Source organism: Nomascus leucogenys, chromosome 23 (genome assembly GCF_006542625.1).
Source record: "Nomascus leucogenys isolate Asia chromosome 23, Asia_NLE_v1, whole genome shotgun sequence".
Lineage (NCBI taxonomy): Eukaryota > Metazoa > Chordata > Mammalia > Primates > Hylobatidae > Nomascus > Nomascus leucogenys.
The window spans coordinates 29433309-29914021 of NC_044403.1; the positions used below are offsets into that span (position 1 = coordinate 29433309).

A 480713-nucleotide genomic window follows, 5' to 3' on the forward strand; every position below is an offset into this window, starting at 1 on the left:
ATAAATTAGGGGCCATCTGTATTCTGATTCCAGAAATTGAGTGGAGGAGTTGAGGTGGGATTAGGGAGGCAAAGGACAATGAGAGCTTCCTGAGGTCATTAAATCAGAGCACGTGGGCTGCAGTTTGCCTCGACCACCAAGGCTAGCCTGGCCTTGCTGTGGACACTGCTCTAGGCTGTTCCAGAACTCAGTAACCAGAAGAAAAATCTCTGGGCAACAGGTGCTAACCGCAAGAGGCCACAGGCCACTGTGTGGCCTTCGTGTCCCAGTTCACCCTTCTCCTCTGCGCATAGGGCCAAGGAAAACGAGGCAGTGCCCAGCTCTGCCCCAGCTGGCTCTAAGCTACCTGGTCGTCTCTGAGCTGCAAAGGAGAGGTTCCAGGGTGTCAGCTTCAATCAGGAGGGCTTGGCTCCAGCGTGCCCTGTGAAGTGCTGTTATTCTTTTTGTTAGCTTTAGGAGACAACAGTCTATCTCGCTGCTGTCATTAAACTCAGCAAAAATGAGATGGCTAATCCATAGCCTACTAAGCTTTTGCTGATTGGCTTTAAGAAGCGACCATCGCAAGTCAATATTTTTGTGTCCAAAAACGAATTTATCTAATCTGGCTTCCTTCTTGCTTCTGTGGAATATTGAGTGTTGCTGCCGAGCCAGCCCAGAGCAAAACAGAGGCATGGGGAAGCTTGTCCCCTGAGCTCCTGCAGGCAGCTCACTCTCCCTTCATCACCAACGCCCCTTCCCAGACCGCTCTCCTGTGTCCTTGGGCCGAAAGCTGCTCTTCCTTGGGGTCCTGCCTTTCATGTGGCGACCCAAGTTCAACCCAATTTCTTGCCAAGCACCTATCCTGGTCCACTGGTCCAGGATCAAGCTGGATGCCTCTACATACATGTCTCTATTTAATCCCCACAACAAGTCTATAAAATAGGCATTATCCCTCGTTTGCAAATAACAAAACCAAGACAAGCTCCAAGGCTCACAGGGACACCAAATGCAAACTGGGAATTTAACCCGGGTCCTCTGGCACCCCCGTCAGTGCTCTTTCCATGCCACACCTTGGGTGCATCTCTGATGGTGAAAGTTTAAGCACAGTGACAGCCGATAAGACCGTTTGGGTCAGGAGGAACCTAGATCACATTTATGGAAGCATTTTGCAAGCTGTGCAGCTCAATACAAACAGAGAGAGAGATTTAATGGCACCATGTTGATCTCTGTCATCTCCTGCACAGAAGCACCAAGCCCAGAAAATATATTCATCCATCCACTTGATGCAACAATTAGTCATCTACCTGTCTGGGTTGAGGGTGTCATGCTGGGCGGGTGGCAAGAATGCTCCTTCTCTTTGCATAAATCTAATTAACCACCAAGGCTCACAGATTCTCCTGTGCATCTCTCACATCTTCCGGCTTTCGTCTCCATCCCACTGCCCTTCCCTGAGGCTCCATCGTCTCTCACCTAAATCACTGCAGCACCTGTGCCTGGTCCCCTGGTGGCCCCCCTGTCCCTGACAACTCTCCACATTGCAGCCACAGGCAGCTTTCTAAAGGCTACATCTCAGCCTGTCACACCTGGGCTTAAAGCCTTTCCACAGCTCCCACTGTTCTCAGCCTGAACTTCAAGCTCCTTGGCCTGGTTCTCAAGGTTGTAATCTGGTGGTCACCACCATCTCCAGACCTTCACCTTCACCCTTTGTGCTCCAGCTCTGTGGACCACAAGCATGCACAGGACACATCTCCTGCCTCTCTTTGCCAGGGGAACACCTCCACCTTCAGCTCTTAGCTTTGACATCACCTGCTCTGGAGACCTCACTTCCCCAGGTTCAGCCAGTGACTGTCCCACAGGGCTTCCCAGTGCCCTGTGAACGTTGCTGCCACCACTTACGTGCAATCACATGCACCCCTCTGGGGTCCCCACTAAATGGTCGGCTCTGTAAGTGCAGGGACTGGGTCTGTGTCACCCACAACTGTGTTCTAGGTGCCTGGCACAAGTGAGTATTCAGTAAGTCTTTGAGCAAACAGACATTTGTCTGTGCCAGCGCCAGTGTTGGCCCCATGGAAAGCTGGCGGGGCTCAGAAGCCACCCTTTCTCACTTGCCCTTTGCTGAGCACCAATGCGGAGGCAGTTCCATCACAATACACAAGAATGGGGGCGCAAAGGAGGGACCCCCCCCAGGGTCATCTCAGCCACTCCCTAGACCAAGGAGCCCAGACCCAGCCCAGAGGCGCTAGCCTCGTCACTAGAAGTCCCCAGAAAAAGAAGATGCTCCTCTCTCGCACAGCCAGGGCAGCCAGAGCCGAGGGTTAAGAGAACAGCCAGTGTGTTCCATTGCCTGGAAGCCCCAAAACACAGCACAGTGACCCAGCGGACATCTCAACAGGCCTGGGGGCAGGAGCGAGAGTAGGAATGGGCAGAGATAGGGAGGTGCCCGCCCAAATCCCTGTGAGTTGGTTTGTCCTCCGCAGACCATGAGGGACCACCTGCTCCTCAGCCATGACCAATCCTGACCCTACAGCCACAAAGTCTCCCTCAGTAAATACCCTGGGGAGGTTCTCAGGGACGCCACTCCAGCTGGACCTTAGACAGAGGGTGGCTCAGACTCAAGGCACCGTCTCTGGAGGCTTCTGGGACACAGCGGCTGCAGGAGGGGCCCCGGAGGTTGATGCTTTGGGATAATTCTGTGTGGACCTGGCCACTCCCTTGAGAGGGAGATGGAGCTCCATAGACAGAGGGGTTTCAAGATGCTCACCTCCAAACCTCCAACTGCTGTCAGACCTCCATGCACACTCACCCTCACGCCTGCCTCCACCCCGGAGACGTGAGCACAGTGAGGACCAGCAAGGGGAGTTCTGAGCTTCTCCTCTGCAACTTGTCACCTTGACAGCCAAGGAAACCCCACACACCAGGACCCCAACCAAGGCCACGGCAGACTTCGACCGCAGGAAGGCGGCAACGTCAGCGTCCCAGCCAGCAGCTCTTCCCGCTCGTGGTTTTAAGGGTCTTCCTTGCTGACCATCCTCATCCTGATTTTGTTCCTTCGTTGAGGTTGTCCCAGTCACCCTGAAAGGGCCAAGTCACACTGTGCGGTCCCTCAGTCCTAGGAGACATCGAGGTCAAATGAACCCCAGGAACATCACAGGGATTGGGAAGAAGACTGTTTCTGAAACTGACAGCCCCCACCCCTACAGGAAGACCCCTACCCTACTGGAAGCTGCTAGTGACTTATTCCATACGCCTCCCATGATACACTTACGGGCCCGGCCACAGGACTGGCCATGTGTGATGGGCGATTGGTACGGAGACAGGACTTCAGCCTCTCAGGCAGAGGGCTCGGGCACTGGGACTGACCCCTGATCCAGCCTGTTTCAAGGGGGGATGTTAGGATTCCTCAGGCACCCAGGGAGGACAGGGACCCTCCTCCCCGCGCCAGCAGATCTGTAACCTGGGCCCCAAAAGAGAGATGAGGTCCCCTGGGGGTGTGTCTTGGATGAAGGGTAGGAGTGGTATGTGGTCCCTCTGGGTCTCTCACACCAACCACGACCTAAGTCACAGTTTTGGCTGAGTGAACAAAACACACCACTGAGAGACAGCCTGCCGTGCTTTTGACACTTTATCAGTTTTTATTTAAAAACATGCTAAAAACATGGTGTTCCATAAAGCCAGGACCAGGATGAAGGAACGCACAGATACGGCATCGCAAGCAGAAAGTGCATCTGAAACCAACAAGCGTGCTCGCCCTGCTCTCCCTCCCCTGCTGCCCGGGGGCGGGCAGGTGGGCAAGGAGGGGCCAGGAAGCCCCCCAGGCCTCCTGAGTGCCGCATCAGGGCAGGGAGGCCAGGCCCCACCCCGGACTATTGCCTCACTGCAGTGGGGAGGAGGAAAGTGGGGGGCACGGGAACACAAGGGCTGGCCGGACTCTGAGAAGCTGAGGGACAAAGAATGGACCCCAAGCACCTCGCACCCAGCTCCCATCCTATGCCACGTCCCTGCTAGTTAGCACCTCCACCAGTGGGTGGGCAGGGGCTGGAGAGGAGGGGACAGCCACTTCCATCCACCCGGAGTGCTCTTGGGCCACCAAAGCCTGGAAGGATGGCCACCTAGTTCCAAGTCAAACCAGGACACCTGCGAGAGGGTCTGGGGCAGGGCCGCCTTCCAGAGAGCCTGAGATGCAGGCCCATGCTGGAGGGAGAGGGGGTGACATGGCTCAAGCTGAGGGAGGGGTGCAGGGGGAGACGCGCACCGTGACACCTGCTTCCACCACCCAAGGGCAGTTCTCAGCGTGTGCCCACTCACCACCACTGCAGGATGGCTGCAGAGAAAGGCTGAGTCTGCAGCGGATGCCCCTCTGCGGTCCTCTACAAACCCTGAGGGCCTTTCTGAGACAAGCATGTAAACTGCTCACATCAGACCTGATTGAACTAACTCTGGCAAAGGGAGCCGTGAGTGAGGGAATTCTCTCAGGGGAATTCTGCCCCAGTGAGATCAGAGTCAGGAGAAACTGAAGAGAGGCTGTGCCACCTTCACTGGCATCGCTGGGTGCGGCCCTCCGAGTGGAAGGGGCTTGGAGCAACACCCACTCTGTGCACAGAGACTTCCGCCCAATGTATACTCAGCCAAATAACAAAACAGCAAGCACAGAGTGAGGAAAGAAGGCAGCGTGGGGACCTGTAGATGAGGCTCTGCAAACAGACGGATGGGGTGGGGGCTGGGGGGGGGGCACTGTGGCAAAGGCTCTGGGGCCAGAGGCCAACCCCTGAAGCACTCCAGAAACAGAAAAGATTCTCAGGGAGGTTGCACATCTCCCAATGCACTAGGCTTTTGCTGTTGATATTCACAAAAATTAAAAATTGCATTGATAGGCATAAACCAACCCCACCCACTCCACCCACAGCAAAAACGCACGAGGCCCCAGGTACCACCGAGCAACTGGAGCACTTGTGTGCTGAGTCTCCCGCCGGGAGGTGTCTGCTCCGGAATCTGCACTTTGGGGGTTCCTGGGGAGGCGGCTGAAGCTCCTTACCAGGAAGCCAGGCCAGGGGACAAGGGCAGGGCAGCTTTGCTCAAATGTGGGCCTCCCCCGTGTTCCATCAGCACCACTGCCCCTGTCTCAGAGAAGCGGTCTTTACCCTGCCCAACTCACAAGACCACCCTACTCTCCACTCCCACCCCCGCAAAACACGAATCCTGATAATGCCAACAGTTCTATCCTCCTGGTCCCGATTTGTGTGTTACTTAAGGCGAACAGAGGAGTGACTGGTGCTGGGTGGCCGTGTCTCAGCTCTTGCAGCAGATAGGCAGGTGGAGGCTGGAGAAGAGACCTGGCCCCAGTGGGAAACCAGGGTGACAAGACAAACTGTACAGGAAAGGCAGCCGCCCACCAAGACCCCACCTGATCAAGTGCAGCAGATGCTGGCTAGTGGGTAAGGTCCCCACGCTCAGTCCCATGGATTCGTGACCTTTTTGAACTGCAAAACAGTAAGCCAGACCAGCTGCAGTTTAGAGGGGGCGCCCTGCTGCAGCTGAATCCCGCTCCCGGCCTCACTCCCCAGCCTGTTTCTCCCCCATGCCCAGCTCTGCACATGCGTCACTCCGGCTGCTTTCTTCCTGTGGCCCCGGTAACAAGAGCCAGTCTCACCTCTCTTGGGTTTTCTGTATTTCTTCTCCTTGGGATCACAGACAGTATGATCGCCACCCAACCCACTGCTGATGTCCATGACCCCAGGGAAGGAGGCGAAGATCTTGGGACTCACGTGGATGTGATTCCCTCCTTCCCAGCAGGGCAACCCACAACGGAGCAAGGCTGGTGGGGAGGACCGTGGGTCCTCACCCCTGTGGGTCCCCTGCCACTGTCCCAGCACAGCAAAACCTAAAGACTGCTTCCCCTTCCAGAAGCACGGGAGAAAGTGAGCAGCATCCAAACTAGAGAGGTATGTGTCTGACAGTTTCTAGCAGGAATGTGTGTGAAATAACTGGGGTGTGCAGAACCTGTTGTGGGAATACCCACATGGGGTGGAAGGGGAAGCCTTGCGTGCCAGCAGAGAGCGGGAGGAAGGAAGAAAGAAAAAACCAACAACTGCTCATCAGTGAAAAGTCTAAGGACCCCTCTAGCTCTGCCACAGTCCTGGCAAAGCGTTTCCCCAGCACCGTGGGGTTCCCCTGCCCTGGTCTTTCCAGCTCGATTGGTTAGCAAATGCCACCTCCCGTGCAGGGGCACCTCCAGCCTGCTTCATGCTCCACCCGCCTCTCCCAGGCTCCCGTCCTCGGACACCAGGCGTGGCAAGGTCCCGTGTCCTGTCCATGCCCCCTCCTTCCCACACGTTCTGAGGGCGCAGGCACGCCCCATCCGAGAGCCTCCTGGGTGTCGCACGGTGGTCTGTCCTGATTGAGACTGGACAGATGTCCTCTCTTCCCACCCATCCCTCACTTTCAGGGAAAAAAAGTCAAACCATTAAAGAAATCAACACAGTAAAAAGTTACAAATCAGAAATCTAACCCTAAACTTATCTGAGAGATAATATTCCTGAATAATCATAGAGTAAAATAAAATAAAAAAGTTACATTGTAAGGTATAAAAAGCCTGGGCGAGATGCTCCAGGGGCCTTGCCCAGAGGCCGGCAGACCCCCCGCCCCGCCAAGTGCCCCATGGTGGCCATGGATGTAGCAGCCCCCGCTGGGGCGGTATCTCCACGGGGCGGGCACTCTGCTCCCCACCCCATGTGGGGACAAAGTATCAGTGTGAGGAAGGGCAGGGGCAGAAGCCCATCAGTGCCGGGGGGCTCCTCCTGAGCACACCCCAGCCCACCCTGTCGTCTTTGGCAAATACGCATATGCAGATGCAGGAATCCAGGGGCCCCGAGCCCCAGGTCTCTGTGTGCCTCCTCCTCCCTGGCACTCCACCCACTGAGAAGTCCGAGGCTGAGGCAGGGTAGGTGGGGTAGGGTAGGCTGGGGTGGGTGGGTGCAGGGGTCACATCTGGAGAGTGCAGGCAGGCGACACAAAGCTCAATCCTCTTCCCTCCACAGGGCAGCAGGGTGGGGTGGGCACTCCTGGCCAGCCTGCTCACGCGTCGTACTTCTTACCAGTCCGGTGGATGTGCTGGAAGAGGGTCATGGAGAAGGCCATGCCCAGGATCTGAAAGACACGGAGAGGGGCCTGAGGCAGGAGCCTCAGCAGCCTGGACCTGACCTCAGCCTGGACCCGACCTCCACCCGAACCCGACCTCAGCCCGGACCCGACCTCCACCTGGACCTGACCTTCGCCCCGGGAGGCTTGGGATGTCACGGGGCACCTGGAGCAAGCGGGCATGGCCATTGCTGTGCCAGGAAAATGCTTATGGAATGAAGAAAAACCGCGAACAGAGGTCACCCTGGAGATACACACAGGTGAACTCCGGCTCAGCCTCGTGGGGCTGTTAGACCAGAAGCCATCAAACCTCTGCAGGGTGCACACGCGTGCCTAAGAGGGGTGCTGCAGGCACGGAATGCACGGAGGACCTGGCTCTACCTGGGGGCTCACAGGAGCCAAGGTGGGGAGTGGGAGGTGTCAGGGATCATTCAGGACTCAGGCCAGCCGGGCACGGTGGCACTTTAGGAGGCCAAGGTGGGAGGATGACTTGAGATCGGCCTGGGCAATAGAGGGAGACTCCATCTGTTTTTTAAAAAGTTTCAAATCATTCAGGTATGGTGGTGTGTATGCCTGTAGTCCCAGCTGCTTGAGAGGCTGAAGTGGGACGACTGCTGGAGCCCAGGAGTTTGTGGCTGCAGCGAGCTATGACGGCATCACCGCACTCCAGCCTGAGCAACAAAGTGAGACCCTGTCTCTTAAAAAAAGAAAAAAAAAGACTCCTGTCAAGCTTCTCTTGTCTGCCTGTAGAATACACGGTGCAACGTCTTGGCAGCAGCAGGGCTGTCTTTCCAGTGATGTGTGCTCGGGACCATGTCATCACTTGTTTGTGTCCCTTCCCTCCTGAATCCTCAAAGGAGCTGGGGACCCAGAGGACTGCAGGAGGCAGAAGGAAGCCCGCTGTGGTCTCACGGTCACCACAGTGTGCCACGTGCACAGGCTGTACAGACGGTGACCGGGGGACACCGTGTGTGCCTCGCGTGGCTCTCTGGGCTCAAGGTTTGGGCAGAACTGGGGGAACCCACGGGGGGTGACTCCAGCTTCAATATCCCAGCCTAGGCCTGGCCACAGGCAGCCCTGAGCACCTCTCAGTGCTGAGTAGACGCGTGCTGTCACATCAGAGCTCTGTGGAAATGGCGGCAGGCACAGCTGCCGAGCTTGAAAGCTGTGATGGATTCCAGACCCTCCACCGTGTACCAACACTGCTTTCACTTCTCTGTGCTTCCTTCCCTCTGTGGCTGAGGCCAGCAGGGTGGGCGAGGCTGCTGGGGACGCCCCTCTTACCTGCATGATGAGGATGCACATCCCCATCGTGCCCAGCACGTGCTTATTGTCATGGAACCACATCTTCACCTTTTCATAGCAGCCCTGGGGAGCGAGGCCCACGAGGTTAGGGTCCCAGACCACGCATGCACTCCCTGCAGCCCGGCCCCCACCTCACTCTCTCCTTCCACTTCGTCCTCGCTCTTACCTCCCAGCCCTCCCTGGCCTCAGCCCTGTCCCCTTCCCTTGGCGCAGCCTCCGCCCCACCTGCAAGGCCGGCTGCAGAGCCTCAGACCCCATTCAACCCCTCACCCTCTGACTCTCCCAACTGTGGGTACAGCCCCCTCCGCATTTTCCACCCGGCTTTTGGCTTTATTTGTGTGAGCCCCCACCCCACCCCACCCCACATTCAGCCAACCTCTTAGTGTCTTGGGCCCAGCCTCCCCCGTAGGGCTCCTCGTGCCGGGGCATCCACACACGGGCTCTTGGACCCAAGCGGTCCATCCCCAGCCTCACCGTTCTCCACAACGGCGTGGTGGCATTGCGCCCGCAGCCCTGGGAGTTCTCCATGCAGCAGCGGTCGGGAACCGTGTTCTCCCCCAGCACTGGGTACCAGTCTGTGTAGTCAGTGACGCCACAGCATCGCATCTGGCAGGCAGGAATGGAAGGGGCAGTCAGACATGCCATGGCCCGCCCCTTCCTCCCCAGGACCTTCCCCTGCCAAGGGCAACCCAAGTCCCCGCAAAAGTGGCCACCCTGGAGTTCAGGGAGGAGACAAAGGGCTTGCTTCTTGTCCCTTCTTTGGGCTTCAGCCGGGCCCACTGGGGAAATGAGTGAGCGCTCCTTCCTGGAGACCAGCGCGGGAGAGGGCAATGCAGCCCACCCCTCCGGCTGGGCCCCTGGGCTCAGCCCTGTGCTTGCCCACCAGCACCTCTGCTCTTTCTGTAAACCGTCCCAAGCTGACAGCCACTCAACCCCCTGCCGGCCCCTCCCCAGGGCTTAAAATGGGCGCATCTGGGACTACGGACTCGTTTTCCTCCTAGAGCCAGGGCCTCCTCACCGAAGCCAAGCCCCGTCATGGAGGCAAATCTGTTGCTCAAATAAATTCGGTCATTCGTCCTAAAGCTCGGCCACAGCTCTCTTAGGCCTGCCCCTCCTGTGTCCTCATCCCTCTCCGGCTGCACCTTGCTGAATCACATCTGACTCGGCAGTTCAGGCAAATGCCCCCGTGGGTACCACCCCACTCCCGGTTAAAATCCAGAAAGCACAGGTGCCCAGCCAGGTCACTCTTGTGGCGGCGGGGGGGCAGCTAGAAGTGCCGGCCGCCACCCCTCCTCCCTGTCTGGCCCTGCCAGGGCAGCCCGGCCCCCACCTCGGCCTGGATGATGTTCCAGGCGTTCTTCAGCCCCACGTTGTTCTCGGTGTGGTACAGCAGCAGGCCTTCCTTCAGGTCCTTCTTGGCATTCTCGTTCACCTGCCAGGCGGAGGGACACAGCGAGACGGTTGGGACCGGGACGCAGCTCGTCTCTCCAGCCCACCTCAGGTCACCCAGGATGGTGGGTGACAGATGAGGAGTGAGGAAGGCAGGGGAGGCAGCTGGTCTGGAAGGCCCTGTCCACTGGGGTGGGGGGCGGGCACACACTCCCAGCTTCAGAATACAGCAGGCCCTGGTGCACCCACCACCTCCCAGCAGAGCTAAACTCAGGGCCAGGGCTGTAACACTCAGAGGCAAAAAACACACCACGTGCCTCCACTCCCCCATCCCAGGACCAGCCACACACACAGGCCACTCTGCCACCCCCGCCCCCTACTACATAGCTTCCCACAGACTGCCCCTCTCAGAACACACCCTAGGAACCAGAGGGAGGAAGACAGGTCATGTGACCTTGCACCTCCCTCACGCTGCTCTACCTGATACTGAACAGCAGTATCTACTCATGGCGCTGTTGTACGAATGAAGGGAAACAATTTTCACGAAGGGCCAAGAACGGGGCTGGCACAGAGAAACCTCTTGACATTGTTCTTTCTTCCCTTTCACAAGTGTAAAACTAACAAGTTATTCTTTCTCATCCTAACGATGTGTCTAACTTTCAGCGTGGCTCAGGCAGCTACTTCAAGAACTGCTGCTTACACAGTTCTGGAGTGCACGGTACCAAAGGGCCTGCCACACCCCAAGAGACTGAAATCCCGGCCAGCCTCGCTCTTGACTGCGAACTGCCCAGCCTGGCGAGGTTATGGGGGTCACCCACCATCCTCCTGAACCCAAGAGCAGCGCCCGTCCTCAAGGGCTCTAGTGCAGGAAACAGAGCTTCCCTGTGCTGTCAGTCCTGCTCAGCCAGCGTCGCCCAGAGAATTCCTCCTTGTTTCTCATGGGTTGCTCTCAAATCACCCAGCCCAACCACCTGATGAGGTGTGAATCCCTTCTCCAAGTAGCTTAATTCCTTCCAGTGAGAGGGAGCTCACTAGCGCCAGAGACAGCTCACTGCCATCTCTGGTCATGCAGAGGATTCCACTTCCTGGGACTATACAAAGTCAACTCCCCCATCCTCCAAATTTGCCTGCCCTATGTTGCCCCCATCAAAACCTCCCGTCTGCTCTTTCCTTGGTAGCTTTCCCAACCCTTGGTTCCATCTTCCTTTCTGCACAGGTGCTGCTTGCCAACACTCTTCGTCTGGCCAGGGAAGGGACCCTGGCCTGCTTGGCCCAACCCTAAGGGCAGCGACATTCCATATGCCCCCTCCCATCTGGAAAGGCTTACCTTGTCCATGTAAACAAAGAAGAGGATGAGTAAGATCAGCTCTGCTAGGAGGATGACCAACAGGACAATGAAAAACTGGAAAGGAAAGGGCCACGCATGGGTAGGTGGTAATGGGCAGGGCTGAGGACAAGGAGGGTGTGGAAGGCAGGGACAGGTGGTGCCTAGGTGGGGCTTCCCAGGTCTGGGAGAGGCCAGCTCCTCCTAAGGAAACCCAGATAGCTAGGACAGGGACATAAAGGAGCTGACTAATCAGGGAGTGGGAGGGACAACTAGGGGTATGCATAACCAATCATGAGGAGGAGGGGTGTGGTGGAGCCTAGAACATTCTAGAAGCAGTTTCCCCGGGCTCGGGTTGGACACCCAGGTGGCTAATGTTCCAGGTCTTGCCTGTCCCAGGGGTCCAAGTGCAAGGAGATGAGGAGTTGGAGGGGCTGGAGATTCGGACATAACTTACGCTGAGAAGGAGGCACTTGTTTTCCTTGATGGCCCCCAGGCAGCCGAGGAAGCCCGTCACCATGACAATGGTGCCTATGGCGATGACCAGGTTGGCTGCAGACAACGAAGGGAAGCTGGGGGAGAAGGTGGCAAAGTTGCCTTGGGACACGGAGAGCCAGATGCCCACTCCAAGCAGCCCACAGCCACAGAGCTGGAGAGGAAGGAAAGCCCGTTAGCCTGGCGCTGCTCTCACTCCCGTCCATGCACCTGGGAACACTGCAGGTCCCCACCCCCTGCTCTGAGACACAGACAAAGTGAGAACCGACAAGGTGAGAACGGGGCTACCGTCAGGCATGGCCGCAGACCCGAAGCATGTCGGCTGTGTGACCCAGACGGTCCCCTAGCCTCTCTGTGCCTCAGTCTCCCCATGTGACAATGGAGACTGTGCCAGTTTCACGAGCCTCCCAGGTCATTCTGAGGATGGATTAAACCACACGGAGGCAGAAGTGCGTAGCAAATACATGGAAGGTACTGGGCACATGTGAGCAGTTAGGTTACTCGGCGTGATAGAGGCCCCAGTGTCCAAGACAGAGGCCTGGTGGGAGGGGAGAACTGGGGTCAGGGAAAGCAAGAAAGACTTCATCTCTGGAGGTGGGAAGGGACCCTCAGAGTCGGGTTTCTTGGAGCCAGAACTTCCAGCGACTGTGTCCTGTCACTCTGACCCGAAGGGCCATTTGTCCACTGGAGTCTGAAGAACAATTTCCCACAGATGGAGAAAGGAGGCAGTCATCGGCTGGCTGGGGGCCTGGCCAGTGTGCAGGACGTGGGAGTCCATGGCTGCCTTCACCACCCATCCAATAAGCTGGCGTCCGGCATGATAGGCCCCAAAACCGAAAAGCAACTCTCCTCAACAGCACCCCTGGGGCTGCCGGCGCCACCAGCTCCACCTGGGGAAGCTTCCATTTCACTGGCCGCAAATCTCCACATCTGCCTTATTTTATGCTCGATATAGCTGGCACTCCCCCACTCCCTCCGCCAGCTCAGGGGAAGTGTGCTGAGTCTGAGGAGCCAATTAATCAGTCAAATAGTATTTATTGAGTGCCTACAGCATGCAGTGTGCCATGCCAGAAAAGCTACAACCACTTTAGAGACCTGTTTTCCAGGGGCCTCTGTTCTGGCTGGATGGGAGCAATGAAAGTGCAACATCTACCACCCCCAGGTGGGATGGACTGGTGCCCAGTTAATGCTACGGGCATTCAGAGGAGGCAATCACTGTCGCAGTCACGGAAGCCAGTTGAAGGAGGCAGTCCCTAAAGGGTGGGTGGACTAGGGGCAGATGGAGGACGAGAACATTCTATGCTGGGTGAAAGTGCAGGGGTAAGGGCTTGGGAGTCACAGACCCGAACAGGACTCCCGGCTCCAGCTTATCCTGGTGGTGTGAGCTTGCAAACCTCTCGTATGCAGAGTATTCCCTTCCTATTGGACTGTTGTGAGAATTAGAATGGAATAAGCTACGTGAAGTGGGTGGCCAGCTCCGGGCACTGCTTGCTGGAAAGGCACTTCCCGGGCAGCTGTTCTGTGCCAGGGCCTGTGCTGACTATGCTGACTCCAGGAATCAGCCCAGCCCCTGCTCTCAAGCTGCTCTGGCTCCTGGGAAGAAACAGAGGCTCAGGGCTGAGACAAGGCAACCCGCGATTAGGCAGGGTAGGGATGCCCACGGGAAGGTGAGGGGAGGGGACAGACGCTTCCCTGAGGAAGGGCGTCTCCTTCGCTTATTCCTCCACAAACCCAAGTGAACACCTGCGTATTCAGTGCCAGGCCCTGTTCTCCAGCCTGTGAACAGGGTGGAGGAGACAGCGGTACACCTCACTGGCAAAGGGTCACTGGCAAAGACCCTGCCTTCACGAAGAGTAGATTCTTACAGGAGACACTGACCTTATGTAAGCAACAAACGACATCACTTCAGCTGCTGACATGTGCCACGAAGAAAAATAAGGCTATGTAAAGAGCCAGAAAATAACTGGGGAGGGCGTGGGCAGCGAAGGTGTCTTGGAAGAGGTGGTGTTTAAGCAAAAACCCAAACAAACAGGGGGAGGGAGCAACATAACTATCTGGGGGAAGAACGTTCCAGACAGAGGGAACAGCAGGTGCAAAAGCCCTGGAGTGGGAAGGAGCCTGGCCAGCCAAGGAGGAGCACGCTGGCCATGTGCTGCAACAGTGAGTGAGGTGACACGTGGTAGGAGACAAAGCAGGCGGGGTGGCCGGGGGCCAGGCCAGCTGGGACCTCGCAGGTGAAGGAAACGTGCGAGTGTCCTCAGTGTGACGGGAAGGCCCCAGAGCTGGAGAGTGCCATGATCTCACTGAGGTTTTCAGCAGATCACTCCGGCTACTGTTTGGAGAAGTGACCGTGGGAAGGCCCGAGGGAGGCCAGGAGAGCAACTGGGAGGCTACTGTGCTTAGGAGGGAGTTGGGGACAACTCATACCAGGAGGATACGGAGGAGCGGTGAGAAATGGTCCAATTTGAGATGTTTTGAAGGTGGCATTGACAGGCCTCGCTGGGCTTTGAAGAATGAGTAGTAGGATTCTGATAAATGGGGAACCAGAAAGGTGGTCCACACTGGGCATGAAGAAAAAGGTAGGAACAGACACCTCCACATATTACTAACCCAAAGACAGTGCAAGGAGCTGGAGGGGGGTCCGAATGAGGTACGTCCAGCAGCTGCCTGGGTCCTTCACACTGTAGAGAGTGGGCCTGCGCCTCCTGTCCCCTGGCGCAGCCCCACATGGAACCAGGTCAGGGCTCCCAAGGAATGGGCACACTTAGACCCACAGCATGGCCCAACCCGGCCATCACAAAGCTTCGCCGGGGAACGGGGCTAGTCCCGCCTACGGCCACTAGGTGGCGCTCCAGGCCGGTTCAGAAGCTCTGGGTTCGCCAGTGACCGCTGAAACTTTCATCCAGTCACTGACTTTTCTTCAATCTGGTCAGTTTCTATGCTGCCGTCTCAATTTTTCTTTCATTAATCATACCATGGAGAATTTATGATCTTCATGCTGAAGATTTATGGCTCTAAAAGCCAGACCCTGGAATGAGTAAGCGGAAACCCGGCTGCCGCAGGTACTTGCTGCAGGGGAGCTGCAGGGCGCCCCCCACACACTGCAGCTGGAGACACGCAGGACCCCAGAGCTCAGAGCCTGGATCCTCCTCGGGCCTGGAAAAGTTCTCAAAGTACAGCTTTCTCCTGAAGCGGTTTCCCGCTGTGGGTGTACCTGCAGGGAGGGGAACCCTTCTGAGCCCCTCTCTCCACTTCGCTCCTGGGGGAAGTGCTGGGATGCCCAGGAGCCTGTCTAGGAAAACCTCTTAGGTCAGAAACTCCAGGACCTGGTCACCTCTCTTCAAACTGCTTCTCTGACTTCACACTCCACATCCTTTGATTTGGTCTTGCCAGACCCACCGGGGAGCCTTCTACCTCTCAGGGAACACAGCTGGTGCCCTGTCCCCAAGTCTGCTTCCTTTCCCATTTCCTGTCCAAAGTGCTCCAGGCCCCCAGGAAAGATCTGCTGCCTACCCTATGGGGACGCAGTCTGGACCTGGAGCCTTCCTCTCCAAGCCCTCGAACCTGTTCCTGCCTCCATCACAGCTCCCGCCGGGCACAACTCCACACATGGTGCACGTCTGCCCGGTGAGGAGGCCTGAGCAGTACAGCAGGTGCCACGCACATCCCCACTGCCATGCTCCCATCCTCAAGGGGCCCCTGCCGAGATGAGCCCTCTGCTCCCATCTTCCGATGGCCCAACACTAACAGAGCCTCCCGGCAAGAAGAAAACACAAAGGTCACGCCTTGATTTCCAGGAAGCTAAGCGGGGGGACAAGGAAGTCCCCAGTCACACTGCTGGGATGGGACAAAACCTTGGTTTCTGGCATTTGGTGCAGAAGCCTTCACTACCACCTGCTCCCAGGGGACCTCCGACTGACAGGGGACAGGCACCAAGACCGGGCCTTTGCCACGGGTCCCATGTCCAGATCATGGCCCCCCACTGCCCTCCCTGCCCTTGGCCTCTGGTTTCCAGCCCAGCCTGCATAGAGCTGCCTGATTCCTTTTCATAAAATGCCTCTCTCATCATGCTGCTCCCTGGTGTGACCTTAAGATTCTTCAGCTCTCAGAGGCCCTATTTCCTTTAAAACGTGGGATTTAGATGAGATCATTTCTCAGGTCCCTCTGGCACAGTCTTAGCCGAGCCTGAGATATGGTGCTCTCAGCCCTCAGCCCAGTGGTTCCCAATCAGGAGCAATTCTGCTCCCCAGGGAACATGTGGCATGTCTGGGGACGTTTTTGGTCGCCACAACTGGAGGGGCTGCTCCTGGCATCTGATGAGTAGAGGCCAGGGACACTGCTAAGCACCTGCAGCGCACAGGACAGCCCACACAGTCAAGAACTGTCTGGCCCCCAATCATCAACAAAGTTTGAGAAACCCCGCCCCCCACCCTATCCCCACACCAGGCACCCACCCTTGGGCTGCCAACGCCTTGAGAACAGCCATTGGAGAAAGAATCTGATGTGTTCCCTCCAGCGGTGGGGAAGGGAGAGCCAATGACAGCGATGTGCCCAAAGTGCTGGGGAGATTCCAGCTGGTGAGCCGGGTAGAACCAGGGCTGAGACTGGGGAGGGAGCAAGGGCAGGAGACAGGAGGTGATGGCAGAGACAGATTGGTCATGAAGTCTTGGCGAGCCAGGCCTGCCCTGCACAGGCAGGAGGGCGGGAAGTCAGGAAGCGGACCTCTGAAGCCAGCGCAGTGGGCAGGGAGAGGGTGCGGCAGGAGCAGGAGAGGGAGGTGCAGGGCAGGGGAGCTGCGGCAGGAGAGGGAGGTGCAGGGCAGGGGAGCTGCCCCTGGTGGAGGGAGCCCAGCACACAGCACAGGAAGGAGGCAAGGCCTCTCTGTGGTGGCAGAGCCAAAGCTCAGGGCCGGAGAGCTTAGCTGGTGGCATTCGGGAAAATTCCCTTCCAAAACCAGGGGGTTGTCTCAGCTGAGATGACTGAGCTATAATCTAGCCCACAATGGGACAATCTGGGGTGCGGCAGGGTGACTCAGGGGATCGGGCCCCAGGCAATGCTAGCACCAACCCGCAGAAGGTCACCAGCCACTCCTGCTGTTGTCCGGGCCTGATTGATGCCCTCCCCGGAGCAGGAGCAGGTCCACGGGCCAGCCTGAGTACCAAGCCTCCCCTGCCCCTTCCCCAACCGAAGGCATTTCAAAATAACTTCAAATCAGGGCTGCACACAAATCCACATCCAAATTTGAGAAGACGAGTCCCATCCTTACATTTGCCAATGGCCTCCTTGAGGGCCAGGATTTGGGTCTGTTGTTTTTGTGGTTAAATCCGCAGAGCCTAGAGCAGGGCTGGCCCTGCCCTGACTGCGGAGGAGGGAGAGGGTGCAGGCCCCCAACACACAGAAAAGCCTCAAGTCATCAGGCTGTATCAGGACCTTTGTCACCAGGGACCCGTCCACAACACGCGCAGCAGGTAAACTGAGGCCCAGTCAGGCTACGGCCATACAGCGAGCCCACACTCCAGCCTCAGCTCATTTGTTAAGGCTTGTAGTTAGCTAATATCCCCACGGCATCTTCCTTGTCTTCAGTTTGAACCATGTTGACTGTGGTTTAAATACAGGCTTCTGCCACGTGTCGTTATGTATGTTTCATGCAGGCATCCTATTTCTCTGGCGGTGAGGGGCACAATTCCCCCTTCAGGCTTCCCCCGTCCTGAGCTTCTCCACCCGCTTCCATACTGCTTAGAACCCAGGGGCAGCCACTGCCCATATCTCATGGGTGCCATCGGTCTCCCACTGGTGGGAGCGGCCCCTCCCCAGGGATGACTTGTCTGCCAGTGCCGGGCCCACAGCAGCACATCTGGGACCTCGCAGGCTTCTGTGTAGACTTGCTGCCTACCCTCACTAAAAACATACAGACGGCCAGGTGCAGTGGCTCATGCCTGTAATCCCAGCACTTTGGAAAAACAAAAAACAAACAACAACAAGAAAAAAACACACATGCACTTCCAGGACCCGGGTTCCTGTCTTATCCATTTTTCTTCCATTGTAGGGCCCAGAACATGCCTGGATTACTAGATAAATATTTGCTGGAGGAATGAATAAATGAATGAATGAATGATGGGGATGGACAGGGGGCCTGAGCAGGCCACAGCCGGGGAACAGGACCAGACCCAGACATGCAAACCCTCCTGAAAAAGCAGCCTCCTGTTCACCCCGTCTTCCCCACTCCTGGAACCCCCAGTGCCCTCGGGGGTTCCAGGTTGCTCCCACCTCTGCTGCCCTATTTTAATCCCCACTGCCTCATGTGTCTGCAGAGCCCCACAAGGCACCTGGGCTCCTGGCATCGGATGTCACTGGTAGCCCCCAACCTGGCCCCTGGCCCCCCTGACACCCTCATCCACTTTTTGCTTACAGGAGATTTCCAAATGCTAGGACTCAGTGCTCCCTAATGTTTCTATGAGCCAAGGCCACGCCCAACATTTAATGGCATTTAATAAATTAGTGGATGTGGAGAATTTTTAAAAAAGAAAAAAACCAAAACAGCTTTAATTTCACAGCCTGACATGCTGGCTAGTAATGAACCTGCCTGGCTCTGGAAGAAGCCGACCTGCCAAGAACTTCATCGTGGGGAGCAGAGACAATACATCAGTGCCAGGAGCGCAGCCGCTGCTTTGCATTTCAGACACCCCTTGCCTCCAAGGGCCCCCGAAGCTCATTCATTCTCACAGCCATAAAAGAAGAGGCAGGAGGGGCAGGGGAGGCGAGAGAGGAGATGATGCCTCCAATTCTGCATGGAGAGAAATGAAGGGACAAAGTCACAGACACATCTTTGCCAAAGTCACCCAGCAGGCAGGAGGACCACGGCTCGGTGGAACCATGGAGTGGGATGCAGCCACACAGGGTCTCCCAGGGTCTGAACGCTCACCATCCCACAATGCACTCCATTCTTTTTTTTTTTTTTTTTTTTTGCATACCTCTAATCAGTCAAGAATTCTTTCTTATTAATGCAACAATCTACTTCCCTTTGGCTAACACGCATCAACCCTAGTTTTGCCCAAGAAGCCCACTAAGAACAAGTAAAACAGGCCTGTCTCAAACCGAAAGTTAGGCTCCAGCTATGGTAGGACCAGCTCTTCCCCTCCCACGTTCTGAGCTCTATACTTCTAGTAATTCAGCCTAAGACCCCATTGGCTTGAGTGGCAGCCATAGCACAGTTTAGTCTCACACTGAGCTTGTGCATAACTTCAAGCCAGATGGCACGATTCCTTGGTCATTACTGTTGGACCCCACACTTTCTCTCAAAGCCTCCAATTCACCTTCACACCTTCACTTTGCAGCCCCTAATCTCACCAACTTACATAGGTGTCAGGGAGATGACACCATATTTTTGTGCCTAATTTTCCTCCAAATAAACATTCATTTGCATATCTACAACCCAGTTACATTTTGATTATACCGGAATGGGGTTATTCTCCATGTGAGACAGTTCTAAGAGAGAATGTCTACCCACGGCCAAACTTAAGGGGCATTGTGTTTGGGCGCTGCAAGCCTCTGAGGTTATAAAGCTCCTGAACTGTGTTTCAAGAGTGTCAATACTCTCCAGCCAACTTTATAGCCCTTCCCCAATTGACCAAAACCCCTAGCAGTTGAGAGTGAGTCCTGTTACAATACCTACACCTCTTGCAATCTAAAACCCCGAAGTGTACATTGGGGTGGAAGAGTCCATGATGAAGGAGATTCTACCCGAGACTTTGGGGACACCCCGCTACTCCCCCTCCAGGGGTGTCAGGGCCCTGCGTGGTGGGATAAATGCCCGGTCACCAGCAGTCCTGGCTCCCAGTTGCACAAAGGGCTTGGTGTCCTCTGGCCCCTGGCTGGGGGCAGAGTTGGCCCTGTTGAAGTGCTGCCCATCTGTTTGGGCTTCCTGGCCTGGCCTCAGTATGCGGGGCACCTGCCCTGCCTGGGGGCTCGCTCCAACCAAGGCATCTGTGAGACTCTAGGTTGGTACAGCCCTGGGAGCAGGGAGAACCTGAGTCTGTTCCGGGTTTCAAAGATGAAGGCATGGGTGAGAGATGGCCCAGTCCCCAGCATGGCAGTGCCCAGATAGCAAGGACCAGAGACGGGGAGGGATGGGGGCATCTACCACGTGCTGTCCCCACACACCCCATTATAAGCCATGCCTCTTTCTGGGAGAAAGGCTACAGGGCGATGCAAGTCACCTCCCACACCTCCATCTGTACCCCATCCCCAGGCCACCTGACAGCAGGCCCCAAGTCCACTTTCTCAGGCGCCAGCATCTTTCTACTTCTCAAACTGACCCACAGGCCTTCTTCCTCCATGGGGAACTGGAAAAGAAGGTAGAGGCACATTCAGAACCTCCTAGGGGGCCCACGTGTAGGGCCGAAGCTGTCAGAAGGAACAAAGCCTGAGGAACAGCCCTCAGAAGGACCACAAAATGACGTGTGGCCGGGATGTCAAAGAGCAGCAGATAACAGAGAGCCCCTGACAGCCTTGCAGAGGAGGCGTGATCATTCACCAGTCCAGAAACAGCGATTCCCACTGCCGCCGCAGCCCTCCCAGAACAGGCTGCGCACATGGGGCAGAACCACATCTTCTTCCCAATCAAGCCCATCCTGGGCCTGGGCAGTGGGGCCAGGGGCTCTTCCCAGACCGAGGATGCACAGTGCAGCCACGAGACGGGGTGCGGGTGGGTGCGGGGAAAAAGGGCCACACAGGGAGCGCTCGTGACTCAGCGATCCCAAGCTCCTACCAGCCCGTGCAGCTCCTGTTCACTTTGGGCATGGAAGGATGTGGCCCCTCGACTGTAAGCCTCTGCCACAGACCCTGGGCAGATCAAGTGAGCAAGGGGGCACAGCTGTTTCCCATCCCTACACAGGAACACACAGAGGGCAGGCTGCAGGAACGCACAGAGGGCAGGCTGCAGGAACGCACACAGGGCAGGCTGCAGCACCTACGGAACAGGCATGGGGAAGAAACTCCCAAGAGGGAGGCTGACAAACCAGTCATGGCCTCCACTGGAGGCTTCGGTTCTCTGAGCTGGTGGAAGGACTGCCCTTTGCTGGGAGAGTAGCAGGTGAGGAGGACCCTTGGACATGCCTTTTCCCCAAACTCTGGAACTTGTCAGCACTGGACAGAAGGCAGCGTGGAGCCTCAGGCCACCCGCACCCAGTAACACTGCATGATGTGCAGGGTGGGCACTCTAGGTTGGGCAGGAGTGGGGGATGGTCAGGTGGCTCTCATGACCTGCATGCCCAGAGCCATGGCTGCCCAGGGAGGAACCACAAGGAAGCAGCCTGGAGCCCTGGCACACGGCACTGTCTCAACTCCCAAGGTCACTGTAAAGCGGAAGGGAAGGCACCAAGAACTCAGAATAGCTTGTCAGAGGGGTCTGAGAAAGGATTTTCCAACCACCAGCGTATTTTTTCCTTCCTGCGTTTGTTTTATTTTGTGCTTCTGGGGAGAAAGGCATTTCTGACAGCATCAAAGCACACAGTAATTGTGAAGCCAGGGCTGCTATGGGAGGCAGGATGGGCTTAAGAAACCAGCCTTCAAGGATGGCAATGTAACTGGCAGCTACCTGGGCTTCCCAGAGAAGGCACAACCACGGGCAGCCCAGACCTCAGGACTTGGAGCCCATGGGAGCAGGAGGTGCAGTGCAGCTCTGGCAAGCCACTTAACCTTTCTGAGATGTTTCTCTGATAAACCAGGGAGAGAAGAGCACCTCCCCAGCACTCAGGGACACCGTGGGGATGAACAGGGTTCTGCCTGCAGAGCACTTCGTGTTCCTCAGAATATAAATGCTGTACAAGGTGTTATTACTAAAACTCCTTGGAAAATGCAGGGAGAACAGGACAAGGATACCTTGAATGCCCATTTACATCTTTCCGGCAAAGAGCTCCAATCACCTAGGAGACTGTAACTCACTCTTCAGGATGGCGAAGGGGGTGGGAACCATTCTCTGTTTTGGGAAAGGAGGTGCCCCCAAGAGGTGAAGAAAAGTCGCACAGTGAAGACTTCATGACCGGGTGCCTCTCATTCGGCACAGCTGCCTCGGCTCCACCCATGGCAGGTCGGAGGCCCTTTCAACAATGTAATGAGGGTGATCTTCCACGGCTCTAGCTCAGCAAATAACACCATAATTACACAAATAGGTATCAGGAAAGACTGCCTGACAACCAGGTCCATCTCTGGCCCCAACACAGCCACCCACACACTCTCTAGCTATAGCCCTTTGACAGGGCCCACACGTGGAGCACCTTCTCCCTGGGGATCCTGTGCCCACAACAGCCTGATTATTTATACTGCCAGCCGGGAGCCGTGTCCACCCACGCCAGCATTTTGGCATTTCTGACATGCTTCATGGGGGACACAGGATGGCTCAGTGCAGGTCTCTCTGCCAGAGATGGTCTCAGCACCACCTTAAGTGACAAGCTGAGATCCCTCCCTGCCCTATGCCAGACTGTGCCCACTTCAAGGCTCTCCTGGTCACACAGGAGGCTGTGACCCATCCTGTTTGCAACATGTGCACAGCAATTTAGGTTACTCCGTCGAAAGCTGCTGGCCTGTCCACAGTTTCCCCAGACAAATGTGTCCCAGGTCACCGAGCTCTTCGTGGTACAGCTGCACCTGCTCCCAGCGCCCACAGCCTGCCTTCTCTGCCCTTCCTCCCCATGCTCCGGCTGTGGACGAGTGCCGATGGTGCACCAGTGCTAGTCTGAGTGCTTTGCCTCTATTGCCTCATTTAATCCTCCCAGCCCAGTGGCATCTTTGTCCTCCCATTTTACAGATGAGAGAACACAAGCATAGCGAGGTTCAGTGAAGAAACCCAGGGCATCTGACTCCAAAAACCACATTCTTACCCACCACCTCCCGCTGCTGGGATCTGGGTCATCTGCCTGGCTCTTTCCCATGAAAGCCAGAAAGAGCGTCACCCAGACACGTCCCTACTCTGAGAATGGAAGGCTAGCTGTGACAGAGTGTGCAGACGCAAGCCTCTGGGCCTGGAGCGCTCCTTGTAGCCGAGGAGGACAGGATGAAAAAGCAGTGTTGGTGACAATACCAGTGGGGATGGAGGCAGCCAAGCCAAGGAGAAAGCTGGCATTAACTGAGCCCGTATCACACGCCAGGAACTGTGTCCCACCCTTTCCACAAATGCCATACAGGGCAGTTACTATTATTTTCTGTGACTTTACAAAGGATCAAGGAGGTTGAGTATCCTGTCTAAGGTCACACATGGAGTTGACAGAGCTGGGATTTTAACCCAATTTGCTATGTGACTCTTGTGATTATAACCTCTACCTGCCTCCTACAGACCTGAGAAAAATCTAAGATTTCATTTTATTAAACATGTTCGACAAATTTGGGGGAGGTGACACAGGCATGCCAAGAAGGGGAGGGAGCCAGGCACACAGCCCGGGTGGTGGAGTGGGGAAAAGAGGGGGTGCACGGCCACAGCAGGCAAGAGCAGCGGACAGATGCTCAGGGTGGAGGTGCTGGTCCAGCCAAGGGCGACTACCTGCTTTGCTGATTCTACCAGAGCTGTGAAAATTGTTGGCTACACCACTCTCCAAGAGGAAGCAAGGAGGAACAAAATAGCCAAATCTGCAGCTCAGTGGACCTTTTGGCACCTGTATCTCCACAAAACAGGAGCTCATGGAAATAATAACAACGCTTTGCCATTTGTTATCCAGAGGGCGCCTTCATGTCCCGTGTCTCTGCAAATGGTGATGACGATCTTGAGTGGAGCCCATTTTACAGATGAAAACACTGGAGCCCTCGGAGTTGGACCCTTTTCCACGCGGTGCCTGGAACTGACCGATGCAGTGAGCAAGAATGTTGAGGATTTCCTTATTTGACCCACAAGGATGCGGAGTTTCAGAGGAAAGCACAGAAGCCCCTGAAAGGATTTCTGCTTTTTGGAAAAGAGTAACCTGCTCGTGGGATCCTCCAGCCAGTTAGTTACTCAGCAGGTGCCTTGCACACATCTGCCCTGAGCCCAGCACTGCGCTGGCTTCTACCGCACACAAGATCATGAGACAGGGTCCTACCCTGGGAATAGCCGGGCCAGCTGGACCAACACCACCAGGCTGGAGAGGTGGCCGCAGTGTGAGACAGGACACTGGCCAGAGTTGGAGTGTGTGGGTTAGAGACGGCCGTGGCTGACTCTGGCCTTGGGTCCAGGTAGACCCGGTTGAAGTTCCAGGTTCCCTCGTTTATCAGCCAGCAGGACTGCAGAAAACGACTTTTTCTCTGGTGCTCATGTTTTAAATGGGAATTAACAGTACCTACCACATAGAGTTGTCGTCAGGATTAAATGAGGTTCGTGAAAATAAACTTCCTAGCATGGCGCCTTGTACACAACTATAAATGAAAGCCATTATTAGTATTTATGGCCCGCAGCCATCATTCCCCAGGTTACAGAGGCCAGCCGTGAGTCAGGAGCCTGTGGTGGAGACAGGCAGGGAGGTCCTGCCACTGCCCCCACTGCCCCGGCCCCAGCCGCCACACAGAGGCTGCTCCTGGGCCCCCCCGAGCCCTGTCCACCCAGGCCTGCAGCAGCGTCTGCCCAGATGGGCTCTACTCCCTCTGCCGTCCTGCCGGTCCCCAGCCACCCATCTCCGGGAGGCGGCTTGCTTTCCCGATTTGCAGGTGTGCTTTCTTTTGGCAGGGAGCTGCTGCCGTCTGTGCTCTGAACCGTAAAACAAGTTTCCATCAATAAATTAAGATAAGCGGAAAGCCAGCGCCAGAGGCGGCGGGCTGAGGTGGGCTGGCAGGCGGGAAGCTGTTCTGTGACCCAGAAGGGGCCGAGGCAAATCCAAAGCAAGACTGGGTCCCCACCCCCCTCCCCGGGTCCCCTGTGCCCCATTCGACCCAGGCCTCTCAGACGGGGAGGACTGGGAAGTCACCTGCCTCCCTCTGGCCCCATTACATCCTCGAGGCGGGTGAGCCAAGTGTCACAGCGACAGGTACAGTCAGGCTCTCAGCAATGCTCTGAGCCAAAGTAATGGTCCCAAGTGCTGTGCTGGGTGAGCTAAATCACTCAGACACTTGCCTGCCCGATAAAAACTCTACAAATAAAAATGCTCCTCTCACAGAGCCTCCTTGCTCTTCAGTGTAAACCCGGTTCACAAAATGCACCTTCCACACCTCCACCTCCAGACCCTGCTCACTGCATGTCCCTCCACCTAAAAAGCCTTCCTCTTCCCTTTGCACTGTTCCCGGTCCAATCCAGAGTCATCAAGGCCCAGCTGAAGCCCCACCTCCTCCTCCAGGCTCACAATCCTCCCTCACCCCCCAACACTCTGCAGCGGCTCGACTGGCCGTCACCGGCCCCAGAACATTCTCCTGCCTTGTTAGTACTGACCTTTGCCGGGTGCCTGTCCTGCCTACCAATGGCTCCCTTCAGACCTCTCTGCACAATTCCCTAGTGTCGAGCACAACGCTGGGCACAGAGAGGCCCTGGTTCATAAACAGCCACATCTGGATTGTGGGAGCCCGAGCGAAGGAGGGAAGTGGGAATGCTGAAGCAAAGGAAGTTTTCAGCTCAGCAACAGGAGCGCCTGCCCAGGCCGGTGCGTTGCTACACCACCTCCTTCAGACCCTGACGCTCATACAGGCCAGAGCATATGGCAGGAGAAGGGCCATCTGTCTGTCCACCGCCACGCATGGAGAGGTGCGCCTCTCCGCATATGCTTATGAGTTAACAGACAGGTAAGCCTTTAGATGAAGCACACTGACTATGTGCTGCTGACGGGCCAGGTCATCCTGGGTGTCACTCACTCCGCTGAGCCTTGATTTTCCCACCTATAAAACAAAAGGTGGAAACTAATAATCTCCAAAGCCCTCTCCAGCCCTAAGAGCCTAGGATTGTGCTTCTTCTTAGTCCTCTCCCTGGCTGTATGAGCCAGGTAAGGCAACTGCTATGAGTCCATTTCACAGGTGAGCAGGCGGAGGCCTCCGCGGCTAAGTGACTTGCCCACAGAGCCAGGAGGCTGGAACCCAGCACATCTGCCTCCCTAAGAGTGGCAGGAAATGATGTCCAAGTGTCACGTGAGCTGGGCCTGAGAAGTGCTGCCATTGACCACTCGCCCCCTTGTGAGATGACATCATGATCAAAGGTCCTGGTTCAGGAAAACGAGGCTCAGAGACGCGACTTGCTCAGGGTCCCACCGTCAAGGTCTGATGCCAATTCCCTGCCTGCCGAGGGAAATGAGCATTTAAATACAAGGGAGAAGATGGCAGTCTCAGGCCACAATGCCATTAAATCAAGACTGCTAATTACACCCCAACCTGGGTATCAGTCAGAATCAATTACGTCTGAGTCCAGGCGCTTTACTCACCTGGAATGAGCAGAGTTGTGCGCGGCCTCTGACCGATTATAGGCTGGGGGAGGCTCTTAAATCAGATCCCAGCAGGCCCTCCCTCTGCTCCTCCCACCCCTACACGGTAAGGATAAGCATTCTCACCACCAAGACCTGGAGGGAGAAAGATGCCATTTCATAAAGGGCAAACGGCAGGGTGGAGGGATGACCTATGTGATAAACAGTGCACTGGCAAGAGGCACCGAGAACAAAGTTCAATGAACAGAATAGAAACATACTGAAAATAGCAAAAAGAAACAATTACTACACAGTTTCATATGAGATCCAAGGAATATATTTGCTCTTGCTTTTGCTTATTCAACAGAAAAAAAAAAAAAAAAAAAAAGAACAGCAGCCAGAGAGAGCCGAGGAGGGCACGGCTGAATGCAGACGCTTGCACTTTGCGGCTCTGCGTTCCCTTCAGCTCTCAAAAGACTGACTTTTGAGATACAGGCTGGCACGGGAGCCACAAGAAATAACAAGTGGAGGGATTTAGGGTGCTGCCTCCAGGTACCCACAAAATAGACACCCTCAAACAAGCAGGGAGCGGTGCCACTGCTGTCCACTTGGCAGCTTTGCATCTCTGGAAGTAGAAATTACTCAAGAGAAAAAGAACTAGATTTTTTTTTCTTTTTAAATTTAATTATTATTATACTTTAGGTTTTAGGGTACATGTGCACAATGTGCAGGTTTGTTACATATGTATCCATGTGCCATGTTGGTGTGCTGCACCCATTAACTCGTCATTTAGCATTAAGTATATCTCCTAATGCTGTCCCTCCCCCCTCCCCCCAACCCACAACAGTCCCCAGTGTGTGATGTTCCCCTTCCTGTGTCCATGAGTTCTCATTGTTCAATTCCCACCTATGAGTGAGAACATGCGGTGTTTGGTTTTTTGTCCTTGTGATAGTTTACTGAGAATGATGGTTTCCAGTTTTATCCATGTCCCTACAAAGGACATGAACTCATCATTTTTTATGGCTGCATAGTATTCCATGGTGTAGATGTGCCACATTTCTTAATCTAGTCTATCGTTGTTGGACATTTAGGCTGGTTCCAAGTCTTTGCTATTGTGAATAGTGCTGCTATAAACATGTGTACATGTGTCTTTATAGCAGCATGATTTATAATCCTTTGGGTATATACCCAGTAATGGGATGGCTGGGTCAAATGGTATTTCTAGTTCTAGATCCCTGAGTAATCGCCACAATGACTTCCACAATGGTTCAACTAGTTTACAGTCCCACCAACAGTGTAAAAGTGTTCCTATTTCTCCACATCCTCTCCAGCACCTGTTGTTTCCTGACTTTTTAATGATGGCCATTCTAACTGGTGTGAGATGGTATCTCATTGTGGTTTTGATTTGCATTTCTCCGATGGCCAGTGATGATGAGCATTTTTTCATGTTTTTTGGCTGCATAAATGTCTTCTTTTGAGAAGTGTCTGTTCATGTCCTTTGCCCACTTTTTGATGGGGTTGTTTGAAAAGAACCAGATTTTACTTGGAGCTAGAACCTTAAGGTTCCTGGCGCCAGCTGCTCTGGGGAGCTAGAGTCTGGCTTCAGTTCAGGAAACTCTGACCTCTGTTGCAAAAGCAAACCTCCAGCGATGAAATCCTGCAGATTCTGCCCCTTCTGCAAAAAGCAGGTCACCAAAGCCCTGAAATGGGGATGCTCAGCCAGTGCCACCCAGGCCACAGCATCCCTGGGGGAAGGGCAAGGCTGTGTCAGGCGCCCTCACAGTCACACAAAGCCCAGTGTCCTCGGTCTGTGGACACGACACTGTGGACACTGGACATGCAGGACGGGTCAGGGTCTTGCTCTTGCACCAGGTGCAGGAACCCCTCAGGGCTTCTTTTCCCAGTTCATCATGAGGGTGAAAATCAAGGTTTCCTGAACAGGGTGCCCACATTGCTTCTCAAATCACAAAATGCCCGAAAGGCAGTAGGCTTGCACTGGAAGGCAGTAGGCCCACTTTCTGTGTGTCACGCATGCTCTGAGTCACATCTTCTGAGGCAGAGTGTCTGTCCTAGTCTTTTGAACGTGCTTCTCCGCCTGTGTCCCCTACTTTGGAGATGCAATTCTCCATCTCTTCTTCCGTCCGGGAGGCACAGCTTGGACCTGGGGCCCATGGTCGAGAGCACAGGCTCTGGAGCCAACATCTAGGTTCTGAATCCCAGCTCTACCCCTTGCCAGCTACAACTCACAGGCATCTCACGCGTACTAGGTTCTCAGAAGAAATCTTCCTGCTCAAGCTACAGAGAACCAAGTGACTCTTTCATCCATCAGTGAGGCCTGCCAGCTCTGCCTCCAACTCCCATCTCCAGTTCACCCATCTCTCCCCACCTCCACTGCTACACTGCTATCATTTTCTGTTTTCCCAGCAGCCCTTCTTGCTCTTCCAAACCCATTCTCCACAGAGCAGCCAGGATGGTCCTTGTTCAAATTTCTCCAATAGTTTTTGCTCACATGTGGAACAAATTCCTTCCCATGGCCTACAAGACCTGGCCTTTGCCTTCCTCGCCACCCCCGTGCTGGGTTCCCACTCACAGGCCTCTGCTGGGTCCGAGGCCCATCACTCTGTTTTGCCTTTGGTGTTCCCTTTTTCCAGAATGATCTTCCTTAGGTAGTCACATGGCTGGCTTATGCTTATCCTTCAAGTTTTCCTTGCTTCCTTTCTGTTTCTTGTGACAGTCTGTCATTACTTCAAGTGTTTATTTATCATTGTCTGTCTTCCCTGCTAAACGTGAGCTGTGACAGGAGAGATCCTGACTTGCTCCTCACGCACGCCCACGGTGATGCGCTGTGCCAGGCACATGGCGAGGGCTCAGTAAATACCTGTAGAAGGAGGGACGGAGGGAGGGAGGAGACCAGGGCTTGGAAATCTGTCCTTGAGAACTTTCCTCTGAAGTACCATTTAGTACATGATGAATCAACTTCTAGAGCATCACCAGGATCCTGGGAGCGGTAGCAGGGCACTGAGTTACAGCAAAGAGAAAATGCTGCAGGCCGTGAAAAGCTCTGTCAAGGAAGGGCAAGAAGGAACTTGGGCTATGAAGCCAGTGGACTCCAGTGAGGTGAAATACCTGTCCTGGCTCTGCAAGCTCAGGAAAGTGACTTAACGTCTCTATGCCTTCACTCCTCATACACAAAATGCAAATGACAGCAGCAAACTAATAGACTAAATAAGCACCATGCTCAGTACAGAGTGGACATTCATGTAAGATTCCTTCTTTCTGGATGCTGGCTGGGGGCTCAGACCCACGCTCTATTTCTAATTAAATCAGCCCATCCTCCAGCTCCACAGGTGTTGGGCTGCCTAGAGGCACCATCACTGGGGTATCAGCCATCTCATCTCAGGATCCCACCTTAAGGACAAGAGACAGTGGGGGTCAAGGTAGTGTGGCTGCCCTCTGGGCACTCCTGATCCACTGAGACCATGAATACATTTGCATTGTGCATTGAGATTTCAATAAATCTCTGCTGGAAGTAACCAAGGGAAGTCTGGCCCCAGGTCAACCTACCATTCTCATGGCTTGGGAGAAGATCTTGGGAGCAGGCACTTGAGGGCAGGGGAGTGGGTCAAGGAATGATGTTATTCAGCGCTGCTTGCGTTCTAGAGTTACCCCAAGCTCCCTGCAGCCTTGGTGGAAGGAGGAGGAGGGAAGATAAGAAATGGTGTCCACAAGATTGCCTGACGTTGTGGTCGCAAATGCCAAGCAGCAGCTAAAAACAGGGTTAGTCAAGGCTCCCACCATCACTCTTCATTGCTGCCAGAAGATAGCAAGCTACACTACCCAGGCCGGAGACACTCACGGAGGTCTCCCTCCCCGCAGTAATCTAGGCCTGCCCTCTCTTTCCCCATTTCAAAGGAGAGGACGCCAGGGTGATTCTGGGCCCCAGAATATATCCCTGGATGGAAAGGACATGTCTTAGACCCACAGGACTCAGAGACAAAATGAATCTCGCCAAGGCTCTCCCTTCTTGAACCCCCAGAGCCTGTGGATTCAGCCCGAGACTGAGCAAGCTGCACCTGCAGACGGACCAGCCCTTGAGACCCCTACACTGTCAAAGCCATCCCTGCACCTCTCTCCTCTGCCACCCCCTCAATCATTCCTTCTGCAACTGCTTTTCACCATGCCATGTCCATGCTCAGAAGCTTCACTGGCACCCACTGCCCATGAACGGAGCCCAAACCCTCTGTCCTGCACTCAAGGTCTTCCATGAGCTGACCCCAGGTTTACCTCCCAGGGAGCCCCATGGTGAACCATCTTACTCCACAAAACAGGGAGGGAAGTTTGTCATTCCCACAAACATGGCTTTGCTCAGGCCACGCCTCTGCCTGGGGCGAAGGGCCTGCTTGTCCTGCAGAACCACCTAAGATTCTCCTCCTCTGAGGTCTCTTTCTCTGGTGAACACAAGAAGAAATAGAAGGAATGAATCAGACCCTCACCAGCTCTGGGCACCTGCTGCAAAAGCCCCCCCCCCCCAACCCAAAGTCTCCTGACCCATCACACCTGTGGTTAGAAAGAAACCATCATAGCAGGTAGAAAGGGTGTGAGAACAGGACAGGCAGCAGGCTGCCTCTGGGAGCCCTGCTGAGATGCCAGCAAGGAGGGGGCGGGAGGTGCAGGAGACAGGCCTGGCTTTTCACAAGAGAGCTTGTTGGGGATAATTTATTCCCACAGTATCTCAGCAGGTTTCAGTCAGTTGAGTTTGTAATGGGACGAGCAGCCACTGTTGTTCTTGGATGCTGCAGAGACAGCAGCCATCAAGCAGAGGATGGCCCATTGCGGGCAGGGACACTCCATGGGAACCAGATTTCACAGTCCTGGAAAGAAGAGGTTCCAAGAAACCCATAGAATGGTCTCTAAATCCCAGCAGGAAGTAGAGCAGCATCCTCCACTTGGGAGGAAATGGGGTAGGACCTGGAAGAGAAAACCAGGTTGAAACCCCAGGGTGCATGAAGCAAAAAGAGCAGAGAACTGCCCACATGCTTCCTCCGAGACCCCTAGGAGAAAGCAGGACTAGAAACCTACCCTTACTCCCTGCAGAATTGGCGAGATGTCATGCCACCAGCAGACTCAGGTACAAAAGCCCAAGACCCACAAAGCAGCGCTTTCTGCTCTCACCTATAAGGCTGGTGAATGGCAGAAGAGTCACTGGAAACTTGGTGGGGAGAGTCTCCTCACTCATCAGACTGTGAGAAGGGTGACAAGATGAGAAGAAAACCCAAACTTCAATGTCACCTGCCTGGTACCTGCCACCCAAGTCACCCTCGATATTCAACTAAACCAGGTTCTCCCTGGATCTAAGCTACTCCCCAGGGCGAAGAAGCTGATTTCTTCCTTTACTACAGGACTATCCCAGGACAGTCCTCCCCAGGGAATGGACTCGTCAGCGAGATGGCCATATGGGAGAGTTGCCATGTATTTCAGGAGCCAACCCACTCTTGGATGGACCCTCTTGAAGTCCAGCTCCATGATGGCTCCTGCTGTCTTGTAGGCAATGCGAAATAGTCACGACTTTGGGGTTTTCTGTAGTCCCCCGAAAGAGTTAACCCGGCTACCAAAGTCAAGATCAGGGGCGCCGCTGGGGAGCTTATCTGACCTCCTGAAGAGATTAGCACCCAGCTCAAGAAATGCCAATCAGCCAACAAGGCCGAATTTAACCTCATCCAGCCCTCCCAGCCCTAGCCAGGCCACTCCCAAAATCGACGATTACGCTAGAGGCAGCTCTCGCTGCAGCCCGTCATCCGCTATTTATAACCCACTCGCCCTCTGGGGGGAACCAGACACCTCCCATCCCAATGCGGTGCCCGGCACCAGGCCTGTGGCCTCGGCCTCAGGGCCTCCATCGTGCTGGCTGCGACTGCCGGACCCCTGCGGCAAGTGCCTTCCCTGGTCCTAAGTGGCTCTGTCCTGTCATCTCTGATGAGTTGAGTGCTGCGCTCAGCGGGGCCCGGCCTTTCCAGGGCAGCTTCTTACGCAGCCCCCAGGACTGCTATCGGACGTGGTTTGGCTCCTGCAGCCTCTCTCACCAGCTCACCACTGGGCCTCGGGACCCTGCCCCCACAGCTCTCCTCCCTCTTTCTCATTCTTTCATCACCTCTCTGGCTCCTGACAACCCAACAGTCTGAAGAAAGGCCAAAGCAGCAAAGGGGTGGGAGTGGGGTATTTATGGCAATGGGGGACCGGCCTAGATCTGGGTGCAGGAGGTACCTCCACCTACTGCAAGAGGCGGGTGACCAGCTAACAGCCCTGCCTGAAAGACATAGCAGGCAAGAGAAGGGTTGCTTTCAACTCAAGAAAACTCACAAGCATACGCCCTGATTACTGGGACCTCCCACACCAGAGGTACAAAGGGATGTCCAGCTTGCTGCCACACGATCTACATCTCTACCAAATCATGCTCTCATCTCTGTATGGATAAGAATTCTAACGATTTCCAATGAAGCCAAACCCTCGTGGGTTCATTTATTTGTCTGCACGAAGGCTTTGCCTACAGCATGTCTGTTTGAAAGATACTCACCATATTCTAAGGGTAACCTAAAAGAAGAAGCTTCTGTGACTTCTGGGTTACTGAGCTAGACACCCCAGTTCTTTCTAAAAACCAATTACCCTATGACACCAAACAAGAAAGAAACCCCATTGGTGCTTCCATGGAACTGACACAGGCCCCCGTGCTGTCCTCCCCACACCAGCTTACAAACGCCATGTGCCTTTGGGGTGGCACAGGGACAATCTCAGGAATATGGTGGCAAAGGGCTGGGTGGGGAGAAAGCGCTAGAGAAAAGTTTAATAATAGAGCTGGGTTGGGCTCGGCCCGTTTCCTTTTTCAGTTGCCCTGATCGCTGCTCCCATTACGTGACGTGGCCATGGGCAGAGCCAGTCAGCTGCCGAGGAGATTCAAACCCAGGTCAGCCTGGGGGCCATGTCTCCTTAGGCCACCTCTGCAAAGGGTCCACATGCCACAGTCAGATGAGGTCCACGCACAGCTCACCCGGGCTCGCCTAACACAGCCTCTCTATAAAAAGCCCAGAGCTGGCGGGACAGACAGAGTCAGGCCGGAAGGCCCAAGGTTGACTGTCCCTGCACCCATCAGCCCTCCTGCCCAGCTGCGTGCCTTGCTCCCCATTGTCTCTCCTGATTGTGCATTGCCATTTTGGGCTCTGGGGGACAAAGGGGAGCTGAAGACTCTCCTGATTGTGCATTGCTATTTTGGGCTCTGGGGGACAAAGGGGAGCTGAAGACTGCAGCAGGAAGCTCACAGGGTGGGGAGGTTGGCGTCAAAGCCAATCTCTCGGCGACAGGGCAGCTGCTGCCCTCCTTCCAGCCTCTCCCCTGTCCCCTGGAAACCGACAAATACAAGTCACTCAACAGTCAACACACATGTGTGCATGATGCATCCACCCCATGCAGTGGTCACAAACCGTAGACAGAAATGTCCACACGAAAATACGTGGTGCATGCTGGTCATCATTCATGGATCACTAATGGAAACTGACTTGGAATCGATATTATAAGGACAGGACTGGGGAAGGCATACTCATAAACAGAGCCCTTGGCGACTCACAGTTCATCTGCAAACCACTTTCTATATATGTTAAGCGGGTTTACTAAGAGTATCCCCTTCAAGGTCACCACAAAGCAAAAATAAGTTAATACACAAAAAGCACTTAAAGCAGTGCCTGGTGCCTGGTGAACGTTCTACAGGGCTGGATACTGTCATCATCATCATCATCATCAGAATGGACAAGACAGAACCCAGGAGTCACCCATTTTAGCTGTCACTTTGGTGAAGAAATGTCGAGCGTGTAGCTGGAAACCTGGATCGGGCACAAGGTGGGAGTAGAAGGCGCCCACAGGCCTGACCCAGGGGAAGGGGCAAGGCTGGGCACTCGCGTCCATTTTTTGTTGACTTGTGGGCAGTTCTCCCTCGCTTCTTACCTCTAGAATGAAGAGACTCCCTCAGCATTGAGGAGGTGGGGCACGGGGCAGGGGTAAGGGCAAGGAAGAGAGCGTCTGAGCATTGAAAAGGTCACAAAAGAAGCTGCAGTCCTGAAGGTAGTAAGCACCGGACCCCAATAAAACAAGGCAGGGCCTCACAGAGGCATGGGCCCCTGCCCGGCCTGTGCTGCAGAAGGAATGACTACTGACAGCACCATTTACAGAACCGGCCTGTACTCCAGGCTTGGGGCTGGGTGCTCCGGATGCACCGTTCCATTTAACTTCACACTAGTCACAGGAGGTGGTGTTGATAACCAAGGCTCAGCAGGAGGGCCAGGACTTGTTCCCAGCCCCATTTGATGCTATCATCTTTATCCCTCCACTCCCCTGCTGGGTGTCAGAATCACCTGAGCATTTTCACACTGTGGATGTCCAGGCTCCACCCTGGACCTCCCGTTGCACCAGAGTCTGCAGGGCTACAGCCATGCACCTGGGGTTTTGGGGCTTCCAAACATCCACAGGTGCTGCTGATGCCTGGCCAGGAGGGCACACCACCAGGCCCACACACAGCAGCCAGAAACATTCCCAGGGACACACTGCCCCTCCCCACATTCCCTCCAGAATGAATACCCTGTCGCCGCCACCACCACCAGCCTCCCACCCTCAATAAAAGGGGTCCAGGGGCAGTCGCCAGATCCCAATTCCCACCTGTCACCCTGTGGACCTTTAACGAAGATTGCCATTTCTACCTGCGTGGATCTGGGCTGATCGCTGGCCTGTGCTCTCTGAGCTTCACGTCCCTGCAGGGACTGTCTGTCTACAAGGATGTTCTGCAAACCCCACGGCACTGGCCGAGCTCAGCAAACACTTCCTGCAGCGGACACCCCTACCTTCCACCAACTATCTCACTGCATCCTCACCGTGATCTATGAGGAGGTGGGTGCCACTGTCACCCCCATTCACAGATGAGAAACAAGGCCCAGAGAGGTCAAGAAACTTACCAGGGTGACAGCTAGGCAGGTCAAAGCCAGAATCCAAAATCTTAAGCACCAGGCCCCACTGCATCCTTCATGAGTGATTGTTATTACTTTGTTCACTGAGCCGGCAGGCAGCCTCCTAAGCGATTTAATGATCTTTACTGCATTTTCCCTATCGTCTTTTTATTTGGTTTTCTCAGGTTCTCAGGCCTGCTTAGGGCAGGCTTGGGCTGGTGGGAGAGAGAGACTGTAATACGTGAAGCAGTATGACAGGCTCTGTAGACGTCCCAGAACATGTTGATCACCACCCCCGAGGACACAGGAGCACTTGAGAGGTGGGTCAGATCCACGTGAGCCCCTGCTTCCCAGGTGGGAGAGAGTAAACAGGGCGGTGCAGTGGCTCACTCGGACACACCACGCAGCAGTTCAGTGGGAGGGCATGACAACCAGGTCTCCAAATGTGAGTTTAGGGCCTGCCGTGCAATCGTGAAAACCTTCTTCCAGGCTGCCCTGAAATAGCCCCATTTCCCACCTTCTGCACCCTCCTCCTAACAGGTGTCCACTGGCCCTCAAGGGAGAAAGCGGCACACCCCCAGCAGCCCGCTCACTCAGCCCCTCAAAGGAAGGGCCCTCTGCTCAGCCTGAGAGGCACCTCTTTCTGCTCCCTTCAGTTTAAAATAGGCCACACGGAGGAGGCCTGCCAAGATCCCATGCTGTTGGCAAACAGGAGGGTTATATTTCTGGCTGCGCACCGTGAAACACTGGACCAGGGAAGGCTTCCCAAACCAACAGCTGACTCCGGCTGTGATGACAAGAGGATCTTGCAAGAGTCGGCCCAGGCCCAGCTAGCGGCAGGCTCCCCGCGTGTGTACAGTAGGAGGGGGCTCCGTCCCCACCCCCGGAGCTCTGGGAGTGCAGGGACGGCTATATAAGGGCATGGGGCTGGGGGGAGCCCAGGGGCTGGGATTTCTCCCTGGCCCCGGAGACAGCACCCGCTCACACAGGCCTGTGCACACACCTGCCACGGATGAACATTCCTGCGTGCCATTCCCTGGCCTGGAATGGGCTTCCCCATCTCGCTGCCATCACCATACCCTCTAAACGCCATTCCAGTCTCACCTGCTCCACGAAGCCTGGCCAGAGGCTCCACCTCTCCCTGGCCACACCAGCACCAGGGAGTGTGGAAACTGTATTCCCCACAGGAACGGGGTAGGAACTAGAGGCGTCTGGTCTTAGAGAACTTGAGGGACACGGTAACTCTGAACATGGAGGTATGCAGAGTTTTAAGTGCGGGGTGAGGGGACGCCATGGTTCATGGAGTCTGCCCCATGAGACTCTAGCGGGGCAGAACAGGGGCCGCGTGCTACAAGCTGCATGGTAAAAAATGACCCCTCACCCTCACTCACGCAGGGACCCAGAGGTGGCCGATGTGGTGGCTTAACCGTGAGGTCCCCACGAGGAGAAGGCTGGGTGGAAGCCCAGTGGCCCCCTGCCAGGACTCTGCTTCAGGCAGGGGCTGTCACGTTAGCTGTTGGTCCCAGCCCCTTCTCGCTCTGTATTTCTCCACTACACTAGGGGCTCCCTGGGAGCAGGGTCCCCTTTCCAGCTTAACGCTCCCATCCCAGCTCTGAGCTCGAGCTGGTGCCGACAGGCTGCCCATTCCTCCAGGGGCTGACAGCTGGTGCCAACGGTCAGAGGCAGGAGGCCTAGGCAGCCAGAGGTGCTGGAACCCACCGTCCTGTGTGTCCCTCTGTCCCTTCAAACTAAAGGTGTCCTTTGCAACAAAACAACCTCTTCCCACACATACAGCCCTAGAAATTCACCAAAGCAGAACAGTGGTTATCTCTGGATGATGGCATTGTGAATGATTTTAATTTATGCTATTTTCATATCTCTCTATTATTTCCAGTACTCTCCAGTGACTATACTAGTTTTATCATCAGAAATTAACTTTTGAAAAAAGAACTTCTTTCTCCCCTCTCAGACATGGCCAACATTAGTCGAGATCTGCCACCCAAAGCCCTCGACCTTACCCCTCCTCCTCCCCACACCCCCAGCACCCTTCCACCAGGGAGGATGCCACCAATGCGAGGGGATTCAATCACCGGGGCAGCTCACTGCTGGGGCCTGTGGACAGCCTGCGGCACACAGCGGGTGCACGCTGAATGCTTAGTCATGGAGGACGTCTCTGCTGGGGCTCTACATGCCACCAAGTCTCCCCAACCATCTCCAAAGACAGCCTTTGATCTTGAAAATGTCCACAATTTCTAAGTAGCCCACAGTGCCACAAAGTCACCAACTGAAATCCTTCAGACACTAACCTGGGGAGAGGGTAGTACTAGGTCATGCCTCTGACTGAGGTAACTCCCAAAACACGGGGGTAGGGGGAGGAGGAAGAAGAGAAAGATGAGGAAGAAAGGGAGAAGGGGGAGGAGGTAGAAAGGAGAAGAGAGAGTGCATGGAACAGAGCCCAGCGCCATCCCCATATGCCACCCTGTCACCCCGGTCCAACCTCAGTCCCTCTCAGGGCCCGAGGCCCTTCTTCAGGGCAGGCTGCTGTGCCCATCATGGCCATTCACCGGGCTGCTTCCCGGGCCTGGCAGCCAACAGTCACCCGAGAGCCGAGCTCTGCATACCTCTGGCGCTCCGTCACAGGACCAGGAAAGGGTTCTGGTGTCATGGACACTGCACCCTGAGCCAGCCAACCTGGGACGGGCGATATCTGTGGCTGCTGAGAAGCTGGCCTCAGCATGGGCTGGCCGGGCCTGGGAGTGGGAGACGGACAGGGCGTCTTGGGCTACCTGTGCAATGAGAAGGTCTTGCTGTGTGTGTAGCTGTGGGCAGGTCTAGAGGAAAGGGAATAATGGCCCTGCCCTCAGGGCATCCCACTCATCTGGGGAGACTCATTCTCACACATGAAATACACCAGACACCCAAGAAGCATGTGAAAAAGTGAGACATGATGGGTGAACCCTAAAAAGGCATGAACTACATTCTGGAAAAATGAGCTGATGGGGTTGGATCAGAGTCTGCAAAATCATGAAGGACAGTGAAGAGGGCCAAAACAGACCTGCCTAACAGATCCTGAAATAGAACCCCAGGCAACCCTTGAAGCTTGAAAGCATTATCTGAGGACAAATAAAGGGCGTCTGAGCTTTACACAATGGGCAAAGGCAAGGGGCTCATTACCATGCAGGGTGGCACAGGATAAAAACATGGCTAAGATCAAGAGAACTTTGATAAACTCACCAGGGAGAGAGCCACAAGGGCCATGACAGGAAACAGGGGCACTGGACACTTCTGACCTTCAAAGACAGCCCTGGAGGAAACATCCCACCTCACCCCCCATCCATGCCCGCTGGGTGGGCTGCTGACCCAGCATGGGTAGTCCTAATTTCTTCAAAGAAATTGAGGGAAGTTTAATTTCTTTGAAATAAAATCCTTTAATTTTAAGGGATTTAAAATGAAATCCTTTAAGCCAGTACTGCCCTTGTACATGGTGAGAGGACAAGGGGCAATCAACCCCACTCATCAACAAGATGCAGCATTGCAGGAGGAAAACATGCAGGATCTGGAGTCTGACATCCAGAGTTCAAATCCTGGTTCCATCACTCACGCAGAGGCTTTGAATAAATTACATAATCTCTCTGGGCCTGTTTCCTCATTCATAAAACAAAGGTAAAGCTGTCTGCCCTGGAGGGATGATCTGGGGATGAAACCAAACATATGTGAAGCCCTAAGACAGCACCTGCTATGTGGACGTGCTCAGCAAGCAGCCCTAACCACAGTCCATTCCGACCTTGTGGACAAGTCTGACATGGGCTCGGTCCTCAGGAACGTCGGGCGTGGGCACAGACGACCAAGGTACGAGTGAAACGCACGAAGGATGTAGGAGGGAGGCAAAGCCAAGAGGAATTCAGAGGTTCTGCCTTGAGGAGAGAGCAAAGTTTTCATGGAAGAAGCAACGTTTGAGACAGAAACTTTAAGGAAAAGTGGGTGGGCTGGTAATGAGCACGGGTAATTGATCTGGAGAGAATGGTGGGCAGGAAGGAAAGCAGGCGCCATGCGGACAGGAAGTGGGACAGGAAGTGACATTGGAGCACTTCCTGGGAGGCTCCATGCGTGACTGGTTGGAACAGAGAGCAGTGAGGTCTGACCGCCCACAGGGTGCCTGGAGTCATCGAGAAAGAGTCGCAGCTGGAGGGTCCAGGTGACAAGAGGGAGGAGCATGAATTCCACCGGCTTCTGTGGTGAGGCCTTGTGCAGAAGCAGAGAGAGGGCTGTTAACATGGCTAAGGCCCTGGGAAGCAGACTCTAGCAGGCCTGTATCAAATGAACTAAGAGGAACTAGGGACAGGGAGATCAGGGAACAACGTAGTGACTGGGCAAAGTGAGGCCTGACCTAGGGGCAGGGCAGTAAAAATGCACAAGAACAGGTGGGATGGACAGGAGGGGCCTCAGGGAGGCGGCATGAGTGCGAAGGGGGCAGACAGAGGTTTCCAGCCTGGGAGCTGGGCAGGTGGTGGGATCCATTACCGAACCAGAGGACCAAGGAGCACTTTCGAAGCAAGAAGTTGAAACAAGTTTGAAAGACCAGTGGAAGATGTTTATGGAGACACCGGATGTAGCTGGAAACGTGGTGAGGGAGGGTCTACCGGGCTCAGCCACACACTGTATGACCTCAGAGTCAAATTCTTTTGGGGAGCAGGGGGCATAACCAAACTGTGGTTTTAATCATTCTGTGCCTCAATTTTATCCTCCAAAAAAAAAATATGATCTATTCCACCTCCCGGGCTCACTGCAGGAATGAGTGTAATGGATGTAAAAATGCTCTGTAAACTACAAAGGCACTTTATAAATGTAAGAAGTTATTATCAGAATCCATGGCTGAAACCAAGAGGCTGGGCAGGTTTGTCAAGGAGAGAGAGAGGAGCAAGAAAGGGCAGGAGATCAGGAGCGTAACGTTCGGGAACATTAAGTCCAGGGCAAGAAGGCAGAAGGAAACTAGGAGAGCACATATTTTCATAAAGAAACAGCAGCAGCCCCAAGAAAGGGTTACACCCCAGTGGTCCTCTGCAGCCCTCACAAACTCTATCCCACGTCTGTCCCACAAGGAATGACACCTCCGATCTGTTCAGAAAAGGCAGGACAATTTCAAAGCTAAATAAGTAGGGAGTGTGCCTAGGGGGGCCACTGCACCTTGAAGGAAGTCTGGAAAGTACCTAGGGAGTATGAGTGTCATGTGAGGGCAATCTCATCAAAATCCCCAGGGGACAGACATCGCCAGGAAAGAGGCATTCAGGGAGCCATTAGCTCCCTGATTAAAATGAAGTGGCTGTTGCTCTAATCCGGAGAGGTTGAGCACATCTCTGGGAAAGGGGCAAGCAGACAGTCAGTCTGTCATTTGATTAAGATGCAGTCTTCTAATCCATCACCCTCCATGTCCTGCTGTGCTTCCCTACTGGCATGCACACACAGAAGGTACATGCTGCCCTGTTCTAGCAACAGAAGCGACAGGCAAAGGGTCAGGATGGTGGGGTAGCTCCTCCTCTCAACAGTGAGTCTGGGAGCCCAGCAGTGGGAAACAAATAGCCCAGGGGAATGTTGACAGGGAAGCCACAAGCACAGCCTGTGCAGCGAACTGGCACCAACAGATCCATGGAGAGGAGGCTGGGCTAGACACCAGCATGGAGGAGGCTGACCGAGATTTGAACCGCCCAGCCTATTCTCAAAACCAGATGGCCAACGTCAAAAGGAGATGACAATGGAGATGAAGTTAGACTGGCTCACAGGCAAGGTCACATCTACTCAGTGGGTACCCCCCACGGGTGCTTTGTAGACTGGAAAACTCCATTTCTCTGAAGGTCTCTTCCCTCGCCCATGTCTGTCTCCGAAGAGGATGTGAGACCCGGCAAGTCTTTCTGGCTGACGCTCTCTTGGCACTCCTGTGGTTCCTCCTGTCCTGAAGACTTAGAGTCAAAGGCAGAAAGGACCCCCAGACGTGTTTAGGTCCCATCTCCTGCCCCAAGCTGGCTTACACTCCAACCATCTGGCGACTGGCACTCACTCTACTTGGAGACGCGGGTAGGGGGGCCGGCCAGTAATGCTCATCAGCCACAAGCAGCTGTCACCGCAGCTCCTCTCTCTGACTCTGCCTTTAGTAAGTTTCATGGGCCTTTGTCAAGACCTTTCTGCTATAACCTTAACTGCTCAGGGCCAGGCCTAGGACATGCTCACAGTCATTCCCAAGACACCTTCTTAATAAACCCGACGATGCTGGACACACTGAACGTTCCCTGGGTGCCTTCCATGTGTGCACAGTACGTTGCTCCTCTTCTCTGCCCTGAAAAACGCGCACCCTCCCTTCCACCCATTCTCCCAGCGGCCAAAAGCACACTGCAGAAAATCTATCCTGGAACCTGCCCCACTTCACCCAGGACGCCACTGTCCCCTGAACAGTCCTGGTCTTGTTCCCTCTGCCCCGGGAAGCAAGTGAGGCTACAAAGCAGAGATGTCTTCCCCCCGGTCCTAGGGCAGTTCCTGTGAGCCACCTGGATGGCAGGCTGGCGGGATGGTGGGGCGGTATTCAGAGAGGGGAGCTGGGGAAGATACCAGATGGATCTGAACAGCCACAAACTCAAGTTTTGCTCTGCCCTACCCCAAAAGGGGCTATTATTAGGCCCAGGAATGGGAGTGTCATGGTCAGGAGGGATGTAGGCACACTGACCCAGAGAACACGGGTTTGGAACAATTGGGCTACTGTTCCCTGGCACTGAGAGGGGAATGGACTCGGAATCACAAACTTCTCAAGTGGGAAATTTTGCCAGATGTCCATCTGCCTCTTTCCCTGCCCAGCACAGGGCACATCCTCAGTAAGGAAACAGTGTTCAAGGACTTCTGCCAAGGCAGCCAAAGTTCTCCTGCCCTCAGCGAAGGCTGCAGAGCTCTCAAAGAGTGGGGTGGAGAGCCGGAGCTGGGAAAAGGTGGGGAAGAGGGTGACAGAGTTTGGATATTGGTCCCCACCAATTCCTACTGAATTGTAACCCTCAATGCTGGAAGTGGGGAAGTGACTAGATCATGGGGACGAATTTCTCATGAGTGGTTTAGCACCATCCCCTTGATGCTGTCCTCACAATCGTGAGTTCTCACAAGATTGGGTTGTTTGAAAGTGTGTAGCACTCCCCCACCCCAATCTCACCTGCCCCTGCTTTTGTCATGTGAAGTGCCTGTTTCCCCTTCATCTTCCACCATGACTGAAAGCTCTCTGAGGCCTCAGCAGAAGCCGAGCAGATGCCAGCACCATGCTTCCTGTACAGCCTACGGAATCATGAGCCAGTTAAACCTCTTTTCTTTATAAATCACCCAGTCTCAGGTTATTTCTTTATAGCAATGCAAGAATAGCCTAATACAGAGGGAGATACTGAAGAATCTTTGCTGGGCAGATTTGGGCATTCTCTTGCCCACCCCACCTTGCTCTCTGCCCCACAGTCAGAAGGCAAGGTGGACTGGGCAGGAGAATGCCCAAATCTGCCCAGCAAAGACTCTGCAGTGCAAGGAATTAGAGACCTCCACCAGTTACCAAAAATGCACAGATAAGATACGGAATCCATGCTGACGATGGCTCCGTGCCATGGGCTGGTCTGCCCATCACGCCCGGGTGCTGTGAGCAAAGGGTGTTGGGGGTTGGGAGATGCAGCCAAATGCCTCCACCACCCTCTCTTCTGACTGTTTTGGTGGCTCCGATTCTTCCGATATACTGCAAGGAGGCCAGGCAGAGAGGACAGGAGAGAAGTCTTCTCACAGGTGGTGGCCTTGAGGTCAGTCACCTCTCGCTCCCCTGCTGCCTAGAGCAGCTGGGCTGGGCTCTCCACCTGCCTGACAGCCCATATCAGAGGAGACAGAAAATCAGTGGGGCCTTCATGGCCCTCCTCAGCCAACCTGGGCAAGACCAGACCATGGGTGTCAACCCCTACACGCTGTCACCCTCCCTGAAGAGGAAGCCACGGAGGGTGACAGCAGAGGGGCCGATGCCTGGCTGCTTCTCCACCTCACCGGTCCCCATGACTGAAGCTTCCTGTGCCATGACCTGGCTGTGCCCTAAGCTGCTTAGCCAACAGCCCTATCTTGTGGGCTCAGGGCTCAGCCCTGTGGGGATGAGGGGATCGGTGCAGCCCTATGGGAAGAGTGAGGGGCTTGAGTCAGACAGAGCTGGTGCACCACAAACTGCTGTGAAACCAGAACAAATTACTTAACTTCTCTGAGCCGCCTTATGTGCAAAACATAAGGTACAACAGGAGCCCCTGCCTCCTGGGGCTGCAGCAGGAATTCAACGAGGTGGTAAAGCACCCAGCTCCGTGCCCGGCCCACGAGAAACACTCCACACACAGTGGCTGTGATGGTGATGGCGGAAAGATGATGAGTGAGTCCAGCAGACAACGAGATGGGGAACTCAACCATGGACAGTAACTCGGGTACAGGGAAGGCGGCAGAAAAGCTCACAGGAAACCAAAGCTCACAGGAATCCTGTGATGCTTGCAGGGATCACTCTATTGGGTTATGTTTCCTACATTGGATTTTAGGGTCCATTGATGACATCTTCCCTGCTCCTTCATCCCTCCAAAGGTACCATCCACACCCAACTTTCTCAGGCTGATTCAGAGACTGGTTAGGAGACCTGGAGACCCAGTTCTCCCACAGAGCTCCCGTCTGGATGCCCTGTCACAGGGTCCCTCTATGACAGGCCCACATATCACTTCTGCACAGCAGGGAACACGTGTGAGGTGTGGTGCAGCCACCAGAGGGAAACACGATGCCTGGCAGTCAGCACGACTCGAAATCGTGGGAGGAAAGAAACCAGAATGGACACGAGTCCTTGAGAGATCAGCAGGTGCCTAGGCCCCGAGAGGGGGCAATGCACCCAAGGCTCCACAATACGTTCAGGGCAGAGCTGGGGCTCCCCACTGTGGCAGCTGCCCCTCCAGCTGAGGCCTGAGTCAAGCCCGGTGACTGCTGGAGCCCCTTGCTCGTCCATTACATCCTCCACACGCAGCCCTGAGCTGTCAGCTGGGCTCCACAGAGGAGGGCAGGGACAGTCCCCATCCTTGGGGAGCTAGCAGGCAAAGGGGAAAGGAACACCTGGCCACCAGGGGACCCAGTTTCTACTCTGGGCTCTGTTCAGAACTCACTGTGGGAGCCTGGACTGGCCGTGTCACATGTCGAGGCTATGGCTCTTCATCTACAGAATGGAGCTGTGCTTGCTGTTGGCTAGAGGTGGGAGGTGGGGCTGGCTGGGTGGCATCCCAGGGCTCCAGGCATCGGGCAGAAGGCATGTCCAGGGCCTGGGCCACACCCACACCAGCCTAGAGCAGGGCAGGTGGCAGAGCCACTCCCAGGCTGCTGGCAAGGGCCCCCTCGCCCTGAAGCAGCTCAACCCCATCCCAACCCAGCTCATGACTTTGAAAGAGCAGCTTCTAGATGCTTGGACCAACTACACACACAGGCTTCTCCCTGCCGGGAACAAAGTTAAGAATAATGTCACCCCCAGGGGTCCAAGGAAGCCCTAACCGGGAGGCCCCTGATGCTGGCCTCAGGAACATCAGAGGTGGCAGGGTGGGTGGGGAGCAAGAATGTTCTCTCCCCTGATTTGCTGACCCCACTCAGAGGAAAAGGAGGAATTCTAGGTCTTTGGGGGAACTGGCGGAATTCTCCGTCTCTAGGGCCAGTGGCCCCCTGCATGCTGGAGCCCCAACTCCGAAGCAGCTGCATGGCAGAGACGGTGAGGAGGGGGCAGGGGAGAGGACTTTGCCCTCCACTGATCTTCGGCCAGGACACGGCCCCGGCGAGCAGCATTCCATTCTATACTGAGCCGAGTGACACACACCGGAGCCCAGACTCGCCGTGCCCAGCCGCCTCCCCAGCCCCGCTGGGCACACTGGCAAGGCCGGGGCCTCCACCCAAGGTCAGCGCCTGTCACGGCTCAGAGCCCACACCCACCACGCTGACCATGACTGGGATAAGGGCACTCACGGAATGTCGGGGAAGAAACGGGCCCAAGAAGGAAAGTGCTTGTTTAAAATTATGCAGGCTGTTTCTCCAGGGACACTCAGTTTCATCACCCTTTACTGATGTCCTTCTGGTCATATGAAGTTGTATTTGTAGACACACATGTTTTTAAAACTTAGGAACATACCATATACCATTTTTCCTCACCTAAAATTATATTGACACATATATGACTTATGACTGTGTTTTTCAAAACTCAACTGTACACCAAAAAGGGCAAACTTTATAGTATGTATGTTTATAATACGTAATTATACATCTATAATACATAGTACGTAAACGCCACAACACAGTGTGAACACTTTCCCCACATCATTTAATCGTTCCCCCAACTCATTTATCCACACACATATCATACTTTATTTAGCCGTTCTCCCTAATGTAGGACACCTAAATTGCTTTTAATTGTCCTTTATTATAAATTCTTACTTAATGAGCACCCTAACACACAAAATCTTTGACAGCATGTCTGATTATTTTCTTAGAATGGAGTCTTAGAGGTGCAGTTACGGGTCAGAGGATAAACCTGTTTTCAAGGCTCTTGGAACCCTCTGCAAAGTGATTTTCCTCTAAGGTTTTAACACGTTACACTCCACCAGTGCTGTAGTAGAAAGCTCCATCATATTAGCAATTATCGGCTTAAAAATCCATGCACATGTGAAAGGCAAGAAAATAGCATACTACTGTTGCCATAATTTGGATTTCTTTGATTACTAGTGATATTCCCCATTCTGTCATGTTTACTGATCGCTACTATTTCTTTTTATACAGACCTAATTACAGCAACAGCCAGCAAGCCACAACTCTCCAACGTCCATGCCATCTCAGTGCTACTGTTGTCATATATAAAATCTACATTAGATCACGGGAGTTAATATTATGCTCATATTTAACGCCACAGTGCAGGGGAGACAGGCTGGCATAGTGTAAGGATCACAGATTTGAAGCCAGACAGCCCTGGGTTCAAACACCGACTCCCTCAAGTGCCAGCTGTGTCTTAACACCCCCAGAGGTGGCGTAGCAACAGACAACACCAGGGCTTTGGAGTCCTGAGACCTGGATTCAAATCCTGGCCTCCTCACTGCCCAGCTGTGTGAGCTCGAGCACGTTACCAGACCCTTCTGAGCCCACTATTCTTAACTGTGCTGAGGAATGAGTACCTGAAGTGTGTGAAGTGCCCAGAGCAATGTCCCGCCCGTCGCAAGCACTCAATCAGCGAGAGTTACTGCTGGACCCCTTGGCTGAGCACGCCTCAAGGACCATCCATGATGCTCCCGGGCTGCTCCCCGACCTGGCCCCACAATCTCCCACCTCGTCCACACAACGGACTCTCTCCCCATAGCCTGCAGTGGGGCCTTTGGACTCCAAACACACCCCTCAAAGAGTTGGAAAAGTAGCTGTGGGTAAAATGACAGGATGTCTGGGATCTGCTTTAAGATACTCCAGGAGGAAAAAAGGGGGTGAAAGTAGATGAAATAAAGGAACGGTAGGTTGTGGAGGCCGGGTGAGGGTTACGCAAGGGTTCTCTACATTATGTGCTCTATTTTTGTGAATGTTTAAAATTTTCCACAATAAAAAGCTAAAAGGAAAAAAAAGGGAGTAATAGGGACAGGAGGACTAAATAAGGTCATTGATTACACCTGGCCCTTTTTTGTCAAGCCTCTCCTCTGTACCTCTGGTCCTGGCGATGCCACGTCCCCCCCATATAGTCAGTGTTTTCTTGGCTTTATTCCCTTTCAAAATTTCCATATCCCCAGCTGTTTTCCTCCCTTATTCTCCATCAAGGAATCCCTTTTCCACCCCTCCCCATCAGGAGCCTGTCGGAAGCTCCGATGACCCTCCCAGAAGGGTAAGTCCAGGAGGGCAGACCAGGAACCAGGACTCCTGGGTTTCCGCCCCAGCAATGCCACTGTCTGCGCTGACCTATGCAAGTAACCTCTACCCAGTTCAGACCAAATGAAAGCTCAGCAGACCTGGCAAAGAGACTTTCTACTTCTAAAAGGCAAAAAATGAGCTCCTTTCTCTCTGACCCCGTTTGCTGGGATCCAACTCGGGCAGTGGAGCGGGGAAGGTGGCGGCTGCCTGGCAGACACTGCTCGCCCACAGAGGGCTTGCAGAAACGGGAATACAGGCGCCATCATGATCATGTTAATGAGGGTAAAAGTTAAGACCAAGAGGGGAAAGAAGGTGCTGCCCTCTATGTGGGTGTGCCAGTGTGTGCTTTTCAGATGACAGGCTTGGGTCAGGGAGGCAGCATTCACGGGCAGGCCTGGCTCAGAGAGGGGCCAAGTCCCAGCTAAGCAGACTCCTGCCCAGCGTTCCCAGCAAGGATGTGACAACAGAGCCCCACCACTCACTACCCACCAGGCACCCCTCTATGCCTTGCCTCTCTCCCTCGTTTTCACAAGGGGGAATGTCCGCTCGCTCTCTTCCCTCCCAGGATGATGAAGTCAGGCCTGGAAAACAGAAGGCATGATCAGGGGATGAATCGGGGCACCCTCAGGTCTAACGCCACGCTGGATGCCAGTGGGAACTCACCTACCTCTCCCTGGGCTGAGATGGCGGCCACTCGACCCTCCTTTGGGGAGGGCCTGCATGTTCTCAGGGAAACCAGAGAGAACATGAAGCAAGGAAACAGCTTGGGAATGAAGGTGTTACACACGCAAAGGGTGGCCCCACCACCCACCTACACTTGCTGCACGCCCATGGGCGAAAGGCCTTTGGTGGCCCCAGTTCAACAGACGCCAAGCACTAAACGGTGCATCTGCTGCTGCTGTCAGATGGCCTCTGCTGACTTTCCCAGTGCACCTTCCTGCTGCCCCAGTAGGGACCGGGGTTTAAAGAGAGAATCTTTACCCCGTTTTTTGAGTGGAGAAATGAAGGCATGAGACTTTCTCCTCGAACAGGGAATAAAGGATAGCTGGCTTTGGAATCTAAACCCACAAGCCCCAACTCTCGGCCAGGGCCGTCCCCGTGAGACACGGAAGGGTCGGCAATGTTTTCAGGGTAACAGCACCACTTAGGGTTTGGTATTCTAGCTAGCAAAGGAGAAGGAGCCGGACCTAATAAACTCAATGACATTCACAAAGGGCACCGTGGGAATAAATAAAAGCCACAAACCACAATTCAGCACAAAGCTGGCCCCTGGCAGCTGCGGACTGTGCTCAGGCCACATGTCCCCAGGGTGGGGCAGGAGAAGACTGAGAAATACACAGAGAGGGTGTCTGTCATGCCAGCCAGGTCAAAGTTGCTCAGCAAAGTGGGAACAGCAGAGGACACAGATGCAGAACCAGGGTTCAAGGCTCGGCTCAGCGGCTGTCAACCATGAGCCTTGGGCAGATCACATGGTCTCTCTGACCCTCGGTACTGTTACCTGTAGAATGGGGATAATGCATCTTCTCTACGAGAGAGATAGAAGTGCTTTGTAAACAGCATGGGAAAATGAGGGAATATTCTAGTCCTTCCCTTGAGGATGACTGGGGAGGGAAGAGGAGGGAAGGAAGAGGAGAGGAAGGTAGAGAAGGATCTACAATGAGGCTGGATTTTGAAACCCAACCTGCTGGCTTTATAACCAACCTTTTCATCATCACAGGAAACTCAACCTGCAGCAAATGTACACTGAGTTCATAAACATGATTAAAAAGGTTGTTTGCAAAATTCCTACCAGGGAAATGAGCTGCAGATGGTGGCGGCAATGCCCTTTCGCAGCAGGCAGCAGCTGGCTGTGTGGACTCAGGGACAGCTGGAGGGAGCTAATGACCACCTCTGGCTTCGGAAGGGAAGGGGGCAAGCTGACCCTGCCCTCTCTGTGCCTGGGGAGGGGGAGACTTGCAGAAAGCTGAAACCCTACATCATAAAACTGTCATTTGTTCCGGGGAGATCAATCAGGTTTTCAATTCCAGCCCAACCAGGAGGGCAGGCCAAGCTCAGAGAAAGAAGAGTGGGCTAAGAGCACTGCCCCTTCCACAGCAGCCTGCCTTGGGTGGGACAGGGCTGCAGAGGCTCTGGCTGTCCACTGGAGTGTCCTTGGTGAGGGAGGAGGGAAGGAATTTGGCAAAGCCAACTTGAGGTCTCTCCCAGCCAGAGGGGACACTCTGTTCTGTGGCCAGCAGGTAGCCTTGGTATAAGGAGAATGGGTGGGAAACACAGGGACCAGAACGGCCTCACAGAATGCTTTGCAGGTCACATTTCACGTAGGTGGGCACCAGCCTGTCTTTGATCGTAAGTCATCAGGAGGCAAGCCCAGGAATATCTGTGTGATGGGCTTCCTATAGAGCGGCTGACACAGGAGACTTTAAAAATGTGACAAAGGGGATGACATTGATCAGGATAATACAATGACCCCGTGGCCCAAATTTGGGATGAGCCTTCTCTTTTGATGTATCTCACAGCCCCTCCTCTCTCCTGGCCACATTCTACCCATGCTTCAGCTGCCACCCCACCTACTCCAGGAGGCCCTCCCTGATGAGTCATTCAAAGCAATGGCCCCTCCCACAAATCCTCACACCGCATTGCTCACTGCCTTAGCTGCTGCTCACAATCATTTCACACCTGTGCCCGTTTCTATCTGACAACCAGGTGCTCCCTAAGCGCAGGGCCGCATCTGTATGACATTGCTCAAATGTGCCCTACGGTACTAGGAACCCAGAGGGTGCCCAGTGATGACAGGATCTGAGCCTGCAGAGCTTTTCATGAACTTGCGGAATGAGCTATGTCCCTGTACGTCACTACCCGCCCTCTCCCTCCTGCTGAACCTGGAGAAGAGTCATGAGCCTGCTACCAAAAATACCCCACAGCCTGGACTCTCGGATGATTCCCCTACAGAGGCTGGGAAGCACAGACCCAGGCTTACTAGTCTCTTCTCTACACCCCCGCCTCCATTTTTTCCAGTCCCCCAGAAAGCCCCAGTCTCTCAGCAAATTCCATGGGCTGGGTAAGACTCAGATCCGGCCTACAGCAAGCTGGGCGTTCTTTACATATCATCTTATCTACTGGAGGAAGCATCCTGGTGGCAGCGAAGGGCACAGGCCTCAGAGGCAGGCAGCTGAAGTGAATGGGCTCTGCAACCTACCAGCTGTGCAGCCCAGGGCAAGTTACCTAACCTCTCTGAGCTCCGGCTGCCTCATCTTTAAAAGGGCATAACACCTTCCTCTCAGGTTTGCTGTGGAAATCATGCCTGTAAAGTGTTTACCAAGTGTTTGTCACTCTCAGAAAGTACTGGATAAATGGTAATTAACATTAAATTATTGCACCAATCCCTCAAGGTAGATATTATTGTCCTCTCCACTCAGAGACATTAAGCAACCGGCTCCGAGTCACAGAGCTGCTGCTCAGGAGGCAGAGCAGGGGGGTCAAACCAAGGCCTTCTGACTTCAGGTGCACTGTTCTCCCAACACCACAGGCTTGCAGAGGATGCTAAAGGAACAGAGACAACAGCACAGCCTGCCCCTAGCCCTGGGGAAGTTTGCAGCCTCAAGTCACAGGGACAGAGCTGTGGAACCCTGAATCAGGATCCCTCATGCCTCCCCAGCTGCAGCAGGTCCTGGGGAATCCTGGAACATGAGGCATGGCTTCAGCAAGTCCTCATTTGAGAAGATTGGCTGGACTCCCCCAAATTAAGTGCTGTTGCAGGCAAGCTAGGCCAAAGCGCCCCCAGAGCTAATCATATTGGCACCTGCTATCCCCCCACACAGGCAAACTGGGAAGGTGCCATTGACTGGAGCCAGCCATCAGCCCTCACACAGTGCAGCTCACAGGAAAACCACAAAACTCTGGCTGCAGGACAAGCCCAGTTCACAGAGGCACCGCCTTCCCCATCTGAAATAACCAGCCATCATCAGAGGGTGGGAGAGAGGATGCAGTCGACGCCTTCGAAATTCAGACCTACTCCGTGAGGGAATCACACGCGCATTCACCACACGCAGTCTTGTCGATCCACGCCACCCCTGGTGACATTAGACAAGGACTCAAGGGAAGTGGGAACTTTCACAAACATGATCTCCTCTGATCTTCTCAACCACCCTGGGGCATATGTACTTTTGCCCCATTTTACAGATAAGGAAGCTGAGAAGACATTGGGCAGTTTTTCCAATGTCACCCAAAAAGTAAGGAAAATGCTAGCGTGTGAACCCCGTGGCTCCAGGCTCCCGGCCAGGCTTCTTGCCACTAGAGCAGGCTGCTGGTCTGTGCTCTCGTCACTCATTGCCGCTTCACTCCACTCATTCCTTCATTCACTTACATATATATATATATATTTATTTTTTTTTTTTTTTTTTTTTTGAGATGGAGTCTCACTCTGTCGCCCAGGCTGGAGTGCAGTGGCACAAGCTCAGCTCACTGCAAGCTCCGTCTGTGGGGCTCAAGCCATTCTCCTGCCTCAGCCTCCCGAGGAGCTGGGACCACAGGCGCCCGCCACCATGCCCGGCTAATTTTTTTTTTTTTTTTTCTATTTTTTTTAGTAGAGATAGGGTTTCACCGTGTTAGCCAGGATGGTCTCGATCTCCTGACCTCGTGATCCACCCACCTCCCAAAGTGCTGGGATTACAGGCGTAAGCCACCACGCCCGGCCTCACTTACCTATATTTTTTTCCTAAACGGCGACAACTCAGGACCCTCTGGGTTGTTTACTACTGCCTTCTGCTGCCTGAGAAAACCTGGGATACTGAGATGATACTTTTCTTCTTTCCTGTAGAGTTGCTAGGATTCAGCCCTTTCCAAGCCCTGCCATCAGCAGCTGATCCTGGAATGAGTGCTGAGAGCAGCACAGACCACTCCACGCTTCTGCTCTGACTGCAGGCCTGGCCTAGAATGTGCCCCTCACTGCACAATGCACTTAAAAGCCTTTTTCAAAACAGGTGTCTCAGCCTCCCAGAAATATAGCTCTTGGGAAGTTACTTTTGGAGGTAAGGAATGGGAAAGATGATAAAGTAGCCTGTCACCCAGTTTGCAGGCTGGTCAATTAATGCTTGCATTTAATAAGTACCTACTACTATATCTCAGTGCTGCAGGGTGGGCGGAGCAGAGGGAGGGGGTCACAAAAGAGTAAGAAACAAAGACCCTGCCCTCAAGGCCACAGTCTCAACTACAACATAGCTGTTAAGCGCAGCTGAGAAATTCAGAGGAAGGTAAGATGCCTGCATGTGGGGACCAAAAGATTTCATTCAGACCATGGAATTTCAACCAGACAATCAAAGGATGGCCAGGATTTAAATCTGGGATGGTATAGAAGAAAACTGCCCAAACCACCTTCTCAACACCACGGCCAATGTGAAAGTCTGCCTTGATTCCTCCTTCCCCAATCTTGGCTAAATATTTCATCTTTTTTATAGGCACTTGGCAGAGGTTCCAGGATGGGAAAGCAGGGCAGTAAATTAGATCTTCGAGGACGTCTCAGCCCTACACACCCACGTTTACACAAGCTCCATTCATCCCCACTCTGTGTAAAGTAACTCTGCTATTCTCTGCAGCCTGTGGGGGCTCCAAGATGGGAGTGCTGGAAGGAACCTGGCTCTTGCTACTCAGCTTGGGAAATATTCCCTGCAGAGACCTGGCTGCTACTCAGGCTAGGACAGACACACTTCTGTAGCCCACAACCCCTGCCAACAGGACGGCTCTTTTCTTTGAGATCTGATGCATTTCTCAAAAGAGGAAAACTCCTTGCCCCGTGATGCAGCAATTTCACCAGTGTATGCCGTAGAGGAACTATTATTCATGCGCATGAAAGAAATGTACACGGTCAAAGATGCTCACAGCAGCTTTGCTCGTGACAGCAAAAAACTGATAACAATGAACACACGATGAAATATTAAAAAGCAGGGAAAATGAATGAATTACAAGTACAAACATTACACGGATGAATCTTAGAAACACAATATTTAGTAGAAGCAATGAGAGCTACAGAAAGCTATCTGTAGCACAATACCATTTTACACAGCTCAAAAGCACATGCAACTATAGAATGCGTCGTTTAGGGAAACATCTGAGGGGCAACATTACATAAAAAAGGCAAAAGGCTGATAAAAATGCCCTCAGGAGAAGGGTGCCCTCTGCCAGGGGATGGGACAGGGATGGAGCAGGGCTAGAGGTGATGTGTTGTGACAATCCACATTCAGCTAGGTGGTGGATTCCACAGTGTTTCTTACAACTTTGTAACTTACATGTATTCTTTTGTATTTATCAAATACTACTTAATAATTTTACGTGCTTGTAGCCTTACTAATTTACATAATCCTGGAAGCTTGAGAATTCAAGCTTTGGTAGCTTCAAGCTGAAGCTACCAAAAGAGAAGAAAGGAATGAGATGACAGGTAGCCCTGGAGAGAAAAAATCGGCTTGACCTAGCCAGCAAAGTCTCAAGTTCTCCGTCCTCATTCCTGAGTGGCTTTCCTCCCCACACCTGTGATCAGCAAAGGCACCTAAAAAGCCTGAGAAGGAATAGAGAGTGTGTAGACAGAGGTGACAAGACTGGACAGGTGGGATAGCTGTCCTCCTGTGAGAAGGCCAGACCCCAAGCAGGGAAAGGAAAATCTTTCTGTGTGGTTCTGAAAAACAGATCCAGGCCCAGCAAGAAAACGTCCTATGGCTAAAACTTCCCCAAATGGAGTGAGCAGCCTCTGGAGGCAGGGAACGTACACCTGCAGGTGCCCAAGAGTGGCTGGAGCTGGGCTTCCTGTGTCTGAGGAAGGGGAGAGCCAGGGCTGCACTAGACCCATGCACCAAATCCCACTCCAAGGACAGGGAGGGCTGGATGTGCCAGCATCACTGGGGGACCTTGTTAAACAAACATCCCAGTCTCCACTCCTGACCAACAAACTCAGTCACTAGAGGTGGGAACTGTAAGTCTATAGTTCTGCAACCTTCCCAGGTGATTCCGATGCAAAGCTGGCCTCAAAACCACCCAATTTAACGCCCTCCAAGTTTTCTTTTAGTTCAAGATTCCACGGACCAATTGCAGGGAGCAGAAGGCAGGAGAGAGAAAGCATCAGGGCAGGGGATGGGCTTTTGGTCCCTAGTCACCCTGATGATCCCACCCAAATCCTTCTTGCTGTATCCATACCACTCCCTCTGACTCCTCTTTCTTATCTCTTAGTGGGGTAAAAAAATTAAACTGCTTTCATATCCTCTGGTTAATGGAAGCATTCTTAAAAATAAACATACCTCACTGTGGGGAAAAAAAAAAACCATAACAGAAGCCAGAGATCAGGAGAGGAGATATTTTTAAGAGAAAACTACACACATTTCTCAGGATTTACCATATAGGTAGGAGGAACGGGTACTTGGTCATAAGGGCACCTCGGTAGCCGGAAATTCTATGCCCACTTAAATTCCAAAGTTTGCCATCCACAGGCCCACAAGAATCATGCCAAAAAGAAAAATCAGGACTGCAGTTCCTAACCAGACTGAAGGGACCTCTGAAAGAGGCCCGTGGTGAGACCCTACAGACTCTCAATCCCTCCAAGGGCACAGATAACTGTACTGCTGCAATCAGGATACGCAAGGTGCTTCCAGGGAGAGGGGAGACGCTGCCCTGGCCTGAGACAGCCCCACTGAGAGCCAGGCCCAGGCACAGGGAGCTCAGAGCGTCAGGGGCAAGGTGGCCAGCTCTGCTGGCTGGGCATGCACGCGACAGCGGGTGAAAAGGCAGAGGTGGGAGGAATCCTGGAGGCCAGACAGCCCCCAAAGTGAAAGGCCCTGCCCAGAGCCAACAAGTAACCCGAGCCGGGAGATCATCTGAAGGCGCCGCCCGCCCACAACCTGGAGCGAACCCCATCCAGGCTCCAAAGTGAACATCTGTTGCCCTGGCATGGGGGCTGGCCAATTCCATGTGAATTTCCACCCACCCCGCCCCTGCTGGCTCAGTCCTCTGCTCCTTGAGGTTGACCTCTTTAGGGTGGGCTGGCATGGGGCATGGGATGGTCAGGCTGGGATGCCTGGATCTGACTAGCTCCCTCTCAGTCTTTGCCGATGGCATCTCTCCGTAGTGACGTGGGGCTGATGCCAGGACTGCCCGGGCTAGGGCCAGGTCCAGCCTGGAGTGCTGTCTTCGCTGACTCCCCATCTCAGAGCATGTTTGATGTCTGCAGTGGTGGCAGCAGGACCAGAATTTTCTGCCTAGAGGTATCCTAGGGCCCAAGTGAACTGACAGGAATTCTGAGGCCCAAAAAGGGGCAGCGCCTGGCCCAAGGTCACAGAGTTAGGGAACTTGGGACTGCCCCGCTTCCCTTCATTCTCCCCTGCCTCTCTCATTTCTGCACCTGCTGTTCTGTTGCCTTCTGCGGCGATAAGAGACTCCACAGGGTAGAAAGAAAGAATGTATGGCATTCTCTGGCAAGAAATTAAAATTATTTTTAAAAAACCACAATCCTTACACACCCAGGCAAGCACTCTCTCAACTAAGCACCGTTCCCAATTAAAGGCATCCTTCACTTCCCAGGCAGAAGGTTTATGTAGGTCACGCCGGGCCCTTTATAGCATACAGCCCCGCCCCCAGCTCCCAACCCTACCTCCGCACCTCCAGGCAGGAAGGTACGCACTGAGATCCTACTGAATGGGGGCCTCCAGATGGGGATCAAGGAGGCCCCAGGGAGTCCTGCAGGGGTCTCCAGGGGGACTGAGGACAGGTGGGCCTTCCAACAACTTGATATCTCCTGGGGGGAACTGAGGATGGGAGCAGGGGCTGCGTGTGGATGAGAACGGGGATGTGCTGCAGATGGAAGAAGATAACCGAGGGCAGCTGGTGGGACAGGCCAGAATGGACTCTTACCCCTCAGTTCCCAGAGCTGTGTGGGGAAAACCCTCGGGTTATGAGGCAGGGTCTCCAGGGGCTGAGGAAACCTTGCCACCCCCACTTTAGAAGACCACACCCCAAAGTGTTAGCGAGCGCTCTGTGGGCACCTACACTTGCAGAAGCAGATGACTTACTGTTTTCTAGGGACGCTCAGTTCCAGGACATGAAAGAAAAGTCCCTATGGGCGCCACCCCACAATAGAAAACACTACCTTGGCAGTGGTAGGGTGAAGGCAGGAGGGGAAGAAAGAGCCAGTGAGATGCAGGCAGGGGAGTCAGGCTCGCACGGGAGAGGGAAGCCTGGCTGTGAGACGATGCCTCAGGAAGATCTGTCTTTTCATCCACTCTTCCAGCTGAACACCAGGAAGTCCTGGAAACGAAACTTGGGTCCTGCTGACCTTCAAAAACATTCATCCTCCTGGGCAATGTGATGCCTATAGCCTGCACCCTGCCTTCCAAGCATCTCCACCCGGAGTCCACCTAGGCTCTGGGGCAATCCTGGGGAGAGACCAGTGATAGGGACGCCTCCATAGAGTGATGCAGGGCCCAACCAGCTGGTAGGTTTTCTGCTCTGTGGAGAGAAGTCCCAGACAGATGATGGGAGGAGAGGGAAGGAAGGGGGAATAAACAAAGAAAAAGAAAAGTATCTACACACTGCTCTGTTGTGCTCTTGTCTCTTGTTGGGGACCAAGCCCTGGATTCTCTCCAACCCAGGGCTTAAGAGGCAAATGTATCCAGCCCAGGGGAGCCAGGTAGGACTCTGGCTTCCCACACAGCAGCAGGGTCCCTGAGATGTCTATGCAATAGGAGCTGGTGCAACCATGTCTGCCTGCCAGAGAGAAGGCTGCTGGGCACAGAGATGGCTGGAAGGGGCTTCATTTGCATTCAGCCCCAGCTGTGCCTGGCAGGTGTGAGGCACCGCTGCAGGCCTGCTTCCTGTCACTCTGAGTTCAGCAAAACCCAGCAGGAAGATGGCGCACAGCCCTACCCCCAGCCAGCCCTGAATCTAGGACCTTCAGTTTGGCCACAGCCCTCAAATACACAGATAGGTCCTGGTGAAAGCTACTTGCCAGCAAGCCCCAGACAGGGATGCCGCAGAAGGCGGTCAGGCCACAGGCAAGCGGAAAAGCATCTGACCCTGGGAGGACAAGGGAGAGAGAATGCATGGGATTTGCCGGGAGCAAGATAATTAGGAAGTCACACAAGAGTGAAATGAAGACAGACGGAAGGAAAGAAGGCAGAGCAAGGGTCACACACCCAGTGCAGGTTCACAGTCAAAGGCACCTCGAAGGCCAGGCCACGAGACCACTGAGGCTGAGACCCAAGGCAGGGATTCATCTTCTTGATTCTATTTGCTGCCCCTTGCTAGGAGGCTGGTACAGATTTGTGGCCCCCACAACTCTCTGGGCCCAAAATGGGACCAACTCCTGTCCCCTGTGCCCACAGTAGCTGGGGATGCTCTATGCCATGGGTTGAATGGTGGCCCCAAAGATAACTTCATGTCCTAATCCCTGGAACCTGTGAATGTGACCTTATTTGGAAGAGGGTCTTTGCAGATGTGATTATATGAAGGATCTTGAAATAAGGAGGTCATCCTGGATGACCTGGGAGGGCTAAATGCCAACAGGAATGTCCTTATGAGAGGGAGGCAAAAGGAGGTATACAGAGGAGGAGGAGATGAGGGATTAGAGTGATGCAGCCACAAGCCAAGGAATGCTGGCAGCCTCCAGAAGCTGGGAGAGGCAAGGAAGGATTCTTCCCTAGAGCCTTCGAAGGGAGCATGGCCCTGCGACACTTCAATTTCAGACATCTGGCCTCCAGAATGGTGACATAATAGACTTCTGTTGTTTTCAGCCACCAAGTTTATGGTAATTTGTTACAGCAGTCCCAGAAAACCAACACACCCTGGAAGGGAGCTGTGCCAAGTTTCCTCCCAGCAACCTGCTGTACCAACATCAACTCATGCTGGGACTGCAAGGAGAGCGGGGCGCTGCTCTGCAGCCAGGCAGCACAGGGCTCAGCACTAGAGCCAGCAGCACTCACTTCTAGGCCTGCCTGCCAATAGCGGGGCCTTTTCCATCCACCCCATGGGGTGGGGAGGGCATGAGCAAAGCCTCAAAAACAACTGCCTAAGGGAGTCCTGGATCTTCCCCCTAGTGCTTGTGTGACTGGTCCCCCAACACCTCTGAGATTTAGTATCCTCATGCGTGAAATGGGGACTCAAAAGCAGGATGTGAGGAGAGCTTATTTATTCCTTTTTTAACAGAGAGGGTCTGGCTCTGTTGTCCAGGCTGGAGCGCAGTGGTGCAATCACAGCTCACTGCAGCCTCCATCTCCCGGGCTCAAGTGATCCTCCAGCCTCAGCCTCCCAAGTAGCTGAGATTACAGGTGCATGCCACCACATTTCGCTAATTTTTCTATATTTTTTTGTAGAGTTGAGGTCTTATGATGTTGCCCAGGCTGGTCTCAAACTCCTAGCCTCAAGCAGTCCTCCCATCTCAGCCTTCCAAAGTGATGGGATTACAGACGTGAGCCTCCACATCCGGCCAAGTATTTTTTTAATACAGGTAAAGCATTTAGCATAGTGCCTGGTACATAGTAATTGCTCAATGAATTTTAGCGGTCTTTCTTATTTCCTTGAAAAGGACCACAAGGACCAAATGAGAGATGTATATGAAGGCGTTTTCTGAGCCAGAAGGCACCCCATGAACACCAGTCATTGTTAGATCATTACTACAACCTCGGCAGAAGTCAAGCGTGTACCACCCCAGCCCACACGAGCAGGACCAGCCCACACGAGCAGGACCAGCCCTCCCTGGGACCTGCCAACCGGCTTCCTCCTGTCTTCAAGCCTCCCACGGACACCAAGCCCCAGCTGCAAGCGAGCACACCTAAGTCCCCTGCCTCACATGGAGAGGACGTGGCCCGACTGGAAGAGCCAGGGGCCAGTGGAGATGGAGTGTGAGTCCGTGTGAGAAGGGGAGGCTGGGGCCGGGCCTGGCACACAAGCCTGCCTGCCACACAAACACTCCCTCATGTCCCATTTTCCTGTCCACAGGTACCTGTGGCTTCCTGGTGCTGCCAGGAAACCATTAACTTGCCACTCTCCAAGCACTCAATGCAAATTTCACCCTCCACGGGGAGTCTCCCCACTAAAAACAGCTTTGTCCCTTCAGGCGTCTGACCTTAGTGTCTCAGAGGGCCCAGGAAGCACAGGCCATGATGGGCTGCCCTACAGCGGTCAGAAGCCAGCCCTTGTCAGAGGGTTAAAGCGGTTCTCCAAAGCCTGCCCCCAGCAGTGCAAAATGGCCCAGGCTGCACAGCCCTGGGGGACACATTCAGCCCAGGACACATGTATGGCCGATGACTTCTAATGCTGCTCTGGGGCTCTTAGTCTCCCTGTGTTCACTGCAACTACTGTTGGCTTCAGCTCTTGCATTTAATTTTTTACCACTAAACAATCATTTGGATTTGCCCACTGCGGTGTTTCCTGCCAGCACACAGAAGGCCAGATACAACACAGTACAGAGTGTAGCGTAGGTACAGGCAGAGGCCCAGGGACGAGGCCTCAGTTCCAGCCTCAGCCACCCAGACATGCAGGTAAGTGCTAGGTCTCCCTCTCTGCACTCAGTATCTTGCTAACTAATGGGAGGATAACCTGGCCTCTCTCTACCATCAAGGCTACTGTTAGAAACCCTTTGGGCTTCTTGGGAAAGATTCAGACCACATATTAGGAGGAGCCAGGCACAGTGGTGTATGCCTGTTGTTCCAGCTACTTGGAAGGCTAAGGCAGGAGAACTGCTTGAGCCAGGAGTTTGAAGAGGAAAAAAAAAAAAAATGTATATACATATATGTATGTGTATATACGTATATATGTATATATACACATATGTATGTGTATATATGGATACGTATATATCCATATATACATGCGTATATACATACATATACGTATACACGTACGTGTATACGTATACACGTACGTATACGTATACACGTACGTATACGTATACACGTACGTATACGTATACACGTACGTATACGTATACGTACGTATATACATACGTATATGTGTATATATGCATATGTGTGTGTGTGTAATATATGTATGTATGTGTGTATATATATATGTATGTATGTGTATATATAATTTTTTTAAGAGATGGGGTCTTGTTATGTTGCCCAGGCTGGCCTCAAAACTCCTGGACTCAAGCAATCCTCCTGCCTCAGCTATATATATATACATATATATATATATGTATGTATATATATATATATATCCATCCTCAAATCCAAGCACACCTATAGAGGCTTAGGACCCTCCATCCCTAAGAAATGAGCAGTCAGCATTTTACCCAGAAGGAGGGAAAAAAGATTACATGGCCCCTTAAGAATGCTCACGGCCAGAGGATTCAGGAGTGAGCCCTCCTAAGGCTGCCTGGATGTGAATCTGACCTTTCAAGAGCGGATCATTCCCTAAGAAATACCCAGGCTCGTCCCCTTGAACTTGTGAACAAATTGAGAATACTCCTCCTTTCAAAGCACAGAGACCAAGAATGGCAGGTTATCTTCTCTGGTCTTTAAAGGAGTTTCTCCCTATGTGCAACTAGAGGATAAAAAATGTCTGTCTTCCTAACTCTACCAGCCCCTCACAACCATCCTCCCCTCACCCCATCACACCCCATCTCCTCCCCCTACACTCAGCCAGAGCAACCCTGTCCCCTCCTTTCCCCCAGTCTCCCCTCTAATGTCGCCTCTCCCTACAGACTTCGGCAGGCGAGACAGCAGAACCACAACTCTGACCCCTCTCCCTGAGTCAGGCTCAGGGTATCAACAGGCCCTGTGTGGTTTACTGTGACTTCAGAAGGAAAGAAAAAACGGTCCCCAGCTGGCTCCCAGCTTGGCCCAGCAGGTAGAATGAGTGCACAGGGACTGTCCCTCTGGGTCCTTCTGGCATGGCTTTGTTCTTCCAGCTGAGAATGAACCTGTCCACCTCTCTAGGGCGTTCACCTCTCTCAGCCTGGTGGCCCATGGGTAAAGATGGGCCCTAGTCACAAGACCCTCTGATATGCGAAACCTATCTGAAAAAAAAAAAAAAAAAAATCCCTTCTGCTTCCCCAGGCTTAAGGCAATTACTCGGCCCCAGGCTTCCTGTTATTGTGGAGGGTGGGGGGCTGCCTGCCCACTTTCTGAAGCTCCGGAACCAAGCATGAGTCAGGCATTGTGCAGGGGACACATTGCTCATCTTCCCACGAGGATGCAGCTACGGCCCACCATCCTACAGGCATCAGGCTTGGCTGGCAGCTGCTTGAAAACTGCCCCCAGACCAGCGCTTCTGCACGTGCATGACTCCTGTTCTGCCCAGAAGCTGTTACTCCCCACTGTGAGTGTGACAACCTTCCCTCCAAGCGCCTTCAATCTCTGCGGGCCTCACTTTCAAGAAGGGTAGAGAAAATGCTGTGACCGCCATGGCACAGGAGAGAGGCAGTCCTCCAGGCCCCCTGGGCAGGCAGGGGAGTGGCGGCTGCTAAAGGTCCAGAGACACCAGGAGAAAAAGCCAGGCCTCGCCTGAAATCATTCACCTCTGTGCACTGTGGGTCAGATGAAAGCGTTCCCATGGTCCCCCAACTTGAGGCTGGGGGCCCCTCCTGGGTGCCCTTAGGGCTTCCTGTGTTTACCTCCAACCCAGCTCTGACCACACGGTGTGAGGATGACTGATTCTTTGTCTCTGTTCCACTGTCAAAGACAATGGCAGCTCTTTGGCCGCAGGAGTTATGGGATCCTGTGCTCCTCAAAGGTGCGCACCACCAGCTGCACACATAGTGGGGTGGCCGGATGAACCTCTGAATGAGTTCTGAAGCTCTGGCTGCCCCATCGGGATGAGCCATGGGGGCATGGCTGTCCTGTAACCCTGACCACAGCTCTGGTCCCTGCAGCAGACCCCCACAACCCCCTCAAGCGGGCCGATCTCACACAAATCTGCTTTTACCAGGCAGGAAGAGCACTGCTGAAGCGAAGCTGACAGAACCGGGAAACCTGTCGGGGGCCTGTGCTGACGTCAAACCAGACCCGACAGCTGTCATTACCCCCGCCCATCACGCGGCCACCCTGCTGGCGCAGTACATGCGTCTGGGTATGAGCAGACGCTAGGCCTCATCGGAGATCCCAGGCTGCTCGGCATCAACCACGCGGATCCTGCCCCTCTGGGCACAGCCTTCCCCAGATACGCAGTCCAGCGGTCGCTTCTCCCAGCTGGGCTGCCCCAGCGTGGAAAACAACCCTGAACGGGAGCCAGGCCTGGGTTCTGATTCCGCCTCTGCCCCCAGCTCACTGACATTTCCTAGTCAAGCCCCTTTCCTTCTGTAGGTTCTTCCTAGCTTCCTCGTGTGTGAAAAAGGGAGGGCCGGACTCGCTGCATTCTGCTCTCCCCTCTCTGACGCTCCACGGATCTCCAAGGGCTCTTCCTCCACTTCGCCAGCCCATGAGGGCGCCTAGCACAGTGTCCAGCAGAGCAGCACCACCCTCGGTCATCCACAGCCTCCCGGTCCCATCTGTAAGTCACAAGGGTCCCAAGGGAAACCAGATGCTGCCTGACACCTACTACACAGAGAGATGGAAGGGCCACCTACCCACGTCTCAGCTAACAAAAGAAGGAGTAGGCTACGTCTGAGGCGGTAAGGATTCTGACTTGATGGAAGGAGGAACTTCCTGCCTATCAATAAAGAAAAAAAAAAAATTTTACTAGGATGAGTCCTACCTAAAGAAGCACAAATCCATCTGAAGCGCAAGAAATGGACTAGGAAGCAGCTTCAACCCTGGCTGCACAGGAGACCTTGCTGGGAAGCCTTCCCATGTCCAGATGCTCAGGACACTCCTCAGACCAATGACACAGAATTTCAGGAGATGGAACCCAGCATCCCTATTCTGTTATAAATCTCTCGCGTGACTCCAGCATGCAGACAGAGAAGACTGGGTGCCATCCCGATGCCTGGTCACCCCGTCAGCCCCTAGGCCGATCACTCTCCTGATAAGCTGCTGCTGTCAAGCGCGGTGGCTCACGCTTGTAATCCCAGCACTTTGGGAGGCCGAGGCGGGCGGATCACGAGGTCAGGAGATCGAGACCACGGTGAAACCCCGTCTCTACTAAAAATACAAAAAAATTAGCCGGGCGTGGTGGCAGGCGCCTGTGGTCCCAGCTACTTGGAGAGGCTGAGGCAGGAGAATGGCATGAACCCGGGAGGCGGAGCTTGCAGTGAACCGAGACTGCGCCACTGCACTCCAGCCTGGGTGACAGAGCGAGACTCCGTCTCAAAAAAAAAAAAAAAAAAAAAACAAGCTGCTGCCACCACGGCTGAATTCATGTTCCTGTGTTAGAAAACACTTGTAGTCCCAGTCTCTCGCTCAATACTTGAACCAGCGCCATAAGGAGTGTTCCCCTTCCCATTTTATAGGTGAGGAAATGCAGGGACTGCTGGAGAGGCAGGTGCAGACTGAGGATCTGGCCTCAGATTCACTTTTCTACTCTAAAACAAGGTAGACACACAGATAAACCAAAGCACAGACACGCACACATGCAGTACTGCAGGACGGTCTCGGGGCTGTTCCTCCATGCCCAATGCATCCTTGCAGCAAACTGCATAGAAAACATGCCACAAAAGCCAGGGAGGGTTGGAACAGGCTCTGGAACAAATGAAGTCCCTGTCCCACATCTCCACGGGACTTCAACATGACAGTCCCCAGCCCCATTCCCGTCAAATCCACTCGTGACGATCTCTGCCCAGGGCTGGCCATGCTGGAGGAGGCCCTGGCGGTGAGCTGTGTTCAAATTAGCCGGGTAAAGGGCACAGAATTTCACTGTAATTGGACATGTTTGTTCCAAGGAGGACGACTACAGCACATTTCTCATGTTAATGTCGTCCAACTACCCATGTACTGCAATTACTCTGCATCGATTTTAAAGCCGACGTAGCACAATAGCGGCTTCTAATTTGTAAGCAAAACCGCGGTGGCATAAATCAAACTGATAGAGGCAATGGCACTGATGCATGCTAATGGGGAGTTAATAGACAGGGGAGGACAGCTCAGGCACTCAGCTCCTGTAGGTCCCTCACCTGCCTGGTGGGCCGGCACAGCCCGCCCACACCCCACCCCTCTGCCTTAGCCTGACAGGCACTTCCCGGTGGTGGCTCCCCGGGTCTGGATGGCCAAAGCTGTGATTTAGGGCCCCCCTCTGGATCTCTGCCGTAGGACAAACCTGCAGTAAGGATCGAGGTCAGCTGGTCTTTCATCCCAGGGTGGGACCTGGGGGGTGGCTTAAGGAGAGGGCTATAAATCATGGTAGAACAAGGGCCTGAAGAAGCCAGCACGGGTGAATCTCAGTCTCTGGTCTTCATTACCAGTTAATATTTCTTGAGGACCACTGCAGAAAGGGCCCTGCATCAGGTATGCTCTTAGCAGGAATGTGGGCTGCAGACCCAGGACACAAAATGAGCCATCCGTCACACAGGCTTCCCCACACAATCTGATCAGCGTCACCTCTGGGCAGCATCCAGAGAGGCAGCCGGGTTTAAGGAACAGAGATGAGGCTGAGAGCCAAGACCCCTGTAAATCCATCCAGATGCAGTGCCATGGGGTGCCGGGGTGGCCCATTGGCCTGGCAGGCAGAAGGCCTGAGGCCTGGAGACATGTGCTGATAAATGCCCAGGAAGCACTTGCTGCTCATCCCTCTGCTACCACCACAGTCCAACCTGGACGAGGTTTCCGAGCCTGCCAGCATCTGCTACTCCTGACTCTGAAAGTGCAAGTTATGGACCCAAGACCAACCAGGCCTCATCTGTGATGGAGCCACGGCCCTGTGTATAGGAAGTGGGGATCCCCTCCACGTGCCCCCCTCTTCCCAGGGCAGCTGTGGCCATGTCCCTCCCTTCTGCATGCCAGCAGGACCGAGCCCTGTGCCTTGGGCATAGTAAAAGTTCAAGGAATGTTTATTGGAAGAATTTTCAGGAAAAGACAGAGAACCCTGTGTGGGTCTAAAGAAATACATTCATAACAGAGCACCCAAGGCAGCTGGCCGCTTTCTTTCCAATACACTCTCATCCCATATTCCTTAAACAACATGTTTTACAACATCGAAAGGAAAGCTGTAATTAGGTGCTCAGGTATCTTTAAAAATTCTCTTTAGGCTGGGCACAGTGGCTTATACCTGTCATCCCAGCACTCTGGAAGGCCAAGGCAGGAGGATTACTTGAGACCAGGAGTTCAAGGTTGCAGTGGGCTGTGATTATGCCACTGGATTCCAGCCTGGGTGACAGAGTGAGACCCTATCTCAAAAAAATTTTTTAGGCTGAGCACGGTGGCTCACACCTGTAATCCCAGCATTTTGGGAGGCCAAGGCAGGCGGATCACCTGAGGTCAGGAGTTCAAGACCAGCCTGGCCAACATGGTGAAACTCTGTCTCTACTAAAAATACAAAAATTAGACAGGCTTGGTGGCATGCACCTGTAATCACAGCTGCTTGGGAGGGTGAGGCAGGAGAGTCACTTGAACCTGTGAGGCAGAGACTGCAATAAGCCAAATTCACACCACTGCACCCCAGCCTGGGGGTCAAGAATGAGACTTCATCTCAAAAAAAAAAGAAAAAAATTTTAAATAAAAAATAATTTTACCTTCAATGCAAAATAAACTGTTGTAATATGTTGCACAGTCTAGCCATGACAAGGCAAAGACTGTTTCATCCTTGCTTTTGCCTTTCCCAGTATAAGCAGGTATTTGAATGAATAAATGAATACGGGAAGGGACCAGTAAAGGATGGGGTGCAAAACCTACAGTGTGGTCCCAACAAGAGGACCGCCCTAACAACGCCTGCAGTCAGGACAGCCTGGAAAGTCTTGGCCACCTGCTGAGGGTGGCGACCCAGTCTCCTGGTCCCTGTGGCTTCTCTCCCCTCCTCCCTGCACCAAGAGCCAGCAGGCTTGCAAAAGGTCAGCCTGATGCTGAGTCTCCAGGGCTCTCCAGTCACCGAACCATAAAAGGAGACTTGAAATATCTCTCTGCATCTTTGGAAAAGAGCAACGGATGAAGGATGGCCCCAGAGTCAGGAACCACCTCACAGGGAAAGGCCAATGTGTTCCTCATCCAAGGGCTAAGAGAGGAAGGGCCCTGTCCTCTGAACAGAAGAACCCAGAAACGACAGCCCTTCTTGGGCCTCGGTATGGTGCGCTCTTCCCCAGCGGTGCGGGAGACAGGTCTCATATTATTTTGGGACAGCCCCGGCCCGGCACACCGGTAACATCCCCCACAGGTCAGGGCAGCAGAACTAAGCCTCCAGGCTTGGGTCCTCCCGTGGGGCCCAGGAAAACACATCAACATCAGAAACTTCTGCAGACCTCTCCTATGCCTCCACCTCCCAGCCAATGGTCTGGGTGCAGCAGAATCGACGAAGCTTCACCTCTGCCTGCTCCAAAGAGGCATCTCGGCCAATATTTGTGAGCTACGCTGTGCTGCAGACTAGGCATGTACCGCTGGAGAGTCAGGAAGGTGAGGCTCAGCCTCTGGGGTGCCCACCCGTGCACCCTAGACCCACTGCAGGCATCCGCCTAGGGCCCTCCTAACCCTGAGGGCGCTTTACTCCCAGTGAGACTCCTTGGTCTGTTACCAGCCCGGGACGGTAAAGGGCAAAATAGTGGGTGAAGAGCATGGACGTCTTTGGAATCAGTCAGACTCAAGGTAGCACAGGTTCAGAGCCTGGGCCACGGCGCAGCACGGTGTCAGCTCTCAGAAATGGTAGCTGTTTTACAGGTAACTACTAGTAAGGCCTCTTTGAAGAAACTTCCTAGATTCATTCCTTTCTTTTTTTTTCTTTGAGACAGAGTTTCGCTCTTACCGCCCAGGCTGGAGTGCAATGGTGTGATCTCGGCTCACTGCAACTTCCGCCTCCTGGGTTCAAGCAATTCTCCTGCCTCAGCCTTCCAAGCAGCTGGGACTACAAGCATGTGCCACCACACCCAGATAATTTTTGTATTTTTAGTAGCGACAGGGTTTCACCACATTGGCCAGGCTAGTCTCGAACTCCTGACCTCAGGTGATCTGCCCGCGTCAGCCTTCCAAAGTGCTGGGATTACAGGCGTGAGCCACAGCGCCCAGCCTCATTCCTTTTTGTTTTGTTTTAATACTTTAAGTTCTGGGACACATGTGCAGAATGTGCAGGTTTGTTACATAGGTAGACACGCGCCATGGTGGTTTGCTGCACCCATCAACCCGTCATCTACATTAGGTATTTCTCCTAATGCTATCCCTCCCCTAGCTCCCCACCCCCTGACAGGCCCCAGAGTGTGTGATGTTCCCCTCCCTATCATTCCCTTTTTAATTCATCCCTTCCACCTTCCCTCCATTTTTCTCTACTCATCTATATTCTCAAATCCCAGAGAAAGATGTACAAATCTTTATAGTCTTCAAAGGATCTCCATTTGAGAGAGCTGCCTGTCTGGCTGACTCTTGGCTCCTGAGGCAGGAGGTGAAGGCGCCCTCCCTCCGTCCTCACAGAAGGTCCGCCTTGGGCAGGTGCCCGACCCACACCGGGAGACGGGGGTTAGTACTGCGACTAAGCAAACCCAGCTCCCTCAGGAGATGCCACTCAACACAGATAGGATAATGATGGTGACAAACTAAGGCAATGGCCACCCTTCCTTGAGTGCTATGCTAGGACAGTCCCTGTGCATCCCACTCAACAACCGCACGGGGCAGATTGCATGTCACTGTCATTGCTCACAAAAAGAAACAAAACTGAGCCTAGAGAGGTCCAGCATTCTTGCTAGATCACAGAGGCAACAGTGACCGACACCCAAGGCTGTCCAACTCAGAACTTACACACACAGCCCCCATCACAGCCACTACACCGTCCGACCGCCCACGGGCGGGAAGGGCCACCTGTAAGCCCTTGTCTCTGGCACATCGCTCTGTATTTGGGGCCTTCACTTCACAACAACTCAGACACAACAGAAAACAGACATCCAGCAAGAGTGGCTGGCTGGCAGCCTGAGTGGCCCTGCAGCTGACATGTCCACCATGGTTTTCTGCAACTCCTCACCTCTCTTTGGGGGGCTCCAGCTATATTCCAGAGGATGGATTGCCGGGGGGTAAAGGAAGAAGAGAAATGTCAGGTTGTTTTTTTTAATGACCCAGATTCCGGTCAGATGCATTTGTTATTGGCAGCGGAGAGCCAGCGGGGCTAAGAACACAGGCAGCTGGTGATGTCTTAATCACTGCGGAGAGGAAGGGAGGGGGCCCGAGGCACCCGGCCAAGCGGGCTTAGCCCCCAATGCTAGCCTTCCCGGTGCCTTCTCCTTCCTTTCCCCTTTGCGTTTTTCCTCTCCTCCTCCCCATTCCCAGGTCCTGCTTTTATCTTTTACTCCATCTCTGCCAAGGCCCTCAGGAAGGCAGCCAGCCCCGCTCCTACCACCATCACCCCTGGCCCACCCAGGCGTGCCTGAGAAGGCCAGGTGAGAAGTCCCGGCCATCACTGCCCCACCCAGATCCCTAGCTAGTCTGGCCAAGTGAAAGCCCCAGAGGTCTCCTCCTGGTGGTCCTTTTGAGAGCTCAGTAAGAGGTTTCAAATCCAGTTTAAACATGCAGTCTCAAGGGAGCACCCTAAAAGCACAGAACACCCCTCCTTCTCTTTCCTCCCTGATCTCAGCTGCGATCTCAAAGCACTGGGTGTTGTGAGCTCACTCCTCATCTGTCCTTTGCTCCCTGCCCCGAGGAAGTTGGGGTTGGTGGGAGACACAGAACACCTCATTCTGCTGAAGAGAAAGCCAAATCAAAGCCTAGAGAAAACCGGGGCCCACAGAAAAAATGGGGGCTGAGCACAGGACGCAGGCATCCACACCCAAAATCTGTACACATCCCATATTGTCCTGCCAAGGAGCATGGCTATGCCACCCCAGAGGGTATCATTATCCCATGCAAAACTCAGCTGGCCCCAACACACCCACCACACACCACACAATGGCCTGAAACTTCTTCATACAGTGTTTCAGTTGCTCCTTGAACCCATCTAGAAAGTAGTCTTATCATCAACCCATTTTACAGATGAGAAGGTCAAGGTTCTAAAAGTTAAGCACCTTGCTCTGCACCATACACACAGGAAGTGGTGACACTGAGAAGCAAGCTCACGCGTCCCTAGAGTGAGCTATATTACATATTACATCTCACTTTGCAGACAAGGCTAGAGAAGGCCTGGAAGCAGGGAAGGGAGAGATGATCAGATGCTGGGGTGAAGGGGTGAAGGGATGCAGGCAGCAGACAGCTGAAGCCAGGGGAGTTGAGTCCCTGCGGGTTCTGGTCATCTTCTCCCCCTCACAAAGGGAAAAGTCTCTGAATTTCCTGGGGAAAGTGAAAGGGAATAATATGGTCTGGGGTGACTCAACTTCCTCCTCTCCAAGAACAAGCCCGAACAGGGCCCTCTCCACTGCCTCAATGACACGGGGCCTCTGGACATCACAGACCCAGCATGACAGAAGGGAAGGAGTGGCTCATTCCAAGCAACACTGGGGAGGATCTTTCCAGATGACGCTTCCATAGCTAGACAGATGTCAGAGAAGCTGAGGGTGTCTCTGACCACCTCCCTTGCCGGTCACCTAGAGTGCAAGATCTAAGCCCAACCCCAGCCAACTCATGGTACATTGCCATCAGGGACCCCAGGATGCTACGCCTCAGCCCCTGGCATCCAAGATTCGGGCATGAGGCCCAGGGGCAGGTGGAAGGCTCAGCTCCTCAGTTATCTCCTAAATGCAGTGACGTGAAGAGAGCTCAGCAGGGAAAGAGCCACGAATAGCAGCCTGGGAACACCAAAGAAAGGGAACGATGAGGAAAAATAACTGCAGTAAATTAAACAGCCAGGCAACAGGCTGCCCTCTGAGCAGTCTCTCAGCCAGTCTGCTGCTTCTCATCTCCTCTCCAGCCCTTCCTCCAACCGCAGTTCAGGGGCCTACTCAGGAGGCTCAGATTCCCCCAGGACAGTGGGCCCTTGGAGTGGTGGCCTGGCCTGGACCTTCACTAGCACCCAGGGAGCCTGTGACGGACCCAGAAGAATCCTCAGAGCCCTCCAAAGCAAGGGCCTTGGGGATCTGTGTCTAAAGGCCAGAGATGAGGGCTTTGGCCAAGGAGGTTCCATCTCCCCAGGGTGCCTGCAGAGAAAAAAGCCCACGTGGACTTTTTTGGGAAGCAGAGAAAGGCAGCAGGTGACCCCTTAGGGATCCACATGGCGGAATCTGGAAGCCAGAACCACCTCCAGACCACACCTGTGACAAATGGGCTTCCAGGCCCACTAGGGCCACTCCAGGTTCCAGTGGGTTCCACCTCAGCCCTGCAGGCCCTGTGCCCAGTGGGACCTGGACACCAGGCGCCCCATCTCCCTCTCTGTATAAGCCTCCCCCCGATGAGATGTGTTTGAGAAGATCTTTGGGTGCTTTGAGATGGTACGAAAATCCTGGTAAAAGGGAGGCTGAACGCTGGAGAAGCTCCCCATATCCTCCCAAGCCCCGCCTCCAGAACCCCAACCACTCTGACCAGCGAGTGCCCAGTGTGAGCTCGGACATCTCGGGGGAGCAAAAGAGATGTGGACCCGGGGCCATGTGGGCACGAGCGATCACCTCCAAAACCTACTCCCACATCTGGATGGTCCCAGCAGAAGCCATCTAGCTGCTTAGTCAGTAGTCACAGGATGATCCGGCTGAGAGCCCCACAGATAGCCCACGCAAGCAAATCTGTCCAACTCCTGCCAATCACAGCACAGACTCCCCAGCTCCCAGAGGGCCCCAGGGCTGGGGTAGGGGTGGGGTGGGGATGGGGAGGCTCTGAGCATGGATTGAGGTTACTTCCCAGCCCAGGACTCCAGGAGGGAGCAGAGGCCAGAGCAACTGAGAAGGAAGCAGGGTGACCAGGGATAATGGATCAACTGCTGGGAACAAACATGGAGCCGTGTCCCTGTGATTCCAGGACGCACAGGTTTTCGTGCTCATCCCTGTAAGTCCCCAGACAGAAGAAATGAGTCTGAGCAAGCCAGATGGAGAGGTCCCGGTGGAATGTGCTCTGGACCAACCTACGTTCTCCACTCTGATACAGGCTCCAGAGGGAGAGGTCCCGGTGGAATGTGCTCTGGACCAACCTACGTTCTCCACTCTGATACAGGCTCTAGACAGAGAGGTCCCGGTGGAATGTGCTCTGGACCAACCTACGTTCTCCACTCTGATACAGGCTGTGCCCGGCCCACCACAGAGCCTGGGGAGAGCAGCAAATGGCAGCTGGAGGGAAATGAGGGGCCCCTCCCATGCCCACACTTCCCAGACAGCCCACAAGTGGGGTTCCCCAGGTGTCAGACGCTAGGGTGCCTTGGCAGGCAACTGCAGGAGCCAGTAACATGACTTGGGGCTGCCTGGTGGAGAAATTCCCCAGGGAACAAACCATTGCACAGCTTTGGGGCCCTCTAGGAAGGCGGGGAGGTGGGACGGAAATAGACACAGGGAACAACAGGAAGTCACGAAAAGAAAAATAAGGTAGCGATCCTGATTCCAATCAGCAGAACCCTTCCTAGGCCTCAGAGTACTTTCAGGATCACCATCCCATTGCAGCCCACTGACAAGTCTCCCAGGTTGGCCAGGCAAGTTTGATTAAGATTTGATTCCCACCTTACCGAGGAGAAGCTGAAGTCAAAGATCCTCCCAGGGAGGCAATGGAAGAGCAGCAGGGGAGCCCAAGCCTTCTCACAGGCAGCTATGGCCTGGGGCGGTGGTACACGGACGCCCCCTAAATGTGTGCAGTACTTTCCAGTTTAAGGCACCACCCTTCTCTTGGTTTGGATTCTCACAACCACCAGAGAAGGGGGTAGGACAGGTTCTTGAATCCACACACAAGGTAAAGCATCCCTGGGTTTGAGCCATGAGTTTAATGGGGAGACTTGGGGATGGGGGTGGGAAGGGTATGTGTTTGTTTTCTAAAGGGGTAGCAGGTGGGAGAGCAGGCCAGGGCCAGGGGATGAGGGAGGTGGGCCGTCAGGAGCTGCCCTGGGTAGAAGGGCGCAGTGAACAGGGGAGAGCCGGGTGAGAGGCAGTGCAGCGCCAGGGAACAGCCCTGAAGACATGTTCAGGGGGATTGGGGGAAGGAGGAAGAAAAAGAGCGCTCTTCCTAATGACGATTGCTGGAGGGAGGAATTGGAACAATCGTAATTAAGGCTTCTAACAATAGGAAGGGAGCCACGACAGTTCTGTATGTCAAACAAGGTGCAGAGCTTCTCCCCAGCGTAGCGAGGGTGCTTAATACGGCAGCCCGCCCCCTCATTACGTGCTTCGCGGGCGTGAAGGCCCTCCCCTACAGGGGGGAGGGCGCGTTCAAATCAACTGACTGCTGTGGCTGTGGCCCCATCTCCTGCCCAGGCCCAGAAACCACTTCCATTTCTTCCTACCCTGAAGTGGGAGAGGGGCTAACAGGGAAGATTCTCCCCCCACCACTAAGCAAGGAACTGGAGGTCCGAAGAGGCAAATCCAGCAGGGGTCTGCGCAGCCTGGAGCCCAGAGCTCCTGTCCCAACCCAGCCCCGCAGCGGGCAGCTGCTCACTCCAGGCCTGTGATCTCCAGGAATGGCAAAATCCAGGGCAGCGCAGTCTAGGCAGTGAGTTCCAGCACACTGAGCACACGCGCAGTCCAGGTGAGGCAGTCCCCTCTCAGCGTCCCCACCTACGAGACAGAAGAAACTCATCCCTGGTCCATCACTCTACCGACGCTACTATGAGGATAAGGAAGATAAAATATCTCAATAATCATCAGCTGCTTAAAAACAAAGGGAACAAAAGAAACATATACAACCACAGAATGTCAGGGCCCAAAGAGACCTCAGAGATGAGCTGGTCCAAGTCTATCATTTTCCAGATGTGGAAACTGAGGCCCAGAGAGGGAAGTAGTTTGCCCAGGATCACACGGCTAGCTAGCGAGCATGCCGGGGACTAGAACCCAGGCCTCTGGGATCAATCCCTGCTCTTTTCCACTCTGCCACTTTGATCCCAAATACAAGTGAGAGTTAACTGGCACGCATCTTCTAAGAAGAGCTGCACACCTGCACTTCTAGGAGTGGGGAGGAAATGCAGGATGCATGGCCAGGCACCCCAGGATCCCACAGGCTGTTTGGGTGGCCACCCAGCCCAGCCCCTCCCTGCCCCAAGTTGTGAGAAGTCTCCATTTAGGTGGGAAGACAAAGCTAATCGGCAATGCCGAGAATCTTGTCAATATTCCTCCCACGGCTCCTGAGGAAGACCCACAGCCCTCTGCGGAGTGGCTTTTGTGAAATATGCACTTTCCAGACTCCCTCCTCCCAGCAGGCAGGCTGAGAAAGGGGCAGGTGGAGGGGGGCTGGAAGGGGGAGGGAGGGGGCTTCGTTGCAGCTCTCTTTAGCTGCCATAAATGGGAACAAATTGAGCACCTCAGGCACTCAGCTCCTCTTCTGACTGCATCAGTGTTCCTCCCTCCACCCGTGCTCTCTCCTGAGGGTCCCTGAACCTCCTCCCCAACCAGGCCTCTGAGCCCCAGGGACTGGTCACAATGAGTGTCCTAAATGGCTCAGACATCACAGAGCTCCTGCCCAGAGCCCAGGCTTATCGGCCTGACAAGCTGTCGCTCTGATTTGGGGCCAATGAGCTCTTGCCAACAAGCGGGGGAAGCCCCCCTTGAGAGGGCAGGGGGCAGAGTGAGGCTTCAGAACACACCCGCCCTCACTGTACAGAGAACAGAAGGCACAGGATCCTCACTGCCAGCAACTGCCGTTTGCTTAGAGACCCCTGCAGACAGACTCCCCAGGTCGCCTGCCCAGCCACAGTCCCATGTCCTCCAGACCTTCCTCCACCTGGCGTTCTTTAATGCCCTTCCCCGCATGATCCAATGCGCCATTGCTAAAAGGGGTCTTCTGCAACCAGCACACCGCTGTACCCAAGCAATTCCTTGCACTCCACAGATCTGTTCGACACCCTTTGCATTAGCCCCTTTCTCTGGCTTCCAATATCACCTTGTTTTTCCTGCCTTCTCCTTCTCCACCCTCTGCACTCCGCACTCCCTCTGCTTGTCCACAATCCCTTCACCAGATAGGCCTCCTCCCACGTTGTACATCTTCCATCCTCCAGATCCTCAAGCCCTCCCTTTTCACCCTTCTCACAGTCCCTGGAGAGCCTGCCTCCTCTACAAAGCCTGTTCTGATCAGAAGACAGATGGCAGGTACGGGACATGAACACTGACACTAGGCCCCCCATGCTAGGCAAGAGCACTGAGCATCATACCTGGTACTCACCCCTGACCTGCACCCACTAGAAGACTAGCTGGCTAGCTGGCTCCTCCACCCCCTCATCTCTGGGTACCCCATTCCCTCATCAAGTCTGCAGTGCGTGTGCACAAGAGCTCAGCTGAACCCTGGGGGAGGGTGGCAAAGCATGGAAGATCAGAAGTCTCTAGGCTAGGTGCAGTGGCTCATACCTGTAATCCCAGCATTTTGGAGGCCGAGGCAGGAGGCTTGTTTAAGGCCAGGAGTTCAAGACCAACCTGGACAACACAGGGAGACCCTGTTTCTACAAAAAATTTAAAAATTTAAAAAATATATAAAAAGAAGTCTCTATATAACATAAGATGTATAAAACCTTCATGAAACTTTAAAAAAGATAAAGAAGACCTAATGTATGCTGAAATATACCATGTTCATGAATAGAAATAGATAAGTAGAATACTATTCATATTCATGAATAGAAATATAAAGATAAGCCAGTCATGGTGGCTCACGCCTGTAATCCCAGCACTTTGGGAGGCCAAGGCTGGCCGATCACGAGGTCAGGAGTTCAAGACCAGACTGGGCAACATAGCAAAGCCCCATCTCTACTAAAAATACAAAAATTAGCCAGGCATGGTGGCACACGCCTATAATCCCAGCTACTCAGGAGGCTGAGGCATAAGAATCGCTTGAACCTGGGAGGCAGAGGTTCCAATGAGCTGAGATCGTGCCACTGCACTCCAGCCTGGGTGACGGAGAAAGATTATATCTCAAAAAAATAATAGAAAGAAATACAAAGACAGCAATTTTCCCTAAGATGATGAATGAATTCAATGAAAGGTCAACCAAAGTATCAAAAGGGTTTGGGGGGAGAGGCTGGCTGACTGATTTTTGGTGAAACAAGATAAACTAATTCTAAAACGTATGCAAAAGAACAAAGGGCCAAGAACAGCCAAAATACTCTTGAAAAAGCATAAGAGGAAAGGATTTGCCCTACCAGATAGTGAGACTTATTATAAAGTTGTAGTAAGGAAGACAGTGCGGCACCAGGATAGACAAATAGTCCACTGGAAAAGACCCAGGCATACACAGAAACACAGGTGGCGGTACGGGTCTGTGGGGACAGGTGGACTAGTAAATCAATGGAACTATGGAAGAAAAATCAGAGCCCTATCTTATATACAAATATGAATTCCAAATATATTAAGGTCTTAAATATAAAAAGAAAAGCTTCCAGAAATCAGTCTCATCTCAGGAACTCATCTTCAGTCACTCACTCGTTCATTCAACAATTCACAGGCACTGATTATGTTGCGAAACGCCCTAGCTCACTACCAGGCTGTAAAGATGAAGCAGGGCGCCGTGGCTCACGTCTATAATCCCAGCACTTTGGAAGGCCGAGGCAGAAGGACTACTTGAGCCCAGGAGGTTGAGACCAGCCTGGGCAACATAGGGAAACCCTACCTTTACAAAAAATACAAAAATTAGCCGTGCTTGGTAGCACATGCCTATAGTTTGAGCTACCCAGGAGGCTGGTATGGAAGGATCACTTGAGCCTAGGGAAGTCAAGGCTGCAGTGAGCCATGACTGTGCCACTGCACTCCAGCCTGGCTGACAGGAGTGAGACCCTGCCTCAAAAGAAAAAAAAAAAAAGACATCCATGAGATAGCATGTATTTCTTAAATACATAAAAAGTACAGTCTAACAAAGAAGAGGCTGAAAATTTGACTATATTACAATGAAGAATTTCTGTTTACCAAGACCCCATGAAGAAAGTGAAAAGACAAACTATAAACTGGCAGCTACATACTGTGTTTGCAATACATTTAATTAACAACAAATTAGTATTCAAAACATAAATAAAACTCCTAAAAATTGTTAGAAAAAAATGCAACTCAACAGAAAAATGAAAAAAGACAAACATGCTTTCACAGAAGATGAAAGAATGGCTAAGGAACATATGAAAAGATGTCCACTAGTGATCAAAGAAATGCAAATTAAAACCATTATAATATAGCATTTTACATCCACTGTACTGGAGAATGCCAAAAACCATTTCCCATTGACTTTCCACTGGTAGGAATGTCCACTGATACGTCCTCACTGGAAAACAATCTGGCATTATCTAGGAAAGGTGGCAGGTACATATCCTGAAGCTCCACGGTGCCATTACACTCCTGTATACCCAGAGCAGTGCTCCTCAACGTGTGGTCCGTGGAACTGCTACATGCTTAGAAACTTTTTTTTTTTTTTTTTTGAGACAGAGTCTTGCTCTGTTGCCCAGGCTGGAGTGCAGTGCGCAATCTCGGCTCACTGCAAGCTCGGCCTCCTGGGTTGACGCCATTCTCCTGCCTCAGCCTCCCGAGTAGCTGAGACTACAGGTGCCCGCCACCGCACCCGGCTAACTTTTTCTATTTTTAGTAGAGACGGGGTTTCACCGTGTTAGCCAGGATGGTCTCGATCTCCTGACCTTGTGATCCGCCCACCTCGGCCTCCCAAAGTGCTGGGATTACAGGCGTGAGCCACTGCATCCGGCTCACGCTGAGAAACTTTTATAGCAATCTGACATTGCTAGAACATCACAGCGCACCATCAGCTGACTCACTCAGGTACAGCTGAGCTCATCAGGTGAGTCACGTGTCCTCTGAACCATGTACTAGTCATGTGCAGCAGGACCACCTCTGAGAACTAAAAACTTAAAAGACGGTCCTCCACCACAGATACTTCCAGAAGCACTGTCCTAAAGAAATGCCTCCACATGTACACCAGAAGACTTATACAAGAATGTTTACAGAAGTGTTGTTTAGAAAAAAGAGGAAATAACCCAAATGTTCATCACCAGAAGAATATACCGCAGCACACTCATGTAATGAATACTGCAGAGCCATGAAAAGGTATGCACTGTGGCCACAACTATCAACGTGAATGAATCCAGAAACATAACGGTGCATTTTTATTTATTTATTTTTTATTTTTTTGAGACAGAGTCTCACTCTGTCACCCAGGCTGGAGTGCAATGGTGTGGTCTCGGCTCACTGCAACCTCCACCTCCCGGGTTCAAGCAATTCTCCTGCCTCAGCCTCCTGAGTAGCTGGGACTACAGGCACCCACCACCACGCCCAACTAATGTTTGTATTTTTAGTAGAGACATGGTTTCACTGTGTTGGCCAGGCTGGTCTCGAACTCCTGACCTCGTGATCCGCCCACCTTGGCCTCCCAAAGTGCTGGGATTACAGGCACGGGCCACTGCGCCTGGCACAACGCTGAATTTTTAAAACTACATTCAGAATTATTCTGTTTATCAAAAGTTTAAAAATCAGTCAAACTAAATGATGCCGTGCTTAAGAATGCCAATACATGTGGAGTACACTTCACACACGATTCAAAGCGAATGGTGCTCTCTCAGGGAGAAGTTGGGCGTCACAGAGGCTCATGGGTATAGAAAGTCCTCTATTTCATAAGCTAGGCTTCTAAGAGGGTAGGCGTTTGTTTTATGATTTTTTTAAGTACATGAATTTACATATGATGTATTTTACAACGGTCACTTATTTTAGGTGATGGTGTTTCTGGTTGGGAGAGTGACCTGGACCTGGAGCCCTGTGTGCTCTGTGTCCTGGTCAGCCCAGGTCACAAGCCAAGCTGCTCAGTGGAATCCAACATCCACCAAAGGGCCTGTGGGGGCCCTGCACTGTGACCACCGGCCCAGCTGGCTGGGTCCAGGCCCCACTCGTCACCCCTAGGACAAAGGGAGGCAGAAGAAGTATGTGGAGCTGCCCCTTCTGGGAGGCCCAGAGGTGTGGCAGGTGCAGCTGCAGGCCTTGGGGTCAGAGACCACATCCTCCTCCACTGCCTTCCCCCTACCTATAACTCTCATTCCAAGAAACCTCCCTGGCCCTCCGAGCTGCCCCCATTCCCCCATATACCCCGAAGGCCCGAGGACATTCAGAACAGTCCCCAGCCCGAGGGACACTTGGGGCTCCTGCCAGGGCTCCAACGCCCTGCCTGGCATTGTCATCCAAGTGGTCCATACTCCAACCCGTGGGCACCTAACTTCCCATTCATACGCTCTCACTGCAGGAGCCACAGTAATTCTAACAAGCACAGCTCCTGTGCACGAAGTCCAAGGTGCCAGGCCTCCTGCTAAGCAGTAGACCTGCATCATGCACACAGCACCTCCTGCAGGCCTCAGCACGGCCCTATAGGAGACGTGGTATTGTCCAAGGTGAGGAAACCCAGACAGCAAGAGGTTAAGGAATGCCTTCAAAACACAGCTCTCACTTCTGGAGGCTCCCACTCAGGAGGGCCTTTGTTCATGTAAAAGCCGCCCAGCTGATGTGAACATCCACTCTAGTGAAGAACCCCTGGAGTGGAAAGAAAGCTACCTGAAAGCGGGGCCCTGTCCCTCTCCTCCTTGGCCGGTCACCCACCCCTGACCAGCCACTAAAACAGAGCCTCTCTGCGTGGTCCTGATGCAGTAAGCTAGCCACTGCAAGGGAGATTTGAAATCCTGCAGCCTCTCCTGCCCAAGGGCTTCTCCAGTTCTCCTGGGAGCCTTCAAAGTTTGCTGGGGTGCACAGGAGGGGAGGCAGACCCCACCTAAATCAAACCAGGGACTCACTAAGTGAGAGGAGGTTTCAGATCTCCCCTGAAGTCCCATGGCTAGTTAAAAGAGTCGAGTCAGAAGCCACATCTCGACCTTGTGCTGCCCCCCCGCCTGACCGTGTGCCATTTTTAACATCCCTGCCAGGATCGGACCCCAACCCCCCACCACTTCTGCTGGCAGATTAGCTTTCAAATGTGAGCAGGGACAAAGCTGGCTGAGAAGACTTACCTCTGCCCGATGGGTTTAGCTCGGCTTCAAAGCTTCCTAACTGGGACCAAATAAACGGGCATATCACAGCTGGAAGGGAGAGGCCGGAAAGGGGGGAGAAAACAGGGGCATCTCTCTAAAGCTGGATTACCTACAGCGACAGCTTGAGCCCGAGTGACACAGCACAACCTGTCACGGTGGTCTCTGCCAGAAAAACAAAACCACCCTGTCCTGGAAGCCCTGGAAAGCCAGCATCCCCAGGCACTGCTGCATGCCTTCCCAGAGGCCAGCGCCCCTCAACTTCGGAACCCACTCCCAACTCTCCACCCCCAGAAGCCGCTCCTGAAGGGTGCCACCAGACTGGCATGACCCTTTGTTTCTCTGGGTTCAGCCCGTTGCATGTGTCCAGCAGGTGCTGCCTCACCCTTGGGCTGCTAGCTCTCCCCTGGCATAGGCTCTGAACCAACGTGTTCTCTCTTCCCACCCTTCTCCCTGCCCTGGACCCCCTAGTCTCATCTAATCAGCAAACTCCTATTCATCCTTCAAAACCCAGGTGTCACTTGCTCTGCTGTTATCTCTGTATCTTGTCTCTATTAAGCAGTATTAATTACTCCGTTAAGGAGCTCTATTAAGCAGCTACCGCTCAGAACTGTAATGATCTGCTTATGTGTCTGACTTCTCCATGCAACTCTGAGCCGCTCAAAGTCCCGGCTTACAGCAGGTGCTCAACTAGCCACAGAGCATCTGCCAGCCCTTTCGGTGGAAGAAACAGAAAGGCCACAGGATTCGCTGGTTCTTTTTTTCAAACTAAAGAAAAAAAAAAAAGGAAGGCTCTTTTCCTCGCCTCTCTTTCTGACAGGAATAAACATTTTAGAGCAGGAGAGTCAGAAAGTGGCTGTGTGGGCGTAGAGGGGAGGAAAGGACAAGTCAGGCCACCAGGGCTCTGGGTGCAGGCCTACTGCTGCCTCACCCTAGAATGCTCTCACCTCTCCCTTGGCAGCCCTGTGTTCAAATGCTCAGCGCAGGACAAGCCAGATGACCTCTTGATTCCACGACTTCCTGGCACGAGAAAACTGATCTGCCCTGTGCGAGCCCAGTCAGCCCATTCTCACCAACTGGAGGATCCTGTGCACAGAGCGGGCATTCAGTAAATAGTTGTGGCATGAGTGAATGGACCCAATTGGGACCCCAGCACCCTGATAAGCCACAGAAGGCCTCTGGCCACAGAGTCTGCCACCAAGTTCAGCCAAGGGCAGCATGGAGGTAGGAGCAGGGGAGGACGAGGCCTCTCCATTTGAGGAAGAGGCTGGAGGGTGTTTTCTGTGCTCTTCACAGGCCAGGGTGGAGGGCCCAGCGGCCCTTCCTCAGGCTAGAGAGAGCTGCTTACCCCGTTTCAACTGGGACTTTCTCTTCTCTACCCGCCTCCTCCCCACCCCCTCCTGATTGACACCAATGCTTGCTCTGACAAGATTGAAAAATAGATATTAAGACAAGGAAGTTTAATTTTTAATGCTGTGGAGAGGAAGTGAACACAGACCTGGCATTCCCTCACGGCCACATTCCAGGAGTCTCGGGGTATCTGCCAGGCCCCACACCTGTCCCCCTTTCCCCCAGCAGAGGCTTAAGATCTACTTCCCCCACCCTTAAGATCTACTTGTTGCAGCCCTCTAGGAAGACAGCCTGAACCCCTCACACCTGCGCACTCTGGGGGGGCCCTAAGTGCCTCTTGCTGCCCAGGTTACCCTGTGTCTCTTCTGCCTGGAGAGGCCAGGTGAGGCCAGGTCTGAACCCGAGCTCCCTGCTGGGACCCTTGAGCCCACTCACTACTCCTGTTTTCAGACAGAAGGCACCCCACAGACTCCTTATGACACTCCAGGCCACCCAACACTGACCATGCACAGACCCCAGCCAGAGCCCACAGAGGCACTCGTGACATGGCCGAGCCAGTACTAAGCATGTGCCACCAATGCAGCTGGGGAGCCTGACCACGCTGCCTGCACCCTAAGGCAGCCAGCATCTGCGAGGGCCCTGACCTCACTTACGGGAGTTTAATCAGGGCCCGCCCCATCAGCACTCCGCCCCGGACCACCCTGCGCCAACCTTTCCCTTGTTCCAGCAGGCTGGCTGAACACGGCCTCCTCAGCTAATTAGCCTTCATTAAGGGAGCGATCCACAAGGAATAGGCTTTCCAATGGGCCAGAATGTCACTGCTCTGCCAGCCATAATTTAAAGTGATGGGACAGCTCTGCTGGCAAGCATGAAAAGTGACCATTATCCTAAGTAGCAATTATGCCAGCAGCCCCGGCCCCGCCCCCCACATCAGACAGGAACTTGATTTGGGTTGGGAAGAGCTAGGCGGGATCAGGACTTGCTGCCCCAGGAAGGGTACACACGACCCCAGCATTCAGAGGTCCCTTTTCCAGCCCACCCCTATACTCTCTTCTCTACTCACAGTTTGAAGCTCTGAGCCTCCTTAGCCCTCTTGGGAGGGGCTTAGAATCATTTAATCTCTACTATCAGTATTCTACCAGATGGCCCTGGGAGGACCCAGAGAAGGGGCTGACTGAGGAAAATGCCCAGATGGTTTTCACTGCTAGGAGAAATCCCTTAGGGTGAGTGTGCTTACTGGGGAACAGGATCCTCAGTATGGGGAAACTTTTGTCCCAATTCAAGCCTCCTATTTCCTATCCACCTAGAAGCCAGCATTGTCTTTAGCCCTGAGAGTCAGGGCACGGGATGCAGAAGACAAAGAGGAGATGGGACTCAGTCAGGAGTGACCACTGACTCCCTCTCCTCTACCCTCACCTTGCTGCCCTCCTGGAGGCCCCAAATTCCCACAGTGCACTGGGCTACCAACATGGCTAGTACTGTGTGGTTGAAGTCGCAGTGTCAGGAGCAGACCTGGACCCCCACAAGCAGGCAGGCACCCAGCAGCCTGTAAGGCACCTGCCCTTTTCTTAGTAAGGCGGAGGACCATGGGCTGTGTGGCTCTGCCTCCCAGCCTACCCCCAGTGACGTCGCCCAGCCCTCACCAATACTAGTACCCTAGAAGCTCCACCCAGTGGTGAGGAACCCATGCACGCCTGTGAAGGGCTGCAGTGTGCGACAGCTGCACCTCTCTTCCACATGGGAATCTTCCCAAGCGCTCAGAGGCATGGGGCGCGGGGCGGGGGGTGGTGGCAGCAGCGGTGAGTTTGGAGAAATACCGGGTAGGCTTCGGGATCTGTGGGAACAGCTCTATCTACTGATCGCAGGCCTCAGGTTCAACTCTAATCCTTCAGAAAAGCCTCCTTTTTGGATCTGAGCCACAAGACTACAACAAGCTAAGGCTACAAAATTCCTAACAATTGCACCTGGTCCCAGAGGGCTGGGCTTGACCCAGCCTGCATGCTCCCCCTGCACCCCCTGCATAAGACAGCAAGAGGCCTCCCAGGGACCCTGACTCATCAACACCCCACCTGCCTTTGAGGTTTTCCCTTCCCGTTCTGCTCTTTCCTCTGCTCCTTCCCCAGTATCAGGCCAAGCACCAGCCTGCAGGAAGCCTTCATTTGAGTGGAGCACAGTGACCCACCGCCCCCAAATCCTGGCCGACACCCTGCTGCACCTGCTCCTCCACCTCCTGAAAAACACAGTGGCAAACACTCTTACACACAAGCATGAACTTCTCTTCTGCTAAATTCCTCATCTTACCTAAGGTCTATGTCTTATTTCATCATCTCATTTGCTACTAGCATACAAGAAGTGGGTCCTGGAGATTCAATTATTCCCTGCTTACAGCATGTCATGGGAATTCTGAAAATATTAAGTAATCAGAAAAGTCACAATCCAGGAGAGAACAACTCCTTGCCTGGTAAAGAGAGTGTAATCAGTACCTTCTAATTAGGAAGAGACAGCAAGTTCTCTCGCTATCAACCATAACGAAAAAATATGTCACCAACTAGCTCATTAACCTCTGCCAAGCTTTTAAGGGAAGATGGGAAGAACTGCTTGTCATCCCATAGCTATGGCGCTAGGAGAGGCTTTACCAGAGGCAAGTGTGAGATCTAACTTCTCTTCTCCATCAAGTGGAACTCAGGAACCACTACCACATGACAACATGTTGTGGATTTACAGCTCTGGCCCTCCATGCATTCATTCACCAACATATAATGAGGGCCTACAATGTGCAGAGTACAGATCACTGTACTAGCCAGTGAGGAGGTCACCAAACCACGTTGGGCCCATCCTGGAGAAGAAAGGCACCGCAGGCAGTTATACCAACTCCGGCCAGCAGGTGGCAGGGTGGGGGTGGGGAGGAGTGAGCGCAGCTGAGTGGGGTTACAGGCCCCACGGTCTTCCTAATAAGGCTTAATATAGGCAGGGTGGGGCAAAACAAAAAGGTAAGTTGAGACTACAAAAAAGGACGGAGAAGGCAGCTGTGAACAATGAAAAGGACAGCATTTGTGTGAATCCAAAGGCACCAGGGAAGCACACACCAGTACTTGGCTGACAGATGCTGGCAGATGGGTCACAGGACCAGGAGGCACTGGCCCACAAGGCAGCCAGAGACACTCCAGTGGTGCTCGCCACCAGAAAAAGAATGAGACTATCTGCCCCAGCTTCCATAAAACTCTAGGCAGGCACATGACAGGTCACATCCTAATAGGGTGGCTGGAGGGCCCAACCCATGGTAACAACTAGGGGAATCCAACTCAAGTCACCTTAAACCGGTCTCCTTGGAAAAGCAGCCCACACCCCAGGCAGGGAGGGGGGCTTCTCTCCCCAAGAGAGAAGATGAGGATGCCTGCCCCCCACCCCAGATGGCACGTAAGTAGTGAGGTGAGGGCAAGCAGGGAGACCGTCACGACAGCCCCTGTTGGACTGGAAAGGAAGCCCAGTCCTTCAGGGACCAAGTGATTTGCCCAAGGTCACACAAGAAGCTAATGCAGAGCCAAGACTAGAGCCCAGTCTTCTTCCTGCGCTTGTCATTCTATGGGAAAAGTCACCCCCTCCACACACACCCCCACCCTAAAAAGCGTTTCAGCTAATGTAGATCACTCCACACAAAAGCCGAATGCCTCTTCAGCACACCTGCTTCTTCCCAACTTCACTCTGAATGACTTTCTCCTGCCCCCAGTGCTCCACCTGGACCACGGGCAGCGGGCAGCTGACAGCCTCTAGCGGGCAGGACAGACTTTGGGACAGAGCCAAACATCTGTGCTACGTCGGGGCTTGGGTGAAGAAAGGCAGAGACGGCAATTGGGATGAACGAACGATTCGAGATGAATTTAAGAAGTTTTCAAATGTTCCTAACCAGTATTTCTTATGCACGTGCACATATGTACGCACAGCCTCCAGAGTCACACAGAGGACAGAGAGCAATTCCCAGCTGCCCTACCCATTCATACCTTCTGTAGAAAAGTGCCTCTCATCAAGGACAGGGGAACCCTGCTTGTCTCCCTTTGTCCCTTCCGGCCACTGGGGCTCCCAAAACCTGGAAGCACGTGGCGGGCCAGCTCCATGCCCGGTCCACTGCAATCCCTCAAAAGCAGCAGCCAGCCACCCGATGGCAGCACGCCCCCACACCCCTCCTTTCCCACCCAGGCCCCAACCCGGGAGCATATCTGAGGACTAGCAAGCAGGTCCATCGGCTTGAGCCAGGGGCTCCTCCTCTCTTTCCTACGATTCACCGAAAGAAGTGGGAAGATGTGGCCTCTACACCCCGCCCCCCTCCAACCCATTCCCATAAAATGCTGCAGATTGTATTCTCGTGCATTCAGGAGGAATACAAGAAGAAACTCAGAAACACATCCTCACCTGTGCCTATCTCCAACTCAGGCTCACAGCTGTTAAAAATTCTGACCCCACAGCCATTACTGCAGGCTGCCCAGTCGGAGGCACTTCCAGCCTGGGTTTTCTTATAGGGGAAGGAGGTGGTGCCAAACTTTGCCAGCCTCCTAGGAGTAGAGCAAGTCTCTCCTGAACACAGGCAAGCTGGAGCCCCCATTCAGCCACCAAAGAGAGGGAGAAAGGAAAGACAAAGGTGCATGAAAGCGGGGCGGGGGCAATTTTTTTTAAAAAGCACACTTACCACTGTGCAGAGAGCAGAGCAATGCAGCACCGAAGAGGGAATGGGTATTCACGCTATGATAAGCCAAGAGGAGGGGAAGAGGGCAAAGGGAGAGAGAAACGGAAGGACTTACCCAGAATATCAAATTGAAGAGGAACATCATGTACTTCAAGCAGCAGAGGCAACCCCTGGCCATGTTGCACTTCTTAAATTCTAGGAGGAACACAAAGGACAGGTCCAGGTAAAACACCACGTACTTGCTGCCTTTGGGTGCATTGTACTTGTCGGTCTTAACGCCGGCCTCGGCGCGGCTCTGGCCCCGGGAGCCCGCGGTGCCGTAGAAGGCGCCGGCCGTGAAGCCGCGGCCGAACGGGCGGCCGGAGGTGGACGGCTTGGCAAAGTCCGAGTCCTTGCTGTCCAAAGATGGACTCCGGTGGATCGAAGAATCCTCGCTACTCGACTTCTCCATGCTCGCGGCGTTCCCGGGGGGCGCGAGGGGCGGGGGACATCGCTCCCAGAATGGGACGGAGGGGGCGCCCAAGTCGGGCGCGGGCTGCGGGCGGGCCGGCGGAGCCTTGCACGCCCCCTCTCTGCACCGGGGCGCACTCGCGGCCGAACCCCGCGCCCAGGGGCTGCTGCCTCTCGGACGGCGCCCCGCTTCTAGCCGGCGGGCCCGGGAGGGCTCTGCGGCGCGGCGCGGCTCTCTGCGCGCTCGCGAACGATCCCCGGGAACCGGCTCGCCCGCGTAACTCAGCGTCTTTGGGGAGGCTGCAATTTGATTGCTCTTTCCAGGGCGTCAGCTCGCCTCTGGCCGCACTGGCAGCTCCACACGAGGTAGAAGGGCACCGGGATCCAGGCTCCCTGGGCACACCTCTCCCAGCCCAGCCCAGCCCCAGCGCTGAGCCCCACCACTTGGCCGGCGCTCCGCCTCCTCTCGTTCCGTGACTTTGCGGAGCTGCCGCCGGCCCTGGGCTGCCCCGGCGCGCGGCGGACAGTGCCGAGGGATCCGCCGCAGCTGCAACCGCTGGGCTTTCCCTGCGAAATCCCGGCCCCGACTCGCGACTCTGAAATCGCCTGGAGCCCCCTCCCCGGGCCCTCGGCCCCGCCCCCTGCTTTGCATTCGACCAATGGGCGCGAGGCCTTCCCGGCCCCGCTGGGGAGCCACCCCCTCCCCAATGACACACTATCTTTAATGGGATTAGCGTTCTGCTGTGTGCCTAACCAAGTGCGCCGCGAGCCCTCGCTAAAATGTCAAGGGCTCTGCAGCTGAGGGGTGAACCAGAACCTTCAACGGAAAGCGCTGGTCTCTTTTACCCGAGCGAGGGGGCGGCGAAAGGAGGGGGATGGCTGGAGGTACCCACGGCCCAAGCAAGCCAGAGGAAAGGTCTGGGGAGAAGGACTGGAGGGGGACAGAAGCGCGGCCGCTGTCGAGCTGGTCGCCGCCCCCTATGCACTTGGGGCCCTGTCCGGCCAGGGCACGCGGTCTCCCGGATAGACCTACACACACCTCTCACACACAGGGCCTCCCCCCCCATGCCTTTGCACACGTGGGTCTGGCTAGGGCGCACAGGGAGAAGGGACTGCAGGGAGGCGCGAGGTATCGGAAAGCGCTGGGGACCTCCGCGGGGTGCGCGCCGCCCTCCCCGCCCCCTCGGCGCGCACGCACGGGCGCGCACACAAGCGGCTCCGCCAGGCTCCTGCAGCTGCGCGAACCCTTGCCCCGCGTTCTCGGTTGGGACGCTGCGGCGGCTGGAACCCCGGGCAGGCTGACAGGGACAGGTGGACGAAGCGGGGTCCTACCTTGCCTTTCCTCACCCCGCCTGTGCCAAGAGTGATGTAGGGGTGCCCTTGGCCACTGTCTGGGTGCTCTCCTGTGAGGTCAGAGAAACGAGCTTTTGCTCGGGGCTTGGAAACATCCTACCGTAAAACAGTGCAACTGGGCAGCCTCCCTTGGGCTGGTGCAGAAGTGTGCATTGCCGACCGGGACACCACACTTTGCAAATGATGAGGATTAGAAGACTTGCGGGTGGGGAACCCACCTCTCTTTTCTGCTACCCTTCCAGTCGCTCAGGAAGAGAGTACTGAGAGCACCCGAGGGCAGGAGCCACATTTTACCAGGTTCTGTAACCCCACCCCCTACCACAGGGCTTGGCCTCTGGGAGGCGCTCAATAGGGATGGCTGGATGGAAGAATTCATGTCCTACCTGGGGCTGTGGGTGTGAAAAGTCCTCCCTGGATCCCAGCAGGTATTCATGTCACACTAGAACTGTGTGCTAAACCCTGGGCCAGGCCCTTGAAGAAACAGATATGACAAGTGAAGCTCCCTGCCCTTCAGGCAGCCACAATCCAGTTAGGAAGACAGGAGGGCATTAATCACCAAGGCAGCACAAATGGGCAGACACAGAACTACCACAACAGGCATGGCCATGGTGGGAGGGGGACATTAATTCCAGCCAGAGGGACTTCCAGACCCTCATCACAGAGCTGTTGTGGTGACCTGTGCTGCTGCTGGTGACCTTTGCTGGTAAGCCTGCAGCCTCACTGGCTCCCTGGCAGGCCCGCCTCCTAGAGGTGAGAGCTCTCCCATTCTGAGTGCAGCTCCCTTACTTTAAAGGAAACTGCAGTGGTTTTACCATCCTGAGCCCCTTCCCAACTCAGATGGGGACCCCAACAGTAAAACCTAGTGTGTATTACAGCCACCAGCAGCTACTCTCTCTGGGTTCGGCACAGCAGTCCCACCGATGCTGTCTGCAGATGAAGGGGCAGATGTCTAGCCGCCACCTGATGTAGCACCAGGGCTGCCTGACTGGAATGGCTAATGCCTTTTGTCCTCTGCAGCCTCACCTGGCCGCTCCTGAGGGGCCCACGGCTGCCACTTCATTCTCACAACATTACTTCTTTGATGCAGGGATAGATCATTTACCAGCCGGACCAAGAGTCAGGAGACCTGTTTTTCACTTTGAGCTCTTTTTAGCTGTGTGATCAAGGGCAAGGCAGTTTGCTTTTCTGAGCTCCCGTTTCCTCTTCTTTAACATGGGGATTAAAAGAGCCCACCCCCTAGAGGTGTTACAAGCATCAGGTCAGCTGGTGGATGTGAGGAGAGTCTGAGGACATGAGGCTGAACAAATTGGAGGGGCCGATCCTGTCAGTCTCAGGTGGGGGCCTGGTGTCACGGAGGGCCCTCGCGGGTGGCCCCCTCTACTTCCTAACCCTTTTTCATCTCTTCTCCCCAGCTCACACCTTGTCCAGGCAGAATAGTTTCCTCATTGTCCCTGGATCTTTCCATCTTCGTTTCTGATTATAAATGATTTCGTGCCACTAGCCACTTCCTCAGAAGTCTGAGGGCCTTGGGGTTGGGGTGGTCCCCAGCAGGTAGGGGGAAACAACAGGCAGGTAAGAGAGGAAGTGGAGGCTGCAATGCAACAGTTCTGCCTCCTCTGGTCACACTTGTCAAAGGGCACTGAAGTCACACCTGTCAGTCCCTGAGCAAAGCTGCAGTGAAGTCCCATCAGGGCACCCAGGTTAGTCATCAGAATGGTAAGAGCAACTTTGACGTATAAGTCTTTATATACCCCAGGGACCAAGCTTCCCACAATGTAACTCAGTCAATCTTCATGACAACCCTACAAGATAGCTATACCCTACTATCCCCATTTTACAGAAAAGAAAACTGATTTCACAGCCCACGCTCCACAGTCTCTTGGACTCTACAACAGTTTCTGCCCTTGAGAATCTTCCAGGCTAACAGATTCTTAAAGCACAACGGGGAACCTGAAATACCATGTCCTGATGTGAGGTCATTAGATGAGAGGACCCTGAGTAAGGGGCAGTGCTCCTGGACTGCTAAGGAGAAAGGTGAGTCATCACCCAGATGGCCTTGAGTTACCTGACACAGGCTGGAAGAAGGAAGCTGGTGTGGGGAGACGCCGCGTAATCTAGTCCTATCTTAGGAGGAAGGTGGTAGAGCAGCCTCAGGAAGGCAGCTCTAGGAACACGTCCCTCCTCCTCCCTCTCTCACCATGAGCACACCATCCATTGGTGCTGGCTTGTTCAAGATAGGAGGACATGGAACAAGGACCCACGGAAGGCACAAAGCTGAGTGAGACAAGGCGTGGGCCTCAAGGAGCTCAGGATGGAGCTGAAGCGACCCACCTTCGACCCCCACTCACGACTACAGCTAGAGAAGCCCAAAGCAGAGTGATGCACAGAGCACAGACCGTGGCAGGATGGGCACCGAGCTGTCCCTTGGCCTCCAGTTGCAGAAGGGCTCTCTGAAGTGGGTGGCCACCCTAGAAAGGCGTGAGTGTGGTACCTTTGGGAGGCAGGGAGGGGACAGGCCTGACTGAAGCAAGAGAAGGTGCTTAGAGGTCAAAGCAAGCTACCCTGTGAAGCCTTGCATGGCACATGAAAAGTCTGGGCTGCATCCTGCAGTGTCCCAAGCAGTGGGGCCCATGATTAACCAGTGCCCTAGGAAGCTGGGCCTGGCACTGGCATTGGGGTGGAGGAGAGGTGAGAGATGAAAAGACCAGTGGCTGTGGCTGCCTCACTTCCTTAGACTGGGGGTACAGATGGAACAATCAGATAGAAATGGTGCTGTGAGACACCATCCCTCTGGCAGCTCCCGATCCTTCTCAGCTTGCCACCCAGGCAAGCTGGCAGGTGCAGGCTGCCCTTCGGGGCTCTCTGAGCGTGTGAACAAGGCAGCCTGACTTCACTTTCCTTTTATTTATTTTTTTTAACAAAAAAAGTGAAGCAAGTACAGCATTCTCAGAGGGGAAGAAGAGAAGTGAATACATGAAATCAACGTGCCACATCTCTGCTGGCTGGCAACTGGGGAGATGTGGGCTTTGGAGTAAATGCCAAGCTCTCTCTGCCTCTCTGAATTCCTCAGGCTGGCAGCATGAGACAGGGCTCAGTCTTTGGTCTCTCCCTCACCCACACACAATCAGAACCAATGGGCCAGCCCACAGCGCCTTTCTGACCCATGCTGAATATTCCCACATTTGATACAAGGTACAGCTTGTGAGGCACCCTGTGCCTTTAAGCCTCAAACAAGGCAGCCTCCTACGAAGCCAGAGTTCAGGTTAGACACAAAGTGGCGCCTGCCACCCAAAAGAGCATGTGAGACGGGCACCATTTTAGAAGGGAGAGCTACTCACCTCCCCCCAGTTTTTAAACTCCAAATTTGGGAGCTTCTTCCACTGTACAGTACAGAAAATGCTTTCGTTGCTGAGCAAACCATTTAGCAACTGTGCCAAAAGAGAACGATGGAGAGGTCCCTAGCAGGGGGCCCACATGGTTGGGGGGAGGCTACAGGGCAGGGGCTAGGAGATTGGGTGTTACCATACTTGGCCATGATTCAGGAAGGACGGTAACAATGATGGTGAAAGGGTTGGGGTAGAGAAGGAGGAATGGTACTGTTACTTGTTTTTAATCTGTTTGCTTTTTTAAGTTTCTGAGACCAGTAAAGAAAAGAAAGTCCAGGCATGGTTGCTCACACATGTAATCCCAACACTTTGGGAGGCCAAGGCAGGTGAATCGCTTGAGCCCAGGAATTCGAGATGAACCGAGGGAACGTAGTGAGACCCTATCTCTACAAAAAATACAAAAATTAGCCGGGTGTGGCGGCGGCACCTGTAGTCCCAGCTACTCAGGAGGCTGAGGTGGGAGGACCACTTGAGCCCGGGAGGTCGAGGCTGCAGTGAGCCATGATTGTGCCACCACACTTTGCTTGGGTGACAGAGTGAGACCCTATCTCAAAAAAGAAAAGAAAAAAACAAGCAGGGTTTGGCTTTGGTGGGAAAGTTCACAGACAGAAGGACACAAAGGGTGGCCAGGGTACCTCCCTCTCTGGAGAAAGGTCTGCTCCTCCCTCCTTCTTGGCCCTTTGTTCAGATTGCAACTACAGTTTGCCCACCTGCCTCTGCTCTGGTCACTGAGCTTCTCTAAGAAGGCAGAGGCTGTGTCTGGGTCATTTTACCCCACCCCCCCAGTGCCTGTCAGTGACCACCCCACAGCAGGTACTCAGGAAGTGCTGGAGGACGGAGGGGAAAGGCAGACCAGCGTGCCTAAATCTGGAGCTCTCCTCAAGGACAGCCTGACAGCCCTGAGTTCGTTAACTAAAGGATAGAACCCAAGCCAGAAATCTATGGAATTCTTCCTGGAAAGCAGGCTATCCAAGGGCGTCTGAACCTGACGAGCTGAAACACCCAGCTACAGATAAGAGTGCAAGTGCCACGCGGTCAACTGTTTCACTCACAGCCATATCCCCAGCACGCGGCACAGCCTGGAATGGATGGATGGATGGACAGACAGGACAGATAAACAAACGTATGGAGGAAGAGGTGGGAAAGATCTGAGGTCGAAAAAAAGAGAAGACTGAGACAGGAGCAAGTCAGGGAACAGGGCAGCCCCTCGACCTCTGCCCAGTCGGAGTGGGCTGGGGCTCTTGGAGGGGCTCCACGGAGCACAGCCAGGAGCACTGCTGCCCCAGCTCCAAGTCCCCAGTGAACTCTTACACATTCCCTAGTGTTGCGTGTCACCTCTCAAAGCAAAGCTGCCCCCCTGGCTACGGTCAGCCCTCGTCAGAGGCCACTCCTGGCTACCAGAAAACACGGCCATGCAGAGACCCTTGGCTGTGTGTGCACTCCACCCACGACAGGTGGGCACACTGCTCAGAGCATGTACTGGGGCCTTCGGAAAGATCAGTTAGCTTAGCTCTGAGGAAACATGGGCACAGCTATAAACCAGCTACAGCAATCCTGCCCCAGCCAGGAGTACTGAAAATGTGGCTTCTGGACCGTAAGGAGCCAGGCGGGTGGTGCGGATTGTCACAAAGCCAACGTCACTCCCACTGTCCCCGAAATCGGCTCATACCACATGCCCTGGTGACTGTGGGTCAGCCGGGCTCAGATGCCTTCAATGACCCCTGTCCATACCACTATCCAACTCAACCACGGAGATTTTATTTACTCTAGTAAAATAACAAAGGGCGAACACTCTGGGCCTTGGGACTAGATGAATCTGTGTCCAAATCCCATCTGGAGTGAGTTACCCCACTGCTGGATGGCCTAGAATGACCACTTAACTACTCCATATCTCAGTTTCTTCAGCTAGAAAATGGGAATAATATGCACCTTCCCCAGCACTGTGTAAAAAAACAAGGAATAAAGGTTCCAAGGGAACATGGAAACACAGAAGCTGTTTAATGGACGGAGGCACTATTGTCATTCCCAAGGATACTTACTATAGTCAGCACGGGCCCAGCTCCTGTCTAGCTACGGTGTAGCTGAACAGAGAAAGAAACATCGTCAATACCTAATGTTGTGTGGCTGAAATTCTAAGGGAAATGCTGCTGCCCTCCCCCTCCCCCTCCCCCTCAGTGAGGCCCTCAGCTCTGAGCTGTCTTCGCTTCTGCCCGACTTTCCTGTATTTGACCATCTCCTCCGTTCCAGGGCCATCTGCATGCTGGTGACCCCTAAATGCACACCTGGACCTGACTTGTCTCCTGAGCCCCGAGCACAGGTCCCCAACTCCTGCTTGTCATCCCCCTGGCTGTCTCCCAGACAGCTCCAGGAGGGACTGACCTTGCCCCAGATGTGCTCCCTGGCACTATCCGCTCCTTCTCAACAAATGGCTTAAGTTCTCACCCCACTGCTTATGCCAGAAGCCTTGGCTCCCGGTTGTCACTTGCTCCCACCTCGAAGCAAACATAAGTCCAAGCCACAGAGCCTCCCAGCATCTGGCATCCGCCCCGGCCCCGCCCTTGTTCAGCCCTGCTTCATGGCTCGCCTGGGGTCCTGCGGCAGCCCCCGCAGCCCTCCATTCCCTCCTGCGCCCATCCATTCACCAAGAGCAGCCAACGCGATCTTCCCACTCATGTGCCTCTCCACTGTAACCTCATCAGTGGCTTCCCATCTTACTTGGATTACAATTGTGTGTGTGCGTGTGTGTTTCCTAGTCTAATTTTCTAGTACAGTCCAAATCCTTAGAGCAACCCTGAAGGGCCGGCATGACTGACCCCTGCCTTTCTCTCCAGCCCCCGTCCAACATTCTCTGCTCACCCATGATTGCCACAGCCATGAACTCTCAGTGCTCTGCCCTCCTCAGAGCCTCCGCCCATGCTGTTCCCTCTGCCTGGATGCTCTTCCTGGGCTCACTGCCTGGCTTCACTCTACTCACCCCTGAGCTCTTGTGAATTATTGAAGAAGGTCTATTCTGGTTTTCTGGCTGCCCCCCACTGTCAAAATTAAAGCCCTCTTTCTTTTCAATACATCTCCTCACAGCACCATTTGCCCGTTTTTTTCTCATAGCAGTCACCATCATTGGAAAGTCCATGTTTGTTAGGGTGACAATTTTACTGTCTGATTCTTCTACTAGACCATGAACCCCAGAGAGGCAGAGACTGCCTATGTCTCTCTCGCTGCTTTACACCCAGTACCCAGTACTATTCCTGACCTACAGTAGGGGCCCAATCAATACCTGATGAACACATGCAGAGGAGCTCAAGGGAGGGCAGGCACAGGACAGGCAGGGCCAGCAGGGAGGGCTTCCGGGGCTTTCCAGGTGTCTGATCACCTCGTGCCACCTAAGGAACAAAGCCTGAGGACACTGATGACCTGTGTGGCCTCTAGTTGCTCAACCTCTGGTTCCTCAACTACCAAACAAGCAGGCTGGACTAGTTGTTTCTCTAAGGTTCCTTGGAGCCCTGAAATTCACACCCTATGAAATGGGACTGGATGGGCAGGGGGGAAGCGGAAGAGCACCCTGGCAGGGGGGCAGCTGGGCAGAGCCAGGGCACAGCAGAGGGCCCAGGACATTTGGGAGGCACCCACACGCTCCACTGGAATGAAGCTTTGCAGAAAGGGAGCCTGAAAGGAGGGTGGGCCAGAGCACAGATGACCCTGGATGCCAGTTTAAAATCTGCACAGGCGCTTGCCCATCCCACTCCTCTCAGCAACTCCATCTCCTATACCTTTCTTGGCCTACACTCGCACCAAAACGAACCCATATCAAATTCCCCCTCATCCCCTGGCCTTTGCACTGGATGCTCCCTCCTCCTGAAACCCCCTTTCCCCCACACCCAAATGGCTAACATCCACAATCCAGTTGGCATCAGGGTGCTGTCACCTCCTCCAGGAAGCCTCCTTGGTATACCAATAACACACAGTTAATCCCGCCATGATGCCACCTGTTCCCTGACCTTCCCCCACCCCCAAATTGTGAGCTCCTTGAATGCAAGGACTGTGTCCCTCCTCTTTGTCTTCCAAGCACTTGGCATTTGTCTAGCACACTGGTGCTCTGAAGTCACTGCTGAATGCATGAGTAGCAACAGGAAGAACCTTTGTGTGCACCTTAAGGTGAGAGCAGCTCTTTAGAAAAATCAGCCTTTGCTTGGAGCAGGGGGAAGCTTTACAAAAAGAGTCAGAATGGCCACTCCTGCAGGACCGTCATCTCCTCTTAGAGAAGGTTTACCAGGTAAGAGGAGGCAGCAGAGATTGGGCCCGAGAAGAATGGGGCTGATAGTCTGCCTGGACAAAGAGCCACCCACTCTGGGCTCTCAGGCCCTGTTTTCCAGGAAAGTTCCACAGCAGCCCATCTTTCATCCTAAGGCCAATCAGCATCCCTGTCAGATCCTCAAAAGGGCCTGGAGTACGAGGCACCATGCTGGACAGACAGATGTACCTGCCCATACACATATGCACACACTGAGCCCGCTGCTCCTGGAAAACAGGAGAAAGAAAGCATTTGTTATTAGTATTTATCAAGGAAGGCAGGTGGCTGCGGGGAGGATGAGATAAGGCAGACCGCCGGGCACAGGGAAGTGTGATGAAGGCTGCGACTTATTGCCATGCACCAGTGGAAATGTACTGACCCAGCAAATCCAATATTCCTAAAACCACTCCACGGAGGGTGCTGACTTGCCAGCTGGGACGGCGCTCTGTAACCTCACATTCAGCCTGACTGTGCAGCTGGGACCCTTCTGCTGATTTCAGGAGCTGCTGCCTGCTGCCTCCCTCGGCCCACTCTCCCTCTACGGGGCTGGGACTGGAGCCAATGTGGAAGAAGGCAGTGTGTGAGCAGCACTCAGGGGTGCTCTAACGTGAAGAAGATGGAGAAGAACCAGCGCCCCAGATTCCACACTGCTCTGCAGCCCTCAGGGGAGGGAGCCTGTGCATGTTCCACTCTCGCTGATAGGGTGAGAGGTGTCTGGATGGGTGGCAGGGACAGACTTGGGCATCCCTAATGGCTGTCTTATTGCTCGAAGGTCCACAGTGCGTTAAGTCACTTGTGGTCTCTGAACTTCCATCGGCCGCTCTGTAAAGTAAGACAGGAGCACTGGCTGTCGTCTCACTCCGTCTCTCTTCCCTCCTCCCCGTCAGGCTGGCCCACAGCTATGGGGCTGTCATTCAAGGTGCCTCCCACTGAAGGGGGCCTCCTAAAGGCATCCAGCCCGTCCGAAACCTGGAGGCAGCTTTTCTCATTTCAAGGTACCTGAGGTGAAAATGGTCACAGCTCACACCCTCGAATCAGCCATCCAGGCTACCAAACCTCTTACAGCCCCAAAAGGTGCTTTCAAAGGCTCTTAGGTTGCTCCAGCCCAGGTCTGTTCCTGTTGTAACCCAGTCACACATGACTGGGCTGCCTCCTGTCTGCCAGTCTCCTGACCAGGCTCCCCGCACCCGCTCCCTCCTTAGTCACCCTGCCACATGCTGCCACTAGTACTGGCCCAAGGCAGAGCTCGGCACATGCCATCAGCTCAAAAACTTCCCCAGGGATTTAAACACAGATACTCAAGCTTGTCACTGGGGCCCTTCTACATGGTACTCTGTCAGCCTTCTTGCCCACAAATCCCAGAGCTGTGCCCTCTGCTTCCAGCAACACCAGCCCCTCGAGGTGCAGCCCACCCCTGTGCCTGCATGCACCTGCCCTCCACCTCCAAAGCCTCCCCCCATCCTGCTCGGCCTTGAGGAGATGTTTCAAGGTTCACCTCAAATGCCACATCCTCCACGAAAGATCCCCCAAAATGAAGAGGCACTCTTCTTGTTCTAGTCGTGTCTTTTGGACACTGATTTTACTCTGCATTGCATCACAGTTATTTGCATAAATGCTTTTTCTTTGTACAAGACTAGAAGCTCCAAGCGGGGACAGCTCACCCGTGCTCCTCTTGCGGCAGCCAGCGCAGCTCCATAAATGGTGCACACTTAGGAAACTAAAGGGAAACTGAGTCCCTCCCACAATGCACAGAGCCCCTGAGCCTCACCCCCACCTTCACCACACGTACTCACCTCAGCGCACGTATCAGACGCCCTCTAACACTGCCCTCAGCCTATCTGGGAGGTATTCACCTTGATAGATCACCACCATGTGTCCTCTCTGGAGGCCCTCTCTGGAGTCACCCACCAGATCCAGCCATCTACAGAAACCACCGGGGGGCTCAGATGTCCAGCCTGGAGCTCTGAGAATGTGGCTGGGCTCTGTGAGGCCCAATGTGTCCGGGTGGCTGCATGTCACTCATCCCCCAAGCTCTGGCCCCAAGAGGCGCTTCCACATCCCAGCCAGACCAGGCGCCAGGGCACACCTGCTCTTCCCCTCCCCCACACTGCTGCCAGAGGAAATGCCAGCCCAAAGCCACGGCCAGCCGGACACAGCAGGGACACACCCTCGGCACTGATGCTGCCCCCTCCCTTCCTCTGCCACGCAGACCTGGGTCTGACTAGCACCCTGGTGCAGCCCCCATCCCTCCATGCATGCACATTCCCCCGCTGCTCTGTCTGCTTCCTGCAGAGACGAGCACAACTGCAAGCACAGTAGTACCACAGGAGCCTGGCAGGGCACAGAGCAGGCCACCCCAGTGCTGTGGAACCCGGGGAGTCACTGACAGCTCCCTGAGTGCAGGACACCTGTGTTGAATGAATGAATGAATGAATGTGAGCATGCTTCTGTTTCCTCATCAGTATAACGGGGTTCAGTGTGACCGTGAGGGACAGATGAGGCAGTGTCTGGGAAACGACTTTATCAAGTGGGAGGTACTTGTCTTTGGAACCTTTCACCCCCCACACACCACAGCCAGCCACCACACTTCACAGGAGCTCGATAAAAGCGAGACACCTATGCTGATGAATCAATCCCTGCAGAGTTCCCCAGCACCCATAGGTACACCACCCTGGGTTTGCCACTACAGATGTTCCCGAGGAGAATTAGCATTTATGGAGCAAACGCTCCATCTGCATCTGGGCGAAGGGCAATAAAATGAAAGGGTGGAACGGAAGTACCCCTGAGTATGTGCGGGAACTGGGGGTTCAGCCTGGGAGTGCCCCGAGGACCTGCCCAGGGAGAGTGTGGCCCAGCAGGAAGGCTTCTTGGAGAAGGGGTACGTGCTGGGCTTGCATGGCCTCCAAACAGAATGAGGACAGAGGAGAGAGAGGCCTGCGTGCCTGAATACCACAAGCAAAGGCCTGTTCATGGTGACTCTTGCAGCTTTTTTGAGGGGCTCTCATACTAGTGATCACATCTGATCCTCACCACACCCCTGCAGGATAAGCAGGGAAGTTGTCTCCGTTTGTTAAAGAGGGAACAAAGGGCCAAAGAGAGGAGAGCACTCGTCTAAGCAAGTAAGGAGAGCTGGGACTGGAACCTATGTCTCCTGACTTCCAAAGCAGTGATCTTTCCTTACACCAAGCAGCCTTACCTGTCCAGTGCTGGGCCCTGTTTTTATGGACGAAGCTGGCTGCTCCTGGACATACACATACCCATGCCACCTGCACAAAGGGAGGCAGAGGAAGGAAGGAAGGAAGCAGGCTGGAGGACGCTCGTGCATTTAGGATTACCCAGCTAGGAAAAGCAGAGACGCCCCACATCCCAACACCAAAGGACAAGCCCTGTCAATCCTGGAAAACACACCACTGCCCCGCCCACCCCAACCTTCATCACCCTCATCCAGTGTCCCCTGTGCTCTGACCACACGGCGTGAACACAGGTGACCTGCCAAGTGAAAGAAAACAGAGGCCCTCCCCCCTGAAAGCACAGCACAGGTAGAGTAGAGGTAACAAGCCAGTGGTGAGCTGGTGGATGTTGAACAATCAGCTCTACAGGGGAAAAGCCCCGATTCATAGTGCCATGGCGTAAGTACTCCCACCACGGCCAGTTTCAAGCTACTGGCAGGCAAATGTTCTACTTACCTTCTAATAGGCTCTCAAGAACCAGTACAAGTAGGCTCCAGCGAACGACTGTAACAAACCCATCTCCCTCCCTCCAAAAGAAACTCCAAGCAGAGAAAAGAAATCCAGCACCATCCTGCCCCCTCCTCCCCAGGAGTAAAAGTCTCAGGTCAGAGCTTGGGGAATAGAAACAGAGGCTGGACGAATCATAGGGAAAGGATGGGGCAGCCCTCTCTCTGGTCTCCTGGGGCCTCCCCAAGAAAAACACAACTGAAATTAGCTCTTATACTACAGTGATCCTGTCTCTTAAGTGAGACCATGCCACTGCTCTGTGCAAAACCCCCAATGCCTTCTCATGTCTCTCAAAGACAAAGTTCTTAGAAGAACTTGCGTGTACACACACACACACACACACACACACACACACGAACTCCTGGCCCACTCACTCCACTCCAGCTACATTGTCCTCTGTGCTGTTTCTTACATTAGAGCCTTTACATTGGCTGTCCCCTCTGCCTGGAATATTCTTCCCCTAGATCTCAGCACTGCCACTCCTCTCAGCTCCTGTAAACCTCCACTCAAATGGCATCTTCTCCATGAGGCCTTCCCTGACCACCCATTCAAAACAGTACCTCCCCCAGCACACTCCATCTCTCTTCTCCTGCCCTGCTTCACTTACTGCTGTATTCCCAAAGTTACGAACAGAGCTTCACACAAGGCAGGTATAAGTATTTTTGAAAGAATGAATGAATGCCTGGGAAAGGTCTCTCCCAAACCCCTAGGTGCCATCTTGGCTTCCCAAGAGCAGGCAACCGGGGAGTGAGGGAGCCCCGTAGTTAGCGCCTGCCCAGCTGAGATTCAGGATACCTGTGTTCTTGCCCTGGCCCTCACATCTGTGACCTGGCACAGCTGCACTCTCCATCCCAACTTCGCACTTCATTTTCTCTCTTCATTTAGGCTTTAATGGGACCCTACATGGCTAACCCTGGGCAGTACCAAGGGCCGGAGCTAAGGCCAAACAGGACACCAAGTCTGAAGGCCCCTGAGCTCCGCAGTGAGAGGCTCCGAGGTCAGGTTCGAGGCATTCCCTTTATTAAAAGGTCTAGGAAAGACAAGCCCTTTGCTTCCCCTCTGCACCAGCCACACCCGAACTCCAGCTACATCCATTCCCCATTCTCCAGCTCTGGGCCTAGAAGAAACCCCCCAAAACACTCTCTACCGCAGTGGTTAAAGCCAGCAGAGCCCCAAGCCCAGGCGGCTGCCCCATCAGGCCTCAGGCGGGCTCCCCACATGCCCAGCGGCCAGCTCACGCTGCTATTTTAAGCTCTGCGGGCCCAGCTGCATCACGTAGCCACAGCAGGCTGTCAGCCGGGGTGGAGGTAGGGAAGCGAACTCACTAAGGAGTGCTGACCTGAGGCGCTCCGAAAGGGGAGACTGGTCATCCCCTTACCACCACCCTTTTTCTACACAGGCTGGTAATTCCCAGGCCCACCCTCAAATCCACCAGCCATGGGGAAAGTGAGTCAGGAGCTGCATTGGGCACGCCCACATTCCATTTCTGAAAGTGACCCCCTGAGGTTCCACGGCAAAATGACTCCTAGCCCCACCCTGCCAACCCCTAGAAATTCCAGCAAAGCTATAACAAGCATAGCACCCATCTTCCAGGTGCTAACAACATGAGACAGATACCAAAAGCACAGGCGGAAGAAAGGAGTTAACCTGCTACTGTCTGAGATGGCTTATCCGCCGAGTCCCCCAACTCCCTTCTCCTGCCCCGTCTCCCCTCAGTGACTGTGCACAGTGCCAGGCACACAGCCACACTCAATAGGTACTTGCTGATTAAATGACTGCTTCTAAATCCACGCTAAAACCAAGCATGATGGAAGTGGTCTAGGGAAAACACAGTCTTCACTACTCTTATCGTGAGCCTCGTTATTATCTGTGTTTCTGCTGACCTCATTGGACACTGAAACAGAATAAAGACTATAGAACCAAGGAACCAACGGAGTTTAGTAACAAAGCAAGGATGCCTCCCTGCTGGCCAGGGAGGAAGTCTGCCATTGCACCACTCCAGCGGGCAGTTACACCGCATTCCCTGTGAACTGTGCCCCCTGAGCCCTGTTCCAACCCCCACTCTGCCATGGACATCCAAGCCTCCGAGAGCTGGCTTGAGAAGGAACGCACAGAACAGGAACTCCGGCTGCAAGCTATTCCCATCCCCAACCTCATGCTGCAGAACATCAGCAAAACCACCACGCAGGGCAGGATGGGTCACACATGCCCGGGGCTCCCGGCAGCATCCCGTGGCTCTATTCGCTCAGCTGAAGCAACAGCAGCACCAGGGAAAGAGAAAGGAAATCCAGACAGTGCTCTCATCAGGGAAGCCTGCTACCTTTCCCCTTGCTACCTGTCTCTCTCAAGACTAAACCAGCACCCACACCTTAAAGAAATAGATTCACTACCTGGATTTGGAGGAAGAGGGAAATTCCTTGGACTCTTTCTTTTTTTCTCTTTCTCTCTCTCTCTTTCTCTTTCTTTCTTTTTTTAATAGGGTCTCACTCTGTCACCCAGGCTGGAACGCAGTGGCACAATGTCAGCTCACTGCAGCCTCCACTTCCTGGGTTCAAGTGAGCCTCCCACTTCAGCCTCCCAAGTAGCTGGGACTACAAGTGTGCACCACCACGCCCAGCTAATTTCTGTATTTTTTCTAGAGATAGGATTTCGCCATGTTGCCTAGACTGGTCTCAAACTCCTGAACTCCTGAACTCAAGCGAGCTGCCCACCTCGGCCCCCCAAAGTGCTGGGATTACAGGTGTGCATTGTGCCTGGCTGGATTTTCTTACTGAAGGAAGATCCCAGAAGCTATGGGCCTTCAGAGATCATTTGGTCTACTTCTCCCTCCCCCTCCCTTCCCCGGCTTCAATCAATCCAGACCCTTCTGGACATTGCTATTGTAACTGTAGAAGCAATGACAACAGCCTGCATTTACAGGAAAATGTATGCTGTTCAAAGGGATTTCACATGCGCGACCATCACAAAAGCCCTAGGAAGTCACTGCAGCAGACATCATTGTACCCAACTTACAAAAAGATTCCAAAGACGAAGTGGCACACACCCGAGTCCAATCACTGAGTAGACTGGAACCCAGGTCTTCATACATCTAGTCCAGTGTTCTTTCCCAAATGCCGAGTTCCCTCCAAAACTATTTCTCTAAGTGTGGGTCCCAAGCCAGTTGCTCCAGAATCCTTGGGTATTTGGTGATGAATGCAAATTCTGGGGCCCACTCTGGCCTAAAAGTATCTGGAGGCAGAATGTTGATAACCTGCCCTGTGAATGCTCTGTGGGGATTCTGAACTGTGTTCAACCCTGAGAGCCCCTGCTGTTTTTGTTGACTGGATCTAACTGGCTCGTCCTTTCACTAACCAAGCAGCAGCTAATCTCCTACCGCCACCAGCAACTCTCCCCAAACTAGAGCCTCTCTGGGTACAAAACCTCCATTGCTGTCCTTGGGTTCATCTCCCTGAAGATACATTTGCACCTAATCGCCAAGGTGACCCTTACACGTTTCTGTCAAGAACTGGAAGTCACGCCAGCTGGGGAGACAATCCTGGCCAAAATCTCCCCTCCCCACCTTGAGAAGGGACAGATCTTAGATCTGCCTAAATCCCTCTGTTCAGCCCAAGCCCATCTTCCAGATGTGCCTAGCACAGAGGGATGCAGTGGGAGAGAAAGGAAAGGAAGAAGCAACATGAAACCACTCCAGAGTGGCCTTTCTTTATGGCACTCTGGGGCCCACACCCCTCCAGAAGCTTTCTCTGAGCACTTGGCCACCGCGGGTGCTCCCACTTGCATGTGTCATCAGCAATGGCGCTAGCTCTGCCTTTGACTGTTCACTTTCAGGTATGCCCTAACCCCAGCAAAGCCGACAGAGCAGATCCCCAGTATTCCGAGCCTCAGTCCCAGAGATAACTCTCAACCTGCCTCGGGCATCTGTCTCCGACCATGCGGCCCTGACCCTGTCTCCCCCACTCTGTGTTGTGCTCAGCTCCTGACTGGCTGTTGCAGCCTCAGGGAGGGCTGCGTGGCCTGGCTTGGCTCTCTGCCTGCCTGCCCCAATTCTAGGCTCCAATTAGCCTCCCCTCCCTTGGCATGGCCCAGTTACAGATCCCCACCTGGTGGTCCCAACACACAACTTCCTCCCACTTTCTCCCCGTCACATGGCCTGGCTGACAGCCTGAGGGGCAAGTCTCTCTTTGCGGACAGACCTGTCAGCTGCAAGAGAATGGGGTGCCAGTTGTATTCCTGCTGGGTCACCTTTGGCATCTCCCACACCCTAGTCGTGTGCCAGTTGCTCAATTGCACTGTTGAATGAATGAATGGGCAGATGAATGAATGAAGAACTGCAGCCCGGCCAACTGTTCTGGTGGTATCTAGTGAAAGAAAAAAAAAGGTAGGAAGAGGGAAGAAAGTCTTAGGAAGAGAAAGAGAAAAGAGCTCACTCACATAAGGCCAAGAACAAGGCCATCAGCTCAGAGGAGGCAGTGGGCCCCAGGCGGCCTTGGGTGGGCGAAGCAACAGCCTTCCTACCTCCAAACCCTGAAGCCCCCCACCCTCCATCAGTAACCAGAATTAGCAAATTAGCAGTTTCTCCATTCCATCAAGCAGAGCATCCCCCAAGCAGAAAGCTAGTCTGATCTGGGTGAATTAATTGAGTAATTAACTTCCCTGATCTGCTCCCTCCCAGCCCACCTTTCAGAAAGGGTTGGTAGCGCCCCACAGGAGGGCTGACTGGGGGCCGGGGGTCCAGGGGGCTACAGCCTTCTCCACCAGCCCCAACTTGCCAAAAACTCCTGTCTACCCTACATCACACACAGGCCCTCCAAAGACCTCAAAGCCCCTTCCCAAGGCACACAGGCCTCCAACACACAAACACAAGCACACAACACATGTGCACATGCATGTCCACACACTGACTGTGGGAACAGCTCTCAGTCAGCTTGGATTCTGGCTGTGGTTCCAGTTTTGAGCTCAGGCACCCATGGGACACTGCAGGTGGCCTGGCAGATATAGCAAAGGAACAAGGAGAAGCAGGTAAAATGAACCTGGAGAAAAGACTGACGCAAATCACAGAAAGTAAGAGGCAGTGCAGGGCAGAGGGAAGGGCACAAGGGCTGGGGTCAGAAGGCCCAGGTGTGAGTCCCAGTTCCGTCTCCTAGGGACAATGTGACTTTGGGCATGTGACTCAACCCCATGAGCTTCAGTTTCCCCCATCTACAAAATGGGCATAAAGCCTACCTCCCTTCTGGGCTGTCCTAGGATGAAACGAGCTCACTAGGTGTTACTTATGTCCAATCTCCTCCCCTCTGCCCAGGCCAGAGGTTACCAGGCAGCCTTGCTGTCATTTCTCAGCTCTCACTACCATGGGCACCGCCTTAGGATTCTGGGCCCCTACCTGCCCACCTCCACTTTCTGCCTGAGAGATGTGGATGAGCTGGTAGGGAGACATGGGTCAAATCAGTCCTATCGTATTCAAATCCCAGCTCTGCCCCATGACACTTTCCTTCTCTGCATCTCGGTTTCCTCGTCTGAATTATGGATACAATAAATGTCCAACCACACACAGCTGATGATCTATGTCCAGGGCCCGATTCTGTGCCTGGCACACACCACACTTCATACACAGTAGATAATATTTCTTTTAATTATCATCCTCATCATGATTCTGGCTAATGGAATTAGTCTTCCCCTCTGGAGTAGTAAAGCAGAGGCCTAATTCCTCTCCCAGGTGCCAGCCTCTCGCACGTAAGATGGTGCCACGGGCCCCCAGTCTTCTCTTCCTCAGGCAAACATCCCCCCCACCCATCTTTCTACTGTGACTCATGCCGAAGCCCCCTACCCAGTCTCCTCCTTGTCTCTCCTGGTCTACCCTGAACTCCTACATCTGAGCCGTGTGGTACCTCTAGCACCACCTAAGCGCCTGGCACACAGCAGGTGCACAGAAAAATAGAATAACTTAGTGGATTCACAAGTCAGGGCTCTGTTTATCATTTTAGTATGAAAAATAATCCTGTTAACCTAAGATCCTAAGACCTCTGTCTCAAGATCACATTTATTTTAGAACGGTGATGTTAAGGTGATGAAGACCTTGTTAAAAGGGGCCCATCCGAGATTCCTAGGTGACCGGCACTTACTCTGGAAACATCAACGAAAACAAGGTGAAAATCCAATTTCAAGAAATAATGCGTCTGAGTTATAACAGATTTCAACTGTGAGCCAAATAAATTAACCTGTTAATTGTTTCCATTTGCTTTCATCTGCAGCAACCCCTAGATCCACAACTGCAGGTTGTGACCCATTATTGGTTATAAGATCTGCTGAGTGGGTCAGAAGACTTTTTTTTTTTTCTTTTAGATACAGCATCTCGCCCCGCTGCCTGGGCTGCAGTACAGTGGTACAATCGCAGCTGACTACAATCTTCAACTCCCAGGTTCAAGTGATCCTCCTGAGTAGCTAGCACTACAGGTATGGGCCACCAGCCTGGCTCATTTTATTTTTTTGTAGAGACAGGGTCTCACCATGTTACTCAAGCAACCTTCCCACCTTGGCCTCACGAAGTGCTGGGATTACAAGTGTGAGCAACCATGCCGAGCCCAGAAGAGTATTTTTTAAAAATAAAACAGGAAACACCAGAATGTATCTCACACAGTAAAGATAAGAATTAATTGATGAAACATTTTCTCAAGGTGTAGCTGTGTGTGCGCTGAATTACAATGTTTGCAGAAACAATGCCCTGGGTCTTTAAGGGTGACACGAACGGCCCACAAGTCTCAGAACATGGGTTGACCGCCCATGAGAATACGCACTTTCTAGGTATGAAACTCAGAGCTGCTTACTTTCTGCAAGGAGCTGCACCTGGCCAGGAAGCTTTACCAGCTGCAGGAAATACACTGGGATTCACTCTCCAGATGGAGATGTGCCAAAAAGTGACGTGTACCGCGAGAAGAGACGGCGCGCGTCTTGTCAATGGAAATGTGATCCTGAGTCCGTCGATCTCACCGTGATCTGCCAGATAGAACTCTGGCTGAGAATCTGGATTTAACATGCTCGCCTGCAAAACGGGGAGAATAGTGCCCCAAATCTGGAATGGACAATATGTAATGTGGACTCTTTATTCATGGATTCATCACTTGATTGCTGAAACAAATCAACGTTGGTTTAAAAAAATGCATGATGTTAGCTCCGAATACAACTATACCTTCCTAACCTATTAAATTAGAGAAAACCAATTCTAAACCAAGCCAATATCTTACCCGTTACAAATTCTACTCAGCTGTCTGCCTCATGTGTCTACAGTAGACACCACCTCCTGCTGGTTGTCCAAAACAGAAGGAAAGCATCTGAAGGCTCCGTGCAGGGGGGACAATGGCTTCATCTCTTGTTTCACTTAGGGCAGAATGAGAGGAATGGGCTTAAAATGCAACAGGAAGCCTGCAGAAGACAGAGCTGTTAAAGACGGGAACAGGTGACTGAAGCAGGTGCTAGCTACCACCCTGGGCCGGTTGAACCCCACCCCACCTGGAGTCAGAGCGGGGTGAGTGTCGGGGTGTGTAATGCACCCAGCACGGTCCCTTCCTTCCTAGATGACTTTGGGAGGTGCCTTCCTGTCTGCGGCATCCATGGTTCCAGGATGAGGCAGGATGATGAGTGTGGGGTTGCCACAAACAATGGGCCCTCTCGGTCGGGCCCCGCAGCCTATTTCCAGCTCCTGAGAGTTCCTGTCTAATGCCAACATCGACAGAGGAATCCAGGGCATCCTGGGCCCAGCATTGTTCAAATCACACATTCCTCTTCAGAAAAAGCTACAGAATAACTCTCATTCCTCCACCCTCCCAGGAGAAACCACATCAGAGAATGAGCAACCAGATCCCCACGTGTGATGGGGACCAAGGGGGATGGGCGCAAGCCACAGGGTGTCTTCACCATTGTCCATCAGATCCCCCACAGCAGATGCACAGAATGCCCAGAAACCTCGCCTGCCTGACCCACAGCTAAGCCCACCCTCAAACCACACAGCCAAGGGCGAGCGGGCACGACCAGAGGCCCACCTGTACCCCCACCCGGACACACTACATTCTAAGTGTTAATGTTTCTACACCACCCGTCTCACTGACATTTTGTGAAAACTGCAACTAAACTCTCAGGAAAGGGAAGAAGAGATGTTTATGGAGGGCCTATTAAGCGTCAGGCACCGGGTTAAGCACGAGCATCAGAAACCCCTTCATCTGGCCGGGTGCGGTGGCTCATGCCTATAATCCCAGCACTTTGGGAGGCCAAGGCGGGCAGATCACCTTAGGTCAGGAGTTCAAGACCAGCCTGGCCAACATGGTGAAACCCCGTTTCTACTAAAAATATAAAAGTTAGCCAGGTGTGGTGGTACATGCCTGTAATCCCAGCTACTCGGGAGGCTACGGCAGGAGAATCACTTGAACCTAGGAAGCGGAGGTTGCAGTGAGCTGAGATCACGCCACTGCACTCCAGCCTGGGCAACAAGAGCGAAACAACTGTCTCGAAAAAAGAAAGAAAGAAAGAAAAAGAAACCCCTTCATCTCCATGGGTCACTGGCCACAGCTGAAGACAGAAATGCAAATGGAGGGGGAAAAAAAAGCACAACTGTTATGCTAAGCACTGTAGGGAGAGTGGATACACAGGTAGCGGAGATGGTCAGAAAAGGTCATAAAAAAAGATAAGAACGGCAGAGATACAAAAGCATACAGCGGGGAAAGGCTGGCACTGCCCATCCTTTATCAACACCACTACAGGAAAACACCACTGTCCTGTGTGCCCATGGCACCATGCCACCTGCAGAACAGAAACCTGTATGACTGAGGGCCAGGGGCTAACCATCTGCCCAGAGACCCATCGGCGGGCAAGACACGGCCCAGACACATCCGACAGGACCTCACACCCCTGGCCGTCACCCGCCTGTCCTTCTTAAGTGGGCTCTCGCTGAATCATTCTGTGATTAGGAATTTCACTTCTTTGTTTCCTAGCTGTAAACTTGGGAACTTTACAAATCATGGAAATCCAAATTAAAACAGCCAAGCCATCACTGTTTACCTATCAGCTTAAGGCTGGGCATGGTGGCTCACACCTGTAATCCCAGTACTTTGGGAGGCTGAGGCAGGCAGATCACTTGAGGTCAGAAGTTCAAGGACAGCTTGGCCAACATGGCAAAACCCTATCTCTACTAAAAATACAAAAACTAGCTGGGCACGGTGGCAGGCACCTGTAATCCCAGCTAGTTGGGAGGCTGAGGCAGGAGAATCCCTTGAAACTGGGGGGCGGAGACTGCAGTGAGCCGAGATCGCGCCACTGCACCCCAGCCTGGGCAACAGGGCAAGACTCCGTCTCAAAACAAATTTTTTTAAGTGACAAAATACCTGTCAACTTAAATTTTTTTTTTTATTTTAACAAGCCTACTCAATGCTGGCAAGAGTGTGGCGCATCTCCTGGAGGTCCCACCACCTCCCCACTCCCCCGGCCACCTCTTGCTCACGGACTAACTGGCCTCCCAGCGACTCCTCGTCTTTCCCTGCTGTCCACGGTACTCTTCCCGCAAATGCGGGGCACCTTCCCAACACTCAGCTCTGTGCATTTCACTCGCAGCTGCCACACTTCAATGGCCCCAATTTTCACGGAATATTTAAAGAGGGGCTCTGGTGGGTAATCAAGAAAAGACTGGGCAACTCAGGAGGGCCTGAAAAGTACACGATTCTCAGCCAAGTATGGAGGCAGATGACGTAAAGTTGGGAGAGCTGCTTTCAGTTTTTCTTGGGATTTTCCCTAACATAAGACAAATACCCTCTTCGCTGTGACGAGGACCCAGAATAGAGTCCGAGCCACTGAAGGAAAAGGAAGGAAGTCTTAGCAGCAGCAAAGTTCTTAAACTATTTAGTCTTCTTTCAGCTAACTTTTAAATTGTGATTGGACCAAGAGACAAAAATATCTTAATCAATCAACAGATGTGGATGGAATGTCCTTCATTACCACAGGAGGCTAAAAGAAGGTGGCAGGCAGCACATGGACATGACAATCCCCAGCCCACACTTCACTAGCAGCCATGAGGTGCCTGGTATATGCCAGCTGCTTGCACACAGCCGCGTGGTTCCTCATGCCTTCGCACTCTGTTCCCTGTGCAGAGCGCATGCCCCTCTCTTGGACACTCAGTTTTCTCCATGAAGCCTCTTCCTTCCCCAGCCCAGGCAAAATTGGACCTTCTCTTCTCCAATCGCTGAGCTCCCCCCGTTCAGACTCTCACTCTGCACACTGCTCCGTAAGGCTCGATGCTGAGACAAGAGGAGAAGGGGCACTGGGGTGACTGTTGTTCATCTCTCAATCCCAGAACCTAGCACTGTCCCTGGCTCACAGCAGGGGACAAATGGATGAACAAGCCAGGGAACAGAAGCGCGTGAGAGCCACTTCAGGTAGGGAGCACCCACAGAGGTGAGGGCTGGGACGAATCTCATCCCCGTGGCTCTTCAGACCCTCTGAGAGCTTGGATGGGCAGGGCTTGTTCTGGGAAGGAGAAAGGCATACAGGCAGGGCTGAGCAGTGCCCTGGGAGCCAACGTGGGTCTATTTAATATGCAGTGTGCCGATTCCCAGAAATCAATGCTCATTTTAAAAACTCTGCTCCCCAGAGCCACCTTCCTGTTTGATTCCAGGGTCGGTGTTAAGTATCTTTCTATTTATAAAGCAACTCGACTGCAGTGGTGCAATGCCGGTCCCACACCCAGCCACGGAGGTGGGGCAGGGTAGCACAGAAGGAGAAACTGAGGCCTGGAAACAAGATACCAGAAAGGCCAGGTACTTACTGCAACAGCGAGAGAACTCTGGCTAGAGGCACGCCCTCCGTGACCCTGGGGCCTGCTCACTTAGACGCCTCCAGACAAGCTGGGAAGTGCAGCTCTTGCTCTGGGCTCCCGTGAGCACAGCGAGAGAGGCTGGGTCTTTCAAAGTTATTCTACCAAGTACCAAAGGAAATGAACCCAGAGAGATGGGAAGGACGAGGTGCCTGACTTTCCCTGGCCATGCTTCGGACCTTCCCGGTGTCCACAGCTCTCTGTCTCACACCTCCTGCAAGGCAGCCAGTGCCACTGCAGCTCGCAGGGGCTGCCACAGCTTGGCAGGCCCCTGCCGGGTGCTGACCTCCACCTCCTTCTCTGCCTCTCCGTCTCACACCCACCTCCAGGAGCCCAGACACCCTGATGTCCTCAAGGTCAAGGCTGAGGAAGACTGACCGCTCTCGTGCCACTTCCCCCTCCCAGTTCTGGTTTCAGGCTTATTAGCGCACTCCTGCTTGCCAGGTCTCACCCCAGGTGAGATGCTCCCTCTGCTCCTAGGTCCTGCAGGACAGCACATTCATCCCAAATGATGCCCCCAGCCTCACCCAGCAGGGCTCGTGTTCACAGTGCTCAGAGGTGTGTCCGCAACACTTCATATCACACAAGGCGCAGAGCTGGGGACAAAAACCTCACCAGTTCTCCTGGCCACCTCCTCAGAAAATAAGGAAGAAAAGAAGACAGGCAGGGCAGGGGGCGTAAGGTCCGGGCGGCCTTCTCACACTACCAAATCAGGAGCTCCTCAGGTATTAATCATGTCAATTAAAACCACAGCTGAAGGCCAGGTGTGCTGGGCCTCAACTCAACTGGTTCCTCTTTTCAAGCAGCTTATAATTTAAGAAGGAGGAGGGAGGGAGGTAGGGAGGAAGACAGAAAGGAGAGAGAGAGATCTTTAAACAAACGACAGAGCCAGGCACAGTGGCTAACACCTGTAATCCCCCAGCAACTTAGGAGGCCGAGGAGGAGGATCACTTGAAACCAGGAGGTCAAGACCAGGGGCAGTATAGCAAGACCCCCATCTCTACAAAAACTTAAAAATTGGCCAGGCATGGTGGTGTCCACCTGTAGTTCTAAGTACTTGGAAGGCTGAGGTGGAGAATCACTTGAGCCCAGGAGTTCAAGGCTATAGTGAACCATGATCATGCAACTGCACTCCAGCCTGGCCCTCATCTCTAAAAATAAAAAAATAAACAAAAACAAATTCTTTCAACAGCACAAGCATGTGGTAAGTGCTAGAATGCCAGTATGGGCATAGATGAGGAGGTGTCCCATGGGAGTACCTGCGCTGTGCCCAGCGGGTGAGTACAGTCTGCCTGGCAGAGGGAAGAGAAAGGGCATTGCAGGGAGAGCAAATAGCACAGGCGAGACCCAGCGGACGGCAAGGACGTGGCAGAATCAAGAAAGCACAAGGAGAGTCTAGAGGGTGGTCATACAGCTCGTGAGGGCCACGGGCAGGGCTGCAGCCACACAGACTCTGGGCTTTCCTCGGGAAAACAGGGAACCACTGAACTCATCCACCCGGGCACCGTGAGCATCCTCCACACGCCAGGCACAGCCAACCAGGCACATCAGTGGGCACAGCCACTTTGGACAGCAAAGGACAGCTTGGAGGAGACTTGTCAGGAAGCTGTGGTAATGTTCAGGTGAGACGCCTTGAGCACCTGAACTGGAAAAGTGGCATCCAGAGACAACGCAGAGGCACAGTCAGCCGAACCCGGGCGTGGAGTGAGAGAAACCGCTGAGAGTGCTTCAAGGTCAGGTGGTGGGAGGGCCCAGCGGTGGTAACAACCTGCGCTGGGACCAGCCTCTGTTTAATAGACTCGCCTGCCGCGTGCGGTTAGTTACCTTTCCATGCCTACGTGCTTGGTATTCCCTGCAGGCTCAATCAACATCTAAGGTTGACGCTGATTACAAAGCCAGCATGCCTCCAAAGCTGAAGAAAGCCTCGCTAAGTGACAGTGCTGATGGATCCAGTACAAGAGCGGGTCAACGAAGTGGCCCATCGCACCGCCCGCCCCCTCGCCCATCTCAGTCCTCACTTGTACCAGGAGTGGGTCTTGACCAAGAGTGGGCCTCGGGAGCCCCAGTGGCAGGAGCCACCGAACGTCAGTGAAAACACCCCAGACCAGACCCCCCGCGGTCATGACTCTATGCGCTAGGGTGGGACTCAGCAAGCGGCTTTTAAATTCCCCCGGTGAGTGACACAAGCACCCGCTCATGCCAGACTAAGAACCACCAGTTATTAATCCCTCTCGTTTTAGAGATAAAGAATCAGGTCTGCAAAGCTAAGCACTCGTCCACAACTGAAAACAGCATGACCCTGGCCATGCCGGCTCCCCAGGGCTGCCTCCAGAGCTGGGCGGGGAGGCAGACGGCCGCAAGACAGAGAGGGCCACCTGCACCAGGACCAATCTGCATCCCTTGCTGCCCAGCAGTGCGCTGAGAGCTGAGGCTGGGGTGGGGGGCGGGGGAAGGGTGACGGATGGATCCTGCTTTGCTGGCTGCTACCAGAGGGCCAGGGAGGAAGAGGAGAAATGAAAAGCCTGGGAGGTATTTTCCCTGTGATTTGTGCCGCTGGAGATGCCCTGTAGCAATATTTATCCTGCAGCTTTGTCCCACTTTGGTTTATTATCCAGCTTAGCCTGAGTTATCACAACCAGGACGGGACCCATAAACTAGCTACCTGACACCGTGGGGACCGTGAAGCATATTTTAAAATCTCAAGGAGCAGTTTCGACCCTCCATGGAAATTTAAAGAAATAGGTGCACCCTTCATCCCCTGGGGACTGCGGCCACTCTGGATGCAGACACAGGGAGAACGTGACACACGGGAGAAACTGCCACGCTCCCAGAGATTCACCGCAAACAAGGACCACACCCTCTACCTACGAGTGCAGAACCACCGATCTGGTCACAGCCCCTTCTTTGGGCCCGTAGGACACACCTTTCAAAGGCCCAGAACATTTATGGGATTGAATTTTAATCATCTGTCAATAGCAGTTCATTAAGAAATTTGGCAGTAAATGAATGAATGCTGAATTTACTGGGCATTTTCTATTACGTACTAGGTCTGTGCTGGGACAAGGGGGTTAGAAGTATAAGACCAAGTACTCAATTATCTTATCTTATCAGATCTGTTCACAGGGACACACAGGGATGGGGAACTAACAATACAGGAAGGATAGGTGGGTCTGATGGGTGAGAGAGGGGACAGCAGGGGCTATCAGGACATCCAGGGTTAAGGGATCCTCAAGGTTGGGGCTGGCATTATGGAAAACATGAGAAGAGAGTGGGCAATAATTTGCAGACTGATAGCAAACAGTTTCTGTGGATTATGGATTAGTCATGTGATCTAGTTACTGGGTTTACGGCAGTGCACAAAACCAGGAGGAAAAACAAACAAGCCCTCCTATGGCTTGCATTCCGATTTAAGGACGTGGGGGTGACAATAAAGAAAAAAGAATATATATATCATATGCTATGTAGAAAAATAAAGAGGGATAAGGAAGATAGGACTCGGCGGGGGCAGCTGCTTTAAACAGAAAAGTCAGAAGGTCTCGGCGCACATCGGGACAGGGCAGCAGCAGGGAGACGTGCTGGGAAACTGTTCCCACGATCCAAGTATGAGGTGACGAACGGTGGCTGGATCAGGGCTATAGCCACAGAAGCAGCAAGAGGAGGAAGAATCCTGGTTGATCTACAAAGGAACACAGGAGTGGGGAGACAAGGAGTGTGCTTTTCAGTACATTAGGACGTCTATTAGTCATCCAAGTAGAGATGCGGATGCGATGCTTTTATGAGTCAAAGAACTTTAGAAACAAACAGCTTTAGAGAGCATCAACCAGGAGTCCTTACCCAGCAGATAACGAGGTGATGGTGGACCTCGAAGCCTCAGCCAGCAGCCCCACAGGTGCCACAGCTGTGCAGGTCCTTCCGCTCTACCTCCAGCCATCCTCCCCAACTCTCCTGCAGTGTTTTCAGCTGGGTAGGCCTGATCTCTGCAGCCATCTCATTCTACAGATAAGGTGCTCTGTGGCCAGGAGAAGCCACATGCATGACCAGGGCCATCTGCTCCCCCATCACGACCCCCACACACAGAACTGACTCGGTGATCTCTTCTCTACGCCACGCACAGCCACCAGATCAGATTTTGTTTCCAATGATGTAATTTTGATGACAAGGAGGAAGAGGAAACAAAATCTCTGCTTCTAGAAGTTTTTTAATTACAAGGTTTGCCTTTGGAGTCTGAGTTTCTTCCCACAGATGTATATTACATGCGGAATCCTATGCTACATGCTGTCTGGAGCAAGCTGGCCGTAGATTGGTGTGTCCAACGCAGGAGTTTGGGCTATAGGTATAAAACTGGAGTAACTGCAAAGTCTGTCTCCATGGAAAAGGAAGGAAAATACTGAGCCCTGGCAGGGATCAGTGCAGAATATTCCCTGCAAACACCATAAACGAGATGGATAGGAGAGAAATTCAGATGTAAGTGACATTTATTGAGCACCCTCTATTTCCAGGCTGTTTGCCTCATTCAATCCTCACAGCAACCCAGTGAGACAGGTATTATTCCCAGATGAAGGACGTGGAACAGGGAGAGGTAAAGGGACTTGCTCAAGGTCATGGCAGCCAGAAAGTAGCAGAGATGAGATTCAGGATGCCCCCACCCCCACCCCAAGACATTGTGACTCCTCAATCGGGGCTCTTTCCTTCCCCATGCTGCCTAGCAAAAATGAGGAGAGAAGGGGCCCCACGGTTGGGTTCAAGCAGATGGCTTGAGTCCCACTCAGGGAGCTGCACACACCTCTAAGCTTCTCTGCACCCTCCACCTCCCCCAGGCTCCAGGAAGCCACCCTGCCCACCCTGACACCTGATACGATCTTCTTCCTGCCTTCAAATGTCATTCAAAACTGCCTCCTTGATAAGTCTTTCCAAACTCATTCACATGGTTCCCACTCCTCCAACAAGCTCACAGGCATGGAAGCCCTTCCCAGATGCCCGCGCAGGGATCTAGGCCTTTTCTACCTGCGATTCCCACCTCTGGACTGATGCCTATGGTGCTGAGTGTTCACAGGGTTTGTTATTAATAATGGATCACATCACTTTTATCAGCATTTTTCACTTTTCCCAAGCTGTCATACCATTAACTCACATGGTCCTTATGGCCACTCTGGGCAGTAGGGAGGGCAGGTACACGTGTTGCCCATTTGACAGGTGGAGAAGCTGAGATTTGGGGGATAAAGGACTTTTCCCAGGAAACCAAACTAGTATCCAAACCAGAACTAGAAATCAGAGCTTCTCCTTTCTAAGCCAAAGGTCGTTCCGCCAGATCACATGACCTCCCTCTCTCTGCCCTGACTTCTAAAGCAGGGACTTCTTCCACTCCTCTCTCAGAGAATGCCAAAGCCAATCAAACCTTCCCCCAGCCCTGAGGTCAACCTGCCCACATCCACTCGAGACAGAGTGGGTGCCTTCTGCAGACTAAGAAGGAAGACAGAGCATTGAAGGTGGGCTGTGCAGTGAGGGCCTCTGCCCCTCTCCCATGCTCCACGTGCAGAAGCTGGAATGGTCCCTGAGAACTCACAGGCGGGTGAAAATGGAGCCAGTTTTCTCTCCTCTGGCTGCGCCATAGTCTCATCCTGGCAGACTGTTGCCAGGGGGTCTGGAATGAGGACAGCAATGATGAAAAGAGAAGTGTACACACACTTCATGTTCCCAGCTCCGTTTAATGCCACATGAGATCACCACCTTGTATTTCCCCACTACCTTCCTCCTGAGTCACGTCCAAACCTGAGCTCATCCATCTGCACGCCCACACTGGCCGGGAGGGAGGCGGGGCCCTCGAGGCAGCGCATCTGATTCATTCATTTACTCAACGAGTACTTTATGGTGGAGACACAGAAAAGGGAGGGGGCGGAGAGTGGCCTCGGCTTCCCAGAGAGACAGGACCTGGTCTGGGAAGAGAATTAAGATTTATCAAATCCTCTCCATCCAGAGCTCAATTTTTTCCCAATGCCTATAACTGCTCTTGAGACATCCATTGGTAAAGAGACTGGATGCAGCACTTCACAAGCAAGTGACAATGATTCACACACAGAAACAGAGGGGAATGGGTAGAGATGGAGGCAAAGAGAAAGTAAGTCGGCTCCCCACCGCCCCCCAGCTCTGGCACCTCCCAGCTTGTGACTCTCTTCTTACCCCTTGTAGCCTCTTCTCAGACTCTGTCCTGAATTCATTCTGTCCTGTGTGCTTTGACGCTGAGCAGCTGCAGACAGGTTCAGGTCTTGTTCACCCAGCATCCCTGCAGCACCCAGAACATATTGGGAACACACAGATTTTGGCTCCCCTCTCAGTCTTGAATTGAAGGGGGCAAAAAGACGTGGGCTAGAGGGGAGATTTTATGAAGACCTTAGCAACTAAAAAGGTTTGAAGCATCTGGAAAGAGCTGGCACAGTGTAGAGGGATGAAGATTTTTCCCAGACAGAGAAAAGAGCGAATGATTCTCTGCCAAGGATGACTGGTGCTACTCCTGCCTTGCAGGGCACTGAGCTAAACGGTGGAACGGTGCTGTGGTCTCCCCCGGCCTGGGCTTCTGTGGCACAGCATGAGTGACATGGGGGGTACCTGGTGGAATGGTGCTGTGGTCTCCCCTGGCCTGGGCTTCTGTGGCACAGCATGAGTGACATGGGGGGTACCTCCTGCTGCTGCTCATCCGCTGGACCCCAGGATATGCTTTCATCCACAAAGGCCTGCAACCCAGACTGACCCTAATCCTCCCAGGAGGACAGGCCATTGACCTGACCCTGCAGAATAAGACCCAGAGCTCCCAAAGGAGCCAGCGGGATGGGCCCAGGAGGGTGGTCCAGGCAAACAGGCACATTGCCCCAGATGGGAACTCTGCAGACGTGGTGTAAGGCCCCCCCACCCCCGGCCAGACTGATGCCAGCCAAAGCCCCCGAGGAAAGTCAGTCAGCCCTGGCCCCCGCACACCAGGTCAGCGGCCACACCTGGCCCCCAGCAGCTCCTAACCCCTGCCATCCCGATCCCAGCGGGAGGCCAGGCTCACAGCACTTAGGCAGCAGTTGCCTGGACTTGGAGCCACATCTGTGAGAGCTGTGCATGCCCCAAATCCAGCTCATCATGGGCTAATGACTCCACATCCACCCCAGCCCATCACCATCATCCCTTCCTGGCTGAACCTTGGGCTGACCCTCCCACTAGTTTTATGAGCACCTATACACCAAGCACCATCCTAATCATTAAGGGGAAAGATGTGCAAAAGTACACAAGAGATAAGCCCAATCTCCAGGGGCTCACAGTTTTTTTCTGTTCTAAGCTGATCAATACTGCACTCAAGTTATATGTTTATCTATCATCCCCAAAATGTGTCGTAGTCTCTCTGTGTCCTCACTGGCTGGCACAGAGTAGCTAACTTAATGGAAGAGCTAAAAACCTCCATCTATGTTCAAAATCCCATTCCTACCGCTCATCTTCACTGGCCATCAGTGAAATCAACAGTCACAGTGAGATATGTCATTAGTGAGAAATCATCAATGAACTACAGCCACTTGCAGCAGCGTGGATGAATCTTATTTTTTGTAATGTTGAGAAATAGAAGCTAGACAAAAGAACACAAGCTGTATGATCCCATTTATGTAAAGGCCCTAGTGTATGGGCTGGGCGTGGTGGCTCACACCTGTAATCCCAGCATTTTGGGAGGCCAAACAGGGTGGATCACCTGAGGTCAGGAGTTCGAGACCAGCCTGGCCAACATGGTGAAACCCCGTCTCTACTAAAAATACAAAAATTAGCCGGGCATGGTGGCACATGCCTGTAATCCCAGCTACTCGGGAGGCTGAGGCAGGAGAATTGCTCGAACCTGGGAGGTGGAGGTTGCAGTGAGCAAAGATCACGCCATCACACTCCAGCCTGGGTGACAGAGCAAGACTCCATCTCAAAGAAGAAAAAAAACAAAAACAAAAACAAAAAACAAAACATTAATCTATGCTGTTAGAGATCAGGTTAGTGGCTATCCTTGAGCAGGAGTAATGTCTCGAAAGGGGAATGGGGGTGACGTGCAAGGTACCAGTAATGTTCTGTTTCTCAATCTGGATGCTGGTCCCACAGATATGTTCACTTCTATATAAAAACTCATCAAATGCTGCATTTTTGCATACGTATGTTATACTTCAACAGAAGGTTGGAACATTTTCCATTTTTGTCCATTTATTCATCCCCGTAGCCCTTTCATATAAAAGGACAAAGCTGTTCACGTGAAATAAATCACTGATCATCTATATGAAGAATACTAGTCTTTTTTCATCTCTAAAATGAAGAATATGAGATAATCTCTAAGGAACCTTCCAGTTTTAGATAGTATGATGCTTTGATCCTATTCTTAGTAAAACCTCATTGATCAGTAATAACTAATCCTTTCTAAATTAGTGAAAAGTGCAAAATATGGAACTTTTGTTTGCAGAAAGGCAGCATTACTGCTTGCAAGAACTAAGCACATTACAAATTAAAATATAAATGTCTATTAAATTGAAGTTAATGAAAAATATTACAATATACATTAGGCTTACACGACTTAATACTGGTTGAATATTGTTAGAATTCTGTGTCTCTCCCATGCTAGGTCCTCATTTCAACCATTTTCATCAAGAGGAGTCATGAATGCCAAACTATTACATCTGCTGTATCATTAGTGACCAAATGAGAGCGTTTTGAAAGTAACATTGACTCAGATGCCTATAATTCCCACACCTCGGCCACTTCCCTCCACGGCCCTGTTAGACCGACGAGTTCCATCCACACCTGGGCAAATCTGAGCCTGGCCTGAGCCACTCCTTGAGGCCCGTCCCCTGCATGAGGCTGCCTCGAACATGGCTGAGACACAGATTACTTGTGAGACTTAAGACACCCCAGGGAGCTCGGCAACTCCAATGATGCAGCAGATTCTAGCAGGCAGCAGGACGAGAATACTAGGCGCCATCATAAATTAAACCTCTGCTCAGTGGCTAATCTCACGGGCGCCTCACAAAGACACAGACAGACTGCCTACAGCTCACTCGCAGCCTTGAGAGCTTACAAGCAGAGGTGCCTCTCTCCCAGCTGCCAGCAGACCCACAGCTTTGCGAGCAACTCTCTCTGGGCCTCAGTATCTCCTTCTGTACAATGGGGTGAAATGCTCCATGACCCTCGCCTTGCAGTACGGTGGCAACAACAGAACTAACTCACTAACATTTTAAATACTTGTGGACTCCCCCGTGAAATAAGAGAGCATGGGGTATGTCTCAAAGGAAGTGATTTCCTGAAGGTCATCTCCAAGTCCAAAGAGCAGAACCTGCCCAAGGAATTGACACTTCATAAAGTTTACTGAAAAATGAGCAAATGAACGCTGATTCCTGGCAAACCCCCATTAATCAGCAATAAGAAATCCCTCTATGTTCCCCACCAACAGAGAGGATGAGCGGTGGGATTCGTGGCCAGTACTTCCTGCTTCTTTGCTAAGATCTAGATGCACTGAGGACTCAGGTCCAAAGACCTTCATTCCATTAGGAAAAAGAGCAGCTGAGTTAGGCCTCCCTTCCCCCAGCCTAGGGCTGTGAGTGAACTTCCCCTCCTCTAGCTCCACCACCTGTCTCTGGACCAAATACAGATCACAGAGAGGCATTTCCTGAGCTCTGCAAGCTCGCTGACCCTAGAGGTTAATCCTACCCCTCTATGGCCAGGCCACCAGACGAGAGCCTCTTTCCTCCCAACCAAAGGAACCACAGAATCCTAGAATTTCAGGGCTTGAAGGGACCTGAGAAGCCAGCACGTTCAAGGCTCTGAAATGTCCAGGGATTATCCAAAGGTCACGAAGCAGAAATGGAGATGCCAGGATTCAGAGCTAGGTCCTCTGACCCTCACCCTAATGCTATTTATTCTACCCAAGACAGGGCCTCCTTGCCATCTGAAATGCCACTGTGGCCCATTGGTGGCAGCAACCTGGAGTGCTGTACTGAGAAGGCTCAGCAGGCTCAGTCTGGGTGCAGAGTTAACAGTGCTGTGATCAAGTAGCAATATCCATCTGCAGCAAAGGAGGAGGGTTTTGCAGTAAGCACTTGCCAACCTACCATGACACTGCTGGCTCCCAGGAGTCACTGCAAGAAGCCTCTGCATCACCACGATCCAGCAATCTCTGGGTGTCATTCTCCCCTTGCAGGCCTGGGACAAGTGCAAGGGCCAGGGAGAGGAGCTAACCCAACAGGGAAGAGAAGAAACAGCCAGAGTAAAGAAGACCAGAGTGAGTTGGGAGCAAAATCCAGAAAAACTTTTATTTCAAATCAAGGATGATTTGTTGAGTGCCTGCTATTCATTTATTGGACAATAACGTATCAAATGCCCACTGCGTGCCAGCCATGGTGGAGCTTCCTGACCAATGCTACGTGCCATAGAGTGTAAAGCAAACTCCCTTCATTTCTGCTGTGCATCACCTTCTTTTCTGCTCTGTAGACCTTACGTCTGAAAAGAGAGATAAACCACCTCCCAGGACTGTTTCGAGGATCGAAAGTGAAAACTCATATGAAAGCACCCTAGGAAGGAGAAAGCCCATCTAAATACAGAGCAGGCCACCGTTTCCTTCCTTCACTTTCCTCTCATCAGGGACTTGGCACCTAATGAACGGTCCAGCCTCAGTACCACTGGTCTATCCCAAAGGACCTCTATAGCTTGGCCTTCTAAGTGGGCCCCCTCCCGCTGGCCCTCCTGCCCCTCTCAGCCCCACCCTCCAGATCAGGAACTGGAGTGAAGGAGTGGCCTCCTCCCTGCAAAGAGGAGAGAACAGAGAGAGCTGCCTAATCAATTGGAGAGGGAAGTCCAGCCTCTACATTAATGACAGCAGGTGAATCTCTAATATCCACAGGCAGCAACTCACACCAGAGATTTTCTGTATCCTCCAGGGCAGAGCAAGGGATTACCACTGATGTGTTATCTGCTCCAATTCTTCCTGCCAGGAGTCAAGCATAATACCTTAGTAATGTGGTCTCGCTAATGCTAGCTGCACAGAGATATGTAAATTATACGCAATGGATTGGGAACACCACACACTGACATCTGTCTCTCGTAGATACCTCCTACTCCAGGATGTGAAACCCAGGAAAATCCTCTGAGTGGCAAAAAGCTGTAGGCAGAACAGTAACCCGGGAAAAAGACCCAACACCAACAATGCGTGACCCAGGTGCTATAGTTAAACAGATTTTGTTGAGTGGCAAAGGTCTATGAAACACCATCCTAGGTGTAGTGGGGTGGAAGGGAGGGAGAAATGACATAAAATGCAAACAGAAAGCCATGGTCCCTTCCCTGTACAGGGTGTTTCAATGCTAGGGTTAAAACAGACACACAAATATCTTACCATGGGGTAGAGTGTGGAAAGTGCCAAACAGAGGTAGAAACAAAAGAGCAAGAGGAGCAAAAGATGGGATTGTAATATTCAATTACGGGGCTCATAGACAAGACATTTAAACTGGACCTTGAACAGTTGGCAGGCTTCTGAAAACAGCCAGAGGGCAATGGGGAATGAGGTGAAAGGAACAGCTTGAGCTCAAGGTAGAAAAGCATTCATTCATTCATCCACTATTGATCATGCCAGGCAGTGTCTAGATGCTGGTAACTCCACAGAGAGCTGCATGAACAAGCATGGGAGTGCTCTGTGTGGACTGCAGCCAGGGACCACGGAAGGGGAGGGGAATACACTAGGAGAAGAGAGTTGGGGCCCTACTGGGGAGATTTGCCAATGACTGGCAAGACTGTCCCTTCCCATGCTGTCCACAGTGGGAGGAAGGAGAAGACGTGTCCCTCCGACATTCTGCTGCCCCTACCTTGACACTCTCTCCAACAGGCTGCCTTGGGCCTCCAGGGCTGCCTCAGCTCTCACGGCAGGGGAGATGGTGCCTTGAGCCTCAGCCCTGGAGGCCTGGGAGACAAGGGAGACATGTAGCCTAGAGCCTGGTATAACCATAACTTGTTTCATTAACTTCCCTTCAATCTACCCCGGGGACCTATTAGCTCTGCTGAGAAAGAGCTGAGGGGAAAGAAAATGGTCTTCTTCCGGCCCAAAAGCAGGGTTAGATTAAAGGAGCCAAAAAGCTGCAAATTACTTCTTTTCTTTTTTTTCTAAACATTCATCACCTCTGGTCTTGGCTGTCACTATCATCTTTTCCCTGGCCTGATCAACGGCTTCCAAGAGCCCCATCAGCTGGACACAGGGGCCCTCAAATACCTCTCCAAGTAGAACAAGAGTTGATAACCTCTCTGCTGTTGGTTCCAGCAGGTCTCTCAGCCGGGGACACTCCCCTGCTATGATGTAAGCCCACATCCTCCTGTTCTGACCTTCACTATCACCTGAATCAATTATTTAGCATGCAGCTGCATACAGCACTGTCTTAGTCTGTTTTGTGTTGTTATAAAGGAATACCTGAAGCTGGATGATTTATCAGGGAAAGAGTTTATTTGGCTCACGATTCTGATGTCTGAGCATCTGGCGAGGCCTCAGGCTGCTTCTGCTCATGGTAGAAGGCAGAAGCAAGCCGGCATAGGCAGATATCACATGGTGAGAGAGGAAGCAAGACAGTGGGGGGAGATGCCAGGTGCCAGGCTCTTAAACAACCAGCTCTCACAGGAACTACTACAGTGAGGATGTACTCACTCACCACAGAGGACATTAATCTATTCATGAGGGATCCGCCCTCATGACCCAAACACCTCCCATTAGGCCCCACCCCCAACACTGGGATCAAATTTCAACCTGAGGTGGCCAGACAGGCACCATGGCTCATGCCTGTAATCCCAACACTTTGGAAGGCTGAAGCAGGAAGATGGCTTGAGCCCTGGCATTCAAGGCTGCAGTGAGCTGGAGTGCACCCACTGCACTCCAGCCTGGGTGACAGAGTGAGACCCTATCTCTAAAACAACAGATAGATAGATAGATAGATAGATAGATAGATAGATAGATTTCAACCCAAGGTTTGGAGAGGACAAATATTCAAACCATAGCAAGCACCATTCTGGGTCTAGTGAACAGCATGTTACACACACACACACACACACACACACACACACACACACAGAACTGTACAATCTCAACACAAAAGGCTGAGAAGCAGGGGCTGGGGAGCTGCTCGCTGGTGCTCTTCCAGCAGGAAAGGGCATTTTCCGAGAGCACTTTCCCCAGGCCAGGCCCCACGCTAGGTGCTCCACCTACCTCCTGCTCCCCAGGTGGTGGGTTTTAAAGGGATCCAGGTGTCCTTTAAGATCCTATTTACGTCAACAAATGGTGCTGGGACAGCTGCATACCCACAGGTGAAAAATGTAGTTGGCCCCCTACCTCACACCATACACAAAAAGGAACTCAAAATGAATCATGGACCTAAATGTAAGAGTTAAAACTATAAATCTCTTAGAAGACAGGACAGGTGTAACTCTTTGTGACCTTGGGTTTGGCTATTATGCCTTAGATATGACACCAAAAACATAATAAAAGAAAAATTAGATAAATTGGACTTCAATAAAATTAAAAACTCTTTTTTTTCGAGACCGAGTTTCACTCTCGTTGCCCAGGCTGGAGTGCAATGGCGCAATCTCAACTCACCGCAACCTCCGCCTCCTGGGTTCAAGCGATTCTCCTGCCTCAGCCTTCCTGAGTAGCTGGGATTACAGGTATGCACCACCATGCCAGGCTAATTTTGTATTTTTAGTAGAGACGGGGTTTCTCCATGTTGGTCAGGTTGATCTAGAACTCCCAACCTCAGATGATCCACCTGCCTCGGCCTCCCAAAGTGCTGGGATTACAGGCGTGAGCCACAGCGGCCTGGCCACAAAATTAAAAACTCTTATGTTGCAAATAACACTATCAAAAAAAGTGAAACCTACAGAATATGAGAAAATATTTGCAAATCATATATCGATTAAGGGGCTTATAACCAGAATATGTAAAGAATTCTTACAACTGAATAATAAAAAGACAAATACTCAATTTTAAAATAAGCAAAGTATATGAATAGAAGATACACAAGTGGCAAATAAGTGTAAGAACAGATGCTCAACATCATTCATCACTAGGGAAATGCAAATGAAAACCACAATGAGATACCATTTCGCACTCACTAGGATGGCTCCAAAAAGACAGAAATTGACAAGTGTGGACAAGGATGTGGAGAAATTGGAAAAGAGTCTAATTCCCAATTGGAATACATTACTGGTGGGAATGTAAAATGGTATAGCCACTTTGGAAACCAGTTTGTTGGTTCCTCAAAAAGTTAAACATAGAGTTACCATATGATCCAACAATTTCACTCCTAGATACCTGAAATAAGTAACATGTCCACACAAAAATCTATATACAAATGTTCATTGCAGCATTATTCAAAATAGCCAAAAAACTGAAACGACCCAAATATTCATCAAGTGATGAATGGATAAACAAAATGTGGCATACCCATGGAATGAAATATTATTCTGTAATCAAAAGAAATGAAGTACTGGCATATGCTATGACATGGACGAACCTTGAAAACATTATGCTAAGTATGCTAAGAAGCCAATCACAAAAAAATCAAAACCCATATTACATGATTCCATTTAAAATGAGCATCCACAATATAAGCAACACCACAGGCAGAACACAGATTAGTGGTTGCCCAGGGCTGGGGGAGGAATGAGGGTTGGGAGGATATAGAGAATGGCTTCCAGTGGGTATGGGGTTTCTTTCTGAGGTGATAAAAATGTTCAAAATATAAATTGTGGCAGTGGTTATATAACTTGAACTGATTAAACCATTGAGTTATATATTAAATATACAAATAGGTGTATCAGTTTGCTAGGACTGCTATAACCAAAGTACCACAGGCTGGGGAGCTGAAACAACAGAAGTCTACTTTCTCATGATTCTGGAGGCTGAGTCCAAGATCAAGGTGTCAGCTGGATTGGTTTCATCCATTTTCTCTCTTCTTGGCTTGTAGATGGCCGTCTTCTCTCTGTGTCTTCACGTGGTCTTCCCTCTGTGTTTGTTTCTGTCTTAATATCCTCTCTCTATATATAGTTTCTTAATTGAGATGAGGGGTCTTGCCATGAAGCCCAGGCTGGTCTTAAACTCCTGGGCTCAAGTGGTCTTCCTGCCTCAGCATCCCGAAGTGCTGGGATTCTAGGTGTGAGCCATGGTGCCAGGCCCGTAATATCCTCTTATAACGGCACCAGTCATGGTGGATTAGGGCCTGCCCTGGGGACCTCATTTAACCTCAGTCACCTCTTTAAAGATCTTCTCTCCCTCCAAATATAGTCATATTCTGAGGTATGGGGTTAGGATTTGCAGGGGGCACAACTGAGCCCGTAACAATGGGAGAGTGTGATGGCATATGAAGTATATCTCAAGAAAACTCTTCTTTAAAACCCCATCCACAAATCCTAGAAATTAGCTAGCCCACCCCTTGTTTTATAGATGGAGAACTGAGACCAACCCAGATAAGGTTAGCTACTTGCCCCAAGGTTAGCTACTTGCTCTTGGTGAGAGGCAGAGCTGGGAGGAGAAGGCACGGCTCCTGCTTTCAATCTAGTGTGCTTTCCACTGCACCCTCCTGTCGCCATAGCTTCTGAGGCTCAGAAACAACAGACAACAATGGGAAAAGTAAGAGAACTTTAAACTTAGAAAGAAAAATGCCTAAGAACTTAGATCATGTACAATAAAAGTGTAAATAGGCTCCCTGGCAGGGGGCGGGGAGCGCAGACAATCAAGCTCTGAGGAGGCCCTGGAAGAGACCTGCACAGTCAGAGCAGAGGGCCCTAAGCAAAGCCAACATTAATTTCATATCTGTGATGTGCCAGGCAAAGGAGTACGTTCCCAAGCAAGACGTGCTTCACAGAGGAGCTGGCACTCCAGCTAATCCGTGAAGATTGGGCCTAATTCCACTGGGGTGAGGGCTGTCCAAGCAAAAGAGGCCGAGCGATCAAAAGCACAAAGGCAGGTGGCTTCCAGACCTGTTCAGGAAGTAGCAAGTTGGCCGACACAGTGGAAGCCTATGCTTTTTTTTTTTTTTTTTTTTTGAAACAGAGTCTTGCTCTGTCACCCAGGCTGGAGTGCAATGGTACGATCTCGGCTCACTGCAACCTCTGCCTCCTGGGTTCAAGCTATTCTCCTGCTTCAGCCTCCCAAGTAGCTGGGACTACAGGCACATGCCACCATGCCCAGCTAATTTTTGTATTTTTAGTAGAGACAGGGTTTCACCATGCTAGACAGGCTGGTCTCGAACTCCTGACCTCATGATCCACCTGCCTCAGCCTCCCAAAGTGCTGGGATTACGGGCACGAGCCACGGAAGCCTATGCTTTATGCAAGGAACAGTGGAGGATGGCAGCACAAAGACAAGCTGAGGTCAAGTTCTGCAGAGCCTTGCACACTATACATGGAAGCACAGATCCGAGATAGGAACAGGGAGTGTGACATGACCTGTGGGGTGCTGGGGAAAGATGGCTCCACCCGCAGGCAGCAGACAGACTGAGCAGCCACTTCCACAGATCTTGTAGGAGGCATCCATGGGACAGGGGAGAGTGCTGACAAAGCGAGCCCCAGGGGACACTCCTCCGGGACACAGGGAAGCAGGAAGCCCTGTGCTCTGAGGGGAGCCCTCAGATTTATCTCAATTAGACTTGGTCGAGGAAAGCAAGAAGAGGAAACCCCGCAGGCACTGAAAAGCCGCCAACTCCTGGAGCCCATGTTGTGATCTGGTGCTGACAGTCCTTCGTCTTTTCCATTTCTTTTTTTTTTTAGTAGATAAAGGGAGGGGTGGAGAAGGGGAGAAAGACACAATGGAGTTGCTCAGTGAACAAAAGCCCGGGTGCGTTTTCGCCCATCGTCTTAATCACGGGGTGCTGCTTTTGTCAGCACCCTATAATCACGTCTGAGGCCAGGCACAGCCCACAACTTACAATTCAGGCATAAATGCGTCCTGGACGGCAGTGGTGCCTGCCTGCCAGCGTCTGCCCAGCGCCCACCTGATCAGCGAAGTGGAAGAAAGTGCCCTGGGAATGGGAGAACATGGCCTACAAGGTCCAGGACTGTGGTTCCAGTCCTGGCTGTTTCCCTTGTGACCTCCTGTGTCCAGCAGGACAGATGACCTCTCTAGGTCTGTTTCTTAGTTTACACTGACAGCAGTAGCAGCTGCTATTCACTATTCAATGTCTACTATATGCCAAAGACTATTTTAGGTTTTCATCCCTTACAAAATACCCAGTGAGGCAAGCACTGGTCTCCCCGTTTTACAGATGGAGAAACTGAGGTTCAGCGACTAATGAGATTCGTCAAGGTCAGAAGGCTAAGCTTGAACCCACATCTGTCTAGCTTCAAAAACCCACATTCTTAAAATACATCACATTCAGCCTGAATTAAATGGAAATAATAAAACCTGCTCTGCCCTCTCTCACCTGTTTCTATGAGGCTCAGCAGGGGAGAATTTGTACTCAATACTGCAAAGGTACTGTCCTTATCAATACTATAGTTACTCAAGGTCAAAATGCAGTGGCCCTCAAGTTCATCAGACCTCACCTCAACCTTGGCCCTCAGCCCTTGCCCCTTGGCCCTTGCCCCAGGCCCTTCTCCTGCTCCACAGCCTTCCCAGCTAGCCAGCTAACCCTCCCACCCATCTCCGGATTCCATTCAACTCTAAGAAGCAGGCCAGGCACGGTGGCTCACGCCTGTAATCCCAGCACTTCGGGAGGCCGAGGCGGGCGGATCACTTGAGGTCAGGAGCTTGTGACCAGCCTGGCCAACAAGGTGAAACCCCGTCTCTACTAAAAATACAAAAATTAGCCAGGCGTGGTGGCGCATGCGTGTAATCCCAGCTGCTCGGGAGGCTGAGGCAGGAGGATCTGGGAGGTTTGAATCTGGGAAGGGGAGGTTGCAGTGAGCCAAGATCATGCCATTGTACTCCAGCCTGGGTGACAGAGTGAGACTCCATCTCAAAAAAAAAAAAAACAAAAAACAAAAGAACAACTCTAAGAAGCAAAGTCCAAGTCTTGCCTAGATCCCCAACTCCAACACCTCCCCTATCAAGAAGACAGGAGATGCCTCTATCAGCACCCTGTCTCCTGGCCCCCCGACTCCTCACCTGCTGCCCCTCCCTCTCCCAGTCCTGGAGGGGGCTACATGGAGGGAGGATACAGATAAAAGCAAAAGGCCCAGCACTGGAAGGCAGCTTGCTTTATTATTCACAACGAGATCCGTCCTGGCCCTGCACAACCTTCCGGTTCTTCAGTACCATCTTCCCTTCCTCCCAGGGAGTCATCAAATGCCAAAGGTGCACCCAGACACACTTCTCAATGCTGCTGACACAGGCTGGGGAGGAGGCTGGCCTGTTATTAACAGAGGACAATTGGAGCTGACATTGTCACTGATCTGAAACCTGCCAGCTAAGAAAAGCTTTGTTTTTTAAATAACTAATAAATAACACTGGGTGTTTACTTCCCTAGCAAGTCGTATTTCTTAAGTATCACTAGGCTCATACGTCATGGCTGTCATCCAGGAAAACCATGGAGCAACGTCTTCAAGTCCTTTCGGCGTCCTGAAGAGTTCAAAGCATTTCAGACAGACTCCCCTTTATCTCCCCCTAGAGATCTGGAGGGGAGGAAGAGGGGGCCCTGGCAACTCCGCTTCCAGTGTGCCTACAATAAATACTTGCTAACTGCCCAAGGGGGACAATTTTCCTCACTGTGTGATGGGAAAACTGAGAAAAGGAAATTTACTCGGCACCCACCTAATCCAATCTTCCCAGTTCCAACTCCATGCTTCAAGCCGCCTCTCACTCAAGGCCTAACTCTTCCCAAAGGGACTAGAAAAGGAAGACGTGGTCTTGCTCTCACTCCCTCTTTATTATTTTTTTTTAAAGAGACAGGGTCTTGCTCTGTCATCAGGGCCACAGCGGCATAATCATGGTTCACTGCAGCCTCAAATCCTTGGGTTCAAGGGATCCTCCCCCTCGGCCTCTCAAAATGCTGGCATTACAGGTGTGCACCACCACACCAGGCCTGGAAGAAGTGGTCTCTTCTAACAGCTATTCAGGAGCGGCCTCCTCGTGCTGATTTCCTAAAAGCTCAGAACACAATCAACAGTCCACCCAGCATTCCCGGAACAGCCCACCTTCAGTTTCACTTGCGTAGCCAACTGTGTTATGCTCTGTATGTGAGCTGCCTCTCCCACACTCCATGATTTTTATTAATTTCATCACTTTATGCTCTTTATATTCCCCAAAGTGCCCTGCATAACACCCTACCTTTAATACGTAAAGCAGGGGTCACAAGCTGGTACCCCAAGACCAAATCCAGCCCATGCACAGGTTTTATTTGGTCCGCATCACGTTTTAATTTTTTTTTAATTAGCTGTCAATAGTTAAAAATTAGAAGATTTTACCCAAAAATCAAAAGTTCAAATTTTCCTTGAAAAATGGAAAATCTAGGGAACCAAGAGAACCATGTAGAAAACTGTTACAGACCACTGCCCTTTGAGAAACTCCAGTTGTCTCTGTCCTAGCTAGATCATGTCTGTAGGAGGCTGGAGAAGTCGCTAGAAAAGGGGCTCACTGTGATCACATTCAACCACTGGCACCTCAATGCCACGTAGTGATTACTGGGCGTGCAGGCAATCATGGAATCATGGCAGGTCCATGTGAGAGGCAGCTCAGCTGTTCAGGCCTGGAGTGCAGACGTTCACAGGACCGAAGTCAAGCTAAGTATTTATTTAAAACAAAAGAATCATGTCTCCCATTTGTACTTAAGCACTAGCTCCTCTTTTGCACGGCCGAACATGTGCATCATGTTCTATGTTGGTCATTCTGCTGCAAAACAATGAAAACAGGACGTTGAGTAAAAGGGAGGGAAGGAAGAGAGGGAGGAAGGGAGGAACACGCCGATGGGCCCACCACCCTGGGCTGTTATCGCTCATCTCAGTTTGCAGGCTTGCATAAAGTTGATTGAATATAATTGAATGGGTGAGCCCACGGTCATTTCAGACTGCAAGTTCCCTAAGGGTGCGAGCGAGACCTATTTCTCTTGCTTTGAATGGGGTCAGATGGGGAGTGCACTTAGGAATTATTGAATGAGTGAAGCAACATACTCAAAATCTATGTACCAGGCCAGCGGGCTTCGAAGCTGCAGATAGGATAAAAATGCAGAGTGAACAGTCTTTAAAGCAGGGCCTCTGCTACCTGACTGCCTTCCCAAGGGCAGTGTGTGAAAACAGACTCGGGCCAAGATCTCAACTAAACCCTGTGGCTGCTCTCAGGCACCTGACTTCCGGCTGGTATTTAATAACCCAGAATGAGATCCTTTATTGCTCTAGGAAAGAATGCTTGGCTTCTTGAATTGTCCTAAGGAAATAATGCAAAAGGGGGAACAGACAGCTAGACAAAGAAACAGACAGAGATATATCCACAGACACACAGACACACACATATATATATATAATATTAACATATTAATGTATTAATGCAGTTTCTACTATTTAGGTAAGTTAAAATTGTGAGCTAAACATTCAACAGTAGGAAAACGGATAAATAAGAAACAATTCCTATGTAACCACTTAAAAGTGTGATGATGATGATGACCATAATTGTGATGATTGTGTAGCTTATAGGAAAATGTTAAAGAAAGCAAATAGAATGCAAAATTCTTAAAATGTTAAAGAAAGCAAATAGAACACAAAATTCTATCTACATTATTGACTATAATCATGTAAAAAAAATTATGTTTGCAAGCAAATACAGACTGAAGGCATCATGGAAAATAGGAAGCTGATTTGTCATGATGGCAGGTTTGTGAGGCATTTTTTACCCCTATTTCTTTGATTTGTGTTCTTATTATACAGCATTATTTATATGATAAGTATTTTTTTTAAATGCCCAGTAGCTCCCGACCCTGAAATAAACTAGCACATGATGATGAGGGCTAGGCAGGAAATGTCTGCTTTGTTCAGGCCCTTCTGGGAGTCCCACAGGGGTGAGGCACAAGGAAAAGGTGTCACAAATCAGTCTGAAGAGGGCTTCAAGGAAGGCCCGCCCTGCAACACCACCATCATCACACCCCACACACGCGCAGGCGTGCACGCGCCATAAAAGGAAGCTCAGCGTTTGCGCTGAGCACAGACGCCGTCCTGGGGCCCCCACCTGTCAGGTGTGTGTGAGCCTCTGCTGCTCTGTCATTTCTGCTGTGGTTTCAGAGTCTCTGTCTTCTGATGCAGCATAACGAAAGAAGGGGGCTCGGCTGGGCATGGTGGCTCACGCCTGTAATCTCAGTGCTTTGGGAGGCCAAGGCGGGTGGATCACCTGAGGTCAGGAGTTCAAGACCAGCCTGGCCAACAGGGCGAAACCCCGTCTCTATTAAAAAGTATAAAAATTAGCCGGGCGTAGTGGCAGGCATCTGTAGTCCCAACTACTCGAGAGGCTGGGGCAGGGAGAATTGCTTGAACCTGGGAGGCGGAGGTTGCAGTGAGCCAAGATTACGCCACTGCATACCAGCCTGGGCAACAGAGCAAGACTCCGTCTCAAAAAAAAAAAAAAAAAAAGAAAAGAAGGGGGCTCTGACAACAGCCTCTAGGCTAGAAACAGCCAGTCCAACATTCTCCCCCAAGACTGTCCTTCCCTCATTCTTTTCAATACATGTTTCACTGTGTCCGTCGCTGGGGACACTCAGGAACCAGATCTCAGGGGAAGGCTGCTTGCCAAGGGGGGGCGGGTGTGTCAGAAGGAGAGAAGGACTGCCACAGGACCTTCCAAAAGGAGGGGACGGTGGGATGCCAAATCCCAGCCCACCGTGGCATCAGGCCAAACCTTGTGGCGTGTGAGGGAGGAGCTGGGTGCCAGGATCCTGCTGACAATCAGGAGAGCTGACCCCGCAGCGGCCTCCCTGGTGGCCAGGCAAGGAGGGCTGGGAAGTGGCAGATGCCTCCCTATAAGCTATGACAGGGGAGGGTGCCTTGGAAAACAGAAAGCCCTCCTTACCTTACCTCCTTCCAAGCTGGTCAGACTCTCTAGGGAGAGATTCCCCGCCATGAATTCCCCAAGGGAATGAGAGCTGGAGAGGAAAAATTCCTCAGAGAGTTGTCTGCGCCAAGCAGCAAATCACAGCTCCCTCTAGCAAGCGTCCCATTTGCAGGAAATTTACTTACGCCTGATTGTTAGGCTTTTACTTTTCAATTCCAAAGATCGGCTGTGTGTTTTTTGTTTTTTTATTTTTTTGAGGTGGAGTCTCACTCTGTCGCCCAGGCTGGAGTGTACTATCACGATCTCGGCTCACTGCAACCTCCGCCTCACGGGTTCAAGTGATTCTCCTGCCTCAGCCTCCCGAGCAGCTGGGAGTACAGGCGCACACCATGGTTTTGTTTTTTGTTTTTTTTTTTTTTAAGAAAAGGAAAAGGGCTGGAGGGAGGAAGGAAGGGAGGGAGTAAGAGACATTTCATGTTGGAGGCTGCCCTAATCTGTTTCATACCTGGGTTTAAGGAAGAAGACCCTGGAAATGGGTGCCATGTCCCACCAAGCATGGGCGGGAAGAGGGCAGCCAAGTCTTGCAGGCCATTAATCACTGAGGGGCATGCACAGCCCCGGTGCCCACCCAGCTGGTGGCATCTGCCTTGAGGGGAGGTGGGAGGGCAAGGCTGGAGAGGGCCGACGGGGGCCAAATGCGAAGGCTGGTGGCAGGCAGCCGGCCCCTCCTGTAAGCAATCCCCACCACAGGGTTATACCCAGGCACTTTTTCCTGTGAGAAAAGAATGAGAAGAATGCAGCCCTGCCATTACCCAAATCCACCCCACCACGGGCTTTGCGCCCAATTACGTACAGTGCAGGGGAGCCCTCCCCAGCCTGGAATCAGAAAATCCGCTTAAGAAATGCAAACTGGCAGCCAGAAACTAGCAACATAGGTAATGCAATACGAGGGCCTCCCTTAAAGCCAAATACACATGCATGCACGCACCCACTCACACACATGCACACACTTGTGCAAACATGCGACTACAAACACAAACACACACACACTCTGCAGGCGTGTGTGAGTGACAGTGCACTACAAACCACATGGAAAGGTGGCCAGAAACACCGCTGGATTTTTATAGCTCTTCAGGGACCTGATCTCCAGGAAGTGCTCGAAATTGCAATCCAATTGTGTCCCTGGCTAGCGAAGCTGGCTGGAGACTGCGGACGGTGCAGAGGGAGGAAGAACTTCATTGGGAAAAAATGTTGACAGAGTTTAATGTTGAGCGGAAGGACAAAGGCTTGGATGAAGGGGCCTTACTGAGAAATGAGGCGTTCTGAGTGCTCTAGCAATTTGCACGGAGCTGTCAGGGAGTATTGAGTTAAAAGGCACAGGACAGGGGAGGGCTCCCCAAGGCCAGGCCAGGCATGAGGTGAAGAAGGGGCAGCATTCGATCCCCTGCAGGGCCTGGAATTCAGCACCCTGAAATCAGCTCGTAAGTGGGAATTAGCTAAGGCAACCCCCAGCTAGAAGGAGGGCTCAGAGAGTCTGAGGCCCCAAAAAGCATACTCTCCTCACATAAGACACCAAATACGACAGTAGAGAAGAAACACTGGCATTCATTGAGCACCTAGCATGGGCCAACCATACCATATATCTAATTCTAAGAACCAGCAGCAACGTGGGTATACATCAGCCTCAGCGTGTAGACAAGAAACCAAAGATTCACAATGGGCCACAGGCTGAACCCAAGACTGACCCCATGCCTGTCTGCCACCCGCAGAGCCCAGATATACTACAATCCACTTGGGGGTTTCATGACACAGGTTTTTCAAAGGAAACCCTCCCCATTCCTGCCCCCCATCGACAAAATACTAACTCACTGTGCGGCCTTAGTCAAGCCCCCTAATCTCTCTGGGCATCAGCATCAAGTCAGCTATGTGCCCCATTCTGTTCAAATACACATAAAAGGAGTATTAAGCCTATAACTGGCAGAGAGGCGGAAACAGACCGAGGGAGGCCGAGACATATTCTCTGAAGCCCAGCCAAATGTAACGGGCCCAGCGGGCATCTCCCACACCTCACCTTTCACGCTACATCGTCACTGCTGGTGCTGTCTGTCTCCCAAACTGGACTGGGCCCTCCCTGAGGGAAGAACACTCCACGTAATCCTGCCCACACCCCTCTGCCCAGAGCTGTGTCTGGCATGCCACGGGCGTTCACTACATGTCCGCTGGCTGGACGAATGAATCAATCAACAAACGCTCCCAAAGTCAGGCATATTTCAGAGAAAAGCACTTACGAATATCTGTTCAGCAAGGGATTTCTCCTCAGAGGGGCAAACCTACCACTGCATCGAAATCATGTGGGAAGCTTTTCAAAATACAGCTTTCTGCCCCCGTTCCCAGACCTTCAGACTCAGAAGATCTGGGATGGGGGCCCAGGAGCCTGAATTATTGAAAAGCTCCCCAGATGTCTCTAACTCCAAGCCAGGTCTTGAATCACTGATGCCTATTGCTTGGCTAACACCCATCCTGTCCTGCGTTGAGATCAGATAAAGCTCAGAATAAAAACAAAATAAGTGCCTCTCCCCTAGGGCCTTTTTTCCAAACGGCTCAAATCAACTCTTTACACCATGATGCTGTTGTCTGTTGGACTGAGACAGGTGGCAGTGCTTCTCCATTCTTCGGGCTGGCAAACTGAGGTCTGGCCAAGAAAGAGGACCACGTCTCTCTTTGCGTCTCTCTCTTTAGCTTCTGAAGAATGCAAGGTCGTTAGAGACTTCAAGGACTCTGCTGAATTTCAGGAAAAAAGAGAGAACAAGGCTAGGCATGTATCTGGCTGCAGAAAATGATAATACCAGGATGGGCAAGTCCCTACTTCCCGCCACACTTGGAGGACAAAACACACCCATCCTTACAGCTCACACTCCCCAAGTCCAGCCCCTACACACAGGGCCTGACCATCATCAAATCAGTAAGCCAGAAGAAACAAAGACCCCATCTCCCTACCCTGGAGGCAGGTGAGGAGCCCCCTTCATTTATTCATTCACAAAAAGTACAGCAAAGCTAAGAAGTGCCAGAAGAACTTGTTAGATGTAGATGAAGGAAGAATTCGACCATTTCTACTCTTTTCAATAAAACACTGGCCCTCCCAGAGAGACAAATGGTGGGGGGCTGAAAGCTGAGCTACCCACACCCCACAATTTACCCAGGATCCAGGAGGCAGCCACCACCCTCCCCTCTTCCCTCAGCAACTGGAGACCTCCTTAGAGGCAGGAGCCAAAGTTACCTCGGCCAGGCACGCCCGAGAGGCCCCCTCTTCTCCTCATCCCCTCCTCCCACCCAGCCTTGGACGTGACTGATGGAGCTGGGACAGCTGCAGCTGTGGGGAGGCTGGGAGGTGGACAACAGCTGGATGGGGCAGTCCCTCCCCCCGCCTGGGCAGCTTCCCAGCCGAGCTGGAGAGGATGCAGAGACTCAGGTCTCCTCTGAGTGCTGCTCTGTAAGGAGTGGAATATGAGCATTCGGCTCCACTCTGACCTTGCTCCCTTGTCCCTCCTAGTCCCTTTCAGGCAGGCGTCTCTGGATTCCACAAACAGCAGGGCCACTTGGCAGTGTGGTCGTGTGCACGCTCTAGGCCCTGGAGCAGGCAGCCCCACACAGCCATGGCCACGCTCCCTGCCCACGTTCCATACCCTGCCAGCCACAGCCCCACCGCTGGCCATCTCACAGGCTACAGGTGCTGAAGGAGGAACCCCAGCATCCTGAACCCCGCCTGAGCTGCTGGAAAGGATGCAATGAGCTGGCAGTGAGGGTGTTGGCCTGAGAGTCCGAGAAACTCAGCTTGTGACTCTGGACTGACTTGGGACCAAAACTTGGTTCCACTAAAATGCCTAATGGCTTTGATTTCCAGTTTCTAGTTTTTGCTGCAAAATGAGGCAGATAATTTACTTTACAGGGTAGTTCTTAGAAGTAGAGGGATCAGATTCTGGTCCAACGTATGATGGGCCTCAGTTTCCTTATCTGTAAAATGAGCAGGCTACACACTAGTGCCTCAGGTCTCCTCCAGCCCCTATAGAATCCATACAGTGCTTTAGCCAATGGCCCCGGGATGTATGCCCTTCATCTCTTTCTTTCAAAGGAATCACTGCTCAAAATTCCTTCCCTAGTTTTGTGCTTTGTCTCCAGGATGAATGAAGGGCTTGAGACTTCTCTCCTCCTTCTCCCCTATCCAGACCCTCCACTCAATCTCCAAATGTACCCAGATTAGACTCGCAGGAGCCCATCCTTTATCTGCCAAGCTGTGTCCCCCGACACACCCCACTCCACATATGTGTACACCACTCACACAGCTTAGCAACCTCTTACTAAGAACAAGGCACTCACAACACACCTTCCACCAAAGGGCACCCACCAGTGTGAGGCAACACTCCACGTGAAAACTGCTGGTCTAGAACGGCACCGTCCAACGTGGCAGCCACTAGCAACATGTGGCCACCTACATTTCAATTTTAAGTTAAAACTGAATAAAATTTAAATCCAGCTTCTTGGGGCATTTTCAGTCCCATTTTCAATGCTCAATGGCCCCACGTAGCCGGTGATTACTGTATTGGGCGGTACAGAACAGAACACTTCCATCGTCGCAGCACTGGGCTGGCTGGTTCTCTCTCTTTGCGGGCAGAACAGACCCTAGGTGGCTCAAACTGAATCTGGAAGTGGGCAGGGAAGGTGGGGGCAATCCCGAAGGAGGGAGAGGCCACTTCCCATTGTGTCGGCAGAGACGCCACCAGGATTCAGGCTGCAGCATGCCCACCAACCATGCTCCTCAGCGAGGGTCTCCCGGGCCCCAACACTCAGCAGAATGCAGCAGGCAGCTGTCACACCACACTGCATTTTTGGGATGCATGGGACGCCTGTCATTCTCTCCAGCCCCTGGCAGGCTCCTGGCCTTCCCCAGATTGAGGTCTACACCTCATCCCAGGGCAGGGACCATGGCCCCCCTCCTGCTGCCCAGCAGCTCCTCCATATCTCACCTGGGTTCCAGGCTGGAGCATGACCTGCAGAGGGCCAGGGCTCCCCTGCTTCCACTCTCCACCCTAAACTCAAAAATATCTCGCTACATACCCTGCAGAAAGGAAGAAAGGAGAAAAGGGGAGAGAATGCTAGTTTTAATCAAACACCTTATAGTCAAGGCACCAACAATGAACTTTCACTTACATCTACCCATTTGATGTCCAAAATAATACTGAAAGGTGAGTGTGGTTAAACCCATTCACAGATGAGGAAACTAAGGCTCAGAGAAGATAAGGGACTTGTGCAAGCTTTTAAGTGTCACAATCTGAATGCAAACCCAGCAAAGCATGGCCCCAAAGCTTACAATCTACCCACACCCCTTTCAGGAGGCCATGAGATCCACCACCATTCTCCTCCCACAGAATGCCTAGACACACAAGCAGAAAGGTCAAGATCCACAGCTTTTGCATTTCTGGCCTAGAGAGCACAGAATTCCAGAAAGCTCTCAGCACTGGGTGGGTGGAGAAAGGCCATAGAGACAAACCAGGTGGAGAAGGATAAAGAGGCAGGAGAGAGGAGGAGAGTGGAGGGAGCAGAAAAGTAAGATAAAAGAGGAAGAGCAGAGCCCACAGAGGCATTTAAACTTATTCCAAGTGTAATTAATTATTTGTGAACTGTTTGTCTAATGCCTGTCTTCATCAACTGGATCTTGGGTTCCATGAAAGCAATGACCTTGTCTGTCTCGTGCACAGCTGTGTTCCCTGCACAGGAGGTGCTCCACAGATACTGGTAGGAGAGATGGAGGGTAGACGGACAGGTGGGCAGAATGAAAACCAAACTGTCAGGGGACTATGGAGGAAGAAAAGTCCTCTTTTCAGAGACCACCATCTCCACACAGTCTCCCCACCCCAAGCTCCCCGAGGGCCTTGAGACACCCAGGGGAAGCTGTCCTCCTCCAATGGGCTCCACCCCCTGACCTCGCATCCCAGTGCCCTCCTGCCCCTTTGCCATTGGCCACAAACCTAGTCACCACTCCCCTGATGGTCACAGGTCATAAATCTAGGCTGTCAGGGGCCAGAGAAACCTCAAAGATCCCCTGGCCCAAACTTCTCATTTTACAGATGACAAGACTGAGGTCCAGGAGGGGAGTGGGCTTGCCGGGGGAACTCACAGCCTCAGAGTGGGAAAGGGTCCTCGTGCCTGTGCCTGCAGGAGCCTAATGGTGGAGGCCCACCACCAAGCCCCGCGTGCCCCGTGGCTCGCTCGCAAGGCCAAGCCAGTGCCTGCAGCCCATCTGTCTCTTCTGCCTGCCAAGAGGCCTTCCCTCCCCTGTGCCCGTGCTAATGAAACCCACCGCAGGTGATTTCGGAACACTGCACCAGGAGGAGGTTTTGCCGGCCACCGCGCCAGGCCTTTAATTTCCGATTTCCCAGCCTGACACCCCTAATGGTCTGAGCCCTCTCTGCTCTGAGCCCCATGTGGTCATGCATCACCTTGGCTGATGCCAGCCATGCCTTCCCCCAGCCATCTGGACAGAAAAATGAGGAATGAGCAGGACAGGATGATCCTGGCAGAGAGGATTGCCGAGAAGCTCCGGACACCTGGTCCCTGTTCTTCTGCCCTCACTGTGTATGTGCTATTGGAATGCAGGGTGACGAGTGAGTTTCTCTTCACCTGGGACTCAGTTTCCCCATATGCAGTTGAGTCTTCTGCCCCAAACTCAGCAAGATGTACTGAGGTGGGTGCTCCTCTGCCCACAGGTATCAAAAAGGAGGAAATCCACAATCCACAGCAAGCCCTAGCTGAACACCTCCTAGGGATGGGAGGTCCCCGGCCCTGCAGAGCTCTTCATCAAGCTGGCGGGTCAAAACAAGTTCACACAAAAAGGTCATTTCCCACACAAGAGCACTGCCACGGAAGAGCAAGAGCACCGTGGACTGGCAGTCAGGGAGGACACAACAGCAGAGAGCCTTGAGCTGGCACCGAGAGCTGTGCATGCGCTCAAGAGTCTAGAGGTGAATGCAAGGGCAGTCGCGGTCCTGACTGGAGGGCCTCACGGTCCAAGCAGTTGACAAACGCGTCATCCAGCAGAGGATGCCGAGGGCTGCTGCACGCACTGTGTGCTCACAAGGGAGTTGGGGGGAAGAAAAAGAAGCCCTAGGAATGACCTTGATGTGTGAAATCAAGGAGGGACATTTCCTAAGAGGTGCCCTTGAGCTCTCTGCACAAGGAAACAAAGCAATGCAACTGATTTGAAGTCCAATTAAATGCTAAGAAACACAATTCGACGATCAGATTATCCTTGTAACATAAAGGTTTGGGGGATTAGGGAAAAGGGACAAAAATCATCAGCAGCTATGGTTTAAATGCAAGCTTTTTGGGTTCTAATTTTGCCCAAACACAAGCGTCGCTGAAGGGGCACCTGGCCATGGCTGACACGCTAGCAGTGCCTCTGTGTTCACGTCTCAGGGCGCAGTCCAGGGCTACCCAGATGTGAGAGAGGATGAGCGCAGGCAGGAGCCTGAGAGAAGCCGCCCACACCTGCAACCCCCACTAGAAACCACTCCACGTGATTCCTGGAGCCACTGCAGCCAAGTACCCCGAGCTGGGAGGCCTCAACAGTAGGGAGTTACAGTCTCGCGGTTCTGGGGGCTGGAAGTGCAGAATGGAGGCGCTGGCAGAGGCTCCCTCTGCAGCCTCTAGGGGAGGAGCCTTCCTGGCCTCTTTCTAGCTTCTGGTCATTGCTGAGAATCCTTGGCAGGAACACTGCCCCAACCTGTGCCTCCGTCTCTGTCATCACATGGTGCTTCCTGTGTCCCTCTTATAAGGATACCACTCATGGCCAGGCACAGTGGCTCACGCCTGTAATCCCAGCACTTTGGGAGGCCAAGGCAGACAGATCACTTGAGGTCAAGAGTTCAAGACCAGCCTGGCCAGCATGGTGAAACCCTGTCACTACTAAAAATACAAAAATTAGCCAGGCATGGTGGCAGGCGCCTGTAATCCCAGCTACTAGGGAGGCTGAATCACCTGAACCTGGGAGGTGGAGGTTGCACTGAGCCAAGATCACACCACTGCACTCCAGCCTGGGTGACAGAGCAAGACTCTGTCTCAAAAGAATAAAATAAATAAAAAATAAATAAATAAATCAGCACAAACTCATGATTTTGTAAATATAAACACAAATAAACAGAACAACAGAGATACAGATATGTGTCCATGCCTGGGTTGGCATATATCTATCTCTTAGTTCTGTTCTCTGAGAGGACCTAGAAGCAATGACACCCCAGTAGCAATGAACACACCTAGCACCTAGATCTTGGTTTCTAAACACCATGCTCCAGCAAAAAGAAGCAGGGCTCCTTAGAGAAGTGATTGATTCAGGCCTGGGGCAGGAGAAACATAACATGACCTGGAGCATCTTGTGCCAGAAAGTAAGGAAAAGCTCAAGAAAAGATAGGAATACATCAAAGGGCACAGAAGCCAATCTGAAAGTGCTCCCCAGAGCTCCCCATGGCCAAGGCTGCAGCAAATTGAGCAACAAAATAAATATCTATTGTACTGTTACTGTAACTCTAACCTATAGGATAAAATATATATCTTGATATTTATTATATATCCTTTATCCATACATTTATATATATTTTTTATTTATGAAGTAAATAAATATCCATGAATCTGCAATGCTAAAAATAACTAATTGAATAAATAAGTGGGACAGAAGAAATAGCTCTTCCTTCTTGGGGAATTCCAATTAATAAACGCAGAAGAAATGAGGGAAACAGAGAATTACCATTAGGCAAACACCACAATTATAAGAGCTGCAAGCAAAAACCACTGATGGATGCTAAAATTAGTGAGCAAAAGTTTGAGAAAAAACCAGGACAGTTTCAAAGTGCCTGCCCTCAAGACATTAATGGTGTATTAATTATAATTAATATAATTATAAATACTATTAATTATAAAGAAAAAGGGGCCACTTTATATATTGGAGATATCTGGCAGACATCACCTTCTCCAAGTGAGCACGGCATCATCACCAGTAATAAGACACACAGACATCACATTCCCCTTGACGCCACGTACCTAGAAGGACATGACACCATGCCACGGTGGTCTCTCCAAAGACAGCCTCAGTCTAACCACGAGAAAACGCCAGACAGAGCCAGAGTGAAAAACCGCCCTGCAGCCGGGCGCGGTGGCTCACACCTCTAATCCCAGCATGTTGGGAGGCTGAGGTGGGCGGATCACAAGGTCAGGAGATCAAGACCATCCTGGCTAACACGGTGAAACCCCGTCTCTACTAAAAATACAAAAAAAATTAGCCGGGCATGGTGGCGGGCGCCTGTAGTCCCAGCTACTTGGGAGGCTGAGGCAGGAGAATGGCGAGAACCCGGGAGGTGGAGCTTGCAGTGAGCCAAGATCGCGCCATTGCACTCCAGCCTGGGCGACAGAGCAAGACTCCGTCTCAAAAAAAAAAAAAAAAGAAAAGAAAAACCGTCCTGCAGAGTGACTGAGCAGCACTCCTCGCCACTGTCAAGGTCATGAAAGGTCTGGAGAAACTAAGGAACAGTCGCAGGATGGAGGAGCCTAAGGAGACAGGACAACTCATCGCAATGGAGGCTCCTAGAGCAGAAAAAGGGCGCTCGTGGGAACAGTGAAATCTAAATAAAGTCTATTGTTAATAACGTTATTCCAATGTTAACTTCTTGGTTTTGACAGTTGTACTATGATTATGTAGGATGTTAACAACAACCCAAAAAAGCAAAAGCAAGAGCACGTATGCACAGGTGCAGCACGCACATAGGGAGATACATGCCGCAGGCACCCGGGGGCAGGGATGCGGGGCACCAGGAGTGAGTAAGAGCATGGCGCGGGGGGCAGGGGCGAGCAGGGAGGGAACGTGGCCTTTTGCTGTTTCAGGCGGCTTGCTGAGCCTCGGATCCGATTTTCACAAAAGGATTACTAGATTACATTTTTTACCACAGGCAGCTGTCCCTGTCAAATAAATAATCATTGCCTTACATTTATATATCACCTTTCATCCCACAGCCCTTGTCCTGCATCTAGGGCCAGCCTGGGAATGGTTTCAGCCCTTTTCAGGGAAGGGAGGAGGGGAGAGGCGGGGAGGGGGCCCACACAGAGGGGCCAACGTGAGCCCCATTCAGTTTCCAAGGAAAGGAGGAGGGGCCCCCAGCCAGAGAAAAAGGGGAAACTCAGTTGCCAAGTGGGAAGCCCGGTGGTGTGGCTGGGTGGGGACACTCCATGATAAAATAAAGGCTGCAGTGAGGAAGGACAGCAGGCAGCAGGCTCCCTGGAGGGCATCTGGGCCCAGCAGCATCACCCCAGCAGCAGTCAGGCAGAGTGGTGACAGTCTCAGTCTGTGTGACACTGGGCACCTTCCTTAACCTCTCTGTGCCTTGGTCTCCTCCTCCGTAGAAGGCACCTGTCACACAGGATTCCTGTGAGCACCTGGCCATGGTAAGGCGCTTCGCGCAATGCCTGCCACCAAGCCTTGCTATGCACCTGCTGGCCACGTGGGAAAGTGCCAGAGGAAGTCAGCTTCCGGGCACAGGAGAAACTACAGGGACACCTTGGGATGGGGTCTCTGCATCCAAGCCTGAGGTGGGCTGCCACTGGGAGGAGGTGACTTGTTCTGATGTGGGGCTGTTCCTGCAAAGGGGAAAACCAAGAGCAGCCCACAGAACAGGTCTGGGCCAGGCTTGCTGGGTGGGGACTAAGGATGGGTGGCCCCAACTCAGAGAAAAGCCTTTAGACCAGTGGCCTTGCATTTCCCCAGCAGCTAAGATACAACACAGAGGCCGCGCAGCCCAGCCTCTGGGGTGCCACCGTCTAGGACTTGGAGAGACACGTGCACACCGAGCAGTCAGGGCAAAACACAAGTGCAGGTGCAGCCGAGACGCAGCCAAGGGCAAATGAGGGCACGGAATGAGGGACAGGCCACTGGGTGACGGGGTCACGCACGGCCTCCTCAAAGACACAGGCCTCCTGCTGGCCCTAGAAAGATGTGTGGGCCTCAGAGGAGCAGGGCCCGGGGCAGGAGGAAGGTGAGCTGGCAGAGGCCAGGGCATCACCGGGCGCCGCAGAGGCCGGCGGGATAGCCATCACCACAGGCTGGGAGACCGAGGGGAACGGGCTGGAAAAGCCACTGGGCGTCACCCTGAGTTAAGATCCCTGTGTGCTCTCACAGCACGCCACAGCTGCCTTTGTGTGCAGAGAGTTGGGGAAGCTGAGGGAGGGAGAAGGTTCTGGCACCAAGGAGCAGGTTTGAAGGGGACAGGTTAAGATTCCTTTGGACTTCCTCCTGACACGGGATATTTGAGAGCCGACAGAGGCTGTGGAAGCTGGGCTAACCCTGGGTAAGGCAAAGCTCAAACCTCTCCTTCGGTGAGGACCCCAAAGCCCCATGGTCCTCATCAACTGAATCTCTTGGCCCCCCTCTGGCTCCATGCACGGAACCCAAAATTCCCCCTCCCTCCCCTACTATGAACCCCAACACTTCCCACGGCCCTTCCCCACGCAGCCCCCGTGCTTCCCTTCAGCCTTCTCCAATAACCCAAAACACCCTCGGTCCCTAATCTAGACACGTCCAAACGCCCTTCCACCTGGCAAGTAAAACCCCAAATTTCTCCTCAGCCTCCCACTGTCACCTCCAAACCTCCCCTGGTCCACACTCCTGAACCCACTCTTCCCTTGGGCTTTCCCAGGAACCTCACAGCATTCTGTGCCCTCCCTAGGGCCTTCCCTCTGGGCCCCCACACCCCAAACATCCCTGAGTCCTCCTGCCTCAAACTCCAAACTACCCTTTGACTTCCCACACCAAACTACAAATCTTCCTCATTCCAATTCCCCCAAGAAATCCTGAACCTTCCCTGGGCATTCATCATCGAACCCCAAACTCCTCCTCACCGTCCCATACCAAATCTAAAAATCCCTTCAGCTGCTCCTAAGAAACCCTCTGAACTTCCCTGCAGGGACTTCTCTGCAGGCCTGGGATGCAGAGGGCAGCACTTCTCAGCGGATCCGTGGCCGATGCCAGCCTTTTTATTTCCCGTCCATCCCGGGCCAGTGCATGATCTTACTGTGACCTGTTTGGCACCACACATGACTCTCCTCCAGATTTCAGCAACACCCAAACTGGCCTGTACCTTGTTCGATGAGAGAAGTCCTTCAGTGTCGACTAAAAATCCCTACAAGTTTCCTTGGTACCAATCACCAAATTCCGAGACTCCCCTGGAGCTACCCCTGGGAAACCCTAAACAACCTGAAATGTCAGGGCCAGGTCAACCGCTACAGCATCGCTAATTGCACACTTTCCGCTCCAGGACTTAAGCTCCTCACAGATCAGCCCAGGTCCAGGGGCCACACTCTGGGTAGTAATCTGATGATTACTTGCACCCCACTGTCCTGGTGGCTGCCCTGAGATACGCTTCCTAGGCCTAAGCAAGCAGGCTTCCCCAGGTGTGTGGATGAGCTAAGGCGGTGGTGCAAAGCAAATTCTGCAGCGGGGAGAGTGGATCTGCCCGGGGACCAGCTGGAGCTGGCGGTTGCCATGCTCCTGGCGGGGCAACGTGGGTGCAACGGCCTGAGCCCCTGATGCTGCAGGGGCTAGAGAGTCACCTGCTGTGAAGCAACAGAAAAGCTATCTGAGGCCAGGCACAGTAGCTCCTGCCTGTAATCCTAAACACTAGGGGAGGCCGAGGCAGATGGATCACCTGAGCTCAGGAGTTTGAGACTAGCCTGGGCAGCATGGTGAAACCCCATCTCCACCAAAAATACAAAAAAAATTAGCCGGGCATAGTGGCTCACACCTGTCGTCCCAGCTACTGGGGAGGCTGAGGTGGGAGGATGGCTTGAGCCTGGGAGTCACACCACTGCACTCCAGCCTGGGTGACAGAGCAAGACCTGTCTTAAAAAAAGAAAAAAAAGAAAAGTTATCTGAGGGGATGCAGGGAGTTGAGGGGACCCTTGAGGCTGAGCACTAGGCCAAGGGTTAGGTCAGGAGGAGCAGAAGGCAGCGCAGGCTGAAGCGAATCCCACCATCCCCAGGCTGGCCGACTGCAAGCCCCTCCCTGCACGGCAGGGGACACTTGGGGAAGGCTGGCCTCTGGCAGGGTGAGGGGAGGAGGGGGAGGGGGAGGTGTGAACAGAAAAGGGGGAAATCTAATTAGAACTGGTTCCTACTCAGCCACCTGCTGAAAACCACAGCTCACCAACACTTGGACGGAAGGATCGAGAACAACACTGCCAAGGATTTCTCTCCACGGTCTCAGACGGAGGAAGAGAGGGAACAAGCTGAGCCTTCCCTGGACACCGCCCCCCACCGAAAGCAAAAGAGCCATGAAGCTGAAACCTGAGAGGATGCCAAGGGGCAGCGGGAGGCAATTTACAGCCCGGAAAACTGAGCACTTGGGCCAGATGTGGGTTCTGGGGAGGGGCTGGGGCACAGCGTGTAGGGAGGGTGGGGGAGCAGGCCCAGAGAAACCCTCCTCAGGGCGTCCACAGCCTGTAGCCCTGGGCTCTGAGCTGGGAAGCAGGGTGCAGCTTTCCGCCTGCCTGGAGAACAGAGCAGGGGCTGAGAGGCGGAGAAAAGGGTCCAGGACCCAACCTGCCCGAAGGGCTTGGAACCTACGGCCAGCAGTCAGACAAGGACAGGGAAAGAAAGCTAAGCAAAGGGAAGGAGGTAGATGGGGCAAGACAAAGAAGAAACAGGGTAGCCCGGACGTGGTGGCTCACTTTGGGAGGCCAAGGTGGGCGGATCACTTGAGCCCAGGACTTTGAGACAAGCCTGGCCAACATGACGAAACCCCATCTCTACAAAAATACAAAAAAAAAAAGCCCCCCCCTTTTTTTTCGTATGGCGGATATGGTGGCACGTGCCTACAGTCCCAGACACCAAATACTTGGGAGGCTGAGGAGGGAGGATCATTTGAGCCCAGGAGGTGAAGGCTGCACATGATTGCCCCACTGCACGCCTGCCTGGGTGACAGCATGAGGCCCTGTCTCAAAAAAAGAAGAAAAGAAATGGGAGGAGAGAGCCCAGCGAGGAGACAGGACTGGGCAGAGCTGGGCACTGGGGCCTCTTCCCATCCCACCAATTCACCCTGGACTAGCCTCTCCTCTAACCGACTCCAGGAGGTGGTAAAGGACTCGTAGTGGGGACATTGAGCTCACTCTCCTTCTCAGCTGGGCCCTGTACTTCCCAGGCAGCCCCAGGGCTCTCGTCTCCTTGGCATTAAGGAGATGCCTCATCCCTAACAGGTGTGCCAGCCACACCCGCCCGAGGCAGAGGGGCCAGCCCAGGGGTGGAAAAATCACACACCAAACCCACGGGCAGAGCCCTCCACTCCAGAACAGGCACCGCTGGACACCGCCCCCTAACCACCCATGGACGACAAATGCAGTCCTAGGCTCCTGAAGGGAGTGCTGAGGCCCAGAGAAGGAAAGGATGGTCCTGGGGTCACACAGCCAGTGAGGGGGACAGCGGGACCCAGACACCCAACTCCTCACACGACCTTCCTTGGAGGCTCAGAGCCAGCAGCAGCCCCTGTTCAAGAAAACAAACCTGCCCCTCTCTTGAGCTTCAAGGGGCCTGGGATAGGACGCGGGAAGGAAGTCAAGCCCCTGAAGAGCTGCATGCAGAAATCCGTGTGACAAGAGGTGGAATTATTTCCCCTGGAAAAAAATTAATAAAAAGCCCTCCCTTACCAGACCCCAGGGGTACTGGGCTGTAGGCTGATGTAATAGAGAGAGGAGAGGCCAAGAGGAAAGGAATCCCCCCTCCCTCTCAGCAAGGAGCACAACAGGGAGGACGCAGCTGGAGCAGGGGGTGGGGGAGACGAGCCAAGCAGGATGTTGGAGCCTGGGATAGAGCCCTCCTCCATCTGGCTGGAAAGCAGAAGCCTTTGAACTGCAACCCAGGGGGTAGCACTCCCTTGGGGCCCAAATCTGGGCCTGGCATGGATGTGGGGTGCCCAGAGCAGAGTATGTATCTACAGGGGCTGTGTCAGCTGGCAAAACCCACAGGATGTGAAGCCACGTGGGAGGCAGGCAGCAGGAGGCGGGCAAGGGAAGGACGAGGAGTCAGGACAGTGGCCTGGGCCCCAGGGACAGGCACTTACGTGTTCCAGTGAGAGAGCGGTGAGGCCTGGGGCAGCCAGGAGAGCGTGGCCCAGGGAAACGCGGGCAGGGCCGGCACCAGCTTCCCATGGACTCCCGCCACCCAGCTGCTGGAGCTCCAGGGAAGCTGACATGCCCAAGCGGGCCCTGTGTCCACACCCCAGAGAGGGTGGGATGGGGGCGGAAACCCAAGGCCTCAAGAACACCCATCCCAGAGAGGAGAAGACAAGGAGCCCAGGAGCCATCCACTGCTGCCCCTTAGTTTGGAAGGTTCTGCCCCTGAGAAGGCCCAGTTGGAAAGAGGGTCCCAGCCGCAGTCCCCTGCCTCAGTTGATCCCGGAGTAGCAGTGGTAGCTCCACAGGCCAACCGGGATTCAGACCCCACCACAAGCACACGCTGCCCTTCGAGACCCGAAGCCTTCACAGCAGGACTGGACGGGGCAGGGGTTCTGGCAGCTGGGAGCACCTGGCGGCTCCACAGTGCACAGTGGGGGCTGTTTCTCCAGCCCTGCCTTAGAGTGGGTCCCCAGCCAATGTGCCCCCCCACCCCTGCCTCCAGCTGAGGGTACACTATGGCGGGAGGGGACGGCTGTGGTCACCACCTCCTCATTCTCGCACACTCCCTCCCTCCAGCTCCTGTTTACTTACTGGCTGGGCAGGAGCTTCAGCTTCCCACGGGCACCTGCACATGTGTTCCTCTTACAGAGGGTTTGGGAACAGAATAGATTTTCTGACAGTTGCCCTGACCTCAGGCATCTGAGGGCTCCTCTCCCTCCTACCAACCCCACTCATGCAAACCGGCTTCACTACAAAAGGAGAGCCACCCGGACTCAGAATCTAATGACAGGGTTTGGTGTCCTGTCTTTGCAATGCTGGAGGCATCCTTCACTTCTCCGAGCCTCAATTTCCTCATCTGCAAAAAGGGGGATCCCCCAGTACCTGACACAGGGGCTGTCGGGGAGACCAATGAGACAAGGCATTTGAGGAAGAGCCACGTGAACTGTAACACAAACTGTCGAGCCCCACGCAAAGGCTTAAGAATGCCCATGATGAGTGGTGCGTGACTTATCCCGGGACTCTGGAGCCAGCCTGCCTGCACTGAAGTCCCTGCTCAGCTGCACCTGATTAGGAGGGATTCGGGGCTGCCCCTCAAAGAGGAGGAAACCAATAAATGTAAGCAAAGGAGTCAGGGCAGCCCTGGCTCACGAAGTGCATCCTACATGTTTGTTGTTACTGCATGTCACTGCTGATGTGCAGCACGCCCTTGCTCTTACGCTGTTGTCCCTCCCAGGCCAGGAGCACTGCGTCCCACCACCACAGTGCCCTTAATATCTGCACAAGTTACCAGGCCAGGGATTACTCAGGGAGCAACAGGACTTTCCTCAGGGACACTGGGTCTCGGCTTCTGGACCCTTTAAGACACTGAAAACCCAGCCAGCAACATGTGGCAAAGATTTTCCTAATGGTGGGAACTCTACTAAAAGGGTATCTCCCAACCCTGGGACTGCCTGAGCTGAGACAGCCACTTCTCAAGAATGTCACGGAGAGTCGGACACAGGGTACGTCTGAGAGGGCTGCCTCGGCTTCATCCCAACCTTTCCTCAGACCCATCCTGGAATCAGTGAGATGTGGAATTTGAGTCCCCATGCCAACAAGGGGCGATGGCTGATCCACCCAGACCCAAGGGCTTGACTTGAATACGATGGACCTGGGAGAGAAATTGCTAGGTTTCCTGCTGCCATCTAGTGGTCAATATCAGTAAGAACAGCAACAAGCCAGAAGGCCACCAAGCAAGCCTCAGGGCCACAGCCCCTCACCCCTGCAGGCCTGGACCAGGGCTGAATGATGAGCTGGCTGAGGCAGAACCTAGCAGGAAGCAGAGGGTGTAAGAAGGATAAAACGTGTCAAAAACCCACAGAACACCAAAAGCCTGCTGGCTATCTTCCCAGGGATTAGGGAAGGAGGAGTATGCCTCACACATGCCTGTAACAAATAAAAACGTGGTGGCCAGGCACAGTGGCTCGCTCCTGTAATCCCAGCACTTTGGGAGGCCAAGACGGGAGGATCACTTGATGCCAGGAGTTTGAGAACAGCCTGAGCAACATAGTGAGACCCCCATCTTTACAAATCAAACTTAAAATTTAGGCAGGTGTGGTGGAGTGCATCAGTGGTACCAGATACTCAGGAGGCCAAGGTGGGAGGACTGCTGGAGCACAGGAGGTTCGAGGCTGCAGTGAGCTCCGATCGTGACACTGCACTCTAGCTTGGGTGACAGAGCAAAACCCTGTCAATCAATCAATTAATAATGTTGCCCCAACTCTAAAGCAATGCAGTGCCTAGGCACTGAGAAGGAACAGGCAAACAAGATGCCAGCCCTGACTGCAGGCACCTCCCTGAGTGGTCTCTCCTCTACTCCCCCATGTCCTCCACAGCTAGCCAGCCCCTGCGTTTGCCATGCTTTTCCCCACATTGTTCTTCTTCTTCTCTTCTGTACATGGATGATGTGCCTGTGCAAACGTCACTGCCTCTTCCACGCTGCACGCCGTCACCCTCATCCACCCTGGACTGTGATCACCTGACTATACGTCCACCTCCCCCAGCACAGCTAGCCCCCCGCTCTCAGCTCGCGGTCACATCCACAAGCAGAGCGGCCGGCTCCCCAAGCCCGACCAAACTGGATCCCAGGGCCCCAAATGCTTCCCACCTCCTGTCTTGGAAGTTGGGGGCCCCAAACAGCCATCGACCATGCCACTGTCCCCAAACTTCCCTCCATCCCTCCAGAAGGCCCATCTGCCTGTGACCCAAGGCCCTCTGACCCAAGTGACCTTCCACCCCAAAGCAGCAGCCCCAAGCGGAGGCAAGCAGACCCTTGCAGATATGAGGCAGGACAGACAGAATTAGGGGAACTGGGCTCCAGCCTTGACCACCCCCTAACTGGCGGTATGACATGCCTGGCAAGTTTCTTCCTTCCTTGAACCTTCGAAGTTCCCCATTTATACAATGAAGGATCATCTCGGGTCCCTTTCAGGTCAAAATCTCTATGACACGAATTCCTGCTAAAGTGCCAATGACCTTTAACGGTGTAACCGTTCCCACAATACTCTCATCTTGGGAAAGGAGAGAGTCTCAACCCATCACCCATTCATTCACACAGTAAAAACACACTAAACACCCACATCCTGGGAGTGGGGTGCCTATTTTTAGCAATGCAACCTACTGAGTTCTGCTCTAGCCACAGTCCACAGCGGGAAAGGCTGACGAGGAAGGCCAAGGGTCCACGCTGAGCTGACACAGGAAGCAAAGCACCAGCCTGGAGCCTGATACCCTGCAAGATCAGGACAGCAACCCTTACATTACACACCTTCTAAGGGGCTGTTCCAAGAATCAGTCCCTCACAACAGCCCTAAGCATTGACCCTGTTTATAATTAAAGAAACTGAGACCCAGGGGGGTTCAATAACTTACCCTCACCGAAAGATGCAAATCCAGTAAGTGTCAAGCTAGAAACTGCGCCTAGGTGGCTGTCTGGCTCTTACCCCGCGCCATGGTGGGTGATCAACAGGTGATGCTAATGCCAATTTCCTCTCCTCCCCGTCATCCATCCATTTTCACAGGACTTGGTTCTTTGGAAACCTCCACCCTCTGCACTCTGGTTTCCTTCCCCAGTCACCCCTTATTCAAGTTTGCACACCAGAGTTGAGCAGAGCCACCTTGGGAGAAAAAACCATCTGCTCATCCAACTTCAAGCAGCATCATTTTAGGGCACATCTGACCTCGTTTTCTCTGATACACTCAGCCTGCTGGTGTTATCTGTTTTGGAGCTGCCCTTAGATAAGGGTGGGGGGAGAAAATGACTGCACTGGAATGAAAGGTCTGGAAGGATTCTGAATCCATATCAAGGCTCTCCTGTGATTTCCCCTGGGAGGGTCCCTGGGGCTGGGAGAGGGGCATAGGAATGGGGCCTCACATTTTACTGATACTTTTATGTTATTTTATTTTTTACAGCAAAAAAAAAAAATTATATAATAATTGAGTCTTATTTTAAAGTAAATAAACACTTTAGACAGATAGATTGCTGGCAGATGACCAAACTGTGTACTTGCAGGAAGTGCCTGGTGAGACAGACTAGGCCTCCCGGGACAGAGCCCTGCAGTGGGAGGAGAGGACCCCTCTTTTTCCGGGATGGGTGAGGCCCTGTGCACGGAGGCAGATGGTGGAGTGGTTTCTGGAGCACAGAGACAAACTCTCTGCCCCCAAAATACCTCACGCATCTGCTCATTCATGCCTGAAATTCCTTCACCGAGGGACAGTCTTTGATTCCAGTCAGAAATAGGCCTGAAACCGTAAACCCACCCAAAAGACATAAAATGGTGCCTTCAAGTCATACTCCAAGGGAGCAAGGTTGCTGGTGCTGGTGAGTGAGGCTCTTACAATGCCTCTCAGGACAATCTGGAGGAGACAGGACCTGAGGGCTTCCTAATGGCCCCAAAGGTGATGAGGAGGAGTTGTGTGGCAGCCTCAGGGTGGTGCCTGTCCTCACCCTGACCTACCTGACAGGCGGGCGGTGGGGACGATGAGGCTGAGAGCCACAGTGCCACTAGCGATGAAAGAATCTGAGCCTGGGAAGCTTCATGGGCTGGGGAGCGGTGGTGCCTTTCAGAGGAGACTGAATAGGAAAAAGTCAAATATCTGGAACCAGGGAAGTGGGAGTCGCCCATGCCAGGCTTCGCCCAACCTAGCTGGAGGCCTGCCCTGGGGCCTGGTGTTTTAAACAGGATCTAGACAAATGGGGCCACATGTTGAGAAGCATGAACAGAACAGTGGGAGAGACTCAAACCGGGTCAGGAGAAAACAGGAATGCGGGAACTGAAGGAGAATGCTCCATGTCATGGTGCATCAGGGAATGCAAATCAAACCACAGTGAGATACCACTTCACACCTAGGATGGCCATAATTTTTTTTTTTTTTTTTTGAGACGGAGTCTCGCTGTGTTGCCCAGGCTGGAGTGCAGTGGCGCAATCTCGGCTCACTGCAAGCTCCGCCTCCCGGGTTCACGCCATTCTCCTGCCTCAGCCTCTCTGAGTAGCTGGGACTAGAGGCACCCGCCACCACGCCCGGCTAATTTTTTTTTTGTATTTTTAGTAGAGACAGGGTTTCACTGTGGTCTCGATCTCCTGACCTCGTGATCCGCCCTCCTCGGCCTCCCAAAGTGCTGGGATTACAAGCGTGAGCCACTGCGCCCGGCCCATAATTTTTTTAAAACGGAAAATAACAAGAGTTGGCAAGGATGTGGAGAAATCGGCATCCCTCGTGCGTTGCCGGCAGGGATGTAAAATGGTACAGCCGCTATGGAAAACAATTTGGCTGTTCCTCAAAATGTTAAAACATAGAATTACCATATGATCCAGCAATTCTACTCCTAGGTATATACCCAAAAGAATTGCAAACAGGTGTCCAAACAAAAGCTTGTTCATGAATGTTCATAGCAGCTCTACTTACAACAGCCCAAAGGTGGAAACAACCCAAATGTCCATCAACAGAAGAACAGAAAAACAAAATATTGCCCATACGTATAATGGGGTAGTATTCAGCCTTACAAAGAACGAAGTACTGATGCACACTACAGCATGCGTGAGCCCTGAAAATACGCTAAGGGCAGGAAGCCAGACACAGCAGGCCACATACTAGATGATTCTATTTATACAGAATGTCCAGGAGAGGCAAATCCACAGATAGAAAGCAGCTCAGTGGTTGCCAGTGGTGAGAGGCCTGGGGGTCATAGGTAAGGGGTGCAGGATTCATAGTTAGGGTGATGAAGAAGCCATGGAAGCAAGTAGTGGTGATGGTTTTACAAACACGGTGAATGGCCGGGCACGGTGGCTCAAGCCTGTAATCCCAGCACTTTGGGAGACCGAGGCGGGCGGATCACGAGGTCAGGAGATCGAGACCATCCTGGCTAACATGGTGAAACCCCGTCTCTACTAAAAATACAAAAAATTAGCTGGGTGTGGTGGCGGGCACCTGTAGTCCCAGCTACTCGGGAGGCTGAGGCGGGAGAATGGCGTGAACCCGGGAGGCGGAGCTTGCAGTGAGCCGAGATCGCGCCACTGCACTCCAGCCTGGGCGACAGAGCAAGACTCGGTCTCAAAAAATAAAAATAAATAAATAAATAAACACGGTGAATGTACTAAATGCCACTGAATTACATACTTTAAAATGGTTATAATGAGATATTTTGTATGTATTTTACCACAAGAAAAAAAATGTTTTTAAAAAATTGCGAGGACCTTGGGAAGGACACAATATCTGGTAACAAACACCTGAGGGCGTATCCCATAGGGGTCCAAGGACAGGACATGTCCTGCAAGTTCCCAGAGTACGGAACCTCCCGGAAGCCAAGCTCCAGCATCACAGCACACATCACAGCACACATCCCCTGCACACCTGCCATAGTCAAGCCAGAAGCTTTCATCAGCATTAGAGGATTTTCTCACTTCATACCCACAACAGCCCTAGGAGGTAGATGTGACTGTTACACTCAGTTTGGGGTGAAGAAAATGAGGCTGGGAGAAGGTAGGTAACTGGCCCACAGGCATCCAGTAAGTGCAGGGGCTGAGATCCCAATGTGAGCACCTGTGCAACTGGCCGCTGCCGTACGCCACCATCAGCGCAGAGAACGTGGGCCGCAGCTTCGGCATGTCCAGGCTCAACCAAGTCCCACTGTCGCTCGCTTGCATGTGACCTCTGGCTATTTACTCAGCCATGCGGTGCCTCAGTAAAAACTGCAATTACACCACCAACCTCGAAGGCCTGCTGGGACAATGAAATGAGATGACTGTGCCCAGCAGCTCCTGGCACATAAAGGGCTCCATAAACATCCGGTTTCATTTTTTTTTTTTTTTGCCCCAAAAGTGAAGAAAATGACAAAGATGGAGGAGACTGTCTCGGCAGGTAGAGCGTGTGCACCCCGTCAAAGGAGGTGAGGAGATGCAGCACAGCAAAGAGCCGCTCGGCAAAAACAAATACCACACGACAACGACCTTGAAGGTTCTGCCCTTGAAATCTGCTGCGGCTACAACATAAGACCCCTTCCCGAGAGTGGGCTTTGCTAGAAGCAAGAAGGGAGTGATCCAAGGGCACTGGGATCCTAAAGGAATCAAGGTCACCACAAAAAAAGAAAATGTGCAAAGAAACAGAAGGCTGGGAACAGCAAAAATAAAGTTTGCCGGTAAAAATAGAAGTAACTCACATTTTTAGAGCATGGCCATGTGTGCCAGACACTCTGCTAAGCGTTTTGTGTAGGTTATCTCACTGACTCTGCACATCTCTGTGGGCCGGTACTATTATTATCCCCATCTCACTGGTGAGGAAGCAGAAGCCGAAAGAGGTTCAGGAGCTTGCCCGAGGTCATGCAGTTAGGAAGGGCCCACTCTGCCACCCTACCCCAGGCCAGTCCCGAGAAGCCCTATCACCTGGATGCAGCCACCTGACTTTGGGGTGTTGCCTCCAGACGCCATCTGCCCAGCTCCCGCCCTCTGCTATCCGTCACACCTGGAGACGCCTTTCCAGAGCAGAAAATCAGCCCCAAGCAGCAGCAAACCTCTCCCTGCTTTGCTGTGGCCAGCAAGCAGAAGCTAGTAGCTGAGGCGAACGAGAAAACACGAGAGGATCAAGTAAACATTTGGGGAAAAGTTTGTTAAATAGAGGGGAAAAAATGGGGAACTTCTGTTTTCACCAGCTCGATCAGCTTTATGGCAAAACCGCAGGCTGCTTCAAGCGGCTGCCAAACGCTCAGCCAGATCCTGCCAGTGCACTGGCACTGAGGGCAGGAGGGCTCAGGTTTCCCAGGCTGTCGGGGCAGGGCTGGCCACCGGGGGAAGCGGAAGTGGGAGGGAAGCAACCCTCTGGCCACCCCAACAGCACGATCCTGGAGAGGGCCAAAGGGGCGGTACAGCCGCCCAGAGACCTTCCCAAGTTGCCAAGTTCATCCCACACATCGGTGATCCACGAAAGAAAGAGGCTGCAGGGAGGGATCAAAGAAGCCCCAGGGGCCTGGGCACCTCCAAGTACACCTGATATCTGAATGCACAGAGGGCATGGAGGGGGTGGTCAAGGATGAACAATAAACCTCTGCCAGGCTCCTGTCGCTGCTTCCCCGAGGGACAGCTGGCCCCAGGGACGCCGCTCTGCACGACAGGAACCATTCATCCTACCCTCGCGCTGGCCAGCAAGGGAATTATGAAGATGAAAAAGGCAAATGCTGAAAGGAAGCTAAGCTCTTAATTTTTTTTTGCTTAAGCTAACATTCAAGGGCTTACAATGTATCAGACGCTAGGGCCAGGTCCTATACATGGATTATCTCATTTAATTTTCTTAACAGCCCTACAAGGTAGTTACCACCACCATCACCGTTTCGTAAGTGGACAATTGAGTGCCAAAGAGTTAAGGGACACGTGATGACGAGCTTGTGTGTGGTGGAATTAGGATGCAAACCCATGTGGTCTGACCTCACAACCCACACTCCTAACCAACATCCTTTACCACTTCCTGAAACAGACTCTCCGGAGGTAGTAGAAGGAATTATTAATCTTAGCTCCTAGCCTCTGAGCATTTACAGCTTCATAAAAGGGATGGATAGATGGATCCAATGCATAGAAAAACTACCTCGGAAAACACATGTCACATTACTAAACATGTGCATCCATTTCGGTTAGGCAAAGTCCTGTGGGTGGGTGTGCAGGCGGTGGGGAGCCACCGGAGTGACTGGAGAGGAGGAGAGTGAGCACTTTATTTTAAAATATGATGCTGCGCAATAGCCAAAAGGTAGAAACACCCAAAGGTCCATCACTGGGTAAAAGGGCAAAAAAAGTGACATATATACACAATGGAATATTACTCAGCCATAAAAAGAGAGGAAATTCTGACACAGGCTACGGAATGGATGAACCTTGAGGACACCACGCTAAGTGAAGTAAGCCAGTCACGAAAGGTTAGATATTGCATGATTCCACTTATACGAGGTACCTGGAATAATCAAATTCATAGCCAGAAAATGGACGGTGGTAACCAGGGGCTGGAAGTAGGGGGAGAATGGGAAGTTACTGTCTAATGAGTGCAGAGTTTCAGTGTGGGATGATGAAAAAGTTCCGAAAATGGATAGTGTGATGATTGTACGATAACGTAAATGTACTTAATGTCAGTTAAAAATGGTTGAAATGGTAAATTTTATGTTGTGTATATTTCACAATAAAAAATTCCAAAACATAGTGATGGTAATGTGATGATGTGCTGAATCTCAAAGTGTTCAGTCTTTCCTTTTAATGAGGAACACAATGGTTACCCAGGCAGCCTCGTGCAGAGTGCAGGGGTGCCTGACTCATCATAAAGCCGGGAAGGTATTTCTTGGGGGGGCTATGGGTAATTCAGCCTTTCGTGGGGTTTTTGTTGGGGCAGGGGTTGAGACAGGGTCTCATTATGCTGCCCAGGCTAGTCTCGAACTTCTGGGGTCAAGCAATTCTCCTGCCTTGGCCTCCTGGGTAGCTGGGACTACAGCTGCACCACCACGCCCAGCCTCCCTTTGTGTTTAAGGCCCCCTTGAAGACACTCTGAAATCAGGCCTTCTATGTTATGAAAGTTCATTTCCCACTGAGTTTGAATACCCAAGAAAGTCGGTGAGATTAGCCATTTTGTGTTTGCAGGCCCAAAAGGAGGGTATCCTACAGGTGGAACTGGAGAAAAAGTGGTCAGGGCCCTGGATCCATAAGATAATGGACACCGAACCACATCCCTGGCTCAGTCGGCCACCCCAAACAACTTGAGAACAGAGACAAGAATGGGAAAGATCTCTCTGCCAAAAATAACAATACCGTAATATCAGTAGTACCGTCATGCACCATATAACAATGTTTCAGCCAATGACGGACCACACATATGACAGTGGTTTCCTAAGATTACAATAGAGCTGAAAAATTCCTACCGCCTAGTGACATCGTAGGTGTCATAATCCAACAGCACACATTCCTCACGTGTGTGCGATGATGCTGATGTAAACAAGCCCACTGCACTGTCAGTCGTGTAAAAAAGTCTACCACAAGGTGGGCATGCCACCAAGCCCGTAGTCCCAGCTAATAGGAAGGTGGAGGGGGAAGGATCACTTGAGCCCAGGAGTTCGAGTCTAACCTGGGCAACATAGCAAGACCCCACGATTTTTTTTAAAATATGTCTAGCACAGCACATACAATTATCGACAGTGCATAATACTTAAGAATAATAAACGACTATGTTACTGGTTTATGTATTTGCTATACTTTTACCATTATTTTGGAGTATACTCGTTTAATTAATTTTCTTTACAGTTAAGTAAAACAGCCTCGAGCAGTTCCTTTACAAGGTATCCAGAAAGCATTGTCACAGGAGATGACAGCCCCGTGTGTTATTGACCCTGAAGACCTTCCAGCGGGACAAGATGTAGAGGTCTCACTATGATGCCCAGGCTGGTCTCCAACTCCTGGGCTCAAGTAATCCTCCTGCCTCAGCCTCCGAAAGCGCTGGGATTATAGTCGTGAGCCTCCGCACCTGGCCAGAAAAATATTTATATAAATGTATAAATTTAGTGTAGTCTAACACAAGCTGGACATGCTACCAAGCCTGTACTCCCAGCTACTTGGGAGGCAAAGGTAGAAGGATCACTTGATCCAGGAATTTGAGTCCAGCCTGGGCAACACAGCAAGACTCCATGAATTTTTTATGCTTCCTCTATCACCTGCAGAACCGTGAGTCAATTACATCTTTTTTCTTGTTGTTTTTGTTTGTTTGTTTGTTTGAGACAGGGTCTCACTCAGTTGCCCAAGCTGGAGTGCAGTGGTGCAATCCCAGCTCATTGCAGCCTCCACCTCCTATGCTCAAGCAATCCTCCCACTTCAGCCTCCCAAGTAGTTGGGGCTACAGGCGCACACCACAATGCCCAGCTAATTTTTGTAGTTTTTGTAGAGACAGGGTCTCACTATGTTGCCCAGGCCAGTCTCAATTTCCTGGGCTCAAGGGATCCTCCTGCCTCCGCCTCCCAAAGTGTTGGGATTACCGGTGTAAGCCCCCACCCCTGGCCCAAATCTCTTTCCTTATAAATTACCCAGTCTCAGGTATTTCTTTATAGCAGTGCAAGAACAGCCTAATACAGGGGTACCATTTTAAATCTTTTATACTGTATTTTTAGTGTACACATAGAAAAGGTACGGTATGGCCGGGCGCGGTGGCTCACACTTGTAATCCCAGCACTTTGGGAGGCCGAGGCGGGCGGATCACGAGGTCAGGAGATGGAGACCACGGTGAAACCCCGTCTCTACTAAAAATACAAAAAATTAGCCGGGCGTGGTGGCGGGCGCCTGTAGTCCCAGCTACTCGGAGAGGCTGAGGCAGGAGAATGGCGTGAACTTGGGAGGCGGAGCTTGCAGTGAGCCGAGATCGCGCCACTGCACTCCAGCCTGGGTGACAGAGCGAGACTCCGTCTCAAAAAAAAAAAAAGAAAAGGTACACATATCCAAATTACTCTGGCAGCTCCAGCGTATAGACACACAAATACTATTGTGTTAGAATTGCCTACAGTATTCAGTACAGAAGCATGCTGTACAGGTTTGCAGCCTAGGAGCAAAAGGCTGTGCCCTAGAGCCTAGGTGTGCCGTAGGCCATAGCATCCAGGTTTATGTAAGTGCACTCTGATGTTCACGCAACAACAAAATCACCTAACAGTGCATTTCTCAGAATACATCCCAGTCGTCAAGCAACGCATGACTATATAGTTATTGATCCCTTATTAAGCATTTTATAAGTACTGTCCTTTAATCCTCACATCATCCCTGTGAGGTCTTATGCATTTGACAGAGGAGGAATGTGAAGCTGCAAAAGGTTAAGTGTCCACAGTCGCTACACTAGTGAGCCAGGATCTGAATCTCTCATCCAAAACTTACTTTCTCAACCACTATAGGAGAGCATTTTCGCTAGACACTTGAATACAACAAACGCAACAGAAGTCTCTATTGTTGGGAGGGAATACTGCCACAAAGGCCAGCATTCATCCAAACAACAGGTTTTGAGCCCTTAAATGCCGGGTGATGTGCTGAGTCCTGGTTCATAATCCATGAAACACAAACAAAAAGGCTGTTCTTGGGCTATGATCACAGGCGTCCTCTGGGCTCGCTTGAGGGTCAGTTTCAAATGTATTGTCAGCCACAGAACTTTGTTAAAACAGCGAGCTTCCCTCCTTCCCGTTCCTCTGTGGTGAAACCAGGCTGCCCTGGTGTCACCTCACAGGGCACAACAAGGTACTGTTTTAAATTGGGCTTTCAAAGGCCATTTAAGGCAGGAGTAGCAAATTCTTCTCTCTGACAAAGATCATCTGATCACAGAGAAAAAAAATCAATTAAATTGCATGAGAAGAAAGAAACTTAAATTAGGGTCTTCTTATAGAGTGAAAAATACGAAACATCTCTCTCGTCGTAGTATTTGGAAGAACAGCCAATAAAAACAATACATATTTTTAAAAATCATTCTTTAGTTGTAAATTTACATGCAATTGAGGGAGAAAACTGCGGGGGGGAAGAATGTGTTAGATGAGAGGAAGAAGGAACTCCGACGCAGAGGTCCCAACTCCCAAGCACGCTTAAAGCTCTGTTCTGGAAAGTGCTGGAGCCTGTTTTGCAATGAAAGGTGCTGTGCTGAGCACGCAGCAAAACACCCTGCAATCCTCTGAGACACCAAAGCACTTCTGATGTCTTTGTTGTTGTAGTTCACTAGAGAAATGTTAGCAAGTACATAACATAAAAAAAAACACTAATAATCACTAACTACCATGAGCATTTTTGGTGTATTTCCTCTAATCTTTCTTCTTTTTTTAAAAAAAATTAGGATTTGTAGTGTTATATCTTACAATATTTGCTTGACATTTTTTCATTAACATTATTTTGTTTTGTTTTTTCAGAGACAGGGTCTCACTCTGTCACCCAGACTAAAGCGCAATGGCATGATCATAGCTCACTGCAGCCTCCACCTCCCAGGCTTAAGTAATCTTCCCACCTCAGCCCCCTGAGTAGCTGGAAACACAGAGGCACACCCCTACACCTGACTAATTTATTAAAAATTTTGTTGTAGAGACAGGGGTCTCACTATGTTGCCCAGGCTGGTCTTGAACTCCTAGCCTTAGGCTCAAGTGATCCTCCTCCCTCAGCCTCCCAAAATGCTGGGATTACAGATGTGAGCCACCACACCTGGCCTATTTTGAGTCATTATATATAATTTTTGAAGACATAATTTTTAAAAGCCCACACAGTGGCCCATAAGGTCGGGCGCGGTGGCTGACACCTGTAATCCCAGCACTTTGGGAGGTCGAGGCAGGTGGATCACCTGAGGTTGGGAGTTCGAGAAGAGCCTGATCAACATAGAGAAACCCTGTCTCTCTAAAAACCAAAAATTAGCCAGGCGTGTTGGTTGTGCATGCCTGTAATCCCAGCTACTCAGGAGGCTGAGGCAGGAGAATTGCTTGAACCCGGGAATCAAGCCATTGCACTCCAGCCTGGGCAACAAGAGCGAAACTCCATCCAAAAAAAAAAAAAAAAAAAAGAATGTATCAAAATTTATGTAACTAATTTTCTATTGTTAAGACATTCAGTATGCTTCCAATTTTTAGCTACTATAAATAGTGCTGCAATGAAAAAATATAAATATAACTTCTTTGGTATAAACTCCAAAGAACAGAATTATGGATGAATGTTTCTAAGGCCCTTGATATAAACTTCCAAATAATTGCACTAAAAATAATTCTAAGCAATGTTGCATTTTTGCAACTCTAGATATCAATGGGACTATATCTTAGTATTTTCTACACGGACAGTTTAAGTCATGCTGACAGATAAATCCGTCCTGTGGGCCAGGAATTTCTCATTTCTGTTTTGAAGTGTCTTCTACTAGTTGCTCATATACCAGCTGAAAATGTGCTTCCAAACTACCCTGGCAGATCCACTGCTAGCACCAACCACACTATATCTTACATCAGAGGCAGTTGGTGGCCTGCCTGCTTCCTGCACTCCAGGAGTGCAAGGACCAAGCCCGGCTCACCTCTGCCTCCTCCCTGCACAGCTCCTTTTTAACCTCTCACCTTTCATCAACAGTTCTCAAACTATTTTTTAAACTCTTCCACACATCCTCATCCCTCCCTAAGTCATGTGTCACAGGATACGAAGTGGGAAGGATCTGAGACCTTGGGCAAACTCCCTAGCCTCTTGGACTTCAGTCTCATCTGTAAAATGGGAGTAGCCATCCCTCTCCCAGGGGGAGAGTGCAGAGAGTGCCTGCCTGGATTAAGGTAGGTAATGCACGCAAAGCTCTGAGTAACCGTGACAGGGGCCTTAGAAAATACTCAAGACGTAATAATTTTTTCCAAAAAAAAATACATAATAACAAACCCACCAAAAAATTGTTTAATCCTCTACACACTGGAGGAGATTAATGAATCATACAGCTGTCTCTCTCATCTGAAGCTCGCCCAGGCCCCGAATGCCTGGAGAGAGACTCAGAACCTTTGGGGACTGTGCCAAACCCACTGAGCCTCAGGCCAAGGGCAAGGGAGGTCTGGCAATGCCAGGCTTGGGACGGCAGGCGGGCAGCTGGTCAGCACAGAGCCACAGAAGCTCTAGGTCAGCTGTGCACAAAGAAGGGTTAAGGACAAGCTACGGGGAAACCAAAAAGAAACAGCTTGAATCAATCCAACTGGGACAGGGCTTTAGGGCACCAAGAGTAATGGGGGAAGTGGTTCAAGGAGCAACAGGTTCCTCCCAACAGGCAGCTTGGATGCAGGTGAGGGACGCAGACGCCACTCCCAAGCTGACCCTGGGCAAATCTCCTGTTGTTCGTCGACGGGGCTGGAGTTGAGTCACGGTGGCATTGTCCAGCCACTCTATCAGGAGGAAACAGCTGGACAGACCGACACTAAATGCAGGAAGCCTCAAGCTCCACCAGGGCTCCCTGTGGGGCCCCCTCCCTGTTTGGGAGGTCTAGCATCCTGCCTGCCTCTCCCCCAGGAACCCCTGACCAACCCTGAAGCATCCACTGTCCAAACAGACATCCCTGTTTCCTGCCTCCAAGTGCCTGGGGCAAAATGCAAGCTCTCTGTTGGGCATTTTGGCAGCCCTCCTAGGGGCAAGGAGGCGGGGTCAACTGCTTTCAACCTGCCAGTAAATAGAAACCAAGGTGTAGGAAAACAAGTGGTAGAGAAAAAACAATGACATTTAATTAACTCGGGAAGGACATAGTGTGTAGCAAGAGGACAGTTTTTCTCTGGACTAAAACATGAGCAACATCCAAAAGTGGATGCCACCTCCCTGCAGGAGCACATTCAGACAGATGCGGGGACTCAAATCTCTCTGTTAAGAGGGGTTCTTGTCAACTTCCTTATCTATGGTCTACTAGGCTCAGATAAAAGGTTCAAAATCCCTGTTAGGATTTAGAAATAACTCAGGGCCAGGCACGGTGTCTCACACCTGTAATCCCAGCACCTTAGGAGGCCAAGACAGAAGGAGACCAGTTTGAGACCAGCCTGGACAACATACAAACAAAAAAAATTTTAATTTGCCAAGCATGGTGGTATGTGCCTGAAGTCCTAGCTACTCAGCAGATCAATGCTGCAGTGAGCTATGATTGTGCTACTGCACACCAGTCTGGGTGACAGAGCAAGACTCTATCTCTTTTTTTTTTTTTGAGATGGAGCATCGCTCTGTCGCCCAGGCTGGAGTGCAGCGGCGCGATCTCAGCTCACTACAAGCTCCACCTCCCGGGTTCATGTCATTCTCCTGCCTCAGCCTCCTAAGTAGCTAGGACTACAGGCACCCGCCACCATGCCCGGCTGATTTTTGTATTTTTAGTAGAGATGGGGTTTCACTGTGTTAGCCAGGATGGTCTCGATCTCCTGACCTCGAGATCCACCCACCTCGGCCTCCCAAAGTGCTGGTATTACAGGTGTGAGCCACGTGCCCGGCCGACTCTATCTCTTTTTAAGAGAAGAAATGAGGGGAAGGACGGGGAGAACTCAGAAAAACAGCATGATGGTTCACAGTTTAAAGTCAGACAGACTCAAGCTGGAATACTGTCCCTAACAGTAGCTGTGTGACTGATACAGTATAACATCACAGCCTTCAGTCAAGGTTTGCAAACTCAAGTACCTACGAGGTGGAAAACATAAATTCATGAAGTTAGCTGTGTACAAGGGCATGTCCCAGCACTGTGTCAAGACTGAGGGGTCAGGAAAGCACAGCCCCACATGGAGGTGGTGCCTGAGAGTCAGATCCAGCCAATGTTGCCACTGGACAGCACAGGCTCAGTGTAACTAGACCTTCCAACTTTAAAAAGCCAACATCAGCCAGGTGCAGTGGCTCATATCTATAACCCTAGCACTTTAGGAGGTCAAGGCAGGAGGATCACTTGAGCTCAGGAGTTTGAGACCAGCCTGGAAAACATAGTGAGGCCTTGTCTCTACAAAAAAAAAATTTTTTTTAATTAGCCAGATATGGTGGCACGTGCCTGTGGTCCCAGCTACCCAGGAGGCTGAGGTGGGAGGATCACTCGAGTTTGGGAGGTTGAGGCTGTAGTGAGCTGTGATCACACCACTGCACTCCAGCCTGGGCAACAGAGCAAGAACTTGTCTCAAAAAAAAAAAAAAAAGAAAGAAAAGCCAACATCCCCTATTTTGAAAAACCTCTCCAGTGTGTCAGTTGAGCCCAAACAAAACGCATCTGTGGCCTGGATCAGACCTAGAGGCCACTGGATTGCAACCTCAGCTCTAAGCCTGAGATCTGCAAAATGAGGGCAAATAAAAGCCTCACTTTGGGAGAATGAGATGGGATTAGGTCTGTCAAGCATTTCACACCGCGTGACACACAGAAAGCACTTGATAAATGGTGACTATTAACTATGCAGAGTTGGAAGGGACTTCAGGAAGACCCATCCCAACCTTCTCATTCCACAAGATGAAACTCAGACAGGTCCTGTGACTGAGCCACAACCTGCAAAGGAGCCGGTGGCCAGCGGCAGGCTGGACCCAGGCCTACTGACTCCCACCTGAGTTCTGAAGGCCCAAGCCGCCTCTCTCACTTACAGAAGCAGTTTATCACCCACCACTCCGTAAGGGTCCCTCCTGGGGGCTGGTCTACCCATTATGGGCAGCTCCCCCAGGGGAAGTGCTGTGCGTACATCTTTTTGATTCACCGGAAGAGCTCAGCCTCACCTTGGGCAGGTGATGTGGGCTTGGTCAACATGAACTAACTGACTGATCAGCGGCAATGCTCCCCTAGCCCTCTCAGCCCCACAGTCCAGTTTACACTGTGTGTGGTCCCTGGCCCAGGCCTGTCCCAAGTTCAACCTCCTGCCCCAGCCCAACCTGGGCTAGTGGAAAGGCAAGGCTGGGCATAAAAGGCGGGGGGGGTGACATCAATAGGTAGAGAGATGAGGAGCGGACAGGGAAGGGCTGAGCTAAAGAAGGCAAGCCAGAGGGACATGACGTGTATTTGGAGCAGGGCCAGAGTGCGGGCTGGCGCAGCTGGGGAAGAGAGAGTGATGGGCTGGCACAGGAGTGGGGAGAGCAGGCTCCGGGGGAAGGCTGTGGCTGCTGGTGGCACAAGGGTCCCCAGACAGAGGAGCTCTGGCCCTGCTGGGTTTCTGCCACCCAGGTCCTGCCAGGTTTAATCAGCCAGGTTCCAAAGAGCCAGCTGTGTTCCCTGAGGTGAATGAGCACGCCAAGGTTGTGTCCTGTCCCCAGGCCCCCAAGATCCTGTTTGAACTCGTTCTTACTGAAAAACTTTCCACACTTGAGGGCTCAGGGAGTTATGGCCTTGGAATTCCTCCCACTCATTCCAAAGCATACATTAAAGCTTTCCAATTAACACCAGCTGAAAAGTAAACCTTCGTTTTAAAGAGGCAACAGAGGAAAGGAAGAGGGAACGAGTGGGCAATGAATTTCCCAAGCAGGCATCTGAAACCGTGGAACTTTGGGCTGAAAAGACCTCAAGAACCACCTGGTACAAACCCCTTGTGCTACAGAGAGGCACCCAGGCCCAGAAAGCAGAGTGACGTGCACATGGTCACACAGCCAGCCCATTTGGAGCAACACCAGACTCCGGGGCGGCTGGCGGCCAGGCCCGTGCCCTTTGAGTGACAGGGCACTGTACTTCCCCACAGTCCATATTCTCACCTGGGAACAGCCAACACCTCCCTACAGGGGCAAAAGCCCAAAGTCACCCACACCTTTCAGCACAGGTTTCTCTCACCTGCCAATGGCTCACTCTTCCCTCCCCAAATCAAAGGAGGTGACCTGAAAGAAGGGAGGGAGGGGGCACAGGATCCGGTCAGTGGAGAGGAGCGGGGGTGCATTCACAGCAGAGAGGCCCTCCAGTGAAGCACACAGCCCTCCGGGCAGGGGCAGGACGGGCTGAGAGGAGGGGGAGGGAGAGAAGGCCAAGACTTCCTGCAGAAAAAAGCACACACAAACATCACATGCTCAAGGGCATTTCACAACAAAGCTCCTGGACGGCAGGGGCTGATCTGGGAGTCCCAGCAGGCCTGGTGAAGCTCAGACCCAAGTTTCCCCACCTGGAAAGAACATGCACTTTGGAATGCCCCAGACTTGAGTTTAAATCCCTTCTCTGGCATCCAAACTGGATGACCTTGGGGAGTCAGTGAACCCCCGAGCCTTGTTTTTCTCACCTATAAATAGCTGTCTAGTGCAGCACCTGATGCATCAAAGGTAAAGCAGGAACTGCTGGTTATTCACACCACTGAGACTTTCCTCCTGGTATCTTATCCACCCTTGGCCACTTTATAAGCATCCTGAGGGCAGAGAGCATAGCAACTTGTCCAGTGTGGGCTCAGGGAACCAGCCTGGAGAATACCCATTTGTGGACTGACTTTCTAAACAACATCCCCCTACCTTCGCTGTCGGGGGTACAGCCCAAGGGGTTGCATCTGCTGACAGTGTCCCAAAGGTGGTGCTAAGCTCCATTTTCACCCTACTCCATCCACACTCCAGGGTCCCTGTGGACCCTGTGGACAGGGCGATCTCGGTCCTGCGCCCACAGCTCTCCCACACTGTCCACCGAAGTCCTGCCTGTCTGCAACCTGCGTGCCAGGCTTAACATGTCACCTGACCCTCATCACATCTCTGGAGGGGCCGGAGGGAAGAAAAGAAGGCATAAATGTTTTCCACAGGTCACAGATGATGAAACTAGGCAGAGAAATTAGGCTGCTGCTACCTGGCAGTCAGCGCAAGGCCAATTCACACCGTGGCTGGGAGTGGGAGAGACCCGCTGGGCACAGCTGCAGGGAGGGAGTGCTAAGGAGGCCAAGGGCTGCAGGTGCAGTGGGGCTGAGCTGAGAGGAATGTTTCCCCATGTTTGTCAATAAATATAAAACAAGTATCCCTGTTCCATTAAAAAAAAGAGTGGAGAGGGGTCTGGCCGGGCGCGGTGGCTCATGCCTGTAATCCCAACACTTTGGGAGGCCAAGGCGGTCGGATCACCTGAGGTCAGGGGTTCGAGACCAGCTTGGCCAACATGGTGAAACCCCGTCTCTACAAAAATACAAAAATTAGCCGGCATGATGGTGGGTGCCTGTAATCCCAGCTACTTGGGAGGCTGAGGCAGGAGAATCCCTTGAATCCAGGAGGCAGAGGTTGCACGAGCCGGGATCATGCCACTGCACTCCAGCCTGGGTAACAGAGCAAGACTCCATCTCAAGGAAAAAAAAAAAAAAACGGCGGGTGGAGGGGCGGTGCGGTGTGGAAATCAGGTAAATGTGATAATGTAGCTGTTAGTGCTGGAAATGAGGATGAGGATTTTCTATATGCCCGGGGGGTTCTAGATGCTTCACATATCAACTCACTTCACATTTCAATAACCTTGTGAACTAGATCCTTTATAATCCCCACTTCACAGGCGAGAAAAAAGTCTTAAATAGCTTCCCATGTCACATAACTGGGGAGTGGCAGGCCCAGGATGGGAACCTGGAACGGGGCGCTAACCACCTCCCTGCACTGCCTCTTACCACACATGCCTTCTCCACCTTCAGGCCATTCCCTTCACCTCCCAGCCCTGAGGTGACAGCTCCGCAGGTCCCAGGACCAGCAGCCACTGCCTCCCAAGGTGCTTCCTCTCAGTGGAGGGGTCCAGGACCTGGAACTGCTCAGGGGATTGGACAACTGCTCCAACCCCCTAATCAGGCCAGAATTCTCCTGGGATGTGCTGTTCCCACTGTCTCAGATTCCCAGAAGAACAGATGGACAGGGGAATTTCTGAATGAGTAACTAACCACAGAAAAATAAAGTTAGGTAAATCAGCCTGGAGCATGATTACAAAGAAATTAGGCATGGCCTTTCCAAAACTCAGCCTGAGGAAGTGGGAGATACCCAGAATGTGTGCTGCCTGCCCCGGGGCAGAGCTGGGCCCACTGTGGGTATCCAGGCTGCCCCTCTTTAAAAAATGACAAGGTTTTTACTCCACGGGCAGCAGCAGAGGGACTGCTAAATGCACTTGGATTTCTCCCACCAACAGAAGAGACAGGCCCTAGGACACGAAAATCAGGCAAATAGTCCAACCAGTTCCTCTCCCCTCCCCTTGTTCTGTTTCTGCTGAAGTGCTTTTGTTAATGAGCCACTCGCCACAATCTCCCTCCTGCAGCTTATAAAACAGAGTCCAAAAAATGTACCAACGACTCTGCCCTATCAGGATAGGAAATGACGGCAGGAAAACTCAAAACCCTCCCATCACAAACCCTTCCAGCAGAATGGGCCACCCTTGCAACACCCACCAGGAAACCGGGATGACGAGAAACCGTCTGTGCAGCCACCCAAGACAGCCTGGAAAACGGGAGGGGAAATGGGGACAGGCCTTAGCTGGAATTTTATGTTTTCCATAATTTAGAATGAGGCTATCTATCCTGCTTGACTACTTCCTTTCCTAAAGCCATCCTGCTGTAAAGGTGAAGATCTGTCACCCTGAAAGGTTTATAACTCTTCTGACACTCAGTTTGTGTCTGTCCCCAATGGGGATGTCCCTCCACCCCTCGGAGCCACCTCGGGCTGAGGATGAGTCCAGGAAGCAACGAACAACAACCAAGCCAGAATGCGTCCAAGGGCGGCCACAGGGGTGGTGGGGTCTAGAAATGAAGTTATCTGAGAAACAGCTGATGGAACTGGAGAAGAGACAGAGGGGTTCTGTTGTCAAATACTCCCAGGTTGTCATGTGGACGACAGGGCAGGCGCGCGCTCCCGGGCTCTGACGGCAGAGGCACGGCCAAAGGATGGCTCCGGAAAGGCAGGGCTGAAAACGTGAGCTGTGCAGCAGCGGGGGGCAGTTCTCATCAGCAGAAACAGCCAAGCAAATGCTGGCCACATGACGGGAACCCAGTGTGAGGGTGACCTACGGGGACCCTTCCTCCACCAAGGGCCTCTCTTCACCTTAACAATCACAAGCCCTGCCGAGCTGCGTGACCTCAGGACGGAGGGCTCTTTCTCGGTTTTTAGTATCGTTTATTCTAAGTGCTCACTAAGTGCGTTATGCTCAGCACTTCACAAGCATTGCCGTGTTTCATCTTCATCAGAACCTAGTAAGACAAGTACGATGCCTGTCATCACATGGTGGGTACCCAAAACATCCCTTTCACCAATGAGAAAACTATGGCTCAGAGAGGATTCGCAGCTTGCTAAGGTCAAGTGTCTGAAGCCCCAGGGCCTGCATCCTGATCTGCTATGCAGCTTATAGGGGCAGCAGCCTTGGTCTTGAGAGACCTGTTAAAGAGTTGGCAGGCTGTGATCAAATGCAACAGGGACATCACTAGCAGGTATCAAGTTGTTTTCCCAGAATGCTCAATAAACATACATTGCTTTTACAGAAGAAAATAGCGAAACTTTTAGCTAAATGATCAAGTTCAGCCCTGCCTTGCAATCAGAAATGTGTCCGCTTAAGAAGTAGTTGGCCAGTCAAAAAGACAGACAGTAAAAAGGGTTGTTAAAAAAATAAAAATAAAGGTTGTCTGCAAGGATGTGGAGAAACTGGAGTCCTCACACACTGCTAGTGGGAATGTAAAATGGTACAGCTGCTTTGGAAAACAGTCTGGAAGTCTTTAAACAGTTCAACACACAGTTATCATATGACCCGGTGCTACAGACTGAATATTTGTGTCCCCAAAATAGTCCCATGTTGAAATCCTGGGCCCCAAGGTGATGGTATTAGCAGGTGGGGCCTTTGGGAGGTGATTAGATCATGAAGATGGAGCCTTCAGGAATGGGATTAGTGCCCTGATTAAAAGGGACCTCAGAGAGCTCTCTTGCCCTGTTTCCACTGCACGAGGATATAAGTTTAGAACCCAGAAGAGGGCTTCACCAGGACCTGACCATGCTGGCACCCCAATCTGGGACCCCCAACCTCCAGAACTGGGAGAAAGAAATGCCTATTGTTTATAAGCCACCCAGTCTGTGGGGCTTTGTTACATATAGCAGCCTGAGCTAAGACCACCTGCAATTCCACTCCCAGGTACTTGCCCAAGAGAAATGAAAACACATCACCACACAAAAGCATGGTACATGAACTTCACAGCCACATTATGTGTAAGCCAGAAAAGGTGGTCAGTCAACGACGAATGGGTACGGAATAACAAAATGTGGTCTGTCCGTATGCTGGAATATTATTGAGCCCTGAAAAGTAATGGAATTCTGACACAGGCTACGACACAGATGAACCCTGAAAACCTTATGCTAAGTGGAAGAAGTCAGTCACAGAAGACCACATATTGTATAATTCCACTCATATGAATGTCCAGGGTAGGTAAATCATGGAGACAAAAGATACATTAATGGTTGACTAAGGCAGGGAGAAAAACTGGGGGTGGGGAAGGAGGGCATGGGAGTGACTGCTAATGGAGTTTCTTTTGGGGGTGATGAAAAGGTTCTAAAATTGACAGTGCTGATGGTCACACGCTAAGAATATAGTAAAAACCACTGAATTATCCTCTTCATATAGACAAACTCTATGGTATATGAGTTACATCTCAATAAAATAAACCTGTTGGCCTTCTTCCTTAATGTTACCAGATTACAGGGAATCTTTTTTTTTTTTTTTTGAGATGGAGCCTCACTCTGTCACCCAGGCTGGAATGCAATGGTGCAACCTCGGTTCACTGCAACCTCCACCTCCTGGGTTCAAGAGATTCTCCTGTCTCAGCCTCAGGAGTAGCTGGGATTATAGGCGCCCGCCACCATGTCTAGCTAATTTTTGTATTTTTAGTAGAGATGGGGTTTCACAACATTGGCCAGGCTGGTCTCGAACTCCTGGCCTCAGGTGACCCACCCGCCTCAGCCTCCCAAAGTGCTGGGTGTGAGTCACTGCACCTGGCCAGACTGCAAGGAATCTGACAAAGGAGAGCAATTATGGGGTTAGTGAAAGAAAGACAGCACCCCACAAACTCACCACCTCCTGCCAGTGTCTAAGGTGTCATTCACTCACTCAACAAACACTCATTAAACACATGCTATATGCCATGTACTGCCCTACCTGAGGAGTCAGCAAACTATAGTCTGTGGGCTGAATACAGCCCACCGCCTGTCTGTATGGCCTGCCTGCTAGAAATGGTTTCCACACTTTATAAGGTTGAAAAAAAATCAAAAGCAGAATATTTCATGATGTGGAAATGACATGAAATTGAAATTTCAATGTCCGTAAATACATTTTTTGGAACACAGCTGCACTCATTTACGCAGTGTCTGCAGCCACTTCTGTGCTGCAAGGGCAGGGTTGGGAAACTGCAACAGAGACCATATGCTCTGCAAAGCCTAACATGTTTACAGTCAGGTCCTTCACAGATGAAACTGGCTGATCACAGAGCTAGATGTCAGAGATGCAGGAGAGAAGGGATGACTAACAGTCAGGGCCTCTGTCCTTCTGGGGTTTATGGCCCACTGAGGATGACAGTCAGGGTCTAAGGATCACACAAGTGAACACACAATGATAAATGGGCGGAAATGCTGCTGGGAGGGGAAGAACCTACTGCCCAGTGAGCATGTGGAACAAGGGGACCTGCCCAGGCCAAGGGTCAAAGACAGCATCCCTGCAGAAGGACTTGCCTCTGGACCTGGGGACATGGAGGGAGCCACATTTGCAAACCCTCAAAGAGGGAGAGTGCAAGGCCCAATAAAAGAGTAAAAGGACACTGAGGCTGCAGGGCAGAGTAAAGGGCAGGGCGTGCATGGCAGCTGGCACTCTCGAACTGGCACACCCCTGAGGGTCTCCCGGGGTTCACAGCTCCAGGTCTGTGTCACTGGAGAATGTGGGAAGGGGACTGAGATCCATCTGATACACCTAGTGCAACCCCACACCAGACAGCCTAAGAAGACAGAAGATGGAAGAGTTCGTCAACCAAAAAATATCTATTGATCACTTAACAAAGTACCCATCACTTTATTCATCCAATATAGTACAGGACACAAAATAAGAAAGAAACCATCTTTTGACTTCAACAGGAAAGAGCAAGTTGAAGAAACAAGCCCAATTTCTCATCATGGCCTCAGGACCTGATCAGAGCCAGGTCCCACTACTCAAACATAATTGCACTTGTGTTCCCAGTGCCTGGAATGAGCCTCCCCAGGCATCCACCAGGACTGCTCTCTCCATCCTTTGGAGGGTCCATCAGATGTGACTGACTGGAGATGCTCTCCCTCCCCACGACAGATGCCCTCTTTTGCAGCCCCTAGGCCTTTACCCCATCCCTTTCTCCACCACACTTCCCGCTCCCCAGGAGACACGTATACCCTTGATGGGCTCCTACATTAGAATGTAAGCTTATGAGGGCGGCAACTTCATTTTTCTCATGGCTGTATTCCCAGCACTATGACCTGACATAGAGTTTGCTCTCAATAAATACTCATGGAATAGCTCCTGAACAATCATTGGGTCAATACAGAAGTTAAGAAGGAAATGTAAGAATTTCTGGAAACAGGCTGGGCACAATGGCATATTCCTATAATATCCACACTTCAGGAGGCCAAGGAAGAAGAACTGCAGGAGCCAGGAGTTCGAGACCAACCTGGGCAACATAGCTAAACCTTATCTCTACAAAAAAATTAAAAATTAGCTAGGTGTGGTGGCATGTGCCTATAGCCCCAGCTACTGGGGAGTCTGAAATGGGAGGATCACTTGAGGCCAAGAGGTCGAGGCTACAGTGAGCTATGGTCATACTACTCACTGCACTCCACCCTGGGTGACAGAGTAAGACTGTGTCTCAAAAAAAAAAAGCAAAAATAAATGAGATTGAGAGTAAAAAAAAAATACAAAAGATCAATGAAACAAAATCCGTTTTTTTAAAAGATAAAATCTGATTCTGCTGAGAGCATAAAAATAAAAATAATTTTTTTAATAAAAAGAGAAATAATTTAATTCTAGAAAAAAACAAAATTGACAAACTTTTAACCAGACTAAGGAAAAAAAAAGAGGACCCAAATAAATAAAATCAGAGATAAAAATGGAACATTACAGGCCAGGTGCGGTGGCTCACGCCTGTAATCCCAGCACTCCGAGGCGAGCGGATCACCTGAGGTCAGGAGTTTGCGACCAGCCTGACCAACATGGAGAAACCGTGTCTCTACTAAAACTACAAAATTAGCCAGGCGTGGTGGTGCATGCCTGTAATCCCAGCTACTAAGGAGGCTGAGGCAGGAGAAACGCTTGAACCGGGGAGGCGAGGTTGCAGTGAGCCGTGATCGCGCCATGGCCCTCCATCCTGGGTAACAAGAGTGAAACTCCGTCTCAAAAAAAAATGGAACATTACAATTGATACCACAGAAATTCAGCGGCTCATTACAGACTACTAAGAGCAATTAGATGCCAATAAATTGAAAAACCTAGAAGAAATAAATATCCTAGACAATAAATATTCACGGACTAAATACAAACACAAAACACCTAAAGAAAATGTAAAGGCGACCTGTCCTCGCTATGTGACCTTGAGCAAGTTACCTCTTTACAGCTCAGCCTCCTCATGGTGAGATAAAAATAATCAATGTGAGTAAAAAAGGTAATGCAGCCGAGTGCAGTGGCTTAAGCCGGTAATCCCAGCACCTTGGGAGGCCAAGGCGTGTGTATCACCTGAGGTCAGGAGTTCGAGACCAGCCTGGTCAACATGATGAAACCCCGTCTCTACTAAAAATACAAAAATTAGCCAGGTGTGGAATTACACCTGTAATTCCAGCTACTCAGGAGGCTTAGGCACGAGAATCGCTTGAACCCAGGAAGCGGAGGCTGCAGTAAGCCGAGATCGCACCACTGCACTCCAGCCTGGGTGGCAGAGTGAGACCCTGTCTCTGTCTCAAAAAAACAAAACAAACAAACAAAAAAAAGGTAATGCACATAAACACTGATCATTCTTATCATTTTTTGTGTTGGTATCTATTTTGTGTCACACATTAAAGGAGAGCAGTTTTAAATACATATCTCATTTAATCCTCACATAAACCTCATCAGGTAAGTTTTATTATAAATTTCTTTTAGACAGATGAGAAAACAGAAGCTCAGAGATACTAGGAGAGTTTTCCAAGGTCACACAGTGAACAAGTAACAGAATTAAAATTCAAACCTGGCACTATCAGGCCTCAAGTTCTATCCTCCTTCCTCTATATCCAACTATGAACCAAAAATGTCAAAGGAGGCTGGTGAAAGGGGACTGGCATCTCCTGGAACAGCTGAGAAGTGTTACAAGGAGGTAGGATCTGGACTATGTTCTGAAGTGGTGCAAGAATTCAGAGGAGGAGCAGAAGAAAGGCATTCTGAGCCCAGAAAAGTGAAGGCACAGCAGTTCTTTTCCACAGGAGACTTACACTGCTGTGCCACAAATGAGAGAGGACAATAGCAGAATCCCAGGACTTGCACCTGGATGAAACCTTCGATGCAGCCAGTCCAACCACTTGTTTTACAGAACAAGAACTACGGTCTACAGTGACAGAGTGACCTGCACAAGGTTGTAAAAGCTGTAGACTGTGCCTGGGTTGCCGCTTCCTTTCTAAACTGGATGCTTTTTTATTTTCGTTCATTTAACTCCTGGTTAAAAACTGAAGAATCAACACATGTTCACTACAGCCAGAGAAAATAAACCAGGATGAAGAAAAAGTCAACAGTGTCCCCACCGCTAGCCAGAAACAATGCTAAATACTTGCATATGTAACATGTTCAGAGTTACAGGAAATGACTGGCACATCAGAACAGTCTGAACCTGGGTGAACTGTGCTTGTGTTTGCATTTTTGTTTCCAAGTCTGTTTGCAATTCATTCATGTGTTCACTCATTCAGCCAGCAAGGACTGAGGACACCCTATGTAACCAGCACAGCTCTAGGCACAAAGGATCCTGCAACAAACAGACATAACGAACGAAATGGACTTTTGTTCCTTTCCCACAAGGCTGAAAAAAAACACCCATTGGACTGTTAAAAACAACAGATGAAGGCAAGTAAATGCACCAGCTATGTCCTGGCCAAAGATCTCCAAGAGAATGGGTACACTTACCTCCACTGTGCCCCATACCTCACTAAATCAAGAGAAAAAAGACTTTTGGCCAGCGTGGTGGCTTCAAGAGACCCTGTCTCTTTAAAAAATTAGTAAATTAGTATCCTAGGTATTTTTTATTGAGCTGCTAATATTTCCTAGAGCAGAACCTTCTAGTCTACCAGGGAGATCTAAAATGGAATTCCTGTGCCCAGGAGCCTATGGAGGAAGAGGGCAGGGTCTTGGCCTCTGTACTTAAACCTAACACCCTATCTTCCCTGGGCCTGCTTTTCCCCCTCCACAGAAAAAGCCCACTTCCCAGTCTTGTGCTGAGGTGGAGGAGGGACACTTACCTGGCTAACGGAAGCGGGGGCAGAGATCTGGGGAGTGGGACTGATTCTTAAGCAGACATTTAACCTGACCTCCTGTTTTCAGCCCCTCCTGGTGCTACAGATTGCTGAGCCTTTTGGGGGTTCTGGGGTGCTCACGGCGTTGCTGATGCTTTAGGATTCAGCTTTCACAAGCCAATTAACATCTGTCCTTTTACCTACAGTCTCTGAGATTGTGTTGCTATCAACAACTCCTCCGGTCTCTTTAAAATTGTAGTTTTATGCCCTAAAAAGTCTTTTTTTTTTTTTTTTTTTTTTTTTGAGACAGAGTTTTGCTCTTGTTGCTCAGGCTGGAGTGCAGTGGCGTGATCTCGGCTCACTGCAACCTCCACCTCCCAGGTTCAAGCAAATTCAGTTCAAGAAAATTTCCCTGAACTACACAGTGTGTGTTTCAAGATCGAAAGGATCCACAGTGGACGAAAGTCGAGCCACACTAAATCACGTCATGTGTGACACAGCAGAACACCAGAGACAGAGACTTTTCCACAGAACACCAGAGACTCCAGACAGAAAAGCCATGCTGCCTTCAAAGGAACACAGTTGGAATGGCATTAGACTTCTTGAGAGTGACCCTGGAATTTAAAAGAAAATTAAGCAATGCTTTGCACAGGGTTGCCGGTGGGGGGCTGGAACCTAGCTGAAATCCTATACCAAGCCAAAAGATCAATGAAGTGTGAATGCAGAATGAATAGTTTTTTTCAGATTTGCAAGACCAAGAAATATTCATAGAGTACCTACTATATGGTCCATTGCACTGCCCCTGTGGCACATTTATCACAGCACATTGTAGCATCCGATGACTCACTGTCTATGCGATAGACTCTAGAGGAGAGACTGTGTCTTATTCCACTCAATACCTTCAGCACAGGGGTTAGCGCAGGTGCTACGGGGTTACACAAGAAAGGCACTCCGTCCAGAGGGGAACACTTAGTTAGTGGAGGGAGGTGACATCTAAACTGAGTCCACAAGGAGTATCCAGAGACGTGAGGATCAGGTATTGAGGTTTTAGGGAGTTTCTTGCTGGGTTTAGTAATAGAGTTGAAAGTATAAATAGCACGAGGTTGGTCCAGGCAGCAGGAATATGTGCAAAGTCTTGGGGGCCTGGCCAGAGACAAGAGTCCCAGTTGACATTTGAAACTCAAGCCAGGAAGAAATGAATTCATGCCCAGGTAGCACTGGTAATATCACCAGGTATCTGGATTTGTTTCGATCACCTTTTCTGGAACAAGGTAATTTACAAATAAATAAAATACAGCCAATCTGAGCCTGAAGAATGAGGACACTGAAGCAAAAGGCTGTCTCTGGGTGTGACCTAAAGGTCCTTGCAGCAGCTTGGCAGTCCCACAGGGAAGAGGCCACCATGAAGCCAGTGCCCCAAACAGAAAAGGAAAGCCAGACCTAACAAGAGGCATGCATGGCCCCAGATGAAGGGCACAGGGATACGGGGGCTGGACTGGGGCTCTGCTGTGCTTGGTCCCTCTCTCCTCTCCTCAGCCTGTGAAACCCAGAGATTTAAGGCTCAGCAAGATCCCAGGCCCAAAGACTGGGAACGAAGGCCCTGAGTCAACCCATCAGGCAGCCAAACAAGCTGGGGATCTCATCTCAGCCTCCAGGCCACTCCCGCCCCCTGCAGTGCCGCCTGGCAGACCTCAGGTTTTCACGCAGATTTTCACTGGCTGGATTTCGAGGTCAGAAGAAACAGTCAAGGATGAGTAACAGTCTGGCCCCTCCACCACTCTAACTCAAATTTATGGAGGCAGCTTTCTAGATAGAGCCTCCCTTCCCCACTCCCCATGGAGGGGCTGCCGGCGGCTCAAGTCTAATTGGATTTCCACAGCCCCGTGATGATTTCTGTGGTGGCAGCAGTGGTGGTGGTGGTGGCGGCAAGGTTTCTGAAATAGAAACAAAGTCAGGGGCCTGTTTGCTTTGCTTCTGTGGCTGGAAACCCACTGGGATCTGAGCAGCCAGGAGGGAGCCTTTCCTTCCCAAAATGGTCCTTTTCCACCCTACTGAACAATGCACCCTCCATCCCCAGGGCCCCAAGGGCTCTGCAGTCAAGGTCTTGGTTTTGCTGATGGTACATATTCAAGGTCGGGGAAGACAGTCAGCCTGAGCTTGAGAAGCCAGCTCCAGCCTTGCGCTATATAGCCAGGGAGCCTAGGGAGGGGCAGCGTCCCATCCCGTCCCGTCCCATCCCGTCCCATCCCGTCCGTCTTGTTTTGTTGAGACAGGGTCTCACTCTGTTGCCCAGGCTGGAGTGCAGTGGCACCATCATGGCTCACTGCAGACTCCAACTCCTGGGCTCAGGTGATCCTCCCACCTCAACGTCCCAAGCAGCTGTGACTACAGGCACGTGCCACCACCTGTGGCCAATTTTTTTATTTTCTGCAGAGACAGGGGTGTCATTATGTTGCTGAGGTTGAACTCAAATTTCTGGGCTCAAGTGATCCTTCTGTCTCAGTCTCCCAAAGCACTGGGATTACAGGCGTGAGCCACCAGGCCCAGTCCCGTCTTTCTTTTTAAGGACCTCCTCCACTTCCCACCACCAGTTTCTGCCTTTGTTAACTTTACATTTTACAGGCATAATGCCTCCCAGTCTGCAGATCTTAGAACACTGAACCTCCTGTGTCTCCCGTGTCCTCAGTCTCTCCAAGCTCTCTCTCTTCTTTGTTATACAAGAGGGGTAAACTGAGGCACAGGATGTGGTAAGCTAAAAGCCATTATTGTGGGACTCCACCACTGTCAGAAACTCCCACGACAAGTCAGCTGCCAGCTCTTGGTGCCCGTCTCTGACATGTGTCCCCCAAATACCTCCCTGTGGGTATAGGTGGGTATAGGTGGGTATATGCACAGGTGAACTAAGCAATCATGCGAACGTGTGTGTGAGAGCCACAGCATGGGCAGGCGTGTGTGTGTGTGTGCAAGAGCGAGTGTGCATGCTATGTGTAGGTGCACATGGGGTGAGGATGGAGTGGGTGAGGGGTGAGCGGGCATAAGAGTGTGTGTGTGCAAAACTGAGTGTGCACTGAACGTATGAATGAGCACGTGAGGGTAAGGGAGGCGGTGATGAATGTGGATGTGACCAAGCACACCTGAGAACATGAGGGTGTCCATGAGTGTGTGTGTGTGTGTGTGTGTGCACAAAGAGGCCCTAGGCCCCCAGGGGCACGTTCACTCCTTGAGACAACTACTAGGTAGGGCAGGGACCCTCACTCCACCGGGATTCAGACACCAAAGCACATGGTTAACAGAAAAGGAAGCACCCCCATATCCAGAAGCCCCTGTTTCCCGCTCAGCTCGCCTCCTCCCTCCCTGTCCCTCTCAAGGGAAGCTGCACAGAGGCCTGGGCTCCTGGGTTCCCTCCCTTGCTCCACCCCAGCCTTTCTCTCTGACCTCAATTTTTCCAGCCTGTAGCTTTTTTTTTTTTTTTTTTTTTTAAGACAAGGAAAAAAATCTTCCTTACTTCCTCGGGGAGCGATAAATATAAGGATTATGGAAGTGACGTTCTGAAAGTGATCTGAACTACTTGGAAGGAAAGGGATAGGTAAAATACGGGGCATGTTGGCCCAGACTTCACTCAGAAACAGAAGGAGCTTCTCTCCCCTGGGAGAGGACGGCACATCTGCAGCACTCCTCCATCTGCCTGCCTCGGGGCGCTGAGCCCAAGTAGGCAGCAGAAAGCTCAGGCCTCTACACAGCAGGGCTTGTCTGAACACAAAGACACAGGGTCCTGCAGGCCCAGAGAGGCTGCTGTGCACAGACGGGGCACAAATCCCACTCCTCAGACAGCCTCCCCTCATCTGGAAACAATTTGCTTTTCCTCCTACCACACAAGTGAGTTAAAGGAGAGGGCCTGCCCCTCACCCCTCTTCCAGGGTGACCAGCTGAACGCCTGAGAGCAGCTAAAGAACAGGCACAGGGTCCCCCTGCCCATCACCCCCACACGTCTGTCCACTGTTGTCCTAAATGACCAGTCCTTTTGCTCTGGAAATATGGACAAGCGTCCAGGGCACAACCTTTGGAACCTGACTGACCTAAGCTGACAGCTGGCTCCACCACCTTTTAGCTCTGTATCCTTGGACAAAATGTTTACTTTCTCTGAACTTCTTGCTAAGTAAATTGGGGTAAAGTTGCTGGGAAGTTTAAATGAAGTGTCCACAAAAAGAGTCTGCACCGAGCCAGGCACATGATAAGCACTTGGTAGCCAAGAGTTATTAGAGGCCAGGCACGGTGGCTCGCGCCTGTAATCCCAGCACTTTGGGAGGCTGAGGCAGGAGGAATGCTTGAGCCCAGGAGTTCGAAACCAACCTGGGCAACATAGCAAGACCCCCATTTCTACAAAAAATACAAAAATTAACCAGGCGTGGTGGTACATGCCTACAGTCCCAGCTACTCAGGAGGCTGAGGTGGGAGCATCTCTTGAACCCAGGAGTTTGAGGCTTCAGTGAGCCACGATCATGCCACCGGACTCCAGCCTGGGTGACGGAGTGAGACCCTACCTCAAAACAACAACAACAACAATTAAAAAAGAAAAACAGCGATTAGTACTGCTACTGTCACTTAGCCGATTTTCTACCTAGCAGCCACAGCAATCCTTTTGAAATGCATGCCAGCTCTCCCACTCCTTTGCTCAAAGCCCTCCACGGCTCCCATCTCTCCTGCCATAAAAGCTAAAGCCCCTAAGATGGCCTAGATAATCCAAATCCCATGACCTTCCCTTTGCTCACTCCCCTCCAGCTGTGCTAGCCTTGAGCAGGCCTCATGTGCTCCTCCCTCCTGCTCCCGCTGCCCCGGGAGGCACCGCCCCAAGATGTTCATAGTTCACTCCATCCCCATCTTCCAGTCTCCTTAAATGCCACCTCGGTAAGGCCTTCATGGCTCCCTGACCCCACCTCATCCTCCCATCCCGCCCTGCTTTACTGTCCTCCATAGCATTTGCCACCTCCTGATATACACCAATTTTCATTGTCTGTCTCCTCCACCAACATATGAGCTCTTGAGGGCAGGGATTTTTCCTTACTCCTGCAGCCCCAGAGCCGGGAGCAGTGCTTGGCCAGAGGAGCCCTTCAAATATTTGTAGGATGAGGCTTAGGACACTTAGTGTGAACCATGCAGAGGCTGGGACCAGAAACACAAGCCCTAAGCCCACTTTCCCACTCTCCAGGTGCCAGTCCTTTGAGGCTGGTGGATGCCTCATCCCAGCCACTTCTCAAAGTCACAGCCAAGAGACAACAGGAGCCGTGTCTAGGAATACATGTTCATGCATGGCATGGTGGGGAGCCCTACAGAGACAAAGACCCCAAAACGATTTCTCCCAGCAGCATCCCCACAGGCCAACTTGCAGTCCCAGTTTAGGGGCCCTGAGTGCGGAGAGGAAACCACAGAGAGAGTTACAGAGACACAGCTCCTGCCTTGGGGACCAGCTGTCAGGACCTCTGAGGTCCCCAGGTGGGCATGTCCCGTCCGGTTCACCACTGAGTCCCTGGTTCCTAGAGCCTGCCTGCACACCATAAGTGTTCAATCAGTGTTCAGCAAAAGCATAAGTGAGCAAATCCCATACAGATAAGCACGTGAGGAATGGAAAGATAACCAACATAAGAATCCTCAGTAAAATATTAGTTGACCTAAAACAGCATGCGGACAACAGCTACCACGGACAAGGCCGACAAAAATAGTAAATATATTTTCATCATAGTCACATCGAGGGCAAGTATGTTCTGAGGCAGGAACTGGTGATGCAGCCAAGGGGAATGGAGAACAGGCTCAGGAAATCTCTTTTCAGTGAGTGCATTTTAAGAAGTAGGACAAAACTCTGCACATCACGACAGAATGTACTTGGTCAATGCTGACTGTGATTATATCATTGTTTTTATTACTGTCTTGACACCCCCCAATGGAACCAGCTGGAAACTGGGAGGCAGAACATGTAGGTTTCTAAACAGGCTCTCCCACCTAACAGCAAGTGGCCTGGAGCACATGGCTTCACCTCGTGAGTTCATCTTCCTCATTCAAAAGACGGGCAGGTTGGGTGGAACACTGTCCTGGCTACCTGGATGCTGGGATGTCCTTCTCTGGGGCTCAATCATTCAGTCCACAAGTACGGGTTAAGTGACCTCTGTTCCAGATCCAATTTTGAAATATGCAACATGTTATTATTTACTGTAGTCACCATGCTGTGCAGTAGCTCTCAAAAAAAATTCCTCCTTGGGGCCAGGCGCGGTGGCTCACGCCTGTGATCCCAGCACTTTGGGAGGCCCAGGCGGGCGGATCACGAGGTCAGGAGATCGAGACCGTCTTGGCTAACACAGTGAAACCCCGTCTCTACTAAAAATACAAAAAATTAGCCAGGTGTGGTGGTGGGCGCCTGTAGTCCCAGCTACTTGGGAGGCTGAGGCAGGAGAATGGCATGAACCAGGAGGCAGAGCTCGTAGTGAGCCAAGATCATGCCACTGCACTCCAGCCTGGGCGACAGAGCAAGACTCTATCTCAAAAAAAAAAAAAAAAAATTCCTCCTTGGCCAGGCTAAGCAGATTATACCTGTAAACCCCAGCACTTTGGGAGCCAAGGCAAGAGGATCACTTCAGGCCAGGAGTTCGAGGCCAGCGTGGGTAAAATAGCAAGACTCCGCCTCTACAAAAAAATAAAAAAATACTGGCAGGGCATGATGGCATGAGCTTGCAGTCCCAGCTACTTAGGAGGCTGAGGCAGAAGGATCACTTGAACTCAGGAGTCAGAAGATGCAGTGAGTCATGATTACACTACTGTAGTCCAGCCTGGGCAACAGAATGAGGTCCCAACGCAAAAAAAAAAAAAAAAAAAAGCAGGGGGAAAGAGCAGGTGCGTGAAAAATTCTCTCAAGAATTCTGCCAGCACCACTACTAACGGAGCCTCTACAATGTGCAGCAAACCATCCTCAACCCAGTGGGGTGACACGTCCTCAAGAGCTTCCAGTTCGAGGAAAAGAAAGACCCTAGGGAAGAGACATGAGACCCAGAGAAAGGAGTAGATGAACAGGTCAAGAGTGACAGTATCCGTTCACAGCCATATTCCTGAGCACTGGAATGGCTGCAGCAAGGCCACCAGGCTTTGCTGGGAGCCTCCCAGCCACCAGGGAGCAGGGAGAACAACGGGCTAATCAGAGCCATCCTCTGTCTCAAAGGCACTGTGTCTCCAGACACAGGAGACAATGGGACAAGGTGCTGACAGAAGGGGCTGGCCCAGATCAATGGGGTGCCAGTCAGGCCGAAGTGAGAAGAATGGAGATGAGCACAGACACCACCCGGGGTGGCAGCAGCCAGTCCACGAGGCCCGAGAAGAATCCACTTTAGGCAGGAAATAGGGGGTGCTTGTTTCATAAAACAGTAGTAAGGAGCACATTCCAGGTGTGTTTTCTGGATGTGTGTGTAGGCTGGGGATGGGAGGCTGCCAGAGGATGAATCATGGGGCTCAGAGGAGGAGTAAGATCCAAAATTGTGCAGAGTGGCATCTAAGAGATCATCTCATGCAACATCATGGTTAACTTTACAACTCCAAACACAGCATCCCTAAGCAACAGACATGAGTTTGGCTTAAATCCCAGCAGCAACAGGGAGCTCACTATCTTCAAGGTACCCATTTATCTGCTGGATGGTTCAATTTTTAGAAAGTTCTTCCTGGACCTAGACCCAAATCTAATGGCCTAGAATCCTTCACCAACGGTCCTAGGTTCAGTCCTCAATCCTACACATGTTGGAAAACTGTTACTATGCCCCCCTCCAATAGCACTCCATAAAAGACAATTTCCCAACAAAATGAACATTCCCAAATCCTTCATCCAATTCCTATGGAGTGTCGTTTCCATTCTCCCAGTCACGCTCCTCCAGATGACTTCAGACTTGCCAACGCCCCAACCAGAATTAAGCAAACCCAATGCTACAGATGTGATCTGAGCTCCTGGGAGCCAAGCTCCACATCCAGGATGGTACTGTTCTTCTTAGGAACCATGAAGCATGGTTCACTTATATTGTCTTCCATTTATTCTCATTTACTTGTTCAATCAACAAACACTGGCCACCTAGCACTGAGCTAGGTACACGGGATGATGAGAAAAACGCCATATCATCTTTGTACTCAAAGACACAGCCAACTGAGAGAGATAACAACAAAACTAGATAAATTAAGTAAGGGGAAAAGAACATGCTGCTTATGGGTTCTTGTAGGGAGTGTTTCCTAGAGGCACCCACCCCAGTGCAGAAGGATGACACCAGGAAAGGAGGTGATGCCTGGGGTGAGTCTTAAAATAATGCAGGACTCCAGGGGACAGCCCTGGTGAAGCCACAGGGTCTGGACTTACCGTCCCACCTAAAACAACTGAAAAATTGGACAGAACACACGAAACTACTTCAGACATTGGGCAACAGGCAACACAGGACTGCAATCCCTGACAGAAGAATGGAACAAAACAGGCAAGTCCTTTGATTGTCCGGCTTACTTCCTGTAGGCAGCTTCCAGGCAGCAGTTCAGACAACAGGAATCCAAATGGAGTCCAGAGGTCTCACCAAGTTGAGGAGACAGGAATTAGAGTTCATGCAGCTAAGATCCTTAGGGCAGAATACCAGAGAGGAAAGGACAGCACAGAGAGTACGGGGAGACTTGCAGAAGAGTACCCTGGACTCTCTGGCTGATCTGCACACCAGTGGGGCGAAATCCACAAGACTGAGAAAAGAACCACTGGAAAGTAACAGGCCCAACAATCTGTGGAGCACACACAGGGCCAGACAGAGTTCACATTCCCACCAGCAAGAGTGGACAGACCTTGGCTGGGCGCGGTGGCTCACGCCTGTAATCCCAGCACTTTGGGAGGACGAGGCGGGTGTATCACGAGGTCAGGAGATCGAGACTATCCTGGCTAACACGGTGAAACCCCGTCTCTACTAAAAATACTAAAAATTAGCCAGGCGTGGTGGCAGGCACCTGTAGTCCCAGCAACTCTGGAGGCTGAGGCAGAAGAATGGCGTGAACCCGGGAGGCGGAGCTTGCAGTGAGCAGAGATTGTACCACTGCATTCCAGTCTGGGTGACAGAGCAAGGCTCCATCTCAAAAAAAAAAAAAAAAAAGAGTGGACGGACCTCAAAAACACAGGGTATTCGGTAGAATCCTCAGAAGGGTGTTGCCTTAGTAGTGAGGCTAAATGAGCCCTAGACTAAAGGCTGGTCTGAGTCTACCCTAACAAAGCTTAACAGCAAACCTCAAATGTATGAAACTGAGCCCAAGTAATTTAAATGAATGCCGGAATAAAGCCCAATACTACTCAAGGAAATATAACAAAACCCAATACCCATCAACATTAAATTTACAGGATCTGGCATCCAATTAAAAATTAGTAGTACATTCAAAGAAGCAGAAAAATATGGAGAAGAAAAATCATAAATAGAAAAACCAATCAATAGAACAAACCCAAAAACGACAGAGATGATGAAACTAGTAGATAAAGATGAAAAAAACAAGTATTATAAGTATGCTCCAAAGCTCAAGAATGCAGAGGAAAACATCAACATGATAAGACAAAGATACAACAAACACTCAAATGGAATGTCTAGAGATGGGAAATACAATGTCAGAAGTGAAAACTACACCAGAGGAAATTATTGAACATGAGATTACCCACTGCAGAAGATCAGTGCGCTTGAAGACATAGCAATAGAAACTATTCAAAATGAAGCACAGAAGGAAAAAATACTGAAAAAAATAACAACATCAGCAATTTACAGGACAATATCAAACAGTCAAATATCCATATAATTGGGGTACCAGAAAGAAAGGAGAGGGAAGTGGAGACGGAAAAATACTTAAACAACAGCTGAGCAAATTTTCAAATTTGCTAAAACAATGCAGTTAAGGGATACAACAGGCCAGGCACCATGGCTCACACCTGTAATCCCAGCACTTTGGAGGGCCAAGGCAGGTGGATCACCTGAGGTCAGGAGTTCGAGACCAGCCTGGCCAACATGGTGAAACCCCATCTTTACTAAAAACACAAAAATTAGCCAGGCGTGGTGACACACACCCATAGTCACACCGCTACTCAGGAGGTTGAGGAGCAAGAATCACTTGAACCCAGGAGGCTGAGGTTGCAGTGAGGCGGGATCACTCCACTGCATTCCAGGCTGGGCAACAGAGTGAGACTCCAGCCGCCCCCCCCCCAAAAAAAAAGAGAGAGAGAGAGAGAAAGCAATGCCATATCTGGAAGCATTTCAAGCGAGGTAGATCACACTGAGAACAATGAAAAATGAAACCTCATGACTGGGAAAGGAAGAAGGAGCTCCAAGTAATTTGGCATTACAGAAACAATACGGACAAAGTGACTCTAAGTGGAGAACGAGGCTGGATGGGAGCAGATGTCAGTCCCCACCAGGCTCTGTGGGTCTCATGCAGTCACTCAGCCCTCCCTTGCACGCCAAGGATGAACCACCTTGTTCTAGACAGGTGCAACTGATTTTCTGAACCTAAAGGCAAATTTGGCAGTTTTCCTAACAGGAGGGTCCAGAGAACAGAAGCGAGGTCTGGGATCCAAGTTTTAACACCTGAGCCCTCAGCCTGCCCCCTCTTCATGGGAACAACCCAGCTGAGATGGGTCCATCCTTGGACCCTCCATTTGGAACAAAGACAGAGGCAACGAAAACATTCTACCCATCTTTAAGATTCTTCTCCCTGTGACTCCTGGAATCAGGTAACTCTTAAGCCAGAAAGGACTTCAGGGATCATAAACGCCTCACTTGACAGACGGAAAAATCTGAGGCACCAAGAAATGACATGACTTGCCCCAGGCCAGCTGGGGACCCTGACTCCTACTGGGCAGCTCTTCCCACTGACCCGCTCTGCCTGTCACGTCCGGCTGCACTCTGGCATTCTGCACCGCTCTGGCTGAAGTCCTGCATCGGTGCACATCTACACATGCGTGTCTCCACATGTCCACACTAGCTCCTCAGGGGCAGACAGATCCCAGCATCACTGAGCTCCTGAACTTCCACGGAGGAGGTGCTCACACGTCTCCCTCATGTGCACTGAGTGAAAGGGGCTTCTCTGCCTGACTCTGGGAAGAGAGAAAGAGATGAGGACTCCCCAAGCATTTGAGGCCAAGAGCTGTCCCTAGAGCTGTCCCTAGAGATGTCCCTAGCCTGACGTGGGAGAAGGACAGAGAAATTGAAAGAGACATTCAGAGAGGCAGAGAGGCTGATGCACCACCCCAGCCAATGGCTGTTACCAGGCAACTCCCCCAGAGGCATAGATGGGGGGGGGGGGGGGCGGCATTCCTCTGGGCTGTAATTCCTGCTATCTTATCAGATTGGCCCTGGGCCAGCACTGTACTTGCCACCCCTCCTCCAGGAAGTCACAGAAGAGGAAGAGGAAATGGTCTTGAACTTTCCCTCTCTTCCCCTGCCCCCTCCCTGCCATAGTCCCTTCCCTCAGCCCCATCCTCCTTGTGGGTTCTGGGGTGAGCATCTCCTCTCAGAGGTTAAGAATGAGCAAATTCTTGGGCTGCTCCTGGAGCCTCGCTTTTTATCATCCTCCCATTCTGGTCAATTCTCAGAAGCCAGTGGCCGGGAATGCCAGAGAGATCTGAGCTCAGCCCACCAAACCCAAAATAGCCACACACGGGCCTCTCTCAAGTCCTCATGGATCTGGCCATTTTGGGTGCATGTTTTCCTCCAAAGCTGCCCACAGACCCTGCTAGGAGCTCTGAGGTGAACCTGGGTCGAGCTGACACGACCCTGGGTCGAGCTGACGCAGACGGGAGCAGGCATGGGAGGGGGAGAGAAACGACAGAATCTGGGTCACAATCCAGAAAGCCTGGCTCCAGCCTCCTCTGCCGAACTGCCCAGACACCCAAGGAAAGCCAGCCTCAGTATCCTCAGCGTGAAATTCTGAGCAGTGGCCTCCTCTTCCCTCAACGTCGTCGCCACCTCTTTCGGGAAAGGCAGCATAACTCCCCTCCCAGAGCCGTGGACACTTTAACAAGGAGCTCCTGACTTAAGAAAGATCCTCTGCAGGCCGGGCGCGGTGGCTCACGCTTGTAATCCCCAGCACTTTGGGAGGCCGAGGCGGGCGGATCACGAGGTCAGGAGATCGAGACCATCCTGGCTAACACAGTGAAACCCTGTCTCTACTAAAAATACAAAAAAAATTAGCCAAGCGTGGTGGCAGGCGCCTGTAGTCCCAGGCTACTCTTGAGTAGCTACTCAAGAGGCTGAGGCAGGACAATGGCGCGAACCCGGGAGGTGGAGCTTGCAGTGAGCCGAGATCGGGCCACTGCACTCCAGCCTGGGGGACAGAGTGAGATTCCATCTCAAAAAAAAAAGAAAGAAAGAAAGATCCTCACTGCCTCTCCTGAGATGTTTGAAACCCCTGCAATATAAAGACGGGTGGTTTTAAAGGAAGCAAGTGTTCTAAGTGTCCTGGGGAAATGGACAAGATTAGGGACACATCTCTTAGATCACAAGTGCAGTATTCATTCATTCATTCAAAAAATATTTCTGTGTCCACCAGGTGCCAGGTAATGAGAAAACAGGGAAAGCACCAGTGAATGGAAAATCAAGGTCTCTGCTCTTCAGAAGGAATAAAGAGACAATGTACAAGAGATACTTAGGAGAGATGTTAGAAATGCCCCTGCCTCTGAGAATGCCAGTGAGGCCGCAGAAGTCCCATGCCAGTAAGTCAGTTCTCCAGCAGGCAGAGCAGACCCTAGAGTTGTGGGGAATCAGGAGGTAGAGGTGGCTGCAAGGTCTCCGAAACACCTCGGTGCACTATGGCACTGGGTTTAGGATGTGGCAGTATCTATTTTAGTTCCTGACTTGAATCAAGAATGTATTAAAGATTATTGATTTTTACCGGGCGTGGTGGCTCATGCTGTAATCCCAGTACTTTGGGAGGCTGAGGCTGGCAGATCACCTGAGGTCAGGAGTTTGAGACCAGCCTGACCAACATGGAGAAACCTCGTCTCTGCTAAAAATACAAAATTAGCCAGGAGTAGTGGCAGCCACCTGTAATCCCATCTACTCGGGAGGCTGAGGCAGGAGAATCGCTTGAACCCAGGAGCAGAGGTTGCGGTGAGCCGAGACTGCACCACTGCACTCCAGCCTGGGCAACAAGAGCAAAACTCCATCTCAAAAAAAAAAAACAACAACAAGATAATTGATTTAAAACAACCACCCAAAAAAACAGATATTCCCTTAGGTGATTCTTTTTTTTCTTTTTTTGGAGACGGAGTCTCTCTCTGTCGCCCAGGCTGGAGTGCAGTGGCGCCATCTCGGCTCACTGCAAGCTCCGCCTCCCAGGTTCACGCCATTCTCCCTGCCTCAGCCTCTCCGAGTAGCTGGGACTACAGGCGCCCGCCACCACGCCCGGCTAATTTTTTGTATTTTTAGTAGAGACGGGGTTTCACCGTGGTCTCGATCTCCTGACCTCGTGATCCGCCTGCCTCGGCCTCCCAAAGTGCTGGGATTACAAGCGTGAGCCACCGCGCCCGGCTTCCCTTAGGTGTTTCTTTAAAGCCACGCCATCATCCTATGAATGCCTATGAGGACTGCTGGGCAATAATTTTCTTAGAGAGGCATGGGGAGGCCCCTAGAGTCTTCTACTCTGCTGCAGTTTCCACAAAGAAAAGGTTTGGGAATTTCTCCTCTAGAGGCAATGTTGGGAAGATGTGCAAAGAAAGCAGGAATCTGGGGGTGGCTTGACCCTGCCTCTTAGATTTCATCTCCAAAAGGCCATGCTGATCTCCTGCCACTGCTAGAAACAGAATGCCTCTCCAAGAGGCTGTGGCATTTTAAGAGAAGACTCCTGGGCTGGGCGTGGTGGCTCACTCATGCCTGTAATCCCAACACTTTGGGAGGCAGAAGCAGAAGAATCCCTTAAGGCCAGGAGTTCAAGACCAGCCTGGGCAACATAGTGCGACCCCATCTCTACAAATAAATAATAATTAGTCAGTCACGGTGTTGCACACCTGTGGCCCCAACTACTCAGGAGGCTGAGGCAGGAGGATTGCTTGAGCCCAGGAGTGGGAGGCTGCAGTGAGCTACTATTGCACTACTGCACTCCAGCGTCATGACAGAGCGAGACCCTGTCTCTAAAAATAAATAAATAAATACAAATAACAATAAAACAAAGCAAATCAAGAGAAGACTCCTGAAAACCAAAGAGCCTCCGAAAGAACAAACATCTAATGACAGGGGTTCCACCAGCTGGCCAAGCTAGTGAAGAGGCATTTTAAGGTAGGATGGGGTCTTTCCCTCAATCCCTCAAACTGTGATTGGCCCAGCTGAGTTTCTTTCCATAGCTGTAACTCACTATCCCCTTCCTATCTCCCACCAACAAACATCTGTTAAGGTCTACTCTGTGTCAGGCACTCTTCTAATGCGGGATCCATTAGATCTGCCCTCTGTTCCCTGCAACAGAAACCTGTGGCTGGGTTGGAGGTGGCATGAGGTAGCCCCCAGCCCCCATCCACGTTCTGTAGCAGAATCAGGAACTGCAGCTGATGCCCTCCCCACTGCCCTGAGGGCACTCAGAGACTCACCAGCTTTTATGGGTGAGCTGGAGACCAGACCCTACCTCTCCACTTTTCTCCCTATGGTCAAATTCACCTTCTCCCTTGCCCCAGAATCAGGATGGGGGCTCACACTCAAGATCCCTACTGCCCCCCAACGCCTGGCCCCCAAAGACAGGGTCAAGTCCATCTACTTCGGCTGATGGGCACAGCACAATCAAAGCCAGCTGCAAGGTGGGCCCAGGAAACCAGACTGCCAGCCCGTCTCCCAGAACTGGGGGCAATTCTGTGGCTTCCCTCCTTGGCCTAAGTGTGTCCTGCAATTAGTGTCAGCATCCCAAAGGCCAGCGGCCCCAGAAATATTCCCAGAGAAGATAATGTATATGATTCAGGTCAATTCCAGGACTCTGAATGTTTTCCATGTTCCAGGTTCAATCTGAACATCAGAATGTGAGCTCCTTGCAGAAAGAGGCCCAGCCTGCAGTGTCCAGGCCAAGAGCAGGCTCGAAGCACTCGCCAGTTCCCCCAGCCCTGGGCATGGTGGCAGGGAGGCCTGCCTACTCATTTCTAACTCCCTCTCAGCCAGTCAACTGCGGCCTGTCTGGGAAAGCCACACACTGGTTCCAAAGATGTTGCTACTGTGCTCCTGAAGAACAATCGTCAGAGCCCAGGGAGTCCACGGAGCATCCTCAGGGAAGGACCATCCTTATCCTTACGGGGACATCCAATGTGCCAAACAACTGAGACCCATTTGGATGCGCAGTGGGTAAGGTGGATGATGAAAGTGGGTAGCATCATTTTTTATGTCAAATTAGGTGTGATCATACAGCGGTGACAGCTCCCTGCTGAGTGAAGGCAGGTATCTCCTCTCAGGGGGCTCTGGCTGTATCCACAGCAATCTTATCCCTCCCTACTTGGCTTGCTGCCTTTAGAGCCCACTCCTGGGTGTTATAGGTGCTGCAGGACTGGGCCCTCAGGACTATGAGGGAACTGGGTAAAACAGGAATAGACATTTGTGGCCATGAGCAGAAAGAGCTGGGGACTGACATAACTTTACACTTGGCTAAAGCTCTCTTATCACACGGAGCACCTGGGCCAAAACATGCCTCAGACCCTTGAGGAATCAAAGCACACAATGACGACTTACTGATTCACTGACATATGACTTGAGCATGCGGGAGTTTGAATCCATCCTCACAGCCATGGAGAACAAGTAACGGAGGGGTGGAGTGGGGACCTGAGCAGAGAAGTAAGGAGTCAGGGAGGGCCTTGCAGGTCTCTGCTTCTGGGGAATTTACCTGCTACAGGCCTCAAGCTAGCAAGCCCTCAGCTGGAGCAGGCTGAGGAGCTCTATCCAGTTTTTTCCAATTCTACGGCCAAAAGCAGTTTACTGAGGTTTCTTTTCTTGTCCGTGATGCCAGATTTCTCAAAGGTTTGCAGAGTCAGCATTGCATGTTTTTGTCAACACTGAGCACTGATTAATACAAAACCTGTGAGCTGATCAGCTCATTAACCCTGCAACAGGAGCACAATGCTGGCACCCCCAAGTCACCCAGAGGCACTGGGGAGCTCCCAAGGGTGCTGCGGTGCCAGGCCATACTCCCTCCTCCAACGTAAGTCTTCAGCAACTCCTCTCCCACAGCACAGTTGAAGACGCCAGGCCAGAGGCTGAGTTGTGGGGGTGCAGAACGCTTTCACAGTGAGCCTTTTCAGCTACAAAACATTTCTTTACTAAAAGCTGCTGAGGGGGAGCAGGGAGACAATAAAACACCAAGGGGATTTCGAACGCGAAAGCCCACTCCGCCTTTGTTCTTATTTGATGAATGCAAAAACCACCCAGCAGTTGACAAGCAAAAGAACACTCCTGCACGGGAAAGTGCATTTCATCAGGTCCAGCCTCAGATCTCCAGGGAGAGGTAAGTTTGATGAATGATTGGCGCTGGGGAGAACTTTTCCACCAGCAGCTCCACTGCAGCATCCTCTAAGCTGGGGTTTGGGGATTCATTAATGACCCATCACTGGCTCTTCCCCTGCCTCCTCCTGCCTCCCTGCCATTGGTGACATTTCACAGGAAGGGAACAGTCACTAAGGCAGGTGATGGGAAAATTAAATATAAAAACGAACACCTTGTGGGAAGTCACAGTGTCAAGTCCATTGTGAGTTGCCTGAGAAGGAAAAGTGAAGTCTGTGAATCATATAGGCCTGGGCCCTCTTATTTCATATCCGAGGTTATGAGGGGCTGGGGAGGAAGCCTGGAGCATAGTGGTTGGGCAAATGAATGAATAAAATCCCAGCAGAGGCCTGGGCCTGGAAGGCCGGACTAGCTTTGTTAAGACCTGTCGCTCACTGACACGTTTTTCAGAGATGCCATGAAAATTAGCACGGAGTACCAAGAAGACAAGCTCTTGGCAGCTTGCAGAGGGCAGGAAGGTTTGACTTCTACAGCTCTTAGAGCCATAGGGCAGGAGACACTCTCTACTACAAAGCCCAAGCCTCTGCCAGCGCTAGCCGCGTGCACACACACAACGCACTGACTCCACTTTAAAGGACACTCAACATGAAGATCAAGTGTTTGCCAGTTTCCCTGGATGACCCATCTGGGGACGAACAGTGATCTGGGAGGAGAAGGGGTTTGCATTATCTTCCAAAGATCGGTGGGGTCTATTCTTCAGTATTCCTCATTATCTGTGGGGTCTATTCCTCATGCTTCTGGGCACAGGGAGGGATCGCATGCCCGTGTCCTCCCCACCTGGAACACACATGCCTTCCTTGTGCCATGGCCAGCCTTCCCACCAAGAGGTGGAGTCTGCCCGCCCCCGGAGTTCTGCTGGTCCCATGACTTGCTTTTACCAGCAATCAACAGACATTGTGTGTGTGAGGCTTCAGAGCCTAGATATTAAGAGGTCTTGTAGACTGTTTTCATCTGGAAAGCTAGTTTCCTTGACAGTGAGAAACCACGCAGCGGAGGAGAAGCCCGGCTGACAGCCAGCACCAACCACCAGATATATGATGAAGCTTCCTTGGGCTGTCCAGGGCCTGCAGAGCCACCAGCTGACTGCTACCGCATTAATAAGCCCAGGCAAGACTGCAGAGACCAGCCCAAAAGGCTAACCCATAGAACCAGAAGCAAAGAAAATGGTGTTTGTGTTAATCCACTATATTTTGGGTTGGTCTACGCAGCATAGATCTCAATGATGTGGCCGGGCGCAGTGGCTCACGCCTTTAATCCCAGCACTTTGGGAGGCTGAGGTGGGCGGATCACGAGGTCAGGAGATTGAGACCATCCTGGCTAACATGGTGAAACCCCGTCTCTACTAAAAATACAAAAAAATTAGCAGGGCATGGTAGTGGGTGCCTGTAGTCCCAGCTACTCAGGAGGCTGAGGCAGGAGAATGGTGTGAACCTGGGAGGCGGAGCTTGCAGTGGGCCGAGATCACGCCACTGCACTCCAGCCTGGGCAACAGAGTGAGACTCCATCTCAAAAAAAAAAAAAAAAAAAGATCTCAGTGATGAATGGAAGAAAATCCATTCAGCAAGTCTGTGCAACTATGGAAAAGAATAAGGTTGTTCTGAATGCACTGATGTGAAAAGATGCCTAAAGAACGGGCGAAACACTAAGTTGAATTCAATTCTACTTACGGAAATTGAGAAGATAAATTGAGAAGGTAGACGGCTGGATGCTAGTCTATCCAGAAATATCTGGAAATAATACAAACCAAAGTATTAACAGTGATTATCTCTGATGGGTAGGATTAGGGGAAATTTTCCTTTTCTATAATTTATGTAATGTTTGGATATTATAATGAGTTTTTATTATTTTGCGACAAAAAAAGGATGCTTTTATTTTATTTATTTATTTATTTATTTTGAGACAGGATCTCACTCTGTTGCCCAGGCTGGAGTACAGCGGTGTGATCACAGCTCACTGTAGCCTCAAACTCCTATGCTCAGGCAACCCTCCCACTTCAGCCTCCTGAGTGGCTAGGACTACAGTTATGCATGCCTGGCTACGTTTTTTAATTTTTTGTAGAGTCTGGGTCTTGCTGTGTTGCCCAGGTGGTCTCAAACTCCTGAGCTCAACTGATCATCCCACCTCACACCCCCAGAGTGCTGGGAGTACAGGCGTAAGCTACCACACCCAGCCAAAAGGATGCTTTTTTTAAAAAATTCACCTTGAGACCAGGTGCACTGGCTCAAACCTGTAATCCCAGCACTTTGGGAGGCCGAGGTGGGCGGATCACAAGGTCAGGAGATCAAGACCATCCTGCCCAACATGGTAAAACCCTGTCTCTACTAAAAATACAAAAATTAGCCAGGCATGGTGGCACATGCCTGTAATCCCAGCTACTCGGGAGGCTGAGGCAGGAGAATCCCTTGAACTAGGGAGTCAGAGGTTGCAGTGAGCCAAGATCGCACCACTGCACTCCAGCCTGGGGGACACAGCAAGACTCGTCTCAAAAAAAAAAAAAAAAAAAAAATTCACCTTGAATTCTGCTACAATCTAATTTTTCCTATAATGTCCCTTTTATTTATTTTTTTTTTTTGAGATGGAGTCTTGCTCTGTCACCCAGGCTGGAGTGCAGTGGTGGGATTTCAGCTCACTGCAAGCTCCACCTCCCAGGTTCATGCCATTCTCCTGCCTCAGCCTCCCGAGTAGCTGGGACTACAGGCACCTGCCACCATGCCTGGCTAATTTTTTGTATTTTTAGCACAGACAGGGTTTCACCGTACTAGCCAGGATGATCTCATCTCCTGACCTCGTGATCCACCCCTCGGCCTCCCAAAGTGCTGGGATTACAGGCATGAGCCACCACACCCGGCCTACAATGTCCCTTTTCATCCTGTCATTCCACTGTTCAAAGACCAACACTGGCTCCCACCACCAGCCTCCCACGCCTGAGCTGCTCCGAGCAGTATGTCAGGTGCCCCAGAGGAAGAGCTCACCCTCTCCTGCAGGCCACACCTGTCCCCACCCCAACCAAGCTCGCGGCCGGCACTACAACCCCTCAGAGACCTTTCTCTTTCCTCCCTAAATCCCAGCCCTCCCTCAAGGCCCAGCCTGATCCCCTCTGAGTTTCTCAAATGGATGCCGAGGAAAAGTTCCACCAACCCTGCCCTGAATTGCATGGTCTCCAGTGTTCTCCCTGCACTGCGGGCACGAATTGCTCTGTCCAGGAGACCTTCACAGACACAGGCCCCCACCAGCTCCAGCTTCTCTGGCCAACAGTGGGGGCAGGCTGAGCCAAGACAGGTTGTTCCACCTGGATGACGGGTGACAGCCAGACCTGGAGCTTCACCCCCAACCCGACCCATCCCCAGCAGCAAGTCAGTGGAAGCCAAATTGAAATGGCTGCTAATTTGGAGTGACTCACACCATGGGTGATGATGTAAGCGCCTCTAGGTCCCACATGCTGCAGACAGCACTCAAAATGGTCGAACAAATCCAAACTCTGGCTTCAAACCTAATTGCTTTCCTGGGGGACCCAATGGCTCTTCCTCACTCAGGTCTTTGCAATCCGTATGTCCAGTTTTTAAACAAAGCTGTTTAGAATCTCCCAGGATTAAAACAAGTGGAAAATTGCAAGCCCAGACCTCTACCTCAATTTTCTCTAAAACAAAACACATCATTCTGCATGTTCACACACCGGAAAGACACAGTTCATTCAAACTCAGCTGGGCACCCTGCCCCTGTGAGCCCTCCTGTAGAGCCTGGCCCTGAGAGGGGGCTGGGGACTTGCTGAGGCAGGATCTGCTCCTACCGTCCCTGGCACTGCCACCCCCAGGGCTTGTCAGAGAGCTTCGGGCCCCCAAGCCTCAGTCTCCACACTGGCAGGTGGCCAGGGGAGAGGCTGTCAGCAGAGTTCCCAGGTACTGTGTCCAGGTTTTACCCTGCCCTCTAAGGGGAAGGCACTCACATCACAGGTATATACTGACATTTTTTTTTTTCCGAGATGGAGTCTTGCTCTATTGCCCAGGCTGGAGTGCAGTGGCTGATCTTGGCTCACTGCAACCTCTGCCTCCCAGGTTCAAGCAATTCTCCTGCCTCAGCCTCTCGAGTGTCTGGTATTACAGGTGTGCACCACCAATCCCGGCTAATTTTTGTATTTTTAGTAGAGATGGGGTTTCACCATGTTGGCCAGGCTGATCTCGAACTCTCGACCTCATGATTCGCCTACCTTGGCTTCCCAAAGCGCTGGGATTACAGGTGTGAGTCACTATGCCCAGCCCCTTTTTTTCCTTGAGACACGGTCTCACTCTGTCACCTAGCTGGGAGTGCAGTGGTACAATCATGGCTCACTACAGCCTCAACTTTCTGGGCTCAAGCAATCCTCCTGCCTCAGCCTCCCGAGTAGCTGGGACTACAGGCACACACTAACTACCGCACCTGACTAATTTTTTTTTCTATTCTTATTAGAGACGAGGTCTCACTATGCTGTCCAGGCTAGTCTCAAGCAGTGCTCCCGCCTTGGCCTCTGAAAGTGCTGGGCCTACAGATTTGAGGGACTGTGTCTGGCCTATACTGATCTATTGAGAGTGCACACATGGGCCCCTCCGCTAAGTGCCAAAACAATGCAGAGTGCCCTCCCACAGAGACCCATGCAAGCACACCCAGCACACATGTAAGGTAAGTGTGTGCACAGTCACTAACACCCACGCATGTGCATGGCTGCACCCTGTTTCAATCTTGCTCTGAGAATCCCTCCCACCCCAGCTCACTTCCCTCACCTGTTCACTGTCCTCAGAGGCCCTCTCCCTGACCCTGAACCTGACACATTCCCCACACTGCAAGGGGAGGGACCAGACTGTGAGTGTTCCCAGCAACGTGTGCACCCCATGACTGGAGGCAGTGTGCCCGCAAGTGTGCGCACAGCCAGGGTCACTGCCCACGAGGGCTCAAGGGGGTTGGACTTTGTTCTGGCTGCACAATAACATATTCACTTTAATTTTTGCTTGTAACCTGAAGAAGGGCCATTTTTCGAATTTGCACAAACGTGCTGTAAGAGTTAGCAGCAACCCTACGCTACTAAGGCCAAGGCCAAGGCCTCACCAAGATCCTGTACCCCAAAGGCCACAAGACCCTCCAGCCTTCCTGCAATACCAGCAGAGCCTCCCCAGCAGGTGGGGGGATTTCAGGGGGCACTTACTGAGCTTCCTGACTCTTCAGACCCCCTGGACTGCTCTCTACCCCATCCTTTCCTGTTCCTATCACAAGATCAGATGTTTTAAAAATGATGATCATTGAGAGTAGAAATGGTCACAAGACTCTCAGAAAGTGAGTGAATATTCCAAGTATCATCAATTTCCAGCCATCCACTGCAAGGGAGCTTGAGAGAAAACAGAGGGCGGAAGGGGTGTGGTAAATCAAAGCACAGATAATACTAAACAATAGGCCAAAAAAAAATCTACATTTGGCTCCAAAGTATTGGGCTGAAATGCAGAGAGGATCATGCTCCCAACTCTAGATGCCAGTAAAGGGGTTCTTCTGTCTCCTTCCCATTCTGAAGAGCACCCTCCTGGTTCAGGCTAAAATTCTGGTTATGCTTTTGGTTTGAGAGCAAGGAGAGAGTTTGGAAGCTAACCTGCTCCAGGCAGATATTCTCATTGCGTTATGCTGTGGCTATGACTGAAGTTGAAGTGATTAACATGCAGGGCTGGGGTCCAGCAATGGAGGCTCACTCCTCACTGCCTCAGGCAGGGGCACGAAGAAGAGTTAGAACCAAATCAACAGCAGAGCCGTCAGCACAGGACAGAAGTCAGGTAGTAGGATCCCGCCGTTCGCCACTCACGGGGCAGGGGACCATCTCTGCAAACAACCTCCACCCCCAGTCCGGCTCCTATCAGAAGTCAGCATCTCCAGTTTACTCATTAACTTCACTCTTTCCTCCTACATCCACCTCCAGGTCAGAGGCCCAGAAGGCACTAGTCAGAGGCAGAAGGCAGGCCCACGACTGGAAGCCAAAACCCAGGCATACCAACTCATCCCACCTCAGAAACCACCTCCAGCAGAGCCAGAAAGAACCTTGGCAGTGGGTCACCCAACCTGCCGCTTTGTAGGTGAGGAAAATGGCCTGAAGAAGGCAATCAACTTGCCCAAGTTCGCACAGCAGTTAGAGGTAGGAGCAGGAGCCAGGACAAGAACCTCCCACCCCAGAGCTGGTCAACATCCCAGAGCACGGCTCCAGAGCATGACAAGAAATGGCAAAACCAAAGCCCCCTGGAGCCACAGCCATCAGAGAGGATCAACGTCCTGTCTGCCGAGGCCTTCGCTCACGTCTCCCTCACTTGGGTTTCAATGCAGATGCACAGAAGAAAGACAGTCATCTGGATAGACACGGCTGGTGATGTCAGGGGCTATCTGTGTCTCCCCAAGGCCATACAGGCCTCCTGGGGAGCCCTTCACCAAGTTATGTCTGTCAGGGCCCACCAGGAACAGGCCCCACAGGATGTGGGGGACATGCCACACAGCAGGATGGTCATTCCCTTGTCCTTAAGTCCTTCCCTCTCTGCCGCCCAGTTTTGTTTTTTTTTTTTTTAATAGGGACAAAGTTTTTCTATATTGCCCAGTCTAGTCTTGAACTCCTGCCTCAGCCTCCCAAAGTGCAGGGATTCCAGGCGTGAGCCACTGCACCTGGATGGATGCTGCCTGATCTTCACCAAACTAATTTTCCTCCACCCAAGCCCATGTGCCTGGCTGCACTGCACCATCCAGTGATATGCGATGCCTCAAATCCCAGAGCTGCGAGAATGAAAGCAGACACCCATCCGGGCCCCAGGGAGGCGGGAGGAGGACTTAAAATGGGAGCTCAGGCATTCCTGCCGCAAGCAGGCTCAGGGAGGGACCTGGAGCGGATTCCCAGAGTCAGTTAAGAACAGCCGCAGGTCTGCATTAGAAAAGGCAGGCGCTGCAGAGTCATAGCATCTGGGCTGGAGCCCCTGCTCCGGCTAACACTATGTGGGCCTTACCTGCTGCCACTGGTAAAGGAGGGGGACTTGACAGCTACCCCATGGGGCCTTTGTGAAAGTTAAATAAGATTTAAATTATAACTTCATCTGATTAAGTTAAATTGGTTGTGGGCATTTGTAAAGGGTCTAAAACTGAGTCTGATGATGATGACAAATATGAATACTGGCATCCTAATATAACGTACAAGGCGTGGCAGGACAATAAGAGGTTCCTGGCCACTCTTGGGGAACCAAATAATCCCTGCTGGAACTCACAGACAAGAGAATGTTTGGCAAGATGAGCCACCAGCCAGCACCATTCCGCCCCCTCTCCCTGCTCCACCGACTACACCACTGGGTTCAGGGAAGGTAAGATTTTACAAATCACCCAACAGGGAGAAGCTGCAGGAGAAAACACACATAAATTAAACATAAAAAGGCCCAGGTCGGTAAACAGCACCCCAAGGGAACCTGAATCAGCACCGTCCACCCCCATTGTCTGGCTGCCTGGTCTGTAGTCTGGCACAGCAGAGGCCTCGATGCACAAGTGCTAGGAACAATGAACAAACCATCAGCAAGACCCCCAGGAGCCTGGAGGAGCAGAGAAGAGGGCCCCATAAGAGTCCTGGTGGAGGGCGGTGGACAGACCAAGATGGAGACACTGAGGATTGGCCAGGACTCCTGCATCTTCTCTTCTGGCCTGTTGTGGGAGGCCCCTCCACCCTGGCTCCCAAGCCTGCTGGGAGGAGACAGGAAGCAGGAAGTTACAGGCCTCTCCCTAGGCTTCCTCCACACAAATGGGGTGGCCAAGAAAGAATCTAAGAGTACCATCAGCCACCAATCAGAAATAGTGGGGAGGAGATAATTCTTGCCTGGCCCCCAAAGCCCAATTTAAGGAGCTTAGAAAATCAAAGCCAGGAGTCAGGGCAGGACAACTAGAAAATGTCAGCATCCTCTTCTATCCTGCCCAACCCACAGTTAAAGGGCAAGAAAGACCTTGACTTCAGATGGAGTTTATAACACACAAACGTTCAGAGGCCCTACCCCACAATGGACCTGGACCAACACTGACCTGTTCTCTCTGAACTTCCTGCAAACACCTTGGCTGCTGACAAATAAAAGAAGGTTCCAGGATATTCCTGCAGGAAGGCAAAAAATTAGGTCATCACTTTGGTAAGAAGCCACTCTAGGGTGAATTCTGTCCATCAAGGACCACTCTTTGGGGCAGCAGTCCCCTACCAAGAAACTGCTCACTCAACAAATGGAGAAGGACAGAAATGGCAAACAGGAAGGCAGTGTGCTAATGCCATTCAGTTGGTGGTGGGTACCCAAGGCATTATGAGCAGAACCCAAGCCCTGGCCCAGTAGAAAAGACAGCTGCAATTGATTAGTGATGTCTGCCACGGGCAGTTACAGAAGTAACAGAATCCCCGCCATATATTTGTCATCCCTGGGGTAGACCTTTGTCATCCAAGGATTTAATATTACAATTTTGGCCACTCACAGTGACCCAAAGTTTCAAGATATGTAAAAGTGTGTAAACTTACTGAGATGTGTTTGCATCGCATACGCTATGAGGTCAATATAAAGGAACGGGCCACCTTGTTGTTTTCATCTCTACCACATTCAAAGTTACTCTTATGGCGCAATAAAAACTTGGTGGAAAATAGCCATCAAGTGAGAAATAAAACTGCAGCAGAAACTGAAAGGGCAGTTAACTTGGGGTGTGAGGATATATACAGGAAACATTTGACTCTGCAGAAACATGACTCCAGAGAAAGCCAGGCCCATGAACAACTATTGCTGTGGATACAAATTTGGGATGCTAGAAAGTGCAAGATTCATTTCTTGAGATCGTGAGGGGCCCACTGTGCCTACTCTGTTCTGTGCCTCACAGCAGTGAATTCAGGGTCAAGGAGAACATCAGAGGGAGTTAGAATCCATGCCCTGAAGGGGCTTGCAGTCTAGTTGACGAAACAATACCTACTGGAAACAGCAAATGGCATTGCATTTTCACAATCACCCAGCACAGAATCAGCTTCAATTCCCCTTCACCTTCATCCTTTCCTCACCTCCCCATCCAATCAAGTTACAAATGATCCTGATCCTACTTCCAAAATGTCTCAGGTTCATTGTCTCCTCACCATTCCTCACAAGTGCTCAGCCACTCTCCCTGCCATGATGTCCCCTCTTCACAGACCTCAGATTCACCCTCTTAAGCCCAGCCCTGCTTCTCTTACCCTTGCTTAAAACCTGCAAACTTCCCAGGGCCTCTCAAGGTTGATGGCTATCTCCACAGCACCAGTTTAATGCTGGCACATGGCGGGCAATCAAGTTCTCTTGGAAGAATGAATGGACAGATAAAGTTCTTGGCTGGTGATTTGAAAGCCACCCACAATACAGCTGTTATCTACCTGCCCAATCTCTCCTCCATGGCTTCCCTGCACACATGCCACACCTGGCCCACCTGCACCATTCACAAGCACCATTCAACTTTCTCAGCGCCTAGCCCCAGGCTGATCCTTCCTCCTACCATTGAAATGCAAGCTCCTCTCCGGGGTTCGTGTCCACCACCACCTGCTGCATGAAATGGTGCTCCTCGATCAAGGTGACTGAACTGTTTCAACCCACATAACATTCTGCTCTTAGAAGCCATTCGCCTTGTCCTTTGAATTGTCATCTTTTGAACCCGTTTCTCAACTCTTTACTGGCTTATAAGCCCCATGAAGATAAGGACGTTTATCTTTTTTATTTTTGCAGCATCAGAACTTAGCACAGACTTTTTTTTTTTAAAGAGACAGAATTCTTGCTCTGTTACTCAGCCTGGAGTGCAGTGACACAATTACGGCTCACTGAAGCCTCGAACTCCTGAACTCAAGCAATCCTTCCACCTCCAGCTGGGACCATAGGTCCACAGGTGTGTACCACCACACCTGGCATATATATATATATATATATATATATATATATATATACACACACACACGATTTTTTAGATACAGAGGCCTCCCTATGTTGCCCAGGTGGTCTCAAATCCATGGGCTCAAGTGATCCTCCCGCATCAGCTTCCCAAAGTATTGGGATTATAGATGTGAGGCACTGCATCCAGCCCAGCACAGACTCTTATACATGTGACACATATACTGTTTGTGGAGTTCACTAGAGAACCATCCAAGGAAGTATATAAAGGCCAGGAGCAAAACAAAGACAGAAAATGCCATAGGAGTTCCCAGGAAAAAGAGGTTCATTTGGGATGGGATGCCAGGGTCTTGAAAGGAGCTCAGACATGAGAAAAGTCTTGAAAGAGGAGAAGGATGGAAGAACTATCCAGGAAGGTGGAAGAGGATGAACTAAGCGGCCAAGAAGGAATGCGCAAAGCATGCCTGGGAAATGAGTCTGGCTAGAACCAAGGGTTCCAGGAGGGAGAAGAGTGGCAATAAGGCTAGACGGGCAGGATGCTGAATGCCAGGCAAATGCACCTGGATGAGATCCACTCCCTCTTAGTCAGTGAGGATGACAACCACTGCAGGCTGGGCCCTCATGGTAGAGAAAAGAAGTCTTGTCCTCTCTTGTTCCAAGCATATTAGTCCAGTCTCCTCCACGAGGTTAAAAATAACAGCCACCATTTACTGCACACCTGCTGTATATGAGGCCCTGAGCTACATGCCTTACATACATCAGCTCATGGCTCCTTCACAACACCCTGAGTACTTGGTATTGTTACCCTCACTTTGCAAGCAGGGAGCTGAGGCTAAAGGAGGTGAAGGCACCTGCCCAAGTCCCAACCCACTCACTCATTCACTCAACAGTGCTGGCTGGCCCTTGGGTTACAGGCCTGCGACAAGGGGGCACTCCCTCCAGCCACCCCATGTTCAAGGGCTTCCCACCTAAGCTGGGCTGCTTCTCCACAACTCTCCCGATTAATTCCTCAAGGTCAGCATTTACTAAGCACACAGCAGGAGCTTAATAAAGCTAAACAGACAGAATAGTAGCTGCCAGAGGCTGGGAGGAGGGGGAAACAGTTGTTTCATGAATATTAAATCTTCAGCTTTACAAGATAAGATAATTTCTGGAGCTCTGTTGCACAACAATGTAAATATACTTAATGCTACTGAACTGTACACTTAAAAATGGTTAAAATGTACACTTAAGATTTTACATTTGCCGGGTGTGGTGGCTCATGCCTGTAATCCCAGCACTTTGGGAGGCCGAGGAGGGTGGATCACAAAGTCAGGAGTTCAAGACCAGCTTGGCTGACATGGTGAAACCCTGTCTCTACTAAAAAAAATACAAAATTTAGCCGAGGGTGGTGGCAGGCGCCTGTAATCCCAGCTACTGGGGAGGCTGAGGCAGGAGAATCGCTTGAACCCAGGTGGCGGAGGTTGCAGTGAGCTGAGATTATGCCACTGCACTCCAGCCTGGGCGACAGAGTGAGACTCCATCTCAAAAACAAAACAAAACAACAAAAAAAAGATTTTACATTCAGTGTTTTTTTAACCACAATTTAAAAAATTTTTTATATAAAGCACACTTCCTAATTGATTGAGTGGCTGCCAATATCTCCCACTGTTAATTATCTGATGCTGGAAGAGACTCTAGAATATTTCTAATCCAATATACCACCAAAACGGAGAGTTGGAAAGAGGAGGTAAATCGCCCAAGGTTGCACAAATAGGTGGTGCCAGGTGAAGGCAAGGCTCAACATAGAAGAAAGGGGCTGGGCGTGGTGGCTCACGCCTGTAATCCCAACACTTTGGGAGGCCAAGGTAGGAGAATTGCTTGAGGCCGGGAGTTCAAGACCAGAGACCAGCCTGGGCAACATAGCACAACTCCGTCTCTACCAAAAAAAAAAAAAAATTTTTTTTAATTATCTGAGCATGGGGCCTGCACCTATAGTCCCAGCTACTCGGGAGGCTAAGGTGGGAGGATAACTTGAGCCCAGGAGTTGGAGGCTGCAGTGAGCTGCTTGCATCCCTGTGCTCCAGCTCAGGCAACAAAGCAAGACCCTGTCTCAAAAAAAAAAAAGAAAAAAAAAAATAGAAGAAGGGGCTGAGTACAGTGGCTCACGCCTGTAATCCCAGCACTTTGGGAGGCCAAGGCAGGCGGATCACCTGAGGTCAGGAGTTTGAGACCAGCCTGGCCAATATGGTGAAACTCCATCTCTACTAAAAGTACAAAAATTAGCCAGGTGTGGTGGCGGGCACCTGTAATCCCAGCTACTTGGGAGGTTGAGGCAGGAGAATCACTTGAACCCATGAGGCAGAGGTTGCAGTAAGCCGAGATAGTGCCATTGCACTCCAGCCTGGGCAACAAAAGCAAAAGTCTGTCTCAAAAAATAAAATAAATAAAATAGAAGAAGGGCAGAGAGGCAGATGGCAGAATAGATGGCACAAGGCAGGAAAGTCAGAAGCCAGGGTTCAAGTTTTGCCTCTTTCACTTAATGAGTTTTGTGACCTTAGATAAGATACTTATTCTGAGTATCATTTTCCTAACCTATAAGAAGAAAATTAAAAGTAACAAACTTCAGCCAATGCGGTGGCTCACACCTATAACCCCAGCACTTTGGAAGGCCAAGGCGGGTAGATCACTTGAGGTCAGGAGTTCAAGACCAGCCTGGCCAACATGGCAAAACCCCATCTCTACTAAAAATACAAAAATTAGAAGGCGTGGCGACACGTGCCCGTAATCCCAGCTACTCAGGAGGCTGAGGCAGGAGAATCGCTTGAACCTGGGAATCGGGGGTTGCAGTGAGCTGAGATCCTGCCACTGCACTCCAGCCTGGGCAACAGAGTGAGACTCTGTCTCAAAAAAAAAAGTAACAAACTTCAGAAGATTATGTATGAATTAAATAAAATTATATACAGCTAATGTAATGTGCATAGAAAACACTTGGCCAGCTATGAATTACTTTATCAACACTAGTTATTAATATTAAATATCTGTTCATAGGTTTAAAAAGCCCTGCCAGAATATTAAAATCTGATTAAACCAGACCAAAAAAAAAAAAATCCTACTCTCACCTGTTCAGGGACTTGCACACAGGGGGTCTTCAGTGAGTGAGAGTAGAACTGAATTACACTTCAAGTTTTGTCTACCCCAATCCTCTCCCTCCAACCCACAGCCCAGCTGCATCAGCCATGCCAAGACCAAGCCGAGGGTAGGAAGCCGGTGTAATTGTCTGCCTCTCTGGCTGCATTCCTTAGCTAAATATAAATGATTTGTCCAGGCTATTGTTTGAAATTATCCATAATCCCTCTCCTCCCCTCCCCATTACTTATGATGGCAAGCTAGCTGTGTTATCTCTATAGCAAAGCATATATTCAACATTCTCTGTGGCTATTTTCAGTAAAGAGAAGGGAGCTGGCAGGTATGTATAGGGATCCTCGCATGAGTCTTCAGTTTTCTCCACTAGTCCAGGAAAGCTTCCTGGAGGAGGAAATACCTAAGTCACCCCAGGGAAAAGGACAGCTGCAGGTCAGAAGGGCACGCGCACATAATGAGAGATTGGGTCTCTGAACCAAGAGTGGTAAGCCCCTGCCTTCTTACCCCCCATTTTGGTGATGCGAGAAAAAGGTAGCTCAAGGAATCCCATACTAGCCCAAGCTTCCCCAGACAATACAGGCATTTGGGGGAAGATGACGAGGTGACTCGTATATTTTTCACAGAGGGAGGAGATCCAAGACCCCAGTTCCCAGATGTACAAGTACAAATACTGCTCTTACAACAAGCCAGTTTCTTGTTTGGATCTTTTTTTAAAAACCACAAGAAAGTTTTTTGAAGTCCCAAACTTGAATGCACAGATGGGCTAGATCTCCAACTTCGGGGTGTGCCAGAGTCCTGTCACTCGTAGTGCTGATCTTCCAGCAGTGGCCCAGGGAGTGGTCGCGGGTGCCGGGGGGCTGCAGGCCATATCCCCAGTCCGAAGGCCCTCTGGCCCTCTTTGGGGTCCTTGTATAGACTGTCCCAAGCGGTGCACTGGGTCACACAGTTGGAAACCCTTGCCGGCCCCGGGGACTCCCTTTCTGAAACGGTCTTCCTCGGAACCATCCCCTGGAGGACCCCACTTCGCTCGGTGCCCGGGCCCCGCACCCATCCGCCCCTTCCCGGCCCGCTTCCCGCACGGCGCCTACTCTGTTCCTCGTTCTCTCGTCCCACCGCCGCCCTGCCCACACCGCCTCCCGTGGGCGCCCCCGGCCGCTCCCCCTTCTCGGGTCCCGGCCTGGGGGTGCCCGGCCCGCCCGGCGCCGGCTCAAGGCCGCGCGACTCCGCACGCTCACGAGAGCCGCCTCGCCGCCCGCCGTCCGGGCCGCACTCACCGCGCCCGCAGGACTTGGGGGTCTCCGCTCCGCTCGCGCTCCGGCACCGCCGCCGCCGCCGCCAGCGGAAACAGGGGGCGGGGCCTGCCCGGGAATGGCGAGCCTGCGGGGCTGGGCTGCCCGGGGGGCGGAGCGGGGAGGGGCGGAGCGGGGAGGGGCGGGGCAGAGAAGGAGTGCAGGGCTGAGGGGGGCGCCAGCGCCAGCGCCCTGCACTGCCCCAGGCTGGGTCCCCTGCGTTAAAGGAGGGGGAGCCCGGGGACGGGGCAAGGGGCCCGCGAGGCACGGGTGCCCTCTCGGGGTTCCGGAAGCCTCCCTCCCCGCCCCGCCGCCCGCATGCCCCGACCGGCCGCTCCCTCCGAGGTGCTATGATCACGCCTTCCCCCTGCGGCGAACGGGCCTCTTCCCAGGGTAGGGGCGGGGAGGTCCGGGCCTGGCAGTGCGCTCTCCTGGGCTCTGCGCCCACAGGGCACCCAAGGGCCGTCCTGGCCCAGGCCTCAGCTCTCTCCCTCGCGCCAGGCTGCCTGGCCTCGCCACCCCACCCCCACACCTACGAACCCCTTCCCTGGTGTTTCGGGCGGACTGTATGAGATGCTGACAGCGCGGGTGTGTGTTAGAGCCTGCCTGAGACACCTCCTGCAGAAAGAGCCATGCCTCCCCGGGAGCTGGCGGCCTCCAAGGGCGGCTCCAGGGCACTGTGTGCGGGAGGGGTGCGCTGAGGCCGGAGAAACTCCCCCTAGGCATGTCTGGCCCGGCGCTTTTTCAGGCCTGGATTTTATGTGTTTTTTGGTTTTTTGTTTTTGTTTTGTTTTGTTTTGTTTTTTCTTGAGACAAGGACTCACTCTGTTGCCCAGGCAGGAGTGCAGTGGTGCGATCACGGCTCACTGCAGCCTCGACTTCCTGGGCTCAAGTGATCCCGCCTCAGCCTCCAGAGTAGTTGGGACTGTAGGCGCGCACCACCACGTCCGGCTAAGTTTTTAATTTTTTTTGTACAGACGGTGGTCTCCCTGGGCTCAAGCCATCCTCCTGCCTCTGCCTCCCAAAGTGCTGGGATTATAGGCCCGGATTCTTAAAGCTAGAAGGCCGAAACTTGTTTCCAAAGAGCACTAAAACGCCATCTTTTCTCATCATTACTGTCATCAAAAATGTCTTCTAGGCCAGGTGCGGTGGCTCACGTGTGTAATCCCAGGACTTTGGGGGACCCAGGTGGAAGGATTGCTTGAGCTCAGGAACTCAGGATTCAAGAACAGCTTGGGCAACATAGGGAAACCCCATCTCAAAAAAAAAAAAAGTTTTAATTAACCGGGTGTGGTAGCACACCCCTGTAGTCCCAGCAACTCCGGAGGCTGAGGCTCAGGCGTTGGAGGCTGCAGTAAACTAGAATCACGCCACTGTACTCCAGCCTGGGCAGCAGAGGGAGACCCTGTCTTTAAAAGTGAAAATTTAAAAAATTTTAAAGAAACTGTATGCTGTGCTTCCCACGTGCCCTACCATTGCACTAAGCTTGACTGGGGACAAGTTTTTAAAACCTGCCTAGAATCACTAGGGTCGCTTTTGCTTTCTGCTAATTAGGCTGGAAGTTTTCACTCATCTTCTGGGCCCCTTTCCCTCACACACATGCAATCTTGTTTTTGTCTATTAGACTAAACCCGTAACCCATCTCTTTCTGATCTCCCTTTCCCCACAAGGAAAATATTCTCCTTCCACATTTTGCTTCATGCAAAGCCTTGTTCAATACCCCTAACAGTCTTCCCAAGGAACCCCCACCAGCCCCAATCTCTCCAGTCACTGCGGCAGAGTTGGGTACATGTACCCAACTCTGCCCAGGCTCCAGAAGAGGAAACTGGGTCTCAGAGAGGGAAAGAGATGTACTAGGATTGTCTGCCAGCAAGCCAACTCACTGGTAGACCATCGGATGCAGCCTGGTGAGGGAGTAGCTGCAGGGCTTGGGAGCCAGACACACCTGTCTGAATCCTGGCTCTGCTTTTATGGGCTGGGACCTCTTCAGGCCTGTTTTCTCACCTGTGGAATGGGGCATAAGAATACCAATTAGGGGGGCAGGCACGGTGGCTCACACCTGTAATCCCAGTACATTGGGAGGCTGAGGCGGGTGGATTACCTGAGGTCAGGAGTTCGAGACCAGCCTGGCCAAAATGGTGAAACCCCGTCTCTACTAAAAATACACAAATTAGCCGGGCATGGTGGCACATGCCTGTAATCCCAGCTACTCGGAGGGCTGAGGCAGGAGAATTGCTTGAGCCTGGGAGACGGACGGTGCAGTGAGCCAAGATCATGCCACTGCACTCCAGCCTGGTTGACAGAGCAAGACTGTCTCAAAAAAAAAAAAAAAAAAAAAAGCCAATTCCACAGGGTTGATGGGCTGACCAAGATGATGGAGCAAAAGCACAACATGTGATGTGTGCTAACTGCTCAACAAATGCTAGCTTCCTCCTGCCCTTTTTGGTTTTTGTTTTGTTGTTTTTGAGACAGAGACTTGCTCTGCCACCCAGGCTGGAGGGCAGTGGTGCCATCATGGCTCGCTGCAGCCTCAAACTCCTGGACTCAAGGATCCTCCTACCTCAGACTCCTAAGTAGCTGGAACCACAGGTGCATGCCACCATACCCAGCGAATTGGGGTTTTTGTTTGTTTGTTTTGTTTTGTCTTTATTTTTTTGTTTTGTAGAGACAGAGGCCTATGTTGCTCAAGCTAGTTTTGAACTCCTGGCCTCAAGCAATCCTTCCACCTTGGCCTCCCAACGTCCTCCTGCCCTTTAAACAAAGATAGGCGGAGCACAGTGGCTCACTTCTGTCATCCCAGCACTTTGGGAGGCTGAGGCAGGTGGATCACTCAAGCCCAGGAGTTCAAGACCAGCCTGGCCCAACATGGCAAAAGCCCATCTCTACTAAAAATACAAAAATTAGCCAAGCGTGCATGGGTGTGGTGGCACATGCCTGTACGGGAGGCTGAGGTAAGAGGATTGCTTGAGCCCGGGAGGTCAAGGCTGCAGTGAACCATGATTACACCACTGCTCTCCAGCCTGGGTGACAGAGTGAGACTCTGTCTCAAATTAATTAATTAATTAGAGCAAATCTGAAATACTGGAATTCTGAAGTCTTAGAGATGGATAAAATCTTAGAAGAAATCCCTCAGCCATAGCCCAGAAAATGGCTTCACTGCTCACTCTCCTTCACCACATTCAGAGATGAGTGCCTCAGTGCCTCCGAGGGGCTGACAGCTGGAAGGAAGCTCTGAAGAAAAGCTATAGAGGAGATGGGATTATTCAGCATAAAGGACAAAAAGGTGACTAGTGGTCTGTGAAGCAGACACACTGGTCGTGTCCACGGAGGACTAAACGCAAGTAAACCTGACGATGAGGCACCACCCTCTTGGGGAAGGGACTTACAAATGCATGAAGTCACCGCTTATCATACCAGGCTTGGAAATGTCATTGCGTTTCCCTCCTGGAGGAGATTCCAAAAAATGCTGAGGAGTACCATCTATCAGGTTAGACAGAGGTAGGGTGACTGTATCCAGGTTTCAGGGGCACATCCTACTTACTCCTTTTGTCCTGGCATAGTTCCTAATAGTCCCCCTTTCACTCTCGATATATCCTGGTGTGGATGATAAATTATATGCCACTTTAACTGTGAACAAAGGCAGGACTCCAAACAGCTCCTTCCAGGCCTGGATGTCAGCAACTCTGCTGGAATTTCTGGATCCCCAGGGACTTCAAAAGATAGCATGTCAGTTTATCCCCTTGAAATCACCAAATCAAATCAAAAATGACAATAGGCTAAAATTAAAGTCCCAGCCAACCACCCCAAGTCAAGCTTCAGGACTGTCCCTGCTGAATTGCGACACCTAGTGGCGAGAGTGCACGCTGCCGGAGCGGGGTTCCGCCAACACTTCATATTCGGCCATAGGTTTCAAGTGACTTGCAAAGCAGCTAGCAGCTAACATGTACTGTTTATGTGCCAGGCACAGTTCTAAGTACTTTACATGTCCTAACCCATTGATCCTCACAACAACACCGTGAGGTAGGTAGTAGCATCACCATCCCGACATTTTTACAGATGAGGAAACTGAGGCTGAGACAGGTTAAGTAATTTCTCCAAGGTCATTTCACCAGTAAATGACTAAGCTAGGATATAACCCCAGGTTGTCTGGCTGGAGGGCCTGCACAGTTAACTACTGCTCCATCCAGACTGTAATGCACAAAGTTACTTCGGAGGAATCTTCCACCTGAAGAGATTTCCACCACCCCTCTGACATGGAGATGATGTGAGGGTACAGTGAGAAGTAGAATGTATGAAGAGTTCCACTCTCTGCCAGGTGCAGTGGCTCACGCCTATAATCTCAGCACTTCGGGAGGCTGAGGTGGGTGAATCACCTGAGGTCAGGAATTCGAGACCAGCCTGGCCAACATGGTGAAACCCCGTCTCCACTAAAAACACAAAAATTAGCCGCGTCTTTAATCCCAGCTACTCGGGAGGCTGAGACAGGAGAATCACTTGAACCTGGGAGGCGGAGGTTGCAGTGAGCCAAGATTGTGCCACTGCACTCCAGCCTGGGCAACAGGACCAGACTTCGTCTAAAAAAATAAAAAAAGAGTCCACCCTCATGTCTACCAGTACAGAATAGTAGTTTCCACATCTATAAAAATCGCCTGGGCCAGGCGTGGTGGCTCACGCCTGTAATCCCAGCACTTTGGAAGGCCGAGGCGAGTGGCTCACCTGAGGTCAGGAGTTCGAGATCAGCCTGGCCAACGTGGTGAAACCCCGTCTCTACTAAAAATACAAAAATTAGCTGGGCGTGGTGTCGGGCACTTGTAGTCCCAGCTACTTGGGAGGCTGAGGCAGGACAATCACTTGAACCCGGGAGGGGGGCGTTGCAGTGAGCCGAGATCGCACCACTGCACTCCAGCCTGGGCGACAGAGCGAGACTCCGTCCAAAAAAAAAAAAAAAAAACGTCGCCTGGGCACAGTGGCTCACACCTGTAATCTCAGCACTTTAGGAGGCCGAGGTGGGCAGATCACCTGAGGTCAGGAGTTTGAGACCAGCCTGACCAACATGGTGAAACCGTGTCTCTACTAAAAATACAAAAAAATTAGCCAGGCTTAGTGGCCAACGCCTGTAATCCCAGCTACTCGGAGGCTGAGGCAGGAGACTTACTTGAACCTGGGAGGCGGAGGTTGCAGTGAGCAGAGATCGCGCCACTGCACTCCAGCCTAGGCAACAGAGCAAGACTCCATCTCACAAAAAAAAAAAAAAAAAAGGAAAAAAAAAATGCTTTCCCAGGCGACCGCGGAAGATGGCAGAGGTGCCAGGTCCTGGTGCTCGATGGTCGAGGCCATCTCCTGGGCCGCCTGGCGGCCATCGTGGCTAAGCAGGTACTGCTGGGCCAGAAGGTGGTGGTCGTATGCTGCGAGGGCATCAACATTTCTGGCAATTTCTACAGAAACATGTTGCATGTTGAAGCACCCGGCTTTCCTCCACAAGCGGATGAACACCAACCCTTCCTGAGGCCCCTACCACTTCCAGGCCCCCAATACATCTTCCGGCGGGCGGTGCCAGGCATGCTGCACGCCAAGACCAAGCGAGGCCAGGCCCCCTGGACCGCCTCAAGGTGTTTGACGGCATGCCACCGCCCGACGACAAGAAAAACCGGATGGTGGTTCCTGCTGCCCTCAAGATCGTGCGTCTGAAGCCTACAAGAAAGTTTGCCTATCTATGGCGCCTGGCTCACGAGGTTGGCTGGAAGTACCAGGCAGTGACAGCCACCCTGGAGGAGAAGAGGAAGGAGAAGGCCAAGATCCACTACCAGAAGAAGAAACAGCTCATGAGGCTACGGAAACAGGCTGAAAAGAACGTGGAGAAGAAAATTGCCAAATACACAGAGGTCCTCAAGACCCACAGACTCGTGGTCTGAGCCCAATAAAGACTGTTCATTCCTCATGCTTGGCCTAGCCTGCCCTTCCTCCATCGTCACCCTGGAATGTGCGGGACCCTGGGGCAGCAGCAGTCCGGGTGCCACAGGCAGCCTGGGACGTAGGAAGCTGGGAGCAAGGAAAGGGTCTTAGTCACTGCCTTCTGAGGTTACTTGAAAGCACTCGGAGAATTGTGCAGGTATAATTTATCTATGACCAACAGGAAGAGCAACCAGTTACTATTAGCAAAAGGGAGCCGGAAGACTAATTAGAGGGGCCCTACCTTGTGAGTGGAGCGTCGGTTTAACTTTCCACCTGGTCATATAACGCTGCAGCTGTTAGAATGTGCAAGCGCTTGGGGACAGCATGAGCTTGCTGTCGCACAAAGAGTATTTATAGAAGCATAGACTGGGAAGATGTGCCACCAAGGGGCTTCAGGCATTGCCCGTGCTCCTCACCTGTATTTTGTAATCAGAATCAAACAAATTACTTTTAAAGAAAAAATAAAAGTCAGGGCATTGCCTGGGCACAGTGGCTCACGCCTGTAATCCCAGCACTTTGGGAGGCCCAGGCGGGAGATCACTTAAGCTCAGGAGTTTGAGACCAGCCTGGGCAACATAGTGAGCCCTTGTTTCCACTTTTTGTACCTTTTTTTTTAAGAAAAAGAGCAAAAAAATAATAATTTTTTTAAAAAACAGGGCAAGAAACTAGACAAGGAGAAAACTTATAAACCACCAGTTAAATGCACACTGGAGCTGCTATTTTAAAGAAGCACATGCCAGAGTGAGGAAACAGATCCTTCCCTACTTCACCTCCTTGACCACATTTACTTGTGCAATTTGTAGGGTGGTTACTCGTCACTGACACCTACCAGTTACCAAGAGGACCTCAAACGCTAGAGCTCCCCCAGTTGTCAAGGTAAGGCAGGGAAAACCGACCAAAGACTGTTCTTCTGCTTCCATCCCAAATGCCTTCTTCTAACGGGTGCACATTATCCCAAGGGCCCCTCCTTTCTTCACCTTCTTTCTCCTCCAAGGCTCAAAGTGAGGCAGGTGGCAGGATTGAGAGGACCACAGGGGTCTTGTGTAAGTCTTTGTTATACGGAATCACATGGGCTGCTATGTGATTGTTGAGATATGCTCATTCTTTAAAAAAAAAAAAAAGTATTTGTTGTTTATCTGAAATTCAGATTTAACTGAATATTCTGTGTTTTTAACCGCTAAATCTGGCAACTCTACTTTGTTGCTGATTATTGCTAAGACAATTAGAAAACATAGATTAGAAGAGGCCAGCAAACTTTGTCTGTAAAGAGCCGGATAGTAAATATTTTCAATTTTGTAGGGTATACAGTCTCTGTCCCAACTACTCAGCTCTGCCATTGAAGCAGGAGAGCGGTCATAAAAAATACATAAATAAATGAGCATGATTGTGCTCCAGTAAAACTTTATTTACAAAAACAGGCATCAGGGACCATACCAGACTGTGTGTTTTTCAAACTGGGGCCTTCGGACTCCTGGCTATCCTCAGATGTCTTGCGGGGCTGAGAGTGGGCTGGATCCAAGCTCCCAAGTGTAAAAAACAGAAAGATTGATCAAAAGCATTGAGCGTAATGAGTGCCGGTAATTCTGTGTGTGTGTGTGTGTGTGTGTGTGTGTGTGTGTGTGTGTCTGTGACCTGAGAGGGGTCACTGCCTACATAAAGCATGCACTTCTGGAGTAGGAGGGTGTCTGGAGCCACCTAGGTTTCACAAGGTCGTGATCTAAAGAAGAGCAGATTCTATGTCTGGGATTGCTGATGGTCAGCATGTACTGTGTAAAGACAGAAATGCACAGACAACATTGTAAAATCAGACAGTAAATACAGAGGCAAGAACAGCAGAATGCCCCTGCAAAAGGTCTTCAGGTATAGCTAAAGCTGTTGGCATTCGACAACCTGACGTATAGTATTCAGAAACACATGGGAACTATCTGCAAGTGCTTCTGTGTGTGCGTGTGCATGCGCACACGTGCTCACATGTGGACATGTACACCATCCATCTGAACAGGTGGGTAACTGAGGAATTTGCATGGTTAGTTGGAATAAATAAATGTAACAGTAATAGCCATATCAGCTACATTTGTTTCAGCTTTCTTACTGAACTTAGAATATTCCTATGTGTTTATCAAGGGCAATTCCACGGTTTAAAATCACTTTAAATTCTGCCCTACAGACCAAAACCACCTATAAAAGGTCTGACCTATTAAAAGCATTGAACCCAAACACAAACTTCCCAGTGCACAGAAAATGTTAATATGTCTGCAGCAGAAGTTGTGGAGATCACAGGGCAAGCTAAAGACAAAGAATTAGATAAGCCTCAGCCTATGGCAGGCCAGGCAAAAAATTTTGGCATGTATATATGTCCTAAAATAAGCAAGTCATCAGTGAAGTGTTTTAAATAAGAGAGTGACATGATTAAATTTGCATTTTGAGACTATCACTCTGGCCATAGCGTAGAGAACAAATTAGAGGGGCAGAGTCAGAAAGGATAAAGGAGGCTTTAGCAGTGATCTCGGCACAAGAGGAAGTTAGCTTGGTCTAGGTTGGTGGTGGTGAAAAAGGAGTAATATGGATAGACTTAAGAGAGTGTTAAAAGGTGAAATTTTCCTGGCTAACACGGCGAAACCCCGTCTCTACTAAAAATACAAAAAATTAGCCAGACGTGGTGGCGGGCGCCTGTAGTCCCAGCTACTCGGGAGGCTGAGGCAGGAGAATGACGTGAACCTGGGAGGCGGAGCTTGCAGTGAGCCGAGATTGTGCCACTTGCACTCTGGCCTGGGCGAAAGAGTGAGACTCTGTCTCAAAAAAAAAAAAAAAAGGTGAAATTTACATCAGTAATGAACATAAGGAATAGGAGAAAGGAAGGTGTAAAGAAAGACACATTGGCCAGGTGCAATGGTTCCTATCTGTAATCCTAGCACTTTGGGAGCCCGAAATGGGAGGACAGCTTGAGGCCAGAAGTTTGAGACCAGCCTAGGCAACATAACAAAACCCCCATCTCTACAAAAAATACAAAAATTAGCCAGCCATGGTGGTGTGCACCTGTGGTCCCAGCTTCTTGGGAGATGGAGATGGGCGGATCACTGGAGCACAGTAGTTCAAGGCTGTAGTGAGCTGTGATCATGCCACTGCACTCCAGCCTTTGCAACAGAGCAAAACCGTGTCAAAAAAAAAAAAAAGGACTCATTATGTTCTGGCCATTCTAAGAGGATGGTTGGTGGAGTAATTAACTGAGTTAAGAAACAGTGGAAGAAGGCCGGGTGTGGTGGCTCACGCCTGTAATCCCAGCACTTTGGGAGGCCGAGGCGGGTGGATCACGAGGTCAGGAGATCAAGACCATCCTGGCTAACACAGCGAAACCCCGTCTCTACTAAAAACACAAAAAATTAGTCGGGTGTGGTCGCGGGCGCCTGTAGTCCCAGCTATTCGGGAGGCTGAGGCAGGAGAATGGCGTGAACCCAGGAGGCGGAGTTTGCAGTGACCCAAGACTGCGCCACTGCACTCCAGCCCGGGCCACAGAGCGAAACTCCATCTCAAAAAAAAAAAAAAGAAACAGTGGAAGAGGACTAGGTGTAAAGGGAAAGATGCTGAATTCAAGAAAGATTAGAGCTAATAAGTGTCCATCAGATTTAGTAAGTTGAAGGTTACTGGGGAACTTGGCAAAAGCCATTTGTTTGTTATGGTGAGGCAGAGACCTGTGTTGGAGGGGCTGAGGAGGGAGTAGGGACTGAGGAATAAAGATGGTAAAATGATTCTTTCAAGAAAATTGGCTGTGGATGGGAAGACACACAGGGCAGATTGCTGAAGGAGACTGGAAATCAAGGGAGGGTTGGGGAATTTTATGGGAGAATCGAGCCCATGTGAAACTCATGGGCAGAGCCCTATTTCTGGTATGGAGAAATCAGCACCTAGCGGACCAATCTTCCACACAGAAAATCTATACATTCTGGACAAAATATATAAACAAACAGAAAACCCACCTACCTACTTACTCTGGAGAGTAAGCCCAAGTACGTAGGTTTTGGAGGGGAATCAATATGTGCAGGAAGCACCTGGCGTGAAATGGGTCCACGATTTTGTGGATTTTCCTTGTGTTGGCCACGGTCACAGCACAGCATAGGATGGCTATGCCAACGAAAAGAGTCGAACTCTGTAAAATATTTAAAGAGATTCATTCTGAGCCAAATATGAGTGGCCAAGGCCCAAGGTACAGTCTCGAGAGGTCCTAAGAACACATGCCCAAGGTGGCTGGGTTACAGCTTGGTTTCACACATTTCAGGGGGCATAATGTTACCGGTGGAAGGTATCTGAGTTACCAGCAGCAAATCCGTACGGGTCTGCAGCAATCTCAGTTCCCGTGTCCTCAGAAGAAAGAACTCGACTGAGAGGCATAAGGCAGAAAAAGAGACTGAGGCAAGTTTCAGAGCAAGAGTGGAAGTTTATTTAAAAGGCTTTAGAACAGGAAAGAAAGGAAAGGAGAGTGCACTTGGAAGAGACCCAAGCAGGCACCGCGGTCAAGTGCAGTGTTTAACCTTGATCCTAGGACTTCATAGGCTGGCCCCTGTCCCATGATTCTTCCCTTAGGGTGGGCTCCCCTTATGCACGGTGTCCCCCTTACCCTTGGGAAGTGAGCACACACAGTGTGTTTAGGAAGTTGGACGCTTACCCCTCTGAGGCTTTCTTCGCTTTTCCAGTGAAGTGCCCCCGGAAAGTCATACTCCGCCATTTTGTCTGTTGCTGCACCTGCCCAGGAAGCTGCTTCTCCCTGGCGCCTGCGTTCAATTAACAGTTTAGTGCAACAGGTGTGGACCATCAGGAAATGGCCTCTCCCTGGTGCCAGCTGCCATTTATCACTTTTAGAGAGGCCATGTGATCATTGCCAAATCATCATCTGACATTCCTAGTGGGTGGGGGAGCCCCCTCCTGCCTCACTCATTCCTAACTACCCATAACAATAAGACACCAGTCTGGCTGGGCACAGTGGCTCACACCTGCAATCTCAACACTTTGGGAGGCCAAGGTGGGTAGATCATGAGGTCAGGAGATCCAGACCATCCTGGCTAACACGGGGAAACCCCGTCTCTACTACAAATACAAAAAAATTAGCCGGACGTAGTGGCGGGCACCTGTAGTCCCAGCTACTCGGGAGGCTGAGGCAGGAGAATCACTTGAACCCAGGAGGTAGAGGTTGCAGTGAGCCAAGATCGTGCCACTGTACTCCAGCCTGGGCGACAGAGCAAGACTCCGTCTCAAAAATAATAAAAAATAAAAAATAAGACATCAGTCAATACACGTGAAGTACACCTTGGTTTGGTCTGGAAAGGTGGGACAACTTGAAGACGGGGAGGGGAGCTTACAGGTCATAGGTGGATTCAAAGGATTCAAAGATTTTCTGATTGGCAATTGACTGAGTTATTATCTAAAGAACTGGAATCAATAGAAGGGAGTGTCTGGCTTAAGATAAGGGGATGTGAGGATGAAGGTTTTTTTTTTTTTTTTTCCAGACAGGGTCTCACTCTGTCACTCGGGCTGGTGTGCAGTGGTGCAATCATGGCTCACTGCAGCCTCAACCTCCCAGGCTCAGGTGACCCTCCCACCTCAGCCTCCCGGGCAGCTGGGGCTACAGATGTGCACCATCACACCCAACTAATTTTTTATTGTTTTTGTAGAGACAGGGTATCGCCATGTTGCCCAGGCTGGTCTCAAGCTCCTAGGCTCAAGCAATCTACTTGCCTTGGCCTCCCAAAGTGCTGGGATTACAGACATGAGCCACTATGCCTGGCTTTTTTTTTTTTTTCCTGAGACAGAATCTTGCTCTGTCACCCACTCTGGAATGCGGTCATATGATCTTCTCTCACGACAACTTCTGCCTCCTGGGCTCAAGCAATCCTCTCACCTCAGCCTCCCAAGTAGCTAGGACTACAGTCGTCTGCCACCACACCCTGCTAATTTTGGGTTTTTTTGTAGAGATGGTGTTTCACCATATTGTTCAGGCTGGCAAGGTTCTTACTGCAACAGAGAGAATGGATGGTAAATGTCTCTTATCCGATCTAAAAAGGCACCAAACTTGTGGTTAATTCTCTCCTGGGTCAGGAAAAGACCTGGAAAAAAAGGGGGAATTCTCTACAGAATGTAGATTTCCTCCACAAGAGACAGCTTTGCAGGGCCATTTTTAAATATGTCCAAGAAATATGTTTTGGGGGAAAATACTATAATTTATTTCAGAGACTGCTATGTCATGTGATGCTGTATTAGAGTCAGATTGGAATTTGGTGTCTTATTGCTACAGAGTCTTTTTGTCAGTCTTAAGATCTCTGTTTTGATGTTAATGCTGGTCAGTTGTGCCTGAATCTCAAAGGCAGGAGGGCATAATGAGACATGTCCTAACACCTATTCCTATCACTGCCCAAACTAGTTTTTCAGGTTTACTTTGGAATGCCCTCAGCTGAGGTGGCAGGGGGCCTCCAGTTGGTTGGGGGGGGGCTTAGAATTTTATTTTTGGTTTACAGCTAAAATTCCAGTAGAAGCCCACTGGCTTTCCAGTGAGAGGAACCTGAGAGTGGAGCCCAGAGTAATCAAAGTTATTGAAGAGTGAGGGGTGAGTCTTGGAAAGGGGCAAGCCAGAGAAGAGAAACCCAGAATTCTGTATATAAACTCTGCCTAAGTCTCTGATTCCTGCTGAACCTCACATGCACAAGAAAACCTGCAGGCAGCCTAGCTAAAGATAAAAAAACTAAACCAAGGCCGGGCGCAGTGGCTCATGCCTGTAACGCCAGCACTTTGGGAGGCCAAGGCGGGTGGATCACCTGAGGTTGGGAGTTCAAGACCAGCCTGACCAACATGGAGAAACCCTGTCTCTATTAAAAATACAAAATTAGCCAGGCGTGGTGGCGCATGCCTCTAATCCCAGCTACTTAGGAGGCTGAGGCAGAAGAATCGCTTGAACCCAGGAGGCGGAGGTTGCAGTGAGCCAAGATCGCACCGTTGCACTCCAGCCTGGGCGACAAGAGTGAAACTCCATCTCAAAAACAAACAAACAAACAAACAAAAAAACTAAACTGAGACCCAAGCTCCTGCCCACTGAAGATAAAACCAAGTTTGCAATTTGAATTTAACCAAGTGAATTGCCTGCTAAAGGAGAAAGATTATCCTTTTTCTGAGGAATTAAATGGAATCTAGAGTCTCCTCAACATAACCTTCAAAATACTCAAGATACGATCCAAAATTACTAAGCATACAAAGAACCAGGAAAACATGACCCATTCTCAAGGGAAAAGCAAACAACAGAAGCCAATCTCAAGGTAACTTGGATGTTGGAATTATCAGACAAGGATATTAAGACAACTACTATCATTATGCTGAAGAATATAAAGAAAAACACACACATAATGAATGAACAGATAGGAAGCCACAGCCAAAAAATACAAAATATTAAAAAGAACAAAATGGAAATTTTAGAACAAAAATATATACAATAAAAAATTCACTGGCTGTGTTCAGTGCAGTGTAATCCCAGTTACTCAGGAAGCTGAGGTGAGGGGATCACATGAGCCTACAAGTCTGAGACCAGCCTAGGCAACATAGCAAGACCCCATCTCAAAACAAAACCAAAAAATTAACTGGATGTGCTTAATGACCATTCCACCATCTCAGTGGAACGAGCAAATGAACTTGAAGAGAGATCGATGGAACATTGGAAAGAAAAAGAGATAACAGAGCCTCAGAGACCTGTGGAACAATATGAAAATGTCTAATGTATGGATAATTGGAATTTCAGAAGGAGAAGAAAAAAGAAATGAGACAAAAAATATTTACTTAGAAGCTTTTGGGGAGGTCCACAGATGGGTTCATAGAATTCACAGTGTAAGGGTAGGGATTTGGCTAAGGCAGAAAATATGACAGCACCTGCATCGCAACAGGAGGTGAAACCACTCAACAGGTTTATTTTGCCCACTGCCCAGATAGAACAAATTTATCAAGACAGGGGAATTGCAATAGAGATTTTTTTTTTTTTTTAGATGGAGTCTCACTCTTTCACCTAGGCTGGAGTGCAGTGGTACAGTCTTGGCTTACTGCAGCCTCTGCCTCCTGGGTTAAAGCGATTCTCCTGCCTCAGCCTCCAAAGTAGCTGGGATTACAGGCACGTGCCACCACACCTGGCTAATTTTTGTATTTTTAGTAGAGACAGGGTTTCACCATGTTGGCCAGGCTGGTCTTGAACTCCTGACCTCAGGTGATCCACCTGCCTCAGCCTCCCAAAGTGCTGGGAGTACAGGCATGAGGTACCGTGCCTGGCTTTGAAAGAATTTAATTCATACAGAGCTGTCTTAACAGGAGACCAGAGTTTTATTACTCAATCAGCCTCCCTGAAAATTCAGAGACAAGGGTTTCTCAAGGATGGTTTGCTGGGTAGGGGCACAGGGAGTGGGGAGTGCTGATTGGTTGAGTCAGAGATGAACTCATAAGGAGTCAAAGCTGTTCTCTTGTGCTGAGTTGGTTCCTTGGGGGGAGCGGTGGGGACAGGACTGGTTGGCGAGTCCAGGCAGAGCCACTGATCATCAGAAATGCAAAAACCAGAAAAGACATCTCAAAACGCCAATCAGATTCTACAGTAGTGATGTTATTTACAGGAGTAATTGGAGAAATTCCACATCTTGTGACATCTGCAATAATGACTAGGAATCGTTTCACTATACCTATACCTTAGTAGAATTCAGACCCCTCTCATCCTCCTAATGCAATGGCCTTTCATTAGCGTTACAAGGGCAATTTAGTTTGGGGGCTACTATCATTTAAATTATGAACTAAATTTCTCACAAAGTTAGCTTGGCCCATGCCCAGGAATGAGCAAAGACAGCCAGCCTGTGAGGCCAGCAACAAGATGGAGTCAGCCATGCCAGATTTCTCTACAGTCATAATATGGCAAAGGCTATTTCAGAGGGAAAAGAAGTAAAGGATGAGAGCAAATACAGGTGGATTTATAAGTTCTAGATGGGAATTTTCATTTGGTGGCTTCTATTTCCCTGTAAAAGCAAAAGAAAGAAAGAAAAGGAAGGAAGGAAGGAAGGAAGGAAGGAAGGAAGGAGAAAGAAAGAAAGAAAGAAAGAAAGAAAGAAAGAAAGAAAGGAAAGAGAGAGAGAGAAGAAAGAAAGAAAGAAAGAAGAAAGAAAGAAAGAAAGAAAGAAAGAAAGAAAGAAGAAAGAAAAGAAGAAAGAGAAAGAAAGAAAGAGACAAAGCCAGATGCATTGGTTCACACTTATAATCCCAGCACTTTGGGAGGCTGAAGAGGGAGGATTGCTTGAGCCCGGGAGTTTGAGACCAGCCTGGTCAATATAGTGAGAGCTTGTCTCTACACAAAATTTTAAAATTTGCTGTGTGTGGTGGTGCTTGCCTGTGGTCCTAGCTATCTGGGAGGCCAAGATGTAAGGAACACTTGAGTCTGGGAGGCAGAGGTTGCAGTGAGCCGAGATCACACCACTGCACTCCAGGCTAGGCCACAGAGCAAGACCTTGTCTCAAAGTAAAAAAGAAAGAGACAAGGTCATCTGCAAGTGGAGGTTTGAAGGAAGGGCCAGGGGCTTGGGGAGATGGACAGGGGTTTGAAATAATCGCTGTGGGAGAGTAAGTTAATCAGACACTTATCAGGGTTTCCCAGGTGTAGTGGGGGTCCCTCTGGACGTAGTAATCATGAATTTATGTAGAACCCATATGCGCTGTTGTGTGACTTTCCCAGAGGCTGCCTGAGAGCAGGCACAGTAATAGGTATTTAGGTCCATACACAGTTGGGATTTTGCCAGACAGGATAAAAAAAAGACAAAGGATCAAGATTAGGGCTTGAGCAACATTATTAGAGACATGGCCTCTAAGCATGATAAAGGAGGAAGGAAGGGAGAGAGACAGCTGATGGTATGGGGATAAGTAGAGACAGCCACAGATCAGAGGTGCTGATGACGGTGAACAGGTGCAGTGGGGGTACCCGCACAGGCCAGCCGTGGGGAAAGGAGCAGCAGTCAGAGAAGAGGAGAGTGAATAATCAGTGATTTGGAAGTGGAAAGTCTCAACTTCCAGTAGTGCCAAAGCCCAAACTGTGACTGTGGAAGTGGGTGGCTTAGTGACAGTAGAGGTGATCTTTAGGGAAGAGGGAGTCAAGAAGCTGAGAGTCCAGTTGGACTGTTGACAATTTCACCCAAACCAGGGCTGAATTGACCTAGGATGACGGCAGCACACAGGTGAGGAGGAAGTGGTGAGACTGATGCAGAGATCTTTGAAGAAGGAGGGAACTGGAGGTCGGTGGATGACAGAGGCTTTCAGGAGGGGAGAGGGTGGCATAGCTATATGGCTGAGACTCAGAAAAAGCCTAAGGGAAATGGAAAGCAAGGAAGACAGTGACCTTACTGCCCAGCTTTTAAGCTGTGGCATGGAGAAAATGACAGCCACCACTGTAGGAGGGCTACGGAAGACAAAGTGTGTGCTGGGGTTTTATTTATCTATGGCTGCAGAACAAATTACTAGACTTAGAGGCTTAAAACAACACACACTTAGTATCTCACAGGGTCTGTGAGTCAGTCGCAGCGTGGCTTAGCCGGGCTGCCTGCTCAGGATGGCAGGAGGCTGTCATCAGGGTGTTGGCCATAGTGCCATCTGGAAGCTCCACTAGAAGAATCTGCTTCCAGCTCACTCGGGGTGCAGCAGAATTCGTTTCCTGATTCCTCGCTGGCTGTCTGCTGGAAGCTGCCCTCAGTTCTTAGCCACATGGGCCTTTCCAGTGTGCTGCTCGTTTCACTGAGCCAGCAAAAAGTCTCCAGAACAAGCCTGTTAGCAAGACAGTCTCATATACTATCACTCCATCACAGTGTGACGTCCAACCCCGCTGCATGTTCTGTTCATAAGAAGCAAGTGACAGGTGCACATGTACTCAAGGAGAGGGCATTACACAGAGGTGTGGGCACCAGGAGCCAGAGATCATGGTGGCCTTTTAGGGTGTGTCCTCTTCAGAACGGGCGAGGATATAGGACGTTTGCTGGTTACGTCAGGGCAGCATGGTGGAGGAAGTGGGATGTGGGGAAGGTAGGAGCTGGGTCAGGGCAAGAAAGGCTGAGCACTTGAGATGAGGGTGTGCTGGGTGACAAGGAGAGGGGCTTGGACTTTGGGGACAAGCTGATGGAGATAGAGTTATCTGCTTTTCTCCACTGCATGCACTGTGAAAAGAAATCTGCTTACTTATAAAAACACATGTGTGGCCGAGCATGGTGGCTCACGCCTGTAATCCCAGCACTTTGGGAGGCCGAGATGGGCGGATCACCTGAGGTCAGGATTTCGAGACCAGCCTGGCCAACATGGTGAAACCCCGTCTCTACTAAAAATGCAAAAAAATTAGCCAGCCATGGTGGCAGGCGCCTGTAATCCCAGCTATTCGGGAGGCTGAGGCAGGAGAACTGCTTGAACCTGGGAGGTGGAGGTTGCAATGAGCCGAGATCGCGCCATTGCACTCCAGCCTGGGTGACAGAGCAAGACTGTCTCAAAAACAAACAAAAAAAAAGTGTTAAAAAGGTTAACTTTGTTAGATGCATGTTCATTATATTTCCTCCAGAAGCTCTCTGAAGAGCAGGTCGCAGAGACTGTCTGAGAGGAGCCCTGAAGATAACAGGGAGAAACAATGAGAAAATGACATCCCCGATCTCCAGTACCAAATGCAGGGAAGAGTCAGAAGGCAGCGATTGCCCCCAGAGAGGAGGAAGCCCACGCCGAGGCTTTGAAATTGAAATCAGATCCTCGTGAATTCAACAGAGTTGGGTGAAATGAAATTGTGTGACTGTCAATAAAATGACCAGAGGATGATGGTTGATAAGACACACCAGGAGTATAAAAGTGAAGACAGCACATTTGAAGCCCCCGTCAGGGTGTCTGGGATCTAAGTAGATACACATCCATTTATGACGTTAAAAAGTTCATTAATGTTTTAATTGGAATACACATATGGGGGGAAGGAGGTAGAAAAAATATATATATGTGTATAGTTGTTTTTATAAAAGAAGAATAAGCTGGAAGTTTAAAAGGGGAGAAAAAAATGAAAACCTTTTATAACAGGGTGTATTCTTTTAAAGGACTTAGAGTTGAAGTTGAATTGGACACATCAGCACGAACTCATTTCCCAGCTCCCACTGGAGTGCACTAGAAGCAGACGCCTTTAGTTCTCATGTGGATAATGTGATTCGCACCATGGGCGCCCAGACATAACATTCACCTAATAACATTTGCCACTCAAAGAAACAGGGCTCTTTGGGGAACAGCTGATTCCATACCTTGGTGCCAGAAGAATCATAGTCGGCCTGAGCAGACTTTGCTGGATGTATGTAAGTTAAAAAACAAAAATGTTTGAGGTAGTGTTAAAAGGAAAAAGGAGGCAGCATAAAAAGTCAAAGCCGGCCAGGCATGGTGGCTCACGCCTGTGATCCCCACTCTTTGGGAGGCTGAGGCAGGAGAGTCACTGGAGGCCAGGAATTCAAGAAGACCAGCCTGGGCAACATAACGAGATCCATATCTACAAAAAATGAAAAAATTAGCCGGGTGTGGTGGTGCGTACCTGTAGTCCCAGCTACTTGGGAGGCCAAAGTGGAAGGATCCCTTGAGCCCAGTTGTTCAAGGCTGCAGTGACACTGTCTCTAAAAAGAAAAGAAAAGAAAGGAAAAAAAGGCAAAACTGTGATCATCTGATTATCAAAAAGAAAACAAAAATTTAGTGAAAAGCCTGAGTCCATAATGGTATTGGATATGGGTTATACTAAAAGAAGTATATGCGAGTTCCTGAAAATGTCAACTGGTTTTTTGTTGTTGTTGTTGTTTTGCCAAAGCCAATTGTTCTGAAGTGTCCACTTTTCAAACAATATGCACACCATAGCCAAGTTTTGATTAATAATTAAGCTATGTATTTCTTATACTTATGTATTTATATCAGGCAATGAGATTTAAAGGACACTCAGGGATGAAAGATGCACTGAGTTATTTAAAAACAAAAAACAAAACAAAAAAAACAGTGAGAGTTCTATGAATCTTGTTAGTGCGGCAGGCAAAATTTGACCAAAGGCAGCCACCCACACTGATAATTGCCAGCCAGGGAGAAATGACTGTAGGAGGCACATCCAGGCCCCACTCCCAGACCCAGTGCCCAGGCTCCAAGCAGCTCTCCATACTGGAACAGCAAGGCAGCTCCAAATCTGGAACTCATACCCTGATCTGTAACTGTACCTCAGACCTAAATCTCCAACTGAGCCATTTCAGCCCAACTGTGAGGCTAATTCTGCTTTCTTTCTTTGGATGGAGGCTTAAAAATAAATATAAAGAAGATGATGGACAGGAATGTAGATTAATACTCTTGTAATAGCTTTAAGCAGTAACTAATAGCTTTAGATAGTGACTACTGCAAACATTGGGATGATCTGGGTTTTATCTGCTTTTTAGTTGAGGTAAAATTCACATAACATAAAATTAACCACTAACAACTTTAAAGTATAGAATTTTAAAATCTGCCTTTTAAAGTGTTGGAAAAGTGTAAAAGCATGTGACATTAAACTTGTGATATTAGTTTAGTATTTAGGTAGATTAAGTTTGGTGGTTAAATGCTTAAATAAATCTGGGTCTATAAATTGAGGCTAAGTTTTGTGACTAGTGTTTAAATTATTAGTGCTAAATGCTTAGTGTCTAAGATTTTGTTAGATTTGTAAATCTGCCTTGTTAGATGTTTGAATATTAATATTAATATAGTTTAAACAGCCTAAGCTAATTTAATTAATCAAGCTTGTAAGTAATATTTAATGTTTAGAGAATTTATAAGCTAATCAGGCATTAATCAAAGAACAAGTGATAGAAATTAACTAGATTTATGAGCAAAGTAACATAAAAATACTAGATTTTTGAGCAAAGTAATAAATTGTATGAGTTGAACTTAAATTAACAAAACTAGTCTTGAAAATGTACAACTTTGGGTGCAGTGGTTCATGCTTGTGGTCCCGCCATTTTGGGAGGCCGAGGCAGGAGCATCACATCGGACCAGGAGTTGAAGGCTGCAGTGAGCCATGATTATATCATTGTGTTCCAGTTTGGGCGACAGAGTGAGACTCTGTCCCCCCAAAATAAAGTAAAACAAATGAAAATAACAATAAAATGTACACCTTCAATAAACTGGAAACATAAGTAAAATACACAAATAACTTTGTTCCTCTCCACACATAAAAGCTTCCCTTAGGCATTAAAAACTCAACTGACAGTGACGTAGTAGTTTATAAACTAACACAAAAGTATAGAAAGCGATTTATTTGTTGAAATTTTGACAGTTAAAAAATTACAAGTCAAATTAAAAGGAAGCACCTCTTTCAAATTTAATTTTCTTTCATTCATTTTTATTGGTGTTTTGTTTGTAAAGAGAAAAGTCACTAATTTTTACAAACAGTGATGAATATGCTGCTCAAATACATACCTTTCCACGGAAGGAAGTCTCTGTATCCCACTCATATCCCTACTCCATCTCCATGGGGGAGAGGAGTTATTATGGATTGACCACGGCCTTGGGGTGATCAATCTGTACCTGGTCAAAAAGTCTAGCTCTGTTGCTTCTCAAACTTCCGGACGCCCCTGCAGATTTTGATTGGGAAGGACTGGAGTGGGTGGCGTGAGGTTTGCACGTGCAGTGGGCTCCCAGATGATGCACTGCCACTCTTCCGGGGACCACGCTTTGTAGCCCAGAAAGTAGGTGCTTGTTCACAAGTGAGCACCTGTGCATGTGGCTCCTTCCGCGGTCCCGGTGAACACAGGCTGGGGCTGCTCCCTCAGCCAGGTCCGCCCTCTCTCTCTGTAGTGTTGTTTTGTTACAGATTAGGGGTCTTGTTACGCTGCCCAGGCTGGTCTCAAACCCCTGGACTCAAGCAATCCTCCTGCCTCAGCCTTCCAAAGTGCTGGGATTGCAGACGTCAGCCATTGCACCCAGCCTTCTCTAGCATTTTCTTTCACACAACAGCAGTGACCTTCTCTCAGGAGGCTTTGGGACACCTGCCCCCTCACTTCTGCGTCTCACACTCCCTCTGTTGATCTAGTGTGTGTGGCCTTGCCTCTGTCACAGAGATCAGATGCAAGAGTAGTTTGAGTATGGCTGATAGGGGGAGAAATAGAATAGGAGGCCTGACACAACTCTTAATTTGTTGTGTGACTCCCCCCACTAGAATATAAGCTCCTTAAGGGCAGGGACTTTGATTTTATTCACCGCTGCAACCCCAGCAGACAGAACAGTGCCCAACACACCCTAGGTGCTTAGTACATGTTTATGGGATGAATGAGGCCTGTTTGGACTCTAGGCATTCCTAGGATTCCTACTGGAGGCCCTGGGAGGACACAAACCCAGAGGAGGGAGCAGGGCAGAGGGCTAACAAAAAATGGAGGCCACAAGGGGAATGCGGTGAGTTGCCAAACCAGGGAGAGCAAAAGCAAATATCAAAGCCAGGGACTCCAGCCAGGAATCCAAGACCCAGCGCGAGATGAAGAGAAAGAGCAAGTGGGCCAATTATAAGCGGGGAGGGGCTCGAGGCCTTCCCGGGAGCAGGCATCTGAGGCGTGCTTTAATGTGTCTCCAGGGCCAGTGCTAGGGTGGGTCCGTCAAGATGAAAAGGGCACAGGGATGTGATGGACAGAATGGCCTTTCCTGGGGGCTCTTCATTTTCCAGAACTAATGCTGGGAGACAGCATGTGGTCTAAGAAGTCACAGGCTGGCTTTGAGTCCCAGCTTCCATTCTCCGACTGTGTAAACTTGAGCGAGTTACATAAAAGTCACTCACCTTTGCTTGCTGTTAAGATGGTGCAAACCCTTAAACAGCTTAAAATCAGAAATCTGTCTGTCCCCGGCAACTTCAACATAATATTGGCATACACCAGCCCCAAAGGGTCTATGCAGGATTGGTGGGGATTTAGAGAAAGAAATTGGAAAGAAGTCAGCAAAGTAGTTACTGACAAGGAAAAGCAGAATAAGAGAATCATGCCAAACTTCAAAACTTCTCAGCTTGGCCTCTGAGGGAGGGAGGCTGCAAAGAGAAGCAGATCCCTTTGATTCCGAGAAAACATTTATATAGTCACAAGACACTCAGCAGACTCTTGGTCTGAACATCTGATTACTCCCTGATTACTTCTAAGATGGGATTGCTAGCACGCCAGCTGGCAAGTGCATTTCCCTCTCGTGGTGCTTGTCTAATGTTTACTTCCCTCTATTCTCCGCAATCTCCTGCACCCCACATCACCCCTATAGAAATATAAGTATTTTTCTAGCCTGGGCAACATGGCAAAACCCTGTCTCTACAAAAAAAAAAAAAAAAAAAAATACTGAAAAATTAGCTGGCCATGGTGGCGCGTGCCTGTGGTCCCAGCTACTCTGGAGGTTGAGGTGGGAGGATTGCTTGAGCCTGGGAGGCAGAGGCTGCAGTGAGCCAAGATCGGGCCACTTCACTCCAGCCTGGGCAACAGAATGAGATCTTGTCTTAAAAAAAAAAAAAGAAAGAAAGAAAGAGAGAGAGGAAAGGCAGGAAGGCAGGAAGGCAGGCAGGAAGGCAGACAGGAAGGCAGGAAGGCAGGCAGGAAGGCAGACAGGAAGGCAGGAAGGCAGGAAGGCAGGCAGGGAGGCAGGGAGGCAGGAAGGGAGGAAGGCAGGAAGGGAGGAAGGCAGGGAGGGAGGGTAACTGTTGCACCAAAAAGGGATTGCTTTCTCTCTTAATGCTGGTGCTCTCTGGGGCCTTCAGGGACAGCTTCCAACTCTCCTACCTGGCCTTAGGCAAACCCTGCACATGCATCACCTGCTGTCCACCTCTTTTCATGAGCCCTGCAGAGACGCCAGGACTTCCAAGTTGAAGGACAGTGCAAGATCTGCAACTTAGTAACCAAGTGGCGGGAGTTAGTGATTTCTCTGAGCCTCTATTTCTTCATCTGTGAAGAGGATGTCTACAGTGTCACAGTGTAGCTGTAAACAGCACGCAAGACGTATTTGAAAGCGCTTTGTAGAGGGCCAGGCGTGGTGGCTCACACCTGTAATCCCAGCACTTTGGGAGGCTGAGGCGGGCGGGCAGATCACAAGGTCAGGAGATCGAGACCATCCTGGCTAACATGGTGAAACGCCGTCTCTACTAAAAATACAAAAAATTAGGCGGGCGTGGTGGCGGGCGCCTGTAGTCCCAGCTACTCCGGAGGCTGAGGCAGGAGAATGGCGTGAACCTGGGAGGCGCAGCTTGCAGATCGCACCACTGCACTCCAGCCTGGGTGACAGAGACTCCATCTCAAAAACAAAAACAAACAAACAAACAAACAAAAGAAAGTGCTTTGTAAACTGAAAAGTGCTGTAGTCAGGGTGGCTGGGCACAGTGGTTCATGCCTGTATCCCAGCACTTTGGGAAAACAAGGCGGGAGGATCACTTGAGTACAGGAGTTCGAGACCAGCCTGGGCAACATAGTGAGACCCCATCTCTAAAAAACAAAATAAAATAAATTAGCTGGGTGTGATGGCAGGTACCTGCAGTCCCAGCTACTCAGGAAGCTGAGGTAGTAGGATTGCCAGGAATTCTAGGCTGCAGTGAGCTATGATCACATCCCTGCACTCCAGCTCAGGCAACCAAGCAAGATCTTGTCTCTGGAAAAAAAAAAGAAGAAGAAGAAGAAGAAGCTGGGCATAATGGCTCATGCCTGTAATCCCAGCACTTTAGGAGGCCAAGGCAGGAGGATTGCTTGAGCCCAGGAGTTTGAGACTGGCCTGGGTAACATAGTGAGACCCTTGTCGCTACAAAAAATTTTAAAATTAGCCAGGCGTGGCGGTGCATGCCTGCATCCCCAGCTATTCAGAAGGCTGAGGTGGGAAGATCACTTGAACCCAGGAGCTCAAGGCTGCAGTGAGCCATGACCACGTCACTGCACTCCAACCTGGGCAACATGGTGAGGCCATCTCTAAAAAAGGAAAAAAAGGTTTCCAGGGGTAGTGGTCAAATGCTACTGACAGAGAGTTAAGATGAGGGCAGAGAAATGCATTTGTCGTAGAGATCCCTGGTTTCTGCTTCTTCCTGAATAATAGGATTCCTCTCTATGGCATATGGTCACTCAGAATAAAAACTGTATTTCCTAGGGGCTCCTGCAGCTAAGTGAGGCCAATGAAGGTAAGCAGAAATGCAATTTCCAGAAATGTCCCAAAAGGGAGGGGACATGCTCTTCTTCACTCCTTTTTCTTTTTTTCTTTTTTTTTGGAATTTTAAAATTTATTTTGCCATTTCCCATGGAATATAATAAGAACACTATAAAAATGTATATGGGTACATTATAAAATTGTAAAGCTTATATTAATAAAGTAAAATCTTGAAAAGTAAACTATAGAAATAGCATAAAACAGCAGAGTTCGACATTTGAGCAACCCATTGTCAAAGAAAGCATTGTCTTAGTCCTTTTGTGCTGCTGTAACAGATATCTGGGACTGGGTTAAAGCTGGGAAGTCCAAGATCAAGGCTCCAGCAAATTCTGTGTCTGATGAGGGTCCAGTTTTGGTTTCCACAATGGTGCCTTGAAAGCTGCACCCTCCAGAGGGGAGGAACACTGTGTCCTCACTTGGCAGAAGGCAGAAGGGCAAAAGGGCCAACAGCCATGAGAAGCCTTTTTTATAAGGGCACTAATCCCGTTCATAGGGGAGAAGTCCTTATGATAGAATCACCTGTTAAAGGCCCCACCTCTTAATACTGTCACATTGACAACACCTGAATTTTGCAGGGGACACATTAAAACCACAGCAGCATAGAGCTACCTTTTTTTTTTTTTGAGACTGAGTTTCGCTCTTGTTGCCCAGGCTGGAGTGCAATGGCACGATCTCGGCTCACCGCAACCTCCGCCTCCCGGGTTCAAGCAATTCTCCTACCTCAGCCTCCCGAGTAGCTGGGATTGCAGGCGTGCACCACCACGCCCAGCTATTTTTTTTTTTTTTTTTTTTTTTGTATTTTTAGTAGAGATGGGGTTTCCCCATGTTGAGGCTGGTCTCGAACTCCTGACCTCGGGTGATCCACCCACCTCAGCCTCCCAAAGTGCTGGGATTACAGGTGTGAGCCACCACGCCCGGCCACATAGATCTTACTTTCTTACTCGATTTCAGACATTGAGGTGTCAGCAACATGTATAACTACCAGATGTTACCAGAGAAAAGATGAAAACGGAAATTTTGTTAACAGATGTTAAGAGAAAAAAAAAAGGAGGTTTCCCTACCACAGAATCTTGTCAGGGCCTTCAAAAGCTTCATCCTTTTTCTTTTCAACTGAATGGAATGTTATGTAATAGTCTTGGATTTCCTGAAGCTCTTCTCGACCATGATATGACCTTAGGAATAGAAACTACCCAGGGTAAAGCAACAAGGTAAAATGATCTTGGAGCTAGGTATGGTGGCTCACACCTGTAATCACAGCACTTTGGGAGGCCAAGGGGGCAGACTGCTTGAGTCCAAAATACTCTAACATGGTGAAACTCTGTCTCTACAGAAAATGCAAAAAATTTGCTGGGCATGGTGGCACACACCCAGAGTCCCAGCTACTCAGGAAGCTGAGGTGGAAGGATCCCCTGAGCTCAAGAGGCACAGTTTGCAGTGAGCTGAGATCGTGCTACTGCACTCCAGCCTGGGTAATAGAGTGAGACTGTCTGAAAAAAAAAAAAAAGATATTGGGTCCTTGATGCCATGGAGTACCATAACAATTATGGACAGATTTCATGAGAGAGAAATACATTTCTATTTTAAATCACTTTTATTGTGCCAGTGCACTTCCAGCCTGGGCAACAAAGCAAGACTCTGTCAAGGGAAGGGGAGGGGAGGGGAGGTGAGGGGGAGAGAGAAAGGGAGGGAGAGAAGGAGGGAAAGAAGAAAGAAAGAAGGAGAGAGAGAGAGAGAGAGAGAAAGAAAGAGGAAGGAAGGAAGGAAGGAAGGAAAAGAGAGAGAAAGAGAAGGGAAAAGAGAAAAGAAGAAAGAAAGAAAAAAATAAAGAAAGAAAGAGGAGGGAGGGAGGAAGGAAGGAGGGAAGGAGGGAGGGAGGCCAGAGTGTGGTGGCTGGAAGGAAGGAAGGAAGGAAGGAGGAAGGAAGGATGGAAAGAAAGAAGGAAGGAAGGAAAGAGAGAGAGAGAAAGAGAAGGAAAGAAGAAAAAGAAAGAAAGAGAGAGAGAGAGAGAGAGGAGGGAGGGAGGGAGGAAGGAAGGAGGGAAGGAGGGAGGGAGGCCAGAGTGTGGTGGCTGAAAGGAAGGAAGGAGGAAGGAAGGAAGGAAGGAAAGAAAGAAACAAAGAAAGAAGCCAGAGTGTGGTGGCTCATGCCTGTAATCCCAACACTTTGGGAGGCTGGGATGGGTGGGTTGCTTGAGTCCAGGATTTCGAGACCAGCCTGGGCAACATGGTGAAAACCCATCTCTACAAAAAAATGCAAAAATTAGCCAGGTGTGGTGGCAGATACCTGTAGTCCCAACTACTCTGGAGGATGAGGTGGGTGGGTCACTTGAGCCGGGGAGGCGGAGCTTGCAGTGATCTGAGATCATGCCACTGTACTCCAACCTGTCTCAAAAAAATAATATTAATAAGAGAAAGAAATCAGAAGGAAAGCAAGCAAGAAAGGGGCTGGGCATGGTGGCTTACGCCTGTAATCCTAGCACTTTGGAAGGCCAAGGCGGGCGGATCACTTGAGGTCAGGAGTTTGAGACCAGCCTGGCCAATATGGTGAAACCTTGTCTCTACTAAAAATACAAAAATCAGCCCAGCGTGATGGTACACGCCTGTAATCCCAGCTACTCGGGAGGCTGAGGCAGGAGAATTGCTTGAATCTAGGAAGTGGGGGTTGCAGTGAGTCAAGATCATGCCACTGCCCTCTAGCCTGGGTGACAGAGCGAGATTCCTTCTAAAAAAAGGAAGGAAGGAAGGAAGGGAGGGAGGGAGGGAGGGAAGGAGAAGGGGAAGGAAGCTGAATCCTAACCCAGGGAAAGCCACAAAGGAGCATGACTCATACCACCCAACCCTTCAAAAGTCATGAATTGGTGACACCAGGTATCTCTGGCAGTAGAGGTAGAGATGGGGCCAAAGGCAGAAGAATTGATCAAATTGAGCTCAAGAAGAGATAGATTCCCCAAATCTCTCCTCAACCCCGTGCAGTTGGGGGACTTCCCCTCCACAGCTTAGGCAGCAGCTGGGAGTTCTCTCCCTGGGGGACACCAGATACAGCTGAACGAAAGAGCACAGTGCATAAAACAGGGGGATTAGTGAAAGTTTCCATACTGCAGGTTGAGACGTTCCAGCACTTGGTTCCCAGAATGCTGGTGGCCACACACTCTCCCCAGCAAGAAATTGAAGAAACCCTGTCCATGGAATTTGACCAGGCCAGGAGGAAATACCCTAAAGAAACTCACTTCCTAAAATAAGAGCCCAGCCAGATGGTCACAGAGCGCGACCCAGCCTCCAGCACCTGCTGCACAGTCAGAGCCTCTCACTGGCTTTTAGCGCCCAGGTCTTAAGTTTGAACAACCAGGACTGCTGGGCTTCTGAGGAAAGGCTCTGCCAGGAATGGCCAACACCAAACTAACCAAGAGAAAGCCACTGGGAGGAAATAGATGGAGCAGGGGAAAAAACCACCTCCCGAAACCGCTCCTCTCCTCTAGTAAATGATTGAAGATACACCCTGGAGCAGGACCAGGACGTCACTCCAGCCCTCTTTCTCTACCTGAACACGTGCGCTCTCCCACCTCCACACACTTGCCCTGGGCTCCTTCCCCAGGTCTTCACGTGGCTGGCTGCTGTGTCACCTCAGAGAGGCCTTCGAGGACCACCCACTCTGAAAAAGCCGTTCCAGCCACCCCCTAATGCAGGAGTGGGCAAACTTTTTCTGTGAAGGGTCAGATAGTAAATATTTCAGGTGCTGTGAGCTGTATATGGTCTCTGCCACGACCGCTCAACTCTACCACTGTGGCATAGAAGCAGCCGGAGAAGATCTGTAAGCAAGGGACTGTGGCTATGTTCCAATACAACTCTATTTATGGCCGGGCGCAGTGGGTCACGCCTGTAATCCCAGCACTCTGGGAGGCCAAGGCGGGCAGACCACTTGAGTCCAGGAGTTCGAGACCAGCCTGGACTACATGGCAAAAACTCGTCTCTACAAAAATACAAAAATTAGCCAGGCGTGTGCCTATGGTCCTATCTACTCTTGAGGCTGAGGCAGGAGAATTGCTTGAGCCCAGGAGGTGGAGGCTGCAGTGAGCTGAGATAGCACCACTGCGTTCCAGCCTGGGCAACAGAACAAGACCCTATCTCACAAAACAAACAAAACTATATTTGTGGACACTGAAACTGGAATTCCATATCATCTTCCAGGGTCACAAATGTTATTCTGCTTTCAATTTTTATTCAATCATTTTAAAACATAAAATCCTGCTGGGCATGGTAGCTCACACTTGCAATCCTAGTGCTCTGGGAGGCTGAGGTGGGAGGATCACTTTGAGCCTAGGAGTTTGAGACCAGCCGGAGCAACATACACCTCTACAAGAAATTTTAAAATCAGCTGGCAAGGTGGCACTGTCCTGTGGTCCCAGCTACTCGGGAGGCTGGGACAGGAGGATCACTTGAGCCCAGGAGGTTGAGATTGCAGTGAGCCGTGAGTGTGCCATTGCACTCCAGTCTGGGCAACAGAGCAAGACCCTGTCTCCAAACAAACAAATGTAAAAACCATTCTTAGCCAGATGTGATGTGTGGGCCAGCAGCCCCAGCTACTTGGGAGGCTGAGGCAGGAGGATCACTTGAGGCCAGGAGTTCAAGACCAGCCTGGGCAACACAGTGGGACCCTGTCTCTAAGAAAAACAAACAAAACAGGCGCTGGGCTGGACTTGGCCAAACCCTACTCCAACACATGCTGTGGTTTTATTTTCATCGAAGCACGCATCACCTCCTGCTGCTTTCTTGTTTCCCTACCTTTTTTGTTGCTTGTTTCTTGGAAGTCTCCCCTGCTAGAAGGGAGGCCACAGGAGAGTGAAGGTCTCTGCATTCTGCCCCACTGTATCCCCAGCACCTAGGACCGTACTTGCTTCCAGTGTTTGCTCAGGAAATGCAGCTGTCGGCTGTGGCAGAATAGCCACTGGGCCCCACCAGCCACCCTCACTGCTGGCAGTGCCTGAAAGGACAACTCTCGGGGACGATAATGGGACTCCCAACCTGGCTCCTCCCACATCCCTTCCGCTTGTGTTTTCCTGTTCCCTTCCCCTTCCTTGCTTTCGTCAGTCTCAAATTGTAAGCCTGTCTGTGATGCCCAGCACAACCCACAAGCCTGAACCAAAAAGAACTCAGTCTAAAGCAGACCCTCCTCCACCCTCCCAGCCCTAAAGGTGAGGGGTCGTGTCGGGTCACTGGTCCAGCCCACAGTCTGAAAGGAAGGTGCTGAGCATGCGACTGGCAGGCCTCCTGTCTCTCCACCCAGACGGGGAGAGGAAGCGGGGAGAAACTGCTCCAGGTACAAAGGGGGCTTCAGAATGATCCCCCTCTGAACCCGAAGCTACTGAAAACGAGAGTAGTCAAACAGCCCACTCTCAGGTGCTAAGAGGTGTTTGGGGAGTGACCGTTGGCTGCATACTGTACCCTATTCAGCAGCATCGTCACTTTTCTGCATGATGTAATGCAGTGGTCCCCAACCTTTGTGGCACCAGGGACTGGTTTCGTGGAAGACAATTTTTCCATGGATGGAGCGGGGAGTGCAGGTGGGATGGTTTGGGGATGAAACTGTTCCACCTCAGATCATCAGGCAATAGATTTTTTTTTTTTTTTTTTTTGAGACGGAGTCTTGCTCTGTCGCCCAGGCTGGGGTGCAGTGGCGCAATCTCAGCTCACTGCAAGCTCCGCCTCCCGGGTTCACGCCATTCTCCTGCCTCAGCCTCCCAAGTAGCTGGGACTACAGGCGTCTGCCACCACGCCCGGCTAATTTTTTTGTATTTTTAGTAGAGACGGGGTTTCACCGTGTTAGCCAGGATGGTCTAGATCTCCTGACCTTGTGATCTGCCTGCCTCGGCCTCCCAAAGTGCTGGGATTACAGGCGTGAGCCACCGCGCCCGGCCAATAGATTCTCTTAAGAAGAGTGCAACCTGGATTCCTCTCGCACGCACAGTTCACAACAGGGTTCGTGCTCCTATGAGAATCCAATGCCACGGCTGATTGGACAGGAGGCGGAGCTCAGACGGGAATGCTTGCTCTCCCACCCGCCACTCACCTCCTGCTGTGTGGCCTGGTTCCTAACAGGCCACGGATAGGTACTGGTCTGCAGCCCAGGGGCTGGGGACCTCTGATAGAATGGACTTGTGGTGGCAAAAAATGTTGTTGGGCACGGTGACTCACGCCTGTCATCCCAGTTACTCAGGAGGCTGAGGTGGGAGGATTGTGGAGGCCAGGAGTTCAAGACCAGCCTAGGCAGTAGAGTGAGAGCCCATTGCTAAACAAACAAACAAACAAACAAAAGTCATTGCTAACCAATGTCCAGGAAAAACGGTTTCTTGATTCTCGGATGGGAGAATTCAGGTCCCTGTAGTGGACACGGGGGCACCAGGTCCTCAACATCAATGGCCTGCAATCCTTTAAGGCTGGACAACTCCCTGCGTAAGCACTGGCACAAGCTACCGTACGCAAGTGATCTGGTGTTGCACGGAGGAAGGTGCTGACGGGCAGATACAAGCATTCCCATGTGCTGGGAGCGGTGCTGTTCCGTGTGAATTAATGAAGTGGCACTTGGGCTTATCAATCACGCTGTTCTGATTCTGGCTAGCAAGTCAGTCATGTGGGCTGCTAATAAGCCTCCTTTTCCTGAGCCAAGTGCTAGACTCGAGTTCCTAGGATGCCAAGCTAGGGATCACATGTTGCCAGCCCCTGCCTGAACCTCTCCCTTTGACCACTCTTCAAATCCAGGGGGTCCTGTGTCCATTTACTGTTGCTCCTAAAGGTGCAGTGCTCACAGAACCTGGTGACAGAACTCCCTCCTGGAACCTCGCTTGGGGACAGTAAAGGACTGATATAACCACATGGCCGTGGAGACACTTGTTCCCGGGGAGCCCAGTGATACTGGCTTGAACCTGACCCCAGCCTTGGAGGTGTCCCCGAGTGCTTTTCATTCTCTGGAGGGGGGGGTGGGGGGGTGGGTGGGAGGCTGGGCAGCTTGCACGGCTGAGTCCCCGCTTCCACTGCCTTGCTTCAGGCTGTGACGGCCTCGGTGGCTGCGACCTGCTGCTGCCACCTCTGCGTTCTGTGGACAGGTGTGCACCTGTCATTTCCAAGAAAAAGATCACGCACACAAAGGCCTTTGTGTATGTAGCAGCCTTTACTGAAGATTTGGAGAGATGAAGGGGCTTTACATAACAAAAATACAAAAAAAACTGAAAGTTGAGTATTAGACATCCATGAGCTTCAGAAGACTCAGCCATTTCCACCAATGGGGCTCCCGCCTTCTACGAAGGCACCTGACCACCTCTCCCTGCCGTTTCTCAGGAAGCTGAATGAAAGTCAGATTTGCTGACAGTTTCTTAGAGTATTTCAGTCCTCCATTTGCTCTGCCCTCCCTTTCTTTTCTTTCTTTCTTTTTTTTTTTTTTGAGATAGGGTCCTGCTCTGTTGCCCAGGCTGGAGTGCAGTGATGCAAGCTCAGCTCACTGCATTCCTGACCTCCTATGCTCAAGCGATCCTCCCACCTCAGCCTCCCAAGTCACTGGGACTACAAGAGCATGCCACCATGCCCTGCTAATTTTTCTATTTTTTTGTAGAGATGGGGTTTTGCCATGTTGCCCAGGCTGGGCTCAAGTGATCCTCCCGCCTCAGCCTCCCAAAGTGCTGGGATTACAGGTGTGAGCCACAGCACCCGGCCTGTCTTTCCTTTCTAGACCTTCCCTTGGGGCCTCTTTCTCCCCTTAATGGGCCACAAAGTTATCTCCCCAATTTAGAACACTCCCTCCCCTTTCCTGACACCAGGGTGACGATGAAAATCTAAAAGCACAACCTTGCACGGGGCAGTTCTCACTAAACCAAGACTCAAGGTCTTCTCCTCACCTTCTTTGAGGGACATTAGAGCTTTTCTTCTATAAAAATAAGTATGCGTGCATGTGCCTGTGTTTGAAGGGTGGGAAGGGCAGAGTCAGGGGACATTTTTACACACCCACATTTCACATTCCCTGAGCGTGCGCCATGAGTGAGGGGTGGCCCTGCTCCTTCACACACCATGACCTTTCCTCCTCCCAACGGCAGTCCCAAGTCAGAGCATTTATTCCCATTTCACAAATGAGATTATGAAGTTCCCTAGAGGGTGTTTGTCCAAGATCACACAACTTGTAAGAGGTCAATTCGATCACTGGCCTGGCTTAACTTTAAGTTATTTATTTATTTTTTTTTGGAGACGGAGTTTCGTTCTTGTTGCCTAGGCTGGAGTGTGGTGGCGCGGTCTCGGCTCCCTGCAACCTCCACCTCCTGGGTTCAAGCAATTCTCCTGCCTCAGTCTCCCTAGTAGCTGGGATTACAGGTGCCCACCACCACACCCAGGTAACTTTTGTATTTTTAGTAGAGATGGGGTTTCGCCATGTTGGCCAGGCTGGTCTTGAACTCCTGACCTCTGGTGATCCGCCCATGTTGGCCTCCCAAAGTGCTAGGATTACAGGCATGAGCCATTGCACCTGGCCAAGTGTACATTCTTAAGAGCAACATACATAGACTGGGGAAAAGTATCTCATTTTCATTCTGAGAGCTAATATAACAGAGAGTGTACAAAGAGGTCAAACACAGGGACCGCTGGGTGGAACACACTGCCACTCCACCTCACCTTCCCCCTCTGTGCCACACACCTGATGCGGCCCCACCCAACACAGCCACGGCCCTCCTACCCCCCCCTGCCCCCCCGCACCTGCCCAGTGTCCTCTGAGTCTCAGCCCAGCAGAGGGAGCAGGTGCATGCTCTAAGCACACACAGTGTACTGGGCTGGGCGAGGTCAACCATGCCAGCCCCTCGCTCCACACCCCACTGGCTTCCATCCTGAAAGGTAAACACACACACACACACACCACACACACCCCAAACTCCTGTGTGGGTTTCTTTGTTAGAAAGATCATCCCACTCTAAAAGATGGGGGGCCCATGGGAAACAGTCTGCTGGCTCGTGGCTGGACCCAGTGAGAGAGATGGTCCATCTCCCATCCCCATTTCCATCTGGACAGTGCTACCTGCTAACTCGGATCACGTCAGAATGGTGGAAGAGTCTCTCTCCTCACAGGGCTCAGGGACCCTTCCTCACCTCACAGGCCCAAGGGACATGACCTCCTGCCACGTGCATTCGCTCACTCATCAAACAGAACCAGGAAACGAGGTCTCACTGCGCAGAGCCGAGTTTCGTGGGAAGAGCCCGAAACACACAATCACAAATGCCTCTCTGAGGTCCACAGCAGCCCACTGTCATTTTCTAGAAAATCTGATCAAAAAGACTCCCCTGCTTAACACACTTCCAGGACTTCCCATCACACCAGGTAAGGTCCAAAGCCCTCACCAAAAGAGGGGGCGCCACTGGGCCACCTGCTGCCTTTCCCCACCTGGAATGCCCTGGCCCCCTCCTCTCTCCTGTTCACTGTGTTTTCTGGAACAGTGGCCTCTTCTCTGTACCTGGGACACATCTGTCACCTCCCTGCCCCCAGCACCTGCTGTTCCCTCCACTTGGAATACTGTTCCCCCAGCCCCCCAGGGCTGGCTCTTCCTGTCCTTCAGAATCAACTCAAGCCCCGCTGCCTCAGAGAGGCCTCCCCCAGTGCCTGCGAACCTCACCACGCCCACCTGTCTCCTCACTTGCTTACTCTTTTCTTCCCAAGGAGCCTGTCTGTCGTCTTCCTCACTGACACATTCCCACTGACACATCCCCAGTACCTAGCACAAAGCAGAAGTTAAATAAGTATTTGCTAAGTGAATGAATAGATGCATGAATCATCCAAGCAAGTTAGCGGAGCTCTCCGTGCCACGTTTGCCTCATCTGTAAAATGGGGCTAGCATAGTACCCATTGGTGAGGATGAGAAGAGACCACAGAGGCACCTGTGTCCAGGTACCATGCTTGTGACAGGGTTTCTAACAGGCCATAAACGGAATGCTTTTGACACACAAGGGCAGGTATGACTAAGTCTCCTGCATGAGAAGAAGGGATTCCTCTTTGGCTCTGGAAGAATGAGCGACAGATCGCAGATGGAAGACGGGATGAACACTACTGGCCAGGGGTGCTGGGAGGTAGGTGATTCAGGGTGGCTAGTGGGGAGGCAGCAGGGGAGCCTCAGAGGAGGCTGCAGGCGAGGTAGGGCCAGCTCACCCATTTGCCCCAAGAGTCATGGTCTGCACCACACCACGGGGAAGGCAGCTACGTCTGCCACCTGCTATGGTTGACTGGCTTGGATTTTACACCTGTAAAGGAGGTGACTGTCCACTAGGCTGCTGAGGTCAGTTCATAGAGGGAAGGAAAACTCACAGCCAACACCTGGACCCAAAAACATCTGCACTGACCTCTTTCCCAGCCAGGACACAAAAAGGTTATCTCTTTAAATGTGCATTTGTCCTGCAGCCAAGAGGCTGCTGGCACAACACATCCTTCCGTCACAGCACTGGTGCTGCCAGTCAAGCTAGAAGGATGGCCAACCCCAGCTTCCTTTATTCAATCCCCCAGGGACAGGGGAGGGGAGAGAGTGAAGGCAAAGGCTGTGCTGGTGCCTGGGGGTGGGGGCAGGAGAGCCTTACACAAACACGAACCTATGCTGGGACATGTAGGCACCTGCCACTTGCTCAGAGGCTCATCCGACCCCAGCTTCCCCTAGAGCCCATGCCCCAGCTTCTGATGAGAGCTGGGCCTCCAGACTGCATAGCTCTGCAGCCTGGCGAGAGGTTTAGCAGTGGTCCTGATACCCAGAGGGCTTTGGTTAAAGCTGTTCTTTGGTTAAGACAGTGGGGACTGGGCCGTGGAGGAGAAGGAGACGGCTGCTGGCCTCTTCCCCACATCTGGGATGCTGGTCAACTTCCCTCCATCTGCTTCACTAGATGCTGCCCACCCTTTAAGGGCAGCTCCCCTCAAGCACTACCCTTCCCCGAGTCTTCTGCACCTTGATCTCTCCAGTCTCTGAGCGCCAGTGGCTTTGAGGATCACTTAGTAGTTTTCCAGTCTGACCTAGTGAGACTGCAAGCTCCTGTGATTAATAACGACGTACATTTAGTGAACACATTTACTGTAGATACGCGAGGTAGGTTATTGTTATACAAATTTTACAGATGGGGAAACTGAGGCACGGTGAAATGAAATAACTTGCCCCAAGGTAACTCAGCTAGTCTGTAGCTAGTCTGACTCCAGAGCCCTCGCTCCTAACCATACTCCATGATACCTCTTCGATGCTGTCTGTCTTACTTATGCAGTCCCATGCAGTTACCTCCCCAGTGTAACAAACATAAACACCCCTAGCCTGAATCTTCCTTCCCGTTCTGCTCTAGGCTACTGGATCTGTGCTTCCTATGAGGGAAGATGACCCCAAAGAGCCACTAGGTGACAGCAAGGAGCCAGATTCCGGCCTCCCCATGGGAGGGAAGCAGGGAGGGAGGAGCTCACTGTTAGGTGTATTTAGTACAGCTTGCACCAGGCGCTTCCCAGACTCCATCTCTTCCCACTCTACAGAGAGGAAAGGGTACTAAGGTTCAGACAGGTTGACAAATGCCCAAGGTCAGGCAGCTTAGAATACTAGCACCGAAGCCAGGACTGGCAAAACTCAGAACCCATGCCAGTTCTCAGGAGAAATCAACCCAGGCACCCCTTCAGCTGCACATCTAAGTCTAGGCTCAGGGTGGGGTCCATTCCCCTCCTCCACCCCTGGCAGCACAGAAACTACCCCTCAGGGAAGAAGTTAGATGGTGCAGGCTGGCTCTGAGGAGGCCTCCACCTAACAGGCACCTTGGCTGGGACAGAGTTTGAACAAGACTCACAAGCACCAATGGCTCTCGGGGACCAGCGGAGCACCACAGACCTCTCATCAACCTCCTGGCCACGGCCAAGAGGACACTGGTGCACCCAACCTCCCACCAAGACTCCGCAGGCCGGCCTCAGCCCTGCCGCCTCCTGCCCTCCCCGCCTCAGGCTCCTTTGATTTGAAACCAGTGCCCCCAACATGGTCAGGGAAGATGGTCATGGAATCCACATCCACTGAGATGGACGGAAACTATCCAGAGAGTTCTGACGGTGACCCCGTCCAACAACTGTCACCTCCACACGTAAAACCCACGCCCCAGGGGATGGGGCCTCTCTGTGTGAACCGTCCTGGGAGTGCAGCAGGGGCGCACGTGGCAGTGGGTGCGTGGCCCATGCATTCCTCGTGCCTCACGGCATGGCCAGCGCCACAGTGCAGGGGTTTGAGAGGCAGCAGAGACCGTCACATCTTCAGTCCCAGGGTCCGGCGATGTTCCTGGCTGAGTCCACTGGGGCGCTGGCTTCAGAACTGCCCGGGGTATGTCTCTCAGCACTGCTTCCGGCCTGCCTCCCAGATGGCCCCCTTGCTCCCCCAGTCCCTCCCGAGGCTCACACAGCCAGACCAGGTCCTCTGAAAATACACAGCATCTTGGGTTTATTTGGGGTTGGGCACCTCAGGTTCAGGCACAGTTTGTTCCTGGGTAGAGTCACGACTGCTCCTCTCAGCTCTCTTGGCACTTCCGGGGGCTGCCCCTGCAGGTCCCCTCCCCATGTCCCCATTTCCTGCACACACGTCTCTTCCCCCCTCCCTGCTCCCCGAGTCTCTCATTCTTTCACCAGCCTGTAGATATGGTGCTGAGCCCCGTGCTCACTGGCTGACACCTCAAAGACATAGGCGATGCACAGCAAGGTCTCCTGTGTGTCTCTGTTGGTGACCACCTGTGGGAGAGAGAAAGACAAGGGTTAACAAGGCCCCAGATGAGGGCACACCATCGCTGCTACCCACGCACAGACTCCAGCCACACCCGCAGCACCCGCCGCACACCTGCAGGATGGTGAAGTTCTCCAGCACGCTGTTCATCATGTACTTCTCGGGGAGGTGCTTCAGCTTGTGGATGAAGTTGATCATGTACTCACAGAGCGGGGACCGGTGGATACGGTAAGAGTAGTGTCCATTCTCATAGCGAGCATACTCTGTCTGCAGGACCCAGGGACAGCAGGGGCTTAGAATCCCATTCTGACCACCTCCAGCCCAGACCCAACAACTCCACGGGAGGGAAAGGCAGGAGGCCTAGGGGCCCTTAAGAAAAGAGTCACCCCCAGACAGGGGCAGTGGCTCACGCCTGCAATCCCAACACTTTGGGAGGCCAAGGCAGGCAGATCACCTGAGGTCAGGAGTTCAAGACCAGCCTGGCCAACATGGTGAAATCTTGTTACTATTAAAATACAAAAATTAGCCGGGCACCGTGGTGCGTGCCTGTAATCTCAGCTACTCTGGAGGCTGAGGCAGGAGAATCGCTTGAACCCGGGAGGCGGAGGTTGCAGCAAGCTGAGATCGTACCACTGCATTCCAGCCTGGGCGACAGAGTGAGACTGTCTCACAAAAAGAAAAAAAGAAAGTCACCCTCTTAGGTTGGTGGACACTAAACAAGACCTCCTTTCTCCATGGGTGACCAGCAGGAACCGGGGATGGCAGGAGGGAGCTTAAGGAGACACAGCAGCAGTGGTAGGAGCCTCTCAATCCTGGCTGTACATGAGGACACCATGAGGGGCACACAGGGACCCCTGGGAGTCTGGTGGTGATCATGCAAATTTCCCTATCTACACACACGCATGCATGTGCACACAGGAGAGCCTATAAAACTGGTGAGATCTGAACCAGCTTGGTGGACTGCATCCATGTCCATTTCCTGGTTGTCCACTTTATACTCTAGTTAGGCAAGATATTGCCAGGGCAAGAGCTGGGTAAAGGGCACATGGGATTATGATCCCAAGTGGATCCACAATTATCTCAAAAGTTTTACAAGTTTAATTAGAAATAAATAATTTGAGGAACTTTTTAAAAACCGTTAATGCCTGGACTCTACCCTAGAGATTGAGGGGTGATGAATGGGTTTCAGGCACTGGTGTGTTTCCAAAGCTCCCAGAAGACTGTAAGGTGCAGCCAGGCGGAGAAGCACTGGGTGGGGGAATGTCTCCTCCCTGGTGCTGGCCTGGCATCTGGGTGCCTCAAACCAATGTGAGAGTAGGACTTCATTAATTCAGACCAATGTGAGAGTAGGACTTCATTAATTCAGACCAATGTGACAGTAGGACTTCATTAATTCAGACCAATGTGACAGTAGGACTTCATTAATTCAGACCAATGTGACAGTAGGACTTCATTAATTCAGACCAATCTGGGGACAGGGTGAGGAGAGGGACGAAGACTGGCCTGCATGGTGAGGAGGTTTAACAAGTGTGTGGGTGGCACAGGGTCCCAGACTCTCAGAGTCCATAGGTGCTTTGGGTTGGAGGCCTTCAGTTCCAGCTCCTTGTCACTGCCACTATGCAGCGGGCCCAGAACACAGGGTGCTGCAGGCGTCTGTGTCATGGACAGTGAAGATAACTTGTTTAGGGCCAAAAAACAGAGGATTTTATCACAACCCCCCAAACACGCACCGGAAAGCAGGGTGGCTGGGTAGAGATTCACCTGAGTTTGTGCTCCTCACCACTGTCCTGCACTGCCCCTGGCCGGGGCTTTAGCAGAGTGGGAGAAACCGTAAAAGGCAGGCCTGAATTTTCTGTAACTTCCATTAGAGCAGGGTCTCCAGGGTACCCACAAGTAGAAAATCAGGGAAGGAACAGTTTTAGGCATTCATGGAGTACAAAGTGAGCAGGGGACAGAGATCCTAGCCCTGCTTCTGCACTAGTGAGCCGTGTGACCACGTGTGGGCGATTGGTGGGGAGGCCTCTGCTCTCTCTGGGCCTCTGCTGTGAAACCAGAGGGCTGGACTAGGTAGATGCCCCAGGGCCCTAGCTGTGCTTCGGCTCTGCTCTTGGAGAGGACCGGGGGTGCCTCTAAGGACGTGCTTGGAAGATCCTCAAAGGGCAGCAATGGCTCTGGTGAGCTGGGCAGGACACTGGTGCCAAGGGGAGTGTGGAAGGCACGCAGCACTGACAGCAGACAGGGAAGGCAACAAGGGATTGTCCTGGCTCCCTAACGGAGGGCACTCTTCCTGAAAGCAAATGGAAGCCATGCCCAGCAAACACAGACCACTGCCACCGCCCCTCACCCACCAGGGTGGCCTCCTACCTCAACTTTCTCCACCACCTGCTTGCCGAAAGAGCAGACTTTGGTGGAGCAGGTGATAATCATGTTCTCAGGGCTCTCGTACTGGCTGGAGACCCCATAGAAGGAGCTGCCTTCATCCTCGATGTTGGTGTTGAGGTCTGCCTGGAGGGAGACAGGGGGAAGCCGAGGGAGTGTCAGCAGGTGCCACGTCAGACGGGAGCATCAAGGAGACCTCAAGGTCCCGGTTCCAGCCCTAGGGCTGGGAAGAAATCAGACTGAGGGTAGACAGTAGGACGCTGGAAAGCTTCCACCATCCTCTACATCTCTGCCTGATACAAAATCAGGTCGTGTTGCCTAAATCATGGGAAAAGAGGACACTGGGACCCACATAGTTTCAGGCCACTGCTGCCTGGCCAGGTACTAACACACCCAGCAGGTGGCAGCCCCAGATTCCATCTTTAAGACTTCAAGTTTCATAGTCTAAGATTTTGTTCTTGTTAAACTGCAAAGGTTTGAATCTCTATCAGTCAGCTCTATTTTGGTTTGAATGCATCTATCAGAATCATTCCAGAGTGAATTTTGATAGTGCAGGAAGCATGAGAACAGAAAACCAGGGCAAGAGACCGGCAGCGGGGAGGGTGGAAGGGGCGACGGGCGCTCCTGTCTCATCCTCTTGTCTCGCCTGAGACCTGATCGACGCTCCCTCAGAAACGGCTCTGGGGCTCCCCTCTAGGCATTGCTGGGTCCCGCCACCGATCTTTTGACATCTCTGCTTCAGCCTCCAGAGCAATCTCCCCAGCACCAGCTGTCCCTCCCTTCGGTTCATTCTCTTAACTGCCCTGGGAGTCTCTTCAGAAGACAGTCACTGCCCCGTCTCATTGAGCCATTTAGCCACAGGGACAGGAGTCTCGGTCCCTGGCCTGGCCCACAAGGCCCTTCGCAGGCCCAGCCACTGGTCTCTAGGTCAGCTTCTCTCCTTGCCTCAGACAGGCTGCTCTTCCTTCCCCTGATGAAAACAGAGCCCAGGGGGCCTCCGGCTGGATGTCGGGCTGATCTGAAACTTCCCTTCTGGAAAAGGCGGAGTAAGACCCTGTGCCGATCTCACAACCAAAACCACGGCCTTGTTTTTATCCATGAGGGGTCCTGACTGTTAGCCTTGCCTACATCATCCAGCTGGTAAGTGAAAAACCCCAGGTCTTCAGGCTCCAACCCCAATACTTGTCCCAAACCAGCAGAGTGCCACAGCGAAGAAAGGAAGGCACCAGATGAGACAATTTGGTGCTTCGGGGACTCTGAGGCAGGAACTGTATTCCGGAAGCCTTACGCCTCTTAGGGGTCCCCATGCCCAGAAGTTCAGCCCCACATCAAATCACCCCATCTGAGCCAGGGGTGCTAAGAGAACAAGTCAGGACTCAGAAACGACGCACAGGCGCATTACAAAGGTTTATTCTCAGGGGAGGCCGCTCCTCCCACCCACAGCCTGGTCTGAAACCACCGCAAGCTGTGCCCAGAGCGCAGCCCTACGACTGCAGTGAAGCGTCAGGCCTCGGTCAAGGTTCTGACACCAAGGACTCTTCTGTGCAAAGATAAGGGGATCCCTAGAACCCCTGGAAGGTTTTGGCCAGATTCAGAGCCGGGCACCAAGCAATTCTACTACTGGCCATGAGGGGACACTCAATCGTTATTTTTCTCTCCTTTGGAGAAAAGTTTTCCCAGAGCAGGACCTTTCTCTAGACTGGCGGGGGGTGGTGATTGTCTACAGCACAATAGAAACATTATGTAGCCACAAAACATGCTGAGAAGGACCTGCATTTATTATCATGGATGACTACAAACACACTGAGTGAGAAAGCAGGCTATGGAACAGAATGAGGGTGGATTACGTTTATGATGAGGAAAAAAAGGCTGTTTTCATGCTGAAACAGAATGGCGTATGGTTCAGTGCACCTGCCTCGGCTTTGATGAGGCCATTAGGGAAAAAGAGCATTCGTGTCAATGCTCAGCCTCTGAAACAGACAACAGCATTTATCCTAAACACCCTCCACTACCACCCCTGAGCTGGCCTCAGTCTCCCCACTCTGTCTCCATCTGTGATGCTGGGAGGGAGGGGATGACACATGTAGGCAGGGTGCCCAGGGGGGCATGGCAGAGGTGGCTGAGGCCTCTGCCAGACTAGATTTAACTGTGGCTGTGAAGGGCCCAAGGTCTTACAGGCAAATATAAGGTGAATGGGACCAGAACCCAGGCTTTCGGGCTCCTATTTTCTTCTTTTTTTTTTTTTTTTGTTAAAGTCAGAATCTCGCTCCGTCACTCAGGCTGGAGTGCAGTGGTATGATCACGGCTCACTGCAGCCTTGAACTCCTGGATTCAAGCAGTCTTCCCACTTCAGCCTCCTGAGTAGCTAGGACTATAGGCATGTGCCACCACACCTGGCTAATTTTAAAATTTTTTTGTAGAGGCAGGGTCTCGCTGTTGTCTAGGCTGGTCTCAAACTCTTGACCTCAAGTGATCCTCTCACCTTGGCCTCCCAGAGTGTTGGGATTACAGGTGTGAGCCACTGCACCTGGCCTGTCTCCTATTTTCTCGAAGTCACCTGATCCCCCTAGGAGATTGAGTTTGTCAGACTGTTCCTAAAAAGGGGCTGGGGACAGTTTGTGTGCTCAGGACATATGCTGTAGCTGGAAGCACAGGGCAGAAATGTGAACAATGCCTGAAATGCTGCTAGCAGGAAGCCCAGCTGCCTGGGAAGGACGCACTGGACGTGGTGGGGAACACCAAGAGGTGAGGCCAGGCATCAATGGTGATGACCCTCAGACTTTAGCCGCGCATGGCCTCTCTGATCAATGCCACATTCATGAGCCATCTACTACACGTCCTGATTCTTTTAAATCAACTCACTTGTGTTCCTTAATTCCATTCTAAGCAATAAATCCAAGAAATCAAAGATTCTCTTCTTTCTAATATATAGGAAAATAACTATATAACTATCTTTTTATTTTTATTTTTTGAGACGCAATCTCGCTGTGTCACCTGGGTTGGAGTGTAATGGCGCAATCTCAGCTCACTGCAACCTTTGCCTCCTGGGTTCAAGCGATTCTTCTGCCTCAGCCTCCTGAGTAGCTGAGATTACAGGTGCCCACCACCACGCTCGGCTAGTTTTTGTATTTTTTTTTTTTAAATAGAAATGGTGTTTCACCATGTTGGCCAGGCTGGTCATGAACTCCTGGCCTCAAGTGATCCACCTGCCTCGGCCTCCCAAAGTGTTGGGATTACAGGCGTGAGCCACCGCATCCGGCCTATAACTATTTTTCATATTTTCAAATAAAATTATTTTAAAACATAGGGATAGGGCTTCGCCATGTTGCCCAGGCTGGTCTTGAACTCCTGGGCTCAAGTGGTCCTCCTGCCTCAGCTTCCCAAAGTGGGGGGATTACAGGAATGAGCCACTGAGTCCGGGCAACTACATAACTATTAAAAAAAAATGCTTATGCATGTACCACCTTAGAAGAATCCCGTGTGCCAAGCTGGAAAGGACTGGCACACACACCTCCCACCTCTTCCAGACACACAGAGGCAGCAGCTGCCCCCAGCCCCCAGGAGCAATTGGCAGATCCCCCTCCATTACCGTGTCTGTCATAATCTGTCCAGAGGTCCTTGCCCCCTTCCAGATACGATGCTCCCTGGAGGCAAGAACTAAGCTCTCCCAGGGCCTTAGTAGGGTGGGCCTTCAATCAAGGTTGCAGGCGGCTGTTCACCCTCTCACCTGCGGGTGGCACCAGTGAGAAGAGCAAGGTCCCTCAGTCGCAAGCCAGAACCTACCCTGTCCTGCTCACCCTGAGAGTTCTGCACCCCAGCTCCACCTCCATCTCAAATACACTCTTCTGTCATCAGCTCCCACTCCCTGGCTCTTCCCATCGCTCAGGTGCCCATTTATCCAGCCCAGGCCAGCAGTGCTAGACGCAGGAAGACCCAGAGAGGTTGAGACATTGTTTCTGCTCTCGGGGAATTTATAATTGGGAGAGCAAATAGAATATAGGCGCTGGGGTTGAGCAGGGGGTCAGGGGGAGAGAGATCCCATGGTCAGCCCCAGAACTCGTGGTCACACTGCATAGACCCGGAACACACCAACCGGCGACGCAGACGGCCCGCCCTGGAGCACCTTGACTCGTCCTCAGTGCCTGGATCCTTCTAACTACAGCCTCACCCCTTCTCCTGCAGCTATACTCCTGACATTTCCTGTCCACCCTCATATCCCCCCACACTGAGCACCTACCCAAAACAAGCTATGCTTCTTGGCGTAAGAAAAAATGAGAGCTGCCCCCGTCCCCTGCCCTGTGAGTGCCCCCTTGCAACCCTCCCTCCGCCCTATTCATAGCTGTGCGTGCGGGTGGGCAGCTCACAGGCTGTGCCTGGAACAGGTGTGGGGGATCGGGTGACTGACAGATGAGCAGAGACAGCCGCAGCCCGGGTGTGGGGGCCTGGAGGGGCTCAGATTCATTGTCACGTGCTGGTATGTGCCTGGGAGAAATGTCAGGGCCTGAAAGGGAACAGCAGGCTGAGATGGGAGGACAGTCTGGGGTACTCTGCTGCCTCCACGGTGCAGCCTGGCTCTGCCTGGCATTTCCAATGTGCAGAGCGGCGTTAATGGCCACCAGTGACCAAAGGCCCCCTCTCTCCGGCCCCAGAGACAGGTGGCCTCTGCTGGACTTGCAGGGCTCTGGGGGAGGAAGGGGGCTTCGTCGCATCAGTCCCTCGCTCCAGGCCCCGTGGAGCTCATCAGATAGGGCTGAGGCTGCACACGGCCCCAGCAGGCTCAGCCCTTCAGGCTGGCAGATGCCACTTCTAGCTGGCAATGTGTCCCAGCAGTCCGAGAGTCTATGAATTGCCACCACAGTGCCCTCAGTAAGAGCAGGAACTCGGGGGGCAGGCAGGGAGGCTAGACTGGGGACGGACAAGTCCTCCTCTCACTCCAAGGGTGTTCTCATTGCCTCTGCAGCACGCACTTTCAAGGCTGGGGAGCCAGGACTGAGAAAACAGCCAGGCAGGAAAAGAAAGGCTCCGGGAGAGGCGACACCGTTTCCTTGACTGAGCAGTTTTCCTTTCTAATTGTGTGTGGCCAAGTTCACACCAGCTGATGGCGGGGGAAGGCGGGACCAGTCCAGGGAGCAGAAGACAGGAGCCTCCCGATGCTGGGAGAGTCGGAGCAGCCTGTGAGGACCCACAAGTGACGCAAAGTCTCATTGTCAGCAAACACGCACATTTACCTTTCCCTGTCACATATGTGTCTTCCTCTGGTGCCTCTGCCCGCCTCACACATGCGGAGGAGGGAGCAGATGACCGCCAAGGTGCCCTGACCTCCGGCGCTCCCTCGTCTCTGATTTCACCCGTCCTCACCCTGCCCAGGCTGCTGGCACTCAGAGGGCTCAGGCAAGGGGTGGGGCAAGGGTAGGTCATAGCCCCCCAGTTAGTACCAGCCAGCCACACACACGGGGTCTTCAGCAACACAGCCCCTGGCAGGTCCCCAAGATCAAACTGCTAACTATTCCCACAAAGAAGCAGAGGCACACAGAAGCCAAGATTTGCCCGGGACACAGTTCTCAAGTGGTAGAACTGAGACTCTCCCCCAGCTAGGGCCAACTGCTGCCCACCGTGCCCTGCCATGACACACCAGAAGGGCCTTGCTGGTGGGCACACCACACTCCCCTGTCCAGCGGCTCCTGCCCCAGGACCCTGAGACTCGTGCTGGATCCTCCCATCCAGAGCGCGAGCTCCTGGAAGCCGAGGGCCGCGCTGGGCCCGCACAGCACGTGGCGGGAGCACACAGTCCACAAGGGAACCTGCTGAATCCCATGTCCTTGGCACCAGCTGTCCCAACCTTCTCTTCTCCCATCAACCCCCACCTCCAAACTCCCCTAAGAGTCAGAAGGAAAGAGAGGACACGGGCCACTACCAAGTTTGGAAAGGTACCTTCTAGGTCCTCCTTCCTCCCTGGCAACCTTAGTCTCCATGCAGGGCCACTGCCCTATTTTCTGGAAGGGATATCTCAGGTGGAGAAGACGCAAGAAGCCCAAGAGCCTGGCTCTACACTGACTGCACAGAGCTGAGTCTGCTCTCCCCACGCTGCCACTGCCTGCTGTTCCTCAGGGGGCTGGGGATCTGTTTTAGACAATTCAGAGCTTTCTCCAGTGGGAGCAGGAGAAGCTCCAGGACCCTGCATGGAGGGCAGCCAGGGACTTCGCAAGGAGGACTGTTGAGTATGGTGGCTCCAAGCACACACCCTGGGGTCAGGCTGCTCAGGTATGGATCCATGGTCTGGCATGGGTCTGGTACTACGAACTGGGCAACCTTTGGCAGGTGATTTTACCTGTCTGTACCTCAGTTTCCCCTCTGCGGATGAGGTTATCAACAGTCTTGGCTGTGGTGAGGACCGGACGTGTTACTATATGTAACGTGGTGAGAATAGTGCAGCTGTCATCTCTCTCAGTCTGTCTGGGCCCATCTATCTCACAGCATGTATCCAACAGGAGTGCCCACAGGACAGAGGTCACCCTGGCTGGGGGACTCAGGGCCAGGCCCTGGCTTACTCCATGCCTCAGTTTCCCCTACTTGTGAAACAAGAGACCTAGGATGGTCCTCATCTGGAGGGTGGCAAGAAGAACACAGAATATTACCAACAGCTAAAGGCAGGAGCTAGTGCAAGAGGGTCCCGGACATGCCACCTCCCGCTCCAAGGTAGTGTTCCCATGAGTGCTTCCTGCCACTGCCAACTGGGTCTCCCCTCTGACCCCAGCTATACCCCCAGGGTCCTGAGCCATGCCAGGAAAGAGCCACACATCAGCTCGCCTAAGCTCCTTCCCCTGAGTCAGGGCTGAGGCTGGACAGGCCGTTGGGGGTGAGTGCTCAAGCAAGGGTGAAGGCTTCTCCAGGGGGCTGGGGGGCCCCTCAGACTCACAGCAGGGTTGTGAAGCACCACTGCCAGCTGTACAGGTTCCAATTCCCACAACCAGGGCTGGAAGGGAGACTGGGAGATGATTTCAGCCCCTCCTGAGAAAAAGCGGACAGCATCCTGCCTCCCACGCTACACCCTGAAGCCAGCCTCTCGGCCGAGGTCCTCAGAAGGCGCATGCGTCTCGCCTGGTCTCCACTGCAGGAGTCTCACACCTGCTTCCAGTCTGGGTGCCGGAGTTATCCAACTAAGCACAACTCTGGCCACGTCCTGCCCTGTTCGAAAACCTTAAATGACTCCTCATCGCTTAAGGAGAAGGGCTGACAAATATTTCCCTGGCTACGCACGTGGCCGTGACCGTCCACCCAGCACTCCTCCCTGCTAGGGCCTTCTCAGCCCAGCACTCCAAACAGCGACTGCCGACCCCTTCAGAGTGGCACACAGGCCACACCCAGCAACCTGGACACCTGGCTAAAGGCAGGAGACTGACTACCCAAGTTTATTTTTTCCCCTTCCAGAGACCCAGCTAGAAGGATAATGGCAAGAAACTTTAAACAATGTGCAGCACCACAAAGATAAAGAAAACAAAGAGACCAGCTGATAAGAGAGCTGGGCAAGCTTTGGAGACTCAAAGCTGATTAGGACCAGACTGGATTCCACAGGGTAGAGAAAGCAAAAAGAGTCACAACCTACCAATATCTTCAGGGGTGACAGATAAGAAGCTAAGCTGCGTGGCTCGGAGCTGGAGGGAACAGGATTTGACCCCAGGAACTGACAAAAAGTCTGTACACTGGATGGTCCAGCCCCCAGGCCCACCCCTCCCATGCATCGGTAGAAGATCAAAGGGTGGGCGGGATGTGGTGGCTCCCGCCCGTAATCCCATTACTTTGGGAGGCTGAGGCAGGAGGATGGCTTAAGCCCAGGAGTTTAAAACCAGTCTGGGCAACATAGCAAGACCCTGTCTCTACGAAATTAAAAATTAAAAAACAAACAAGCAAACAAAACTTTTTTAAAGAAGACCAAAGGGTGACCATCTTCAGAAATTAAAACAGGAGGGCAACGGGTCTCAGGGACACGGGCCTTATTCAAAAGAGAGGGAAGAGGGGGAGTAAGAACAGCAGAGTTAAGTGAAAGCCAGCATCAGAAACAGTCAGGGCCCCTACCCCCGACTCTTTATCCCACTACCAGAACACCTGTGACCGAGTATGTCCCTTCCAGGGAAATTAAATGAATTGTCTCTGGAGAAACTAAATCACCTCAGGGGGAAAAAAAATCCAGTAAACACATATATTTATTGATTTCCCCAATAAAACAGCTAGCTCCCCAGCCCAATCATCTTAAAGTGAAACCACGAGATGACAAGTCCTACCTTGCACAAAGAGCTCCCAGTCACTACTAAATATAACCAGAACAAATAACAAAAGAAAAACTTGATGAACTGATCATCATCAACATTAAAAACATCTGTGCATCAAAGGACACTATTAGGAATGTGAAAGGGGCCAGGCACAGTGGCTCACACCTGTAATCCCAGCACTTTGGAAAGCTCAGGCAGGAGGATCACTTGAGGCCAGGAGTTCAAGGCCAGCCTGGGCAACATAGTGAGATCCTCTATAAAAAATTCAAATAAAAATAAAAAATTGGGCCAGGCGTGGTGGCTCACGCCTGTAATCCCAGCACTTTGGGAGGCCGAGGCGGGTGGATCATGAGGTCAGGAGATCAAGACCATCCTGGCTAACATGGTGAAACCCTGTCTCTACTAAAAATACGAAAAAGTTAGCCGGGCATGGTGGCAGGCGCCTAAAGTCCCAGCTACTTGGGAGGCTGAGGCAGGAGAATGGCGTGAACCCAGGAGATGGAGCTTACAGTGAGCCAAGATTCCGCCACCGCACTCCAGCCTGGGCGACAGAGCCAGACTCCGTCTCAAAAAAAGAAAATAGGACCCTCATACCCTGCAGGTGGGAATAGAAAACGGGGCAGCCACTTCGGAAGACTCTTGGGAGTGCCGCAGTAAGTTAAAGAGAGCTGCCATATGACCCAGTAATTCCACACATAAGCAAATGGAAATGAAAATGAATGTCCACACAAACACTGGTACATAATGTTCACAGCAACACTACTCCTAACAGCCAAGAGGAGGAGACAACCCAAATGCCCACGAACTGACGAATGGATAAACAGTGTGGACTCTCCATACGAGGAAGTATTTGGCCATAAAAAGGAACGTGCATGCTAAAACATGGTTGAACCTTGAGAACATGATGCCAAGTTCAAGAAGCCAGTCACAAAAGACCACATCCTCTATAAACCCGTTTATACAAAATGTCCAGAATAGGCAAAGCTTCAAAGACAGAAAGTAGATTATTGCACAGGGCTGGGGGGTGGGAGTGGGGAGTGACAGCTAAAGGGAACAGGGCTTATTTTCGAGATGACGAAAATGTTCTAAAATTGATTGTGGTGATGGTTGCACAACTTTGTGAATATACTCAAAAACTCCGAATTGTATACTTTATTTTTTGAGACAGGATCTTGCTCCGTCACCCAGGCTGCAGTGCAGTGGCGTGATTTCAGCTTACTGCAGCCTCCGCCTCCCAGGCTCAAGGGATCTTCCCATCTCAGCCTCCTGAGTAGCTTGGATTACAGGCATGCACCACCATGCCCGGCTAATTTTGGTATTTTTAGGAGAGATGGGGTTTTGCCATGTTGGCCAAGCTGGTCCCCAACTCATGGACTCAAGCAATCCACCTGCCTCGTCCTCCCAAAGTGTAGGGGTTACTGGCACATGCCATCACGCCTGACTGATTTTTGTATTATTTTTGTAGAGACAGGTTTTTGTCATGTGCCCAGGCTGGTCTCAAACTCCTGGGCTCAAGCAATCTGTCTGCTTTGGCCTCCCAAACTGCTGGGATTAAGGTGTGAGCCACTGTGCCTGGCCTGTATGTTTTAAGTAGGTGAACCGTACGGTAAGTTAATTACATTGCAAGAAAGCTGTTAAAAAAATACAGACAGATGCTGGGCGCGGTGGCTCATGCCTGTAATTCCAGCACTTTGGGAGGCCGAGGCGGGCGGATCATGAGGTCAGGAGATCGAGACCATCCTGGCTAACAGAGTGAAACCCCGTCTCTACTAAAAAAAATACAAAACATTAGCCGGGCGTGGTGGTGGCCGCCTGTAGTCCCAGCTACTCGGGAGGCTGAGGCAGGAGAATGGCGTGAACCCGGGAGGCGGAGCTTGCAGTGAGCCGAGATCGCGCCACTGCACTCTGGCCTGGGAGAAAGAGCAAGACTCCGTCTCGAAAAAAAAAAAAAAATACAGACAGGCAGCTAAGAACTAAAGACACCAAAGAAAACCCTCCAGCTGGAAAGACAAGGACCAAAACAGACAAAAAAACGGAATTAAACAGAAACAAAAACAAAGAAAGGAGCAGGAGGCTGGGGGTGTGGTGGCTCACACCTGTAAATCGATCACTTGAGGTCAGGAGTTCGAGACCAGCCTGGCCAACATAGTGAAACCCCTTCTCTCTACTAAAAATACAAAAATTAGCCGAGCGTGGTGGTGGACACCTGTAATCCCAGCTACTTGGGAGGCTGAGGCAGGAGAATTGCTCGAACAGGGAGGCGGAGGTTGCAGTGAGCCGAGATCACACCACTGCACTCCAGCCTGGGCAATACAGCAATACTTAGTCTGGGCGTGGGTGCGGGGAGGGTTAGGAACAGGAAAAAACTTAAGAAATAACGCTCACTTCATACCTTTAAGAAAAAGAAGAGAAAAACTACATCCATCAAACATCTTGATGCAATCACAGAACAAAAAGGAGTGCTGGAAAATTAAAATGTCAGAGCCAACATTAAATATTCAACAGAAGGTGTGGCAGAGATGCTGCTGTATTCCATTAATCTAAGTCACCCTGAACTGTAGGATGCACACTTTATAAACTATCCAGAAAAAACAAAATGCCCTCAACTGAACTAAGATACATCCATAAAAGGTTGTATGCAGCTTCTTCTACAGTATTAGAGCTCTGACTTTATTCAGAACAACAACTTATCCAACTAAAAAGGTACCTTTTCCTGGTTCCTTACGGCAAGATGCAGCCACACAACTAATTATGTGTTGTGTGGGGCTTCCCGGCAGGCCCCTTACAGGGAGCTAAACTGGCTTCTTTTGATGCTTGGAAGATGGCTACAGTGGCTGGAACTCCAGCAGTCACGACCCTGAGTACAGAAGTCATACACTGAGGACAGCAGATAGAGAGAAGCCAGGTCCCTTATGATGTCAGGAGCACTGGGCCAGCCCTGGACAGTCTTTACCTCCAGAATTCCTTGATGTGAAAGAAAAACTATGTCACTGTTTCTTTGGGGTCTGTGTGATATGCACTTGGACACAACCTTAACTAATTCAGAAAAGAGTTAGAAGACAAAATTAAGTAAATCTCTAAGAAAACAGACCAAGATTGAAAATAAATGGTAAAAATCGTAGAGGGTAAGTCCAGGAAAATAAAGAAATGGTAAACATCATAGAGGGTTCCAACATCATAACAGAGATTCCTGGAAAAGAAAACAGAAAACAGAGGGAAAGAAATTATCAAAGAAATAATATGAGTAAATTTCCTAAAACTGAAAGACTCATCTCACAGTTAAAAGTGCCCACCAAGGCCGGGCGCGGTGGCTCAACGCCTGTAATCCCAGCACTTTGGGAGGCCGAGGCGGGCGGATCACAAGGTCAGGAGATCGAGACCATCCTGGCTAACACAGTGAAACCGCGTCTCTACTAAAAATACAAAAAAATTAGCCGGGAGCGGTGGTGGGCGCCTGTAGTCCCAGCTACTCGGGAGGCTGAGGCAGGAGAATGGCGTGAACCCGGGAGGCGGGGCTTGCAGTGAGCTGAGATCGTGCTGCTGCACTCCAGCCTGGGCAAGAGCAAGACTCTGTCTTAAAAAAAAAAAGTACCCACCAAGTACCTGGCTCAACACTGGGAAGTAAAACAACACATATCCCAAAGCTCAGCAAAGTGAAACTGGCCATTAGGGAAAAAGAAGAAATATTACAACTTCCAGAGGAAAAAAAAAAAAGTTACATAATAAAGGATAGGGAATCAGAATGCTATCAGACTATTTATGTCAGAAGATAATGACAAATGCATTAAAAAATGATCCTTGAAAATCATTTCTAGGCCAGGCACGATAGCTCATACCTGTAATCCCAGCACTTTGGAAGGCCGAGGCGGGAGGATCACTTGAGATCAGGAGTTCAAGACCAGCCTGGCCAACACTGAAAAATCCCATCTGTCTTAAAAATACAAAAATTAGCCAGGCCTGGTGGCACACGCCTGTAATCCCAGCTACTTGCAAGGGTGAGGCATGAGAATTGCTTGAACCTGCGAGGCGGAGGTTGCAGTGAGCCAAGATTGCGCCACTGCACTCCAGCCTGGGCAACAGAGCGAGACTCCATCTCAAAACAAAGACCCTGTCTCAAAAAAAAAAAAGTCATCATTTTCTAGGGAAAATGATGTATGATCTAGATTCTTTACCCAGACTACCAATACCAATCAGTCAAGTATAAGGATATAATAAAAATAATGACATTTCAAAGAAGCAAGGTCATTTACGTACCATGCATCTTTTCTTAGAAGGTACTAGAGGATGTGTTCCTGCAAAATGAAGGGGTTATACCCATAAAGAGAGAAATGCAAGAGCTAGGAAATTGTATCAATATAGGGCAGGCTCAGGATGACAACTGTAGGGCAAGCCTAGAGAATAACACGCTCAGGCCGGGAGCAGTGGCTCACAGCTGTAATCCCAGCACTGGGAGGTGGAGGGGGGCAGATCACCTGAGGTCAGGAGTTCAAGACCAGCCTGGCCAAAATGGTGAAACCCTGTCTCTACAAAAAGACAAAAATTAGCCAGGCATGATGGCGGGTGCCGGTAATCCCAGCTACTCGGGAGGCTGAGGCAGGGGAATTGCTTGAACCCGGGAGGCAGAGGTTGTAGTGAGCCAAGATCACGCCACTACACTCCAACCTGGGCGACAGAACGAGACTCTGTCTCAAAAAAAAAAAAAAGAATAACACGTTCAAACTGGAGCAGAACAGAGGCAGCCAGGAGGAAGATCTCCAGGAGAAAGGAGAAATGGATAAATTATCTAATAGTTTTGAATATTTGGGGAAAATTTTTTTTAATTTTATATGGTGGTTCTGATGGAGCAATTTGTAAAATTTTAAGTAAAATAGGCTTATTAAAAATATGCAAGTGCAAGAGCCATTTATTTGCAGGAAAAAAAAGTTGTACAAGAGGTAAAAATGTAATCATAATACCCTTCTTGACTCTTTGTACTTTTGTTTTGTTTTTTGTTTTTTTGTTTTGAGGCAGGGTCTTGCTCTGTCACCCGGCTGGAATGCAATGGTGCAATTTTGGCTCACTGCAACCTCTGCCTCCCAGGCTCAAGCAATCCTCCTACCTCAGCCTCCCAAGTAGCTGAGACCACAGGCGCACACCACCACGCCCAGCTACTTTTTGTATAGACGGGGTGTCATCATGTTGCCCAGGCTGGTCTTAAACTCAAGTAATCTGCCCTCATTGGGCTCCCAAAGTGCTGGGATCACAGGGATGCACCACCATAGCCAGCCCGTTCTTGGCTCTTTGGTGTTCAATCTACATTGTCAAAAAATGTGAACATTACTTTGGGAGGCCGAGGCGGGCAGATCATGAGGTCAGGAGATTCAGACCATCCTGGCTAACACGGTGAAACCCCGTCTCTACTAAAAAAATACAAAAAATTAGCCAGGCGTGGTGGCAGGTGCCTGTAGTCCCAGGTACTCAGGAGGCTGAGACAGGAGAATGGCGTGAACCTGGGAGGTGGAGCTTGCAGTGAGCCGAGATTGCGCCACTGCACCTCCAGCCTGGGCAGCAAAGCGAGACTCCATCTCGGGGGAAAAAAAAAAAAAAAGTGAACATTTTATGACTTTTACTAAATTAAATAACTTATTGGATATTATTACATTGGGATGATGAGGGGGAAAAGTAACAGCTAATTTTTTCTACCATAATGGAATGAAAATATAATGTCTTAATCCTGACATAGAGATATAGCAATATAAGCATATTACTTAAAACTTAAGAGATAAAGCCCAAAATAAACAGCTGAAATTTGCAGTGACTACCTTTGGGGATTGGGATTTGGGTGTGGGGAGGAGTAGGACAAGAATATGATGCTTTCCATTCTTTTTTTTTTTTTTTTTTTTTTTTTTTGAGACAGAGTTTTGCTCTGCTGCCCAGGCTGGAGTGCAGTGGCACGATCTCAGCTCACTGCAACCTCCGCCTCCCAGGTTCAAGCGATTCTCCTGCCTCAGCCTCCTGAGTAGCTGGTATTACAGGCGTGCGCCACCACGCCCGGCTAATTTTTTTTTTTTTTAAGTAGAGATGGGGTTTCACCATGTTGGTCAAGCTGTTCTTGAACTCCTGGCCTCGTGATCCACCCGCCTCAGCCTCCCAAAGTGCTGGGATTACAGGCATGAGCCACCGCACCTGGCCCTTCATTCTCTTTCGTTAAATAAGCCTCCTGGCATTAATTAACATTTTAACCATGAACATGCATTGATTTAAAAAGAAGACCAAGTAAAATAAAATATTACTTATTTTTCATTCCAGAACAGGTTAAAATTCAAACTTTAGTATGATCAAGACCTTCAAGAATCTAACTAACTTTCCTAGTTGTCTCCTCTTATTCCCTCTTTCATACCTTTACCTACGGCTTCAACTTCACTCCAGAGCCCACTTCCTTCTGCCTTTACTACTCATGCACTCCCAGGCTGCAACAGCCTTTCCCATCTCTGCCAATAGATGTGCCCATCCGTCAGGCTGGGGTCCAACTTCCATTCTGCTAGCAGAGCGCAAACGCTAAGGGTCTTAAAGGTCAGGGGCCCTAGGTCTCAGTTCCAACACTTGCCCCTTCTGGAGACAGCGTGCCCCCAAGTTCAGCTATGGATGAGAGCCGGGCTGGGGGCTGCTCACCGGAAGCCAGAAAGCCCTCTGAACGTCTGTATAAACTTTGGTGTGAATATGCCTCTTTCTAGGAAAAGTAAACCTTTCAGATTATGCAAGTGGTCTGGGAGCAAATAAACGGTAAGAATCTCTCCACAAGAAGCATTGAAAACAGTGTGAAGATTGCTGAAGGGGAGTGGGGAAGAGGAATGCGGGCAGAGCCCCCCAAGCCTCAGCCCATGTCCTGAGAATATTCGAAACCTCAGTCACAGAGCCTGATTTCCTGCCCTTCCTCACCGCTGGCTTCATTAGCACTTATTTGTCTGACTCTCTCCTCGCACCCCTTTTCTGCACATACTGGGCCCCCAGGAAGCTAAGCTCCCAGAGCAGCTACTGTACCTCCTGGCCTCAGACAAGACGTTTTAATGGAGGAGGTTCTACCCATAAAATACCTGCCCAGGGGTGAGGTGGGAGGGCAGCAGAGGCCAAGTCTATGGGCTGAGCTATCTGAGAAGCTGGGTGGGTGTTTCTTCTGGGGTGGCCTTGCCCCGGAGCAGAGTCGGCTGGGTGACCCATCCAACACTTCTCTCCCCTTCTCCAAGCTCTGTTCAGCCCAACATGCCTTGGACATGAGCACTGAAGGACCAGCTCCAGGCCCAGAAACCCATGCAGGACTTGTCATTCAAAGACCTGGGTGACAAGGGCACTCCTCATCCTGTCTTCTCTCATCCCCGTAGGGTCGGTCCCCTTTGTCTTTTTCTGGAACTACACCTCCTCACCTCCTGAGGGCTTCACTGCTAGCCAGGCTTAGCTGCCATCACCACCCATGAGACAAGGCCTCATTCGACTAGGCCAGCTCTCTGGGATCACCGCCCCGCTCCTCGGCTCAGCTCAGACCACCCTATAGCCATGTTGGGCTTACTCTCCCCTTCTCACTGGTGCCACCTCCCCAAGTTTCTACCGTGGCAAGGGCACGCTCTGGGACTCTCGCCCCATTCTCACTACCGCGGATGCACTGGTGGCAGGAAGGAAGAGTTATCACAGGCTTACCCAGAACTTCACAAGAAAAAAGGCATTGGAAGGTCCCCGTTCGAAGAGATCCTTGAGTCCACCCTTTTTCTCCGGGAATTTGTCATAGATTTGGCGGATGTCTACGGCTTCGAGGTAGGGGTCGCTATAGCTTGGGCTGGACTGGCCAATGTGCACGAACAGGTGCTTGTTGTACTGTGGAGAGAGTGGGTCTGAGGGAGACGGAGCACAGGCCAGACGGTCAGACAGACAACCCCGGCTCTGCGCGCCCACCACGTGACCTGGCGCAAGCCGCTTGGCCTTTCTGGGCCATGGTTTCCCCACGATTAAAATGGAGATGGTAAAAAGTCTACTCCTTTTGTTTTACATCCTGGACTTCTAAGTAAAGGTCTATTTGGTTCATGGATTCCTCAGCTAAAAAGAAGTTTGAGCTGGGCGTAGTGGGTTACACCTGTAATCCCAGCACTTTAGGAGGCCGAGGTGGGTGGATCACTTGAGGTCTGGAGTTCAAGACCAGCCTGGCCAACATGGTGAAACCCAGTCTCTACTAAAAATAAAAAAATTAGCCAGGTGTGCTGGCGGGCACCTGTAATCCCAGCTACTCAGGAGGCTAAGGTGGGAGACTCGCTTGAACTCAGGAGGTGGAGGTTGCAGTAAGCTGAGATCACGCCACTGCACTCCCAGCCGGGGTGACAGAGCGAGGCTCTGTCTCAAGAAAAAAAAAAAAAAAGAAGTTTGAAGATGTCAGAGTGAGAAGGGCCCTGGCATCCTGTCACCTTGGCCTCCTCCAGGTCCCCCTCTGACCTCTGCAGGTAACGCTGGTCACCCAGGACACTGGACACCGAAGGGGACAGGCTGGTATCCCGTAGGATATGGAGCAGACACAGAAGACTCCTCAGCTTCCTGCCCGCCTCTCAGAGCCACAGAAAGGCTGGGACAGTGTAGGGGTGGGGCTGGGATCAGAGCAACCTTGGACTAAGGGTCTGTTGGGTTAGGAGAGGAGGAGGAACACAGGACAGGGAGGGAGGAGCGGGAGGCTGACTGGGCACTGGGACATGGAAAGGAAGTCAGGGAGGAGGGAAAGAGGGAAGAGGGGGGACGCGAAGGAGGAAAGGAGTGGGGGGAAGGACAGAAGGGAAGATCGGAAAGGAACAGGGAACTTGAATGAAGCCCCAGCATGGAGTGGGGCAAGAGTGCCGGAAGCAGAAACAGAGGCAGAGGGGGCGGCCAGGGAGTCGGCCAGGCGGAGGCCAGAACCTACCGTGTCCGGGTCCTGCTGCTGCTCCAGGAAGGCAGAGAACTCCAACATCCAGAGCTTGGAGCTGGCCACGCTGCGGCCCTGCCATGGGGGTGCCGGGGGCGCAGAGGGCGATGGGGCAGGCCCTGCAGGAGACTCAAACCCTGCACAAAGTGAGAGAGGCACATGGAAACTGGTCATGGACACCCTCTGCCCACACCCTCTGCAAGGACCCCAGGCCTCCTCAGACAGACCCGTGCTGACGGGGGGACCGCCTGTCTCCCTCAACGGACCTCCTAGCAGAGGTGGTGGAGGAAGTGCAAGGCTTGGGCCAGGGCATCCCGGAGCTGCCCTGGTGGGGAGGTGCTCGCCTGGTACAACTCAGGCCACTCAGGACCCTGCATGGAACCGCCGAGCAAGACTGGATTCTGGAGGGCAGCTGGGGCCCTGCAGGACCGAGAGGCTTCCAGAATAGGCACTGTTAAGTTCCTGCCTTTGAGAAACTTCTGTTCCAGTCGGGGAAATAACCAGATGAATCAACTATTACAACATGGCATCATCCCGGAGACACGGGGACATTTCCTGTCTCCCCAGCTCCCAGAATAGGACCTGGCCCAGAAGAGGCTCTCGATCCAGCGTTGCTAACAGATGAACCTACTCCAGCCCCACTGTAGTTTAGATCATGTCCTGAAGGCACCAGGGGGCCAGGAAGGCACCATAAACCTGGAAGCAACACCGTGAGACTGAAGCTTTGGTGAGTGACAGGGTGACAAGAGGAGGTGAGATGGGACAGCGAGCCGGTGAAGAGGCTGCTGCAGGAACGCAGGCAAAAGCCAGCAGGCCTGGAGTGAAGGCAGGGTCAGTGTGGACAGGAGAAGACTGGCATGAGACAGAGGGTGGACGGGACCTGACACTGTGACTTTGTTTTGATGTGTGAACGAGAGAAAGCAGCCTTCAGGACCTGGGGGACAGGAGGCAGCAGGGCTGCTCTTGGTGGCAGGAAAAGCCAAGGGGCCGGGCAGGCAGACTCCACACCAGAAAGGGCAGTTTAAGGGTGAGGAGCTGGTCTTGTCCTACAGAGTGGGAGGTGGTGAGGGCCCCTCCTGAGAAAGAGGCGAGGACAGAGCAGAGCCTGTCTGTGAGAGGGCGGGGTGGGGGCTCCTGTCAGCACAGCTGGCTGCCTCCACCAGGTCTTCTCCCACAACGGTCCCTCTTCTCGGGAGGGGCCCCAGCCTGGTGACCTAGACACCCCTCGGCCCTCCCAGGAGCCAGGTGTGTGAGGCACACTGAAGTAACAAGGCCGGCCAAGTGGGGCAGCCGCCAGGGCACAGGCACTGCCCTTGGAACTGCATGTGCCCCACAAGCCCTGAGCACAGCTGGGAGGGGACAGGAGCAAGGCAACCCGAGGGGCATGAAGGGCTTTGGCACACGGCTGAGGTGTGCGTGCTGGGGACAAGGAATGGGGTGTGGCCAGGGACCAGGATGTGTGGTCGGAGTGCATGATGGGGCAGCATCTAAGAGGGACAGGCAGGCGTTCGGCTGCCGGGAGCCTGGACCCAGAGGCAGGAGCCACACGGCTGCAATGGCAAGGGAGCCACGCAGCGCCCACCCACCTGGCAGAGGCAGCGGAGGCTGGACAGCATAGGTTTGCTGAGAGAAAGGCTTCACACTGTGGGAGAGAGAAGAGGAGAGGTGTCAGCCTCGGGCAGGCCGCCGCCCCGGATGCCTGCACTGGGTCCAGTGGTCTCTGTGTGGTAGGTCCTGGTGGTCTGGATTTCAGTGGTCCTGATGGGCCTCGGCCTCCTACTCCCGCCCCTGCCGACTCCCTTGGGTTTCGTGGCGGGTCCACAGACACAGCGCGTCTAATGAAGAAATCCACCCCTCCCTCTCTTCCCCCCAGGCCAGCCAGAGGTCTGCTTCCCAGCCCCCTCCCCTGGGGGACCCCAGCTCTGGCCCCGCCTATACCCTGGACAGATTGGAGTTTTGGCAAATACCACCCTAGGGTGTGGACATCACAGATGAGCCCAGTGATGGCTGAGAGTAGGAGAGCCCAATCCCTGAGCTCAAAGCCACCCTGAAAGGCCAACCCCAGCAGCAGCCCCAGCACACCCTGGGGCCCAGGCTCAATGCCATGAGTTTATGGGTTCAAGTTCAGTTTAGGGAGCAACTGGCAGCAGAAACCAGGCCATACTCACTCGTGGGATGTTCCGGCTTGGCCTGGCAAAGCTCCTTGCCAAAACTGAGGAGGCAAAAGGCATGGAATCAGCATGGCCCCAGGTGTACCCGGGGCCCTGTGGCGTGGGGGTGGGGGTGGGACCGGGCAGGGCCTCCACTGGGAGGAGAGGCTGGAGCCAGAGCCCGAGCCTAGCTAGGGAATGCTAACAGGCCACAGCAGCACCCCCAGAGTGTTTCAGGGGGCTCTCAGGCCCTGTGGATGAGGGGCTCCATGGGAAAAGCACCCAGCACAGGGCAACCCCCCGCAGAGTCACAGTGCAGACCCCTAAGGCTCAGAAAAGTCCCAGTGCCAAGAACCCACTTAATGCCAAGGGTCCCAAACTTGCCCACAGAACCACTGTGTCCTATCTGTTTAACATGCACATGGACTAGTGCTCTCTGGGACGCACTTTGAAAAATGCTGTGGCCTGGCACTGCCCCTTCCCCACATGCCTAGGGTGGTGCTGCAGGTGCCTTGAAGACTCATTTAGTCCCTGGAGCCAAGAAAGCCCCTGTGAGGAGACAGCTCTGAAAAGGGGCCTTTCTGGATCATTCTGAGAGTGTGGCCAACATGGTCGTGGCTGGGAAATTTAAAATCTGACCAGGGGTTTGTTTTTGGGCACCAGCTCTCCACCTGGCAGGAGGGCTGGAATGAGGCTGTGTGGCACGAGCTGCCCAGGTACCTGCTGGTCTCAGGCTTCAGCTCAGCCCCCTTGGCTTCAGCTTCCTCATCTGTAAATTAGGCCAACTTGGCAGAGCTACCAGTTGGTCAGCTCCTGGAAGCTCCCCCTTCCCGCTTGTGACAAGTCTGTGGACTCACTGCCGAGGACCCCAAGGAAGCCGTCCCAACACCAGCCAAGCCGGGACGTGTGTGGCCCTTGGGTCCTTGTTCCCTCCTTCCCTGACTGCCCTGGCCAACAGGACTCAGGTGAGAGAAATCTGGGCTGGCCAACGCTTCTGGCTCTTCTGAACAGGGAGGAGGGGGGAGGAGAGGGCTGGCCTGGCCTCCGCTCTCGGCAGCCCACTTACCCCTGAGACTGCTGGGCGGCCGGGGCCCCGGGTGAGGGCCATGCTACTGTGGAAGGCCGTGGCGGAGATGATCTGTGCAGACGACATGGCAGCCATGCTCTGCAGGGCCTTGTCCTTGGCTGCCTGGTCCTGGGGGAGACATTGCAAGGGAGGACCTCAGCAGGGTCACTAGTCAGGCTGAGGCCAGGCGGGTCTGGCCCTGGGGTGGGGGAAGCTTGTCTCGCTGCCAGTGGCCAGAGCTGGGGGACCAGGCTTTAAGTCTCTGCCGTGCTATTAATTTGTTCTGCAACTGAGAAAGTCAGCTGGTTTCTCTGGTCAGTTTTCTCACCTGTCAAAGGGGGATGATACTTGCCCTGCTTCTTTCATCAGAGCTTACAGAGACGTTATCTGTCATTTTATTAATTACAGGGCCATGTTGAGAACAAGGGTCTTCTATGCCTTGCTCACCTCTCTACCACGGGTGCCTAGCTCAGCACCTGTCTTGTGAAAACGATGCATGAATATCTGCTGGATCCCTCCTCGAGTGCACAGGAAGCATCATCCCTGGCCACATGGGCTGTCGGGAGGCAAGAGACCATCTCCTGTGGCCCCACCTGCCTCGGTCCTGCCCTAAGGATCTCCCTGGGCACTGCAGGCACCTGGGACTCACCCTTCTTTCACATGCCAGAATGTAAACACCCACTGTCTGCCCTCCAAAGGTTCCAAGACCCCAGAGGATGGGTTCACCCTGAATAGGCCCGGAACAAATAAGCACACAGGGAAAGCCACTTGGACGGCACGGGTAACAATAGTAATCGTTTCTTATATTCGTATAAGCCAGTGGTTTCCATCCTGAGTGCCCGAATTCCAAAGGTCTTCAAAACCAACGACACAACATTCCCTATTTCAAGAAGCTTAATGGAAATTGTGTCTTTTTTTTTTTTTTTCAGAGACAGGGTCTCACTCTGTCGCACAGGCTAGAGTACTGCACAATCATGGCTCACTACAGCCTCAAACTCCTGGGCTCAAATGATCCGCCCATCTCAGCCTCATGAGTAGCTGGGACCACAGGCATGTGTTACTGTACCCAGCAGGGATTATCCAAAATAAGACCACACACACACACAGGCTGGAACAGCAAGTATTATTCACTGTCTGCAGCTTTATCAGGGCTAAGTGACTCGACTGAGTCAACTCAGGAGCTCTGATTAGAAATTTGCTATCTGGCCGGAAGTGGCTGATGCCCGTAATCCCAGCACCTGGAGAGGCTGAGGTTGGTAGATCGCTTGAGCCCAGGAGTTCTAGGCCAGCCTGGGCAACTTAGCGAAACCCTGTCTCTACAAAAAATACAAAAAGTAGCCAGGTGTGGTGGTGTGTGCCTGTGGGCCAAGCTACCCAAGGAGCTGAGGTGGGAGGATTGCCTTAACCTGGGAAGCAGGGGCTGCAGTGAGCTGAGATTGCACCACTGCGCTCCAGCCTGGGCAACAGAGCAAGAATCTGTCTAAATAAATAAATAAATAAATATCTTTATGATTATTTTTCTTTTTCAGACAGCATCTCATTAGCCCAGGCTGGCCTCAAACGCCTGACTTCAAGTGATCCTCCCACCTCGACCTCCCAGTGCTGGGATTATAGGCATGAGCCACTGCACCCAGCCATGAATTTTTTTTTTAATGACAAAGATAAAGGCATTATTGAATAACTAATAATAATTAACTTGGTAGACCCTGGATCTCCCTTAAGTGATATAAAGGTTGAGAACCTTCCAACTACTTGGGAGGCTGAGGCAGGAGGATCGCCTCAGCCCAGGAGGTCGAGGCTGCAGTGACAGCGCTACTGCACTCCAGCCTGGGTGACAGAGTGGGAGTCTCTTAAAAACAGAAACCGAGAAGCAACGGTGAGCCCTGCAGCTCGCCAGCTCTTCTGAGGGATGCCTCCCTGCGGTCCACACCACAGCTCCATGAGGTGGGCAGCACCGCAGCCCGGAGGCTCAGTGCTCCCCCGCCGTCCTGGTGCCGTGCAGGTGTGGAGCCAGAACACAGCAGGCCCTTCCACTCATCCTCTCAAGGTGACCATTTCACCCATGTGGCACCAGGCAGCCCACGGAAGGTTTTCAAGAACACAACCTCACTGAGTCCTGTGAGACTGTCAGGACTAGTAGGATCTTTAAGATGAAGAAACTGAGGCTCCGAGAATTTGGGTGACTAGGGTGCTGAGAGTGGTGATGGTGACCAGGTGAGCTTGGACCAGACTGGCACACGGGAGGCCATGCAAACGAAGGGGTCGGGGGAGACGCACCATAGAGGGTGGTGGGGAGTGGGGAACTGTTCTGAGTAGTGGGTCATTGTTAATGTGGACAAAGCAGTGAAATAGATGAGGTTTGTCCCTGACCCTTCCTGGCCCCCTCCCCACTGTCCTTTTGGGGACAAACTTGGGCTTTGCTCTCAGAGGTTGTCTCTAACAAGAGGGAGCTAACTAGTAAGTCTAAGGGTATGTCTCCTCCCAGGACACTTGGAATTTTCAGGAGGAAAGTGCCCAGGCCAGCCCCCGACCTCTCCCCGCAGGAGGGCATGAGAGACTTGGCAGGCGCACCCCTGTGAGCCCGCAGACCTTGGCACTTAACAACCGCATCACGAGGCCAGGGCTGCATCTGCTCAGTGCCTGCCTTCCTGGATACTCGATCTAAACAAACGGCTGGGGCTCAGGAAACCACGGCCTGGGCAGGGTGGGGCAGGGGTCAGAGGAAGTGGGAAGGACCTGATGGGGAGTGACAGCAGTGGCCGGGCAATGGAGCCAGGGAGCCACTAACTGGGGCCGGGAGGGGAACTTGGATGTCACCTTGCTCGCCTGTCACTTTACAGATGAGGAAACTGGAGCTCCAGGAGGTCCCAGTGACTCTGCCCAAGCACCCATGGCCACGGGGCAGAGCCAGGCCTAGGACCCAGCCTCTCACTCAAGAATTTCTACTGGATCACTGTCCAACCCAGAGCTTAATCACTTTGGGTTCTAGATCCTTTGAGAATATGACAAAATCCTCACAGCAATCTCTCCAAGGAAACTCATATACATGAAAATTTGCATATTTTAAGGAGTTTATGGCTCCCCTTGGTGTCTGTCCAGCCATCCACTGAAGGCTGTCCTTGGGCCCCAGGTCAGAACCTGTGGCCAAGGACAAGTACAATTCCCTGAAGCAAATGTGGGCCACACAGCTGGCCCCCAAGGGATTGCCCTAAACCCAGCAGTGGGAAGTCTGTTCACCGTGGTCATGTGCAGGGTCCCGGTGAGTCAGAGGCAGACCAAAGAGGGGAAACAGGGTGCAGGGCTGGGCTCCTTGGCTGTGGGAGCTGAGGCTGAGAGGCAGGGAGCAACAGCTGAGGGCTGGTCAGCTGTCCCAGGGAAAAAGGAGCGAGGTGCCAGGCCACAGCTGTGGGGCTCGGGGAACAGCTGGGCTGATGGCAGGAGGAATGGAACTGAGTGGGCAGTGGGGTGTGGCTTCCTAGGAGGCAGAAAGGTCTGTGGTTCCCACCCACTCGTTCTGAGATTCCAGTGTCAGGATCATGAACTGCCAGGGCCAGATGGAACTTTCAAGGTCATCTAATTCAGTGGCTTTTCTTTAATATAAAAAATATTTTTAGAGATGGGGTCTCACGATGTTGCCCAGGCTGACGTGGCCAGTCACAGGTGCAATCACAGCTAACTGCAGCCTCCAACTCCTGGCCTCAACCTCCAAGTAGCTGGGATTACAGGCATGCATGCCCAGCTAGCCCAGTGGCTTTCTTTTGAGATGGAGTCTCACTCTGTTGCCCAGGCTGGAGTACAGTGGCACTATCTTGGCTCACTGCAACCTCCACTTCCCAGATTCAAGCGATTCTCCTGCCTCAGCCTCCCGAGTCCCGAGTAGCTGGGATTACAGCTGTGCGTCACCACACCTGGCTACTTTTTATATTTTTAGTAGAGACAGGGTTTCACCATGTTGGCCAGGCTGGTCTCGAACTCCTGATCTCAAGTGATCCGCCCACCTCAGCCTCCCAAAGTGCTTACAGGCGTGAGCCACCGCGCCTGGCCTCCCAGTAGCTTTTAAACTGGGTTCTGAGGTCCCCTAGAGTTCAAGTTCCACAGGGTGGGAAAGGATTCGCGGGAGGAGAGGAGCCCTGCCCACCTAGCTTTGACCAGAACGGCTCCTCTGATAACACATCAGGGTGATATTTTGTTGGGGGAAAAAAAGAAAAGGGGCTACATTGCTTTAAAAAAAAATGTTTGCAGGCCAGGCCCAGTGGCTCATGCCTATAATTTCAGCACTTTGAGAGGCCAAGGCAGGAAGATCTCTTGAGCCCAGGGGTTTATGACCCGCTCAGGCAAAATAGGGAGACCTCGTCTCTATAAAAATATAGAAAAAAATGGCCGTGAAGTGGCACTTGCCTGGGGTCCCAGATACTCAGGAGGCTGAGGTGGGAGTATGATTGGAGCTTATGAGGTCGAGGCTGCAGTGAGCTATGATTGCGTCACTGCACTCAGCGTGGGTGACAGAGACAGATCCTGTCTCTAAAAATAAATAAATAAAAATGTTTATAAATGGTCTAGACTTAATGCCTCAAATGTCAGATCTTCCCACCAACTGGCTGTGCAGGCTCTGTTGTCATCACCTCCCTGATGGAGAGCTCCCTCCCTCCTAGTGTTCACCCAAAGGCCCCTGGTTCCAGGGTCCCAGAGGCCTGACTCCTGTGGGGAGCAGGGCTACCCCGAGGGGAATGCCAGCAACATCAGGCCCCCCAGAGCCATCACCTATCAGCAGAGGCCCTGCAAGACGGGGCTGACCCAGGGAAGGGAAGGAACCCCCGGTCCCACATGGCAGGAAGCAGGTTCCCCAGCTCCCACAATACCGTAAACGCCACCCTCACCCCCACAGCAGGCGCCCCCACCATCCCCCTGCCACTCCGCACGCTCTGGTCGAAGGCACTAAGAGGCCCTCAAGAAATGAGGGCTGGCGGGTGATCCGGCTGTTCTGAGCCATGTGAGCCCCTCTAAGCAGGAGCCAGCCAGGGGGGATCCCAGGAGGAGCCTGACCTGTAGCTCCCAGGGTGTGGGGAGCCAGGCGTCCACACACTTGGCCCTCTTGTGTGGATGGGATAGAGGTTACAGGCCCAAACGGGCTTTCCTCAACAGAGAGAAGCACACTGACTCACACACCAGCAGCCACGCCCTGACCCCAAAGGGAAGACACGCTGCTGGAGAAAGCCACCACTCCTGACCCCTCCAGCCGCCCCACTGCAGTTTCCTTACCTTTAGCTTGGCCTGGATCTCGCGAGCTTTGCGACGAGCCAGCACCTGGATGTGGCTGGAGACCTGTGGCAGGGAGAGAGGGCTCCTGTCTCTACCTCCCAACAACCTGTGTTCCCCAGCCTGGCTTCCTGACTCTCGCCCTCCACAGCCCTCAACCCACATCTGTAAACCAAATGAATGAATGAATGAAAGGGTCAGCCGGTGGGCCCTCAGTCCTGCCTTGCCCAGCTAATCCAGAAGCTGGCGATATTTCAAAAGTGCAGTGCCAGCAGGGAGCAGTGGCTCACACCTGTAATCCCAACACTTTGGGAGGCCAAGGCAGGTGGATCACTTGAGGTCAGGAGTTCGAGACCAGCCTCGCCAACATAGTGAAACTCCATTTTTGCTAAAAATACAAAAATTAGCTGGGTGTGGTGGCTCATTCCTGTAATCCCAGCTACTCAGAAGGCTGAGGTAGGAGAATTGCTTGAACCCAGGAAGCGGAGGTTGCAGTGAGTTGAGATTACACCACTGCACTCCAGCCTGGGCAACAGAGCAGGACTCTGTCTCAACAACAACAAAAAGAAAAGTGGTGCTAATGTTTCACTGTCTGTCCTAGCATCCTGGAGAAGGATGAGAGGGGGCTGTTGACTCTCCAGAGAGGCGAGGGGCTTCCTCCTAAGTGATGGCAGCAGGGACCCCAAGAAAACTGGACCACCCGGCCAGGTGTGGTGGCTCACGCCTATAATCCCACCACTTTGGGAGGCCAAGGCGGGTGGATTACATGAGGTCAGGAATTCGAGACCAGCCTCGCCAACGTGGTGAAACCCCATCTCTACTAAAAATACAAAAAATTAGCTGGGCGTTGTGGCGGGTGACTACAACCCCAGCTACTCGGGAGGCTGAGGCAGGAGAATCGCTTGAACCCAGGAGGCAGAGGTTGCGGTGAGCCAAGATCGCGTCATTGCACTCCAGTCCGGGCGACATGAGTGAAACCCCGTCTCAGAAAAAAAAAAAGAAAAAGAAAACTGGACCACCCGTGACACGCCCAACAGGGATAACTCATCCAGAGCTGCCGCCCCTTGAAAGCCTGCGTCTGGTCCTGGGAGGGCCTGGCCCACCTTGGGAGCAGGCTGGTGCTGGGGTACCACCCCTGGGACCCCTACCCATCTCTTGAGGCCCACCTGCTTCCTGGTGCGGGTCTTCCCTGTCCGGAGCTTGATGTAGCGGGCAATCAGCTCATTCCGACCTGCAGAGACACCAGCAGCCTCTCAGCGGGGAGAAGGACAAAGGGCCAGAAGCGGCGAGGGGGTAATTATAGGTAATTATGCCTATTTGCCAGAGAATTGCACCAGATCACCCACAGCAGATCTAGGACTAACTGCCCAGGTGTGACTCTTGGCTCAGGTGCTTGAATATGGCCTGAGGCCTGGCCCAGCGAGGAGGCTTAGTTCATGGAACCTTCTCTCATCAGGCAGGACCGCCCCGTAACAGTGCTGCTTCCTCTGCAGCCTGTAGTGAGCAGCAGTAGGGAGGCCTTGGCCCCCATCGGCTGAGACCCTCACCCCAAACATCACAGAGGACTCAAGTCTCTGCAAGGAGCCACTGCCCACCACCCCACAACCACCTTCACCCTCTGCCACAAGGTTCCAGGGCTCTGCTGCTAGAAAGGCCATCTCAGCCCTGGCCGAGAGGCTAGTAATGGGGCAGGACAGGAGCCACACCAAGGGGTCTACCTTCTGCGGAGGAGCCCTGCCCTCACTCTCTGCCCATCCTAAGCGGATTTGTGGGGTGAGGATTCTGTGGGTTCCCTCTCTGGATCACAGGGATCTCACAGCAGCGAGAGGAAGACAAGGCCTCACTGTGGGGACTGAAACCCGAGAACAAGGTTAACAGGGCCCATGGCCACCAACACGCACAGCCTGAAGAACTTCCAGAGCCTCCCTTGACCCCCGGCACCGTTCCTCACCCAGCGCTGGCCACCTCCTCTCCTCTCCCCACACTTTCTCCTGGGCCTTCTTCACACTTGGGAGGCTCCAGGGAGGTGCCCGGCCCTCGGCCTTGCCCTGTGTGACTGCCACCATGCCCTCCGCCTCTGTCAACAAGTAGCAGCGTCCAGACTTCTTGTCTTGTCTGCAGGCAGCAGCGGGCATGGAGGGTGCAACTGCTGGAGACACTTAGTGTCCCCGGAGAGGAGGCCTGGGCCCATTTGCTCATAAAGAAAAGCCGGTCAGTGCACGTGTGCAGCCCCATGGCTGACTCAGACCCCTCAACAAGGAAGGCTGAGCACTCCTCACGGGCCCAGCCCCTGAGGGACTGCTGCTGTGCCTGAAGCAGCCTGGAAAACCCCAAAGAGCGTCCATGGCTTCCAGTACTGACAAAGATGATGGAAAGGGGTTCCTTATTTCAAAGCGTCACCTAGTTCAGGAGCGGCATGTGCCCACACAATGGAATCCATGGGTGCTATGGACAGGGACGTGTTCAGAGGACCGGGGGCCAGTTCACGCTGGGTGGTCAGGCAAGCCCTCAGTGGCCCTTCACCCCCGGGTAGTGTTAGACCATACAGAGAAGCATTGGGTGAAGAGAGGCAGAGCAAGAGGGTTTGAGTGGGGGGATCAGAGGGAGCAGCTGCCAGCCCGCCCTGTCCTGCAGAACCTGGAGGGCTTGCGGCTGTCCGTGGGAGGCAGCTGCTGATGCCCGGGGAGGTGAGGGGAGTGGGCTGCCTGCCACCTGGGTTGTAACCAGAGTGCACGGCCAAGGCCAAGCTGACCCCCCCAGCTGACCTTTCCCCAATGCCAAGGCCAAATTAAGAGGCTACTCTCCAGAGGTACTATCTGCCAGAAAGGGTTTGCTGGCCTGGGACCACTGCCTCGTCTGTGTCAGAGGAAGGAGGGCAGGGAGAATCGGAGTCTCGGGACACTGTCTGTGGGCTGATCTGCACGTAAAACCCTGAGTCTACAAGATGTCTCCTCTCAAAGCTTTCTAGGGAAAGACTTTGGCGGTCCAGTGAACGGTCGACAGTTCTACCCTAGGTCTAACTAAAGCCACCCATGCAGCATCTCAGGTCTAAGTTATTACCGGTGGGTGAACGAACTAGGGCCACAGACCTGGGAGCTGGCGAGCCAGGCTAGAGCCTGGCAGCTCCACAAATGAGCTTTGGCAGCATGGTACGTCTCTTCCCTTTAAGGACCTTCACTCAGCCTTCTCTTCTTAAATCTAGTTCCTTTAAGGTTTTTCCTGCAGATTTTTCCAAATTTCTACAAATGTAGGAAACAGACGTCAGCGTTGGCTGAGTGAGAACCTCTGTGGCTCAGTTTCCTTTTCGGTAAAATGAACGTGCTCAAGGCCCAAGTAAGTGACCCAGCTCAGAGACTAGTCTGCGGGCAAGGAAAAGCATGAGGGAGGAAGAGAGGTTCCCAAGAGCTGTGAAGTGGGTGATGGTGTGGCAGGAGGGATGGGGATGGCAGACCATCTGGGATACAGTTCTTGGTTGCTCCTCCGGCCCGTCCCTTGCACACAGGTTATCACGTGCTCATCAGTTATCCATGTCTGTCTTTCCTTGTTAGACTCTCAACAGCTCAGAGGAAGAGACTAGGCCTCCATTCAAGTCTGCATCTTCCAGTACCTGGCACCTACTCACTGAACGAATGAATAGAGTACCTGGTGTGGCTCTACCTCCAAAACTTATCCAGAATTCATTCAGCCACTGTGCACCACTGTACCCTCCAGGGTCCAAGCTCCCATCATCTCCAGCTTGGATTAGGATCATCACCTTCCACCTGTATTCCCTGCTCCCAGTCTATGCTCAACACAGCAGCCGCAGCAACGCTATCGAAATTCAAAAGCCCTCCAATGGCTTCCATCTGCCCCAGATTAACAGTGTCCAAGTCCTTACAATGGCCTGGAAACCCCTGCAGGATCTGGCCACCCCAGTTCAGTCACCTCTCTGATCTAGTCCACCCGCTCCATCCTAAACTTCTTGCTGTCCTGGAATGCACCAGGCCCACACCTGCCCCACTAAGGTCCTTGTGCTTCCTGTTTCTCCTCCAGGGAACACTCTGCCCCAGAGTCCCACACCACCTGCACCCCTTGGATGCCACTCTCTCTTCCCTGACCACCCCACTGAGGGCTGAAATTATACCCCTACCTGCCCACCCTGGCACCCACCACCTTTACTTTTCTCCATAGCACCTTCCAGCATAATACATAATCTAACTTATTTGAGTACTGTCTGTGCCCTCACCCCCATCAGAACCACAGTCCATGCGAATAGGGGTTTTTGGTCTATTTATTCACTTGTTTATACTCACCACCTAGAAAACTGCCTGCACATTGTAGGCGCTCAATAAATACTTGCTGCCTGAATGACGAAGGAATGAATGCTAAGATGCTGGTCAGATGTCCCGTAACTGTTTTAGTTACGGGACATCCTTCTAAGACAAAGGAGTCAGGTAAATACACGCAAATAACCTTTTACTTCTGATTAGTCCAATGTAACTTTTAAAGCGCTGTCCTATCCTGGTCTCATTGAACTTTTCTGTACATGAGCAAACCCAGACTTTTGTGAAGCCTAAGACATTTAGCAGTTGGGAAGCTCTCTTTGGGAAAAAGAATTTTAAAAACACAAAATTAGGTTAAAAACTTTTGGGGGCAACAGACATATTTATTATCTCGATGGTGGTGTTGGCTTCACAGGTGCATACATCTGTCAAAATGTATCAACTTGACCACTTTAAGCATGTACAGTTTGTTGTATGTCAGTTACACTTCAATGAAACAAAAATTAAGTTTACGGACTTGGAAGGGGGCCGTGTAAATGCTGGGTCCTAACGCGTAAACCTCATTAACTTCGCAGTAAATCCACCTCCTCCCTGCAATGGGCAGGTAATTATACCTATTTGCCAGAGAATTGCACCAGATCACCCACAGCAGATCTAGGACTAACTGCCCAGGTGTGACTCTTGGCTCAGGTGCTTGAATATGGCCCGAGGCCTGGCCCAGCGAGGATGCTTAGTTAATGGAACCTTCTCTCATCAGGCAGGACCGCCCCGTAACAGTGCTGCTTCCTCTGCAGCCTCTGGTGAGCCGCAGTAGGGAGGCCTTGGCCCCCATCGGCTGAGACCCTCACCCCAAACATCACAGAGGACTCAAGTCTCTGCAAGGAGCCACTGCCCACCACCCCACAACCACCTTCACCCTCTGCCACAAGGTTCCAGGGCTCTGCTGCTAGAAAGGCCATCTCAGCCCTGGCCGAGAGGCTAGTAATGGGGCGGGACAGGAGCCACACCAAGGGGTCTAAGGCAGGCTCAGCCGTCTTCTTTTTTGTTTTGTTTGTTTTTTTTTTTTGAGATGGAGTCTCACTGTTGCCCAGGCTGGAGTGTAGCTGGTGTGATCTCGGCTCACTGCAACCTCCACCTCCTGGGTTCCAGTGATTCTCCCACCTCAGCCTCCCAAGTAGCTGGGATTACAGGCGCACACCACCACGCCTGGCTAATTTTTGTATTTAGTAGAGACAGGGTTTTACCATGTTGGCCAGGCTGGTCTCAAACCCCTGACCTCAAGTAATCTGCCCATCTCAGCCTCCAAAAGTGCTGAGATTACAGGCATCAGCCACCACACCTGGCCCATCTTTGTATTTTTTTTCTTTTTTCTTTTTGTTTATTTTCATTTTTCGTTTTTTTGAGACAGAGTTTCGCTCTGTTGCCTAGGCTGGAGTGCAATGGCGCGATCTTGGCTCACTACAACCTCCGCTTCCCGGATTCAAGTGATTCTCCTGCCTCAGCCTCCCAAGTAGCTGGGATTACAGGCAACGCCCAGCTAATTTTATAGTTTTAGTAGAGACAGGGTTTCTCCATGTTGGTCAGGCTGGTCTCGAACTCCCAACCTCAGGTGATCTGCCCACCTCAGCCTCCCAAAGTGCTGGGATTACAGCACGCCTGGCTTTTCTTTCTTTTTTAAACTGTGCATACTGGTTGACTAGCCCTTATCTAAAATGCTTCGAACCAGAAGTGTTCCAGATTTGGGGTTTTTTCAAATTTGGGGGCTATCTGCACTATATGCTGGCCAGCTGAGCATCCCTAATCCTAAAATCCGAAATCCAAAATGGTCCAACGAGCATCTCCTTCGACGGTCACATCTCAAAAAGTTTCCAACTTTGGAGTATTTCAGATTTTGGATTTTCAGATTTGGGATGCTCAACCTATATTTATGGGGTACAAAGTGATGTTGTGATATATGTATATAATGTGGAATGATTGAATCAAACTAATTAACATATCCATCATTTCAAATACTTACCATTTTTCATGATGAGAACATGAAATTTACTTCCTTAGCACTTTTGAAAAATGCAATACGTTATTATTCGCTGTAGTCACCATGCTGGGCAATAGGTCTCCAAAAACATTCGTCCTTGACTAGGCGTCATGACGTACACCTATAATCCCAGCACTTTGGGAGGCTGGGGCAGGAAGATTGCCCAAGCCCAGGAATTCAAGATCAGCCTGGGCAACATAGCGAGACCCCACTCCATCTCTACAAAAAAAACAAAAATAAGTCTGGGTGCGGTGGCTCACGCCTGTAATCCCAGCACTTTGGATGGGCGAGGCGGGAGGATCACGAGGTCAGGAGATCGAGACCATCCTGGCTAACACAGTGAAACCCCGTCTCTACTAAAAATACAAAAAAATTAGCCGGGCGTGGTGGTGGGCGCCTGTAGTACCAGCTACTCGGGAGGCTGAGGCAGGAGAATGGCGTGAACCCGGGAGGCAGAGCTTGCAGTGAGCCGAGACTGTGCCACCGCGCTCCAGCCTGGGCGATAGAGCGAGACTTTGTCTCAAAAAAAATAAATAGACAAAATAAATAAAAATAATAGAAATAAAAATAAAAAATTAGCCAGGCGTGGTGGCACATGCCTGTAGTCCCAGCTACTCAGGAAGCTGAGGCAGGAGGGTCATTTGAGTCCAGGAGATTGAGGCTGCAGTGAGCTGTGATCACACCACTGCACTTCTGCCAGGGAGAGAGAGTAAGACCTTGTCTAAAACAAACAAAACGGAAAAACAAAAACTAAAAACCAAAAACATTTCCCCATCTAACTGTATTCTTTGACCAACATCTCCCCGTCATGCGTGCTCCAGCCTCCAGTAACCACCATTCTCTCTGCTACTGTGAGCTCCACTGTTTCAGATTCCACCTCTAAGTGTGCCCTCTCGGCGTTTGTCCTTCTGTGTCTGGTATATTTCACTTGGCATACTGTCCTCCAGGCTTGTATTTGTTAAAGTTGTAGGCCGGGCGCGGTGGCTCACGCTTGTAATCCCAGCACTTTGGGAGGCCGAGGCGGGCGGATCACGAGGTCAGGAGACCAAGACCACGGTGAAACCCCATCTCTACTAAAAATACAAAAAATTAGCCAGGCGTAGTGGCGGGCGCCTGTAGTCCCAGCTACTTGGAGAGGCTGAGGCAGGAGAATGGCGTGAACCTGGGAGGCAGAGCTTGCAGTGAGCTGAGATTGCGCCACTGCACTCCAGCCTGGGCGACAGAGCGAGACTCTGTCTCAAAAAAAAAATAAAAAAAATAAATAAAGTTGTGCTTCTCCCTTGGCTGTCTGTGGAGTTTCCTCCTCCTCTCCCTTGCTGGCTCATGTCAGACCCTCCAGCCTCGTTGTGCTGGTCAGGGGTGATGCCGGCAGTTGAGAACTGCCTGTGGGGGAGTGAAGTGTGGGGTGTCTGTGGGTGTGTGAGCCACGGGGAACCAACAGCTTCCTTCCTGCCACCAGGGGTGCTCTAGAGGTCAACGCAGCCATTTCACTGCCTCCAGGCCAGCTGGCATCTAATCCAGGCTTTACACACAGAGGGAGCTGCTGTGGCCTGTCACTCCTGTGAAAAGGTTAATGACAATGAACACTTGCTGCACACCTCATCAGTACAAATATCTGTGCGGATACGGATATGTACCCTGTGACAGCTTTATCTGCATTCACCCTTTCGATCCTCACAACAGCTCCGTGAGGGTGGTACTGTCATGCACGCTACGGACAGGGAAACAGCAAGGTTGAGAAACTTCCTCAGGGTCACAGGCAAGCATGTGGCTGCGATTCGGGTCCATGTAGTCTGGTGCCAGTGCCCATCTGTGGCTACTGCATGGTACCACTCCGAATGAACAGGGAATTGGAGGTCACTTCTCTCAGAAGCAGGGCTGGACCACGTGACTCTAGAGGTCCTGTTTAGCCTGATGAAGACGAAATGGAAGCCCAGAGAGGGGAAATGACTTATTCACAGTCTCATGGCTTGCTAGTGTCCCAGGCACCATGAGAAGGTATGTTTTCTAAGGCTGTCCCCAGTGCTTTGGGAGTATTACATGCTGGCTGTTTCCCCCCAGGATATGCTCCCCGACAGGGCTGAGCTTCCTCTGCAAGGGACGATGCTGCTCCTTCCCTTTGGATCAATCCCCCAGTTCCTAAGTCTCTGCATGAGGTAAGGTCCTGGAGGGAGATCCAACTATTTGGACCTGAAGTCCTGCCCACCACTCATGGACAGTGGTACCCAGAGCTGGTGGGAGCCAACGTATCCTGGATCATGTAGACACCAGGAGGCTCCCAGAGTCAGGGGCAAGAGCGGAAGGGAGTAGGGAGCGTGGGCCTACAGGTAGAGCGTGGGAACCACAGTGAAGGCCGGCACAGAAGGGCCATGGCAGTGAGAAACTTGTAAAGCACCCAGCTGAGGTGGTGGCGGTGGGAGGGGCTTGTCCTTGTCCCAGCTCTGCCCCTAGCTGCATAACCGCAGGCCTTCTCCCTCTGGTGGCTGAGAACACAGGCTGGGGAAGGAGGAGGCCAGTCAGGCAGCTGCGCATTGCAATGTGGCAGGTGGCCTCGGCCAACCCCAGGGCAGGTCTGGGTGGGGATGGGAAGGACACTCCTGCCAGACTGTGGGCCCATCTGTCAGAGCACATGTGTCCAATAGCCCCCAGCTCACACCCACAGCCCCACCCCACCAGCGGCGAAGGCTGCCCATGGAGAAACAGGAGCCTTGGCCTAAAGGCTGAGGGTGGAGCATTCCCGATGCAGCATCCACGAGGAATCTCCACTTTCTCCTAGCCCCACACCCAGCCTCACACACACCCTGCCGGCCACCTCTGTCACATAGCACCACTAAAATCGTTACCCCAGCTGCAAAATCCTGCCTGGGCCAGGTCATTTCTGTATCTCACTTCCTCTGTGCTGAGTCCCCTCTCTCCATGGCAGCCCACCCCCTAGACCATAAACTATTAAATGGCATGGAGTAAGTAACGCACACACCGCTCAGCAGAGGGCCAGCAAAGTCAGCGATTATGGTGAATATCGTTAACGAAGCCCTGTTATAATGAATGCTATGAGCTTTCAAACTTGAAAAGGACCGAGGAGCTGAGGGCACAAGCCTCCCCACCCAAGAGTGGGTGGAAATGCGCGTGGACATCTTTGGTTCACTGGAGGCCTCTGGTGGAGTGAGCAAGTGCCACACTGCACCCCTGTAGGTTGGGGCTCAGGGAGAGGAAGCTGGGCCCATCCTCGCTGCCCCACTCTAATCCCCAATGGCCTGGAAGCGGGGGCCGGGGTGTGTGTGGGAGGGGGGTGCAGCTATCCAGGGATCAACTGAAGCCATAAACACCTGGGGCTGGAGGAGGAGGCTATTTGTGGAGAAGGAACTTCTGACTGAAGCCTGAGAAGGCAGCAATTGGGCCTGACATTTGAGCTGTTCCTACCATTGTCCCTGGAGGGCTCTGAGGCTTCTGGTGAAATCAGCCAGGCTTCAAGGCCACAGCTCCAGGAAGCCCCAGGAAGCCCCAAGAAGCTTGCACTACTCCCCACCCAAGAGGGCATGCCCATTCCTACCTCAGCATCCGTCCTAGTCATGCTCCCCCACCACACTGTGAGTTCCTTGAGGGCAGGTACATGTTCCCTTCACCCCTGTGCTGTGCATGTGGCACCTACTGTGTGCTCTCATCCCTACTACAACACTAGAAGGCAATGTCTTATTCCAATAACCTCATGAAAAGAGGCTCCACAACACTAACCATTAGGGAAATGCAAATCAAAAACCACAAGATAGCACTTCACACCCACTAGGATGGCTATGATCCAAAAAATGGAAAATAACAAGTGTTGATGAGGATGTGCGAAATCAGAACCTTTGTTCATTGCTGGCGAGAATGTAAAATGATGCAGCTGCTGTGGAAAATAGTTTGGTGGTTCCTCAAAAACTTAAACATAAAATTACCATATGAGCTAGCAATTACAATCCCACAAGAACTGAAAGCAGGGACTCAAGGTACCTGTACACCAATGTTCATTGCAGTATTAGTTATAGCAGTCAAAAGGTAGAAGCAATACGAATGACTATCCACAGGTGAACAGATAAGCAAGATGCAGTCTATCCATACAATGGAATATTACTCAGCCTTAAAAAAGAGGGAAATTCTGACACACGCTACAACATGGATGAACCTTAAGGACATTATACCGACTGAAATAAGCCAGACATAAAAGGGGAAATATGTATGATTACATTTTTTTTTTTTGAGATGGAGTCTCACTCTGTCATCCAGGATGGAGTGCAGTGGCATGATCTCAGCTCACTGCAACCTCCACCTCTCAGGTTCAAGCAACTCTCATGCCTCAGCCTCCCGAGTAGCTGGGATTACAGGTAGCACCACACCCAGCTAATTTTGTAATTTTGTATTTTTAGCAGAGACAGGGTTTCACCGTGTTGGCCAGGCTGGTCTCCAACTCCTGACCTCTTGATCCACCCGCCTCGGCCTCCCAAAGTGCTGGGATTATAGGTGTGAGCCACCACGGCTGGCTTGATTCCACCTTTATGAAATGCCTAGAATAGGCAAATCATAGAGACAGAAAATAGAACAGGTTACCAGAGGCTATAGGGTCAGAGGGGAATGGGGAACTATTGTTTAATGGGTACAGAATTTCTATTTGAGATGATGGAAAAGTTCTGGAAATGGATAGTGATGATGGTTGCACAAAAAGGTGAATGTACTTAATGCCACTGACCTGCACACATAAAAATGGCTTAAATGGTTAATTTTGTGTAATATATATTTTTCTCACAATAAAACAAATGCAACCAAAACACCCCCAACAAAGACAGTAGTATCACGACCCCCACTTTACAAAAGGAAAGTGAAGCCCAAGGAGGTTAAATAACGTGCCCAAGGTCACGCCAGCTCTCAGGGACAGAGTAGAGTTGAACACTCCTGTCATCAGGCCTGCAGGCACCTGAAGTCAGGGTTGTAGGCCGTAAGGAGGAGCATGGGAGCAGCTGGAAACCCACAGGGCAACAAAGCAAAGAGGAGCAGAGAATCCTGCAAATGAGGCCATGGTGAAGAAGTGGGGGCAGGAGCCCAGGTGAGACTCCCTGACCTCTGTCCCATCACCTTTTGAAAAGACCCTCGACGTGCTCCATCTAGTCCCAAACTCAGCCCGAGTCTGGTCCCGGTTCTGCCTCTTATTAACTGTGTGACTCATCCACAAAACAAGGGGATCCCTTCACCTCTGACAGTCTGACAAATCAACAGTGCTTCACCCAGACCCTCCACCAGGGTCCCCCAAACCCACCATGCGAAGTCTCACCTCTAGGCTGATGCTCACAATCTCTCCGCCCCCTTGCCTGGAGCACTGCTATGGTTTGAATATTTGTCCCCTCCAAAATTCATGTTGAAATTTAATCCCCCCTGTGGCAGTATTGACAGGTGGGGCCTTTAAGGAGTGATATGGCCCTGAGGGCGCTGCCTTCATGATGGATTAATCCACTCAGGGATTAATGGGCTAACGGGTTAGCACGGGAGTGGGACTGGGGGCTATCTCAGAGGAAGAAGAGGCCTGAACAAGCACACTCGGCCCCCTCGCCACGGGATGCCTGCACCACCTCGGGACTCTGCAGAGTCCCCTCCAGCACGAAGGCCCTCACAGATGCAGACCCTCAACCTTGGACTTCCCAGCCTCTGTAGCTGTAAGGAATAAACTCCTTCTTTATAAATTACCCAGTTTCAGGTATTCTGTTATAAACAACAGAAAACAGAACGAGACAAGCAGCCACCCTCAGCTCTGCTTCCTTCAGGAAAACTCCCAAGATAAATCTGGTTAACATCGGCTGTGGCCAATCCCGGTGTCTGCCTGGGTGGCTAACTGTCCAGAGAAGTTTCTCCTGCCCTTCTCATTAGACCGTGAAGTCGTGGAGACCACACGGCCTCAGCCCGGCCTGCCCAGTGGGGGCGGGCACTTAATGAGAACTGACGGGCGGCTAATAGGATGGCCCACCTGGGACACAGGAGGGGAGAAGCAGAGAGAGGGGCAGGGAAAGAAGAGGCAGGAAGACTCGGGAAAGTCAAGAGCAACCTCAGGAAGGTGAGAAGCGTAGGAGGCAGAAAGGGATGAATGCAGAGGAAACCCCAGAGCCAGCCACAGCCCTCCAGAGGGCAGGAGGCGGAACGCGAGCCCACCCGGCCAGCACTGAGTGTGAGGAGCGGGGAAGGCGGGGAGCAGGCAGAAGGGGGCGAGAATCTGTTCGAATCCCACCACCTGCACGCTAGGCTAGGCCGACTGTGAGCCTGACCAAAGGAGGTCAGAGTGGCCAGCGTTGGCTGTGCCAGGGGGAGGGTCACACAGTGACAGGGCAGAAATGAAAGCAGCCGTGAGCCGGAGAAGGCAAGCACCCCGGGGTCGGGAGCCGGCCCAGGAGAGTAAGAGGTGCTCAAGGGGAGGGCCGGAGCCAACAAGCGTGGGAGACTCAGCTCAGAAATAGCAGGTGTTAATCTGTCGTGCTGCTTTGCATGTCATCTGCATGTCTGTCTGGCCTTGGTCAGCGTGTCCTATGCTGGATGTGCCGTGGCCAGAGCTCGGAGCAGGCCTAACCCCTGTCCTCAAACAGCTAAGGCCAGGTCCCCAGGTTGGGAATCATCCTCTTAGCCCCACCCCGTACCCCACCGGGCCGGCCCACTTGGAAAGGGGCTGGTGGCCTTTGGATGCAGGGAAGTGAGGGGGGAGAAAAGACCAGAGCTCTGGGGATGCTGGAAGCAGCTGGGGGCTCAGAATGGGGCTGGGGTACACAGAGGATGGGAAGCGCAGATCCCCGAAGGGAAGATGAGAAGACAGGAGGGGAGCAGCCACGGTGAGCTGAGGTCTGAGTCAGCTTCAGCTCGGCCTCCCGTTGCGCCTCCCAGAGGGCCCTCCCACACACTGGGGGTGAGCTCAGAGCTATCTATAGCTCCCAGCCGGGCTGGTCAGCTCTGCCTGCTCAGAGCCCTCCATCAGTCCCCACGCAGTCCTGCCTTGGCTCGGCCCCCGGGACTGGTAAGAAGAGACGGGGTGAGCGGGTGTCTGGATCCCAGCAGAACCTATTCTCATGCAGGACAGGTGCTGTGGGGGCTGGGTGGTTGTCAGAGCCTGCAGTACAGCCTCCAGGGCCCTGCCCAGGGCCTGACCCACCTGGAGCCAGGGCCAGGCAGTGGAGGAGCAAGGCCATTCAGCCGACAGAGAAACGCCAAGCTCGGAGGCAGGAGAACTGGGTTAAAGTCCCTCTCTCCACTTCCAGCTTGAGAGACTGGGAAAAACTCTTGGCTTCCCTGAATTTCCACTTCTGCGTCTGCAAGCAGAGGTGCCATTCCTCCCTCCTTGAAGGGACCCTTGAAAGGACCAAAAGATCACGGATGCCCAGGATGCTGGGAGCGCTGGCGTGTTATGAAGCGCAGTGAAGCAGCGCCTCTGCCCCTCCTCACTCTTCCTCCAGGCCCTCCCAAGCGTCCCCACCCCATGCCCCTCCCTGGGTCTCAGCACAGGGGAGGAGCAGCATCCAAGATGCCAACACGGCCAGGACAGTTTGCCAAACCGTTTTCAGTCTGCTTCCCTGAGTCAGTGGCTTCCCTCCTGCCAAAGAGAATTCCAACCCAAGGCCTGCCAGAGATCCACAGCCTGGCGCTTCCCCAGGCTTGGTCACAGTCTCTTAACCCCAGTATCTTTATACGTGAAGCAGGGACAGAAACATCTACCTATAACAACTAAATAAAACTAAGCATCCACCCAAATGTCCGTCGGCAGATGAACGGATAAACAGAATGTAGTCTTTACGATGGAATATTACTCAGCCTTAAAAAAGGAAGGAAAGTCTGACCTAGGTTACAATACAGATAAACGTTGAGGACCTTGTGTTAAGTGAAATTAGCCAGTCACAAAAGGGCAAATGTTGTATGATTCCACTTATATGAGGTAACTAAAGGAGTCAGACCCATAAAGACAGAAAGCAGAAGAGTGGCTGCCAGGGCTGGAGGGTGGGGAGGATGGCAAGAATGGGGAATTATTGTTTAAAAGGTAAAGAATTTCAGTTTGAAATGAAATATTTCTGGCGATGGGTGGTAGTAATGGCTGTACATCAATGTGAATATATTTAATGCCATCAAATTATAAACTGAGTAACTATAAAGATTAAAATGGAAAATGTTACATATATTTTAACATACACACACACACCCCCACACCCTCCCACACACACACACACCTGCAAGAAGCAAGTCCTCAAAGCCCTTGGTCCCCAGGGGTGCTCAATTCCACAGATGTCTGTTGATTTAGCGCATTCTGGCATCTCTATGGGGCCCTCCCAGACACCCATAGCGCCCTCCGCCCTTGCCCCTTGCTGGATGCCTCATGCACACTTACGTTTCCTGGCCTATCTCTGCCTCTAAAGCACACAGACCTGCCCTGTGAAGGGTCCAGAGCACACACCACGGCTCCCCAGCCAAGCCGCTTGCCCTTCCCTGCACTCCCCCTGCCCTTTCTCATTTCACACCTAAGATACAATCTATACCCATCCCCTCCTCCACCAAAGCAGAGGAAAGAGCCTGGGGGTCCCAGAGGCTGCGTCCCTCCTGGCTAAATGGGAACCACCTCTGCAAAGCACCCAACACCACACCAGGCACCCCCAGGTGCTCCACACACAGCTGTCTCCCCCATGATGCTTCCCCAAGTGCTAAAAGTAAGAAGCAAAACTTCACAAGCAGAAGTGGAAGGGACTTCACAGGATGCAGAGGAAGAAAATCCCAGGATGGCCGGGTCTGCTGGGACCCTGAGTCTGCCATGGCTCACGCCTGTAATCCCAGCACTTTGGGAGGCCGAGGCAGGCGGATCACCTAAGGTCAGGAGTTTGAAACCAGCCTGGCCAACATGGTGAAACCCCGTCTCTACTAAAAATACAAACATTAGCCAGGCATGGTGGCAGGCGCCTGTAATCCCAGCTACTCGGGAGGCTGAGGCAGGAGAATTGCCTGAACCTGGGAGGCGGAGGTTGCAGTGAGCCGAGATCATGCCATTGCACTCCAGCCTGGGCAACAGAGTGAGACTCTGCCTCCCAGAAAAAAAACAAGAAAATCCCTGAATGACAGCTGTGCAACAGGCCTGTGGGGCATCTGGCACAGAATAAAGCAGGAGGGCGGAGGCCTCCAGGAGGCTTTTAGGAAAAAAAATCGTAGATCACCTGGTATACTGGACCATATTAAGAGAATTTTAGGCCAGGTGCAGTGCCTCCCTCCTGTAATCCTACCACTCTGGAAAGCCCAGGCAGGACTGCTTGAGCCCAGGAGTTCAAGATCAGCCTGGGCAACACAGCATGACCCCGTCTCCACAAAAAATGAAAAAAGTAGCCAGGCATAGTGATGCTTGCCTGTAATCCTAACTACTCGGGAGGCCGAGGTGGCAGGATCGCTTCAGCCCAGGAGGTTGAGCCTGTAGGGAGGCAGTGAGCTTGACTATGCCACTGCACTCCAGCCTGGATGACACAGCAAGACCTTGCCTCTTTTTTTTTTTTTTAGTAGAGGCAGGGTTTCACCGTGTTAGCCAGGATGGTCTCTTAAAACAAATTTAAAAAAAGAGTGAGAATTTTACTCTTTTCTGAACACTTTCAAGATAAACTAATGATAGATGTAGAAACAAGTGACCAAATGAAAAACATCAAGAACATTATCTCCAGAAAAACCAAAAAGCTGTATGAGAAAAGAAACAGAAAACTATATGGAACAGCTGTGACCAATATTTACTCTGTAAAAATTCTAAAGTCTCAAATATAAGTTTAATCAAAAAATGTAGGAAGGCTGGGCAAGTGGCGATGCCTGTAATCCCACCACTTTGGGAGGCTGAGGCAAGAGGATGGCTTCAGCCCAGGAGTTCAAGTCCAGCCTACACAAGGCAGTGAGACATCAGCTCTATAAAAAATTTATTTTTTGGCCGGACATGGTGGCTCACACCTGTAATCCCAGCACTTTGGGAGGCTGAGGTGGGTGGATCACCTAGGTCAGGAGTTCGAGACCAGCCTGATCAACATGGTGATAACCCCATCTCTACTAAAAATACAAAAAAATTAGCCAGGCGTGGTGGCAGGCGCCTGTAATCCCAGCTACTTGGGAGGCTGAGGCAGGAGAATTGCTTGAACCCTGGTGGCGGAGATTGCAGTGAGCTGAGATGGACTCCTGGGCGCGACAAAGCGAGACTATCTCAAAAGAAAAAAAATTAGTTTTTTATTTTTTACTTTTCTTTAGAGACAGAGTCTCACTCTCTCACCCAGGCTGGAGTCCAGTGGCGCAATCTCGGCTCACTGAAACCTCCGCTTCCTGGGTTCAAGCGATTCTCCTGCCTCAGCTTCCCAAGTAGCTGGGACTACAGGCATGCACCACGACGCCCGGCTAATTTTTGTATTTTTAGTAGAGACGGGGTTTCACCATGTTGGCCAGGCTGGTCTCGAACTCCTGACCTCAGGTGATCCACCCGCCTCGGCCTCCCAAAGTGCTGGGATTACAGGCGTGAGTCACTGCGCCTGGACTTCATAAAAAATTTTAAAATTAGCCAGCCATGGTCGTATGCACCTGTAGTCCCAGCTACTCAGGAGGCTGAGGTAAGAGGGCTGCTTGAGCCCAGGAGGTTGAGGTTGCAGTGAGCTGTAATTGTGCCATTGCACCCCAGCCTGGGTGGAGACTATGTCTCCAAAAAAAACAAACTATGGGAAGAAGCATGAAAGCTGCTAGGTGGTGAGTAAAACATAGGATTTGAGGGATATAAGAGATCTCAGTCCTAAATTTCCATAGTAAGTCAACAGAGAATGTCTAGAATTGCAAGACCAAAAAATAAAAGTGCCAAAGACAGCCAGTCCCGCACCTCTAATTGCTATCCCCTTTTCTACAGCTATAGATGGCTATGGCAGCGCATTGCTGGATTTTCCAGTGCTTCTCGCTCCTAAGTACGGTCACCTGGCTGGGTTCTGGCCAGTAAATATTTCAGGGGTTAGTTTCCCAGTGTCTTCCTTAAATGTATCCAAGTCACTCTTCTTCATCCCATTCTCCTGTCTGCTAGCTGCAATGTAACTCCTGGAGCTGAAGCAGCTGCTTGGGCCTTAAGGGAACATTCACAATGGAAGGCATGCTCAAGAACCACAAGACAGAAGCATCCTGGGTCCCTGAGAGCTTCATGGAGCAGAGCTGCCACACCTTCCCTGGACTATCTACCCTCCAGACATTTACAGGAGAGAGAAGGAAATTTCCCTTATATAAGCCACTGTTATTTGGGATCTGTTAAAGACAAACTTTATCTTAACTGCCACAAACACATTCAAGTATTTTATTTAGAAATACAGATGCAAGGCCAGGCATGATGGCTCACACCTGTAATCACAGCACTTTGGGAGGCCAAGGCAGGTGGATCATGAGGTCAGGAGATCAAGACCATCCTGGCTAACATGGTGAAACTCCATCTCTATTAAAAATACAAAAAATTAGCCGGGCATGGTGGCGCATGCCTGTAGTCCCAGCTAATCAGGAGGCTGAGGCAGGAGAATCACTTGAACCCAGGAGGCGGAGGTTGCAGTGAGCCGAGATTGTGCCACTGTACTCCAGCCTGAGCAACAGGTTCGAGAGAGTGAGACTGTCTCAAAAAAAAAAAAAAAAAAAAAAAAAAATACAGATGCAAAGGAAAAAGAAATACAGATGCGGGCCAGGTGCGGTGGCTCACGCTTGTAATTCCAGCACTTTGGGAGGCCGAGGCGGGCGGATCACGAGGTCAGGAGATCGAGACCATGGTAAAACCCCGTCTCTACTAAAAATACAAAAAAAAAATTAGCCGGGCGTGGTGGCGGGCGCCTGTAGTCCCAGCTACTCGGAGAGGCTGAGGCAGGAGAATGGCGTGAACCCGGGAGGCGGGGCTTGCAGTGAGCCAAGATTGCGCCACTGCACTCCAGCCTGGGTGACAGAGCGAGACTCCGTCTCAAAAAAAAAAAAAAAAAAAGAAATACAGATGCAAATGGTAGAATAAAAAGATGAGGCCGGACACGGTGGCTCACATCTGTAATCCCAGCACTTTGGGAGGCCGAGGCGGGCGGATCACGAGGTCAGGAGATCGAGACCAACCAGACTAACATGGTGAAACCCCGTCTCTACTAAAAATACAAAAAATTTGCTGGGCATGGTGACGGGTACCTGTAGTCCCAGCTACTCAGGAGGCTGAGGCAGGAGAATGGCGTGAACCCGGGAGGCGGAGCTTGCAGTGAGCCGAGATCTCACCACTGCACTCTGGCCTGGGTGACAGAATGAGACTCCGCCTCCAAAAAATAAATAAATAAAATAAAAGATGAAAGAGTTGAAAGAGTTGGCATCTAGGAAGATCCAGGAAGTTGCACTTGGGAATGAGCAGAAGAGGCCCAAAGGACTTCTGTTTCTGCTTTAAACCTTGTACTACAATTTTATATTTTAAGCTATGCACATAAAATAAATGTAATTGTAAAAAAGAAAAAGATAGGCCAAGTGCAGTGGCTCATGCCTGTAATCTCAACACTTTGGGAGGCCGATGCAGGCCGATCATTTGAAGTTAGGAGTTCGAGACCAGCCTGGCCAACATGGTGAAACCTATCTCTACTGAAAATACAAAAATCAGCTGGGCGTGGTGGCGCACGCCTGTAGACCCAACTACTTGGGAGGCTGAGGCAGAAGAATCACTTTAACCCATGGGGCAGAGGCTGCAGTGAGCCAAGATTGCTCCAGTGCACTCCAGCCTGGGCGACAGAGCAAGACTCTCTCTCAAAAAAAAAAAAAAAAAAGAAAAAGAAAAAGAAAAAAAGGAAAAAACATGCCTGTAATCCAAGCTTACTTGGCAGGCTGAGGTGGGAGAATCGCTTGAACCCGGGAGGCGGAGGTGGCGTTGAGCTGAGATTGCGCCCATTGCACTCCAGCCTGGGCAACAAGAGTGAAATTCCATCTCAAAAAAAAGAGAAAAAGAAAAGAAAAAGGAAAAAATAAGCAACCATCAGAGCAAGAAGTGGTCAGAGCAGGGACAGTCTGGAGGGCCGACCCAGAAGTAAGGGAGACTCTGGGGAAGCCGAGCAAAGCAACAATGGTGGGGGTGGCACCGGTGTTGGGTGTGGGGGAGAAATGAATGGAAACCCGTGGGGGTGGGCAGCTGGTCTGCGGCCACCGTGTTGGAGCCAGCCAGGGGCCCTGTTGTCACTGACTTCAGCCATTTAGAGACCCACTCAGGGCTCCCGCTCCTGCCCCAAGACCACTGTTTTGAGCTAGGGTTCCTGGAGGACTTTCCAACGGGAACAGAAGCCTGATCTGGGCCTTCCAACAGCTATTCAGTTTTTATTCTTGCTTTACTTTTCTTTTTTCTTTTTTTTTTTTTTTTTTTTAGACAGGGCCTCACTCTGGCACCCAGGCAGGAGTGCAACAGTGCAGTCACGGCTCACTGCAGCCTTGACCTCTTGGCCTCAAGCGATCTTTCTGCCTCAGCCTCCCCAGTAGCTGAGACTACAGGCTAGCACCACCACACGTGGGTAATTGTTTTTATTTTTACTAGAGACGGCGCCTCGCTTACTGCCCAGGCTGGTTTCAAACTGCTGGCCTCAAGTGATCCTCCCACCTTGGCCTCCCAAAGTGCTGGAATCACAGGCTTAAGTAAGCCACCATGCCCGGCCCCTGCTTCATTTTTCCAGATGCCCCCTCTTCCATCCAAAAGTCATCGTGGCCCCAAGCCAACTGCTTGGTCCTTCCCATGTGGCACCGGATAGTTTCTGTTGTGTTCTGCAACCCCAGCCAATCACAAAGATCAAGCCGTTTCTGGCGACCCTCTGCTGGGTTGGGGGGGTCTCTTCCTAGGGGAGTGGTCTCCAGCACTCTGCCTCTCCTAGGAGCTCTCCAGGCTGCCTTGCAGAGCAGGTATCTGTGAGCTCACATTCCCCGCACCCCACATGACGGGCTGGGACTAGACCTGTCTAACCCACACCAGGCACACAGAAGATTCGGCATGTGTTTGTTGCATGAATGAGTGAGTGAATGAGGGAAAGAGGGGATGAGTGAGCATCCTTCACAGCCAAGGTGGGCAGCCTGCTGGTCAGGCACCGGCTGGGGTACAGCTTGTGGGGTGCTCCCCACCTGCTCTGGGGGGACGTTCTACCCCACCCAGACTTGCCCTTTCCAAGATTCCCACTCCCACCTCTGCTCGCCGCCAGGGGCCCCACCCTCCACACCCCCTCACAGGCTTCTCCTCAGATGCCCCCATCCCTTGGGAGCCCAGAAGGAAGAAAGCAGTGTCCACCCAACAAAGCCCCAAGTGGTCATCCCCTTCCGTGGCCCGGCAGGAACCCCAAGGGTCTGGTGCCGGCCCCTTGCCTCAGCCTCAGGTACAGGGCTGAACCTGATGGGCTCCTTACCATACATCTTGCCCTCGTCCGACAGGATGATTTTGCGCCTGCCGCAGGGCGGGTAGATGGCCAGAGCCTCCTGGAAACTCTGCTCAATGTCCGGGCTCCACACGCCCTCTGCGTCATTGTCGATGGGCTTGTCCAGTGCCTGACTGCCCCCAGAGACGTTGCTCCCCTCGGGGGAGGTGGGAGAGCTCCACTCGTTGGAGGTAATGGTGCCGGCCTTGCCCTCCAAGGCTCCGCTTGGAGGAGCGCCCGTTGGACCTGTGGGGACAGGAACCACAGCCCGGGTGAGAAGTGGAAGAACTGTGTAGGCCGTGGGATGAAGGCACTCCAGGGAGTGCCAGAGCCCAAATCAGTTGCTCAGGAAGCAAAGCGTGAAGTGAAAGATCTGTGAGAATCAGGCCTGGGGTCTTGAACAGGTCATTTCCCCTCTGGAGAGCTCGTCTTCCCAGCTGTCGAATGAGCACAATGACCTAGGCACTCCCTGATATCAAGGAACCCAGACAAGGGCTGAGAAGTAGGAGACAAGGACGCAGTGCCAGGGATGCACTGACATTAAATCAACCCTGGGCAAGAAGCATGCAAAATCCGGATCCTGTTGGTGGGAATGCAAAATGGTGCAGGCCGGGCGCTGTGGCTCACGCCTGTAATCTCAGCACTCTGGGGGGCTGAGGCAGGCAGATCACTTGAGGTCAGGAACTCAAGACCAGCCTGGCCAACATGGTGAAACCCCGTTTCTACTAAAAGTACAAAAATTAGCCAGGTGTGGTGGCGGGCACCCGTAATCACAGCTACTCAGGAGGCTCAGGCAGGAGAATCACTCGAATCCGGGAAGCGGAGGTTGCAGTGAGCCGAGATCCCGCCACTACACTCCAGCCTGGGTGACAGAGCAAGACCATATGACCCAATATCTGGGTATATACCCAAACAAACTGAAAGCAGGGTCTCAAAGATATATGTGTACACTCATGTTCATGGTAGCATTATTCACGAGAGCCAAAAGGTAGAAGCAAACCAAGTGTCCATCAATGGATGAATGGACGAACAAAATGTGGTCTATACCTACAGTGAAATAGGAGCTTTAAAAGGCAAGGCAACCGGGACACGTGCTGCAGCACAGACAGACCTTTAGGACATTATGCTGAGTTGAAACACGCCAGTTACAAAACAACCCAAACACCGCATGGTCCCACTGACGAGGTATCTAAGCAGTCACAATAGGCCAGGCACAGTGGCTCATGCCTATACTGCCAGCACTTTGGGAGGCCGAGGCAGGAGGATCCCTTGAGCCCAGGAGTTTCAGACCAGTCTAGGCAATATAGGGGGACCCCATCTCTACAAAAAATTAATTAAAAAAAAATTAGCCAGGTGTGCTGGCTTGCACCTATAGTCCCAGCTACTCTGGAGGGTGAGGGGGGAGAATCACTTGAGCCTGGGAAGTCAAGGCTGCAGTGAGCCATGATTGTGCCACTGCACTCCAGCCTGGGTGACAGAGCAAGGCTCTGTCTCAAAATAAATAAATACAATAAAATAAACATAAAGTAGTTGGCAGGGTGCAGCGGCTCACACCTGTAATCCCAGCACTTACGGAGGCTGAGGCAGGAGGATCATTTGAGTCCAGGAGTTAGCAAGATTTCATCTCTACTAAAAATTAAAAAAAAAAATTTTCTTAAGTGGTCAAATAGAAACAGAGAGTAGAATGGTGGTTACCAGGGGCTCGTGGGAGAAAGATACAGAGTTGTGACTTGAGGGGTACAGAGTTTCGGTTTTGTACGATGAAGAAGTTCTGGAGATCTGCTGTGCAGCAATGTGAATATACTTAACACTACCAACCTGTATACTTCAAAAGGGTTGGGATGGCACATTTTGTGGTCTTTTTTAACCACAATGAAAAATTTTTTAAAATGCATATACAATATAATGTAGGTCACTATTCTCCTGTTCCCTTCCCGACTCAGGCTCTTTCTAAAACAAACAGTCTGGGCAGCTCCTCACACACTGGAGCAATGGCACGATCGACTTTCTGCTGCCTCTGGAGGCTCCTGGACACAACCCCACCTTCCCCTAACATGAGACGAATCCAGTGACCTCTTGGCTCCAACCATCCAAGCTGTAAGCTTCCAAACACAGTTCTCAGGACATACCAGCAATCTTAAGGCAGTTTTTGGGTTATGAGTACCAGGTGGGAACCACATACCTCCTACAGCCCTCCCAGAGCCCCCAACTTCTCTCCATCCCAGCCACTGAGTCCACTTGTAAAGGAGGACCTCACCCCATCACACACATTGCCCGTCCCTTCTCCCTCACTATCCTTGAGGAGCAATGCAGTCCAGCAGCCCAAACCCAGGCTGGGGGTCTAAACCCCTGAGTTCCACCACTTCCACCTCGGATCCTCTGAAGTGGGACCTCCCAGAGCATTCCTCGCTTATCATTCCCCTCCACACCGTCAAACCTCTCATCTCCCACCCATGGCCTGTGAGGAGGACAATTTCCTTCACAGAGAGGCACTGTGAGGGAGGCGGTGAGGATCGAGGGAAGGCAGGGGCTAAGTGTGGGAGGCATATCCCAGGAGGAGAGGTCAAAAGGAGCTTGGCAAAGCAGCTGGCACAGACATGCAGTGGGAAAGAGGTTGGAGACACTGACACGTAAAGCAGGAACCGGCCGGCACAGTGGCTCACGCCTGTAATCCCAGCACTTTGGGAGGCCGAGGCAGGTGGGCCACCTGAGGTCAGGAGTTCGAGACCACCCTGGTGAACATGGCGAAACCCCGTCTCTACTAAAAATAAAAAAATTGGCCGGGCATGGTGGCGGGTGCCTGTAATCCCAGCTACTCAGGAGGCTGAGGCCAGAGAATCACTTCAACCTGGGAGGCAGAGGTTGCAGGGGGCCAAGATGGCGCCATTGCACTCCAGCCTGGGCAACAGAGCAAGACTCTGTCTCAAAAAAAAAAAAAAAAAAAAAAAGAGCAGGAACCACCCCTAGGAAACCTAAGCCAGCTCCTTCAGCTTGCTGAAAATGGCACTGAGGCCCAGAGGCCTAAGGACGTGCCCAAGGTCGCGCAGTGAGGCCAAGGTGCAGGCCAAGATCTTGTTCTCAGCCCTTCAGAGTCACTGGCCTTTTTTTAGGTTCGCTAGACAAGGATGTCACGCCTGTCTGGTTCGCCATCTCCTGCTGTGGGCTGATTATATTATAATAAGGTTTTCATCTGATCGAGTTGTCCGTCTGGGGCAGGAGCACCGCCCGCAGTCCGCTTTAGGAATGTCCGGGCTGTTAATAAGTTCATGAGAGTTGTCTGGGCAGGTCGTTATCTACTCTTACCAGAAATTCTGGTCTTGATTCTATCCTGAACATGAAAACATTTTTCCATACTTCCAAAACAAACTTTGTTTTTTTTGTGAGGGGACGGAGTCTTGCTCTTTCACTCAGGCTGGTGGGCAGCGGTGCAATCTCGGCTCACTGTAACCTCCGCCTCCCAAGTTCAAGCAATTCTCTCACCTCAGCCTACTGAGTAGCTGGGATTACAGGCGCACATCACCACACCCAGCTGATTTTTGTATTTTTAGTAGAGACGGGGTTTCGCCACGTTGGCCAGGATGGTCTCAAATTCCTGACCTCAGGTGATCCATCCACCTCGGCCTCCCAAAGTGCTGAAATCACGGGCGTGAGCCATCATGCCCAGCCCAAAACAAACTACTTAAAAGAGTTGTCAACTTTAATTTCTGGCAATATAGTAGATAAGATGATTTTAAAACTCTCACTCTATAAATAAATTTAGAAACTACTGAGCAAAGCTCCCTTAGTAATGAGGAAGCTGGTTTTTTATTTTTCATCACTTTAAATTTTTACTTTTTTTTATTTTTTAGAGACAGGGTCTTGCTCTGTTGCCCAGGCTGAAGTGCACTGGCAAGATCATAGCTTAGTACAGCACTGAACTCATGGGTTCAAGAGATCCTCCTGCCTCAACCTCCTGAGCAGCTGGGACTCTAGTCACGCACCACCATGCCCGGCTAATTATTTATTTATTGTAGAGATTATGTATTTACTGTAGAGGTCTCACTATGTTGCCTAGGCTGGTCTTGCACTTCCAGCCTCAAGCAATTCTCCCTCCTTGGCCTCCCATGGAGTGAGCCACCATGCCCGGCCCCAACTGGGTTTTAATGGCTGCTCAGAGATAAGACCTTAGACCTAAGAGATGCAGAGAAGCTGAAACTGGGAACTATACCTAAATCCTCAGAGAACCAGTAGAACACTGACAAAATATGGCAGCGAAGATTCTCTGGGCCAGGCGAAGCGGCTCATGCCTGTAATCCCAGTACTTTGGGAGGCCGAGGCGGGCAGATCACTTGAGGTCAGCAGTTCAAGACCAGTCTGGCCAACATGGCAAAACCTCATCTCTACTAAAAACACACAAATTAGCTTGGCACGGTGGCACACGCCTGTAATCCCAGCCACTCGGGAAGCTGAAGCAAGAGAATGACTTGAACCTGGGAGGCAGAGGTTGCAGTGAGCTGAGATCACGCCACTGAACTCCAGCCTAGGCAACAGAGACTCCATCTCAAAAAAAAAAAAAAAAAAAAAAAAAAGATTCTCTGTCTTAGCCCAAATTCTAGATATAAAAAAGAATTCTTAAAAACTTGCAGGCCGGGCGCGGTGGCTCACGCTTGTAATCCCAGCACTTTGGGAGGCCGAGGCGGGCGGATCATGAGGTCAGGAGATCGAGACCACGGTGAAACCCCGTCTCTACTAAAAATACAAAAAAATTAGCCGGGCGTGGTGGCGGGCGCCTGTAGTCCCAGCTACTCGGAGAGGCTGAGGCAGGAGAATAGCGTGAACCTGGGAGGCGGAGCTTGCAGTGAGCCGAGATTGCGCCACTGCACTCCAGCCTGGGCGACAGAGCGAGACTCTGTCTCAAAAAAAAAAAAAAAAAAAAAAAAAAAGAATTTGCAACCAACGGCCTATCCTTTAATGGATTTGAAATTTGAATTTTATATCGCTTAGTAACCTCCAGCCAATTCTTAAAAATAAACAGTGGTCCCAGGCTGAAAATCTCTGAAGAGATTATGTTTAAATGATTATTGACCTAAATAAGGAAGGGTAAATATGGGAAAGAACAAGATATTATCAAAAATACAAAGTAGGCTGGAAAAAGAACTACATCAAACATTTTAGTCATTGAAATTAAAAACTCAATGGTTGGGATTAACAAGTTAGATGCAGCTAGATAAAGAAGTAAGAATCTGGAAGACAGAGCTGAGGAAATTACCCAGATGTATTTTTTAAATGACAGTAAAGAGCAAGGAGAACAGAATAAGGCAATTCAACATCAGAATTCCAGAAAAAGAGAACATAGAAAATAAATACAGTAGAGCAACATTTGAAGAGATAACAGCAGGCAATTTTCCAGATGAATAGAAGAGATGACTCCAATAATTCAGGAACCATGCTGAATCCTAACCAGGATAAATTCAAATAAAAGGAACACATCACATAGGGACACTGCAGAATACTCAAAACAGATATCTTAAAAGCATGGAGAGTGAAAAAGGGCAGATTATCTAGAAAGGAAGGACTATTAAACTGATATTGAACTTCTTGGTCTGGTGTGGTGGGTCATGCCTGTAATCCTAGCACTTTGGGAGGCCAAGGCAGGTGGATCTCTTGAGGCCAGGAGTTTGAGACCAGCCTGGGCAACATAGTGAGACCCCCATCTCTACTAAAAAGACAAAAATTAGCTGGGCGTGGTCGTGGGCGCCTGTAATCCCAGCTACTTGGGAGGCTGAGGCATGAGAAACGCTTCAACCCAGGAGGTAAAGGTTGCAGTGAGCCCATATTGCACCATTGCACTCCAGCCTGGGCGACAGAGGGAGATTCTGTCTCAAAAACAATAATAACAAACTGATAGCAAACTTCGTAACAGTAACACTAGAAGACTCAATATAACATCACCAAATTGTTAAAAGAAAATATCTGTTCATCTTGAATTTAAAACCCAAACAAAAAATCAGTCAAGAGTGAAGATTAGGCCGGGCGCGGTGGCTCATGCTTGTAATCCCAGCACTTTGGGAGGCCGAGGTGGGCGGATCACGAGGTCAGGAGATCCAGACCACGGTGAAATCCCGTCTCTACTAAAAATACAAAAAATTAGCCGGGCGTGGTGGCGGGCGCCTGTAGTCCCAGCTACTCGGAGAGGCTGAGGCAGGAGAATAGCGTGAACCCGGGAGGCGGAGCTTGCAGTGAGCCGAGATCGCGCCACTGCACTCCAGCCTGGGCGACAGAGCGAGACTCCGTCTCAAAAAAAAAAGAGTGAAGATTAAATAAAGGCATTTTTAGACAAAAATAGAGAATTTACCAATCGAAGAGCTTCACTGAGAAAAACAGGGCTGGGCATGGTGGCTCATATCTATAATCTCAGCACTTTGGGAGGCTGAGAGGCAGAAGGATTGCTTGAAGCCAGGAGATCCCACAGGGTGGGGGCTCGGTTTCACAGGACTGCCTCCTGACTTCCGATGCCAATCCCATGCCCTGGGTTGTTTTACCTGTGCTTCTGACCCACCAGCTATAGATGGGGTTCCTACAACCCTCTTCTTAGGATCAATTAACCTGCCAGAGTAGCTCACAGAACTCAGAGAAACACTACCCACCTTTACCAGTTTATTCTAAAGGATCTCACAAAGGATAGAGACGCATAGGGCAAGGCACGTGGGAAGGTTCGAGAAGCTTCCATGTTCTCTCCTGGGTACGCCACCCTTCAGGTCCCTCCACGTGTTCAGCTTTCTGGAAGCTCCTCGAACCCAGTCATTCTAGGAGTCTGTGGTGGCTTCATTACATAGGCATGATTGATTAAACCACTGGCCATTGGTGATCAACTTGACCTTCAGCCCCTCTCGCCTCCCTGAGGTTGGAGGGTGTGGCTGAAAGTTCCACCCCTCTAATCCTGCCCTTGGTCTTTCTGGAGTCTGGTCCCATCCTGAAGCTACCTAGGGACTGCAAGTCCTAAATCCACTCATTAGCATACAAAAAGACACATCGTTTTGAAGATTGCAAGGATTTTAGGAGTTGTATGGCAAGAAACTGAATGAAGTCCCAATGTATCTTTTCTTTTTTTTTTTTGAGCTTTTTTTGCCCAGGCTGGAGTGCAGTGGTGCAATATGGGCTCACTGCAACCTCTGCCTCCCAGGTTCAAGCGATTCTCCTGCCTCAGCCTCCCGAGTAGCTGGGATTACAGGCACCCGCCACCTCGTCCGGCTAATTTTTGTATTTGTATTTTTAGTAGGGACGGGGTTTCCCCATGTTGGCCAGGCTGGTCTCGAACTCCTGACCTCTGGTGATCGGCCCGTCTCGACCTCCCAAAGGGCTAGGATTGCAGGTGTGAGCCACAGCACCCAGCCTTTATCATCATTTTAGAGTGTACTCCTTCTACTTATAAAAAAAAAATTACTGTAAAACAGCCTCAGGCAGGCCCTTCGGGAGGCATTCCAGAAAAAGACACTGTTACCCTGGGAGATGATATCTCCATGCGAGTTACTGCCCATAAAGGCTTTCCAGTGGGGCAGGACATGCAGGTGGAAGACAGCGATACTGACGATCCTGACGCTGTGCAGGCCTAATGTGTGCGTTTGTCTCTGTTTTTATTATTATTTTTTATTTTTTTGAGATGGAGTTTTGCTCTTGTTACCCAGGCTAGAATGCAGTGACGCGATCTCAGCTCACTGCAACCTCTGCCTCCCGGGTTCAAGCAATTCTCAGCCTCATCTTCCCAAGGAGCTGGGATTACAGGCGACCATCACCATGCCTGGCTAATTTTTTGTATTTTTTTAGTAGAGACAGGGTTTCACCATGTTGGCCAGGCTGGTCTTGAACTCCTGACCTCGTGATCCGCCCGCCTCGGCCTCCCAAAGTGCTGGGATTACAGGCGTGAGCCACCGCGCCCGGCTGATATGTCTCTGTTTTTAACAACAAAGTTAAAAAGTAAAAAAACAGGCTGGGCGCGGTGGCTCACGCTTGTAATCCCAGCACTTTGGGAGGCCGAGGCGGGCGGATCACGAGGTCAGGAGATCGAGACCACAGTGAAACCCCGTCTCTACTAAAAATACAAAAAAATTAGCCGGGCGTGGTGGCGGGCGCCTGTAGTCCCAGCTACTCGGAGAGGCTGAGGCAGGAGAATGGCGTGAACCCAGGAGGTGGAGCTTGCAGTGAGCCGAGATCGCGCCACTGCACTCCAGCCTGGGTGACAGAGCAAGACTCCGTCTCAAAAAAAAAAAGTAAAAAAACAGCCGAGGCAGGTGGATCACTAGGTCAGGAGATCGAGGCCACCCTGGCCAACATAGAGAAACCCTGTCTCTACTAAAAATACAAAAATTAGCCAGGCATGGTGGTGCGCACCTGTAATCCCAGCTACTCGGGAGGCTGAGGCAGGAGAATCGCTTAAACCCGGGAGGCAGAGGTTGCAGTGAGCCGAGATTGTGGCACTGCATTCCAGCCTGGGGGACAGAGTGAGACTCCGTCTCAAAAAAAAAAAAAAAACAAAAAAAACAAGATTTTGTAAACAGAAGAAGGCTTACAAAATAAAGATATAAATTAAGAAAATATTTTTGTACAGCTGTACAATGTATTTGTGTTTTTGGGTTTTTTTTTTTTTTGAGACAGAGTCTTGCACTGTCACCCAGGCTGGAGTGCAGTGGCGCAATCTCAGCTCACCGCAAGCTCTACCTCCCGGGCTCATGCCATTCTCCTGCCTCAGCCTCCTCAGCAGCTGGGACTACAGGTGCCTGCCACCACGACTGGCTAATTTTTTTGTATTTTTAGTAGAGACGGGGTTTCACCGTGTTAGCCAGGATGGTCTCAATCTCCTGACCTCGTGATCTGCCCGCCTTGGCCTCCCAAAGTGCTGGGATTACAGGCATAAGGTGTTTGCGTTTTAAGTTAAGTGTTATTATAAAAGAATCAAAAAATTAAGAAGTTTATAAAGTAAAAAAGTTACAGAAAGCCAAGTTAATATATTCTTGAAGAAAAAACATTTTAAAAACATTTAGCGTAGCCTAAGCATCTGTTTTTATAAAGTCTACAGTAGTATCAGTAATGTCGTAGTGTACAGTAGTGTACGGTCACGCCTACAGTAGTGCACATTCAGTCACCATTCACTCACTGACTCACCCAGAGCAGCTTCCAGTCCTGCAAGCTCCATTCATGGTGTACCCCATACAGGTGTGCCATTTGTTATCCTTTATGTTTTATTTTCACTATACCTTTTCTATGTTTAGGTATGTTGAGATATACAAATACTAACACTTACAGTTACCATTGTGTTCTAATTGCCTATAGAACTGAGTATAGTCACACGCTGTACAGATTTATAGCCCAGAAGCAATAGGTTGTACCACACAGCCTGGGTGTGTCATAGGTTATAGCATCTAGGTTCGTGTAAGGACGCTCTATTATGGTTGCACAAGGATGAAATCGCCAAGAGACACATTTCTCAGCACGCATCCCCTTCGTGAAGCAGCACATGACTGACTATGCTTTGACTTTTTCCTCTTATTAATATCTCCCACATCTAACTAATGACCGTATCCTGTCTTTCTGTCGCCTAAATGTCTCCTGAATCTACTCTATCTCGCAGCCCTAATCCAAGCTTCCAGCGATGCACATCTGCATGACTGGCGCAACCCCGTTCAGGCTCCATAATCTCTTCACCCCAGCCAGAGTGATTTTTCTAAAATGCAAACCTGATCACATGATTCCGCTACCTAAAAATTCTCAGTGCCTTTTCTTTGCTCTTAAGATAACAGTCCATGGATAAACAGTCCATGATGGGATTTTCTAGCGCTTGCATCTGCTGCTCCCTGCTCTCTAGCCATACCTTCCACCCACAGGCCCCACCCTCTGTCCTTCCTTCTTTGGACCCACCTCCAAGCCCCAAACTCAGCCATCCAAATCACCCCCCAACATGCTAGGCTCCTTCTCCACTCCTGGTGGAAGTGCTGCTACCTGACACTTGCCTTCCATTCCTTGTTCACCTGACCAACGCTTGCTCAGCCTTAAGATCCAGCCACAGGTCACTCCCTCTGGGAAGATGACTCCAACCTTAGCAGACTCCTGCCTTTCCACATCCAGCCCCCATCTCCCAGGAAGGACGGGTCTCCACCACACTTTAGACACCATGGGGACAGGGACAGCTGTCTTCCTCTGTAAGTCCTCAGCACACTGCACAGAGCTGATGAACACAGAATGAACAAACGAAGGGATATTTGTTAAGTGTTATTGTGGAATAATGATTTCTCTGTCGGGACAACAGATTGCTCTGTGCTTAGTTTTGGGAAACAAAAGAAACCTCAGGAAATGTCTGGATTTTGGCATACCAGAAAAAGAGCCTGAATTGTGCATAAATCCCTTTGGGGCTTATTTTGGAGGCTTGTAGAATGGAAGTGTGATGTATGGGAAGCAAGAGCCTGGCTTTGGTTCCAGTTCTACCACTAACTGCACAACCACAGACAAACCACGTCATTTCTCTGGGCCTCATTTTGCTCATCTGTAAAACAAGAAGGATGCCCTCATTGGGATCCAGCGTCATTTCTGTGCTAGCAGTATCTGTGGTTCACACTCCCTCCCCAGATCCCAGAAGTCTCCAGGGGCCTCTAAAAGTACCTTGCAGACTTTCACGTGTGGCTCTGCTCAGAAGGCTGGGGAACTGATCCATCCCGGAGGGCTGTCCCGCAAGAGAGATGACATAGTGAGATGTCATCTAGTGTAGGGCCTGACACAGTCAGTGCTCATAAGAGCTATTTCTTATTGTCTTCGTTATTATTAAGCCATCAACAATGCCAAGTAGAAAGTCTCAAGCCCTAATGCCTAATATTCATAATTAATTAATCATTTCAATACCTGAGGCCTCTTAAGTCCTGGTTGTAGCCTAGATTTTCTTCTGGACCTGACAGTAAGTACAGATGGATGCCCTGAGTCAGGTGGAGGGTGCAGTGGAGGCCAGGATGTCTGGAGATGGAAAGGAGGGCCGCCACCTCCCTTACCCCACCTGACTCCTTCTATGGTCTCTGGGCCCTGCTCCTCCTCAGAATTCCCCTTCCTTCACCAAAGCTGAGCTGGACTGGCCTGGTGAAGTGAGCACCACCAGTCCCTGCAGAAGCTGGGCCTAGGGCAGCCCAGCAGAACACACACCTGGGGAGAACCAAAGACTCCTAATGCCAGACCCTGCCCCACGAGTGGGGTTTTCTGAGGACCTGCACTCCATGTCCCTAGGATTGGGTCTGTCCCAGGAAAAGCAGGGCAGCAGGTCATCCAAGGCCCTGGGCCACAGGATTTGTTACCGAAATGGAGTTGCTCCCAGCCCCACGTGTCCCTGGTGCCCCAGGTTCACAGTCGTCACTGGCGAGCTTCTCCTATCTGCCCGCGGCCCACATCCCGGGACTGGCAGCTGCCTCCCGCCACCAGGCAAACCTCCCAAGCACCGCCCTGCCCTGCGGCTCATGGAATGGGGTAAGCCAGCAACAGCCTCCTCCTCCTTCCCCAAGTGCTCCACAGTGACCCAGGAGGGCCTGCCAGGGGAGAGCCGGAGGCGGGGGACAGATGGCATCGTGGAGCTGGGCCATGCGCTGTGAACAGAAGAGTAAAAATAATCCCAGACTTGGTTCTCAGGGCCCAGCCCAGGAGCCTCGACTTTGCCTCAGCCCCACCCAAAAGCTACAGGGTAGCCCCCAGGGCAACCCCAGAAGACAGCAGGTTGCTCCATCCTAGGGCCCACAGGTGCTAATTACTCAGGAATTTCCAGAAGGATCAGGAATGTATGGGCTTTTATTAAGATCTCCTTAATACTCAGAACAGTAAGCTCCTCCAAAAACACTTTCAGGACAGGAAGGGAATCAGGATGCCAAGTTCCAAATGGAGAGGCCAAGCCTCAGGGAGGGCAAAGGACGTGCCCCAAGAAAAGGCAGAACAGACCCCAGGCCAACCTGACGTCCTCTCCCCAGTCCGATCCATCTCACACTCCCAGAGCCCTCCTTTCAGAGCGTTCCGCAGCCACTGTGATCCCTGAGCCCCTCACAACTCCTCCAGCCTCTAGAGCTGAGACAGAGAATTCAGAAGAAAACACCCTGATTTTGGGGGTCACTGGGCTTCACCTCTCAAAATAAGAAATGAAGAAGTCTCTTCATTTTAAGAGAAATCATCTCTTAAAATGAGACAGGGGAAAGAGGAGCAGCAGACCCCAGCCTTCTTCCAGGCGCATCCCCACTACCCTCCAGCACGCCTGGGCTTCTCACCATCTCCTGAGCAACAAGTCTATTCATACTGCTTCCCTGCTTAGGGTGGGCCTCAGTACTAATTTAATTCCTGCCAACAGTCCATCAACAAACGCTTTATTTAAAGTACCTGTTCTTGGACTAAACTCTAGAGAAAAGGGTCCAGACCCTCCTGTGCCTCAGACTTTCGATGGGGATGGGAGACTAGACAGACATGCAAACAGCTAAGTGCTATGGAGTGGAAGAGGCTTGGGTAGAGGTAGGTACAGGGCACAAGTGGGTGCAGTGAGAGGCCCCCTCCACCCTGAAGGGTTCCCTGAGCCCCAGTTCCCAGAGGCCCCTGAGCTGCTACACTGATGGCCTGAATGTGCCATGCTACTCTGGCCCATCAGTTGTCTGCTGTCTTCCATGCTAACTAAGCTTGGAAACTCAGGAGCTGGGAGACAAAGGGAGGAGGCCAGGGGACCTGGGCGGGAAAGAAGAACCTGTCCTGCTTCTCATACAGTGCAAGCCCCTGTGCACTGGGCAGGCAACCCTGCAGGACGGATACACGCAGCCCAGCACTTGTGGGAGGGCTGGGTGTCAAAGAGGTGCCCAGGACACTGAGGGACACACATTTTACTACTTTAACACTAGGAGGTGCCAGTTTCGAATGCCCACTCTGTGTCAGGCACTGGGCAAAGCACTTGACTACATCTTCCTCAAATCCTGCCGCCATCCCCTTAAGGTAGCTGCACTGCCCCATTTGGCAAGTGAAGATGCCGAGGCTCCTCAAGGTGAAGTGCTGTGTCCCAGCCCAAAGCCAGTAAGAGGCAAGGCTCAGTCTGTGGCTCTGAAGCCCTTCCCCACTGCAAGCTGCCTCTTGCCCATCATGATGCTTTTTTTTTTTTTTTTGAGATGGAGTTTCGCTCTTGACCTCAGATCATCCGCCCGCCTCGCCCTCCCAAACTGCTGGGATTACAGGCGTGAGCCACCACGCCCAGCCATTATGCTTCTTTGACCTATTTTGCTAACTTTTTTTTTTTTTTGAGACGGAGTCTCGCTCTGTCGCCCAGGCTGGACTGCAGTGGCGTGATCCCAGCTCACTGCAAGCTCCGCCTCCTGGGTTCACACCATTCTCCTGCCTCAGCCTCCTCAGTAGCTGGGACTACAGGCACCCGCCACCACACCAGGCTAATTTTTTGTATTTTAGTAGAGACGGGGTTTCACCGTGTTAGCCAGGATGGTCTTGATCTCCTGACCTCGTGATCCGCCTGCCTCGGCCTCCCAAAGTGCTGGGATTACAGGCGTGAGCCACCGTGCCCGGACCGTTTTGTTTTTTTTTTTTTTCTTTTTTTTGAGACAGAGAGTCTCGCTCTGTCGCCCAGGCTGGAGTGCAGTGGCGCGATCTCTGCTCACTGCAAGCTCCGCCTCCCGGGTTCACGCCATTCTCCTGCCTCAGCCTCAGCCTCTCCGAGTAGCTGGGACTACAGGCGCCCGCCACCATGCCCGGCTAATTTTTGTTTTTGTATTTTTATTAGAGACGGGGTTTCACTGTGTTAGCCAGGATGGTCTCCATCTCCTGACCTCGTGATCCGCCCGCCTAGGCCTCCCAAAGTGCTGGAATTACAGGCGTGAGCCACCGCGCCCGGCCCGTTTTTTTTTTTAATTGAGACAGTCTTGCTCTGTCACCCAGGCTGCAGTACAGTGGAGCAATATGGGCTCACTGCAACCTCCGCTTCCTAGGTTCAAGAGATTCTCCTGCCTCAGCCTCCTGAGTAGCTGGAATTACAGGTGTGCACCACCATGCCCGGCTAATTTTTGTATTTTTAGTAGAGGTGGGGTTTCATCATGTTGGCCAGACTGGTCTCGAGCTCCTGTCCTCAAGTGATCCGCCCGCCTCGGCCTCCCAAAGTGCTGGGATTACAGGCGTGAGCCACCACATCCGGCCTATTTTGCAGACACTTCTGTTGGCAATAGGTAGGGGGATGATCTGACTCTGCAGCATGAGGGACGCAAGTTAGATGTGCAGAGTTGGAGGGAGGGGTAGCCTGGATTGGCAGGCTAAGGGGAGCTAGAGAAGTTTATCTCTGCAGACACAAAGACCTCTTGGTCTCTTTCGTTGCATGGACCCCACTGTTCCCACAGCCTCCAGTGAAGGTCCCAGCGGAGAGAGGCAGGGTTCCCAGGGTTTGTGTGAGGAAAGAATCGCAGGGAGAAAACTGCCCTCCAATGTACAAGTGAGGAGACTAAAGCCCTGAGAGGTGAAGTGACTTGCCAAAGACCGCAAAACCTGTTAAAACTGAGACTAGAACTACATCTCAGGCCTGCACTTTTCTGCCACACAATTCCAACCTCCATGACCATCACTGGATGCCTCTCAATGAACACAGGAGAGGGCTTGTTCCTAGGGAGGAGAGGAACAGGCTCCCCTGCCAGAAAGATCTCTCCCTGCTGATTCTCATGCCTAACACCTCAGCACGGGTACTTCAGTCCTGTGCCCTTCACTCACTCACTGTTCACTGGGCATGTACCATATGACACGCATTGGGCGCTGCTGTGGTATGAATGTGCCCCTCAAAGTTCGTGGGTTAAAAACTTAATCCCCGGCTGGGCGCGGTGGCTCACGCTTGTAATCCGAGCACTTTGGGAGGCTGAGGCGGGCGGATCACGAGGTCAGGAGATCGAGACCACAGTGAAACCCCGTCTCTACTAAAAATACAAAAAATTAGCCAGGCGTGGTGGCGGGCGCCTGTAGTCCCAGCTACTCGGAGAGGCTGAGGCAGGAGAATGGCGTGAACCCGGGAGGCAGAGCTTGCAGTGAGCCGAGATCGCGCCACTGCACTCCAGCCTGGGCGACAGAGCGAGACTCCGTCTCAAGAAAAAAAAAACAAAAAAAAAAAACAAAAAAAAAACTTAATCCCCAACACAAGAATGTTGGGAGATGGAGCCTTTAAGATGTGACTGGGCCTTCCTGAATGGATTGATGCTGTCATCTCAGGAGGGAAGGAGGGAGAGTCATCTATGAAGATGCAAGTACAGTCAGTCCTCATTAATCACAGAATAGTCACAGATTTTGTATTTGCAAGTTTGCCAACTTGCTAAAATTTCTAACCCCCAAATCACTACTCCCAGCACTTTCACAGTCATTCGCGGACACAGAGTGCACTGAGCAGCCACAAATTCTCACTGACTGACGCGCACGCTCCCAGGTGAGGTCGGCAACGCCGCGCTTTGTCTACCTGGGTCAGCTCTCCTGCAAGTGTCTTGTTCTGGGTCTATTTAGTGCTATGACTTCTGCACTTTTTGCAGGTGGTTTTACTGCTTCAAGTGGCCCCAAGCATAGTGCAGAAGTGCTGTCTACTGTTCCTAAGCAAAGAATGTCAAAAGGCACCAGGATAGTCAAAAGGGGAAGCAGCCCAAATGTCCATCAATAGAGGAATGGATAAACAAAATGTGGTGCATCCACGTAATGCAGGATGATTCAGCCTTAAAAAGGAATGAGACGGGGCACGGTGGCTCATGCCTGTAATCCCAGCACTTTGGGAGGCTGAGGCAGGCAGATCACCTGAGGTCAGGAGCTCAAGACCATCTTGGCCAACAAGGTGAAACCCTGTCTCTACTAAAAATACAAAAATTAGCCGGGCATGGTGGCAGGCGCCTGTAATCCCAGCTACTTGGGAGGTTGAGGCACAAGAATCGCTTGAACCGGGGAGGCAGAGGTTGCAGTGAGCTGAGATCACACTACTGCACTCCAGATTGGGCAACAGAGTGAGATCCATCTCCAAAACAAACAAACAAAAAGGAATGAAATTCTGACATAGGCCACAACATGGATGAACCTTAAGGACATTGCACTAAGTGAAACAAGTCAGTCACGAAAGGACAAATCTCAAGTGATTTCACTTCCATGAAGTACCGAGAATATGCAAATTCATAGAGACAGCCGAAGAGAGATTATCAGGGGTTGGGGATGGGAGAATGGGGAGTTTCATTCATAACATTAACAATCATTGTCAGGCGCAGTGGCTCATGCCTGTAATCCCAGCACTCTGGGCGGCCGAGGCAGGTGGATCACCTGAGGTCAGGAGTTTGAGACCAGCCTGGCCAACACGGTGAAACCTGTCTCTACTAATACAAAAATTAGCCAGAGGTGGTGGCGCAGGCCTATAGTCCCAGCTACTTAGGATGCTGAGGCGCAAGAATCACTTGAACCCTGGAGGCAGCGAGCCAAGATCGCACCACTGCACTCCAGCCTGGGCAATAAAGTGAGACTCCCTCTCAAAAAAAAAAAAAAAAAAAAAAAAACAAAAAAACACCAAAAGACCAAAAAAACAGGCAGTTACTGTTTAATGGGTACAGTGTTTCAGTTTCGAAAGATGAAAAAGTTCTGGAGATGGAAGCAGGAGACTGCAGCACAACTGTGAGTGTCCTTAATGACACTGAACTGCACACTTAGAGTTCAAATGGCAAATTTTATGTTACATATATTTCACCAAAAAAATTGTTTAAAGCGCACCAGGAGATAGAAGACAAAAAGAAGAGGGCATAGAAGGAAAAGAGGGACTGCAGGGGACCTGGGTCCAAAATACAGGAGCAAAGGAAAGGGCCTGGTTATAGCTAGAAAAGAGAAGGCCAGGAGAGTCCCCAGGTCACAGGCAGGTGAGTCCCTAGGGATGGAAGGAAGGGGATTGGTGGAGAAGGAAAGAACCCAGCAGAGAAATGGATTGCGCTGGGCTGGGCTGGGCCAGGCTGTGTACTCAGTTAGAAACAAACAGATCCCACTGTGATTTTGGAAGGGCCAGGGCCTGCTGAAGGCCAGAAAAGGGCCCTTCTCAGACAACAAGACCAAGAAAACCTAGGTGTCCCGGGGCCTGAGCTCCCACTGCTGGAGTCCCTTCCTCTTGCTGAGCAGTGCCCCTTCCTCTCCTGAAATGCAACAGGTTCTCGGGGAAAGGCCACATGAAGTCCTGGACACGTTAAAGATGCCTCCGAGTCCTGTGACCTGAGTTAAACCTGCCTCTCACCAGCTACGTTGCACAGCTGTTCAGCAACTTACTGAACCTCCCCAAAGCTTCTGTTTCATCACCTGTCAAATGGGGATGAGCACTCTTGCCTGCAGAGCCACTGAGGATTGAGAAAAGCAAGTAAAGCCCCTCCAAGGCAATGCACGGCAGCACCATGCCGGCCATCCTTTGGTGTGAGGCCTTCATCATGCCTGGCTTCAGGACAGGACAGGAACGGGGAGCAGGTGAGAGAAGGGGAGGCCCCACAATCCTTCCCAGGCTAAGGAGATGCTGGAACACAAGTCAGAGAGCTGGAGCCCTTGGGCAATGCCTGGTCAAAAGAGAGAGGAAAAAGAAGGGAAGGGAGAAAGGGAGAGAGAGCAGGAAGGGGAGAAAGAGAGAGAGAGAGAGAGCGAGAGAGAGAGGCGCCATGGGGCAGAGATTTAGCGTTTGGGCTCTGGACTCAGACGCCTGAGCTCAGATCCTGGCCCAGCCTCACAAGGACCTGGGAGTTCTGAGCAAGCTACTCTAATCCTCAGCGTCCTCCCAACCACTGAAGAGGCACCAGTGCAATCTCAATCTCCCCAAATAACGGCCGTGAAGATTGAACTCCATCATGTCCATCAGACAGGAGCACAGAGCCCGGCCCACAGAGGGGCTCCTCGCACATTCACGGTCCTTGCCCTGTAGTCATCAGGAGGGATGATGGAGGGCTGGACTGAGAGGAAGGAGCAGGAGGCCTGCAGGCTAGCAAGGTGGGAGGTAAATTCAGTAGGTGGAGATGGCCTGGGATGCAGGCCAGCTGGGAAGAGTCCCCAGTGGGAGGGGCAGCTCGGAGAGCAACGGAGGGAGATAAGATTCCTAAATGCTGCAGGCCCCAGCCCAGGCCCAACCCAAGCAGTCTCTTCCCACCCAGCCCCCAGGCCCAGGCGGCAGTGGGGTGGTGAGTACTTGCCTGGACCCAGCATCCCATCTCCTCAGCTCTCAGGGAGGTAGAAGCTGGGAACCCCGCCCCCAACCCCTTCCGCATCAGGGGCGTAGGTGTCTGCAGGCCCCACCCAACACAGGCAGGAAGTGGGTCAAGGCAAGTGGTGAACAGAGCCCTTGCCCCTGGCCTCCCCTCAGCCTCTGGACAAAGCTGTGATGAAACAGGTTTAGTTCCGGAGCAGCACCCGGCCCAGAGGCCCCTCGAAACAGGTACCCAGAGGAAGGCAAATTAGCCTCCAAGCGCAGCTTTGCCACGGATTCGTGGTGCCTCTTGCGCCAGTCACTTCCCCTCTCTGGGCCTCAGTGCCTCCATTTGCAAAAACAAAAAGTGGCAGGGTGTAATACTATTCAGAAAAAAAATAAAATAAAATAAATTAGCTGACCAGGCGTGGAGGTTCACGCCTGTAATCCCAGCACTTTGGGAGGCTGAGGTGGGCAGATCATCTGAGGTCAGGAATTTAAGACCAGCCTGGCATCTTGGTGAAACACAAAATGGTGTGTCTACTAAAAATATAAAAATTAGCCGGGCATGGTGGCACGTGCCTGTAATCCCAGCTACTCGGGAGGCTGAGGCAGGAGAATCACTTGAACCCAGGAGGCAGAAGTTGCAGTGAGCAGAGATCGCACCATTGCACTCCAGCCTGGGTGACAGAGCGAGACTTTGTCTCAAAAAAAAGAAATGAGCTATGAAAACACATGGAGGAAACTCAAATGCGTATTACTTAGTGAGAGAAGCCAGTCTGAAAAGGCCACGTAGTGTATGATTCCAACCATATGACATTCTAGAAAAGGCAAAACTACAGAGACAGTCAAAAGATCAATGGTTGCCAGAAGTGGGAAGGAGGGATGAATAAACGGAACCTGGAGGATGTGGGGAACAGTGACGCTCTTCTGCATGACACTGTAATGGTGGGTACACATTATTACCCATGTGCCAAAACCCAGAGTGGACAACACCAACAGGGGACCCTAATGTGAACTATGGACTCTAATAATGTGCTGGCCGGGCGCAGTGGCTCACGTCTGTTATCCCAGCACTTTGGGAGGCTGAGGCGGGCGGATCACCTGACGTCGGGAGTTCAAGACCAGCCTGACCAACGTGGGGAAACCCTGTCTCTACTAAAAATACAGAATTAACTGGGTGTGGTGGTGCATACCTATAATCCCAGCTATTTGAGAGGCTGAGGCAGGAAAATTGCTTGAACCCGGGAGGCAGGGATTGTGGTGAGCTGAGATCGCTCCATTGCACCGCAGCCTGGGCAACAAAAGCGAGACTCTGTCTCTAATAATAATAATGTGCCGATATTGGCTCATTAATTGCAACAAATGTACATCAACTGCAACAAATGCAAGATGTTAAGACTAGGAGAAACTGACTGGGGGTGGGCTAAGAATGTATCTACGGGAACTCTGTACTTTCTGCTCAAGTTTTCTGTAAACCCCAAACTACTCAAAATTAGTCTTTTTTTTTTTTTTAAGGTTGAGAGTAAGACTTTTTCTCCTCAGGGCCTTTCTTCAGGGTTCTAGAATAATGCAAAAGTTGCCATGACAGGGATACTAAGAAATAAATAAATACAAAATTTAAAAAGTAAAATAAAGCAAAAGTTACGAAAATACAGTACTTTGGAGGCAAAAGTGCTGAACCAAACCAGTTGGCTTCACTTTAAGTAGGCGTGTCCTAGGAAAATGCAGATCTGAAAATATTAATAGATTTAGTCCGGCAGTAACTAACAGAAGCACTTGCCCTGGAATCCCATCAAAGCCAGCACACTTGTTTCCTCAGCCTCGGGGTGGGTTTGCCCTCAATCAGCTGCTGTCTCAAAGACAGGCAGGCTGGCCGGGCGTGGTGGCTCACGCCTGTAATCCCAGCACTTTGGGAGGCTGAGGCGGGCGGATCACTAGGTCAGGAGATCGAGACCATCCTGGCTAACACAGTGAAACCCCGTCTCTACTAAAAATACAAAAAATTAGCCGGGCGTGGCGGCAGGCGCCTGTAGTCCCAGCTACTTGGGAGGCTGAGGCAGGAGAATGGTTTGAACCCGGGAGGCGGAGCTTGCAGTGAGCTGAGATTGCGCCACTGCACTCCAGCCTGGGCGACAGAGTGAGACTCCGTCTCAAAAAAAAAAAAAAAAAAAAAAAAAAAAAAAAAAGACTGGGAGAAGGAGGAGCCAGGCAGAAGAGGGAGTCTCCACACCAGGGAACGCCTTCCAGGACCCAGAGCCTCAGGGAGCCACAGGACGTCCCGGAGGCAGTGGGGGCACTAGGAGCTCCAGGAGAGTAGGGCTCTCCGGCTCTGCCCTACTCTCCAGCCCTACACCCTAAGCACCTCCGGAAAAGCATCTGCACCCCCAGGGGGAAGAATGAAGACTTGAGCATCTGGACTGGGCCATGGCTCTGAGGACATAGGAGTAGGCGGGGTTAGAATGAGCTTGGACAAGAGGTGGGAGGCGGCATCCATCCTGGCCTTGGTCATTTTTCACAGAAGTCTTCCGTCCCAGAGCCACCCTGCCTGGTCAGGGATAGGAAGGAAGATTATGATGTTTCAGACATTCCGTTAATAGCTCAAAGCTGGCCAGGAACGGTGGTTCACACCTGTAATCCCAGCACTTTGGGAGGCCGAGGCAGGTGGATCACCTGAGGTCAAGAGTTCGAGACCAACCTGGCCAACATGGCGAGACCCCCCCCCATCTCTACTAAAAATACAAAAATTAGCCAGGGGTGGTGGCTCAAGCCTGTAATTCCAGCTACTCGGGAGGCTAAGGCACCTTGAAAACCTGGGAGGCAGAGGCTGCAGTGAGCCAAGATCGTGACACTACACTCCAGTCTGGGCGACAGGGTGAGACTCTGTCTCAGAAAAAAGAAAAAAAGAAAACAAAATAGCTGAAAGCCTTCACTCAGACCCTAGGCTGAGGTTACCATCCCAGAGGACCCATCCTGACCCAGAAAACTCGCCCCCACTGATTCCGTCTTGCACTAGCCAGCCACACACCCAGTACCTTACTCCTGCAGGCCTGCCAGTTACCGCGCCTCCCATTCCAGAAGGCATGGTCATGCAGTTTGGAAACAAGGCCATGGAAGTGGATGAAATGCAGGCTGGACATGAACATTTGTTTTTCTGGATGGGGCCAGCCCGGCCTGACCCAGCAGGCCATCAGCAGCAGACCAGGTGCAGCCCGCCAGGCAGGAAGGATGCCTGGCAAACCAAAATTCCCACCTGTGCCTCTCATCTGAACCATGCTCTATGCCAGGAACAGAGCTTCTTGGAAGGCTCCGTGACACCTCTTTTTCACAGGTCATTCTCTAGGTGTACCCCACTCCTCATTCCTGGTCCCATCTTGCACTGTGAGAAAGGCCACAGCTCAGGACACCAAACTCTTACCTCACTTTCAGAGTTCCTCACTCCCATCATCTTGTGAAGATTTTCTCCATAAATTAATTTTCTCCAAACATCTGTAAATCACATATCTGACTGTCCTGACAAAGAACCTGTATCCAGAATATTAAAGAACTCTCAGAACAATAGCTGGGCATGGTGGCACACACCCACAACTGTGGGAGGCCCAGGTGGGTGGACTGCTTGAGCCAGGAGTTCAAGACCAGCCTAGGCAACATGCCGAAACCTCATCTCTACAAAAAGTACAAAAATTAGCCAGGTGTGGTGGCGTGTGCCTGTGGTCCCCACTACTCAGGAGGCTGAGGTGGGAGGGACACTTGAGCCTGGGTGGTCAAGGCTGCAATGAGCTATGACCTTGCTGAGTGAACGAAGCAAGGATCCAAAGAGCTATGTAACTGCATGATTCCATTTGTGAGACATTCTTGAAAGGCAAAATTATAGGAATGAACAGATCAGTGTGGCCAGCGGATGGCATGAGGGGAAGGGGGAGGGATGACCTCCAAGGGGCCACTGCATGATGGAATCGTTTGGGGGATGGAACAGTCTTTACCTTGATGGTGGCGGTGAAAACACATTCTGTGCATTTGTCAACATCTACTATTTACCAAAAACAGTGTATTATGCTGTATGTATGTTAAAAATAAATTTAGGGAAAGATTCACTCTATTTTATAGAACGAGATGTTATTCTACAGGCGCAGTGGCTCACGCCTGTAATCCCAGCACTTTGGGAGGCGGAGGCGGGCAGATCACCTGAGGTCAGGAGTTCGAGACCAACCTGACCAACATGGAGAAATCCTGTCTCTACTAAAAATACAAAAAATTAGCTGAGTGTGGTGGCACATGCCTGTAATCCCAGCTACTTGGGAGGCTGAGGCAGGAGAATTGCTTGAACCCAGGAGGCGGAGGTTGCAGAGAGCCAAGATTGCACCATTGCACTCCAGCCTGGGCAACAAAAGTGAAACTCCATCTCAAAAAAAAAAAAAAAAAAAAAAAGAGAGAGAAAGAAAGAAAAAAGGATATAAAAATAAAACCCGCGGCCGGGCAGGGTGGCTCATGCCTGTAATCCCAGCACTTTGGGAGGCCGCGGCGGGCAGATCACAAGGTCAGGAGATCGAGACCATCCTGGCTAACATGGTGAAACCCTGTCTCTACCGAAAATACAAAAAATTAGCCAGGTGTGGTGGTGGGCACCTATAGTCCCAGCTACTCAGGAGGCTGAGGCAGGAGAATGGCATGAACCCAGGAGGCGGAGCCTGCAGTGAGCCGAGATCGCGCCACAGCACTCCAGCCTGGGCGACAGAGCGAGACTCTGTCAAAAAAAATAAAATAAAATAAAATAAAATAAAAATAAAAATAAAACCCACAAAAACCATAAAACCCACTTATCTCCCCTCCTCTCATCACTTCATGACAGTAGCCCTCAAATCACATTTTCTCTGTCTTCTCAAGGATAGTTCTGTTTCTTTTCCTCTCTGTCTGCCTCCCTCTCTCTTACACACATACATGCTTGTCAGAACCCCACCCATTCTCAAAGCCAGCTCAACTGCCTCCTCCTCTTGGGACAGAATCGATCATCCTTTACCAGGTACTGCCACAGACCCTGTTTGTGAATGTTCTTTCGTCTTGCAGCATGTTATTCCTAGCTTCACAGTCCACTTCCCTGCAAGTTCCGTGAGGACAGGATCCAGGGCTTCTGTTCCATACTCCTGCTGCACCTGGCACAGTGCCAGGCACACCGTGGGTGCTGTGGCTGCTGTGGATTGGGTGAGGGCAGGTGCAATCGGAGGGAGTTGATGCCAAGAGAGGAGAGCTGGCTGTGCTGGGCTGGCAGTGCCCTGAGGAGGTATGGGAGGCACTGGTACAGCTTACTTCTTCTCTTGCATAAGCAGCAACTATTGCTTCAACCTCCAAGTGCTGGAAGTGACCCCACCTCTCATTCCAACATGAGGTCATGCAATTTATGATGGAGCATTTCCGAGGATGCTTTTGCTTCCTGCATGCCACCCGGCACAGTTCAAGCCCCAGGCAGACAGATGCTCAGGATGCACCTGCTGAGGGATGGGAACCTGTCTTGTCATCAGGATGCTGTCATTTCTCACTTCCAGAAGGCAGGCACTCTTTACAGCAAAGAGTAGACTAGGATCTTCGGATCTGAAGTCCATTTCATTAGGGAGAACTACCACAGTACAGGCGTAGACTATCAGTAACTCCACGGGGCCACTCTACGATTGGGTTTGTCCACACACATCATTGACCCCCTACCTCTTACATATTCCAGCTTCGACAGTTTTTAAGAACCATTTATAGGTCATTTATTTGACAAACACTTACGCAGTGGTTATTACGTGCCGGGGAAAGAACTAAGCACTTTACAGATATTAACTCATTTAATCTTCACATACACCATATGAGGTTGGTTCTACTAACCTTATTATCCCACCCAGGTGTTAAGTGGCAGAACAGAGATTCAAACCCAGGCAGGCCGGCTGGAAAGCCACACTGTGCCAACCACAGCCACTCGCCCCACGTGGTTACTGAACACAAGAAACGTGGTTAGTCCAAACCGAGATGTGTTAAGTGTACAATACACACTACAGTTGTAATGCTTTGTGTGAAAAAAAGGTAAACTACCTCATTGATACTTACTATTGATTACATGTTAAAATGATAATATTGTAGACATAGGTTAAATAATATATTATTACAACGCATTTTACCAGTTAAGTTTTCCTTTCTTTTTTAGAGGCAGGGTTCTCGCTATGTTGCCCAGACTGTTCTCAAACCCCTGGGCTCAAGCAATTCTCCCACCTCAGCCTCCTGAGTACCTGGGACCATAGGCAAAAGCCACGGCACCCAGCTCTTTTTACTTTTTAAATGTAGCTCCCAGGCTTACATTATGTTTCTATTGGACAGCACCACTCTGGAGTCTGCACTGACAGCCACTACTCTCTGGGGTTGTCGGGGGTCATCTTCCCCACCCTCCAGCCTCAGGGCAGGACCCAGATTCTGCCTGTTCCTAACACCGTGCTCACTTGGACAAAGATGATGGCAGCCACGCAATAATTCCCTTATCTCCCCATTCTGCTTCCTCTGACTGCTCAGACACCGCGCCCATGTCCCAAGCCTTGCCTCAGCTCCAGGCGCTGCTTCGCTCTACCTCCCTGTAGCAGGAATCCCAAAGTGTTTTATCTAGTGGAACCCCCGCACGCTGATATGTGGAGAAACTGAGGCCCAGGACCGCAGAATCTTCGAGGAAGCAGTGGCCCTGGAGGTGACCTAGTCCAATTTCCCATGCAGGGCAGAGACTCCTCCAAAGCATCCCTAACAGGTTCTACATAATGAAACTCTGTGCACAGTAGGCCTTTGGTATCTGTGGGGGATTAGTTCCAAGGCCTCGAAGGATACTAAAACCCCAGGACGCTCAAGTCCCTCAAATAAAATGATACAGTGTTTGCATATAACTTACGCACATCCTCCCGTGTGCTTTAAATCATTTCTAGAGAACTTATCATACCTAACACAACGCATGCACGTCACTTCATTTGCATGGACTCAATGCAGCATATTCAGTGAGCAGCAAATTCAAGTTTTGCCTTTTGGAACTCTGCGGAATTTTTTCCCCTGAACACTGTCGATCCAGGGTTGGTCGAATCCATGTGGAACCCACAGATACACAGGGCCCACTAGTTTTATGTGGTTCTACATAATAAAGTAATAGACTTCAGGTCAGACGGACCTCATCTGCCACTGCTGCAAAGCGTGCCTACCTTCCAGAAGTGAGAAATGACAGCATCCAGATGCTGGACAGGTTCTAAGTCCTCATCCAGCCTCTGTTAAGACACTCACAGGCACGGCACAGTGGCTCATACCTGTAATCCCAGCACTTTGGGAGGCTGAAGCTGGAGGATCACTTGAGGTGAGGAGTTTAAGACCAGCCTGGGCAAAATAAAGATAGCAAGACCTTGTCTCTACAAAAAGTTTTAAAAATCGGCAGGGCCTGGTGGCACATACCTGTCATCCCAGCTACTTGGGAGACTGAGGCAGGAGGACCATCTGAGCGCAGGAGTTTGAGGCTACAGTGAGCTATGATCACACCACTGCACCCCAGCCTGGGCAACAGAGAAAGATCCTATCTAGTAAAACAAAATAAAACAAAAAAACACCAGCCTGGGAAACACAGCAAGATCCCGTCTCTATAAAAAATAAAAATTAAAAAAAAAAAAAGGTTAGGCGGGCATGGCATCATGTGTGGTCCCAGCTACTGAGACCTGAGTAGCTGAGAAAGCTGAGGTGGGAGGATCACTTGGGCCCAGGAGGTTGAGGCCACAGTGAGCTGTGATTGCAACACTGCACTCTAGCCTGGGTGACAGAGTTAAGACCCTGTCTCACAAAAAAAAAAAAAAAAAAAAAAAGGCCAGGCACAGTGGCTCACACCTGTAATCCCAGCACTTTGGGAGGCCGAGGCAGGCAGATCACCTGAGGTCGGGAGTTTGAGACCAGCCTCACCAACATGTAGAAACCCTATCTTTACTAAAAATACAAAATTAGCCGGGTATGGTGGCAAATGCCTGTAATTCCAGCTACTCAGAAGGCTGTGGCAGGAGAATTGCTTGAACCCGGAAGGCAGAGGTTGCGGTGAGTCGAGATTGCAGCATTGCACTCCAACCTGAGCAAAAAGAGCGAAACTCCGTCTCAAAAAAAAAAAAAAGAAGACCCACATTTTTGAGATCAGATCACCGGTGGGGGGTAGGGGAAGACCCACGAAAATGACGAGCTCAATACTTAACAGCTCAGGATATATAAACTTTCCAAAACCAGATGTGGCTTCCAATGTGGCCGGAGGGTCACAGAGCTTAGTGGGTTAAGGTTTCCCTCGACACAGACCTTACCACAGCACTGGCCCACACAGGCTTACGGTTTAACGGGGCAGTTTAAGAGTCAGATTGACCTGGGTACAAACTCCAACTGCAGTATAACTTCTACAGTGTCCCCTCTGTAAAGTAGAGGTTAAAAAACAAAACAAAAACAAACCAAACCTTTCTCACAGGGCTAAGAGGATGAAATGAGATGATGAAGGCAGAAATGTCTAGAATAATGGTCTAGCACCTAACAGGCATTAAAATGTTCATTTCCCTCTTCCTTCCTTCTTCAGCCAAAAACTCCAAGCCTTTTCCCTCAACGTGAATTAATAGTAAGTCCCACTCTATTCTAGGCTTACATAATTGATGTTTGAACTTAAATGCAGGATGTTACACTTAGATCTATTACATTTCTTCTTGAGATAAGTATATGTTCACCATTGCTCAATGTCAAGTAATTTTTAAAAGCTAAAAACTAAAAACAATTTTTTAAAGTCAGTAGGGCATAGTTAAATATAGTATAGTCATAGAATGAAATGTTACTCGGATCCTTAAAATTATGGTTTTAAATATTTTTTATGACATGCACTATTACCCATTAGATAGCATTCAGTAGGGAAAAAAAAACGGGATAGAGTATAATTGCAATTCTGTTAAAATATATAGATTTGCATAACACAAATTTGGAAGGACATTCACCTAAATACCAGCCCTCCCAAATTATAGTATTATGTATCATTTTTTTCCTTTATGCCTTTCTTTATTTCCCAGGGTTTCTACAATGTACATGTATTAATTTTACGAGAGAAATATTTTTAAACTTCGTCTTTCTACTTAATGGCAGCATTCCAGTCAATTGAGATGATTATGAACCCTGGTTCTATCAGCCAATGTTTGCTACCCTCAATGCCCATGGAAATGAGAAACAGGGCTGGGTGCGGTGGTTCACTCCTGTAATGCCAGCACTTTGGGAGGCCAAGGCAGGTGGATCACCTGAGGTCGGGGGTTCAAGACCAGCCTGGCCAGCATGGTGAAGCCCCATTTCTACTAAAAATTAGCCAGGCGTGGTGGGATGTGCTTGTAATCCCAGCTACTCGGGAAGCTGAGGCAGGAGAATCACTTGAACCCAGGAGGCGGAGGTTGCAGTGAGCCAAGATCGCACCATTGTACTCCAGCCTGGGCAATAGGGCGAGACTCCGTCTCAAAAAAAAGAAATAGGCCGGGCATGGTGGCTCACACCTGTAATACCAGCACTTTGGGAGGCCAAGGCGGGCGGATCACAAGGTCAGGAGTTCGAGACCAGTCTGACCAATATGGCGAAACCCTGTTTCTACTAAAAATACAAAAAATTAGCTGGGCATGGTGGCGTGTGCTTGTAATCCCAGCTACTCGGGAGGCTGAGGCATGAGAATTGCTTGAACCCAGGAGGCAGAGGTTGCAGTGAGCCAAGATCACGCCACTGCACTCCAGCCTGGTAACAGAGCGAGACTCCATCTCAAAAAAAAAAAAAAAGAAAAAGAAATGAGAAACAGAAGACACAGGCCACACAGGCTCCTGGGAGAGGCTCGTATCTATGGAAAACATAGAGGACTAAGCCAAAGAGAGCCCTACGGCACATCACGGGAACCTCCTCACAGTAACACAAGCTCAGGAGTCAGGAGTCAGCATCCAGCGTAGTGGGTCAAGCAGTCACACATCCATCTCCCTGCTGTATCAGCCAGACCACACTGCTTTCTCTTGTACCAAGAAGATCATTAGACTGAAAAGCCTTTACTGAACATTCCTCCACTCAAATTAGAGTTGTTTTCTCCAAGACTTCGTAGAGTGAACCCATGTTGGCTACTAGGTATCTCAACTTCATTTTCACACTCTCCACATACTGTTTGTTCAAAAATCTAACCTAGGCTGAGTGCAACCATGTACACCTGCAGTCCCAGCTACTGAGGGGGCTGAGGTGGGAGGATTGCTTGATCCTGGGAGGTCAAGGCTGCATAAGCCATGACCGCATCACTGCACTCCATCCTGGGTGACAGAGCAAGACACTGTCTATGATAATAATAACAATGATAATTTTAAAAAATTTATTACACTGAAATTATTTTTGATAATACTAGGGTTTAAGAAAACACCAACATTAACTTCACTTTTTTTTTTTAAGGTAGCTACTAGAAAATTTTAAATTGGCAGGGCATGATGGCTCACATCTGTAATTCCAGCACTTTGGGAGGCCAAGGCAGGAGGATTGCTTGAGCCCAGGAGTTTGAGGCCTGCCTGGACAACAAAGCAAGACCCTACCTCTACAAAAAAACTTTACAAATTAGCCAGGTGTGGTGGCGCATACCTGTAGTCCCAGCTACTCAGGTAAAGGCAATGAGGACTGCTTGAGCCCAGAGTTCAAGGAGTGAGCCATGATTGCACCACTAAACTCCAGCCTGGGTGACACAGTGAGACTGTCTCAAAAAAATAAAAAATAATTAAAAAACAAAATCTAACCTAGAATTGGGCAAGGAATCAATTCTAGGAGTCTGCCATTTCCAGGGTCCCCATCTTGCTCCCTTGAAGAAACAAATCAAGACAGCATGTGTTGTCTGTCCTACTCCTACCCTCCTTCCAGGTCCTGGCAGTGGTTCTGGGGTCACTCCTACACCTTCTCTCGGGACCCCAAAGCCTATCTGTGAGTATCCGGCAACCTGAACTCAGGAAAAGCAGCTCATGTGGTCTGACTCACAATTCTCTCAGGGCAAGCTGTGGCCTTCTCACAAAGTCTGGTCGACCCTTACAAAGACGGAGGCAAGATAAGAGTCCTCTGCCTCCAGAACGTTCCACCCACTGTCTCGCTCCGCCTGTGGCTAAAGAAATCCCTCATGGCCAGGCGCGCGGTGGCTCACGCCTGTAATCCCAGCACTTTGGGAGGCCGAGGCGGGTGGATCACCTGAGGTTGGGAGTTCAAGACCAGCCTGGCCAACATGGAAATACCGTCTCTATTAAAAATACAAAAAAAAAAAAAAAAAAAAAAGAGCCAGGTGTGCTGGCAGGCACCTGTAATCCCAGCTACTCAGAAGGCTGAGGCAGGAGAATCACCTGAATCCAGGAGACAGAGGTTGTGGTGTGCCAAGATTGCAGCATTGCACCCCAGCCTGGGTAACAAAAGCAAAACTCCGTCTCAAAAAAAAAAAAGAAATCCCTCATGTCGTCCAGCGACCCCAGCCTGGGGACTCCCCGTCCAGAGCTTTGCCAACAACGCAACATCGCTGTTCCAGCCACAATTGTCCAAGGCTCACCGCCAAGGTGGAGATGAGCCAGGGAGCAACAATACCAGCCTTTTATCCCAGCCAGGATGATACACAAAGACATCTCAGGGGCTTGAGGGGAAGGGGAAGACCAAGTCCAGGCAGGGGCGAGCGTGGCACGAGCGGAGGCTGGCAAACACGAGACCTGTGCAAGTAAGAGCCAAAAGCTCAGCACAGAACCGGCGCTGAGCTCTAGCTTCACACTGAGTCAACGGCCCCCTTTGGAGGAGGGCCCCACCCCAGAGGCCCACCCAATGTGTCATCAGCCCCTCCCCAGCGCCCTCTGCACTGCCCCCAACCCTCTACCGGATATGCAATCCCATCCCCCAGGAGGGTCACCCCTGCCTCAGCACAGCTCCCATTTCCTGCCCCTGGTGACTCCTCAGAAGTCTATTGTTCCCATGAAGTTTGGGTCAAAGGAAGCAGAGTCCCCACCCATGGGGGCCCGCCTGCCCACGCCAAGCCAAGGAGCCAGCCCCCGCTACAGGGAGCCTGGCCCATCCTCTGGCCCTTCCAGGAGCCCCCCTGTATTAAATGCAGGAGGACGTGGGCAGAGATCTTGGAGACCTGAGTTCTAGTGGAAATTTTCCCAAATATCCAGTCCCTACCAGCTAAAGGCCCCAGGGCCAGATCACGCAGGTGTGATTAGAATCTCCCAGATAGTAGCGGGAAAAACCAAAAGCAAGGGAAGAACTGTCATCTCAGAAGGGGTCCAGGCAAAACTGGAATTAGAAGATAGGAGCTGGAGACTGTGTGCTCCCCAGTGACAAAGCCCTGCCCCCACCTCCACCTGGGCCCCCCTGGCTGCTGACAGCCCCTCACCCCCCTTTACTGGAGAGCAGCTGTTCAGCTCCAATCTCAGAGCTTTAAAGGGAGCTGTCTTCCAACCCCTGCCAACAAAGGGTCATGGGGGCAAAGGAAGACAGGCAAGGTAAAGCCACCCTCACAGGCCCTGAATTTCCAACTGCCACTGGACTGACCTCAACTGCAGGAAAGGCAAGGTCCAAAGCTGGGGACCAACGTCCTCCACTTCCACTGGGAAGGAGGAGGAGGGGCCACAGGTTTGGCAACAGACACTGCTTTGTGACAGTCACCAGGGCAAGACTCCAGAGTGGAAATCAAAGGAGGTTGTGACATTTGCAACCCGGGAGATCTAAAAAGATAGGGAGAACCTTCACCTGGCGGCTCATCAAGGGGAGAGGAGGGTGTGTTTTAAAGACCCGAGGGCCCCTTCCAGACTCCACAGATTCTACAGCGAGATGGCTCCTTCCCCAGAACAGCTATGCGCTTTCTGCCAGGACGGAGCAGAGTATTTCTGCCTCCTACCAACCTTATCTGAGCCACAAGGCATGGCCCAAGTCAGTCTGTTCCAGCTTCCGCGCCTGTTGGATGAAGGCGGCTAGCGGGAGTAGGGGGTGTACAAGCACTGCCATCCACAGGGCAGGAGACAGAACGCCAAGGGGAGAGCATAGGTTCTAATCCCCGCTCTGCCACTCACCAGGGTTGCGGCATTAAGCAAGTTACTGTCCCTCTAGGGGCATCAGTTTCCCCATCTTTAAAATGGGAGACTTAGGCCAGGCGCAGTGGCTCACGCCTGTAATCCCAGCACTTTGGGAGGCCGAGGAGGATCACCTGAGGTCAGGAGTTCAAGACCAGCATGGCAAACATGGTGAAATCCCGCCTCTACTAAAAATACAAAAAACGGCTGGGAGTGGTGGCTCATGCCTATAATTTCAGCACTTTAGGAGGCCGAGGCGGACAGATCACCTGAGGTTGGGAGTTCAAGACCAGCCTGACCAACATGGAGAAACTCCGTCACTACTAAAAATACAAAATTAGCCGGGAGTGGTGGCGCATGCCTATAATCCTAGCTACTCAGGAGGCTGAGGCAGGAGAATCACTTGAACCCAGGAGGTGGAGGTTGTAGTGAGCTGAGATCGCACCATTGCACTCCAGCCTAGGCAACAAGAGCAAAACTCCATCTCAAAAAAAAAAAAAAAAAAACAAATATATATATATATAAAAAACTAGCCGGCCGGGAGGCTGAGGCAGGAGAATCACTTGAACCCAGGAGGCGGAGGTTGCAGTAAGCCAAAATCATGCCACTGTACTCCAGCCTAGGCGACAGAGCGAGACTTCGTCTCAAAAATAAATTAAATAAAATAAAATGAAAATAAAGTAAAATAAAATGAAAATAAAGTAAATAAAATGGGGGACTTAGATGCTGACATTAGGGTATCTAATAATGTTCAGCAAGCTCACCCGAGGGCCAAGGCAAAACTGGAATCAGAAAATAGAAGCTGGACTCTGTTCTCTGGTGACAAAGCCCTGTCTGTCCCCCTCCCTCCTGACCTGGGCCACTAGGACCCTGGATTCCTAAGGACGCAGAACACAGTGTAGCGCCCGGCTCATAGTAAATGCTCGGTTCATGTTTGCTAAATGATAGACAGGGCAAGGTTTCTCCAACGGGGCTCAGAGAAACACTAATTCAAAAAACTCTAATCCCTGGGAAAAAGAGGTTCGTACTGAAATAAGCTTAGGAAACACTGCATACAACAGCTATCCTATGGAGTCCATGGGATGTGCCAGGCACTGTGCTACTGGGTGGGGGCTCTGCAAACATCGACCTTTCGCAAGAAACTTTCTGGACAGAAAAGGTCCCCTCATATTACCCACCAAGAAACAGCCTGAGAGCCTTAAAGGTAGTGAGAGACTCAGGATTTGTACCCTGGTCTGCCTGACACCAAACCTGTGCCCTTTCCACTCCGTCAGTGCTGCTTTTAGACCAGTCGCACACCAGGCCGAAGAGGTGAGAGGGTGAGGTGTTTCTCATGAGAACATCTACATCCTCAGGATGGATGGAGGAGCAAGGACAAGAACCCCCAACCCCCGAGACAGTTTCTGGCTCCTTCCTTCCAAGAAGCCCTACCCATTATATACACGTTGAAGCCCTCATGCAACAAGCTACTCATTCCTCTTCTCAAAGGAAGTGCTGAGTGTCTAGCAAGTTGGAAAGAATGAGGGATTCTTCTACTGGGCTACCTGGTCAGCTCCAAGGAGAGTTAAACCAGGAGAAAGTAGTTCAGGCTGGTATACCTCCCTATCTGTTTGTCCTTAGGGCCAGCTTAAAAGCACTATTTACACAAGTCTCCAGATTCAAAACTGTCTCCTCTTTCCGGGGGATCCACCCCGACAAACCTTCCCAAATCTCATTCGCCCATCCCATCCCCCAAAGGCAAAGATCTCAACTTCCTTCAGCCTCCTACCAGCTTGTTGTCCTATTCCAGGCAAGCACAAGACCCTCGCCCTGAGAAAGTCAGCCTCCTGGCTCCAAGAGGCAGGTGGAGATAGCTTCCTTCCAGCTCTGCCCGGTCCAGGGGAAACGGAGCCTGGAAGGCCACACACTCCAAAACCACAGTCAAATCATCCCTGCACTCAGGCAACCAGAGACACTGACTCTTGCCCACGGCCGTGTAGGGAGGAAGAACAGTCCTGGCCAGAACCAACATCCTCGAAGAGAAACACATACTCAAGAGACGTGGCATCACACACCTACTCAGAGATACTCACACTTTCAGAGAGCCCCTTCTCACGCAGACATATACACACACTCTGTCACTCACGTTCAACACAAACAAATACGCCCACTGGAAGCCAAGGTGAGTCACACGTGAACAGACATCACCCACACAGAGACTCAAAGCGAGGGAGACTCGCAGTCAGGTGTCACACAGACTCAGCACAGATGCAGTCAGTCCGCGGGGCCTCAAGTGCCTGAGCACAACGGGGGAAATGTTCACTTTGGGGTTTGAAAGTTCTGCTCCCTGGATCGATCCACTAGTCCCCATTAGGGAACACAGCAGCTTCCCAAGCCCTGAGGTGTATGTAGGACCTTTTGCAGGGGTCCCCCCACTTTCGCTTTGCCTTTGCACTTAAAACAGGCAGTCCGCTTACCTCCAGGTCTCTCTCTTCCAGGCTCTAAAAGGGCCCAGCAGAAAAGAGGCATGGGTGCCGGGTCTCTTCTATTGCCGATGCTCTCGGTTCTGCCTCTCCGGTTCTTTCCACACCGGCCTCCCTTTCCCCCAAAGTCCCGAGTGTCCACCCCCCTTACTCGCCCCCGGAGCCGCTTCGCCTGCACCAGCCTCAGTCGCGCCGCCTCCACGTGCCTCGCTCTTCCCAGTCTCGTCCCGGGAGGGAGCTCCGCACGCACCGCGCAGACTCCTGCCCTCCGGCAAAGTCCTACCAAGTCCCCGCTCCCCAGCCTTACCGGTCCCAGGGTGCGGGAAGGTGGGATGGGTGCGCTAAGCCAGTTCCAAGGAGTCCGCCCCGAGCGCCAACTCTTCCGGCCGCGACGATCTCTCTGCGGGGACGACAGGGCGTCAGTCAGGGCGCAGAGCCGGGCTCCGGCCGGGGCCGACGGGCGGCGCAGTGAAGGCGGGGCCGCGGGGCCAAGCCCACCCCGCGCCGACCGGCCCCGGTGCGCCCAGCGCAGCGGAGCGGAGCGCGCAGAGGGAGGAGTTTTCCCAGAATGGGACTGACGGGAAAACACGGGGATCCCTATTCCTGGAGGAGTGAGTCAACCGGGAGCGAGGAGGGGAGCGCGGGGCGGACAGGAGGGAAGCGGGAGAGGGGCAGCTAGCAGCGCCGGAGCGCGGAGGGAAGCCAGAGGTCGGAACGGAGCGCGCCGGAGCGCAGAGGTCCAAGGCGGGAACGCGGGCGGCGGAAAGAAAAGAGCAGCCGAGCACGCGGCGCGAGCGGTCGGCTGCGGCGGCGTGGGGCGCGCGGCCCGGGAGGGCGCCGGCGGGTGCGGCGGGCGCGGGCGCCTCTCACCTGGCGGGACGCGGCGGCACCGGAGCTGCGGCCCTCCCGCCCCCTGGCCTCGAGTGTGCGAGGAGGACGCTGGAATGCGCGGAATGAGGGCTGGAATGAGATGCGCGCCGCGGCGGGAGGGAGGGAGCCGGAGGGAGTGGCGGCCGGGCCACCGGCACCTCGGGGAGGAGACTGCGCCGCGCGCGGGCGGGCGAGGGGCCGGGCCGCCGGGGCGGGGCGGGGCCGGGCCGGCTCGGGCGGCGGGGGAGGGAGCCGAGGGACGGCGGGGACCCCTCCACCCTGGCCTCGGCTGCGGCCCCCACGCCCACTCGCCCTTCGATCTCTCCGCTCCGACTCTTTGCCTGCTCGTTGAGCGCCCCGCGCCCTCCCCTCCTGGCGGGGTCCCGACTCTCTTTCCCAGGAGCCGAGAGCCTTCCTCTTCGCCGGGGCGGGGCTGTCCCGGGGGCTGGGAGGTGGACGGGGCCCAGCCTCCCGCCCCGCCACCCGGCGTCCCTCCGCACGAGTCCCTGGGAGGCCGGGGAAGGGGCGGGCGCCCGGCGCGCAGGAAGGGCTGCTCCCTTCCCTGCGGCTCCCACCAAAGGACACTTGCTCCGGGGAACCAGGAAGCAGGAACTCGCGGGCTCCATTCCCAGATCCGCTGCCAGTGCCCCCTCGCCTGCCCTCCCTGGCTTTAGCTCTTTCCGTTTTTCTCTCCTGCCCCTTGGGCATCTGTAAAACCGCCACTACGAGTAAACCACATGGGAGAAAGGGCACTCCGTTTGAAGTCCATGTGGCATGCCATGAGACGCCTTTTGGGCTCAGTGACTCAATGAATATTCATCTAATATGTATGATGAGTCCAGATACTGTGAGGATCAGGATCAGCCCTCAGCACCTGCCCTCCAAGAGCTCAGGGTTTAGCTGGGGAGGCCTCGGTGTATACTGCCATCGGTGAGAGTCTGGACTTGAGACACACATGCCCAGAAGTCTCTTGTTGGGGCAGGGGTGCTGGAAACGCTGGGCTCCTTGTTTGGAGACGCTTAGGACAAACGGGCTTAAAGCAGTGTGCAGGCAGGCAGCGCCATCATCTACCTGGCCAGGAGACTGAAACCAAAGGACTTTTGGCTTTTTCCAAAAATCAAATCCAGCCTTTTCTGGGGCATTATCACTTAGCCTTGTGTTGGGTGGTTGTCTAGATCTTATCTCCCTTGCCAAACAGAAACTTCCTTGAAGACAGTAATGTCTGATTTATCTTATCTTTCACACAGAACCAGCCTGGTTCCTGGGATAGGGAAGTGCATGATAAATGCTGCATAAATGAAAAACAATTGCTACCGTGGAAGATATTGAAAGGAAAGTCCTATCAATGCCAGAGTTGTTTCCAAGAGAGGTATTCCAAAAGTGTTTCAAGCAATGACGGCATCACTGAGCTAAGCATCCAGCCCTGCAAGGTGAAGGCGTTGAAGACGCAGCCCTCATTTGAATAGATGAATTGTGGTATTCTTGTTAAATAATGAATCATATCAAGGGTTGGTCACACCTCATGCACATGAAAAGACCAAAACACAAGGCAGCGTATCAGCACCACGTGAAGTACACACTAAGCACCAACTATTTAATTCAGCAGTCATGGGGGTCGCGGTGGCTCACACCTGTCATCTTAGCAATTTGGGAGGCCAAGGCAGGTGGATCGCTTGAGCCCAGGAGTTTGAGACCAGCCTGGGCATCATGGTGGCCTGCACCTGTAGTCCCAGCTACTCAGGAGGCTGAGGTGGGAGGATAGTTTGAGCCCAGAAAGTTGAGGCTGCAGTGAGCCGTGAATGTACCACTGCACGCCAGCCTGGATGACAGAGCGAGACCCTATCTCAAAGTAATTAATAATAATTATATTAATTCAATCATTTGAGTGTTCGTTGACTTTGACACCGCACTAAGGGAAGGGGTAGGTCCCTTAAGTAGTTCCAGTCTAGGTGAGAAGACAGACAATTATGCAAAGTTCAATGGGAACCCAAGGGAAGGAACAGTGAAATCCAATTACAGTGCATTTGATCTAGCTCTTGAGGATAAATGAGGGTTTGCCAAACTGAGACTGGAAACCCCATTTAAGACACGTGGAATAGCACCTACAAAGGTGAGGCGGCCAGTCTGCTGGTGTGTTTAGTGAAGCTTTGTAAATTGGTGTGGCTGGAGAATAGAGATGTGGATAACTTGAAGGAAGTGGATACCAGACTTTGAAGGTCATTGCGTGCCATGCTGAAGATCTGGGCATCAAAAAAGACACAAGTGTGACATAATCAGCACCACCATCAAGAAGATCCTCTGGCAACAGTCTTGCAGTTGGACTGGAGACTCGGGGTGCCCTAAAACTCAAGCAGTGGTCCTGAGGTTGAGGAGGAGGGGAAGGAGCTAGGAAACAGTTCAGATCATTTGGCTGTGCAGTGAGAGGGAAAACAAAAATCGCTAACCTTTAACAGCTGAACAATGGTTGGTGTCAGTAAGTGAGATAAGAATTCAGGGCTGGCCGGGCGCGGTGGCTCACGCTTGTAATCCCAGCACTTTGGGAGGGCGGATCACGAGGTCAGGAGAATGAGACCACAGTGAAACCCCGTCTCTACTAAAAATACAAAAAATTAGCCGGGCGTGGTGGCGGGCGCCTGTGGTCCCAGCTACTTGGAGAGGCTGAGGCAGGAGAATGGCGTGAACCCGGGAGGCGGAGCTTGCAGTGAGCCGAGATTGCACCACTGCACTCCAGCCTGGGCGACAAAGCCAGACTCCGTCTCAAAAAAAAAAAAAAAGAATTCAGGGCTGGGCGAGGTGGCTCACACCTGTAATCCCAGCACTTTGGGAGGCTGAGGTGGGTGGATCACGAGGTCAGGAGTTCGAGACCAGCCTGACCAACATGGAGAAACCCCATCTCTACTAAAAATACAATATTAGCTGGGCGTAGTGGCGCATGCCTGTAATCCCAGCTACTCAGGAGGCTGAGGCAGGAGAATCACTTGAACCCGGGAGGCGGAGGTTACGGTGAGCTGAGATCACGACATTGCACTGCAGCCTGGGCAAAAAGAACAAAACTCCGTCTCAAAAAAAAAAAAAAAAGAGAATTCAAGCAAAAGGGGAGTGGGGTGAGTCAGAAGGGAATCCAGCCAGGTTCAGGGGATGGAGAGGAAGGCAGGACAGAGTCCAGAGTGGAAACAGGAAAACAACCCTAGTGTCACGTTCAGCGTAGACTGCTGAGAACGAACTTGGAGATCTTTATTCCCTCCAAGTCTTAACTATCCAAGACCATCAGTGATCCAAGCTGGAAAGGTGTGTCTTCAGGATCTTGACTTTCTGGCCCATACCCTTACCGTCTCCTGGAGAGCTCTGGAGCTTTGGGGACCTCAGGCTTGGAGCTGTTGAGGAACGTCTAGGTAAAGGAAAGTTCACAGATCTACAAATTCTGAAGAGTTAAAGGCAAGGTAATTTTACCCACACATCAGCCCTTCCCAGGGATGTTTCCATTTCTTAAGGGACAGGACCCTACTTCACTGACCCTCAGGAATGAGTCTTTTGGTGGAAATATTTCAGCTGTCTGGATCCTACAAATGGATCCTCACTCAAGCTTGATGATGGATCGTGCAGGAGGAGGAGGGTAAGGGTGTGGGCAGGGCCAGGTGGTTTCATGTAGGGGTATTTGTGTTGGCTATATTCCAAAGTCAAAGTTAAAAATCACATTAATTGGGCACAGTGGCTCACATCAGTACTCCCAGTACTTTGGGAGGCCAAGGTTGGAGGATCTCTTGAGCCCAGGAGTTTGAGACCAGCCTGAGCAATATAATGAGACCTTAACCTCTACCAAAAAAAAAAAGAAAAAAGAAATTAGCTGGGCATAGTAGCACACGCCTATAGTCCCAGCTACTGCGGAGGCTGAAGTGGGGGGCTTGTTTGAGCTCAGGAAGTCGAGGCTGCAGTGAGTCGTGACTGCACCACTGCACTCCAGCCTGGGCGACAGAGCAAGACGTCATCTCAAAAAAAATAAATAAATAAACCAGACACATTCATGATATAAGTGGAAAAGCAGATTCTCAAAATTATATATAGGGGCTAGGCATGGTGGCTCACACCTGTAATTCCAGCACTTTGGGAGGCTGAGACAGGCGGATCACCTGAGGTCAGGAGTTCGAGACCAGCCTTGCCAATATGGTGAAACCCCATCTCTACTAAAAATACAAAAAATTAGCCAGGCATGATGGCACACGCCTTTAGTCCCAGCAACTTGGGAGGCTGAGGCAGGAAAATCACTTGAACACAGGAGGTGAAGGTTGCAGTGAGCCTAAATCCCACCGTTGCACTCTAGCCTGGGCAGCAAGAGTGAAACTCCATCTCAAAAAATAAATAGCCGGGCGCAGTGGCTCACGCCTATGATCCCAGCACTTTGGGTGGCTGAGGCGGGCGGATCACCTGAGGATGAGAGTTTGAGACCAGCCTGACCAACATGGAGAAACCCCATCTCTACTAAAAATAGAAAATTAGCTGGGCGTAGTGGCGCATGCCTGTAATCCCAGCTACTCAGGAGGCTGAGGCAGGAGAATTGCTTGAACGAGGGACGTGGAGGTTGCGGTGAGCAGAGATTGCGCCGTTGCACTCTAGCCTGGGCAACAAGAGGGAAACTCCATCTCAAAAATAAATAAATAAATAAATAAATAAATACTATATATCGGATGACCCTGTTTTTGAAAAAAGTTGAAAAAGTATTTTAAAGGGATTATCTCTGAAAGTTTGCGAATTAAGGGGATCTAGTTTCTTGTTTTTATTCTTTTCTTTTTCTTTTTTTTTTTTTTTTAAGACAAAATTTTGCTTTTGTTGCCCAGGCTGGAGTGCAATGGCACAATCTTGGCTCACTGCAACCTCCGCCTCCCGGGTTCAAGCAATTCTCCTGTCTCAGCCTCCCCAGTAGCTGGGATTACAGGCGTGCGCCACCACACCCAGCCCTATTCTTTATTTTCTATAACAAACGTGTAGTTTATAATCAGGGACAAATGTGACTAGAACTATATGTCTAACCCTTCCCTAAGTTCTCCACATCTTTGAAAAACAAAACCCTTTACACATAGGAAAATATCACATTGTGGTGCTTGCCTGGGCAGCACATATACTAAAATTGGATACTGATACAGAGAAGATTAGCATGGCCCCTGAGCTCACAAATTCGTGAAGTCTTCCATTAAAAAAAAAAAAAAAAGGCCAGGCGCGGTGGCTCACGCCTGTAACCCCAGTACTTTGGGAGGCCGAGGCGGGTGGATCACGAGGTCAGGAAATCGAGACCATCCTGGCTAACACGGTGAAACCTCGTCTCTACTAAAAATACAAAAAATTAGCTGGGCATGGTGGTGGGCGCCTGTAGTCCCAGCTACTCGGGAGGCTGAGGCAGGAGAATGGCGTGAACCCTGGAGGCGGAGCTTGCAGTAAGCCCAGATTGTGCCACTGCACTCCAGCCTGGGCGACAGAGTGACTCCGTCTCAAAAAAAAAAAAAAAAAGGCTGGGCATGGTGGTGCACACCTCTAATGCTAGCACTTTGGGAGGCTGAGGCAGGCGGATGACGAGATAAGAGATCAAGACCATCCTGGCCAACATGGTGAAACCCTGTCTCTACTAAAAATACAAAAATTAGCCCATGTGGTGGCATGCACCTGTATTCCCAGCTACTCGGGAGGCTGAGGCAGAAGAATCGCTTGAACCTGGGAGGCAGAGGTTGCAGTGAGCTGAGATCACAACACTGCACTCCAGCCTGGCGACAGAGCAAGGCTCCGTCTCAAAAAAAAAAAAAAAATGAGGCCGGGCACGGTGGCTCAAGCCTGTAATCCTAGCACTTTGGGAGGCCAAGGTGGGCAGATCATCTGAGGTCAGGAGTTCAAGACCAGCCTGGCCAACCACGGAACCCGGGAGGCGGAGTGAGCCGCGATCGTGCCACTGCACTCCAGCCTGGGCGACAGAGCAAGACTTTGTCTCAAAAAAAAATGCACATTGTACACCATAAATATATACAATTTTTATTTGTTAATTATACCTTAATAAAGCTGGTGGTGGTAGCAAAGAGGTTGTGTAGAATTAGAAGAACTCAATGAATAGATTCTGAGTAAACGCCGCCGTATAAGTCTTCTAGACTTCTCATCGATCCACTCATTATCCTACATATTTGTTTCAACTATTGCTGACTGCCAGTTTACAACTCTAGAAACTTTTTTCCCCCAATAAATCAAACCATTCCCACCAAACAAACAAAGAACCAACAGCTGGATTGAATGGCCTAATAGGAAACTGACAGAGTAAAGAGAGATTGTTTCCTAGCTTTTAGGTGAAAGGCAAATATTTTACTTTTTTTTTTTTTTTGAGACAGTATCTTGCTCTGTTGCTGAGGCTGCAGTGCAGTGGTGCAATCAGGGCTCACTGCAGTCTTCACTTCCTGGGCTCAAGTGATTCTCCCATCTTAGCCTTCCAAGTAGCTGAGACTACAGGTGTGCACCACTTCACTTGACTAATTAAAAAAAATTTTTTTGTAAAGACAAGATTACCCTATATGCTCAAGCTGGTCTCAAACTCCTGGCCTCAAGCCATCTTCCTGCCTTGGACCTCCTAAGTGTTGGGATTACTGGTGTGAGCCACTGTGCTGGGCCACGTCTTGCCTTGGAGATTTCCCCAAAGCTGCTCCCAATACCTTGGGAAGTATTATGCAGTGACTCCTGCTGGTCAGCTGGGACTCAGGTGCTTTTTCTTTTTTAACCTCTCCATCCTATATTTATTTATTTTTATTTTTTTAGTAGAGATGGGGTTTTGCCATGTTGGCCAGGCTGGTCTTGAACTCCTGGCCTCAAGTGATCCGCCCACCTTGGCCTCCCAAAGTCCTAGGATTACAGGTGTGAGCCACTGCACCCAGCCCATCCTATACTTCTATTTACTTTTTTCCTTAAGAGAATGTTCACTTGACATCAGCTGAACTTCATCTTGTGCTTTGAAGGACAAAACAGACCATTTCCTGTTTTGTTTTCTTTTTTTTTTTAATTTTAATTTTTTTATTATTATACTTTTAAGTTTTAGGGTACATGTGCACAATATGCAGGTTTGTTACATATGTATCCGTGTGCCATGTTGGTGTGCTGCACCCATTAACTCGTCATTTAGCATTAGGTATATCTCCCAATGCTGTCCCTCCCCCCTCCCCCGCCTTTTTTTTTTTTGAGACGGAGTCTCACTCTGTCGCCCAGGCTGGAATGCAGTGGCGCGATCTTGGCTCACTACAACCTCCACCTCCCGGGTTCAAGTGATTCTCCGGCCTCAGCCTCCCGAGTAGCTGGGATTATAGGTGCATGCCACCATGCCCAGCTAATTTTTTGTATTTTTAGTAGAGACGGGGTTTCACCGTGTTAGCCAGGATGGTCTCAATCTCCTGACCTTGTGATCTGCCCCTCTCAGCCTCCCAAAGTGCTAGGATTCCAGGCGTAAGCCACCACGCCCAGCCTGTTTTGTTTCTTTTTTTTTTTTTTTTTTTTTTTTTTGAGACGGAGTCTTGCTCTGTCCCCCAGGCTAGAGTGCAGTGGCGCGATCTCGGCTCACTGCAAGCTCCGCCTCCCAGGTTCACGCCCTTCTCCTGCCTCAGCCTCTCCGAGTAGCTGGGACTGCAGGCGCCCGCCAACACGCCCGGCTAATTTTTTTTGTATTTTTAGTAGAGACGGGGTTTCACCGTGTTAGCCAGGATGGTCTTGATCTCCTGACCTCGTGATCCGCCCGCCTCGGCCTCCCAAAGTGCTGAGATTACAGGCTTGAGCCACCGCGCCCGGCCTGTTTTGTTTCTTTGAGATGGAGTCTCGCTCTGTCTCCCAGGCTGCAGTACAGTGGCGTGATCTTGGCTCACTGCAACCTCCACCTCCCGGGTTCAAGTGATTCCCCTGGCTCAGCCACTCTAGTAGCTAGGATTACAGGCTCTCGCCACCACGCCCAGCTGATTTTTGTATTTTTAGTAGAGGCGGGGTTTTGCCATGTTGGCCAGGCTAGTCTCAAAACTCCTGACCTCAGGTGATCCACTCGCCTTGGCCTCCCAAAGTTCTGGGATTACAGGCTCTTGCCACCACACCCAGCTAAATTTTGTATTTTTAGTAGAGAGAGGGTTTCACCATGTTGGCCAGGATGGTCTCGATCTCTTGACCTCATGATCTGCCCACCTCGGCTTCCCAAAGTGCTGGGATTACAGGCGTGAGCCACTGCGCCTGGCCTTGTTTTGTTTTGAGACTGAGTCTCGCTCTGTCACCCAGGCTGGAGTGCGGTGGCAGGATCACGGCTCACTGCAGCCTGGACCTCCCAGGCTTAAGCTATCCTCTCACCTAGGCAAAACGGATCTTTATCACAGGTTTTTTTTGTTTTTGTTTTTGTTTCCCCAACTGTCTATAGAATAAACGTAGTCAATAATTTGATAAACATACTATTCGTTCTATTATGTCTTCATGAAAGACAAATGTAGGCCAGGCAGAGTGGCTCACAACTGTAATCCCAACATTTTGGGAGGCTGCAGCAGGAGGATCACTTGAGGCCAGGAGTTCGAGACCAGCCCAGGCAACATAGGGAGACTCCATCTCTACAAAAAATAAAAACAAAATTATCTGGGTGTCGTGGCATGTGCCTGTAGTCCCAGCTACTTGGGAGACTGAGGTGGGAAAATTGCTTGAGTCTGGGAGGTCGAGGCTGCAGTGAGCCGTGATTGTATCACTGCACTCCTCCTACCTGGCAATAGAGCAAGACCCTGTCTCAAAAAAAAAAAAAAAAGAAAAGAAAGAAATGTGAAAGAGAACAGGCCCTAGGTCCACTGTCTAGGGAACAGTATATGCTGTGGGCTAAATTGTGTCGCCCCAAATTTGTATGTTGAGGTCCAAACCCCTAGTACCTCAGAATGTGACTGTGTTGGAGAGAAGGCCTTTAAAGAGGTGACTAAGTTAGCATGAGGTCATTAGGGTGGGCCACAATCCAGTGTAACTCGTGTCCTCATGAAAGAGATGAGGACACAGAACACTCAGACCAAGGGATGACCATGTGAGGACACAGAGGGAGAAAGGGAGAAAGGCCTCAGAAGAGACCACACCGGCCAGCACCTGCATCCTCCACTTCCAGCCTCCAGAATTGTAAAAAAGGCATTTCTGTTGTTTGAGCGCCCCAGTCTGTGGATTTTGTTATGGCAGTCCAGGCTGACTAATTCAGTGTATTTATATTTCCAAACTGAAACAAACAACAGGTTTCCATTGCACAGAGGTGGAAGCCTTCTCTGCATAATTCTCAAGCAGGGTGAAGTTCCTACAGGGGTCTTATCCTCAGCTATCCAGGAGCTTCCTGAAAAAAAGTCAAAAGGAAGGAAAGGCTTTTTCTAATCTTGTTCAGCTAAAATCTTCATCTTCAGTAATCCTGTTTGATAAAATATTCTGAAAATGAGAGTCAACTAAGTTGTGTGTGATGACCTTTTCAGGGCGTTAAACAGTCAGAGTTTAAATTCCAGCTTGGCCACCTACTGAGCCTCGGTTCCTCATCACTCATTTTTTCACTCCACATTTATTGAATGTGTGGAAAACAGAGGAGTCTGCCTCTCAGGCTGCCTCTCAGGCTGCTACGAGTGGAACACAGGAGCAGAATTGCTAAGAAGACAGTTAGCTTGGGAAACTGAAGTTGAGATTTCTGTAGACCAACTAACATTTTCCAACACAGCTTTCTGTGATGATGAAAATGTTCTCGGCCGGGCACAGTGGAGCATGCCTGTAACCCCAGCTCCTCGGGTGGCTGAGGCGTGAGAAGTCCTTAAACCCGGGAGGCAAAGGTTGCAGTGAGCTGAGATCACGTCACGGCACTCCAGCCTGGACGACAGAATGAGACTCTGTCTCAAAACAACAACAAAAACAGTTGGGCACAGTGGCTCACACCTGTAATCCCAGCACATTGAGAGACTGAGGCAGGTGAATCACGTGAGGTCAGAGGTTCGAGACCAGCCTAGCCAACATGGCAAAAACCTGTCTCTACTAAAAATACAAAAATCAGCCAGGCGTGGTGGTACACACCTGTAATCCCAGTTACTCGGGAGGCTGAGGCAGGAGAATCACTTGAACCTGGGAGGTGAAAGTTACAGTGAGCCAAGATCACGCCGCTGCACTCCGGCCAGGGCAACAGAGCAAGACTCCATCTCAAAAAAAAAAGAAAAAAAGAAAAAGAAAAATGTTCTCCATCTGCACCATCCAATGTGGTAGTCACTAGCCACATGTGGCTAGTGAGGACTTGAAATGTAGCTAGCCTGACTGAAGAACTGTATTTGAATGAATTTGAATGTAAATAGCCACATGTTGGCCAGCACAGCTGTGCACTGTCTCAGAGGGAGATGCCCAGCAACAACTGAATAACACTCGCAGAGCTTGCAAAAAAATTTGGGACTGTGGGAGAGAGCAAGTGTAAACATGTAAAGTTATGGGAGTTACTAAATGTGAAGAATGAGAAACAAGAGAATTAAGATGACATTAGCCTGGTGTGGTGGCTAATGGGACACACCTGTTGTCCCAGCTACTTGGGAGGCTGAGGCTGGGGAGGAAAGATCGCTTCGACCCAGGAGGTTGAGGCTGCAGTGAGACATGATTGCACCATTGTACTCAGTCTGGGCAGCAAAACAAGACCATTCTCAAAAATTCATTGGCCGGGCGTGGTAGCTCACGCCTATAATCCCAGCACTTTGGGAGGCCAAGGAGGGTGGTTTATTTGAGGTCAGGAGTTCAAGACCAGCCTGGCCAACATGGTGAAACCTCATCTATACTAAAAATACAAAATTAGCCATGCGTGGTGGCACATGCCTGTAGTCCCAGCTACTCGGGGGGCTGAGACAAGAGAATCGCTTGAACCTGGGAGGCAGAGGTTGTAGTGAGCCAAGATCGTGCCACTGCACTCCATCCTGGGCCACAGAGGGAGACTCTGCCTCAATAATAATAATAATTAATTAATTAATAGTAGTCATTTCATATGGTTTAAAACTTCTTTTTTAATGATTCCTCCTGGCCGGGCATGATGGTGGATGCCTAGAATCCCAGCACTTTGGGAAGCTGAGGTGGGAGGATCACTTGAGTCCAGGAGTTGGAGACCAGCCTAGACAACATAGTGAGGCCCCATCTCTACAACAACAAAAAAAATTACTTGGGCATGGTAGCACGTGCCTCTGGTCCCATCTACGCAGGAGGCTGAGGCAGGAGGATCACTGGGGCCCAGGAGGTCAAAGCTTGACTCAGGAGATGAGTCGTGATTGTGCCACTGCATTCCACCCTGGGTGACAAAGTAAGACTCTGTCTTAAAAAAAAAAAAGAAAAGAAAAAGATTCCTCCCACATCTGTGTTGCCCTTCCTGTGCCCTGTCCTGCTCCTATAGTTAACCCACTTTTTAGTTTCCAGTTTTTCAGTGTTTATGCAAAAATAATAATGGGCTTGCAATTTCCCACCCTTTGTGCACAAAAGGAAGCATACTGTCTACGTGGTTCGATAGCTCACGTCTCACTGAATGGATCCTGCAGACATTTCCACATCAATCAATACAGTCTTCCTCATACTTGTTGATTCTCCACAGTATTCCATTGTGGGAAGTACCTTAGTGGGCTTTTTCCTCTTTTTTTTTTTTTTTTTTTTTTTGAGGCAGAGTCTCTCTCTGTTGCCCAGACTAGAGTGCAGTGGTGTGATCATGGCTCCCTGCAGTCTCGATCTCCCCAGCTCAAGTGATCCTCCCATTTCAGCCTCCTGAGGAGCTGGGACTACAGGCATGTGCCACCATACCTGGCTGATTTTAAAAAAAAAATGTTTTTTTGTTTTTTTTTTTCTTCGTAGAAACAGGGTCTTGATATGTTGCCTAGGCTGGTCTCAAAGTCCTGGGCTCAAGCAATACTCCTGCCTGGGCCTCCTAAAGTACTGGGATTAATTACAAGCATAAGCCAACCGTGTCCAGCCTTACCTTAGTGTTTTTAACTAGCCCCCTGTAGATAGGCAATTTGCACATTAATAATGTGTGTGTGGTTTTTTTTTTTTTTTTTTTTTTGAGACAGGGTCTTGCTCTGTCCCTAGACTGGAGTGCAGTGGTGTAATCCTAGCACATGTAAGCAATCCTCCTACCTCAGCCTCCCAAGTAGCTAGAAATACTGCTGGTGTGTGCCACCACACCTGGCCCAAAGATTACATTTATGTATCTCTATCTCTCTAAATAGCTGATATAGGCCGGGCGTGGTGGCTCACGCCTGTAATCCCAGCACTTTGGGAGGCCGAGGCGGGTGGATCACGAGGTCAGGAGATCGAGACCATCCTGGCTAACACGGTGAAACCCCATTTCTGCTAAAAAAAATAAAAAAAAATTAGCTGGGCGTGGTGGCAGGCGCCTGTAGTCCCAGCTACTCAGGAGGCTGAGGCAGGAGAATGGCGTGAACCTGGGAAGCGGAGCTTGCAGTGAGCCGAGATCACGCCACTGCACTCCAGCCTGGGCGACAGAGTGAGACTCCGTCTCAAAAAAAAAAAAAAAAGATATTTCTAGTTCTAGATCCCTGAGGAATCGCCACACTGACTTCCACAATGGTTGAACTAGTTTACAGTCCCACCAACAGTGTAAAAGTGTTCCTATTTCTCCACATCCTCTCCAGCACCTCTTGTTTCCTGTTTTTTTAATGATGGCCATTCTAACTGGTGTGAGATGATATCTCACTGTGGTTTTGATCTGCATTTCTCTGATGGCCAGTGATGATGAGCATTTCTTCATGTGTTTTTTGGCTGCATAAATGTCTTCTTTTGAGAAGTGTCTGTTCATGTCCTTTGCCCACCTTTTGATGGGGTTGTTTGTTTTTTTCTTGTAAATTTGTTTGAGTTCATTGTAGATTCTGGATATTAGCCCTTTGTCAGATGAGTAGGTTGCAAAAATTTTCTCCCATTCTGTAGGTTGCCTGTTCACTCTGATGGTAGTTTCTTTTGCTGTGCAGAAGCTCTTTAGTTTAATTAGATCCCATTTGTCAATTTTGGCTTTTGTTGCCATTGCTTTTGGTGTTTTAGACATGAAGTCCTTGCCCACGCCTATGTCCTGAATGGTATTGCCTAGGTTTTCTTGTAGGATTTTAATGGTTTTAGGTCTAACATTTAAGTCTTTAATCCATCTTGAATTAATTTTTGTATAAGCTGTAAGGAAGGGATCCAGTTTCAGCTTTCTACATATGGCTAGCCAGTTTTCCCAGCACCATTTATTAAATAGGGAATCCTTTCCCCATTTCTTGTTTTTGTCAGGTTTGTCAAAGATCAGATAGTTGTAGATATGTGGCATCATTTCTGAGGGCTCTGTTCTGTTCCATTGATCTATATCTCTGTTGTGGTACCAGTACCATGCTGTTTTGGTTACTGTAGCCTTGTAGTATAGTTTGAAGTCAGGTAGCGTGATGCCTCCAGCTTTGTTCTTTTGGCTTAGGATTGGCTTGGCAATGTGGGCTCTTTTTTGGTTCCATATGAACTTTAAAGTAGTTTTTTCCAATTCTGTGAAGAAAGTCATTGGTAGCTTGATGGGGATGGCATTGAATCTATAAATTACCTTGGGCAGTATGGCCATTTTCACGATATTGATTCTTCCAACCCATGAGCATGGAATGTTCTTCCATTTGTTTGTATCCTCTTTTATTTCATTGAGCAGTGGTTTGTAGTTCTCCTTGAAGAGATCCTTCACATCCCTTGTAAGTTGGATTCCTAGGTATTTAATTCTCTTTGAAGCAATTGTGAATGGGAGTTCACTCATGATTTGGCTCTCTGTTTGTCTGTGATTGGTGTACAAGAATGCTTGTGATTTTTGTACATTGATTTTGTATCCTGAGACTTTGCTTAAGTTGCTAATCAGCTTAAGGAGATTTTGGGCTGAGACAATGGGATTTTCTAGATATACACTCATGTCATCGGCGAACAGGGACAGTTTGACTTCCTCTTTTCCTAATTGAATACCCTTTATTTCCTTCTCCTGCCTGATTGCTCTGGCCAGAACTTCCAGCACTATGTTGAATAGGAGTGGTGAGAGAGGGCATCCCTGTCTTGTGCCAGTTTTCAGAGGGAATGCTTCCAGTTTTTGCCCATTCAGTAATACCATTTGACCCAGCCATCCCATTACTGGGTATATACCCAAAGGACTATAAATCATGCTGCTATAAAGACACATGCACACGTATGTTTATTGTGGCACTATTCACAATAGCAAAGAGTTGGAACCAACCCAAATGTCCAACAACGATAGACTGGATTAAGAAAATGTGGCACATATACACCATGGAATACTATGCAGCCATAAAAAATGATGAGTTCGTGTCCTTTGTAGGGACATGGATGAAACTGGAAAACATCATTCTCAGTAAACTATCGCAAGGACAAAAAACCAAACACTGCATGTTCTCACTCATAGGTGGGAATTGAACAATGAGAACTCATGGACACAGGAAGGGGAACATCACATTCCAGGGACTGTTGTGGGGTGGGGAGAGGGGGGAGGGACAGCATTAGGAGATATACCTAATGCTAAATGATGAGTTAATGGGTGCAGGAAATCAACATGGCACATGGATACACATGTAACAAACCTGCACATTGTGCACATGTACCCTAAAACCTAAAGTATAAAAAAAAAAAAAAAAATAGCTGATATAGAACAACATACAACTGACCAAAGGCAAAAATCAAGAAACCTTTTTCAAGGTCACATTTTACCTTAGCCTGATATAGTTTGTCCTAAGTATGCATCCATACTTTGGAAATGGAACGTAGACCCACGTTTTTTGTTGTTGTTGTTGTTGAGACGGCCTCACTCCGTCACCCAGGCTGGAGTGCAGTGGCGCAATCTTGGCTCACTACAACCTCCGCCTCCCGAGTTCAAGTGATTCTTGTGCCTCAGCCTCCCGAGTAGCTGGGATTACAGGCATACGCCACCACGTCTGGCTAATTTTTGTATTTTTAGTAGAGATGGGGTTTCACCATTTTGGCCAGGCTGGTCTCAAACTCCTGACCTCAAGTGATCCGCCTGCCTCGGCCTCCCAAAGTGCTGGGATTACAGGCGTGAGCCACCACACCCACACCCGGCCTAGACATACTTTAAAAATGCTGCTCTAATTCCTAGACCTCTTCTGCCAGTCACCCTCCTTTCTCCTCAAACCATTCTTCCTTCCTAATCTTCCTACTCCCAAACTACAGAAGAAAGAGAACTGCTGGATAATTATTCTTTTTTTTTTTTTTTTGAGACGGAGTCTCGCTCTGTCGCCCAGGCTGGAGTGCAGTGGCATGATCTCAGCTCACCGCAAGCTCTGCCTCCTGGGTTCAGGCCATTCTCCTGCCTCAGCCTCCCGAGTAGCTGGGTCTACAGGCGCCCACCACCGCACCCGGCTAATTTTTTGTATTTTTAGTAGAAATGGGGTTTCACCGTGTTAGCCAGGACGGTCTTGATCTCCTGACCTCGTGATCTGCCCGCCTCGGCCTCCCAAAGTGCTGGGATTACAGGCGTGAGCCACTGCGCCCGGCCTTGGATAATTATTCTTGAAACACTTGAGATTCATGACAAGGGGCAGAATCTGCGTAGAAAGTGCTTAACTAGATGTTAAACCCTGTGGCTTGAGAGCCCCAATATTAAACCAAAGAGGTATAGTAAAAGCTGGTGATAGACCAGGAAAAAGCCTGTCCCCACCTACGCCCCCAGCTTTACCCCGCTTGGTCATGGCCAAAGCTGCGTTGGGGCACAGTGTCGAAGGAGCTCAGGCCTGACGGACCAAAAGACAAGGTACATCCAGAAAGAATCTTGGAGGCCCATTTTGTATTTGAAATACTTCAAAAATTTCCAACAACATCAGGGCTAATATTTGTATAGGCAGTTAATTCAAGTAGAAACAGAGATGGGTACAAAGTGAGGAAAGGGAGGTAGGATCAGGGCTGGGCTAGCACTGGTGTGTGGAGTAACCTGATTAAACCATGCTGTGCTTCTGCCCTCTCCTATTGTCTCTGAAAAACCATCCAAATTTGCTTTATAAACATGTATAAGCCATTCTGTTTAACTGCGTGGCTAAGAAGATCATTGTTCTGTTAAGTTTTTTCTTAGAGACAGGGTTTCACTCTTTTGCCCAGGCTGGAGGGCAGTGGTACAATCTCGGCTCACTGCAGCCTCCTGGGCTCAAGCCATCCTCCCACCTCAGCCTTCCGAGTAGCTGGAGCTACAGGCTCGTGCCACGGTGCTTGGCTAATTTGTTTTTGTAGAGATGGGGTCTCCCTATGTTGCCCAGGCTGGTCTGGAAATTCTGGGCTCAAGCGATCCTCCCACCTTAGCCTTCCAAAGTGCTGAGATTACAGGCGTGAGCCACCATTCCCAGCTCGTTTTATTTTTAAAGAACATTAATAAAAATGATGGCCAGGCACGATGGCTCACATCTGTAATCCCAGCACTTTGGGAGGCTGAAGTGGGAGGATTGCTTGAGCCCAGGAGTTCAAGACCAGCCTGGGCAACATGATGAAACCCCATCTCTACAGAATACAAAAAAAAAAAATTAGCTGGGCGTGGTGGCTCACGCCTGTACGCCTGTATCCCAGCAGCTTGGGAGGCTGAAATGGAAGGATCACTTGAGCCTGGGAAGGTCAAGGCTGCAGTGAGATCATGCCACTGCACTCCAGCCTGGGTAACAGAGTGAGACCCTGCCTCAAAGTAAAAAAAGATAATATAGATATCGGCCACTATACTTAGTGTTTATTCTGTGCCGGCCAGATCCTGGGCATTTTACCTGGAATACCTTAACTCGTTTCTTTTCTTTTTTTTTTTTTTTTTTTGAGACAGAGTCTTGCTCTGTCGCCCAGGCTGGAGTGCAGTGGCGTGACCTCGGCTCACTGCAAGCTCCGCCTCTCGGGTTCACGCCATTTTCCTGCCTCAGCCTCCCCAGTAGCTGGGACTACAGGCACCCGCCACCACGCCCGGCTAATTTTTTGTATTTTTAGTAGAGATGGGGTTTCACTGTGTTAGCCAGGATGGTCTCGATCTCCTGACCTCGTCATCCTCCTGCCTTGGCCTCCCAAACTCCCAAAGTGCTGGGATTACAGGCGTGAGCCACCGCGCCCGGCACCTTAACTAGTTTCTAAACTCCAGAAATATTAAGTGTTCTCAGGCTTTCAGAAGACAGCCATGGTCTAACACGAGGTGCTTGGTAAATGCATGGTAATGTGGTCGGCTTGCTGTTTTCACTCAGGCCTTGTGACTTCCTCACCTGTGCGGGATCTGCCTATTTTAACGTACTTGCAACGTGCATTCCTGGACAGTAGGTGGCGCCATGGAACCATCTACAGTTCTCACTGCACACCTTCATTTGCGGCAGCCCCAGCTTTTAGTGGATGAGGGGAGTCTATTGGTTGGTAAAAAAGACTGTGAGACTGTTAAAGCATATCCATCGACAGTGATAACGAGGAGACGTAAGCAGGAAAGGAGGCAAAATGATCCAATATGCCAGTGGTCAGGAAACGTGTCTCAGGAGGCGGCACAGAAACTGGCAAATCCTTGGCATGCCCCTAGCTGGGGCCTGCGTGGGCCAGGCTAAGAGAGCGGTGGACTGAAGAGAAGCAGGTGTTAGACGTGCAGACAATTCCCGGGCAGGAGCTGGAGGCTGAGAAAAAGGCAGCTTGCAACATGCTGGAGTTTAGAACAAGCTGTGTGTGTCTTAAGAATTGCTTGTAACAGTTGCTATAAATCGACAAATGTCAACTTGGCTAATAAATCGTACTTGGTAGAATAAAGAGGACATTTCTCAGTGCACAATCCTGTTTCTTCCACAATTCCGGTCTCCTCTCCATGGTGCCTTCGCTGAGGCAATCTGTGCTTTCCCTGAGCTTTGTGTCACCTCTCGGGCTAGCCATCCTTAGCCATGAACATGAGCTAATGAACATAAGCCATGAACATGAAGCTGTCCAGGGGTAGCCAGTGAGTTCAGCTCAAAACAGGGGAATGCCAGAGTGTTGTCAGCATGAGTGGGGAGAAACATGTAATTCAAGAATGTAAAAGGGCACGTAGTTCAAAGCCCCTCAATCTAGAAAGGAGGCACGTGGCAAATCATTGGCAGAAATAGGGTCAGAACCCAGGAAGATTTTGCCTTAGTCGAACCATCACTTTATTTCTGCACTTATAATGCTGGTCTCAAGGAAGTGAATTGATGCTAGTTAATTTCTTCTATGATCTATTAAACTGATCAAAAAGAGCCTTTTGCAGGCATGTTTTTAGACTTGTAATTGACACTTGCTGAAATCTTTCATGTCAATGCCCAACGGTATGTCCCCGATCACTAGTGTACAAAACTGTGTCACAAAGAATCTATTTGGGCCAGGCACGGTGGCTCATGCCTGTAATCCTAACACTCTGGGAGGCCAAGGGGAGAGGATCGCTTGAGCCCAGGAGTTCAAGACCAATCTGGGCAACATGGTGAAACCCTGTCTCTACCAAAAATTAAAAAATTAGTTGGGGGTGGTGGACGCCTGTAGTCCCAGCTACTCAGGAGACTGAGGTGGGAGAATGGTTTGAGCCCAGGAGGCGGAGGTTGCAGTGAGCCAAGATCACACCACTGCACTCCAGCCTGGGAAACAGAGCAGAAAAAAAGCAGAAAAACTAGCCAGCCATGCACCTTAGCCAAAAAGAATGAAAAAGAAAATTCACGTTGTGCATGTGGAAGACTAAAAAAAAAAAAAAAGGAAAAATCAAGCTGTAAGAATCGACTCCAGCTCTTGTCCTGATTTTTAGGCTCTTCTTGCTTCTTTCCATGTGTTTATCACTGTGATGCTGAGAAGAGCCAGAAAGCCTAGGAAAGCTTTGTGGACACTTTTTTTTTTTTTTTTTTTTTTTGAGACAGAGTCGCATTCAGGCTGGAGTGCAGTGGCACAATCTTGGCTCACTGCAACCTCTGCCTTCCCAGTCCAAGTGATTCTCCTGCCTCAGCCTCCCAAGCAACTGAGATTACAGGCACCCGCCACCACACCCAGGTAATTTTTGTAATTTTAGTAGAGACAGGGTTTTGCCATGTTGGCCAGACTGGTCTGGAACTCCTGACCTCAAATGATCCTCCCATCTCGGCCTCCCAAAGTGCTGGGCATGAGTCACCACACCCAGCATAGTTTTTCAACTTCTGAACATAGGGCAGCTTACAAATGTGAAGGCCAGGCACGGTGGCTCGTGCCTCTAATTCTAGCTGGGTGTAGTAGCGCACGCCTGTAGTCCCAGCTTCTCAGGAGGCTGAGGCAGGAGAATTGCTGAAACCTGGGAGGCAGAGGTTGCAGTGAGCCGAGGTCATCCCCACTGCACTCTAGCCTGGGTGATAAAGCAAGACTTCGTCTCAGAAAAACAAACAAAACGTTAACACTCAGAGGCAAGCGATGGGGTCTATTTCACTATTAAATAGTTCATTTGTGTTGCTGCTGAACCAGTAAAGAATGTCAACAAGAACAAATCTGGGAAGCTGACCTGGGCAGGCATCCAAAGAATATACACTCTACCCTCTGTGGCCTTGCTAAGCTCAGCTCTCGGTCCCGTCCTCTGTCCAGACGCCCCTGGCTATCATGTGTATAGTGTGTCTAGGTAGCCTCCGGAACACAGCCTTCTGTCTGCAGATTCCTGCTCTACATCAGGATGAAAAGTTCATTAGTTGGCCGGGCGCGGTGGCTCAAGCCTGTAATCCCAGCACTTTGGGAGGCCGAGGCGGGCGGATCACGAGGTCAGGAGATCGAGACCATCCTGGCTAACACAGTGAAACCCCGTCTCTACTAAAAATACAAAAAATTAGCCGGGTGTGTTGGCGGGCGCCTGTAGTCCCAGCTACTCGGGAGGCTGAGGCAGGAGAATGGCGTGAACCCGGGAGGCGGAGCTTGCAGTGAGCCGAGATCGCGCCACTGCACTCCAGCCTGGGGCACAGAGCAAGACTCCGTCTCAAAAAAAAAAAAAAAAAAAAAGAAAAGTTCGTTAGTAATCACCTGGTTTTACACAACTGATGTGCTCACTGTTACCAAAACTTTTTTTTTTTTAGGCAAGGGTCTCACTCTGTGGCCCAGGGTGGCGTGCAATGGTGTGATCTCTGCTCACTGCAACCTCAGCCTCCCGGGTCCAAGCGATTCTCATGCCTCAGCCTCCTGATTAGCTGGGATTAGTCGCGCGCCACCACACCTGGCTAATTTTTTTTAGTAGAGACGGGGTTTTGCCATGTTGGCCAGGCTGGTCTCCAACTCCTGGCCTCAGGTGATCCGCCTGCCTCAACCTCCTAAAGTGCTGGGATTATAGGCGTGAGCCACTGCACGTGGCCCAAGATGACAATTATGATTATAGAACATGACAGTAGGAACTTCCTGAGGCATAGGACTTGCAAAGGCAGTGACACATTTGTATATAAATTAACTTTTATTTCTGTAACATATAAAAGGTATAAATAGGACTTATGTAAAAACCAATCACCTGCACACACAAATTATGTGAAATTAGTTTATATATCTCTTTAAACCAGAGGGAGGAGGAAGCAGGATGAGGTCCACCTGGCCCACCATAAGTCCTTCCCCAGATGCTGTCGTGTATTAATAGCTTCTGTGGTCAACCAGGGTGATCTGCCAGGCAGTGCCTCAGGGTGGGGTCGGGGGTGGTGGTGGTGACAAGGTGTGAGGCTTCTGGGCACAGCTGTGAGGGAGGCACTTGGTGGGAAACATGCCTGAGATGGAAACAGTCTCGTCCTCACCCAGCAGGTGGGACTTGTCGGTGGGGGACAAGCCGAGGGTCCCGCAGCTCCCAGTTGGCTCTCCTTCACATGCTTATCTGACGTGGTGCAGGAACAACAGGCAGAGGTGAGAGGTCAGTCCACAGAAGGGAAGTCTGAGGGAGCAGCTGCCATGGGTGTCCCACCCAACGCTGGCAAACAGTTCTGTGCGCAAGGGCTGCGGCTGAATGGTGCCGACAGTGGAGCTCACAGAGCTCCTGCATTCTCAAGGTTTGGATACATTCTGGGAAGGGTGAACTGGTTTGAGTCACATAATACGTGGAGGGGTGTAATAATCAAAAAAACGGAGCAAAACACCTTCTGCGCCTATGAGCCAGGGTTGAAAGAGCCGAGAAGAAAGTCCAAAGCTCTGCCACACGGGCCAGCAGTGCTCATGTCTGCTGGCTGATCCTCCCCAAAGCCTCTCCTGCCACCCTTCTTTTTTTTTTTTTTTAACTAAATGGTCAATACTGCCATCTCTCTTGGTAATGACAAAGTGTTTGCACAGGATGCCTACATCTGTGTGTCACTCCTCACTAATGGATCCAGTGATAGAGCTGTGAGAGGCACTCCTGGGTTGAAAATGAAGGCAATTATCACATTACTGTCGGTCTTGACTGAGTCACCTCTAGAGTTTATGCTTTCAGCCTTAATTGAAATGAAGACAATTATATAAAATTCTCACATAATTGATCATAAATGTGATCACAGCCGCTCTGAACTGAGATTGGTGCTGGCCAATCTGCTGAGAGGGAATGAAGAGAGGAACTGCGATGTCAGTCCCTGATTCTACTGCAAGTTTCCAAGCACAGGAAATCCCACCCTAGCAGGACAAGAATCTCCCTGTGCTTTAAATCATCTCTCACCCATGCTAAGCTGTGATCCCTCACCAAGTCTATGAAACCTGGAAAAGGAGTGAGAGTGCACGGGGTGTGTGTGTGTTTTATATGTTCAGGGATCGTCCCAAAAGGGGCAAACTATGGCTCTTCGTCTGTGTGTTTTATATATTCAGGGGTCATTCCAAAAGGGGCAAACTATTGCTCTTCGTGTGTGTGTTTTATATATTCAGGGATCGTTCCAAAAGGGGCAAACTATTGCTCTTCGTGTGTTTTATATATTCAGGGATCGTTCCAAAAGGGGCAAACTATTGTTCTTCAAGTCCTGGGACAGGGAGGGGAAGGGGAGGCCACTGTCTGCTCCTGAAAGCTCTGTGGGGAGAAAGGCTCCCTGCCTGATTGTCCTCTCATTCACATGCCAGCTTACTGTCAAAGCTAGAAAGACCGATGCCAAAGGCCTGTACTGCACAAAGTGGGTAGTTGTAGTCCAGTGTGAACACGTCATCTGCCACACGTCCAAACTGCATGACTATATAATCAGCTAGAAACAGAAAGAAATCAAGATGTTAGAATATAATGTGGTTGCACTAGGGGAAATCTTTTTTTTTCTTCCTTTTCTTAGATGGGGTTTTGCTTTGTCACCCAGGCTGGAGCCTAGTGGAATGACCACAGCTCACTGCAGGCTTGACCTCCCGTCCCAGGCTCAAGTGATCCTCCCACCTCAGCCTCCTGAGTAGCTGGGACTACAGGCAAGCGCCACCATGCCTGGCTAATATTTCACTTTTTGTGAAGATAGGGTCTCACTGTGTTGCTCAAGCTGGTCTCAAACACCTAGGCTCAAGTGATTCTCCTGCCTCGGCCTCCCAAAGTGCTGGGATCCTATTTATGATACAGAAAGATCCTCCAAATAGGCCAGTTAATCACCAGCTTTCTGAAGAATACAGAGCAGCTTGCTGGGAATGTCACAAACTCCGTAGGCTACAGCTGCCAGGAACCTTTATTGGGGTCATTTGCCTTTGTTTCCCAAACAACCTACTCTATGACTTCTCTGATTTTTTATTTTTTTCTGAGACAGGGTCTTGCTCTGTCACCCAGGCTGGAGTGCAGTGATGCAATCTCGGCTCACTGCAGCCTCGACCTCCTGGCTCAAGTGATGCTCCCACCTCAGCCTCCCAGGTAGCTGGGACTACAAGTGCCTGCCACCATGCCCAGCTAATTCTTTCTATTTTTTTAGAGACAGGGTTTCACACCATGTTGCCCAGGCTGGTCTCAAGCTCCTGGTCTCAAGCGATCTGCCCACCTCGGCCTCCCAAAGTGCTGGGATTCTGATTTGCTATAGCATCTCTCTCACATTCCTCTCCCCTCCTCAACACAGTGATTTACAAGTTTTCTCTAAAACTGTAGTTTCATCTTTCCAAAGAAATACTGTCTCTCCTCCATGATTGTCTCCTATCACTTCCTATCACGTATAGTGAATGTGCATTTCCCATCCTCTAAGAGCATCTGTCCTCCTCTTCCTCACCAACCCTTCCTGGAGGCTTACGGTCATTTTTGTGGACTATCTGGAAGTTCTTCACAGATGCCTGAGTGACCCGGCCACGAAAGTTGAGGACATAGGACTGAGTGTCACTGTTCCAGACGGGGGCCTTGTTGTGCAGTTCAATCAGATTTTCCATAGTTTTGTTCTGCCACCTTGATAGCAAACTGTCATGGTTCTGTCCAAAGGGAAAATCATTACTTTGTACTCAGAACTCCAACTGAGGTAGAAGGTAGAGTAGGAGAATACTTTCTCCATTTCGGAAAGGGTAAACCAGAAGCAAAGAATGAAAGCCAACAATGAAGACAGGTTTTTTTTTTTTTTTTTTTTTGAGACGGAGTCTCGCTCTGCCGCCCAGGCTGGAGTGCAGTGGCGCGATCTCGGCTCACTGCAAGCTCCGCCTCCCGGGTTCACGCCATTCTCCTGCCTCAGCCTCCCGAGTAGCTGGGACTACAGGCGCCCGCCACCACGCCCAGCTAATTTTTTGTATTTTTAGTAGAGATGTGGTTTCACCGAATTAGCCAGGATGGTCTCCATCTCCTGACCTTGTGATCCGCCCGCCTCGGCCTCCCAAAGTGCTGGGATTACAGGCTTGAGCCACCGCGCCCGGCCGAAGACAGGTTTTTTTTAAATTATTCTACATTATCCAGCATTTCTCTTTGTAGAAAAAATGGCTTCAAGGCAACGACTCTGCAACTGCTCTTACCCTGAGGTTTTGGAGGGCAGCTCTCCTAAAGTGTATGGAGCTATGCTCCAGTGTGGGGCTCTGGAAGCTCAATCTTTTTTTTTTTTTTTTTTTTTTTTTTTTTTTTTTTTTTTTTTTTTTTTTTTTTTTTTTTTTTTTTTTTTTTTTTTTCTCTTCTTTTTTTTTTTTTTTTTTTATATTTATCTCTGTGTCTTGTACTACTGTCTTTTAGAGTCTTTCGCTGATTTAAATACATTCTTACTCACGTTTCGTGGCTGATATGGGATCTGCTTATGATTCAGTGTCATTCCAGGAATGATCACAGACATTTTCCTAGGACCCTTAAATCCGAGTACGTTCGTTTCCTGGAAGATAGGAAAACAAAGCAGAACTTGGAAACAGGAAAAAAATAGAGACCACATTCTTTTATAACATGAGACTTTCTTGGGAATGTAAAATGCTGACAATATCAGGTGTATCGGCCGGGGGCAGTGGATCACGCCTATAATCCCAGCACTTTGGGAGCCGAGGTGGGCAGATAACCTGAGGTCAGGAGTTCGAGACCAGCCTGGCCAACATGGCAAAACCCTGTCTCTACTAAAAATACAAAAATTAGCCAGGCATGGTGGCAGGTGCCTGTAATCCCAGCTACTCAGGAGGCTGAGGCAGGAGAATTGCTTGAACCCAGGAGGCAGAGGCTGCAGTGAGCCGAGATCGCGCCACTGCACTCCAGCCTGGGCGACAAGAGTGAGATTCTGCCTCAAAAAATAAAAAAAAATCAGGTGTACCAAAAATCATTTTATTACTTTGCTGTAAACAGAGTGTCAAAAACAGGAAAGTAATATTATATCGTTTTATACTTCTCTTTTTTTTTTTTTGAGACAGAGTCACGCTCGGTCGCCAGGCTGGAGTGCAGTGGCACAATCTCAGTTCTCTGCAACCTGCAATCTCCACCTCCTGGGTTCAAGCGATTCCCGTGCCTCAGCCTCCCGAGTAGCTGGGACTACAGGCGCATGCCACCACGCCCGGCTAATTATTTTTTGTACTTTTAGTAGAGATGGGGTTTCACCAAGTTGGCTAGGATGGTCTCGATCTCCTGACCTCATGATGTGCCCGCCTCGGCCTCCCAAAGTGCTGGGATTACAGGCGTGAGCCACTGCGCCTGGCCTATACCTTCTTTGAACACCTACATTTAAAACAGAATCTCTTGGCTTCACAGTTTACCGTTACTCTTTTTTTTAGGGGGGAGGGGGAGGACCGGAGTTTCACTCTTGTTGCCCAGGCTGGAGTATAATGGCACAATCTCAGCTCACCACAACCTCCGCCTCCCGGGTTCAAGCAATTTTCCTGCCTCAGCCTCCCGAGTAGCTGGGATTATAGGCATGCGCCACCACACCCGGATAATTTTGTAATTTTTTTTTATTTTTAATCGAGATGGGGTTTCTCCATGTTGGTCAGGCTGGTCTCGATTTCCCGACCTCAGGTGATCCGCCCATCTCAGCCTCCCAAAGTGCGGTGATTACAGGACTGAGCCACCACGCCCGGCCTCTTACTCTTGAGTCTTAAATGAGATTTGAGATAACTGAACAAACTGTCCAACTTTGTCAGCACCAACACATATTTATTTCCCAGTGAGGGCATGGCACTATATTACATACAGTGAAAACGAGTTGTGGTTAAATAAGGCCTGCACTAGGTGTTAAAAATGCCTGTCAAGCCAAGCAGATTATTCTTATTTTATTTTGAGATGGAGTCTTGCTCTGTCACCCAGGCTGGAGTGCAGTGGCACGATCTTGGCTCACTGCAACCTCTGCCTCCCGGGTTCAAGCGATTCTCCTGCCTCAGCCTCTGGAGTAGCTGGGATTACAGGTGCCCACCACCATGCCCGGCTAATTTTTTTTGTATTTTTAGTAGAGACGGGGTTTCGCCATGTTGGCCAGGCTGGTCTCGACCTCCTGACTTCAGGTGATCCACCCGCCTCGGCCTCCCAAAGTGCGGGGATTACAGGCGTGAGGCACCACACCGGGCTGATTATTATTTTTTAAACAGGGTCTCATGCTGTTGCCCAGGCTGGAGTGCATGGCGTGATCACGGCTCACTGCAGCCTCAATCCTCCTAAGACTCAGGTGATCCTCTTGCCTCAGCGCCCCTAGTAGCTGGGACTCCAGCGACTGCCACCATGCCCAGCTAATTTTTGTATTTTTAGTAGAGACGGGGTTTCACCATGTTGCCTAGGCTGGTCTCTCTTGGGCTCAAGTGATCTGCCCGCCTCAGCCTCCCGAAGTGCTGGGATTACAGGTGTAAGCCACCAAGCCCAGCCAAGCCAAGCAGATAATATATGAAAGCTATAGAGGAAAGACACTTTACATCAAAGTGTGAAGTCAAATCGTTCTCAGGCATGTAGATAAGATCTCATGGGATTAATTTCAACTTAAGAAAGTTGAGACTTTGGAATAAAAAAACCAGCTGAGATGGGTCAATTCCTTCTTGCTTTCTCTTACTCAACAACTCTTTGAATATCTACTGTGTGCCAGGCCATGTGCTAGTGTGGATATAGCCATGAGTAAGAATTCACAAGAGTTTACAAACTGGTGGAGACGGTTCATGTTGAACAAGTAATAACAAATACATGTGGGTTACAAACGCCACAAGGACGCAGATGAAGGAATATCAACCACATCTAGTGGAGTACATCAGAAAAGACTTTGATAAGGCAAAAGGCAAGAAAGAGGAAAAGGGAAGCCTCTCCAAGGAGGAAAGATGAGTGTGGCTGGACAAAGGAATGACAGGAGGGCTGCTTGACTAGAATGATGGGAAGGGGGGGCATGCCAATAGAGGAGTCTGAAAGCAAATGCTACCATGTTAGATCTTACACAATGGGTAGTCACTAAAAGATTTGAAGCAGAACAGGAGGATCAACTGGAGCCTCGTTTTAGGAAGATTCATTTGGTAGCAGCAGAGAATGAGCTAGATAGTTCTCAGGTCTTTCCTGGGTGTGAAATAAAATGAAAAAGTACAATAAAACAAATAATAATAAGATAAAATTTAAAAAGAAGTGAACTATAAATGCCAAAAAGAGGAAAAAAATAAGAAAAAGTGATTAAAAAGAGAAAAAAGAGAATGAACTAGATAGGAAAAGATTAAAAGCAAAAAAAGATCAGCTTTAATTTATTGTAGCCTTTAGCCTTTACTGGATAAGAAGTAAAGGTCTGAATTAAGTGGCAGCAGGAAAAAAGAAAAGGAAATAAGGGAAGAAATATTCTGAGAGTGAAAAATAATTGAACTTGGCAATTCAAATAACTAAAACTCAAACACATGGAGAAAATGGTGCAGCAACAGAAATCACAGAAATAGAAACAAGCTTGGGAGGGGAGGTTCTTTAGCGACATTAGGTGAAAAGTGCCAGCAGGACACCGGGAGGGCAGGCAGGGGGCCTTGGGAAAGCAGCACTCACATAGGAGATGGCAGCCAGCTCCTGCCGGGCGTGGGCCGCTCCTACAAGACCCCGGCCCTTGATGGGGCAAATACCGCGGTCATAAACTGTAAACTTGGTCCCCATGAGGTTGGATCTGGAGTCAGGAGAAAAAGTCACCATGATGATCTGTACTTTTTTTCTTATACAAACACAATCTAAGAGAAGGAAAATGGAAGCCTATTTGCCTATTCTCCAAATGTCTAAATGTTGATCATCACTTTTTAAAAAATATCTCATTAAAGCAAGGAAGGAACTGAGATTTTCTTTTAACTTTTTATTTACTTACTCATTCGAGACAGGGTCTCGCTCTGTTGCCCAGGCTGGAGTGCAGTGGCAGGGATCATAGCTCACTACAGCCTCAAACTCCCAGGCTCAAGCCATCCTCCCACCTTAGCCTCCTGGGTAGCTGGGCCTACTGGCGAGAACTGCCATGCCTGGCTAATTTTAAAATTTTTTGAAGAGATAATGTCTCAGTGTGTTGCCCAGGCTGGTCTCAAACTCCTGGCCTCAAGTGATCCTCCAACCTCAGACTCCCCAAATGCTGGGATTATAGGCCTGAGCCACCACACCAGCCTTATTTTTTTATTTTTTTGAGACAGACTCTCATTCTGTTACCCAGGTTGGGGTGCAGTGGTGCTATCTTGGCTCACGGCAACCTCCGCCTCCTGGGTTCAAGCAATTCTTGTGCTTCAGCCTCCCGGGTAGCTGGAATTACAGGCACGTGCTACCACACCCGGCTGACTTTTGTATTTTTAGTAGAGAGGGGGTTCTGCCATGTTGGCCAGGCTGGACTCCAACTCCTGACCTCAAGTGATCTGCCCACCTTGGCCTCTCAAAGTGCTGGGATTACAAGTGTGAGCCACTGTGTCCAGCCTTTTTTTTTTTCTTTTTTTTTTTAAGATTACAACATCAATACATGCTAGTTGTAACCAAGATATGGACTGTTTTGCAACTATAGGAATAAGACTATCAGAAAGAATAGGACAGTGATCTAAGGTTGCTTTCACCTAAGCTTGCCGACATAACTTTCTCCTTCACGAGATAAATCAACTGGATCAGTGGAGATAAGGTAGTTGGCTGTTTTGCTCTTTTTCCGCTTTCTAGCTGCAAGAAGAAATATCTGGGAAAAGAAAAAGTGTCAGTCAAAAATGAAGTCGAGAGAACCTGCCCCGCCCTTGGCCATGGGTGTCCTACATATTCATTCAGCCAGTGTTTAGCAAGTCCCCAGCATATGTCAAACTGTTAATCTTTGGGTCTTTATCCCTTTTTCTAACTCTCTTACCAGAATTCACTATCAGGCCGGGCGCAGTGGCTCACGCCTGTAATCCCAGCACTTTGGGAGGCCGAGGCGGGTGATCACAAGGTCAGGAGATCAAGACCATCCTGGCTAACACGGTGAAACCCCGTCTCTACTAAAAATACAAAAAATTAGCTGGGCATGGTGGCGGGTGCCTGTAGTCCCAGCTACTCGGGAGGCTGAGGCAGGAGAATGGCATGAACCCGGGAGGAGGAGCTTGCAGTGAGCCAAGATCATGTCACTGCACTCCAGCCTGGGTGACAGAGCGAGACTCTGTCTCAAAAAAAAAAAAAAAAAAAAAGAATTCACTATCAGGGTTTTTTTCCTGTACAGTTTTTCTAAATTCACTAGCTTGATTCTCCATATAATTAGTTACAACTTCATCCCTAAAACTTCCAGTTAAAAAAAAAAATCTCCAAAGCTGGGCCAGGTGGCATGAGCCTATAATCCCAGCTGCTTAGGAGGCTGAGGTAGAGGGATCACTGGAATCCAGGAGTTCAAGGCCAGCCTGGGCAACCTTGCAAAATCCAATAAATAAATAACAATCAATGTTCATCCAATGCCATGATTAAGAGTCTTTCCAACTTTAGGAGTGACAGGATGCTGAGTACCTTCCCATTCTTTACTGTGATGGCTTTTTTTTTTTTTTTTTTTGAGATAGGTCTCACTCTGTCACCCAGGCTAGAGTGCAGTGGTGCAATCACAGCTCACTGCAACCTCTGCCTCCCAGGTTCAAGTGATTTTCCTGCCTCAGCCTCCCGAGTAGCTGGAACTACAGGTGCATGCCACCACTCCTGGCTAATGTTTTAATTTTTTGCTAGAGGCAGGGTCTCCCCATGTTAGCCAAGCTGGTCTCCAGTTCCTGTCCTCAAGGGATCCACCCACCTTGGCCTCCCAAAGTGCTGGGATTATAGGCATGAGCCACCACACCTGGCCTGTGATAGCTTTCTTAATGCCATGGGGACACAGACAAAGGAATGTCAACCACATCAGGAAAGACTTTGATAAGGCAAAGGGCAAGAAGGAGCAAAAGGGAAGGCTCTCCAGGGAGGAAATACTCTTTTTTCTATACTGCTGTTGTTTTAAACCACTGTGACTTCAATGGCATGAATACCATCCTATATAGGCATCCTTCCTAAACTCTACTAGACTAGGACCATAACAGGGAAGCAGGAGAGTGGCAGTGGCTAAGCAGCAAGACTTTAGAATTATGCAGAAATAGGTTTGAATTTGGCTCTGCCACCATTTAGTGCAATGTGGGGTAGGTAAGTCACTCCCTAAGCCCCAGTTACCTCATCTTTAAAGCAGAGATAAGAAATCCTACCTAACAAGGTGGCTACAAGGATTACAGGTGATAATATATATAAATATATATGCATATGCTTGGTCTATTGTAAACACTCAATAAATGGTGGTTAGAACAATTAACACCTGCTATCATTATCTCATTTCTAGGCTCTTAAAATCATCTGTTAAGACCTGGTATTGATACAAAATTAATAAAATAAAGTTCATCGGTACATATTAAACTGGCTCAAACTTATAAAATAAATTAGAATTTCTAGGGTGAGAAACAAGACATTTAACTTGTAGGTCCTTCTGTATTTCTAATTCCTCCTATTCCCTAAAACTCACTCTCCTTCCACAATGTCATGTTCTACCATAATGAAAAGAAAAACCAAAAGAACAAACAGTAACATCCAAAAACTAAATCATGGGAGACAGGTGAAAATAATTACATTAACAAATACCTGTCCATTTTCCCACATTGTGGATAAAGCTCTTATCTGTGGGAGGGTAGAGCTTGCTGCCTATTAGACCACGAGCTCTTTGCAGAAAATGAGAACACAGCATCTAGGATTGAAAGATACAATCTACTTCCAGCTGGCTTGGTCTAATACCAGAGTTAGTTTCCTCAGGCCCATCAACAATCTATCCCCACAACATTCTTCTCTCTCTCAAGAGTGTTCTTAGAAATCAATTCTCATACCTTCTGATTTTCTTCTTTTTCCAAGTACATATAGTAGGTGGGGAAGAGGCCCCGATCCATTCCCTTTTTATCCCGGATTATCCGACATCTTACTGTGACACCTTGAGGGGCAGGACTATACACAAAGTCCTCCAGGTCGTCTATGTCTCCCAGGAGGTTATCAGCTGGTTGGGCTGCAGTAGCAGAACCGGAAGTGCCTGTATCCTGAAAGGACAGCCACACATGAGCAACAAGAGGCCGGGACTCAAAATCTGATTCTGTTTGAGAAACACATAGTGGACAAAGCAACTTAGTAATTTACCCCGTGTCTTCAGTCTTCTGACAGAATAAGGAAAACTGAAAAGTTAAATAGGTATATGAATATTAAGAGTAATGAAGAGTAAGCATGAAAATGGGACAAAGCCTCACAATAGCTGACCTGAGATAGAAAAAATTAGATCATAAACTAAATTTGAGCTTACACTTCTGAAGGAACCCTCACTCAGTAATGGTATTTAAATACTGAAGATATGTTTGAGGGCTCGGCACGGTGGCTCATGCCTGTAATCCCAGCACTTTGGGAGGCTGAGGCGGGTGGATCACAAGGTCAGGAGATCGAGACCATCCTGACTAACATGGTGAAACCCTGTCTCTACTAAAAATACAAAAAATTAGCTGGGCATGGTGGTGAGCACCTGTAGTCCCAGCTACTCGGGAGGTTGAGGCAGGAGAATGACGTGAACCCGGGAGGCAGAGTTTGCAGTGAGCTGAGATCATGCCACTGTACTCCAGCCTGGGCGACAGAGCAAGACTCCATCTCAAAAAATAAATAATAATAATAAATAAATACGGCCGGGCGCGGTGGCTCACGCTTGTAATCCCAGCACTTTGGGAGGCCGAGGCAGGCGGATCACGAGGTCAGGAGATCGAGACCACGGTGAAACCCCGTCTCTACTAAAAATACAAAAAAATTAGCCGGGCATGGTGGCGGGCGCCTGTAGTCCAGCTACTCAGGAGGCTGAGGCAGGAGAATGGCGTGAACCCGGGAGGCGGAGCTTGCAGTGAGCCAAGATCGCGCCACTGCACTCCAGCCTGGGCGACAGAGCAAGACTCCGTCTCAAAAAAAAATAATAAAAAATGAATAAATAAATAAATACTGAAAATATGTTTGAGAAAGAGTCAAATTAGCTCTAACGGAAGAAGTTTCAGAACTACATACGGTTGAATTCTGGCTGGATGCAGAACTGGGTCTTTCTAAACATGCTGACTGGGATCTTCCATCAGCCTCCTCATCGAAGTTCACACTTTCAGAGATATCTAGCAGAAAAGGAAGAACTGTTAGCACTGCCAACACTGGTTTAAAAAAGGTCTTTGAAACAAAGATAGTTTTAATTTTCTTGCTTAAAACATTCCTAACTATTCTGACCCTAAACACAACTATTTTTTCCAAATACATAAAACAGGCAAATTCATAGAGACAGAAAGTAGAATAGAGGTTACTAGGGGCTGGGGGCAGGGGAGAATGAGGAATTATCTTGAATGGGTGTGAAGTCTCTGGGATGATGAAAAAGTTCTGGAGATGGATGGTAGTGATGGTTGCACAACATTGTTAATGCACTTAATGTCACTGAATCTCACACTTAAAATTGATTAAAGTTGTAAATTTTAGGCAAGGCAGGCTGGGCGCGGTGGCTCACGCCTGTAATCCCAGCACTTTGGGAGGATGAGGTGGGCAGATCACGAAGTCAGGAGATTGAGACCATCCTGGCTAACATGGTGAAACCCTGTCCCTACTAAAAATACAAAAAATTAGCCGGGTGTGGTGGCACGCATCTGTAGTCCCAGCTACTCAGGAGGCTGAGGCAGGAGAATCACTTGAACCTGGGAGGCGGAGCTTGCAGTGAGCCGAGATTGCACCATTGCACTATAGTTTGGGAGACAGAGACTCCGTCTCAAAAAAACAAAACAAAACAAAACAAAATTTAGGCAGGCCACAGTGGCTCATGCTTGTACTCCTAGCACTTTGGGAGGCTGTGGCAGAAGGATTGCTTGAGGCCACCAGTTTGAGACCTGTCTCTATAAAGCTTTTTTAAAAAAATTAGCTGGGCATGATGGTACCTGTGTGTCTGTAGTCCTAGCTAGCTGAGGTGGGTGGATCACTTAAGCCCAGGATTTTGAGGCTAAAGTGAGCTATGTTTGTGCCACTGCACCCCAGCCTGGGCGACAGAATGACACCCGAACTCTTAAAAAAAAAAAGTGTACTTTTTGTTATTTAGAAGGGAAGGGAAGGCTTCAGTAAAAACAGGAAAACTTGCTAGACAAGTTCTAAAAAGAGCTGTAGCACTGGTAAATTATTATTTTTTGAAATGGAGTCTCACTCTGTCACCCAGGCTGGAGTGCAGTGGGATGATCTCAGCTCACTGCAACCACCATCTCCCGGGTTCAAGCGATTCTCTCGTCTCAGCCTTCCCAGTAGCTGGGATTACAGGTGTGCGCCACCAAGCCCAGCTAATTTTTTTGTATTTTTAGTAGAGACAGGGTTTCACCATGTTGGCCAGGCTGGTCTCAAACTCCTGACCTCAGGTGATCTGCCCACCTTGGCCTCCCAAATTGCTGGGATTACAGGTGTGAGCCACCATGCCAGGCCAACACTGGTAACTTTTATGTTACGATGCATATTTTACCACAATAAAAAAAATTCAGTGATGCATTGTTCTCTACAGCAGTTTTATTCCCCCCAGCATTTTCTTTTTATTTATTTATTTTTTTTGAGATGGAGTTTCACTCTTGTTGCCCAGGCTGGAGTGCAATGGCGCAATCTGGGCTCACCACAACCTCCACCTCCCAGGTTCAAGCGATTCTCCTGCCTCAGCCTCTCGAGTAGCTGGGATTACAGGCATGCGCCAACACATCCGGCTAATTTTTTATTTTTAGTAGAGACGGGGTTTCTCCATGTTGGTCAGGCTGGCCTCGAACTCCTAACCTCAGGTGATCTGCCTGCCTAAGCCTCCCAAAGTGCTGGGATTACAGGCCTGAGCCACCATGACCGCCCCCCACCCCCAGCATTTTCTATACCTCTGTCTAGTTAACTAAATCTAATTAGGAATGTTTGAAATACTAGTACTTTGGATTTATGGAGCATCTTTTATAGGAAATTTAAAACTGCTGGATGAAAAACTATTTTTTCATTTTATTCTTACATTTGAGTTAGAGGAGATACTGATAGTCTTTTTGTTTTCTATTGTTTCTTGTCTGTTCATGGAGTATATAATCTGGAGATGAAGGCAGATGTAAAATAAAGTGTGATTGATGTGTGTTATGAAACAGTGATGAGCCTCAGATTTATATGTGGGAGTACAGGCTCAGGAAGAATCATTTCCCCAAGAGAAAGAGGCAGAGCAGGACCTAAACTAAATTCCCTTGTGTCTAGTATCTGCAGGGTGAAGTTATCCCTCATGTAATAGCTGAAATGGTCCTCAAATCACAGATTTACAAATGGAATTAACAATAGTGTGGCTTTTTTCTCTGAACCACTTTTTGTGCACATTCAACCATCTCAGAGAGAAAAATGATCTATTTTTATACAGTATATACATAGACTGGTATTAGCTTTACTGAAGAACACAAGGATAAGACAAAGGTCAGTTTAAAAAAAATCAATCTCAGGCCAGGCGCAGTGGCTCACACCTGTAATCCCAGCACTTTGGGAGGCCGAAGTGGGTTGATCACAAGGTCAGAAGTTCGAGACCAGCCTGGCCAATATGGTGAAACCCTGTCTCTACTAAAAATGCAAAAATTAGCCGGGTGTGGTGGTGGACACCTGTAGTCCCAGGTACTCAGGAGGCTGAGGCAAGAGAATCCCTTGAACCCAGGAAGCAGAGGTTGCAGTGAGCCAAGATCACATCACTGCACTCTAGCCTGGGCGACAGAGCAAGACTTGGTCTCAAAAAAAAAAAAATCAGTCTCAAGTGAAAACATAGGCCCACACAAAAACTTATGAGTGTTCATAACAACATTATTCCTAACAGGGAAAGTGGGAACAATCAAACGTCCATCAGCTGATCAACAAAATGTGGTTTATCCATACAATGGAGTGTTATCCAACAATAAAAAGAATGGAGTACGGACACTTGTTGTAACATGAAGGAACCCTGAAAACATTATGCAAGTAAAACACTAGACGCAAAAAGACAAATATTGTATGATTCTATCACTATGAAATGTCCAGAACAGGCAAATCCACAGAGACAGAAAGTAGACTGGTGGCTGCCTAGGGCTGAGGGGATTGGAGGGAAATGGGAAATGACTGTTGAAGGTTATGAGGTTTCTTTTGGAGGTGATGAAAATTTTGTAAAATTGATTGTGAAAACGGTTGAACTCTGTACTGAAAACCAATTTATTGTTCACTTTATTTATTTATTTAAAGACGGAGTCTCACTCTTGTAGCCCAGACTGGAGTGCAATGGTGTGATGTCTGCTCACTGCAACTTCCACCCCCGACGTTCAAGCGATTCTGCTGCCTCAGCCTCCCGAATAGCTGGAATTACAGTTGCCCGCCACCACACCCGGCTAATTTTTTTTGTATTTTTAGTGGAGACGGAGTTTCACCACGTTGGCCAGGCTGGTCTCGAACTCCTGATGTCAGATGATCTGCCCGCCTCTGCCTCCCAAAGTGCTGGAATTACCGGCATGAGCCACCACGCCTGGCTTATTGTTTACTTGAAATGGATGAGGTCTATGGTCTGTAATTTATATCTCAAAAGAGTTATTACTTAAAAAAATTATTTGCTTTGCAAAGGACATTTTTTCCTTCTGCTGTCTAAAATATTAACTTATTATTATTATTTTTTGAGACAAGGTTTTACTCTGTTGCCCAGGTGGGAGTGCAGTGGCCAAATCACAGCTGCTCACTGCAGCCGCAACTTCCTGGGCTCAAGTGATCCTCCCACCTCAGCCTCCTGAGTACCTAGGACTACACCATGTCCAGGTAATTTTTTGTAGAGACGGGGTTTCACCAAGTTTCCAAGACTGATTTCAAACTCCTGGGCTCAAGCGATCCGCCCACCTCGGCTTCCCAAAGTGCTGGGATTACAGGCTTGAGCCACCACACCTGGCACCCCCACTTTTTATTGGTAGCAAAAAGGCAGAAAACTCCTGAGATACCACTATTGTATGGATATCTTCACCTATTACTATGTTTTCAAATGCCATTTTTATACCAAGAACTCAGTTCCCGTGAATCTGTCTTGACAGATCAAAGATCTCTCTGAAACTTTTAAGACAAGCAAATTGGACCCAGTTATAGGGCATAATCTGCCAAACTGACACTTCTTAGAATTTAATCAAAACAGCACTTAATGGGTTTTATAGTCAAGATGCAACCTGTTGAGACATGAAAAGGCATTAGTTCATCTGGCACTGAAAGGCCAATTCTGAAAAAGAACACAGCCATTTCATAGAGCGGTGCAAAAGGAGACAATATGGTGTTTACAGTCAGGGATAACGAACTAGACTAAGAATCAGAAAATCTAAATCTGCCACTTTTCAGCTAGTTGACTCAGGGCAAGTAATTTATTAGCTTTGGTTAAATAGAAAACTATGGTTTGCTCCGACTCATCCTATCTGTCCAACCCACATCTTTCACTGTCTTTTGTTGTAAAAATAGTGGTAGTAAAGTAATAGGAAAGTACCATGGTCACCTTCATGTTAAAGACAGGAAAACTGTCTAAACAAACTCCCAAGGCACTATTACAACTATTAAATCAGATGAGGTAGTACGTGTCAAGTGCCTGACACATGAGGGACGTTCACAATGTCAGGCTCCAGCTACTTCCCCGCTCCCCTAGCATGTAGGCACACATCCTTCTTTGTTCAGCAGAATCACCCCCTCCCTTCCTCCTGGTGCCTCTCGTCTCTTCTCATTGCCCTAGCAGAGCAATTCTGCATCTCCCCTGCCTTGTGCTTTTGCAAACACCACACTATATTGGAAGTGGAGGTCAGGCCATCAGTCAAACGATCTCCTAAGTAGCTTTCCTGTTTCTGGACTTGCCCCCTTCAATGCCTTCTTTCTGGCACACAGTAATTTTTCCACAGCTCAAGTGTGATCATATCATTCTTCAGCTTAAAATCTCTCACAGGTTCTTATTGATCTTTTTTTTTTTTTTTGAGACGGAGTCTCACTCTGTCACCCAGGCTGGAGTGCAGTGGCGCGATCTCGGTTCACTGCAAGCTCCACCTCCTGGGTTCACGCCATTCTCCTGCCTCAGCCTCCCGAGTAGCTGGGACTACAGGCGCCTGCTACCACGCCTGGCTAATTTTTTGTATTTTTAGTAGAGACGGGGTTTCACCGTATTAGCCAGGATAGTCTCCATCTCCTGACCTCGTGATCCGCCCGCCTCGGCCTCCCAAAGTGCTGAGGTTACAGACATAAGCCACAGCACCCAGCCCTATTTTTTTAAATTAATTTTTATTTTTTATTTTTATTTTTTTGAGACAGGGTCTCACTCTACACACAGGCTAGCGTGCAGCGGCACAATCTTGGCTCACTGCAGCCTTGAACTCCGGGGCTCAAACAATCCTCCCACCTCAGCCTCCCAAAGTGCTGGGGTTATAGGCATGAGCCACTCCGCCCAACCCAATTTTTTTTTTTTTTTTAATTTTTAGAGACATGGTTTCATTCTGTCACCCAGGCTGGAGTGCTGTGGCATGATCATAGCTCACTGCATCCTCAATAACCTGGGCTCCAGCAATCCTCCTAGCACAACCTCTCAAGTAGCTGGGACTACCAGTGTGTACCACCACACCCAGCTAATTAAAAAATTTTTGTTGTTAGGGACTGGGTCTTGCTATGTTGCCCTGGCTGGTCCTGAACACCTAACTTCAAGCAATCCTCCCACCTCGGGCTCTTAAAGTGCTGGGATTACACATGTGAGCCACCATGCCCAGCCTTCTATTACTCCTTAGATAAAGTCCCAATTCCTGATGTGGTCTATTAGGTCCCATATAATTAGAGCCTACTTCCCTCTCCTGGCTCATCTCTCTACATCCCCCTTCCTACCCTACGACCACATGCCCTGAGCTGCTGCCATTCTGAACTGGCCAGCACCTCTTCCTGAGTCAGGCACTAGCTCAAATATCACTTTCTCTCAGAAGGCTCCCAAGCCTCCAAGTGGAGTGAGGCGTCAGGCTCTCTCAGCACCTTGATTTTCTAGCTCTAGCCTATTTAAGTGCCTGAAGCTTCAATTAGAATAAGCACTCCATGAGGGCAGGAACCATGCTTACTCATGTATCCTAAGTACCTAGAATGTTGCCTGAGATATGGTACGTACTCAAAACATACTTTCTTACTTTACTTTTTTGTTGTTGTTGTTGAGACAGGGTCCTGCTCTGTAACCCAGGCTGGAGTGCGGTGGTGCAATCTCAAGCTTAGTGCAACCTCTGCTTCCCACGCTCAAGCCATCCTCCTGCCTCGGCCCCCCAAGTAGCTGGGACTACAGGTGTGCGCCGCTGCACCCAGCCAATTTTTTTTTTTTTTTTTTTTGCATTTTTTGTAGAGATAAGGTTGCTCCATGTTGCCCAGGCTGGTCTTGAACCCTTGGACTCAAGTGATCTGCCTGCCTCAGCCTCCCAGAGTGTTAGGATTATAGGCATGAGCCACCATGCCTGGACTCAAAACATACTTTCTTTTTCTTTTTTTTTTTTTCTTGAGAATAAGTTTCACTCTTGTTGCCCAGGCTGGAGTGCAATGGTGCAATCTTGGCTCACTGCAACCTCTGCCTCCTATGTTCAAGCGATTCTCCTGCCTCAGCCTCCCGAGTAGCTGGGATTACAGGCACCCACCACCACGCTTGGCTACTTTTTTTATATTTTTAGTAGACACAGGGTTTCACCATATGCTGGTCTCCAACTCTTGACCTTCAGGTGATCCACCCACCTTGGCCTCCCAAAGTGCTGGAATTATAGGCGTGAGCCAACTACACCTGGCCAAAACATACTTTCTAAGTAAGTGAACATATGAATTTGTTTAAACGTTCATTTATTATGCCATTCCATGGTAGACTCTCCTGATTCATATATCCCAGGACCTAGCAATGTTTGCCTAATGCAAAGTAGGTACCCAATAGATATTCATTATTGGGCTTTAGTTTTCTCATCTGAAAAGGAGCTGCTTAATCCCTTCTCATTATAAAATTATTTTTCGGCCCGGCGCGGTGGCTCACGCCTATAATCCCAGCACATTGGGGGGCTGAGGCGAGTGGATCATGAGGTCAGGAAATCAAGACCATCCTAGCTAACACGGTGAAACCCCATCTCTACTAAAAAAATACAAAAAATTAGCCAGGCGTGGTGGTGGGTGCCTGTAGTCCCAGCTACTCGAGGCTGGGGCAGTGAGCCGAGATCGTGCCACTGCACTCCAGCCTGGGCGACAGAGCGAGACTCCATCTCAAAAAAAAAAAAAAAAAATTATTTTTCTAAAAAGGAAAAAAGACTACAAGGGACCTTTGAAATGTATGGGCATATTCATGGAAATGAGAGCTCCAACTAGAAGAAAGGCTATCAATCATCACCAACTATGAAATGGAGGTGGAGTAGAGGGGTTGAGTGACAACTCTGTCAGAAGAAGAGGGTGGGAACTGAAAATAGGCAAAAAGAGAGAAACAGTCATCTATGGTAGCTAGTATTTTATATTTAATTATCTTCTTTTTCTCAGGCAATAGTATAAATACTACCATTGCTGACAATTACCAACATTCAGATGTAAAAGATGCTTAATACTGTCACCTCTGTGAGGCCCTAAGCCATGAGTAATTTTGAGTCATGTAGATTGTTAACCACAATGAAAAGAAAGGAAAAGATTACAAATGAGTAAGAAGACAAATTGCCTTAAAATCATTACCAGTCCTCACCATGCTTTTGGAGACGCTCCTGAAGTCCTGGCTTGGAAGCAGTATCCACGGTGTTTTCAGCATCTTCGTCCAAAACAGGGGAGCTTACTGATGGACCATGAACTTCATCTGTTTTCAGGACAGCAGCTGGACCATCAATACCTAAGGGCCAAAATAAAATGAATTTAAAAGAAGGAGCAAAGTATTATTCACTAGTTGGGTGGATTTGGCGTATGTGATCAGAATTAAGAACTACCAAATCATTTTATCTTCCCTCCTTTCTTAACATCCATAAGAACATTTGTTAAGAGAGTAGGTCAGAACTGGTGTTCTTTTTTTCTGAGACAGGATCTCACTCTGTCACCCAGGCTGGAGAGCAGTGGTGTAATCACAGCTCACTGTAGCTTCGACTTCCTAGGCTCAAACAATCCTCCCACTTCAGTCCCCCGAGTAGCTGGGACTACACGTGTGTGCTACTATACCTGGCTAATTGTTAATTTTTTTGTAGAGATGGAGTCTTGTTATGTTGCCCAGGCTAGTCTCAAACACCTGGCCTTAAGTGATCTGCCTGCCTGGCCTCCCAAAGTGCTGGGATCACAGGCATAAGCCACCATGCCCAGCCTGGTGTTCATTTTATTAACATGCTCCGTTACTAAAGTAATATGTACTTGTACTTCAGTAACTGAAGAAATATGTACTTCAGAAACAAGGATGAGACCAAGAAAACAAAGTAGGTCCTCCATAGTACAGATCCTGTCCAAGCCAATAGCTCAGGTGGCTTGATTTAGAGGCACTTACAATCTTATTCTTCCTCCACCCCTCACCATCTCAGATGGTCCTTTGAACTATCTATTGGAAGAATGGATGCTCTCTACCTATTCCTGACTTCATGATTCACCTCTGCCATGATTTAACAATCAAAAGCTCCTCAAATAGGTCATTCTAAACTCATTCATCTGGCATCTAGAAAACAACAGTTCTTGCCGGGCATGGTGGCTCAAGCCTGTAATCCCAGCACTTTGGGAGGCCAAGGCGGGTGGATCACCTGGGTCAGGAGTTCGAGACAAGCCCGGCCAACATGGTAAAACGCCATCTCTACTAAAAGTATAAAAAAATTAGCTGGGCGTGGTGGCAGGCACCTGTAAACCCAGCTACTCAGGAGGTTGGGGCAGGAGAATCACTTGAACCTGGGAGAAGGAGGTTGGCAGTGAGCCAAGATCACGCCATTGCACTCCAGCCTAGGTGACAAAAGCAAAACTCCGTCTCAAAAAAAAAAAAAAAAAAAAAAGAAAAAAGAAAATAACAGTTCTAAAATGGACACAAATCTTAAGCCATCATCCACTGATTATATCATTGCTTTTATTCTCCTCAAAGACCCCAAATGTGATTATAAAGACTTATGAAGGTACCTAGTAATGGTGCTGATAATATTGTCCCTTTGGTCCGTCTGACAATCCTCCTGCCTTCTAGGTTTGTGAAAATTGTACCCCAGTAGGAAGTGATGCTGCCTAAATACACACCATGTAAGATGACATTGCTGCGGGGAGTATGACAGTTCACCAAGGGAGTCTGCTCATCACTGGCCCTTGGCTTCGCCCGACGTAGCCTGGCTTCTGGATTGGGCTGCACCATAAATGGCTCAAGGCGCTTTTTCCTTTGCCTCTTCTCAAGTAATAGCCTCTGGGAAAGAAGCGATATGATAGCCAGCAAGGAGAGTTTTGACATGACCTAGCCATTTCCAACATGCACAGTTTGTTTTTCACTGATCTCACATTTTTTTTTTTTTTTTTTTTTTTCCCACTGATCTCCCCCCCCCCCCCCCCCCCCCCCCCCCCCCCCCCCCCCCCCCCCCCCCCCCCCCCCCCCCCCCCCCCCCCCCCCCCCCCCACATCTTGTAAATTATTTTTCCCCATTTAAGAAACGGGAGAACTGAGGCACAGAGAGGAGTAAGGATTCAATCATTTCATTTAACAAATACTTTTGAACACCTAACACCTATAAAGATCTATTTAAAATCAGATGATGCATTTTTTTTCTTTTTTTTTTTGAGACAGAGTCTCACTCGGTTGCCCAGGCTGAGTGCAGTGGCACCATCACAGCTCACTGCAGCCTCGACCTCCAAGGTGTGCCTCATCCTTCTGCCTCAGCCTCCTGAATAGCTGGGACTATAGGTGTGTGCTACCACGCCCAGCTAATTTTTGTATTTTTGTAGAGACAGGGTTCCCCCATACTGCCCAGGCTGGTCTCAAACTGCTGAGCTCAAGCAGTCTGCTCGCCTTGGCCTCCCAAAGTGTTGAGATTCCAGGCATGAGCCACTGCACCTGCCCCACACAATGCATTTCTAACCAAGTCTACTAAAGATGTATGGGAATCATCATAGCATTATCAAAATGTGACCAGAAGCTCAAAACACACAAACACACATGCACGGGGGAAAGATGGAGGAACATAGCAAGGGTGGTTTCTTCAGGTGGCAGACTATGGCATGATTATTTTCTCTTTTCTAGTCTTTTTTTTTTTTTTTTTAAAGTTTTCTTACTTTTGTAAATGGAAGAAAAAAACTTTATTATTCTCTAAAACTCAAATTATTTCCATGTTTTAATTAGTCAAAGAGCAGTAAGTTTGGCGTTCTTATCTTATATAATTAGAAATCAAATTTGGATCAAGGGTGAGAAGAAAAAATGGCAGTTGGAACATATCAAATAGAAAGCAGTCAACTCTATGAATAAAAGCAAGATAAAGACTACGGTAGCAAGAAAAGTCAGGAAAAAAGCATGACAGACAATGAGAAAAAAAAACCAATGAAATGGAAAGGAAGGTACTGGCACATAGCACTAGTACCTTTTGGCAAATAAGGGCTTATAATATACAGAAATTATTACAGATCTGGGATAACTCAGAGTAGGAAAAATGTTAAGCCCCATCCTAAAAAATAAAGACATGATTAAAAAACAAAGATATTATAACCCACTTACTGCTGTTTTTCAGGCAAAAGAAGCCATCTGTTTACTTTTTTCCATCGATACTGTTTTAGAAAAGTGCCTCCAGGAAGAAGAGTCACTCCAAGGGGTGAGACTATCAAAAAAGGAAGTGTGTTTTTCCTGAACTGGGCTGATGAGAGCACACAGATTAATTCAATAGCTTGTGTATAGAGGGAAAAGATTGGGGAGTTAAGATAACGTGCCAATACGGAATACACCATCGAGAATGAATAGGTGTTAGAGCAAGGACTAACTTGTTTGGAGATTATTTTGAGATTTCGTGCATTACCATGAATAGAAGGACCTTAACCCAGGAACACTAAATACACAGGAGGCTATAATGACTTCCACCAAACGGAATTGGGATTCTTCTACCAGCCGGGCGCAGTGGCTCACAGCTGTAATCCCAACACTTTGGGAGGCAGAGTCAGGTGGATCACTTGAGGTCAGGAGTTCGAGACCAGTCTGGCCAACATGGTGAAACCCTGTCTCTACTAAAAATACAAAAATTGGCCTGCATTGTGGCACATGCCTGTAATCCCAGCACTTTGGGAGGCTGAGGCAGGCGGATCACCTGAGGTCGGGAGTTCAAAGCCAGCCTGACCAACATGGAGAAACCCCGTCTCTACTAAAAACACAAAAATTAGCCGGATGTGGTGGCACATGCCTGTAATCCCAGCTACTCCTCCGGAGGCTGAGGCGGGAGAATTGCGCGAGCCTGGGAGGCAGAGGTTGTGGTGAGCTGAGATCGTGCCATTGCACTACAGCCTGTGCAATAACAGCAAAACTCCATTTCAAAAAAAATAAAAATAAAAAATAACTTGCCTGAAACGATGGTAAATATGAAGTACTGAAATCATAAGAAACTGCCATATCTTATCTATGTGGCCACAGCTATTTCGTCTCATACATACAGTCTGTGAAATGATCGATGAAACAAAATCGCATACTGTAGGCTGGGCGCTGTGGCTCACACCTGTAATCCTAGCAGTTTGGGAGGTCGAGGTGGGCGGATTACCTGAGGTCAGGAGTTTGAGACCAGCTGGGCCAACATGGTGAAACCCCGTCTCTACTAAAAAATAAAATTAGCCAGGCGTGGTGGCAAGCGCCTGTAATCCCAGCTACTTGGGAGGCTGAGGCAGGAGAACTGCTTGAACCCGGGAGGTGGAGGTTGTGGTGAGCTGAGATCGCACCGCTGCACTCCAAGAAGGGCGACAGAGCAAGACTCTATCTCAAAAAAAAAAAACAAGGCCAGGCGCTGTGGCTCACACCTGTAATCGCAGCACTTTGGGAGGCCAAGGCGGGTGGATCACCCAAGGTCAGGAGTTTGAGACCAGTCTAGCTAGCCAACATGGTGAAACCCCATCTCCACTAAAAATATAAAAAACTGGCCAGGCGTGGTGGCAGGCGCCTTTAATCCTAGCTACTCGGGAGGCTGAGGCAGGAGAATCACTTCAACCCGGGAGGCAGAGGTTGCCGTGAGCCGAGATTGCACCACTGCACTCCAGCCTGGGTGACAGAGCGAGACTTTCTCAAAAAAAAAAAAAAAAAAAAAAAAAAAAACGAATGCTGTAGCTAGTTTTTGAGACAGAGTTTCACTCTTGTTGTCCAGCCTGGAGTGCAATGGTGCGACCTCAACTCACTGCAATCTCTGCCTCCTAGGTTCAAGCAATTCTCCTGACTCAGCCTCCAGAGTAGCTGGGATTACAGGCACCTGCCACCACGCCCAGCTGATTTTTTTGTATTGTTAGTAGAGATGGGGGTCACATGTCAGGAAACTATTTTCTTTTCTTTTTTTTTTTTTTTTTTTGAGCAGAGTCTCGCACTGTCGCGCAGGCTGGAGTGCAGTGGCGCGATCTCGGCTCACTGCAAGCTCCGCCTCCCAGGTTCACGCCATTCTCCTGCCTTAGCCTCCCGAATAGCTGGGACTACAGGCGTCCGGCACCGCGCCCGGCTAATTTTTTGTATTTTTAGTAGAGACGAGGTTTCACCGTGTTGGCCAGGATGGTCTCGATCTCCTGACCTCGTAATCCGCCCGCCTTGGCCTCCCAAAGTGCTGGGATTACAGGCATGAGCCACCGCACCAGGCCAAGGAAAATATTTTCTATAGAAAAGGAGTTTTCTGCTGTGGTCTAGAAAAGAGAGGCCAAAGAGCTAGAATTTGATAGGGTTATCCGGTTTGTCCAAGAAAGAGAAATATCTTTTTTTTTTTGAGACAGTCTCGCTCTGTTGCCCAGGCTGGAGTGCAGTGGTGTGATCTCAGCTCACTGCAACCTCTGCCTCCCGGGTTCATGCAATTTTCCTGCCTCAGCCTCCCAAGTAGCTGGGATTACAGGTGCACTCCACCATGCCCAGCTAATTTTTAAACTTTTAATAGAGATGGAGTTTCACCATGTTGGCCAGGCTGGTCTCAAACTCCTGACCTCATTCCCTCTGATTCCTTGCTCACCAATAAGCCTTCTAATTTGAAGTTTAACTTCTTAGGTGTCGTATTCCCAGGAAAAGAGTATCATGAACAGTAGAGATGAATACACACTGAAAAGAGTAGAGCTCCCTTTGTAAATTAATAACTTGGGGTTCTGGTTTTAAAACTTACTGGCGTGGGTTTAACTAGTGTGAATTTGTGCCAAAGGACCTGGTTATACCCAGGTTCACTGACAAACTAAGCTCTCAGACTTGTAAAGGGGAGACTAGACCCCTGACCACAGTGTTCCCGCCAATGTATCTGGGGAAGCCTCTCTTTATCTACTTAAAGACCAATCAACCTCATTTAGACCAATGACTTAAGAAAAAAACAACTGTAGACTCAAACTGTAATCAGGGCCACAGCTACTATACCTCAGTATTGAATAGATCTTACTACTGTCCAAGTTTACAAATAAGAAAAACACCATTAAACATATATGTGCAAGCTGCCATCTTGGTGAAAAACATCTTGGTGAAAACCGTCATGCAGTTTGGATGGAGGAGGAGAGAAGTGCTACTTGGGTTTGAATGTAACAATGTCAATTCCTATTTCATTTATATTTTACTTCCCTGAAAACCTAAGAGTGCTTTAAATGAGGCTACATCAACGAAGGACTCATTACCAAGATAGTCAGGGAGCCAGGAAGAAAGCCAAAGCTGATGGTTAGATGCCCTAAATGCAATTAAAATACACTGCCTTCATGATTTTAAGTGTCATATAAACTAAAATTTAATCACCTTTAAATTTCCTAATTATCTTGGGAATTGAACCGTAAAAGAATCTATCTTCCCAAGAATTTAGTGGTATATCTTACTATACTGCCTGGGGCCAAAATATTGAATGGTGATGTCAAAATAAACAGTAAGAAACTAAAGGAGATCAGATAGGAGGAAATTTCCATGAAATAACTTTATCCAATAAAATAATAAAGCTCTGACCGGCGCAGTGGCTCACGCCTGTAATCCCAGCACTTTGGGAGGCTGAGGTGGGAGGATCTCTTGAGGTCAGGAGTTCGAGGCCAACATGCTGGAAACCCCACCTCTACCAAAAATGCAAAAATTAGCTGGATGTGGTGGCACAAGCCTGTAAAACCAGCTACTTGGGAGGCTGAGGCAGGAGAATTGCTTGAACCCGGGAGGCAAAGGTTGCAGTGAGCCAAGATCGCGCCATTGCACTCCAGCCTGAGCAACAGAGCAACCATCTCAAAAATAAATAAAACTTCATTTAAATTAATGATAGTTTAACTAATTCTCAATTTTCCTAGAGAAGGAGTCACCCTAGAGGTGATGGGCTGAGGTTACACTATGACAGTTTTCCAACAGACCAACCAACCACAGAGTACAACCAGCATCAGGCTGATTATCTGCGGTCTATTAGTTTGTTTAAAAATAACTAATCTCGGCCGGGCACGGTGGCTCACACCTGTAATCCCAGCACTTTGGGAGGCTGAGGCGGGCAGATCACGAGGTCAAAGGATTGAGACCATCCTGGCCAACATGGTGAAATCCCATCTCTACTAAAAATTAAAAAAATTAGCTGGGCGTGGAGGCATGTGCCTGTAGTCCCAGCTACTCAGAAGGCTGAGGGAGGAGAATCGCTTGAACCCGGGAGGTGGAGGTTGCAGTGAGCCTGAGCCGAGATTGCACCATTGCACTCCAGCCTGGCAACAGAACGAGACTCTGTTTCCAAAAGAAAAAAAACTAATTTAATCTCCCTGCCCACAAAGGAAGATCATAGGAAGACTAAAATTTTTAAACTAGACTTCTTAAAATATCATTCAGTGCAGTGATGACCTCTCATCATACAAATAGATGAGCAACTCGGCTCAAAGGAACTATGTTGTACTTTAATCCATTTTCATCAGATGAAATAAATGTACTCTACCTAATATGCATCCATGTCAGAAATATCACAGCAAGAATCAGAAAATCCATTCTGGACTGGGCGCAGTGGCTCACGCCTGTAATCCCAGCACTTTGGGAGGCCGAGGTGGGTGGATCACTTGAGGCCAGGAGTTTGAGACCAGCCTGACAAACGTGGCAAAATCCTGTTTCTACTAAAAATACCAAAAATTAGCCAGGTGTGGTGGCGTTTGTCTGTAGTCCTAGCTACTCGAGAGGCTGAGGCATAAGAATCGCTTGAACCCGGGAGGCAGAGGTTGCAGTGAGCCAAGATCATGCCACTACACTCCAGCCTGGGCAACAGAGCTAGACTCTTGTCTCAAAAAAAAGAAAAGAAAATCCCTTCTGCAGCTCGCTAAGGTGCCCACATACCCTGAAAACGAGTATCTTGCCAGGTATGGTGGCTCACACCTGTAATCCCAGCACTTTGGGAGACCAAGGTGGGTGGATCACTTGAGGCCAGGAGTTCAAGACCAGCCTGGCCAACATGGTGAAACTCCATCTCTACGAAAAATACAAAAATTAGCCAGGCGTGGTGGCGCACTCCTGTAATCCCAGCTACTCTGGAGGCTGAGGCACAAAAATCACACGAATATGGGAGGCAGAGGTTGCAGTGAGCCAAGATTGCGCCACTACACTCCAACCTGGGCAACAGAGAAAGATTTCTCCTCAAAAACAAAAGAGAGTATCCTAGTGAAACTGGTAAAAATAAAAGCAAGATATACTCAACAGGAAAGTATTTCAATAAATGGTGTTGGGATAGCTGCATATCCACATGCTAAAGAATGAAGCTGAATCTCTGTTTCACACTATACACAGCAATTAATTCAAACATACAGTTAGATAGAAGGAATATGTTCTAGTGTTCAGTAGCACAAGAGGGTGACTATAGTTAAGAATAATTTATTGGCTGGGGGTGGTGGCTCATGCCTGTAATCCCCAGCACTTTGGGAGGCCGAGGTGAGCAGATCACCTGAGGTCGGGAGTTTGAGACCAGACTAACCAACATGGAGAAACCCTGTCTCTACTACAAATACAAAATTAGCTGGGCGTGGTGGCACATGCCTATAATCCCAGCTACTCAGGAGGCTGAGGCAGGAGAATTGCTTGAACCTGGGAGGCAGAGGTTGCAGTGAGCCGAGATTGCACCATTGTACTCCAGCCTGGGCGACAAGGGCAAAAATCCGTCTCAAAAAAAAAAAAAAAAATTATTTTTTGTATATTTCAAAATAGCTAGAAGATTTGAAATGTTCCCAACACAAAGAAATGATAAATGTTTGAGGTGATGGATACTTTAAATAACGTGATCATTACAATAATTTGATCATTACACATTGTGTGCATGTATCAAATATCAAATATCATGTGTACCCCATAAATATGTACAATTATTACATATCAGTTTTAAAAGTAAACCAGAGAGGCCGGGCACAGTGCCTCATGCCTGTAATCCCAGCACTTTGGGAGGCCAAAGCAGGCGGATCATGAGGTTAGGAGTTTGAGACCAGCCTGACCAACACGGTGTAACCCGGTCTCTACTAAAAATACAAAAATTAGCCAGGCATGGTGGCACACGCCTGTAATCCCAGCTACTCAGGAAGCTGAGGCAGGAGAATTGCTTGAACCCGGGAGGCGGATGTTGCAGTAAGCTGAGATTGTGCCACTACACTCCAGCCTGGGGGACAGAGAAATACTGCATCTCAGAAAAAATAAATAAATAAAAATAAATAAACCACGGAAAGTGTAAAAGCTAAAACTATAAAACTTGAACAGCCGGCCGGGCGCGGTGGCTCACGCTTGTAATCCCAGCACTTTGGGAGGCCGAGGCGGGCGGATCACGAGGTCAGGAGATCGAGACCACGGTGAAACCCCGTCTCTACTAAAAATACAAAAAAATTAGCCGGGCGTGGTGGCGGGCGCCTGTAGTCCCAGCTACTCGGAGAGGCTGAGGCAGGAGAATGGCGTGAACCCGGGAGGCGGAGCTTGCAGTGAGCCGAGATTGCGCCACTGCACTCCAGCCTGGGCGACAGAGCGAGACTCCGTCTCAAAAAAAAAAAAAACAAAACAAAAAACAAAACAAAAAAAAAAAAAAAACTTGAACAGCCATGATGGCTCATGCCTATAATCCTAGCACTTTGGAAGGCAGAGGAAGGAGGATCACTTGAGGTCACAAGTTTGAGACCAGCCTGGGCAACACTGCAAGATCCCATCTCTAAATACAGGAAAAAGAAAAGAAAAAAGAAAAATTAGCCACGTGTGGTGGTGCATGCCTATAGTCTCAGCTGAGGTGGGAGGATCACTTGAGCCCAGGAGGTCAAGACTTCAGTGAGCTATGACCGTATCACTGCACTGCAGCCTGGGTGACAGAGCAAGACCCTATCTCAAAAAAATAAAAAAACAAAAGGCCACCACACACACACACACACACACACACACACACACACACACAACTCCACATAATTAGTCATTAGGGTAATGCAAATCAAAACTACAATGAGATACCACTTCACACCCACTAAAATGGCTCTAAATCACAGACGGACAATAACAAGTGTTGGTAAGAATGTGGAAAAACTAGCTGGGCACAGAGGCAGAGGTTGCAGTGGGCCGAGATTGCGCCACTGCACTCCAGCCTGGCGACAGAGGGAGACTGTCTCAAAAGAAGAAAAAAAAAAAAACGAATGAGTTAAGGGAAGGGAAAGAACAAGATCTACCCTGTGTCTCTAGCACTAAGGCAGGGAGAATGTCCTGGGCACATGCGAATCTCCTTCCTTGGGTAGGTATATCCCTTCAGAAGAGGTGAATTAATCATACTATCATATTGTAATGTGTCACTATAAATAGCATTTTACAAACTCTACTTGCTGTGATTTCGAATATACCAAGCCACATTCTGATTGCAAACTTCCCACAGATATTTCTACTGGGAATGTAATGACCAGCTAATTCTCAAATACAGTTCACTAGAAAGTGATTCTCAGATTCAGATTCATCACTTATGAGACTGGCTAATACAAACCAATCCTCAGGAGACTGATTAACTTTGGTTGCTTTTGGCTGTTCTTATCCTACAAAGCTCACGACCAGTGACACTCAACCAAAGGGACACTGCCATAGCAGAATTCCTGAGTCTAATCTAATGTACATCTGGGCAGGGCTTCCCCAGCCTCTGCCACCTCCTTTGAGGGTAACTGCTAGGATGTGCCACCGTCACTGATGGGTGTGCACTGTATCCCTTGGGCAGGTTGGCCTACTCTGGACTGTGAAGCTGCACCAAGATACTGCCCACCTGGGATGCCTGGGCTGAACTGTAGCCTGCCCTTCCTCAATATGCCTCCATCTTGGCTCTAACTTAGACACTCTTAATATTCTTTCTAACATTCTATTATTTTATCCAGTCTAACTTCACTCTACAGATGAAATGACTGAGGGCAACTGACTTTAAGAACTTTACCTAAAATCACACAGCTGAATAATGGCAGAGCCAGAACTAGAACCAAAGCCTTCTGATTCCCAGCCCGTTTTCTTCATTATGTGGTGCTGCCTTTGTTGTTGTTATACACCATTTGAATGCTCAGCTTGCATTTGTGGAAATTCCCTTACCCACTACTGAGTGACTTCCTTCTTAAGCACCTATTGGCATTTCAATATTCTCATACACTTTTTTTTTTGAAGAGATGGAGGGTGGTGTCTTGCTGTGTTGCCCAGACTGAACTAAAACACTTGAGGTCAAGGGATCCTTCTTCCTCAGCCTCCCAGGCAGCTGGAACTACAGGTGCACACTACCATGCCAGCTTCTCGTACATTATTTAACACCAAAATTTATACATCTGATCCAAAGATTTTTTTTTAATTTTGAAAAATTCCTTTGAAACTCCTAGGCATGTGAAAAAAATTCCTATAAATTTTTATGTCTCTAAATTCACTGACTCAAAAAAAAAAAAAAAAAGGGCTGGGCGCAGTGGCTTACGCCTATAATCCCAGCACTTTGGGAGGCCGAGGCGGGCGGATCATGAGGTCAGGAGTTCGAGACCATCCTGGCTAACACAGAGAAACCCCGTCTCTAGTAAAAATACAAAAAAAAAAAATTAGCCGGGCGTGGTGGCGGGCGCCTGTAGTCCTAGCTACTCGAGAGGCTGAGGCAGGAGAATGGCGTAAACCTGGGAGTTGGAGCTTGCAGTGAGCCAAGATTGCGCCACTGCACTCCAGTCTGGGTGACAGAGTGAGACTCCGTCTCAAAAAAAAAAAAAAAAATTCACTATCTCTGGAAGATATATTAAAAATCAGTGATAGCCACTGATAAAGAACTGAGCCAAGCAGAGAGAGATGTTTTCATCAAACATCTATCTTATATTATTTGAATTCTTATGTTTTTATTACCTATGTAAAAACATAATTTAAAAAAAATTGTGCTACAAAAAGGCTTACAAAAGTTACAACATTTATACCACATATAGCATTTTCAATGAAAAGAATACAATTACAAAATATTAGGGCCACCTTAAAAAAAAACTCAGAAAATGTATCTATATACAAAATTTAAAGACTAATGTCTTAGAACATGATTGATAGATGAACCATAGATTTTACCTAATGTTAACAAAGTAGGTACAATTGGGCCTTACAATACTAGGATGCCTAAGAATAAAAATGAATAAAAATAAATCAAAGATCTATATTTTTGTGCCCACTTCTCCCCAGATACAATTTGCTGTGCAATGGAATGAAGAAAATAAAGGGCTCATCACAATTACTGTGATCTCTGCGGGCAGAGGGATAAGTGTGTATGTATATGTGTGTGTGTGTAACAGAATTTTCTCCAAGATCACAGTAAATTAGTTTGTTTCTTAGTTTTCAGTAATTCCACCTTTAAAATAATTTATTCGGCTGGAAGTCCCATTATTAGTTCCACCAACCACATAAAGAGAAGACGAAACTTTAGAGACTTTTAGTCACCTACTGAATCCAGACATCTTGACTGTTAACGATCCTAGCTACAGAATTTGCTGAATTAGAACAGATTTATAGAAAAAAGCGAATATAAATGCAATGTATGTTGGGTATACATTCTAAGCTACCTGAATATGATGATCACAGCATGTAACAACACAAAACCGTTCATTTATTCCTTCCTTTGTTCAAATACTTAATGAAGGATTATTACATGTCCAGCACTGTGCTGAGAATTTCTGATATAATGGTTATCCAAAACATGCTTGTCTCCTGTTCTCACAGAGCTTAGTGTAATGGAGAAAAAAAACTAAATGTGCCAGCAGCTCTGTGAAGAAAATTATTCTCTACGCGATGGAGATTTTTTTTTTTTTTTTGAGAAGGGAGTCTTGCTCTGTCACCAGGCTGGAGTGCAGTGGCACGATCTCAGCTCACTGCAAGCTCTGCCTCCTGGGTTCACGCCATTCTCCTGCCTCAGCCTCCTGAGTAGCTGAGACCACAGGCGCCCACCACCATGCCCGGCTAATTTTTTGTATTTTTTTGTAGAGACTGGGTTTCACCGTGTTAGCCAGGATGGTCTCGATCTCCTGACCTCGTGATCTGCCTGCCTTGGCCTCCCAAAGTGCTGGGATTACAAGCATGAGCCACCTCGACCGGCCATGCGACAGCGATTTTAAAGCAGCACAGCAGCAAGTTCGGATCTGCATTTTAGCGTAAGAACACCATCTTGTAGTTAAGTGAAATTACATCGTAGAGAGGTACTTAAGGTAGCAGAACCAAATTACTACACAGAAATACAATGCTAACATTCTTTAATTCCTTGGAAAGAAAGGCACCAAGGAATTTTTGGTGATTGTAAATCCAAGGCCAGTCTTGTTGCTGACATCCTCAAAGCACTTTGGTCTTGCCATAGCCCAGAGCCTTGGTTCAGCAACCACTAATTCCAGACACTGTTTCACAGGTAACCACCTGAGCCTTCTCCTTTCCAGTCTTCTTTCCATAGCCCTGCCAAAGGCTTCAGAGCCAAGACCATCAGCATCACGGTCAGTATAGTTAGCCACCTATTTCAAAAGAGAAGACTCTGCTCACCTGATAATCCAGCTTAGCCTGTCGCATCTTCATCATTTCTTCGTGGAAGACACTGTTAAAAAAAAAAAATAATAAAGCAAGTATATAAAGAGAAAACGCCTTGTCAATTTCATCTTTTTATGCATGTACTCTTTTGGGCTATTTGGAACCAATCGATTCTGCCTTATAGAAGGCATCAGCTTCTAGAGGCTACCCACACTGACTGCAGGAGGACTTCCCACCCTTAACAGCACACTTATTCCAGAGGACCTGAGGAGACTGAAATACTCCAAGGACAAGAAAAAGATAAAAACACAGACCCCGGCTGGGCGCGGTGGCTCACGCCTGTAATCCCAACACTTTGGGAGGCCGAGGAGGATGGATCATGAGGTCAGGAGATCGAGACCATCCTGACTAACACGGTGAAATCCCGCCTCTACTAAAAAAAAAAAAAAAAAAAAAGAAAAAAAAAGGAAAACACAGACCCCATGCATGCAGGGATTTCCTTTTGTTTTAAACAATGTCTTGGGTACGCATTATGCTCTGAACACAGTGGTAAGCATTTTACATGGTATTACTTGGTTTATTCTTTAAAACAGCCCTATGAACTAGGTACCATTATTTTTCACACTTTGAAGATGAAGAAACAGACTTGAAGAGTCATGTGTAAGGCTAAACAGCAGAAACAGACCCCAATTCTGGTCTCCTTCTGGCATCTAAATTACATCTGAAAAATCAAATATATTTATGTATTTTTTGTAGTTCTAAGATGGGGAAAATTTCACTGTGTATAGCATCTTACTAGAGCCTACTGAATTCCTGAAGATCTGGGCATTTCATTTAACTTACTCAAGTCTGTCATTAGTAACACTTATTATGCCAGTCATCAAAGGAGAGGACTGTAAGTATGGATGAACAAATGACATTTATTGCCACTGAGAGACAGATTTGCTTGAAGTAGGAAAAAAACAATAAAAATGGAATAAAACCAGTCTTCAGCTGATAAACCAAGCCCTTCTTAACATTTAAAAACTCTCTTTGGGTTGGGCACGGTGGCTCACACCTGTAATCCCAGCGCTTTGGGAAGTCAAGGCGGGTGGATCACAAGGTCAGGAGTTCGAGACCAGCCTGTCCAACATAGTGAAACCCTGTCTCTATTAAGATACAAAAAATTTGCCCAGTGTGGTGGCCACACCTGTAATCCCAGCTATTCAGGAACTGAGGCAGGAAAATCGCTTGAACCGGGGAGGTAGAGGAAGAGCAAGATCACACCATTGCACTTCAGCCTGGGTGACAGTGTGAGACTATGGCTCAAAACAAACAGAAAAAACAAAAAACCTCTCTCTGGGCCAGGCGCGGTGGCTCATGCTTGTAATCCCAGCACTTTGGGAGGCCAAGGCGGGTGGATCACGAGGTCAGGAGATCGAGACCACAGTGAAACCCCGTCTCTACTAAAAATATAAAAAAATTAGCCGGGCGTGGTGGCGGGCGCCTGTAGTCCCAGCTACTCAGAGAGGCTGAGGCAGGAGAATGGCGTGAACCCGGGAGGCGGAGCTTGCAGTGAGCCGAGATCGCGCCACTGCACTCCAGCCTGGGAGACAGAGCGAGACTCTGTCTCAAAAAAAAAAAAAACCTCTCTCTGAAGCCTTTTCTATTTTTGACAATTTCCTAATTTAAGACTTTTATTTTGTGACTCAGCATTCTTGGAAAGGGTGAAGTATGAAATAAGGCATAAATGGTTCTCAATTACTTGGATGATAAATGTTTACTGGGAACTTAGTGCCAGAAAAACTGGAACTACAAGGTGCTATTTAAGAAGGCAAATTCCATTACCACAAAGAGAAGCATGGTTTTTGCTACATTTCGGGCAAATATACCAAAGCATTTATGTATGGCTTAATGGTGTGACACTATATTCCTACATTTTAGAAGGTTCTATGCATCTTAAATGCATAGCAACTTCAGTTTGCATGCTGTCTCAAAGATTCTTCCTCTTCATCACTTGTGAGGCAGGTTTAACAACCCTCACACAGACGTGCAGGTGCTTTCTGATTTTCTGACATGCCTCTCTATTAATTCACTCATGACCTTTATGTTTAAAAAACAAATAAAAAAACACTGGGTGGTCAATAAATCATCTCTTTTCTCCCAGCTCCAAAGAGGAACAAATAAACAAAAATGTCAAATACAACAGCCTCTGGCCTTGACTTTGTGCCCCACCATGTTTCACCTACATATGTTCCTATGTTTTCTTTAATGTTTTTTATCTGCAGTCATGTATTTTTAAATCCTAAATTTAAAAATCCTTCACTAATACAGTGTGACAAAAAAAAAGATAAAAACAAAACTAGAGTGCTAGAACATTACAGGTATTCAGTGTGTGTAAGTATAAAAAAAATTTTTTTTTTTTTTTTGAGACAGACTCTCTCTCCTGCCCAAGCTGGAGTGCAGTGGCTTAAACTCATCTCACTGCAACCTCCACCTCCCGGGTTCAAGCCATTCTTGTGCCTCAGCCTCCTGAGTAGCTAGAACTACAGGCATGCACCATCATGCCCAGCTAATTTTTGTTTTTTTTTTTGTTTTTGGAGACGGAGTCTCACTCTGTCACCCAGGCTGGAGTGCAGTGGCACAATCTCAGCTCACTGCAACCTATGCCTCCCAGGTTCAAGCGATTGTCCTGCCTCAACCTTCTGAGTAGCTGGGACTATAGGTGCACGTTGCTACACTCGGCTAATTTTTTGTATTTTTAGTAGAGACGGGGTTTCGCCGGTTAGACAGGATGGTCTCGATCTCCTGACCTCAACGTCGTGATCTGCCCACCTCAGTCTCCCCAAGTGCTGGGATTACAGGTGTGAGGCACCGCACCAGGCCAATTTTTGTATTTTTAGTAGAGATGGGGTTTTGCCACGTTGGCCAGGCTGGTCTTGAACTCCTGACCTCAAGTGATCTGCCTACCTCGGCTTCCCAAAGTGCTGGGATTACAGGCGTGAGCCACTGCACCTGGCCATGTATCAGTATAAATTTTTTTAAGTTCTGCATAAAATGACATTATATAGCAAAAGGAGAACTTGGAGAAAAAAGTCCACTGTTATGGACCAGTATTTTCATTTTTTTAAATTTATTATTTATTTATTTACTTATTTTGAGATGAAGGGCTCGCTCTTCTTGCCCAGGCTGGAGTACAATAACGTGATCTTGGCTCGCTGCAACCTCCGCTTCCCAGATTCAAGCGATTCTCCTGCCTCAGCCTCCTCAGCTGGGATTACAGGCGTGTGCCACCATGCCCGGCTAATTTTTGTATTTTTAGTAGAGATGGGGTTTCATCATGTTGGCCAGGCTGGTCTCGAACTCCTGACCTCAGGTGATCCACCCGCCTCGGCCTCCCGAAGTGCTGAGATTACAGCCATTTTTTTTAAATTAAAAAAAATTAGGCCAGACGCAGTGGCTCATGCCTGTAATCCCAGAACTTTGGGAGGCCAAGGTGGGTGGATTGCCTGAGCCCAGAAGTTCGAGACCAGCCTGGCCAACACGGTGAAACCCCGTCTGTACTAAAATACAAAAAATTAGCTGGGCGTGGCGGCGGGCACCTGTAATCCCAGCTACTCAGGAGGCTGAGGCAGGAGAATCACTTGAACCCAGGAGGCGGAGGATGCAGTGAGCCAAGATCGCGTCACTGCACCACTCTAGCCTGGATGACAGAGCGGGACTCCGTCTCAAAAAAAAGAAAAAAAAAAAGGGCCAGTGGCTCACGCCTGTATTCCCAGCACTTTTGGAGGCCGAGGCTGGCGGATCACGAGGTCAGGAGTTCAAGAGCAGTCTGGCCAACATGGTGAAACCCCATCTCTACTAAAAATACAAAATATTAGCCAGGTATGGTGGTGGGCACCTGTAATCCCAGCTACTTGGGAGACTGAGGCAGGAGAATCGCGTGAATCCGGGAGGCAGAGGTTGCAGTGAGCCAAGATGGCGCCACCACACTCTAGCCCAGGCGACAGTGCAAGACTCTCTCACAAAAAAAAAAAAAAAAAAAAAAATTTTTTTTTTTTAGACAGGGTCTGGCTCTGTCACCTGGGCTAGAGTGCAGTGGCAATGACCTTGGCTCACTGCAATCTCCACCATGAACTAGTATTTTCAAACAGCTGCTGCTACAAATCTGCACTCTGTTCTCAACAGTAAACCAAAGGTGTGATGACTTCTGGCATGGGGGAAAACAAATCATTCCCCACCCATGCTAAAACTTCTTCAAAAATGCTAAGTTCTGGCATATGACTAAAGTTTTCAAATGTTTCTCTTAAGGCCTCAAATAGTGAAAAAAACAGGTGTGTCTCTGACAGTACATCTAGATACCACTTGATTCCTTTTATCAAGCCTGGGCAAGCTGAACAGACAATCTGAATAAATAGGGTATAATCAAAGCATTTTGACCTGAACAGAAGAGACAATAAATACATGTTAAGTAACTGTAACATTTACAAGTCTCCTATATATCAAAAGTCACACTTTCCCTGAGTTCTAAGTTTAAATAAATTATAACTTAAAAAGTTATACCTTTAGTTAAATTATAACCTATAAAGACATTTTATAAGGCCGGGTGTGGTGGCTCACGCCTGTAATCCCAACACTTTGGGAGGCTGAGGCGGGTGGATCCCGAAGTCAAGAGATCGAGACCATCCTGGCCAACATGGTGAAACCCTGTCTCTACTAAAATACAAAAATTAGCTGGGCGTGGTGGCGTGTGCCTGTTGTCCCAGCTACTTGGGAGGCTGAGGCAAGAGAATTGCTTGAACCTGGGAGGTGGAGGTTGCAGTGAGCCGAGATCACGCCACTGCACTCCAGCCTGGCCACAGAGCAAGACTCTGTCTCAAAAAAAAAAAAAAAAAAAAAGATATTTTATAGACTTATATTCAATCTGAACTAAAATTTCTAGTCTAATCTGGAATATCATCTTAATAAATTTACATTTTTCTGATTTAATATTCTTTTTTTTTTTTTTTTTTGAGACAGAATCTCACTCTGTTGTCCAGGCTGGAGTGCAGTGGCACGATCTCAGCTCACTGCAACCTCCACCTCCCAGGTTCAAGCAATTCTCCTGCGTCAGCCTCCCAAGTAGCTGGGATAACAGGTGCCTGCCATATTTTTAGTGGAGATGGGGTTTCGCCATGTTGGCCAGGTTCGTCTCAAACTCCTGACTTCAGGTACAGGTGATCTGACCACCTCGGCCTCCCAAAGTGCTGGGATACAGGCATGAGCCGCCATGCCCAGCCTGTGTTAATATTCTCTTTCCTTCATTTTAACTTAGTTATTGAATAGCAAGCCTAACCATAACCAAGTGTGGTTAATAAATCAACACAAAACAGAAAGAATTCCTACAGGAAAAAAAAAAGTGGAGTAACTCTTTTTCCTCTCATTTTTCTCAAAGAAAATTTCCTATTTCCTTGGTACAAACAGGGGAAACCTTAAACACACATCTTGAAGAAACACAGAAACACTCAAGTGTGGCAGATGAGAATGCCCACAGAACACCATTCTCTTGAACTATTCTCCAGTTACCAACCAGTAAAGGCTAAACTGAAGATACCTGCTGGGCATGGTGCCATGAGCCTGTGGTCCCAGCTACTCAGGAGGTTGAGGTAGGAGGAGTGCTTGAGCCCAAGAGTTCAAGGGTGCAGTGAGCTGTGATTATGACCCTGCACAGCAGCCTGAGCAACAGAGCGAGATTCCATCTCAGATAGATATAGGTAAGATAGACAGATAAAATAAAAATTAACTGAAGATAACTACAAGGCCTTACAACACTGCACAGTGTACACAAAGAGAATTTTCTGACAGTGTCCCATCTCACTCACATTTATGGACACCAAAAAAACCTAGACTAGGAAAGAGACATTAGTGGGAAAACTGACAAAATTCAAATAAGGCCTGTGAATTAGTTAACAGTATTGATTCTATATTAATTTCCTGATTTTGATAATGTGGCTATGGTTATATAAGATGTTAACATTAGGCCAGGAACAGTGGCTCACGCTTGTAATCCCAGCACTTTGGGAGGCCAAGGCGGGCGGATCACGAGGTCAGGAGTTCGAGACCAGCCTGGCCAACACAGTGAAACCCTGTCTCTGCTAAAGATACAAAAATTAGCTGGGCGTGGTGGCGGGCGTCTATAATCCCAGCTACTCAGGAGGCTGAGGCTGGAGAATCACTTGAACCCGGGAGGCAGAGGTTGCAGTGAGCCGAGATCGTGACACTGCATTCCAGCCTGGACGATGGAGCTAGGCTCCATCTACAAAAAAAAAAAAAAAAAAAAAGATGTTAACATTAGGAGAAACTTGGTGAAAGGTATAGAGGGATTCTCTAATATTTTTGCAAATTTTCTGTAAGTCTAAAATGATTTTTTAAAATCAGGTATACGGCCGGGAGCGGTGGCTCACGCCTGTAATCCCAGCACTTTGGGAGGCCGAGGTGGGCAGATCACGAGGTCAGGAGATCGAGACCATCCTGGCTAACACAGTGAAACCCCGTCTCTACTAAAAATACAAAAAATTAGCCAGGCGAGGTGGCGGGCGCCTGTAGTCCCAGCTACACGGGAGGCTGAGGCAGGAGAATGGCGTGAACCCCCGGGGGGCGGAGCCTGCAGTGAGCCGAGATCGTGCCACTGCACTCCAGCCTGGGCGACAGCGAGACTCTGTCTCAAAAACAAAACAAAACAAAACAAAACAAAAATAAATAAAATCAAGTATAAAAAATATTAGTGATGAATCTAGGTGAAGGGCATAGGTTTATCAACTGTGCTTTCTTGCGACTTTTCAGCAAATTTCAATTTTTTCTTTTCTTTTTCTTTGTTTTTTTTTTTTTTTTTGAGATAGAGTCTCGCTCTTGTTGCCCAGGCTGCAGTGCAGTGGCGTGATCTCATCTCACCGCAACCTCCGCCTCCTGGGTTCAAGCAATTCTCCTGCCTCAGCCTCCCGAGTAGCTGGGATTACAGGCATGCGCCACCACACCTGGCTAATGTTTGTATTTTTAGTAGAGACGGGGTTTCTCCCTGTTGGTCAGGCTGGACTTGAACTCCCGACCTCAGGTGATCCACCTGCCTCGGCCTCCCAAAGTGCTGGGATTATAGGCATGAGCCACCGTGCTCTGCCAAATTTTTTCAAAATAGAAAAAAAGAAAATATACATTTTCAAAGAGAAAAAAAGAAAATATACATTTCAGTAAATTTTTTTTCATTGTTGTGGACTGACTACCTTTAAAAATCCCACTGCTACCAGGTGCAGTGGCTCATGCCTGTAATTCCAGAACTTTGGGAGGCTAACGTGGGCAGATCACTTGAGGTCAGGAGTTCAAGATCAGCCTGACCAACATGGTGAAACCCCATCTCTACTAAAAATACAAAAATTAGCCAGGCACTGTGGTCCGCGCCTGTAGTCCCAGCTACTCTGGAGGCTGAGGCAGGACAATCACTTGAACCCAGGAGGTGGAGGTTGCAGTGAGCTGGGATCACGCCATTACATTCCAGCCTAGGAAACAGCATGAGGTTCTGTCTCAACAACAACAACAACAACAACAAAATCCCATTGCCCTTTAATCTAGCACCTAAATTATGCTCACACAGTATTTCTAGAGAACGAAGATGGTATGGACAATGAAGAAATTTGCTAAAGATAAGTAACAGAGAAACTTCGAGCATACTTTAAAACATTACTCTCCATTGCTAGTCTAGTGCTATACCCAACAGACCACGCTGCCAAGTACTTTGAAGCACTGAATAATGTTACTAATGACCCCCAAGAATCTATGATTATTCAGGACTCTCAATGTTCCTGTCAACTTCTCTCAGCCTGTTAAGAGTAAATTTTTCGAGCTGCCAGTAACACAAAATCTATTGCCACTAAACAATCAAAAGTGTTTCTTGCTGCTTCCTACACTGTGCCAGATAAGGATGCTGTAATCAGCACTCAACTGCAATTTGGCCACTGATGCAGGAGGCTAAACAGGCTCCTTCTGTGGTACTGGAGAGAGTAAACACCATCCTTGCCAGGAAAGCAGCAGGATAAGACTTGCAAAAATAAAGCCTGTGAGCAGCCCGTTGCTTTTCCTGATAGTAACTTGAGTGAAGGCTTCCTTTACCGACTACAGTATTGCTTCAGAACATCACAAATTGAGATTTTTTAGACTTAGAAATTAGATATAGTTATCTTCTTTCATTAATGCAGTAAGTGCCAGTGTGCAGTGATAAAGAGGACAACTTGGCAATTTAGAGAAATTCATAATTGTAAATATTTAGTAATTAGCTGCTGCATGAAGTTAAAATAAATATAATTTACAAAAATTTGGTTCAACTCAACCTATCAGAAATAAATATAGTATGTGTGAGACAAGGAATTACTGCAAAGACACTACACAGGAAAGATAGAGGAAATAAAAGGTTTACCTCAAGAAAACAACTACAAAAAACAATTTTTTATTCTTAAATCTAGTTATTCACGCTTATTTGAAGACTAACATCGTTTAGAAGAAAAACTGTAGGGTCAGGCGCGGTGGCTCACGCTTGTAATCCCAGCACTTTGGGAGGCCGAGGCGGGCGGATCACGAGGTCAGGAGATCGAGACCACGGTGAAACCCCGTCTCTACTAAAAATACAAAAAATTAGCCGGGCGTGGTGGCGGGCGCCTGTAGTCCCAGCTACTCAGAGAGGCTGAGGCAGGAGAATGGCGTGAACCCGGGAGGCGGAGCTTGCAGTGAGCCGAGATCATGCCACTGCACTCCAGCCTGGGAGACAGAGCGAGACTCCGTCTCAAAAAAAAAAAAAAAAAAAAAAAAAGACAAACAACCTAACTAAAAATTGGAGCTAGGCACGGTAGCTCACGCCTGTAATCCCAGCACTTTGGGAGGCTGAGACGGGCAGATAACTTGAGGCCAGGAGCTGGAGACCAGCCTGGCCAACATGGTGAAATCCCATCTCTACTAAAAATACAAAAAATAAGCCAGGTGTGGTTGTGCGTGCCTGTATTCCTGGCTACTCAAGAGGCTGAGGCAGGAGAATCGCTTGAACCCAGGAGGCAGAGGTTGCAGTGAGCTGAGATCACGCCACTGCACTCCAGCCTGGGCAACAGAGTGAGACTCTGTCTCAAAAAATAAAACAAAACAAAATAAAAATTGGGCAAAAGCCTAGGCAATATAAGGAGGTCCTGTCTCTACCAAAAAAAAAAAAAAAAAAAGAAAGGAAAAAAAAATCAAATTAGCCAGCTGTGGTGGAGCGCTCTGGTGGTCCCAGCTACTCGAGGAGAAGGAGGCAAGAGGATTGCTTGAGTCAGGAAGGTCAAGGCTGCAGTAAGCCGTGATTGTGCCACTGCACTCCAGCCTGGGGAACAGAGACCCTTTCTCAAAAAAAAGAGGTGGGGGGAGGGGACCCAAAATATTCACAAAAGAACTTTTACGAATGGGTAATAAGCACATGAAAAGATATTCAATATGATTAGTCATTAGGTAAGTGTGTACTGAAACCATAACATGGCCAGGCACAGTGGCTCATGCCTGTAATCCCAGCACTTTAAGAGGCGGGAGGATCGCTTGAGCCCAGGAGCTCAAGACCAGCCTGGGCAACATGGTGAAACCGTCTCTACAAAAAAAAGGTATTTCGGCTTGGTTGCGCATGCCTATAGTTCCAGCTACTTGGGAGGCTGAGGTGGGAGGATTGCTTGAGCCCAGGAGGTTGAGCTATCATCACACCACCACACTCCAGCCAGGGTGAGAGAGCAAGACACTCTCAAAAAACAAAAAATAAAAATAAAATAACTGTAAGTAGAAAAAAAAGTATCTGCAAGGTCTACAGGAATAGAAGAATTCCAGAAGGATATACACAAACTATTAACAGTAGTTACCTCAAAGGTAGGGTGTTAAAAAAAAAACAGTATTCAAAACAGATGTTTTTGAGTTTAAAAAGAGTACTTTATTAATTATACCAGGACATCGGCTGACAAGGGTAGCAGAACAGGAAAGCTTGCCATCTCCCTTAGGCTTTACTTTTGTAATTTCATAGACCCAGTCACCAATCATTATTATTCCCTTTCAGTTTATGGACATTTAAATTTTGCACTAATAATCTGTTATTGATATATTGATGTTTATACAGGTTACTGTAGGCAACATTTCCAATCCAAGTGCTTCTAACAGCCTAAGAAAGTGCTTTTATGCTCTAAATGAAATTGAGGAGAAAGGAGGAAAGTACGGTCCAGAGACCATCTACAGAACAATATATCTTTAGAATCCAAGTTTTTTTGTTTTTGTTTCTGAGACCAAGTCTTGTTCTGTCGCTAGGCTGGAGTACAGTGGCGCGATCTTGGCTCACTACAACTTCTTCCTCCCAGGTTCAAGCTATTCTCCTGCCTCAGCCTCCCCAGTAGCTGGGACCACAGGCGTGCGACCACACCTGGCTAATTTTTTTTTTTTTTTGTATTTTTAGTAGAGACGGGGTTTCAACACATTGGCCAGGCTAGTCTCGAACTCCTGACCTCAGGTGATGCGCCCGCCTCAACCTCCCAAAGTGCTGAGATTACAGATGTGAGCCACCACACCCATCTCCAAGTTTTGTTTTGTTTTGTTTGAGACGGAGTCTCACTCTGTCGCCCAGGCTGCAGTGCAGTGGCATGATCTCGGCTCACTGCAACCTCTGCCTCCTGGGTTCACGCCATTCTCCTGCCTCAGCCTCCCGAGTAACTAGGACTACAGGCACCTGCCACCACACCCGGCTAATTTTTTGTATTTTTAGTAGAGACAGGGTTTCACTGTGTTAGCCAGGATGGTCTCAATCTCCTGACATTGTGATCCACCCGCCTTGGCCTCCCAAAGTGCTGGGATTACAGGCGTGAGCCACCACGCCTGGCCCCTGTCTCCAAGTTTTATCTTGGAAATTAAATTCTGGGTTTTATTCCATAAGGTAACGGGTTCCATTTTAATATAAAAACAATCTTCACTGCTCTCTTAAATAATTCATAGTATGAATAATTATGACCTTCCAGGAAAAAATACTTTTATGATTTAGCACAGGGGCTGCAAACTATAGCCTGCGGGCCAAATCTGGCCTGCCATCAGTTTTTATAGTGCCTGTGAGCTAAGAGTGAATTCCGCTTTTTTTTTTTTTTTGAGACGTCATTTCACTCTTGTTACCCAGGCTGGATTGCAATGGCGTGATCTCAGCTCACCACAACCTCAGCCTCCCGGGTTCAAGCGATTCTCCTGCCTCAGCCTCCCGAGTAGCTGGGATTACAGGTATGCGTCACCATGCCCGGCTAATTTTGTATTTTTAGTAGATACATGGTTTCTCCATGTTGGTCAGGCTGGTCTCAAACTCCTGACCTCAGGTGACCCACCCGCATCAGCCTCTCAAAGTGCTGGGATTACAGGCGTGAGCCACTGCGCCCAGCCTATGAATGTCACATTTTTAAAAGGTTAAAAATATCTGAAGAATAATATTTTGAGACATGTAAAAATTATATTAAACTCAAATTCCAACCAGGTGCAATGACTCATGCCTGTCATCCCAGCACTTTGGGAGGCCTAAGTGGGCAGACTGCTTGAGGCCAGGCGTTTGAGACCAGCCTGGGCAACATAGTGAGGCCCCTGTCTCTACAAAAAATTTAAAAATTAGCCAGGTGTGGTGGTGCACACCTGTAATCCCAGCTACTCAGGAGGCTGAGGCAGGAGGATTGCTTGAACCCAGGAGTTCAAGGCTGCTGTGGGCTACGACTGCACCACTGCACTCAGCCTGGGCAACACAGTGAGAACCTGTCCCCCCAGCCCAAAAAGAAATTATCACTGTAGGAAGTAATGAATAAAAAGAAAAAAATCTTCAAATTCCAGTGTCTATAAAGTCTTATTGAAACAGACACATTCATTCACTTACTTATTATCTATGGCTGCTTTTGTGCTACAACAGCAAAACTGAGTAATGAGTAACTGGGACAGAGACTGTATGGCCCATAAAACCAAAAACATTTGGTTAAGACCTTCGCAGAAAAGGACTACTGGCCAGGGGTGATGGTGCATACCTATAGTCCCCGCTGCTAGGGAGGCTGAGGCGGGAAGATGGCTTAAGTCCAGGAGTTCAAGACCAGCTTGGGCAAAAAAGCAAGACCCCTATCTGAAAAAAAATAATTAAAAAGGTCTGCTGACCCCTGGCTTGGCCTATATTAGTTCAAACTAATTGTAAGTCCCCATTTAGAGACGTGTGCTGTGTGGTTACAGCACAGTTCCCAGTACAACTTAACCTAGTAAAGCCTCAAGTTTCCTAATTTACAAAGTGAGGACAATGACACTTAACTCAGAAGGTTATTGTGAAGATTAAATGAAACTTGGCTCATAGTAAGCACTCAAACTGCAACTGCTATTATATCTTTTTTTTTTTTTTTTTTTGAGATCTAGTTTCCAGTCTTGTTGCCCAGGCTGGAGTGCAATGGCATGATCTTGGCTCACTACAACCTCTGCCTTCCACGTTCAAGTGATTCTCATGCCTCAGCCTCCCCAGTAGCTGGGATTACAGGCATGCGCCACCACACCTGGCTAATATTGTATTTTTTGTAGAGACAGGGTTTCACCATGCTGCCCAGGCTGGTCTCGAACTCCTAACCTCAGGTGATCTGCCTGCCTTGGCCTCCCAAAGTGCTTGGATTACAGGCATGAGCCACCGTGCTGGGCCTAGATTTTTTTTTTTCTTTTTTTAAGAGACAGGGTCTCGGGCCAGGCAGAGTGGCTCATGCCTGTCCAGCATTTTGGGAGGCCGAGGTGGGAGAATCACTTGAGGCCCGAGTTCAAGACTAGCCTGGGCAATATGGCAAAACCCTATCTCTTGAGAGAGAGAACAAACAAACATGACAGACCAACAGACAGACAGGGGGTCTCACACTATGTTGCCCAGGATGGTCTTGAGCTACTGGCCTCAAGTGATCTCCTTCCTCCTGCCTCAGCCTCCCTAAGTGCTAGGATTATAGGCCTGAACCACTGTGCCTGGGAAGATTTTTGTTTTACAATACTTCTTTTTTTGAGACGGAGTTTCACTCTTATTGCCCAGGCTGGAGTGCAACGGCACGACCTCAGCTCACCACAACCTCCGACTCCCGAGTTCAAGCAATGCTCCCGCCTCAGCCTCCCAATTAGCTGAGATTATAGGCGCACACCACCACGCCCGGCTAATTTTTGTATTTTTAGTAGAGACGGGGTTTCACCATGTTGGTCAGGCTGGTCTTGAACTCCTGACCTCATGATCCGCCCGCCTCGGCCTCCCAAAGTGCTGGGATTACAGGCATGAGCCACCATGCCCGGCCTACAATACTTCTTAATACTACAAATAAATGTATTACCTTAATCTTCAGTGAGAAGACTAATGATTTCATCATAATACTTTATCACCTTTCAAAAGCTTCTGCATAATCTTTTGAATGTTGCAAACCCAGAAATTTCTAATAATTTCCCCTGTATTAAAAAAATCTTTAGGCTGGGTGTGGTGGCTCACGCCTGTAATCCCAGTACTTTAGGAGGCCAAGGCAGGTGCGTCACCTGAGGTAAGGAGTTCGAGACCAGCCTGGCCAATAGTGGCAAAACCCCGTCCCTACTAAAAATACAAAAATTAGCCAGGGGTGGTGGCAGGCACCTGTAATCCCAGCTACTCAGGAGGCTGAGGCAGGGAGAACTGCCTGAACCCAGGAGGTGGAGGTTGCCGTGAGCCGAGATCCTGCCACTGCACTCCAGCCTGGGCGACAGAGTGAGACTCCAAAAAAAATCTTTAAAAGTCCAAAATTGTATTGTTGTTGAAACATTGTTAAAATGTGTTGTCACTCTGCTAGTTGCACTTCAGTATGGTTCTACTTAGTGAATACTTAATACTGCCTGCCAGGAATTATATTAAATATATATTATTTTTCACACATGATGTGTGATAATTTTCACAATAACCTTGACAAAGTAGGCACTATAATCTCATTTTACAGAGAGATACGAAACTCATAGATGCTCTAAATGAATTTGGGGAGAAAGGAGGTGAACTCCTTTCATATGAGTTTCATATCTCTCTGTAAAATGAGATTATAGTATCTACCTTGTAGATTTATTGAAGTTTCTTCCTGCAAAGCTGAATAGCAATAATTTTATTTTTCCAGAAGCATATTTGAAAAATATTTCTTGCTTTCTTGTTACAGCTTTATTTTCTACACATCACAGGAAAGCAATTTTAAACTTACAACTATAGCTCATATTCTAAAAGTCAAACAGCTGATCAGTGAAAGAGCCTGAATTCAATCACAAGTCTCACTCCCAATCTACCTGAATGTGTTAAACCACACGATTGAACACGTGTATTAAAATGGTCAGCAGAGGCAGGAATTTCATTCTCTGGTATTTCAATATGTTCATTAAAAATGCCAGCTGACTTGCTATTTTTAGGTAGAACTTCCAAGCCAGTGAATGGATTTTTAAGCAGCCCTGGGGAGGAGTGCCCTGAATAATGACATACTGCATATACAACGGTGGTCCCATAAGATGATAACACTACATTTTCGGCCGGGCACAGTGGCTCCCGCCTGTAATCCCAGCACTTTGGGAGGCAGAGGCGGGTGGATCACTTGAGGTCAGGAGTTCAAGACCAGTTTGACCAACATGGTAAAATCCCGTTTCTACTAAAAATACAAAATTAGCTGGGCATGGTGGTGCACACCTGTAATCCCAACTACTTGGGAGGCTGAGGCAGGAGAATCGCTTGAACCTAGGAGGCAGAGATTGCAGTGAGCTGAGATCATGCCATTGCACTCCACACTCCAGCCTGAGCAACAAGGGTGAAACTCAATCTCAAAAAAAAAAAAAAGTATTTTCACTGTACCTTTGCTATGTTTAGATACATTTAGATACACTAATACTTACCAGTGTGTTCCAACTGCCTGCAATATTCAGTACAGTAATAGGCCATATAGCTTTGTAGCCTAGGAGCAACAGACTGTACCACAGGGTTGAGGTAGGTAGTAGTGAGAGGTGACAGCGTGCTGGCAGTCCTCACAGCCCTCGCTTGATCTTGGCACCTCCTCTGCCTGGGCTCCCACTTTGGCGGCACTTGAGGAGCCCTTCAGCCCACCGCTGCACTGTGAGAGCCCCTTTCTGGGCTGGCCAAGGCGGGAGCCGGCTCCCTTGGCTTGCGGGGAGGTGTGGAGGGAGAGGCACCGGCGGGAACCGGGGCTGCGCCTGGTGCTTGCAGGCCAGCTGGAGTTCCGGGTGGGCGTGGGCTTGGCGGGCCCCCTCACTCAGAGCAGCCGGCCCGCCCTGCCGGCCCCAGGCAATGAGGGGCTTAGCACCCAGGCCAGCAGCTGCGGAGGGTGTACTGGGTCCCCCGGCAGTGCCAGCCCACCGGCGCTGCGCTCGATTTCTCACCGGGCCTTAGCTGCCTTCCCATGGGGCAGGGCTCGGGACTGCAGCCCACCATGCCTGAGCCTCCCACCCCCTCCATGGGCTCCTGTGCGGCCCGAGCCTCCCCGATCAGCGCCACCCCCTGCTCCACGGTGCCCAGTCCCATTGACCACCCAAGGGCTGAGGGGTGCGAGTGCATGGCGCGGACTGGCAGGCAGCTCCACCTGCAGCCCCAGTGCAGGATCCACTGGGTGAAGCCAGCTGGGCTCCTGAGTCTGATGGAGATGAGGAGAACCTTTATGTCTAGCTCAGGGATTGTAAATACACCAATCAGCACCCTGTGTCTAGCTCAGGGTCTGTGAATGCACCAATTGACACTCTGTATCTAACTGATCTGATGGAGATGTGGAGAACCTTTATGTCTAGCTCAGGGATTGCAAACACACCAATCAGCACCCTGTGTCTCGCTCAGGGTCTGTGAATGCACCAATCAACACTCTGTATCTAGCTGCTCTGGTGGGGCCTTGGAGAACCTTTGTGTCGATACTCTGTATCTAACTGATTTGATGGGGACGTGGAGGACTTTTATGTCTAGCTCAGGGATGGTAAACGCACCAATCAGCGTCCTGTCAGAACAGACCACTCGGCTCTACCAATCAGCAGGACGTGGGTGGGGCCAGATAAGAGAATAAAAGCAGCTGCCCGAGCCAGCAGTGACAACCCGCTAGGGTCCCCTTCCACACTGTGGAAGCTTTGTTCTTTCGCTCTTTGCAATAAATCTTGCTACTGCTCACTCTTTGGGTCCACATTGCTTTTATGAGCTGTAACACTCACTGCGAAGGTCTGCAGCTTCACTCCTGAAGCCAGCGAGACCACGAGCCCACTGGGAGGAACGAACAACTCCAGACGCGCTGCCTTAAGAGCTGTAACACTCACTGCGAAGGTCTGCAGCTTCACTCCTGAGCCAGCGAGACCACGGACCCACCAGAAGGAAGAAACTCTGAACACATCCGAACATCAGAAGGAACAAACTCCAGACATGCCGCCCTTAGAACTGTAACACTCACCGCGAGGGTCCGCGGCTTCATTCTTGAAGTCAGTGAGACCAAGAACCCACCAATTCTGGACACAGTAGGATATCCCATCAAGGTTTGTGTACACTCTATGACGTTCACACAACAAAATCCACTAATGACCCATTTCTCAGAATGCATTCCCATCATTAAGTGGCAAATAACTGTATAGAGTGAAAGAGTCATCAGATTTCATCATGTTCAAACTGATAACAATTTCAGATAATTGTGGAAAGATCTATTAACAAAGTATGTTTCCTAACTCAACTGACAAATAGGTTCACCTTGTCCAAATCCTAAATGTCAATATTCAAAGGCCATGTTTTTACACATACTGACACACCAAGAACACATCTGGCTAGAACAAAATATTGCTTCTGAGAAAAGACACATAAAGGTCATATGAGAACTGTCAGGAAAGAACTCCTTTGACATCTATCCTTCCTTGTCTAGGGAGAAATGTTAGTATTCTAGGCTCAGCTGTCTTCTACTTGAAAGACGGCCACAATCTGGAGCTAACTTAATTGAAGCCAGGGAATGAACATCCATTTCCTAGGAGGCCCATTTAGTAGAGACACAATCAGAGCAGGGAGAATTGCTTGGGGAGAGGGAGGCAATGAGAAGGAAAGGCTGGCCGCTGATTTGAGCATTCCCACAGCCCCAAATAATGCTGCAGGGAAAACTATTTTAGAGTAAACCCCTCCTGATTTTGTATGTACCACACAGCAAAAGCAAAAAGCATTCTTTTGAGTGAACTAAACAGAAACGCTATTTAAGATGTATGATTTAATCCAGAAGTTAAAAGAATGCATTTATTACTTGTAGATTCAAACAGACATTACTCAGAACTTAAGTTCATTCTAACTTTTGCCCAATTCTCCCTTCTCAGGGGTTACATTTTGTCTCTTCGGGAATGTTATTTATTTTCACTATTTCTTATTTTTATTTCATTTTATTTTATTTTTCAAACGGAGTTTTGCTCTTGTCACTCAGTCTGGAGTGCAGTGGTGTGATCTCGGCTCACCACAACCTCCGCCTCCCAGGTTCAAGCAATTCTCCTGCCTCAGCCTCCTGAGTAGCTGGGATTATAGCTGCACGCCACCACGCCCAGCTAATTTTTGTATTTTTAGTAGAGATGGGGTTTTGCCATGTTGCCCAGGCTGCTCTCAAACTCCTGAACTCAGGTGATGCACCCACCTTAGCCTCCCAAAGTGCACAAAGTCTACACAAATATGTAAGCCATTACTGAGATGGAATCTCACTGTCATCCAGGCTGGAGTGCAGAGGCACAATCTCGGCTCACTGCAACCTCCGCCTCCCAGGTTCAAACGATTCTTCTGCCTCAGTTTCCGGAGTAGCTGGGACTATACGCGCACACCACCATAACCGGCTAATTTTTGTATTTTTAGTAGAGATAGGGTTTCGCCATGTTGGTTGGGCTGGTCTCGAACTCCTGACCTCGTGATCTGCCCACCTCCGCTTCCCAAAGTGCTGGGATTACAAGCATGAGCCACTGCACCCAGCCTATTATTGAGCTTTTTATATTGACAGATCTCTTGTGTGTGTGTATTTTTTGTTTTTTTGAGACGGAGTCTTGCTCTGTCACCCAGGCTAGAGTGCAGTGGCACAGTCTTGGCTCACTGCAACCTCCACCTCCCTGGTTCAAGCGATTCTCCTGCCTCAGCTCCTGAGTAGCTAAGATTACAGGTGCCTGCCACCATGCCTGGCTAAGTTTTGTATTTTTAGTAGAGACAGGGTTTCTCCATGTTGGTCAGGCTGGTCTTGAACTCGTGACCTCAGGTGATCCCCGCCCCCATCTCAGCCTCCCAAAGTGCTGGGATTACAAGCATGAGCCACCACGCCCAGCCTACTGTTTATATTTTTAAAGAGAAATCATGGCATATGGACAAACTACTGACTGGGACTTCTTAGATGACTCCAGCTCACAAGGTCACATCACAGTGGGAAGCATGCCCTCAATTCTCAATTCTCTATCACTTACAAAAGGCCAGATAGGGCTCAAGTTCCAGCATCAGCCAACCCGTCATCTCCAGGGAATCTATATTATAAAATGCCTAACCTCAACAAAGGTCCTGAGTGTTGTTTCAAATTTCACTTCCAATTTTCACTAAATAGTTCTTATAGGAGATATAAGAAAAATAGGCCAAGCCTGGTGGCTCACACCTGTAATCCCAGCACTTTGGGAGGCTGAGGCAGGAGGATCACTTGAGACCAGGACTTCAAGACCAGCCTGGGCAACATAGTGAGACCTTGTCTCTACAAAAAAATAAAAATTAAAAAAAAATTTGTAGTTAATAATTTCTCTATTTTGTTGAAAATAAATCTGCTTCATGATAAAACAATTACATAATTCCAAGAAAAAAAAAAACACAGAAAACCTAAAAGTTGGTTGTTATCCTTACATTGAAAGGCAGTAATACAGAAAATTCTATCAATGTATTTCATCAAAAACATTAAACAGCCAGGCGGAGGGGTGGGGAGCTCACGCCTGTAATCAGCACTTTGGAAGGCCGAGGCGGGCGAATTCCCTGAGGTCGGGAGTTCGAGACCAGCCTGACCAACATGGAGAAACCCCCTCTCTACTAAAAATATAAAAATTAGCCGGGCACGGTGGCGCATGCCTGTAATCCCAGCTACTCAGGAGGCTGAGGCTGGAGAATCACTGGAACTCAGGAGGCAAGTGAGCCAAGATGGCACCATTGCACTCCAGCCTGGGCGACAAGAGTGAAACTCCATTTGAAAAAAGAAAAAAAAAATTAAACACACAACCTGAAGCCCAAAAAGAAAAAAGCAAGAGACTCCCTCTTAGTAACAAATGAGTTAAACAGTGATAGAAGTTGCACTAACATTACAGAGGGCAGGAGAAACATTTGGTGACTCACACATTCCCCTTTGATGTCAATTTTACAATTTAAGGCCAAGTGCAGTGGCTCAGGCCTGTAATCCCAAGCAGTTTTGGAGGCTGAGGAAGGCAGATCACTTGAGCTCACTTTGACACCAGCCTGAGCAACACGGCGAAACCCCACCTCTACAAAAAATACAAGAAATTAGCCAGGCGGTGCCATGCACCTGTGGTCCCAGCTACTAGGGATGCTGAGGTGGGAGGATCGCTTAACCCGGGGAAGAAGAGGTTAAAGTTAGTTGAGATCGCCCACCACATCCTAGCCTGGGCGACAGAGTGAGACCCTGTCTCAAAAAAGAAAAAAATTAAAATTAAATGAAAATAAAATAAAATTTAAAGAGCTAGTTTCTTTCAGAAGAAAAAAGAGGGGGCCGGGCGCAGTGGCTCACGCCTGTAACCCCAGCACTTTGGGAGGCCGAGGTGGGCAGATCACCAGGTCAAGAAATCGAGACTATTCTGGCCAACATGGTGAAGCCCCGTCTCTACTAAAAATACAAAAATTAGCTGGGCGTGGTGGCGCGTGCCTATAGTCCCAGCTACTCAGGAGGCTGAGGCAGGAGAATCACTTGAACCCGGGAAGCGGAGATTGCAGTGAGCCGAGATCGCACCACTGCACTACCGCCTGGCGACAGAGAGAGACTCCGTCTCAGAAAAAAAAAAAAAAAAAAGAGGGAAAAGCCTCTTGGTCCCAATTTCAAAGTCAATCCCGCATCCCTTTTTTTTTTTTTTTTTCCCCAAAAATCTGAGTCATATCAAACATCTGGTACTCATGAAATTTACTACTTTAAATTCACGGAATTAAAACTGAGCACCCACAACTGAACAAATATTTTCTGAATTCAACCAGAGATGCTGAATACTAACCTTATCTCCCCTACCACTTACACCTGCAAATGTAGTTTTCTTCCTCGACTTGGGAAAAAAAAAGCACAGTGAACAAATTTCAGAGTGCAGCTATCACCTCAATAGAACTTGACGAAAAAGGAAAATACGTGTTCTTTACCCCCAACAACTTTGTGACAATTTTAAAAAATGGTTTAAAATTGTTTAAATATCTACTAGTGTAAATATCAAACTAAATCCTTACACGTCAAATCATTTTTTTTTAAGGAAACAGGATCTCGCTGTGTTGCCCAGGCTAGCGAGCTCAGTGGCCCATCACAGGAGTCTGGAACTCCTGGGCTCAAGGAATCCTCCCTCCTCAGTCTCTCGAGTCGCTGGAACTACAGGCACGCACCACCGTGTCCGGCCAAATTTTAATTTATTGATTGATTTTATTTTATTTATTTAATTTTTAGAGATGGGGGGGGTCTCGCTATGTTGTCCAGGCTGGTCTCGAACTCCTGAGACCAAGCGATCCTCCTGCCTTGGCCTCCCAAAGTGCTGGGGATAACAGACGTGTTCCACGGCGCCCGGCCCCAAATCTTTGTCTTGGTAATGGAATAAAAAGCGGGGTATACAGTTGGCGTGTAGGACTTAAATCCTCAGATGACGCCAAAGTTTCTAACCAATGATTTCAAACGGCTTCCCATTAACTTCTCATTAACCTAGCGAACAAGAAAGTGACACGCTGAGATTTTGGATCCTTTTTCTTTCCGAGGCTCTCCCTCTGGCAGAGAAAGAGGCGCACAAACAAGGGGTGTGGCCCACTGGCAAATCAGACCATCCCGAATCAGGGACAAACACTGGAAAGCGGAGAGGAAAAAGAAGTTTCGCGTTTCCGCTCCTCGGACTCTGCTCCAGAATTCGGCTTTACTCGCCCGAAGCAGCGGCGTCTGAACAAGCTACTAAACATCACCCGCCGAGGGTCCCCTCTCGGCTGTGACACTGCCGGGCAGTGCGAGCAGAGCCGGGCCAGCGCGTCTCCCCTGAGGGAAACCCGAGGCCCAGAGGGGCCGAAGGAGCCCGTCACGAAAACTCCAAAAGTTCCTGAGCAGGGACCTGAACCAAAGGTCTCTGCCCACGGCGCGGGCTGTAGTGCCGCCGCTCCACTTGAGAAAGGGGTCCCCACACGGGAGGAGGGCGAGGGGGTCGCCTCCCGCCGCCGAAACCAGTCCCTCCCGGGGTCGCCGAGTCCCGAGTCCCGCCCTCTCCCCGCAGGGCTCCCGGAGAGGACCTCCGCCTTCTCGCTTCGCCCCTCCGCCTCGCTCAGGAGGAGACCTGCCACGGCCCTCTCTGACCTGTCGCCGCTGAGACCGAGCCGGCAGCGCGAAGCCTCCATGCCCGCCACCGAGGAAGCCCCCACCACGTACACACTCTTCCCCGCCGTCGCTAGAGTGGCTAGGCTGGCACGCCGCCGCGTCCCGCCTCCTGGCAACCGCGTTCCACACTGTCGCCGCCGCCGATTGGTCCGTGTTCTCGTGGCTCTTGTCTCATGGGCTATTGCCGGGGCCCGACGAAGCGGGAGGGTTGCTAAGGGGCGGGAGGCGAGCGGGAGTTAAATGCGCCTGCGCGGGGGCGGGGGGACGCGAGCCAGGGCTAGGTCCTCTGGAGCGTTTCGCGGGGCCGGGACTGAGGGGGAAGAGTTTGTTTTTGCCTGGGCCTCGCCCGCCGCGCGGCCGGCAGGCGAGTCCGGTCAGAGGAGTCTCCTACACACCACCAACCGCCACGCACGCAAGGGCTCCTCGCACCCCCGCCATCTTTACCGAGCCCACCCAGAGCGCTTCCCCAGGTCTGCCCTGTGAGGATGTACAGACCTCTGCCGCTTCCCATTCTGGCCCCTGCCCTGATACCAGCGGCCTTCGTGGACCCCCTCTGGTACCCTCTCCACTCCATCAGTCACTCCCAGTGAAACGCATCTTCCATAGGCTGGCCTTGACCTTCAACTGCACAGAACTTAAGCTTCCCCTCCTCTAGCCCAAGCTTTTAGGTCATTCCTAGACCTGCTCTACAGACTCCCCTAAAGCACACGAGGGAATCCAGAGACTATTTTTTTGAGACAGGGTCTCACTCTCTCGCCCAGACTGCAGTGCGGTGGCCCAATCTCAGCTCACCGCAACCTCCGCCTCCCAGGCTCAAGCGATTCTCCTGCCTCAGCCTCTCAAGTAGCTGGGATTACAGGCAGGGGCCACTAAATTTTTCGTATTTTTAGTAGAGATAGGGTTTCACCATGTTGGCCAGACTGGTCTCTTAACTCCTGACCTCAAATGATCCACCTGCCTCAGCCTCCGAAAGTGCTGGGATTACAGGCGTGGGCCCGTCCTGGAGACTTTCCATCTACCTTTCTACCTCCTGTGGGCCTTCCTCAAACATCCATAGCCCACAGTGAGAGCCCCTGTCTGTGTACTCGTCTCCAATAAATCCCGTCCCCAAATGTCAGTCCCTTTCTCCCTACTGACATGCACATTATAGGCCCTACAGAACATCCTGAGTCCTGACAAGTCACTGCACAAATGGCTTTATGGCATTCTAAGGTCAAAGTTGTTTCCACATTGGTTTTGAACCTACAAGTTAGTACTTTAGGAGGCACACGCTGAGAGTGGACCGTTACACTGCCTGGGTCAGCCTGCACTCACTGTGTGACCTGTGCATGGTTCATTCTCTGCATCAAATTCCAATCTGTAAAATATGCAGTAATCCCTGCTTGATCTAGTTGGGGATGGACCTGACACAGTAGGTCCAGCTGAATGAATGCTAAATGAATGGGGTTTAATGAGATGCTACTTGTCTGAGTAAAAGGCCATCTGAGACATTCGGTTGACTGGGGAAGTCCTTCTGCATTAATTGCAATAAGTAATACTCATTGAAAACTTATTTACACACAGTTGAACAGTTATTCTGAGAAACCATTTTCCCACCCTATTTAATATTGACAGATTTTTTCAGTTAGAAACAAAAACTCAAAACACAAGCAGTCCTAAAGAACTCATCTATGTCCCCTTTATCTCCCCTGATCTCATGTAGTCCCTAAAACAGGGCTTGCTGCCCTTTCTTCTTGCCTTTTCAGCAGATGAGTCAAGGTTGCAGAGGTGGCAGTCAACCAGAGTCACAGAGTTTTTTTCCATCCATCAGGTCATAGAAGCTGCCACTGAGCCTGACAAGAGTTGGTACTCAAAAATGCAGAATGAATTAGTTTGAGGTGATTAAGGATTAATGAGTAGTGGTTAAGGAAACAAAGACCTTTAGTGGATGGGGTAATATTGCTGTATTACTGACAGAAGCAGGATTCTCTAAAAAAACTTTCTGCAGCCATTTATTTACATACATTTTAAAGAGTTACTACAAGATATTTTAAAAATTTAAGGTCAAGGCCAGCAGATGACTTGAGGTCAGGATTTTGAAACCAGCCTGGCCAACATGGAGAAACCCCGTCTCTACTAAAAATACAAAAAAATTAGCCAGGCATGGTGGCTGGTGCCTGTAATCCCAGCTACTGGGGAGGCTGAGGCAGGATAATCGCTTGAACCCAGGAAGTGGAGGTTGCAGTAAGGTGAGATCATACCACTGCACTCCAGCCTGGGCAACAGAGCAATATTACATCTCAAAAAACAAACAAACAAAAAACCCCTGGGAATTGAATTCCTTTATGACTCCGGAAAACATATCTCTTTTCTATTGAGATTACTGATGGCAGTCAGCTTTTCACAAGGAATTGGCTTCTGCTCAGCTTCCCTCTCTCCCTGAGGTAAGCAAGCAGGTGCTGTCGTCTCCTCCACGTGACCTTTATTCCATACTTGTCCTCGGGGGTGTCTTTAACCAGAACAGGTCCAGGCTCTGGGCTATTAGGAGTGCCAGTGTGAAGAGAGCAGCTTAGAAGGCTGTTTTCCTTCTGATCTTGGGGAATGAGTTCTTCCTTCACAGACGATGACTCTGGGGTCTGGATATCAGGTGGAATGAACACATAAGGTAAGCTCTGAAGTGCCTGCGCTGATATGTTCCCACAGCTTTGGGGACTGAGCACTGGAACTAAGGGTCTTCTGGAAACATCCTTTTCTGATTGACTGGGGCACTCTCGGATTAAGGGGATCGCCAATGTCTCTGAACTGGAAAATTGCGGACTCTCAAAAGTTAGATGTGGAAACTTGGAGGTGGTAGATTTTCGACTTGAATGTCTCCCCCGGTTTTGGTGGTAGTGTTTCTGGTAGGCTGGGAACAAGCTTCCTGCTGTTGTATCAAAATCAGGTGATACCTTAAAAAAAAAAAAAAAGTGAGGTGAGCCTAACTAAGTACTAACCTAAGACAGGAAACTATATCTGATGACCAGACTCTTAAATCGGGGTCTACTGTAGTAATGAACACAAAACTAAAATAACTGTCTAATGGCATAATAACAGGAAGCCTTGGGCAAATTATTCCATCTCTCTGGCCTTCAGCTTCCTCATGTGTAGGAAAGGGGACCATGTCTCTTTCACTTCATCACACCATATGGATATAACTTTTTTCTTCCCCCTGGGATGGAGTCTCACTCCGACGTCTAGGCTGGAACGCAGTGGCACCATCTCGGCTCACTGCAACCTCTGTCTCCCAGTCCAAGTGATTCTCCTGCTTCAGCTTCCCGAGTAGCCGGGACTACAGGCGCCTGCCACCACCACGCCCAGGTATTTTTTTTTTTTTTTTTTGGCGACAGAGTTTTGCTCGTCGCCCAGGCTGGAGTGCAATGGCACGTCTCTGCTCACTGCAACCTCCGCCTCCCTGATGCAAGCAATTCTGCTGCCTCAGCTTCCCGTATAGCTGGGAATATAGGTGCGCACCACCACGCCCAGTTAATTTTTGTATTTTTAGTAGAGACGGGATTTTACCATGTTGACCAGGCTGACCTTGAACTCTTGACCTCAGGTGATCCACCCGCCTCAGCCTTCCAAAGTGCTGGGATTACAGGCATGAGCCACGGCGCCCAACCAATTTTTGTATTTTTAGTAGAGTCAGGGTTTCACCGTGTTGGCCAGACTGCTCTCAAACTCCTGACCTCAAGTGATCCACCCACCTCAGCCTCCCAAAGTGCTGGGATTACAGGCGTAAGCCACAACGCCTGGCCTAGATATAACTTATTTATCTTTAAATAAGGGTAGGGACCCTTATCATGAGGGTAGGGACCAGTGGTCTTGTTCTTGATTTCCAGCACCTAGCAGAATGCCTGGAACAAAGAAGGCCCTCAGTTAATGAATAGCCAACTCCAAGCATAGGGGGTGAGAACTAGCAGAGGACCTGGCATATAATGAATATTCAATAAATGTTCATTCCTACTCTCATCCACAGGATTCTGATGTTTAGGTTTCTTCCACAATCCTGTAGCAGGTATTATGGTTCTTCCAAGCAGTCCTGAATAAGTTACATTTATTAAATACTCCTAAGCCAAGCTTATGCTTTTGTCTGGCCCTTTTACTATACTACTTTCCTGTTGTATAGTAGCTATATTCTCTTCCCAGGGTTTCTATTTTTTTATTTTTTTTATTTTTTTTGAGACAGGGTCTCACGCTGTTGCCCAGGCTGGAGTGCAGTAGCGCAATCTTGGCTCACTACAGCCTTGACCTCCCGGCTCAAGAGATCTGCGCACCTTAGCCTCCCAAGTAGCTGGGACTACAGGTGCACACCACCATGCCCAGCTAATTTTTCTATTAATATTTTTAGTAAAGATGGGGTTTCACCATGTTGCTCAGGCTGGTCTTGAACTCCTGGGCTCAAGCCATCCTCCTGCCTTTGGCCTCCCAAAGTTCTAGGATTACAAACATGAGCCACCACACCTGGCCTCTCTTCCCAGGGCTTTGAAGCGGTCAAAATATGACATATGCTATTCTTATGGGGTTTTTATTTTTCAAGGTTCAATCCATTAAACAATAAACAGAGTATCTAGCCAAATACTCCACCTTTCAGATGAAGTTGAGGGAACAATCTCATTTTTAACTTGTTCTGCCATTTATCTGGCATTCTCACCCAGCTAATGGGTAAAAAACTTTTACACTGAACTCTTTCAGAGGAAAATAGGGGAAGAGAAAGACTCCAGTTCCAACTAACCCATTCCTCAGTTTGAACTGAGAAAAGAAGATGTACCAGGGAAGACGGCTGGCCACAGACAGAAAGAATACATTTAACTCCTTGCCCCTGCCCCCATGAATCTTATTCTTTGGAGGCCCTGGTTCAAGGGGCAGAAGAGTCAGCATTCTGGAAAACCTAACAGAATAAAAGTCAAAGTAGGCTGGGCGCGGTGGTTCACGCCTATAATCCCAGCACTTTGGGAGGCCGAGGCAGGCGGATCACGAGGTCAGGAGATAGAGACCATCCTGGCTAACATGGTGAAACCCCGTCTCTACTGAAAATACAAAAAAATTAGCCGGGCGTGGTGGCGGGCGCCTGTAGTCCCAGCTCCTCGGGAGGCTGAGGCAGGAGAATGGCATGAACCCAGGAGGCGGAGCTTGCAGTGAGCCAAGATCGCGCCACTGTGCTCCAGCCTGGGCGATACAGTCTCAAAAAAAAAAAAAAAAAAAAAAAGTCAAAGTAATAATCCCATGGGCCTACCCAGGAAGTGATGGTGCTGTGGTCAATGGGCTTGCTGGGCACCTGTCGAGTGTGAGTGATAGGAAGTTGTGTAGATGCACAGCTGTGTTTGGGGCCCTCCAGTGGTTGTTGGCGGAACAGCAGCGGGGCTTTCTGGGAGGGCTGGCGGCGTTTTTTTCTGGGAGGCATCAACCGGTGAATGAGGAACAGTTAGTAACCACATGATGCTGTTAGGCTTCGGGTTGGGGGATAGGCTCCAATTCCAACGCATGCCTGTAGAGAAGAAACAAAAGCTGGGAGCAAATAATTCAGATGATTCCCTAGTTCTTCCTGATCCTCTGCCAGCCAATTCTACCATAAACCTCAAGGCTGTGGGGGGCACAGCCACCTATAGCTACAACCACCAAGCAAAACACAATATTCATATGCAACATTCATCTAACGAACATTTATTGCGTATGTGCTAAGTGTCATGCTGGGTGCTGGGAATTTAAAGATGAATAACCATTTATTCAACAATCATTAACTGAGTGCCAAGCACTTGTAGTGATACAGAGGTCATCCCTGTTTCAAGGAGCTGAAAGTCTAGCAAAGGGAAACAGACATTTACAACACAGTATGAGAATACAATATGGTTCCATTCATTCCAAAGGAGGCTTTCTGGAAAGGGAGATACCTGACCTAGGTATGAAAGGCATAGAAGAAACAAAGCAAGGAGGGCACTCCAACCTGAGGAAGAGCATACACAAAGGAATGGGGACGAGACGGAGTATTGTGAATTCTGGGAATTACAAATTCAATGTATCTGGACACAGAGTATGAGAAGATAAATGGCAAGAACTGAGGATAAACATGGTGTCAGGCTGAGGTAAAAAAAAAAAAATAGGTGACATGGCTGGGTGAGGGGGCTTACACCTGTAATCCCAGCACTTTGGGAGGCTGAGGCAGGCGGATCACCTGAGGTCAGGAGTTCGAGACCAGGCTGGCCAACATGGTGAAACCTCATCTCTACTAAAAATACAAGTTAGGCTGGGAGTGGTGGCTCACGCCTGTAATCCCAGCACTTTGGGAGGCTGAGGCAGGCTAATCACTTTAGGCCAGGAGTTCAAGGCCAGCCTGGCCAACATGGCAAAATCCCACCTCTACTAAAAATACAAAAATTAGCTGGGCATGGTGGCACATTCCTGTAGTCCCAGCTACTCAGGAGGCTGAGGATCACTTGAACCCAGGAGGCGGAGGTTGCAATGAGCTGAGATTGTGCAACTGTACTCCAGCCTGGGCAGCAGAGCTAGACTCTGTCTCAAACAAACAAACAAACAAAAAAGATTAGCCAGGTGTGGTGGTGCATACCTGTAATCCCAGCTACATGGGAGACTGAGGCAGGAGAATCGCTTGAACCTGGGAGGTGGAGGTTACAGTGAGCCGAGATTGCACCACTGCACTACAGCCTGGGAGACAAAGCGAGACTCGTCTCTTAAAACAAACAAACAAACAAAAAACAGGTGACACCATATGAGTTTGGACTTTAAGCAGAAGAATTTGATCCCACCTGGCTTTTAAAAAATTTTTCACTCCAGATAATGTCAAATATACACTAAAGTATACTGAATAATATAATGGGCCCTGTGTACCAATCATCCAGCTCCAATAACTATCGGCCAGGCTAATCCTGACCCAGCTACACCCCTAGCCACTTCTTCTATCCCTGGATTATTTGGAAGAAAATATATTCGGCCGGGCGCGGTGGCTCATGCCTGTAATCCCAGCACTTTAGAAGGCCAAGGCGGGTGGATCACCTGAGGTTGGGAGTTCGAGACCAGCCTGACCAACATGGAGAAACCCTGTCTCTATGAAAAATACAAAATTAGCTGGGCGTGGTGGCGCATGCCTGTAATCCCAGCTACTCGGAGGCTGAGGCAGGAGAATTGCTTGAACCCGGGAGGTAGAGGGTGTGGTGAGCAGAGATCACGCCATTGCACTCCAGCCTGGGCAACAAGAGTGAAACTCCATCTCAAAAAAAAAAAAGAAGAAAATATATTCTATCCTTCCCATTAATACGATTAAATAAATACATAAATTATTTAACATTAACAAATATCCAGCCAGCCAGTGTTCCCATTTTCTTTTTTTTCTTTTTTTCGAGATAGGGTCTCATATGTCACCTAGGCTAGAGTACAGTAGCATGATCACGGCTCACTACAGCCTTGACCTCCCAGGCTCAGGTGATCCTCCCACCTCAGCCTCCCAAGTAGCTAGGACTACAGCACGTGCCACAGCGCTGGCTAATTTTCGTATTTTTGTAGAAATAGGGTTTCACTGTGTTGCCCAGGCTAGTCTTGAATTCCTGAGCTCAAGTTATCTGCGCACCTCAGCCTCCGAAAGTGCTGGGATTACAGGTGTGAGCCAACACACCCCAGGTTTTCTAGGTCTTTTTTTTTTTTTTTTTGAGGCAGGGCCTCGCTCTGTCACCCAGGCTGGAGTGCAGTGGTGTGATCATGGATCATTGCAGCCTCGACCTCTAAAGCCCAAGCGATCCTCTCACATCAGCTTCCTGAGTAGCTGGAACTACAAGCGAGCACGCTGCACCTGGTTAACTTTTTTTAAAACATTTTTTATAGAGATGAGGTCTCACTGTGTTGCCTAGGCTGGTCTCAACTCCTGGGCTCAACCAATCCTTCCCTCCTTAGCCTTCCAAAATGCTGGAATTACTAGCAATTCTTTAGATAGGCCTTCCCTAACAACTATGTCTAAAATAACAGTCAACTCAACCCCTTGACCTGTTTGATTTTTCTCTATACTTTTATCTTTTGAGACGGAGCCTCACTCTTTCGCCCAGGCTGGAGTGCAGTAGCTTGATCTTGGCTCACTGCAACCTCCACCTGCCGGGTTCAAGCAATTCTCCAGCCTCAGCCTCCCCAGTAGGTGGGATTATAGTCGCCTGCCACAATGCTCGGCTAATTTTTATATTTTAAGTAGAGATGAGGTTTCACCATTTTGGCCAGGTTGGTCTTGAACTCAGTTGAGACCTCAACTGATCTGCCTGCCTCGGCCTCCCAAAGTGCTGGGGTTACAAGCGTGAGCCACCATGCCTGGCCCCTCTGGTAGCCTTCTGAGTTCCCTGCTTCCTTTTTCTACCCCCGTCTCCAACTCGACTTTTCTCACAAGGTGCCTAGAGCATCTTTTTTTAAAGTTTTACTTATTTATTTATTTATTTTTTGTAGAGACAGAGTCTTGCTTTGTTGCCCAGACTAGTCTGGAACTCCTAGGCTCAAGCAATCCTTCTGCCTCGGCCACCCAAAGTGTTGGGATTACAGGCATGGGCCACCACGCCTGGCCCAGATCAACTTTAATAAGGGCTTCTTCAGTGGAATGGTGGGACACAAGGTTGAATGCAGTCGGTAGAGAGGTAAATGAGAGTTGCAGCTGAGCATGCTGGAAAGTCACACAACACAGCAGGTTGGTTCTATGCATTTGTGATCCACTCAATCAACAACCAAAAATAACATGCTTTGACTTACATGACTAGGCAGTAGAGATACAGGTTAAGAAAAAAAAGGACACAGTTTCCATGCTTTTTTTTTTTTTTTTTTTTGATGCAGTCTCGCTCTGTTACGCAGGCTAGAGTACAGTGGCGCAATCTTGGCTCACCACAACCTCTACCTCCCAGGTTCAAGCAATTCTCCTGCCTCAGCTTCATGAGCTGCTGGGACTACAGGCGCACGCCACCATGCCTAGCTAATTTTTGTATTTTTAGTAGAGATGGGGTTTCACTATGTTGACCAGGCTGGTCTCGAACTCCTGACCTCGTGATCCACCCGTCTCGGCCTCCCAAAGTGCTGGGATTACAGGCGTGAGCCACCATGTCCAGCCAAAGTTTCTATTCTTAAGGAACTAACATCTTATGGAAAACACAAAAAATATATATATCCATTTGTTCATTCATTCATTCACTTGAGAACTATTTAGTGAGTGCCTACTGTGTGCTAGGCGCTGTTCCAGGTGCTGAAAATATATACCAGAGAATAACATAAAACCTCTGCCCTTGTGGTGCTTACGTTCTAGTTGGAAAGGAATAAAAAGTATAGAGAGGCTGGGCACAGTGGCTCACGCCTGTAATACCAGCAGTTTAGGGGGCCGAGGTGGGCAGATTACTTGAAGTCAGGAGTTCAAGACCAGCCTGCCCAACATGTTGAAACTCCGTCCCTACTAAAAATACAAAAATTAGCCAGGCGTCATGGCACACACCTATAATCTCAGCTACTCAGGAGGCTGAGACAGGACAATCACTTGAATCCGGGAGGCGGAGGTTGCAGTGAGCCGAGATCACGCCACTGCACTCCAGCCTGGGCAACAGAGCGAGATTCAGTCTAGAAAACAAACAAATAAAAAGCTACCACAGGAATCCAGTGAAAAGATAACACTGGTAGCAATGGCTATAGTTTTGAAATTCATGACTTGCTCAAAGTCATCAGCTTCAAATGGGTACGTGGCTCAGCAATCCTGTTTCCTTGATCAACTCATTCTCCACAAAGATTATCTTAAAACTTCTCCAAGCTAGGTGCAGTAGCTCACGCCTGTAATCCCAGAACTTTAGGAGGCTGAGATGGGAGGACTGCTTGAGGCCAGGAATTCAAGACCAGCCTGGGCAACATAGTGAGACCTCGTCTCTACTAAAAATTTAAAAGAATAATTAGCTTGGCATGTTGGCATGTACCTGTAGTACCAGCTACTTGGGAGGCTGAGGTGGGAAGATCACTTGAGCCTGTGAATTTGAGGATGTGGTGAGCTATGATTGTGCCACTGCACTCTAGCCTAGGTGACAGACAGACCCTATCTCAAAATAAATAAATAAATAAATAAAGTGGAAATTTTTTTTGTTTGAGACGAAGTCTCACTCTGTTGCCCAGGCTGGAGTGCAGTAGCACGATCTCGGCTCACTGCAACCTCCTCCTGGGTCCAAGGGATTCTCCTGCCTCACCCTCCCAAGTAGCTGGGATTACAGGTGCCCTCACCACGCCCAGCTAATTGTAGTATTTTTTAGTAGAGATGGGGTTTTGCCACGTTGGCCAGGCTGGTCTTGAACACCTGACCTCAGGTGATCTGCCCACCTCGGCCTCCCAAAGTGCTGGGATTACAAGCGTGAGCCACCACGCCCAGCCTGAACATTTTTATTTTAATTTTTAAAATTATTTTTAGAGATGGGGTCCTGTTCTGTTGCCCAGGCTGGAGTACAGTGACACGATCATAGCTCACTGCAGCCTCAAACTCCTGGGCTCGAGAGATCCTCTTGCCTCAGCCTCCCGAATAGCTGGGCATATAGACAAGCACCACCACACCTGGTTAGTTTCTTATTTTATTTTTTGTAGAGATGAGGTCTTGCTGTGTTGTCCAGGCTGGTCTTGAACTCCTGGGCTCAAGTGATTCTCCTCCCTCAGCCTCCCAAAGTGCTAGGATTACATGTGAATCACCACACCCTGCCCACTTTCTTAGAACTTCAGAACACCCCTTTTCTCTTAACAAATGACTTTACTTCCTACTTAACAAAGAATACAGAAGACATCAAAGGAAATACTCTCGTTTTCCAGAAACCAAACATACAAACCTATGCATATCAACATGTATCTTCTTTCTGCTCTAATTAGAGGTCAGTTCATTCTGCTGTCTAAGTCCTTCCCCTCTGGTTGTGCTTGGAGCTATTCTCACTCTATATACTTTTCTTAGGCAAACTCATCTGCCTGTATTTCAGTATCCACCTAGAAGTAGATGACTTTAATATTTATATATTCATTTTAGAATTCCTTAAGTTTGGGACCCAAATATCCCATTACCTACCTGAACAGCAACTAGATATTTCAAACGCACCTCAAATTCAACATGTGTAAGGCTGAGCACGGTGGCTTACGCCTGTAATCCCAGCAATTTCAGAGGCCGGGGTGGGCGGATCGCTTGAGCTCATGAGTTTTGAGACCAGCCTGGGCAAGACAGTGAAACCCAAACTCTACAAAAAATACAAAAAATCAGGTGGGCACGGTTGTGTGCACCTGTAGTCCCAGCTACTCAGGAGGCTGAGGTGGGCAGATCACTTGAGCCCAGGAGGTGGAGGTTGCAGTGAGCCAAGATCGCACCACTGAACTCCAGCCTGAGCGACAGAACCAGAACCTTGTTTCAAAAAAAGAAAAGAAAAAAAAAAATTCAACAAGTTTAAAACTGAACTTGGCCGGGCACAGTGGCTCATGCCTGTAATGTCAACACTTTGGAAGGTGAAGGTGGGAGGATCACTTGAGCCGAATAGTTCAAAATCAATCTAGGCAACAGAGTGAGACCCTATCTCTACAAAAAATACAAAAATTAGATGGGTGTAGTGGCGTGTGCCTCTAGGGGGTCCCAGCCATTCTGGAAACTGAGGTGGGAGGATCACCTGAGCCCAGGAGGTTGAGGTTGTAGTGAGCTGAGGTTGTAGTGAGCCAAGGTCACGCCACTGGACTTCAGCCTGGGGGACACAGCAAGACCCTGTATCTAAAAAATAAAAAGATAAATAAAAATAAATACATAATTAAAAAAAACTGAACTCATTCTGAGCATTGCTTTGTAGTAAAAAAATAAAAACTGAATTCATGATCATTCTGCTGACCACCTCCCCCCCTCCTTGGCCAAAGTGATTATCTTCCAGGGCCCTTGGTCAGGGAATAGTGTCATTATTCCTTCAGTTATGCAGCTAAAAGTCTTGACACTTCTATCTCCCATCCAACCCACCATCAAGCCCTGTCAACTTTACCTCTTAAACATGTTTTCGTAATGCCCCTTTTTCACTCTGTCTCCTTCTTTCTCTTCCTCTCTCTCTCTCCCCGCCACTCTTTTTCAAGCTCCAGCAGTTCTTGCCTGGAGTATTGCAATATCCAACTGTTGTGCCCTAATCCACTCTAGCAATCCCCGCTACAGAGGGACCTGGGTTCACTTCTGCTTAAAGCTTATGATTGGTTTCCTTTAATTCTTGGATAAGTACAAAACTTCTCAGTATGGCTAAGGCCCTGCTTCCTCCGGCTCCAGCTTCAACTCACACCACACTCCATTCAGGTCGATTTGCTCAAACCCCTCAGATATTCCTTAGCCCTTGTACTCACTGTGCTTCCTCCTGCCATCCAGCCTTTGCACGCCTGATTCCCTCTGCTTAGAGGAGTTCCCTCCTTTCTTTGTAAAAGGCATCAGATGTCACACCAAGCTCTCATTAGAAAAGCCTTTCCTGGCTGGGCGCGGTGGCTCACGCTTGTAATCCCAGCACTTTGGGAGGCCGAGGCGGGTGGATCACGAGGTCAGGAGATCGAGACCATGGTGAAACCCCGTCTCTACTAAAAATACAAAAAATTAGCCGGGCGTGGTGGCGGACGCCTGTAGTCCCAGCTACTCGGAGAGGCTGAGGCAGGAGAATGGCGTGAACCCGGGAGGCGGAGCTTGCAGTGAGCCGAGATTGCGCCACTGCACTCCAGCCTGGGCGACAGAGCGAGACTCCGTCTCAAAAAAAAAAAAAAAAAAAAGAAAAGCCTTTCCTGTCCTACCTCTCAAGATCTCGTTATTATAAATACTCAAAGTATCATTAACCTCTAATGTTTCAATTTACAGCAATAATTCCACATTTGTTTGTTTGTTTTGGAGACGGGTGTCTCCCTCTGTCGCCCAGGCTGGAGTGCAGTGGTGTGCTCACGGCTCACCATAGCCACCACCTCTCGGCCTCAGGTGATCCTTCCACTTCAGCCTCCAGAGTAGCTGGGACTACAGGCACGCACCATCACGCCCGGCTAATTTTTAGTAGAGAAGCGGTTTCGCTATGTTGCCAGGCTGGTCTCGAACTCGTGACCTCAAGTGATCCGCCTGCCTCGGCCTCCCAAAGTGCTGGGATTACAGGCGTGAGCCACTATGCCCAGCCCACATTTGTTTATTTGGTTCTTTTAAAATGTCTGTGCCCCTCTTCCAGGACTGGGCTGTGAGCTCAGGGGAAGGAAAGAACCTTCTCTGCCATTGTATCTTCAGGGCCTAGAGGTGCCTGGCGCATAGCAGTTGCTCAACTAGACTGGTTGACTAAGTAAATAAATAAAGCACTACGGTCTATTATATCCGAAGGCTTGGCTTTGGGAGGGGCAAAAGACAGGTCAGTACATGAAGATTCCGCACTGCGGTAGGGTTCATGGTGCCGACATTTTTTTCAAGATGGAAGAAAGCTGAGATAATACGTAGCCCTCAAAGGAACTCAGTCCAATCGGGGGGAGCAGACGATCGTTCACTGTAGGAAAATGGGGTACGATTTCCCGCAGGAGGGAAATCAACTAAAGCCGATCTTTGAAAAGGGGAGCAGAGCAGCCTGAGGGCAAGCGGGGGCGTGTCGCCTGGCGTGACTAGCGCGGCAGGGAAAGCGGACCCAGGGATCCGGGCCTGTCACGCCGCTTCCGCGCGTCCCCAAACTCTCCCTCCGCTCGCCCACCCACGCGGCGGGGACCCCTCCGGCCCCTCCCCGGCCCCACGGCCACTTCTTCCCCCACAAGCCGGCCTGCGGCCCGCCTTACCAGCCCGGGCCGGACTGGGCCGCAGCTCCCGTCAGACCGCACAGCCTTCGAGCCCGGAATGCCGAGACAAGGCCGGCGCCGATTGGCGACGTTCCGTCACGTGACCTTAACGCTCCGCCGGCGCCAATTTCAAACAGCGGAACAAACTGAAAGCTCCGGTGCCAGACCCCACCCCCGGCCCCGGCCCGGGACCCCCTCCCCTCCCGGGATCCCCCGGGGTTCCCACCCCGCCCGCACCGCCGGGGACCCGGCCGGTCCGGCGCGAGCCCCCGTCCGGGGCCCTGGATCGGCCCCCAGGTTGGAGGAGCCCGGAGCCCGCCTTCGGAGCGACGGCCTAACGGCGGCGGCGACTGCAGTCTAGAGGTGAGCGGGATGCAGGAATGGAGTCCCAGGCCTGGCCTGGGCACAGGCGGGGAGCAAGGCCTCCGGGCGCGGAGGTCAAGGCGTCTAGCAGCAGGGCACGGGCCACGAGTGGAGGTTTGGGCCATACGGGAAGAATCTGAGCCAGGGTGCAAATTTTTTCTGCATCCAACCTCCTGGCCGTGGCCTTCTCACTACTTAAAGCGCCCCTTGGCCTTCCCTGAAGTCTGACCTCTGCACCCTGCCCACGGCCTCGGGAGGGCTGGGGTGGCCCACCTTCTTAGGCCGACTGCGGCTGAGATGAAGACTGAGCTTGTATCGTATACTACATTGAGTCAAAGACCAACCTGCATACACACTCCCCTGCTCCCAGGCTCTCTCACCACTAGGCAACACTGCCTCCATCTTACCTACCCTTTTGCAGGGCCCTTCTCCTGGTTCTTGAGAATGTAGCAAGATTTCCCCGCTCAGGAAGGGGATGGGTCAGAGGAGCCACTCTGGAAGTTTCCCGGGTAAGAAAGTGTTGGCAATAATAGTAACAGGCTGGGCAGGAAGTAGAAGAGAAAATTAAGACTTAGATATCCTGTGGAAAAAGAGGAATAATATCTACTGATTGATGCGGAGAGAGAGGGAAGCCTGGAAAGATCTGAGGTGAAAGTAAAACTGAGATTTGAAGGTAGAGGTGTGGAGGGCCTGTGAACTCCATGCAGATGACAAATGTCAAAAAAGTGCAGTTGCTTTTCAGGGACAGAATAAGTGTCCTAAAAAAGAGACAGCCAATTCCTCTGTCTTCCAAAGTTCCATGAAATAGAATTACACAATTTTGCTTAATGGTAGAGTATTCCATGCATCTATTAAAATCAACAAAAGGCCGGGCACAGTGGCTCATGCCTGTAATCCCAGCACTTTGGGAGGCCGAGGTGGGTGGATCACCTGAGGAGTTCAAGACCAGCCTGACAAACATGGTGAAACCCTGTTTCTACTAAAAAAAAAAAAAAAAAAAAAATAGCTGGGTGTGGTGGTGCACGCCTGTAATTGCAGCTACTTGGGAGGCTGAGGCAGGAGAATTGCTTGAACCCTGGAGGCGGAGGTTGCAGTGAGCTGAGATTGCGCCATTGCACTCCAGCCTGGGTGACACAAGCGAAACTCCGTCTCAAAAAAAAAAAAAAATTTTTTTTAAATCAACGAAAGACTTAAAAAAAAAAAGACTACACTGTTAGCATTTCAGAACCACCTCAGTGTATTGATGATAGCTCATTCCGGTAGTAAGGAGACAGGGGTTATAGTCTTATTTCTGGAAAGGAAATTAATAAAGTGGCATGCTTAGAAAGTTAAAATATGTATAACCACATGCAAGTACTAAAATGCCGCTGTATAAATACAATACAAATTGTAAAAGAAAACATTCTTTTTAAATTAGAGCAAGTATAATAGCCTGTGAAATAAATGTCACCCTCTAGAGTTGTTCAGTGCGCAAGCTGCACAACTTTACATGGGCCTTCGGTAGAGGTTTCCATTTTATGTGAGGTTTTGTAAACTGGGAGATGATTTTTCCAGTAGTGTGGCAATAGTACAATCTGCCTTTCTTCCCTGATGCTGTGTGCACTGGTCCTATTTACAAAGTAATATAAAAATTAAAAGGCTTGGCCAGACGCGGTGGCCCATGCCTGTAATCTCAGCACTTTGGGAGGCCGAGCCGAGTGGATCACCTGAGGTTAGGAGTTTGAGACCAGCCTGAGCAACATGGTGAAACCCTGTCTCTACTAAAAATACAAAAAAGGCGTGGTGGTGGGCGTCTGTAATCCCAGCTACTCAGGAGGCTGAGACATGGGACTCGCTTAAACCCAGGAGGCAGAGGTTGCAGTGAACTGAGATCGCACCACTGCACTCCAGCCTGGGTGACAAAGTGAGACTCTGTCTCAAAAAAAAAAAAAAAAAAAAATTAAAAGCCTGTGTCTTAGAATGGATTGTGGGATCAGAGTTTTGTCAGGACTCCTAATTACCATATGCTTTCCTATTCTAGCATCTTCCATTCCTGTCCGTACAGTCATTGCAAGTGATCTATTTATATTATAGTAGGCAATTATAGAGATTTCCACATATTTGTAGCTATCCCATCCATTTTTGTAGCTAAATATTCTGAAGCTTCAAGAAGGATTTAGGGGCGGTGCTAAGCTTAAGATAGGAGATCTTTGTCTTATCTCCAACCCAGTCCCATTTCTGCCCTTTGAATTGCTTCTATCTGCTGTAATTTTAGCCTTCTTTTGTCAGTAAAGCTTATCTCCTTATTATCTGAGGTCTTTACAAAAGTCCACGGAGGCTGGGCGCCGTGGCTCACGCCTATAATCCCAGCACTTTGGGAGGCCGAGGCGGGTGGATCACGAGGTCAGGAGATCGAGACCATCCTGGCTAACACAGTGAAACCCCATCTCTAATAAAAATACAAAAAAATTAGCCGGGCATGTTGGCGGGCGCCTGTAGTCCCAGCTACTCGGGAGGCTGAGGCAGGAGAATGGCGTGAACCCGGGAGGCGGAGCTTGCAGTGAGCAGAGATCGCGCCACTGCACTCCAGCCTGGAAGACAGTGAGACTCCATCTCAAAAAAAAAAGTCCATGGAACATTTACCTGGGCCTTTAGGCTCATGTTCCTGGTCATATAAAGAGGAGCACCTTTCTCTAAAAGAACCTCTTCTCAGCCTAAAAAATCTCTAACATCTTGCTGCTATTTGCATTTTCCAGGGTCCACACTTGTGATTCTCAATGGAGAGTGAAAACGCAGATTCATAATGAAAACCAGCCCCCGTCGGCCATTGATTCTGAAAAGACGGAGGCTGCCCCTTCCTGTTCAAAATGCCCCAAGTGAAACATCAGAGGAGGAACCCAAGAGATCCCCTGCCCAACAGGAGCCTAATCAAGCAGAGGCCTCCAAGGAAGTGGCAGAGCCCCACTCTTGCAAGTTTCCAGCTGGGATCAAGATTATTAACCACCCCACCATGCCCAACACCCAAGTAGTGGCCATCCCCAACAATGCTAATATTCACAGCATCATCACAGCACTGACTGCCAAGGGAAAAGAGAGTGGCAGTAGTGGGCCCAACAAATTCATCCTCATCAGCTGTGGGGGAGCCCCAACTCAGCCTCCAGGACTCCAGCCTCAAATCCAAACCAGCTATGATGCCAAAAGGACAGAAGTGACCCTGGAGACCTTGGGACCAAAACCTGCAGCTAGGGATGTGAATCTTCCTAGACCATCTGGAGCCCTTTGCGAGCAGAAACGGGAGACCTGTGGTATGTGGTCTTCCAGGGAAAAGGGTGAGGGAGCCCAGCCTTTCCTCTCTAGTGGCAAGGTCTGTAGTCAGTCTTGATGCTTGCAACAGTCAGGCATCTGGCCAAGCACAGTGGCTCATCCCTGTAATCCCAGCACTTTGGGAGGCTGAGGCGGGTGGATCACTTGAAGTCAGCGGTTTGAGACTAGCCTGGCCAACATGGTGAAACCCGTCTCTACTAAAAATATAAAAGAACTAGCCGAGCGTGGTGGCACACGCCTGTAGTCCCAGCTACTCTGGAGGCTGAGGCAGGAGAATTGCCTCACTATGTTGCCCAGGCCAGGAGAAGGAGGCTGCAGTGAGCCGAGATCGCCCACTCAAGCCTGGGCGACAGAGCAAGACTGTGTCTCAAAAAAACCAAAACAATCAGGCATCTAGTCTGAGCCAATGAAAGTCTTGTCTTCATCCTGAAAGCTTGACCCAGCTCCTTTGGGTGCTGTTGAAAGGGTTACAATTATAATTTAGAATTTCTATTACTTTCTTTATGTTGGAAAAGGATTATTTCTGTTTATCCTTTCCATTGACCAAAAAGAAAGTAAAAATCATCTTCCTTTCTTAAAAAAAATCTTGGCTAGGCGTAGTGGCTCATGCCTATAATCCCAGCACTTTGGGAGGCCAAGGCAGGTGAATCACCTGAGGTCGGGAGTTTGAGACCAGCCTGGCCAACATGGTGAAACCCCCATCTCTACTAAAAATAAAAAAAATTAGCGGATCATGAGGTCAGGAGATCGAGACCACGGTGAAACCCCGTCTCTACTAAAAATACAAAAAATTAGCCAGGCGTGGTGGCAGGCACCTGTAGTCCCAGCTACTCGGAGAGGCTGAGGCAGGAGAATGACGTGAACCCGGGAGGCGGAGCTTGCAGTGAGCCGAGATCGCACCACTGCACTCCAGCCTGGGTGACAGAGCAAGACTCCGTCTCAAAAAGAAAAAAAAAAATTAGCTGGGCATGGTGGCAGGCCCCTGTAATCCCAGCCACTTGGGAGGCCGAAGCAGGAGAATCGCTTGATCCCAGGAGTCGGAGGTTGCAGGGAGGTTGCTGTGAGCCAAGATTGCACCATTGCACTCCAGCCTGGCCAACAGAGCGAGACTCTGTCTCAAAAAAAAAAAAGAAACACAACAACAACAACAAAATTTCTATTTAAAAAAAAGTTTTTATTTTTTTATTTTTTTTTTTTTGAGACGGAGTCTTGCTCTGTTGCCCAGGGTGGAGTGCACTGGTGCAATCTCAGCTCACTGCGACCTCCGCCTCCTGGGTTCAAGTGATTCTCCTGCCTCAGCCTCCCAAGTAGCTGGGATTACAGGCACCCGCCACCACATCTGGCTAATTTTGGTATTTTTTAGTAGAGACAGAGTTTTGCCATGTTAGCCAGGTTGGTCTTGAACTCCTGACCTCAGGTGATCTGCCCACCTCGGCCTCCCAAAGTGCTGGGATTACTGGCATGAGCCACTGCACCTGGCCTCATTTTCCTTCTTGATAAAAGAGAAAACTGAAGCAAGAGGAGGAAAATGACTTTTTCTTTAGAGATGGGGTCTCGCTCTGTCACCCAGGCTAGAGTGCAGTGGTACAATCATGGCTCACTCTAGCCTTGAACGCCTGGACTCAAGCCATTCTCCCACATCAGCCTCCCAAGTAGCTGGGACTACAGGCATGCCCAGTTAATTTTTTTTTTCTTTTTGCAGAGATGGGGTCCCACTATATTGCCCAGGCTGAAAAGTGACTTTTTTGGTGTGCATATCTCAGTAATTCTTTTGTAAGCCTGCCTTGATTGATCTCTAAGGCTCAGTGTGACTCAGCTTGAAATGCAATTTGAACTATGCTCCTAAATTTTTCCTGAAATGCATAATGGGGCAGAGTAACTTAGAGCCACAATAGATTCAGCATGTGTTCTTCGTCCCTAAAGGTAGAGGTTTGGACAAGTGATCCCTAGCCACCAATTCTTTCTTTTTTATTTTTATTTTTCTGAGACAGAGTCTCACTCTGTCTCACTCAGGCTGGAGTGTAGTGGCGCAATGTTGGCTCACTGCAGCTTCCGCCTCCTGAGTTTGAGCGATTCTCCTGTCTCAGCCTCCTGAGTAGCTGGGACTACAGGTGTGTGCCACCACACCCAGCTAATTTTGTATTTTTGGTAGAGACGGGGTTTCACCATGTTGGCCAGGCTGGTCTTGAACTCCTGACCTCAGGAGATCCACCCGCCTCACCCTCCCAAAGTGCTGAGATTACAGGTGTGAGCCACTGCGCCTGGCCTGCTAGCCACCAATTCTGATGGACATACTGGGCATTTGATGAGGCAGCTAAGTGGGGTGTTGGATTATTTTCCCTCTAGCAGATGGTGAGGCAGCAGGCTGCACTACCAACAATAGCCTTTCCAACATCCAGTGGCTTCGAAAGATGAGTTCTGATGGACTGGGCTCCTGCAGCATCAAGCAAGAGATGGAGGAAAAGGAGAATTGTCACCTGGAGCAGAGACAGGTTAAGGTGAATTGTTTTGTCCCTCACTAAAGAAATCAGATCCAGTGCAGGGAATTCCTAGGTAAGGAAATGGATCAAGTGACCTGATGAACTAGAATTTCCAAGTTCTGGTATTAGCTCTCCACTTCATGCTATTCTGTATAACTTTTGAGCTACTTTTCTGCCTGGGATCTTTTCTCCCCCATCTGTGAAATTTCCTTGAGGGCAGATTCCCTTGGTCACTCTGTATTCCAGCCAGCACTGGGTTTAGTATTTTGTCCTTAGTAGGTATTCAGGAAATGATTCAGAGGTCTTCACTTTGGGAATCCACTTGAACTTTAAAGATGCCTCCCAACAGTATGAACAGTATGAATTGAATAGAATATAATAAGGTAATTTTATTAGAAGATATAATATTAATAGCAGATAAAGTCAGTTATATATATACATTTTTTTTTTGAGACAGCATCTTGCTCTGTTGCCCAGGCTGGAGCGCAATGGTGCAGTCATGGCTCTGTGCAGCCTCGACCTCCTGGGCTCAACTGATCCTCCTACCTCCGTCTTCCAAGTAGCTGGGACTCAGGTGCACTCCACCATGCCCAGCTAATTTTTGTATTTTTTGTAGAGATGGGGTTTTGCTATGTTGCCCAGGCTGATTTCAAACTCCCGGGCTCTAGTGATCCTCCTGCCTCAGCCTCCCAAAGTGCTGGGATTACAGGCATGAACGACCAGCCTGGCCTAGGTCTGAATTTTAAATACTTCCCTAGCAATCAAAATTGATCTAACCCAATTGTGTAGTCTAGGTTGTTTTTTTTTTCCAGTTACCAATATAACACATCTAGATTCTATTGTATATATGTGTAAATCATTCATTCACCTTTATTTTCTTTTTTTTCTCAACTTTTAGGTTCAGGGGGTACATGTGCAGGTGTGTTACATGGGTATATTGTGTGTCACTGGGGTTTAGTGTGCAAATGATTTTGTCACCCAGGTAGTGAGCATAGTACCTGCTAGGTAGTTTTTCTGTCTCCCCCTCCTCCCACCCTCCACCCTCAAGAAGGCCCTGGTGTCTACTGTTCCCTTCTTCGTATCCATGTGTGCTCAATGTTTAGCTCCTGCTTTTTTTTTTTTTTTTGAGACGTAGTCTTGCTCTGTCTCCTAGGCTGGAGTGCAGTGGTGCCATCTCAGCTCACTGCTACCTCCACCTCCCAGGTCAAGTGATTCTCCTGCCTCGGCCTCCTGAGTAGCTGGGATTACAGGTGCCCCCTGCCACGCCCAGCTAATTTTTGTATTTTTAGTAGAGATGGGGTTTCACTATGTTGGCCAGGCTGGTCTTGAACTCCTGACCTCGTGATCCACCTGCCTGGTCTTCCAAAGTGCTGGGATTACAGGCGTGAGCCACTGCAGCCGGCCTCTTTTTTTTCTTTTTTTTTTTTTCTTTTTGAGATGGACTCTCGCTTTGTTGCTAGGCTGGAGTGCAGTGGCACAATCTCTGTTCACTGAAACCTCTGCGTCCCAGGTTCAAGTGATTCTCCTGCCTCAGCCTCCTGAGTAGCTGGGACTACAGACGCCCGCCGCCACGCCCGGCTAATTTTTTTATTTTTACTAGAGATGGGGTTTCACCATGGTGGCCAGGATGGCCTCAATCTCTTGATCTCGTCATCCACCTGCCTTAGCCTCCCAAAGTGTTGGGATTACAGGCGTGAGCCACCGCACCCAGCCTAGTTCCTACTTATAAGTGAGAACATGCAGTATTTGGTTTTCTGTTCCTGCATTAAATCGCTTAGCATCACAGCCTCCAGCTCAACAATCTTTAAAAGTGAAAATTTGGCCAGGTGCGATAACTCATGCTTGTAATCACAGTACTTTGGGAGGCCGAGGTGGGTGGATCACCTGAGGTCAGGAGTTCGAGACCAGCCTGACTCCGCCTCTACTAACAATACAAAATTAGCTAGGCGCAGTAGTACATGCCTGTAATCTCAGCTACTCGGGAGGCTGAGGCAGGAAAATCACTTGAACCCAGGAGGCAGAGCTTGCGGTGAGCCAAGATCGTGCCATTACACTCCAACCTGGGCAACAAAAGTGAAACTCCGTCTCAAAAAAAAAAAAAGTGAAAATTTACATGCATGTGTACTTAATTGTGCTATATACATAAAATTTGTGTACTTTAGAAAGTAATATCTCAATTTTTAAAAATGTGAATGAGACCAGGCATAGTGGCTGATAACTGTAATCCCAGCACTTTGGGAGGCCAAGGTGGGCAGATTACTTGAGCCCATAAATTCTAGGCCAGCCTGGGCAACATAGCAAAATCCTGGTCTCTACTACTAAAAATACCAAAAAAAAAAAAATCGCCAGGCGCAGTGGCTCATGCCTGTAATCCCATCACTCTGGGCGGCCAAGGCGGGTGGATCACCTGAGGTCAGGAGTTCGAGACTAGCCTGGCCAATATGGTAAACCCCATCTCTACTAAAAATACAAAAAAAGTAGCTGGGCGTGATGGCAGGCACCTGTAATCCCAGCTACTTGGGAGGCCGCAGCAGGAGAATCGCTTGAACCCAGGAGGCAGAGGTTGCAGTGAGCCGAGATCACACCATTGTACTCCAGCCTGGGCAACAAGAGTGAAACTCCATCTCAAAAAAAAAAAAAAAATTAGCTGGGCGTGGTGGTGTATGCCTGTAGTCCCAGCTACTTGGAGGCTGAGACAGGAGGATCACCTGAACCCGGGGAGGTCAAGGCTGCAGTGAGCTGTGATCTGGCCACTGCACTCTATCCTGGGTGACACAATGAGACCCTGTCTCAAAAACAGAAAAAAAAATGTGAATGATCAGCTCTTTGCCTAAAACTTAGCTAACTGTGTGCTTTGCAGACATTGTCTGACTCATACTCTTGGGAATGTTTCTCTCATACAAACATTGAAATGAGATGCGTTTATTCACAACACATCAGGAATAGAAATGGGACTAAGACCTAGGTTTCTTGACCCAAAAGTCTGAAAAATGGGCGTGGTTTTAGTGTAACATCAATGCTTTGAGAATCAAAGTACATACTCAAACTTTCCTGAGAAATTTCAACTGGAAGGGACTGGATTTTCTCCAAATTCAAGAAAATGAATGATGACAAAACCAGTTTCTTATTGGCTAGGGTCTAGGCTAGATCGTCTCCAAGATTCTTCCCAACTCTACAATTTTATTCTATGAGATAGTGGTCTCAGATGAGTTTGTTTCTAGTACCGTCCTATGGGATAAAGGTTTCTCTAGATGTTCTCTAGATGTTCTCTAGATGTTTCTATAGATGTTCTAGCTTGGGTTGGGGGTAGTTCTCATGAACTCTTTCATGTCATTCCCTTTGTCATAACCCTCAGGTTGAGGAGCTTTCGAGACCATCAACGTCCTGGCAGAACTCTGTGTCTGAGCGGCCACCCTACTCTTACATGGCCATGATACAATTCGCCATCAACAGCACTGAGAGGAAGCGCATGACCTTGAAAGACATCTATACTTGGATTGAGGACCACTTTCCCTACTTTAAGCACATTGCCAAGCCAGGCTGGAAGGTAATATGTCCCATAGCAACCAAAATCAAGGTCAGTCCAGCCTGACAGTCTGTCTCCAGTGCTGTGCTGCAACTCGTATCTGGGACAGCAGTTAAGTGCAAAGGATACTAGAATGATAAACAAATGTATCTTTTAGGTTGTGTCAATCTTATTGAATCCAGGCAAAATCATTAACAAGAGCTCTTTAACTACTTCATCTGTTACTACCTAAAGTTCGTGGAGAGTCTTCAGTGTAGCACTCAAGCCCACTTTTCTGCTACACTGAACAGCAGTCCTAGATGCCAGCAGCTAGAGTGGCTAAGTAGTTTTATGAAAATGTCTTGATTAAAAAAAAAGAATGCTGTCTGTGAGCCTCATGACCCAAGATGTCATCTCCTATAGCGTCACATACCATTTCTAGTGGGCAGGGGTTTTCCTTTCACTTTATTCATGGACAGACCGAGATGCCTGGGAGTCAAGGTAGCTCACACAGTTGGTCAGTGTCAGAGCCACAAATGAGGTCTTCTGACAGGCGCTCAATTCCAAGCCAAGTGTGCTTTGTTTTCCTCATGGTAGAACTCTTTCTTTCTTTTTTTTTTTTTTTTTTTGAGATGGAGTCTCGCTCTGTCGCCCAGGCTGGAGTGCAATGGCAGATCTCAGGTCACTGCAACCTCCGCCTCCAAGGTTCAAGCAATTCTCCTGCCTCAGCCTCCTGAGTAGCTGGGACTACAGGCATGCACCACCACACCTGGCTAATTTTTTTGTATTTTTAGTAGAGACGGGGTTTCACCATGTTGGTCAGGCTGGTCTTGAACTCCTAACCTCAAATGATCCACTCATCTCGGCCTCCCAAAGTGCTGGGATTACAGGCATGAGCCACCACACCTGGCCCCTCATGGTAGAACTTTTAACTTTACTCCCTTCCATCAGCTTACTTTCCTAGTTTGTTTGTTTGTTTGTTTTTTGAGACAGGGTCTCACTCTGTTGCCTGGGCTGGAGTGCAGCCTCAGCTCCCTGGGCTCAAGCTCTTCCCTCCTCAACCTCCCAAGTAGCTGGGATAACAGGTGCACCACCATAGTCCGCTAATTTTTTTTTTTTTTTTTTTGTAGAGACAGTTGCCCAGGCTGGTCTGAACTCCTAGTCTCAAGGAGTTCTCCTTAGCCTGCCTTAGCCTCTCAGTGCACTGTGATTACAGGTGTGAGCCACCACACCCAGCCTTCATTTCCTAGTTTCTTGTTTGTTTGTTTGTTTGAGACAGGGCCTCGCTTTGTCACCCAGGCTGGAGTGCAGTGACACGATCTCGGCTTACTTCAACCTCTGCCTCCCAGGTTCAAGTGATTCTCCTGCCTCAGCCTCCCGAGCAGCTGGGACTACAGGCTGCCATGCTTTTTTTTTTTTTTTTTTTTTTTTTTTTTTTTTTTTTTTTTTTTTTTTTTTTTTTTCTTGGCCTCCCGTAGCTCTGACAGGCTGCCTGCCACTGCGCCTCGGCTAATTTTTATTTTGTATTTTTAGTAGAGACGGGGTTTCACCCGTGGTCTCGATCTCCTGACCTCGTGATCCGCCCGCCTCGGCCTCCCAAAGTGCTGGGATTACAGGCGTGAGCCACCGCGCCCGGCCCATCTTTTCTTTATCATAATCTAAGGTTGGCATCAGTCTTTATTCCCGTAGAATAGATGGGTTTATGGCTGAGGGTGACAGCTCTGCGGTGTGGAGTGTCAGGAGAGTTGCCGAGAGGCAGGGCTGCAAAGACACCAGACGAAGCCTGTGCTGAGCGCAGTGGGAGGGGCCTGAGGCTGGTTTCCCCAAGTATTTGAAGGGTGATGTTTCTGAATCGAGAGTAGCTGATAACCAGTTGTCTTGCTCTTCTTCCAGAACTCCATCCGCCACAACCTTTCCCTGCATGACATGTTTGTCCGGGAGACGTCCGCCAATGGCAAGGTCTCCTTCTGGACCATTCACCCCAGTGCCAACCGCTACTTGACATTGGACCAGGTGTTTAAGGTGAATGCCCTGCTTTCCTCTAAATAGGGCCTAAGTTGGAGGTTGTCATAGCCGTCTCAAAAGGAAACAAGTTCTGCTAGTGATGCTTTCATTTGATCAGGGGAGAGTTAGAAGCCAGCCACCCAATTAGTGACTTGCACAAAACCTGGTGAATTAAGTACAGTTGACAAATACCAAATGACACATTTTTGTGCTAGACCAGAGCAAGGAGAAGGCTGTTCTGACCCAACAGAGAGGGCTTCCCAGGGCGGTGTTTTCCTAACTTCCCTGTGAATGGGAATTGCCTGGGACATTGTTAAAACACAGCTTCCCAGACCCCTCTCTTGGGGCTCTTGATTTAGTGCTTCTGGGATGGGCCCAGGAATCTGTATTTTTAGCAAGCATCTCAGGTGATTCTTACAAGAAATTCTGGGAATGCTTGCTCTAAAAAAAAGCCCTGTAATCCCAGCACTTTGGGAGGCTGAGGCAGGTGGATCACCTGAGGTCGGGAGTTCGAGACCAGCCTGACCAACATGGAGAAACCCCGTCTCTACTAAAAATACAAAATTAGCCGGGTGTGGTGGCACATGCCTGTAATCCCAGCTGCTTAGGAGGCTGAGGCAGGAGAATCCCTTGAACCCAGGAGGCGGAGGTTGTGGAGAGAGCTGAAATCGCACCATTGCACTCCAGCCTGGGCAATAAGAGTGAAACTCCGTTTCAAAACAAAAAACAAAAAACCCTTCCTTAGGCTGGAGACCAGAAGCTGAGCTACCAGAATGTCTTTTCAGAAAGAAGCTATTTTGGTATTTCAGAGTGCCCATAAGGCTGCTGGTAGCTGTAACCATTCTCCTGGGAGGGACAGTTGTCTGGGGTGTCTTTTGTCATCAGTCAGGAATAGGTGTTTTTCCCAATCTGGTCAAATTGACCACGTTGGTGGTAACTTCATCTCATTTCTCTCCCACAATGCCTGGCCGCCACCAGCCACTGGACCCAGGGTCTCCACAATTGCCCGAGCACTTGGAATCAGTAAGGTTCTTTCCCTCTGGCTCGGGGCTTGGCCTTGTTTTCCTTTCACTGCTCAGCATGGCTTTAGTGGACAGAGACAAGATGTGATGTGCGGAAGGGTGCCTGTGGCCATGTGACTGCCAGCCCTAGACACAGAACACCCTGAGGCTCAGGCACACACCCACTTCCCTCCCCTCCTATGGGCATCACAAGGGCACACTGAGCAGAGCAGGGCACAGCGGGGGAGCGTGCTGCAGCAGCCGCAAGCGCATGGCACCAGCCTCACGGGTGGCAGTTCGTTCACTCACTTTTGTGCCTAGCGTTTTCTTTGCCACGCATACAGCTACCTGCTCTGGCATCCCCCAGGGGTGTTGAGGACACGTGGGTGAAGCGGTAGTGCCACTCTGCCATCATGTGTCTGTAGGCCACCCACCTGCCCACTAATCACAGTTTTGGAGACTGCTCGCCTACGTCCATCCCCTCAGGTTGGCCTCCTCTCTCTGGGCTGTCAGTTAACTCAAGCACACGCCACCAGAGCAGCTGGTGGGGTTTTGCCATCCCCTCTTTACCTTATTGTGTTAACACAGGTTTCTTTCTCTCTCCATCTGCCACAAGCAGCAGCAGAAACGACCGAATCCAGAGCTCTGCCGGAATGTGACCATCAAAACTGAACTCCCCCTGGGTGCACGTTAGTATGGGAGAGTGGGCCTCAGGCCTGGTCCTTGTTCTGGGGCCATGTCTTTAGGGAACCAGACTCTGGGATTCTGCTCCCACCTCAAAGGGATCTGAGCCCAGAGAAGGACAGCAAAGCCCCTGGGGCTGAGAAGGGGTGTACTCCAGTCTCCCTGCTCCTGACCTCTCGTGCTTCCTCCTAGGGCGGAAGATGAAGCCACTGCTACCACGGGTCAGCTCATACCTGGTGCCTATCCAGTTCCCGGTGAACCAGGCACTGGTGTTGCAGCCCTCGGTGAAGGTGCCATTGCCCCTGGCGGCTTCCCTCATGAGCTCAGAGCTCGCCCGCCATAGCAAGCGAGTCCGCATCGCCCCCAAGGTGGGTGTCCTGTTTTCCTCTGAAGAGAGATTCTGGCCAGTTGAGAATGTCGAACCTTCAGCTTGCAAAGCACTCTGATAAGTGTTCCTTGAGAGCTTATAAATCTAGTTGGGTAGAAAAGGTATAAAAACATAGGGGAGTGTAATAGCATTAGAAGAGCTATAAAGGTATTTGGATTACAATGTAAGTGGTGTCAGAAGGCCCATAAATACCTGATGAGCTTGGAAGAAATTCAGACAAGGGTGATTGTGAGAGATGGGCTAGGATGATTAAGGAAGATACACAAGGGAGGCAGGCCTTAGAAAGAGGTGGATTTGGCCGGGCGCGGTGGCTCACACCTGTAATCCCAGCACTTTGGGAGGCCAAGGCAGGTGGATCATGAGGTCAGGAGTTCGAGACCAGCCTGGCCAACATGGCGAAACCCCATCTCTACTAAAAAATACAAAAATTAGCTGGGCTTGGTGGCACATGCCTGTAATCCCAGCTACTTGGGAGGCTGAGGCTGGAGAATCACATGAACCCAGGAAGGGAGGTTACAGTGAGCCGAGATCACTGCACTCCAGCCTGGGCGACAGAGCGAGACTCTGTCTCAAAAAAAAAAAAGAAAAAGAAAAAATAAAAGAAAGAAAGAAGTGGATTTGAGGCTAGACGCTTTAGTTCTCACTTGTAATCCCGACACTTTGGGAGGCCGAGGCAGGGGTATTGCTTACAGCCAAGAGTTCAAGACCAGCCTGGGCAACATTGCAAGACCCCAGTCTCTGCTAAAAATACAAAAAAAAAAAAAAATTAGGGTGGTAGTACATGCCTGTGGTACCAGCTACTCAGGAGGCTGAGGCAGAAGGATCACTTGAGTCCAGGAGGTTGAGGCTTCAGTGAGCCCCGTTTGCACCACTGCACTCCAGCCTGGGCAACAGTGAGGCCTTGTCTCAAAAAAGAAAACAAAAAAAAGTAGATTTGGGTAAGCAAACAGGTGTGGAGAGAGCATGCTAATGGGCAGTGCCATGGAGGCAGGAAATGCAGTTTGTACCGGGCAGTAGTAGAGTGACTGGGTCAGACTAGCTCACGGTTTCGCAAGTACTATTCATGTTTACAGCTGGAGAATTCTTTGTTGGGCATGGGAGGGACTGTCCTGTGCATTGGAAGGGTGTTTGGCAGCATCCCTTGTTTTCCCCACTAGATGCCAGCAGCACCCACCACAGGTGTGACAATTAAAATGCTTCCAGACATTGCCAAATGTCCCCTGGCAGGGAGGGAATCACCCCTGCTTGAGTATCACTGGTCTAGCTTGAGGGGAAGGTGAGAAGGGTAAATTCAGAGCAAACTTGGATCAGCCATCAGATCTGCACTTAATGCTGTTAAAGGGTTCTGTAAGTAAAGGCTGACCTGTAACCAAAGTGAAAAGCTTCCCCCATCCCCTTCAGAGAGATGAAAATAGTATAGACTCTGGAGTTGAGAACGACTTGGGTTTGCCTTTTTTAATATATAAAATATTTTAGGCCATGCATAGTGGCTCACACCTGTAATCCTAGCATTTTGGGAGGCCAAGGCAGGAGGATCACTTCAGGCCAGGAGTTCAAGACCAGCCTGGGCAGCAAAGTAAGACCCTGTCTCTAACAACAACAAAAAAAATTTTTTTTTAATTAGCCAGGCATTTTCATGTATACCTGTTGTCCCAGCCAGGTATACATGAAAGAGGCTGAGGCAGAAGGATTACTTGAGCTCCAGAGCTGGAGGCTGCAATGAGCTATAATCGTGCCACCGCATTCTAGCTTAGGCAACAAAATGAGACCCTGTCTCTAAAAAACATTTTCTTTAATTACAAATAAAATATATTACACACAGAATTATACAAAACATACATAATTTAGCGTAAATTCATTAATGTGGCTGTAGCATGTACACTTTTTTCATGCAGTGGTTTTTTTCTCCCCTTTCCTTTTTGGCTCCCCTCTCCACCCTACCATCACCCACATCACCCCTACTCCCAAGATAACTGGTTGATAATTTATGATGCTTTCTTGCATATTTTATCAATGCTCTTTGTTATAATATACATGTATAGCGACAGCCATTTTATATGTACACATACAACACACAGAACATTGATAATGTAATCGTGTTGTACATACTTCTCTACATGTCTCTCTTTTTTTTTTTTTTTTTTTTTTCTGAGATGGAGTCTCACTCTGTTGCCCAGGCTGGAGTGCAGTGGCATGATCTTGGCTCACTGCAACCTCCGCCTCCCCGGTTCAAGCGATTCTCTTGCCTCAGCCTCCTGAGTAGCTGGGATTACAGGCACCCACCACCATGCCCAGCTAATTTTTGTATTTTTAGTAGAGACAGGGTTTCACCATGTTGGTCAGGCTGGTCTCGAACTCCTGACCTCATGATCTGCCTGCCTTGGCCTCCCAAAGTGCTGGGATTACAGGCATGAGCCACCACGCCTGGCCTGTGAGAGCTCTTTTTTTTTTTTTTTTTTTTTTTTTGAGATGGAGTCTTGCTATGTCGCCCAGGCTGAAGTACAGTGGTGTGATCTTGGCAACCTCCGCTTCCTGGATTCAAGCAATTCTCGTGCCTCAGCCTCCCAAGTAGCTGGGATTATAGGTGCATGCCACCATGCCCAGCTAATTTTGTATTTTTAGTAGAGACAGGGTTTCACCATGTTGGTCAGGCTGGTCTCAAACTTCTGACCTCAGGTGATCTGCCTGCCTTGGCCTCCCAAAGTGCTGGATTACAGGCGTGAGCCACCCCGCCCAGCCCCCTGTGAGAGCTCTTTGTTGTTAAAATAATCTTCTGTCTTTTATGCTGAAGACATTTTTCTACTTCTATTGTTTATCTCTTTTCTTTTGAGACAGGGTCTTGCTATGTTGTCTAGTCTGGAGTGCAGTGGTGTAGTGAAGGCTCACTGCATCCTTGACCTCCCAGGCTCAAGTGATCTTCCCACCTCAGCCTCCCACCTGTAGCTGGAACTACAGGTGCATGCCACCACACCCAGCTAATTACAAAAAATTTTTTTTGTAGAGATGGGATCTCACTGTGTTGCTCAGGCTGGTCTCAAACTGGCCTCAGTGTCTTGAAGTGCTGGGATTACAGGCATTGTTTGTTCGTTGTTTCTTAACTTTGTTTATGGTATCTCTTGCCACAGTAAAATTTTAAAGTTTTATGTAGTCAAATGTCTCTCTTCTCTTTTACAGCTTCTGGGTTTCCAGTCTTGGTTAAGAAGGTCACCCGCACCCTCAGATTGTATATGTAGTCTCCTAGATTCTCTTTCAGGATTTGTATGATTTTAAAGTTTTCATTTTTTTTAAAGCCAGTCAAATTTAGCAGTTGGGGGTTGTGTACCAACTTTAGTGACAATAATGTCACTGCCCACTACCATCAGAGCAGCCTAAGGTTCTTATTTTCATGCATTAAATCTTTGTATACAGTGTAAGATAAGCATGCAATTTTATTTTCTCTCGGATGAATGCTATTATAATTATGCCACTACATACTCTCATCTTTTACCCCCAGAACTGAACTACCAACTTCAACATACATTGTATTCTCATATTTAATAGATTTTAAGACTTTAAAATGACACAAAGAGGATCAGAACCAGTATGTGATTTTTTTGTGCGTCCTGTCTGGTGACCGTTGGTTGAAGCCAGAGTTCCCTTTCACCTTGTCTCTGTTTCCCTTTCAGGTACTGCTAGCTGAGGAGGGGATAGCTCCTCTTGCTTCTGCAGGACCAGGGAAAGAGGAGAAACTCCTGTTTGGAGAAGGGCTGTCTCCTTTGCTTCCAGTCCAGTCTATCAAGGAGGAAGAAATCCAGCCTGGGGAGGAAATGCCACACTTAGCGAGACCCATCAAAGTGGAGAGCCCTCCCTTGGAAGAGTGGCCCTCCCCGGCCCCATCTCTCAAAGAGGAATCATCTCACTCCTGGGAGGATTCGTCCCAATCTCCCACCCCAAGACCCAAGAAGTCCTACAGTGGGCTTAGGTCCCCAACCCGGTGTGTCTCGGAAATGCTTGTGATTCAACACAGGGAGAGGAGGGAGAGGAGCCGGTCTCGGAGGAAACAGCATCTACTGCCTCCCTGTGTGGATGAGCCGGAGCTGCTCTTCTCAGAGGGGCCCAGTACTTCCCGCTGGGCCGCAGAGCTCCCGTTCCCAGCAGACTCCTCTGAGCCTGCCTCCCAGCTCAGCTACTCTCAGGAAGAGGGAGGACCTTTTAAGACACCCATTAAGGAAACGCTGCCTGTCTCCTCCACCCCGAGCAAATCTGTCCTCCCCAGAACCCCTGAATCCTGGAGGCTCACGCCCCCAGCCAAAGTAGGGGGGCTGGATTTCAGCCCAGTACAAACCCCCCAGGGTGCCTCTGGCCCCTTGCCTGACCCCCTGGGGCTGATGGATCTCAGCACCACTCCACTGAAAAGTGTTCCCCCCTTTGAATCACCGCAAAGGCTCCTCAGTGCAGAACCCTTAGACCTCACCTCCGTCCCCTTTGGCAACTCTTCTCCCTCAGATATAGAAGTCCCCAAGCCAGGCTTCCCGGAGCCACAGGTTTCTGGCCTTGCAGCCAATCGTTCTCTGACAGAAGGCCTGGTCCTGGACACAATGAATGATAGCCTCAGCAAGATCCTGCTGGACATCAGCTTTCCTGGCCTGGAGGAGGACCCACTGGGCCCTGACAACATCAACTGGTCCCAGTTTATTCCTGAGCTACAGTAGAGCCCTGCCCTTGCCCTTGTGCTCAAGCTGTCCACCATCCTGGGCACTCCTGTGGCTGGGCATTCCAAGGCTCAGTGCACCCCAAGCCTCTGAGTGAGGACAGCAGGCAGGGCCTGTTCTGCTCCTCTTAGCTCCCTGCTGCCTGATTATGCAAAGGTAGCAGTCACACCCTAGCCACCGCTGGGACCTTGTGTTCCCCAAGAGTATCTGATTCCTCTGCTGTCCCTGCCAGGAGCTGAAGGGTGGGAACAACAAAGGCAATGGTGAAAAGAGATTAGGAACTCCCCAGCCCGTTTCCATTCTCTGCCCAGCAGTCTCTTACTTCCCTGATCTTTGCAGGGTGGCCCATGTAAATAGTGTAAATTCTCCAAATTATCCTCTAATTATAAATGTAAGCTTATTTCCTTAGATCATTATCCAGAGGCTGCCAGAAGGTGGGTAGGAAGACCTGGGGTTTCAGTTGACTTCTGTTCCTTGCTTTTAGTTTCGAGCGAAGGGAAGACCTGCAGTGCACGGTTTCTTCCAGGCCGAGGTACCTGGATCTTGGGTTCTTCACTGCAGGGACCCAGACAAGTGGATCTGCTCGCCAGAGTCCTTTTTGCCCCTCCCTGCCACCTCCCCGTGTTTCCAAGTCAGCTTTCCTGCAAGAAGAAATCCTGGTTAAAAAAAGTCTTTTGTATTGGGTCAGGAGTTGAATTTGGGGTGGGAGGATGCATACAGCTGAAGCAGAGTGTGGGTGCCCAGATGTGTGCTATTAGATGTTTCTCTGATAATGTCCCCGATCATACCAGGGAGACTAGCATTGATGAGAACTCAGGTGGAGGCTTGAGAAGGCCGAAAGGGCCCCTGACCTGCGTGGCTTCCTTAGCTTGCCCCTCAGCTTTGCAAAGAGCCACCCTAGGCCCCAGCTGACCGCATGGGTGTGAGCCGGCTTGAGAACACTAATTATTCAATAAAAGCGAGAGTGGACATGCTGGGCTCTGTGGTTTATTGGTGTCTGATTCCTAAGGCACCAGGAGAGGTTGGAAAAGAAAGAGGGTGTTGATGGAGACGATGGTGATAGGGAAAAGGCAAGGCCTGATGTTGACCCAAAGAAGCAGTTGGAGCACCTTGCACAGGCACACGCTTTACAACACAACTTGCCAGTCTTCCCAGTGCCAGTTCTGCACAGCTCACCTCTTTTCCCTGTCGTCTCTGACCTTGTTCGTTGGGACCTTTGCACCTGCTGGTTAACTTAGGCCTTTTGAGGGTTCCTTAATAAGACAAGCTCATGAGGGTTAGGGCCCCCTGAACATTAGGGCAGGATGGGCCCAGTTACAGGTGCTTCATTGCTACTGCCATCCCCACCCTGAGGCTTGGGAGCCAGCCTGCCCTGCTTTTCTGCCCAGCAGCAGCTCCTGTTACCGTCTTTTGCAGTCAGAACTTGAAGAGAGTGCTATCCCCTGCCTGTCTAACCTGAAAAGCAGCCAAGGGCCCAAGGGACACAAGAGCCTCCAGGGACAGGTGAGGGCCTCCTCTCTGCATCACCACTCAGGCAGCGTCACCATAGCAACCCCAGGAGTAAACAATGGTGCCAGAAAGGGCTTCCCCACAAAGCTGCCCCTCCTGGCTCTGAGGCCCAGAAGAATGGCCAGTAACCGGCAAAGATCACTCAGAGGGCCCAGTCACCCATCTCATATGGAAGAAACTTTCCTGCAGGTAGGGGGTGGCCCATCTCTGCTGCCTACCTTTTTGTACCCCACTATAGGCTGTCCCTATAGTGGGCCAGGCTTTCTTCTGGGCAGCAGACTGCCTGGCCCATACATTTTCTGCTGTCTTCCCCTTTTCATCCTATGACATTAGGAACCCGGAGCTCAGAACAGAGAGGAAATGCCTGGCTAGTGCCACATCTCCCAGCCCCACCCACTGGGGTGATCTTGTAGAAATGAGTTAGGGGCCCAAGCTCAAGAAACAGGTTGGTTTCTGCAATCAGAAAAGTCCCGGGGGCCAGGTACAGTGGCTCACACCTGTAATCCCAGCACTTTGGGAGGTCGAGGGGAACGGATCACCTGAGGTTAGGAGTTTGAGACCAGCTTGGCCAAAATGATGAAACCCTGTCTCTATTAAAAATACAAAATTAGCCAGGCATGGTGGCACGCGCCTGTAATCGCAGCTACTCGGGAGGCTGAGGCGGGAGAATCACCTGAACTTGGGAGGTGGAGGTTGCAGTGAGCTGAGATTGCACCATTGCACTCCAGCCTGGGCAACAAGAGCGAAACTCCATCTAAAAAAAAAGAGAAAAGTCCCTGGGGATGGATAGGACGGAGAAGCATTTTAAAAGAGGCACATTTTTGTTGCAGTCAGGCACTGTGCTAAGTAAGGCCATTTCATTTCACCCGGCATGATATGCCAAGCAAGAGTACAGACAGAGGGCTTAAGTCCCGCTGTCACTCAGGTACCAGCACCCTGTGTGAGTCACCGACCCTTACTGTGTCTTGCTTTCTGCATCTTTGAGATGGGGACGATAGCAATACTTACCCATAGAGTTGTGGGGGTTAAATAAGATGCATGTAAGTATTCAGCGCAGCGTCAATATGTACTTGCTGCTGTTGATTTCATGGGGGGCAGGGTGCAGAAAGGGGAAGGAGCTGCCGTTCTAGATGCTGTCTATACTAGCGTTTCAATGAGGAGTGGGAGGAAAGCGTCAGTGACGGAGAAATGAGTGTTGAGTCTGGGATGGGAAAACACCTGGCCCTGTTTTCTGGAGGACTTTCCTGGTATGTCGCCAAGACCAGGAGCAAGTGAAGGTGGGCATTTCCCTTCATTATTTCCTGAGGCCTGATGTGCCCTCTAAGGAGCACCAGTTCCTGGGTGGGAATGTGGGAACGCCAGAATGGAGGAGGGAGGTGAAGGTAAAGAGTGAAAGCTGACACTTCCCACAGACGGTGGGAAGTCAAAGCCAAAATATGGTCAATGGCAAGAGATCAAAAGATGAGTGACTGTGAAAATGATACGCAGCAGCCATAACTTCCGCCGGGAGGGAGAGGGATGGAGATGTGGCCCTGCCAGGACTTCTGTGTCCTGATGAGAATCCTGGGCTGGCAGAGGCTGTGCCTGGGAAGGTGAGCAGAGTGCCGCGCCCACCTTTCTGCACCCCTGTCTGCACAACCTTCCCCAGGCTCCCTTTTGTCTCTCCCTAGATGGTCCAAGCCAGCGAGTCCCTCCCACCCTCCCAAACGTGGGTTCAGCGTGAGTTCTTCCTCCCCAGTGAGTCCTGGGAGTTCCCTGGCTTCACCCGGCAAGCCTACCACCAGCTGGCCCTGAAGCTGCCACCCTGCACAGATATGAAGTCCAAGGTGCGTCAGCGGCTCATCCACCCTTGGAAGGGTGGCGCCCAGCACACCTGGGGCTTTCACACGTGGCTCGATGTGTGCCGTCTGCCTGCCACCTTCCCCACCCGGCCTGACAGGCCCTATGATAGCAATGTCTGGCGCTGGCTGACTGTCTCCAATGCCCACCGACGCCCCCCCGCGGAGCACCCCATTCCCCCTCCCTCCTGGATGGGGCAAAACAGCTTCCTGACCTTCATCCGCTGTTATCCCACGTTTGTGGACATGAAAAGGAAGAAGCAGGTGATTTTCAGGACAGTGAAGGAGTTGAAGGAGGTGGAGAAGCTCAAGTTGAGGAGTGAGGCAAGAGCACCCCCACTCGATGCCCAGGGCAACATCCAGCCGCCAGCGAGTTTCAAGAAGTAAGATGGCGCCTCCCCAGGAAGCCCACCCAGCCTGCCCTGCCCAGGTGACCCCTCCCTCTCTTGGGTTCCTGTTTCTAACAGGGACTCTGTCCTTCCCACCTCTGGCCATCTGAAAACCAAACTCTTTTCTGAGTGTAGCTGGAAGGACGAGGTGGAGACAAGGGAAGAACAGCGAGTGGAGGCACGGAATTTCACTAAAATCTGGGGGACAGCTATGCAGGTGACACCTGGGGATACGGAGAAGTGTGACTCAGTGCCTGACCTCAAGGAGCTTTGCAAAGATCGCTATCAAAAAAAGGCTACACATGCAAAGGGCCCAGAGTGTGAGACAGAGGGTGTTGTAAGAAAGTCAGTTATTAATGTAAAGAACTGGAGTGAAAGCTGTAGCCCGAAGGCCTGGAGTACAGTTCCAACCCCATCAGTATGGTGAGGTGCCCAGCTTCTCCAGCCTCAGCTCCCTCACCGATGAGGGGGGAGCCTCAGGTACCGACCTCACTGTGGGAGGATAAATTGAGCTAGTGAATATGTGGAAGAACTGAACAAAAGTTAGATGTTATGGGAGGGCACGGTGGCTCACGCCTGTAATCCCAGCACTTTAGGAGGCCGAGGCTGGCCGGATCACCTGAGGTCGGGAGTTCCAGACCAGCCTGACCAACATGGAGAAACCCCGTCTCTACTAAAAATACAAAATTAGCCGGGTGTGGTGATGGGTGCCTGCAATCCCAGCTGCTTGGGAGGCTGAGGCAGGAGAATCACTTGAACCCGGGCGGCGGAGGTTGCAGTGAGTCGAGATTGTGCCATTGCACTCCAGCCTGGGCAACAAGAGTGAAACTCCATCTCTAAATAAATAAATAAAATAAAAGATGTTACAGAAATTCAGGAGAGAAGGGGTGCAGCGACCTGGAGTGTCCCCGCCACAGGAAGGCCTCATGGGGAAGTCAGGGTTCAGGCTGGAAGGGTGGAAAGCCAGCAGACAGCTAAAAGCAGGGGCTGAGGCCCCTCCAGGCAGGGCTGAGAAGTTGGAGCCGACTCAGGAACTTGACAGGAGCCGCTGTGAACCCCGCAGCTCCCCCTCCCGGCCACCCTGGGAACTCACGGATGCTTCCCAACTATGTCCAGCCCAGGCACTAGACATGCAAGAGTAACAAGAAAGGGGGAAGGCAATGAAAAGGAAGGTCTCAAATTCCAATCCCAAGGGCAGGACCAAAGCACTGGGGAGTTGGAGCGGGAGGCTGTGAAGATTTTTAATCTGAAAAAAAAAAAAAAAAAAAAAAAAAAAAAAAAAACCAGGCTGAGCGCGGTGGCTCACGCCTGTAATCCCGGCACTTTGGGAGGCCAAGGCGGGCAGATCGCCTGAGGTCAGGAGTTTGAGACCAGCCTGGCCAACATGGTGAAACCTCGTCTCTACTAAAAATACAAAAATTAGCCGGGCGTGGTGGCGGGCGCCTGTAATCCCAGCTACTCAGGAGGCTGAGGCAGGAGAATTGCTTGAACCCGGGAGGTGGAGGTTGCAGTGAGCCAACGCACCACCGCACTCCAGCCTGGGCGACAAGAGCGAGACTTTGTTTCAAAAACAAAAACAAAAAAAACAACACCAAAGGGTGGTGACTTTGAGAGATCAGTCTCCTTTGTGGGGACCCGGGCTTCTCCCTGCCTCCCTGCTACCCTTGCCCTGAAGATCGCCAGTTGCTGACAGGTGCTGACCCTGGCAAAGGGGAGAAAGACTTAGAGCACTCCAGAGAGATTCACAGTGGCATGACAGTGACAGGTGGTGTTCTAAACACTTCTCTGTATTATTTAATCCCCCAGGACCTTCTGAGTAGAAACTATCATTAACCCCATTTTTTTTTTTTTTTTTTGAAGCAGAGTCTTCCTCTGTCGCCCAGGCTGGAGTGCAGTGGTGTGATCTCGGCTCAATGCAACCTCTGCCTCCTGGGTTCAAACCATTCTCCCTGCCTCAGCCTCCCGAGTAGCTGGGATTACAGGCTCCCGTCACCATGCCTGGCTAATTTTTGTACTTTTTAGTAGAGATGGGGTTTCTCCATGTTAGCCAGGCTAGTCTTGAACTCCCGACCTCAGGCCCAATTCGGCCTCCTAAAGTGCTGGGATTATAGGCGTGAGCCACTGTGCCTGGCCTCATTAACCCCATTTTACAGGTGGGCTATCTGAGCTGGACGGGTCAAGTATCTTGCCTAGCCTAGTATGATGGTTCATGCCTGTAATCCCCACACTTTGGGAGGCCGAAGTGGGAGGATCGCTTGAGGCCAGTTCAAGACCAGCCTGGGGCACCATATGAGACCCCGTCTCCACAAAAATATAAAAAAATTAGCCAGGCATGGTGGCACATGCCTATAATCCCAGCTGCAAGGGAGGCTGAAGTGGGAGGACTGTCTGAGCCCAGGAGGTTGAGGCTGCAGTGAGCCATCCCTGTGCCACTGCACTCCAGGCTGGGCAACATAGTGAGACCCTAGCTCAAAAAAAAAAAGTTCCCACAGCAGGTGGTTAAGGTGGTTAGAGGGTCAAATGGCACAGGGCCTAGCATACAGAAGGGGCTCAATAGATTGCATCATCATTGGTATGGCATGTCCCTGAGAGTAGGATCCTTGTCTCACATATTTCCTGCTGTAGGCCCAGGCTCTGGAGCCAGGAATGAAGGAATGAGTCTCAGACAAGGAATTAGGTCCTCAGAGAAGGCAGGACACATAACAGGAAGTCATGTGCCACATAATAACCTTTTGGTTAATGACAGACCACATATACCACAGCGGTCTCATAAGATTATAATGGAGCTAAAAAAAACTCCTGCCTGATGATGTTGAAGTTGTCTTAACATTTTAGCACAATTACTTCATTTTAAAAATAAATTTAGTGGACTGGGAATGGTGGCTCATGCCTGTAATCCCAGCACTTTGGAAGGTTGGGGCAGGCAGATCACTTGAGGTCAGGAGTTCAAGACCAGCCTGGCCAACATGGTGAAACCCTCTCTCTACTACAAATACAAAAATCAGTCAGGCGTGGGGGCACGTGCCTGTAATCCCAGCTACTGGGGAGGCTGAGGCAGGAGAATCACTTGAACCCGGGAGGTGGAAGTTGTAGTGAGCTGAGATCGCGCCACTGCATTCCAGCCTGGGTGACAGATCAAGACTCCGTCTTGGGAAAAAATTAAAATAAAAATAAATAAATAAGTAAAATAAAATAAAACAAATTTAGCGGCCGGGCGTGGTGGCTCACGCCTGTAATCCCAACACTCTGGGAGGCCAAGGCAGGTGGATCACCTGAGGTCAGGAGTTCAAGGCCAGCTTGGCCAACATGGCGAAACCCTGTCTCCACTGAAAATACAAAAACTAGCCAGGCGTGGTGGCGGGGCCCTGTAATCCCAGCTACTCGGGAGGCTGAGGCAGGAGAATTGCTTGAACGCAGGAGGTGGAAGTTGCAGTGAGCCAAGATCGCAGCCACTGTGCTTGAGCATCAGGGACAGTCAGACTCCATCTCAAAATAAATAAATAAATAAATAAATAAATAAATAAACAAATAAATTTAGTGTCACCAAATCACGTAGTGTTTATCAAGTCCACAGTAGTGTACAGTAATGTCCTAGCCCTTCACATTCACTCACTCACTCTCCACTCACTCACCCACTCACTCACCCACTCACTCACCCACTCACTCACCCAGAGCAACTTCCAGTCTTGCAAACTCCATTCACGGTAAGTACCCTATACATCTTTAAATCTTTAATCTTTTTTTTTTTTGTTTTTGTCCAGATGGAGTTTTGCTCTCGTCACCCAGGGTGGAGTGCAATGGTACGATCTTGGCACTGCTCACTGCCTCCTGGGTTCAAGCGATTCTCCTGCCTCAGCCTCCCGAGTAGCTAGGATTACAGGTGCCTGCTACCACACCCGGCTAATTTTTGTATTTTTAATACAGATGGGGTTTCACTATGTTGGTCAGGCTGGTCTTGAACTCCTGACCTTGTGATCCATCCGCCTCGGCCTCCCAAAGTGCTGGGATTACAGGTGTGAGCCACTGGGTCCGGCCTAGGGGCTTTTTTTTCAAATGCTGAGGTTTGAGCCTCCCTCTGGAGATTCTAACTAACTGACCTTGAGGGCAGCGTGGGTAGCTTGTGTTTAAAAGCCCCTAGGGTGATTCTAACGTGCAGCCAGGCTGAGAGCCTCTGCATAAACCACCAACAGCAAACAGGGGACTATCTGCTGAACCAGGGGCAAAGTGTGTTGAGTCATAGAAAACCGGCCACTATTCAAGCTGTGTTAAAAGAAACAAAAGTCTATTTCCTGCTGTTCAACCCAATACCGCAGGCTTACTGAGAAGAGGCAGTTATCCAGCTGAGTTGAGTTCTGTGATCTTCCCACTGTCACTGCATTAGTGGAAAAGGTTAGACTTGAAGGACAGTTAGAATCTGGATTGGGATCTGGATCGTAATATTATATACAGTATGTCAAAAAGATGGAAGGCTTACTAGCTGAATGACATTATTTCACCAGCCTGACGCCAAAACACACACATAAGGTGCAGGCCATTTGGCATAGGTCAATATCCGATTAGGCGGAGAGACGGGATTCCCTGCCGCCTGGTGGCTAACTAGCTTGTGGACAGCGGCGTCACCCTTCCCCTTTCCTGTCTCTCCACTGTGCCTGAATCTCTTCTTTGATCTCTGTTCTCTCCATACCCTTCTCCCAACAGGTACCGGCACATATCCGCTGGTGGGAGGTTTGAACCCCAGGGCCTCCAGCTCATGCCCAACCAGTTTCCCAATAATTTCGCCAGGAGCTGGCCCTGCCCGAACCCTCTGCCTCACTACCAGGAGAAGGTGCTAAAGCTGGCCTTGCTGCCCAGCGCGCCCCTGAGCCAGGACCTCATAAGGAATTTCCAAACCCTGATAAAGGACAGAACTGCCTTATCCCTCCACCATCTCTCCAAGGCACAAGCAAGCAAATCCCCAGTAAGGAAGAGGAAGAGAAGACCTGGACACTTCTAGAAGGGCTTCCAGAGGGGTGGGGACGATGGTGATACCCAGAGCCCCAGGCTCCAGTGTTCTCAATCAACGCTCCTTCAGCAAGAGGCCCTGAGGTAACAAAAGGACTCTGGCTTCTGCAAAACAGCCTCTCCACCATCCTCCCAGCCTCAAGCCACCTCTGTACCCCAGGCTATTGGAGAATCAACTCAAGTTCTAAATTGTTATATTTCTTCCTTGGAGGACTCTCAGCGAAGGTGGGAGGACTGAGGCCAGGCGGCTGGGTAGAGCAGGGAGAACAGAGAGAGGCTCCAGTTCCTAAGGAGAGAAGTGGGAAGGAAGGAGTGTGAGTGTGAGTGTGTGTGTGTGTGTGTGTGTCTGTTGGGGTGGGGGAAGAGGCGCTGTAAGAAACGTGGATAATAAGAAGCTATCTCCACTCTCATAACTCACTGGGAATGAGGCTGGGATTGGTCAGGGTATAGAAAGCCTCTTAGGCAAAAATAACCACAATGCCACCCCCTCCCTGGACCATTTGATGTCTGGACAAAGACCAGACACAGCTGTGCTTGGTTGCAGGGCCCCATGCAGGGTTTGGAGGAGGAGAGGTCAGGTCAGGGCTGGTGCTGGAGAACGGGAGAGTCAGGCCCCAGGAAGGCTAACCAGGTCTCAGCAGAGGAACAAGAGTAGAACAAAGTAGAACTTCAAGGTAAAAGAGCGGTCTCTCCACACCCTGTTGGGGATACCTGTCGGGGGAAGGGTGTGGAGGACTTATGCCAAAACAGCAGTCAGCCCAGAGGCCTTGGGCCTCAGCTTTTTCTATCAGGGAGTCAAAGACCAGGGGTAAAGTAGAGGCAGGCAAAGCAACAGTCAGAATGATGTTGGCCTTGGCTGGGGTGGAGATGGTTGGGGAGGGCGATGGGAAGGTGGCTGGAGGGGAAGAAGCTGAAATGGTGGGGGCCCTACCTCACCTCCTCCCACCCCCATCACATCCCCACATTGATGGTCGCACCTGCTGGGCTCCTCTTGGCCTCCTGCCCACGGCCTTCTTTGTCTCCATTTCTCTCAAGCCCTGCAGGCACCTGGGAATCAAGACATCACAGGGTTCTAGTGCTGCTTTAACCACTAAGCCCCAATGTGGCCTTTGAAAAAGTCGCTATTCCCTCTGGCTTTTAGGTTCCTCATCTGCCCAAGGGGGGCCATTAGTTTATAAATAAATGGAATAAATACAAGAATATAGGTGAAGGACCTGCAAAGTGTGTAGCCCACTGGCGGCCCTCCAGAAATGAAGCTGTCAATCAGTGTTCATAGAATAAAAATAATAAGTAGATAGAATATTATGTAGCCATAAAAAGAAATTGAGTATCGATAGATGCTACAGTGTGGATGACACTTGAAAACATCACGCTGAGTGAAAGAAACCAGACACAAAAGGCCACACACATATTGTATGATTTCACCTATGTGAGGTACCTAGAATAGGCAAATGTATAGAGACAGAAAGTTGAATAGAAGATATCGGGGCTTGGAGGAAGGGCATGGGGAGTCACTGTTTTGTTTTTTTTTTTTTTTTGACAGTCTTACTCTGTCACCCAGGCTGGAGTGCAGTGGTGTGATCTCGATTCACTGCAACCTCCACTTTTCGGGTTCAAGCAATTCTCCTGCCTCAGCCTCCCGAGTAGCTGGGACTACAGGCGCCTGCCACCACACCCGGCTAATTTTTTGTGTTTTTAGTAGAGATGGGGTTTCACTGTGTTAGCCAGGATGGTCTCGATCTCCTGACCTCGTGATCTGCCCACCTTGGCCTCCCAAAGTGCTGGAATTACTGGGATTACAGGCGTGAGCCACCGCGCCCGGCCAGGAGTTACTGTTTAATGGGTTCGGGGTTTCTGTTGGGGATGATGAAAAAGTTCTGAAAACAGACAGTGGTGATGGCACAACATTGTGAATGTACCACCTCATGCCACTGATTTGTGTACTTATGAATGATTAAAAGGTAAACGTTATGATATGCATATTTTACACATTAAAAAATTTTAAAAAGAATACATGTTATGACATGGATAAACCTTGAAAACATTATGCTGAATGAAAAAAGCCAGACACAAAAAGCCACATATTGTATGACTGCATTTGCATGAAATGTCTAGAACGTGCAAAGCCACAGAGCTAGAAGGTGAATGGATGCTTTCCAGATGCTGAAGGAGGGGAGAACTGAAAATATTTTGGGCCAGGCGCGGTGGCTCACGCTTGTAATCCCAGCACTTTGGGAGGCCGAGGCAGGCGGATCACGAGGTCAGGAGATCGAGACCACGGTGAAACCCCGTCTCTACTAAAAATACAAAAAATTAGCCGGGCATGGTGGCGGGCCCCTGTAGTCCCAGCTACTCGGAGAGGCTGAGGCAGGAGAATGGCGTGAACCCGGGAGGCGGAGCTTGCAGTGAGCCGAGATTGCGCCACCGCACTCCGGCCTGGGCGACAGAGCGAGACTCCGTCTCAAAAAAAAAAAAAAAAAAAAAAAGAAAAGAAAATATTTTGGAACTAGACAGGGGTACTGGTTGCACAACATTGTGAATACGCGAAAAGCCACTGAAGTGTACGTACACTTTAAAATGGTAAATTTTGTGTTTTGTGAATTTCATCTAAATTAAAAATAATGTAACACATCGAACTCTTGTAGAGAGTTTCTCAGTTTCCTTCTAATGCCACGTCCATAATTGTCTTACAGGGTCCTTCTCTTTGCTCCTCTCTCCATGGTGTATGTGAGTGTGTGTGGGACGGGGTGTGTGAGGGCAGAATTGAGGGGTGAAGGAGCGTTTCCTGAGTGCTCCACGGGAGTGCCGGGGCTCTGGGAATTTACCCATTCTCCTCACTCTGGATTAGGAATGAGGGTGGAAAGGAGTGGTTCCCTTTACATAGGATCCAAAAATGTCAGAGCTGGGCAGCCATTAGAAAACACGCCTAATGACCTCACACTTCAGACGGGCAAAGCGAAGCCCGTCGAGAAGGGACCACGAAGCCAGGCAGCCTCCTGGCGAGAGGACGGGAGGGGTCTGCCGGAGCCAGGACTGCAGGGCCTGTGCTATCATCCGCTTCTCGGGCTACTTGCCACCTCACAGCGAGAGGCCCTGGGCATGGTTAGAGGGTCGGCAAGAAGATTTAGGGAGTGGGAGGAAGAAAGCCATTGGGATCCTTGAAAACAAGCTGCCTACTCTCTGGCCTTAAGCTAGGGGCGGGCAGAAAGGAAGCTGCACTCACACAGGCTCCTGCCCCGGCAGACCCTGCCCACCCAGAAGCTCCCAGCCTCAAGTCAGGACTTCACCCTGCCCCACCACCTTCCAGCCCTGCTCTCCGGAACAGCCTCTGCTCTGCAGCAGTATCCAGGCTCTCCTGTTTATCGGCCAGAGACACAGAAGCAAGGCATCTGGCGCCCCCTAGCTCCAGCAGGCCATGGGGGTCTGCGGGGGAAGCAATAGCAAGCACGCGACCTTCCGGTCCTGGGGACCCCAACGAGACAACCCCCAGCCAGGCAGGTGCAGTGGTGCGCACCTGTAGTCCCAGCTACTTGGGAGGCTGAGGCAGGAGGATTGCTTGAGCCCAGGAGTTCCAGACCAGCCTGGGGAATACAGTGAGACGCTAACTCAAAAAAAAAAAAAAAAAAAAAAAGAAAAAGAAAAAGAAAATAACCCCAGCTCAGCCTACATACACTTGGCTGGCAACCATGAACAACCTCCTTACTCCATGCCCACACACGAATGAACCTAGAGGTCCTGAAAGCCTTTGGTGGGGTGGTGGTGGGGGGATCTCTGTATCTGTATCTGCCTAAAGATCCACTCTTTCACCACAGCTGGAGTGCAGCTCTGAGAGGGAGGCAGGGGTGAAGGCATGGACACCCCTTCCCCCCACATACTTCACTCCCCAGGACACCCTGTGCCCTGCTGAATGCCACCAGCTTCACGGACAACAGTGAATCCCAGCAAAGGAAGTCTTCCCAGCCATTTCCGGGCCAACAACTCCCCTCCCTCCACCTCCCCCTTTCCAAGCTTGATCTTGGTGTCATGAGCTAAGTTGCTGACGCAAGTTCCTGAGCTGCTGGGAGCTTGAGGAATGGCTGGGGCCAGGGAGTCTGTAAGCTGTGGGGACTGGGAACCCCTGGGGGACCATACAGGGCCACCCACGTTGCCAGTCATGCCCTGCCAGGGTTGTCTCATCTAATTACCATGCCTCAAAAAGCCCGATAGCTGCTCCTTGAGATGACAAACTCGAGCCAAGATCCCCTCTGCAGACAGCCCCCAACTCACCTTCCAGCTTCCCTGGGACCCTCCAGGCTTCATGTCACTCATCGCTGCGTCACTTGCTCAGAGCCCTTGTCTTCACGCCTCTTTTCCATCACTGAGCCCTGTCCTTAGTTGTGCCGCCACCGATTCCATCACTGAGCCCTGTCCTTAGTTGTGCCGCCACCGAGCCACACACATTTGCTCTTTTCATTACCCAGTGTAAATAGTGGCTGCTGCCTAATTGCCATTCCAGTTAGTGGTTCCTGTGGCTATTCACATAGTTGCTCAGCTTATGTTAGTCCCAAGCCAATTCATTGTGTCAGTCCCAGGGCAGAGCCTCACGAACGCCTCCATGCTTGTAAAGAATGTTGCTGCATCTGGCCATTGTCCAAATTCCAAGACAGGAATTTCGATGTGTGGCTTCCCTTAGACCACCCTTATGTTTACTGGGTGTTTATTGAACACTGACACTAGGTATCACGACATGGTTCCCAAACAATAGTCAGTGACTTCTTTAGTCTGAGTATCACTAGGAAGGGGAGGTCGTGTCCAAGGGTGCCAAGTGCAGGCCCACAGCTTAGGCAAGGAGGAGGGAAAAAATACAGGGGAATGGAAGCAGGAAATAAAAAAGATAAACAAAGAGGGAGGGACGGGAGTGCCGAAGGTAGGTCCTGTATGATTTCCGTCTTGGAGATAGTAAACGGAGGCATACAATTTACTATTATTTATCGTTATTATTTTGAGACAGTGTCTTGCTCTGCTGTCCAGGCTGGAGTGCAGTGGTGTGATATTGGCTCACTGCAACCTCTGCCTCCTTGGTTCAGGTGATTCCCCTGTCTCAGCTTCCCAAGTAGCTGGGATTACGAGCGCACACCACCACGTCCACCTAATTTTTGCATTTTTAGTAGAGACTGGGTTTCCATATGTTGGCCAGGTTGGTCTCGAACTCCTGACCTCAGGTGATCCACCCACCTCGGGCTCCTTAAGTGCTGAGATTACAGGCATGAGCCACCGTGCTCGGCCATGAGTTGGAATTCTTGATCAGGCTCCTCTGAGTTCACCATGCCATGCTCAGGCTGCTTTCATCAACAGAGCCAAAGCACTTGACCTCTTCGTGCCTTGGTTTTGCCATCCATGAAATAGGAAAATAATCCTAGTGTCAGAAATATAAAATGTTGTCCTTGCCTGGTAGCCTTTGGAAGATCCACCTCTTTGGGATGATGGTTGGGAGGTGTGCTCTCCTGGCAGCACAGGGTGCCTGGGGCCCTCGCTGGACAGGAGAATTCTGGAAAACAACCTCATTCCTGTCTTCAGCAGATCTGACAGGCCCAGAGGAGAAAGCCTGAAATAGAACTGGCTGCCCTTAACCCTCCACGGGTTCAAGAGAGCTGTTTGTCTAGCTCTGAATAACCCATTCTATAAAGAATATTCCAGGAATTTCCTTATGTGGCAGGGCACTGGACTGGGTGATTTCACTGGGCCAGAGGAGCTTCTCCTCTCCATCCCCACCAGCAGAGACAAGAATTGGCACTATTCAGCCTTGAGGAAAGAATGTTGAAAAGATGGAAAGATCTTTGAAGGCATGAACGGCTATGACAAGGAAGGTGGGATACAGTTCATCTCTAACTCTGCTAGGCTTGGATAAGAGGGCATGAACTTTGAATATAGCCACGAGGACTTAGATTTAAAAAAGAACTTCCTGATAGAATTGAGATTCTATCAGGATAGAGGAAAGGAGCTGTAGAATCTATTTAGATCAGTGCTCGCCAACAGAAACAGAATGCAGCAACATCTATCATTAAAATTTTTTGTTTGTTTGTTTTGAAACAGGGTCTCACTCTGTAACCCAGGCTGGAGTGCAGTGGCATGATCTCGGCTCGCTGTAGCCTCTACCTCCTGGGCTCAAGCAATTCTCCTGCCTCAGCCTCCCAAGTAGCTGGAACTACAGGCACATGTCACCATGCCTGGCTGCATTTTTTTTTTTGTAGTGATGAGATCTCACTATGTTGCCCACGCTGGTCTTAAACTCCTGGCCTCAGGTGATCCTCTTGCCTTCCAAAGTGCTGGGATTACAGGCTTGAGCCATGACTCCCGGCCTAAAACATTTCTGTTTTTTTTAAAAAAAGAAAACAAGACTGCGTGCAGTGGCTCATGCTTGTAATCCCAGCACCTTCGGAGGCCGAGGCAGGCGGATCACAAGGTCAGGAGATCAAGACCATCCTGGCTAATATGGTGAAATCCTGTCTGTACTAAAAATACAAAAAATTAGCTGGGCATGATGGCACGTGACTGTAGTCCCAGCTACTCGGGAGGCTGAGGCAGGAGAATCACTTGAACCTGGGAGGCAGATGCTGCAGTGTGCCGAGATCATGTCGCAGCACTCCAGCCTGGGTGACAGAGCAAGACTCTATCTCAAAAAAAAAAAAAAAAAAAAAAGAAACAAGTGAAATTAATTTTTATTATTACATTGTTATTATTATTATATTATTGTTTTTATGTATTTTATTTAACCCAATAGATAAAAAATATTATCAATATGGGGCCAGGCACTGTGGCTCATGCCTGTAATCTCAGCACTTTGGGAGGCTGAGGGGGGTGGATCACGAGGTCAGGAGATCAAGACCATCCTGGCCAACATGGTGAAACCTCATCACTGCCACCAGGCGTGGTGGCAGGTGCCTGTAGTCCCAGCTACTCAGGAGGCTGAGGCAGGAGAATTGCTTGAACCCAGGAGGCAGAGGTTGCAGTGAGCCTAGATCATGCCACTGCACTCCAGCCTGGGTGACAGGGTGAGACTCTCTCTCCAAAAAAAAAAAAAAAAAAAAAAAAATCAATATAAAGTAATGCAATTAATTAGAAAATAATTCATGAGATGTTTCACATAGTTTTTTCTATTGTTTTCAAAATCCAGTGTGTGGTTTATACTTGCAGCATATCTCAGTTCAGACTGGCCACATCTCAAGGGCTCAACAGCCATATATGTCTAGCAGTTACTGTATCAGACAGCATGAGTTTAGCATCACCAGTAATTGTCTGACACCCAGTGGTAAATGCAAGGTGTGGTCTGGTTTTATCTAAAGACAGAAAGTGTTTTAGGAGGCCTTTGTGCCTGAGGGCTTATCAAGCTGGAAGGCCAAGGGAACCTTCGTTTTTAAGCCCTTCTCTGCCCCTTCATCATTGCTAGAAATATTAAAAAACCAGAGCCCTCTGGCGAGTCTGAGAACACACTCAGTGGTACTCCGTGTTCTCTGTTCTGCAGAGGGAACCCAGGCTCTGGCAGCCTAACAGATTCAGTGGGATGGGCACTGTGCCAGGGCGATTGAGCAGGGGGATCCAGGACAAGGGCTGGGTTGTGGTATAGACAAGTTAACCCTATTCTCTCCATAGCAAGAGATGATGTTTAGTAGAGATGATGTTCTGTACTGCCAGTCTGTTGTCTTGCAGATGTGAGTGACTGGCCATAGGAGGAGACGGGCCTGACAGAGGGGATGGAGAAAAGCCAGTCCACCCCCTCGCCCCAGGCGGGTTTGGGGACACAAGGAGGGCAATCCCAGACTACCCTGTCTTACCTGCACTCTTCCCTGTGTCTGTGGCAATCCTCCAGGTGTCTGCATGGCCCTCTCCATAGTGACCTATGTGTAAATGTCATCGCTTCTAAAAGAGCCACTCTGCCCAGCTCAACTCCATCACTTTCTATTCTTACCCTGATTTTTTTCCCTTTTTCTACAAAAAAAAAAATTGTATTTGGATTTTATTTAGAATTTTATTTATTTATTTTGAGACGGAGTCTTGCTCTGTTGCCCAGGCTGGAGTGCAGTGGCGTGATCTCGGCTCACTGCAAGCTCCGCCTCCCGGGTTCACGCCATTCTCCTGCCTCAGCCTCCCAAGTAGCTGGGACTACAGGCGCCCGCCACCATGTCCGGCTAACTTTTTGCATTTTTAGTAGAGATAGGGTTTCACCGTGTTAGCCAGGATGGTCTCAATCTCCTGACCTCGTGATCCGCCTGCCTCGGCCTCCCAAAGAGCTGGGATTACAGGCGTGATATTTAGAATTATATTGAGTTTATGGACAAATTGGGGAAGAAATTAAATCCTTTTTTTTTTTTTTTTTTTTTGAGACAGAGTCTGGCTCTGTCTCCTAGGCTGGAGTGCAGTGACGTGATCTCAGCTCACTTCAACTTGATCCACCTCCCGGTTTCAAGCGATTCTCATGCCTCAATCTTCTGAGTAGCTGGGACTACAGGCATGAGCCACCACACCTGGCTAATTTTTTTTCATATTTTTAGTAGAGACGGGGTTTCACCATGTTGGCCAGGCTGGTCTAGAACTGCTGGCCTCAGGTGATCCACCCACCTCGGCCTCCCAAAGTGCTGGAATTACAGGCGTGAGCCACCGTGCCCGACCATCTTTATGATATTGAACCTTCCTACTCATGAACCGGGTAGATCTCGCCATTTTTTTGTTTTTTTTTTTTTAGATTCAGGGGGTACATGTGCAGGTTTGTTAGAAGGGTGCGGTGCATGGTGCTGACGTTTGGGCTTCTATTGATCCTGTCACTCAGAGAGTGAACACAGTACCCAACAGGAAATTTTTCAGCCCTAACTCCTCTCTTTCCTTCCCTGCTTTTAGAGTCCCCAGTGTCTATTGTTCCCATCTTTGTGTCCATTTGTACTCATTGTTTAGCTCCCGCTTATAAGTGAAAACATGCAATATTTGGTTTTCTGTTTCTGTGTCAATTTGCTTAGGATAATGTCCTCCAACTGCATCCATGTTGCTGCAGAGGACGTGATCTTGTTATTTTTTATGGCTCCATACTATTCCATGGTGTATTTTCTTCAGCACTTACCACCACCTGAGGTTATAAATTTAGTTGTTCATTATCTACCTTCTCCATTAGAATGTGAACTCCGTGAGGGCAGGGACCTCATCTGGCTCTCCACTGTACACCCAGGGCCTAGCTCAGTGTCCAGTGCATAGCAGGTGCTCAATAACTACTTTTTTCTGAATGAAAAAAAACTTCAGAGAAGAACCAATGCAGTGAAGGAGCCGTATTTCTCACTTTCGTTTTTTCTCTCAGCATTTCTGAATTTAGATCCATTCACTTCAGAGAATAATAGACATTTTCCAAGTGTCTTGGACGAGAATACGCTCACTTCTTCTACTTCTAACAGTTCAGAATGGCTTAATCTTCCTGAATAGTTGGACAAAGTTTCTTCCCCCTCTCATTATTAGAGACCAATGGAGTTATTCCTTGTTGATTAATTAATTGTTCTTTTTTTTTTTTTGAGCCGGAGTTTCACCCTGTCACCCAGGCTGGAGTGCAGTGGCGTGATCTCAGCTCACTGTAACTTCTGCCTTTCAGGTTCAAGTGATTCCCCCACTTCAGCCTCCTGAGTAGCTGGGATTACAGGCATGCGCCACTATGCCTGCCTAATTTTTGTATTTTTAGTAGAGACAGCGTTTCACTACACTGGCCAGGCTGGTCTCGAACTCCTGACCTCAAGTGATCCACCTGCCTCAGCCTCCCAGAGTGCTGGAATTACAGGCATGAGCCACTGTGCCCAGCTAAATTGTTTTTTTTTTTTTTTTTTTTTTTAATTCTCTAACTGTTAGGGTAAAAAAAAAATTATGAGGGGAGGAAACTGAGGTGTCATGGGCAAGGCCAGGCCACTCAGCTAGCCTCACAACATTCCCCACATTCTTCACTATCATAGCAAAGGGGTGTCTACGGTCCTGCAGAAGGGTCTCACAGCTTTATATTGCTGGAACAATATATCCCATTCTTCTGGCAATCTGGGGGAAGAAACCAACAAACACAAAAAGGCAAGAGAGAGTCTCCTTACTGCTGAGTCTGCCCCAAGATGGTAGTGAGACAGTACTTGCTTGGGTTATAGAACACAGGGGCCAACTCTCTTCCCACTCCACAGCTACAGTCCAGAGAATGGCATTTTCTGAGCACAAGTGGTTTCCAGGGCAAGGCAACAAAGGCCTTATCAGACTAACTGGAAAAGAGAAGCTGATGTCCCCAAACCCACTCCAAACTCCAAAGTCTCCATTCTGTGCCCCAGGCATGTTTACTCTTCCCTGGGGTGCAGTGTACAGACCTGAGCTCACCTGAGAGCCTGGGACAGCCCATCCATGTTGGCAGGCTGGCTCCCTAGAGCCATCTCATCCTTGTGAGTTGATAATTTAGCATGACTCCCCTGAAGGATGCATTAGTAAAGGACTCTTGAAGATGCTGAAGGATTTTCAAACCAAAGGAACGAATTTTTAAGAATAAAGTAAGTTGGAGGAGATGCTTTTCAGCGTGGGGCCTGCCCAGCATCACACTGTGTGTCACTCAATCATCTATCAATTATAGATTATAGTTAATCCTGTTGAAACGACTATAGGAACCCAGCAAAACACACCAGAGCATCCTCTTTGACCTCTATCCCAAGCAAACATATGGTGGTAATGGATGTCAAGACATGGGAGGGAGCTGGAAAGTTCCACTAAAGCTAAGTCTAAATGAAGCTGGGCTCTGGGTGGGACAAATCTTGAGAAATGGCATCCTATTACAGTTTGGTTTTCTTTCCGTGTTGATCATCTCTATCAGTATTCTCCTTTAGGCACAGCGTAAATTGAACAGAACTTGGGAGAGAGAACACAAGGACCTGACCCCCTGCTCTGCTATATCATAACTGAATCTTGGGCATATTTTCTAAGAATTTTTTTCTTTTAGAGACAGTGTCTCGTTCTGTCACCCAGGTTGGAGTTCAGTGGTGCCATCATAGCTCACTGCAGCCTAGAATTTCTGGGCTCAAGTGATCCTCCCACCTCAGCCTCCTGAGTAGCTGAGACTATAGGTACATGCCACCACACCTGGCTAATTTTTAATTTTGTTTTCGTTTTTGTTTTTTGAGATGGAGTTTCACTCTTGTCGCCCAGGCTGGAGTGCAATGACACAATCTCCTCTCACTGCAACCTCCTCCTCCCGGCTTCAAGCGATTCTCCTGCCTCAGCCTCCCAAGTAGTTGGGATTACAGGCGAGTGCCACCATGCCCAGCTAATTTTTTGCATTTTTAGTAAAGACAGGGTTTCACCATGTTGGCCAGGCTGGTCTCAAACTCCTGACCTCAGGTGAGCCACCCGCCTCGGCCTCCCAAAGTGCTTGGGATTACAGACATGAACCACTGTGCTGGGTCCTAAGACTTAATGTACTAGTTTCCTGGGGATGCCATAACAAAGTATGTATCACAACCTTGAGAGGCTAAAACAATAGAAATTGGTCATCTCACAGTTCTCGAAGCTGAAAGTACAACAGGAAGGTGTTGGCAGGGTTGGTTCCTTCTGGCAGCTGTAAGGTAGGGTCTGTTCCGTGCCTCTCCCCTGGCTTCTGGTGGTTTGCCGCTCATCTTAGGTCTTCCTTGGCTTACAGATGCATCATCCCGACCTCAGCCTTCACGTGGCGTTTGCCCCACGTGCATTTCTCTCTGCGTCCAACTTCCTCCTTTTAATAAGAGTGCAGTCATATGGGAGTAGGCTCATCCTAATGACTTCATCTTAACTTCACCATATCCGTAAAGGCCCTATCTCCAAATGAGGTCGCCTTCTGAGGTACTAGGGGTTAGGGGTACATTTGGGGGGTGAAGGAAACAATTCAACCCATAACACTTTCTTGCCCTCTAAATGGGGATTAGAATACAGTATTTCTTCACATAACTGCAGTGGTTGTGAAAGTGTCTCAAAGAAGCTTGGTTCCCAGAAGCTCAGTAGACATCGGGTTTGTCTGAAAGTACATGTGCCTTGGAACTGTCTGAGTCAGACTGCACCCTTAGGGAGCAGGGCTCCCTTAGGGAGCAGGTGGGGTAATCACCCTGTGAGTGTCCAACACAGGTAAACAGGTGCTTGGCCAGTGCTTTTCTCTGATGGTGAAGAGGAAAGGCTGGAGACAAAAATCTGCTGATAAGCCAGGGCTAGAAAAAGTCTGATACCAAGTGCTGGAGAGGATGTGGAACCCCGGAGCCCGTGTGCAGCTGTCTGAGTGTGCACTGATAAAAACACTCTGGCAATATGCCAAACAGGCAAAGCTGTACCTGGGATGTCCCAGCAATTCCACTCCTAGGTGTAGGTGTATACTCTAGAGAAATGCCTACATAGGTGCCCCAGGAGATGTGTGCAAAAATATTTACGGCAGCATTGTTTCTTAGACCTAAAAATGAAAAATAACCTAAATTTCCTCAATGTCATGCATGCATCTAGTGGAATACTGTTACACAGCAGGTGAAGTCAATTAACTAGAGCTAAGCATATCATATGGATGAATCTCACTAACAAAAAGTATTGAGCGAAAAAGAGCAGATTGCAGAAGAATAAATACGGTGAGTAGGACAAAACCAACGACATATTGCTTAGAATGCATATGTAAGTATTTGCATAAAGAATATAAAGAAGTAAAGGCCTGATAAACACCAATTTCAGCAGGCGGAAGTGGAAGTGCACAGGGAGCCTCAACATCTTATTTTTTAAACTGGTGATGAGTGAAGAGTACTGCTTATCTTATTCTTTGTAACTTCTGTATATTTGAAATACAACATTTTTTAAAGAGCCAGGACTTGAGGAGAGTCACATAAAGGACACTGAGATGCCAGGGACATTTTCTACTCGTGGGAAGATTCAGAGTTGTTCCTGCCATTCCCTGGAACCCAGAATCCAGAGAAATTAGTTAAAGACTCTGACATCTGCTAGGCGGGAGGGAAGAGACCTAACAAGGTAAGGCTAGGGGGATGAGGAGGGAAGGACGCTCTCATGCTGCCCCTCTCTGATCTGAACCCAGTTACTGGCCTGCACGCCAGCCCTGGGCTGCAGAGAACGCCAGGCGGAAAACAGCTGGGCAGCCCTGGGAAGCCTGGGAGGGATGCAGAGGAGGGCGGGGGCCACACACGCTGGGAGGTGCACTAAGGCTGCTGCCCCCACACAGTGACAAGCGCTTCCTCGCAACCACCTGGCACGGGCACCCTGACAGTTTACAGCACTGTCTCTCTCTCTCCTTCTCTCTCTCTCTCTCTCACACACACACACACACACACACACACACACACCCATCCACTCCCCTGCTCTGACCAGGACCCCAGCTTTGGGGACGCGGCCAAGTCAGCCAGCTGTGGGCCCTGCCAACCCTCCCTCTCTTCTAGGACTGGGTTTTTTCCAGCCGGAGTCTCCCTCCCTCTACAGCGGTCTCGGGAAACTGGAGACTGACGCGCTGCTCCTGCACGCTATTTATTTTCCTTTCCCTCCCGCGGAGACCCTCCTGTTGGAAAGAGAGCTGCAGCACGGGACGGAGACAGGCAGGAAGAAGCAGAGAGGACTTGGTGACGCCCCACCCCCCCCCCCCCGCCAGCAGCCCCTGGCCCACTCCTCCAGCAGGGGCCATGAGCACCAAGCAGGAGGCCAGGAGAGATGAGGGAGAAGCCAGGACGAAGGGGCAGGAGGCACAGCTTCGAGACCGAGCCCACCTGAGCCAGCAGCGCCGGCTCAAACAGGCCACCCAGTTCCTGCACAAGGACTCGGCCGACCTGCTCCCTCTGGACAGCCTCAAGAGACTCGGCACCTCCAAGGACTTGGTGAGGCACCCCCTCCCCCGCCAGCGTCCCCTGGCCCTTGCCTTCCACTTCCCAGATCCTGAGCAGGAGAGGCAGGAGCAGAAAGTGCAGACCCTCAGCTTTCAGGTCCCGCTCCCTTGCTGAGATGGGGAAAGGTCATCTTGCGAACTCCAGGCTCTTCACTGGGGATGTTCCTGTGGTTTGGTGGCTCTGAGGGGTCCTATTCCCATTGCTCGGCTTCCCTACCTTTTTCCTCTAATGGCCCCAAACTTGAGGGTGGTGAGGAGCTAGGCTGTTCAGGAGTGGGGGCTTACAGAAACACAGGCACCCTCTAGAGTGGTCACTTACAAGCGGGAGGGCCTGGAGGACTGGCCAGTTTAGGGTTGTGACTTCCTGTTCTCCCCGAACCACAGGTTCCCTCCACCAGGTCTGTCTATCCGCCTGTCCTTTCTCCTCAGAATCAAAACATCGGGGGGTCTCCATCCCTCCCAGGGCATCAGGGTTTTGTGTGGCTCTTGCTGGGGGCCCCTGGCCGCCTTGAGTGCTGCTCCCCCAGCTCCTAAGTGGAATGGACCTTCCCGGCTCCCCTCCTCCCATCCGTCTGCAGCAGCTTTGGCCTCAGAGGAATGGGGCAGGGGAGTCACAGCGAGGATGTGAGTGGGTGGGGGACAACTGCAGATTCAGGCATTCCCCTCTGAGAGGCAGTGCTGACAAGCGGGGCTGCACAGCCACTTCGCTTGGGATCAGATCCTGGCTCTGCCATTCACTAACTTGCACAATTGACTTTCCGTCTCTGTGCCTCAGTTTCTTCATCTGTTAAATGAGAATCCAATCAATCACAGGACTGTTGGGAGAGTTGTTAGAGCTGATATATTTAAAGCACTTAGAACAGTGCCCAATAGCAGGCACTATCTAAATGCTATTATCCCCCAGCTACTATTTCCTTTAGCCTGAGAAATATTCCTAGCCTCTGACCCACGGAAGAGGAAATCCTTCGTAGAAAGGCTTGGGAGCACTCGGTTCCCTGTCCCCTCTCCTGGTCTGAGAAGAGGTACTCAACCAGGCCTGTGCTGAGGTTGGAAGCACGTCTGCAGGCCTGCGCTCCACCAACTGCTTCTCCCCGGGAACCTGAAGGCAATGCAGCGCCTCGTTACCTTTCCCTACTTAGCTCTACCTTTCCAGACTCCTCTCGGCCTGGGTTGCCCCCACCAGGACCACAGCCCAGAGGCCTGGCAATTCCCTAGCTCCCAACGAGGAAAAGGGATTGCACTGAGACTTGCTTATTCCTACTTGCAGTGGCAGCAAGCATAGCTGAAAAACAGGGATGGAGCAGGGAAGTGGGTTCTTTGGCTCTCAATGGCTAGAACCTACTGGGGACCATCCTACATCTGTTTGGCCCCAGGAGAAGGTGCTCCACTGACATTGCCATCCCGGAGTGGCAGGTCCCGCCTTCTGATGAGAAGTCCTGGGCTTTTCACCTCTCCCCTCTGCCTAGGATATCCCCAATTGATCTCTAGCAGTTACCTCCTATGGCTTTGGGAGCAAAGGCACAACAGGTAGGGAAGGCCCCATTGTCTCCCTCCCTGGGATGGCTGTGGAGCAAACTGCACAATAGTGGGAGTGGCCTGAAGCCTGAGTCCATCGTGGGAAGGTGGAAGATGGGAAGTGCAGAGCCAGTCTCTCCAGCCAGTCCCAGAGCTCGCTGAACTTTTCCCAGCACTGGGTCTCCTGCTGGCAGCCTTGCTGCCAGGAGCAACCCCAAGGGCCTCATTAATCTAAGAGTAGAAAAACAATCCCAGGCTCCCAAGGAGAGAGGGCAGGTGGAGAGGTGCATAGAGCCTGGGAGAAGAGTCAGTCTGCAGCAAGCATTTATTGAGTGCCTACTAGATGCTGAGCCATGCCCTGGGATATAAAAATGAGTGAGGTAGACTCAAGGGCTCTCCAGGCTAATGCGGGAGTAAAATCCATACATAACATTTGTGAGAAGCATGGGAGCTAAGACAAGGGACCCCAGCTTGGCGTGTATGGAGAGAGGAGCATGAAGAACTCACAGAGGGTATCCTGGAAAGGGTCCATCCTGCATTATAGGATGTACACGGAATCCCAAACTGAAGATACAACCTCTCTCTCAAATAAAGTGTGTTAAGCTAGTCATCCAGTCTAGCCTCGAGAAAAGTGAGGAAGAGGAGTTTCAGGAAGAGAGGAGAAAGGAGTAAAGACATGGAGGCAAAAAGCAGCCTGGTATGAGCGGTGCTTCTGGGGCCCATAAATAGAGTGGCCGGGAAGGAGGCACGGCCCCGTCATCTGGGCTGCAGATCACCTTCAAAAGCTTGAGCTCTATCATGCAAGCAATGCGGGGTAGGGTGGGGGGTCTTTGATGCATTTTAAATAAGAGAGTACATGGTTAGTTTCATGTTTACTTTGGTGCTCTGCAAACTTTAACCTGCACATGAATCACCTGGGGATCTTGTCACAATGAAACATCTGATTCAGTAGGTATGAGTCTGCATTTTTAAGAGGCTTCGAAATGATGTTAAAGTTGCTGATCTGAGGACTACATTTTGGAGTAGCAAGGTTTTAGCTTCCAGTCTGAAGCTCCAAGCAGATGTATTTGAAAGGTAACAGGTCTGGAGACAGGTTATGAACTTAAGAAGGTGTTCTAAGGATCCAAGAGAGCTGTGGGGAGTCTGGAACACAGGCAGTAACAGAAAGGAAGGATGGAGGCCAGGTGCTGTGGCATATGCTTTTGGTCCCAGCTGCTCAGGAGGCTGAGGCTAGAGAATGCCTTGAGCCAAGGAATTAGAGTCCAGTCTGGGCAGCATAGCAAGATCCCATCTTGAAAGAAAAGAAGGCAAAAGAAAAAGAAAGAAAAGAAAGAAGAGAGAGAAGGAAAGGAGGGACAGATTGATTCTACACAGGAGGCAAAACTTACAGAATTTGGGAAGTGACTGGATGGAATGGGAGTGGCTGTAGTGAGGGACAGGTCAAAGATGACTCCCAGCATCCTAGTTCTTAAGAGTTTTTTTTGTTTGTTTGGTTTTGTTTTTTTGAGACAGAGTCTTGCTCTGTCAACCAGACTGGAGTGCAGTGTTGTGATCTCAGCTCACTGCAACCTCTGCCTTCTAGGTTCAAGTGACCATCACACTTCAGCCTCCCGAGTAGCTGAGACTGCAGGCACGTATCAATACATCCAGCTAATTTTTGTATTTTTAGTAGAAATAGGGTTTCACCATGTTGGCCAGGCTGGTCTCGAACTCCTGACCTCAAGTGATCTGCCCACCTCAGCCTCCCAAAGTGCTGGGATTACAGGTGTGAGCCACCGCGCCTGGCCTAGTTCTTAGTTTCATGGTCTCGATCTCCTGACCTCGTGATCCGCCCGCCTCGGCCTCCCAGAGTGCTGGGATTACAGGCGTGAGCCACCGCGCCTGGCCTAGTTCTTGAGTTTCTTACTGTTTTTCATCACACCACCAACCCTGGGATCTGAAGCCCATTGAAGGATGAGGTCAGAGGGGAAGAAAAAAAAAAAAAAAAAAAAAAAAAACCTCCTAGCTAAAAAAAAAATGTAAGTTTGAGACAAAACTTCCCCCAAGCATACTAATTCCTGAAATGTCCCTTCAGCTACTAAGTCAGTTTAACAGAGAATGGACCATTCTCTTCCCATTTCTTCACTGCTGAGCAATCTATGGGTGTCCAAGGAAAATGGCATGATTTGATACTGGGGCTTACTCTGCTCTCACTATCTGGGACCCTAGGGTAAACTCCGAGGGTAAGGCTCAGGTCTGGGGTGGGGTTGGGGGAGCATCCTGGGATATCTAAGTGGGGTAACTGAGCAGCCTGGATGCCTGGTTTTAGAACTGCCTACCTTCATTGTTTTGTGATGGAGCCAGCAGCCGCACAGTGTGATCCAAAGACGCCTGGTGGAGGGAAACCCGAAATGGCTTCAGGGGGAGTCTCCCCGGGTGCAGGCCCTGACTCATGGCCAGGAGAGCAGGAGGAAGACCAGCAGGACAGAGATTCCAGCTCTTCTGGTCAACTGCAAGGTGAGAGGCCCCCCAGGGACACACTTTCATTAACAACCCTGCCTGCACTCACTTCACCTGCTCTCCTTGCTGCCCTGATGGCAGAGGGAGGGAGGGAGAAAGGGCACCTCTCTCCCTAGCCTGGACCTAACCAGGATCCTCTACCTCCTTCCTCCCTGCCCCAACCCATCTCTCCTCGGTGCAACTCCATCTGTCACCACCATTACTCTGCCCCCTTTCCTTGGTCAAAATACAATACTTAAATCAAATGGCGTGTGTGCATGGATAACATAATTCTGGAAAAAACTCATGCGTTCTAAAGCATTGGCCCTGTAATCTCTGGAACCGCGTAAGCACTCAGTCACTGCTGAACGTTCGCAATAAATTCCCACTGGTCCTCGGCCACCGTCTTTGCTCTGTGCTTCTTCTACCTGGATTGCACTCTTCTTGCTCTCCAATCATTCTGGCTCCGCCTTCTGCAAGCGAAAGCCCAGCTCAGATGTTACCTCCTCCTTGAAACCTTTTCTGATTTCCCCAGTAGGAAAGAGCCTTTCCTCCCTCCCAACCTCTACGGCATGTTACTCATGTCCTTTTTAAAAAAAAAAAATTTTTTTTTGAGATGGAGTCTCGCTGTCACCCAGGCTGGAGTGCAGTGGCATGATCTTGTGTCACTGCAGCCTCTGCCTCCTGGGTTCAAGCGATTCTCCTGCCTCAGCCTCCCAAGTAGCTGGGACTATAGGCCCGCACTACCACGCTCGGCTAATTTTGTATTTTTAGTAGAGACAGGGTTTCACCAAGTTGCCAGGCTGGTCTCAAATTCCTGGTGCTGGGATTACAGGCGTGAGCCACTGCACCCGGCCCTTTTTTTTTTTGAGATGGAGTTTTGCTCTTGTTGCCCAGGCTGGAGTGCAATGGTGTGATCTTGGCTCACCGCAACCTCCACCTCCTAGATTCAAGCAATTCTGCCTCAGCCTCCCAAGTAGCTGGAATTACAGGCAAATGCCACTACGCCTGGCTAATTTTGTATTTTTAGTAGAGATGGGGTTTCTCCAGGTTGGTTAGGCTGGTCTCGAACTCCTGACCCCAGGTGATCCGTCCACCTCGGCCTCCCAAAGTGCTGGGATTACAGGTATGAGCCACCACACCCCTCGACTTTTCCGGTTCTTTTATTTTTTAGAGACAGAGTCTTACTCTGTCACCCAGGCTGGAGTGCAGTGGCATGATCAGAGCTCACTGCAGCCTCAACCTCCTGGACTCAAGCGATCCTCCCACCTCAGTCTTCTGAGTAGCTGAAATTACAAGTGTGCGTCACCATGCCTGGCTAATTTTTTTTTTTTTCTTTGTATTTTTAGACTACCACGTTGGTCAGGCTGGTCTTGAACTCCTGGCCTCAAGTGATCCTTCCACCTTGCCTTCCCAAAGTGCTTGGATTATAGATAGGTGTGAGCCACAGGGCCAGGGCATTCACATCCTTTTATAGACCATAAAACTTTCTGTCATATAGTAGAGTTATATTTTACTTCCTTTAGACTCCTGAATAGCATTCATTGATGTACCTCCCGGTAACATATCTTATAGTAGATACTCAATGAATGCTTGGAATGAGAAAACAATGTGTGTATATATCCAAGTGTGTATCAAAATGTCTGTCCATGTCCCAAAGTAGGTGAAGTTGGCTTCCTTTGTTTCCAGGGGCGAACTTCTTGGTTACCCATATCTGAGTTTCCTAACAGGGGATTCCAGTCTTCTCATTCTTCCTCTATTCCTAACCTGGAGTTTTCGAACCAGGAGGGCATCAAACTCCCAAGGATTCCTCTAAACAAACAGGTCACCATTTCTCCATGTCTGGCAGATCTTCCCCCAACTTATGAACCCATCACATATAACCACTTTTTTTTTTTTTTCCATTTTATTTTTTGTAGAGACAGAGTCTTGCTATGTTGCCTAGGCTGGTCTTGAACTCCTGGCTCCAAGTGATCCTCTTGCCTCCAAAGTGCTAGAACTACAAGCATGAGCCACTGCACCTGGCCCACTTCCTTTTTTGATTTATTTATCTGGGAGTTCTGCCCCTATTGTATGAGTGTCATAAAAATCAGTTTTTTTGTTTGTTTTGACACAGTTTTGCTCTTGTTGCCCAGGCTGGAGTGTAACGGCGCGATCTTGCCTCACCATAACCTCCGCCTCCCAGGTTCAAGCGATTCTCCTGCCTCAGCCTCCCGAGTAGCTGGGATTACAGGCATGCGCCACCACACCCAGCTAATTTTGTATTTTTAGTAGAGAAAGGGTTTCACCATGTTGGTCAGGCTGGTCTTGAACTCCCGACCTCAGGTGATCCACCTGCCTCGGCCTCCCAAAGTACTGGGATTACAGGCGTGAGCCACCACGCCTGGCCCCAATAAAAGCCAGTTTTAAAGACAGTTCATTTTCTCCACTCATTTCTAGAAGGGAATCATGAATGGGCTGGGAAACTGAAGGATCCAATTCCAACCCATTCTCCTAGGGACTCACTGATTCACCACGATCCCTCTTTCTTAGTGCCAGGACCAGCTGCTTAGAGTGGCCGTGGACACAGGCACCCAATACAATCGGATCTCTGCTGGATGTCTCAGCCGCCTGGGGTAAGAGTGTGGCCCAAACAAGCAAATGGGGGACAGGGTTTCTTTTTGGGGTGATGGAAATATTCTCAAATTAGATAGTGACGACAGTTGCATACTTTATCTCAATAAAGCTGTTACTTAACAAAAGAGTGGCTAGAAGACTCTGGCAGAGAAGGCAAGGATTTAGACCCCACGTGAGGTCAGGGGTTGGAGGTGAACCCATAGTAGAGAGGGACACCTGCTGATTAATGGGGTGGAGCCCTCTAGGGGCTGTGGTAGCCATAACCCTTGATTTCCAACCACAGGTTAGAGGAAAGAGTCCTAAAACCCTCAGCTGGGAACCTGGCCCCTGGGCCCCCAACCCAGGTGGAGCAGTTGGAGCTACAGCTGGGGCAGGGGACTGTGGTGTGCTCGGCACAGGTGATGGGTAAGTCCCCCCTTCTGCAACAGCCCTGGTGCTCACCTCTCACCTTTGTCTTCGGGGTGGGGCAAAGGCCGAGACTTTCAGTCCCTGCAGCACAAGGAGTCCCCAGAGATGTTCTGACTATCCCCCATCTCTGTGCCAGTGTCCTCGGATCTGGGGATGGGGGGGGCAGAGAAGGAGCAAGGGCTGAGAGGAGGGCAGCAGCGACCACTGGGAACCCTCAGCCTCTTCTGTTTTCAAATTGTTCCTATAGATGTTGAGAGTCCTGAATTCTGCCTGGGCCTGCAGACTCTGCTTTCTCTCAAGGTAAGGCACCCAAACTCAAGGCCTGATCCAAAGCACTGGGAAAAAGTAGTAGAAGGCACAGGTGTGGAAGCCTGGACCAGGTTCTGATGAGAGTGACTTAGAGATGGGCAATTGTCCCTTTGCTTCCTTAGAGGTTCCTTACTTACCACCAAGTGAAAAATCAAGAGAACTGGGTCACCCCCGCCAACAGGAGTCTAGGGAAATGGGGACGGGGGAAGAGCAAAAGGCAGGTGGAAGCTGTGGGAAGTGGGAGGGGGAACAAAAGGAGCAGGCCGGGAGGCAGGTGACAGGCTGAGGTGACCTGGCATAACTGCTCTACGCCCCACAGTGCTGCATCGACCTGGAGCACGGAGTGCTGCGGCTGAAAGCCCCGTTCTCAGAGCTGCCCTTCCTGCCTTCGTACCAAGAGCCTGGCCAGTGACTGCTGTCTCAGTCAGTCCCCAGAGGGAACGATCTTGCCTTAGCAGAAGAGGCGCGTGGGGAATGGGGGCTCTTGAAGCCAGGTAGCTGGGGACTACGGTGTCTGCCCTTTCAATCACCACCCCAATCCCTGCTGTCCCACTTCCCCCAGCTGGCCACATTCCTCTCTGCTTCTCAGTAGCTGTCCCACGCCCCAGGAGGAGTTTTCACTAGAGGGCCCACGATGCCAGGATTCTGATTCATTTTCCTCCCAAGAAAAGCAAAGCCAAATCAGGACCACAGACAGGAACCTAAGCAAAATGGGGTGCCTGCTTGGGCTGGGTCGAAGGCTCTGCTGACTGCTGTCCTTGCCCACCACCCAATACCACCCCAAACACAACTTCCCACGCCACCATGTCTCTCACCACACTTTCTGGGGCTCATTATCTCCCACAACTAGACTGCCATGCCTCACCAACCTATGTCCCTGGACCTCCTGGTGTCTGCCTCTCGGATTCTGTGCACATCTGCTCACAGTTGAGTGGGAGAAGAAACATTAGCCAGAATTCAATACAACAAAGAGCGGGAGTTAGTATAGGAATGTCCATCTCATAAGGCTGAGAGCTTTTATTAGTCATTTTTCTGGGGCTGCAAATGTCTGAAGCCAGTTACTGTTTGATTACCCTGTGCAAAACCTTGGACATACTTCTGCTATTAACGCTAGGTATTTATCCTTCTCCACTTGCTTTTTGTACCCACCGAGCCCCTGAACTTTGGGTGTGTGTGTGGAAGAGGCTTGTAGAGAACTGCTCCTATGAGGCAGACAGGATAGTGAGGGTGTCACCACTCAGACTTCACCTATTCAGTATTCTTTCTGATTTCTAGAACTATCCACCGCATTAGGCCTTCTTCCTATCCCCATCTCTGGTCTCTTGAGCTTAAGCTTGCGTTGTCCTGGAATCAGTGGCTTTCTAACCCCCTGCCAGTTTTTGCCAAAGCAAAAAGACAGAGGCTTTTTTTTTTTTTGTTTTGTTTTTTTTAAGTTTGTGGTCTGTCAGGAGACAGAGGCTTTTTTGAATTCACTGTGAAGAGAAGAACCTGAACCTTAAGACGCCAGACCCCTGAAAGTCTTTCTGGCTGGTTTGAGTCTCTCAAATCATGGATTAGGAGTAACGAAAGAGGCCGGGTGCAATGGCTCATGCCTGTAATCCCAGCACTTTGGGAGGCTGAGGCGGGCAGATCACTTGAGGTCAGGAGTTTGAGACCAGCCTGGGTAATATGGCGAAACCCCATCTCTACTAAAAAATACAAAACCCCATCTCTACTAAAAATTACAAAAATTAGCCAGGTATGGTGGTGCACACCTATAATCCCAGCTACTTGGAAGGCTGATGCACAAGAGTTGCTTGAACCTGGGAGATGGGGGTTGTAGTGAGCCAAGTTCGTGACTTGGACTCCAGCCTGGGTGAAGGAGTGAGACCCTGTCTCCAAAAACAAACAAAAAAGGAGTAGAAAAAGACAGTGGTAGAGCTAACCTGAACAAGGGAACTGGGACCCTTGGGCTGAAAGAGTCTTGAGCCTGCGGTTGACTGGGTTAGAGAAGAACCAGGATGCAAGGAGCTGCCCATGACACCTGGCCTGCCCTTTCCCAGCTGCCTCTCCTGCCCTCAGAGGGAAAGGAGAGGAGCTCACTTGTCATGTGTGCCACAGTACCTGGTCTCAAAATCCTAAAGGCCTTCCTCTCCCTCACTGCCTCGCTCCACAAGGTCCGCTTTCTTGGGTCTTGTGCTGTGCCTTTCCTTGTCTGCCTCTTGCTGCTTCTGTAACTGCAGACCCCAGGCCCAGTGGCAAGTGCTCGGCTCAGCTGCGTCTCCATTAGAATAAACTCTTGTTTCTCTATGTCGGTGTTCTTCTCTGGTCTTCCTCCCTGCCTATCAAGAGCTGAATGATAACTCTGCCCATTGTCCCTTACAGAAAGGGAATGTCAATGTGGGCCCTTGCCCAGGCTGACCCATCTGACTAGGGTCAGTACAATTGAGAGCAATTGGAAAGCAATGGCTTTCCAACTCCTCTGACCACAGCTCACCACAGCAGGATTACATTTTACATGGCACTCAGTACACACATGCACGTATGACTAACAAAACAATACTTACCTACACTGTGAGCAATGTACTCTGCTATTTTCTATTTTACTTTATTCTATTCTTCCTATTTAAACAATGCTGGCCATAATCCACCAAAGGACTGCAACCACGGTTTGAAAAACACCGATTTAGGGCATAGAGAATCAAGAACAGACGGTACATAAATGACCCCAAGATATAATTCCGATTGTGGTCTGGATCATAAACCTGCATCACATTTTAAATGTCTATTGTCTTGGAGACAATAAGCTGTTTTATGGGGGAATGGGTGGGTGGAAAAATGGGAGCAGGGCTTCTGAAGCTGACTAATACCGAAGAATACGGCAACGTGAGAAAGCACTGACCCAGCTGCTTTGGTAAATGGAGGAAAATCATCTTACCCTGAGATGGGTAAGACCAGACTGTAGAAAGATCCCTCAAAACAAAACAGTTTGCCATTCCTTTAACAATTACTAACGTCAAGAACTTGGAATTGTGCCGTGGAAGATAGCACTTAAGAGGGGGTGGAGCTCTTACCTCCACTGCTCCCCTGGGCCTAAAGCCTGGTTTCCTTATGGGTGTTGGGGCCACACAAACAGCTCTCTGTTTTCAACACAGTGAGAGAGGGGAGTGGGACATGCCCCAGATGATCTGGAACAAGGCCAGGGTCCTATGACCCTGCTGGCGTGGATGGGCGGGTCCATAAGGAAATGTGCAGATGGTCAACTTGTCTCTTCTTTCACCAAAAAGACTGCGAGGGCTATAGTTCATGGTCACCTTAGGGCTGCTGCCATCTTTCATGCCCAGAGTCAAATCCTGCATTTCTGTAATGCATATTCCCTATCCTGTCAATACCACAGATACCTTTACGGGGTAGGGTGGGGGTTCAGAAGAATCCTTCACCAGCTATGAGGCAAGTACAGCTAGGTGGGATCCTGGAGGCTGGAGGGAGCACACTGCGGTGGCTGGTCTGGATGGTAGAGCGTTTGGTGAAGCAGGGCACGAGTCACAGGGAGGTCGTCAGGATCTGAGAGCCAAGAAGGGGTGGGTAAGAGGCTGTGGGTCTCCTGGGCACCCGGGCCACTGGCTTTTCTGGGACTCACCCACGCCCAGCTCCTGCAGCAGGCTGTGGTACTCCGGCTTGGTCTCCAGCAGTTTCACCAGATTGGTAGACTCCATCCGCTCCAGCTGCACCTCCCAGTACACATAGATCTTCTGGTTGAAAGTGACATATACGAGGCAGGGGCTGTTGTGGCCCCCTTTGCAGGCGTACAGCCCTGGAAGATGTGGGCAGGGAGACAAAGGTCAGGAAGTTTCAGTGCCAATGGTGGGGGGCAGACAGCAAGATACAGACTTCCGAGTCAGCACTTCCCATCCTCCCACTGATGTCAGGAAAAAAATTAAAGGCTATTTCTTCTCTGTTGGGAACTCAGTAAAACAGGTAAGATGGGAAAAGACCTGGCTCACTTCAGATGTAGAAAAACCATAGTAACAAAACCTGGGCAGAACAGCATCCAAAAAGGTGCTATTTGTTGCTTTTCCCATCTTAGTGATATCCCTGGAGGGATGAGGGACGGCCGGCCTTGCTCGCCCAAGGGTAAGACTAGCAAAACACAATCAGAAAGTAAGGCTTCTCTTAGGTGCCAATCCCTCCTTCCAAATGCATCCCCCAGTCACCCAGAGAGTGAGTCCTGCCTCCCAAGGCCCCTGATTTGGAACTAATGAAAATGCTCTAGGAGAACTTTCTTCACAGAGGCCTGGCATGCTCAGGTAGAAAAGAACGTCCTCATGTCTTCACACATCCCAGACAGATGACAGAAACTCATTGCATTCTTTAAAATATTCGGGGTGGAGATGTTACTGTCTTTTATTTCTTATTTAAAATTGTCAAGATGGCAATGTAGTGACCACCCCTCACCCCCAAACAAAAGAGCCGAAGAACTCACTGGTGAGTGAAGACTTACATCAGGGGATACGTCAGAAAGGGAAGTGAGGGGCAAACACTTTCCTGGCATGCCTAACACGCCTATCTAACTTAAGTGTGGGTAGAAAGGGGCCACGGGGGTGGCGGTCACCTGCACAGAAGGCACGGATATTTTCATCCACTTGGAAGCGGACGACGGTGCGGTTGTGATCAATGATATAGGTCTGTCCATCCCAGGCGCATGCAACTACCTCCTCATGCCCGTTGCCCTGAAAAAGGACAGAGACAAGGAACATAAAGGAGCTGTGGACTGGACTCTGGATGACAAACAGCGAGCTGGGGAGGAATTTCACCCATGGGTTGGGCAGTAAACGGAACTGTCAAAAGAGCCACCTCACATACCGCTCACAACCACCCTAGGAAGTAGGCAATTTTCTTTTTTTTTTTTTTTTTTGAGACGGAGTCTCGCTCTGTCACCAGGCACCCAGGCTGGAGTGCAGTGGCGCGATCTCGGCTCACTGCAAGCTCCGCCTCCCGGGTTCACGCCATTCTCCTGCCTCAGCCTCTCCTAGTAGCTGGGACTACAGGCGCCCGCCACCACGCCCGGCTAATTTTTTGTATTTTTAGTAGAGACGGGGTTTCACCGTGGTCTCGATCTCCTGACCTTGTGATCCACCCGCCTCGGCCTCCCAAAGTGCTGGGATTACAAGCGTGAGCCACCGCGCCCGGCCGAAAGTAGGCAATTTTCTACTGAGGAAACCTCAGCTTATAGAAATACAGTCACTCACCCAAGGCCACTCAGCTAGGAGGCAGCAGAATCAGGATTCAAACCCAGGTCTGCCTCTTCTCCTAAACCAACAAGCATGCCTGATGGCAATATGAAGTATAGCCCCTACGTGCTGATTCAGGGGCCACAGTGATATTAAATAGGGATTCATATTTGGACAAGAAAAACCTACAAAATATGCCTCTGGAGTTGGGATGAATAACAAACTTCCAGGCTCTTACAGCAACTTTTCTTTGGGGCTATTACTTCTGCTGAAGTTATGGAAATGACAGACTTCTAACAGCACAGTATAGCATTAAATATGGTAGAGTAAGAAGAAAGAAACTCGCTTCAGATGGATTTAGACCTATCTAAAGAGACTTAAGGCCAGGCACAGTGGCTCATGCCTGTAATTCCAACACTTTGGGAGGCCAAGACGAGAGGATTGCTTGAGCCCAGGAGTTTGAAACCATATATAGTGAGATCTCATCTTTACAAAAAGTTTAGGAAAGTTAGCCCAGTGTGGTGGCACACGCCTGTAGTCCCAGCTTCTCAGGAGGCTGAAGTGACAGAATGGCTTCAGTCTAGCAGAAAAGGTTGCAGCAAACCAAGATCATGCCACTGCACTCCAGCCTAGGTGGTAGAGGGAGAGTCTGTCTCAAAAAAAAGAAAAAAAAACAAAGAGACAGAGACTAAAGATAAAGGTTGGGAGTTCCCTGGGATGTGAGAATAGCCTGATTATTCCAAATCTCATCTCTCCATGTGGAAAACGCAAGAATGCTCTGCTCTGCCAGGTTTTCTACTCACGGTGACATCCAATTTCTCCAGGGCAAAGAGCTGGTGATCCACCTGCACTGACCACAGCAGCTTGTCTGCTTCTTCCATTTCTTCCATGAGCTTCAGTGTCCCTGCCAGGGGAGAGGCAGGCTGAGCATGGGTGGGATAGGCCCCGAGCAGACCCTACAGGCATGCAGCCCCCACACCCCATCCTAGCATTGCTCACCATCCAGGGTGCACAGGGCAAAGAGGCCAGAGCCACTACTCTCAGTGCCGTGGCCTGTGAGGACCAGAGGAAGAAAATGTAAAGGGCAGGGCAAGGTCAGAGCCTACGGGGAGAGGGGTGTTCCGCAGCAGCAGGGGAAGGACAGGGCTCAAAATGAGGGGAAAGCTATGGATCTCCACTCCTCCAGAACTGACGGCTGCCCCTCATCTCCCTCCCTCACACCCACCACACTTTCACCTTGTTTGATGTTGCCAATTAGGTGAGTGGAGACATTCTTGTTGTGGATACGGCCAGATGTTTGGTGCAGCACCACATCTCGGACAGCTGGGGTCTCCCTGTGCACAGGAGGGTGGAAGGATCAAGTGGGAGACCAAGTGAGCTGAGTTCTCCAGCCCTTTGTAACCCCTATCCCTGCAAGAGCTTCTGCGATTTGAATCAGCTTAGAAACCTACCACTAACCCCATCTGGCCCATGTGGCAAACAGAAAAGACAGGGATGGGGCTGCCAGGTTGGAATCTCAGGACCTCTTTCAGGTGCTACAAAGTTAGAGCCCAGGATTCCCTTGGTCTTAAAATAATCTTCCCCAGTGGGGCAAGGCTGCTTGGGCTGGGACCCAGATGAGGCAGCTCTGCCAACTGCAGACCCATTTTACTACCATGTGGCATCTGGGAGTCCATCCTGCTTCCATGCACCCCCACACCATCCACTGGCCTGTACCCCCTTACCTACTGCCATCCGTGGGCCCTTCAGAGGCAGGAGAGGACCCAGTGTCCTTTTTCCAGGTACACAGTAGAATTGCATAAGCACAGCCTGGCTGAGACACCATCAGTTCAGGAAGGCCCAGTGGTCCCAGAGTCACTGAGAGGCTGTCCACCTGCACCAGGGAATGGGATTAAAGGGAGATGGAGAGAGAAGGCAGTGGGTCCCTGCAGAGAACGGAGGGAGCGGCGAGTGGGCGGGGGGGTGGGGGTGGGGGTGGGGGCAGGGCAGCAGTCCTGGGAACAGCCCTCTGGGCTTCAAGGGTAGCAGCAGGAGGAAGGATTTTGAGTTTCCAGGGCTCCTGCCTGGCACCGTCCTCTCCACACAGACCACACGCTTTCCCCTGTGCATGTCCCAGCTGGGCTCTGGGTCCTGATGCAGCCCACTCCACACCTACCTTCACACTCCTCATTCTTAGCCCAACATGCCCTTCTCTTTGCCTGTTACTAGCAATTTCCCCTAAGCCCCTGATTTGAAATGGTCTTTGGATCTCTCTTGACAAGGTGACTTTTCACTTCTCCCCACCCTGGCCCTGTCCCATGACTGCTCTCCCACTGCCTCCTCCAGGTGGCCTTCCTCCCAGCTCCCTGAGGCCTTGTTCCCCAGAGTCAGCTTCTTACCTGACCCTCCAGCATCCATTTCTTGAGGGACACCAGCTGCCCTGTCAGATGTTCAGGACCCTCACCCAGCTCCTCCCAGCGGAAAGCTCGCACCACACGGTCCGTGTAGCCCACCACCAGCTCACGACACCCATCTCCATCTGTGGGCACGAAAGACAAGATGGGCTTTGGAGTCCCACGAGCAGCCCCTGCTCCTCTGCTAACAGTGACACCTTCCAGCCAGTGTGGCTTCATGCCCGATCTGCAGTGCTACTCACTTCACACTCAGTCTGCCCCTGCCCCTGCCTGCATTTGCGGCATCTTGCCCGTCCATCTGGTCCACGTGTTCCGCAGCTCCTATCCGCTCTCTGCCTGCATATTACTTCTCAAACGTGCAACTCAAAGTGTCCCAATTCATCCCATGTATCTCCCACCACCTACAAGCCCTCTATCTGGATGGCTCCCTTGCTTGCCACCTTTGTTTTTTTTTTTTGTTTTTTTTTTAACAAATGTTACCTTCTCAGTGAGGACTTCCCTAACAACTCCATTTAAAATTGCTACCTCTACCTCGACACTCTAGCCCTTTCTGTGAATTATTTTCTCCACTGCACTTACTATTTTTTTTTTTTTTTTTTTGTGACAGAGTCTTTGTCACCCAGGCTGGAGTGCAGTGGCACAATCTTGGCTCACTGCAACCTCCACCTCCCGGGTTCATGCGATTCTCCTGCCTCGGCCTCTAGAGTAGCTGGGATTGCAGGCATATGCCACCACGTTCAGCTGATTTTTTTTTTTTTTTTTGAGACGGAGTCTCTCTCTGTCGCCCAGGCTGGAGTGCAGTGGTGCGATCTCGGCTCACTGCAAGCTCCGCCTCCTGGGTTCATGCCATTCTCCTGCCTCAGCCTCCTGAGGAGCTGGGACTACAGGCGCCCGCCACCACACCCGGCTAATTTTTTTTTGTATTTTTAGTAGAGATGGGGTTTCACTGTGTTAGCCAGGATGGTCTCGGTCTCCTGACCTTGTGGTCTGCCCCCTCGGCCTCCCAAAGTGCTGGGATTACAGGCGTGAGCCACCGTGCCCAGCCTAATTTTTGTATTTTTACTGGAGATGGGGTTTCACCATGTTGGCCAGGCTGGTCTCGAACACCTGAGCTTAAGGGATCCGCCTGCCTTAGCCTCTCAAAGTGCTGGGATTACAGCCATGAACCACTGTGGTCGGCTGCACTTATTTTTTTTTTTTGGAGATGGAGTCTGTTGCCTAGGCTAGAGTGCAGTGGCATGATCCTGGGTCATTGCAACATCCATCTCCCGGGTTCAAGCGATTCTCCTGCCTCAGCCTCCTGAGTAGGTGGGATAACAGGCACCTGCCACCATGCCTGGCTAGTTTTTGTATTTTTAGTAGGGACAGAGTTTCACTGTGTTGGCCAGGCTGGTCTCAAACTCCTGAACTCAAGTGATCTGCCTGCCTCAGCCTCCCAGGTAGCTGGGATTACAGCTGGATTACAGGTTTACAGCACGCCTCTCAAAGTGCTGGGATTATAGGGATGAGCCATTGCATTCAGCCATGTACTTACTACTTTCTAATATACTACTTAATTATCTTACAAAATGTGTAGTGTTTCTTCTCTTTTCCTTTCTTTTTTAAATAGAGACAGGGTCCCACGCTAGAGTGCAGTGGTGAGATCATAGCTCACTACAGCCTCGAACTCCTGGCCTCAAGTGATCCTCCCATCGCAGCCTCCCAAAGCGTTGGTATCACAGGCGAGAGGCAGCACACCTGGCCTATATTGTTTCTTTTCTGTCTCTTCATAATAAGGCCCAGGAGGGCAGCAATTTTTGTCCATTTATTCACTACAGCAATTCCAGTGCCTTGAGTGATGCCTGGCTTATCATGGGAGCTCAGTACACAACAGATGCATAAATGAATATGGATTCTCCCTCTCACCCCAATCCCTTGGGATCTGCTCTAGTATCCACTGAGTCCTACTCTCCTGGCTGCCTGCAAAGGTAGGCATGCCCACCGATGTCGCTGATCAGCATGACCTTGGTGTTGGCGGGGATGTGCTGCTTGAAGACTGGACGCTGCTCCTCTCCGATTAGTGTCTCGTGGTGCCCAGAAGCATCCAACATCTTGGCAGGTGTCAGGTCAAACAAATGAAACCAGCCTTCAGCACTCACTGCCACCAACAGGTTCTAGGACAAACAGAGGTATAGTAGAGATGCACTGGGGAGGGAGTTTTGGAAACAAGCCTGATAATCAGATCACAGAGGTCAGCTGAAGCCTTTAACCTTCAACTGATTTCCACTGTGAGCTAAGAATCAAGGAAGGCCCCCTATAGTTCTTACCTTTCCTTTATTACATACGTCTCCAACCCCAACGCAAGTCAGCTGTAAGAGAGAAAGGGAGGCTCAGGGAGACGCCAAGGAGACCAGTACTCCCTGATCTCTGTGAAGCAGGAGGAGTGGGCGGGTTTTCTAATCACCATCATTCTCCCTGATCTCTGTGAAGCAGGAGGAGCGGGCGGGTTTTCTAATCACCATCACTCACTGAAAACTTGTGCCACATGAACCATGGCGATAGTCTTTATTAACTGAGTCACTGTGCTATAGGTTTGGTTCACCCAGACAGCAATATGAAGACCTGAGGTGGTTAAGACAATCTGGACTTAAAATAAAATAGAAACTCTGTATTTAATAGGCTACCATATTTCTAGACTTATTCAAATTACTGCCCCCATTTTTGACTATACTTTAAGATTAGACAACCTTAGGCAACTTCCATAAAGTGTCAAGGAGTACTCCACTACACAAAAACACCCCAGCCCATGTATGCGTGTGTGAGGACAGATGGGAGCACTGGCTGGGGACTGCCCTCCCTGAATCAAATTGGCTGCACGTCAGTGGCTGGGCCCAGTAGCTGGGGAGTCAGGACACATGGGTTAGCACCTGTGTGGGGCTCACCCTAGGTGGTCACTGGACAGAAGGGATCCCTTCCTCCCTCCAGGCCCAGGGAAGTGAATACTGACCATTCCCTGGCAGGAACAGGTGAGCCATGGCCGACTGTCATCATTTTTATACACAGACACCTTCCCGCTGGTGTCTCCCACCACCAGTTCATTTAACTTCAAATGGAGAGAGAAGAAAGCGTTAGGATGGGACTCTGCTGAACCACTTCAAGCTCTTCTCTACTTAGCCTAGCCAAGGGAAATCACAAGACCTCAACCTGTATCTTCATCTACTTTATTAAAAGTCTGGCCAGGTGCAATGACTCACACTTGTAATCCCACTACTTTGGGCGGTGGAGGTGGGTGGATCACTTGAGGCCAAGAGTTAGAGACCAGCCTGGGCAACATGGCAAGATCCCATTTCTATGAAAAATTTAAAAATTTGCCAGGTGCGGTGGCTCAGGCCTATAATCCCAGCACTTTGGGAGGTGGAGGCGGGTGGATTGGTTGAGCTCAGGAATTTGAGACCAGCCTAGCCAACATGGTGAAACCTTGTCTCTACAAAAAATATAAAAATTACCCAAGCGTGGTGGTGCATGCCTGTGGTCCCAACTACTCGGGAGGCCGAGGCAGGACAATTGCTTGAGCCTGGGAGGTAGAGGTTGAAGTGAGCCAAGATTGCACCACTGTACTCTAGCCTGGGTGACAGAATGAGACCCCATCTCTCAAAAAAAAAAAAAAGAAAAAAAAACAAAAAACAAAAAGGCCGGGCGCAGTGGCTCATGCCTGTAATCCCAGCACTTTGGAAGGCCAAGGCAGGCGGATCACGAGGTCAGGAGATCGAGACCATCCTACCTAACACGGTGACACCCTGTCTCTACTAAAACTACAAAAAATTAGCCGGGTGTGGTGGTGGATGCCTGTGGTCCCAGCTACTAGGGAGGCTGAGGCAGCAGAATGGCATGTGGTGTGAACCTGGGAGGCAGAGCTTGCAGTAAGCCGAGATTGTACCACTGCACTCCAGCCTGGGTGACAAAGTGAGACTCCGTCTCAAAAAAAAAAAAAAAAAAGGCTGGGTGCAGTGGCTCACGCCTGTAATCCCAGCACTTTGGGAGGCCGAGGCGGGTGGATCACTTGAGGTCAGGAGTTCGAGACCAGCCTGGCCAACATGGTGAAACCCCGTTTCTACTAAAAATACAAAAATTAGCTGAGCGTGCTGTAAACCTGTAATCCAGCTGTAATCCACCTGTAATTACACACCTGTAATCCCAGCTACCTGGGAGGCTGAGGCAGGAGAATCGCTTGAACCCGGGAGATGGAGGTTGCAGTGAGCCGAGATTGTGCCACTGCACTCCAGCCTGGTGACAGAGCGAGCCTCTGTCTCAAAAAAAATTAGCCAGGTGTGGTGGTGCACACCTGTAGTTCCAGCTACTCAGGAGGCTGAGGAAGGAGGATCACTTGAGCTCAGGAAGCTGAAGCTGCAGTGAGCCATGATCGTGCCATTGCACTCCAGCCTGGGTGACAGAACTAGACCCTGTCTCAAAAAACAAAACAAAACAATCTTTTGAGGCCAACACAACCATAGTTTCCCAGTTCTTTATTTCCATTTAGGGGTGTGTGTGTTAGGGGGTAAGAGATGTTACAGGAATTGAGGCTACACACAATCTATGGCCCACCCCAGAAAAGTATGCCACCTGAACAGCTCTAGGCTACACATGCCTGACTTCGGCTCTTTGAATTTGCCCATTACAAATGGGATATGTTTTGAAATAGCCCAAGATGGTGGAGTTTTGGAGAATCTAACTTCAGACGTCATATTTAATCAGGGGCCAAATAAAAAGACAGTGTGAACTCTTGGGGCCCTCCCTCCTCTAGCAAGGCCTTTTGATCTTGAGGTGTATGTGGGAACCACAAAGGATGGTGGGGCCTGAGGGGGCAGAGTCTGAAGGGGCTGCTCCCCACTCTGGGCCTCCAGTGCCCTCAAGTGATGGCTAGGCTCTAGAGAAGGGAGGTCCCTGTATGGAGCCTCTCCACCATTTGTATCTGGGTAGCTGCCCTTTACAGGGGTTCACGATGTTAACCAAGTGGCTTCAAACCCCACTTCTGCAAATTGCTTTATGATCTTCTCTTGGGGGTACAGCCAACATCCCCTTCCTGATCCCAGAATACATTGAACTAATACTCTCAAGAAATTTAGTTCTAAAGGCAACAGAGATAACAGGTGAACAGTAAGGGAAAGTTAGAAACAAATTGGAATTTATTTGAATCTCTGACTTCTGGCTGGGCACGGTGGCTCACCCCTGTAATCCCAGCTACTTTGGGAGGCCAAGGCAGGAGAGTCTCTTGAACCCGGGAGGCAGAGGTTGCAGTGAGCTGAGATTGTGTCACTGCACTCCAGCCTGGGCAATAAGAAACTCCGTCTCGAAAAAAAAAAAAATATTTGATTTTTTTTTTAATTGTTGTAATTGTTATGGGAGATTCTGGTGAGAATATCAAATCACAGAAGCATAAAACTAGTTTTTTTTTTAAATCAAACCTTCTATTACTTGATGTTTCTTATTTCTTTTCTTTCTGTTTTTTTGTTGTTTGTTTGAGACAGGGTCTCACTCTGTTATCCAAGCTGGAGTACAGTAGTGTGATCATGGCTCACTGCAGCCTCAACTTCCTAGGCTCAAGTAATCCTCCTGCCTCAGCCTCCTGAATAGCCAGGACTACAGACATGCACTACCACACCTGGCTAATTTTTTCTAACTTTTTGTAAAGATGGGGTCTCACTGTGTTGCCCAGGCTGGTCTCGAACTCCGAGGCTCAAATGATCCTTCCATCTCAGCCTCCCAAAGTGCTGGGAATACAGGTGTGAGCCATCACGCTCGGCCAGTACCTATATTGTTCTAAGTGTTGAGAATATAGCAGTGGAAAAAACAGATTAAAACATTCCTATCCCTATGGAGTGTACAGTAATGGAGCTTACAACTCAGGTGAAAAAAATGGTAGTATATCTAATATTGTAGAAGTGAGTGTGTAATAATGTAATTCATTTAGGTAAGTACAATTTCAAAAAAGCTGGTGCTATAAAGCTATAAAAAAGGGAATGCTTTTAAACAAAGAAGGCAATCAGATAAAATGGAAAATGATGTATATCTGAAGGTGCTTTGTTAATTTACTGTTTAAAAATGTGGCCTGGTGAGGTTGCTTACACCTGTAATTCCAGCACTTTGGGACACTGAGGCCAGTGTACTGCTTGAAGCCAGAGGTTTGAGACCAGCCTGGTTAACACAATGAGACCTCATCTCTACAAAACTTTTAAAAAATTAGCCAGACATGGTGGCAGGCACCTGTAGTCCCAGCTACGCAGGAGGTTGGGGCAGTAGGATCATTTGAGCCCAGGAGTTCAAGGCTGCTGTGAGCTACGATTGCACCACTGCACTCCAGCCTGGGCAAGAGAGTGAGACCCTGTCTCTATAAAAAACAAAAAAATTTAAAAAATTCCTCCTCTGATTTTCTCATAAAATTGGACTGCTTGGCAGTTCATGAAGAAACACGAAAGCCCAGAAAACAATACAAATTTATGAGAATAACTCTTTCCTCCCCAGAGAGGGTAGAGCCAAAAGAGGCCTCATAAAATACCTTCTCCGTCACAGCACTAGGGGGCGGTGGGAAATAAGCACAGGACAGTTAAGGAACTGTGAAGCAGGGAGGCCGAGTAGGAAGACAGGGCAGAGGGTAGAAGGGGGCAATACAGTGCTTTGCATTAGAAATATGAAATACATAATAAATGAAAAGATAAAGTCTGCAAAAAAAAAGAGCATCAGACACTATTCCCTTTAATGCTCCACCGGAGAATCCTCTACATATTTTAGTCAGTGCATCTCATTACATTTTATTATCCGGTGACTATCACACAACTTGATTATGAGCTATCAGAGGACTGGAACTCTCTCGTTCATTTTTGAATTCCTAGAATGTAGCAGAGTCCTTGGTGCATAATGAGCAGTTCAATAAAGGTTTGCAGAAAAACAGAATAAAATACTAACACCACCACCACCACTAACACTTAAGTGAGCACTAAACTGTGTGCCAGGCACTGTTTTACCTGCTTGACCTGTGGTAATTTATTTAAAAAATCAGAAGGGCTGGGCACGATGGCTCAGGCCTGTAGTCCCAGCACTTTGGGGGGCCGAGGTGGGCTGATCACGAGGTCAGGAGTTCAAGACCAGCCTGGCCAACATGGTGAAAGCCCACCTCTACTAAAAACACAAAAATTAGTCGGGCGTGGTGGCCGGCGCCTGTAATCCCAGCTACTTGGGAGGCTGAGGTAGGAGAATCGCTCGAGCCCGGGAGGCGGAGGTTGCAGTGAGCCGAAATCAAGCCACTGCACTCCACTGCACTCTAGCCTGGGGGACGGGGTGAGACTCCGTCTCAAAAATAAATAAATAAATAAATAAAAAATAAAGAGGAACGACTGCGGAGGAGAGAAAAGGTAGATGGAGATTGTTTCTGTAATTCAACCAAGGTGTAGCACAAGTTGCCAGGCACCTGCATCTGCTATGAAGCAGGCACTGAAGAAACCGGACGTTATTAACACTGGGTTGTGGGGGTGATTGTTGCCCCGGAGGGAGAGCTAAGCAGGGAAATACCCCAATCTATTCCAGCCGAGTGGGCCAAGTCTAACAGCAGCAGACGTTGAGTTTAATACCTATGCTAAGCACGGAGGGAGTGCTTAATTCTGTGGGGGTAGGAGGCGGCTCAGAGAAGTCTTCGGAGGGGCGGAGCCACAGGCAGAGCGGCATTGTTATTCCCACTTTACGGCTTTGAAAGGTGATTTTTTTTTTCAGACGGAGTCTTGCACTGTGGCCCAGGCTGGAGTGCAGTGGGCGCGATCGCGGCTCACTGCAAACTCCGCCTCCCGGGTGCAAGCGATTATCGTGCCTCAGCCTCCCAGGTAGCTGGGATTTGAAGCGCGCACCACCACACCGGGCTAATTTTTGTGTTTTTAGTAGAGACGGGGTTTCACCATGTTGGCCAAGCCGGTCTCGAACTCCTGACCTCAGGTGATCCGCCCGCCTCGGCCTCCCAAAGTGGTGGGATTACAGGCGCGAGCCACCGCGTCCAGCCAAGGTAAGTAATTTGAGAAGTGACGCCACTGAAGGAGGCTTAACTCAGAAACAGTGATCCAGAAAACTGGGCCACCAGAGTTTACCAGGCTCCTCCAGTGAACACGTGACCCAATCAAGCGAAGGGATCAGCTATCTGTCCCACCTAAAAAATACTCCCAGGGGCCGGGCGCGGTGGCTCACGCCTGTAATCCCAGCACTTTGGGAGGCCGAGGAGGGATCACCTGAGGTCCAGAGTTCGAGACCAGCCTGGCCAACATGGTGAAACCCCGTTTCTACTAAAAATACAAAAATTAGCTGGGCGTGGTGGCGGGCTCCTGTAATCCCAGCTACTCAAGAGGCTAAGGCAGGAGAATCGCTTGAACCTGGGGGGTGGAGGTTGGAGCCGCGATCGCGCCGCTGCACTCCAGCCTGGGTGACAGACGGAGACTCTGTCTCAAAAAACCAACCAACCAACCAACCAAACAAACAAAACCTCCCAAGGCACAAAACCAACCACGAACACTGAAGCTATCAATAAAGTTTTTCTCTTTAGCGCTCCAAACTAGCCACAGCGCGCATGCTCACGCTCACGTGGCACGCTCGGGCGGCCTCTTCCACTTCCCTTGCCCCGTCCCTGCAGATCCAGGCTGTTGCAGTGCGCATGCACCTACCGTATCGTTATCAACGTCTCCGAGGCAGATTGCGTGCGGGAAGAGGCTCCCGCTGAACTCCAGCGCCACGCGCTGCACGTAGCTAACTGACCTCATGGCACCTCCAAGAGCAGAGGGAGCGGGGAGCCCCAGTAAATGTTCCCTGAACCCCCGTCGCGACAGCCGCCAGAGCGGAAGGCCACCTAAGGCAGAAAGTTACGTCACTGCCCGAACCTCCAATCTCTGCCTCTTCCTCCTTTAACCTTACAGAGGAGGCGGGTCTTCCGGCCTTGGAGGCGGGCTTACCAGCTCTGATGTGAGTGACAGGCCCACGGGCCACTCTTTTTCTCCACAGGGCTGCAGCCCGTGGGTAAACCAACCCTGACGTGGCCGATCTGTTCCCTTGGCAACAGGGCTCCCAAGGGCTTGACCTAATAACCTTGACCTTTTTCCTTTGTTTCCCTGGTAATGAAGATTCCTAGCCATCAGACCATTCCTGAGAATCTTACTAATCTTCGTAATAACTGATAATTGCATGGTTTTGAAAAGTTTTTAAAAAACTAGCTACCCATTAGGAGTGAAAACAATGTAGTGAGTTGCAATCAGCATATGAAAAATTAAATACAATAGTAATATACCAAGTGACTCCCAAGTAGTAAGGTAAGTATAGTTTTTGTGAAACTCTTGTTTCAATTGTTTATACTTACATGTGTATACTGGCTTATAATGTAAAAAAATTTTTTTTCAGTGTATGTGTTTTCTGGTCAGTAGTTTAAAAGCCACCTGCTGCAAAGCACATTTCATGTATTTCACATAATTAGTTCAGCCACTATGTGAGCTTTTCTTTTTTTTTTTTTTGGCAGAGGAAAACAGGTTCAGCAAGATTAAGTAAAATGGCAGAAGGAAGGATTGTGGGGCGGGGTGCGTGCTCAAACGAGAATTGTTTGATCCCAAACCCTAGGGCCTCTCCATCATTTACTATCATAGTTCGTAGGAGAGTCTTCAGGCTGGAAGTGAAGGTTGCCTGGATTCCAGATCTGCTCTGTCTTGTGGCCCCCCAGCACAAAGCTCTTTCATCTCACCCTCAGTGGCCTTACTCTTGTAGCACAGATGGGACTGTCACTCTCATGGCTGGCTTCTTGGGATACTTTCTTTCCATGTTGAATCCAGTTCTGCCTTTCTTTGGGGTGCCTCATCAATCAGGGCAGTATTTATGAAATCATGCAGGTGTTCAATACATTTTTAGATTTAGGTCTAAAAACCCAGGCTGACTTGCACTTGGTGTTTCAAAAAAAAAAATGGTTCTACTTTATCTGGGATTTTGGACCAGGGGCTTTTCCTTTTTATCTTTTTTTTTTTTTTTTTTTGAGACGGAGTCTCGCTCTGTTGCCAGGCTGGAGTGCAGTGGCGTGATCTCGGCTCACTGCAACCTCTGCCTCCCAGGTTCAAGCAATTCTCCTGCCTCAGCCTTGCGAGTAGCTGAAACTACAGGCGAGCGCCACCACGCCCAGCTAATTTTTTTTTTTTTTTTTTTTTTTGAGACGGAGTCTCACTCTGTCACCCAGGCTGGAGTGCAGTGGCGTGATCTCGGCTCTCTGCAAGCTCCGCCTCCCGGGCTCACGCCATTCTCCTGCCTCAGCCTCCGGAGTAGCTGGGACTACAGACGCCCGCCACCACGCCCGGCTAATTTTTTGTATTTTTAGTAGAGACGGGGTTTCACCGTGTTAGCCAGGATGGTCTCGATCTCCTGACCTCGTGATCCACCCGCCTCGGCCTTCCAAAGTGCTGGGATTACAGGCGTGACCCACCGCGCCCGGCCGCCCAGCTAATTTTTGTACTTTATTAGTAGAGACGGGGTTTCACCATGTTGGCCAGAATGGTCTTGATCTCGACTTCTTGATCTTCCCGCCTCTGCCTCCCAAAGTGCTGGAATTACAGGCGTGAGCCACTGCGCCCGGCCCCTTTTTTTCTTTTTCTTTCTTTTTTTTCTTTGAGTCTTGCTCTGTCACCCAGGCTGGAGTGCGGTGGTGCGATCTCGGCTCATCGCAACCTCCACCTCCCAGGCTCAAGAGATTCTCGTGTCTCAGCCTCTCGGGTAGGTGGGATTACAAGCGTGAGCCACCATGCCCGGCTTGTCCCTACTTTCTATGTCTGTACATAGTGGGAGGAGGCTGGAGGGCAAGACCTTTTCTTGGGGGAAGGGGGTGGCAGATTTTTTCCTAGATGTCCCAGTGGAACTGACAGCCAGATGAGAAAGAACAGCAGGTCAGAACAGTAAACTGGAAGAAGTCTGGACAAATACTGGAGACTGCAGATATATTCTGAGGCTGAACTGTGTTACAAGTTCATATTTCTGGTTGTGTACTGTGGGATGGCCAGGTCCATTAAAAGGCACTGGGTCCCACAGGTATTCCTGGTGCTTTGAATAAATTTTCTCATTTACAGAGCAGTTGCATGCTCCCTCACCCTGTGTTCTACCCCGTCTGTATTCTCTCATCCTAGTTCAAACCCTAAGCTTCATATTAGGCCTTTAAGGTGGGAAAACCAAAACCAATATCAAAATGTTCACCTCTAGGTTGGCTGTGGAGGCTCATGCCTGTAATTCCAGCACTTTGGGAGACTGAGGCAGGCAGATCGCTTGAGCTCAGGAGTTCAAGACCAGCCTGGACAACATGGCAAAACCGTGACTCCACCAAAAATGCAAAAATTAGCTGGGCATGTTGGTGCATGCTTGTGGTCCCAGCTACTCAGAAGGCTGAGGCGGGAAGATCTCCTGCCCAAGAGGCAGAGGTTGCAGTGAGCCAAGATGGTGCCACTGCACTCCAGGCTGGGGGAAGTGAGACTCTGTCTCCAAAAAAAAAAAAAAAAAATTTACCTCTGAAGTGGTTTTAAAA

General features: G+C 50.3%; 8 protein-coding genes, 1 long non-coding RNA gene and 2 pseudogenes across 33 annotated transcripts; 5 read left to right on the top strand and 6 right to left on the bottom strand.

Annotated features, from left to right (window-relative positions):
* Positions 1-3587: 3587 nt before the first annotated feature.
* Positions 3588-204946, bottom strand: TSPAN9 (tetraspanin 9). Of its 7 annotated transcripts, XM_030804845.1 has the most exons (9): positions 204857-204946; positions 198613-198679; positions 85061-85140; positions 11589-11780; positions 11135-11209; positions 9749-9850; positions 8893-9024; positions 8398-8481; positions 3588-7122 (listed from the first exon to the last, which is right to left on the bottom strand). In XM_030804845.1, the coding sequence occupies exons 3-9, from the start codon at positions 85121-85123 to the stop codon at positions 7051-7053; spliced, it is 720 nt and encodes a 239-aa protein (XP_030660705.1). In that variant the 5' UTR covers positions 85124-85140; positions 198613-198679; positions 204857-204946; the 3' UTR covers positions 3588-7050. The 7 variants fall into 7 exon arrangements, with proteins under 7 accessions (XP_030660705.1, XP_030660706.1, XP_030660710.1 ...); XM_030804846.1 differs by lacking the exon at positions 198613-198679 and having other exon boundaries at positions 204857-204913; XM_030804850.1 differs by lacking the exons at positions 198613-198679; positions 204857-204946 and adding an exon at positions 137163-137298.
* On the top strand, positions 202925-210783 carry LOC105738859 (annotated as a pseudogene).
* Positions 210784-241434: 30651 nt separating this feature from the next.
* On the bottom strand, positions 241435-325228 carry TEAD4 (TEA domain transcription factor 4). 4 transcript variants are annotated; one of them, XM_030804852.1, is made up of 13 exons: positions 325059-325228; positions 324496-324588; positions 290467-290721; positions 270934-270998; positions 269771-269833; positions 264512-264640; positions 263464-263507; positions 262882-262937; positions 261293-261432; positions 260053-260226; positions 244100-244240; positions 241850-242002; positions 241435-241743 (listed from the first exon to the last, which is right to left on the bottom strand). In XM_030804852.1, the coding sequence occupies exons 3-13, from the start codon at positions 290471-290473 to the stop codon at positions 241630-241632; spliced, it is 1086 nt and encodes a 361-aa protein (XP_030660712.1). In that variant the 5' UTR covers positions 290474-290721; positions 324496-324588; positions 325059-325228; the 3' UTR covers positions 241435-241629. The 4 variants fall into 4 exon arrangements, with proteins under 4 accessions (XP_030660712.1, XP_030660714.1, XP_030660713.1 ...); XM_030804854.1 differs by lacking the exon at positions 264512-264640; XM_030804853.1 differs by lacking the exon at positions 325059-325228 and having other exon boundaries at positions 324496-325040.
* A 4922-nt stretch (positions 325229-330150) lies between these two features.
* Positions 330151-330250, top strand: LOC115832963 (annotated as a pseudogene).
* A 15199-nt stretch (positions 330251-345449) lies between these two features.
* On the bottom strand, positions 345450-399538 carry TULP3 (TUB like protein 3). 3 transcript variants are annotated; one of them, XM_030804812.1, is made up of 12 exons: positions 399423-399538; positions 377887-377938; positions 366019-366178; positions 364520-364660; positions 356833-356930; positions 355635-355838; positions 353355-353467; positions 352327-352441; positions 349139-349237; positions 348194-348365; positions 347078-347191; positions 345450-346058 (listed from the first exon to the last, which is right to left on the bottom strand). In XM_030804812.1, exons 1-12 carry the CDS (start codon positions 399461-399463, stop codon positions 345862-345864), a joined length of 1506 nt encoding a protein of 501 aa, XP_030660672.1. In that variant the 5' UTR covers positions 399464-399538; the 3' UTR covers positions 345450-345861. The 3 variants fall into 3 exon arrangements, with proteins under 3 accessions (XP_030660672.1, XP_030660670.1, XP_030660671.1); XM_030804810.1 differs by lacking the exon at positions 345450-346058 and having other exon boundaries at positions 346931-347191; XM_030804811.1 differs by lacking the exons at positions 345450-346058; positions 377887-377938; positions 399423-399538 and adding an exon at positions 367474-367867 and having other exon boundaries at positions 346931-347191.
* A 2208-nt stretch (positions 399539-401746) lies between these two features.
* Positions 401747-413312, bottom strand: RHNO1 (RAD9-HUS1-RAD1 interacting nuclear orphan 1). 2 transcript variants are annotated; one of them, XM_003273691.3, is made up of 3 exons: positions 413229-413312; positions 404695-404946; positions 401747-402370 (listed from the first exon to the last, which is right to left on the bottom strand). In XM_003273691.3, the coding sequence occupies exons 2-3, from the start codon at positions 404860-404862 to the stop codon at positions 401816-401818; spliced, it is 723 nt and encodes a 240-aa protein (XP_003273739.1). In that variant the 5' UTR covers positions 404863-404946; positions 413229-413312; the 3' UTR covers positions 401747-401815. The 2 variants fall into 2 exon arrangements, with proteins under 2 accessions (XP_003273739.1, XP_030660674.1); XM_030804814.1 differs by lacking the exon at positions 413229-413312 and adding an exon at positions 411795-411922.
* A 24-nt stretch (positions 413313-413336) lies between these two features.
* On the top strand, positions 413337-432620 carry FOXM1 (forkhead box M1). Of its 4 annotated transcripts, XM_030804815.1 has the most exons (9): positions 413337-413591; positions 416327-416875; positions 419241-419392; positions 422730-422921; positions 424773-424901; positions 425862-425906; positions 426504-426573; positions 426761-426936; positions 430622-432616. In XM_030804815.1, exons 2-9 carry the CDS (start codon positions 416374-416376, stop codon positions 431645-431647), a joined length of 2292 nt encoding a protein of 763 aa, XP_030660675.1. In that variant the 5' UTR covers positions 413337-413591; positions 416327-416373; the 3' UTR covers positions 431648-432616. The 4 variants fall into 4 exon arrangements, with proteins under 4 accessions (XP_030660675.1, XP_030660676.1, XP_030660678.1 ...); XM_030804816.1 differs by lacking the exon at positions 425862-425906 and having other exon boundaries at positions 430622-432618; XM_030804818.1 differs by lacking the exon at positions 425862-425906 and having other exon boundaries at positions 419244-419392.
* On the bottom strand, positions 430367-432238 carry LOC115832924. Its single transcript, XR_004028329.1, has 3 exons — positions 432184-432238; positions 431410-431524; positions 430367-430751 (listed from the first exon to the last, which is right to left on the bottom strand). It is a non-coding gene; the product is annotated as an uncharacterized LOC115832924 (long non-coding RNA).
* Positions 432621-433266: 646 nt separating the features above from the next.
* TEX52 (testis expressed 52) lies at positions 433267-440565 on the top strand. 2 transcript variants are annotated; one of them, XM_030804819.1, is made up of 3 exons: positions 433267-433345; positions 434827-435424; positions 440082-440565. In XM_030804819.1, exons 1-2 carry the CDS (start codon positions 433274-433276, stop codon positions 435379-435381), a joined length of 627 nt encoding a protein of 208 aa, XP_030660679.1. In that variant the 5' UTR covers positions 433267-433273; the 3' UTR covers positions 435382-435424; positions 440082-440565. The 2 variants fall into 2 exon arrangements, with proteins under 2 accessions (XP_030660679.1, XP_004092216.2); XM_004092168.2 differs by having other exon boundaries at positions 434827-435377.
* A 5039-nt stretch (positions 440566-445604) lies between these two features.
* ITFG2 (integrin alpha FG-GAP repeat containing 2) lies at positions 445605-478076 on the bottom strand. Of its 9 annotated transcripts, XR_004028332.1 has the most exons (16): positions 477841-478076; positions 472155-472250; positions 471475-471516; positions 471150-471321; positions 469154-469293; positions 468500-468648; positions 468012-468109; positions 467775-467828; positions 467579-467679; positions 466157-466274; positions 465185-465358; positions 464946-465108; positions 461290-461403; positions 458073-458243; positions 451907-452118; positions 445605-445968 (listed from the first exon to the last, which is right to left on the bottom strand). XR_004028332.1 is itself a non-coding variant. In XM_030804820.1 (12 exons), exons 1-12 carry the CDS (start codon positions 477934-477936, stop codon positions 465005-465007), a joined length of 1344 nt encoding a protein of 447 aa, XP_030660680.1. In that variant the 5' UTR covers positions 477937-478076; the 3' UTR covers positions 464137-465004. The 9 variants fall into 9 exon arrangements, 2 of the variants coding, with proteins under 2 accessions (XP_030660680.1, XP_030660682.1); XR_004028331.1 differs by lacking the exon at positions 445605-445968 and having other exon boundaries at positions 451744-452118; XR_004028333.1 differs by lacking the exons at positions 445605-445968; positions 451907-452118 and adding an exon at positions 454257-456897.
* On the top strand, positions 453667-463208 carry NRIP2 (nuclear receptor interacting protein 2). Its single transcript, XM_012502396.2, has 6 exons — positions 453667-454231; positions 458098-458250; positions 460765-460847; positions 461132-461253; positions 461504-461556; positions 461885-463208. Exons 1-6 carry the CDS (start codon positions 454040-454042, stop codon positions 461975-461977), a joined length of 696 nt encoding a protein of 231 aa, XP_012357850.2. The 5' UTR covers positions 453667-454039; the 3' UTR covers positions 461978-463208.
* Positions 478077-480713: the final 2637 nt, after the last annotated feature.

Coding starts and splice junctions, on each gene's coding strand:
- NRIP2 (XM_012502396.2), top strand. CDS start 454,040: ATGAGCACCAAGCAGGAGGCCAGGAGAGATGAGGGAGAAGCCAGGACG. Junction 454,232..458,097: donor TCGGCACCTCCAAGGACTTG/GTGAGGCACCCC, acceptor TGATGGAGCCAG/CAGCCGCACAGTGTGATCCA. Junction 458,251..460,764: donor CTCTTCTGGTCAACTGCAAG/GTGAGAGGCCCC, acceptor CCTCTTTCTTAG/TGCCAGGACCAGCTGCTTAG.
- RHNO1 (XM_003273691.3), bottom strand. CDS start 404,862: ATGCCTCCCAGAAAAAAACGCCGCCAGCCCTCCCAGAAAGCCCCGCTG. Junction 402,371..404,694: donor ACAGCACCATCACTTCCTGG/GTAGGCCCATGG, acceptor TTTTTTTTTAAG/GTATCACCTGATTTTGATAC.
- ITFG2 (XM_030804820.1), bottom strand. CDS start 477,936: ATGAGGTCAGTTAGCTACGTGCAGCGCGTGGCGCTGGAGTTCAGCGGG. Junction 469,294..471,149: donor CATGCTGATCAGCGACATCG/GTGGGCATGCCT, acceptor TCGTGCCCACAG/ATGGAGATGGGTGTCGTGAG. Junction 468,649..469,153: donor AATGGATGCTGGAGGGTCAG/GTAAGAAGCTGA, acceptor TCCCTGGTGCAG/GTGGACAGCCTCTCAGTGAC.
- TULP3 (XM_030804812.1), bottom strand. CDS start 399,463: ATGGAGGCTTCGCGCTGCCGGCTCGGTCTCAGCGGCGACAG. Junction 364,661..366,018: donor CAGCAATGTCATCTTACATG/GTGTGTATTTAG, acceptor TTTGGCCCTTAG/GTATTGATGGTCCAGCTGCT. Junction 356,931..364,519: donor GGAGCGTCTCCAAAAGCATG/GTGAGGACTGGT, acceptor CTTTTCTGCTAG/ATATCTCTGAAAGTGTGAAC.
- TEX52 (XM_004092168.2), top strand. CDS start 433,274: ATGGCCAGTAACCGGCAAAGATCACTCAGAGGGCCCAGTCACCCATCT. Junction 433,346..434,826: donor TGGAAGAAACTTTCCTGCAG/GTAGGGGGTGGC, acceptor GTCTCTCCCTAG/ATGGTCCAAGCCAGCGAGTC. Junction 435,378..440,081: donor CCGCCAGCGAGTTTCAAGAA/GTAAGATGGCGC, acceptor TTCTCCCAACAG/GTACCGGCACATATCCGCTG.
- TEAD4 (XM_030804852.1), bottom strand. Junction 264,641..269,770: donor AGATCCAGGCCAAGCTAAAG/GTAAGGAAACTG, acceptor TGTCTCCCCCAG/GACCAGGCAGCCAAGGACAA. Junction 241,744..241,849: donor AGAACTTCACCATCCTGCAG/GTGTGCGGCGGG, acceptor TCTCTCCCACAG/GTGGTCACCAACAGAGACAC.
- TSPAN9 (XM_012502493.2), bottom strand. CDS start 85,396: ATGGAGAAGTCGAGTAGCGAGGATTCTTCGATCCACCGGAGTCCATCT. Junction 9,025..9,748: donor GGAACATCATCCAGGCCGAG/GTGGGGGCCGGG, acceptor CCTGCCTGCCAG/ATGCGATGCTGTGGCGTCAC. Junction 7,123..8,397: donor TGTGCATCCTCATCATGCAG/GTAAGAGGGGCG, acceptor CGTGTCTTTCAG/ATCCTGGGCATGGCCTTCTC.
- FOXM1 (XM_030804815.1), top strand. CDS start 416,374: ATGAAAACCAGCCCCCGTCGGCCATTGATTCTGAAAAGACGGAGGCTG. Junction 424,902..425,861: donor CATTGGACCAGGTGTTTAAG/GTGAATGCCCTG, acceptor GGCCGCCACCAG/CCACTGGACCCAGGGTCTCC. Junction 425,907..426,503: donor TGCCCGAGCACTTGGAATCA/GTAAGGTTCTTT, acceptor TGCCACAAGCAG/CAGCAGAAACGACCGAATCC.